Source organism: Idiotropiscis lumnitzeri, chromosome 10, assembly GCF_059441095.1.
Source record: "Idiotropiscis lumnitzeri isolate Australia: NSW breed Sydney's pygmy pipehorse chromosome 10, RoL_Ilum_1.0, whole genome shotgun sequence".
NCBI classification, from domain to species: domain Eukaryota; kingdom Metazoa; phylum Chordata; class Actinopteri; order Syngnathiformes; family Syngnathidae; genus Idiotropiscis; species Idiotropiscis lumnitzeri.
The window spans coordinates 7,349,537-7,808,698 of NC_142400.1; the positions used below are offsets into that span (position 1 = coordinate 7,349,537).

Here is a 459,162-nt window from a genome sequence, read left to right on the forward strand (position 1 = left end):
GTCATACCACACACTCACAAAAACAATTTAAAAAAAACCCCACAAAAACAAACATTATCTTGAAAAAATGATTAAAAAATAACAAAAAAAGACCCTGAAAAATTGGCCCAAAAAAAAATCTCTGACAAAAAAAAAATGGAAAACACACTTTAAGTTCCCTTGAAAAATTCCCATTGACACACTCCAATGTAAGATAGACGGTCTTCCCAGAAGATTCGAAAATGTTCAAGGACAACTCAAATTTGACTTTGCTATGTGTCCCAATTCTTTTGACCATATAGCCTATTAAATCGGACTGAATAAACAACTAGCAGCACTACTCAGGGTTCTTAGCGGTCCGCGTCAAAAACTTGGACCATGTATGAGTCGCGTATCAAATTCCGGCATTTTCCGCAGTCCTGCGCCAACACACTTAACAGATTGGATCTGGAACTTGTTTTCCCTGGGAAAGAGAAAAGCTTTGGAGTTGCGTATAGCTTGACTTCCGATTTGAGCTCATTTCATGTGATGAAGAGCAACAACTCTAATGCAGAACAACGCCGCTTGTGCTCGTTTGACCGAGGTCAAAACCATTCCGAACAACGCCCCGGCAATAAGTGGAGAGGATAGATTGATAAGCGCTAAGTTAATGTGGTCTAGCAGGAGCACACTATCGGCCCACTCACAGATCGGGTTGTAATTAAGGCTTGCATTATACGTAATCAGTTGGCATAATGGTCCAGTCCAACCCACTCAAGCAATTAAGTGATACGGACAGGAAGACAAACAGGACATTGAGAAGCTTTTTTTTTTTATTTTTGCAACTATCCAATTTCTTTCCCTGATGCAATGTTGGGTTGCAACGGCAGCAGCTTAAGCAAGAAAGCCCAGAATTCCCTCTCCCGGGCCAGTTTGTTCATCTCTTTGGCTGGGGGTGGGTGTCAGGAGAGATATTTTCTCCAGCTTTCCCTGGGTCATCCCAGTGCCCCCCCCAACCGGTGGGGACATGCCTGGAACATCTCAGAGGGAGGCATCTTAATCAGATGCCCGAGCCACCTCACCTGGCTCCTCTCAATGTGATGGAACAGCGGATTTACTCTGAGTCCCTCCAGGATGACTCAACTTCTCACCCTATCTCTAAGAAAAGACTACAAAAGCCCGGACACTCAGGGTGGAACGATTCCCACAAAAAAGAAATAATGGACAAAAGCCTCACAAAAATTGGCCCAAAAAATAAAAATCCTAAACCTATGCTAAAGGAACGATCACAAAAACATGCACACTAATGTACACAATTTTTACCAACCCCACAACTATATTTTTTTAAAAATAAATAAGATAAAATGGACAAACATTCCCACAAAAATGGCCCAAAAAAGTGCTAGTAAAGAAACAGGCTTTCAACTGAGCTGTTTTCATTCATGTGCTGAGTAAATATATGCCATTAAAAATGGCTGGGGGTCACCCAGGTAATTTCTCTGCCGTGATTGTTATCAGACAAAATCATTTCCATTCAGGAGGCCAATTGCCGACTAATAGCAGGATTGAGCAAGACCAAGCAGTGAGAAGCTGCGAGAAAGCGGCTTACTCAATGTCTATTCCAGGCACCCGCCGTGCCGACGGTCCGAGGAGATTTACGAGTGTTTGGAGTCGGTTATATTCCTCACGCGGCCTACAAGACAGCCAGGCACCTCCGTGTTGCAGCACTGGGACGCAGCTGTCAACTTGAGCGATCTGTGCAAGTAGTTGCACCGCGTTTATCCACCGCATGCTTGTTTTACTCTGCCATTACATTTCAACACTTTATCTTCGGCCAACAAAATGGACTGACGACACACAGTTCACTTCAAAGTGCTGTCAATGGAGTTGTCTGGTTGGCAGACACAGATGCAGACCTCGCGGGGGCGTGTAAGGGTGGTTGCGAGGGGGCGTGGCTCTGAGCGGGGGGGGGGGGGGGGGGGCTAGGACAGATGGGCATAAACCGTCTCATACAGTGAAAGTGAGTGGAGAATGCTTTCCACATGAGCCCCACAACTTTCCTATTTAATTTTAACGGGCATCATCACCCTGTGGCAGCATATGTGCTTTGCTAAGGCGGATTGGACCTCATCTGTGTCAGCACCATACTGACGCATATAAAAAAAGGACAAAGATGGATACAAATTCCCCTTAAAAATGAACTAAGATGCCAGATAAAAACTTTAATAAAAAAAAATAGAGAAAAAAATACAAATAAATGAAAAATACCCTCTTGAAAAATTGGGAACAAATTCCCACAAAAATACTTGACGAATATCCACCAAAAAGAGCATAATTCTAGAAAAAACACCTACAAAATAGAGAAACATGCCCCACAAAAATGGACAAAAAGTCCCACAATAAATGGAAATCCAAATGAATAGAAAATGATCCCTCACAAGAATTCCTACAAAAATGGAAAAACTACTCCCACAATTGGACCCAAAAAAATTAGGAACTGATTACCACAATACTTGAACAAAAATACTCTTAGTCTAAATGGACATAATCCCTACAAAAAGTAAATAAATTGCCCCCAAAAGGGCAGTAAAACACCAAATAAATTGATTACACCCCCACAAAACTGGAAGAAAAAAATCCTACAAATATGGACCCCCAAAATTGGCAAACTTGCCACCCAAAAAAAAAAACATATTTGACAAATTATTATACAGACAATGGACAAATTACTCACAAAAAAGAAAAATATTCATTCTCCCATATTTCAGAAATGTGTATGCTACAGTTTAAAATTGCCACCAGAACTGGCACATTTGTAATTTTAATGTTTGCTGCCATCTAACGGAATTATTGAGACATTACATTCAGGGCAAGAAGCCTTCAGAGGATTTTATGCATCCTGTAGAGCAGTTTATGGAGATGACACCTATTGGAATTGACTCCCAGGGGCCACATTGGCCTTTCCTTTTCATTGCATCACAATGTTAGGTGGCTACAAATTAGGATGTGCATATTATGGGACATACTGGGCAGCAAAAAGATTGGAGCGCTTCAGGATGTGGCAGTATATACGTAATTAGAATTACATCGTGTAACATAATAGAGAAGAGACAAGAAGTGTTTAACATACAGTGTACAAAGCTTCTGGGGAGTGATTCATAAGATTCAGGATATTTTTCTCGAAGAAAATGCAGCTTTTCCCCACATATACACACTCTCTATGTAGGAATTATACTGCACAATGCATATTATCAGTGGCAATTGCTGACTTTGAGCGATACGTTTAGATGCCATGTAAGTGCTATGAAGATGGGAGCAGGCCGTCGGGTCAAACTTGACCGCAGCTGCTCATTTGACACCCAACACACACACCCTTATAAAAAAAAAAAGAAAAAGAAAAACACGTGCATGCTGTCAGCGTATGTAGAATATTTGTATGATCGCAATGCGCCATCTGTGAGCACGCTTAGTCACTCACTAAGAGTCATGTGACCTCACGGCTGCCATGCATTTTTTTCCTCCTGTTTCAATTCCCACGAATTATTTCAATCATCCACGTATGCTAAATATGTAATACAATATACTAATACTAACCTGACACACTGAAATGTAATGTAATGTAAATGTTCTTAAGTTTAGGAAAAACTCGAAGCAGTTTATCAGAGACAGTGGTAATACTTCCAATGGCCATCACTTAGGTGGGAGGCGCTGTCCACACGTGCTTCACACATTTCCTGCTTCTCGACCAATCATTTTAAACGCAAACACACCGCAAGGGAGGGGGCCTGGGAGCGCGCACGCATGCGCACAAACAAAAATATGGTTGCTATACTAGCGCGCTAAGCTAACTGTTGCTATGAGCGTATTCCACCAAACAAATTCAGTCTGATATGGTCTTCTGCACGTGAACGCTATTAAATTCACACGCTTCAGTTTGACGGTTGGGGTGTGAAAGGTTGTAAGGCAAAATGCGCATTGAAACGTAAAGAGTTATTTTATGACATTAACATATAAAGTTTCCTAATCGTTTGTGGAAAGTGCCAATGGGTTTCAGCCATCATCAGGTTAATACACACAAATACCGATAAAATAACGACGAACAATACATATGCGCTGGGCAAATTAGTTATTACTCTGTTATCTTTTAAAGTCATTAATCGCTAAACACAACAGCTATAAGCAAGTTGTGACTCAACAGATTTTAATATTGATAAGACAAGTAGACAACAGGTGATCCACGTTCCCGGGCGTATTGCTGATTGACAGCCGTGGTGAGCCAATCAGCGGTCAGACATAAGCGCCAGTGAGCCAATCGTCTGCGGCGGCGGAGTCGGTATGGGCGTTTACCCTGTCTGCGGAGCCCAGGCGTCGTCAGTCTGGTCTACGCCGAGCTTCCAGTGCTTACGGTCGGAGTGTTCGCCTCGCTCTCACTGGGGAGGTGGAAATTCGACATTATCACTCTTTTAAGGGGGAGGACGGCTTTTAGCTCCAGAAGAGCGACGGATATTTGCGTTTCGGAGGACTCAGACCGGTAGGTTTCAACCGATCTACTGTTTTTTTCCACCCTCCCTTGTTTGCAGTCGCCCCCCTGTAATTAAAACAGGTTTACGTGTTCGGTTAAGCTCCACTGAAGGTATGCGCCACACTCGGCACTAAATTTACTATCTTTAAAATGCGACGGGAGAACTACCTTAAATGGATTCGGATAAATTATTCCTGTATGGGATTTATTGAAAATAAGGTTACAGCCTCTATTTTTTTTTTCGTATGCATTTGTTACCCTGTACGTGCGTCTATGCGCGTGAAAAGTGTGTCATGGTAGTTATGGTCATGTTTGCACAGTTATAAATCAGCGTTGCATAATTCTGCCTTGGTTTTCTTTTCACTGACATATGTAGTTATGATAGTGTTCCACCAAGTCTTTATTCTGTCATAGGTGGTGACTCATTACAACAGGTTCTACTCTTCGGTGGTACAGAAATGGCTTGCAAATTAAATATTACTCCTAAAAGGAAGACCCCCATTTTTTTTAAATCCATTTGCTAATGCAAATGCAAGTTAGTTAATTTATCAGAATCAGTTGCAGACCAGGGTTAGTTTACCAACAAGGTTCATAACATTTTCCGTACATGAAGTCAAACTGGTTCGTCTCATACTGAGCTGCATTACTTGGCACAAATCCAAGCTTGGGATCTCCATGTCATTTGGCAAAAGTGTTTCAAAGAAAATTTAATTTTGCAAAACACTTCCCAGGCCTCTAAATAACATGTCTGTGATATATTCTTGCAAAATACCCCAATAATCACAGCCTACTTTTCCCCTTCATTGTCGAGCCTTGCTGAAATTGACCTCTTTCGCAGTGACCATCGTCCTGACTTGTTTAAATGAACCCCTGCTCATTCGTCCAAATCTACTGTTGGGCCAATGCCAAGTAGGACCTGAGAAGCGCACGCAAGTCCGCACAAAGACAGTTAAATCATCAACTATATTTTAAACTATGTGCATCCAACAGCACTGCAGTTCTGCTTAGCTTTTAACTTTGACATAATAACGTTTCCTTGTAGTCCGGCCATCGCCTAAAAGTGGCCGATTCTTACCATTCTTGGGCAAGTGTCACAATATGCCAAAATTCCGAACATATAACTCAGATACTGTTTCAGAACCAGGCAGCTAAAAAAAACGTTTTGTTGGTAGACTGATTTCACACTTTATGGTTAGGCAGACCTTCCATAGTCAATTTTCCCTAATGTGTGCTGCAAGAACTTCTGAGGCAAGCTTTCAGCGAAATAGCACAAGTATCAAGAATTCACACAGATATTCCTGCTTTTTGTAGTAGTCTAGTTAGCTACGCTGTTGGCTTTGACATTATTGTGCATCCCCATAGTCCAGCCATTGAAAGCAGCAGATGTTTGCCGAGCCTACCTTCCAAATCATGGGCAGAGAAACACAATGTTGCGGATGGTTTTATTAATGTAAACAGTTGAAATCTGATGTCACAAATGCACCAGTAAAAAGTGTTCCAGGAAAAATAACCTTCTGTGTGCTTTCAGATTCTTGCTGCAGCCATTTTGGATTATAAAATTACATTGAGGATTAGTGGGTGAAAGTTGGCTCCAATCCCACCGGCCCTTCCCCATGAGGAAAGATGGGGAATGGCTTCTCGGAACAACCTAGCTTCCTGGCGAGCATCCCCTTCTTCCAGTCCTTCCACATCGCCATCCTTGGGCTGGACTCGGCTGGGAAGACCACCGTGTTGTACAGGCTGCAGTTCAACGAGTTTGTCAACACGGTACCCACCAAGGGCTTCAACGCCGAGCGGGTGCGGGTGTCACTAGGCGGACACCGCTCTGTGACCTTCCAGTTTTGGGATGTGGGCGGCCAGGAAAAGCTGCGGCCGCTGTGGAAGTCATACACGAGATGCACGGACGGGATCATTTTTGTGGTGGACTCGGTAGATGCCGAGCGCATGGAGGAAGCCAAGACCGAGCTCCACAAAATTGCCAAGACTTCGGAGAACCAGGGCGTGCCGCTGTTGGTGGTGGCCAACAAGCAGGACTTAAGGCACTCCCTGGGGCTGCCAGAGATCGAGAAACTCCTGGCGCTCAAGGAGCTGAGCCCAGCAACCCCGTGGCACCTGCAGCCCGCCTGCGCCATCATTGGGGACGGTCTCAGGGAGGGCCTGGACCGACTCTATGATCTGATCCTGAAACACAGAAAAGCGATCCGGCAGCAAAAGAAGAAGCGATAGACTGTGAGTTACTGGTGAAGGAATTTCTGGAGTTGAATCCAGCGTCTACATTTGTTGTCTCAGTTCTCTGAGCTTAAAGGCTTGTCAGGCTGTGTTCACACTTGTCATACTTAAAATGAACGCTGGTGCGATTGCTCTCCAAGAACGGTTCGTTTGGTCCACCTAAACCATGGTGTGCAACTAACAATTTGATCCAGACTAGTCTGAGAGCATTTTCACATTCATCAGTTTTAGTAAAGTGTGTTCCTTCTCATCTGGACTGAGACCACTTGAGCACTTGGTGTCTATCTGCTTGCAAGTGGACTTTGATGCCCAAATGTGAATTCTCCACAGATCAAGTTGTATGGAGTCTGCTTGAAGGACTGGTCTTGGTCTACTTCAGTTGGACTCTGGTGCTATTTGGTTCACTAAAGCTCGAGTGGTAACTGTGATGTAGAACAAGTTGGTGGACTGAGACTGCTTGTAGACTTGGTCTCAGCCCATGTACAAAAGTTAATGGTGGCCATTGGGCTCAAGTGTGAATGCAAAATTTCATACAATGATGAAAATTGAGCTACATGCATCTTTTTGGGCCGGACCGGACGTCTGTTCCTTTGCATTCATGCGCCTAGTTCGTTTCGAATGAACTCTGGCGCGTGGGCTCTGGTGAAGTATTTTGTTTGGTCAAGTGTGAATGCTGAACTCTGGTGAGGTTCCTGGTGTGCACCAAACAAGGGGACTAGGACTTCTTGAAGAGGTTGGACTCAATCCGTTTGCAAGTGTGAATGCTGCATTTATCAAGAATGTGGTCCCGACCACTGCATCAAACAACAAGTGGGAACATGGTTTGTTAGGCTGTCTTCACATCATGTTCCATTTAGTTCAGTGAAAACACACTGTGCTGTCATCCGAACCCTGGTGCGCACCAAACAAGCTGTAAGTGACCGATCAAAGGTCGGGTGCGCACCAAACAAGCTGTGAGTGACCGATCAAAGGTCGTGTTCAGGTGTGAATACGGTCATCCGAACCGAGACTGCTTGAAGAAGTTGTCTCTGTTCGCTTGCAAGTGAACTTCTGTCGCCGTGTGGTTCACTTTTACGTAGACCAGCGTTGAAACGACAGCAAAAAAAAAAAAAAGTAGGGAACTCGCAAGTGTGAACACAGCCTTTAGTCACGTGGCCATGCTGTGGGTCAGGAAGTAATGTGTAAAGGAACAAAGTATGACGATGAGAAAGTTCTAGATATGTATGGATTTGAAGATGTGATCTAACACTCAGAAGGTTTGGGGTCTGGAATGGTGGTGCAAGATGTTTTTTGAATGGCCAATGGTTTCTCTATTCTTACCAAAAAAATATTTTAAATAAAAAAAAAAAATAGCTAGACGGGTTAGGACATCAATGAAATTTTCACTTTTCTATGCTAACTCATCACTTTTTTTTTTTAATTACTTCATAGACTATATGTGAAAGCAAAGTATTATTGTGCATTTTCAACTGGTTTGGTTGCTCTCTCTCCCACCTAAAGCACTTTAGACGATCACTTCTTATGGAGTTTACAGCTGGACGTTTTAAAATGCATTATTTGACATGTTTTGACAGATGCTGTTTTGAGCCGGTTGCTGCGTTGTCATGAATTCTTTTTTTTTTTTTTTGATAAATAAAAACCTATTTAGTGCACTGGTGAAAATGCTGTCCAGCCTGTTATTATGACCACACTTGCTACTTTGTGCATCCGTTTGGTGTGCATTTTATTCTATTGTGAAAGTAATTATTTTCATCATCCTTTTGCTTGAGGTCAATGCTGCGGCTTGTGTTGGATAAATAAAAAAAATAAATAAAATCATACACAACAGCATGTGGTCAACTTCGCCAAATAAGTATGAACTGTTTATCAGATGCTAATTATCAGTTAGCTTCTGATAAGAATCTAAATATCAGTTTTTGCTTCTTATCAGAAGCTAAATGTCAGTGTTAGCTTGTGATAAGAATCTAAATATCAGTTTTTGCTTCTTATCAGAAGCTAAATGTCAGTGTTAGCTTGTGATAAGAAGCTAAATACCAGTGTTAGCTTCTGATAAAAAGCTAAATATCAGAAGCTAAACGTCGGTGTTAGCTTCTGATAAGAAGCAAAATTCCAGCGTTAGCTTCTGATAAGAAGCAAAATACCAGTGTTAGCTTCTGATAAGAAGCTAAATACCAGAAGCTAAACGTCGGTGTTAGCTTCTGATAAGAAGCAAAATTCCAGTGTTAGCTTCTGATAAGAAGCAAAATTCCAGTGTTAGCTTCTGATAAGAAGCTAAATACCAGTGTTAGCTTCTGATAAGAAGCTAAATACCAGTGTTAGCTTCTGATAAGAAGCTAAATACCAGCGTTAGCTTCTGATAAGAAGCTAAATACCAGCGTTAGCTTCTGATAAGAAGCTAAATACCAGCGTTAGCTTCTGATAAGAAGCTAAATACCAGCGTTAGCTTCTGATAAGAAGCTAAATACCAGTGTTAGCTTCTGATAAGAAGCTAAATACCAGTGTTAGCTTCTGATAAGAAGCTCAATATTAGAGTTAGCTTGTGATTATAAGCTAAATATCAGTGTTAGCTAGTGATAAGCGACTCTTGATACTTGTTATCAAACGCTAATTTGTGTTTCCAACAACACTGCAGCTCTCCTTAGCGTTTGGTTTTGAAAAGACAGACAGTGTAGTCCAGAAAGAAAATATTTAATCTTTACTCTTGTCTCACAACTAAGCAAAAATTATGAAGGGCTAAAAAGACTTTCTTGGTTGTTTAATTTCATACTTGATGCGTGGGCAGATAATCCAGAGACCAAAATTATTTGTACGCAATCTATTAAAAGGCCACATTTGCCTTTGTGAACTTTTCCTTGCATGCAGACAAGAGGCCCAAAAGGCTTTGAAAGTGCCACATGTTCTAAATACCTTCATTTGCCTGGACTTGTTATGCTGAATTTATGACTAACCATGTGCAACGTGTGCTTAGAGCTGCAGCGCTTCTCGTACGTGACGTGTTAAGAACCAACAATTGACCAGGTGGCTAATGCTTACCTTGACACACTCCGCGTTGGAAAGGCGACTTTTTTTTTTAAATGACAGGGGAGTTCTCCTGGTGTTCTTTACGTATGGGCGCATGTCTCATCATCACTTCCAGTCGTGGGAAATAAAGTTTAAACACTTGACTAGATTTTTATTTATTTACTTTTTTTAGGGATCAATATTTATTTTCTTGCTGACCTTTGACTTACACCCTACATTTTAAAACACATAGCTATACTTCCAACTCCATACTTTATCAATATATTTGTTACATTTTCAATCTAAAAAAAGACAACTGTGATTGAGGTTTTGATTGTTTGAGGTTTTACAAAGTGGGGGAGAAAACGGGGAAGCAGAGGCATGGAGAAACGTTAGCCAAGGAACATTAAACAAAATGGCAACAGATTCAGACAAGTAAGATATTGCCCAAGAGAAATGGTTGACGTCAGCTGCTCAAATTTGATTTGCGTTCAATGTCTTGTCTCCAGTTTTGGGGTTTCAAAAAATTCTCTGTCCAATCTAAAAAGACATACGGGTAAGGTGTAATTTTTCAGTTATCAGTAACTGAAACAGTAACAAAAAGTGCCCCAGTCAAGTACGACATGAAAAACACTCGCAACAGGGCTGTGCAGAATTAAATTCAATTCATTCATCTTGAATTAAATTAGAATTACAAGAAGGGGAATTGAATTCAATACGATTCCGGGTAACTCATTCTCATCACGTTGCCGTGAGAACGAGACAAGTGTCCAGTATTTCACTAGTGTATAAATAAATGTTTTTGGAAGGCCTAAAACTGATTGTGATTTCAAAAGGCCCTTTTTTTTTTTTTTTAAATTCTACTTATACCAGAGTATCAAGTATACCTAGTATCTGTAGTGCTACTTAAATACTGAGTGTAAAAACCTTTTCCACATTCCAGCTGCAGGCAAAGGTTTAAGTGTCCCGGCATGAGCAAAAAGCACCTGAGTGTTGTTAAACGCTCCCAGCCTAGCAGAGGGTTAACAATTATTTCCTACCTCGAATGCTCGGTAATGCGGTCAGGGCAGCTCCAAGCCAGTAGGACAGGCTCGGGAATGGTGAGCCAAGGGGAGATTTGGGGTGGCTGGAAGGTGGGGGATGGGGTCCCTGCGCTGGCTTTTATGAACACCTCGAACGGGTTGTCGTCCCAGCAGCAGCTGGTCTGAAAGGATCTGCTCCACTTTATTGCTGTGACCTTGAGGCTGTGCCTTGCACACGGAAGAAGACTCGCAATGTTACTGAAATGTAAAAATAGAGACCTAATTAGCACTAGAGTCTCGCTAAAGTTCATCAGTGGGAGATTAAATATTTATATGATTTCATGTAGGTCGTATTGTAAAATCACAGGCCACGCAGAGGACATACCGTTCGTATTCTATATTTGTCGCAGTGAGTGGGACTTTCAGAAGTATTTGGCGGATAAAAAGCTCTGAAACGAACAACCTGCATTTACATTTTATATCGCTGGCAACAAAAGTGAGAACACCCCTCAGTGAAAATGTCCAAATTGAGCCATTTCCCTCACAGGTGTCATGTGACTTGTTTGAGTTACAAGGTCTCAGGTGTGAATAGTGAGCAGATATTTTGAATGTTGTTTTTCTTTTCTTTTGTCTGTTATTGTGCCCTGGCAAAGCCCTATCTAATATAAAAGTAATGTCTTGGCGCCATCTTGGTCTTGGCTTGTCCCATAACCTCCACAAATAGTTGGTGAACACTGCCCAAGTGTTTTTTTTTTTTTAGATTTTATCATGTTTGCGCTATGAAATGATTAGAAATGCCATTAATCTTTTCCAGCGACCAAAAAAAAAAAAAATCATTTGAGAGCAATGCAACACAGACATGAATATACTGTACATAATAATAATAATAATAATGCCTTTATTAGTCCCACAATGGGGAAATTCGAGATTCAAACCCAGGCCTCCTGGGGAGACTGGGTCCTGAACGCGGCGCCTTAGACCACTCGGCCATCCTGGCAGCCACGAGATTCGAACCCAGGCCTCCTGGGGAGACTGGGTCCGGAACGCGGCGCCTTAGACCACTCGGCCATCGTGGTACTCACAGTCCTCACCAAGCTGCTATTTTGTTTACTTTGGAAGAGGATAAAGAATGTATGACTGTGTATTGTTATACTATCTCTCTACATGTGTTGCTTCACTGTTTGTTTTCAAATATCTGTTGCTACAAGTAGCCCATCCATGGCGTTTTGCTTTGTTCGTTAGCATTAAGCTAATTAAACTTTCCAAAGCCAAAGCTATGTGGTTCTTTTAAATGCACGTGCTTTTGTTTAAGTTTAATTTAACAGGAAACTTGAACGTGGAGAAGCAATTGTTGCAGAAGAAATCGCCTTTGAATGTTTTGTCGCCAACGTATCGTCTTTGAGTTTCACCTGACCAATCACAGCGCGCAGAATCAAGTCAGGAGACTTTCCCGGCTCCTGTCCCGGAATGTCGCCGCGTTTGCCAATGAATGGCGTCTTTGTGAGGCGCAGGTGGCTCATCTCCACTTGCTTACTGGAAAAAGAATGGCGCGGAGCAAAAAAGGGCCCGCTCACTCATTTTCCTGCTTCCTGCTTAAGTCGTCGCTCGTGTTTCCTGTTCCTGCGCGAGGTGAGCTCCATCCATATGAATTTGTCTCCTGTCCACAGGCCATCCATGAAAACAAAACAACAAGGGAAAAAAAAAAGCTCTCCCAAAAGCCACTCATCCGTGCAGGAATTTCCATTATTGCTTTTTATACGAGGCCACTCTCTGTGCGGCGATATTGCGCTTTAGTCTCCGTCTAAAATCCTAAGTTACAACCAAATAACTCCTCAACTGCATAGAATAGCGTGTGTTTATTTGAAATTGGTCTGCATTTTAGCAAATCAATTAATTAGTTATTATGCGGTAATAAACAAGAGTGCAAGTTCTGCTTTTATAATGACCATATTTCTTCAGAGGTGTTTAATGTATTTCTTCAACAACATAGAATTTATTCCAAGTAAGGCATTCATTTTACAGGGGGCCTTTATTTGTGCAAATGTTTGTCTTATTAGAGAGTTAGTTATTCAATACCACAAACTCTCTACATGTGTTCTGCTTTCATTCAAGCACACTATTTCCAAAAATATTGGTTAGAAGCATTCATTTACGCAACTGCAGATACTTTAAGGTATTTCTTTGAAGTCTCTCTGCTTTTAAATAAAATGGGCATGTCCATATAGTATTTTCTGGAATAGTAGCCAAGAGCAATTATTTACTCATAAGTAGGGCATTTATTTATACAAGTACTTGTTGAATAGGTTGGTTACTTGGTAATTTAGTAATTTGCATGAACAGTAAATCCCCAAATCACACACGGTGTATAGACTATAGTCATAGATTGTGCCTCTATATTTTGGAGCGTTATTCTAAATGTTGACTAGTGCCTTGAGATACAATTCACCCAAAATACGAATAAAGCGACCACGTAACTTTGCCAATAAATCTACTAGTTTAAGGCTAACGCAGAACATGTAGCTTACCTCAGAGGGCTGTTATGACGGTGAAACCAGATAAATTTTTACGTCTCATCGTATTATAACATATACACAACAAATTAATGGATTACTAGTTCTGAAATCAAGGGGAATATTTTGTTCAATTATTGGTCAAGTTACTGTAAAATGGGTAATAATTTTTTTTTGTGCAAAATTTCAAAGTTGTTACTTATTATACATGACAATTTGAAATTTTGCTACAGACTTTTAGCAAGGATCATGGAAGTTGGCACGCATTATTTGCTTTTGCGGGCCACATGAAATTATGTGGTGGGCCAAATCTGGCCCCCGGGCCTTGAGTTTGACACCTGTACTCTTAGCAATGCATATTTGAACACAAACAGGCTCCACCGTTGCTTTGTTTTATTTTATGATGAATACCGAAACCAAATTTATCATATTCACGTTAAAATGTGAAATAGATCACTTTAAAAATGCAAGTAATATGATTCAGTAATTTTACATTTTTTTTCGCAAGAATGTTTTGCATTTAATCCAAATCAGAATGCCCTTTATTGTCATTGTACTCAGTGTACGATATTGGGGAGCTCCTCTCTACAGTGCAAATATAATAAATAATTTAATTAAATATATCAACTAAATTAATTAAACATTAAATAATAAATAAATATAAAATAAAAAAAATACACTGAAAGACTTGTTTTTTTCTATTACTTATATTTTAGTAATTATTTTCCTTTTTGGGAGATGCTCACGATAGCTGCCTACGTTTTGGTTTCTTGCACTAATGGTTGCTATAGTTACATGTTGATGTATTAGTAGGTGGGAAAAGCGCTATACAAGTGAAAGACCATTTAACTGTGGGATCCGCCATCTTCCCACCGCGCTAATATGCATTTTATCATCTTATCTTCACGCACAATTCATTTACATTGTATGAATTCCTTTGTATTGGTCCCCCTATTCCAGTGTATATAGGCTGCCCATTCTAAATCTCCGCTATGGTTATTTTTTTGGCGGGGGCGGCCCGTCATGTGAAAGGAATTCCGCCACTCTGCAGCGGCCCGCCGCCGTAATCCCTCACGGCCAAACAAGACCAGAGACACATTTCACAGGCCTGTGCCTCACAAAGACCCCTCTGGAGGGGACACAGCTCTTTGTGGCACCTCGAAGCCGGCCCACCGGCTTGTGTCTGGACGTTGAGGCGGGGTGGTTGCGGGTTCAAGGTTAAAGGCAATGAAAAAGTCATTTGCCGCTGCAGCTGGTGGGTGCCGACACGGCAGTGGAATAATCAGAATCAGAATGCCCTTTATTGTCATTATACTCAGTGTACTACGAGATTGGAGTGCTTCCCCTCTCCAGTGCAAATATAAATAATAAAAATAAACTAATTATTAATAAAATAAATATAAATAATAATTCTGGGTGCAACATTTGTCAGTTTAGTTCCTGTTGTCCTTGTTATACCCCAAAAAAAAAGAAGAAAAAAAAAAACACAAAAAAAGCCAGGGAAAGAAAGACCAAGGGTACGCTATAGAAAAGCTTGAGTGCTTTTGTAATTGAGTTATTTACCGGAGTCATAAATATGAGGCCTGTTACTACCACTACAGCATAGTTTTAGCGAGCTAGCTAGCTAGCTAGCTATGTGTACACCGCGAAAATACATCTTCCCTGAATGCCACCGTTTACAGAACAGCTCACCGTTATTATTTAAATTCATAAGTGATCAGATGATGCTACAGATAAGCCCACTGCCCACCAGAAGCACCGCTTAGCTTGAAAGCTAGCTGTTGGCTAGCACCTCGTGTGTCTTTCAACACTGCTTCAACCACGCTATTCTCTGTTGTGTGTCAAATTAGGAAATGTTTATTTTCACTTTACGGGGACTTAAATCATCATGTTGACCTTATTTTTCACAGTAGCATATTTAAATATCCATTATGACACATTAAGAAGCCAATTATTTCTATTGGACTCACAATGAATGCTAATCTGATCCGCACACTTCTCAGTGCTGTGAGGGTTTTGCATACTTTTTTTTTTTGGTCTCCTCATGTGACCTCCTCAGCGTGACTGGCCTGACTTTGGCAATAACACGGATGGCACTGTTTAAACGTGGCGCAGAAGTTCATTAACTCTGAGAATGTGGAGGATGAAAAAAGAAGCAAGCGGGCCTCTTTTCAACACAAGAGGAGAGGAGGAGGAGGAGAAAGAGGGTGCGGGCCTGTATGGATGCTTAAAGAATGATTAACATCCAAGAAGCGTTCAGCCTGACTCCATTTCCACGTTAATCAGTGCCACTCCTCCACATGTCGAGGAAGGACAATGTCATATAATCAGGTCTGGGAATCCGTTTACACAAGCCTTTGGATCGGATAAGGATTAAATCATCATTTGACACAACACAGCTTTCCCACATATATTATACATCTATTTGTATTTAAAAAAAATTTTTTTTTTTAGATTTGCATTTCTTATCCAATGTTTCTTTGATGCATTTATGGTTAATATTGTTTATTGTTTTCTAATATTTTTTTCATCATGTATATTTGTATTTTTTTTGTTTTTCCATCAAATAATTTTTGAATTTGTTAATTTATATTTATTCATACTATATTAGTATTTTTCAATCCAATATTTTGTATTTTTTTAATACATATTTTGTATTTTTGGTTCTTTTTTTCCTTTTTATTATTTGAGTCAAATGTGTTGTATTTTGTAATTTACTAGTATTTTGTTTTCAATATTATTCTGCTTTCACTGTCTATGTTATTGAATTATTATGTTTAACTGTGTAAAGCGCAGCTGCAACTGTATTGCGCTATACAAATATGCTCGTATTGTATTGTGTTGTATGTTTGTTCAACTTTTTTTGTCAATTATAACAAGAAAATTGCATCGCGCTTTAGTATTTTATTCTTACCAATTCTTTTCAGAATTCGTACCTAGCTTCTATTCTCCTCAAATCATTTCTGTTGCTTGTTAGCAGTTAGCTGAAGCTTGTTGACTGGTCACCAGTCACAAAACATCCAAATCAAAGATCCTTGTTTAAAAGAAGCTGAGAACATGACAGGCAAACACAACAATCTAACTAAATTGTAACAATCACAACTATTTGAAAAAAATGAATGAAACAACAAAAACAGCAATTGTGCTAGCTAATGGCTAGCGCAACAAGCTATCACAGCATTTGGTCATGCCTTAAAACTGTTCTCCCAGACTGTTAGAAAAATGTCAGCCCCTGATTAGTGATCTTCTCACCACCAAGCCAAACATTGTGTGCAGGTTTCTATGAGAACCAGACAGTGTCAAATTGTGGGGGGTGTCCCGCCCACTCGGAGTCATAAATCCAAATAATTAAAGGCCAACACCACAGAGCTCTCCGCAACGGCGGTAAACGTGTGAACCAGGATGTATTTATTTGGACATCACTAACTGAGATTACATGAAGACAGCGTTGACTTTGGTAATGAAGTTAATGATTAGTCTTGAAGTTAGTCGTAGGTGGATTGCACTTTTTTTCCATTCTCCTATTCTTTTGTTCCATTTCATATTTTTAAATGGATTTTGTCCAGTCGGGCATCTCACTCTGGACATATTTGGCAGGTGGACTGTGGCCTGACTCAAATGCGGTCATGTTGCCTTCTTGGATGCTACCATGCACTTATCCTTCTTGTGTTCACATGGCCTGATTCACAGCATTGGACTGCGGAGGAGGAGGATGAGGAGGAGGAGGGTCAGATGACACTGATACCACGGAAGAAGACTCCCTTGTCCCGCATGTAAAGTGATACTGATTGCACTTGCTAAGTAAACGAATCACTCACTTTACTGCTACACTGTGACACACTCACACTGATAACTTATCAGCAGCAGTAAAGCTTCATAACGGGGGCAAGAATAAAGTGTGTAGTTGCACAATTACAAGCCACAAAATTAGGTACACCGAAGACGCTGCTGACTTTTGAGGGATTGATGTGGTTGTGCAATTGCATTCTATACTGGAGTATTTGTGTATTTGGATTGTTTAAATGGTTTACCGAATATTTTTGGACAGTGTGAACAGTGACTTGAATATCTTGAATTGAATTCACAAAACACCGTATATCGTTAATTTTTTTTAGATATAAGTGTTAAAAATATTATGTTTTCCTTGTTTTTATTTTTCCCAACATTTTTACTACTATTTTATTTCGATTGATTATTTCTTTTCCATTATTTTGCTAATATTTTGTTTGTATCGTTGGGAAACAATATGACAATCTGAGGCAGTGGTGAGCCGAGACTGTGGTGTAGGTTGTCTTGTGTTGTTGTTTTACAAATTGTGCAGTTGCAGTTCCCGTCTTCCTTTTCACGTGACGTGAAGAGCAGCTTCGGGGGAGCAGGTGCATCCTGCAGGAAGTGTTTTTGCTGTGGGCTGCGGGAAAAACGCGTGGCTGGCATGTGGGAAGGAGCGGTCGGTCATCAGTTATTGTCAACAGCGTCAAGTCAAGTCACACATGGGCTTTTTGGCATTTGAAATCCTGCATAACAAACGCTTTTGATTGAGTTTTATTCTTGGCGAAAAAAAATTTTCTCCCCTAAAAAATATCAGGGATTTTTTATTTATTTATTTATTTATTTATTTCCAAAATGTAAGTATTTCCTCAATTTTTTGAAATTTTTTTAGCTTAAAAAAAAAAAAAATTTTTTCTTTTATTGTGAAACATACTCAGCTAAAACAAGAACTTCCTGGTTGTTTTCTCGCTCCCCCAAAATACGTTCACACTGTTTTTGGGTTGCGAAAAAAATCACGTCTTATTTAAGGTCACTGAAGGACACACACACACACACACACACACACATCCAGGATGGTCATCTGATTAGTATAACACGACCACTCCACTCATCAGTTCTTCATCATGACCAGTAACTTGCAGCATAGAAATAATACAATCATAAACAATTCACAGCATTAATAAAATATAATAAAAGAAATCTAACAAAGGTCTTATGACATATTTTTTCCAGCTTGTTCTGACATTGCCGAACGCGTGCGTGCATGCTATCAACATGTAGCCTGTTAGCCTCAGCTGGCTCACATGCCTGCGTGGGTGCGGTCCTTCTTCGTCTATTTTGGCAGCAGTGGCATGGAGAGAGTGAGAATCCAAATGGAAGCTTTTGCTTTGCACCCCCCCCCCCACCTCCATAGCTCCTTCTCAGCTGTCTCTTCACTCAGCAGGGGAGGGGTCACAGCCCACATACACGCACACACACAAATGGGTTCTCTTTCACTTTGTGCGAGACAAGTGGGTCAGCTCCAGTTATCTGATGTGCCAGAAACGATGAGACAAACGGGGGTCTCGAACTCAAACAAAAGCCTGGCTCGCCTACCAGGGGGGCTCGGGACAAAATCCATCGCAATTGAAGGCCACAGCGCACTGTTACATTTAACAACAAAGAAAAAATTTGTCCTGTATTGTCATGACCACGATGTGGGGACATTTTAGCACGTGATGTGAAATTATGATTATACGATCGCTTCAAATCTGCAATAAAATCTGAAATAAACAGAAGGGATACAGAACCATCATTTGTGATCCTTAGACCAGCAGTTTGGGATGCTAAAAATGACCATGTGGAAATGGGGATGTCCCCTCGTTGATTGATTGGACGCGGCCTCTCGAAATGAAAGGCTGAATAATTCAGGTGAGCCGCGTTGTGTTAATTTCCTGTTCAATCATAGCGGCGCTTCTTCTTGCTTCTTCCATTTCAGAACCCTTGAACATGTCATGAAAGAAATGATTGATTGATTTCCCTGCGTCCTGTCTTGTTGAAAACGCGTGCCAGATTTCGTGTCATTCAGACGCACCTGACATGATGAACGAATGTGCCGGATTTAGTGTGCATTTGGACACAGTAGTGCCGATTGTTAATATTTTCAAACTCCATTGCTGTTGCTACCTAAATCTTAAAAAAATGGATTTACCATTTAGCATACATAATTCAATAGCAATAAAAAAAAAATGATGATCCCTCATTCAGTCATCAGTTATATCTTCCCATCTTTCACAAATTCAACCAGGGTGTGTTGTATTTACTGTAACAACATTGGCAGAACATAAATAATAATAACGTGCTGGACGTGCTGTTCTCTGGCAGGAATGTGCATGCTACACCCTCACCGGCGCGAACACACACCTCGCTAGATAAACAAAACAGTGATGTAATTGTGCACACAGCGCACACGCGCGCGCGCGCACATACACTAACATTCAAACACAAACAAAGCAAGCTATTCAGGTGTGCTTAATTCTATAATAACACATAATTTATTATTATCAAATGCTAAGGATGACTTTTAGCGGTAAGAACATTCAGATGACATAACAGTAACTTGTGACAAATCTAAAGGGATTTGTTGTAGTTAGCATGTTCATGCTAGCATGCTGTTATGATAAACATAATAATAATAATAATTTGCCCTTTATTAGTCCCACAATGGGGAAATTCAAGATTCGAACCCAGGCCTCCTGGGGGGACTGGGTCCTGAACGCGGCGCCTTAGACCACTCGGCCATAAACATGAGCAATACGAGTGATTAAATATCAATTAGAATCACTTAACAGTCTGTTTGCCCAGGGAATAGTGACGGGTAGATGAAGTCTTTCGAGCCTTACAAGCATTTCAAACCAAGTGGTTCACAAAAATGCTGAGTCCGCACACACAGCAAAAAAAAAAAAAACAACAAATGAAAAAAAACTTACAATAATAAATCGGGCTAACTCAGCAAAAGAGCAGATAGCTAAATATAACTGAATAAAAAAAACAACCAAACAAATCAACACATTGCTAAACACAAAAGAAGATACACTTGACAAATGCTTTATCACCTTTGTGATTTTTAATTGATTGTATATTTAAAAAAAATAAAACTTGACAGTGCAGACATTTAGTGTTTTTGTTCCACATGCCATTATTACCAGTATAAGTCTTGCTATCAAGCTAACGTCGCGTGTGTTAGCCGTGCTAATGCTAGCTGATGCTAGTGCTGTAACTTTGCCAAAGCCGGATAAGTGTTCTCTGTTATTATTTATCACTTTCATAATTGTATGTGATTATGAATGGCCATGTTTGAGAATCATGCTTGTGCATGTTAGTGAGGGGCATGGCTTGAGTCAGAAATGAAAGATGAGGACGGGACTAGTGTAGCGAGGTAATAGTCAAATCTTGACAGCATTTTATAACGCTGCAAAATTCCCCCCTCACGTAGTTAAGTTGTATTTACGCATGGATAACACTTATAGGAAGTTACTTAAAACACAAAACCATGCAGTTAAATGTTTTACATTATTTCTTATGTACAGATTGTAGGCGTACTCGGGTGTGCTCGGGTAAACAAAAGCTCAAACCAAGTCATGTGAACGTCACACTTTTCCTCGTAATTATAACAAAACAAACTGCAGCCGCAGATTATATGAAAGCACTGTCACGGACACGCACACGCATACCATCTCACCTTTTTTTTAAAAAACTGATTAAATAATGTGAGCTTCATTCTCATGGTGCCCATGTGTCTAAGGCGCCTGTGCAATAATTGGTTTAGCTGTAAATCCTGACGGCTGAAGAAAAGCTCATCCCACATGACGACATTCCGAGGATCCAACAAGAAAAGGAGGATAGGAGGAGATGTGTGAGTATGCGTGGGTGTGTGGGTGTGTAGATGGAAGCACCTCGTGGCTGGTACGAAAGATAGGGATACTCAAACTGACATATTATATTACCTGAGCAGGTTAAGGAAAGCGTGTATGGGGGTGTGTGTGGGGGGGTGCGTGTGCGTGTGTGTGTGTGGGGGTGTGTTTTGTCAAATGAGCTGCATAGCTTCAAAGATTTCTCCTCTATGGAGACAAATATTGTCAAGATGCTGGGCCATTACAGCCAAATGGAGACTGTGGACCATAAAACTTAAGCCAAAACTAATGTTAGCATATGTCTCTGGTTTGTCATTCCACTGTAAAAAATAAATAAATGAATGAATGAATAAATATTAAAAATAAATAAACCAATACATAAATAAATAAATAAATAAATAAAAAGATAAATAAATAAAGTGAATGAACTCAAAGTTCAAGTCAATAAAATTTGACTAAACATTTGCAGTTTATCTGTTGTGAAAATTGGCTTTCCCGCATTTCACAACAAAGAAAGAAGGATTTACACAACTAACTGTCCCTTGTATTGTTCCCCAACTTACCCAACTCAGCAAATTGTTTGGAGCAAACAACTTGCTTGCTTGCAATTTTTTATTTTATTTTTTTCTACTGTAGCAGCCTATCCTTAACGGCAACAAATTGTTTATTACATTGAGTTGACTCAGCTCAAAGCAAGTATCGAATGCAGAAAATGTTTCAATTCCCATACATGGCGGGGGGGGGGGGGGGGGGTACAATGGGTGGGTCCGCTTTACACTCATGCATAATTTACGCCCTGCACTAACCAGCAACCGACCATTTTGATTATGAATATAATTTCATTTTAAAGTGCACTTTAGTGGCAAAGCTTAAAAAAGAATGCGCTGGGGGACGAAAGGGAATTTTAAATACGCCAATTATGGCGCAACGACTTCCCCAAGGGAATTTTACTCGTGGGAGAAATGGGAAGGAAAGGCATGGGTGTGTTTTTAATAAACAGGATGGAAAATTATCATCAACATTTCGTAAAGCAATATTATGATAATATGAGTCAGCGTCGCAGTTAGTTAAATAAATAGAAAAGCATCAAGAAATTGGAGTCGAAACTCAGACGAAACTCAGATTGTTATTTGCTGCTCTCTGCTGGACAAAAGTGCTTATTGTCCTCATCGGATTGCACAATTAATATTACTAAATTAATTAAACGTGTAATAATACAGCTGAAAATACTTTAAAAAAATCTAATATGAGACCCAAACTATATTTAAAAATGAAAACTATTGATAGTACAAAAATGTCAAGAGTACAAATATAATAAATACAAAAGAATGTAAATAGGATGAAATTCCACTTCCGTATATTCATAATTCTATACGTGCATAAATAAATGCAATAAAAAAAGTATATAGCTCAGGTGAATATTTTGGTTTCACGTGTTTATTGTTGACAGAAATCAATTTATTTCCATTTTATACTGTCCCAAAAAGGCGGTTGTTATATGTAAATTACAATGCATATGTATTGTAATTTATCAGTTTTATTAATATATTTTTGTTTATTTTTATTATTCAACTTAAATCCATAAAATAAGTTATTTTGTCATTATCCCCTCACAAAACAGGACCTGAAAGAAAACCTTCTCCGAACCTTCACTAGAGGGCGCCATTGTAGCTAACATTCAAGTCTCCATGAACTTCATTGATATCTTTATAATACAATATACGGGAAAAAAAAATAATACATCTAAATACATATGCATTCCTTCTAATGATTTGATAAATAATAATAATAATACCTAAACCTTTCTACCAAAATGTTTTACTTGTACTGCTAAGAAATGCAACTTTTCCCCACCAATATTTTGTTCATGCTACAGTTTTTCACTACTGTTACCCCCTCCTACCTGTCAATAACATTGAGAGTGAGGGTGGGAGCTGCGATGTGATTGGCTGTCTTGCTCCTTCGTCATTCTGCGTGCACACACACACACACACCCACACACACCCCCACACACACGAGATGCCCACACGCGTCCGCGCACACGCACGCGCACACACACAGAGTGAAGGCCAATGTTCTCAAACAAGCAGCATATTTGTTTTGCAGGCTTTTATTGCATCATAAATGAGATGTCCAATCAATGCAGATGCGGTCGTCATGGAGACCATTGTCGCTATTTGCACTCCAAAATATTAGGAACGCTTCTCATATTCAGGAGGTCCAGCACGCGTTGCTATAGCAATGCACAACAATGAGGCGCCAAAAAGCAAAGCGCTAAATGCTAGCTGTGAATCAAGAGGCGTTTTACCTGAGCTCAACGTGTGATTGGCACCAAAATGGCGCGAAGAGCGATGCAAGGTGGTAATATGATGCTTAAATAGACAGAAAAAAAAAGGACGTTTGTTTCCAAAAATAACATTTGGCAAAATCCCACCTTTATGCACCAGGCCTGGGGTTGTGGGGGGGTTGACTTGTGACCCAGCAATCTGGTCCAGCTGCTGACGAAGTTGTTGGCACACAGGTATCAGGGATGGATGTGGCCACATCACCAAAGCAAACGCCTTAAAAAAAGATGGAATGCGTTACCTGGCCATGATGACCCGGCTAAATTTGTAGAAGGTTACATTAAATATTCCGACCACACATCTCACCAACCTGTCACCAATGACACCAATCCAGCTAACAGCCTAATCAACCAACCAACCAACTAACCAACCTACCAACTAACCAGTCAGCCATCCAGCCAGGCAGCCAGCCAGCCAGTACTACAACACAGCCTCGTCACTGTTCCCGGCCTAAACGCGTCTTGTGATATTAATAACTGCACATTTATAAACACATTAGCATGCATCAAGATGAAAAAGTTGTTTGGATTGGAGACGTGGCGGCGGTGCGGGTCTGGGGGAGCCGCAATTTGCATTTGGCTCAACATATGGCGAGGCCACGGAAGCCACGGGCCATGCCTTCATTACCCGATCTCCGTTTCATCAGCTCCTCGCTCACCCGCTGAGCCTCCCCACGGCGGGTCCGTCTGTCCCAGGGGGGACGCCCACACGGGACAATATGTCCCCGAGGTTAGGGGGCGGGGCAGGGGGGAAGCCATGATTATTTTATCACTCTAATGCTAAACGCTAACATTCTTCTTCTTCTATCGACGTTAAAGAGGGCAATGCGCGGGAACAATCTGACGGCTCAACGCAAGGTGGCAAGAAAAGGAAACAAGTAAAACAAAAGATAAAAAGAAAGGATAGACGACAGGAGAAAGAGGAGGAGGCGAGGAAAGGGAAGCAAATGAAAGGAGAGTAAACTAGGAAAGGAAAGTAAGATATAAATAAATATATATATATATATATTAGGACTAAATAGCATTACTTGAACTATGTACTGCAGAGGGTAACTTTAGGTCAAGTTCTCAAATTTAATCCTAACCATAAACATAATAAAATTATGAAATGACCTCAATCTGATTTAAAATGTACCGAGGGACACACGATGCAAATACGCCAACAACCACACGTACACACACATGCAAAGTAAACCACAACTACATTGTGTTGTTGTTGTGTCGGGCGACTTGTGGGTCCGCTCATCCTGTGGTGTGATGCAAAGAAAGGGGTGTGTGTGTGTGTGTGTGCATGCGTGCGCGTGCGTGGGGGTGTGCGTGACCGTGTGTGTGCATGATTTGTTTAAATGCTTCTCGAAGCATCCAAAAGCACTGCCTGCCTTGAGCAAGGTGCTACGTTGTGTATCCTCCATTGTTCAATGCACAGAGTTGTGCAGCCACAGAAATAAAGATTCACATTTTTTTTTTTATTTTGAGTTCACCAAGTTACAGGTCACATTAGTGGTGATTTTTTACATCTATTTATCTTGTTCTGATTTTTATATGTCACAAAATCTAGGCATTAAAAAAATGTATGTGTGGGGGTGTGTGTGTGAATACTTTTTAGCGTAGTTTATGGTTTTCATAACTTTATAAGAAAAAGCAGTTTGGATCTTTTTCTGCCTCAAGTTTTTTTTTCTTGTTTCTTTTTTTAAATTCTTCCCTCTGTTGCGGCCCGGCCAAAGTGTCCCGCGGCGCGGCACTGTTCCGCGGGCCGATGGTTGGGGACCAATGCTGTAAACAGTCAATTTTCCCCACAGTGCAATGCTAATATTTTCATCTCATGTCATTTGCGCTGTTTGCATGGCGTTAAAAACGAGGACAAACAGGATGGAGGCGCCACGCGGTGAATAAGTCATGAGTGCCCGACATCACAGCAACTTTTCGCAACGCAACACAACAAGCAAGCCAGGCTTCGGCTTTGATAGTGACGCTCAATTATTCAACGTACGTCATTACTGCTCGACAGGAAGCAGACGTGGTGGTGAAGATGATGATGGTGAGGATGACGGTGGTTGTGGTGGTAGCTGCGGGCTGGGTGGCGCCAATTAAGAAGATGACGGATCGGGTCAGAGGATTGGGGCGAGTCCACCTGGGAACACGTTGACGCACAAAACACAACAAAAGACAAAAGTATTAGGACATCTACAGGAAGTAATTCATTCAAATTTCTCTTGATGTTACTGTTGGGAGAGTTTCAATTATATTTAGATTCAATTAAAATAAATTCATTGTAATTTAGATTTTGGCATAACTTTTTTTAAGGTTTCATTACACCAAATCAAATCAGCAATGTAATAGAATTTAAAACATTTTAATTACATTTTAGGTGAGTTCATTTTCTAAATTAATTTAAAAAATGTTATAATATATTATGAACGAGATTTTAATAGATATTTGGTTGTTTTTGGAAAATAAATTTAAAATACATCATTGTAAATTTTAATATCATTGGTTAAATATTTTTATATCATTGATGAGAATGCTTGAATAAACTTATTAAACTTAAATTAAAATAATAGTATAATACAATTTGAAATAATAATGAAACTTAGTAGAAAGACAACTGCCACAACTGTTCTAATTTTAAGAACTAGAAATTAATTTAAAGTAAAATAAAAACACATGTAGGCCTAATTTTGAATAAAAAAATAAAATTACATTTAATTTGAATATTATTCTAATTCATTCAATTTAAAGTACATATAAGTAAATTATTTATGAAATCCTGAAGAAAGAATGTCAGTCCCCAAATTATATTTTAATACATTTCTAACTAAATTTCACCATAATTAAATAAGAATGATAATATAAAATGTTTTTTCTTTCATTTTTTTAAAATACAAAAATAATCATATTTAAATGGTACATTAAATATATTTTTAAACATATTAATTTTATTATTTTTACCAAATGTAAAATAAAAAATAAATATCTGGGCAATCATTAATTCATCGACCGCCGCTGTCTAATTCAATAAATGAAAAATGACATTATACCAAATTAATTTTAATTTTTCCAAAAGGCAAGCGGAAACACGTGCTCTTCCCGCTCGTGTCATTTGGCGTCCATTGTGGCAGGTGCCCAAAGCCTAATCAGCGGATGATTGACGCCATTGACAACCTCTGCACCCCATTCACAAGTCAATTGAGCCGCTCAAGTGTCGACATCTGCGTTTGCGCGCCACTGAATTGCACTGGAATTGCGATCTCATTCATTCCCACAGAGGCGAGCGTTGACGGGGACGCGGTTCCAGGCCAGAGAGAGCGAACGACGTCGCTTTAATTGCCAGCTGCTGAACCTTTCGGCTCCTTTTCACATTAATTGCAGGCCTGCCCGTTCTGATCAGATCACGACCCTGATTACCCCCCTTTAACCCTCACCCCCACTCACTGAGGAGACACTAAGGGGCCCTAACAAGGGGGTGGCACTCGCCCTCTTGGTTTGGCCACCTGTGCCCTATAGCAGGCACTTATGCTAAATACCTCCCCATGCCATTGGGGGAAACGAAGGCCTCCCTCCAGGGCAGCTGCGCCGCCTGGAGTGCACTTAAAGCTAACACGAGCCGTAGAAAATTAGCTTTAGCAAATTAGCTTTAGCAAATTAGCCGGGTCAACGCAGCTGTGAGCAATTCAGATTTAGCAACAATGGCGGCGGATTTGATTGCGCACACGCTAGCGCCAGGTCGGCGTGGTGTTTGAGAGGCGTTAATGAGGAATTTAAGGATCCTAAATGAGCAAGTAAAAGATAGAGAGGCATTTAATTGACGGCTCTTCTGGTGCCCACAAGTATTTGGACAGCATCATAATGCGCTTCGATGACAAAACCGTCGATGTGATTGCTGGCGATTAAGACAAAAATGGATATCTTCTTTAAAAAAAAAAAAAAATGCTGTAAAAATGTAATAACACAATAATTAATTGAACCCATATTGGGTTCTTTTTATTTTTGTATTAAGGGTGTAATAAAAATAATTTTGTGGAAAAAAACTCACATAATATACGTATAAAATAACAATTTTGATTACTTTAACATGTTTTCAATACTGTTCAATACTGTATTTTTGTCTTGATATGTTTTCATTGTTTTGAAAATCAGTGTGCGATTTAGCAGAAAATGTGTCTCTAAAAGACCACTTCATTAAAAATACAAAACAGCACTGCATCACATCTGAGCTGTTCCCAATAATTTGGCGTACACTTCACTCGTTGCGTTAATAAATTGACACCTATGTGACTGTCAATCAATGCGTGAGCGTTATTATCATCAGGTGTCATTAGACAAGTGTACCTAATAAATTGATCATAGACTAGGTAGCCATGAAGGCCCTGTCTTGGCATAATCAACAATCAGCTAATTGACGTGTCACTCAAAGTATGTGTTGAGCTATTAAGTAGCATTAGCATGCTAATGACTGGTGTGTAAGGCTCATCAATACGCTTCGTGTGTCTTAAATGCTTGGCCTCATTGCAGAGAAGACAATAATGATTAGCCAACTTTGTTCATCTCATACTTTCACTTTTTTCCAGTGATGGGCAAATTGGTTTCCAGTTAACTTCCTGCTTCATTCACAACAGCGGGAAAAATGAAGGGACGGAAAGATAGATAGAGCGCGTTATCTTCATGTAAAAAGAGCAAATATGAAGTGGGGGATATTTTTAAGTTCCATAAAATGGTGGGTGGCTCAAATAAGCAGTTATGTGCCACCTTGTACTGGATAGTCGATGATAGCAATGATAGTGCATGTGAATTTGCTTCCGTCATTTGCTTAAAGACGTTAGCATTAAGATAGCAGACTTTGGTTCAGCGTGGATGTGACAAATAAACAGCCCATTTCGAAAGCTTTCTTCATTTTTAGCATTTCCTCAACATGATGTTATATATTTGTCTAAATATATTTAAAATTTACATGTTTATAGTGTGTGGGAGGAGTAAAACTAATTTTTCCAAACAGCCTCTCAAAATCACAGATTTTCACCTGTCATGACGTATTAATCCTTTTATAGTTTTCAATGTGTTATGAAGACACTTAAGAATCATTTCGACTTAATGCGACGTGAGGTGTCCGCAAAGGCCGTGACTCAGCTGTTTACACCCACACACACACACGCACACACGCACACATGTACACCCCCGCACACTTACACACAGGAGAATAATAGCTGTGTAGGTGCGGTAAACACACCTTTTAAAAAATGCATGAGTGCCTCCCTTCGCTGTGTGCAAAATAGAGCTATCAGTGGGGCCTGTACCCCCCCCCTCCATCCCCTCCCTTACGGACCCCCAGGTAGAAAATGGTAATGATTGCACTTAACATGGCTGCACATATGGAGGCAAAATGGAAATGCCAACAGCGGCTCAACTATAAAGCAAACGCAATTGAAATATTCATCCGCTGATGAATTTAACATCATTCCCTTTGTTGTCACACAACAAAGGCTTACAACATAAGCAAGCGCCTGAGAGGTACCAAGGGGTCCCAGCGAGGTGCTAAAGCGCCCCTCAAACATCATTACGCCGCATTATGCATCGCCCCGACGCCGATATTGATGTTTACGCATTTATTTTTTAATTAACCTTCCTTGTTAATGAAGGCTTTGATGAGAGGCATTTTGTACATTTGGAAGAGGGGAACAGGGAGGGTAAAAAAAAAAGACAAAAAAAAGGGGGACGCAGCGCTCTTGTCGCCCCTGATGCATGGAGTCAGGAGAGAATGTGAGGTGTCAGAGGAAAAAGTTGCTGAAAGTTTTTTTTTTTTTTTTATGGTGAGGATTGCATCTTGTGTCTCCAGCGGATCAATTGTGTGTTTGTTGATGAATTGAAGGGAAGGGCCTCGGAGTGGATTCTAACACCTTTTTCTTATCTTTCCAGTCCTCAGAGGGTAAAACACACATTTATACAAATATATTATATGATGCAATCATGTAACAAATCTTATGACAGGCTTTGATCAAAGGATTTCATTCAACGTGTTTGGAACAATGAGGAACTTAACCGCTAACTCACCCCTAATCCTACTCCGACCAAACTCTTATCGCCCACAATTTCGAGAAAAGTGTTCTTAACTCATTCACTACCAGCCAAATGAAAAAAAATATTTTTGACGTCTTTAGCCGTCAATGGCCGTCAATGAGTTAACCTTGCCAAATTTGATTTAAAAAAAAAAAAATAATCTTCAAATTATTCTGGCATTCTATGTGTGATGAGCAAACACTCATGGCCAACAACAAGGCACTCTAAAGTGCCCATGTGAACCCGATCCCCGGTCCTCGCACACAGGATGTCAAATCTCCTCAAATGAGAACCACAAATTTGTCAGTCTTCTCATATTTTCAGTAATGATCTTCAAACATATATAATGCATTCCGAAACAAATCTCAGAATTCACTTTAAAGTTTCTGTAACACCCCAGCCTCCAGCTAACCATACCCTCGAGCTAACGTGTCCCTACACAAATCCTACTCAAACCCTTCCCCACTCGACTCCAATCATACCAAACGTACCCACGATCTTCTATTCGTGCTCTGAAGTGCTCTCACCGAAGAAATTGAAGCAGCTACGTCGACAAAATTATTTAAATCTTGACTTAAGACCTCTTGCCCAGCCTCACTTTTTGAATTTTGGCCTGTTTTACTGCTGCTTCTCTTCTCTCCTCTCCTGCTTACGTTTCATTAAATAGATTCTCACGCAGTTTGAACTAACATTGTACAGCATCATATCGTTTGACCAATTTTGTGCACTCGGCATCCATTGCGGCCTGAACCTTCTGGAAAATGGATCCCGTCATCTGCGATCGCATCAAGATGTCCTTTTTTTTCCTGCCTAAAATCATTTGCGCTGATAAATAATTTTTTCTGTCGGCCTGTGTGGCCATTTGGGACTCTGTTGCGATTCAGGGCTATATAAATAAACGTAACTAGTTCGGCTGGGAGGTTAAAGCCTTGTCGTGGTTGCATCACAGACAAGCAGCGAAAGTAAACAGAAAGGCGATGTTCGAATAGTGCTCGCTTTGGGCTCAGCATGGCAGCTTTGGACCAGTTGGCCACCGCATTGCAGAGTCCCTAAACCCCCCTCATCCATCTGGAGACACCTCGTCGAAGAAAAAAAAAAACTGGAGCGTGTCCATGGCTTGGCAGCGCCACCGCTCCGGTCTCGCTACACGTATGAGGTGCGGCGCCTCTAATCCAAACACTAAATTAATTGTTTAATTGGCTCAATTAGACGTCCTGAAAAATGGCGGCGAAGACGTGCAACAAGGTCAAAAGCTGAGACAATCAAAGTGGCACTTTTTAACAGAACCGGAACCTCTTAATTGTCAATCCTGACCCAACCTTGATCGAAATAATCAGGATTGGTACCTTGCTGATTATCTGATCATTTGAATCAGGTGTGTTGCAGCAGAGTGCGATGGAAACGAACAGACAAGACACCAACCCTTGAGGAACAGGATTGAGGACTCCTGCGTTCGAGAGAGTCCGGCCAGAGGGTGGCAGGGACAAACTTTTTTTAACCTGGAAAGTGCAGAAATTAGAAAAGCTTGTATGGACTATTTCAAAATGTGGATCCAGATTCCCTTTCTTTGCGTATGCTATCGTTGCATTGCAGATCGAACGATTTGAGTAATAATACACACACAGACAAAAAAAAAAAGAAATAACTTAATGGATCTGATTGCTAGATTGAAAAGTGAGTCCGTCAAAGTCACATTCCCTGGCGTCAATCACGCGCGCGCGACATGACGCGCCGCCTGTTTCGCAGAACTATTTTCATGACTTATGGCGCAACACGAAAAGACGTCGGCGCTGCTTTTCTTCCTGCCAGCGTATTGAAATACTTGCCGTTCAAGGCACATTCATCAAAAAAAAAAAAAAATAGGGGTGCTGTGTGGGTTGAGGGGCACGAATGCAGTGCAGATGCTGCCACTCGCCCCCCCCACCCCAAGTAGAATTATGGCTTTTCATCAGCCGATACATTTCACTCATGATTAATTGCAACGCTCGCCGCCGCACAAAAGCATCTTTGTAAAATTCCCCCCCCGAAAAGAAATGCAAATGGATGGCGTCCTTGGCACCAAACATATGCTGCCACAATGCCAACAGGCCTGCCCCCCCGACAACCCCAGCTGGGGGCTTGTAAGACTCGCTCTTGGCAAAAGAGCTCTGCAAATGATCGCCAATTAATACGAAACAGCATCCAATTCTGACTTTGCACCTGCTAGGACTGCTGAGAGTGTCTTGTGAAGATCCTCCGAGCAGCCGGATGACGCTTTCCTCCTTCGTCGTCGTCTTCTTTGCAGTCCATCAGAAAAATGATGGGAAAAATGGCCATGAAGCTCGAAAGCTGATTGAATACGTTCAAATGTGATAGACGCAGGTCCACATGGGCTGCTATCAGATCGTGACCGTATGATAACGTGGAGTAAAAATATTTCAGTTTCACATTTTCCATTGATGACAATGTATTTTAGTTTTAAACGGCATGAAGAATATTTGGTACATTAGTAAAGATAAAGACAATTAATTCACAATTGGATTACAGCATTCTAAATACAATTCAAAACAATGTGACATTAGAAGTACTTCTCAGGAAATTAAAAAAAAAAAAAATTATATATATATGTAGTTGGGTGATTGATATCAGTAGAAAATGGTATCGATAAATTATCGATCAAAAAGAAATAACGGAGAATATTCGACCTATCACGGCCCAAATCGTCACAAACTCCCTCCCAATTAGGAAATACAACCTGAGTCTAACGCATGCGCCGCTGAGCTAGCGTGACTCAAAACAAGTGACTTGATTTTCAAAACCTGTTTTAAAAAGGACATGACGCCTCATGTCCATTATATTTCCCGATGTTTTCTCTGCCAAAGCTTGCCGTCGTTGACGTTCGTCACATTGTCTGCGACACAGCGGCATCCGTCCATGTGATGAATTCCTCGGCAAAGAAGCCAAAGCGATACAATTGAATAATTGCTCATCAAGCGGCACTCAGAAGTTACTGTTCAGAAGTTGCTGCTCGCCGTACGACTTATGATGGATAGGAAACCTTAACGAGCCTTTCGCGAGCAATTAAGTCATCAGGGAGCCCCGTTGCGCCACGCCGGAGCTTGACAAACGGCGGCCCGTCGGGAGCGTAATCAGCGCTAGGACACGCTCGCCGTTCGGATGGCGGGATCCCCCATCGTTGTTATTGTTGTTTTGACGGCAGAAGATTCCAAACTTGGCCAGCAACTTTCTGCACTGGCAGTATGAAGAAAAATACAAAAAGAAGCTCAAACTAAAGATTTCACGTTCAAGTCACTTCCGGGGGCAGCTGGCAACAGGACGGGAAGTTGGTGGAAGTTGAAAGCTAAGTGAAGATGCTCCAAACACTTGAAGGACACATCAATCTGCTATGCTGTTCCAGACACACCCACGGAAGGTGAAAATCTACTGCGATAAAGAAAGAAACAAAAGTTTTCGCCTTCCCACACGCTTTTAAAGCTATTAACGCACATTTTTTACATAGGTGTCAAACTCAAGGCCCGAGGACCAGATCTGGCCCACCATTTCATTTTATATGGCCCGCGAAAGCAAATAAAACACGTCAAATTCCAAGATGCTTGCTAAAAAGAAATGTCAAATTGTCATTCATAATCACTAATGTTGCAAGCATTTTCTTGAACAATATTTGAACAAACACTTTATTTTAATTTCTGATTTACAAACTATTTATCCGTTAATTTGTTTTGTACTACAAAATCACATGCTGTGGTGATTCAACATTTCAAAGTTTCCAAGTCATAACTACCCCCGAGGGAAACAATAACTACAATGTGGCCCGCAATAAAAATTAGTTTGACACCCATTTCTGTTGTTTTGATTATTCTAAACCTTCAACCGAGCACTTCGTTAACACGCAGAGCAGCAACACAAAACATATTGTACAACAATACTTATATATTCCTTCTGCTCTGTGGGAAAAAAATCAACTATCAAAATATACTAGCCTGTATACTATTCTAAAAAAATATTTGATTGCTTCAAAATCTGCATTAGAGGGAGGATGCCATCATTTTCATATTTTATTAGAATTTTAAACTTAAAATACTCCTCCCACATACGATTGGTTCAAGAAATATTTACAATAACTTCTGATTCCCTGGGCAGATTAGATTGACACGGCAACACAGAAGCTAAAATCTGATTGGACATCAAATCGAACAATCACATATTGGAAGTAGTGCAGTCAAGAGGAATGCCGCTAAATTAAAAAAATAGACATCTGGGAATAAATGAATATCATTTCATGCAACAAATCATTGCATTTGTAAATGCGGGTCAGCGTGATGTCAAATAATATTTATAAGAAATCCTGCAATTAAAAAAACAATATTTTTTTTCTAATGGATTTTAATGGACAGCTGACATACATGACAACACGCACACACACACACGCACGCAAACACACACACCCCCACACACACACCAACAACATAACTTGTTACAGCATGCTGTGTGCTGGTTGCACAAACAAACAAATTGTGTGTGTGTGTGTGTGTGTGTGTAGTGTTAATGAGTGAGTTTGAAGGTGCTGCAAGCTGCTTGCTCGTCTAATTGACACCTCAACACTTTCAAAAAGACAAAAAAAAAAAACAGCTTTGAACAACAATTCACCAAGACAAAAGAAAGACTCCACTTCTCAGCTCACCTGAGGCGTTGGCGCCGGTGAGCTGCACGTTCGCACCCCTGACACCTCCACGCGAACGCACCCCCAAAAGCATGTTGGGGACCCTCAAGGCAGCGTCGCACCTTAAATAATTCTGCCTCGCCCCGACCGCACGCTGCTCATATGGCAAGCAGACAACTGCTGCACATTGCTAATCAAATATGTTGCTTATTAATAGCGAGACTTTGGAGAACGCTACCTGGAGAAATGCCGCAGGGACGGAGGGAGCAGGAAGGGAGCGAGGGTGGGGGGGGTAGTTGCACTTGGAACGCTTTCCCAGGGAAAACAGCTGAGAAGGCACTTTTAGCACTGCTAAACTGGCACACTTGCTACGGTAGCGCACGCACACACACACGCGCGCCCGCACACACCCGCACACACAGTGCGTGTGTCGACCACGTGTGACAGGCACATTAAAAACAGGTGACACGGTTGCCTCGTGGAGAAGCACACGCTAACAACACACAAACATACGTTAATAACACGCTGACATGCTAACGAGATGCTAACACGCCGACGCACGAGAGGCGCACGAATGACACGCCAAGCACATGCTTAACACAACCTCATGACACAATGACACACTACCTGCATGCCAGTAACACACGAACACACTTTTGCTCCCACCCAGCGGAAATAATATTGTTAGCCTGATTGGATAATTGCTGTGACAATATTAATTAAAAAAAATACCAATGTGCTAGCTAAAAATTGTGTTTTTTCTTGGTGCCTGTGTACATTTTCAGTCAGTCACGTATTGGTAATTAGCGATGCTTGAATTGAGATAACTGGACTCTTGTTTGTTGGTATGTTGTTTGTTTTCGAAAAATGTTCCCAAATGACGCTCATAGGCCTTGTTGTAGGCTTCGTTTGTATGTGTTGCTGCTCCATGTGTGTTGAAGCAGCTGTTGAATTTTTAGGATTATTCTAACATCCATGCTAATTTCGGTTAGCCAATCTAAGAGGATTCCAATTATAGGTCACCATTACCATTTAGCAACAAAGACCAAAAAAGTTTCTATTTTACATTTCCTTTAGGCAGTCATCAAAAAAATCTATAGTGTTTAGGAAATTAAAAAACATGGAAGTGACATAAACAGCTTGACGCAAGCACGCTTGACTTCTTTTATACGATCATGTCGAGTTTCTTGACAGCGAGAGTGAGAACAGGTGCTAAGGAATACTTAAAAAAGTGTGTTTAAACACAAGTGGGTGTTATTTAACTTAAACATGCTTAAAATGAACTATTTGAAGAGAAAAAAAAGACTTTTATATGGTTTTCTGTCTCGTAGGTCTAGAGCGTATCCCCCCTTCAATAAACAACGTTTCACTTTACGTCTCCAAGTGTCATTGTGATTTCCAGCAGTCGTGCGCACATTAGCAGTGGCTAACAAGGACGTGATGAGTCTGTTTTCTTATGCGGTTATCAACACAGGAAGAAGAGAAGCTCAATGAATTGCTCATCACATCGCCGTCTTACTCGTTCCGCCCTTTAATCTTCATCACGCGGCCATTTGGACCAGCCAGGACGACACAGCTGTCATTAGCACACACACACACACACACACACACCATTATGTTCTAAAAATACAGCCAAAAAATTGTGCGGTTCACATTGTGCGTTTAGAGAATTGTTTTCGTACTCTAGTTGCAGCTTCTTGCTACTGTTCTTTAGTTTTTGAAAAAGTTTTAGTATCAAGTGTCAGCTAAGAATAGCAGCAGTCATAACAGTGAGGAACACCACAGAAATACACGAACAGGAAGTCGCTGACAAACCTAATAAGGTGGTTGTAAGCTGGTGTGTGTGTGTGTGTGAGTGTGAGTTGTCCATCAGGATGATTGCTAAGTGAGTTTATCAATTAACTTTAAGATGGATCAATTGGAGCCTAAATGGCTCACGTTCGGCCCACTAATCAGACATCCTGCCGTTGGCTGATTATTTACATGCTAAATACATTTGAGTCCAGCTCCATGCAATTACCCTGGTGTCTCTTTGTCTGTCTTCCTGTGTTCTCAAAGTGCGGTACCGGCACCAGTGCTACCTGTGCAGTGGTGTGCAAGTGGCGGCTCGCGGGCCACATGTGGCCCCTGACGACACTCTGTGAATCCACAGGTCGGTGTTGCCGGTTTGCTTTACATTTGGAAATAAATTATTATTTTGCCATTAAAAGCCTCTCGTTGTGTCTCTTTTTTTTATCCTTTGAGGGCTCACGTAATTAGGAAAAAAATATTAGCGTCAGTCATTGTTCTGCTATCAAAAAGCATTTTTTTCTGGTTTCTTGTCAAGGGAAGTGCTGGTCCGAATAAATAAATGGAAAAAGCTCGAAACAAATATTTTTGGGGTGACGGAAGAGCATCTACTGCTTCTTTTGGTAGATTTTGAATCTTGAAAGTGGTGTCAAACTCAAGGCCCAGGGGCCAGATCTGGCCCGCGACCTCATTTCATATGGCCTGCGCAGGGAAAATCATGAGCATTAACTTCCTGTTTCTAGCACATTTTCTTTACTTTGAATGACATTGAGATATGCGATAGGGCCATTTATTTATAAACAAACCTCTCCTTTTAAAATCAAGTGAAAAATTGTTGAACAAGCAATTACTCACTGGCTTCTGATTTCAAAACTGGCTTTTCATCAATTAGTTGTGTGTATGTGATAACGTGAGGTGATCATACGTTTATGTGGGTTCATAACGGCCCTCTGAGGGAAACCATCACAACGATGTGGCCCGTCCACAAAAATGAGTTCCCCACCCCGGTTCTAAAAAGTCTGGAAAATTGGAGAACTAAAAATAAAAACATCTGGCAGTGAAAGCGATAAATGATGGTGATAGCTGGGTTAAGGTTAGTCAGTTCGAGTCAACACATCCTAACACTTTTTTTCAGTTTGTAAGTCAGTCGTGTCTGCCAGTCACTGATTGAGTCGGTCATTGAGACCTGGAGGCATCAAGCATCGGCGGCGTGTCGGAAAATCGAGGCGCTAAAGTGAGGCGAGCTGCGGCTCATGCTCCAATGGGCGTGGATCAATAGTCATCATGGGGCAGGCTGCCCCACCCCCTCAGGCTCCCCGCTACCTGGCCCGCTAGGACGCGCCTGTTAATTGCCTGCTTGGCCGCCGTTAATTGAGGACTGCGGTGCGTCGGCCACGAGCGAGTGTGACTTCATTGGGCCTGCGTCCAATTAAAGCGTCTCCTGTCTTTTTGTTTTCACTTGTGAGGTGTGAGAGTGACAGTAGGTGAAGGTTTTTCCAGAAAACTAATTTGAGGAGAATAAATTGAGTTCTAGGAGGAAAAGTTGTATTTATAGAAGGAAAATGTAAAGAATGATTCAAGAAATGAAGCCATAATTTCACAAGAATATATTTTTTTTCTAATTTTGTGAAAATTCACCAAATCATCATTTGACGAGACTGATGTAATACTTTTTAGGTGAAAACAAATAGTTTTTTGATTAAGGATTTTCAATTGTTTAAAAGAAAAATGTTGAAACGGAAGAAATAGAAGAACAATTTACGAGAGGAATGTTGGAGCCGTCGGAAAATAAAATATTAATTTCAGGGAAAGGCTTCTTCATAACGAAACGATAGTTTTAAAAAGGACCAAACTGTAAAATGTAATGTTTGAGAAAAAACAACATACATTTATTTATTTACCTTACCATATTTATTTTTCTTTTTTTTTTTCTTTTTCGCCGTCAATTGATTTTTATATCTCTGATACACCGTCAAGCATATGGATGAAGCGCTTTTGACTTGGTGTTGCCACGTCGCTCCGCCGCATCTTTTAGCGCTACAACAGTCCTCGCTCGCTAGCATCCACGCGAGCGTATTATTAGCATACGGATTAATCAACTCCCTGATTAGACACATTTCCTATAGACTGATTATGCCTCTTGGACCTCATGGCGAGAAGAAGTCATATAGAGTGACTTCATTACTGCCACTGTCAGACCGGCACTCAAGAGATGATGTCCTGAACATATACTTAATATACGATAATATACAGCATATGTGGTTGGAGGGGGACACAGCAAGCGCACTCACTTTAACTTTATTCTGTTGTCAGTGAGTACATATAAAATGTAACAGAGGCAATTCATTTTACTAGCTGTCTGTGACCCACCCAAAATGTAACCTTGTGCCACGAGTTCTCCAAAAAGTGTGTTATTTGCAGCCATTGGCCAAATAGCGCTTTGCCGTTTGTAGATTTTAACAGCTGAGGTTTCAATAACTGTGAATACCGACTGTCGTCGCTAATGAGTGCTTCTTTTGCTGCTAATGTTATACATTAACGGCTACATTACGCTGCCGACGATGTGTGATCTATATCTTTGCTGCTGTAACACTGCAAATCTCCGCATTGTGGGACTAATAAAGGACATCTTTATCTTTTTTCTTTTCTTTTTAGAGGTGATTTAGGACGCAATATGATTGGCTGCTTGCAGTTGAGTAAACCAGTCGTCTCTTTGAAGTTAATTGTCTCCAATTAACTTGTTTTTGTCCCTCCTTCTCAGTGAGCAGAGAGGCGAGGGGCGAGCAGTTACGCACTGAGCATAAGAAGCTAGGGAGCAAAATGAAAGGGACGATGCTAACATGGATTCCCTTTTGCTATTTTGGATGTGCATTATCCTGACCTAGATATACCCCAAGGATCGTAGCCCACGTGTCTGTTCTGAAACTAGCTCACCAGTGACTGGGCAACATGACTTATTAGGAAGAATATAGAATATTGAAACTAAACATGGTACAATACAAGGATTGTCTTCAATTGCTTGTTTTATTCAACCAAAACTTTAAAAAAAAAAAAAAAAACAGTACTGGAATATTTTACCGTCAGATCCTAATATTGGGTTCTGTTAGTTATTTTACGCCCCGAGTTGAGATTTACTGAAAAACAGACACATAAAACAAAATAAAACAAATTTGAAAACCAAAATGCTCAAACAAACCATATAACGAAAGTTAGGAAGCTTGATGCTAACATTGAATGTGAAATGCCAGAGATGAGCTAATTAAATTAGCATCCCTGTTTGGTTTGGGATAATTTTCCCTTTTCTTCTAATTGTTAATTATGCTGCATGAACTCAGTGCTGCCTGACATGTTGTGGCACAATGCGGTACTACACTATGGGGGTGCAACTCAAAATTTTGACTTTCCTGGATACTTAAAAATGTAAAATAAGAAACTAAATAAATATATAGTGGGGTAAAACTCGCGTTTAAATGATATTTATGTGAGGTCGGCCACCCACCGGCCAGGCTTTTTGCGACCATGTTACAGCATCACTAGCGGTCGTCCTTGTGCTGGCTGAAGAAGCCAAAGCGCCCTGTTGCTCACGCCGCCCGATACAGTGGTTCACTTTGGCCATTAGCCACGAATGGCGAGCCAAGCTGGTTAAAAGACACTTCCGCTCCGCACCGCACCAACCATCTGTTAGAATTTACATCCATGTTTGTGTGGACACAATGCATGAGAGGAGGTGACGAGCTAACTGGCTGCACATTTTCGGGACTGGCGAAGCAAAGGCAACTTTGATGGCCGTGTTCATTCATCGCTCCTCTGCTGTCGCCTGCAGAGGGCGCTGTGCTTGGATTTGAGCTTTTCTAACACAAGAATGTTTTTCTTGGTGTGTTTCATTCGAATAAGGACGCTCTTGTCTGGTTTGTTGTGACGGTTCAAAAATATCGTCTTCTCTGGCCTATTTTGGGCGAAGCCACCACCAACACCTCCTTCCTGTTTGTTGATGTACTTTCGCTCGCTTTTTGGAAACTGTTGGAGGATTTTAAGGCTTCAACTGTTCTTGTTAGTGTCACTCCATTTTCAACGCCTGTTTATACCAAAACTAGTAGTTTACCTTGGACTCCAAAAATGATCTCCATACAGCTGAAGTGTAACGCTACATGTCTTTGTATTTAGTTTTAATTTTTTTTTTTTTTTAGTTTGGTAGGCACACATTTAGTATACAGCGTAAACAAACACACAGCGCATCTGAAAAGAATGACGCCAATGCAAACATGACGGCCTCTCTCGCTCTTCAGATGGAGCCGAAGCAATAAAAACGACATCGTTAGTTTTTTCATTGAATCCTAATTCACATTGTTGGAGCGGTTACCGTTGTATTCGTCTGCATAGTTTGTTTCCTAAAAAGAAGTTGCACTTGCGTAAAATGACAACATTTAAGCTGATATTTGTTTTTAAATATTTTTTTTCATTTTATTGCTCAAATTTTCCTGTATTTCCAAAAATGAAGACAATTAATCCTGTTTCATTGAGAAAAATGAAATCAAGCATTTTACCGTCATGCTCGAAATAAAGTCTATGGAAAAACAAGCGCACTCTCATAGCGTGAGCAAGTTTGCATTGTTTATTGTAACAAGTGGAGTAGTATGCAAACATTATTGGATTATCTAGTATATTTGAGTGAAAATGAATCCCGATGTAACAAGTGAAAAGAAAAAAAAACATGTGGGCGTCTATTTCCAGAGCTCCTTTTAAGGCTATTTAAAGGGCCTTAGGTGTTATGAATGTGAGACGCTCTAAATTTACCCCGCTAATATCTGTCTTCATTTGCACCCACAGACTACTAGCTATTAAATCCATTTTTTTCTCTTCCTTTGGAGGCTTAATTTAAAATTTTTGCCAGACCTCAACTCTCTGCCTAATGCAGCACTGAACCTTTAAAAAAAACTACAAACACCTGACTTAAGCATTTGTCAAAGAGAAGCCATTTTGTCGTTAGGGCAGATCATGCGTTAGTGTTGAGGGCTAACGGGCGGGGTCCCTGGTCCGAGGTCTCCGGACCCAGTGACAGATGGTCGGCCACATCGAGGTTTGTCGCCAGGCTGGTCAGCGGCACGTCGATCAAACGACATTGTGGAAGGTGAATAGACGGGTAGCGTGCCAGGACATGGAGGGTCTGGCTGAGGGTTCGAAATAGGGAGTTATGTTGTGGTTTCATTTACACGCAAAAAATATATAGTTTTGCATTTGTATTTAATTCTTCACGCATCTGACGATCATGCTTTGACATAGAAGTGGGTTTAAAACAGAGCCCTGTGGTATGCCATTTTTCATTTGGGTGAAGGTGTTTAAAGGGGTAGCTTGCCAAAACACACACTTCTGATACTCTTTTTTTATTGACCACGCAACTCATCTAATCACCCGCCCCACAAAAGTGCAATTGACAATTATAGTTTCAGACGTTTGAATTTGGAGGAGGTTGGCCCAACGCCAGCGACAAGCTGACAAAATCCAGTGAAGGCAAAACTAAGCGACATCACCATCTTGAAATCGGACATTTTAGCACTGTAAAAATGAATGCTAGCCGTTTTATTTTATTACACAAAAAAATGGAGGGTTGTCACAAAGGCAACAGAAACTGTCATACTTTTTAGCAGCCAGTTTAGCAGAAAAATAACCTCTTTTGTTTATTACAAAAAACGCCAGGTAACAGCAATATCATGATTTTTTTTTTATTGATGAAAAATGATGTTGAAAACAACATGCTGATTCCTTTTTCTGTGAATAAATCAAACAGGGAAGCAATATCTTCCTCCATGTGTGGCACAAATATATGTTAACCACACTTTCAGTTTCAATAAATTGAATCAAACTGAAAAAAAAATGTATAGAAAATATACGTATAAGTAAATATGCCATCATTACCAGCGTGGCGGTTATGAGCCTTCCCACGCGGCGTTCTCATTCCAGAAACACTTTATTAGCATATCAGCTTCGATGAAGTGCTGATGAGACCTCATGGCAAGCGTCACATGACAACCCTTTGCATCGCTTTGCACAGTAACGCACATTATGATGCATTCAAGGTAACTCATCAAGCTTGTCTCTGTTATGTGAAAATAAATTCCACGGAGAATAGTATTGTGAGAATGATTAAAAAAAAATAGCCAAGTATAAATAAATGACACTTGACAATAATGCAAAATCGCAAACGCTGTGGGCTTATTATCCCCAGAATTTGTGAAACCACGCCCCCACTATGAAATGGATGTTATCTTTCTTTGGCTTTCACGTCGCTAAATGTTTCACCCGTGAAAAGGGATCTGTGATAAATGGAATATAGCTCACACTGTGTCGTGACAAAAGGTGCTAATCACCAGCTAGCTTGGGAGCTAACAGGTATCTGGATCGTCCCTTATTTGGTAGACGGCGGGCTCATTTGAGGCGTCACATTTTTGCTTGTGAATTTTAATAATGACATCGAGTTGCTATGTAAGTTGTTGCATTCGAGAAAGATGAATTTTCACGGAGCAGGCACGGCTAGCTAGCTAACTGCCCACTGTAGTGGTAAAAATGGGGTCCAAGTGTGTCACTGGGCCCCGTTTTAGCCACGACCTCAAAAACATGAAAGCTAAAATGGTGAAAAATAGTTTAATGCTAAAGCTTCACAACTGAGTACTTCATTGTTCTGTCTTAGCACATTTTCTTCAAACATGTTTAATGTATTTAGAGAAAAAAAAATCTCTGACTTCACATTACAGAGTCGTGACGCACAGCATGGATCATTTCCCAACAAGACCCCTGCCATCAGTTTTTAGCCCGTTTTACATTCCCGCTGATGGGATTAGATCATTCCCACAGTCTCGAGTCTAGACTGAAATATGATCGGCAGCTCCCAATATGATCGGCAGCTCCCGAGAGCTTCGATACATATAATTTGTAATAATAATAATAATAATAATAATATAATAATAATAATATCAATAAATGACAATTATAGTAGCCTTTCAGGAAAGATGTGGACTCCAAAACAGACACAATAATATAAACAATTGAACAAGTGAAAGCAAAATTAAAATCAAATGTGCCAAATTTAAAACCAATATTTAAAAAAAGTGATTTTTTTTTATTGTTAAAATGAATATGTTTTGTTTTTATTGTATTGTTATTTTACCTGCCCTGTTAATGATCTTTTAAATATTTTAATGTTATTTTTGTTTTATATTTTGCTTGACTTTTTTTAATATTCATGATTTTGTATGTTACAATTTATATGTATGGTTTTTCAAAATTGTATTTAGTAAACACTTGTTTCAACCATTTGGATTTTTGATCGTTATGATAACAAATATTTCTTCTTTTCAATTTTGATTTTACTTGATTACTATTTACTATTACCAATTTATTATTGATTATGATTACAATTAATGTCTAGAAACCTTGCTAAACAAAGATCTAAAACAAAAAAACAAACAACAAAAAAAACGCTTCACCCAACCGCGAGAAATGACAATAAAGGGGAAAATGTCTTTTGTTCTTCTTTTTTTAGTTTTCAATTCCATCTCAAATGAATGTTCTCCTTCACAAAATAGAAGACTAAAATCCTTGATAGCTCTTGTAATGGAGGTCTCCCAGTCACCTCCCCCCCCCCACTCTCGATTTGTACGACTTTGTTCATTTCTTCCTGTGTTGTTGCACTGAATTAGTGTTGAATGATTGATGCGGTGTGATGGGCCCTGGCAACACATATAGCAGCACACACACACACACACACACACACGCCCTTTGGAGCTTTATGCTGTGTCAACAAATACTCACTATCACTATCACCAGCCAACTTGTCGCCTCCACATGTGCTTCTGTGGCCAATCGGTAACCAATCGGAGGCCTCGGTGGAGCCATTTAAAATGAGCAAACAGAGAACGCGCGTCAAGAGCGCGAGCAAACACGGCCGGGCGAGGGCCGTTGGGCGTCAACGGGGGCCGAGGGCCAGCGTCTAGGCTAATGGCTTTGTGATGACTCAAGACCCGGCAGCCATCTGTTTGCACCCCCGTGCCGGGGCCAGGAGGGCGGGGCAGCGGCCACCAAATATTAGCGGCGCAGGATGTCCGCCATATGTCGGCGTAAATGGCAAACACGTCGCTCGCCAGATAGCCGGATTTATCACACGTTCGGAAACACCGCAATATTCCACTTACATATTTAATGTATGCATCTGTAGTGCACTATATTGACATCATACGGAATGTTCTGGAAAGCGCTTTGTTACAGCGCCAGCTTTTGTGAAATGCGCTATATGAATACCAACTTTCATGTTGTCAAGTGAAACAGGATTCAGGTGCGGAGAGATTATTTATTTCTTTTTATTCTTGTCTTTTCCAGGATGACTTCTCGGACTTTTTTTGTGGGTCAGCTAGTGATAAATGAAACTAGCAGAGGGGGTTTAAGTTCTCAAACATTTCTGCAAGGTGCTACCAGGCCAATTTTAATTAGGACAAACTTTATGGCCCTAAAATGGCAATTTCAAAGAAAAGTAGTGAACTTTTTTTTCCTTTTCTGGCATGGCTTTGTGATTTTAATTTTTGTGGGTCTCCTCCTGATAAACATGCCTCTGCAATTTTTTTTTTTTTTTTTTTGCTAAATTAAAATGCTTTCAAGGGCTGAACTTCCATATAAATTCCAGGAGAAGCACCAGCAGGTAGGAATTTATTTGAGCGAAGAGTAACAACGGGGAAGAAAAAAAACAATTTGAGGACGGCTGCTGCGGCCCTAATAAGCAGTCGCATGTATTCATGTGTCATGATGTTGGTCAGGGAGCCAATCAGCTGTTTTGAGTTAAGGCCACTTCCAGTGCGCTGCACACAATCAATAAAAAAAACCAACAACAGCACTGACAAATTAAGGCAAGTGTTGCTTTTTCATTACTTACACATCCGCTTTCATTTTTCCATCTGTGGAAGCAATTAAACGGCGCTTCCTTCAATTAGTCATTGATTTTTAGCCATCGTGACACTTTACACAAGGCAATAATAACTTTAAAAGTATGTGTGTGCGGGTGCTTTCTATTACTGCTAGCGTTGTAAAAAAAAAAAAACACAATCCCCGAACACGTGATTTGGAGGAGAAAAAAAAAAGTGCATTCTTAAATTAGCCATTGATTTTTCCTCAGGTGTCACTTTAGTTAAACACTTTGTGTGCCACAGCTGGAAATTGACAAGAGACGAGAATCTATTTGTCTACACACACAAACCCACGCCCCCGCGCGCACACACACACACACACACTCACGCACACCATCATGCACAAGCGCTTACACAAGTAGTACGCACAAGAATGTAAATGTCTATCACCTTATAATATATAATGCCTCTTTTATAAAAAAAAAATTTTCAAAAAAATTACAAAATTCCCACGGAACACGATGCAGAAAAACATGTTACCTGCCGTATCGCGGTTCATTGTGGGATCTCTACTCTATCGTAGATATGGAAGCAACCGTTTTTTTTTTTTAGATATGTTTTCAAGTATACAGGAAAGCCCAAATTTAGCGTTGCAGTGTCGTGCCGGGCTGCACTGAGGTCCACTTGAGGCGATGCAATGTCATTAAGAGCGAGAAGAAAAAGGCAGAGAAGGTCACCAACTAATTCTGATAACAATGTTCGCACATGTTATTTGATGGTGAGAAGAGCCATTAAATAACAAAATAATTATAAAAGTTTTTTTTAATACATTTTAATGTGTTTAAAGCCTGTGGAGGAGGGAAAAAAATGAATATTTAAAAAAAGGTTTCTTATGGTCTCTCTTTTCCCCTGGATGGGCCTCAAAGTCAATACTATGGATTGAAACCACCTGGCAATATTTTTAAATCCCGCACATTGGTTGTGAGGTTATTTTTTTTATATTCATTTATGGAAGCGTGACGCTTCACAATATGTTTACTTGAAATAGAAGGTCTATTTTTTTTTTTTTACAAGAAAATAAATAGATAAGTTGGTCAAACAAGGACAAAAATGGAAAAATAAGTGTGCAATGCAAACAATTGATTCAAACAATGTATTTGTTTAAATTGAAATTCCAGGTGGAATCCACAATGACTCTCAAAAAAAAAAAAACACTCGGAGAAGTGTTCATTGAACAGTATGTTTATTATTGTGGCTGACAGATATTTATAATAAGCTACACGAGAGGGTCAAAACATTGGAAACAGTAGGATGCATGTTCTGGAAGGGGCAAAAGGAGGGTTCCTAATGAAATGTCCGGGAAATTCGTTGACGTTCATGAGATCATCGGTCCACTTGCGAATGTTTTGTTCTTTTTTTTTTTTTTGTCCGAACGTCTTTCGATCCTTTGGACGTCTTTCGATCCTTTGGACGTCTCCCAAAAAGTCACATTAGCGCTCATCTTCTCTTCCAATCAGCACACAAGCAGAAAGTAAAACTCCTCCAAAAAATCCAGAATCAACGTTTGTCCTGGCTGTGACGAGTCCAGCCTCACTGAGGTGACGCATGCTGGAAAGTAGTAATCTCATTTATTTATTTTATTATTTTTTTAAAAACAAAACACTTAATGTACAAACATAAACAACGCCAAAGAGCCGTCACGGTCCATAAAGTGCACGTCAACAAAATCATGTTGATGATGAAGATGATGAGAATAATTAGAAGAAATATAATAACGAATGGGCCCTTCACCTATTTTTCATGAAGAATCCTCAAAATAATTTTTTAAACTTTGACACAATGCTTCGCTCACAAGACGGCATTGGCAATTTTTTTTTTGTTTGTTATCAATTTTGTATCGCTTGACTGTCAACCTTTCCTGACACTGAAAAAAATGGTGTGATGAATTTACTCAATTTCATTTTGTAAAGTGGTTGTTGAGTTAGATAATTTTTTTTACGATGCAATGTCGACTTAAAAAATGTACCTGGATCTGGAGCATTTTATTTCAATTAACCACTTGATGAAATAAAATTGAGCAAATTTATATATTAAAATAATCGGAAAGTCGCAAACAACACAGGACGAACGGTGGAATTACCCCCCCAAAATGCTTCAAACCAAAATGGCTGACTTGCTGTTCAATTTCGTTGAGGGGCGCTTGAGACTTTTCCGTGTGTCTTGTTATGGTTTAACATGTCTACCAAATTCCGTGCAAGTAAGTGAAACTGCTGTGTTTCTCTTTGAGTTGAGTCTTTGTTCCCCGCGGTTTAGTAGACGTAGGCCTCGCTGTAGGGATGCGGCTGGCAGTAAGACGTCTCCTGGGCGTAGGGGGCGCTCTCGTCAAAGTGCGACAGGGGCACGGTGTCTTCCTCGTTGACGTGACGCTCCACGTCGCTCTTCAAGACCGGACGCTGGTTGTCGGGAAACGCCATGGAGAACAAGGCCTCCGGGTCGCACACAAATTTATACACGTATCTCTCGCCCGCCACCTGAGGTGGATGGAGGGATGCATGCAGGGGGGGTGGGAGGAGGAATGTTGGGATTGGAGGTGGATGGGTGGAGGGCATGGGGGTGATGTTAAAAAAACAAAACAGTTTAGCTCCATTTGGGACATTTTCTCCTTGCGTTGCTAAAGTGTGAATACTAGAATAAAAAAAAAATGGTTGCATTCTGAAATGTCACGATAACCAACATGCATAATGTCTTTGGCAGAGCTTAAATAAACATGAAAAAGTAGAAGTAGAGGTATTAATATTTGCGTGTATAAAAAGATATTGGACAAAAAAGAAAACACGCTAATGTTTGCAAAGACAGAACAAAGACATAAAAATGTTTTTTTGTGTTTAATGCATTTTTATCCCATATAGACCAAAGTTTTCACAAAAGGAAATTGATTTAGGTCATGGGGATTATGTATATTGTTTTGTATTTCTTATTTTATTAACATGCCATACTAATAAAATAAATATTTGAATTGCATTGTTACGCTGCAATGTAAGCAGTCTAACCAAAATGGGGTTGGATGTATTTTTTCTTGATGAAAACAAATAAATGTTTTTTTTTTTTTTTTTAACAACACAGGTAATAAAAGTATTAAACAAATTGAAAAAAAATAAATTGAGGAAAACAAAATGATTAGATAGCAAAAAAAAAAAGGCACCATTTTTAGGAAAAATGCAAAACTATTAGATGAAATTTTGATTATATTATATTGGAGGAAAAAAAACAATGACATCAAAATAATGTAATTATTAGTTGTTTTAAAATGTTTTAACTTTTGTAGTTTTTTTTTTGCATTCAAATATTTTTTTGCATCTCTGTTTCTGTTTACTTGACTCACCTTCTGCATGATTCCCTTCTCGTAGTAGTAGCGCAGTGACCGACTCAGCTTGTCATAGTTCATAGCCGGTCGGTTCTTCTGGATGCCCCATCGGCGTGCCACCTGTGTCAAGCGTACACACACATACGTACTTAGCGACAACAATGGCTGACACTCAGCAGCTGTGACAAAGCAAAGAGTCCACGTGGAGCTAATGACGCTGATTAGGGCGTACTGTAGCGCAGTGACTGGCGTGGTTGGTGTTCATTACCCTGCTCTGAGGAGGAAGCAGATGTTGCGGCACCTGTCTGGCGTAGCGCCCACCTGCCCGCCCGCCATTCACCCGGCCTCCCAAACACACAGCTGAGGTATTACCAGCCATTCTGGGAGCTTATTTTCGAGATTACTGTCATGAATAAACACTGGGAAACACCCAAGTTGTCTTGGAAAAGGAAGAAATTGTCTTGGACGATGACACGCTGCCTCATAAGATATCTGATCCCATGATTATGCAGCCGATTCTGACAGATTATATGTCAATTTGTGGGGTAAAAAATATAATAACGAAATTAGTAATAATGTAATAACAATATAATAAGCTGATGTAATAACACAAATGATGCTGTTGGAAAGCCATAATAATGTCATCCATGATACCATACGTATTACAAGTGAACTAATGCTGTTAATTCCAAACTAACAGTGTGATAACAACTTAATGACTGTGTAATAATGTCATAATAACCATGTAGTAAGACCAGCACATTTAGAAAAGCTCATTTAAGCAATGCAATGAGGATATAAAACATGCACTCAGTTTTACTGATGTAATGTACTGTGTGTGCATGGATATATTAGGATGCTAAAACTCTTTCACTCTTTCGCCATAATAAATCTGTAATAACATATAATATGACTGACATTATAACACTACGAAAATAATATTTTCTAGGACTTCTGTTGGCTCTTTCCACCGTCATTTGAATTGGATAATACCCCTACAATAACCTAACACAAAATTTGCAATGAAATAAGGCGGCAATGCCAATGTAATGACACAATATTTCCGGATATGCTCTAAGCTTTTAACTCCTGTTTATTGTAATAACAGCTTAATAACGTTGTAATTACATCTTAATATCTCATAAAATTATTTTAGTCTTCAACTCTTGCATCTAAATAACAGTTTCACAACGATACTGTTTGGTTCTTCTCACCTCCTCAGGTTCGATGAGCTTGAACTCCATGCCACGGCCAGTCCAAGCGATGAAGTGCGAGTTGGCCGGGTCGTCCAGCAGCGCCACGAGGAACTGCCAAAGCTGAAGGGACCCTCGCCGCTGGTAGGATGGCCCCTCACGGTACAGTCCCGCTTCCTGTTTGATCTCACCTGCAAATAGGGAGCATGTTCATGGTAATGCATCACATAACACATGAACTTCTCTCTTCAGATGGTCTCAGGAGGACTGTTCCTACCTTCCACTTTCTCGGGCACCACGCAGGTGTCGTCGTAAAAGTGCCTGGCTACTTTGTCAAACATGCAACCTGGACAATGAGAATGAGCGTTGGAAATGTTGTTGTTGTTGTTGTTGTGAAGGTTCCAAGCGTCATAGCTGGTACCTTCAGTCCGGCTGGGGTGGGCCAGGTAGCCATCTTGGCGCAGGTAAACCGAATGGCAACTGGGCACCTCCGCTAAATGCAGGCAAAACCGGTGTTAAAAAATGGCCATTTGGGCAACAAAAACAACCTGTGCGTCCACTTAATATTATGCTATGGTAACATACAGCATGAAAGTTTGTAAGCTAAAATAATGCTTTATAGCATAACATGTTAGCACTCTATGGTATGAGGTGCTAATAGCCACATTGTGTGATAGAATGACAGAGCAACACAAATTGACCGTTCAATCTTCATCAAAGTTCATCAAGCTAATGGGCGCGTGGAGAGGAAATGTCGCTAATCACGTTAGCCTTTAGCCGCACCCCTCCGAACCATCTTGTCCTCATGAAACATGTCGCAAAAAGGCCACTCAAAAGTCCTCATACAGAACAATGACTCTGGAGTGCAGTTATTGCATTTCCTACTCCCTAATCACGAGTGTTGACTTCTTATTCACATTAATTTTGGAAAAGGACATGGGTGATGTTAATGGTGTCGTTGTTGTGGCGTATCTTCATCATCAGTTTCTGGAAGGTATTTTGTCACAGGTTTGGACAGTATATGCTTGCTTAGGTTGCGTAATTTAGCAACGTATAATGCTAGCTAACGTCCGCACGCTATCCATTTCAGCATCAAAAGCGTGCATGTGTACCTGTAATATGTAATAATCATGTTATTACTTTGAATGACCACCCTGTCTATTTTTTAATCAACTTTCCTGATGAAGAGTAGCGATTTAAATTTAGGAGCTATACAGTAGTATGGAAATCATCAATAGCGGTAGTATTTAATCAAAGCTCTCCAAGATTTGAGCATTGTATTGAGAATGTTAACCGTCTGTAACCTCCGCCCACTCCCTCATTAGCACGCCACAGGAAATGGCCCACCACAGACCCCCAGTCCGCCAGACACCCTTTGCCTGATAATGGGCAAATTTAATAAAGCTCACTACACTTAGCTGCCTTCAAATTCAGGCTAGCTATGGTGGGAAGTCACTTTTGCACTCTTACTTAAGTACCGGAGTTGAATCAGTCGTTCTATTTTTACCGCATTTTGTTTTCCACAAGTACCTGTACTTTCAAGTACTTAGTGTGAGAGTTTTCACCATCATACACTTGCTCACCTGAGTCGTAGTTGAAGTCCCGGGGTTCCTGCTTGATCATCATGGTGGCGGGGTACATGTGGGGCAGCGGGGCGCTCATCATGGCCGGATGGGGTTCGAACAGGGGGTCGGCGTACTCCTGCTTAAAGCCTTGAGGAGGAAAGGGGATGCTGGGCTCAGACATCTGACGCTGGTACAGGGGCCGGGCATCCCGGGACATGGTCGGCGGGGACGGGAACGAGTGGCACGGCTCGGAAAGCTGACGGCGGAATCTGATTGACAAAATATATATTTTTTATTAAAAATAGCCTCTTTGCTAGTGTTAGCCATCAATGCTAACATATTGTGTTTAACGCAGACATTAAATATAAATAAATACACCCTGCATCGGTGGAGAATCGTACGTAAAGGTTGCCACCATATTGAATGTGGAAAGTGTCCCGCTGAGTGAAGATGCCTCATTTATTCGCTGCTTGGTGATATATCCGCCATTTAAACTCCAAATATCATGGAATCACGAATAAACAACGAGTATTTGGCCGTAACATCATTTTGCTGTCTTACACATGCCATAACATCGAAACACTCATAAAAACATTCATGCAGAGCTGGGCAGTCCGACCCGAGGGTGGAACGATCCGACCCTCTGTCCCGGCTGGACGCTCATTTTTGGGGCAGTGGGTGACAAATTATAAAAAGGGTTCGATTAACGAAGGTTGGAGGTGGATTTTAGTCCGGTCGGGGGCGGACAATTTTTATGAATGAGGCCAGAGGGCAGGGGACTGACCGGCAAAAAAGGGTCAAGTGCCCAGCTCTGCATATATACGTATATACAATAGCTACCATTGTATGTCGTACTTCTTGTGAAGATAAATACTGAAATAAATTTGTGAGTAATCATTTAGAATCATCAGATTCAACATCCTACGCTGTGTGTGATGTGTTTTTACATACACTATTCAGTACTAAATTCCGTTGCACTCTCTTATTTATAAATCTAATTTATATATTTGTCTGTATTATTGTTGTATTGCACTGGAGAGGGGAGCTCTCTAATCTCGTTGCACACTTGAGTACAATGACAATAAAGGGATTTCTAATTTCTAATTTCTTTGTTTCCAAACTACAGTCGTGTGTGAGAATGGGTGAATAGAAGCATTAACATTATACATTTGATGGAAGTTCAGTCCATTAATTCCCATGTGGCAGTTCTGACACATTCAATATGGCGGACAACTTTCACATTCTAGCAACAGGCCAAACCAATCAATTTCCTTTTTTTTTTTTTTTTTATTTAAATGACACATCTCTGGTGTTTATTATTAGCCACAAAGGACTAACACGTTGCCGTTTCTATTTCCAAGAAGGGGCTAGCTAACTTCGTAGCTTTTAGTGTTTCACCTGTACCTGTGGTCCATGGCGTAGGTGGCGTCGGGTAGGGAGGGCGGAGCGTGGGCATAGGTCCGCTCAGATTTGGGCGTTGGGGCGGCATGATGAAGGGGAGACACAGGGGTGCTACACGGGGGCGTCACTGGGCTGGAGGGCTTCATGCCTGCGTGCTGCTTCTGCTCGTAGGCACTGCGGCACACAACACCACGAACATATTCTTTAAAAAGCATTTCTAGTCGTTGTGTTGCTTCTTTTTTTTCTTCTGCGAGGTGGTAGTTAGTTTAGTGTGAAGGATGAGGAAGTACAGACCTGACGTTGTACAAGCACTTCTCTCCATACTGGAGCTTGAAGGGCCGCTCTTGGCTGCAGGTGGAGCTCAGCTCGGAACACGGACTGTGCAGCTCCCTCTTGATCTTCAGCTGCAGTCCGTGAAACGCCACTACATCGGGACATGGAGGGAGAGACGTCAAGTGAGGGTTTACACAGAACCATCAGCGGCACCACGCTACAGAATTGGGTTGCATCAAGTAAGTCCTTGAAGCATTTGTGGAAATGGTCCAAATGACTCGAAAGCGCCGTTTTCAAACTGAAATTGCAGACTCATTTCAAGGTTTCTGAACTCATGATACTACTAATTTCATGTTGGGAACTAAACTTGGAATCTTCCAAAATTTCTGTTGCAGCTTTTTTTTGTTTTTTAGCATTTCACGTTTTTATGGTGACTCGCAAAACTTCGCCCATATGTCTGGTATACGAGGTCAAACTTTGGGCGCAGTCGGACCAAATCATAAGCACAAATTTGTCTTTCCCTGAGAATTGGCCCTAAAATGCCGACTTCAAACTAAATGGCAGGCTTCATGTGTACTTTTTTTTTGGGGGGGGGGGTCTACTCATGATAGGCATGCCTTCCATATTTCCCGCTGCAGTGAAGCTAGCTTAAAGGGATGATTAAAAAAAAAAAAACTGGGAGGGGTTGAGCCCAATTTCTTTTCTTCAGATTTTTTTTTTTTTGGTGGGTCTTCTCATGACAGATATGCAAATGAAATTTCATATTCCTGAGTGAACCTGGATCGTCATTGTGTTTGGCCTCACTAATGAAAAGCAATGATCGTAACAGCGCAGACATGTCGACTAATCTCATTTCCACTTTGCTCGTAAACGCTTTATCTACCTTCAATAACATGCAGACCACCAACAAGTGGACCTGCACTGATTCTACCAGGAAGCATGGAAGGTTCCGAAAGGGGCCCGAAAGAGCCCGAAAGGGGGTTGTGGGGGGTGAAGATTTTTCTCACGTCTTGACTGACAGCTGCTGTACGAGTATGAGTGGATCTGCCAACACGTCATGTGACGCACAGCCGGGCTCCTGTTGGGGGGGGGGTGCAGTTTGGTGGGGCTGGGATGGGGGGATGGGGGGGTGGAGTGGTGGTGCGTGACAAGGCACGCTGGGGGAATGCCCTTTCTAGGTCATCGATCTGAGGTCAAAAAGACACTTCCTGTGGGGAGACCTTTGACGATGCTCGTGTGGCAAAAAAAAACGCATTAGGCGCACCCGTGACAGAATTCGTTTTACTAATAATTCATTTTGCTGTTTTAATATCCGTTGGTCGCAAAAGAGCAGAGAGAATATTGTCGTATGCTCATTTTGTACTTTAAGAGTTATTGGGGGGTTTACAATTGCTGTCAGATCAATGCTAATCTCATTTAGCCTCTCTATGGTGTTTCACATTATAGGCTAGCATAAAGCTATCAGATTTTCATTACACAACATTAATTTATTAAAAATTTTTACGTTTAAATACATAATGTTTAATTCAGTTTTGTTTTGCGTCAGATTTACAGTAAAATTCACCAATCGCAGTCACAATGCTTCGAATCGATGTCGGGAGAGTGTGTACCTAATGAAGAGGCCAGTTTCGCTCGAGACGTAACACTTTCCACGCAACCTCGTCATTGATCACTTCATCAATAATAAGCTTGTTCTAGCAAATTACATTTTTTGTGACTATGTTTATTCAGCGTCAATAAAGATATTTTATCGAACCGTGATAGCGTCACAACGATGTCCCAGAGTCACACATGGAAATGTCACAATGGATTTTTGACGGCGGGGTGCCAAGTTATGCTAATCGATAGCAAGCACAATGCCAGACGCTTCCTTTTCTCGCGTAGAATGTCACGGCCATCATGGCGTGATTGCTCTCATTATCTGCACAGTGATTAAGATGTAAGACGCACACGTCTTTTAAAGGAAATACTCAAGGCAATTGGCGATTTCGCCGCATTTTCTTGGGCCACTAGGTGGCGCATTTGGCAGCTGCATTCAATAAACAAGCACAAAATAGTTTATAAATCTTGTGGCCAAAGAAAGTTTGGTCAAATTATAGGAGATAACATGTGCTCCGTACACATCATGACTACCGAAACGAAAAAAAAAAAAAAAAAAAAAAAAAGCTTCCCATCTCATTAATGAGTCCTTGGCTGTGATATGTTGGACATTCTCAGGTACAAATGGTGTGTTTTTGCCGCCCGTATTTGGCAGATCATTTCCCAGTTCATTCATTTCACCCCCAAAAAAGAGTAGTGGGAAAAAGTTTTTTTTGGCAAAGGTTGAAAAAAAAAAATCTTCCATTCCATTTTCACCTACTGTAGGTGCCGGCCTTCGCTGTTAAATGGCGGTGAGGCGGCGGAGACGGAACGTGTGGCCCCATTTTACACCTCCGCCATTCCCCGCTAAGTTATGCTAATGGTAAGCATCTGTGGAGATGAGACAAAGAAGAAGCTTCTTCCTTCTCCACACTTCCAACATGCTGCTTCCACACCAACGTGACATTGAAGACGACCGCCAAGTCAAAGTCTAAGATGTTACAACTGGAAACACAACCGGATTTTGGATTTCTTTCTCTTCTCACACCACAAAGACAACGTCTGATTGTGAATATTTTTTTTTTATCCAGTGTTTGTAGGTGTTGCTGCTCCATGTGTGTTAAAGTAGCAGTTTTTTGACATTTTATAGTGGTGAGCAGGTGCACTGAAAATATGAACAGCGCACCAGAATCACATATTTAAGTAATTGTGTACCAATCAGTTTGTTTTTCATTTCTTGGAAGCAGAATGGTAGCCAGTGCTCAAGCATTGTGTCATTCTCGAATGACTTGGTCAAATTTTATTTATTTATTTTTTATGTGAATGATTCATGCAAAATTCAGTCTAAAGTGTGTGCATGGGTGGCATTTTCATAGACAGGTGCAGAAATGGGTGGTGGCGCCGTTGTGGGACTGAACACAACCGATCTAATTTCCAGATAACGGAAGCACCTCGTGGGCCTAGGAGACCGCCTTCAACCCCGCGAGAGTGCATCTTCCGATAATGCATTAAATTCTTTAATTACTACAACTATTTAGATGTTTCAATGCACAAATACGCTGAATCTGTCTGCCTATGCCACGATCAAATCTACCAAAAGTTGCAACACCAGCACCACAACTTAGACCAGGTTTCAACAGGTCTAAAGTCGAGTCTACTTTCTTTCACAGAATTGTCACGTGGCCCGGTGCATGTGAATAGAAAATCGTCCTCGGTCTGCCGGAAAACACAGCGATGTGTCGTGCAGTCTGGCAAATTTCCAAACATGGTGAACAACACTTGCGGCCGTTTTTAATCATCGTAACAGATGTGCACATTTCTATGTTGTTTTCGATCAAATGTTAGCATTAAGCTAGCAGACTTTTGGTCGACAAAATGACTTTTTGTTTAATGTTCAATGTGTTGCTTTTACACTGAACTACAACTCAGAGTAACAAACTAAAAATGTGCTTTCTTATAGGTAGAAATATACAAGCGAGATTCTTCTTTTCATTTCCTCAACATGATGTTATATGATAATCCCCAATTTCTTGACAGTGAGAAAGTAAGAACAAGCCTAAAAAGTGTCTAACTCCAAATTTGTTTTAACGGGCGTTTCAAGTATGTGGGAGGCATAAAACTAAAACTTTTTTTTTTTTTAACTGGCTCTCGACTGTCAATTCCGCCTGGAATGTATCTTACGCACTTTTTTAAAACCGGACTCCAAACAAGCCTTCCTTTCATAAATACGTCATTCAACGTGGTTGAATTTAAAGAGACAGCGTGCACATTGTGCCCTTGTTTATTTTCGAGCTATGGTTTTGAGAAGTATTTACAGCAGCAGGGTGTTTTTTTGTGGTACAGAAAAAATTTAAACCGCACAACAATAATAGAGGCCGGTGGCCTTTTTTTTTTTTTTTTTTTTTAATCCAATGGGATGGTTTATTTTTGGAGTATTTAGTGTATGTTGACGTCCTATAAAGCGCTATCCATCATCTTTGTCTACACGGGCCTCCGTGCTGGTGGTATAAGGAACCCATATGGGAGAGGTGGCGTCTGGGATGGCCAACCACGGCGCCATCTGTCAGCAGCCTGCCAGTGTGCCAACTCCGCCGCTCAGATGGTCAGCAGCACTCCTGAAGGACAATCGGACCGTCACCCTGACCTCTTAGGCAGGATTTACATTCAACTACAAAGTATTTCCCATTAGGCGCTCGGAATAGTGGCGGGCGGATCCATCCAAACGTCCGTAATTTCAGTTTGACAAATACAGCGAATCTAACACGTTTCAGAGTTACCGATATAGATGGGGCATAATAAGAAATGTTTTTCAATATAATTTAACCCCACGAACACGTTTAAGTTAATCAAAATACACTTTAAAAAATATTACTTTATGATCGCACTGTCAAGAAATATGCGGACTGTCGTATAACATCACTTTGAGGAAACAAAAATTAGAAGACTCTGTTGCCGGAAAAAGAAAAAACATGCTTGCTTCAAGCAAAACATTGTATATTTCAACATAAAATTGTTCAAATGATCAAAATTTGTCTGCCGAAGGTCCGCTAGCATAACGCTAACATCTAATGTGAAACACCCTAGACATGCTAACTGAAATTAGCATAAATGTTGCTCTAATTATAAAGCGTCAAACAGCTGCTACGCTACACATGGAGCAGCAACGCATACAAACAGAGCAAACCTTTTATGGAATACAACATTATTCAGTATTTCAGGTGGCTGCACCATCAAATTGTCGAAATTGACATGACCTTATGAAGTGTTTAAGTGAAATTACCAACAAAAAAAATTAGTAATATTAGTTAAAATGTCCAAAAATATTGATTCTGTTTTGTAATAATACTAACAATAATAAATAACAACACTAAAAAAAAATGTAAAAAAAAAAGGTTTTTGTTCACAAATAATAGAAGACGGAGTCTCGAGCTGAAAAAAGTGTAGCAGACGCCGGTAGGAAATGAAGCCTGATGGCTTTAATGCGCTTTTATTTAAGCATTCTTTGTCAATCAATCAATCAAACCAAAATAAAGAAGTCAAGATCAGAGCGAGGCCTTTAAAAGGAGGGTCAGATATGCTAAAAGTGGTTTCGAAACAGCTTGTCTGAAGTGTTTGTGTTTTTAAGTATAATCAACTTGAACTTCTTGATGTGTCAGTTCAAGTGAGCGGGAAAAATAGTAAAAGGAAAAAAAAAAGGTAGGAAGACCACCCATTGTTTTTTGGGCCTGACATGCCAACACGAACCTGCATCAGTTAAACGCTCAAATTTGGAGGCTTAAAGTCCAATTAAAGACTTTTTAGGAGCTTTTTAAGGCCATATTGATCTAATTTAAGACAAAGTGATTAGTCAAAGTTTCGCTCATTCAGATCACAGATATGCTAATATACTTAAATCCTCAAACTTGGACACGTTGTTATTGTGTCAGTGGTAGTCGCTCGCTAACCTACACGAGTGCAATCGTTAAGTTATAATTATAGAAAAAAAGTTGCGATGTCTGGTCTGATTTTCAGGGTTATAATATTTTTTTTATTGTTAGGTTTTATTTCATTTTGACTTTTTTTTAAGTAGTTAGTTTTAATTAGCTTTTGGGGCATGTTAGTTTTTAACTTTTAATTTTTTTAAGATGTGATCGCTTTTTAGATTTACTATTAGTTTTAGTTTTTTTAATAATTGACAGACAATGCTTGTTTTCATATGTTCATAAATATAAGGTTCAACTTCAGTCATTTATATTTTTTAAAAGCATTTTACTTTTCATTTAATTTCATTAACAAAAGTGTCTTTTGGTTGTTTTTCGTTCACAGATTTTGTCCATCAAAGTAAGTCCAAAATTGCTGCTTCAAACCGAAATGTCTGACTTTCTGTTCAATTCCAGGCATGGGTCTATGAGATTTTTCCGTGAGTCCTGCTGTGATAGACATGTCTACCCAATTTTGTCTTGCCAGTTGAAACTGTTGGGGGGGGGGGCTAGCTATTTTTTGTTTTTATCCACATGAACTAAAGTTATCCGACTTTCTTGGGATAAAGGACAACCGCGAAGAAGTGAAGGTGTGAGGCGTCCTGTCCCAAAGACATGTGCTGGCTCTGGCGGTCCCCACTGAGCTCCCCCCCTCACCCCCACCCTTGCTGCCAAGTTGCATGGCAAACCAACCAGGTGAGACTAACACAACGCCTTCAATTTCCATCCCGAGTATTCTTAGTAACATTGCGAGCAAACGTGCTTTCATAGCGTAAAACGGCGACGATAACGAGGGGCCAAAAAGAAGAACTCAAAATCCTGATTTAGAGGAAGGTGTGCAGAAAAAGCACTTTGAGAAAAAAAAAATAAGAGGTCGAGGGGTGGCTCATGAGATGAGAACATTTCTATTCTGGATTAAAAAAAAAACAAAACATCCAAACAGCCTCCTCCCTTTTACTGCCTCCCCCCAAAATCAGGTGACACTCAGCCTGGCCCTCCCAATGTTAAAAATATCCTCTAAAAACAATATTCATCCCTATGCAAATAAGCACACACACACACACACACACCGAGTGGTGGTCGCACTCACAGTTTTCACTCTGGAAGTCTGGGACAAACTGCTCATCATTGTCGGGAACTTGAGCTGCAAGCACAAAGAAGACAAGACAAGACACCTTGAGATGTTTGTGATGTTGATCCCAAGTCCAACCCCCCCCCTCCTGGACCCCCCGAGTCAACATCAAGATGGAGCTGCTGCTTCTTCTTCTTTGTCTTTCTTCTTGCAAGCCACCAAGCCGCTCCACACACTTCAACGTGGAAGCTGGTGGGCGCCTAAAATGGCTTCCTCACAAAGAAGAAAAATCATGAAATTGATCACAAGTAAAACTGACAAAAAGGCCACTTGGTTGGTTGCCGGGGTGTCTTTGCTTTGGACCAAATAATAATCAATCATTTTAATATAAATAAATAGATCTCAATTTTTAAAGTAGAACAATAAAAATCTGTATTTGGACATTCCAAATGGATATTTTCAGAATGTTGATTATTTTCTTGAGAGTTTTCGTAATTAATAATAATAATAATAATAATAATAATAATAATAATAATAATTGTTATTATTATAATTCATTTATCTAAGAACAGTTATCAAAATAATACTTCTCAAAATATCTACAAATAAATAAGCTTACTTTGAACAGTTGCCAAGGCAACAATACAGTTATTTTTTTAAGAAATTACAAATGAGTTGTTATTCAAATAATTGCTTAATTACAAATTACAGCTCAGATAGAATCAAACATAAATGGGATATTCTGCATATATAATCATGAATTTAGCTTGTAAAAACAAACTTAGAGTTTTTATAAATATTTAAAAAGTATATTTCTGTCTTCACAAACAGTACTTCTCCATTTTCAATGTCTAATGTGAATTTAATGATGACAAAATAATAACAACATTTTAGAAACAGTACTGTTGGATGCCCCATTCATAAATAAATGTTTTTTTTTCCAATAAACATTTTTTTAAAGTTTTTAAAAAAAAGGCAAATAATTGCCCAAAAATCTCAGCGGAATGTTGATAATTAATATGCTTTTGAATGCGTAGGTGACTCTCTTCGCTGGTCCCACCACTTCCTGGCACGCCATCCTGAAGTCTCCCATTGTTAGCATCTTCTAATTGGCTCCCCCCCACCCCCTGCCGACTGTTACCTGCTACCTTTACACCTGCCCACTTGGCTCTTTCCAAAATGACCTCCCCAAAAATTCAAATCCCCAACCCGGACGCTGCCGTAATCAAGATTCAACACAGCCATTATCACGTCTATTTATACACATTAGCACTAGTTAGCGTAACACGTCTCAACGTGCCTGCTCGTTATTCTTTTATTTTTTTTTTTCTTCCTTATTCTCACTTTGGATGAGATGATGATGACACAATTTAATTGTTCGGCGTCCATTTCTTTTTTTTTATTTCTTTAAAACAGAGGGGGCGGGTAACCTGTCGGCTGTTCTCATCCCAGTGAGAAGATTTCATCTGGCAACATCGTTTAGTGGATATAGATAAAAAAACTAAAAAAAAAATAATAATAAATCAGTAAAATTTGATACTATTCATTTGATAGTAAACATTCCATTCATGCGCTTCATATTCAGGTTCTTCTTTATGGAACTGGAAATAGGGGAAATATTTCACGCAGATTTACATTTTTAAAAGGGACTGTGATAATGCCACCATAATAAAAATAAATATTTCATAAAAAAAACCACATCAAATAATTATGTTATTATGCAATTATTGGTATACAACAGAAAATACAACCCCGTCTCTTCCTTTTATTTAATTTACACTAAGTCAAAGATTCCATACTTTTACACATCCCTATTGCTGATTCGACATCTTTAAATCCAAATTCACAATTTGTTGTTACAAACACACAATGAATAAAAGTGAGTGTTCATCAAGAAAAAGGAAAATAGTTTCTCCTACTCGCCATGTGGATGTGTACACGGTGACCGTTTGAAGCATTTTGAAGCTTCAAAGCTTGACATTTCAAGTCAACCACCCACCATTGTGCCAGCCATTTTAGACACACTTCAATTCTTAGTTGTGTTTAAAAAAAAAAGAGAGAGAGATCCTATTGGTATAATAAAGAAAATGCAAAGGATTCAAAATTGCTTGCGTTGTTGATATAGAAACACACGGCAATGATATTTAAAGTGTATTTCATCTAAAAACGACGTGAAAAGCATTTCTAAGACTGTTAACGTTTAGAGTTAAAAATAACACACGGTCTGCTCAGAAAGAAAGTAAAAAAAAAATGTGGAAATTGAAGATTTTGGTAGAGTGAGGTTGCTGTTGATACACAGACGCACACGCGTGGTAACAAATTGAAGCATTTGAAAGCACAGTAGGCTCGGAAATTGGACATTCGGAAGAATTCGGAGCACCTGTGCTAACGTCTGGGCGCTCCCCACGCAGCACACACACTTCGAGGGGTGAGAAACGGACACAGGAAGGAAGGAAGTCGAGCGCAAATGAGTCACCAGCAAAAGTCTGTCAATGAAAGAGTTGGCTGTTGCCACAAAAAGAGAAAAAAAAAACAAAAACTTGGGATGCTTCCGCCATTCATAAAAATGACATTCATTGTTTCAAGTCAGTCGGGATAACGTTTGCACGACAGCTGACAAAGTTGCCCCGACTGGGAAATTCACTCCCATTCCTCGACTCCTTCCTTTCAATTACCTCGACTAATAAATCCCCGGTTTGAACCGACAGGAAGTTAAGAGCCGGCGACGTGGTCGGAAGTGTCATCTTGAGCCGGGATGAAATATTCATACCATATTCAACATTTTCGTCCGTTGTCAAATCTCATTTCTTTTTAACAAAAGGAAGAAGAAAGAAGTATTTGGAAGAGAGTGATGGCTCCAGACATCTGAGAGGCGAGCTTTTTTCAAATACGCACGCTCACCTTTTGAAAAGATAAAAATACAAAATAAATAAAAGGTAATGTGGACCTAAAAAATTTTATTTGTGATGGTGCAACCATTTTGTGACAAATGTTTGAGATTTAAGCTTTTTTTTTTTTTTTTTTTTTTTTTAAGGCTTCAGATGCATTCAAAAAAATAATGTGAAATTCCCATAAATATGCAAATTTGTTTTTCATCTAAAGAAAAAACTAATCATGGACTTGGTTTATAAAATCAATATTCCAAAAGAATGCGTATATTTTTCGGTGACATTTTTAAAGCCACTTTAAATTTTTCTTGAATTTGTTTTTTTTTTTAAGTTTGGAGTAAAAAAAAAAATCATAAAATTGAACTAAATGCAATAAAAATCACTTTAAATGAGTTAAAATTTGAAAAAAAAAAATGATAGCATGAACGTGGAGTTTTTTTTAATCAATATTCATACGAGACAAATAGATTTTAAAAAGTATTTACATAGATTCAAATTTGTATTTTAAAATGCACATGAATGAGCCTATTATTCTTAAATTTAAGAAAAATAGATAAATGAGGAACTTTTTTTTTCTAAATCAATACCTATGAAGCATTGGCGCCATTTTGCGGAAAAATGTTAATACGAGCACATGTCCACAATATCTTTCATTTACATGCAAAAATTCACGTTAAAATATCACAAATGTTTCTTTACTTTTAATTATTGTTCAAATTATATTACAAATGCCAACTTCAACACGGGCAAGAACATTTGAGACAACAACTTTGAAAAATGTGAAAAATATTTAGTTTTTGAAATGACTTATGCGCACCCCCCCCCCAACATTTTTTTTCCCCATTCCCACAAATCTGTTCAGTTACTTCTGAACTTCTAAACAACTCAATCAAGCTTCATTATGATTTAGCGACAAGCCCAAACCAGATGAAAAGCCATTTCAACACACGCTGACATCCTCCCTCAAAACGATTAAACAAGTGAAACGCTTCACTTGATCATTCAAAGCAAACTTTGAACACATCTTGACGAGAGTTGCACTAACCAAAAGTTGTGTGCTGCAGACACGGTGGAAAGAGGACGCTGGCGCTTAAATCCTGAAGCATCCCGTCTCACTTAGAGCGCAGAGAGCCAGTCTTGCCATGGAAGAAAAGTCATCTCAAATAAAAAAAAAAAAAGTCTGACTAGGAAAACTTTCATACACCAGTAGCAAAAAAAAAAAATAATAATTAAAATTAAAAGTGTCTTTTCCTGTTGAGTGTCAGGAAAAAGCCGATAGATCCATTCTTGTCTTTTTGTGCAGGCGAGGAGGAGCAGGAGGAGGAATTGAAGCAGACAAGGTGATGATGCAGCTGGAGATGATGGAGGAGAGTGAGAGAGAGAGAGATAGAGAGATAGAGAGAGAGAGAGAGAGAGGGAGGCGGCGCAGCAGCTCCCGCCAAAAGAGCCCAGCAGACAGTGAGCGTCGCACAGCTAATTTGTGATGACACTCCCACAGCTCGAACCTCCTCGCTCTAACGCAAGTCACCCCCTCCCCCTCCCGCACCCACAACCCCAAAGCAGCCCCTCCACCCACCTCCAGCCTAATGTATGCAGGTGCCTGTTCGTAATTGGGCCGCCATGACAACCGTGGAAACGCAAAAATCCGCCTCCTCCGACCCCGCCGTACAAGTTTGCGGTACATTTAAAAGTAAATTTTTAAATGCAGGTTAAAAAAACAAAAAGATACATAAAATTTAAAAAGTCTACATTTATGGTTTACTTGGAGAAATAATTAAAAGTAAATCATAAAATTTGTAGAGATTTGAAATGAATTTTGGAAATAATTTTTGGCTCTAGATAAATAAATAGACTGACAGCTCGTACCTGAAAAAAACTGAGAAATTCTGGGAGGAAAAAAAATAATTCAAGGTTGTACTAATTTGTTAAATGTCAACTCCACCCTCACGTCGTGTCATCCCTGACGCTCACCTTCTGCAAGCCAGGCCTCCTGCAGTCGACTCAGATCCTGGAAAAGTTCTGCAAAAGTATCAAAAAAAAAAAAATGAGTCCAATTCCAAAAAGGCGTCCACCAAGGTTATTATATACAAAATAACTAAAACTAAAAATTGAAAAAAAAAATGTTGTGAAATAGAATAAAATTCCATTTATTTTAAATGTATTTATTACAGAAGAATATTGACAAAACAGTTGTTTGAGAAATAATTATTCAATAATTTGTGACTTTTTTTTTATCTCTCAAGACAAATACTCAATATATTAAAAAACTAAAACTAATACTATTAAGAAAAACTAAACTAAAATATAGATTATTTTTTAAAAGATAAATGCTAATAAAAATGACCACACTTTTTCTGAATTAAAAATAAAGACAAAGAAATGAAAACTGTAATAAAAAATCCACAAGTACGGACGTACAGTTTTACTTATGTTGTAAAATAACACTACAATTAAAAAAAAGTAACTGGTTGTGTGGAAGTGGAAGACTGTAAAATGTGTGTGTTAGGTGTGTTCCTTTAAGGGGCGTGGCCTAGTGATTGACATAATTTGCTGGAGTCGGCCAGTTATTCCTGTGTGAGCGTCTGCTGCATGCTCATTGTGAGTGTTTTCATTGTGCATTGGTGTCTGCTCAATATACGGCTGCTAGAGCTCCCCTTGCCCACATGCCGGGACATCGCCGTAGCTCAATTGCGCCAAATATTTTTTTCCACTTCTTTGAGAGGCGATGCTTGGACCTAAGATATTCTTTGCAAGCCTCCATGCTATCAAGTCCAGTTGGACCCCCGACACAGAAGACCAGAACATTTTGAAGATTTTTTTTGAAAATACATTCATTACAAAGGTTGCTGTAATGAAGATGCACAAACGAAAAACAAAACAAAACAAAAACAACAACAATTGGATTGTGGCTAAAATGTTTAGCAGCCGTGAAATTACCTTCAGTGTCCACGGCCAGGTTGCACTTAATCAACTTTCTCCTTCTGTCGTTTGATGATCTCTCACAAAGTCTCCTCTTTTCCGCCGTCTTTTGCACGCACACGCACACACAAATCAATTGAGTTGGAGAATAAATGACTTAACAGGCTCCAACGTAAACAGTCATTTCGTGAGACTTTTTGGTGAGTAGTAGTAGAAATGATTCACCAGGGGACATTTAGATGGCGAAAATGAAGTTTGGGGACTTTTTGCATGCACGCTGACTCACTTTAGAGAGACTACGAGGCACCTGCTGGTCGTGGGATCCTTCCATCATTCATCTGTCGGGATGCTGCAAGCTCTAAAATAAAAGCAGAAATAAGAAATAAGTCGTGAGAAGTAATCAAGTACAAAAAGACTTGGTTACCGTGCACTTGGATTCTGTATTTCTTTCTTTGATGAATTCTTAGTTTAATGTCTGACATTTGAAAATATCTGTATTATTAAGACAACAAATTCATGATGATAATGATGTAATAAGAAGCGAAAAAATATTGAAATCAAAGGTGAAGTCAAGTGCAGTTGAGATTTGAATTGATTGATTGATGGTTTTGAGATTTTCGGACCTTATAAGGCGGGTCGGGATGGTTTGAGAGAAGCAAGTATAGAATTTACACAATAAATGTATTTCTAATTCTGTATTTATTTGAAATACATTTCAGTCGGTACATTTTTACTTTTCCGGAAAGTTTTTCGTTTAAAACCTGCCGACAAGCTTTGAATGTAGCAGTTTTTACATCGATAACTGCAGGTGGATATTCCACAGTAGTTTCAGCAACGCTCATTATTCCTAAGGAAACAACGAGGCCGTGGGGGTGTGCCCACGAGTACGCTCATTCTGACTCTGATTGGTTGTTCTCTAAATTCAAATTAGAGATACAAGATGGAGCCAGAGAAGGCAGATTATTATCTAATCTTTTTCACAGGTCATTTTACTGATCGAATTGTCAAAGTAAGTTTTGTTCTGGGAAATTTCAAAATGTCTTTGTCTTAATTTTACTCAAGTACTTAAGTGCACAACGGGAGTACTTTTGCCTCCTCGACAAAACAACATATAGTCGCATCTGGAAGTGACGCATCAACTCACATTCGTGCTTTTCACGCATCTTAATCAACAAAAAAATATTGCATTCAAAAATAGGACTTAAAAGGGGATAAAAGTACTTACAGTTCCCCCAGAGAGCACAACGTGTTGGAAAACGGCCTGAGGGTGCACGCACGTCGGTCTTGCTCAGAGCGCACTGCTGCGGCTCTCTCGGCCGCCTGGCGTCGCCTCCGCGCGGCCTCCCGCCACGGAGTAACCCCCCCCCTGCACTCCCTCACCAACCAACAACAACCAGCAGCCACAACTCCTCCTCATCCTCACTACCTGACTGTCAACGTCCTCCACCGGCAGCTCAGCGGAACAATGACGGCAAAGTTGGAGGTTTTTTCGCTATGGTTATCCCCCACAACAACAACAACAAGTTTCATGTTCTCATCTCATTTTCTAACGGTTCATGTCATGCCTTGTTCATTCAGTTTGTTGTTTCCACCTGTTCCCGTCAGCCCCGGTCCCTTGCGTAAACCAATCAGCTCCCTCCAACCGCTCGAGTCTTGTTCAGTTTTTATGCTGGAATGCAGAAAAGTGGGACATTGGATTTATTTTACTCGGTTGTACGGATGTAAATAACAAAGACGGCTGACTGTGATGAAGTGTTTTTTGTTTTGCTCCTCAAAACAAATACTGACTTCCAACAGAAATATTATTATTATATATTATAATTATAATTCTTATTTTTTTAAATTATTATCATCATTATATTAAGCTTGTTTAGTTTAGAAGTACATTTAACGCCTACAATACACTGCACAGATGCCTCGAGACATTTTGAATTTTTTGTTCCGTGACCACGCTCATATCTCAAATCATTGTTCCCCATTCAAATAAATGTAAATGCTACTAATCCGCTCCAGCATCCCAATAAATTTATATTTCTTCTTTCTGTCCCCATCAAAAGTTGGCAATAGCAGGATCATGTTTGATGTGATTTTGAAAAAGATTGCGGCAATTTAAAAAAAAAAGGGCTGCTGACTTCACTGAAATAAAGTTTGCAAGCGTTCACATGACTGAAGGCCGGATCCTATCGTTCCATCTAACACTCCACCTGAAAGGCGGACGCATCGGAAGTGGTCCGATGCTGCCATCTTGGATCCAGGTGGGTTTGCGTTAGCGGAGGCGGCTGATGCAGATGCGACATGAACGCTCACTGCACTCGCTGAAACGCCACCTGACACCGACACGGTCAACAACCTGAGCGGCACGTCGGACATATTCAAGGATTGCCCATTACTGAGAACTGTTTCTAATATTTTAACTCAGACAACCCACCGGTAATAATCAGAATTTTTCATGCAGATCCCAGAGAGGCAGGATTTGATCATTTGTTGCTTCTGACAAGACCTTTCAAAAAATAGATTCAAAAAAAGATACGGTGTATAGAAAATTTTTTGATCAGTTAATTAACAAATCGCAATTTTTTTTTTTTCCGAGGACTTTTTTTTCTCGCCCAAAGTCAGAAGAGATTAGCTCTAGGTCAACCATTACCCACATGACAATTGGAGAAAAAAAAATACCGTACCAGAAACCGTTTCCAACAAGTTTTTTTTGTCTTTATTTTGACAATTAAATTACAATATTATCATCTTCATCTTGACATCAACAGGCATTTTGTTCCCCTTCAAGGGCGAAATAACACGTGGCAGTATTTTCCAGAGTTAGGAAGAAAAAAGAATGTGTTGAAAAATACATAGCAAAGATTGTTTTCTCACATGTAAAGAGCGTAAAAACCATGCAGGAGTGCAATGACGACATTTATCAGGCGCACGTCATGCTGCTCACGCTGTGGCCATCGAGCCCAAATGTAGACGTTGGACAACATAATAACAAGTCATTTCCGCAATTAAGTCACAGGGGGTATTTATTTTCTCAAGTGCGGGTGTCTATTTGGTGGGAGGCCGTAAGTGGACTACATTCTTTTGAACAATATTAAAAGATGTTAGCGGTATGTTACATTTTACGTGGACGAAAGACACAGTCTACCCAGCGAGATAACTACGCTGACTACCCGGTTTCTTTTTTTTCTCCTGATAGGGAAAACGGAGACATCCATTTAAAAGAGGCATTTAGGATTTTTTTAAATTTTTTTTTTTAGATAAAGTGGATGGGCACACCTATGGTACTGTCTGTTAAAAGGTTGCGCACTATTTGTGGAAATGCTTCAGAAATTCCAATTTGAAGTCCATAAATTTGTAGGATTATGGATTTCATTAAATACCGTCACTGTGAAACTTGCCTGCATTGGTTATTTCCTTGAAAAGAATAAAAAAATATTGGCACTTTCTTGGGAAAAAGAAATTCAACTATTAATAAAATAAATAAATATATGTAATGTATGTATAAATATTTTTGATAAAAGGTCAACTTTAAATTTTACTGTTAAAAGAAGACAGTGTTGCATTTCCCCAAAAGGCAAACAGCTTTATATGAATAAATATGTTTTAATTGTAAACATTCATTTACTTCACATCCTTGGAAGACAAATTATTCATGTGGCGCGTTCCTAAAAAGGAAAGATTTCCGCGCCAACAAAATTAATATTTCACTTGTTTCCGTAAAAAAAAAAAATGTTGATGTTGCATTTTTCCGAAAAGAAAATATTTTAGATGTCATGTAATATTAATTAAAAAATATAAATTTTTACTATACTGTCCTGCTTCTTGATAATGTCATTCATTCTATTGAATATGTTATTTGGTTTGATAATCTTTCATTGTCTCGCAGTATTTACCGTTAGCATTTTTTTGTGTGTTCCATTTCAAATGTCAAAAAAATGTGTTCCAATCTCTACAAAAGAAAACTACTTACAGAATTGCTTGCCTCGCTGTGCAAGCCAAGGTATGGACCGACTATTTGTGGATTTTTGTTGTGGTTGTTTTTTTGCATCAATGAACTGAACAAAAAAAATCACTGGAAAAAAAAAATCAATTAAGGCATGTTACCTTCTTGGAACATCTGCACAGGAAAATCATTTGGGCAGCTTTATCCACTCAAATAAAACACGAGTACCCGGTTAAAATTCAGCCATCCATTCCTGTAAAAGAAGCGCCATGCATGTCATTTTCTTTCTCAACAATCAATTGACGAGCCATGGACAAGAAAAGGTCGCACGTGCGAGGAGACCACCAAATGCCAAGAATAAGCGGTGCACAAAAATAAATTATACGATAATCATAAATAATGACAAGATATAAATGAATTCAGTGTTACCTTGACTTAGAACTTTCAGACGGTGAGTGAGCCAGCTCGTAACTGAATTGACGTTTTTTTTTTTTCAATAAAAGTCCCCCATTGAAATTAATCATGAAGTTTTTGTTAGATTAGGCGCTTAGCTCGTCACAGAAGACAATTTTCTCTGGCTTTTCCAAAAGAGCAGTCAAAATACTCAAGACAGTCGACAATACGGAGAACTCTGCTTTGACAAAAGCAGGAAGTAACGGAATTTCCACTCCAACGTCATTCAGGTGGTGGATGTCAAAATTGCTCAAATTGTGGCTCACAATACAAAGCATCAAAATATCGACCAAGCGACGGCTTGAAACTTAAAAAAAAGAAATGTTACGTTGTGGCACTGGCAAGTCAAGACAACTCAGGACAAAACACATTCCCCCGCCACAGCCAAACAGCAATTAAAAAAATAAATAAATTTAAAAAAAAAACGGACTCTTGTGGATCTACAAAGTGTTCCGAGACCCACCTTGCAGAACCTACACTTTTCTACGGCACGCTGGACTATCAAGCAGGCAAGCACGCGAGCCCCACGCATCTCCTAACGCGTCCAAGAGAGTCGAGCATCGGCTGTGCAGTAAGCTTTGTCGCTTCTGACGAGAACTTCCGGGACCTGTGAAGCGGGTTAAGGGAGATCAGTCTTTGCTCTCGGCCCGCCTTCGCCTCACCAGCGAGGAGAAGAGGCTTCGACTCTGCTGAGGACCCATCAGCATGGGAGCCTGGTTCTTGTGGATGATCTCGATCTGGCAAGAACAAGAAACACGGTGAAGAGAGTCGTCCTTTCATTTCCTCCTGTTACTGTACAATAGTTTCCCATTTCTTGTCAGCGAGAGCGCCCCCCCCAACGCTTAGGAATAACTCAAAAGTTCCAGTGTGTTAAAGCAAGTACAACGGGGTTAAATATGGTCCACGGTCTCTCGATATATCACAGATTTTCATCTATCACGGATTCCTGGTAGGTCGATAACGAAATAAATGGGGATCCATTGTGTGGTATTAGGTCAGAGGTGAGAAACTGCGGGCCCGTGGGCCTCATAGTGGCCCCTTGATTCACCCGATAAAATTTCTTTTTTTTTTTTACATACGCTAAAAATTCTTTAAAAAACCCGCTAATTAACATTCACGAAGCATTTTTCATCCAAAAATTGGGAAAATGTGGGAAGAAATTCTGACAAGAATCTGCGAATATGTGGCAGTTACGGCTTGGTTGCGTCTACGTCGGGTCTTTACTATGACGCGAATAAGACTAATTGTCATTTTTAGGTTTTGGAATGATATGCAGGACAAACACAAAAACTTCAAGAATATTTACATTTTGAGAGAGTTGATTTTTAGGAAAATTTTTATAAAATGAATTCTTGCACCTAATGTTGGTTTCTTGTTCAGCAGTTTTGTGCCGTCATTGAATGGTCATTTTTATGCAAGCGAAAAAAAATCGAGCAAGTCCTCATTTAGTTGTTTGCTTCAAACAATTTGTTCTTGGGTTAAGATTGTGGATATTTTAATAAAATTTGCAAAAATAAAATATATTAAGAGCATTTATTTTGCGCGTATTTTAGAATTTTAGTTGCCCATCCCTGTATCCGTTTAAGCAGACTGTGTCAGTCTGTTGTAGCGACTAAGAGGAAGATCAGATCACATTTTCTGTCCGACTTGTGCAGAAATTCCAGGCTCCACATGCTTTTTTTTTTTTTTTTGCAAGTGTAAATGATCAAATCTAATTTGTTCACATCTGTCGCCGCACAACGCAAGTGTTTTCTCCCTCCAAAGGCAGCACTTTTTCACAATGAAACATGTCGCCTTCTTTCAGCTTGTGTTGTCTTTAATTACAACGGCCCTCTCACGCTGAAGCGCAACCCGCATTTCCATACGCCGTGCCCATCGGCAGCCTGACGAGGCGTGGCGTGACCAAACGAGCGGCCCCGCGAGGGCTCTTCGGCGCGCCGTAACGATTTCCACGCCGCCGTCGTCGTCGTCTTCTTAACGTGTGCGCGTGTTGTTTAAACGCTGGCAGAAAACATCACGGTCCAAATGGGATGTTAACCCGCTAATTATTAACAACAAGTATGCAAATGCAGCCGCATGAATAAACATATTGACGAGTGTCTGTCAGAGCATTTGCATTTGTGAGCGACGTCTGACATGGTTCTCTTTCGCTTTGATGAACAGGTTGCGAGATGTTACGCGCTTTTCGCATGTGATTGCGCAAATGGATCCTAATTATTTTTCCACTTTTGCGACATGCACAGCGCAAATTACTCATCTCCCACATCTCATTGACTTGAATGTATTTTTCACACGTTCAACTGGGTATAAAGTTGACATGGAAGCAAAAGTGGCATATTTGTAATGTATTCGACTAGCTTCTACAAACCAGGAAGCGATGCGCTAACTAACAAATAGGAACTGTGTTTTTTTTGGTCATGGACAAAAGATGCGCGCAAAAACTTACAGTACATGGAGTCTGCATCCAAGGTTCACCATCAATCTGCATGGGAAGTGATTTACTGGTTCTGCACGAGAAGATTTCAAGATATCAATTCAAGACTGGAATGTTGAAAATGGAGAACTTGAGTTTTTCTTTCAAGCTGATATTCCGTAAAATGTGTTTAACGGCTACAATCAAGGAATTCAAACAGATTGTTGCCTAAATGAGCAGCCATTGAATTTTTTCAAAAAACATTGAGAGGAAACAGAAGTTCAGTAAAAAAAAAAAAAAACATTAGAAGAAACCAGCAGGTTAATTTACAAACCTGATGGTGACGGAGGAGCACTGCGCCAGGCGTCTTCCGGCACTCTTCAGACCCGTGTAGATCTGACCCATCTCCATGGCTCCCTCCAGCCCGACCACCTCCAACAGCTGATCGGAGAGGTCTGAAACACAGGAGGAAAAGAATAAATGAATCGAAAATGGAAGAGAGATGTAGCAGAAATTTGGTGCAGGACTCTTGAGAAAAGAAAAGTCACAAAAACCAGCAAGTTAATTCAGACCCAACTAGTTGCTGTCCATTGAAATATAAGATCAAGTATTGAGAAAGGAAGTGAAAATTTGGTGCGGGGACCATTAGAAGAAACCAGCTGGCCTGTTTGCAGATTGATTTTTTTTTTTTTTGGTTTAACACAAAAAAATACAACATGGGTCAAATATGATGACAAGGGTTGTAACAAAAAAAAAAAAAAAAAAAAGACGACTTGCATCAGAAAATTGCTTTTGATTTAAACGATGTAAGAGTGTCAAATCAAAATGAATTGTTCCACTTTAAAACAGAAAGAAAGGTATCAAATTCTCTTTTATTGAAGAGATATATTTTCTTAGAAAATGCCACATTTACAGTCCTGATACATGATTCATATCACTGGCGTCGGGTCAAAACCTCACAAGTCTCATCATCATTTTTTTTTTTTTTTTGGGTGTAATTTTTACACATGATTGCCCAAACTAAAGTGTTGAAAATGGCTTGCTCATTTTCATGATACAATGCTAATGGTTGAACAAGCTTGACATTTTTGGGGGCTCCTGAAAAGTGACCATCTTGGAGGTGCACGGTTTTGGCCCGACGCCAGCGATATCGAAAATCGTATCCCATAACATATCGAATCGAATCCTAATCTCACTCAATCGAACCAAATCAAATCTTTAAAACCGAAATGAGCTTGAACCACATGACAACCCTAAGTACTAAGAGGCATATCAAATCGTCTTTATTCCATTAACGAAAATGCCCGGAAAATAAATCGAGAAAAAAATTGCTTCCACGTACGTCCCAAGTTCCACACAAACACCCGGTCGCGCTTGTAAGCAAAGAAAGTCTTGAAAAAAGTCAGGTGTAAAAGAACAAAAGCCTCACTTGCAGGCATCTGCATCTGAAACACGTAAACGTCGAGTAACGAACAGCAGTGCGTCAATTAGATTGCACCGGCAATGCCAGGCAATCTTGTGATCATATCATTATTAATTTGCACTGATGTGTATTGATTTTGGCCCTGTTGGAGGCTGGGCGTCACGCGGGGCCCCATCTGCTTCAGCCACCGACGCTTCCCTCCTCGAATTAAGGAGCCGCTGCCTTCCCGGTCGGGAGCGCGTTCACATTAATTGAAAGCCACTCTTTCGATTTTTTTTTTTTTTTTTTTTTTTAAGGCTCGCTGGATGCGTGCGAGGTAGCGGACTGGCTGCTCCAAACCTGTCGCGTCTGCTTTCCCGTGGCGGCTGTTGTTGTCGCGCCCGTCACCATGGTGATGGACAGGCGTCGCTCTCTATCTAGGGCTGTGAGTGAGCTGCTTTTCAGGGTCACACTGTGTGTACATACACGGATGACATCGGGCCTCCCTCCCCCCTTCCTCCATTTTCTCACCCGAGTGCAAACGCTTTCACACAGGTGACACCACGGGCAGGGATCCTTTTTCTAGCCCCAGGCAACAACGATTCAGGATAGCAGTGTGGGAAAAGAGACATTCTGCTAAGGCAGGCGTGGGCAAACTACGGCCCGGGGGCCACATGCGGCCCGTTAAACATTTTAATCCGGCCCGTCGAACTTGAAAAAAATTGAATGTTAACGTTTTATTTTCTAAATACTGTGATTTTTCAAAGCCATATCTATTGTTGTAATGCTTTTGTTCACATTCATTTAAAATTAAAAGTATTTTTTGTCTGATGAGGTTACCAAAACACTCCATCCATCTGCTCCATGTTTGGCCCCTCTGTCAAATTTTAGAACCCATTGTGGCCCGCCAATCAAAAAGTTTGCCCACCCCTGTGCTAGGGGAACAGTTGAATTCAGAGTGAGATACCTAAACGGGCTGCCATAGAAAGGCAAAAAATATTTAGAGGAGAACCTGGCATTTTGGTGTGGGATGATTATAATATAGACCAGAATATTTAAAAAAAAAAAAAAAAAACGGGTTGCTGAAGAATTACTATGACTAAAGTTTTGTTCACGGCCATTGTGAATGACAGCACTAGCTGCCTAAATGGGGTGTCATAAAAATAGAAAAGAAAACTCAAAACGTGAAAGGGAGGGAGCCTTTGTAGCAAGAATCCTTATTCAGAGCCTTTGCCGACTAAACGGGCTGGTATAGAAATATTATGACCGAGGCAGATCAAGTTTGGGTTGCCGCTTAAACAGGCTGCTGTCGAAATCCTGATTAGAACATTCGAGGGGGACCTGAAATTTGGAGTGGGATCACTGTGAACTGCGGCATTCAGACCCAAATTGTTACAGGCCGCACAGGCTGGAGTGACGTATCGTGAAACATCATTTTGGAATATAATCTCAAACAAACTGCACTTGATATCAGACAAAAGAAGCTCTCGAAAGTTCCTCCTGAAGTCGAGGCAACAGCAGGCCCGTCAAGTCCGACGACAGCACAATGTCGAGAGGAGGATTTCTGTGGCGACCTGTCCTCCAATGAGCGCTTCACAAGGAGCTTGTCATGGGGCATCAGTCCCCAAACAACACACCCCACCCACAGTGGGGGGAAAAAAAAAAAAAAACTGCACTCCCATTGTAAATAATTCACTCCGCAGCCATTCCCTTCCACCTGAGGGGCTTGTCTCCTGGCGTCACCAGCAGGATGATTTAACAGCTCCAGAAAGGTCAGCTGCACACACACGCGCACACAAACACACTAAAACCTGCCAACAGTTTGATCCATGTGTCGTGCTCGACTACGCCCCCTCTGGCTAATGTGCTTGTGTGTGTTTACCACGAAATGTGGCTTTTGGGGAGGGGGGCAGGGAGGTTTGTTGGGTCTGAATCAACTTGCAAGGTTGTTTGAATTCGTAATTCAATTGAAAACTAATTCTGGTCTCCATGAATGTGCTGATTTTTGCAACTGGTCCGGTTCCAAACTTCAGCTACTTTTTTATTTTTTATTTTATTGTTTATTGTCTATTGAGCTCACTCAGGCAAAAAAAAAATGTTTGGGTGTGAATTAACCGTTTTTTACCAAGTTGGGCCTCCACCAAACTTGAGCTTTTTCTCACAATGTTTTGTTTTGTGATTCTATGGCAGCAAACTGATTGTGGTATGAAGTAACTACTCAATTTTATTTTTTATTTTTATATTTCTGCTAATTATTCCACACTAAACTTCAGATTCTTATTTGAACTTTTTGTTCAGTCGTCTCTGGTCCGAACAAACTGCTTCATTTCTATGGCAACCAAGCGATGTAGAAAACTAGCAGGTTCTCGATGAAGATGTTGGTTCCCGCTAAATTTCAGCTTCTTCTCCGTCCTCCACTTTCAGCAGGTAGCCACCGTCGCCTTTCTTTTTTTGGCCGTTCACACACTGCCAGTGACGGCCGTCCCTTTGACGTAAATGGAGCCGGGGGAGTCTGCTCCTATTAAATGAGCTTGTCCTCCACTGTCCTCGCAGGCCATTAATACGCAAGTGACAGTTCCAAATAGTGACACTGTTTTACCTCCGTGTCGCAAACAAAAGCCGTTCGCTGTGATTCACCTTGTCACCCATGAAATATTCATACGCTCGTGAAAAGTTTGGGGTCCTAAGTTTAGTGTTGAATATTTCCATTCTCCTGCTCTCACCTTGAACTGCAAACATGAGCTCCTTGGGATCGGTCAAAGGCGTCCGCCGGTCCAGGCCTTTTTTAGTCGCCTTGCGGTGACCCCTCCTCTTCTTGCTCTCGCCCCACAGGTTGGAGCCGCCGTGCATGCTGGGAATGTTGAGGATGGCGATGCCCTCTAGGGAGACGGAGCTCAGGTCCAGGGTCACGCCGTCGCACTTTCAGCAAGAGGGGGGAAAAAAAACCATTTACGATTACAAAACAAATCTTGCTTTTACTCTTACTCTCTTAGTCGAGTACAGCGCTTCTCAAATAGTCGGGTGGGCCCCCCCTAGGTTGGGACGGGTGGGTTTTTGCAATGCTGAGGGGGGGGCGCGTGTGACCCTGTGGAACATGCTTTTTTTCTGCTGTACGACAATAAAGTGTAATTGCACATCCACTCCAGTAGTTGGCAGTGGCGCTCTCCTTGTCCATTATGCACGCGAGTATTAACGCTACGATGTAGGTTTGTTTTTCAACAAAAATGCTATTATATATAGTAGCAGCGGAGAGAGAGTGGTGTATATAAATATATATATATATATATATATATTTAATATATATTTAATATATATTTAATATATATATATATATATATATATATATATAATATATATTTGTTATATTTAATATATATATATATATATATATATATAATATATATTTGATATATTTAATATATATATATATATATATATATATATATTTTATATATATATATATATATATATATATATTTAATATATATTTAATATATATTTAATATATATTTTATATATATATATATATATATATAATATATATTTGTTATATTTAATATATATATATATATATATATATATATATATATATATATATATATAATATATATTTGATATATTTAATATATATATATATATATATATATATATTTTATATATATATATATATATATATATATATATATATATATATATTTAATATATATATATTTAATATATATATATATATATTTAATATATATATTTAAAATATATATATATTTAATATATATATATATATCTATATATAGTCCTAATTAATGAGACTTGAAAGTGTTGGGAAAAGGTGAACAGTACCTTGATTATGATTTGGTATCACCCTCTGCGGGGTTGTGTAGGGCTAATTACCTTTGTGCGGCAACCAAATCTAATGGGAAGCATGAGCCGACGACCCTCACTCACACATTTTCAGAGGAGTGAGATTTGCACGATTCTGATCTATTTCTGGAAAACGAGCTGGTCAACTGTGACCTAAACCCAGTGTTCCCCTGCTATATCGAGGTTCATCGTTGGGAGCCTTCCGAAATTTTTGGAGTGTTTATTTGATGTGTTTTTACATGAAATTTGGAATTGCGCCATCAGTGTAGTACCATATCGTGCCACAACATGAGGGGCAGCATTGATGCAGCAAAGAGTGAGAACAGGGGCGAAAAAATGCTTTAAAATGTGTGTTTTCATGAACTTAAATGTGGTTGAGACATGTGGCAGGGGTAAAACTATTTCAAAAAATGTTTTCTCTAGATCTCTATATTGCAGGTGGGTCTTGAACGGATGCCTCATGACAAACGGAAACTCACAGTCTTCTCAGCAAAACGAAAAGGCAACGGGGCGGTACTCACCTCAACCTCCAGGAAGTCGTGCAACTTCTTGCAAGTGGCCGAGAAGGTTTCTGAAGTGCCGAACTCAAAGTACCACAGCTTGTTCTTTGTTCTGGGAGAGACGAGAGGAAGCAAAGGGCAAAGCGGCCAAAGAGCACACATCAATCTTGTGACAAGCCAACGCATCTGTAAAGGCGTATCTGTTGTGAAAAGGGATTTCCTAAACGCTAGAAAGGAAATACACTCCTGTGTTTATTAATCTCCACGGAATAGATGATACGTTCCATTCGTCACATATTGAGGGATGATGAGGATGAGGAAGAGAGGGAGCACGTGGACTATCGGTGCTCGGTTAGGGGGGCGAAGGAGGGTCATCTGTGTGCACCTTGCAATTAACAGAGGACTAGAAGGGGGGGGGGGGGGGTGCACCCCCGTGGCTTCCTGACGATCAATGACCTAACCATCTGTCGATACACTCTTACTGTATATTATATCACCGGGGTGGGAAAGCGGTTGCACAGCAGGTCCACATTTCACAGACTGTAAAAAAAAAGTTCCATAAGTCAAACAGTTCATTTTAGTAACTCAAGCTCATTTTATGATTTGTAATTTAATTCTAATTTGTCGGATGAAACCCATAACTATGATTTGGCAAACAAGTTTGACACCTCATAATGGGGTTTGGAAGATAAGAAGTCTGAACAGTGGCCCCTGAGGTACTCCACTTTGGGACATTCTGAGCATCCGATCGATACAGAATGCTCTCTGCACTAATCTGAAGCAGGAATTCTAATTTCACAGGTCATCTTTCCAAGAGACGACAAAGAGCGGACTGCCATTTATCTTCCACTGTGAAGGACAAAAAAAAAACAAAAAAAAACAGCGCTGACATGCAGAAGTGAATACAGTAAAGAATGGCTCTGATCACGGGGATGTATTAGTATAAGCAGAGGAACAATCACTGAATTATTGATTCCCTCATTAGGACTTTTGTCAGGACCATTTAGCCGCTTTATAGATGAGCTTTCATTAAATCTACTCGCAAGGTGGAGCCACTCGCAGCTGATTTATCGCGCGCTCAGTCGGGATGGGAAGAGAGGGACGCAGTTGGATGGACACCACTGGACTGTGTTGGGACGTAAACAAATCAGGACAGTGTATTCAAAAGTGAGGGTCGGTGATTTGTGGGGCAAATGAGCCGCCGGCAGGTGCGAGTGAAAAATGAGCTGCTGTCAACTATGACCTGTGTAGATAAAGTGGATATAGAAAAGTCTACACGCCCTTGTTAAAATGTCAGGTTATTGTGATATGAAAACAGAGCCAAACATTTCAAACTTTTTTTTTAACTACAAATGTGGTCTATATCCTATAATTGAATTAAAAAACTCATTTTAAAACTTCACAAGTGAGAAAATGTGTTTGGATCCAATGACACCAAGGTTGAACTTTTTGACCAACATTCCAAAAAGTGTTTCGTGAAAACACAACAATAAAATAATAATAGTAAAATAAACCAAATTATACTATATACTAATATATTTTGTAAATTGTATAAAATAATTGCTAAATTACTAAGAAATAAAATATTTAATTTTTTTTTTTTTATAAACACTAAAATTGAAAAAGTGATTATGAAATTATTCTATTAAAATAAGTTTAACTGTTGAATTAATGTAACCATTTTCTGAGGGCTGGCAAACAAAAATGAGTGAAAACAAAATTAAAAAGTATTAATGTTCATTTATTTGTATTCAATTATCTCCTTGAAACAATTTGATTCATTTAAATGACGTAAAAAAATATGAAAACATTTCAAACATTTTTTTAAATGTTGTCAAAATTGCTCAGCTATCTATTAAAATTAATTGTGAAATTATAAATACATGAAAAATTAAGCATGAATTATTTGGCAAAAGTCAATACTTAATATTATTAATTAATTAAGCAGTTTTTTTAGCCTTTTTGATTGGTTCATTAAAATGCAATGAATAGATCAAATGTATTTGAATTGTTTTATTTATTAATAACCTTGAATAATTCAATGTATTTATGTAAACGAGCAACTCAAAATATTTGTAAAATTAAAATGTACCTAATATGTAGGGTTTTAAAAAAAATAATAATAATAATAATTGCATGATTAATTATAATCTTTACACAGTTAAAACAGAGTATGGATTATTATTTAATTATTCAAATCAACACGTTTAGATATTTTCCATCAAATGTGACTCTTGAGCACACCCCCTTTCTTACATGTTTTGTTACTTCCCAAATCCGTACCTATTGAACCCAATTTAGTCAAGCGGTAAAAGGCAGAGTATGACAGGAGGGCCACTCCTAGCAATTCGCACCACTTAACCTAACAAGCTAACACCATGGCAACATATCACCCGGCGTCCGTGTTCATTAGATAATTAGCAGCCGGATCGGATTGTCATTTGTTCCTTGACGACTGACGCCAAACACGGGATCCATCACAAAGACTGACGGTGGGCTTGTTCCTACACTAATGACCGTGAGTCTAATTATCGGAGTTCAAGGTAACGATGTGCATCTCTTCGAGGGTCACACATGTACATGTGTTCAAATTATCGTTCTTTAGTGAAATTAACGAAAAAGCCATTCATCTCTTCCAGTTTCCCCCCCAAAAAAAATCCTAAACATTTTTTTTATATATACATAATTGCGTGTCCATGAAATGTAAACAATTAAACCATTTTTTGCCATTATTATATTTTTCTTTATTTGCTTCGTTGCAATGACGATTGCGCTGCTCCTTCTGCAGTGCACACTTTGGCCATGAGAGGGCAGTATAATATTGACATACAAATACATCGCGAAAAGCTCAGTAGGCAAAGTAATATTAGTCATTCTTTGCAGAGGATAGGGAATATATGCCTGTGAGTACAGTGGAACCTTGCTATTCATTAGTGTTGGGGACCAGGCAAAAATCCACGGATCAATTGATGCTCATTGAAATGCATTAGGGCAGAAAAAAATGCCCCAAAAATATTTCCAAAATTCCTACGAAAAATAGCGTAAACAAACAAAAAATAAACAAAATATAAATATAAAATATAAAAAATATTTTAAAATAATTTTAAAAAAAACTGCAAATATGCAAATCCACAGGTGTGGCTTTTCCCTGCTAACAGCACTTGGAACGATGAAAGTTACTAAAGACAACAATAATAATAAAAAAATAATCCAGACAAATAAACTGCAAATTATCATTTAATCATCCAACCCTACTTTGAGCCAGACAAAGACAACATAAAGCACCCCCCCCCCTCCACAAAGCTGCTGCATCTCCACAGGATGTCATGCAAACTTAATGATGCTTCCCCGTGGGAGCGATGAGGAGGCAAAAACAATGGCGCTCAAATAATAACTCAGGAGCAAACCTCAAAAACCCAACGATGTGTGATTGGACCTGCAGTGTATCAATGCAAAGCGTATGTTGATAGCTGCTTAGGTTGGTCACGCGATATCAGATGTTCGAGTCTAACCTGCCCTTGTCGAGTAAAAACAGAGCTTGTGAGAGTGAGACAATGACAATAATTTTGCTCACTACCTGCACTAGAAAAAGTCTATAAATGTTAAATGTTCAAACTGTGTACTATGTTAGCGTGACTTTCACAAATACAGTGACTCAGTTAACTGCAGGAATAATAGTCATTTTTTTGCAGAGGATCAAGAAAATATGCCTGCGAGTGTTGTGTATATCGATGCACAATTGGTGTTCAAATATCTGTTCCTTAAAAGGCAGCACGACTATCAATGAAATGTGTTAGCCCATCCATGGTGTTTTGCATCGTACATTAGCGTTAAGCTAAGGGAAAGCAAAGTTGCGTACACAATGTGGAAATACCGCAAATTTGCACCAAACTGATCAACATCTTCATTTCTGTTTCCAAGACAAAATCTCACATCCCATCGCTGCTTGGTCATCAAAACGGTTTTCAAAAGCGAACAACTTGAGCGTGGCATCGCTGCCCGGAGGCCAAAGCACCTTTCCGTGCACTTTTCCACTCGCCGCACTTAACACAACACAGCCTCCATTGATTTTCTCCACCACTGACACTTAATCTAACCCACAGTGATCTACGACCTTATTCTAGCACTAATTTCTTCTTGATCAGAGGTGATAAATATCGCATTGACATAACCAACTCTTTGCGTGCCGCATCAATGCATCGCCGTGGTGTTTTAGCGCCGTGCCGCCTGTAGCGCTCCCAGGTCCGCTTGGCAGCTTGAGAAACGACCAGAGCCGCAACAAGAAACATGTACTTTTGTTTTCAAAGCAGGAAGCCACATTTAAAAACCAAACCAAATCTTCATTCCCCAATGAAATGAATGAAAATGCTCATTCACAAGAAAAAAAAAATCGACTTCATAATAGTGTGCCTTCTAAAAACATAATAAAATGAAAAAAAATCTAAAGAATTAAACAGTTTTAAACAAATATTTTTGCTTCAATTCAATGGATATTGAGCATGTGCATGGATTGGCCACCAGGGGGCAGTATAATGTACCGTGCACATGGATACACAAGAAGGAGACAGTCACAATTGCGTAGTAAGCCACAGTAATATGTCGTTCTTCGCTGAGGATAAAGATTTTATACCTGTATGTGTTGCCCGTTTACGTGTTACTTGATTGTTTGCGTTAAAACATCTTAAAGGGGAAGTCAAAATTTTCGAGACAATAATGTGCGGCGCTATGTGTTTCGACTAGTCTAAAAACGGCATTTTGATTAATAATGTGTTTGTGGAATATGAGGGAAGCAGTAAAATCGACTTAGCCATCTCATTGGGCGGCCATTTTGTCACGTCTGAAAATGACATCACAGTAGGTCAGGGCTCAAGTGATGACCAATCACGGCTCACCAGTTTTTTTAAGCTGAGCCATGATTGGCTTTTTTGCGCAACTGGGCACTATTTGCCAAACCCTTGCTGGCAAGTCAAAGGTAAAAAAAATAAAATAAATAAATAAATAAAATGAAGAAAAAAAAAAAAATCAACAGTTCGTATTGTAGTTTAAAAAATAAATAAATAAAAAATCATAATGTCTCTTTGCATCACAGATTTTTTTTACTTAAAAGTGATTTAAGGATTGACGGTCAACCCATTTTAACCCGGTGCGTCGTAAACGCTGAACGGGCTTTGATCCATGCTTGGTTGAGGTTGAACTTAAGTGGCTTCAGAAGAAGAGGTTAAATACGTGTGTGCGTGTGTGTGTGTGTGCGTGAGTGCTCCCACTGAGGTGTGGGACAGGGGCCACAGGTGAGATACCTCTAAATTACACACAAGTGGTCATTAATTATAGATGACACTTTGGTCACGTAAACGATTTCAACCTCAAATGAGGTCCGAGGGCGGCACAAGTGTGTGTGTGTGTGTACACTGGTTGGTTCTCAACATGCAAGCACACACACACACACACACACACACAATGGTGTCGCCCCATCCAGCACGTGGCGGCGCTTTGATGAACACGGCTCATTATGCTAAAGAGCACCGCATGCCCAAGCTTCCCTGCGCCTTCGGGAAAGGTTAACTCGGGATGGTTACACAGCACAGCCGGTGCCAAGGGGCCCGTGGGTGCCCCCGAGAGGGCGGGGCGTCCCAGGAGGGGCGCGCCGAGGCCGTTAGATGTCTGAGGACCTTAAATAGAAGCCCAAATATCAAGGGGACATCAAGGCGTTGGTAAAGATCGACACTTAAGCAACACGACGGGAAGAAATCAGTTGGTTTGTTTAGTTTTTTGTTTTTTTATTTAATTTTATTTTTAACTGGCAGCACGGTTCACAAGCGGTTAGCAAGTCTGCCAAGTCTGTTATTTTCGTTGAAGCGCTAACATGATAAAACAAGTACAATTCAATGATTAACTCGGATGATATATATATTTTTTTAGGGATTCATCGAGCTATGCAATAGATGATGGAGCTTCACGTCATGCCGCCAGTCCCACGGGGCCGCTGGTCGTAAACTTTTAAGACGAGCAGCGGTCGGACTAGCAGAAGCTAGTACGGCTAACCGATATGCTGTTGGGCAAGCAGCTTTTTTGGGAACTTTCAGAACTGAGCAGACATAAATTGAAAGACGCGATTTGCGGTTAGGTGACAAAGCGTTAAACACTGACACAGATTGGAAAAGTCGGCTCAACAAGTATGCGACTAATCGGTTCGACCTCTATTATGCCGATGATTGCATATCTTTATTCGGAGCCTATACTGGTCACAATTTGTTTTTTTCCATCTTGTAAAATTACTGCTTCCCCTCAAAGATATATTTTTTAACATATTTCAATTTGTAACTTTAACGATGATTACAATTATAATGTTTGACATTGTAACCTTCAAATTGGAATACTTGACTTCCTACTAATCTTGCAATATTAGGAGTCTTTCCAAAATAAATGTAACTTTTTATCTTGGGAATTGTAAAGACAATTTTCAAGACAATTTTTTTTTTCTGATTGAAAAAACATTTTAATATTTTTTTCCCAGGCAAAACTGTTTTTACATTTAATTTAATACCATTTTGAAAAATGTATATCGGGCAAGAATCCAATGGAGCACCGCCAAGAAAAGTCCATCCAAAAATACATGATCTGAACATTTTTGTCCCCTGATTTCCACTAACTTTGATGAATTGCTTTTTTTACGGGCATATCATGCACACCACAAACAATAAGTTCATGCACCTGCTTGATTGAAACTAAAAGAAAACAGAGATGTTGGTAGATTTTTCAATCTGAATCTCTTCTGCCACTGCAGTTGCAGCCACACGACACCTTGGAAATTCTGTCAACACCTGGCATGTTGCTATCGTGGCCAGACTGGTGTGAACGCAAAAACGGAGGAACGATACGAGCCGCAGTCACATAACAAGGGGCTGCCGGGGAGAAAATTGGAAATTGGCTGCTTCCAGAAAAGTGCTTATTGAGCCAGGTTGAAGGCAAACTGCTCAGTTCCAAAACCAAACGCTAAAAATGATAAACGCAGGATCGAGTTGGATAAAGTTGTTTGACGCTCTAAAAATGAACAAGCACCTTCGTCTGATTTGACGTTGGCGATGTACTTGTTCGGAAAATAATGCTCTAACTGTTATTTTACGACTACAGCCAGCGAAGCTAATGAGGCCTATGTGCTCCTGGTTGCATGACTTGCTCCTAAAGGCTCTTTTGGAGGCAGCATGTTTGATATTATTCTCCCAACAAAGAATTCAGCCCTACACACCCATTTCATCGATCGACACAAAATTGGGAGGAAGAAATATCATATAGGAAAAAAAAGTCTAGCAATCGAAGAGGAAGTCAGCCATTTTGGGATAATTCCAGGGTTTATACTTTGACAAACTCCTAACAACAAATTTGTCTTATTGAGCTAAGGCAAAGCTATGTGGTCATATTAAAGGGGACGTCAAGTCCACCCATCGCTTAACTTGGAAACATCACATGACCAAAAAAAAACAAAAAACAAAACAGGAGAGCCGTGATTGGTTGTTATCTGAGCCCTGAGATGTCATTTTCAGTTGGCAGCAAGTGGCAAAATAGGTGAATTTTGCTTCTTAATTCATATTCCATAAACCCACACAATTTTTGCTTACAAGCCAAAGCAAAAAAAAAGGCTAAATGGCAGCGTCGATCGCACAAAACCCGTATTGTGAAAAACGTATCGCGAGGCATGACTGCGCTTAAAAATGAAAGGCATTTAACAGACCGTAAAGTTAAACAGCGGCGTAGAAACAAAGCGTTAATTAATTCATCGTGGCACACTGAACGGCCCCGAGGTCCAAACTTTACAAACCTGCCTATGTCTTTATTCTCCTGCCATCCTTCCTTTTCCCCTCAGAGTCACAGATTAGCGGGTAATTACATTAAGGATCAGCAAAAAAATGTCGGATGACGGTAGGAGGGAGGTTATATTTTAAAGAAGGCAGTCGAGGCGTACTGGTATCGGGTGGGGGAGGAGGGGGAGGCCCGGCCTTCGTCACGGGCTGGCTGATTGTCTGCTTTTAATCCTCGACCTCATTATCACCTCCAGGTCCGGCAGTGGCAGTAAATGAATCTATCTGCCGAGTGTCAAATCTTCACACCTTCGCCCTGGTAATCACCCCAAGGTGCAAATACACAAGATGGATAGGACGCGAGGAGTCGAGGGAAGGGGAGGGGGATGCTGGGTAGCAATGTGAGAGCCCGACATTCCATCAAGAAAATCTCCTCCGTTCATAATTAAGGCAATCGTCCCGATGTTGTTTGGCAGTTAACGATGATTAAATATTCAGTTTCTCTAAGGTCAAATCACTGACAAAATGTATACAAGTGACAAGCATATGGATTACTGTCATCGCATTCATATGTGAAATTTTTGATTATGTATCTTTTTTCTCCAAATGATACAATGCTTTTTGTTTGCGTGAGGTCTTAATGGAATATTACGGTATTTATACGTTTTCTTTATCGTAGCTAGCCAAGAGCCTTTTTTTTTTTTTTTGAAAGTACCCAATAAAAATCAAACATCACACAACGTGAAGATCCATGCTCTGTGTTGAGCAGCAATTTTGTTTAAATAAGTTTTAATACAAAGTACATAGGGTGCACTCCCACATATTCATGGTTTGCTATTCACCTATTTGCTGATTTTCGAGACGGAATCCATCACCCATAATTCATGAAAACACACACTTATTCTGTTTTATTTGCATTTCATCAGGGATTTTTTTTTTTTTTTTTTTTTGCGGATTCTTGTTATTTGCGTTGTGCTTGGTCCCAATCTATTTGGAATTGTGAGAGTTCACAGTACCTGAATGTTTCAATTTTGTGTTTTAATCTGAAAAAAACAAATTTTTGATTATTTTTTTTTTTTTTTTAAATAAAGTGGAAATAAAAATAAACTTAGTTTTTTCAATAAATTGTAGTAACACATTCTTTTTGCATTTGTTTGCATAGTTCGTACAGAACATAATGTAGTAAGTCAAACTCAGCTCCGCAATGTTTCTTTTTATTTATTTTTTCCAGAACAATGTATATAGTTTAAAAAAAAAAAATCTACTGTTTAAAATCTGAAAATGAAGAATAATATTCTTATTCTTTTTTGCCGGTAAGGAGGAAAAAATAAATACATTTTGGACATCCATGATTTTTGTTAGACAGCGAGATTATTAATAAAATAACATGTCGAAGGGTTTAAAGTTTTTTGTATTTAGTAAAAAAAAAAAAAAAGATTTGGATTTCATTTTCAATAATAAGAATTTGGACACGTTGTATAATTTGATAGTTTATTGGGAAGCATGCATTTCATTCATCTTGTGTGTTGTCCCCCACCAACCATTCACACTCATTCAGAGACTTTCACAGAAATAAAAAAAAAAACACGTGGAAAAATGTTATACACGTTTTTTTGTTTGTTTTTATCTTAAAAAAATGAATAAAAATAAATTTATAATTTCCCCCCAAAATATAACTCATCCTGCAATGTATTTTTCCTTCGTCCATTGAATTGATGCAGCGTGTACAGAACGTCAAACAAACACATCCCTGTTGTTTCCACACCATTTTACGAGGTCTCCGTGAAAAATGATTGAGGTATTTTAAGAAAATGATTCTGTCTGTTATTTGAATCCCGTTAATAATTCACACTGGCGAATGGCTTTAGGATCTCTCTATTACACACTATCCTTGCCACTTCAATAATGCATGCTGATAGTTTCACAAGGTAGCAGAGATTTTTGTTGGATTTGTCCACGGGGCTTATGACCATCGGAAACAAATCGCACCTTATCACAGCCCAAAAAAAAAAAAAAAGTCAAAAGTCATTTGGCTAAAACCGGCAGGAAGTTGAAATAGCTATAGGCAAAAAGTGCACCTTTGCAGTTCTTGAATTTTTCTGCGACAGATGACAAATGAGAAAAAAATGTAAAGCGAAATTGTTGAACACTGATTATATTATACATCGTGGATTAGGAATGGAAATCAGTTGTCTATAGAATGTTTCTCCAAAACCAACGACAACAAAAAATATTTTTGCTTGTGTCTCAAACTAAAAAGAAAAATCGTTTTTTTTTGTTGAATATTAAGATTTCACGTTACTCAAGTCCTCAGAGCACGGTTGATTGCGACACATTGTCGATTTTTTATTTGGATCCAAATCAACACAATTTATTTTCTTTGTCACTCCACATTTTGCAAATTTTTGTCCAAAACACAACAAATTAAAAATATGTGTGTTTCAGATTAGCAATCCATTTTCCTGACTATAGCATATTTTTCTTTATTTTGGATCATTTAAAAAAAAAAGAAAAATAAATATCCAAACTCACTACACCAACCAAGCCAAACTAAAAAGCAACATTACACCACATTTAATCCACCACCATCCTGACATCTCTGGAGAACGAGTGCCAAGAGGACGTCGCATGGCTAAATGGCGCACCAGGAGCAGGCTAACATATGCTAACGAGCACAAATGGGATTATTAGGAGGCGGCGCGTCATCGCTCTGACTGATCCACCATGTCAAACTAGCCAAGCCAATTCAATTAGGGCCTGCATGACTCCCCGGCGCTAGTGGAGACGTATGGGCACACGTTAAATATTGATGGAAACATACTGGAGATGCCACATTTGTCCGTGCGCGAAAGGTGAACACGTCTCCAGCAGCTCATCACAAAGGCTAAATATGAGGAGCGTCCATTTGTCATCCGAGGAGATGCTAAACAGCGGGGGGAGGGACTGGAGGGAGGAACCACACCTGATAATCCACTGCCTTAATTACTCAAAATTACACACTGCTCTTCAATATTTTTTCCAATGATATATATATATTTTTTAAATATCCTATAACAATTGACATCCGGAAGAACGTTTTACCAAGAACTTGCTCACAGTAGCTCCTCCCCCAAACGACGATGTCACACTACCTTGACAACAGTAACCTCGCACTTTGTTTAGAAGCAAAATCCGCAAGGACCCCTTCGAAAAAAAACAATTCCCCAGATCCACATCAATGATTTACCCGATGCCAATTGAAAACTATTTGGGTGGGCAAAGCAGAAATGCGGTTCTGTGCAGCCGCACATATTGCACATAGCAAAAACTGCCACTTGTGCTTAAGAGATGATGCTGAACTAAAAAGCGGCGGAATTGTAGAACGTGACACTTGAAGTTGGAATGGCTCGGGGGAAATATTTAAAAATATCTCTTAATTTGATTTTTTTTTTTTTTCTTTTGGGTGCGTGTGTCAAAAATTGTTCTGCAGGTGTCCTGGAGTGGTTTTAATCGGTCAAGAAATGCAGACGGGAAAGGAGGTAAATGTGCAAAATGACTGCATTTTTGGGGAATGCGATTAAAAAAAAAAACAAAGCATGTTAACCCACCTGCTGTTAAATTTCTCCGGGTGCTTCTCTCTCATCACATGAAAACGATGTGCGATGGAGGCGTCCTGCAAAGTGCAGTTGAGTTGCTTCATTAAGAACACTTGATTTATGTCAACACATTTTTTAAAAAACATGAAATCGTTAATACACAAACATGTGGTCGTTAAAAATGAAGTAAAACAGATTATGCACATTTAAGCAGTCATTTTCATTCTCTTGGACTCTGATTGAAGCCTTATAAGGGTTTCCGGGTATCTTGCATACCCTCGATACCAAACGACTATTGGGAAGAAGTGCAGCGAATCATCTTCTTGTAGCAAATTGTGCATCTCGTCATTAAGATATTTAAGGCAACTTCTTGCTCATTAACAGAGCATCACGTGGCGTGCGCTTACACCTTGGTGTGAGGAGAGGTGGAGCGCTATTGACAGGAGAGGCCTGATGACGGCGGCTCCGCCGAGCCAGCTGCTAATTAACCAAACACACGTCGCCGATAATCACAGCTCCGGGAGGCTGCAGACACCGTGGAAAGCGTCCTCCCTTCCCTTCCTCCACCTCTTCTCCTCTGTCACTCTTGACCGCCCTTCTCACCCTCTTTCGCGGCCTCCCGGGAAGAAGCCGGAGACTAGAGATGCAAACAAGTGTGAGGTGTACCAAGAGAGTCTTTTTTTTTTTTTTTTTTAAACAAAGAATATGTTCGAGAAGTGTGACTGACGCAGACACTTCACTGGCAGATTCGCACCACAGCGTCTGCTCGGACCATTTAGTAAATCAAACTTGGAGGGGGAGTTTACTTTTTGTAAGTTTTGATCAAAATCTTCTGCGGGGATGTCACAGAATTAAAGTGATTTGAAATACAAGTAAATGGAGTTACAGATTTGGTCACAAAACGAATTAAGCTAAATCAAGGTACCACTGATTGACACACCAGAACTCGTATTATTAGATAATTTCCATAATGAAAATAGGAATTGGTGTCAAGGAAGTATATGTTGAATTGATGTACTGCCGCGCAACTGATTGTATGTTGTGAGAGGAGCTCGGTTTAGTCAGGGTTGTTTGCGGAGAGTCTTCACCGCATGTACATGCACTATTACATTGTAATAAGCAGGGATTGTGTTAAAAAAAATGCAAATACGCTTGGGTTAAGAAAAACAGGGGATGATTTGTTCAAGTGGTCACGAAATAATGGTGCTCTTAAAATTCTGAGTTCTGGTGTATAGTTCCAGCGGTGGAGAAGTTTACCCCCGCAAAGGCTGCTGTCATCCACGTGAGTTTGACCGAGCAGCTTGACCTCCTTAAGTCGCCACAGTGAAGCTTCTGGTGTTGCTTGTCAACGCCTCAACCCAAAGGGGAGATAACTAACTAGCTAACTAACTCCCCCCTGGCTGGCTGCTCTTGTCCTGTTTGTAAGAGAATCAAGTTCCCTCAGATACATCCATCATCTCAGCTCTCCGTCTGCTGCGTCTGCAGGGAATCAGCCAAAACACTTCTTTTGGTCTTTTTGAGGAGACATCAAGAAGAAGAAAAAGAGCAGCCATTGATTTTTTTTTTGTCTTCCTCTTTTGGCTTCTGCTAAGTTTGTGCACTAGCAGGGGGTCCTCCTTGTGTTTCAATCGTGCCACTCAAAAAGGGGGTGGATCAAAACGCAATGTTGGAAGGGAGGAGGAGGAGGAGGTGATGGAGGAAAGGGAGGGTTGAGAGGAACAAACCCCACCAAAAAAAGTTTGCGCTAACTCGCTTTTCCGTATTCCTCAAAATTGTTATCGAGCCAGACAACTTTGCTGAGTTCAGCTTCTTTTTTTTTTTTTTCCAAAGGCCTTGCCAGCATTTTGTGGCCGACACTTAGAAGTGCGAATTAAAGGAAATGTCAGCATCCTCACTTGATTACTCTAAGCTTTGCCGCACCAGTTCCACTCCATCTTCCATTCTTCACATTAAACAACTTAATCGAGGAACACGGTTTGAATAGTAAACAAGTTGTATTGACTGCATTTATTTTGATAGTTACAAGTTCTATCGATGGTGTCTCTGCTGATTAATGACTACCTTATATTACACGATTTTTTTTCTCTAGTTCACTTCAGATTTGAAGCTCTCTTGTAACTCAACCAATGCGACATAAATAAAACGAAAACCTACCAAGCGGTTGTAAGTTGAGGCACTCAAGAGCCAAGGTACCGCTGTACCAAGAACGAAAAGACACTTGACAGTCACCTGCTCCACCAGCCTCAAATAATTACCAATGTAAAAATGTGGCAGGCGAATTAATGCGGGACATGTGTAATGTCCTCTCATAGCTCGAGGTTTAGTCCAATTAGGAGTCGGGCCCCAGCACTTTCATGTGCCTATCATGTAGCGGAGAGTAATGTCCGCCGACAGGAACGTGGTGAGGTCATTAGGCCGACTGACTGCATTAAGGCTAGCGAAGAGCACTGGGTTCTGATGAGTTCTGTCTCTCAACCCTGATTGAAATCTTTACATGTCATTTGAGGAAAAAAAATATATAAAAAAAATAAATAAAATAAATTATATATATATATATATATATATATATATATATATATCCAGATTGTATTTGTGGATGCAAAAGCGTGTCTAAAATGTCCTTCAACTTCACGTCGCATAACTTTTCTACAGAGCGATGAAGCTACATGGTTAGCGCTGGCGATTGCTGATCCTTTGATATGGGCTGTGTCATTATAGAAACAATCTTATTTGGATCAGCATAATCTCTGAGGTAATTATTAGCTTGACTTGTCGCCTAATCTTTACAGTAGGGTGCCGCACAGCGCCCCAAAAAAACTATGCAAAACGTGTCAGAAAATATATGACACTCAAATCTATAGAGAGCTCAAAGTCGTCTTAATCCCCCTCAAACAAGTTCATTTGTCATCATCACGCCAGCTGGCTGATGCTGCGCAATTTATAATGACTATAAGCTTGTACAGGCGCAAATAATTAGCATTATAAAGATTATACGGATAGATGTTCATTGGTTCATTTATTTACTGTACATAATTCAAATTTGGTAGAAATCTCCATATATATATTTGTTTTTCAAATGGTCTGCTGGAATTGGTCTGCTTTATTTCAAACTGAATGACTTCCTTTATGTTTTGAATGGCGGAGACTTTTTGTGGGTCTACTAATGATAGACCATCTCGCCAAATTTGGAGCTCAGAACCAAATCAAGCTTAAATATGGCGGCTTGTACACATCTGCAAAATGACCAACACTTGGTCTAACACGCCTCAGAGCAGATTTACCGAGCCTTTTGTTTTATGGCAGGTCATCAAACTTGGCTCACACGTAATGACAACAACTGACACGTTTGACAATTTAGCATTTTCCATCTATTCACGTATGCATGGTCCAAATTTGGTCGCAGTTAGACAAAAACTTGGAGAGGGGCGATTTTGTGACTCTAAATGACACTAAAATGACGAACTTTCTGTGTTTTGTTTTGTTTTCATTTACGGCTTCTTGAGACTTTTGCGTCGCTACTCATCTTGTACATCTGCATTGCGCTGCCACCTGCAAATGTCAATGACTATATTTCCTCCCTGACATTAATCCATAATGACTGGCATTCGTGTCTTAGAGTGTTTATGTTCTAGAGAGGAACCTTGCGGTGTTACCGTGCTTCATCACTACCAGAATATCCCACTTTGAAAGGTGAGCTGGCAGGTTGTGGAAGGAATTGCCATCACGATAATATTAATATTAATATTAATATTAATATTAATATTAATATTAATTTTAATTTTAATTTTAATTTTAATTTTAATTTTAATTTTAATTTTAATTTTAATTTTAATTTTAATTTTAATATTAATTAAAAATAATAATAATAATACAACTAATAATAATAATAATAATAATACAACTAATAATATTAATAATAATAATAATAATAATAATAATAATCAACTCACCACTCCGATAGAGAAGTAGTTGTTGACGATGCTGTACGGCACCGGGTCACCCCGCTCGTCCTTGTCGGTGGCCGTGACGTCAATCTTCCAGCGGTCCAGCATCACCTCGCTGCTGTTCTCGATGTCTCGCAGGATCTTGAGCAGGCTCTCGCCCTCGTAGCCTCCGAACGTGAAAGAGAAAGGTCACCGTGTTTTAACTTTTAGCCCAAATCTGGTCAAATAATGACACCTGAAAGTTGAATATCATGAAGAGACACGGAGAGGAAGATAGTGACTGTGTTGGGAATCAGCATGTGAGTTTGCGGCGTTATTGAGCGTTCCCTACCTCCTAATTTCTATACAGGTGTTTGTATAGTGCATTATATGTTGGAGTTAAAAATAGTTACTCGTGCACTGTTAATTAAGTAGTCGTAATACTGTTGATCCTCACGACAACCAATGTTTTCTTACGAGCTACCTTTTGCAAACTTTTATGTAATTGGTTGACGATCGGTTGAATCTTTTGACGGGTTATGAGGTGATTGGATTTATAAGCAGCATCTTCACATTGAGTGAAATCAAGAGGGTCCACGTTCTGCTTTTGTGGATTTATTATTATTTTTTTTTTCAATACCTCCTCCCCAGCGCAGACATCTGGCCAGGTCATTTCCTGTGCCCAGCGGAAGTACACAAACGGGCGGGTTCCGGTCCAGGTTGGCCTTGTCTAAAAAAAACGAGAGAAAAATTGACTCTGGCAACCAATCAGAGCAAAGTGTGAGAAAGGACCAAAAAAAAAAAAAAAAAATCAATTTCGACTCTACGGCTCGGGTGCTAGTTAACGTAAACAACATGGTGGTCTATTTCCAGAGGCATGTTTTGTCCGACAGCCGTTCCCCTCTTATTACTTCGCTCTTGTTTTGATTGATAAAAAATTGAGGCAATTTATTTTTTTTTTTTGCTGGCTGTTCAAGTTAAGACGTAGTGGTGGCCAAATAAAGACAAGGGGGTGATTCTTTCATCTTCTTTCTATGTTTTCTTTCCATCGGTGCAAATGATGACTAATATGTTGTTTCATCATCCCATTTTACCACCAGTGAACACGCACGCTTGAGTGTAATGAAAGTGTTTACATACACACCATCAAGTATGTTTCTGCCTCTAGTCAATCACCATGTGAGATTTGAACACTGATAAAATAAATAAATAAATAAATGAATAAAACAAATAAAAAAAAACGTTTTTTTTCCCCCAGCAAAAAATGAAAGAGAGCGTTTAAGATTGTGCATGCTGTCAAGTGTGGGGGGGTGGGGGGGGGCATAGAGCGTAAAAGGCAGCCTGTTAAAAAAAAAACTAGAACCGGTGAAAGGTTTTCTGTACCAATAAAATCCAGGATCCAGCCCACCGTCCCGTCCCCTCCGCACGCCAGCACCCGAAAATCTGGGACTTCTCTGAAGAAATTCAACCTGTAAGAGACAAGCAAGTATTGAGAGAGATGGAGTGTAAATAAGAGGAAGGAAAAAAAAGGGTAGATAAGGTCCCCAACTGAGCTAGTAGAGAGAAAATACATTATGAAAAACTGTTGCTAAGCAAAGTCATTGAGCGAGACTGATTATCGATGACCCGCGTTTCTGGCGTGAAATTGTGATCACGTTTGTTGGTGGCCTGTTCCTTTAAATAACGATGCCAAAAAGGATTCTGTGTAATACTTTTCATTTCATAAATATTGGTCAGGAACAACATCTGCTTAAAATGGGTTAAAGGTTGCTTTTCACAAGCCATTTTGCTGGGATGGGAAAGAAAAGTACATGAGTATAAAAAAAATGAATCTGAAGAAGCCCAGAGTATGAAAAAGTTCAAATGACTTGCAAGCTTCAGGAGTATATTTTTGTATTACGTTATAGCACTTCATTGCTAATAAAGAAAATGAATTGCATGTTATTTAAGGATTTCTATGCGCGTTTTGAAAGAGATTATTTGTCCGTATATCAGAACCCCTTGACGAGTCGTCACCACGCCACTGCGCCCATTCTAATAATAATAATAAAATTGCCGATCGCTCATCGGCTGCCTGGTGCAGGCCTAATCGGATCACAACGGCCAGTGTTCAGTTGGACGTCTTCCGTTCCTTCACAATAACAAAGGCCTAACTGAATGAAGGCTCGCATGGCGGCTAAATGACTCGCTCAATTACACCCCGACCGGGACGGGCAAACCGCATTAAAGAGGCAAACAGACGGCCGCGCACATGAAAGGCAACTTTGGGCCCATTTAAAGAGCAAGAAGCAAACACTTCATTTGCGCTTATTGCGTTAGCCGAGGAGCTAATTGACAGCAGCGGGGTGTGCGGGCGGCCAGCAGTGTCCACTCCGCTAATGCGCCAGAGAAAATATTAACCAGGATGCAGCAGCGTGAGGTCACGGGGAAATTTCAAGGGAAGGGATTTTGGGCGGCTAACGGAAGACGAAAGCGAAGAGGCGGCATGCCTTTTTTTGCATGTGGCGTGTGCCGCTCTGCTTTTATTCCTGATAAAGGTGCTGAGGCTCGGCTAATCGAAGCCAAACAACGCAGCGGCACGACAGCGACGCCAACGCCAGATGCGAGGGGGAACCCGACGCATGGAAATCAAACATTCACGGCCTTAATCACAGACGGCCGCCGTCTGGAAACGTCACACTAGCCACTCGTCTGGCCGCTCATCTTTATGCCGCATCGCATGTCGTCTCAGAGACGCGCGTAAGCGCTCAAGGCCTCTCACGCATGCGATGCTGGTTATTACGCACGAGCAATGAAAAATGCCACTGCATTTGAAAACCAAAAAATAATAAGCAGACGAGATTTGAACTGCGAAGGAAGAAAAAAAAGTGTCACAAGAAATCTTCTATCATTAAAATTGCATTATGGAATTATTCATTGGCGTCGCATTTCAAGACGAACATTTTGTATCGGAGAATGGTGAAAGTGTTCTCAAAACTATTTTTCTGGCAAAAACATCTCAGAAAATAGATTTTTTTCGCCATCCCAAAAAAGTCCCTGACTTTTTGGTGAGTATCAAATAAAAGTGTGGAAAAAAAGGTTTTATTTTCAAGTTTTGCCGTTACAGTCCGCTTGAATTGGGGCCCAGTGCAGTAACTAACCTGATCCAGCAGACGGAGGTGGACTGTGCCGTTATGGCTATTCACGTTCTGATTTTGACACGAGAATGAAAATTTGGCTGCAGTACTTACCCAGGCATGGGTCCATTCTTAGCCAGGTTGTACACCTGCCTCGGGTTTAGGAGGTACTGGAACTTCCGGTAGATCCTAGAGAAGTGTCACATGACCAAATAAGGCAACAACACCAAAGTTCCTGCTGAGATGCTGCGTGACCAAATAAGGCAACACCGTGGCACTGAACTTCCTGTTGAAATTTTACATAAGCAAATGAGGCAACAAAGTCACTCTGCTCTTATATAACCTGAAGAAGCGTCATGTGACCAAATAAGGCAATAACATCACTCTAAAACTTCCTGTCGGCGCTGAAGAAACGCCACGTGGCCAAATAAGGCGCCAACGCCACACTGAACTTCCTGTAGATTCTTTGTGCAAACCTGAACACATGTCATACGACCAAATATGGCATCCGTGTCACACTGCAGCCATGACGCTCCCCTCAGTGTGATGCGGCGAGACGGACTGGCCGGCGGCGGGGCGGGACATACCCTGAGACCCCTTTGAGGAGAAGCCATTAGAAAGACTAATTCATTTTAATTCCAATTTCATTATGTCAACTGGCTGAAGTCATATTTTGATCTCATAATTTAAACGAATGGGGAGGCTGGCGTAATAAGGAGCGAGTGATGATGTTTCAGTAATAACCCAATTAGCCCGGTGTTACAGAGAGGGCTCGGGTGGTGAGGAAGGGGGTCGCTAGCGGCGGAGGGGGGGTGAACGCGAGTCAAAGGATGACACTCTTTGCTTTAGATACTTGTTATTAGAGCCTGAGGATGCAGTGCGACGGTCGTCGTGAAATTGAATTGTTTCTTATTATCCTTGAGCCGCCACCTTTTGGATGGCTTTCCACGCTCAAAAACTCACTGTTTGGATTTGGGATGTCTCTTTTTTGAAAATAGAGCCCACATAACCCGTTTAACTGAGTAACATGAAATTTCAATCATTTTTAATTTATTTTTGTTCCATGACTACCAAATTTTAACCCTAAATTTCTCAACATTCGAGCCGAAAAAGCGTGCTAGTTTATAACTGCCATTTTAGTTTCATTTTGCACTTTTCCGGGAGCCCTTAAAAAGACAGACTAAATAAATTCAAGAATTCACGTCTTTGTATTTAGGTGGAGCATGCAAGTTACAAAAGCTAATAAACAACAACTAAAAACACCCAATTCCATCTTAAAGCACTAACAAATGAAACAGTTTGTGGTGTTATTTAGAGAAAATTAAATCAGATTGACTTATGAAATCTCAAAAACTACAACAGCACAAAGAACTGAGGTCTACACTTTTTGGTGTTTTTTTTTTCAAAACAAACTGTGTGCTCACCTCTCTCCCTGTTTGCCGCCGCTCTTCGGATTGACAAACACCAGCAGCGGATGAGTGCCCTCTATTGTCGTGATCTGAACGGGAGATGTCAAAACAAAGCGTCAGTGTTTGGAGACTGCAGGATGCTTCGCGGGAATTCGCTTTCAAGATGTATCCCCCTCAAACAGTTTGAGCACGCAACACGCAGCGCAGCTACATCGCACTCACTGAAAACGGGACAGTGCTTCCAAGGCCTTGGTAAAGTTGCCGTGATTTAATATTGTACTAATAAAAAAACAAGATATACATATGTAGGAATTGCTATAACCTAAAAATGAGCACCAACATTTGCTATGATTGAACAAAAAAAAAATCTAACTGTGGCATATCATAAATTTCCTAATCCCATGTAGCTGTCCCATAGAAAGCAATCAGATTTTTATCTACGCGATTTGGGTTCGCTCATAATCTAATTTATGACATTCTTGACAAAAAGACCCATGTTTGGGTGAATTCAATGATTAGTTTATAACTTATTGATAATAACTTATAAAGTGCTTTCGATGCGCCTTAACCAGTCTTAAAATGGTATTCTGATTTATTTTGCATTTGTGGAATATGAGTAAAGCAGTAAAAGCCACTCGTTTTTAGCAATCACAGGGGGCGGCCATTTTGTCACTTCTGTCGACTGAAAATGACATCATCGGTATTGACCAATCACGGCTCAGCTCTTTTTTGAAACTGAGGCATGATTGGTCATTAGCTGAGCCCTGAGCAACTGTGATGTCATTTTCATTCGACAGAAGTGACAAAATGGCCGCACCCCTGAAATAGCTAAAAATGGACGGATTCTGTTGCTTAACTCATATTTCATAAACAACATATGAATTTGAATGTCATGTTTCAACTTGTAAGCCTAGATTTTTTGGGGGGTTGACTTCCCCTCACCGTAGATCGTGGTAACCTTGTAAACTGTCAGCAAAATTTCAATCACTCAGAGATGACGATTTGTGAAATAAAAAAATATTGAGCCAAAGTATGAGATTTTCTAATGAAGGTTTTAGGCATTTTAGTTCACTCGCCACACAACTAAATTGGGTTGCTGTCATTCAAGGTGTCACTGTATTTTGATTCATAATATTCTAAGATAAGTTAAGAATGACATTTAAATGGATTGTCCTTCGAACAGTTAACAAAAGCAATTCGAAAAAAGGTTTTGGTGGTTGCGACGACCATTTGCAATTTTTTGCATCGTTCCGAGGTCCCTACGACTCGCGACTAGCGAGATTTGACAGCACTCTCGATACTCATTAGTCAGCGCGTGTTAATTGGCAGCCGCTTGGTCTGCTGTGACGTGGGGGAATCGCTTCCCAGTCTCGGAGAGCGCCGCGGGCCGAAGCTCGCAAAGCGCCAACCCAAACAAGCGCTAATCCGCCGGCCCTTGTTTGAACGGAGCCCTTGCCGCCGTCAGACACTCCCTCCTCCCCACCTCCAACCCCCCCACTCCCTCCTTGACACAGACGAAGTGCTTAACTCTCCCTTGTCTGCGATCCCAGCAGGCCGAGGGGGGAATTAACGAGCTCCCCGTCCAGCCCCGGAGTGATCCATTACTTCCTGTAATTATAAATAATAATCTTGATTATTACGCTGGTTAGCCGGCGAGGGGCAGAGACGGATGTGGCACGGGATGCGATTCATCATCGCCGTTGCTAGACGAGCAGTCGCCACGGACGCCATAATGGCTGACAGATATCACAAGAGAGGATCGTGGACAGGACACGCCGGGATGAGGAAGCCGCTTAAAGCTGCTCAAAAGTCAACGAATTGTGTACATTTAGTTTTGCGTTCCAAGGCCATAGAGACACTTGAGCAGCAATTGTGCTTTTGTTAGTTTAATCGTAGTGTGAGATAGTCATAAAGCAACAACGCTGGGAGCAACTAGGAGGATTAATATTTCACGTTCCGCTGACATAAAAATTTGTTCCAGTGTCAATTTGTGGGTACATCTGATAATAATAATCAAATGCAGGGGAAATTACGTAATTATGTGATGAGATTAGGCATTTATCTGGTTGCACAGTTTTAACCCCAACCTCTGAGGGCAACCGACACTCTGACGACCGTTTCGACCGGTGACCACTTTGAGTCATAAAAATCGCCAAATGTGAAGTCCAATTTTACTTTCAGAAAAAATAAAAAATACTTTCTGTGTTTGTGTGTGTGTGTACATCACCTGCAGGCCTTGACCGTCCACCGTGACCGAGTTGGCTCTCTGCACCTTTCCGCGGCTCGACTGGCTGCAACGTGAGTCCTTCCTCAGCGTCGACTGCCTTTCCTGCAAATGAACAATGCCACACATCAGGAAATTTGTTGTACGAACCAAAATGTTAAATTGAATCGACTCAGATATTGTTCAGTGATTTTTGGATTATTTAGGATGCTACACTCATCAGTGGCGCCTTGACTTACAAGTTTAATGTGTCCAATGACTCAAAACAATTCAAATCAGTTTTCTTCATTGAACTGAATGGAATTTCCGGTGTTGTTATTAATGATAAAGCACAATTACCGACACTAGGAATCAAAACATGATTTATTTTATTTTTTGGGGTTGTTTTTTAGAGTGCAGCTGTAATAATAAAATGTCAGATAAAAAAAAACCATAAAGAAAGAAATAAATTGTCTCACCAGGACGACGGGGCAGATGGAGTTGGGAGGCAGAATGTGATCCTTTAGTGGTCCACAGTCACACTCGGGCTTCACGTGGGAGGCACACTTGTTATGGAGCTGCAAGATGTCATAACATGATTTTTTTTATTGTTGGTAAAAAAAAAAAAAAAATCGAGGATTGCTGAAATAATGAATCACATTTGCTATATAGGACAAGGAACCGTACATGAAGGCAGTTTAACAATAAAAATAAAAAAATAAAAATAAAAAAAAATGTTAATTTTTTTTTTCTTAGTTGTTGTCCTTTTGATTTTTGGCTTGTCCCATCAGTGGTCACCTAAAAATGTTAAACGGCCTCTTTTCATCAAATTTGGGTCTCGACTGAATTTGCCCAACTGAATTAAAAAGGCTGCATCAAAGTCCCATCCGTAGTTCTTACCACATGTAATTAATTGTACTCCGTTTTTTGACTTGTTTGCATATTGTCACCCTCACAAAGCCATTTAACATGTCGTCTTGTGTGAGTGTAAATTGGCGAAGAAGGTGCAAAAAAAAAAAAAAAAAAGAAGAAAAACAAAAATAGCAAACTCTTGACAACAACAACAAGGTGGCTTCTTGATGGTGTGCCCTCACCGTGATTTGACACCACACGCAATGAAGCCCAGTTAGGCCCTGGTAACACTTGATGGTTTTGTGGCACTTGTCACACTTGGTGGGGCAGTTCCCTTCCACCCAGAAGTGATGCATGACCTGCAGAGAGAGTGACAGAGGAAAGAAAAAAAAAACAGTACAGTATTCACACCCGAAGATTAAGTCCAAGTCCAGATACCTGTTTAAGAAAGAGGCTGGTAAAAATGGAGGTCAAGTTGTGTTTACGACAGGGCTTGGTGGCCATTGGGAATTTCGGGAGATTCCCGAAAGGCCGCTCTATTTCGGGGCCAGTCAAATAACTTTGACACCCGTGTTGCCTGCCGTACGACAGCTTCCCCCTACCACACCTCTGCCACTGAATATTCCTGGGACAAATTTTGGTCCCTATATATCCCTGGTTTACACCACACAAGAATTTTGTGAGGTGGTCATAGTGAACGCTTAAAAGACTGCAAGTCAAAATGTTTCATACATTAGCAATGAAGGACATAAATTGTATTTTATATTAATTCATGGTTCACTTATATTTTAGCGTAAACCTCAACTATAAGACCTAAAAATTTTAATAAAATAAATCTGATATTATTTATTGTAATACAGATTAATTGATTGCTTGTGTTTGTGAAAAAAAAATTACATGACAGGAGAACCTTGAAAAATAATCACATGTAAAAATAAATCATATTAAGGGGGAAAATTAAATTAGACCATTTTTGAAAAATCATTCAGCTTTGCTAGCGACTGCTTGAAACTAAAAATAAAAATGCAGTTCAACAGTTAACCCTGCATCTGAAAAAAATAGTAAAAAAAAAAGTCATGTAGTATTTATGCTTTGTTACTTTCCAACACTGGGGGAAAAAAAGGCAGAAACAATTAAAAGAAAAGCAAACAGGTCTGAGGATGCGTCGCTCGCTGGTGCTAATTAGCAATGCTAAGCAGACAACAAGAGCGCACCGGCGCCCTCGGAGAACGCGAGCGCGCCGACGAGTGCGCCGCACTCCAATTGGACGCACCTCTGTGTTTTTCTTGGACTTGACGTAGGTTTTGATGCAGGAGGGCGGCGCGCGGGCCACGCAGCGCTCATGGACGGTGTACTTGCAGACTGGAGAGACCACATGACAAGCAACATTGAGGAAAACAATTAGTTTTGTTATGAGAGGGTGTGCGGCGTGCTGGCGAATGCACAAACAAAGTGAACGGTGTCAACCTGCTTTATTTATTATCCTTGCACGCCTGTTGTATTTGTAAAGAGGATTTTCTTCAAAAGATGTCCCACTTGTGTTGGCTAAAACACAACTTTCAAGCATCAAGAGACTAGAAACTGACTGTACACAATGTTTTCTACGTAGCCGGTGCAATAAATCAGTAATGTTTACATTGTAATAAATGGCAGAATAATTACAAATTTCAAAATAAGCTGTGATTTTTTGTTGTTGTTGTTTTGCTTTTACTGTAAAGTGACTATATGCAGAAGTCAGGAATTCCTGTTTATTAAAAAAAAAAAAAAACAGGTGATTACATGCCAAAGAAGTCAATATCTTAATAAAATTAATAATTCATTATAAATGTATTTTTAAGTGAACATTTGTCTGTTGATTTTATTCATTGAACATTTTATTTTACATATGAAAATATAAATAAAATTTTTCAGGCAATGAAGTCACAGAATTAATTTAGTTCTATGTCAGAACTGACATGTATGTTCATAAAGCCATAAAGTCCTCGATTTTGTTTTTGTTTTTTTTTTACTTAATTAAATACCGGCCAATTAGGTCAGTAACTTTTTTATTATTATCATTTTTATTATTATTATTATTATTATTATTACATTTTATTAAAAAGTGAATTTTTTAAAATTTTACTACTAAAAAGCAAATATATGATAATTTTTTAATTTTTAATTTTACATTCTATTTGAAAGTGAATGTCGACGAATGAAGTCATTGACTTGAAAATTGACTGACTTACTTTTTTTTTTTTATTCAAAAGTGAAAATCTGCCTATTAGGTCAGTGACATTGATAACTTATGACATTTATTCAAAAGTGAATCCATAACAATAAAGTCAGGGACTTTAAAAATTATGAAATTATTCATATTCAAATATAAATATTTCCCAGTATAAACAGCTTCTGTCGCAATAATTACATTTTGCTCTAATCACACAGAGTGCATTCTAGGTTTTTGATCAAATATACAGACTGTGCGACCCCAAAAAATTCAGATCTTATCTTGAAAACTGGTGTTGAACATCATAAGTTTAATATGGGATCAGTTTCATAAGTGTTCAATTTGTAACATTCTGTAAAAATTTGAGGATATTTTCACAAGATTTGCCGAAATGACTGGACTGCAAAGTGACACTTGGTATATTAAAGATATTCATATTTGTAGTGCTCTAAAAAAAAGTCATTCTATTTCGTTGCCTGTGTGTGGTTTTGGTACCTCATAGCAGGTGTGTATACAAAAAGGCTGTTTTCCATACCCACTGCTCATTGTGTATGTATGCAAATGAGGAGGTCGCTACAATACAGTGCATGCCAACACCAGTACGGAAAATCAAGTACAAGTCAATCAAAAAAGCGCATTTGAAAGTGGCGTGTGTATTGTAGAGTAAGCAGCAGCTCGACTCACATGAACAGCAGAGTCCCTGCTTGCCGAGGCCGATGAGCATGTTGAGACACAGGTTGCAGTAGGCCGGCTTGTTGAAGTGCTTCAGACGCCACACGTGCTGACCATCATCTTTCACGTTCTGCACGCGCAAACACACACACATGCCATTAGCAAAGTTGAAGTAGCTGCAGGGTGACTTTTCTGATAAGCATTGAGTTTATTTCAGTTTTACTGCTCTCACAATGCAATTAAATGCACCGGCGCAGAAAATCCACAGAGAAGATAAACACTGTCACTGCATTTCTTTTTTTTTTAGTCATTCTGTTCTACTGGATCTAGGTGATTCTGAAATTTTTAAGGTGCTACATCAGGTGGACCCACTGAACAACTTAAGTCCGTAATGACAACAAAACACATCTGCATAGGGAAAACCTTTTAAAATAACTTTTGGTGTCAAATTGCAGTGTGCAATTTTGATCCAAGGTGCAACATTCAACTTTTGTTGCTTGACACGTCTAGGTCATTTTAGACCATTAAAAATGTGGAACGTGGATACATATGAGCATACAAAAATAAATCTTGTTTTTTTTTCTATTTGTTTTTAAACGTTTCAAAAATATCTGTAATTGAATTATAAATGCAAAAAAAAAAATATATATATATATATATATATATAAACGAAGCAATTGTCACCCAAATTAATGGGAACATTTTTGAAAAAATATCAATGCATGAAACTAATCATAACACACAAATAATGGGAAAAAAAACTCAAATCTAATCTAGTCAAATGCCGCCCTCTAGTGTCAATTATTTGAACTGCGCTCATGCGCTTCGAAGAGTCTCCTAGTTTCTATTCCTGATTGGAAATGGGAATTTTTTTTTTTTGTGTGCATTTACACACAGACGCCTCCATATACTCACAGTCTCCAGACCCAACAGGACCAAAAGTGGGATGGTGGTCATCCCTCCTTGGATCCACTCCTCCAGAGACACGGTGCCATCCCGGTCATAGTCGATCTCCTGCATCATTTCCTGGAGGATCTAGTAAAACAACAATTGATGCATGAGGACAAAACAAGGGCAGAAAATTGAGGACAAAGGAAGCAAGTCGAGCTTGACACGTCACCAAGTCTGATGTAAATCAAGCTTTGTTTTTAATAGTATGTATTGTGATGAATCTTGTTGAATTATTCATGAAAGCTATGATGAACATTGTTTCATATTGTCGTTAAATTTTGCAAAACAATCTTCCTCGATTTCAGTATATCGTAAATGACATTTTTTTAAGGAATAATGGATGGATATATATATATATATATATATATATATATATGTATATATATATATATATATATATGTTAATAAAAGCTAATAAAACATATTTACAGGATATGATATAAAACATGTACATATATCACATAATGTATTTATTCAATACTGCTGAAAATATAAACTAAATTGAATTATTACAGATAACTTTTAGATTTAAATATATTAACAATGAAAAAAAAAGTTTTATTTTCTATTATTCTCTGAGCTAAATTGCTTTGAATTGCGCTCAACAGTCCAGTGTATCACAATGAAAATAACAAATAAGTTGTAAGGTTTAGTATTTTTCATCAGCTCTTTAATTGCATTAAATTTGTAGTTTTTGCTTTTAGCTCAAAACTGACTGGATGTTTGCGGAACATACTGTATAGTGAAAGCAGCTGAGAAACGCTCACAGGAGTGAATTCTATTGCAAAGTTTATGTATGTTAAAAAAATATATATATAATATAATATATTTTTAAGAATGTTACATTTAGCTTAAAACACTTTTCGAGTTTGGCCTCTTACAGGTTTGAGCTCCGTCACGTCCCATTCCAGGTACTCGGCCACATGCATCATCTGCGAGATGATGTGCTCTAGTTCCTGCGCACACACACACACACACACACACACACACATGCACACCACAAATTTATATCCAGTATATACGTTGGTATATTTAAAGACAGTATTTAGCTGCTCTTGTAAATGGGCTGATGCGGACCCGCATAATAACAGGTTTGAAATGTCAGTTGGAGGCGGTGTGAACAGCTCTGTGGCTAAATTACAGTGTTTGTTGGTTTTGTTTTTTTCCTTTTTTTTTTTTTTTTTACAGGCAGAAGCAGAGCAGCTGACATTAATACAAAGTTCAACACTGGGTCACCTGTGATGTTTTGTAATATGGTGAGCGTGATTCTAAATCAGAGATGCACACATTGTTTCAAGGAATAGAGACAACAGATTGTTTTCTCAGAGAAAAACTTAAAAACTGACGTCTGCGTGTGTGATTTATTTATTAATTTTATGTTTTTGGCACTTTACTTTTCCAACTCCAGATAAGTATAGTCTCCAGAGATAATAATGGGATCCTAATGATGGGATATCCAAAGCTGTCTCTTCATGCATCCAATTTCACCCCCACAAGAATGTTGTCACACAAAATTGTGACCCTCCCTCAGTCTTCAAATTTCACTCATTCACAAATGTGTGACACTAAATATTTTGAAGTTGTTCCTTTTACACCCTGGACTGGTTTTCCAAAATAAAACCAATGGATTAGAAAAGAAAAAGACAATAAAAAATATATGAATCTGAATTTTCTGTTATTAGGGAAGAGGGCTCATTTTCAATGGAGGAGTTGTCATCCTCCTGCGCCTGTTTTCACTTTTAATCAGCAATAAATAGTTACCATGGGTTTTAGTGTTTTATTTCTTTATGATCGTGTCTTTTCACTGAATTCTATAATGAAACATCGTTTGGGATCGGGATTAAATGCCATTCCATTCATTTCAATGGGATGCATTACCTTGGTTTATGAACTTTTCGGGTTACAAATGGGCTCAGAACAAATTAAGTTTTTAAGTTAAGGTTCCACTGTACTTAATTTGTACAGCTTGGCAATGGAAATAGCCGGCTGCCACCGGCAACTATGCATTTCTTGTTGTGAAAGCTCACATGATACGACATGACGTTTTCGATAAGCTGTAGCATCTACAAAGTTGTAGCACTGTTCACAGAATTGCCGCAAAACTCAGTCAGCCATTCATGAAAACTAGATGTCGAACCCGAGATACTGGAGGGTATCTCTGCACAGCTCGCAGAGAATCTACTCCTCCAGCCCATGTCAGGTTGCTGAAGTGATAGTCATGGCATAATGGCATCGGCGTATAATTATTTCCAAATATGAGTACAGTAGGAAACGTACAGGAGGCTACAAAAACATTACTGGCAATCAGTATCAATGCATCTCAAGTAAATGCGCACAAGGTATCCCAGACAAGAAGATTCATCATCCATAATTTATCTTCCCAAATACGGATGAATAAATACTGTAGATATTCTAGACTAATTTAAGATAGCTTGATAGCAGACTAAATATGTATGCGCTCCTTGCTAACATCAGTTAAATAAATGGTGTGTTATATTACCCAAAAATACAGCATATCAAAAACCAAAACAAATATTTACCGAGCTATCCAAAGAGCCGTTCCCGTCTGTGTCATAGAGGCGAAACATAACTGTGTGGAGAGAGGGAAAAAATATTTTATCAGCAACAATGTATGCACTTATAACCCTTTAAAAGTTACACAAGATGTTGACGATTATCACTGCGGTTGACTCTGCAAACGATGGTGACACATGAGCAGCACATAGATGGCTTTCATATTATTAGGGAATTACATAAGCTAACTGCTGACATCCGTGAAAGTCTCCAAAAGAAGGAGATAATGGCCTCTTTCTTGATGAGTCCACATAGTGATGTCAAAAGTCAACGCTCCTACAAGGAAGTGATTGTTGGGTGAAAAACGGCCAATAAAAAATAATATAAACACGTGGACGACTGGTAAACTTTTAAAATGGATACTCTTTTCACACTTGATCATGCACTTATTGGACAACATAACCAAAATTTCAGCACTTTTTAAAAGTCAGTATTTAAATAAAATAACAAAAAAACTCAAGCCAAACCTCCATTTTGAGAGAGTAGAGATCATATAGAACACATTACAACATCGCTACTCTTTGTCTTTTTCAGTTACATTTTCTATCATCATGACCAGAGCTGGGCACTTGACCCTTTTTGCTCGTCAGACCCCGCCCTCCAGCCGCAATCGCTGTAAGGTTCCGGCCTCGACCCTCCGAAATTATCCATAAAAATTGTCGCCCTCTTTTCTGTCGAATCCATACTTCGATAACTTTCTCAATCCGTGTCCTAATTTCAAAAGACTGCAATTATTGGAAAGCTAACAGACAACATATAAGAACAATGGTAAGTATACTACGTGAAACAATAGACACAGCTCAGATTTGAAGACTGGCTTGACTCACCTAAATGTTTTTGAAGGTTAGTAAACTGCGAAATGTTGACCAAATCTATACTCGCGCGTGCCGTTGAAAAATGTCCAAGTTGTGATTAAAACTACGATACTTGTTGACGTCATCGTTATGACCCCAAATGCGCGATCATGATTGGTGGCTTGTTGAGAATTCTTTTGTAGAACCATTCAATTGCGGATACATGAAGAAGAAAAAAACTCCCATTCATATAGTTTTGGTAGGAAATGAAATCGATAAAATCCATAAACATGAAACAATAAACACTTAGATTCTTCACAAACAGACGTTTATAAACGCAGTAAAATGGTTACAGTCAGTTAAAAAAGAAATAACTGAAATAACCAAAGACTGTAACTAAAAAAAAACTAGAATGTTTTTCTATTTATATTGTGTACCTGAATGTAGAGTTTTTTTTCATATCATTTTGTGATACATTAAAAACGTAAGAATATGGAATAAAAAAAACGGGCAACAGAACAAAGTAACTGCAGTTCAATGAATGGCCACAAGAGTGCGCCATCTACACGACTAAACGACACTCGGTAGTGACTTTAGCCAGACTCGTCATTCAATTGGTAAATGTGACTGATAACGCAGAAAAGGACAATATATAAATGTATACAAATACCTTTAAACTAACAAATACATTGTAGGCTGCAATACAATAGAGAGTTATCACTAATGCGTTTAATGTGCCTTATACTGTCACTGCTTTCTTTCATTCAGTTTGTGTTTTGTTTTGTTCTATTTTGGGTTGCTTACTTGTTATATGCCGTACAAAATTATACGCCTTATATAACTTTCATGTTCATATACTCGGATGCAAATATTATTTGCAGATATTCATGTATGTTCATATAAAGTTTCAATAAAATCTTGAAAGTAAACAAAGTTTGTTTACAAACTCTTATTTTATGTCATTTGACCAAGAGAGACTATTAAGAAAACGGTTGGAAAATCTGTTTTGTTTTTTTGTTTTTTTTAAGGAAACCGCAAAAGAACATTCTGGTGAATGTGTGTCCTCACAACCCCAAATACAACAACTTTTTATGGGGCATGGGAATCATCCCTCAGCATATTGTTTCCAACATTCAAACCTTGATGCATCACGTGTGTAAAATGTCATCACTCACACTCCAGCTTATCCTCGGGCCTTCCTCCTTCCAGCAGCGACAGGTAGCACACAATATCTTTCAGCTGCACCGTGCTCGGCGGCCCCGGTAGGGAGCTCGTCCTCAGTGGGGTCGAGTTGCTTTTGATCAGCTTGAGTCCTGCGGCGAGGAAGGTGGGGGACAAAAAGTCAAACGTGCAACCGGGAAGTCTCTCATGTTGGTGGGGAGGCCTGACATCAGTCATACAGCGACAAGTGGCATCCATCAGTAGCACAGCTACGGATTTCACATGAAAACCTTGTGGAAAATTTCTTAGTGAAGTATTTAGAATAGCTATAAAGAGAATGTAAGTGATGGTATGTTAGTGTAAACTCTTACCGGCGACTCTGGGCTTGTCGGAAGACAAGGGCGGGCTGCCTTGGTCCTTGTTGCTAAAGGACAGAAAGAGATGCTGGCAGAACTCTTGCGGAAGTTCGCTCTCCAGGAAGGTCTGCATGAACACCTTGAAGCCCTCAAAGTCAATCTCCTGGTTGGACACGGAGACACACAAAGTATGAGAAATGACTTGGTCAATTCAGCCTGCGGGCTTCTATGGCCGTAAAGGTCAGTGAAAAAGGAGAAAGTAACACTCACCTGGCTGAGGATTTCCTGTTTCTGTCAAGAAGAGGTAGTATACAGATTAAAACGAGATCATAGTATAACATGTACAATGACGGTGCACTACAAAGTAACTCATGTTGTTCTTGATCTTAGACTGTCCGAGTCAGTCATCAGAACTTAACCCATTAGAGCATGCGTTTGACCTCCTGAAGAGGAGACTGAAGGGAGAAACACCCGAAAGCAAGTAAAGGCCGGGAAAAAAATCATTTTAAAGGGCGAAGTCAACCCCAAAAAATTCTCTGCAAAAAAAATTTCTTTGCGCCAAGTCTAAAATGACATTCAGATTAGTATTGCATTTGCGGAATATGAGTTAAGCAACAAAAAAGCCACCCGTTTTAAGCCATCTCAGTGGGAAGCCATTTTGTCACTTCTGTCGGAAATGACATCACAGTTGTTCAGAGCTCAGCTAGCGACCAATCACGGCTCACCTGTTTTCTGAAACTGAGCCATGATAGCCTCCAAATATTGAATATGATTCACTTCGAGTTAATTTAATCATGTCCGTTCTAGTACTTTTGCTCACTTTAAAAGATTGTGGCTTCAAACCAAAGATTCTCCGTCCTGAGCTGTTTAGCACAACTAGATGTAAACAACATGAAGTCAAAGCTGCAATTCTGAAATCTTTTGATTGGAAATCCAAATCTCTTTAGTAGACAAAGGAATTGATCTTGTCGTTCTAACACTTTAGGAGTGCAATGTACATGCTCAAAAAGTAGCAACAATGTTGTGGAAAAGCGTCAAAGGATCATCACGCGCAATGTCTGCAAATCTCGGCACAGTTATTTATTTATTTTTTAAAATCGGCTCTTATTTTAATTTGAATTCAATTTTAATACACAGTTTACACCATGGATGGGCAAACTTTTTGATTGGCGGGCCACAATGGGTTCTAAAATTTGACAGCGTTGCCGGACCAGGAATCAAATGGATGGAGTGTTTTGGTAACCTCACCTCATCAGAGAAAGAAAAAAAAACATTTGATTTTAAATGAAAGTGAAAAAAAGCATTACAACAATATCTATGTCTTTGAAAAACCACAGTGTTTGGAAAATAAAACATTCACAAGGTTTTTTCATTTCATTTTTTTCAAGTTCGGCGGGCCGTATTATACCGCTGAACGGGCCGCATGTGGCCCCCGGGCCGTAGTTTGCCCACGCCTGGTTTACACAGTATGCATAATAACGTGTGTTGGATTGATAGGCGATGAATTTGCACACACCTCCTCTGGGTTGTATTTGGCCAGCACACCGTCGCCGTGAAACTCCTGCAGCACATCTTTCAGCTTCTTGGTCGAGTCTGGCGACAGATGAAAGACACACAAAACCGCTTCAGTGTGTGTGCGTAGACGGAATTCAGCATCCCATGTAAGATGTTCATTGCAACACGCTGGCGCACTTGTCATCATTCCTGAATGCCATGGCAACACAATCCATAATGGAGGAGTGTGTGTGTGTGTGTGTGTGTGTGTGTGTGTGCGTGTCACATTCTGCAGATCTTATTAAAACGATTGTATTGCAGCGGAGCGGCACTTTGGCCGCGTCAAGTCATTGTTGAGAGGCATTATTGAGCGTTATGAATGCACACACTTGACGAGCAGAGAATATTCTACAAGCTACTGCAGCTGCTGAAACACGATGATACAAAGCTTTACTCCGTGCCCACACATTTTTCTTGTTTTCTTTTGAGATCATTTAATTTATTAGCAAACTTGATGATTTGAAATTTTTTGAGAGCCCTGTTCCCAAAAGGCATACCTAGTATCTGAAAAAAAAAAAAATTGTTAGCACCAGGCACCCTGAGTGTGTTCGATACAAACTCCAACATCATCATGACATGTCAAAAATAAAATGGGAACCTTTGCTCTGAGAAGTCAGCCATTTTGTGATTTACGTGGAGAGCCGACCCAGCGTTGAAAAATGTTCGCATCCGACATCAGTGTGTCTGATTATCGCAAAACGCTTGACAGGACAATCAAATCAGAACCTATGACGTGAAACACACATGTAGTTGGCCATTTTGCTTTGAAGGCATCATTTGACCGCAATTTTGCTATTTTAGTTCTTTTTTTGTTGTGCTTTTGATTTTGTGAAGCACATTGAGTCCACATGTGGGTGAAATGCGCTAAATCAATAAAAGTGCTTATTGTTTCTCCATTGGTCAATCTATCGTTTGGAACACTTTGAAACGCCGACAGGCTTTGCAAAGTTTATTTGGAAGGACAACGTGGACAACGCGAGGCGCCCTCGCCAGGCTCTCCCTCATATTTTCCACACTACGGCTTGCTGCACGTCAACATTTTGGAGGGGAACGTAAACCGCGGGCACGGTGCGGTGAAAGTGGCATGATGGATAACTGGTGGTGCTCGCATTAAACGCTCGAACGTGTCCATCGCTGTGCCAAAATCATCAGCATCGTGGTGCATGTCATTACTGGAGGAAATTGGAAAAAGAGAATACATGACAGGAGTGGTGTTCAGTTGAATTGTGCTGTTGTGAAATGGGCTAATACAAAGACAATTGGGTTGCTGGTGCGTTACATTGCTTTGTAATTGGGATTACTGTAGCACAGCTTTTGAGTAGAGGATAAAGATTAAGAGGCGAGTCTCGTTTTATCACTTCAATTGTGAGGTAGAGAAATGTCAACAAGTTGGAAAAGTTTAAGCATTGGACACTCGAGACGAGTAGCAATACGGAATGGATGGTGCGACGAGAGTAAAAGATGTACTTCATGTAGTGAATGTGTGGAAAAAGGGGTGCTCATGCTATCTGTGCGTAAGTAAATTATTTGGCCATTAAAAGCTCTAAGTTTTGTTTTTATTCTTTAGCGTCAAAGCACTGCTCTGCTTTGATATGTTTGTTTTCACCAAAATGTTTTTTTTCTCCATTTTTTGGTAAGAAGTGTGTTCCACTGCAGATTACTAAAAAATTGAAAAAGAATTGTGACAAACACAATTTTCAGTGGGTCATGTAGGATTGGTTAAAATGCTGTAAAATGAATGCCAATGTGGGGAACTCTGTGCCAGCCCTGTGAGAAAGTTAATAGTTTTTTTTTTCATTTGGCAAAATAATAAATAAATAAATAAATAAATAAATCATTTTAAATTGCATCATTTATTTTTAGTGAGTCTTTATTTTATTTATTTTTTGATCATTAAAAATAAAAAGTCTTAACATTTTGAAAAGTCAAAGAGATAAACGGAAAAGATTGTGTTTTAATAATAAAGCCTGAAGAGAGTCCATTCTGATCTTTCTTGAAATCTTACATGTGAGCTGACAGTTAAGAAGTCATACTCATGAATATAAAAACCTAATAACACAAGACCCCAAATAATGATGCATACTTGAGTAGGTGAATAGCGGCATACTCACATTGAGCATATTCTTGCAGGAGGGCGAATTCTGCGGGGGTCAGCGTGACCCAAGCATCCTGGCCGCTCGACATGGTACTCAGGCCTCACCGAGCAGCATTTTTGATCACACTTGATGCAAACCAATGAGCTGTCGCCACAAGCAAGAAAAAGGAGTAGAAGAATATTGATACGATAATATGTCATTTGGGCATCATGCGCCAAACACATTACAGGGCGTGGACAAAAATGCCTTGCGTTTAGCAAGAACACCTGCTGGTAAATGTTCCCGAGTTGGAGTTGGTCACAGTACAAGCATTTGAAATTTGAAAGAAATGGCAGCTTCAAAACAATGTCAGTGGGTCAAATTGTGAATTTTATTTTCCGAGTGAAATTCAAACCAAAATGGCCGACTTATAAGAGGAGAACGAAAACCGATTTGAATCGGAAAATCGCTTTTGATTTAAAAGACGCTAGTGCAAGGATCCGAACGAAATTCAACTTGTAAATATTATCAAGATACTTATTAATTTTTTCATTGGAGACAGGCCACATTCGCATTTACTGATAAGTTCATTCGTTCATATCGTACAATGAGAAAATACTCATTGCATCGTACACTCTCAAACTGAGAGAATGAGAATTTTTCATGTGCTCGCTGACCCATGAAATTGGTGTCAGTGACTAATTTTATTTATTTATTTATTTTTTGTCAAAGTGACGGTCCTTAAATTTTCTATTCGCGAGACTTTTTTTTTTGTTATGCTCAACATACCATACCCAATTTCATGTTGACCAATGAATCTTTTGTCAGGGAATATGTATTTATCGTATTTTCAGGACTAGAAGGCGCACCTGTATATAAGCCGCAGCAAATCTTCTTGGAAAAAAATAAAATAAAAAATGATATATTTGCTAATTAAAACAGAACAGACCAAAGAGGAAAAAAAATTGAGTGTTTTCTGAACTATACAGCGCCCCTAGCAGTGAAAGAAAAATCCACAGAAAAGCTGCACCGTTGTTTTAGCAGCATCAAAATCTAGGGAAAAAGTAGCGGCTTATCGTCTGGAAATTACGGTATTTATTTCATTCACCTGCGTATAAATGGAATAGAATTGAATTGAATTAAAGCCGTAGCAAGCAGAGGTGTAAATTAGGGATAGGCGTCTGTTGGTGCAGCATCCTCGCCTGATGCAACAAGTCCAAGAGTCTGTTGTTGTTGTTTTTATTTCTCTGTGCATTCTGGGCTGAATCCGATGGCATCATCAGACCAAGCTGTTGCTATGATGACGGCGCAAGCAGCCCCCCCACACTCCTAATGAGACCACCATTCACACTGGCCGCATTAATCGCTTGTTGCAGTTGTTGTGAGGCCAAATGATGCACGATCCATCAGGGACGTACAACCAACCCACTGAGTCTGAACATCAGTACGTTAGTGCCTCAGCAGTGTGCGTGCTGTGAAATCTCAATGACGGCCACACATGCGTGCAAACGGCATCAATTATTGAAATATAAAACAAGTGTTGCGTCGCACACGCAGCACTTGTGTCTTCCCGATATCCTAAATTGGCTTATCTTGTCATTCCGAGGCATGGTTCACAAGCAGCATCCTCACGTGTGTGCGCATGCTACGGTGTGCTGCATCCACCAGAAGATGGAGAGTGCCTCCACACACACACACACATGAAATACACACAATCATACACACGCACACACACTGCGACACGCATGCATAAAAAAAAAGACGATGAGAGGAGGTCAACATGCCATCGCTCACCTGCTTCAGAGTCCAGGGAGCAGACCACGTTCCCAGATGAGCTCAGCTCCAGAAGCTCCGCTGCTTGCTCCAGTTCGTGGACGAGGATGAGGAGTGAATGCGCTTGTCATTTAAAGTGTGAAGAAGAGGAGGAGGCGGTGATCCACTGGGGGATCCAGTGGGTGCTGAGGCAAGAGTCGTTATATTGTTATTACGTTTGGAGTAAGGAGAAGAAGAGGCGGTGCTGTTCCAGTCGAGGATTCAATTGGTGCTGAGGAATGTGTATATAAATTTTTTTTAATTAGGAGAGATGGTAGTGATCCAGTGGATGCTGGGGAGAGGTGGCAGTGATCCAGTAGAGGATCCAGTTGTTGATCCAGTGGAGAATACGGGAAGGGATCCGGTGTTTATTTAAAATAAACATCAAATGAGGCGAAGACCAGATACTGACCCAAGAGAGGGTCCAGTGGTGGGTCCACTAGCTCAGGTTTATTTGAAGACCCGATCCAGTCAGTGATCCAGTGGAGGATCCGGTGGTTGATCTAGTTGAGCATTCAATAGGTACTGGGACAATAAGCATCGGTTGTGATAAGATGTCACGTCTGGAGAAAAGGCAGCTCCGATCCTGTGGATAATCCACTGAATGCCCCAGTGGAGGATCTTTTTGGAATCCAGTGGAGGATCTGTTTGAGATCCAGTGAATGTTGAGGCAGGAGTGTTTATGCTGTAATTAGTAATGTCGAGAGTGGAGAAGACGTCACTTTGACTTAGTAGAGGATTAAGTGGATGCTGAATGTATATTTTGTTTCGTTAGAAGTGTGAAGAAGAATTGGAGAATCCCGTGGAGCATCCACGAGGTGATCCAGCGGATTCAATAGTTGGTGCTGAGGATGAGGAGTGTCTCAATTGTCATTAGATGTTGAGTATGGCAAAGTCAGAGTGGTGGTCCAATGAATGATCAGTCGATTTTCCAGTGGTTGATCTGGGGGATGGTCTGGGGGTGATCCAGTTAAGGATCCACTGGATGATCCACTGGATGCTGAGGTTGAGCTTTGTGGGGGAGCATTAATTTCTGCGTTGCATCTTGAGTGTGTACAAGAGACAGCGATGATTAAGCAGCAGTGAGCGTGATATTTCTGAATTAGATGTCACGTGTGAAGAAGAGTGGGTGGAGATCTGATGAAGGATCCAGCAAATGATCCAATGGTCGATCCTGTGAGTGTGTATATCTCATTCAAATGTTGCACGTGAGGAAGCAGGGGTAGAGATCCAGCGAATGATCCAAACTCACTCTTTCTGAATTTGATATCGAGTACGAAGGAGAGGGGGTGGAGATCCAGAGAGGGATCCAGTGGTCGAGCCTGTGAACAATCCAGTGGACACTCAGGCAAGTGTGTGTATTTCAGATTTAAATGTTGCACGTGAAGAAGGGGAGTCAGAGCTCCAGTGAATGATCCAGTGTGTGCTAAAGCAAGTCTTTTTCAAAGACATGGCGAGAGTGAAAAAGAAGGGTGGTCGATCCATTGGATGCTGATGTATTTCTGAATTAAATGTCGAGTAAGAGGCTGCGGTGCTGCTACAGCCCACTCTCCATGATGGAGGGGGGAGCAGAGGGGGGGGGGGATTGTTTTTCTCCAGTCGCGGACATGCAAGAGAGAGAGAGAGCGGACTCATCACTTTTCCCGCCCCCCTCTCTTTTTTTCCCCCCTCTTTCTCTCCTGTCAGCCTGAACGTAGCATCAGTTAGCATTCATTGCGACAGCCGCAAAGTGCGCTAACCTTTGGGGAAACCTCCCCCAGGGGGTTGCGAGGGGAAAGTGAAGGAGAAGGGCAGGTGAAAGAGACGGGAAGGATTTATGGAAGCACGCCTGTAGCGTTCCATATCCATGAGTGATTTCATCCAGTACCACAACAACGAGTAGAAATACATGGTAGTCGACAATCCAATACATGACTGCTATTTATTCAAACAGACAAATTCCAGATTGGAAGAGGGAATCATCAATATTATGAAAAAAATAAATAAATAAAAAAACACAATATTACATGTATATAGTGAATCCCTCTCCATCCAGTTTGCGATCCCGCTATTTTATGGACATTTTTTGCACAGTTAATAACTAACGTAATTCATGTTTTTTCTAAATATCGTCTATTTTAGGTGTAATTCTATTCTTGACCACTAAATGGTGGCACACAGCTCATTCTGAAACTAAATTTGAAAGAAGATGAATGAAGAAGAAGATATATAACCAGAAGTTTTAGTTTTACAATTTCATGTTATCGTGTTATTTAATCTTTAATTAATCTATTTTGCAACACTACGTACAATGACAATAAAGGGCATTCTGATTCTGATAATAACATCAAACACTGGAATAAAATACGGCATACTCACCAGAGTTGCAGAATAATTCATGTTAAGTTCATATTAATTGCTACAGACAAGTTTTACTTGTTAAAGCTTTTGCAAGGATTGCCAAGACCGACCAATCAGAGAACAGAGAAATGCTTACATCATCATATAGACAAATTTGAAATCTGATAGGTTTGACCAATCTGGGCTAGTTTCGTTGCCAATGCAATTGAAGTTACATTTACGAATAATACTGATTGTGAAGGTTATGAACAGATTAAACACTCGATGCTAACCATTTAGTGAGTCGTCATGTCACCCTGGCCATCCCACTGAAAATGTTGCCCCTGGGTTGAGGAGACCACTATGCTACACAGTCAAATGGGACGGAACGGATCATTAAGTGCACCCTCATCTCATTCGCCAGCGGTCGCCATGGCAACCTTTAAGCGCACATCAACCCTCTGCAGTCGATTCACATCGCTGCTTCGAGCCTTTCTCTCCAAGTAGACGAGCTTAGGAGGCTAAAAAGTGAGCAGTGTTTATCCTGTGAGGCCCGAGGAGTAATTGGATCTCCATTCAAGCTCTGGATACATAATTCTATCACTTCACTTGTACTCCACTTGTGTGGCTAAAAATAGCAGCGAGAGCCTGCCTGAATGGGCCTCGTTATGTAAGCGCCTAAAAGTCTACGGGGATGACCCGAGGCGAAGTTTTCCTTCCCGAAGGGACGGAACACGTCCGATTGGACTGCTTACAACAAAGAGCGTGAATGACAATGCCGATGCACGTGACTTAATGTCCTCACCCAAGTCTGGTGCCAACTGATAATTGTCAACATCCTCAACGGGACACTTCATTAGGAACACCTGCTTTCGAAAATTCAACCTGGTAATGAGAATTAGGTCATGCCATATTCACACGTAATTGGTACCATCAATAAAAAAAAAAAAAGATCTATGTGGTGTGAATTAAATGGGTTAAAAATATAAAAAAATAAAGCAAAAATTAAAACGTTACAATAGTCAAATTAGTGCAAAGAACAAACACTATATTAAAATGTGAAACAAAAATATATGAATTAAAATACAATTTAAAAACAATCTAATATTAACAGAAATAATACAATAAAAATACGTCAAAATGAAAATTATTAAGAAAATTGTCAAGAATGTACAGTATATCAAAAGTAAAATTAACCTAAAAGAGAAATGAAAATGGAATGAAATGTAAAAGTTTTAAAATATATTAAAATTAAAGAAAAACAGTCAACGGGAAACTATATAAAATTGTAAATTAATTAAAATGAAAGAAATATTTACAAGCAATCTACCGTCTATCAAAAATAAATTATATTTAAAAAGAACAAAAAAAACAAAATAAATAAATGAAAATATGTTTAAAACTAAATGCGAATAAAGTATATTAAAATTCAAAATAAGTGAAAGTAATAAGTAAAAAACTAAATCCTAAAAATGAAGGAAATAAAATAAAAAAACAAATACCACATGAATACATTCATATTTTTAAACAAAATCATAAATATATATTAGAAGTGAAATAAGTTTACATAAAATACATACTGATAATAATTATGAATTTTATTTATAATGCACTGCAATTTCATGCAATTCTCAAAGTAGAACAAAGAATCTGAAATAAAATATCAAAATGTTAAAAGTTACAGCAGAAAGCTTGGCAGGATTAAAAACAAACGCAGTCCATCCAATGTAAAGTAAAAATAATCATAAACACATTCATATGTTACATTCAAAACAACTCAAGCAGTGTGCAAAAACAAACAATGGCGACAAAAAAAGTGTCATCTTGAGCTTTTTTTTCTTTTGTTTTCTGTTCTTTTCTTTTTTTCCCCATCCAGATCTAATGAGCACTGACGGGCGTTATTGATCGTGGCGACATTTTGTCGAGGGTTAAGCGGCAGGCCTCGGGCGTCCATTTTACGGCACTCCTCCGACCCAGCGCCATCAATACATCTGTTCAGCTCTCATTTTATTACTTGTGATCATTAAAGAGAAAATCACGTTAAAACCGATTGATGAAATGATTAATCGATTCCTGCCGAGGGTTTGGCAGAAGGGTTTAATGTCAGGATGCATACGGTGCATGTGGAAAGTATTCACAGCGCTTAATGTAGGATCTGAAAATAATAATCAAAATAAATAAAAACATTTGATCCAAAAGTGAAATACTGTGCTTCACATTTTGATGAGAATTTGAAGGAAAACAATGCGATTCACAACTTGGCCATTAGGGGAGTAGTATAATCCAGTCAGTCAGCCAGAAAAAAAGAAGAGTTTCACACCTACTGGGCCTCAGTAATCTGCAGCAATATTAGTTCCTTGCTGAGGAAAAAGAATACATGCCTATAATTACTATGTTACGAAAGGATGGTTATGAACGCATGTAGACACGTGTTCATGCACATACCAACCGGTTGTGCCATCTGCGTTGGTGCTCGCGCATGATGAATATGATAATATCCTTCTGATGATTAATCGCAGCTGCTTGTAGCTTCTGCTTTGACGCGGCATTAAGATGTAACGTATGTCAGGGAGCTACTCTTTACAAATAGCTAACCAGCCTTAAAACCCTACTTTCAAACCTTAAACCGGGTTCGAAACCCTAATATAGTCATGAAACATTTCTTTCAATCCCAACCCTTTCTTTAAACCCCACTTTTCAGCCTTAACTCATTCTTAAAACCTTGCTTTAAAACCTTAACCCTACCTTGAAACCATTTCAAACCCCAATCCCATTTTGAAACCCTAACCCTGGCGGTGAAACCCAACTTTCAATCATTTCAAACACTAACCCCTTTCTCGAAACCCAATTTTCAAATGCGCTCTCGAAACCCTAATGCTAGCTTCAAACCCTATTTTTACACCCAAGCCCTTTATTAAAACCCTAACGCCGTTTCAAAAACCTCCTTTCAAACTTAAACCATACTTTTGTAATCCTACTTTCAAAACTTAACCCTGTCTCGAAACCTTACTTTCAAATATTAACCTTATCTCGAATCCCTACTTTCAATCCTCACCCTTTCTTGAAACCATACTTTAGACACACTGAAGCCCGCGAGCACCACATTGATGATCCCTGCTCTGGTCCAACCATAATTTGCACCCCAGCCCAGTTTTGAAATGTCAGTGTTATATATATATATATATATATATAAAAAAAAAAGTGACGTAATGCATAAAGTTAGATTAACAAATAGCAAGGCATTTAACTTGTTTTGTGTTTACCTAATTAATTACCTAATAAACAGTAGTTGTCACATCTATTATTATAATACTTGGATGTTGTTATTGTTACGCATAGACAGCAGATGCTGACGAGGAAGGAAACAGCGCCATCTGCTGTGCAACATTTCACTACACCATAAACTGTCGTACAAAACAAATGCACCACTGATCCTCGGCTCCATTTGTTCACATGCTTCCATCCATTCATCTAACATAGGATCATAAATACAGCATTTCTTTTCCAAATTCTCAGTGCCAAAAGTTTTTTTTGCAGTTTAAGAGGCTAAAAAGCAAAAGATTAAAAAGTCCTTCAGTGCGTTTAGTGAGCGGGAGGCGCCGCGGTCTGCACTTCCCGGGTCTCAGTCTGACTTCATCTTGATGGAGAGCAGCTGCGAGAAGCTCTGCAGAGCCCAGTACAGCACACTGAGGGACACCAAGGCCTTTAACAACACACAGAAACATTAAGAGGATAACTGGTGTGTTGCAGAATTATGCAGAACGGCAGACAGGGGGAGACAAAGGACCAATTATTTTTTCATTATTATTATACTCTTATTATACTATTATATTATATTATATTATATTATTATTCATTTCATAGTTGGACCCTATTTTTCATTTTCTCTGCGTCATCTGGTTATGTAATGAAACATCAAAGCCCTATTCAATATTCTATAATTTTCTTCCCCCTCAAAGTAGCCTCTTAATTGCTTGCTATAGTCATGAAGAAATCAGTGGCTTGAACATGGACCCAGATTATAAAAAATAATAATAATTTCACTCAATTTGCCAAAAATGGAGACATTGCTTTTGTGATAATACTTTCCATATGAAAGGTTTGAAAACCTTCCTTGAACACATTGCTGATATTATTCCGAAGGGCAGATTAGACTGACATGACAACAGAGAGGCTGACACCTGATTGGATAATAAAACCTAACATTCACAAGTGTGGCCGTGCGCTACACTTGATTAGATAGACATGTCTACCGTATGTAATAGCGCGTTGATAAAACAACATCAACATCCTGCTCTTCATCCTCGACTGTTCATCCATCATCACTGACATCTCACGTCAAACTGTGACACAACACACACGGACGACACATGTGAGCACCGCTACGCAACATGTCATCACGACCACAACACATGCTCACTACTGTGAACCGTGTAGAACCAGACCACATTTACACATCACGCTGCACATGTAGCTTATTCCGCGCTTATAGTTAGTTAATCTTCGCTTTGCAATGTCGGACATGTTCCGACAGGTTAAAACACATTCAAATATATTCAAATAAACACACAAATTAATGTCGCGAGTTCACTGTACTTGGGCTAAAATGGGCCCAAAACAAAGTTCCTGTTTTGTGTTTAGTTGCACTTTCACCATACAGCAACTGCTGTTTCACATGTGTTCTGTCTGGTGCGTGTGTGCGTGTGTTTGTGGATGACAGCAATATTTCTCATGGCTGCGCTCCAGTCTCTGGTGGGACGTAAAACGGACAAATGCTGCCTTCCTGAACGCCTAGCGCTCGTAAGAGTAGACAGGAAGCTGCAGTAAGTGTGTGTTTGTGTGTGTGCGCAACATTTTTTACCTCATTTAGTCCCCTTATTAAAGAGTAAGTCAGTCTTCACTTGTCTCAACATAGCATTGTGATTTATATTTTGTTTGTGGAATATGAGTTAAGCAGTAAAATCCACTCGTTTTTAGCCATTTTGTCACACAGCTGCACAGGGCTCAATGAGCAATCACGGCGCACTGAAGCTGAGCCATGATTGGCCGTTAGCTGAGCTTTGAGCGACTGTGATGTCATTTTCAGTTGACAACAGCAAGTGAGTGGCAAAATGGCTGCCCTCTCGGGTGTACAAAAACAATGGGTGGATTTTACTGCTCAAATTTCACAAACGCAATGTTAATCAGAATGCCCTTTTCAGACCAGCAGGACTGCATATAAAAAAATATATATATTCTTGTTAAGAATTTTGTTGTCCTTTAAATACAGTGGAACCTCTGTTCTTGTCTTGTGTATACCATGAGGACCCCTAAGCATTTAATTCTCAGGCATCGTCTTCTTTTTAACCCACATTTTACATAAAACTGGAGCTCCCCATTAAATATAAATTTAAAACTTTTAATATCAATTATATCTAATTACAAGTTGTAGTATGTGCTTACAAAAATACTGAGAATATTTACCTAGCTTTGAGAAAAAAAAAAAAAAAAAAAAAACGTGTGCTCATGTGCACCCTGGTTGGAAAACCCGGATTTCTGAGAAGAGAGAAAATATTTGTTGGAGTGCTTGCAAATGTCTTTAATTTGATCTTGAAAAGTGATTTATGAACAAAAAAAATTGTGGGAGTAAACCCAAACCGTTTGGAGAAAATAAAATCCATATAAGCACAAAGTATTTTAATTTGATCCCGTATCCTGAATTTTGCCAACAGCATCACTAAATCAATCAAGCAACCAATCAGTGCTCGTGTAAATGATCATGAAACTTAAACTCATAAAAACGTATCAAACGGCATGACTCCAGCAGGACTGTAAGCTGACACCAAAATTGCGTACATTATTATTTTACTACATAAAACTGTTTGGTGGCCCGAAACGGAAAGTAAAACCCGTGACGTGCCTTGTGTCCTCTCATAGAAGTTCACCATATTAAAGATTCATTTCCACGTTACTAGAATGATACGTGGCCATTTTTCACATTGATCAAAGTCCGTCAGCACACGTTTTTGGATGTTTTAAGCTGTGACATGAGGACACGGCAGCACCGTTGTCTTCTGCCAAAAAGTTGTGAATTATTTTCCAATGCGCTGTAAAGTTCCCTAGGCGGCTCATATATCAGCACGCCGGAACGCTGATGCTCTGACGATTTTTCATTTGGAGACAGCCATGCAGCTGCATAGGCCTGACATTTTCACCTCACTTCCGCTCGATACGAGACAATAAAATTGCTTTATTGTCAATGGGATTCAAATAAAAACATCTTCTCTGCGAGTGTAGTAACCCCCCCCCCCCGAAAAATTTAAAATAATCAAAGAAACAATTTAACAAGTAATACAGTGTTACCCCATTGTATCGTATAATTGCAGGTAGGAGTAGGGAGGTAAACAGTAATTCGATCAAAAAAAAAAAAAAAAAAAAGAGGGATTTACAAATATAAAGAAAATATGCACAAGTCGAAAAATTAGAGAGAAGAAGCAAAGCTCTTGTTATGAAGCTCTTCCTCACTAAATAAAAACACAAACAAAAATCGATTGCATGGAATTTACATGAGCACATCGAGATGCAACCATTAATCGACAACTAATCAGTTATCAAATTCATCAAGAATTGATTTTTGATAAAATTATTGGCAATTTTTTTGGATAAAATTATTGGCAATTTTTTTTTCGGAATTCAAGCTTCTCAACAGTAAATATTGACAAATTTCCTGAGTTATGAGTTAAAACAAAACATTTGCTTTTACTTCGGAAAATAATCAATATTTGGCCTTTTGTTAATTGAATTTGTTAATTTTTTTTAATAAAGGGATGGAAATGAAAACTCTTTTTTAAAATCTGAGTCATCAAATAAATCGACAGAATAATGAAAACATTAATCAATTATTAAAACAATCGTTAGTTGTTCACATTATGCATATATATTCCAGCATTATGCTAGCAATTTTTTTTTTAATTGAATACATTTTAGTTGGGCGACTAAAAGCTCCTAGTTTCCCAATGGTTCTGAGCCATAAATCTGTAAGGTAAGGCGGCAGGAACGAGTCCAGCGAGGAGGGAATGAAAGTAAGATGGGAAAAAAAAAACAGTGAAGTGGTACGTAATTTCGTGCTTTTGGGTCCCTCCCCTGAGGAGAATTATCATTTATAACATTTTTTTTTTTTTACAACTTCTTGACTTCTAAAACGAGGAGATCATTGTGGGACTAATAAAGGACATCTTATCAGCAGTGAAATAAGTTTTTACAATCCATCCCTGGAGAAAAATTTGCATTTAAAACATTTTCTTTTACACGTCGACTTCAAAGATGAAGAAAACCAACTCAAACGTAAGCCACTTTTCAGTTTTGGTGCATATTGTCTGAAAGAAATAAACGCAGAATTTCCACCAACTGTATTGCTTGCCTAGTCGGTTGAATTGTTTATTTCTATCAGTCATAAATGAGTGACAATGAGGCCCTTGTTTGTATTTTCACATCTTAAGGAGAGTAAACGTGGTTGCCCTTTGCGACTCAGTTCAAGGGGATTCCTCAGCAAAGACAAATGAGTCTCCGAGGGGGTGGCAAATAGGTTAATGGCCCCCTCGACTCCGTCCATCCGCCCACTGATATTTACAAGAGTTATGACGCCCCTGATTGTACGCTCCCGCTGCGGACTTTGCTGGAAAATACGAGGCTGAGAAAGAAAAAGACAGCAGTAAAGGGATTATGGGTTAAAAAAAAAAAAAAAACTTACCCCAGTTCAGTTCAGTAGTGAAGTTGGATTCCTCGGACAAATGGCACGAAAATAGATATTTAAAAACAAAAGCCAGACTTCGTCTTTTGAGGGGCAACGGCCTCAGGAAACAGAAATGAAGCTACCACATTTTATGTTGCTAGGTAAAATGACTGCCAACTACGGAGTCAAATTTAAGTTCGTCATCAAATATAAATCTTGACAATTTAGTATGTCCCATCTGGCGAAAGAACCTGGTTTCAATTCGGGAAAGTAAAATGTCAAGGATGAGTTCATCATTGAAAAAAAATGACCAACAACTTGTTTATTAAGGCATACCATATTATCACGACCAAGGCTCAACGGATTATCGGGTGCAGGCATGGTAAAACGTACGTGAGCATAAAATATACGGTAACATGCAGGAAGGCTAAAATGTACGCGAGGATTCGTTTTTAAGAAGGCAGCGGGAGCAAAACTGAGTTCGGTTGTAGTTTATTGAAGTATGTAACACTTCATCTTCTCAGGCATGGCTTCCTGAGACTTTTTTTGTACAAATTACTACCAAATTTCATGTTGCTGGCTTCTGGGGCTGAATTTCCCCCCCCAAAAAAATAAAAACGACCACCTGCTTCGTCCCGGGTGGTTTTGACCGTAACAAAGTGATCAATAACAGAGCACATGGTGGCTGTGATTAGTGCGGTTCAAATGTCACCGGCCCAATGAAATAACATGCCTCTCTTCTTCTTTAAACCGGGAAGTATTCGCACGCGACCGCTTTTCCGACGCCCCTTCCAGTCTTCCTCATACCGACCTTCTTTTTCCGCAATCTCATGCTTCGGCGGCGGCCAACTTGGAAACATCGTCGGGAACCCAAATCGGTGCCCAAACGACTCAAGGACGATTCAGGCTATGTGACGCCATAAAGTGTACAAATTCAACCAAACTGGCAGTGGGGAAACTTTTCCAGGCGGGACACTTGAAAAATTAAATTTTTACAACACCACGTGTGATTGTTAGCCAAGACACGAGTGAGCCTGTTGGATTTTTATAAAAGGAAGAACGATGGAAGACTTTATACAGCGAAATGATACGCCACACCGGACCACTTTCTTGTAATATATGACTTCTTTTTATAGCGGAACACTATGAACGTCCTCAATCATTATTTTTGAATGATTTGGAAGTATATTTGACAAAATCTTCCCGTGGGAGCAGACACCCTCTTAATATTTAAGAGCGGATTTAAAACCTTCATATTTGATAAAGCTTGTCGTTTGGGTGCTTCGATGTGCTGCCTTAGGCCAACAACGCTGGATTGTTCGCTCTCTATGGACTGGATTTAAGTGGAGGGAATAAAGTACAAACACATCGTTATGGTGTTAACGTTTCATATCAATAGGAAAGTGGAGAAAAAATATTAATCATTGTCAGAATATTTGCAAAAGGAAATCTATTGGTGGGAGTGTCCCGAGTCAAAAATGAGGTACGCTTGCAATGAGAGCCGAAGCAAAGCTTTAAGCGAGGTAATTTCTGAGAAAAAAAATTAATGGACCCCCCCCCCCCCGAAAAAAGTTAAAACGTAAAAAATTATTATATAAAATGTTTTTAAAAAAAATTGAAAATGATGCAAAACATTACAAACGAAGTAATTAATTAATTTGAAAAATACCAACAAATACTCAAAATATTAAGTTAAAAATACGAAACTACATAAATTTAATGTGGGGAAAAAAGGGATTCATTTCAAAACAAATTAAACAAGAAACACAATAATAATAGATGAAAAATACAGAATTACAATTAATTATTGCAGCTCCTTCTGGTGTGAACAACTTGGCTACTGGGGACAGTATAATAATTCCTTGCAGGCACAAATGAAGAAGAGTTTCATTCAACTCAGTAGGCTGCAGTAATATGAGTTGCCGAGGATAAAATCTATATGCCAGTATTATTTTTGTCATATTATCTATACACGTGTTGCTCCACCATTGGTGTTCAAATATCGGTTGCTTACGGGTTACAATATCTCAAGGCACCACTGAACTGTTAAAAAAAAAAAAAATAAATAAATAAATTAAAACTTATCTCTAAATTTGGAACTCTGGACTGTGGTGAGCTGCGATTGGCCAGTCCTCATTTCAAGGGTGTGGCTTACTGGAATTGTGACTAGCATTATAAATCAGCCACAAAATAATAAATAAATAAATCAAATGAAAAAAATTCCAAAGATGCAAATTCCTGTGTCACATTCACAGGTCCAATTTTCCAGCTTTCAAACACGGCCTGCATGGCAAGCGCTTTGACAACGTAAACTGAGTGCTTAAAGTTTGACGGCTGCACTCCCCCTGCACGCTATGTGCTAATTTTTCACACAATGTACGGCCCCGCCCCCGACCACAATGCTGTTTACACCCTCTTCACTTTCAAATTCCATTCCCGGGAGCGCTGACATGACGTCACGGTGCACAGTTTCCACAGCACCAAACAAATCCCATTCAGGTTTTTACAGCCTCGACCTTTTGCACGTGAGGTTTTTTTTGGGCGGCGACAGAATGGGGACCTCTCGCCACGGGTTGTCTTATCAGGAAAAGGCGAGGCGGCCTTCGCTGTTTTTGCTGATTTGTGTCGGACTTGAACTTGATAATATTGATATGACCTGGACATTTATCTTTCCACAGCCGAGCAGACAAGCACAAATGAGCTCTCAATCAACTCTGACATGACTTGACTTATGACTTTCCTGTTATATGGTCACTCATCAAACTTTCACTGACATGCAAAGGCCAAAACTAAACATCAGAGTTGGCTCCAGCCTCCAAGGGGCCCTCAGCAAAACGCTAGCCGACGAGCATAATGGCCCAAGGTGTTTTTAGGTTACTGTTACACAGCAATAAAAAATAGCAACGTGCTTGCTAAAATAAATTCTTTACGTCTGTGTAGATTCATAGTTCTCCAGGTTTATCAGCAATGGTTTCTCTGTTGCATATCTGTATATAAAAAAAACAAACAAACAAAAAAAACAATCAAAAGCCCTTCCACAGTCTTGTTTTTGGTGTTTTGTAATTTGAGGCATGTATTATAACTTAAGCAGAATTTGACAGTTTGGTTATTTATTTCTTTGGCCATGACAGAGAGGAGTAGTAGAACTTGAATGTCGGGGGATAATAATTCGCTCCTAAAAGTAGCTTTACTCCTAAGCAAATTGAGCCACCCCCCACCACACACACTTGAAATGACGGTTACGGCCCTGTGCGTCTCTGAGCACATTTTAAGTGCCACAGGCTCGTTGGGGCTGGCAGGTGCTTGAAAGCCTCACCAAAAACTCAAAGTGGTGGCTGACACATGGGCGCCCTTTACGTGAAAGCAGCCGTCACGCTTTTAATGACACGACACGCTGCTCTGACGCGTTTTGAAGCGGCGGCCAATCGATGGAGAAAAAAAAAAAAAAAAAAAAGAGTGGCGGTGGGAGAATTGACATTTAATTGTGCTGGGGCCCCTGCTGACTGCACACTTGCACACAAAAAGCCTGGCTTGTGATATATGGCATCCTTAAAGCTCTCAGTGCTATTAACGACTGGCAGGTTTTGACCACGGAATCACACCAAGGCCTCACGAGCCAGACGGGAGGCTGGAAAGCGTCTGTATGAATGGATTGGATGTTGGAGGTCGGGGCGGGGGACAGAGGGGGAGGTTTGACCAATAGAATGTTCACTATTATCAGCGTTATCACCATATTGATAAATAAGTACGTACGGTCAGTAGAACGAGAGGGACACATCTGAATATGAGGTTCTCTTGCAAAACATTATACTGAAAAAATTACAATCGCTACAAATTTCAAATCAATTTAACGGGGAATACATTAGATAGATAGATATATATAGATTTGAGTCCAGAGCTGTCACTAAAGGAATCTTTTTAGAATCAAACAATCAGGTATTTATAATATTTTTTATGGCAAAATGTCTCACAGTGACGTGTATTCCTCCATGAATGTTTTCAGTACCTGGATTGAGTGTATCCGTCGGCAAAAAAAGTCTGTGCCGTAAACATGGAAGTAGTCATTTTTTAAAATAAAAAAAATAAAAAAATGCTGAAAAATTTGTGTCTACCAATTTTTTTGTGATCAACTTAGCCGAGTTAGTCGATAGGTTTGTTTGGTAATTACAACAAATTGAACTGAAAAAAATTAATTAATTAAGAAAGGTAAGAAAAATTACACGCATGTAGTATAGCACATAGGTAAAAAAAAAGAAAAAGTAATCGGTTAAAAAAAGTTATCAGGAATTATTTGACGATCGATATAAATATCAATATACAGTACATTTCATAATTATAAAACTCTTTTGCACACTTCTCTGGTGGCAGGTGTTTGCTGAATCCCATTTAACTGTCAGTCATATTTTGATTAGGAATCACTTCATCCTTGTCTTCTTTCTCCATTGAGAAGACAGTGATTTAAACTACGGTAGTTGCGATCATTTTTTTATTTTTAATCCTTTTTTAAATTTCTCTATTTTTTTAATTTTACATCCAGAACAAAAAGTGTAATTTTTTTTAATTTTTTTTTGCACACACCTGAGCCCCACAGATGTGGCCGGGACAATAAAAGCGGCGACTCCGCGCTCACGTGCAAATCCCATCAGCCTGCTCTTGTTAGCGGCAGACGCCACTAATTGTTTCCAGAAGCCTTTCTCTGAGCTCAGTGAGCAGGGCGAGGACAAAGCCAGAAGTGGGGAAGGTAGGGAGGGGGCACCAATAATGAGAGGTCAGCCGCCATGTACAGTCCACAGTCAGAAAGGCACGCTAATTTTAGGGCCAATTGGCACACGCATCTGGACCGAGAGATCATAGCAGCGGCGGCCGGACTTTGCACACTAAACAGACCACACAAACACACGGTACCGTGTCGGAACAATCACCGTGACAGCACACATTTCCCCCAAAAGTGACTTCATTGTTCAAGATCATTGTCACACTTGTCTTTGGAGTTCATCCTTGCATAGAGCAGCACAGAATGTAGTTTGCAAGGTCATGTGATGAGCACAGTGGCGGCGGACACGTTAATGCTAAATACTCACAATGTTATACAAAGAATTAGATAGAAACTCACTCAAGGATAAAAATAATGTACATTTTTTCTTTTATTGAAATACAATATTTATGTAATTTCAATCTAATATTTTAAATGCTTTTTATATATCATTTTGATCCATTTTGTTTTATTTTCTAATATTATTTTGTAATATTTTGAGCCACACGTATATGCAAATTGCCGGAAATTCCTAAAATGTATTAGAAAAAGAATAATATTACAATATGAAATATTTGACAAAAATGTCAAGTAATGAACACTTAAACAATAAACATCTTGAGACATATTTTAATATTTGTGTTATTGTTTTCCCCTAATATTTTTATCTTTTTGGGTTTGTCTTTTTGAATTATTTTGATATTTTCATATTTCTACTGCAAGTCAAAACAGTAAGTGCTCAATCTATCAAGGCAAAGTAATAATGCTCAAATCATAAAGCGGACTTCAATACAGAGGATCACTGCTATTCGCAAAGGATAGGGCCCAAACCCGATCAAAAAGAGCAAAATATTCCAAACAATTTTTATGATTCCTAAAAATTGGCATGAAAAAAAATCTGAAGAAAATACAAACAAATAGAACTGTCAAACTGTGAATATGCAGGAGTCCACTGTACTCTAAAATAACGGAACAATTTCGTATTTCATGAATATATATTTTCTATGTCTGTGTCTTCATGTAATATTTTTGACTTGGTCCTATATTTTGCAGTGCACATTTTTTGTCTTAATATTTTTGCATTTGTTTTTAGCAACCGCCATGTTCGGATCTCACACAAGGTATTCAGACTAACTATTGTCAGATTATTGACATTTACACTTGTTTGTTTACACTGCAAGAAACAATCTCAGTCAAATGCTAGACGCACTACCTGACTGTTGTATGAAGTGCAGAAAAGACAGTGGGCCTTACCTGGATGGGAACAGTCAGAGCTGAGTCGGGGGGGCTCAGGTGGCTGTGCTGCAGCAACACCACCATGCACATGCAGCGTAGCATCTCCAAAATGGAGGCCAAAGGCCTGCACACAACATATACATGTATTTTAGGGTTTTTATTGTGTATCAAATTATATTTGAAAATAACAATTTGAATTCAATTTATATGAAACACTGTTCAAGAAATGTAATCATAAAATAGGATTCAAGAAAATGAAATAATAAAATTAATGTTAAATGTTTGTTTGAGAAAGAAAGGGCTGCCACATTCCACATGCGAGAATGGTCATAGAAGAACCACCTACACCTAAATCTGAGCCAGGAAAACCCATGCATAGTATAATCTTGATATGGCATAAAATAATGTAGTGAGTAAGGTACCTGCAGTCGATGATGAAGCCCAGAGAGGTGAGTGTGAGTAGGATGTAGCCGGTCATGCCCAGAGTGGTCACCTGGGTCAGCGTCTAGGGTACAAATACGGCACATGGCGTGATTTCCAATGTAAATCTGTAATCAGCATCATGGCTGCTTGGCTCCGCAGTCGCTCAGGAGAGCTTTCCACAAAGAACCGGGCTGCACCACTGTTTACTAGGCAGTGCCAAGGCAAACAAGCCTGAGTGCGCTAGCAAACGGCGGGTACACAGCAGCACATACACCGCATTCCCACTTGGGACTTTTTTACTGCACACTTGCACTGCAGAACATCTAATGCACTTACAGTAGATGGGTCGCCACAAAGACGGACGGTCATTCCCATTCACTCGTTCACTCAGTCAGCCAGTCTGTCGTCATGCACGCTCTGTGGTCAGTCACTCAAACAATTACACACTTGGTCAGTAGCTCACGCTGTCACTCAGTTACTCAGTCGGCCAGTCACTCACCGTGTCACTTTGTTGGCAAGCGGGTTGGTCAGTCAGTCATTCACTCTCAGCATGTTAGTCAATCAACCACAAACTCACTTGGTCCCTTGGTCGGTCAGCAAACACTCACTCACTCACTCAGTCAGTTCATCACACAAGCAGCTGCTCGGTCAGTCAGCCAGTTACTCACTCAATCACTCACTTGATCGGTTGGTCGGTCACTCAGTCAGTGGATTGGTCAGATGAACATGGAACTCACTCACTGAGTTACACGGTCGGTCCGTCACACACACTCATATTGCCAGTCAAGCAGTCAATTAGTTAGTCATTTATTCACTCTGTCAGTATACCAATCACAAATTCACTCATTTGATTTGTCGGTCCATCACTGAGTCGCTCACTAAAATGAGCCTAAGACAGAAGGACACGGTCATATAGACGACAGACCAAAGAATTAGGACAGCTGTCTATTATTTGATTTGTGTCCATTATGAATGTCATAAAAATTCACACAAGGCCAGCTTCACTTCATCAACGGAAACAGTTGTGTGACAGTATCGTTAATGTTAGCTGTAGCATCCAGTAAGCTAGCTCGCTAGCTAGCTCGCTAGCTATCTGTCTCACAGGCGTACAGTACATAAACACAAAAGGGTGACATGATTTATTGCGGGAGCAGTCAAAGCTCACGTTGTTATTTTCCTTCGCAAAAGTCCTGATTGCTGCATCCTGAAGGCTATTTTGCTTGGGAAAGGCTCCACTCCACAATTAAGGCGTTTGTGTTCACTGCCGGACCACCAGCTGGTGTTTCATTTGCAGGCGAGAATGGGGAGCCCTCTCCGCCCTGGAGGTGTGTGTGCGTGCGTGCGTGTGGGGGTGTGTGTGTGTGTGTGTGTAAATGTGTGTGGGACCACAACTGAGGAGTTTAAAAAAAAAAAAAGAGGGGCAATTTTATTTGGGAGTTGTGAAGGAGTTTGGGCGTGACGGCACTTCTCAGCTAACCAAAACTATGCCTGAGGGGGGAAAAAAAAAAGGCTTCCAAAGATAACTGCCGAGGAGACCCGATGCTTTATTTTTCTGACGGAGGAGGAAGGGAAGGGGGTCTTTTGGCTTAAGCAAGTGGAAAATAATAGACAAAGGTTCCTCCAAAGGGGAAGGCCGATCAGTCATCCTGTCACGATGTTAGACGCAGCTCATTTTTCTTTTTGTTTTTTAAGTAAAAGTTACCGAGCTCCAGCGGCCGCAACAAACTGTGTCATTAGTTCAATCATGTTGGCAGACAAGTAGTCTTCAATTAGGGAGCTCGAGAACGTCTCGTCAGACGTCCGCTTGGACCAAACATCTTCACTGTGAACTTAAAAAAAATAAAAAATAAATAAATAAAAAAACAATCATTCAAAATAAATTTTTAGCTAAATTTAAAAGTAGCCTAAAGTCAAAAGGGGTTAACTGTTTTCATCTTTTACATGACAAATGTCTTCATTGCATTTTATTTAGCATTTATATATTTTTAAATAGAACATTTGTTGCACAGTTCTTGAGTCTTTTTCTAATGAGTGCAACACCAGTAAAACTATAGATTTTGTTATTTTGTACAATATTTCTTCATGTATGCCAATGTTATTTTGTGCAGTCATAATTGTAACACGATGTAAGATGGGTTTTTTTTGTTTTTTTTTTATTTTGGTAGAGTTCTTCTGAACAAATCCGTTTAGCAATAAGAACAAAGTAGACACGCTTTGGAATTTAGGCGTCATGATGTGAGACAAATGAGGCTGGAGATTTTGGCTAAAACCGCTTGGTTGGCTTTGGATGGCACCTTTTCTGCCAAGTTTTTCCTGTCATTTCCATGTGTCTTAATGTGACAAATACGTACCGCCTGGTTTTCGAAGAGCTCGTGGTACGTGTGCAGCACAAGCAGGAAATGTGTCACCACGTAGACTTGTAAGGGTAGCGAGCAGCTGGGTTCGTGAGGCTTCTCCTTGCCGGTCACCTGCCAGTGGAAAAGAAAAAAAAAAAAAAAAAACACGTTAAGAGACCTGAAACCACTTCCCCACAGGCCACAACCACTCGGTGAAAATCCTTAGCAGAATAAAATATCTCTAGGATGAGTTTGCCTTAAAACGGGCTCCCGGAAAGACTCAAAGTGACACCAAACCTTCCTGTTTCTTTTTGGGAACGGCTTTTTGGAGGGTTTTTGGCGCATCTGGTCTTGATACATTTAAAAAAGATTGAGTTATTGGACATTTGTGTTGGTCAAACTTTTGTCATCATGTTCCACCCTACAATGAACAAAATAAAAAAAATTTAAAATGGATGTGTTTATTTTCACGCGTCTCACTAGCATACGTTGTATAAATTTGGTTGCAATCAGACAAAATCTCTAGGACAAGTTCACCTTTGAAGGTTCTGTGGAAATGACCGGAAAGTCTCTCAAATGGCTGTTTCAAACCAAAATGGCAGTCTTCTTGAAACTTTTTACGGGTCACCTCATGACCGAGTTCATGTCGGTATTTATTTATTTATTTTTTTAATTTCCTGAAGAAAATTCTATATTAAATTTTTGATGCCTCAAAATATGACAGTCACCAAACGTTTCTGGCGAGCCCACACACACTGACGAAGACAAAGATTTGTGTCATCTGCATGATTTAAATTTGGTAGCGATAGGATACAATCTAGAGGATGAATTTGTGGATAGATGCTTCAAACCAAAAAGAGCAGTTTTCCTCCATGGCTTTTCTCTGGGTCTGCTCTTTACAAATATGCCTCCCAAATTTTGCACTTCTTAAGTTATACTGAATGTCTGAGGCAGGATCTGAAATTCCAAACGATTCTTATGGTTGCGCTTTTAGTGTCAAAGTCATCACACTTTGCGGCCATGCCTCCGCCCCCACACGCAATGACAAAAACTCCATTTCATGACTTGCAAAATAAAACAATGCTCAGTTTAAAGCGTCAGAGCATAAGATAAATATTTTTTTTTCAAAGTCTCGCGGCATTCCCATCTTGATAAAAATGACATCAAGGGTGTCAAGATCATGGAGGAGTACATTTTCAATCATCTAATGGAGCTAATGCAAAACCATCACTTATCGGGCCAATATGAAAAATATACAATATGTCATCATCACTGCTGTTCATCCCACTTCAAGGAATGGCAATATTGTTCTACAGTGCTGTGATAAACATTGCGAAATACCACAAGTTGCCTTTGAAGGTTATTTCTGGCATGGGAGAGGAGACACTACAGAGAGACATCCACGGAATGTAGAACTTTAGGTCCTAATATTTATTTTTTTTCAATTGAAAAAGTGTGTGTGCGTGTGTGTGTGCGTGTACATGATAATTGTGTTAATTTTCAAATTACAATTATATTTAGCCCATTGAGCACATTTGGTCATCTGACCAATCACAGTAGTTTCCTAAAGCAGCATCAAGTATTTCAAAACATTCATTTATATTGTTTAAAAAAAAAAAAAAATGTTTTTCTCCAAGTGCTTCATTCTATCCAGCGAAATTTCCCCTCTTCCACCGACTGGTCTATTTTACATTGGACATGTTTTATTTTAGCAATTTTTTGATGGATTAATGTTCATATTGCTTCATTAAAAATAAGGTTAGTGCGGGGTTACTTGCACCTATTTTTTTTTTAAACAAACAGCATTCCGGAATTGATTTTTTTTTAAAGGTTCCATTGGGATTAAAATGAGCTCATTCGGTCATTTGGATTTTTTTTCTTGCTTTTTCCCCCCCCTTATTTTTTACTGGAAGTCGTGAGTCCAACTTTTGGAATTTGCTGAGTCATTCGACCCCTTTCTGTCATTTGGAAAGAAAAAAGTGGGTAGAAATAAATTGACCAATCACATGGGGGGTTCGCAGAGAAGTCAGGCAGCACGCTGCCCCTTCTCCTCAACACACCTGTAGGTACGTCGGAGTCGTGGTTCACCTGGTGCCATTGCCAACCACAAGCTTACTTTCATGGAGTTTGGCTTCCAAGGTTGCCTTCAAGGGGCCAATTGAATCGTGAACACGTTTTTTTCCAAGTGTCACGCATGAGGGAACTAAATATGTGCCACCATCAACGTTATTTCAAAGCTAACCGCCGGCTCGTTCCACTGGAGCCTTTCTGCAGACACACACTCACACACACACGCACACGCACGCACGCACGCACATTTCCACTGGGGCTCCATGCGGTTTTAATCCCAGAGACGGTGAAAATGAACTTATTGTGCGCCATCTACAAAGGCTTTTCAGCCTTTATTTGATGTGGCCAATCCTGGCAAAAGTCGCCTAAGACTCCCACCGTGCGGAATTCTCTTTTTGAATGATGTCAGGTCACAACGTGGTCCCGCACCCACCTCTGGAACGTGATTGTAGTTGCCCAGCCGAGGGTTTCCGGGTGTCCAACTGGGACCCTTGACAAAAGTTGACACTTTGTCAGAGAGACTTGAGTAGGTGGTTGACCTTCTCCACAACGACAAATAGTAGTGGAACTAAAAACAGAGGACGAACACCAAATCACTGTCAGATTACGAAAAGAAAAAAAAAAAAGCAATGAGATGTTTGGTGTCACTCTAAAATCACTCCGTGTTTAATGGCAAGTAATCACATTTTGCGCACACATGATGACAATTTATGATATAATTTATCGTTGTCCATCTGTCGAGGAGACATGCTTCAAATTTAGCAGTAATCTGACAAAATCTTATGGACAGGTTATTTTTTTTAAACATCCCTGGAAATGTCCAAAATGACGCACAAATGTCCACTTCAAACCAAAATTGTAGGCTTCCTGTTTGTTTTCGAGAGGGACTTCTTGAGATTTGTTTGTAGGTCAACTCATAAGAGACGTCATGTTGCTAAGCACAATTGACTTTGAGGGGTATTACAGAAGTCGCTAATTTGGGAAATGACCCCTGGAAATGAGCCAAAAATGGCCGCTTCAAAGGAAAATGCATGGCAGTCCGTCTCGGTCAGTTTTTGAAGTCAGTAGTGGTCAATGCTGTCATTAAAAAACAACTTCCTGCGAACTAAGAGTTCACTAATGTATACACTAGAACCGTACCATTTTGTAATCTGGGGTGTCTGACAGCAGCTTTATCCATATTCTACTTTTCAAAATGGTCTTCTGTCTGTTTGGACTACAATTAGCATGTTATTCTAACAAAACAGCCACTCACTGCGCCTTATTTACCAATGTGTTTTTATTGGACAGATGCTCGTAAGCTCGCAGACATGCTAGTGAGCATGCTAGAGAGTTTGTTAGCAAGCGCAGTACTCACCTGACTTGTGATGATTTCAAAAGAGTTGCAGGGGAAGACCAAGCCATAAACCACCTTGTCCTTCTCTGGTGAGAAGGTACCTTAAAACAACGATTGGCGGTGTTAGCCACACTAGCATTACCATTGGCCTTCCTTCACTTCCATACTAAAACTAAAAACAAAACAATAGCCACCTTACTTTTGCACCTTGCAGTTGATGTAAATCCCCCAAAATAACCGCTACCATTAGCAATGCTAGCATAGTGTTAGCATGAGCCTTTCTTCACTTTTGTACACTTTTTAATGCTCAAAACAAAAACACTAGAATTAGCTATGTTGGCCACTACGGCTTAAGCGGAGATCTTCACACAAGCCAAAACCAAGACACAACAGTTTGCCGTGTTAGCCACTATAGCTTAGCGCGAGCCTTGCTCCTCCTCGTACACAGCAGTTAACGATATAACCATCGTTTATTGTGTTAGCATGAGCTTTCCTTCACTTTCAAACTGTGTAGTCAATGCTAGCACAGCACCAAAAGCCGCTATAGTGTTAGGAGGCACCCTTTGAGTTGTTTGCTTACCGAACAATCTGTCCCAGATGATCAGAATTCCTCCATAGTTCTTGTCAATGCAGTATAGGTTTCTTCCTGTTGGAAAGATTAACAATAGGAACGCATTTGGGACAACACTAATGAAAATAACATGACAAAATGAGCAGGTCTTCACCGTGATGAACTCTGTGATGCTTGGGAGTGTTGAAGATCCACTCCAGAGGCCCCATGTCTCGGATAACCTGAAAGCAAAGTAAAGGCCTTGAAGTAAGGTTTTGTATTTTAGGGCTTCCTAATATGACTCATACTCAGTTTCTAGACCTAGACAGATTTAAAAAAAAAAAAAAAAAAAGAATTCAGACACAGGTTTTACCAATCAACGTGAAATTCGGTAGACGGCTATCATACATCATCCCAAAAAAGACTCAAGGACCCATGCTTACAATTGAAGGGTAAGCCGGCTATTAAGGTACGCCAAAGATCATTAAACTGGCATAACCTTACAGCAGATTTTAGGTTTTGGAAAATTTGCTTCCGGCAACAGTTTACTGAGCGACACGAAAATGTGACATGTCTATCATAAACTCATGCCTGGAAACACACAGGAAGTCAGCCATTTTAGACAGGACATGTTGCTACCTGAATGAGGATAAGCAGTTCAGAAAATAAATGAATGAATACACGAGAACGTCTCATGCCTGGAATTGAACATTTTTGTTTGTTAGCAGCCATTGTGGGCGAAATGCAGGCCTCGTACTTTGACGAAACCTTATTAGCTCCCAACATGTGCCCCAGAAGTGCTTAGCTGGATAAAATGAATAATTTTACAGTAATTGTTCATTTATTACCATGTAATAGCATGTTTCGCTGCTTCGTACGCGATTAAAAAAACTTTTTCCTTCACAACTTCACTTTGGCTGAGCAACCCTTAAAAAAAATAAAAATAAAAAAAGGAACCATAAAGGAGGCATGAATTACTCGCCTAGAGAAAATGGCGTCTGTTATGAGCACTTTGGCTAATACTGCACTAAAAGGTTAGAAAGGAGGTGTTACAAATCCATTCATTCCCAGGATGGATCGTAAAAATAAGCGATTCTTGCCGTGGCTTTGCTTCTGTTTGGAATATTTAACAACACTCATTTTTATTGAGCGTCTAGACACGAGCAGACAGGGACGCACAAATAAGATAAGAAATGATATTTTGCAGCGTTGTGATGCTTACCTCTGTGTGAAGCCAGAACTGGAAGAGTAGATTGAGTTGGATGTGGACAGCGAAGGCGGACGGTGGCACAGCCAAGGCCATGGGCACGTAGAAAATCTGAACATAACCAGAAATATCATTCTTAATTGTTATGTTATGAGTGTTGGAGAGGGCGCACGGGAGTAGGAACGTACCCAGGACGTAAGCTGCTGAGTGAGCGGCTGCCGCAGCGCCGTGCTGAAGTTGTAGTACTCGGAACTGTGGTGCACCTGGTGGGCCGCCCACAGGATGGCTACCTCTTTACAAAAATCACATACAGAACATATTTAAAAGGGAATATGACATCTCCATTTTTTGTAAATTGATGAAAATTATTATCTTTTTTTTAAGTGCCAAGAGTAAAGCTTTTCATTTTTTGGGGATATATATTATAAATTAAGAGATAGACTTAATTTTGATGAAAAACATTTTATGAAAAAGTCCTTCAAATAGGCCTTTGATGTCTTTCATTTCAAAATTAGACAACTTTGAGAAAATGCTTTTCCTGAAGAACTGACAAGCCCAATACTTCATTATTTTTTTGTGAATAAATTAATGACAGGAACCCTTAATCCAAAACCAACAATATAAGGACTGTAGGCAGCCATCAAATAAATTCTGAATTGATTATTTAAGCAATTATCATATCAAAATCAAATTTCCATTAAGAAGAATAAAATGTGCAAGTGAGCCTCAAATATTATTGTTGTCCACGTATGGTGTCGCCATCCATATGTTCCAAACTCAAATACACGTGTTTTTGAGGGTGTGGCTCTGAAAAGCAGGGCCTGGCCTGGTGAGTGACGTGGGTGTCAGTCAATGAGAGTGCAGATTTGGCTGTTGTGTGCTCAGATTAGCAGCTAGCTGGTAACTGGCTAACTGTTAGCCAGTCTGCATGTCGATTGTCGGGACGTTATAGGAGCTAGTGCATAAATGTGCTTATTATGTGTTTAATTTGATCACATTTGTTCAATTGCGAGATTTAAAGTGAACTGGCGGCTGCATTACAAAGCGTTCTAAACTAGTAAGGTGTAATAAATTAGCTACTAGCATAAAGAAATTAAATTGATGTACGATTGTGACAAGTGAGTTTTCTTTTGTAGTAGACGGATCATCATGCATCATCCACTGTGGTTTAATTTTACTTTGTAAACTGCATTCTACGTACATTAGCACACCATCTTGAACTAAAAAGGTGCACCACACTTTTGCTTTCTGTCTCCGCTTACAAATAAGAATTAGAACTATTGTCCGATCTTGATACATTGAAAAATATGTAGATTCATTTTTTTCAACTGAATCCGACATCACGTCATCCCCAACACTAGTTATCATTCTTCTGCTGTTTTTTAACATGCTTATCATTATTACACTTCATTTTAACGTGCAAAGGGTACAGGCCAGTTAAGTTTTACAGGTTAGTGGAAAGGTTTCCGGATCACCGCATGGACCCGGGAGCGCTTTGGCACCCGAACCCTTCCAATAGTGTCATAAAGCAAAATTAAGTTGCGGTTTTGCACAGAAGTGGTGATTTCTGGTTTAATTGCACAACTGAGCCCTTTAAAAAAAAAAGTATTATAAGGTAATTTTTAGTTCATCTCAAGATTCTACTCAGGTACGATAAAGTGATTTATGGCGTTTATGATTTCATGCGCTCAATCACGTCCGACCGACACTTGTGAACTGTATTGAGGCCGACAGTCATGAAGCCAATGTGTCGGGGGTCTCCCGCACCTGAACAAACACGTCGTTGAGAAGTGCGAGTACGTTCCAAGGTCCAATCAGAGAAACGACTTCAGGGGAAGAGGTGGGGAACCCAGAAGGATTCCCGGGGAAAAGTAGGATATTGGCGTTATTGCTGGAGCTGGGCAGGTGTGAGAGAATGGGAGTCCCAGGGAGTGTCGAGGGGAACTGACACGCTCCAAGTACAAATGACGGCTGTGGGATTAGGACGAAAAAAAGAAAGAGCAGATCTGGGACGTGCAAAGATTTGGAGGATTCCCAAGCGTCTTAGGGCTGAAAGTGTTTGGCTCTGGAAAAGACAGCTGAGAACGAGGTGGCCTCCAGGCACTGTTGAGACCACCAAACTGATTTTTTTGCCCTTTATATTCCAGATGTGTGTATTTGTCATATTCGAAAATATATTTTACATGTTAATATAATGCGTTCTATTTTTTAAGATGTTTTTTTTTTCTCAAGATATTTTTACTCAGCCCAGTTGAGTTTCCCATTGTTTGTACCTATGTGCACAAAAAAAAAAAAACGAAAAGCAAAGCCGCTAATTGCTAATTTGAACAAGTCCAGAGTGTAGTGTTGGTCTATCATAAAATACTTGTTGCTGACTGCTGAGTAAAAAGTACAAAGTGTTTATGTTCATGCTTTGTTCCAATACCGCAGTCTTTCCCCCCCCCCTTTTCCTTTTCATGCAACAGTAATGTAGCTTGGCAAGGTCCAGCAGCGCGGCCGCGTTAAGATTGATGCTCCTTGTCACCGCTAGGAAGTGGGAAGCGCTCGGCTTTGCTGAAAAAGCCCATGTCCTCATCTCTGAACTCCACGGGACGCCGCATAGTTTGGCAGATGCCGTTCAGGAGGGAAAAGCTCTTAAATGGTGAGAAGCAAAAAAATAAAAAAATAAATAAGAAAGCCCACCCTTAATCTCAAACGCCTCCAGAAACATCCTCGAAACGTTTGCTTCATTTTATATGGAGGACATTAACGGCTTGCCGCCTGTTGCTTGGAGCTGGGCTTGCCCTGTACAACTATTCCAAAGTTGACCCCAAACAAAAAGGAAATATAACAATGCTAACAGCTAGCTGACATGATATGGACTCATATTGTTTATTCTGAAAAAGATCTTGTGCCTTAAGCATTAAATTAAATAAGATACATAAAATGCTAATCTTAACCGCTAGCATGCTAGCAGGTAATCTGCCATTTGATTGGATAATATTCCATATGAGAATCAACCAAATGCTCAAGAGTCGGGATAATCACATTTGATCTGGCCTAGACTGTTGGGTACGATTTCAAGCAAGAACTGCTAAAATGCTAACATGCTAACTGTTGATACATTGAAGAAATGTGCTATGCTTCCGCCAAGCCAGTGAAATTCCTATAGCATGACATCAGGCTAAGACCCTCCTGGCACTAATCGCCAGGGTGCTTGATTTAAAGTCCTGTGAATGGAAGTTTGTCCCGTCAATCACGGCGCTAATGGGCTGTGAAGTCGATGGCCGTGTTTGGATTGGATGCCTCTCGGCTAGCGAGCCAACCCAAACACGGAGCGAAGACCGGACAGGACTGGACCGCAACACCACTGTTCAGTTCAGTCACGCACACCAATACAAACACACTTTTCCTGGTCAGGCCCACTTTGGCCCACTACAAACAACTCCTCTCTTATATACAATTATGAAGTGGTATGTTCCAAGTTCAAGCACAATCCACTGGTCCAACTCCGATTTGGTTGACTTTGGCATTGAGATATTTGGGGAAATTCAAAAACATAAATAAACTGATAAACAGTCAGTTGAGACCGTGCTATCTGGATGGATAGCAGCTAGCACTAGAAGCTAGCATAGCAAGACTATGATTGTGGAAAAAGGTCGTTTTACAAGAAATTGTTTTCGTGATAACTATTTATCAATTGTTTTTTTTTTTTGTATTCTGAGAAACAATTCTTAAAAGTGGTATAGTACCAAAAAATGTTGACATTTCTTATCAAATCAATATTAAGTTATAGTATAAACAGGAAAAAAGGTGTAATGTTAGGAGTTTTAAGTTAGAACGTTATCTTAATAGCATAATTGCGCAAGTCATTTTTAAACGCTTTTGGAGGAAGCAAAAATAAATAAATAAATAAATACATAAATAAATAAATCAAACAACAGTTCAGTTCCCTTAAACTCTAACATTAAAGAATTTTTTTTGCAAATATTTGTCTTTTTTATTGATATTGTAACAGTAAGTTAAAAATGATGCTATCAGGCTAACAATATGAGAAAATGTTTTTTAAGTGATTTCAAGCATTATAAACACACAGGTGTGCGCCAGTGCTACAAGTATGCCAACGCCAAAGATGTCCTAGTGAGGATATGGAATAAATGATCGAACGGCTTTCCATACTGTAGTGTTATTTTCAGTTTATAAGTAGCATGTCGTGATTGCGGGGTTTGTCAAGACTAAAAATAGCTTGGTGACATTACCCAACTAAAAGTAGCTGTGACAGAATAGAGGACATTACTGCTGTAACGCTACAGATCTGGTCAGCATCGCTACTCTGTACATTTTCCTCAATTAGCAGCCGGGGCCCCAAAGAAAATATCCCATCACCATTACGGCACCAGAGGCAATGAGTGGAGACACCGCGCAGGATGGAGGGCAGCTTCCGCGGTTTTACAGACATCGGAAAATATAATCTGCAGTGAACTTTCACGCCCCTGCTGTATCATAGATTTCAAAATGATCCGTATTTCAGGCCTTTTACAGTACGCAGGCAATTCCCAATTTAGAGTTGCGTGCCATCAAAGAAGAACCATGTTTTGCCACAACGTTCAGCACTGACGTCTCCTGGAAACGATGCAATGTAACAGACTGAGAAGAAGACAGGGAAGGTCCAGTTTTAATCACTGTTCGCACAGAGCAGAGAGAATACATTCTCTATATTTTGTGCTCACAGAACAAGAAATATGTTAAATGTGTCTTATCATGGCATACGCTGGCAGACTATCTACGAATGCTTGGTATGCTTTGTTTGTCTTTTCACGTCGTTACGCAAGGACTAAATTCTTCTACTCGCAAGACTCGTTTCCCAAATCTTTTGGGCATCTTCACCCTTACAAGACACAGCACGTGTTGTTCAAATGAGGAAGCAAAAAGCAACATCTTTATCAGATTATCAATTTCTCTTTATTTAAGTAAGACGTCTTCATGCACATTATATTGTTCATTATTATTATTATTACCATACCTGTGGAAATATGGGGAAAAGTCTATAAAACAAAGACTCTGCCCGTTTTCAAACTACAAAAGAAAGCAATTTGAATTGAAAAAAATCCAAAACAAGAACAATCTCATGAATGAGTGATGAGAAACTCTAACGTTAAAGTAATTGTACGCTATGTCTACGTTGATCAATAGTGCTAGGCCACATAAAAATCATATGGCGGACCATAGCTGGGCCCTGCGCCTTGATTTTGACACCGGTGCTCTAAGCGGTCGTAACGCGCACGTTCCGGTTCAAAGCCCCGTTGATGTTGTTGATGTTATCTGTGCCTCCCGCGAGGCCTTCTGCGCGCTTTCTGCCGCAGCGCAACTCCCACATCCTGGCCTTTGAGTCGGGGGGACTGGGGGGCGGGGCCATGATTCTATGGTCAAACCTGCGCCGAGGCCAGGAACTCGCCGTCACTGCCAAGATTTATGAAGTGGCCCCCAGGGGCCAGGTTGAAGCTTCTCTGGCAGATCTCTTGAAATAATAACATCCACATGGGAGGAGCGCTAAGCACACGTGTTTGTCTGCTGCTGTCTGCGCAGCTGACGGGGCACACGGGAGGAAGCGATGCGCACGGGAAGTTCAAGAACTTCCAACAAAAAGCTCCTGAGCACGACTAAAACTGGCTTGATTATTTTTTTTCGAATCAATACACTGGTTAATCAGAGGTTACACTGCAGTCTTCTTTGGCAAAGTAGCCTAGATACAAACCATTGAGGCACATCTGAAAATTCTGACTTGTATTCTAACATTTGCAAATTGACACAATTACGGATTATAATTATGATCATCATTTTTCAAACCTATCCTCCATTGTTCATTGAAAAACACTATTTGCTGTGTTCATGGTCAGGCCAAAGTTGTAAAAGGCTTGCTTTGGTGCCATCTTGAGACCTCTCAAGGGCCACTGAACTAGGTTGAAATCTAATGAGGAGTTTCATTTAGATAAAAGTAGTGCCTAATTGTCATCTTGATCCTCAACAACTGTGTTTGAGTGAGATGAGAGCTTCACTTGGACAAAAATAGATCTTGAGGTATATTGGTGCCATAGAGCTATGATGAAGTTAGTTGAGGAGTCTTATTTTGACAAAAGTCGTGCTTTGCCCTCATCCTGAGGAATATTGGTATCAGTGAACAATGTTGAAAAGAACTTCATTTAGACCTTCTCAATGTTTGCTTTGTCCCCGCCTTAGCTCATTTAGTCAATGCTATGCTTGCACTGCTACACTTGCTGATGCGCAACTGACTTTCATACAGATTATTAAAAGAAGCAAAATCATCCAGCACAATTTGTCGCATTGATGACTCGAAATCTATTTGCATATACTCCTCCCACAACATGCAAAAATGCATCCTGGATGCAATCAAGTTTGTGGCCGTTTTTGTCCAAGCAATCGTTAGTAATTCAGGCCCTTTGGTGTTTCCACCACTGTTTCTTCGAGTCATTTAGAAAAAGAAAAGTCCACAAGAGACAGGATTTTTATACTGGTCGCTCCAGGTCGAGACGACAAGCCATTAGAGACGTAAGCGTGACCATTTAGCCAGACCGCTCAGCCTTTTTGGGCCACTAAAAGCAGCGTGGCCTGGCTAGACAACTCTATTATCTCATGTATAATCAAAGGCGGGACAGCTGAGGGTCTGATTAATGGTCTCCGCCCGGCCGACGGGGCCGCATTTAGAAGCAGAGCTGCCATTAGTGGCGCTGCAGATAGACGCGTAGAGTAAACAGCATCAACGTGCCTGTCAACAACACGGCTGCGTCCGACCCCGGGCCGCCTGACGCGCACCCAAAACCATCTGCTTCAACGCTCCCTTTGCTATTCTGGTGCACTCCTCAGGTTATTTGATGGATGCGGTCGCAGCTTAACTAAAGGTCACGTCTTGCCCGGAGGTTAGACTGTTTGAGGCGGGGAGCTGCCACTGGCTCCTCCGCAAGCTAAATGACAGACAAACACCACGAGAACACAACTGGAGATTCACAAAGCCGTTTCACAATGAGACCGGGGTGGTCACAAGAGGCAATACTGTGATCGTCAAGTTGTACAGTTTTGAGTATGCTGGGAAAAAAATATTTGAGCTACGTACCTCAGAAGAGCAACAATATATCGCTGATGATTGAGACATCATCTCCCATTTGCTACAATAAATGATTAATTGATGCCCTCGCCCTCAAAAGGTTTAGAATTACCTATAAATGCCACAAGAAGCACTACCTTTGTCTAAATGATGCTCCTCAATTCAGTCCAACAAATTTTGTTGGCAAAAAAATGACAAAAAATGACTAATTTTGTCTAAATGGCGCAACACTGTTCCCTGGCACTAAGATGGTGTCAAAACACTGCTTTGTCTAAATTAAACTCCCACATGTAACTTTTTCTACGAGTACTATAACTTTATTCTCAGGTCCTGCTTCGTTTCTTTTAAATTATGAATTAATTCTCCTAATTTTTTACTTTACTACCCTCATAATATGAACTTCCATAAAAAAAATAAGAATAAAATAAAATCCTGATCTAGTAGCAATTATCGTAGAATTACTACTTTTTTATGACAGTATTTAAACTTCCCCTCATAATATTACATCCTTATTCAATAAAATGAAGCAATCACAACGGTAAATTTGGTTCTGAAAATGGACCAAATGGAAGTGGGGAGCGGCGTCACGGAACAACTCGCGGTGGCAAAAAGTCTGCTCCGGTTTGGACTCCCGAGTGTTCCGACGAGGGAGAATCCTAAATTTGAGATTGTGGCGAGCGAGACGCCAAGCAGAAATGTCTGTTTGGTAATGAAGACATCACCGTGGACGTCTGACTGCCTCTCCAAAGTGTTTCCACTTAATTACGCGGCCGTCCTGCTTTCATGTGGCTACGGCAGAAAAGAAAAAGGCCATAAAAGACTTGAAACTGAAAGTACTGTTTTACATGGAGCTAATAACAGCCTCGCATCCCCGAGCACCACGTTAATCTTTTTGCAATTTTCTATTGGACGCTCTCCATAACGAAAAAATGGGAAGATTTATGGCCCTCATGCTTCCACACAAAGGGAAATTTGTGATGTTTCAAAGCACCCTGGAGAGAGCAGACTTCTGCCAGAAGAAGAACAATGTTCATTTGGATCAGCATCCAATGCTGTAAATGCCTCCATTTGATGCATTATCACTTACTCCGTGAGAAATACATCATAACTGCATATACACGTCTTATTATATGGCACATTTAAGACACGCAAAGATGCTTAAAATAATAACTGAAAATAATTGCATTTAATTCACGCAAAAATTATTGTAGCATATTAAAAAAAAAACATTTGACTTCACTGACATTTTCCACAATTTGGATTTTTGCTAATTTGATTAAATGATTAGAAATTACATACAATTATTGAAAATGTCATATTTTCTGGACGATACATTTTTTCATAGTTTGGCTCGTCCGCCAACTTATACTCAGGTGTGATTTGTATACATTAAATTCCGACACCCGAGCACCAGTCTGAGTGGGCGTGTTTGGAAATAAACTTCAAGCGTGCACTGCTTCACCCCAACTGTTCGGAAATTTAGAACATTCAAATGTGCTGCTCAGTTATTCAGAGTGCCCCAAAAAAGAAGCGACGGAGCGCAGTGCTTCGGGGAAGGAAACAGTTCAAGCGCAAGCTGCTGATTGCTTTCCGATAACAAAGGCCGCGTTCAGAAATTAATTGGGCGTACTCCGCCTCTGAAAGCACGCATTCATCGAGGAGTGATGATACTGTGTTGCTACAAAGGTAAATGTCAGATGTCATTCGCACCAACAACGAGAGGGGCAGTGGTCATGTCACTTAGCTTGCTCTGACGACTCAAAAAAAAACAAACAAACAAACAAAACAAAAAAAAATAAGTCATACCAACGATTTAATACATTGAACCTTTTAGCACATTTGAAATTATTAAAACCGCAGTATCCCTTGAAACCGTTAATGCATGTCACCAGGAGTGCGAATGTGAGCGTGCAAGTACCGTGGGCGAAGCGGTGAAACCAGTAGTAGCAAAAGTCCACGGCCAGGAAGCTGAGCCACCAGGTCCAGGCCGAGTCCCAGGGCAGCTCCAAAAGACGGAAGTGCTCCCACACGTACACGTAGGCCGACAGTTCCAGACCTCGCACCAGCAGCCTTGAGGGATGCCAACGTTTGAGTTATAAGCTTGGTCACAGAACGAATGAAACTCCTAAATCTGACTTAGAGATTGATATTTTTTTTAACGTCTCATTTGTTTGTTTTTAACTGTGCACAAAAATAAACCAATCTTCAAAATAAGTATATTTCTATATTTATATTCTATTACATAGAATAAAACATTTTAACAAACGAATCGTCATTTCAATGTTTCTTCAATGTGATGGTGCACACTTACAGCGGGAGTCGCGACATCATCCCTAAAGAAATGGAGATGATGCCATCAGCAACATTGTAAAGTTTCACTCCTGAGATCAGCGAGCCCAGCAGCATCTCCAGAATCACAAGACCCAGGAAAAAAGGGTTGGCCTGTGTGCGCACAAACAAACACACGCACATGCACACAATCATGACTCAGCACCATTTTAGCAAGTAAAAACTAGACATCCAGTGTTGCTTTTTGCAGGACTATTTGCTTTGGAGGAGCTGAGAAAAAAAAAGGCAACTTTCAAGTGCGGTCATCCGTGATGTTTGCTTCCCAGCAGCACCAGTCTGGAAGAAGTTGCCAAGGAACACACTGGGCTGAACATGTACATGTCCCCCAAAAAAAAAAAAAAAAAATAGAACAATAAAAATAACTATATGTATCTGCCATACTTAAATCATATGCAATGTTCTATGCAGCGTAAAATATTAAGGGCATAAATGCTGTGTACATCTCGAACATGCTTACATCATATTAACTAACTCACGTAGATGACATTCATATGCTCGCCAAATGCGTTTTTCAAGCGACGTTGCATGGCTTTGGATTGGAGCTCAACGCTATTTTTGAGTAGAAGATAAACATTAGGTGGTGAATCTAATGAGAGAGAGAGAGAGAGAGAAAGCGAGAGAGAGAGAGATTCAAGGACGGTTTATTTTTAAGTGGAACGATTTGATTCAGATCAACTGAGTGCGATTTGGATTTGTTTCAACATGGTACGGTTGAGTTCTAGGGATGAAGATTAAATTTGTTTCTTCTCGTCATTTTATAACATCACATTTAAAAAAAAATAAGTAGAATGTGGCAAAGGTATCTCTCTACAAAACAACAATTTGATACGTATGAAAATGATTTTAAAGCAGAATGATTCAATTCAGTTTGATTCGATGCACTCGCATCATTAAATTAAAATCGATTTTCTGATTCAACGGCTTTTTTGTCATACCCTCAATATGGATGGCAAAAGAGATTATAGGTCTCAGTAGTTAGTAGAAAGTTTGTGTCTGGATTGTAACAAAAAACAATGTGGTTCATAGATGATCTGTCCATGTCTGTTTCTGTCACATTGCCAAAGAGTTGATTCATGAGACTTTTTTTTGAATCCATATTTGGAATTTAAAAATCAAATTCATAGGCATGACACGTAACGGAAGTGTTCCACTCGGAAGCAAAACAGATGAAAATTGTGTCATTTTATGAATGTCGAGCGCATCCAGCCTTTTGTTGAGCGACTGAATAAATGCTGAGACACGTCCCGCTTTCTGCAAAACATGTCATAACATCTTAATGACACTGTCAAACATGGAACTAATTACTGCGGCTCAACTTTATCTGCCAGACACTTAGCCACAGCAGCAACACACGTGTGTGTTCATGCGTGTGCTCGCGAATCTGTGTCGAGGAATGCCAGGGAGTCGTCAACAGGCGCAAAAAATTCCAACATCTGGTCGCAGACTGCTACGAACACGTCCGAGTCAAAAGTCCCGTTTTCCCCCCCGAGCTGTAAAGTTTCGCTCACAATGGTTTGGCGTATACATTGTAAAAAGTAGCAAAGGGTCGGCGGAAACAACAGTTTTGCTCAAACAGCATAGGCAATTATATTAATCTTGAAAAACAATGCTCAAAAGTGTTCCATTATTTATTGATTATATTTTATTTATACTTGGAATTTCTACTATCCACTATCCTTGAACAGCCTTCACAATGCTGTTTTTTGGATAATGTCGAATCTGCCTCTGTGTGAAAATGGCTTGTTTAATTTTTCAACCAGCTGGATAGAAAAAGTAGTGGGTTCACAGCTAACAGCCACCAGCTCTCCCTGCTGCTCGGGAACTACGGGGAGAAATATCAGGCGCTACGCTTAATTGCTCAGCTAGCTACCACCTTCAGCTAGCTAGCTTGGGCAGCTAAACACTGTCCTTCTAGGAAGCCAAGCTGCTTCTTTAATTCACTATTCCTTGCCACAACGACCGCAAATAAGATCCACTTCAGACGAATATCTATATCATTAAAGGAGGATGAGGAGCCAAGCAAGAACAGGAGATTGAGCAGGTACGCTAACTGCTAAGCTAGCATGAAATGCGAAACAGTGAAACAGAATATGGAGGGTACTTATAACAAGTTTGCTCTGTGTTACAGCAGAGAATACTCGATTATAAAAAGCAAATTGGGAGGTACTGTAAAAAAAATATATAAATAAAATAAAATAAAAAGGCCAATATGTTATACAGAAAAACGCTGATGAACGTTCACCATATATTTTCCATGAAAAAAAGGGGATGGGGAGAAAAATCCCAGAATTTTTTTTTTTTTTCAAAAACAAATATTTGTAAAAAAATGCAAATATGCAACAGTAGATGCTGAACCGCGAGTATGCGGGGGTCGACTACACCGTACTATAGCTTATGACATCAATAGTACAAAGCAAGGGTGCCCAAGTCCGGTCCTCGAGAGCCCCTATCCAGCCTTTTTGACATGCTTCCCTCCTTCAACACACCTGATTCAAATGATCAGCTTCTCAGCAAGCTTTGCAGAAGACTAATAACAATTCTGGTCCTGCACTGAATTGTCCATCTCCAGTCTATCAAGTATATGGAATAAAAGCTCAAATTGCATTTCATAGCCGAGTCTATTCGACGCTGTCTGCACTTTAGTAGCCTTTACGCACCGCTTTTTGTTGGGGATAATTTGGTTCCTCGCTTGGAACATTTGCCGACCAGATGTGGGCGCCTTTCCCTTCATTCATACGTCTCGCCGAGGTCACGCTTGACATAAAACATGGCGGCTGACAAGACACTTTTATCCCTGCTTTCACTGCCGCAAGAAGACTGTAAATCTAAAGAGGGCCACTCTTAAAGAAGTTGAATTCTTCTTCTTTTTTTACCCCAAGAGCGAACTAATTAAAGAGTAACAACAAGCATTGTTGAGTCACTAATTGTTCCTATACGCCCAACAAATTAGTTTAATGACAACTTACAAACAACGTGTATGTAAAGTTCCCTTCACAGGGTTGCCAAATAACACCCAGAGGCTTTTAAGGACAGGTTACTCACAGGGATATTGAAAAATAGAATATAGTCTTGAGAAACTAATTTGTTCCATGCATTACACAAACACTTTACCTGAAATCATCTTTTCCGACTGAAATAAATGGAAATGCCAATAATCCATTCCAGGCTCTCTCGAAATAGAAATTACAGGGTTTTTTTTTTTAAAGAGAAAAATAGCACTTCATGATATTCTATTTTATTCAAATTAAAACATACACAAATGCAATAATCAAAGAAAATGGAAAGGAAGCAACAATACTGATAGAAATGGCGACAGTCTTAGATGCTCAGTAAGCTGCAGCAGTAAAAGTCGTTCTTCACAGGCTATAACGAACATGTGCCTAGCGTTAGGGTTGCACCACTGTTTGTAAAATATACATTCCTTAAACTGAAATGTGGCTGCCACATAGACGTGAATATATAATAATATATGTTTTTTATTACGTGTTAGCATTATCTGTACGTGATTAATTTAAATATGCTCTGCGGGTCGTTGAATGCCAAATCATCCAGATTGTTTAACCAAGCATTCATTGAAATGAACCTTGGTGTACTTTTTGATCGTGATGGCCCACTGAGTTTTAACATTTCGGAGGAAAAAAGGGGTCTGATCGCCTTCCTTTGAACAGTTTTATCTCAGGAACTACTCGGAAAATCGTCATGAAATAGGTATCGGTGGAAATGGAATTCAACAAGGATTCCGAATTCCAATTGTTTAGAAGATTAGCAAATATTTTAGTAACTTGACTTTTTGACCAATAATTTGAGCATGAATTTGACCTTATGGATCACGAGATATTTTTTTCAGGAAAAATGTCATCTCTTTATACAATTTTTATGTTTTTTGAGTTTTACCCACTAAAAGTGAGCAATCATCATTTTGCCGTACTGCACACACTTTTTTGCACGTCAGGTTTAACCTTTCCGTGAGGAACGGCTTGAACGGGAATAAAATCCAGCAAAATTTAAAATGTTAAAAACATCAACATCCACAACAACAAAAAAGCAACATGCACAAAAAAGTAACTTGTGGTTCATCTGTGTTAAATTTAGAATTTGCACTCCTGGTGCAGTTTGCCTCAGGTTTGACTTTTTTCTTTCCTCATTGTTACTCTTTTACACAAAGGTTGTTCTGTTTCAGCCCTTCAGCACGTGAATTATGAGTCTATGAGACTACGCATAATTGCACTTTTCATGCTGAGAGGACCTTGCTATCTGTGGCAGATGGCCGCAATGTAGGACATCATGTGGAGCGCAATCGATCAGGAAGATGAACTCAAAGGACCTGATAGAATGTGAGCAGGAGGGAAGTTTCAACTGGTTCATCTTGAGGTGTCTTCATTTTACGGCATTTCACAAACATCCACTTGTATAAAGAATAAAGTTGCACAAAGGCTGTTAAAGATTTTTTTATTGTTTAGTTAACTTATTGCATTAAGTTTTTGAAACAATAAATGCTAAGTTCAAAATTAAATGTAGAGATTTTTTGTTTTTTTTTAGTGGGCCCACTAAAAATGTTTCTAGTCGATAAAATACAGTTGGCTGCTATGCACTGTGAATTGAGGAAATAAAAACTGTTGATTATATAAAAATGGAAAACAATTGGTTGCACATTATTAAGTTAAATCTCATGTCATGTCAATATCCACACCACTTATACAGGGTCACGGGAGGAGGAGCTTCTCCCAGCTGACTACGGTCGCCAGCCCGTTGCAGGGAACACTCACAGACACTGAGTGGGAACCGATCACACGATGCCCGCACACAAGTGAGGCGAGGGTACCACTACACCATCAGTGACTTAAGTAAAATGTATAAATTAAAATTATAGTTTATCTACAAACACAATTATTCCACAGAAATTTTCAGCGGGATACTCTGAAATGTCTGAAATGAGTCCCATAATTCCCTATACTACAACACGAGAAGGCCTAATATTTATTGGGGCCATTTGGAATGACATGCAGGACAAAAAGTATCTGAATAATATTCAAATTTTGAATGAGTTTTTTTTTTTAATTGACAATTGTTCTTGCAATTAAATTCAGTTTGCTGTTCAACAGTTGTGTGCCATCCTTGAATATATATATTTTTTTATACACAATAACACCTTGGACTGAGGGGAAAAAAATCACAGTATACGAGAAGTTATTTTTGGGTTGTTTAAATCCTTTGTTGTTGTAGGCAGGATCTGTTATACATGCATTGAGATTTAAGATACTGTGATGTAGATTGATTCAACAAAAAACAGACATGCTCATATATTGTCCATAGTTAAAATGGCATGTTTCTCATACATCTCGTTAGGAAGTGATATGTGGCCCCCCCAGTAGCAGAGATGAAACCTCCATCATTTAACTCGCCCATCCCTGCAAATGCCGCCGCAGGAAGTCTCTGGCCAGCCGCATCATAATAGGATGTGGCTTCGGGTAGAAGTCCGGAATTTTTTGGGCATCCTAACAATCGTAATTACAGCCATTGTCTCGGCCACGTGACGCACTACTGACTTTGAATGAACCAAAATGTCTTGTTTTATTTTGCAATTGGTGTAAGCAATGTTGAGCAGCGGATAGAAAGTCAAAGGAAAACACCAATTCTTTTCATCCTTTTAATTCAACTAAGCTGGTATTTTTTTAGGGGCTGAATTGAGGAGAGCGCAGCAGCAAATAATTTGTGACAACTTTAACACAGCGTGAAAATGTTGGAACAGTCCAATTTTACAACACGGAATCTATCCAATTATCTACGTCAGGGGTTTCAAATTAATTTTTGCCGCAAGGCACACTATAATTACGGTTTCACGCAGAGGGCAATTATAACTGTGAAACCAAGCAAATGTTTAATGTCCTCATATCATTACATATACAAAACTACTAATGGTTAACAAGTTTTGAAAATTAGACAAGTAGAATAGCTTGATTAAGTATAAAGTCAAGTTATTGCAAAAGGAGCTTGGTGACAAAAATCGCTTACAGTATCTCTGTGATAAATAATACAAAATTATTGGTGTATGTGTGTGTGAATATATATATATAAATTGTGCAACATTTGTTTGCTAATTTCTGAATCAAAGTATTGTAAACTAAGATTTAATTTTAATAAATTTTACACCACTGCAAACTCAATGCAGAAATTGAGATACATTGAATTAAAATATTAAACGTTAATATATTAGTTAATGAATACAAATATCATTCATCCCAAATGTCAAAACTGTCTTTGCAAAGGCAGTATTTATGCATACACTTTGATGAATGTGTACCTAATCAAGTGTCTAGTAAACGAGTGTGACAAGCGAAGTGTTTATTTTGTTATCTACTTGCCTGTCTTGTTTTAATGGTTGAATAGTTTCGTTTTCAAGACCCACCTGATGGACGTACGCGGGGACATCTTGCAGCCTCTCGAAGGACGACTCGTTCGGCGTGAGCAAATAAAACATTGCCCGGAGTTTCGGGGGCACCGTGCCGAGAACTCCACCGTCCGCCATCATGTCCACCTGCCCAGGTAACAACGACAGAAAAAAAAAGCCAAGAAGGAAGGGAAGAAAGGGAGCAATAGGCTTTCACTCCTCCGCGTCGACACACTCGTGTCGGTGTATTTTTCTATTTTTTTTTTAGTTTGTATGCTTCTTGGGAGGCAAAGTAGGTCAACTGTGGAGGACTCACACGTTGCCTTTAAATTATGCCGATAGCAATGTTAAGGATCTTTGGGTCGCCGCCATCATTACGCAGATAGGCGGGAGTTGTCATTATGCAAGGGGCGGGGGGTTAAAGGGGGGCTTTATTTACAATTCGATATGGCGTGTTTTTGTGACTTTTGGTTTCCTATCATTCTGGCTGCCATGTTTTTTTTTCCTTTTTCAATTAATTTGATGACGTCACGCCAAAGCAAGTATGGCCTACTACAGTCTTTTTGCATTGTTTTAACCTTTTTACCCCCTAAAATTGGTTAACCAAAATGTATTTTATCCATCTCAAATAAAATGTAATAATCAAATCATATAAAGATTATTAATTGCATATGTAATTTGTATGTAAATTTACTATCAATTCCAAGCCCCTAAAGTGACATGGGGGGGGGGGGGGGGGGGGGGGTCGATATTTTCAACAGTCTCGTCCTAACGCAAACGTTCCCAATCAGACGGTCGTCCGAATGAGAAGCGACTTTACCAGCAAAAGAGGACTTGCACTCTTTATTCTATACCAACTAAAGACGTCTCGGACTGTCATTTTCACACAAAAACACAAACCGATATGTAGCTACCGGGTCGCCCATGCACACATACTACTTTCTCATCCTCGCGAGAAAGTTTCCCGTGAGGACGAGAATGTTTCTGGTTAGAACGAGAAACATCTTTTTTTTTTCCCCCATTGTCACTTTAGGAGCCCAGTAAATTTCAAATACTAACATAAAAAAACTATTTCACCTTCATCTACACAGTGCCCACCACGATAATGGATAAGATGTTAAAAACCTTAAAATTAAATTACATTTTATTGCAAAAGTATATTCTCAGACTGAAAATTGTAGAAATGGTTCACCAGACACAGAATCAAGCTCTTCCATGGCCATCTTAGTCCCCAGACCCATCCTTGGCCAGAATTGAACAAACCAACTGTTAAAAGTGCCATTTTATTCATCTATATATCAATGTTGATATTGTATTAGTTCTCTTCAGCTAACTATGAATGGAGTGGTGCTCATAGAGCCAGCCAACACGCATTTCAATGAGCACTGTTAAACTATACTCTGGTAGTTATCAGATGTTTCCCAGGGTAATAAAGTAATAGAGGTTAATTGTAGAAAGACCAGTTGACTCTGAAAAACAATGGAGGGATTGACTCTGCCTCCCTCCATAGGTGTTTTGGAGGAATTTGAAACACTAAGATGTTTTAGGTGTAGGTAAAAAGAGACAGTGAGTCTCCCGCCCTCCGGCCACGATCTGCGTCGACTTCCGGCCTTATTCATGAAAATTGTCGGCCCCAGACACCTATTTTACCTTGTTGTTTGAACTGAGAGACTATAAAACTTACCACCCATTTTATAAATTTATTTTGCTTATATCTATTTTGGTGGGGAGGTGTTTTTATGATCGCAGCCGCTGTTTGTGGAAATCCAATCATGCACAACAAAGTAAATCACAAGTGTAGTCGGTCAGTGTTTATTACGGCACAAGCCGACGACTGCGGATACAAACATATAAGAATGCAGCTTATTTATTTACACATCACTGATCATCACCCATTCGTAGTTTACTTGGCAATTTAAAGTCCTTCCAAAAATGTACAGACAGGTGACAAATTACGCAGGCCGCCGCATTAGCGTTGTGAAGATTCACGCTAAAAACAACCCAAGCAGAAAGCAACTCCGATGGGAGGGAAAAGCAACTTTTGCGGATTGCACGCTTTCGTACAATAGTTGACGTGTGTGACATTGAATCACACGCTGGGGTCAGCAGACCCCTCGGGATGGCTCGTGTATCAGTCCCTTAAGGATTTCATACCATTTTAATCCATTTTCACGCAAACATTTTCTAATCACAATCTTATCCCTGAGTAGCTGACTCTTGTACGTCATCCGTCCCACCAATCAAATGTCCTCACTAGGTTACAGATGAGGACGTATCAAAGAATTGTTTTTTTGAGACTAAAAATGTGAGTATAAAAAGTAAGCAAGTCTTATTTTTGGGGACTAAAAAGTCAAGATAAAAAGTGTTCTAAGTTTGGGAATTGTTTTTCCTTAATAAAGATGTAATCCAACAAATAAAAGAATAAAGTTATATTTTAAGTTGAAATATTACAACATAGATTTTTGTTCATGAGAAAACAATGTGAATAATTATATTAAAGTCATTAAGGTCCTGAAAAAAAATCTGTTAATGAGAAAATGTTTTGTATAACAATAAAGTCATGTTTAAAGAAAAAATGGAAATGCCAAAATCTTATGTGAATGATTTTTTTTTTTTTTTAATAAAATGGTTAAACTGGTTTTGGTTAAAACAAAGTTTGAGTTTTGGTGATTATAAAAAAAATCATAAAATATATATTAAAAAAAATAATTCTTCTTAATTTTCCAAACAAAATTTTTTACAAAAATATAGTTATCAAAACTAAGTCGGAATCTTACGAAACTAAAAAAAAAAAATTTCGGGAAAAAGTGTTTCAATGTTAACATCATAACTGCGAGCGTAATGTTTTATTTTTAAGATGAATAAAATAAAATAATGAGGAATCTTTGGGGGGAAAAAAGTCCCAATTCAATTTAGTTTTTCCCCTCAATTGACGTTTTATATTTTTGAGAACAAGTCATAATTACGCCACCTGCTGCCCGAAGATTGGCTGGGATCGGCTCCAGCAAGCCAGCGACTCTCTTGAGGAGAAGCGGTTCGGATTAATTGATGGGTGAAAGATTGAAGCTGTATTTGTTTTTGTCAAGCAAAGCAGTCATATTATGACAATGATAAAGTAAAAAATGTCTTGCAAAATCAGGGGACCAAAAGTTGATGAAAACAGAAAAGCATGAAATCTTGAAGGGACTGACTTATATTACCAATACGTTGGAAATGGAACAAATGTACTAATTTTACCGAAATACAAAAAGACACATTTTTCTTTTCGAATAGTATCTGCCATACCTGGACACGACTCGCTTGGAATCTCATCACTGCCCCTGTGGTTTTCAGGTGGTACTGCAACATGTCCGTAAGCTTCCAACGAGGAGTCTTCGTTCTAATCTAACACGGAGCATAAACGAGCCTTAAGAAGGGGCTATTTGCCGAAAGGATATCGCCAGTTTAACTTTTCACAAATCTGACGGCGGCCAAGTCCAACAGTGCAAATCAAACATGGAATGTTTACATCAGTGTAGCCAAACGGTCACATTTCAATATTCTCGATACAGTGAACCCCCGCTATATTGCGTTTTATCGTTCGCATCATCGGAAGCATACAGGCAAGTCTGAATTTAGAGTTGGGCACTTTTAGTGTAGTACCACGTCATGCCACAACATGCTAGGGATCACTGAGCTCCACTGGAAGATGTAGTGTGATTAGCTGACGTGTCGCTGCCTTTTGGTTTCGAATGATTCTAACGTCGATGCTAATCTCCATTTTGTTGTTTAATTCTCGTTTTTTTTTTCCCATTATCTGTTTGTATTTTATTTCTTGTTAGGCTGAGTGTGTTAACGTCGCAGTTGTTTGGAGGGTGATATTTACCATAACAGCTTTGCTCATTTCTGTTCAGTCCAGCAATAGCAATTTATATTATGTGTTAGCATGAAGCTAGTAGACTTTTGTTAGATGATATAAAATGGTTTGGTTGAACATCTTAGTGTTTAAATATACAATGTTTAATTTGCTTTTGTTCTGTTTGCTGTTTGTGTTCCAGCTCCGTGTGTGTCTAAGTAGCAGCTGTGAGAAGGTTTATAATTACTGTAACAGCTATGCTAATTATTTGTCAAAGTGGACTTACGAAATGATGCCTTTTGGAGTTCAAATATTTAATGTTTGTATTTTGTTCTTCTTGTCAATGTTAGAGAATACTTCAACAGGGAGTAATGAATATACGGCGTGGAGCAAACACGCCTTTTCGATTATTTGGAGAACCGTGCGAGCGAGAGTCTTCCTGAAAGCACTTTTAGCTGTTCGTGAGAACAGGCGCTAAGAAATACTAGGAATCAAACTAATCTTAAAAAAGTTTATTTTAACTGGTATCGGGATATTGTGGATTTTTACCTATCACAGGTGGGTCTAAGTAAACGGGGGTTCACTGTATTTGTTGTTTGTCATCATTTAATGATGTGGCCTTAATCATAATAGAGCATGTTCATCGCTCTGGTCACTGTCGTGACTGTCGTCGTTGGCCAACGAGTCCGTGGAGTGGCGTAACGCCGCCATGCCGGAGAAGTCGGAAGGTAGCAGCGTTCCTTTTTTTACGTTGACTAGTTCTTTCTCCCGAGCCGCCGCCCCCTGCTGGCCGCCCTTCACACGCTTCCACTTCATCCGCCGGTTCTGGAACCATACCTTCACCTACGCCATTGAACAAATATAACATTTTATTTCAGTCAAATTCTTAGATGGAGAAAATTGCATTTTATTCAGATTAAAAACAAATAAATGAAAAAAAAATCTATATTTTTGAGGGAAAAAAAACGAAATGTTAATGATCATGAGGAAAACAGTTTTACAAGAATAAATTTGTATTTTTTCCAGACAATATTTCCAAATCAATATTTTTTAGAAAAGCATCTTGTAAACTGAAAAATCTAATACTTTGCATGAATGGATTTGTATTCTTTCGAGAGAAAAATCTTAAACAATAGTGTATTTTTTTCCAGATTAAAAAAATGTATTTGTTTGATTACTAAAGAAATATTATAAAGTATATTCTTTTGAGAATTAAAAAAAATCAAGGAAAAAATTAACAAGAAAAGCATAGTTTTAATTTTTTAAAAACAAAAAAAAATTTTCAGTATTTTCTGAAAAAGAAAAAAAGTCATAATCACTTTGTAAAAAAAAAAAAACACCAGCGTATTATGAATGTATTTTTACTGTTGTCTTGGTCACACGCCTGAGAGTGTATCATTTGTGGACGTATGAAAATCACTGCGGATTCCTTTTGAGTCACGGGGGCCTTTTCCGCATGAAGGCCACGGTGCCCTTGGACACTTTCCAGACCCCAACCCTCCTTGCTCCCTCGGGACCGGGGATCACCTAACGTGACCTTTCCACAGCACCTCATCCACTCAACAATTAACGCAGCTCAACCCTTTTTTTTGTCTTCTAAATGTATGATTTTCCTTTGGGGGGTGGATTGGTATCAATGGAATATTTGAAATATGTGCTAAGGAGTCCATCATTGTCTGCGCTCATTAAGTGTGAAAGGTCGCCTGAAAGTGCACATTGCTGAGTGATTATTCACAGTTATTGAACAAGAAAAATGAAATGAATGTTCGTGAGAACACCTGACAGTGATTATGTCGATCGGTTCTACTCGTCAGCTGCATTAATCAGAAATCAGAAATTAAAGCAGGTCGGACACAATTTAGGTATGCAGACACACGTGCAATGTTACTTTTGCATCACGCCCAACACGCCCTATTTATGGGGAACAATACAGCAATTTATTTTTGTACGTGCCAGCATTCGTCAAAACATAGTAATATTGTGGGGAAAAAAATGAACTGGCGGGTCAAAGAGTCATTCAATTGGACATGATTGTTTATGTAATTGGCAAGCGGCTTTGTTGCTAATTTATCCGGCGCATTCAGATTTAAAAAAAAATTGAAAAAAAAAAAGACAAGACATAATCACGGCGTGAACGAAGTACGAGCTCTGCCATCCAAACTATAAAGCATCTCTCGTTTATTTTTCAATTTGTAAATCATAATTGCCTTATTTCATCAGTGACTGTTAGAAGACTCACAGTTTTGTGGTATTTAGTTTAAATAATTTCTCAAATGTAAGAAAAAAAAACAAAATGTCTTCCATTTCTCAGTGGAAAACATTTGGCTGTCTTTGTCTTTGAGGAATCAATGGTAACATCTGGAAAGGGATACAGTACAGTGCGTCCCACATCTGGAGCACAGTGGCTCCTAAAAGGAAAATAAATTTTTAAAAAAAAAAACGGTATTCGGCGATGCGGAGTACGTACTTGTCTCTCGGTGAGGTCGAGGTTGACGGCGATCTCGTATCGTCGTAGTCGGGTCAGGTAGTTGTGGTGGGCGAACTCGGCCTCCAGCTCTCGGATTTGCTCCTTGGTGAAGGCTGTCCTCTCCTTGCGTGGTTTGCCGCTCAGCTCACACTTCAGACTGCCATCCGGCGACTCTGCAGAATTATTGCATTCATTTTTAGCCTTTCCATAAGCACTTTTTTTTTTACATTTTGTTTTTTTACATATGCACCACAAGGTAACCCCAATCGGGACTTTCTCCGAAAATCCAAGTCACGGTCCATAAACAATACTGTACTGTATGTGGTAATCGTCAAAAGAAGTTTGATGTGGGCTGCGTTTATTTTCATCACGACGTATGTTCGAACGTGCGTTTTTTTTGTTGGTCTTTGATCTGCACACAAAAGTCATTTTTAAACCCTCGAGTCATTTTATTGGATTTCATTTGAGTTCCGTTTATTTGTTCGACTCATAATTGAGTGAAAAAGTGAAAATACACATGTGCCTCATTTTCCTGGGTTTTGCTTGTTTTCTTTTTTTTGCAAGTATTTGTGCAAAAAATTGCCAACTGGCACTTTCCAAAGGTACGTTTGTCAAACCTCACTCCTGTCCTGGAGAGCTCAAAGCGTGCTGGTTAGCACTGTTGGTTGAACACTCAGTACCGTAAACAAAGTCTTATCTAGCTTTCAAAAAATAAATAAAATAAAATTTGATTTGAAGAAACGTGGGCAATGTTCATACTGCAGGCCTGATGCCCGATTCGAATTTTTTGGGTCAAATCTCTTTATGGAGTCGTTCATATTACACAAATGCAACACATGTGTCATGGCTGCACTGTACAGGGATTTTATTTTATTTTTTATTCTAGAGTGTTGGGGAAAACAAGTTTTTGAATGAGGGCATTCTCATGTAACGCGTGCTAATGCAGTGTGCCAAAGTGTAAATGGGCCCCGAGTGCCGGGAGCTAAATTCCCAAACGGTGCTAAGCCTGATGTCTTCACCTCGGAGGACCCCCGGAAAGAGGATCTCCCTCTAACGACCACTTTATGTTTTCCAAATCAGGCCTCTCGCTCTCTGTTGTGGTAAACACAGCATGCAAGCGCAATAAAGTCAATAGTTCAAAAAGCAAGTGAGGGCATTTTCAACACAACAATTAAAGCAACTTGCAACCCACCGCAACTAAAGAGCAACAAAACATCCACACAAACCCTCGCCAAAAAAAAAAGTATTTTTCTTTTTATGAATACTGAAAAAAGTATTCCTCAAGCGATATCATATGAGACACGCAAGAGATGGAGAGGAACCATCCAAGATTTTTTCCTAAACCTTCCTCAAGGCAGGGGGGGCGAGGGGTCGGGATAAAGCAACAAAACAGAGTGGAGCACAAGTTCTTTTCCACTTAGGGAATGACACCAATGGAATTCATACCTCTCACCATTGTAAAAACCTTTTCTAACAGTCATACGGATTGTCTCACCTTGTTGCCCTTTAGTGGTAGCATTCAAAGACGCACAAACGGGTAAAAACACACCAAAAAAAAAAATCAAATTCTTTAAATGTTACCCTTCGGTAATGAAATCATAATCATCATCACCTACAATGTATTTGTATACTTACAATTAATTATTAATTCTAATTAAAGTATTATTCAAAATTATTATTACATTAAATATATTAATACATATTACAAATAGTATACAGATACGTCATAATTAATATTATTCACTTGTTTTATTAATTAATTTATTGATTAACAATCACCAATGGGGGGGCAGTAAAAAGTATCTAAATGTGAGGTTGCGTCTGTGCGTGATCAAGTTACTAATGTATGCTTTGGTGAGATAATACAAATACAGTACTATTTTTTTCCATCATGATTTTCTCTGGCCTCTCTGTTGCTTTTTCGGCATTTTTTTTTTTTTCAACGAGTCTCTTATTGTTGGCTTTTGGGGGTTCCAGATGCTGAAACCGGAGCAGGCCTCTATCTGATATTTAGACAGCTGATTCAGTCAGCAGGCTACGTGCTAATCAGTGTGCTAACTGGCGTTATGGAGGAAGGGGGGGGGGGGTTAGCAGGGTGAGAAGGGGGCGGGGGTCAAAGATCAGCTTGCAAATCATTTAAGGAAATAGGAGGTGTGCGCGTGTGTGTTCAATGTCTAATATTTGGGAAATGTGGACGTGAGGTGGTGAAAAAAAAAAAATAGAATTTTGGGCTAAATTTGAAGGGCTTTTATCTGCATCAAGTTATGGTTCTAAAATCAGCCACATTCTTGGTAAAACTGGGTCATTCAATTTAATCGCTAAAATGAAATTATCAATATTCACAATTAGTATTGTTGTGTGTGTTCCTTAATAAGCCACCCTTGTTATTGTGTCGTTTCTGGGAAAATGTGTCATTTACCAACAACAACAAAATGCCAACTTGCAATGGAGACATTTGGGTTTACACAAGTCCCTTTTTCCTTAATTAGACATCTTTGTTATCCTGACTTTTTCAGAAAACAATATCACTTTTAACCACAATAACAACGAAAATGCTCATCAATAATAAAGTCTTATTGCCGATGGAGGAAACAGGCTAATTATTGTAGTTAGGTGACGAAAAAAAAATATCTAAAAGAAAAACAACAAAGGGCCTGTGTACACAGTGGAGGCTTTTAAAGGGGCAGCGTGGTGAAAAGCGATCACATTGCCGACGAGGACGCCAATGAGGCGACGGCGTTCGTGATAGATGGCGGCGATGAGGGCAGGCGGGAAAAGATCCCGTGGGTCAGCGGGGACGCCTGCAAGACCAATGCGTGTGCGTGCGTGTATCATGCACCGTCATGTGTTTTATATGGAACATCATGCTCGGCTCAGTCGAGGGGTCACAAGTGGCCCGAAACGTCCTCGCTGAAATGGGAAGATAAATACAGCTGACGGCTCACTGGAATCAATGACACATTTTTTTTTTTTTTTTTTTTACAAGGTTTGTGCTTTCAAATATGAGACATTTGTCTGCGGTTCTTTCATGTCAAATGAAAGCATCAAAATTCAGGGTTGGATTAGTTTAACAGTTTTTTTGCAGTTTTTTTTTTTTTTTTTAAAGAATATTGATGAAGCAACCAGTTCAGGGTGCACCCCGCCTTCTGCTCGAAGACGCCCGCAACCCTTGTGAGGAGAAAAGGATGGAATAATCATGAAGGCTTTTGTTAATTTATGTGTGGATAAATAATGCGCTCTGCTGCATTTGCATTCTTTTAAATTGTCTTGTGTTATGGCAAATCTGAGTATTTAGCCGCATAACATTCTAATATAGTGATTGCAAGCAAATTTGGAAATCTTGTTTGTTTTTCTTGTTCTCCTCAAATTTTGCAGAAGAACCTTAATAAATGTAAAAAATATGATTATATTCAACTATTTACACATGTCTCTACAATTACTAAATTAAACAAGTACTTTTCTTTGATAAGCATCCTTCTATTTTAGTGTGGTTGCTTTGTTTTGTTTTTAGAAAAAAATATATACCTCAGTAACTACTCTAAAAGCCATCCTTCTTATTGTGCATTTTGCTAGAAAAACATGTGAACTTGCAAGTTCCATCTTTATGTTTTCTTTTTTTTTTTAAGAACTGCCAATTTTCTATTTAATCATCTACACACCACAGTTGATGTAGGTGTCGCCTCCATTTTTTTGATTAACTGGTTTGCTCATTTTGGCAGAATCTCAAGTTTTTAAATATTTTAACCACATCTGTTCTTAAATAAAGTGGAAAATTTAGACGCTGCATACATAAATATTTAATTGCCTCTATTTTCACATGACATTGGATTTCTAAATGAAAGTTAAATTTAATATATAATCAAATGCAGGGCCAATTGTGCATTTTTAATAATATATTGAGGCGATCATACATTTTTATGAATTTTCCACAGTCATTAACATGATTTTCTGAGGGAAATTGTAACTATAATATGCTCTGTGATGATAAGTGAGTTTGACACACCTGTGCAAGAATGTAACCACTTAAATAAAAATAAATAAATAAAATAAATCACTCCTTATATACAAATATTTGTACTGAAATGTTAGTATTGGTACCTATGCTGTCACTTTTCCTCTTTCCGTTCCTCTTTTCGGCCTCTGCAGGTGACAGCGAGGGCCTGCCAAACTCTGAGGCGGCCCCAGTGGGGGTGCTGCTGCTACCCAGGCCGGGTGTAGTGGCGCCCATTGCAGGCCCCCCAGCGTGAGCCAAGTCCTGGGGTGCCGGCCCCCCGTCATGGGACAGGTGGGAATGCGGGTGGCAAAGGTTGGCCCTTGCGCCCCCGCTCCCAGGTGACATCTGTGGGATGTGCCAGGCGGCGGCCACGTGGTGCTGACTCTGCGGGGCCGGGTGGTGGCCGCGGTGGTGGTGCGGGTGGTGCGGGTGTTGCTGCGGGTGGTGGTGAGGGTGGTACAGGCTGTCTTCGGGGGCGTAGCTGGAGATGATGCAAGTGGATGGCGAGGACGTGGAGGATGAGGACGAGGAGGAGGCCAGGTCGGGGTAGGAAACGTGGTCCGAGCGTCCGTGCAGGGTGAGCGGGGACGGGGCAAAGGCGGCCGGGTGCAAACCCTGAGCCGGGGCGTGGGGGCTCCGCAGGCAGCCGAAAAGTGTGTGATCCATGGCGAAAGCTCCTAAAGCAACCGACAGCGCATATCCAAGAGCTCCTAAAAAGTTCCAAACGAAGAGAGGGGTGGCGTCCTTTCCTGGCGTAATCCGCTTGGTCTCCGGGTCGGAGCGGGATAAACCGAGTCGAGTCGAGCCGTGCCTCTCGGATGTCAGGCTGGAGGAGGTCCCGGGGAAGTCAGGGAGCCTGGCGAGGGGCTGTTATAAATAGGGTGTAACGTGAGAGGGAGGCTGGCTCACCGAGGGACGGCGTGCATGCGAAAGGAACGCCGCCATAAATCTGCTGGGAGCCTCAAGGAAGCAAAGGACGTTTTTAGGGAGCGAGGGCCCTCTTCAAGCTGCTTGCTTTGGTTCATGGTTATAACTCCACAAATAAATCACAAAGTCAACACGTTTTGCAGGTGTGTTCGGCCAGGTGAAAATCGACACCTATAAAAAAGAAATTGGCATTGGAATTCCTGTAAAATTCAGCACTCCAGTTTGACTTTGTAATATGAAATTCGGTAGGCCTCTTTATCACGCGTATAACCACAAAAGGAATCCAGCCTGAAAATGCACGGGAAGTCAGACATTTTGGGTTGGGACAGCCATTTTAGGGTTCTTCTTTGAATGTTTTGAAAAATTTGCATCCATAGCCCTTTTTAGTTAGGCTTGTCTATCACGAGTAAACACACAAAAAACTGCCAAGAACCCATGACTGAAAATGCAAAAGAAGTCAGCCATTTTGGTTTAAAGAAGTCATTTTAGGGTCACTTTGGTGAATTTCAAGGGATCCTGTGGATATTTTAAATATTCAGTCTTTGAGTCCTGTTTCGTTTAGCAGCAGGAAATTTGGTAGGCCTGTCTATCATGGCTAGACCCACAAAAACAAAACATCTCAAGAATCTAGCCTAAAAATGCTCAGGAAGTCAGCCATTTTGATTTGAGGTATCTTAGGGTCATTTAGATCAATTTCCAAGAATCCTTCAAATGTTTTGAAAATTTTGCCCAAGTAGGCTGCTTTACTTGAACATCATGAAACTTGATAGACTTGTCTATCATGAGTAGACCTAGAAAAAGCATCAAAAAGCATGATTTTTGGTTCGACGCAACACTTCCCGTTTCAGGGATCCCCCAAATAGTTCGGAAGAGAGTTTCACTTAGCAAGATGAAATCAATCCCACAAAAAAGTAAAAAAAAAAATAAGAAGCTATCTTTGAAAACATGCAGAAGGTCGGTCGGCCATGTTGGCTTAAAGCAGACATTTTCGGCCAATTTTGGCCATTTCTTGGGGACCTTTAAAAAATGAACGTCACCAAAAGATTTTGTCTAATTACCAACAAATTAGAATCACATATACAAGACGGATGAATTTCCAGAAATTCTTTGAATGTTTTGTAAAAAATCCCCCAAGCCAGTTTCAGCATGCAAGTAGGGAGTCTTGTCTATCATGGGAAGTAGCCCCACAAAAAAAAACTCTAAAGAGGCCATACCAGTAAACATAGAGGCGTAATATTGGTTTGAAGTGGCCATTTTGGGATAAGATTAGTTCCAGTAGTCCTTCCAAGACACTCCAACTGCCACCGAATTTGAAACCACATCAACAAGACAGATGAGTGATGCTTAAATACTCAAGTACTGACTTTGAGTATTTGTATATGGGGTGGTGTGGTATGTGTGACAAGAAATGAGGCGTCACCTGTGACCTCCCCAAAGGAAGACGGGAGTAGTCATCATCATGGTTGCTTCCTCTGGAGCGCCCCTCACTCGAGTGGGTTGCACTTCCCGTTGGGCAAACGCCAACCAACCACTGTTGACAAACATAGTTTAAGTACTATTGCATGGAAGAAACGATATAAATTGAAGGAAAGACAAAGACAAGGCAAGCAAATCCAACTTTAGAATTTCAAAAATACATCGGTTAATTTTGGCACTTGATTTTTATGTTAATATTAAAAGACAGTGGATATTTTATTAGGTACACCTCCGCAATCTAATGAAAATAAATGACCAAAATTCACAAAGATAATAATCTTCAGGGTTTAAGTATTAATGAAGCAAAATGTTTGTGAGTGCAGTTGCGATGCATTACATAGTTTTGGTTCTATTATTTAGCTACAGGAGGTGGTTGAAAATATTAGAAACAGTTGAGTTCATCCAACCAAAATAATAAACATCCAGTTGTGAAATGAATAGCTCAACTTGTCATCATTATTTTTGTAAATGGCAAACTAATGTGAAGTTTTGAGTCCTTTCAGTCGTCACGGTGACTGCAAATGTCTGCATACTCAGGGTGGGGGTGGGCAAGCGGGTGGGCCACGCCGAGAGGAAATTAATTCCACTTTGAGAGAGAAAATGACTTTAGCAGAAGGCCACGCTTGGAAAACTGCCATGGTCCAAGACGGAGGAAGAAGAAGAAGAAGAAGAAGCCTTTTCGTTGTATTTTTTTTTTAACAATCAACATTTTTTTTTTTGTTCTTCAACTTTTTCCTCGTTTTATTTCCCGTAAAAATTAAAACTAGTATCACCTTTACACATTTTTCAAGAACAATTTTTAATAATTCATTAAAGTGCAAACTAGCTCAGCTTTTTTCTTCCACAAATATTTAGTTTCTCCACATAAAACAAACTTTTCCATCTATTTTTTTTTTTTTTATTTAAACTTTTTCACAATTTCTGTACATTCATCATTTCACAAACGTATACTTTGTTACAAATTAAATTGTCTTAAATGGTACGTACTGGTACTTTTTTCATGTAAAATTCTTCTTGGTAAAACTTTTCTGGCTTAAAAAAATAAGACTGATCTTAAAATGTTTGCTCTACAAACTCTACAAAGCAAAAAAAAAAAAAAAAAAAGTCTGCCTGTGCAACCCATTACACTTTTTTGAACGTACAATTGAATTATTAATTTTTCTTTGGTCTTCATTTAATTGCACTTTTATGTCAAAATGGCTAACATGAGCTAAGCAAGAAAAGCTACAATGTAATTTTTCTTTTTTTTTTTTTAGTTGTTTTAAAATATCGTTCCACTAAAATCTAGAAATTCCTTTATTTGCTAATCAGATCAAATAAACTTAAATTTATCAAACTTTCTTCCCAATAACATTTCTACTCGTGGGAGTGTGTGTCAAACTCCTCCAATGTTTGTCTTACAAATGGAGGCTATTAGCAGGTTAGCGGGAGCTGCGCACTGGAACAGGTTTAGCACACCCACACGCGCGCACACACACAAACACATGTTTTCAATGGTACCACTGGTGGCCTGTGGCGAGGTCCATTGAGTTTGAACCCCTTTTTTGTTCTCTTTCTGAACTCCAGCTGTGAGAATTGATCATGTATGCCAGCTCTGCTCCACATTTTATCTTTATTTTTTAAATAGAGTCAAACCTTGCTATATGGCTGTTTGCAGCCCACCATATTGCGGATATTTATCATTTAGTGACGTCAAGTGACTTTTAATTATTTTAAATGTGCTAAAAGTGTATGGGAGGCGTAAAACTTAATAAAAACATATATGGTCTATATTGTGAATTTTCATTTTTATCGTGGTTGGGTTTGAAACGTATCCCCCCGCGCAGTCACTGCATGCATACTGTAAATAATCAGAAACAAAAACCAACGCACCACTGTTGACAAATATAGAGGACAAATATTCTCGCGGTAAATGAACCATTTTAGAGAAAGGGAGGAAGAGAGCAAGAGAAACGAAGACATGTTACGTCATAATTTGTTGGTCTTTGAACACACTTGCACCTATTTAGTGATCTCATGCTCTATAAAGGTACTCCGGCTGCATCCTGGCCTGATTCTTTTCCCTCCACCCGGCTGCCCACCCGTCTCAAGGCGTCAAGCAGACGTTTGGTGTGATGCTGTGCAGAGGCCCACGCCGCACCTCAAACAACCACGGGGTCACAGCACTAAAACCACCATTTAAATCCGGACTAGCCCGCGACCGCCAAAACCACAAAGGAACGGGCGCCCAGGACACCATGGGTACCGGTTTAGCGCCAGGCGCACACACGTGTCGCCGAGCCCGTTTCCGGCCAGACTAAATTCGTCCGCGCCTTTCCATGCTCGCGCCAGGTGGGGAAAGACTTCACACGTCCCAAAATGGTTGAAGTGAATCAGGACAACTTTCATGTGGCCGAGCGGACCCACCCGATAGCGCCACACATCCTATTGGGGCCACTTTAGTCGCCGTAATGCATCAGTACGGCGTGCTGTGTCCCTCCGGAGGTCCACTAAGCTAAACCATTCAGGAGAGTGAAGTCACCGTTTTGAGGATTTAACGGCTTCATTTGCTTTTTAAGCTTCCTCCGCTTTGTGGAAGGTTCCAAATAAGTTGGTATTCTGCCAATGCAGCAACCATTCTAAAAGCTTTAAAATCAAAATACAGTACAATTTTTTCCATCATGACATCCAGCCACTTTGCTATTCACTTTTACTCACTCTTAACCAACAACCAGCAGCGCAACTGACTAATTAGCTGACTAACACGTTAACCAGCAACCATCCAGTTAATAAACTAATCAAGTCAAGAAGTTACCAAGTGACAAACTAAACACTCTCCCACTAAACAATTTAGCCACCCAAATAACCAACCAAAATGACAACTAAGTAAACAACCAAAAGAACAACTAACTAACTGTTAAATAAACGACCTGAATGACTTAATAAAATACCCAAACCCGAAATAACCAGCTAAGTGATTAACTTAATAACAAAACGTCAAACACATTTATTAGTATGCTAGCAAATTAGCCAACTAAACTAACAAATTAATTACATGATTTACTAATTAACTGACCAACGAACAAATGAGTCAACCACCACGCAACAAGCTAACGGCTTAGCCAACTACCACCAAATTTAAAAAAAATAAAAAGAATTGAACTAACAAACCAACCAACAAATTCGACATAAACAACTCACCAACGAATCAACGAAACCACCTAAGCCATCTTCAGCCAACCAACCACAGATGTTGCATAGGTGTCAAGTTGGCGTCCACAGAGGGGTTTGATTTAAGGTCAGAGCCACAACTTCCCTGTTGTGGTAGCTGGTCTGCCTCGATAAAGATTAGATATACATTGCATGCTTATCACTCTTATTCACAGATTAGCTGTGATGACATCATCGTCGCGCACGCCGTCTAGACAAATAACCACAAACACCTGGATGTAGGAAATTGACGCTCATATTACCTCCTCTACTGCGTATCGAACATTCTTTAGTGACCATTATACGACAAGCAGTGTCGTTTCCGATTAAATAATTTACAGAATAGATGCAACTGCTCAATAAAGTAGAAAACATCAAAGTCAAAAATCAAAGCAAAACCACCTTAGTACTTTGTTGCCTTTCAGACAAGTCAAGAAGGATAATGGCACAAGTGTCTAATATTTAGCGACAAACTGACTAACCACAAGTCAAGTCACTGGAGTCTTGTTGCCCACCAGAGGACAGCGAAAGCCATTGCAGACAAAAGTCGATATTTTGAGTCTGGGGAGGTGAAGCATTGACTTGTTCTCCAACACGATAATATTTTATTTCATTGTCACTGTGCAACTTGTTCTCCCGAGCGCGCGTTAGTATAAAACAGGCATCCGGATATACATAAAAGAGTAGTATATCCGCCACTGTACGATTAGTCATTTTTCGCAAAGGATAAAGAATATATGACTATGTGCTTTATTTTAATTCTGTCATGTTTGTCGCCATCGTTTGCGTACAAATATTCATTACTTTAAGGATTATACCACCAAGTAACCAATGCTATTCCTTATCTGTCTATTGCGTTTTGAATTTCTTCTTCGCATAATGCTAAAAAGATTCATCGGGCAATTGTCCACAATCAACCAAAACTGCTGCTTGTAATTTAGTCCCCTAGTACGTACAGTAAGTATAAAACATAAAACCATTTGATTTCTTTACGTTCTCTTTGATTATGGTTTTATATACCAGAGAGCTATTTTTATTTTTTTTTAAAAAGCAACCATTTTTTTTTTAATTACGATAAGTCAAGGGGAACAGAAAAGGGAACTTCCCAAACTACTGCCAAAAAGTTGTAACCATACAATTGCCTACTCCAGTCATTGATTGATTAATTGATTGATTGAAGTGTGTAAATGCAATGGCCATGAAGTCTATTTTTAAGGCAATGTAACTTTTCCCCGGCCATATTTCTTCGAGGCCCACTAGTCAGCCCCGCTTGCGAAGCACAAATGTTTGCTTGACATTTATCCGCCTGCAAATAAACAGCACCACACCCCAGCGGGCCGGGAGTTCAAGGGTTATTGTTGCTTGGTGTCAGTCAGATTTAGCTCTCGGTCACCCCCCCCCTCCCCCACCCACCTCCTACTGCATATTTTTCAAATCCCGCCCCCCTCAAGGGACACCATCTTGCTCTGCTGTCTCCAGACGTTCCCAAGCATTTCCCCCTCCCAAGTTGGGCCATGGTCCAGAACAATTCCACGTCGTTGCCCAATTAGGAGAGTCTTTTAAAAAAAGAGACGGGTTTGTGTCTGTGTGGACATGACGCATGGTCAGGACAATGGGAGGATATAGACACATAAAAACCTGCAGTCGTCGTGACAACAGGGGTTAAATAGGGCACCTGACAGTATACTTTGAAGTTGAAGTGACCCCAAAAGTCGAACATTTTCAAGGAATAATTGGAAGCTTGTCAAGATATTAGCATTACATAAACGTAAAATATTTACCATGCTTATTTAAACAGACTTCATTTTCAATTAGTTTGTTTTATTACATCAATCATCTTTAAGGAAAGTAATACAGCGATCGGTACTCTAGCACCCTCTATTGACCACCTATCATTATGTCTTACGATGCATATTTTACAATTTTTTTTTTTTAAATGTGATTCATCAAATATCGATTGCGAACTTCTCCAGACGTTGTACGTGGGATGGTTGCGGGCCGTCCTTTCGCAGCTTTGCCAAGTATTGATAGTATTTGTATAACTGCGATATAATGGTTGCGAGGTGGAAGGCCTAGGTACCAAATTCACAAGAATTGATATAGCCTGTGTCACCACATCTGTGGAAGTCGTACTCTCGAACCGCCAGCTGTCTCCGTGGTCACCGTCCGGAGAAGCGTGTATGTTGGGCGGGTCTGTCTGTAAACGTGGAAGAAGAGGCGGTTTGGACGGGATGGGCCACGCTCAGTTCCAGGGCTTTCCAGAACCTCCCGGGGGCTTCATTAAAACAAAAGGAGGAGAAGGAGGGGGGCGTGGCGGGTGGGTGGTGGGACTTCCTGTTGAAAAACGATGCACGCCGACAGCGGTCCTGAAGGAACCCGTGTGGGCAAAAAGCTGCTGTCATGCTCGGGGGATTAAAAAAAAAAAAAATCAGTAGTTGTCTTCATTTTTTAAATCAAGTACCACTTCAAAAAGTACTTAGCTCTCCAAGTACCACCATCATGACCAATATTGGTCATTCATAGAAAACAAGGCTGAGGTTTTCTTCCAAAAACATATTCTCATAATTAAGTCAGGTTAAAAACAGTGTGAACATCAACATTAAGTGAAAAATGCTGAAATAAAATTCAATGAAACCACACTGCAAATAAAGGTCAAAGAAAATTTGTATGGAAATAAAAGCAAAGGTATCAAACTGTTACAGGTGCAGCCACACATTAAAGTTGTTTGATAAGATTTCTCAAAAGTCCGATTTTACTCTGAAGCCATGTTGCCCAACCCTGCCCACAACACACTGCAACACTCTCATTTCATCTTGTTTCCAGAATAAAGTGCTTACGGTTACTCTCCACTCAACGCGACATAAAGTCTTCAAAACATTCTGCTTGTTACGAATGCGATTAAAAATATTGTAAACAAGGCTTGGCTTTGAACAACATTACCATTTAATTCCCCACTTTTTCATTCCCACTCCTTCCTGTCTCCCACAACTTTTTACAGTCTGAGCTACGGTCCAACTGTCATTAAAAAAAAAAAAAAAAAGTGCAGCATAACAAGAATAACGCCGTGTTTTCCCCCCCTTCCCATTGTCTTTGACTGCTTCCGAGCTGTAAATTTTCTCCACGCACAGACGACAGTGACTTGACTTTTCCGCACCGTACAGTATATTCTCCAATTTATCTGTTGCCCAAAATGGAGACGGAAAAGAGGAAGGAAGCGGCACCTGGAGCCTGACAGGCGCATTAGTGATGTTCATCATACAGCAGGAAACAATAGAGATTCCTGAACCCCGAGTGGGACGATCCCACACACTTTTCCATTAGTATAGCAACGGGACGTCTCAATTTGTCTCAGTCTACCATCTACTCCTGACAAAAATGACAAGGAATCAGACAGAAAATGACACAAGTGGGAGTATGAGAATTTTGGAATTATCTGGCAATCATCTGTATTTTTTTTGGGGGGGGGGTGTAAATCCCCCACTGCTGCTCAGTTAGACTACAGAATGACAGTGAATCCCTACGACATATCGGTTCATTGATAACACACTCGTTAGTGCACATTTCTAAGCAAATGACTAATGATTAGTGTCTATGCATGTATCGGTTTAAGCAACGGATATTTCAACACAAACAGTGGTGCAACACACGTGGACAAACAATATCACAATTCTCATTGGCATATATTCTTTATCCTCTGCTAAAAAAAAAAAAAGACTAAAATAAATGCATCTTATTGATAAAGCACATGAATGCGAATTTCATTTTGGGACTCACTTGTCAGGATGCTGGAACGCCCAGCCCGGTGCAGAGCGATTCGCCAAATCTCCAAACGAGCGCATCAAGGCTTGCGCCTGTATAAAAATAAATCAAAATAAGACAGTATTCATTCATGCGCCGTCTATGAAAACTAAGAACATTTTCATTCTCATGATAATTTTAGTTAGTTTTGCGAACGTAAAATGTAGGTAGGTTTTGTTATTTTAAAAAGCATTTTGGTTTTTATTTTATTTTGGTAATGAAAAAAAAAAATCTTAATTTACTTTATTCCATTGGCTTTAATTGACTAAATAAGTAGTAAGCAGAAGGTGTCATTTTAAGACACTTCTCAGACGGTCCAAGTGTCAAGAAGAGTTGATAGATTTGTTAACAATCTATTTTCAACACACTAAATTGGTTGATGACACATAACTATAACAGAAGACGCAAAGACAGACCAGTTGTTATCTATTTGAGAAAAAATATTTCTTTTTTAGGGGGGGCATACATGGCTTCCGTCCAACAGCAATGATATTCATTGTCATCGACTTGAATTACTTCATAGGGACTAAAAAATAAACGGGCGGAGGCAAGCAAGGAGAATTGAATAAGCAAGAGAGTCAACTTTTCATTTCTTCAAAGTGATTTTATGCAATAGCCTCTCCTTTATTGACAGGCACTAAATAATATTCTAAAAAAAAGTCTTTTAAAAAGTAGAAATGTGCTTAGTGTATCTGAGTGGTTTAAAATTATATTTTATAAAGGGTTTGTGGTTTCACCAATCGCAAGCAATGGCAAATAATCACGTGGAAAAAGACAAGTGGGAGTTTTTGGAATTCTCTGGCAATCCTCTGCATTTTTTGGAGGAGTGTAAAATCCCCCACTGTTGCTCAAACATACTACAGGGAAATGGAAGCACGAAAAAAAAAACAAAAAAAAAACAGTGGGAGATGTTGGCTTCATTAGCAGCAATCATCTTTGTGCTGAAAAAATAAATAAAACACTTTGCAACTCGAATATCGTGTTGCTAATTTGCTTTCCATTTGCACGGTTTGCACAGGTTTAAAGTTATTCACACATGCGCGCACACACACACACACACGCACACACACAGCTGCTGTTTATTTTTTATTGTCCTTCAACCAAAGGCCTTTTCGGGAAATTGGCCCAAAGTCTTTCATAGGGGAAAGTTGCACATTTTAATATGTCATACAGCCTCGAAAGCCATATAATATTAGATTGTATTTATTGTAATATGATGGAAATTTAACAAATTATATATATATGTATATGTATATATATATATAGAGAGAGAGAGAGAGAGAGAGCGAGAGAGAGAGAGAGAGAGAGAGAGAGAGTCAATAACAATAGTTGGTTCTATTGTTCAAGTGTAATAACGTAACGTAACAAAAAAAATTCTACAGTATCTCGACATTATTTATTACATGACAAAAATTTGGTAACATTTTTTAGCTAGCATCCATAAAGTAATGTGGCGGGCCAGATCTGGCCTCCGCTGTTCCTACTAATTTTCACAAATGTTTTCTGGATGATAAATATATAATGGCTTTCCCTATTTTTTTCTTCCATTGAATTTTAATTGGACAATTGTTTTTGTATATTAGTCGTATCATTTAAATTATTTCCACCATTTTTTCCAAGCATTGGCTCATCTACGTGGCAATAATTACATACAACCACAAGTATGAGTTACTGTGGGGTCACCTCAGGAGAAACGTTTGGGGAAGAAAGCCCAGTCTAGAATTTAGTTCAATTCCAAACACAGAGGAAAAAAAGTCCAATGTGAATAAATAGATGCTTCTTGTTATGCTAAAGACTTTTAGGGGGCTAATTTCCAAGACAAAGAATCAATGCACTTTGACCATCTATCAGTTATAATTGCCCCATTTTCTCTGCTAATGAAGTGTTACAAAAGCAGGATGTGTTTATCCTCTGGATTTTGATTACAATCGCCTAATAATCACACACGCACAAACGCCTGCGCACAAAAACGATTTGCACGCTGACAGACCCACACCAGCAACAAACCCACAACTCACACACGCACACGTACAGTATACAGAGTAGACGGGGGAATTGTTGGCGGTTTGGCGCGCAGCATTGAAAGTGATCAGAGCAACAAAAGGTTGCAAGCGTAAATAAGTCATAAATCTTTCCCACATCAGCGGAACGTTCCTTGTAAACACAGCCGCTGATGGAAAAATGGACCGCATTCCTGTTGCTCCCCACAAGAAAGAAAGAAAGACAGAAAAAAGCTCAGTCGAAGAAGGAAAAAGCCCTCACGGGGTTTTAAAAAAAAAAAAAAAAAGGGAACCCGCCTTTTTTGGGGCCGCTTTCCGCGCAGCATCTGCTGCCTTTTTCGTGTCAACAAAACGCCTTTTTCGGAAAAGAGAAAAATGAAGACTGGCTAACGGAATTGATAGTAGAATAGCCATTCACGTTCAAAAGAAAACGGCCATTCAGTAAAAAAATACAGTGGTGGCTGAAAACCTAAACTTTTTTTTTTCTCGAGATGCCTAATTGGCCCATTCTTTGCCTTCACTTGCGAGTGTAAAGTTGAGATGCGAGCGCTGTATGGCGGCAGGAAACCGAACCTCACGAGGGTCGCGGGGGGTGCCGGAGCCTATCCCAACAGACTTCGGGCAGTAGGCGGGGTACACTCTGAACTGGTTGCCAGCCAATCGCAGACCACACAAAGACAAACAACCATCCGCTCTCACCCTCACACCTAGAGACAATTCAGAGCATCCAATCAACCTACTATGCATGTCTTTGGAATGTGGGAAGAAACTACCCGGAGAAAACCCACACAGGCACGGCGAGAACATGCGAACTCCACACAGGAAGGCCGATCCGTTTATTTGCACTTTTAGCTGAAGATTACGGTCCAACTAAACATGAAACTAAGAGAATTTCATGCGTATTTAAAAAGAACCACCTTCACTACATTAATGCTGATAATATGACAATACTTAAAGGCATATATTCTTTATCCCATGTGAAGAATTTCTAATATTACGTACTGAGACGTGAAAAGAGGTGCTGAGTATAAAGTAAAGTACTGTGTATTCATAAATCTTATGCTGCCCCCAGCTGGACCTGGTGCTCATCCCAGAATGAGCATCACGATGTGAATTGAAGGAGAAAATAATTAATTATGTCATTCATATAACAACAAATAATCTTATTATTATATAAATATCCTTTTTGCATCATGAATGATAAACCACAAACTGAACCGTAGTGTGCCTTTGACTCAGCAGCCCCTTCCCCGCACGCCCCGTCACCAATACCATGATAGGCCGTGAGAAAACGTAGCGAGACTTGAATAGAGAGAGGGAAAAAAATGGCCAACACGCTCCAGCGCACGAAACTTCGGGCAAAGGAGCTGCTGGGAACAGAGTGTGAACGCAGCCATGGTGATTGACTTATATTTTTCGGTATACGGTATGTGTGGCGACTGTGAATTACAGAGCGGCTAATATCCATTTTATTTGTTTGTGCGAAAGTTCACGAGGTCACGCTATAAACCTGGCGGCCAATATACTGGTCAGCTTCAGGCCTGTTGAGTTCGAGCTGTGATTTGTGCGTGGGGGGCATGCGGAGTGTGTGAGGGAGAGAAGGGTTTGAAAAGTGATACGACACCATTTAAACGTTCCAGCATGGACGCATGCGAGGAGGCGAACTGAACTTTTAGGCACCTATCGGGGTGTGCGCGTGTGTAAGTGTGAGTGTATGCAATTGACTGTGTGTCTATACATGCGTGGTTTTATATTTTAGTGTGAGGGTGCGTGACATCTAAGGCGAGGTCAAGTGAGGAGTAACAACCTGGCTCACGTCGATAGCTCAAATTAGCAACGCTTTTTTAACGGGTCGGGTGGTGGTTGGGTTGCGGTGGGGTGGGGGTGGAGGGGCTGCCTCCCACGCCGCCGTCTCCCCAAGAAAGAACCCCATTATCGGGTTCGCTCCGTGGCACGGACGACCAACGCCTCCATCCGAAGAATGGAGAATCGTAAAACTTCCCCATGACATAAAACAAAGCAAAGGCTTTGACGTTAGGTTTTTTTTTTTTTTCCCCCCAAAAGGGAACCAGCTCTGAGTTTATCCTCCTCGTCGTGCACCAGCTCGTCGGACTTGGTTGCATTCGGCTGCACCAAGAAATAAATCATCTCTCTTTGTACGTGGTGGTGGCGGTGGTCATAAAGTAAAAATACTTGGTTGCTTATAGTAAGTAGATATTTATTTTTCTGACTACATCTGACTTTTACTGCCAACATTCGAAAGCAGACATCGGTACTTTCTACTCTATCGAAACAAACTTGTTATGATCAACTTCCGCGGATGGAGAATAGAGAGAAAGGTAACGTCAAACGCGCTTGAGATCGTAACAGACTGAAAGACTTCATAAGTGACCTTCAATTACATGTGAAGTGTAAAAAAAAAAAAAAAAAATGGATAACACTTCTAAGGAGTTGCTGTAGACCACAACTCACATCCCGGCACTCACATGAAGACTAACCAGCAAAGTTTCACTCCCAAGGCCATGCCTCTTAAAGGCACACCTACAACACAAATCCTACCGCACAAATCACAATTTAAAAAGACAGTTTATTTCTTAATATTCCCGTACCGTTTGTACTTTTTACAAGTACTGAATCGGTATGTTTACTTTTCACCACAGTCTACCAAGAATCTCTTCTTGTACTTAAACTTCGGAGTACTTTTGCCACCTCTATTTGTAAGGTTTGTGGCTGTCTGCAGTACAGAGTGCCGCTGGCTCCCGCTTCGGAAGAATTAGCCACTCAGACATTACCACATTGGATTTTTTTGCAAGCACCACAGGCCCCAACGGGCCTCTTTCTTCCACTCTCTAATTAGATTAACTGGGTCCCTAATCTGGCAACCCGGGGATTTCAATCTGGCGGCCCGTGCCACCGACGGCTCGCCCCGGTCCAAGCGGGAGGAAATGACCTAAATGCGGGTCTACACCCATTGCTCAGCTGGGTAATGAAGACATGACGGATGTGGAGAGAAGGGGGGGGGGATTTGTGGGCCAACCGAGGGCTTGTGGTCGGGGCGGACATTTTGGGAGGGAAGCTGGATGCACAGGCCACCATCACGGCTATAAAACAACCAATGAGGAGCAAAAGAAGGGAGGATACCATTGGTGCGCATTCACGGCATCAGAGGCACAGACCGACATTTACAAATTACAGTATTTGTTTCATGAAACGGTATTCATTTCTCCCCAAACGGCCTTTCTATTTATTTTTTAGCATTTATCTTGGCCGTGCCGCTTCCAGTTTGTTTATTTGGCTGGTCGATTTAGACGTCAGCCTCCATGTGTTGCCATCTTAGTGTAGTTGTAGTTTAGCTGTAGTGTAAGGTTGCAAGTAAGTTGTGCGATGAACCACATTCACGACATGACATCTACAATGGCTCTCGGCTTACTCGTTTTGTACGCATGGATTGACATATTCACACATTTTTCTCTTTTTTTTGGGGGGGGGGTTCTTCTACCTCATTTTCTCTTTTTTATTAATGGAAAACATATTAAATGTTTATCAGCATTAATTGAAGAATTTTGAGGGTCTAAAATTATTTCCCCTCCAATGCATTTCAAGAGGTGTCAACTGAGTGTTCTCGCTATTCACAGGCTGACGCGGGTGGTCCCTATCACCTATGAATAGCGGGGGTCCACTGTACGGCACACTACAACTCACTCCTCAACAACTTTGTACACTTGACTGAGCAAGGCCTGCAAGGAGCCTGGTGAAAGGGGGGAAGTAAGGGGAGCGCGTTCATGGGAAACATCATCCAGGATTGGTCTCTAAGGTGTCGTTATTTTGCTGAGAAGGGAGAGAGAGAGACTTTGGGCTACATTTTGTGCTCTAAAATTCCATTTGAAAATCAAACATGGGCAAAAGCCACATAAACAAAAGTTATTTTCATGGTTTTTTTTTTAGGAAATTGAATTAAGCGAAGGCAGCATTGGCCAGTAGATAAAAGTGTAATTCAAAATCCACAGGGTAATGAAAAAAAATAATACAAATCTGCAGTTAAATGTTTTCAGAAGTACAGAAAATGGAATACATGCAAAGCAGTACAGCACAGTAGTCATTTAGAATGCAATGTCTCCTGTCTGATATGCTACTGCATTAAATCTGCATACATTATTCTGTGTAACAAGCCGCCCGAAAAAAATGAAATAAATAAATAAATAAATAACATATAACTTACTTTTCATAGCGATTTGTATCCATCATACATCGTACAGTCTTTGACCTTCAATCCCGTCACGTCACCAAACTACGCACAAATTCTGGAATCTAACCTGGGTCAACTATGCCAACCACAACACCACGAGGCTCGCGCCTTACCGGGTCCGGACCCTCTGTGGTGAAGCACAACCCGACACCGCTAGCCGCCATACACTTTGTGGACCGCCACAGAACCACCCAGTAACCCAGGGGACAAGCCACATGGAGGACAAGGCCAGGAGGCAGACAGGCGTCAGGTACAAGCAAGACTGAAACAATGTTAGAAATACAAAGAGGCATTAAATATTACATAAATGTTTACAGAACATTACATATGATGTAAATATGGTACATTAGGGCATATGTTGTAGAACATTAAATATGATGGGAATTTTATGGTACAGACAATAAATATGTTGTTAGGGTACACACAAAAGCAGTCCTTCTGAAAAAGTAGAGTGAGCGGTGCAATGCTAGCAAGGCGAGTGAGACCCGAGGGAACATGTTTTTTTTTTTTACCTAATGTAATTGCACATCCACTACAGTAGGTGGCAGTGGTGGTCGATTATTATCCATTTTAAGAGGGAGCATGAGCATTAAGGCGTCGGGTTATTCTTTGTTTTTAGTTGATCTATATTTCTTTGTTTTAATTAATGCCAATAAGGATATAATGTTATACCAGAGGTGTACTGAAAACATTTTTCTACACAAGTGATATTATTTAGAGGCGGAGACTTGGGGGGTACAGAATATTTTCTTCTTCCGAGGCGAGAATAAGAGAAAATAATTGAGATGCCCTGCATCACAAGCATAGGCAACATAAAATGTATGTAAATATGGTAGCTTGTAGGAGTAGAACATGAAATATGACGTAAAAGTGGTACATACATAACATGAAATGAGGTGCGGATGGAGCAATGACAGCACTAGGAGTTGAAAAAATGTGGAATTGATTTGTCCCTTAGGCGTTCTCTAGGAAGGAAGAAATATTTCGGAAGACTCGGGCCAGATTGTGCAGCAAAAATAAGAAATTATGTTCTAATATATACAATAATTCAAACCGCGGTTGTTTGGGGTTGGGAAACTATTTGAATGTCTTTGTGTGTTGCGTTCACAATGTTATTTATAATTTGAAAAAGTAAACTCACACACACACACACACACACCCACACGCACACAAACACGTCTTCACCAAACAACAAGAGTCAAATGTATTTTCATATGATACTGTCAGAAAAATAAGTAAATAATTTAAATGTAAGCCTATACGTAGAATGTGTGCTCGTTTTTTTTTCCTACGTCCGCTTCTGCGTGTCGCCATGTCAATCAAATATGCGCAGGGCCTTTACCATCAGTATCGTTTACTTTGAGTAAAAGTCTGACTTTCTCGCTGACTGCAGATGAAGAAACGTGTATGTATTCGCCTTGAGAAATGAACTTGAATGTACTTGAAAAGTACAATATGGCCACCTAGTGGAACAAAACATCCATAACAACTGCAAGAAGAAAGTAATGGAACTGATCACCAGATGGCGCCATTGTCCAGCGCAACGATTGACGCATGGGTGTCTGGATGAAAGGATAAATTGATAGTTGGATGGATGGATAGATAGATAGAAGAAAATGTGGGTGGATAGTGGACTATTACAATCTTTTACGAATTAAATATGCCATTAGGTGTTACTTTCCGGTCAATGTTCCTGCCAGCCAACTTTTGTTTCCCCTCCCAAAACAAGAGAAAAAACAAGGTTCATCCATTCACACGCTCCCAGGAGGAAAACGAAAATAAATAAATAAATAAAAATAAAATGAAAGACAACATTTGCAATTTTGGACCAACCCTCCTCCAGCTTGTGGCGTTCTTGTGGGTTCATTGACTGTTGACTGTGAACGTGATAGCCAATGTATGCCTTTTCTGAAATAGACAGAACAACCCTGATCATAATTCTACTTCGTAGTTTTTAAAGGAGGAGTCAAGTTGAAAAATGATCTTTAGAATAATATGTTCGATGCCGCCACATGATCAAACCCACAAAACAGGTCAGCCGTCTTGTATTATTCAATTACCTGAATGTTTTAGTGTTTAGAACGACAGTTTTGATTCTCTTTTAGTTTTTCAGTCACCTGTCAGTGATAAAAACTTTGAACTTTAAAGTGGAAGTCAACTCAAGAAAATTATTAACGAGAATATGATTTACGCAGCCCCACTAGTCGAAACACGGCATTCTGACTAATGTTGCGTTTGTGAAAATGTGATCCACCCATATTTGTACACCTCAGGAGGGGGGCAATTTGCAATTTGCTCTCAACTGAAAAGGACATCAGAGTTGCTCAAGGCTCAGCAAACGACCAATCATGGCTCAGCTACAGAAAACAGGTGAGTCTTGATTGGTCGTTACCTGACTCTTGAGCAACTTTGATGTCATTTTCAGTCGACAGAAAGTGACAAAATGGCCGCCCGCCCCCCTTAGATGGCAAAAAAAACAGGTGGCATTTTCTGCTTAACTCATATTCCACAAACGCAATATTGATCAGAATGTGGAGGCAAATAGAACATCTTATTGCAAATAATTATTTGGGGTTGACCTCCACTTTATTAAGTGCTTCAGTTTACAGTTATAATCCTCAACACAAAAATCCTTCATAGATTCGGGAGTAGGGAATAAGAGAATGATTGCGAATCAGTCACTCATTCCCGACTTCTGAATTATCATGCGGGGATTTTTATATACAGCAATAATTCCCTCAAGTTTGTCATTTCATAATCAAATTTAAGAAGTGGGTGTTCTCCAATCTGGTGACCCACCCTGGCAGAAGCACCTTAAAACCCCTCCTCCGTATAAAACCAGCTGCAGCATCCTTCTCTTCATCACTAACTCCCTCCTCCTCCACCATGCACCAAGAGTCCTTCTCGCACTCGCTGCTTTTACTTTGCATCCTCCTGAGAAGCAGCCAGGCCCTCAACAACGACGCTACCGAGCATGCGGGAAGCCTCTTCCCTTACGTCGGTCCGCAGCAGGAGGACACAAAGCCGGAAAATGTGTCCCTGAACCGGGCTCGGTCCGGCGGGAGAGCGGCGGGGCAGGACAGAAGCGGTAAGATGAGATAAGTGAAAACCTGGGGCGGTTTGACTTGACCCCGAAGACGACTTTATCAGGACTTTTTTTTTTTTTTTTAGGAATACTATGTTGGTTTTCATTATACTTCACATTTTTGCCCAAAGTACAGTATGTGAGTACTTTTAACTCGTATAGTTGATTGCACTGTACCAGTTTTGATTACTTGGTACAATGTGCAAAAAAATAAAAAAATAAATAATTAATTAAAACCCTTAAAGAAGGCCATGGATGGGCAATATTTTGTATATATTGTACATTGAACCTATTTCACATGATGCAAAATGAAATGTAATGTTCATACTGGTACTTCATTTAAAATTCAAAACAATATTTAAAAAAAACAAAAAGAAAAAATATCAAACGTTTAATGTATTTGTGAACGTGTTAATTTAGTGCTTTATTTCAATATCTACAATAAATCAAATTATTTAATATGATGAATCCATAAAAAAAGAAGTGCTTCTTAATAACAATTTTTCGTGAAATTATTCCAACATATTGCTTGCATTGGACGAAAACCTCATATGTCCAAATTGGTGCGTTGCATTTTATTTTTTATGTATTTTTTTTTTTTTACAAATACACACTTTTGGTCTGTTCCCACATAGTCGGTTATTTCTTTTAGTTATGCATGTATTATTAACTTATTTACAAATTATTGACCAAAAGTGTTGGAAATGACTTGCTCTCTTTGACGGTGCAACGTTAGTGGCTCAACAAACATTTTTGTTGCTGCTTTTCATGAGGCATTATGGCGTTGGGGATATAAAAATCCACTGTATATATATATTATATATATCTCTCTAATCTCGTTGCACACTTGAGTACAATGACAATAAAGGGATTTCTAATTTGACCTTCTTTTGTGGGAAGAGAAGGTTTCCAAAACAGAAAAGTGTATCTTATTTAGTACAACATTCTGCAGCTGTATCTAGTTTTGTCTAATGAACGGTAGTTTAAAGAAGGGATGCATGCAGATGATTTTGATATTATTTTCCAATTAGGAGTTTTTAATAAATCCTTCCAATGCATAAGACAACTAAGCACCTGCTCCGGGCATCAAGACAACTTGAGGCTGTCAAGAACAATTAACTGTCAATAGAGACCAGAGTAGTATTTTATATTTTCACCTTTTTAATGCCTGTAGTTGTAATGAGGAACAACATTTTTTTTTAATCATTCTTATCATTATTAGTGGTAATAGCCTAGAAGTAAGTTTTATATTTTTAGAAGAGCAGAAAATTAGTAAAAAACAAAAAGAAAAGAAAAAGAAACACGAATACAAAAAAAAAAAAGTTCCACTTGATGTCACAGACTCGGTGATGACATCTCCCGTGGTGAAGTCATTCTATTCACCAGATGCTGTCACGGAAGGGCAGCCATTGTCAAGGAGACGTGTGATGTTATGAATGGATGCCGGTTTGAGTTACAGCAGGGGACAATTTGCAGCCTGCAGCCAAATGTAAGAAAAAGAAAAACATTCTTGCATTGACTTGCTGTTTGTTTTATGACACCAAAGTTGGGCGTTTCTCGTGTTTGCTTTTGAGCACTTTGGGGCTCCAATGCATTAATCCTAACCTTGAATTCATTTTCAAAGGAGGAGTGAATTGATTGACTTTTAGAGGTATGGTGTTTAGGCCCTTAAAAAGCTCCTCAAATCTGCTACCCTCCGAAAGTCAGAGTCATGATCAATGGCATAGCAATGTTGGACGGAGCAAGCAGGACAGAAACTTGAGGAAAAATGGAGACTATCATCATTCAAGCCATTTCCTCGACATGGAAGTATCTGTTTATGAGTAGTATGATAGGACGCATCATTATTGGCCACCCGGAGAAACTTGTGACATCAGTTTGAGTTGTCGTTTTGTGTCTATTGACATGAGTTTTGGGTATGTTCCCTCAGAGCGAAGCCAGATGGGTTGCAGAGAGCTGAGGTCCACCAAGTACATCTCGGACGGCCACTGCACCAGCATCCACCCCATTAAGGAGTTGGTGTGCGCCGGCGAGTGTCTCCCGGCTCAGATGCTTCACAACTGGATTGGTGGCCCCCACCAGTCCAAAAAGCTCTGGGCTCGCCATAGTACCAGCAGTAGCCCAGACTGGCGCTGCGTCAACGACAAAACTCGAACTCAGCGCATCCGGCTGCAGTGCCAGGACGGCAGCACCAGAACATACAAAATCACCGTGGTCACCTCCTGTAAGTGCAAGAGGTTCTCCAGGCAGCACAACGAGTCTGGACAGAAGCTTGGGGTTCCGATGTCCCCGCAGACGCAGATCCTACACAAGTCCAAGAGCAGGAAGTCGCTTGAAAAGAAGCACATGAGCCAAAACTGGCACCAGACTGCACCATGAGAACTGCATGCGTTGAGTGAGGCCTTTCCAGAAGACCAGTTCATCATGTTTGTAAACAATAGGCAGGGGGGCTACTTACGGGTGACAGAATGCAAGCGACCCAAATACAAAAAAAATATTGATTCAATGCCAACGTGTGCCAGTCGGCCCCTTTTACGGCACACGCCCAAAATTTGAAAAAAAATATATCAGTCCACTATTGAGAACTACTTAGACATCACACAATTTCTCCCATCAAACATGTATTATGTATTTAGAAACAAATCTCTGAATTCACATGGCATGTCTTTAATCATTTAGGAATTTTCAAATTTTTAAATCAGTTTACATTTTGGACTGTAAATACGGTAAGATTTCCGTCTCAATTTACCTCATGTAACATCTTTTCGACTGACATTTCACATATTCAAATGATGTCAGTAGAAAAGAAAACAAAAACCATCATTGAAACTATTCAGTCTGTTTTCTAATGACTCTGCCTTGGTCAAATGACATGAAAGGCTTCGTTTACACAAGTTGGCAACCATCGGAAATGGCTAAAGTATCTGCCACCTGGAAGTACAAGTGATGGTCATGGTGGAAAGGTCAATGTGGATTATGACGTCTCTCAAAAGGCTGGACTTGATTTATGCCAAATTAAAGGAGATCTTAAGGACTTCCTTGCCATTTTAATAATGTGAACAAAGACTTTACTGCGAAACACATGCATTGTTCCATGTAGCCACGTGCGAATATTTTTTTCTGTGACCACATCCAACACCAGTAAACGTCACCAAATAGCTAATAGGGATGTAATTCCAGGAATTTTCAAAGCTGGAAACTTTTCATGATAATTAATGTGAATGCAGTGGAATAAACCAGGGATTTAAAAAAATTGAAGGTTGGCTCATATGGAATTTAAGGTACACCGTAATACTCTTTCATGTGGGCAAAGAGAACTATTTTGTTTATGTCTGCTTAACAAAATGTCAGTGACTATGATCCTTAATTCCCAGTTAATTCCCATTACTTCCCGTGGAAGGTTTCCGATTTGGAATAGTTCTGAAATTCTCCATGTTAAATTCCCATGGAAATTTACTACAAACTTTATGGAAATGTACCGGAAATATTAAAATCCTTTGCAACTCCATCTTTAAGACAACATCAAGTGAATACTTGTACATGTACATATATGTAAAATTATTATTAATTTTTTTTTGTTTTGCATTTTTGTTTCAGAAATTAATTAAATAATGAAAATAATGATGTAATATATTAATGTGCTCCAATGTGTAAAAATGCTTTGTCAATAAAGTTTTAGTAAATAAAATGAGTCATATTTAAAGTGAAACTTTTTTGTCACCTCTAGTTATTATAGTTTGTGTCAGCAGTAACATATAGCAGTCTAGTGAGACTTCAATTGTGCATAATATTCCAGAATGTAGACGTTAACAATATTCATGATTATATAATAATTTCTACTCATGTCCCAAGTAAAAGCCGAGCTTTCTCACATCTAGTGAGACTACAATTATACACATTTCAAACAGAAATGTATTAAGTCAAATTAACTCTTTTGGTCACGAAAAGACAGGCGTGCTATCATCTCGCGAGATGTGCGTAATTTAACACAGACGCAACAGTAATCTCGCGAGAACTTCTCCAATCCGCTTTGTGTGTATAAAGTTGGCTGAATTCACGTAAACTTAAACGGAAGTTATACATTTCTACCGTTACTATCTCAATTTTCTAGTTGACTAAACCGATCTTTCTTTAAATTATATTCAAAGCGCTGCAAATAGCTTTGGTAGATTTGGGAAATTAATGATCATTTCATGGCGAACTGTTGTTTTATATTAGGTTGTCAATAATTATCATACAAACCAATTACATATATGGTTGGAATAAATAAAATATGGGCCAGCGAGACGATGCATATCAAGTATTGCACTTGGATTATGATAAACGAACGTGTATTATTTTGAACGTACATGGCGGAAGTAAAATGTTGGGCTGAAATACAGGCTCCAAAATCATCCAAGTTAGTAATACATACCCCTTCTATCGCTTGGGATTTCTCGGAGATGGAGTGGCGTGACATTCCACCGGCGAGATGATGGACGTGCAGGGCGTTGACACTTTGCGTGAGGAACCAGGCAGGCCCACACATCCTAGGACTTTCCTTACGAGCCAAGGCGGGAAGAACGGCGTCGCGCCGGGCAGAGTTGGCGTGGACTTCCCTGTGTGTGTGGTTCTTCCTGCCGGCGGTAGCGGAGAGAGGACCGGACTACAGACACCCAAACAGTTCTGCTTGCTACTGGGCCGACCGCTTATAAGCTACACCATTCAGGCTTTTGAGAGGTATGCAGTACAAACACCTAAAATGGAAACTTTGCTCTTATGGCGGCGTTTTAAACAGTGTAACTAAAATCAAGACTGTGATTCAGTACACTGTAATAGCAACAATTTGGAGAATTTTTCACTTTTCAAACCAGTTTTTGGGCGTCTTAGTGACCACTGTAGCACACCTTTGTCAAATCATACCAAGAATCAAGATTTACACATTTTTTCAGCCAACGATATTTTTTGCCATGCTGCAGTTTGTTTTAGGGGCCGAGCTGTGTTTTCTACGCCAGCGCTGTCCCGCCCCCACACATTGTTGGGCCAATTGCGAGCCGTTTTTTTATGACGTCACAAGTGGAATGTTCCAATGTTCGAGGCCGGCGCCACTGTATAACGTTATTATCACAAGGTAATTCTAATTAACCAATGCTACTGATCGTTAGGTAACAGTCAGGCGAAAGTGCTCTAGTCGAAATTTTTCTTCGCAATATGTTCTCTGCACTCCAATTTAGGTATTTTAATTAGCATTTGTGGAATAAGGATTGAGACGATTTATCCAGCCGCTTTCTGCCATCTCAGGAGGCTGACTTTTTATGCAGCACCGCCCCCTGCTGGCAAGTGAAATTGACGTCAAAGTGCCCTCAGGCTCGCATTGAAATGTCAAACCAAGCCGAGAAAACAGGTGAGCCGTGACGCTAGCGAGCCCGAGGGTAGTTTGACGTCAATTTCAGTCAACAGCAGAGGGCAGTAGGATGTCTAAACGACTGCCCCCTGAAATGGTAGATCAATCTGCTTAATTGATATTCCAACCACACCAGCATACCGTGTTTAGACTACTGAACTTTTTTGACCTGTGATCACTTTTAAATATCCCTAGCACTACCTCCCACCTCTCATAGAATATGATGTTGCGAGTGTCCATCAGTAATATATGTCTTAGCCTTTAAAATGCACCAGTGACTGAGCAATAGCGTGTCTTCGCAGGGTATCATGGATCCTCAGCATTGTGGTCGTCGTGGCCTGTGAAAACATGGACCTGATGATGGACATCGTTGAGCGCTTCCAGCACTCCAAAGTCCGTGTGGTGGCGGGTGGCTCCACGCGCCACAGGTCCATTTGTAATGGCGTCATGGCTCTAGGTGTGGAAGACGAAGAAGATGAGCAGGAAAACAAGGTGGTCATCATCCATGACGCCGTACGGCCTTTTGTAGAGGAAGACCTCCTGTATCAAATAACCATGGCTGCTCGGGAACATGGAGTGAGTATGATCATTGTTTTGTATCACCAGTGATGCTAGTAATGCAATACCCTAATATGACCACTTTCAAAGATTTTATATTTCCAAACCGTTAACCAGATTAGTTACTTATATTGTATGTAGAGCCTCAACCTGATACAGGTCAGTTTTTCCAATATTGTTTTTTGCGATAGTCGATCACTCAAAAATCTGAGCTATATCCGGACGATGATGTAGTAGATGTAGAATAGAGTCAATAGCCATGTAAGTAAAACTAACAAGCAATCTAAATCATGTATGAAAACACAATTAAGTAATATACTATGATAATGGTGGTCACACAAAATAACTAAGCACTCAGCCGTTAATGTCTGAACCGCTGGCAACAAAAGTGAGTACACCCTTCTATGAAAACGTCGAAATCGGTCCACTCACCTTTCTAAGATAGCATATGGAAGCAATAAATGGAGTCAGTAGTCCAGTACGAAGACAACAAATTGGAGTCAACCTGATTCGAGTTGATAATTGCTGTCCACTTCCTGTTCCCCTCCCCCAGGCGTCGGGGGCCATCCGACCACTTGTCTCCACGGTGATCGCCACCACATCAGAAGGCTTCCTGGACCACTCGCTGGAGCGAGCCAAGTACAGAGCCAGCGAGATGCCTCAGGCCTTCAAGTACAACGTTATCCATAAAGCCTATCAGAGGGTACGTAGACGAGGAACACTCTAGATGAGGAAACACTCGAAACTAGGACTGCACCGCCAAAGCTTAGGGATGGGAATCGAAAACCAGAGTTTGACAGAGTTTAAATTCATCCATGTTGTGTAGCGGCCTTATTTACTAGCACGGTTAGCAAGAAACATGGCGTTTAATGCTCGAAAGTTTGGTTTCAATGAGAATTACAGGATTCTATTTACTGCTTAGTGGGCCGCATTAAAAAAATTACATGTGGCCCTCGGGCCATATTTTGCACACCCCTAGATAGACTTGTAAAGTTGTCTCCTTGGCAGAGGTAAAAAGTATGCTTTTAGAAACTTGGGAAAATATCCCAGCTGTCCAAGAGAAGTGAAGGATGCGGTGCAGCCAATGATGTTTTCATTGTGTTCCTCTGATGACGGCAATGAGATGAAAGGCGCCAGATTAGCGAGACGCTTTGGTAAAATATCAGCAGACACACAGTGTTTGAGTGTTTTCACAAGACAACAGGGTGATGCATGAGCAGACATCACTTCTCTGCTTGTAAACTGCTCCTTTGATGTGCTTTATTCATTGTTTCTTTTAATGTGATACTGTTTTGCTTTTTGATTAGTGTGTCATTGAAAGTGCGTTAAGCCAGGCTTCTCTTTTGTCTGGGTCACTTTTGTAAGACAGTGACACCCCCCGCCCCAATAATTTCAAGAGATAAATTTCAGACTCCGGATATCTTACTTTATCTTGCGAATAACACATCTCACAAATATTCAAATTCTAAAAATGACAGTCTTTTAACTCATCCACTGCCATTGACGGCTAGAGACGTCAACGCGCCATTTTGACTGGGCTGGCAGTGGAAGAAGTTTACTCATTCACTGCTATTGACAGCTATACGAGTTAAAACTCAATTTTAAAGGGAACGGTAAGTCAAAAAACTTACAATAATATTTTTTATGCAGCCCCACTAGTCTAAACACAGCATTCTGATTAATATTGCATTTGTGAAATAGGAATTACACAGCAAAATCCACCCATTTTTATCCATCTCTAGGGGCGGCCATTTTGCCATTTTTGTCGACTGAAAATGACATCACAGTTGCTCAGGGCTCACGTAATGACCAATCACAGCTTAGCTTGTGAACAAACTTGACCAAACTCTGAAAAGAGGTGAGCCATGATTGGTCATTAGTGCCCAAGATCGTATTTGTTACTTTTTCAAGAGATTGTTGTTGTCATGGTTGTGATGTCATCACCTTCCTTCCCTCAGTGCACCGAGGCCGACTTTGCCTTTGGTACCGAATGCCTCCATCTGGTGCTGCAGTATTGCGCCACGAACGCCAAGCTTATCGAGGGCCCGCCCACGTTGTGGAAGGTGACTTGCTCACATTGATTCCCATCTTACTGAGTTGATGATGAGTAAACACGTTCAATTTGATGTACTTCAGGTCACCTACAAGCGCGATTTGGCGGCTGCAGAGTCTGCGGTCAAAGGTGAGCGACGTATTCGCAACATGTCTTTGGGCGTGTGCGTAAATATCAACCTTTTCCCCCCACTTCACTTAAGCAGTGGCAAATCCAAAACCCTGGTTTGCGAGACTCACGTTGCCATCTTGTTGCGTCCTTTCCTTCCAGACACACTATCTCGGTCGGCCTGCGTGATCACAGGCGGCTGCTCGCATGCTAGCATGCTGGGCGACTCCCTCCGCAAGGCCTTTAGTGGCCTCGAAATGGTACGTGAATCGAAGCCATTAACATGTCTGTGTCGCACGCATCCGTCGATTTTCCAATCCACTTGGAGCATCAATGAGCGCGTGTTAATATGTGCGTCATCAGGGTGGTCCGCTGGTGAAACAACCGGCCTGTCTGTGGTCAAACAAGTAATGAAGTGTGACTGGATGCATGCAGGAGAGCAGATGGCCGTCACATTTGCTGAACCGCAGCACTGTTGTTTGATTAATTGTGGTGCGGGCGGGCCTTCGTTCTTTTGTTGCCCGCTAGCTCATGTTACGACCTAGCAGACACAAGTGGGGGACCCCAGTCATGACTTGACTCGAGTTGGACACAAGTTGCCAACTTTATGACTTGAGATGTGCTGGGCTAAAATTTCTGAAAAAAACCGGACTATGGCTGTCACAATTATTCAAATGGCTCTTCTAATCCAATTCCAAAAGAAGCACAAGCAAGATTTTTTTCCGACACGGACGAATGTTGCTGCAGATCCATGTAACGACAGAAGGTCCAAAGTTTGGGATCGTTTCACACTTTGTGTCTACAGCAAAGCAGAACTGGCACACACAACTGCACAACTAAGGCAAACTAAACATCAACTGGGTAATGGCGAGCACTTTAAAGGCCAGCTGTGGATCTTAATTTACAACAGACAACTCTTCACCCCCATTGGCTGATTGTCATGACACTTACAAGTCTGGCCCCGCCTTTTAAAGCCACACAAATTCAACGTCACAGATACTACAGTATAGAACACGATTGTGACGCCAAGCAAACAAAAAATAATTACTGCACCTCACATGCATATTTTGTATTATCATCGTTGAATATTGCAAAATCAGTTTTAAATCCAACCACTGGAATAAAAGAATACGAGATACTAGAGTAATTATTCCAAAAATATTTGATAGCGTGCCATTTGTTTTGTTTTTTAACAGAAAATAAAATTGTATTTAATCTGAATTTGATGTGGCATTAAATTTTAATTTGAAAAACAACAAATAAGGGCGGCACATCTGCAGACTTTCGATACAACTTTATTTACGTAGCGCATTTCACAACAGCTGGAGCTGTAACAAAGCGCCTTCCTTCTGGCGTCAAATAAATTAGCGGGAAATTAGCTCACAAATTAAAAGACGTAAACAATAGATAGCAGCAGAACAGCAACAGTCTCATGTGGAGTGGAACGCTAAAGAATCTGCTCATGTTGAGGTACACAAATTACACGCATGAGTTCAGGTTTCCTGGACCAGCTGACCAGCGGCGCAATTACATGATTCCAACACGCATCCGTCCTTCCCGCCTATGAAGCCTTTCCAAGTCCTTCATCAAGTTTGTGTCAGGTGGCCTGGATGGATTCCCGGAAGTGAATTAATGTCAGTGGTGTCTGATTGGAGACGTTCTTTTCTACGTACAGGTGCCTGGTAGGACTGTGTTTTTGAAGCCAGAATGGTGCTTTTGGAGAGAGAGCGTTGAAAGACGAGCGGAAAAAAGCGGAAGAATTAATTTGCGCTGTTGGAAAACACACGCACTTCATCATGATGACTGGAGTTTGCTGGAAACTACTTGGAGTCTCAAGTCAAGAGTTTCCAAGGTGTCTTCTTATCCTAAAAAGACTTTCTTTTCTCAATCGAGGCCTTGATGAATCTTAAAATGGAATTCTCATCTTTAAATCTGTCCATTTGTAACCCTTCAAATACATAAGGAGTTAAGATTTTGGGTTTCGGGGTCAGGTTCAAATTTGTGGTTTGAAGGAGGGGGGAGGATTAGAGAAAGGGGTTTGAGGTAGAGGTTAGGGTTACAAGGTCAAGTGTTTGATCAGAGAGATAAGAGGTTGCGGTTGTGATTGGAAGGTATGGTATTAAAGTTAGGGTTTAGAGTTGACAAACTGGAAGGCTTTTAGGTACCTAGAAATGTTACATTTCGCGAATAGTGATTTAAGTCCTAACCTGTGAGGAATGTCTCTGTCTTCCAGGAGTTGAACATCATCCCAGATGTGACGGGAGACAACGGCAGGTATCTGCTCAACACCTGGAACTTCATCCAATTTTCTGTATGTTTACATTTTTCACAGGAGGGGACACACAAATTCCTTGAAACAAATTTACTATCTGGCCACATAACAGAGAAAAATCACATCTGCTCTTGAAGATGTTATCTTGATTCGGCTTTTCTTGGTGTTACAGATGAATGTCTCTGACTTGGCTGACGTGGAGAACACGTTTACAGCAGTTGAGGCGACCAAGCAAACTGTTCTCCACCCGGTGGTGGTCATTGTCGTGAGTAGTTCTGCATCGGTTTCCTACATGGTACAACAATCTGCTGTTATCTTTATATGCTTGGGAGGGAAAATAATCAGGGAGGCTGCAAAAATGGTTTACAGCAAGTACTGGCTGCATCCTACATGTGCCTACAATCTGCCACAAAACTGAAGTTTCAAAAGGGCCATTGGCAACTATTGGCTGTATTCCTCAATGGACAACAATCTCCCATGTTCTTCACGTGCCTAGTTGGGTGCGAAGGGGACTACAGCAAGTGCTGACTTAGTTCAATAAGTGACAGTAATCTTTAGTTTCTCGGCGTAAAGTGGTCAAGGACACCGCAAAGAGGGCTACAGAAAGTACCGACTATGTCCTACATGGTACAACAATCTGCTGTTGACTTAATATGCCTGAGAAAACTGGTCAGGCTATGAAGCAAGTCTTGGCGAATCATTAAATGGAACAAAAATTATCCAGGTAGTTGGTCCATGGGTGCGTTGAAAAGTATTAAATCCGAGATGGTATTATTTTAACCAGCTGTGTCCTACAAGGGACAACAATCTCCCATATTTTTCATATGAAAAAAAAATAATACAGTATGTCAGGGTTATGGTGGCAAGACGGAATCTGAACATTTTGAGAGAAATACCATTAAAAATGAAGACAAGCTACCCAGTCTGACCCTTGTCACCAGCATGAAGTCAGTCCGGGTAGTTGTGGCTTCGAGTAAAGCATAAACAGCCTCTGAATTTCACGCTTGTAAGGGAAGCAGCCAAAGAGTTTGTCTTGCGTTCTGTGTAGCAGCAGCCGGCCTGTTATTTATCACAGCTTTGGTCACATGATAGCAATTAGAAGGAAAGTGTTGGTGGCACTGCGGCCTCTGGGGCGGCAAAGCAAGCTGCCGGTTGAGATTCGAATGTTTTGTCGAAGAAAATTGGATTGAAATGAAAGCGGTGCGGCTGCCTCAAGTCATGAGGTGGAATTGAAGGAAGTCACATATGTGCGAGTCATAAGTAATTCTTAAGTCCTAATCTTCAAGTTTCAAGCAAGTCCACTGTCCCTATGGTGGAAATCTGACAAGTCAAGAAGTTTCAAGCTTCAAGCAAACGTTTTAACCGAGCAACTTCTAAGCCTAAATGTGAGCGCTTAGGTTTGACTCAAGTCGAGTATTTCGACAACACGCTCACGCTGTCTCTTTTATTTCTATAGGTCCATTTAAGCACTGTGGACCGATGGGCAGCTGAGCCAGCAGCTTTTGCAGAATTGGCCTCGACGGCCAAGCTCCGGAATATTCTCCTGTACGGTGTCCATGTGCAGCAGTCAAAGGTAACGCTCTTTGTCTTTCATGTTTGAATTTTCCCAGCCAGCACATTGTTGCTGAGCAATGCATCTTTTTAACTAAACACGCTGCTCTTTTGTACATGATTTGTTGCTCTATCTTTTTCTTGATTGAATGCCTGTTGCTGGTTTTTATCAAGGCCCCTTTGGAAATTGATCCGTTTCGTTGTCATTTTTCTTTGTTCAAGAAATTCACAGGGGGAGTTAAAACAATTCAGCCCCCAAAGCCAATTTGAGTTAGCGACATGTAATTTGGGAGGCGTGTCTATCATGAGTAGACCCACATTGCCTCCAATCTTTGTATATCTCGCATCAAATCCACTATTTTACTTTCGTGACCACAACGTTTAACCTCCGTCTAGCATGTTGAGCTGAATGCCAAAGCAGTCGAGGAAGATGTTGGCTGTCTTTGCGCTTTCAAGCACTTTGACCTCCACACGTGTTGTGCGAATGACTGGAAAGCACGCGGTCGACTTCAAATCTTTAACTCATCGCTTGGTAATTATAGAGGAATGATCTGTCGGAGCGAATGAGAAATCGCAAGTCAAATTAGGACTTTTTTTTGGGGGGGGGACACAGGATATATCTTCAAGAGTGGCTCTGACAGTGGGACAAATGAGGCTTCTCGGGCTGATCCGTCTTCATAAATCAAAGCTGCTGCGTGTCTAGGAATGACATATTCTGCTCTCCTTTAAAAAAAAAAAGACAAGATGAAGAAGTTGTCTTCTCCGTCCTCACATCTGTGTTTTATTTACCGATCACATGTTGGCCGTTCCGGTTCTCTTCTCAATTATGGAGATAAACGTTAAAGGGAACTCATGGAGATAAATGGAGCAAAATACAGCTTGGGATGAAGCTCGATCCTTTATTATCTAAAATAGATCATTCTTTCCAGAAGTACTTGGCTGTGTTTGACAACAATCGCACAAAATTTCCAGACAACACGCTTCTGCACCTGAGAGAAAAACTGTTCAGAGTCAATGTTATGAAGCCTACAGCAAGTTGGGTCGCTCTTATTCTTTTTTATACAAAGGTTGTGAAACGACTGACAGTAAGTACGGGTACATATCTGAAAAACTGAACGACTGCTTAAGCGATTAGATGGATGCATCTCAAAACATATTGGAATAAATCAGTCATTTATTGTCTAAACTCGATCATTCTTTCCAGATGTTTCAAATGACCTTGTAGGTCCTTAATGAACCACTAAAGTCCCCATTTAATGCATCTGCCAGGGTGCGTCGGCCAACGTTGAGGCGGTTTACTGGTCAATTTGCAGCACACTTGCACCTCTGTCCAAAAAAATGAAGAAATCATTTGGCCTTGGAGGAGGTCTTGCGCTCACTCTGGCCACGTATTAATAACGGGGTGACGTCGGCGTTAATTTCCTGTCGAGTCTGGTTTAGTTTGAAAGAGAACGCAGGCTATTTTAGTTATTAGCAACTGCCAAGATGACGAAAGTTGAATTTGTCAGATTGCATTTGATGGCTTTTAAAGCATTAAACACTTCATCGAAGATCTGTTTGGAGGAGTTTGGAAAAAGGCAAGTTGGGATCACGCTTGGCTTCCGCTTCTGGGAAAGTCTAGGTGATTAAAGATAGTCGGATAAAAATAATCTGCAATCTTGTATTTTATTTAACATTATTTAAATTTCAATTTATTATGAGCAAAGATAAAAATGTCAAAGTTGTCAGGTTTATTTTGAGTCAATGTACTGCCTTTTGTCAGAAAGGTCTTTCTTGAAAATTATCTGTCATTTGTTTAACAAAAAAAAACATGCAGACTTGAGTGCCACTTTGCTTTATTAGTTATTTTTAACATTTTATATTCAATATTAAACGCTTTACCTTTGTCATAGTCACTTACTGCCAGCCTTTTTCAAAGCAACTTTTTTTGCCCTTATTACCAGCCGTGACGCTGTTCTTTGTAGACCCACAGCTAAAATTACAGATAGGAACGATTGTCAGATACGCCGCCGCTCAAGTGAAAAAAATTAATAAATAAATAATAGATCACTTCGGCACTGCAATGTCCTTGCAATTTTGCACAGATGCCTGCTTAGGAAGAAATTAATTTTATATATTCATGCTTTTATAAACATTCCTCGCTCAATTCACAATTCATTCCCATAAAGTCTCATGTAAAGTTTGCAAATTGGAGTATTTCCAAAATTCTCATGGAAATTTACCAAAAAAAAATTCTGTGTGTGTGTGTGTGTTGCTAATCATCCAGTGTCCACTAAAGTGTGAAAACTTAAACTGCAGACTCTGACACCAGATCCCCCCCCACCCCCCCCAAAAAAAAAGTGACACCATGTTGTGAAAGCATGGGCCCTATGTGGCGTGGATAGGAAGTGTCACAGGATCCCTCCCCTGCGCTCAATCCCTCTCGCTTGTCACCCTCTGAAAAGACACTTGTCACTCTGATGTCAGTCTGATGTATGGCCGTTATAATCAGCGCAGCGAGAGCCCTGATATTAACCCAAGCCCGTATTTCCTCCCCGGCCCGGGAATCCTAAACCTGAGAGGAGATTAGCCGGCACGGGGAATGAAAAGAGCAGCAGAGAATGGAGACGAGGTCGGGTGAAAAAGACTCCGCGGGGTTTATTCTCCCGGACCTGTTCACATCAAGGTCTGAAAGGCAAACAGGTGAAACCCGATCCCGCCCGAAGAATCTCTTACCACGACACGCTCGGAGTTGCGCCCTGGTCTGGGTCAAGGGAAGATTAAGGACAACGGGCATCTCTGCGGTTACAGCGCACTCCTCGTTTTTCTCAGGCTAAATCCCTGCAGTTGTCCCACATGTTCAATGAAGCTCGGGTGTTAAATGGCACGGAAGCGCGTAGCTTCAAGGTTTATCTCTTGTCGGAAGCCGCAAACGTGAACTTTGAAGCTCTTTTTTCTAGAAACGGCAGGTTTATTTTTTGCTCTGTGCTGATTGATTGATGACCTTTTACTGATCATCTTGAGGAAAATGTGAGAAAAAAATTACGAGGTCACAGTAAAATACTCCGGGGCCTTTACATAGAAGGGAAGTAAACTTGTAGTTTGGGTTTGAAATCTAACTTTTGTGACACAAGCCCTGAAACATTTTGGACACGCTTGTTGACATTCTGAAAGCTCTGCGGCCAAGAGAAACATGATCAAATCAAAAGACGAGACCGTTAATACAATTTCATGGAGGGATTTGGTTTGGGAAAGTTCTGATGGTGTTTCCGCTAGCTGGCTTTGACTTTCTACCGCGTCTGAAAGTCGTCTTGAGACGACACAAAGTTGTAATGCAGCGTTTGGGGAACTCGAACGATGCAGCACATGTGCATGGTACCAAGCTGGATCTTCCGGGCTATTCTGTGAACGAGAAAGAGAGCGCTCCAGATGTGCGAAACCCGAGCGCCCAAAGTTGGCTGCGGGAATTGTTCATACCAGAGTGTGTTTTCTCAGCTTTGATTTGTCCGATTAAAAAGATGGAACTCAATTCAGGCATTAAACAGACAAGTGGTAAATTGGGTTCCGAAAATAAAAGTGGAACATAATGTCATGACATTTGCGTACGTAGCCACTCGTTTGGAGACGTTTCTGACCACCCGGCTTCTTTTTCTTGCTTCTCGTCAGCTGTCATGTCACGAGGGAACCAGAGATTATGCACAAGCCTCATCAGAGATTGTTTTCTCCGCGCTCACTTTCTACTCGTATTTGCATTTACATCAGCCGAGAGGGGAAAATAACGTTAGCACGTGTTTGTTCAGACAAAAGAAAATGCAACCAGATGCTCCAAATGCCAACTTGTCGAAAAGGTTTGATTGGATCTGCAGCTACATCAACACAAAAATGCTAGCACAACATCATGCTCCGGTGGGAATCCTGATGAACACTTGCCACCCACCCAACGTGAATTTCGAGCAATTCCGCCAAAGAAAATGAGACGCAAATAATTAGCAACCAATTACATTTAAGAATATCTCGTGAGATTCTCAGACGTCGGAGCAAGCACTTTGGTTTTGTGGTTTTCACCTGTTCCTGACATTCGGCTACCTTTGCCCGAGCACTCCCCTCCATGGTTAAGTGTATTTAGCCAGCCGTGGGCAAACTACGGCCCGGGGGCCACATGCGGCCCATTGGACGTTTTAATCCGGCCCGACGAACTTGAAAAAATGTAAATGAATAAACCTTGTTAATGTTTTATTTTCTAAATAAAGTGATTTTTCAAAGACATATATATTGTTGTAATGCTTTTGTTCACTTTCATTTAAAATTAAATGTATTTTTTTTTTCTCCGATGAGGTGAGGTTACCAAAACATTCCATCTGTTTCTGGTCTGGCCCCTCTGATCATTTTTAGAACGCAATCAAAAAGTTTGCCCACCCCTGGTTTAGGCCGTCGTGAGCTGATAAAAGTAAAACGACTAAGGCCAGGCCAAAAGGCCAAACGTGCCGTTTTCGGAGGGTGTATGCATGCTTGTATTCTGAATTGTGTCACTTCATCCATCACACTTCTGGCCCGCATGCTTTGGTGTGGCCTCAACAAAACATCCAAGGTTCTGCTCCTTGTTTTGAGGTATGTCTGTCTCGTTCTGAACTTCCCCTGGAAAGTATCCGTTAAGTTCATACCTCCTCACCGTCTAGTTTGGGCCTCTCTCTCAAAAGACACTGTACATTAGAAGTGATGAACGAACCGATGTTTGTCTGAGTATTTTAGAAACAAGCGTTGAAAGAACGTCCGTGAAAGGCTCGCGATTGTTCTCATCGTGAGGTCCGGAAAGCTAAAGGTTTGCTTTCTTTACGGCTGGAAAGAGTTTTCATTTTCCTAGATTACGATCCCTTTCAGATGAAGCGAGGCGGAGTGGGAGTGACACAGGCGTGTAAATACGCAGACTTTCCGGATACCTTTACTTTAAGGATACCTTAAACAAAAAGTGTGGCATGAAAGACATTTCCTGGAGGGACCGCAATATTACAAAAACACACCGAGTCCAATTGTATTTGTCTTTCCGCCAGTGTCAAGTGAGTTATCAAAGTCCTTGCTGTTAAGACTCAATTCAATTCATCAGACTTGGATTACATTGTAGGTTATATATAGATTTTTTTCCCCCTCCAAATAAGCGGCAAAGCATGATGCTTTGTTTCCTGTCACACCTTGTTGTGCTTTACTGGAAAATTGATCCATCAAAAAAAAAAAAAAAAAAAGGAATTAAATACAGTGTACTAAATCACAAAAATGTTCAACCTATTTTTAACCATTTTGTCAACACAAAATCCCCTTTCTTAATGCCAGAGATTCCATCCCAGGGGTGGAACGGTCCATCTATCCATCCTAGACAGACGACCGTGTGAAAGTCCAACTGAGACCGAGCGAGACTCAAAGTCGGCTAAAGCCCAGAAGCAATATACACAGTCGTGTGAAGAAGCAATTGAGAGCCAAAATTACCATCTTAAGTTATGTTTAATTTGATCAAAGGGATGAAGTGCAATAAATACCGCTGCAGTGCTAACATATAATAATTAAGACGGTAAAACGGACACACAGGACACAAAAAAGTCACTTAAAATAATTAATCGATCCCGCCTTGGAAATTTTGCCTCGCGCGTAGTTAAATTGCATTCTTTGAGAGAGTTTGCCCTCATTGTCTTTTGTCCACAAGCTCAGAACTGTGAGGCAGTCGCATTGGCAGATATCCAATTTATTAGCCAAATAAATGTTTCTATCCAAAAAATTTGTCGCTTGAAATGTAATTTTAAAATCCAGCCTTGGTAATAAAAGCAGACTTAACTTCTTCCAACGACATCCGTCCGTGAACAAGCCCCAACAAACCGACATCCTGCCAGTCAATTCACGTACAAAGCCAACATTTAATTTGCCAGTGGAAATTTCCAAGCCTCGCAAATGATGCGTTACACACCGATCGAATGGCTCCATCCATCACAGATTCCACTGGTTACAAAGGAAGTTCCGTCTTATTCCGAATGGCACCCTCCTGGGCTCGTCACCAGTCACGATACCAAGGGGGGTAAAAGAAAAACACATTTCGATCGGCTTGCATACACATGGCTTTGACTAGTTTAATGACGAGCTTGAAGAGGCTGATAGCGATCAAATACAGTATATATGGAACTGTCAGAGCCAGTGGAAAGTGGTTTTCCAGACGTAAATCAACCTTGGCATTAATGCGACTGCAACTGAAGGTTTTGAATTCCTTATCTTTGTAAATCATCTCATCACAGAACTGGCGGAGCGGCGTGTAACACGCATGAACTCCAAACCTCACTTTTCTATCGAAGCCTTAAACTAGCTGTGATCGCTGTCGGCTTTACGTTAGCGGGGGAAAAAATGTGGCTTCGCCGTTACGAGACATATACAGTCGTGCTTTGAGATACAAATTACCCAACTTCGACGATTGTTTTTGACTTGTGAGCACAAAATTCAGACTAGAGCAGGGGTGGCCAAACTTTTTGATTGGCGGGCTACAATGGGTACTAAAATTTGAGGAGCAGATGGATGGAAAGTTTTGGTAACCTCAGCCCATCGGAAAAAAAAAAAAAAACATTTAATTTTAAATGAAAGTGAACAAAAGCATTACAACAAAATACGTCTTTGAAAAATCACAGCATTTAGAAAATAAAACATTAACATTTCATTTTTTTCAAGTTCGACAGGCCAGGTTAAAACGTTTTGCGGGCCGCATGTGGCCCCCGGGCCGTAGTTTGCCCACGCCTGGACTAGAGGGATGTATGGTGGCGGTGAACTCAACTTAAACCAGCGATGACGGCTGGTCTTGGCCACACCGAGTGATGCCGGTAACACGTTCCTTAGCGGCATGTCACTTCTGATTGGTGAACTTTGGGGGAATAAAAGCATTTTTAAAAATCTGCAGCTTTGACAATCACAAAATTGGTTGCCTGAAATCTCCATAAATCGCTTCGCCAGACTCATAGATGTACATTCTGCTTTCTACGCCACTGAACGCATGTAACTCTAATTTCAGACTTGCCGAAATATTGTAAGGACGTCTTGGTGAGCTGTTATTTAATTAGGACTCTTGGCTCGTCATGAAGGGCAAAAAGCAAAGTGGGAGCCCTCGGGATCTCGGGAGAGTGTCACCGGCCGACTTCCTAATTATCCAAAGAGACCTTTTGGACTTGAAAGCGTCCATTGCGTCGGTGGCATTTGAGGATAGGGGCGACCGCTTGCTGTGTGGTCGCCCGCCCGCGCTCGCTCTCGCTCTCTTTTTGCCTTTCAAAGACCTATGGAGTACAGTGGCAGTGGTTTGCACATCCGCCTCACAGTTTTAAGGTTCTGGGTTCAAATTTGAAATTGGTATTTGGCCTGTTGTCCTTGTATTTGGAGAGGTTTTTCTCCAAGTATTCTAGCTTCCTCCCGCATTCCCACAACATCCATTTTTTGTAGCCGAATCCGACTTGGACTGGACCGTTGCAAAAAAATGAAACGGTGACTCACACCCGCATATTGAGCAATTAGATTTATGGACGCCCTGTGACGTTAAACTGAGAGCCTGCATCGCCTTTTGAGGCAGCACATGCACGATATTGTACTTTATCACTTTTATAAAACCATAAAAAATTGTGGAACAGTCTAGGACAAAGCAGGTTACTCAAGAGGGAGGCCAAGAATAAAAACGAAGAGCGGGGATGCATAAAGAAGCTCACCCGTCCCCATTCATCCTCGCGTAATCAACGCGGGATGTTCATGAACATTTTAGAGACAGAAACTGCAAGATTTGGGATTTGGTCCACAGGTAGAAATGAGATTATATATTTCTCTGAAGACCAGTCCAGGGTGGTCCATAAATCAGCTTGGATAGTTTCCAGCTCTACGGCGACCCTCATGTGGATTAACGAGCGCTACAGAAAATAAATGGATGGATTATGTGTGGATTATGAACATTTAAGACATATGAACTCCTTGGTGCTACGAAAAAATTGTCTTAATTCTTTTTTGAATTGCCTTCCGTGACTTTGTTCCACAATGCATAATTAATAGCAAAAGGAAGAGGCAGAGAAGGTCGCCAACTAAGCTCAAGTAATCATCATTCCCACAAAACCCAAGAGAATGCCTGTGAGTATTGTTGTATTGTGTATTAATGTCGCAGACTTTAGAAGAGACATTTCATTTATGCTATATCCAAATTTCTCTTAGCCTGACTGTCAACATGGAAAAAGGTCCCATGTCAAGAAAAAGGGACGTCAAAAGTGCCAAGAATAGATTGGATTAGTCCATAATGGACGTGGCAGAGGATGAGCGGAAAATGTCCTGCTGCTAAGCATTTATCCTAACATGCATCAACTAAACTCTGCGGTCACACTCCTTCACATTCATGCCAATCAATGATGACACTTCTGGCTCGGGGAGTCCGTGTATTGAGGCTTTGCCGTGGTGGAAAGTGTGGCGGGCGCTCGTCTCGTTAAAAAAAAAAAAAAAAAACGAAAGCCAAATCTTGTAAAAATCTAGGGAAACTTTGATTTATATATATTTAAAAAAAAATTAAAAGTGAATCGCAACCATCTAAAGATGAGTGTCTGGCTTTAAACAGGTGAGGCGTTGTATTAGGACTCCGAAAGGCATTGAGCCTTCAGCGCTTACTTCGCGGTTTCATCACAAAAAAAACAGTTTGGCCTGTGATGAAGACGCACTAATCCCTCCAAGGATCCACCCCCCCCCCCTCCCCATTCCACGCCAGGAGTGGGACCCCCAGCTCTCTACCATCTACTTCCAGTCCCTTTGATGCCTCACTCTCTGTTGTTGTTTTGTAATTCTACCCCGGAGATCACATTTTCTAGACGGACTGGTTAGTATTTGTGTGCCACCGTGCAAACGACGACTTGATTCAATAACGGTCCACTTTGAAGCTTGATTCAAAGACTGCGTGCGTATTTGGAGTGGAAGGAATTGAACGCGGATTGTAGACTTTCTCTGATCCTCCTTGTTTATCTTGACTTCCGTTTTTGTTTTCTGCCGTATGCAAATGACTCTTTATGGTTTAGCTCAGGGTTCTCCAACCACCATGCATGAGGCATTTGTACTTGGCTGGCTGCTCAGAGACTTTTTTGTGGGTCTAACTACCAAATTCCATATTGCCATGTTAAACTGGTTTCAGGTGTTGAATTATTAATGGTGAGTCACCGCCAACTTTCCGTTCACAATGACCAAAATTGAACTTTTTCGTCATTTATCATTGCTCATCTTTCTTTGGGTATGTAGTTCAAATTTTGTTGCGATTGGACCAGTTGGCCTTTGAAGGACCCGTCAATAAGGCCCAAAGGGTAGAATGAAAAATCAGCAGTAAAAGTTGAAGTCTGGTGAAGTTTTAAGATGGAAAGCACGTTTTGCCTCTGAAGAAGAAATACATGAAAGTAGGGAGTTTGCATCTTGTCACGAATGAAGAAAGGTTATTTAAAAAAAAAAAAAAACGAATGGGGGGAAAAAAAACCTCAAGAGACTTTGGTGGCCTGTTGTATTTAAATGTGGCAATTTGAAAACACCAAAGCGTCTTCATTTGGATACATTATTCTTGGAAAATTGCTCTCATGTGTCGAGAGAATAAAAGAACACGCAAGGCACGCACAAACTAAAGCCGATTATTATCATTAATCACAACAATGAACCAACCACCACTGCATTTATCAAAGCAACCATTAGTCCAATCATCCACTCATCACCCAGAATTGCTTCGCGGGGGGTAAAGTTTACTTAATCAGAATCACTTAATGGTCTATTCAGCCCGTGGTTCTCAAATATAATTTTTTTTCCCTCTCCTAAATAGAGTGAAGCAAACATTTCTAAAGGATGAAATGCAAATCTGTTGTACTTAAAAGAAAAAAAAATGTATAACTTAACTGTACTTATAAATCCACTGTAATAGATTTTTTTTTCTTTTCCGACCGCTTATTATACAAAAGCGCAACATTAATCGAAAATATAACAAAAAGTGGATTTGTTGTTGTTTTCTTTCCCAGGATGCCGAGCGTTTGGCAAAGTCTTTGTCAAAAGTGGCCGAGCTGACATCATCTTTGATTTGGGAGCGTAGCGAGGCTTTGGTGGGGCAACTTCTACAAGCGTGACGCCCGTAAAGTCATTTTGGATTGACGCCACAATTCACATTGAAAAAGACTGGCAAGCAGAAGCTGTCACTCCATCTCCTAAGACTGCCTCCACATCTTGATAGGAGTTATTTTTTCACCATGACTAATAAATTGACTTGGACATGTGGAATTGCTGGAATGTCCCTTTAATGCCCTCCAGACTGATGCTTTGCTTTCATTTTTGTTTAAAAAAAAAAAAAAGTTTGGCTAATTCTTCATCATGTGAAAATGGTGTGGGTTGGGGGTATTTATTTTTACTTTAACCCAACCGAAAACATCTCATTTGAATAAGGATCATTTGTATGTGGAACAAACACTACGACACACGTGCGGACAGACCACTTATTTTGGTACCCTTTCATCTGATGCTTACAAGCATCAGGTGATACAATTATGAATACAATTTTTTTTTTTTTGGTAGGGCACACGCACACATACTACTGTAGTTTTACATTATATAAATATAAAAACAAGCTGTGTACATTTTTCTGTATTTTTTTAGGGATTTTTGAAAAATAAAAGCAGTGTCATCAACACTGAAAACAAAATATTAGTTTTTATTTTGTTGATGCTTATTGATGACTTAAAAAAGTATAATAATGAAAGTTAAAGTATCTTTGATCATTTTTAAAAAGTACAAATAATTGAATAAAATGTATATATTACTATATATGTTGAATAGGAAATGTATAAAGCAAACATTTTATATCATTTTACATATTTTCCAAGTAATTCAAATGCAAAAGTAAAATTATGTATTTTTCACAACTGTCATATAATAAAAAATTATAAAAACAATACAAGCAAAATGTAAAAATTTTTTCATAGTCAATTTTTCAATAAACAGTGTTGGTAATAAAAACCGTGATTGAATCTAGAGAACTACACTACCTTCATTTCTAGTGAAATGCTGCCCTCTGGCAGGACTAAAGTGGTCATTGCAGTCACAGTTGATACGCCTGGTCAGTCAACACATTTCACTTGTTTAGTGGGAAACAACAAATAGGGGGGGGGGCTCTCCCCTTCAAGTGTCATCAAAGATGAACGAAAGAAAATAAAATGTCTTCATTCCAAAACTTACCTTTTCCTGGAGAGCTTTTGAACATGTAGACTTTGATGGAAATGTCAAGTTTATTTATAAAAACGCATATGTGGAAACAAAACCTGACACAACACCATTAAATTCACATACAGTACGGTACTGTGCTTTTAAATATTTAAAAATGTACATATTTTGTCTCGTCTTGGTTCTCCCGAGTTTGTCCTTTTTTTTTTTTCTCCCCCATCTCTGCTCCACTCTCGATGGAATCCGAGTTTCGCACCAGACGAAATGGATGCAACGACTTCCTATGTCCGCTGGAGCCTCAATTGGTTTGGATTTGTTGTGTTCAATGAGTGGATGTGTTGCGTAAATACTTGTTGGGGTGTTCTCAGTGATGTGTGGAGACGGTCTGGCCGGTGGTGTCCACGTTGAGCTGCTTCATGGACTCCGAGGCCTCGTCAACTGCTTCACTCTCCTCTGAAACACAACACAAAGTGAATTCTCATTCTTGAAGCGGTACGGTCTCATTTGATTTCTAAGTCTTGTACAGTTGAGACATGTGAACAGCTGTCCGCTGTATTGACAGATGTTCAATTCTGAAGTCAAAGACGTGTGCAAATCTGGAGAATTTAGTGACTTATGTGACCAACCAGTGACTTGGTTGCTTTGCGCTTGGTGCTGCTCTCGCTGCTCTTGAAGCTTCTTGCAGACTTTCTTATGAGTGAACCAATGCGACTTCTGACAGGCTTGGCCACAATAGATCACCTGGTGGTAAAAAAATAAAATAAAATAAAAAACATACAGTATAATGTGGAAGAAATAAATGTGGCCTTAAAATATTGTTACCTATACCAAGGAAATTAACATCTCATCTTTATGGTCAAATTTGTGTCTGCAGTTTTGATACGTTCACATTTAATTTATTTTTTATTATTTTTCATTTAATGATAGGTACTAAACGGTATTTTTCCAATTTTTTTTAATTAAAAATTATTTTAAAAAAATATTGGAAAAACAAAATAGTTTCTGCATTGTGGGGGGGGGCAAAGAAAAACCCCCCACACATATAACCGCCATTTCTCACCAAATTCCGTAGTAACTTGTTATAAATATGCAGGATGTGCTCATGTTTGTTTCCAGTACGATGTAAAATAGAAGTGAGCACTCACCATTTTACAAATGGAGCATCTTTTTTGGGCTCCTTTGTCGCCACACGTGGTGCAGAACTCTGCGTCCATGAAGCCGACCTGACCCGTGATCGCTTGCGTCAGCACCGACAGAGCTGTGGGGTCGTTGCCCTGTCGTGGCGGGAGAGCAGAGGAAGAAAAATAATCATTTTATTCTATTTATTTATTTTACATAATTTTCATATTCAAAAAAGTCTGGTGTTTTGACATATTTTTAGTAAATAAGTGTTAGTAATTAAAAACAGCTTTAAGTCAGCTGTAAGGTTGTTGCCCTTTCATGGTGGCAAATGACCGCATTTACTGTCATTTCTGTGTATTGCAAGTATGGCTTTAAGGGGCGGGGCCTCACGAGTGACATCCTTGTGAAAGCATTTTGGGAACTGGGGCTTCCTTGGCCACATGTGCTGGCACTACAGTGCACACCGCATACTTTGCATATTTGTATTATTGACACTTAATATTTCTGAAAGACTCAGTGTGCATGTCCTAAATATATATTATGTCATCGTGTCTTCGTTGCCGTCGTATTAAAGGTACAGGCGGAGAACTCACGATGCTGACGGGTGCGATGCTGCGCACCAGCTGCTGCAGCAGCGTGGCGTCGCAGTAGGGGAACTTGCGCACACACTCGCGGATGAACTTTTCCTGGTACACCGGGAAGCCGTCGCCGTCTCGGCCCTTCAGCAGGCTGCGGGGAGGAAAACAAAGTCGAGTCACTTTCGATTTAATGTAAACGAAATGATAAGTCACTTTGTAAGACTGTTGAGCTAAGATGCACAGAATGAGAAGTCAATTTCTTAGCACGACTCACAAAAAGTGAACAGAATAAGCTGCCGCTAAATTGCAGTCCATATTTCAGAATTACTGTAACGTCGCCCACATCGTCTGCGGTCGCTGACCTTTTGATGAGCCCGTCCAGCTGGTCGTCGCGCTCGTTGAGGAAAGAGGCGCACTTGGCCAGCACGCAGCTGATGTAGTGCATCTTCATGGCCAGCACCTCGTTCATGTCGCGCTGCTTCATGCACTTCTCGCAGATGAGCTCCATCACGCGACGACACTTGTCCAAGGCCGAGGGCGAGGCGAGCAGCGCATTCTCCTTCACCAGTAGCACCATCTGACACAGCAAATGACGGCACGACACCAGAGGGGGCTTTTGGCAAATGCTCTTTTCACGTCTCTACTATATTTTCAGACACTTTTATTACGCTATAATCTGCGGCTAAGAAGTTAATTACACTGCACTTCTCGTGTTACCTTAACAGGGTTGAGGTTGGTACTCATGATGATCTTGTGTAGGGGTCCAGCCAGCTTAGGGGGCAATTTGGGTTCCTTCTCCAGACCTTGAGCTTTGGTGTAGTAGTCAAGTCGGGCACGAGAGAAGAAGTTGTTGATCACCGTCACGCAGTCGTGTTGCCCTGGACAGCAAGATGCCATTCAATTATTAAACTTTTACGAGCAGGAGAACTAAAGTAAATGACTATTCAAATGGAAATGGAATAGAGCTTCATTTTTTTAATGTCCACCCTGACTCTACGAAAAGTTAAAAAAAAAAAAAAAAAGCCCAAGCAGCAGCTCGGCACTTGGAGAAAAAAAAATCATAAGCTAACGCACTTGTGTGCGTAGGTTGTCCACACATACCAACAAAGGCGGCCATCTGCGCTGCGGTCCTCCCCACAGAGTTGACCACGTCCGTCTCAGCCCCGGCGTCCAACATCATCCACGTGATGTCCGTCTTCCCTGCGAGGGCAAACAAAAACGACGATGGTTGTCGCGTGAGTGACGTGGCACGTACGCTTCGCCTTTTTATTTGGGCCGTCAACCAACCCGAGAGTCCGGCGAACATGAGCGCGGTGTAGCCGTGCTCGTGGTGGTTGCAGTTGACGTCGGCGCCGTGCCTCAGCAGCAGCTTGCACATGTCGGCTTTACCCTTGTAGGCGGCGTGCATCAGTGGTGTCATGCCATACTGTGCCGGGAGAGACACGCAATCAAGATGGCGGCTGAAGGTTCGACATTAACAGTGGCCTGAGTGATGATTAATTTCGTATGACTTTTGGAGCATATTTTTCCAAAATTCTTTAGTTGACCTCCAAATTGTACCACTTTCCGAAGTTATTTGACAAAAAAAAAAATACACCGTATTAAGTTTCAGGGATCATTGTAAAAAAAATGGCATAAATAAAACAAAAAAATAGATAATACTTTTAGACTCAAGACAGTAAAAAAATGCTTCCGACATCTGACTTTGACAAAAGCGAGAAGATTGAAGGGAAAACAGAGAGAGGATGTGAACATGTCAAATGGAAGTTAAAAAAAATAAATCAGCTACTCAATGATAACATTTTTATATTTGATGCTTGATTATCCAACACGGCTTTGCACTTTGCTCAGATTTTAGCAACCTATGATTTTGCCTATTTTTTTAGAAAACTAAAATAAATGTCTCATTAAAGGTGGGAAAAGTTAAATGCAATGTTTTCCGAGTACCTCATCCAAGCAGTTGACTTTGACATCTTTGCAGCCCAGCAGTCTGGACGCCTCTTGCACATTTCCTGCAGCAAAGCAACAACCATCTAAGTTAAAACATATATAATTAACCTTTCTGCTACATTTTTTGTATTCATACGTGGACTGTTTTCACTTATTTTTACAGCGGGTTTAATATTATCGGACTGCAACCGAGACAATTAGCATGTTGACATATGCCAAGAGTCCATTGTCGATGGATGTAACAGCGATAAGCTAGTCACTGAAAGTGAGAGGAAACCCACGCAGGCACGGGGAGAACATGCAAACTCCACACAGGAAGGCTGCAGCCGGACTCGAACTCTGCACCTCAACTCTGGGGCCATCTTGCCAACCAGTTATAATATGGTAAATTATAATAAATAAACCGGAAGTACGGCAAGTTTTTTTTTTCTTTCATCTGCGGTCTAAAGTGGCCGCGGTCCGGTGGTTGGGGACCCTTCTCTAGAACTTGAGTTGACAACTGAGTATCGAATTTAAACAAGACGTAAATATGCAACATTAGCTGGAAAGTACATTACATGTGATGTTAAGTAGATATAACAGAGATTCATACATTACAAATGGTTATAGTAGATTCATTTAATTATGTTAGAGAGTTTAGATATGTAGCTGAAAAAGCCAAAATGCTGTCCGTACTGGAAAAGGCTCCGTTTAAGGTATAACCAAAACTATAAACGCAACAGCGTCTAAAATATATATTAGTCTCTCTTAGTGTGGCGTATCATACAAGCTAACTCGTGCTAGCCGCACTATATTGCATTGTGGGGGATTACTTACCTGTCGTGATAACGTCAAACAACTCCTTTTCCCTAGGGGACAAGTCTCCTTTCTTGGCCGCACACATTTGGGCGATGTACAACGGACGGGAGCACTCAAATTCCTCGAAAAGACAAGTAACGGCGGCCTCTTGGTTGTTTAAAAAGATGAATACCGCACGTCAAGAGATGTTAGAACACGAGTAGCAAGACGAGCTCAGCTGTTATTGTCGTGGGGGATGTACCATTGTGGAGGTGGAAGAGTTATTCGACGGGTAATGTAATTAGCTAACAAATTAAAAAAATAAAAACGTACTATCGGTTAATTTTTAATGATTAAAACATATACATAGTAATATTGCAACAGGTGGTTGAAATTGTTAGTGTGAACGGATTCAAAAGTGATGCACGCCCCCCCTTTTCTATGAATTACTCACGCCCATCCGTGACGTTTCTAGAAAGTTTATTCATTGCGTCTCGACCAGGGGGGTGAGAGATTAATTGAAAGCGGAATTCTGTAATTTTGAAAAATCAAAATGATATTTAAGAATAACATAGTTATGAGTTATAATGAGTTTTACGTTGGTGTGTTGCTCAATAAACATTTTGGTTTAACTATACCGAGATTCAATTTATAAGAGTGACTTGACGAAATTACAAAATAATTGACGATCCTTTCAATTGATTGAACATTGTCCTAACATATAAAGTACAACTCAAAGATTGCAACACGGCTCTCTGGAGAACTAAGCCATCCAGGAAAATGCTCGTTTAGGGGTCTCATAATAGTCTTTCGGAGAGCTCGTTCTTCCCACACATCACGAATGCAGTGAACGCACCATCCAGCCAATTTGAATAAAGTGCTGCCACCTACCGACGGAGAAAAGAACTTATCCCTCGTATGTATAGAATACAGTGGTGACTTGGGATGAAAATGAATTCGTTCTGCGGTCATCTTTCCCTAATGAAATGAAACCGAAGGAAATTGCAACTCTTTTTTATGAACAGTAATGCCAGTGTTCGAAACAAAGACAAGAAATATATTTCCTACAGCTTATTTTAATAAACAAAGCTGTCAAATGGAGAAAAAACAAAGGTGAGTGTCGGAACAGTCCGGAGATGCTCCGAGTGAGCAAACAGTGACTCTAAACTGGAATGAGAGAAGTACATAAAAACGACAACAAGGAACTAAGAGAATGGAACAGCAGGACAGATGCAGTATTTTGTGCAACAGCATAAACACTTTGAAGAATATACAAGCGTTACTTCCACAAATCAGCGTGGTGCTCATTCACATTCTAAACGGTGAACATGTTTTCCTGTTACAGTGAAGACAATTTATGAATGAAATGAAGTTGTGAGACTGCTTTTCCATTGTTCAACAGTGACATCAAGAACAATTATGCAAAACTTCTAATTGCGCTTCCACTTTGACCGTTTCATATGGAAAGCCGTTTTATGCATTTATTCCATATCCTCGGGTCAACGTACTGGTACACACTTTGTCCTCACTATTAGGACAATTCGGTGCACTAGAATATCAAATAAACTCTCAAATGGCTTGAAATGTCTTACTAGTAATGACAAAAAGCGTTCCAGATCAAGGATATGAAATCAATCCCAAATGGCTTTCCATAGTTCCATCGACGGGTTGAGGATGAAGCAAGGCTCCATTAAGGGATGAAGAGATTATGAACAAACACATCAAGATTGAACGTTTTCAAATAAATAAATAGCTCCAAAGAAGACTCGCACTATACATTCTTCTCTGAGTGGTGGAATAATCATAAAATTCTTCTTTATAAAAGAAACATACAATTTTGTACATGTATTTACAAACAGAACCCAAAAAAGAAAAAATAAGACAGGAGGGAGAAAGCAAAGGCATTACGTGTTTTGTTTCTCTTCCTCACACATCCTTCAAGTCTAACATTCAAAAGGAGTTCATTTCAGTAGTTACGTTTTCAGGGAGCACTTCCTGGGCCAGCCCAAGTCCCTGAGTTGCTTCTTCTTCTTCTTCTTTTGAATTATTATTATCATTTTCTATTTCAGCCGCTAAGACCTCAGCCGGAGTCTGACTCACTGGTGTCCGAGGACGAGGATGACGAGGAGGAGGAAGAAGAGGACGAGTCTGAGCTGGAGCTGCTGCCGCTGAGGCGGGAGGGTTGAGTGTGCGCCTCGGCGGGGTTGGCCTTCTCCGCTGGAAAATGTTATACACGACACATAACACGATTAGGTTGACCGTACCGTGTTGTCACTGTCAGTTTTCATGGTTTTTTTTTTTCATAAAATTGGTCTACTATTGGTCTGTTCCCAAGTTATCTGGTATTTTTATTAACCAACAAAGTGTTGAAAATACCTTGAGAACAAATCTATTAACTCTTGAACGCTCAGCTGTCCGAGAAATGTTGTAAAATTCACTTATTTGGCTAAAAAAAAATGTTTTTTTACAACTAATAATCTATCTCCGTTGACCAATCTAGTGTGAGGCAGAATAATTAAATGCTCCTCCAAAACAAATAAATCCCATTTTACATCCATTCTATAGGTATTATTGTTGCATATCCAATTTTGTCATTTAAAAAAAATAAATAAATAAAACATTCACGTTAATGCGATGTCTGTAATGCGGAAACCTAATAAACAGAAAAATAAAATGGACATACAGTAAGTTTTTTTCACAGGACAGCAACAATATAAAATTTTAATAGTCCATACACTAATATAGCTATTTGAAATTAATACCTTTACGTATATAAAGCCCCACATCATATTTAATGTATAAACTTCTGAAGTATTATATTGACATGTTTGCTTTTTGAGCTGACCTTTGGGTTTTGTAGGTTTCTTGGCTGAGTTCAGCTGCCCGCTGACATCTTGCAGCCTCCGCTCCAGTTCCAGACGCTTCTCCAGGGTCAGCTCCTCTTTGGACTTGACCACGCCGCCTTTCTTCATTGCTAACGAGAGAACAAAAGCGCAAGAACAGGAGCCGTCAGGAAAAGAGTTGGCGAAAATAATCTTTTTTTTTTTTTTTTTTATTAATTATTTTATAGAGTATCCTGTCAATTAATTTCACCAATTGTGGTCTGACGATGATAATAACAATAATGATGATAATGTGTCAGATTTCTTTGGCGAAGATTGTCTCATCCAAATTGTGGTCTCATCGAACTGGTGTCATTTAAGCTAATTTAAAAACAGATATCCGGACTGGACACCTTTTGGATTTTACAAATAGGCTGCATCAGTCACGCGTGGTGCTTATCCTCTTTAGGGTGGCCGGTGATCTAGAGCCTATCCCAGTTCACGTTGGGTGTACACCATGGATGTGACTTTCACAGGCTCTACAAATTCTGCCCAAGAAAAGGGGCACATATGAAGTTGCAAAATGTACCTAGGTCGGTGTAGGGCTTGCGCGGCTTCTTCCGCAGACACGTCATGACGTAGCGCTCCAGTTCCTTCAACGTGGACGGCTTGAGCGTCTCAAAGTCGATCTCGATCTCCTCGGGGTTGGTGTCGCGCAGCGAGGGCTCCCGCGACTGGATGATGTGCACCACGCGGCCCAGTTTCTCGCCCGGCAGCTTGTTGATGTCCAGGCTCAGCTGCCGCTTCTCGTCGTACGTCATGGGCACGATCTCCTCTTCCGCCTCAGAATCGTAGTGCGGAAGCATGGCGGACGGAAGCGGTGGGTAGAAGGACTTTTTGGAACTCCTGGAGGAAGGTTTAATTCCAAACAAATCTCGTTTGTAGGCAGGTTGGTGATAGAATAGCTATGCACTATAATGTGTTAGCCTGACTTTGACGTTTAGCATTTAGCTAGCAAAATGTGGCTGGACAAAATGTTGTTGAACATTGTGGTGCTACTAACTTGCTGCTCTTGCTACTCTTCTTGGTCTGGCTCTTCTTGGTCTGCGATGTGCCGGCTCTCGACGTCTTGTTCTTGAGAATTTTAGTGGGCATGGTCCACTCCTCGGAGCCTGCTCGGTTCTTGGCTCCGCGGCTGCGCTTATCCGGCTTCCTGCGCTTCTTCTTCTCCTTCTTGTCCTTCTTCTCGCGCTTCTTCTTGGGCTTGACGATGGGGCCCTGGGAGAGCGCGGTGAGCTGCTCGTGCACAGCTCGGAGCTGTGTTGGAGGGAAAGAGACTGACTAAGTGGATGTGTGATGAAACATATACACTCTTGATGGTTGAGCATGTTTGTGAATAAACAGATACCAACTTACAAAAAAAAATACTTTACATACTTTTACACTTGATTCTTATATGACAATTTAAAAAAATATATTTTTAGAACGATTAGGCTACATCTCCTAGATATCATCGAAGTAATCGGTGGACCTTACCTGCGTGCATACTTGGTCCTGCAGCTCGGCCAGCCGGTGAGCTCTCTCTTCCTCGCTGTCTGAGCTGGGGCTGCTCTCGCTTTCCTCACTCTCACTGCTGGGCTCACTTTCAGACGTGGACGAGGAAGAGGATGACGAGGAGGATGATGATGAGGAAGAGGAGGTCGGGTGGCCGCTCAGGGACATGCTGGCATGGTCCAGCTGCGGCTCATCAGGCATTTTGGCGAAACTAAACTCAAACACGTCCTGCAAATGACACGCAAGGACCAGAGCATAAGAAATACATTGAACCATAAATTTGAAAGTCTGCCTAGCAACAAGTGATGCCATGCAAAGAGAGTATTATCCTGCAATTTTCCTGGTATAAGGGAAACTACACTTGTGGAGTTAATTAGATGCTCACTGACATGACGCCTCACGCACCAATCCTGCAACGGGTTAGACTACAATTGTTTTTGTAGTGGCGCTTGGACTTTGGAGGTTCCATTTTATGTCATCTATAAGCCTTCCACAGGGGTGGTCTTCATATCGCGCACTATGACTCGGGGGAGCACCAGGGCTCACCTGGAGCTTGCGGGCCATGCCCACCACGTCGTGGTCGGGCGGGTTGTACTTGTAGCAGTTGGAAAACATGAGGCGCACGTCTCCGGCAAACTGCTGCGCATCACGGTACTCGCGGCCGTCCATCTTCCTCTGCCGGCATAGTCACATGAGCACGGAGTTGGACATTTTCAACGAGGTTTCGGGAGGGGGGGCAAAAAAAATGCATTGTGACAGCCCATGATCATGAACAGGATGAGTGGGAAGGGAAATGGTTGAGAACGGGGAAAGCATATTGGGTGCAGTGGGGATGGAAATTTGTGTGTGGTATGGAGCATTTGAATTGCATTTTTAATATTTTATGGTTTTGGTTTCCATGTTTCGCCTCAGTCATTTTCTCAATTTTAGGACCAATCAATCGAATTAAGGTATCCATCAGGTTTGATCCATGGATGAATTTCTAACCTTTTGTGCATAGTATAACAAGCAACTGAATAACACTGAGGGATTACGGAACCACAAATTGGCATGCAAATGAAGTGAGATTGACAGGAGTAGTAGACTCATCGTAAAGAACAAGGAAGGAGTCACCTTGATGGTGCTGAGGTCCATAGGACACTTGATGATGTCGTGATAGTCGTGCAGCCCGAGCTCAGCGGCGTCCACGGGTTTGTAGAAGGGCCAGGCGTAGGCGGCGTGCTTTTTGGATAGCATGTCCTTGAGCAGCCCGCTGCAGTAACGCATGGGGAGGCTCAGCTTGCCTTTGCGCGAGGGCTGCAGCTGCACGCAGTCAGGCAGATCTTTCTTGGGCGGCTTGATGGGGCGCCCGCTGCCCACGCGCCGCCCCACCACCGACATCATGGGCTGCAGCAGTACGGGTCCGCCGGGGCTGTGGACTAGGCCCATGCCGGGCGGCGTCTCCAGAGTCATGCCGCCAATGCAGGCGATGGCGGTCATGGGGGAGTCGTGGACCTGTCCGCCGTGGCCTCCTTTGCCCAATCCCACCATATGCCCGTGTCCGTGTCCCTCAGCCGAAATGCCCACCGTCAAGCCCATGGTGGACGGAGTTGTGGTGTCCGCCTTGCGCTTAACGCCCTTTTTCTAACCCAAAAAAAAAAAAAAAAAACAGAACACCATTGAACGTCGCCATAGGAACCAAAACTAAGTCTCATGTCGCAAAATTCAGACGTCAATCTCGCGAGACGTCATCACAGTGAGCAACTAAAGGCTTAACGGCGCTTGCTTCTCCTCCATGCCGCCACAAAAGTGTACCTGCCTGCCTGCTATGGGATGAGAAAATGCAAAGAAACTCACCTCCCAAGATGACTGATAACCACCCTGCCTCACTCTTGCATCGGACACCCGGCATCAAGGAATACAATGAATTGTGCTTTTATTTAAGATTTTATTGCTTTTCACATTTATATGACAGGTGCAATGTATACATTGCCTGTAAAGTTCAAGTTTTTTATGGTGGCAGTACAACCCTGGCACAGTTTATTTGTATTTCGGAAAAACTGTTTCCAAACGGGGACTTTAAGATTTTCCACTGTACTAACTCATGCACTGCCTTCCATTCCAAAAGCTGAGTTCCCCAAATTGGCAGCTATTTTGACCGCTCTTTCAAGACACACAGAATATTGTGCTATGTGGTAATATAAGCACCAACGTGATCAAAAGAAGTCGATTCTCCTCTTTCACCAGAAAAATAAAAGTTTGGTTCCAACTTTTTCTTTGGTTTTATTAATGAGGAGTAGAACATGGGCTGGTTTCACCAACACACCAGTTTTCTGACAAAAAGTAGCGGGAATAAATGTTTGGTGAAAAGAAGGATGTCAAAAAGAATAGTGCTTTAGTGACACTTTGAACTATAAAATATATAAATATTCATTTATTCACATATATACAACTACGAAACAAGTCGTGAGCGACACCAACTCACTGCATGGCTCAAGCGGAACATCAGTGCCTTTTTTTCTTCTTTATTTTAATGCTGTTCATAATTCACCCCTTGAACTGTTTCCTATTTTTTCACGATCATGACAAACATTTTATACTTCATACTGTAACACGTACTCTGATTCTACCATACATGTACGTACTCTCTTCGAATGTGAGGTGCTTAAACTTTTGTATCTTCCAACGTAGTGGCATTTCTCTCCCTCACGATCGATGTGACAATCGGAGATTCTGCATTCACTAACACTGCTCAACCAAACTTCTTTGATGAAAAATAGCGGTAAAGGAATGATGAGGTGAGGGCAGAGATGCATTAAATCCGTTTTTTGTTTTTGTTTTTTTTTTTGCTACAATGCTGTACTTTTCCAAAGCTACATTTAAGTTCACTTTTAAGAGACAACCTATAATTTACTAAATTATCAATTTACTCGAATGGAAAGTTTCCACCTTTGAAATGTCTTACAACTTTGCAACCGTACCTTGGTGGTGGGCTGCATGGGAGGTAGGCCCATGATGGTGGCTGGCGGCAAGCTCTTGGTCAGCACCGTCTGCGGCGAACTGGCCTGCATGGACTCGCCCGTGTCCGAGGAGGACGGCGAATAGGCCGACTGCGACACGGCCGGCACCTGCTGCGCCCGCATGGCTGACGGACACACAGGGAAAGACAACGTGGGTCAGCACCGCGTCAGCGACGCAAGTGGCCACTCATGGTCACGGGCCGGGGAGACACGCACGGCTCGTCCTGCGGCTGCGTCCCTGGCTGCTCTTCCTGCGGGGAGCGGGCGCAGGGAGCTCCACCTCCTCCTCGGGCATCTGCGCCACCTTCTGGAGGAAGATCTTCTCCAAGGACTGGGCCATCAGAACTATGTCATCGGTAGGCTAGAAGGCAGTGCGCATCCACATTAAGACACCACAAAAGAATTAAGTAAGTATATTAGACATTACCAACCTATGTCTTTGTAAAACACCATCTAAGATTTTATGGATAGTGCTGCAACCATACAAATCTAAGTGAAGGATTATTTGCTAAAAAGAAAAATTATAAATTTGAAGATTAAATATCTTGTCTTTATATTGTATACAATTAAAAAAAGTTGAACATGATTTGCAAATCATTGTATTCTGTTTCCAACTTCATTGGAATTGCTTTTTTATTTATATTTAATTGATCATCTAGCTTTGCTAGTGACAGGCAGAATAATCAAATGTGCTTTCATGAGATAGCATGAGGAACAATGAAACTGTGTATCCATCTGTTACCAATCGCACATCAAAATTCATCATGGCGGTCTGTGAGTACATCATCATTGTGTTCAATTAAACAGGCCCAGATTCAACATTATTTTGGTAGACTGGCACCTGTGCGGGCGCAACCCAATTTTCTTCCCTACACAAGTCTAGTCTGGTGTGTTTTGGGGAAATGTGGAGCCTCTCTGAGTGTTTTGGCGCACGGAGTTGCCTCACACCCAACGAATCCGACAATTTGGTAATAGAAAATATTCAGGGATTGAATAAAAAATAGACGTATTGTCCTTTTCATTCCCGGACAATGGTCAGATACGCTACGCCTCACTGTCACACCCCCACATCTGCAAATTTAGTTATAAAAAGTAGATTAGATTTTAGACTCTGGAAAAGCAGGTCTAACTCATGGCACAGAGGTGGTGTTATACGATTTTGGCATATTTGATCAAGGCACAGGCAGACAAATTCGGCACTCCGCGGGTAAGTGGTGGACGTCACCGGATTTTATTCATAAATACCAGCATGGCACTACCCTGATGAATCATTGTAGAAATCCATTCATTGAACAAATTCTAATAATTATCATCTTAAAAATATTTTATCAGCACCAGTACTATAGAATTAAGAATTATCATTAGTGGTGACAGTTCAAGGGTGGAATTATCTGATACATTTCCTATGGGAAACATTTGTTTGAACATGTAATTGCTGAGGCCCACCTTGTTGTAGATGTAGCAGTTGGTGAACATGGTGTTGAAGTCCTGGATGCACTCGCTGGCACAGCGATAGAAGTTGTTCTCCAGGCGCTTCTTGATGGTGCCCATGTCCATGGGCTGCTTGATTATCTTGTGGTAGTCCTGACACAGAGTGAAGAGAGGTGACATTTACAACACATTTCTTTTTAGATTTATAAAACAGTTTTTAAGATGCCGTCTAACATTTCTGTACTAAAAGGATTGCAACAGTGAGGACAATTCATTGATTTTTGTTCTAGACTGAAGACATTTTAGATAGACATCCAATGATTAATACGAGACAGGTGATCAACAGTTCATCTTTTACTACCAGGTGTTAACATTGGAACACCAAATCTTTACGGGAGCAAACGTATTGGAACAAACTAAAGAAGGATGAGGACATTTCAAGGGTATGATGTTGATTGCACCTTTAAATTGTGAAAATGTCTTCATGGGCAAAACCCAAATCACAGACACTCAGATTCTAAAATTATTAGCGTGATAAAGCGGCTAGTAAATTGTAAGGATGGAATGGTACCTTGCACCTCTGGTGCCAGAATATCAGAAAAAAATTGTTAATCTGTTCCTGCAATTTACTAACCTGTTAACTAATCTGTTATCACAGTTTAGTGATCTGTACCCAGTTTACTAATCTGTTCCCACGGTTCACTAATCTGTCAGTAAAGAATATTTTTTTCTCATAGCCTGGCCCCAGAGGGGCTCCATAAATTGGTACCGCTCATGAGACTACACGGGACAATACGCCCTAGGATCAGTTTTTTGGTTTTACAATTGACATTGCACCTAGCAGTGTGTAAGTCTTGTGTGTGCATGTTCCACTCCCCTCTCACAGTTGTAACTGCATCTGGCTTCAAAGTGAAGCTCACAGTCACGGGAGAACCACAAGCACAAGTGAGGGATTTGTGATGCAACAATTTAGAGAAGAACCAACTTCATTCTACTCTCCAGTGTGGAACAATTTCAGTTTCACCCTTGAATACAATGATGAGGGTCAAGACTGTTGACACACATTTTACTGACTATAAGCAGTGCTTGAAACAGGACCCGTCCTTTTGAGGAAACAAGCAAAATGAGCAAGATTCCCCTGTGTTCGTATCCTGATAGAAGACAGAACAGTAGAGCGACTTGAAGAGGTTGACCCAAAAAGTTGGGTCAAACTGACCCAAGTAGTAAAACAATACATTTTGGACCCAAATTGGGTTATTTTTGACCCAACTGTTTTTTAGAGTGTATAGCCAACCTGCAATCTCTGGTCTCATATTAATCTTTTGCGACACGAGCAGAAACATAAGAACTGACCCCACTGTCCCAATACTTTTGAAGGAGAGTGTACAAGTGCAATTCTCACAGGCAAATTGAGCCTGTGCGCGTCCACTGGCTCGTGGAAGGGCCACGCAAAGTGATGTTTCCAAAGGCACTTGAGCAGGGTTTTCTGGAGGTACTGCAGCTGGTTAGTGGCGCGGCCCTGCCGGGACGGGTCCCTGACGGCAGGCTGCGGAGTGGCGGGCGGACCCGGCGGGATGGTGTGAGGCAGCGAGGGACTCTCAAAGTCCTCATAGAGCAGAGAGGGCTTGCGGATACGCTTGCCAGTGCTAGTGTGCGGGTCCATTGCGCCGCAGGACAGCCCCACTGCAGTGCTGTTGTGGAGAGCAGCAGACATCCACACATGTGGGATACAGTCAACTGGAGAAACAGTATGCACTTGGACAGATGACAAAAAACCCGCCAAAAAAAGAAAATAAACATGAACAACGCTTATTAACAAATGTATTACACGCAGCACCCAAGAAAGATTGATGCTACAGCGATCCAAAAAAATAAAAAAGCATTGGTAACACATTTCTGGTACTGCGCTGGTTAATGTGGCTATGTAATATATTTTGCAGAGGCTCTTTAACCCAAATGATTTTGTAATGTTAAATTTTATAAATATTGTTACGCAGAAATGGCCACTAGGAAAATAATATGGCTCAAATGCAATGAAAAAAATTTGTCATTTCCAAATTCATGTCTTAAAATATATTGATAGTAAGACTGACTAATTTAAATGGTATCTTTTGGTTTTATCAGGGCTACTTTTGGCCAACTTTAGAATGAGAAATTGCATTTTAATACCTTATGTTCTTTTTGTGTCAAATAGCTTTTATTCTAATTGGGTAAACATTGCTTGATTGTCTGGGACGTGCTCACGTGGTGTAGCGTGTCCGTCCCGCCCTCCATTTGTGTTTGTAAACATTGTCTCAGGACGAAAAGGACGGATTGTGGCGGATCATTATCGCTTAGAATCGTCAATTCACATTTACTTCTTATTATTTTAAACAAAACTTCGTACTGTTCAAATAAACTCGGGAAGTTAACGACAGCCCGCCAATTCACCCCCCAAAAAATATCCCGCATCACCGGCAAAAGATAACGGCCAAGGAAATTAATAAATATACGCCTGAGACGACATTTAAAGTTGCAAACTTTCAATCGGATGAAATAAGGGAAATTAATAGAACAGGGGCTGTCCTGGTTTGACTCGGCAGGGTGACGAATGAATGGGGGGCGGTCAGTCGAGGACGTGGAGTTAGCCAGGGGTTCTGTCACTAGACTGTCAAGCATCCCCGCACCAAATCCCTCCAAGAAGAGGAAACATGCGCCTTGACGACGTAGACGTCTTCGTTCAATGCCGCCAACTTAAATAAGGGACCCGTTGCTAAGTAACACTGACAGCTAGCTAGCAGGAAGAGCTAAACCTGGATAGCTAGCAACGGTAACTAAGCACATTATGCTGTCACGCCAAGGCAAACATTAGAGATGGAAATATTCACTAATGAATAAAAAAAAAACATATTTCACCTTTCGTGAGGCGAACTAAGAGCCGCTTCCATCGATTTAGGTGTTTTGCAGCTATCCAATTGGGGAGAAGGAAGAAAGAAAGGAGGGGATGAAGAAAAAGCCGCTTGTCCGCTGTCACAGCGGGTGGGCGCCAAATGACCGCTTGCAGCTCCTCCGCGAAATGGCGCCCAACCACTTCCGCTTTGGCCAATATATATGCACACGCACGTCGAGAACACCCACTTCCTGTCAGGTGACCAGCCTCGCCACGAGTAGATTGGCTCGGCGTGGCGTCTACAGTACGTCACACAGCCCTGCCGACATCACAATTGACGTAAGCGTCAGGTCGCTGCTGTAGTGATTAGCAATAAGAAAAACACTGACATTTTTTATGCCTTTTTCCTGTAAAGCATTAGTTGTAAATACACAGAAAAAATTTTCCTGTTTGAATGCGCCTTAATTTTTATATTCATTGACTTTTTTTGTGGGGGCGGGAACTATTTTATTTAATAGCGATATCACACTTTATCTACTAATCGGATTTCCTGATATCATATATTAATTTATTATTGATGACTGATTTTTTTAACCGAATACGTGATATTGTTGTATTTTTAGTTAATTGACTCAATAAAATAAAAGTGTTAACGATACCAAAAGTTACTTGTGGAACTTTACCATATATCATTTTGTACTGCATTTGTATTATCCTGGTCTCAACTTGACGTCTTTATCTATCTCTATATGCCATGTACATTATGTATAGTATGTGACACAAAATCAGTTTTTTTTAAATGGGTTGATGATACCTCAAGGAGTGTATTGACACGTTACAAAAACTGTGTTGACACTGTATTGATGGTGTTGCTCACTCAATAGTGACCTCTGCTGTAGATCTAAAACAATTGCAGGTATACAAAATAAAAATAAGATGGAAAAACTGGCATGCTGTAAACCCAACATAAGCCTGTAAAATAATATCAAATCATAATTCAGTTCCTAGTGTTTTACTTAAAATGTGATCTTGTCTTTGCATAATTTCATTTATTTATTAATTAAGTGAGTGAAATTAAATATTCACAGCAAGCCTTGCATTGAATTGGAATTAAAAAAAATGTGAGCCAGAAGAAACAATAGAATAAAAAAGTGGCTCGCTACACACGTCATTTTCATTGCACCTCCTTCTTCACCAGCTGAGCATAGAGCTGGTTATTTTCCAGCAGCTGGTGGTGGCTGCCCTCTGCCTCGACAATGCCGTCACGTAAGACGACGATGTGGTGGGCCTTCTCCACCACGTTCATTTTGGTGGAGATCAGAAGCACGGTGCGATTGTTGAGGCGTTGGTTCAGCAAAGCCTGGTACACCTGTGGTGCACAACGACCACAACACACATAGCACAAGCTGTGGATTTCTTTGATCTCTAATTAAGTTGGCTCCACTGAAGATGACAAAGTGTTTTATGAATTATCACGTAGGGATAGTTTACAACAGGGCTGTCAAACACATCTTAGCTCAGGGGCCACATGGAGGAAAATCTTCTTGTGGGCCAGATTAAACTCGTTTGCGGGCCCGATCCAGCCCGCGGGCCACATGTTTGACACCACTGCTATACAACTACAGATCATATATGTATGTTTGGTTTATTAAAAACATGTATCTGAGGACAGTTGACAATTCCCAAATAATCTTTGATTTTTTTTTTTAAACAACCCATTTCCAAACTGTACCTGATCTTTACAAACCTTAAGAACGCCAACCCTGCTGTCCTACATTTAACACGCAGAAATAGCCAAGAAGGGTTAGATGGCCCATGTATGAAGGGTTTTACCTGATGTTCGTTTTCGGTGTCCAGGTCACTGGTGGCGTTGTCTAGTACCAGGATTGTGGGTTGTCGAATTAAGGCTCGGGCAATGGCAATACGTTGCTTCTGACCTCCAGATAGCTGTCCCCCTTTCTCGCCGGCATCTGAACAACAGAGCTGTAACTGTTATCACATTACCAGCATTGACTTGAAAAAAACAGGTGATTGGAAGTTGTGGAGACATTCTGGGAATTTTCCATATACATAGGGGTCAACCTGGAATTTCCAAACTTTCAAATCATAATTGGAAACTTGAATAATGCTGTAATGTATTTTTGCAAAATATTTAATTTCTCATTGAAAGTTTTTGGAAACTTTCATTTTAAATGTTTCTCCTCTTCACAAATGAGTGGCCGCACCTGTGTCGTAGCCCTTAGACAGCCCCATGATGAAGTCATGGGCGCTGGCCAAACGGGCGGCCTTGTACATGTCCTCGTCGCTGGCCTCTGGGCAGCCGTACTTGATATTCTCTCGCACGGAACGGTCAAACAGGGCACAATCCTGGCTCACCACCGAGATCTAAGTGCAGAGGTGGGAAGTCAGTTAGTTGAAGAAGAGCATGCATTTATGACGACGACAATTCGCTAAAGGGTAAATTGTATTTTTCATCATTTGTCTTTATTTGTTTTCTCCGCCTTTCCGTCAAAATGTCTTTTCGTGATACCATTCTATGGCGCAAAAAAAAAATGTTTAGGACCTAGCAACTGAAACTGTGCTGTTGCTTTTTGAGACCAAAAGGCGCACTTAATTCAGCCACTACCAGTCGAGTAAAAAAAAAAAAAGGATCTTTGACGTCTTTAGCCGTCAATGGCAGTGCACGAGTTAAAAGTATTACATATTCTGCAAAATGCGGTGCATCTTGTGTGTGCCCTGTGTTCCAAAATCCGTAAACGTTGTGTGACTTCGATGAGCACCTGTAACTGAGACGACGCTTTTTAATAAGATACGCCTTATGGTTGTGAAAATGTTAATTGAATAAAAGTGAATTTCGTTCAACTCCTACGCAGGATCCCAAAAAGATGATCCCACTCACCTGCTGCCGAAGATAATCGTCTTTATAACTGTTCAGTGGTTCTCCGTCCAGAAGAATTTGTCCGCTTTGGGGCTGATAGAACCGATCCAGTAGCTTGACACAGGTGGACTTCCCGCCTCTGTTGAGCCCCACCAGCGCAGTGATCTGCCCCGGTTTCATATCCAGGGACACGCCCTGGTGCAGAAAGGACAACGTTTACGTCACTCAGGACTAAAGTGTCTTTGGAAATTATTTGAAAAAAATATATGATTTATGTCTGTTGGAGATTTTCTTTTATGTTGGGTTTGCCGTTTACAATGTTGACAAAAACGCATACATTAGGTCTGCTACGGGATTTGAATATGTCTTTGATGTTGATTAAAAGTCATTAGGTTCATTGCAGACTAAATAGTTTTTGATCAATTCTAAAATGTTTTTCAAGTTAATGAAAAAAAATTTTTTATATGTTTGAAGACTCAAAAATGTCTGACATTTAAGATTCAAAAACGATTTGATCTTTGCAAATAAACACGATCTGAGGATTCAAAAGACTGTTTGTGTTAAGGTTAAAAAAAAAAGGTTTTGCTGAAGATTCAAGTGTCTTCAATGTTCATGAAAAGGAGTTTGATAAAGTCACTGAAAATTAGTCTTTGCTCTAAATAAAAACTTTAGGATCATTGGATATTCAAAAGTGTATTTGATCTCTATGCAAAAGGAACAAAGTAAATTCATAGAAAATTCATCTTTCAGTACTTGAGAATATTGAAAATTGTCTTTGATGTCAAAGACACCGTTTGTTGATTTGTGGAAGATTAACAAATATATGTTTGATGTTTGAGGAAAAAAATAGTTTAGTTTAAGATAAAAAAAATCAAATAATTATTTTATATTTAAAAAAGTATTTATTCAATTATAAAATCAATTAAACTCATTCACTACTAGCTGAGTAAAAGAGGATCTATGACGTCTTTAGTCGTCAATGGCAGTAAATGAGTTAATATCCATTGAAGATTTGATTTTATATTTAAGCAAACTTGGATGTGGAGAAACAGATTCTTTGAAGACTCATAATTTTTTTTTTATTATTTATTTATTTATTTATTTGTTTATTTATTACAAAAGCATTTATGTTTGGTTGTCGAAGTTCACAAATTGTGTTTAATATCTTTGTTAAAAAAAGGGTACATTTATTGCGCTCAAACGATCTTTCCGAAAACAAGTCAGTTGTAACTAACCTTGAGGATGACACTGTCCGTATCGTTGGGGTAGGAAAACGTAATGTTTTTGAACTGAACGTGTCCCTTCAAGCATTTGGGGGCCAAGGTTCCTTCTGGGGGTATTTGAGGCTTCCGATCCAAATACTCAAAGATCTTCTGCGAGCCTCCAACAGCCTTCTTCACCTCCGGGTATGAATGCATTAAGGCCTGAAGAATTTTCATGATTATTCGCTATTTCTAATGCATATGAAACGCTTCATTTGAATTGATAGCTCACATCCACAACAGAAGCAAACTGAAGCTCGTAGAGGATGAAGGAGACAAGCTCTCCACTGCTGACCGACCCACGGGTCACTAGCACGCCTCCGTAGTACAGGATGCACATCTTCACAACCAGAGTGGTCATCTGGGGGAAAAAAAACAGCATAGAGGCTTTGAAATATTTAATAGTGTTAATTGAGATTTCAACAGGTTTGTAGAATCATCAACATTTTCTACAGTTTTTATGAATACATGATAAAGTTTTTTGTTTCTGAAAATCTAGTCTGGGTCGTCTACCACTTGTCCATCGACTGTCTCTCTACCTGGTACGGCGGCTGCACTGAGGCAGACAGAGTGAGGCTCCAGAGGAGAGTCAAAACAGCGCAGAGGATTATTGGCTGCCCTCTCCCCTCTCTGTCGGACATCTACACCTCAGCAGAGCTCTCAATATCGTTAAAGACGATACTCAACCGAGCTCACACCTGTTCGACCTGTTGCCCTCTGGCAGGCGCTACAGGTGCATCAAATCAAAGACTAACAAACTGAAAAACCATCTCCATGCTGAACTCTCAGAACGCAGAACAGTGACATGTGTTTTTATTTTTCCAATTTCGTATTCATTTCCTATTTAATTATTTAATCTTTAATTAATCTAATATATATATATATCTATATATATATATATAAATTATTGTTGTATTGCACTGGAGCACTGGAGCAGGGAGCTCTCTAATCTTGTTGCACAATGACAATAAAGGGCATTCTGATTCTGATTCTGAAGGGCGTTTAATCTTTACAAAACATGTATTTGAGTGATGAAGTGAGATTTTGAATCAGCCATTTTGATGAATGCTGACATGGTGAAAATAGTTGCCCGCAATTTATCGCCGTTCTTTCTGGATTGCTCATCTGTACATTTTTTGTTGCTGTTGTGTGACATGCGCTTTATAAATAAAGTAGTATTGTGTTTTTTTTATTTTTTTACATAAAAATGAATGTTGAATTCATTTTATTTATTAATGCTGTATTTGGGCTTTCTGAAAATGTGTACTTTAGGTCCAATGAAAAATTGGATTAAAAACGTGTTTGGTGTATTGACAGTGTGGCTCAGACAGAAAGTGAGTCAAAGTGTAATGAGACAAGTGCGTGATCCTCACACTGTTGGCCGAAGTCGTGCTCGCATATGCCGCCGCCTCGATCTTGTTCAGGTCGTACAAGTCCTCCATGCAGCGCTTGTAACGTTCCGTCTCACCGTCCTCATTGGCAAAACTCTTCACCGTCTTAATGCAGGAAAATGTTTCTGTAGCCACCTGATTGGCCTTAGCCAGAGACTCCTGAGTCTTCACTGATATTGTCTACAAAATATTGAAAGATAGAGAGCAAATTGGGACAGAAAGAAATACACTCTCAGTTAGTTTTTTTTTTTTTTTTTTTTTTTTTTTATCGTCGCCGTTTACCTGGCAGAGGCGAGCGGTGAACTTTGGCAAGACCCAGATGATGGGCAGCCCCATAGACGTCAGCAGCGACAATTTCCACGACTGCCTGACCATGAAGAAGAACAAGAAGAGCATGCGACCCGTATACCACATGAGCAGGCTCAGCCTCGAGCTTAGAGCCTCGCTCATGGTGTTGGTGTCTGTCGTGATGCGCGACACCAGCTCACCTGCAACAGCAAAAGACACCTTCACTTACAAGTTTAATTTGTTCTGGGACCGAGATTTGCAACTCACTTTACACATACATAACATAAATTTTCCCCACTGAAATTAATTGAAATTCCATTAATTCATTACAAGATCCAGCCCCAAAAACACTACAACACTTTTATTTGTCAGGTGATTTAAAAAAGAAAAGAAAAAAACAGCACTATATTGTATAAAAACATGTTAAAAGAAAATGTAAATAAATAAAATTGTTTTACAGCAAATCAAAAACACAAAATCATACATTCTTCATGCCTTTCAATGAAAACAAACGTAGTAACATCGCGCCGCCTTCAGTCAATGCGTGCGCGCTCCCGCGACAGGGGATACAGATTTTTTCGGGGGTAAGTACTTTGGCACGACACCTCCGTTCACGAGCTCCACCAACCCGGGCATCAAATTGGTACCATTTAATGTTATACAAGGACATTGAGTTTGATTGCATTGATATAAGGGTGAATTAGATATTGTAATTTGGCTGAATAATTACTTCCAAGAATATTAAATGTGTATTCTTGCTAATTGAATATTCATGGTGTTATTGTGCCTAAGTAATTGTCATTATTGCATGTCAATTTCCCTCAATTATTATAATGATAAGCGAAGAGTAAAATTATTTGATTGTTAATTTGGTAAATAGGTCATCCCCTCAGGTAAATATACAGTCCTCTATAGGCTCCGGCACAATGTATATGTTTAAAAATACAATGTTGAATTTGTTTTTTTTTCTGTGTCAGGTTTACAGTTAACCTGGACTGAGATTGACAAACAACTAGACGATTTTGTTCTTTTAATACGTTTAAGGGTGTTTTAATAAACTGGAATGTTTTTAAAGTATGCGATTCGGGCAAAAACGTGCTGTTGTTTTTTTTTTTTAAACCTACACATCACAGATTTTCACCGATCGTGGGAGGGTCGGGAATGGAAGAATTAGGAATAACCTGTGGAGGTGGCATCAAAGAAGGCGATGTCCTGTTTGAGTACAGCCTTGAAGACATCTCCCTGTACTGCCGTGTGAATGTTACTCATGGTGACGTTGTATGTCAGGTCCCCGATGAACTCCAGCACCGCACTGGAACAAAACAAGAGTAAAATCTCTTCAAATGTTCACGCACAAATGGTTAAAAAAAAAAAATCCCAGTTTTTACCTGACAGCAGTCATGACTGCAATAATTGTGATGGCCTCTGTGAAAGCATCAGGCGCCCCCTGGTTTTGGATCCAGTCGGTCACGTGACCGGTGTACAGAGGGACCGCCATCTCACCTGAAAACAACCACACGTGTCAATCACCAGGGAGAACACACACATTCAGTGCAATGTAAAGAAAAATGTGCGAATGCAAATCCACACAAATGTTTTTTTTTTTAAGACTCAAAAGAGTCTGTGAATGAATGAAAGAACTTACAAAAGGAGGAGAAGCCCACCAAAAGCAGCACAGCAACAAAGCAACGAAGGTGAGGCCGCATGAAGCCTATCAGTCTCCTCAAAGGCGAAGTGGCGGCCTTTTCGGGTTCCCTTTTGCTGCTCTTTGGCCTCCATAAAGATGACACGGAGTGACACAAAGACAAAAGCAAAGACTGGACGTACTGCGTCCAATAGATCCACGACACCACCGTTACCAGGTAACCCTGAAACAGCTGAACAAACGTTATCATCGTCAGTCTCTTTGACACATTTAGAACCTGCTCTCTAAAATGACAGGAACCTTTACTTTGAATGGAAATCTAGTTCAAAACCACATTTACACCTAAAGTTCCAGAAACGTATCATTCTTGGTCTCTTGATTGGAACAAAAAGCATTCCATTTTTAGCTCCCAGAATTTGAAGTACCAAGAATTGAAGGTTTGTGGACGTTTCAAAGTTACACATGGCTTGGATTCCAGATTTTAGTTTAAAAAGTGTGTTTATTTCTCACCCTTTCCCAAGAGTGCCACCCCCACATCTCCTCCTCAGCAGCCCAGCCTAGAGCATGGAGAAGAGTCACATGCAACGGAAGGTGCAAGCAGAGGACCAGGATACTCTGGAGAGCCCCGAAGCCTCTGACCCACGAGGGACCGCCGGGAGGGAGCAGCAGCAGGAGGAGAAGGAGAATAGCCCTGGTGAACTCTCCTCCCCATAAGGCGACGAGTGGCGGGCATGGGAAAAAGAGGAAGAATTGTGGCGACAGCAGCATGGCGCGCAAGACACTCAGAACGCACACGTCTGCGCATGCAAAGAGCAACAGGAACAAAAAGGCTCCAACTTTGGACATGTCTGCACACAGAAGAGATCATCTTAAGTCACATTATTAGGGACACCAGCATATTAAAATACAATATAATACAATTTCATTTATATATGAACCGCAATGTCGTATTTTATCGTATACTGTAGCACGACAACATGGACCACACAGGAAAATTAATAATTTTGTATTTTTAATATGACAAAAAATAATTTGGTTATCAGTTACTGTAAATCTTTTGTATAGTTATATGTCATTATTATTACAGAAAAATATTTATATCATGTTTACATTTTCAACAAGAACAAATAATATTCGTATGTTTTTTCAATTTTACTTAGTATACAGAATTATTTTTCTTTTTTACAAAACACGTTTTGTATTAAATATTTGTTTAATTAATGGACCTTTATGACTGTATTATTACAAAAGAATCATTTGCTTGTAGTTGAATTTTTGTATTTTATCAACATGATAGTATAAATATTATGACTATGTTATTGTCATTCCTATTAAGGGAAAATAAATGAATGGCATTTGAACAAGATAACATAAATATGACTATTATAAATTATATATGATTATATTATTATTACAGAAAAATAACGTGAATATCTTTAATGTGCTCAAAGAATTGTATTTTTTATCATTACATAATTATTTTGATTATCACGATAATCATATATTGCATAAGGAAAACTAGTAGTTGAGTAAAATCTTTTTTATAATCATTATTTTTTTTTTATCATTTTAGTGCGTTTTCATTGCAGCTAAAATGGACGCGCTTTTCACTTTCACATTCAACACCAAAACCAAGTCCTGAAGATCTTCACCTAAACCAAAATCATAATCAGAATTTCGCAATGATCGACATGTATAAAAGTGTCATTGCAAAACCGGCGAAGAAATGGGAAAACAATCAGTTGAGACTCAATTCAACTATTCTGTGTGCGCTGTACTTACTGAACATCAAATCTCACGTCACAGTCATCAAATCAGAACAGTCTTCAGGGTTCAAACTAAACCCTCAATAGAATTTCATTCGTTAATATTGTGTCAAGAATAAATATTTACATTCGAAAACAACTCATTCTCAAGTGACTGATCCCCGTGTCACAGTGAAAGTGAAAGCAAGCATTCGGCGGATCGGTTCTGAACTCAGCAGTAACCGCCTGCTACGGCATCATCACTTGGACAAACTACGTGGTAAAAAAAGTGGTGTTACTTTTTTAGTCCAATTATTTTTCCTATTTAAGGTCCTGCTTCTCTCGCATACTCACTGTCGCAAATTTCCTTTTAAATAATTTTCCACCTTTGTGCTGTATTAGAGATTATATTCCTAAAAGATATCCGGCATATACAATTTGACATCAATCTACTGCATAAAAAAGACGCAAATAGCTAGCTAGCTACGCAGCTCGGTAAATATGGCTAACTATTGCTATTAAGGATTTATTTATGACAACATTTATGACATTTAAAATATTACTTGAAACTCGGGCTGCACAGTTTTGGAAAAACAAACGTGATGCGATCTGGGTGTTGAATGTTGTGATGTTAATATTGTTTAACATGTACCTAAAGAATTATTTTTATTATGTAATGAAAGGCAACAAAATGAGGTCAGTATTAATCCTATCTAATTAATCGTAGTATTAGTATACCTTGAAATTTGAGCTTTTGCTGTTGTGAAATGCGCAACATAAATAGTTGTATTTTATTGTATTGTATATTTGCATTTCGAAAGAGAGAGAGAGGGAACGAGAGAAGCTTCACAGGCCTGTGAACTTGTGGATTTTATGCAGGATCTCAGCTATTCCAGTAATTTATCACACATCTTTGCAATACACATATTGCACGTGTCATTATCGTGTTGACAATATTTCTTCGGTATATAGTGCCAGCGTGACCTTTACATTTGATAAAGGGTATATGAGTCAAATAATTATTTAAAAAAAAAAAAAAAAAACAGTGGCACAACCACAGAGCCTTGGTGTGCTCCTTTGAAGTTCACGAAGCTCACAGACATTGAAATTAAATTAAAACTGTGTTGTTAACATTGTGCACTTATATTTTTTATTTATTTTTTTGCCAATGCATTTGACATTGTGAGTCACAGACGCTCTATTCTTCTGCACACAGTGGCAGGAAGTCGTCCAGATATCCGCAAGGGCCTCCGGGAAACAAGAAAAAAAGAAAAGGTCTAGTGAACAAAGTGGAGCGGGTGGTGCTATGAGAAGGTGCCGTTAGAAGCGTAACACTGACTTGGTAAAAAGCTTAAAGTGGTAATAAGCATCTGGATGTGTTGAAGATGATGTGGATTCTGCACGCCTTCATTCTCCTTGGATTGAGCTGCACAAGACAAGGTAACGGTCAGGAAACTGCCCTTCTTTATATCATATAATGCATTATAACTATATTCTGCGGCAGGATTTTAACAATTCATGGATGGATTGGCCTTCCTGTGTGGAGCTTGCATGTTCTCCCCATGCCTGTGTGGGTTTTCTCTGGGTACTCCGGTTTCCTCCCACTTCCCAATCACATGCACGGCAGGTTGATTGAACGCTCCAAATTGTCCCTAAATGTGATTGTGAGTGCCGTTCGTTGTTTGTCTTTGTGTGCTTGGCGTTTGGCTGTCAACCAGTTCAGGGTGTACCCCGTTCCAGCAGGCCCACAACCCTTGTTTTATGTATTCATTAATTATAATTACTTATTACATAATTTATTTATTATTGAAATTGGTCTGACTTACCTATGAATGACCACGTTAACCCAGAATTATACAGTAAATAGTGTGGGGAAGTATTAAAAAAAAAACATCTCATGGATAGCTAGATAGATGGCAGGCCACAATGGGTTTTAAAATTTGACATAGGGGCCGGACCAGGAGCAGATGGATAAGGTGTTTTAATTTTAAATAAAAGTCAACAAAAGCATTACAACAATTTATATGTCTTTGAAAAACCACAGTATTTAGAAAATAAAACATTAACAAGGCTTATTCATTTAATTTTTTTCAAATTCGGTGGGCCGCATTAAAACAATTAATGGGCCGCATGTGACCCCCGGGCCATAGTTTGCCCACGCCTGATTTAAAGGGTAAACAGATTATACAGGTATATAAGTTCAATATTTTTCAAAGATAGAAGGAAGATTTTAAAAGTACCACAAGACTAACATCTGTGATATTTCTATACTGAAGAACCTCAAGTATTGCACATGTCAACAGTTTAAACATTTCAGTTCAAGACATGTGTGAAAATAGTTTATGACACAGTAGAATACAAATTGTGTATGTTCCATTTGGGTCATTTGTGTAATTTCAACTTCACTCTTCACCTATGACGTTGTGTGTTTTTAGTGACACGCCCACCTGCCAAGCCCCATTGTGCCTCTCCATCACATCCCCGGTTGCCACAGCAACCAATTCTGACCTTTATCCAGCGCCGGCTTCTTTTCCCGTTTGCTATTGGTTTCCCGTGGAAGCTTCCTGTTGATGTCGGGTCCCCCTGGCCTCACTTCCTGTTCGCATTTAACACGCCAACCTCAGGAAGCACTCGTCACGTCTTGAACTGCATTCATGCTGAAAAACAATAAGAGACTTTATTTGTGTCACCCCACACGGATGGTGCGATTACAAAAGAAAAATACACTTGGCGTATTCACAGAAAATCAAGTAGGAAGAATCATTTACTTAAGTCTCTATATTGGTGATATGGTATTGAAATAAAATCTCTGATATTTTTTTCAAAAAAATCTTTTTTTTTCTCAACTTTTCCCATTTTCCGATAGAAAAAGCAAAAACTTGAGCTTTTTGTTTTTAATTTCCCTTACGAGAATAGGCGCTTCAAATGGTAGCGGGGTATGCTGACTTCCTTTATCACGGTTTCACTCGTCTCTGACAATTTTTTGAAAAACAGCTGCGAAAGGATTCATATTTTTTCCATCCAAGGCTGTGATTTTGTAACTTCTTTCTGTTTACAGCCACATTGTCAGTGCAGCTGTTAGAAAGTGTTTTGCCTCCCCCCAAAAAAATCTTTCCTGTGACTTAACATTGAATTAAGTAATAAAATGGATTAATGGCCATCTTTGTTGTGTTTTTGTGTGTCTGCAGTGGTGTCCAGCGATCCATGGGGCCAGTGTCCCGCTAGCAGAAAGTGTAATGACAAATTCGGGGACGGGTCATGTGACAGAGAGTGTATGGAGCCCGAGTGTCTGCGGGACGGAATGGATTGCCTCAAGAACAGGGGACATTGCAAGTGAGACTCTTTCATCACATCAAATTCGCATAATTGACTAATCTCGCAAAAGATTAAAATTATTCACTTATTTTATTACCGTATTCAAAAAAAAAAATTATTTAAAAAAAATCATTTTGTGAAAATATGTATTTATTTATTTTAATTTCATTTTCAAATTGTATTTATTTAGTGTCTTTTCATTATATTTGTGTATTTTATTTTTTATTTTATTCAGATTATTTTTAATATATTTAATTTACTTTAAAACTACACATTTACACTTCAACTGTACACTGTATGAGATTTACAAAAAATATATTTTAATTATGTTTAACTAATTTATTTTGTGTAAAATATTTCATTATATTAGGTTTCTTTATTATTATTGAATTAAACAAATATCAGCTAGTATTATTAACATTAAAATTCATTTGGATTGAATAGAAATGTAGGTAATTTTAATAATAATTATAATCATATTTATTACATAATATTCCACCTAAATCTTTTTAATTAATTGTAATTTTCAGTTGCGAGTAGTTTATTGAATTATTTTTTTTTTTTATTGAATTGATTGGCTGATAAGAAATAGGCCATCATTAATTTCTTGGGATTACATGGTAAGATTGTCTTTCATAGTTGTGATGCTTTTTGCTTCTTAGTCCAGGCCACATTCCGTATTGCCGCAACCACTACGCCAACTCTCAGTGTGACAAGGGCTGCGACAGCGCCTCCTGCGGATGGGACGGCGGCGACTGCTCAGCTCATCAGAGTGCCCTATGGGCCAAGGGCACCCTGGTGGTGCACGCCGCCATTCCACACAAAGGGGGCGCCTCCACCTTCACCAACACATCACTGCTGTGGGCGCTCAGCATCCTGCTGCGGACCCCTCTGGCACTGAGGGGCTCTGCGGCACTCGCCACAGACAGAAGTTTGTTCGACTTCGACTCCCAGCAGCTTGTTGACCTGCTGGCTCAGACGTCAGCAAGCGACGCCAACGGGTGAGCGCTGTGCAAAACGTGTTTATTTGACTCAGAAGAGTGGGCCTATATGAGGAAAACTAGTGGAGCCAGTACACAGCCCTGGGGTTCTCCATTTCAGCTCATTTCAGTGGTTTACACCTTTTAATGAACAAAGTAAATTTATAAATAAATTTACCGCTCTATATGAAAAATGAAATGAACTAAAACAACACTTTTAAAGATACTACATCATTCGAGAAAATAGTACTGTCCATCACTATATTGATATTTTCCCCTACTCCATGTTAAATAAAATCTCCATATGTTCCAGCTCGCTGATTTTTCTTCAAGTGGACAACCGTCCATGTTCCCGCCAGGCCTCTACCTGTTTCCCTCACGCCACCGAGGCGGCCAGCTTCATGAGGGCAGTCATGTTGCGGAGGGCCATCGCCCATCCAGCCCTGCCAGAGCTGAAAGCCGTCATTGCCATTCGAGGTGTTCGGGACGAAATAGGAAGCCGGGACGAGCAGGAAGGGGGTGGGGCCAGAAAAGAGGACGTCAAAGGTAGCATTGTGAAATGCCATTTCCTCGAAACACATCAGATTTGGTTGAGCCGAAAATGTCAGACATCAGCACTGACATATTTCGCCATTGTGTTGTGTTAAAGAGCCGACGCCTGCGTGGCTGTGGGCTGTCGTTGCCATAGCAACGGGGCTGCTGCTGGCTCTGGCCCTGGTGGTCTTCCTGGTGGTGAGGCGAGTGAGGCGGCAGAGAGAGGGCAGCAGTCACGGAGCAGGAGGTCAGCGGGTGAGCCATCGCTCCACCACCACAGACGGCAAACCCAAGTCCTGGACGGCGACCACCACCCAGCAGGAGTCCAGAGGGAGGCCGGGCCGGGAGAAAGACAAAGACAAAGACAAGACGGGCCTCAGGAAGAAGAAAAAAGCCAAGGAGGCCGAAAAGAAGAGGAGGAGGGAACCCTTGGGAGAGGACGCCATGAGGATGAGGTGGGACGAGGGGGTTTACGGCAAACACATACCGTATTTTCTAAAAGATCCCAGGAGAAGGTACTAGTTCACCGAGAAAGTCTAATGCCCAAAAGTACTAGATCTGAGAGGATGTTCAAGTGCCTAGACTAGTATCTAGTCCCCATAGAAGGTTTGAGTTAGGTCGTATTCCAGAGAAAAGATTCTAGTCCCAAAAGAAGGAACCACTTCTTAGGAGAAGGAACTAGTCCTGAGTACCGAATATTAAGTATGTAACGTTAACCGTGCCTTCCTCAGGCCTCTCAAAAGGGATCAGGACATGGCCAGCGACACAGACTTCACGCAAAGCTCCCTGGAAGACGTGAGGACGGTTGGACGACAGGAGGACATCAAACACTATCGGGGTGGAGGACCGCAGCCTCGTAGGCCACCGCCAGGTGAGACAACGACCAACCCCACACGTACTGTACATTGATGTCAAAGTTGCACATATAGTCACACCAATACATTTTTTGTACTTTTTTTTTGGGTTGCCATCAGCTTCCTCCCTCGGCTGGGACCGGAACGCTATGCCTCCACCTCTGCTCAGTCCCCCTCAGCAGGTATGCAAGTGTCATTCAGACTTTTATCATATTACACTTTTTTTTTAACATATAAATGTCACATTTGCTGTGCAATTGGTGGTCAGTCTGCAGAGTGGTGCGGCCCAGACGGCTCTGTGGTCTTGATCCGTGCAGTGCGCAGTGGACTGGATCGAGTGGTTCTGGAGTTGCTCAGAGCTGGAGTGTCTGTTAACAACACGGATCATACTGGTGAGATACTCGAGATGCATGATCTTCATCAGCATACTGGAAATATAAAGATGTGTCTGTAGTTAAGGCATATATTGCATTTTGAGTATACAATATTGGCTGCACAGGTTGAGAGAGTGGGCATCCAAATGCTAAAATGCTGTTAGAAGTCGGATTGGTGGTTTTGCATTAATTCTGCCATAAAGTAAAATACAGAACATGGCCTCTGGCTAAGATGATATTTTGACAAAATGTGACAAATTATTTTTTTTTAATATGTTTTTTTTTTTTTGCATATAAAAATAACAATGTTAGAAAAAAAGTCAAATGCATCTTCTTCGCATGTGGTTTGGACCATTAAAAAAATACTGGGAAAAATTATACAAATAATAAATTAAAATTAATAAGGATGTTGTTTGTACCCATTTTTTTATTTCAATAAAATGTTTTTGCATTTGAAATAAATAAATACAATGATAAAAACTAAATGTATTTGCTGGGCATTTGATTTGGCATCTGATATTATTAAAAATAATTATTCAATAACAATTAAATGGTGACGTGGTCTTGAAAAAAAAGTTTTTATTAAAAAAAAAAAAATCTCAATAAAATAAATATATCTGCTAGAGATGTGGTCTGGACCTTTAGTTATTTAGATTTGATTTGGGTTTTTTTTGCATGAAATTACATTTAATAAAATGAAAATAATAAAAAAAATAATTTGTGGTTGAGGGCTCTGATTTTTATTGCAGGCTCCCTGTAGTTGTAAAAGAGTTGCTAAATTAAATGTTCAAACTGTGGATAAAATGACAGTTTCTTTAACTTTTATTTAATCCAGCACAGTAAAAATTTAGCCATAGTTCATTTATATTTAGAAGTTAAATTAGCTACATTGGCATTTCCAATTAATTAATTAACATTTTTTATTTTTAACATTTATTCGGGTACAGTTTTTATTTAACTTTCACAACACTTTGGGCTAATACGCTACTGTATTATAATGTTGGTCATGATGGTGCTCCTTTAGTAAATAGATAAGATAAGATAAGATGTCCTTTATTAGTCCCACAATGGGGAAATTTGAGGTGTTACAGCAGCAAAGATATAGATCACACAGAGTCGGCGGCGTAATGTAGCCGTTAATGTATAACATTAGCAGCAGACATTCAGAATAAGCATGCAAATATACACAGTATAAACGTATCTAAGTGTAAGGAAACACTCCTAATGTTTGTCCATTATACGGAGGGGGAAACGCTGTAATGATAAAAACTACTGAATGATTGAAAATACTGCAATCATAAAAATATTGCAATGATAAGAGTACTGTAATGGTAAGAGTACTGAAATGATAGAAAAGTACTGCATGATAGAAAATACTGCAATGGTAAAAGTACTGTAATAGTAAAAGTACTGCAACGATAGAAAAATACTGCAATGATGAAAGTACTGCAATGGTAAAAGTAGCACAGTATTTTTTCTACTTGGTGAGACAGTTGCTTTTTAAATGCAACAAAACTTTACGCAATGCATAAGCAACCAAAAATGCAATGCAAAAGTCCCCAGTGACATTGGACATTGTCATAAGCCAACTATTCCTTGTGAAGACGGAGTAACTTACCTCCTTCTCCCTTCCATGTCTTCCCCTCTCTTTCTCCTCCAGCCCCTCTGTTGCCTTGCTCTGACTCCGAACAAAGTTAATCAAGGAGCATTAACTTTGTTTCCCGGCATTGTCTCCCTTCTCTTGTCTTTTTCATCTGCGCCCATATCCAAACACATCCCCTCCATTCTCGCTCTGGACTCTGTTGTGTAATGGTTGTTCATAGGCTGACTCACTCACTCCCTTCTTCCATCCCCATCCCTCTCCACCGGGAACGCACATGACCTCTCTCAGGGAGGTCGGCCCTGCACTGGGCGTGCTCAGTGAACCATCTCTCCCTGACCAGGACGCTCATTCGCTATGGTGCTGCTGTGGACCTGCAAGATAATAAGGTACAGTTGCTTAACTCCGCACTCGAGCCAGGGTTTTGTTCTAGCTAAGAGAAACTTTTTCATCACTTCAACATAGTTCCTTGTCATCAAGATGCCAAAAGATGTTGCCAACTTAGTCTTAGTGTGTTTCAGTGAAAACGCCCCAAAAATTTCATCCATTGCGATAAACTGGGTTTTCCTGCATTTCACCACCAGGGTGAAACGCCGCTTTTCCTATCTGCCTTCTACGGCTGTTACGACACCGCCAGGCTCCTGCTCCTCCATGGTGCCAATTTGGAGCTCCACGACCGCCGGGGGCGCCGCCCCGTAGATGTAGCCAGAGAAGGCTTGCACCACCAAGTCCTGGAGCTCCTATTGGCCCACCAGATCCAGAGGGGGCCCGCCACCGTGGATGCAGCCAGCGACATGCTGTGGGAGGAGCGAGCGCTTATGTACTCTCCGTGGGTCGGGACACAAGGAAGGAGTGCCTCCTTCTCGGGGATTGTGGCGCATCGGGATATGACATCGCCGCCACAGAGGTCAGTGTTAAATGTCAGATCTTCAAGATTCAAGATCTTCAACTGTACAAAACATTATCATGAGTATATAAGTGGGTTAAGGACACAAACTGGGAGAATAGAAATTCTGGTAACCCATTTGACAGCACCTCCTCCAACAGGTGTCATCCTGGTACTTGGTATAATAAATGTAAATAGGAAACAGATGCGTGCTAAAGATAGAACCTTGGGGAACTCCTTTGATGTTTTAAAACCAGTCATTGGCTTAATTTGTGAACGAGTCTCTATCGAATTATAATATTCAACTGAAATGATGTCTTTACAGTAACTGGTCCATGGGCGGAGTCCAATACCCATCCCCTCAAAACTGGCGACCGCAGCTCAACCAATCAGCGACCGCACTGGTGCCCCCGAGAGTCATGGGCCGCTCCCCTCGGCCCATCAGCACCTTGCAGGAGGTCACCTCAGAGGATGAGGACCGAGAGAGGCACCAGGAAGCCCCCAGGGCGGTGACGCCTCACTTCCTCTCGCCGCAACCGGCTCCGAGGCAGCGTTCCTTCTCGTGCACCCAGCATGCATTGCAGCGCCGCTCCAGCTCCCACCAGTTGGAACCCAATTACGTGATTGTGACTGAACGGACAGCCAACGAGCACATAGAACGCGTGATTGTGTCCCCTCCGCCAGAACCCGCGACCCAGCCTGATCGTCAGACACTTGTGAATAGCGGAGGAGACAACAGTGGCAGCAGAGTGGAGGAAGCAAATATTAGCGCCCCTGGTTCGGAGCCCAAATCTCGGGGTGAGAGGTCAAATAATGCCAACGATGCCACACAGACGGCCTTGTAAAAAGGAAAAAACAGCCCCATTGAATATGCAAATATGGTGAACCCCTTGTTTATTGCAGTGATTACGTTCCAGACACATGTGGTAGGTGAAAAAGCCAAGATATAGAATCATACAAGGAACCATCCAAAAAAAAAAATTCACATATTTGAACTTCATTGATTTGCTGACTCCTGAAAAAAATGTAAACATAATCAATTAAAACTCTGCACTATCACAGGACGCAAACATTGAACTGCAATATAGCGGGTGTTCACTGTAAGCGTTACACTTCAGCCTAGGTCCATGCAGTGGCGTAGCATGGGGGGGATTTTTCATCTTCAAACTTCGCTGAAATGATGGGCTCATAGATGAAAAGTCACATTTATTCAGCATCCTTCATGTATCTTGTGGTTCAAATTTGATAACAATCAGACAAAATCTGCTGTGGTAGTTTGTCTTTGAACGAGCATTGGAAAGGGCCAACAGGGGCCTTGAACTTCAAGCCAAAATGGCAGACTACTAGAAATACTTCTAAAAATATTTTGAGGGTTAACTCTTGATAGACTTTACGGCCAATTGTTCTGTTGCAAAGTGTACTTGGCTTTGGGGGCTTGTTTGGATCTGGTTGGGTGCAACTCTGACAATTGTGTCTAAAATATGCCGCTTTGAACAAAAATAGCTGACTTTCTGTATCTTCACCGCTTATTGAGATTTTTTTTTTTTGTATCTGTTCATGATAGGCATATATACAGCTGCCCCAAAGAGAAAATATTTGGCGACCCACGCTACGCCACTGCTTCCACGCAAACAGAAAAAAAAATCTATAATTGTTTATATACTACTTTTGTGGTCATAATTATGTCAAAATCTGTTATGCATCTATTGGTTTTTGGATTATATATAGTTGTACAAAATAATGTTTTGGGTTTTTGGTGAAGATAATGTTACTTTTAATGTTGTTGCACAGTGGAAATAATTTTTGGAAACAAACATGCAGTTTTACCTGCCTCTTATTTACACACAAGTAAAAGAGAAACAAGTCTCAGCTGCTCAAAATAGACATGAGAAGCGCCAGTCGAGTCACCGACCAGCAGGTGGCGCTGGCACCGTTTGTGGCGGTGGTAACTGCTCCGTTGCATAAGTGCGTGTCACAACATTTGTTGGTGAAGGTGAAGTTGAGTCCCATGATGGACTTTTGGCCCGACACTCGACACAGGGCAGGCAGAATGCAGCTCCTCTCGTAAATCACCACACGGAATTCTCCTGAAAGTAAAACGTAATTCCATATTATTAATTTTTTTGAAAAATCATTTTTAGAGGTCCCAGGTGTACGGAAGAGGATTAGGGCCATGAATGAGAAAAAAAAAAGATTGGAAGGATTCTGACTTTAAAGTGAGAATTCTGACTTTAAAGTGAGAATTCTGAGATTAAAGTCAGAATTCTCACTTTAAAGTCAGAATTCTGAGATTAAAGTCAGAATTCTCACTTTAAAGTCAGAATTCTGAGATTAAAGTCAGAATTCTGAGATTAAAGTCAGAATCCTTCCAATCTTTTTTTTTTCTCATTCATGGCCCTAATCCTCTTCCGTACAGGTGTCTGTTATATGTGACGTGACTTTTTTTTTTAAAGCAGCTCACTGAACACAACGATTTGTATATACGAATGGATTAATGTAAATGGGAAATACAGGTAGGCTAAGGACATTTTGGTAATCCAAACCCCTCCGCTGCAATTTGTAAAATTCAGAAGGGCTCGCTCACAGACATATTTTCAGGCAATGGGAAGCTTGCAAAACATTAAATCTTTGTATTTATCCATCCATTCGTCTACTCTCTGAACCGATTTTCCTCATGAGGGCCGTGAATATGCTGAGACCTATCCCAGTTGTCTTTGGGCATTAATCGTAGGACACTCTGGTCTGGTTGCCAGCCAATCACAGGTATTTGTATTTATTCCATTATATTTCTTTCTATCATGAGTGGAGGCACTCACCCTTCTGGCCTACAGCCCTGCTAGACAGGCAGACTTGGCCGGCAGGACACATGAGAGGAAAACTGATGCAGTCCATTGGTGAGATGGCAGAAAACACACACGTGTAACAGAAAACAGGAACTGAAGGACACAAAGAATTAACCATATTTATCAATGAGTGACAGTTAGCAAAAAAAAATGGCATTCTCAATTTATATATATGTATATATATTAGTGCTGTCAAGTGATTAAATCACTAAATATTTCCAGGATTAATTGCAATTAATCACATTTTCAAAAACATGTAACTTGAATATCTTGGAATTAATGCAAACTCCACAAATATGAAGTCTATTTAATTCAAAAACTGTTCTAACAGCTTCCTTTGATTATATAATATATATATAAGTAAATATAATATATATAAATTATATATTATTCACATGGCTCTCTTATGATTAACGTATGGTTGACTTACCCACGGGTGGAATTGCAAGGAGAAAAAGTAGAGGGCCAAGCAGCCGCGCCACCTCCAACATGGTTACTGCAGTTGGACTCTAAAACGGAACATTTTCTTGCTGTTTCTGGTCACAAAACAGTAAAAGCTCCTCGCGGTGTCCATACAGACAGTCCTATGACTTCCTGGGCTACAAAAACGCCCCTTGTCATCTCCTATTAAATGACATTAAGGGTTGTTTGCCTGGACAGCCTGGCAGGCAGTATTACCAAAATGTTCATAGTTAGAAAAATGCTTCAGTGCTTAAACTCGATTTAAGATGAATTGATGAGTTGGTGCGGTATAAATGTAATATTTTGAAGTCATGTACTGGCTTTATTAAATCAGGCCGTCCTAATGAGCAACGTTCTGTTTGGGGTCAGGTGACCATCTCATGACAGACACTGAATATAGAAAACAGAAGCAAACTTTTGTCCACTTCATAACGGCTAAAAGCATGCTATTCATACTGAATTCCACAATCTGATCCAATGATATATAATCACATTAGGATCTTTTTATATTTGGGGAGGGGGGTTACTCATTCCTTTGCAATAAAGACAGAAAAAAGTGATCAACAATACATGAACAAAACTGTTAACCATGTTTACAAAAGTGACATATCTATTAAATGTCGCAATGTAATGGAGAGCACAAACAAGCTTGGCGCTATTTATCGCTGCAATGCGTGGTGCGGCCACAAGTGGCGCTGCAGCTACGCCGTTTATCTCAGATGGCGGCGGCTCGTCAAGCTCGGGTCCACCGCGCCAGACGCGATGGAGCGCAGAGTCCTGTCGCGCCAGTACAATATAGTCCAGCTGCGGCCTACGGAAATGAAAACCAGGGGAACCATGCCCCGTGAGAACCTTTTTGTGGTATCTTAGCAACTAACCAGTAAAACCCTCAAGCAGCTTAGTGATTGGACAGTTAATCAAGACTACGTCATTGCGCTAAATTAGTCAAATTTTTACACGAAGTGAAAAAAACATAGCATCAAAAATCACTGGGATCTTCATTACTTGAGCTGTCATTCCCTCTAAAAATAAATAATAAATAAATAAAATTCACCTTATTTTTCTGTAGTCAAGCGTGGTCGTATAGCAACAATCCTGGGGTAAAAACGAAAAATAAAAACAAAACAAAACCGAACAACCTGTTCGATGATTGGACCGTTAGGACATTTGGAATGGCGTCATATTGAAGCTTAACAGCTTTCATCTCCAAAATACATTATAAAAAAATGAGGCATTTGGATCAGAGTGTTTAATTCTCTTGAACAAAAATAAACAAACTTCCCAGACATTACATTCATAGAAACGTGGTCAGAAAAAAGTGCTCAGAAACATGCCAATTATAAAAGCAGTGGACCAAAGTAGCTCTTAAAAAAAGATCATTTTGGTGCATGACTCCATACAAAAAAGCTGATTTGACATTCAACCATCCATTGAAAGTAGTCTTTATAATTAAATAACAGTGATGTGCTAATTTTCTAAATGAAACTTCTCCATATCGGCTGACTCTAGTTCTGAGATGTAGAGCTTTGTACCCAAACCTGGCAGGTCAAAGTGCAAACCTGTGGAGATAAATAGAACTAAATACACACCACAACAAGTAGTACCACTCAAAAAGTGCAATATCTTAAATTGGTGGCCGCTCATAGTGCATGTTTGACGGCCGACAGACACTCGTCTCGTTTCCTCTGCAAGTTATGTTGAAGCTCTTCCACCTGACGGTCGCGCTCCTCAGCGTTCTGCAGAATTTGCTATGATGGGGAGCAAGATTCTCATTACCACACCATGGCATGAACAATATTACCGCAGTTGCTGAGTCACCTACAGTTTAGTGATGTGTACCTGTATGAGTCGGTCCCTCTTTTCCAGACTGTCTCTCAGTTTCCTCTCAGCCCTCTCTCCATCTTCTCGCTGGTTGTGTCGCATTCTCTCGGCCTCCTTCCTGCGCAGCTCTTCGTTGCGCAGGGCCCGCCTGGCATCCGTCAGCTGAGCCGTCAGCGACGAGGTCGTGCGGTCGTAGCTCTCCTGCTGACTCTGTTTATCACATTCTGATTAAAACCCGCGTAGATGAAGAATCGTTTCATTTCGGACCCAGTGGCTCGCACCTGAACGACGTTCTGATACTCCTGCAGGGCAGCCGTGAGTTTGATGACCTCCTCGCACAAGGTGGCGCTGTGTGTCTCTCGCTCCTCCAACATGGTCGCCAGGCGACTCCGCTTGTCCCGGAGCTGGGAGGCCAGGGATGCCTCGGCCCCGCCCCCCTCCAAGCCTTGGCAAATAACGGAGTCACTGAGAGCCTGGGGGAATGTAAAATGGTCGCCATGGTAACCACAGTTAATGATTACAAAAGGCACAATATGGCTCAAGGATATTTGTGTCTTTTAGCATGATTAAAAAAAAATGCCATATAAATGTAATATGAATAAAATATCAATCTAACAAAAAGGTTTTAAAACAAGAAAAAAAATATCACAATTATCCTTTTTTGGATTAATCAACAGCATATGGAAAATTTGTTTAAATTATTAAAAGAAAAATATTTTTTTTTTAAAAAGCAAAGGCATAATGATTTGTAAATTAGCAAACAAAATACAAATTTTGAAAAATAAGTCATTATTGACTAGTTTAAAGGTTTTTGAATTTGTGTTCCTTTATTTATTTCATATTAATCAAAGAAAACCATGATTAAACGAAATACATTAATATTAGTCCATCTGTACCTGAACATCGTTCATACAGCTCTCCATCTCCACCTTGAGGAGTCGGACCACTTCCTCCTTCTCTTCCATGGTGGCAGCGAGGGCCCGCTCCCTCTGCTTCCAAACCTCCCTCTCCTTCTCCATCTCCTGCAGGAGGCGCTGTTTCTCGCCCAGGGCCACACGCAGATCCTGGAGTACAAAGCTTGAAGAGTGAAACCGCACGAGAAATGTAGACTTTTCTCCAATATTTCAAGGATGGTCATACAGCTATGACGTCTTGGTTGCACTGCAAGACCATATTGAGCGTGTCTAGGTCTTTCTCGCGGTCTCCTGCTGCCTTTCTCAAGGAAGCCACCTCTTCCTCAAGACGCTTTTCTTTCTCAGCCAAATCACACACCAAACTCTCCATGGCAACCTGGGTGAAGATGACAGAAAATAGTCATGGAGTATAATATTTGACTGTGCGTAGCATTTTAAAATATCCGTAGTGCCAAGGGAATGAGTTGTAATTACACCCTGAATTCCCTAAGTAGAAATGTAAAATTTCTTGTCGATTCCTGACAAGCCCTGTTTCGGCTTTTATTTAATAATAAATCTCCAAGGGGTGAATGAATGAATGTGTTTTGATGTTGTGATGTTCAGTGTTTATCCATCAAGTTCACTAACCTTGTTGTCATTGACAATATCTTTCAGATTCTCGCTCAGTTTGTTGGCGATCTCGTCTGCTAGGTGGCTTTTACCTCCGCCCTCCACACACACTCTTCTGATCACACTCATGCACTCCTGAGGATGAGGACAACACCCGGAAAGACACACAAAATGAGGAACATGATAAACAAATCAGGTTGTCGACATGCGGGAGGGCATCTATGACCATGTTCAAGTCAGTATTTGAATAAAAACAATGTAGCAATACATGCTGATGTAATACTACAATGCTCACAAGCATTAATTTTTTTATCCTTTGCAAATAATGACTAACGTTACTGCGGCTTACTCAGGAGCTGAGCCGCCTCCATGTATCTTTATATCTGTATTACACTGCCCCCAGGTGGCCAAGATAGGAACATCAGAAGGAGCAGCACAATTGCCACAAATTGAAGAAAAAATACAGCACATACACACAATAGGGGCTAACTTATGCCTGTTCCACATTCCAGCAGCTCTACAAAATGGCTGACACACTATGTAAGGAGTGGATAAGGAATGATTCCCTTATCCAAAAATTCTCCAATGTCCCAGCACATAGGAACAGGCTGGCGGGCACACAGACAAACAACATTCCAGAGAGCTTAGAGATGCTCTCCGTCTGTCCTCATCATCTCTCACCTGGATGAGCCGATCCCGACTGTGCAGGGAGTGAGCGAGGCCGGGCAGCAGGGAGGCGCCGTCCGCGTCACGCATAAGCTGGAGGGAACAGAGTCATAGTGAGTGCTTAAAGCCAAGGTTAAGGGTTCAAACTGGGTTTTGGAGTTTTGAATTCGGGTCTCTGCGAGAAAGAGTGAATATTTACATGCTACTTTGACTTTTGGCCTTTTTTTTAAATACCAAATCAAGAAATATGCATAGCGTTGCAAATGTGCATGCAAACCATAGTGATTGGGTAACCTGTTTGAACACGTTTGTGTCCATTCACATGCGTTCCTTATGAATTGTTTTTTTAACTGAGTCTAAGATATGCATCTTTTGTCCCAGTAATAATCAGCCCAGGGCAAACTCCACTGGTCTGCCAGGATTCCACTCAGAGTGTGTGTCTGTAAATGGGCAAAAAAAAAAAAGTGCGGCACACCCTTCTAGAGGCAAAACACACAGTGCTCACACCTTTCATTCCTTCATATTGTGCATTTGTGTCAACAACACTAACACGGCGGCTGCTGTTTGCCGGATAGTGTATTATAACCGGCCATTCTTTTGGGCACACCTGCCCAATCTCAAAATGTAGAAATGCACATTGTAGTTGATGCGGTTAGAAAGATGGTGTACCTAATGAAGTGTTCCTTTTGGACAAACTATGCACTGAAACTTTTGGTTTGAAACTAAGGTTAGGATTTTAAAACAAATTAGGGGCTCATATGAGTGTTTCGATGTTTGAGGGTTTCTAACAATGGCCACGGTTTTAAATTTGGGTTTGGCAGCTGGATTTGTTGAAGTTAGGGGTTCAGAATTAGGGTTTTAAGATTGAGTCATGTGGTTTCAAACAAGGGTTAAGGTTTCAATATTAGAGTTTTAATTATGTCTGGAGTTCCAATTTGGGATTCAAGCAAAGATTAGGGTTTCAAGCCTTGGATGGGGTACCAAATTAGGGTTTCTCAGCCGGGTCATTGTTTCAAATTAGGGGTTCAATTTTAGGTTAAGGTTTCAAATTGGGTTGGGGTTTCAAATTAGGGTATTCAAGGCTGGGTTGAGGTTTCAATCTTAGGGTTTCAAATTCAAATTTTCAAATTTGCGTTTCAAGCAAATGTTAGGGTCTCAAATTAGTCTTTCAAGCCGAATTAGCGTATCAAATTAAGGTTTGTGGATGGGATGGGTTTGAAATTAGGGTTTCAAATCACGATTCAAAGCCAACATTTGTGTGTCAAGCACATGGTTTGAAGCCTGATTTGCATATATTAGGCTTTCAAGTTGGGGAATACAGTGCGAAGTTCGCCATCATGAAATCAAAACCCTTACATGCGTCCAATCCTTGATGCCGTCATCCTGAGGTGTTCTGTTTACCAGCTGGGCCTCAAGGGTCCTGACGCGGGTCTCGGCCTGGTCAAGCTGCCCACGCAGATGCCTGATCACTTGGTGGAGCCTGCGGGAGGCACTCTGTTCCGACAAATCATTTATTGTTAAAACAGGCGGGCAATTGAGAAGTTGTCCAACAAGCGCACAGAAGCTCGGCTCTTCCCGGATGGAACTAACTGTGTCAATATTTAACGTTTGGGCTGTTGCACTCATCTCACAAACAATTTAACCAAACTTACAATGACGCATTGCACCTTTAAACCACGTTTAGTTTCTCACATTCAAGAAGAGAAAAAAAGAAAAGTCATTTTTAATAAGTTACAAAACTTTTTTTTGACATTCCATAATCCATAATTTCCTTTGCGATGTTAAGGTTCAAGGCCCACCTGCTGATGCAGCGGCAGAAACTCATCCTTCATCTCCATCAGAACATCATCATCCTCTTCTTCTCCATGGCGGTGATCGCCATTCTCCCCAAAGTTCAGGCACCTGTTCACCACAGGGGGCGCCACCTCACTGGAACTCCTCCTCTTGCTCCTCCCGGCGAGGACGGGAATCTTGCTCCCGGCCGGCGAGCAGATCGGCCTCCCACCCAAAAGTCGCAGCTCCCTGAGGAGTGACGAAGTGATCGAGCCGTCGCCAGCCGAGTCGAACGGGTCGCAGTCGTCCAGGGAGTCCAGAGACTGGACGGATTGGGTCCTCAGGGAGAAGGTGGACGCCGCCAGTGAGGCGGGACTAGAGCAGGTGGACGGGATTCTGTGCCAGTGGAGAGGCATGCTCTGGGATTTGTCCCGGGACAGAGGCGGAGGAGAGAAGGCCTGGTACGGCATTCGGCGAGGAACTCCGCACACCGACTCGTAATCAGAGTCGGACACGCGCAAGGAGTCGCAGCCTTCGCAGTTTTGACCCTTTCGGCACCTTTTACCTGCAGGGCGCACAAATTAACTTAATTTGACTTTAGGATTTCAATTTGAGTTTTAATTAAGGTTTCAAGACATGATTAGGGTTTAAATTAGGGTTAGCATTCTAACCTTTGTTAGGTTTTCAAGCCTGTATTCCAGTTTCAAATGATGAAGCACGTTACCTGTTCGTATAAAGTAAGGACACGTGTCCCACTTTTCTGACCAGCACTCGTACTCGGCCAGAGCCATGTTGTCCTTCAGCATGTCCCTGTAGTCGTCCTTATCCTCCTCTCCGCCCGCGTCCTCGTCCTGCTGCCGTGGGTGCCTTTGGACGTAGTTGCTTCGCACCCAACGCCGAACGCTGTCTCGCTCCTGCGTCAACTTGTTGAGCCTCTCCGAGGACAGCGCCCTCACCCTGGAGATGACCGTGTCAAATCTGAAAACGCGCTCCAGGGCGCCGCTGCACTTGCCGCACACGAACTCCCCGCGTCCGACGCCACGGTGCACCGGTCCGCCCAGGATGTGCGTCAGAATCGAAAGGAGGTCCAACGATTTGGATGGAGAGTTGAGGGACAGCTGGGACTTGGACAGAGAAGACAACGAGGCCAGGGAGGACATGCTGCCTGTGGAGGACAGACACACATACACGTTGACCAAACTGAAATGGGGGCTTTGATTCGGGGTTGAGGTATTAAATTGAAGTTACGGGTTCAAATTAAGATTTTAAGTCAACATGAGGGCTTAAAATTAGAAACCCGCATTAAGTTTTGAAATTTTGGGCTAAAGCAAAGTTTATATGGGCCCAAAACTGGGTTAGTGATCAAAATGAGTGTTTCAAGACAACATCAGGGTTTCAAATTATGGCAAATTTGGATTTGGAGCCACAAACCACGGTTTCAAATTAGGATTTGAAGCTAACATTAGGGCTTCAAGTGACCTGAAATGTAAAGGAAAAAAAAAATCACCCCAAGGACTGCTTGGCGAAGATTCTGATACGCTTCCTCCTCTCAGGGACCTTGTGGGGGTCTGAGGCTGACTCAACTTCTTGTGCTGACCCCCAAACAGCCAACGTCTTTGGTTCCCCTGAAGAGATCCTCTGCATATTACGCACAAGTCATTTGGACCTAGGGACGACATCCTGGCAGCCTGGCAGAAATTTAAGTGAAACACAGAGGTGCAGAAATTAATTGATTAATAAAACTTATAATAAGTAAACTAATCAATTATCAAATATAAAAATAACATAATTTAGATACCTTTTTTTTTACTTCAACTTGTCCATACCCTCAGGATTTCATTCTCTAAACAGTAAATATTATCAAATTTCGATCGCCCTCTAAAAGCAGACAGATTATCTTTGGCTTTTTCAAACCAAAAATTTACAAACATATGCTTTTACTTTGGAATACAATGATCAGCAGTTTTGCCTATTTTCTGCCATGTTAAGGACCAAACCAGTAAGTGGATCAAACGTTTTATGATGAACTCCAATGTCAATTAAAATAAGGCTTTTGAATAAAGCGATGGGGATTCAAATGTTTTGTTGTACGATTAATAATAATAATTAAAAAAAAAGATTCATTTGAAAATGTGGCAAGTTTATCAGTGGTAGACGAGTCAAAGGGCGGAATTGATTAACGATATTTCAAAATGAAATCGGAAATGACGTATACGCGATGATTTTTCGACTGATTCCCGTTGATTATTGATAATTTGATATATATTGGAAAAGACTCACGACACACCAAATTCCTAGTACAGAGTTACGAGTTGAAAAGTCTGAAACGATGTTCACTAGCACTTCCCACGTCGACTAATGGCCACGCGGACAGTCCGTGAAGTGTCTGTCAAGTCAACTTTTCCCCTGAGCTCGCTGCGGAATCTTGTTCGTCTGGACACTTTAACCATCACGCCAGTGAGTGGCTTTTCCTTTGCCTTCCAGTGCAGATATAATCGCACATTCAAACCGACTCAGACGGCCACGCAATCTTTGACAGAAACCAGCTGTCAAGTCAGCTTAGTGTTTATTCCGAGGGTACATGAAAGCACCGTTTGCGCGAGAAACTAGAGCCACGTCGTTACCTTTACAATGGAACAAGTGTTCCTGTTCACCAAACGAAACTTTACCTTTTATAGCTGACGCTCGCTCCACTTGGACGAGGAAAAGTCTTCACCCCGAGTGACTTATTTAACGATGAGCAACATAAGAGCAATAGCCTCCCGGCGGAGAGAAAAAAAACCCTCCACCAGTGATTTGAGTGAAGTCAACTTTGCTCGACTCTCTGCGCCTCGGAGGAGGAGAGGTGGTGGGTGTCACCTTGTGGTTACGTCACCAAGCCTACCTGTGGGGGGGCTCGTGCCACCAAAAAGAGGTTAAGATGGTGCACCCTAAATTTGTATTCAATACTTTATGTCATAATCATAACTTCAAAGCTGATTTTCAGAAGATCATAAATATAAGCCCTGCTCCAAAATAAATGTAAATAAAAACGAAAAAAAGACAACGGATGTGACGTCAATAATTGACATTTCGTTTATGTCCGCTAGATGGCAGTATAGGCGTGGTCAATACCTGCCCCAACACATCGTGTATTTATTTAGTAAATATTAACTGAGCAAAAAAAATTGCGCCTCCATAATACTTTTCTTACTTCTCACTTTTTTAATATTATAATGAAATGGGGCCCTGCATTAATGTTAGAATTATCTATCCATTCCATTTTTGAAGCCTTGAGAAGATGAAAGAACAAACACATAAGGACAATATTCATTTTTTTAACATCTTTTATTTCTTTCTTGAGAAAACTTCATTGTATACTTGTGATGATTGTATGTCAATGTGGTTCAGTTGTTCCTGTAAAAAGGCAGAAAGAGCAAGATACCACATGTTCACAACATTCTTTTTTTTAATTTACATTCATTAGGAATACATTGCTGTTGGATTTATTTATACAAGGAATTGTGTCATTGTTTTTTTTTATTTTACGAATACAGCAAAGAATCCTGACAGGTGATAAAAAACAACGTAATTTTCCTTTTTCTCCCTTTTTTTTTCAATACAGTATCATGGTGTACATCCAATTTGAATTCGGGATGCTTATCCCCTCTGCAAAGCCATTTGAGTTTTTATTCCATGTATTCTTATTTCTGTGCTGAATTGGCCCACAACTGAAGACAAATAATGTGCTACATGGTACTAAAGCTGGATATAAAGGCAATTTAATAAATTCTCAAACAGCTCTCCATTGTCTTTCCGTTCAAGTGAGCCACTTCTCGATGCAGTCCAAGAACACGGTGAAGTTGGAGTGCCAATGTATGTGCTTGACGTCGGGACGGAGGCACAGCGACAGGTCACCGCGAGCGGTCAGCGTCTTCAAACCAAAGGTGTCATTCCTGTAAAACTGTCCACATGAAAAGAAATTTGAGAGACAAATTCACAAATAAAATGGCAAAAGACACAAACCATCCAAACACATGGAACAATTTTTTTAAAAGTGATTGCTTCAACGTGTGGCACCTCCCAGTTAACGTTTACGGTTCAACTAAACATAACAGAAAGCCCGTAGAATTAATGCATGAAATTATGATGCACAAATGGCATAATTCTTGATATTCTGTTTTATTATGTTGTCACTGTTTGATATTCTAAAACAACATATTGTAGAATTTCAATTCTGTTATCGAAACAAAAGATGCTGATTTTGACGAATCAAAATTATAAAAAATAATCTGTTTTAATTAACATGTTTTGTTTACCAAATAATTCCACCAATATTTCTTCATAATGCAGATACTTTAAGTATTATTGTAAGTCATAATGTCACATATTTTGTTTGCATGATTGACTTCCTGACTTGTTTCCGCTACACTTGTTTGGTAATATACTGTGAAGTACTCGTAGTGAATGCTCATGAGTTAAAGTTCTCAGATGCAAAACAACTCTAATTGGAGTAGATTAAAAAAATATATCAATTCATGGTTCATTTACTTTTGTGTAGCAATCACAATATGGATACGAAATAATTGCTATCTGTTATTTTTCAAAATCTCTGTAAGGGCAGATGTGTTGGCTGGCAATAGGGAAGAGTGAAATGAAACCCCAAAGTGAAAGCACCGGGTACCTCTTGGTTCCTCATTTCCACAACTTGTTCTTTGCTGTCATAGAATCCAAAGTGACTGAAGAAAAAAAAAGGGAAACGGTCATTTACATATAAATTTAAACCTTTGAATGCCCCAACGAAGCTCTGCTTTATATTAGGAAATGGCAACTTGCGTCTAACATCCTCTTTATTTTCACTCAGCCAGTGGTTTCAATTTGAGACATCAGGAAAAACACAGTGAGGCCCTTTATTTTATTTTTGCCAGAAACCATTTGTAAACGAAATGTGAATATGAGACAAGTTAAAATATTTCAACCGCAGCCTCGTGATGTCAGTTTAAGTTATCTTGGGTTTCCTGAGTTTTGATTATTTTGTAACATACACCACTGTAATATAAAAAAAGTTAACTTAAAAACTGAAAACTCCCCTTTTAAAGAATGAAACGAGACATGCCCATCTCATTAAATGTGATTTTTTTTTTGTAATTATCCTAAATGTGTTATCATATTTTTATGTCAAACACTAATATTTTCAATCCGCATATAGCTGAATAATGCAAACGAAAGAGACAAGTGTCAACCTGGACTGCCATGGAGTGATGACGCCGTCGTCCGGTCCGCCAATCAACACCAACTTCTTGATACGTAGGAAATTCTCCCTCCAGGCTGTGAAAAATATATATTAATATTATTTATTATTATCTCAATATTACGATATAACCAGTGTTGGGAATCCCTTCTTATCAACTATGTACTGCACTATATATAGTGAATTGTTCATTTTGGGAACGTGTCTATATAATTTATTTGTTCAATATTTTAATTGAGCTCAGGCACAAAGAGAAAAAAAAATCAAATAATTAACAAACCCTCTTAAAAAGGGGCTTTGACATGTCCATTAGAAGCTCCTCCCCTCACTTCAACATGGTTGCTTGGCGCCAAAGTGCCACACAGGGCTTCGGCCTGAGCAGAAAAACTCCTTCTACCTCCTTCTCCTACTATGTAAAAATCTATCGTTTAGCGAGTAGGGTATGACCGAATGATTCGCATCACAACCATTGTGCGTGTTTGTATGCAGTATGGTACTTTACAAGCAATTGTGAATTGTGTGAGATGGCACTTACATTTCAGTTTGTTGTGTGGTGTGTCGCCATTGAGCAGTGGAAGAAACTTGCTGTTCTTCAAGTAACTGGACCTGTGGTGAGGGTCTGTGGAAAATCGACCCAATTATAATTTAAATGGATGTTTGTTATCACAACGTCAGGGTTTCTTGTAATGAGCCCTGTGGGACGCCATATTACAACCCAGCTATTTTCTATAACGCATGTCCTTGTTATGGTGGCGGCTGAGTTGGAGTCTATTCCAGATCAAAAACGGCACTTGCCATTGCCATGCTTTTTTTTTTTTTTTACTTTTTACATGATTGATCAACATATCCTGTCTGACATGCAGTAATGTACTAATTCATTCATTTGTATTCGCTGCAACATCCACAAATCAAATTATTCCAAAATAATCCACATTGAAGTGTTTACACTCCAAATTGTTACCTCAATCATCTCCTTACCATTCCAGTATTGGCAAATCGACACTTTTTGTCCCCATCTGTTGTAGCAAACGAGGAAGATCGTGTCTTTCATGTTGTAGGGAAACACCCGCTGCAGGTAGTCCGTGTCTGCGCAGGACAACAGCGCTGATATGAGTTTGACATGACGGACGCATGCTGTGAGCTGCGCTTGACTATCTGACCTCCGTACTGGCCGGCCAGGGGCGATGACAGTGCGATGAAGGTGTGGATGTTGTGGTTGGGTGTTGTGGAGAGGAGGGCTCGACATATTAAACCACCTGAGGAACATGCCCAAAAATAGTAATATTGTTACTATCAATATGATTGTCTGGAATAATAACTGTGTATGGTACACATTTTTTTTTTGTTATTAGAGAAAAATTAAATGGAAATTAACAATCTAAAATCAAAAAGCAATTGCTAAAATATATGTATATATGTATATATATTCTCCAAATATTCATCATTTTTTTTAATATCATATCACACATAATACAGTACTCATATATCCTAAAACTAACTCAAACCTAAAAAAAGGTTTCCAAATTTTAACACGAATATATACCATATGACTAGTAAAAAAAATACAAATGCATTTAAAATATAAAATATAGCTTAAAAAAATAATATGACTGAATAAATCAACAACCTAGAGAAGTGGTATTTGGTCTTGTTGACTCAAGTACACACGCACGCACAGAATAAATAAGCGATGAAAGGGTGTGTATGTAGTTTGGCTTACCTTTATTCATCTCATCATCTGACTTCAGCTTTCATCAACAAAGCAAATATTTTTTTAAAGTGTGCGTGTGTCTGCTTGTGTGTGTGTGTACTTTGTACCTTGCGAAAAACACAACAGGTGTACCCCATCTGGTGCCTTCCTCATGATGGGATTGATGGCCATTTGGAAATCTTGCACTTGCGTCCATAGTGGCTTGAGACTGGACATGTGCTTGTACATGTCAACCACTGTCACCTCCGTGCCAGGATGCGTCTGCAATGAGCTGGAATTCACCCTTCATTCCGTTGTTGTGTGGTGTCCCACAAGGTTATCTCCTAAGCCCCGCTACTTTATTTCCATTTGTCACATCAATGTCAATTTCACTGGACCGCCCCTGTTGCCCTTTGCCATATTTGGACTTACGAGGTTTGTGTCGACAACTATGATATTACACGTAAGTGGTGTATTGTGTAACACAAAAAAGGACCATTGCAACCAAGCTGCAGTAATATTGGTTGTTTTTTTTTTTTTTTTTGCAGAGGAAACAAATACATGCCTGCGAGTATTTTTGCAGGCTCTGTCTGCATGGGTTGCTAACACTTGTGGTCAAATATATTTTATACTTGTTTATGCTATGTTTAAGCATTAAACTGGTGGACTTTCATAAGACAATGTGGCAAATGGCCTCTTTCTGGGGGGGAATTATTTACTACGAGCCATGCTTGTTGTGGAAGTTCACTTCAGTCACTCACCTTTTTGCTTGCAACTTAAGACAAAAAAAAAAGAAATGCAGCTGTGTAATGGCTAATTGTATCTCAAGCCATACAGCAATGGCGCCTCAATTTCTGGTACACTGTCTTTCATGCATTTAAAGCACTTTTGTGTGTGAAATGTGCTGAATAAAAATCAATCTAATTCAGTCCTTAGTGTGGAGGTTGAAACCAAAGCATGATTGAATCAGGAATGTGATCCGACAGACCAATGGTCACCTTATCAGGCTAATCAACATGACAAGTTCCTGTTTACGTCTAGTCACTTCATTCATGCAAAAATAATGTTCTGTAATAATAATAAGAAGAAGAAGAAGAATTTCGAAAATCATCGTTAAAAAGATGTACACCAAAATAAAAAAAAATGTGATTCCTTGTGTTGGAATGAACTTTGAGGGAACCAAAGCCAATCATATGAGGCTTGACGTAACCCTCCTAAACAAAGAAAAATAATGACGGTAAATAATAAAATATGTAACGTGAAGTTGTTATCATTATTCGAACATTAAAATATTTCGGGAAATGTATTTTTCACCGAGATATAATTGCTTATTTTTTTAAATTGCAACAATTACTTAAGAAAAAAATATATTTTAAGTTTTTTTCGGACTCACTACAGATAATATAATGTACATGACACCACTAAAAAAAACAAACCGCAAGAGGTTTGTGAAACTTTACACACTTTTAATATGCAAATCTGACCTTATTAATGAAGAGAACCAACTTTTGGAATTGCTTGGGCCCATCAAAGATGCCGTGCACGATGACGACCGGGCGGTAGCCGTCTGTGAGCAGCAGCACCGAAAGCAGGAGAAGCAGGAGAGCCGCAGTCGGAGTCCCCATCTTGGAAGTCAAGTTTTGTGCACTCTGTGTGTGGTTCCTTTTTAATACTTATACAGGGTTGGGGGCACCAACAAGAATCTTGCTTCCGACTTCTGCATATTAAAACTCATACACTCAAACACACGCGCACACGCGCATGCCAATGTACTTTGTACCAAAATTGCACAAATTCATTCACATTATTTATTGTCTTATAACAATGAAATGTACGATTCAAATTATGTGCAACGCATATAGTTTTACAATTAAACATTATTGTTAAATAACATTTTTCGTGAGGATAAGGCGGCTCGGAAAATGAATGGATGGATGTATTCGAATAATCATGACCGTAGTCACAGTTTATTGAAAAAGTACGGGTACGATGATTTTTGTTGTTGTTCCGCCGATGGCCATGAGGGGGCAGTAACTCATATCCTCCGTCGTTGTCCTGCTTTTCGCTTGAGCGGTGTAAAGCTTCCTACATGAGACATGCGAGTGAAGCTAGTTTCATTACGAATTGACTATTTATCACGTCAATTTCTCAGTTCATGCTTGCTCACGGCATAAAATTCATGTTCGTTCATTCGAGAAACTTTAAAAGTTACTCCTTCCGTCACAGCCTGTAGCGCTTATGGACTTAGTTAGCTGTTTTCTAACAGTGAGTTAGCTGTTAGCCTCCGAGTTTTGGGCGTATAAACAAGGTCCACTTGACGGGTTCAAAGCGGTAGGTTTAGATTGATTTATTTTACTTATTCAGCCTGTGGTGAAATTTCGATATTCTATTGATATGTACTAACGAATGGGGTCAATTGTTTGTTTATTTCTATATGCTCTTGTCATCCTTGCAGCAAAGTGACCTCAAAGAGTGGTCTAATAGATACATGTTTTTTTTAAGACATTGGACAGAAACAAGACAAAAGAAATTCTCAATGGGGGGGGGTTCTTGTTTACTTGTTAACTGAGATACAGTGTTCACTGTTCAGAAAACAACTTCCAGATGGTAATGCTTGTGTTTGTACTGGGCAGACAGACACAATGGCCGATCTTGAGCAGTGGGTCAACGACCGGCTCCATGACATCCTGGGCCTGAGTGACCGATACGTTGCTCAGTTCATGATCGGCACCGCCCGCAGGGCAACCAGCTCCCAGGACTTTGTGAGCCGGCTCCAGCAGACGGGCACCATCGACATCGACCAGAGCGTCACCACCTTTGCGCACGAGCTCTTTGATAAGGTGTGTAGACTCGTCTTAAAAACCTGCACTTTAGACAGTATATCCTAAACTATAACTCTGAAATTTTCAGTGGAACGATTTGGTTTGATTCAGTAGAATTACCATTTAATTCAATATGGTACAGCTGCAGCTGCTTATTAAGCTGTAACAACATGTAAAAGCATGAATGACTTCAATGCCGCTTGTGTGTTGCAGATTCCTCGTAAGCAGGTCGTGGAAAAAGCCTCCCGGGTGATGGAGCGCCAGGCCATTGAGATGGACAGGAAGAATCGCATGTATACATTGCTGGAGGACAGCGACAGTGCAGAAGACAACGTTGTTGAGAAACAGCGTGGCAATAAGAAGAAGAGCAAAGAGAAAGACAGAGGAGCGAGCAAAAGGAAGAACATTCGGCGGAAGAAAGAGAGCGAGTCATCCAGTGAAGAAGAAGTGCCTGCTAGGTAATACACAAAGTGTGTTTGTGGGACTTGTGATGCATTACAGGCTGCTGGGTTGTCGGAAAATTGTAATTTGCATTTTTTTTTTAATACATAACTCCATCTGTATTATTCTATACAGGTTCTGAAATAATTTAAAATTAATAATGAATTTAATTAATAATCCACTTAATAACACCCGTAATTCCAATATAAGTAATGACACATTTAAACAATTATTTATAGGTCTTTTCCGCATAAATTGGCCGTAAAAGTGCTTAAAACGTATAAAATTGCGCTTACTTAAACGTAATATATACATATAGAATAAATAAAGTACATTAGCCATTATGCTTCAGTCTTGACACCTAATTTATATTGTCGGAATCGTGTGTGTGAACGTCACCTTGTTAGCAATTATGAACTTACAACGCAGGCCCTTTACATTTTGTTACTCCAAATGTACTACTTAAGGGCCAAGTCGAGCCAGAATGACAACTCAACCATCAAGAAAGAGGATGAGGAAGAAGAGGAGTGGGAGAAGGAAGAGCGGGAGCGGCTCCATGACATCGAGGAGCGTGACGCTTTTGCCGAACGCGTCAAGCTGAGAGACAAAGATAAGACGAGAAACATCGCGGAGAGGACAGACAAAAAGGTGATGAGGGAAGGGCAAAAATTAGGTTACCGACAAAAGATCTAAAATATAAATAAATAATAATAATCTGCTGCATCATGAACATCTTGTTTTGTTTTTCAGGCTTATGAGGAGGCTCAGAAGAGACTGAAGTTGGCCGAAGATGATCAGAGAAACATGGTGGGTGAAGAGCGTCAGTTTTGCATTTTTGTCTCCCAATTTCAAATGGTTCCCAGTGGTTTTAATTTAATTCATTTATTATTATTTTAAAAATTTGTGCTATGAGGGGTTGCGAATGATAAATGTCCCTGCCACATCCCTGCTATCCTCCCTTGCCAGTTGCCCGAGCTGAGGAAACAGTCCCGCCGCGACTACCTGAAGAAGCGTGAGGAGGAAAAGCTGGAGGACCTGGAGGCAGAAATCATAGACGATGAGTACTTATTCGCCTCAGACGACTTGACGGAGCGTGAGACGAAGGAGCTGGAGTACAAGCGGACACTGCGAGACCTGGCCAAGGATTATAAGAAGGCCGGGGCCAAGGAGCTGGAGGAGCGGAAGAACAGATACTACATACCGGAGGAGATCAGGAGAAAGGTAAGCTTGTACTCCAGCTTTACACTGTAGGTTCCCTGTTAAACAACTCACTTTTCTTTTAACCTCAAATTCCGAAATAAATAAATAAATTAATTAATTAAAAGCATGAATTTTGCACCCCTGTTAGTGCCCAACTAAAATGAAAAAGGCCTCCCTAGTAGACAGAAAGTGACAAAGTGTGAAAATAGCTCATCTTCTCATCCGTTCCGCCCGTCTAGGAGGTGCCCCAGAAAGAGTTGGAGCTGGAAGAGGAGTTGCCCATGGAGCTGGGTGGCGAGCAGGGCCGCTGGGAGGAAGAGCGGCTCAAGACGGCCTCGCTCAGCTTCGGTGCCAAGAAGGAGCGCGAGCAGGGCGTGAGGCGCCAACAGGAGAAATACCAGCTCATCCTGGAGGAGGACGAGATGATTGACTTTGTCAGCACCGCCATCACTATGAAGGGGACTCTGGCTGAGAAGGTTGACTCTCCTTTTTTATTTATTTATTTTTTTAATTTATATTTAGTGATACATTCAAACAAGTGTTTGCCAGTCTCTGTTTATAAACTTGGTATTTTTTTATTCAAATTTGACAGTATTGTTAACATCATACTAGATTGTGGTGTTTCAAATTTCCCCCAAAATGTTTTTTCTTTATCGGGGTTTTGAACAGTGTCTAGTATAAATGTATTGCTTTGGCGCCATCTTGTGGCTTTTTTGTGCCACTTAACAGTGTAGATATGAGAAGGGAGCCTGTTCATTTTTTTCAGGCCATCGCCCAGTCAAATAGACAAGTAGTGTAGGCCTTTTGAATGCACATGTTTGCCTTTTGAATGTTTCAGTTGTTTTTGCACACTTGAACAGGGAGCTGAAGAGCAAAATTTGCAATGAAAGGAATTATACCTCATGGTTGAGTCATGTTCTGTATTTAAACAGTCCTCTTTATCATTCTGTTCACATTATACCATCATGTAACCAAAACGACACTTAACAATTAATCAGCTGTGCCTTGCATATAAGCAAATAAGACGAGGCCACTGAGCTTGATTTGTAGTTTTTGAATCACTCGTAATGAATTCCCCCAGGACGAGACTCCGGCCTTGTCGCAGTCGGAGCTGAAGAAGCAGTCCATGCAGGAGGTCCGCCGCAGCCTCCCCATCTTCCCATATCGAGAAGACCTGCTGGCTGCCATCAACGAGCACCAAGTGCTGGTCATCGAGGGCGAGACGGGCTCAGGAAAGACCACTCAGATACCGCAGTACCTCGTGGAGGACGTGAGTGTTACGTTAGATATACGTATTTCGATTGCTTGTACTTAACTTTGCAATTCTACTCTTTTCACTTTGTTGCTTACCTGCGGTTCAGACAGCAAATGTAAATTGGCTTACAAAGCTAATTTGGCAAAGGAATTTATACTTGTGAATTTAATATTTCTGTAAACGATCCCTGAAGAGTAAAAAAAAATAAACTAATGTAATAACCCTGTCGTAACCCTTTCATGTCCTCTCTCAGGGTTTCACCAAAGGAGGGATGAAGATTGGATGCACGCAGCCTCGGAGAGTAGCCGCCATGTCGGTGGCTGCCCGGGTGGCACAGGAAATGAGCGTCAAGCTTGGTAATGAGGTAAGTAATGTTGTAATAATAGTCAAATCTATATTGGTGTGTTTATTCCTCACTTTTTTTTTTTTTTTTTGATGCATTTTCCTGGTCCAGGTGGGTTACAGTATCCGCTTTGAGGACTGCACATCAGAGAGGACAGTGGTCAAGTACATGACAGACGGCATGCTGCTTCGAGAGTTTCTCACCGAGCCAGACCTCGCCAGCTACAGGTAAAGTGTCATTAATCCGAAGTTCAACTTCCTCTCCTATACAGTGGAACCTCCAAGGTAGGGTTGGGCAATGTATGGCGACGCTCCGTTATTTAATCCGGTCCACTAAGCATGCTTAGCCATTTTTCTCCCCCTAAAAGTGGTTTGTTAAAATCTACATTTGATTGCTTTCATTGATTTGTCTCATAAAATCATCAATTATCAGTGAAGTGAAATTAGATTTTTTTTCCTGAACTGGTCATTATAATTACGTCGATTTATAAATGACAATTAAAAAAAGTGCAAAATAACTATTATTAGTACTAGTAAAATAAACAATGTAACAGAAATAAACATAGATGTTCATAAGTAGTATTAAAAATCTGCAGTATAGTGGCAGAGGAAATGTAGAACACATTTTTTTTCCCATCAGAATTAATTTAATAAGCAATAAAAAGCAATGCTCTTCTCTTTCCTGTGTTCCTGGTTTTAGTGTGATCATGATCGACGAGGCTCACGAGCGAACCCTCCACACAGACATCCTGTTTGGCCTGATCAAAGATATCGCCAGGTTCCGACCCGACCTGAAGGTGCTGGTGTCCAGCGCCACCCTGGACACGGAGCGATTCTCCACCTTCTTCGATGACGCGCCCGTCTTCAGGATCCCTGGCAGGAGATTCCCCGTGGACATCTTCTACACTAAAGTGAGTGCACGTTCCATGGTTGAGAGGAATGTCATGTGTTTGCTGTTTTAGTGCCCAAAAAAATCAGAAAGGACTTTTTAATTGATTGCTTACATATAGTTGATCGCTGGAGGGCCTGGCCACTCAACAAGTGGGAAATTAAACAATCAAAACATTGGTGCCTTGACTTGACTCCACTTTTAGTTTTTCATGCTGACTCTTGTGCCAATTTTTTCCATTATTATTTTTGCCGCGTGTTCAAAGCCAAAATTTGACTTAGAAATGAGCTTCAGATATTGATCTGACCTCTCTGATATTGATAAGATCTCTTCTTTATTCTGTTTGAAGAATCCATTTTTATTTCTAGGGGACTGGATTGGGTTAATGGCATTTTAATTAAATTCCTTTTAATATGAATTATCATCTAGGCTCCAGAGGCTGACTACATGGAAGCGTGTGTGGTGTCGGTGCTGCAGATCCATGTCACACAGCCTCCTGGAGACATTCTGGTCTTCCTCACTGGACAGGTACACTGTGCGAACTCTGCAAAAAAATAAAATAAAATAAAAAAATAATGGCGTGAGGGATATATGACCAATTTAAGCAAATTTGCAATGTGCTGTGAGAAGTTGCTAATGTAAAATGGATGCCAAGATAAAAGTCTGGAAACAGCTCCTTCACTTTTTTAAAAGAAAAAAAAATATTAATGCAAGTGAAACTGAAGAAAAATCTTGATCAGACAAAGAACATGCATATCTGAATTTGATTCGACATTTAAACTTGATTCAATTTTAGTCTTTCCATCCGTCCAAATGCCAATTTGTATTTGCGCCTCATGAAAAAATCCAAAACTATATCCGTTGTCGCTTCGTGCAGGAGGATATCGAGACGTGTTGCGAGCAACTCCAGGACAGATGTCGGCGACTCGGCTCCAAGATCGCCGAGCTGCTCGTCCTGCCCATCTATGCCAATCTGCCCTCTGACATGCAGGCCAAGATCTTTAGCCCCACGCCGCCTGGCGCACGCAAGGTAGAAGCATGAAACGGTTTCTGTGTAAAAAGTCTCTGAGAAACAGAAAAGTGTATCTTGAACTTGCATTTTGATGTGACTTTTGCACATTCTAGTTGTCCATTCTTCCATTTTCTATACCGCATATCCTCATGAGTGTCATGGATGAGCTGGAGTCTATCCCAGCGCGAGGATCAGAAGCTCTAATGAATGCTGCATTCTTTTCAGGTGGTGGTGGCAACCAACATTGCGGAAACCTCGCTGACCATAGACGGCATCATCTACGTCATCGACCCAGGCTTCTGCAAACAGAAGAATTACATCGCCCGGACCGGCATGGAATCGCTCATCGTCATGCCCTGCTCTCGGGTGATTGCACACACCGCATGCGCTCCAACTTAGGAGTCATTTGAGGTTGATTAAAAAATAATTAAAGAATAATAATTCCATTTAGTTTTGCGAGGCAAAATTCGAGCACGGCACTTTAGTTAAAAAAAAAAAAAATGAGAGTAACACTTGCACATAGCATACAGTAAACCAGAGTGACTTGAGGCTCCTGGCTCACTTCTTAAACCCCGCCCCTTAAAGGAACACATCGACGTGATTTTACCACAGTGTGTGCGTTTATTTCTTTTAGCTTGATTGCTTAAAATGTATTCCTTTGCCTTTTCTTTATATTTGCGTTTTATCATCTAGCTCTTTTCTTAAAAATCTGACTTTTTTTGTGGAGCAGATGAAATTGCATTTGTTTTTTCAGGAAATGTTATTTGTCGTTTTTAGTATGAGTATTTATATGTTCTATTTGCTGACGTCACACACTGCCTTGCGTGATTTCTAGGCGTCGGCCAACCAGAGAGCAGGCCGCGCCGGCAGAGTGGCCGCCGGCAAATGCTTCAGGCTCTACACGGCGTGGGCCTTCAAACACGAGATGGAGGAGATGACCGTGCCCGAGATTCAGAGGACTAATCTGGGAAATGTCGTGCTGCTGCTCAAGAGCTTAGGTGGGTGTGAACGGTGGAGTGTAGATGCTGGTGGGACCACAAGAAACATGCAGTACAACGCACAACTGCAAACTACAACCATAATAATGGCCAGTTAAATGAATGCAAATTCATCCTTATTGTCTATGTAAAGGTGGAATTTGTTGTTAAGTTGCAATGCAATCAAGTCCATCCATCTCGTGTTCCAGACGTCTTTGTAGTTTAAGCAACTAGTAAACATGCACGGATGCTTTATCTTACCTACATTGATGACACTAACTCATTATCATGCCCTAAGTCAGAACATTCCTTTGAAAGATCGCCTCTATTATATAATGTTTGCTCTATTTTGATGATGCAACCTTTTTGCAGTTATGACAGACATCGCTTTAGGCTGATCTACTGTATCTATCGCTTTGTCCGTCCATGGCTAGGTATCAATGACCTCCTCCACTTTGACTTTATGGACCCGCCGCCGCATGAGACGCTTCTGATGGCTCTGGAGCAGCTTTACGCCCTCGGAGCACTCAACCACCTGGGAGAGCTCACCACGGTACTATTACATTATCCGATTAAGGCTGCTTTAGGGAAGAGGTTCCCTATATTTCTGAAAGGTAACTTGTTGCTTGCTCTCCTGTTTGTGGACTTCAGCTGGGTCGCAGGATGGCCGAGCTGCCCGTGGACCCGATGCTGAGCAAGATGATCCTCGCCTCAGAGCAGTGAGTCTCCTCCTGCCCAAACATTTTCATTTTTTAAATGTTTTTTTTTACATGTCCTCTTCACTCACATCATATCCGCCTTTCCTCCACCCTTCCAGGTACAAGTGTTCTGAGGAGGTTCTTTCAATCGCTGCCATGCTGTCGGTTAACAACTCCATCTTCTACCGGCCCAAGGACAAGGCGGTGCATGCTGACAACGCCAGGATGAACTTTGTGGTGCCCGGCGGAGATCACCTGGTGCTGCTGAATGTGTACACACAGGTATGAACACACTTTTGATGATTACATAGAGCTTCTTTGAGAGGTTTAGTTGGGGAGTATAAAGTTCTACTCAGTGTGATCTTGTCTCATCAGATCTGACATGACTATCCGAGTTACTATAATAGACACACGTCGATTAACGCTGCGGGCTAGAAAATGGCCATTTGTGTAACATTTGGCTCTGCCGTGATCGCTTTTAGCCAATTGAAACCCATAAAATCAGTATTTTTAATTCCTTTGTAATTATTTGATTGAATCACGCTTTCAAGGTAAAATGGATATTTACACACTTGGAGATTTTATTTTTTTGTTATCAGTTATCTTTTTTTAACAAGGGAACAGTTTCATGTAATATTCTTGGTTTTGGAAAGGGGCCTCGAATGGCTTACTGCACACCAATGGAGCAAGTTAATGACGCTAATTTTAATTTTAAGAAGTGTCCACCCTCGTCTAACAAGGAGAAGATCTACATTTTTTATTTAAGCAGTGAAAGTTTCTTCTGCTGGATGAAGAAAGACTAATATTAGCAGTATAATAAAACATTCTGATCCTGATTTCATTTTTATGTTGTTTTACAACTTTTGAAAAGAAAATGTTTGTATATTTTATACTAATTAGTAATTACAATAATTGCTGTTGGTTAAAAAAAATGCAGATTCTGTAAAAAACAAAAAAAAACATGAAAAAAAAAATCTGGGTTTGTTTTGACATTTCCTACTCAACTCAACTTTATTTATAGAGCGCAAAAGACAACCACAACTAAACCAAAAATGCTGTGCATGGATAAGTGACCTAAAATATAGAACACACAATCAATGACATTAATAGAATATTATTTTCAAGTAAAAATGTTCTTCTGTATCTATGGGTCTGTATACCAAACTTTCACAGTCCTTTGAATACCGCCTACCAAACAAGGGTTGGCAAATCAAACAAGCCCTGAAGGTTAAGCAGACTGTTTGTCAATTGACATAACTTGTTGGAGATCAGATCACATTTTATGACCCACTTGTGTAGAAACTCCTGCTCATTCTAAAGCGTTCGCAAACATTTTTTTTTTCAAACTGTATAAATGAAAATATTAATAGATCTAAGTGTCGGACACTTTGCATGTCAATCATCCACCAAATCCATTTCTGAGCCACTTTGATTTTTTTTTTTTTAAATGTACTTGTCTGTCTTAGTGGGTGGAGAGCGGCTACTCAACACAGTGGTGCTACGAGAACTTCATCCAGTTCCGCTCCATGAGGCGAGCGCGGGACGTACGTGATCAGCTGGAGGGCCTCATGGAGCGCATAGAGGTGGAGATGGTCAGCTCGCAGGGTGACTCCATGCCTATCCGCAAGGTGGGTGCATTATATATATACACAAAGTGAGACCATTTAAAAAGCATGATCAGTTTTAGCCATTTTAGTCTTCTTGTGAAGTTCGCTGTTACCAACCATGCTTGTAAATAATAATTTCGCTTACCAATCAAAGCAGAAAATTAACCGAGCGATGCCTCGTGTCTTCAAAATGAATACGTCTGTTTTTAAACGTTTAGACACATTGATATGAAGGCCGACATTTTGAATGAATGGCTTCTCCCAGGCGGTGACGGCGGGCTACTTCTACCACACTGCGCGGCTGAGCAAAGGAGGCTACAGGACGGTGAAACATCAGCAGACGGTGTACATCCACCCCAGCAGTTCGTTGTTTGAGGAGCAGCCCCGATGGCTCATCTACCACGAGCTGGTCATGACCACCAAGGAGTTCATGAGACAGGTATGTAGATTTCCTTCAAGGCAAGTACAGCCACTTGCTGTTCCAACTGGCAGATGGCACAACTCATTTGACATGAACGGGAGTTGTTTTCAAAGTGCTGCGCGCCCTTGGAAGATGCCTCAAGGAGCAATGAAAATAAAGTTAATTTATTGTTGAAAAACGTTAGATACTGTTCTAAATATTGGAAACAATGCTGCAAATAATACCACATACAGTATACCAGATTTTAGATGACATTTTATTTTAAATATTTGATGAAAAAAAAACCACAAATATTGGGAAAAATGTTTTTTTTTAAATGACAAATTCAAATGTTACAATAAAAATATAACAAAATAAAAAATAATGATGGATGATAAATACATCATTACAAAAAAATCCCCAAAGTTTGAAACAATGAAACCTATTGAAAGTACACAGATGAAAAGATTTGTGAAAAAAACTAATGAAAAAATTAGAAACTCATTTATAATATTAGAAAACTAATTTAAAATATTTGATGAAATTAGGCAAAAAAATTAAATGTAAACATTTTCAGATGGGTAAAATTCTAAAAATATTAGAAAATAATAATTGAGGAAAATGCACAAATATTTGAAAAGAACAAGAAAAGAGAAAATAATACGAAGTATTTGACAAAAAAAATCATATCTAGCACGAGAATGCTTTGAACTTCAAAGCAAATCAATTTCAAGTCACTCCTACCTGCTAAAACATTTTAAAAAAATGCCAACATTTTGTTGAAACAAAGAAGCACAGAATTTCTTCCGTGACTCCATTGCGAAAATATTTGCTTGTCACACTGACTAGGCACTCAAGAAGGAAATGTGGCCAAGAATTATGCAGCTAATCGATGCTGCCTTTACCTCCAGGTGGTGGAGATAGAGAGCGGCTGGCTTTTGGAAGTGGCCCCTCACTACTACAAGAGCAAGGAAGTGGAAGACAGCAGCAGCAAGAAGATGCCCCGCAAGCAGGGCAAGGCCAAGGAGGAGCTGGGCTGAAATTCAGGGACCCGAGTACGCCTTGGGCGGCCTCCAATCGTAAGCGTGACAGACATGAAAAAGAAACACGCTTACGATGAAAAGTGGACACCCCCCGTGTAATCTTCTGATGAAGAGAGATTTCACAGAAAAGTGGGTGAAAAGCTCCCGACCGGTTTAATGATAAACCCGATTGCCTGCGGCGATAACGTACGACTCACCGGACTCATTAGTGACGCTTGGTCACACATACTTGAATTGTTACAATAATGTTCTGATTGCTGAGAAGCAATACATTTTTATTGCTGTTTGTATTTTCTCTGCACATTCAAGAACGTACTTCCCTGTTTCTGACTTAGTCTCAAGCAAAAATGTACATCATCAGTTCTCAAAATGTGGGCCTTTCTCCATCCACTCATGTGGTATTAATTTTCTTGGCCCGTTTTAGGAAATATTAGGATTGCATTGGAGAGAGAGCATTTTCTTTTTCTTTTGCACCTGTGTCGTTTTACCATTCCCTCACACTTTAAACACATTTACGCTTATTGAAACACCGTTTTAGAGTCTAAAATATGTTGGCGGCAGTCAGATAACATCACTTCGAGGAAATGGAGAAAAGACTCGCTTGTACAGTTCTCCAGGTAGCAGCTTTCAGACTGTTTGTTTTATACAACTGACACATAAAAGAAAAGAGAATTAAATATTGTATATTTTAACACCAAAACTTTTGACCAAACCATATAATTTTGTCTGACAAAAGTTTGTTTGTTTAATGCCAACATATAGCATGCAGACAAGCTAATGAAAAAATCCTTTTTTTTTTTTAACTAAGTGGCGCACACTTAAATGTTTGGTTCTAGTTTTTGATGTGATGGTGGTATAGTATTTGTTTGGTGCCTTGTCTAGGCAGTTTGCAGATGAAGTGCTCCCTCTGTGAAGGAAAATACAAACCACGCTGTCTTCATGACGGTCTTCCTGGGGTCTCACTTTTTTCTTCTCGACCCGGAATAGACGCTAAACCAACTCCTTTGTTGTCATGGCAACAAAAGGCAAACAATTGCCACTTAAACACAATTGGAGCAGCAACAGATACAAACAAAGCATACAATAATACAGACATATTTTATCTGGTCTGTGGGAGAAAAAATATTACTGGATACTTTATTAGTTGGGGACTTTGTCTTGCATCTCTTCCAGTAGAGCTCAGTACAATCTGCACTTATTAATGTGAATAATAATCAGCATATTTTGTGTGTTTGATGTTTTATTTCAATATTTTATGTTTTTGCAAAGCAAGCCGTGGGATTCACATTCAAGTTATGAAATATCATACCCCTTGTATTGATTTGAACATCGTAACTTTGTGGTTTAGTTGTTCATCCACAGTGTTCCCAGCGCATCAAGTGATGGCCAGCGTCGATAAACCGCCAAACCGCACAAAGAGTCATCGAGCTTGTGCGACACGCAGGTATGACGGGTATGAAATGTCGGCCGAGTGTTGCTGTGTTCTCCTCGATTTGTATCGCGCATGACACCGCCTGTGCAAATATGTGTCCTGCCGACATCCATCACACCTGTCCGCCGATGGAGGTCAAGGACCTGCTGGAGCTGCAAGGTATTTAAGACAACTGACACATTGATACACCCCTTACAAAAAAAAAAAAGTGAGGGATATTAGTCTGAAATCCTTTCTATGACTCTTCCAGTCTCTCTCTAGTAACCCAATGATGACGCGAAGTTCTCAATTGTTATAATACTAATACTAATAATGCAATAGATAAAAATAATGGAAGCGGTTACAATGAGATGCAACGCTGTTGAAATATTATAAAAAATTCATAATAAAAAAAATAATACCAATCAAAATGTTTATTCTGGTATATACATAAAAAAAGCGAAATTTAAAATTATTTTTTTTACTTGTAAAGAAGAAATATATAAAAAGGGGTTTAAAAAAACAATTTAAAAAAATAAGTTTAAACTGTTATTTTGTTCTTTTTTATGAAAAATATGTTTATGAAAAACATTTTAAATGAGATGCTCGCATTGCCATATTTTTTTATACTAAATATTAAAACCATCGATCCTCCTTTTAAATGTGAAATTCCTATGATGTAATCTTATTCAGTAATTAAGAAAAATTATATTTATATTTTTATTTTATGTAATTTAAAAATTAACCATTTTAAAAAGGCACCTGCTCATTAAAGCAAGATTGTATACAAATATAAACAACTAAAGTATATAGCTATATTAAAAAAATATATTAATTTCAAGAAACGTACATGTTTTTAAGTAAAATGCACATGATGCCATTGACATTCATTAAAGTTAAGATAATGTTCTGGCTTAAAAGTCAATATAACACTAACAGTGTCAATTGCGAGGCTCCAAACAGGACATTCTCGGAGGAAAGTGGCCACCAATCGAGCTTAGGCTATCACAGAGATTCACAGACACTGGAAGAGTCACAGAAAGGCATACAAGTGGATCCCCTTGGAAATTAAATTGTGAGTGGCGTACAAAATGTGAGACCAGGCCTGACTGTCATTGCCTCTTGCAGAAACGTACGCACATGGCGGAGCAGGTCCGACTGGTCCGACCAGAGGCGGCTGCCAGGCGGGCAGGAGGTGGGGGCGTGCCCCTCCCGACAAGGCGGTGCTGTGTCACAGAAAACAAGACATTAGAGCGAGACTTGGAATGAAAGAGGAAGGCCAACGAAGCCCAATTTTACGTCAGGTGCACCCATGGAACTACTGCTGAATTAAGACTTCCTCCACAGGTGTGTTTTGATTTTATTCTTACTTTTTTACGGTGGTTGGAAGTAAACTACAAAGACTCAGTTCCTTTACTTGAGCATATTTTTCAAGTGTCTGCATTTTACGTATTTATTTGATTTTTTATTTGTTTACATGCTTCAGTGCCAGTTTCTGCCAATTCAGATTTTCTTCTTTGAATATGTAAATGCACTTTTTTTTCAGTTGGCATGTGCTAATTTAGCATTCTTGTTACTCAGTTCACAAGGTCAGCTAACCATCGGAAGCATGTTTTGATAACTTGTCTAGTGATTTTATTTTCAAATTTCCTTCTTCACTACACAAGTTAATAAAACAATATATATTTTGTGTGCAGAAATGTTTTTATTAGTTCTCACATAATTGACGGTTAAAAAAAAATCTTTTTTAATTTTTTACATTTAATTTTTCTTTTTGCTTAAGTAAAGGAGTTGAATCAGTACATGTACTTTGACCAGTCCTTTTTTAAACACATGTATTTGTACTTCTGCTTAAATATACTAAGTGAATACTGTATCCATTTCTGCTTTTATATGTACAAGCCAAATTTCCAATTCCAAACAACAAAGTGGAGTTTTACAGCTCTGGGCTTGTGAATACACTTCTTTTACAAAGACGTCAGAATGACACACAAATTGGAAATAGCGGTGAGCTGACTTCCAAGATGTCATCTTTTCCTCATAGGAAATGAATTGATCCGGGCTGAAGTATTGCAACTGTATAATAAAACTCAATGAGCTACATGTAAAACTTGATATCAAGGTCATCCGTATGTTCAAAATTCGCTAATGGCTAAAATCAAAACTTGAGGCACGCTTGTTTAATGAAAGGCAAAGCACAAATGCTCAAAATATTAGGGAGTAATTAAAATTAAAAAAAATAAAATACAGAAATATTAGGAAAAAAATAACCAAATATTAGACAAAATATACCCAAATATTCAATGAAAAAAATACACAATCATGAAAAAATATTATTCAGACAATATTAGAAAATTGTGCAAATCTGTATCAATATTAGAAAATAATATAAAAAAATACAGAAGTATGGGAAAATCAAAATACTTTAATGTTATATTCAATATATAAAAAATATAAATATTTGTATTTATATATATATACACACAATTCATTCCTGCCTGGAAAAAATTGCAATTTGGGTCACTTGTAGTATTTCAAGGTACTACTTATTTTCTCAATCCCTGAACCTCACTTTCTGGGATGTCGGCCGAGTGTTGAACTGATTAAACAGGTAAAGTCCTGCCTCCTCAAAATTGGAACAAGCGCTTGATTGAGACCACCTGAGAGATGTTTTATTTTTTATTTTTTAAACTCATACTTAATTAAAATGAAGTTCGCCCACTTAAGTTCTCTGTGGCTCAATTATAAGTCCTTCTTTCCCATCACTTTTACCCTTTACAAAAAAAAACGTCAAAACTTGGTTTGATGCTAAATCTTATTTTTACAGAATGCTTTGGATGAACTCATGTTGAGATTAGAGCGGGTGTAGTGGATTTTTGCGGAGAAAATTCTTGTTTGGGCTATAATCGGAAGCACTTCCACCGCAGGCATGCATGCTGACGTCTGTGCAGTAAAGCCCGAAAAACAAATAGAACCTACGAGCTAACTAAAGAGCCAACTTCAACGCTGAAACAATGTTGGGTGTCATCGGGCTGGATACCTTCTACTTGTTTCCTGCTTAGCAAGTTATTGGCAGTTAAGAGGTTGTGTTGCTGCCTGCTGAAACGCTTGACTGGCAAACGGCAAAGCGGAGACACATCTAATGCTAAAATATTAGAAGGAAAATACACCAATATTACACAATAAATACAGCAAATATTAGGAAAAAAATTGGTAAAAAATATTAGAAAATAGTGGCGCAAAAAAATACAAATAGTAAAAAAATTTGCAAATGTCATATACTGTATATATGTATTTGATTAAAAAAATACAACAAAATGATCTATAACTATGTGATTAAATGTCACAAGACAACAGAAAGAATTCAGAAAGAGTACCTCAATATTTGACAAAGTGTAGCCCAAAATATTAAAATTTAAAGTACTATTGGACACAAATTTTGAAAATAATGAAAACAAATTGGTCGCTAGAAATATTAAACATAAATATTTGAAAATAATATTGTGTCCAGAATATTGTGCAAAAATGTTTTTGAAATAATTAAAAAATACTTCACAAATTTGTTGGTATATGAAAACAATTACGAGACCAAAAGAGGGAAACTTAAACCAAAATACCAAAATGTTACACAATCATACAACATTATTTGGAACAAGGTAGGACATAGGAACATGAAAGATGTAAGAGAATAAATCAAGAATATTGGGCTCGACTTATTAGACAGAAAATTTAAGACCAAATTAATCAAAATATTAAATATTTAAAGAATTTCAGACCAATATATTATGAAACAACACAAAAATTTTACCCCCAAAATATTCTCCTGCATTGCCCGTCATTGTAAATCAACCATGTTGTATTTTTGTCGGCAGAAAGCCTTGACTGGTAAACACCCACCGCCGCCATGAGCGACGAGCGGGAGAGGCGGCGGCCTCGTCGTAGTCACAGCCACGACACCCGGCCGCCTGCCAACGTCAAGCCCCGCATGGACAACCGTCGCCCGCAAAATGTCAGGAGGTCCAGGAGCAGTGATTCTGAGCGAGGGCGGCGGCGAGAGCGCCGCTCAGGGGAGCCCAACCAGCACCAACACCGACACCAGCGCCGCCAGCACAGCAAGAACGCCGACACTGGTGAGCGCCACCGGCCACCAGAGGAAAGCGACGGCGAGGAGCTCGAGTGCGCCATCTGCTTCTGCTCCTACGACAACACCTTCAAGACGCCCAAGCTGCTGACCTGCGGGCACACCTTCTGCCTGGAGTGCCTGGCGCGCATCAACGTGAGCGCGCCCGAGCTCAAGACGCTGTCCTGCCCCGTGTGTCGCGAGATCACCGACATCCCGCACGGCCAGGACCTGCCCCGCCTGGGCAACAACCAGGAAATCATCGGCAGGCTCCCGCCCGAAATGCAGCGTGCCAAGTCCATCCGCTTCAAACGCAGCAAGGGCAAGCTCCTTCTGAAGAACCCGGAGCCCAGCAACCCCGTCAACCTCGGGGTCGTCAACCTACCGCACAAGAGCCACGAGACGCAGGCGCCGCCCGCCGATGCTTTGCGCTTGGACACCATGGAGGGTGGTGTGGCGCCCGCCACCGTGGTGGATGTAGGGCGCCCGCCCAGCAGGGTGCGCGGGCGCATTCGCCGCTTTTTCCGCTCGGACCGCTGCTACTACATCACGGTGGCCAGCGTCGTCACCATCACGGTGGTGCTCTTGATGGTGGGCATCCTGGCCTTTGTCATCATACCCAACGTGACCAATAACCCGAGGCCACCACCCGGGAACCAGACTTCGCCTCGCCCGCCTCTACGGGTCGCTTACTCGACAGGACCATGACGAGGGTTGCAAAATTTCTGGGATTTATTTGGGAATTATTTGGAATAAACCAAGAATTTACCAAAATGTCAACTCCATCAGGAGCTTTTTATTTTGGTTCAGTATTTCGGTGCTTTCTGCACAATTTGCTGTTTGACAACACGGAGCTAAACAGCAAAATCCACATGTTTATTTTTTTATTTTTAATTCTCAAGGACGTCAACTTAAATGCCTTTCTGGGTGTTGCATGGTCATTTTTTTTGTAAGTGTTGTAATATAAGCAAGCTTTAGATGTGCTGTCACTATAGTGAAGTGCGGGGAAAAATGCAATTTTGCACAAATGACTGCTTATGACACAACAAAATGTTTATATTCATGAATGAATATGAGATATCTTTCCCTTAATTTACCAACTTAATTCCCATGGAAATTTACCCGAATTTTCTACTCATGTTCAAACCCTAGCTGTGACTTTTTTTTTTTATAGACACACACACACACACTGACTAAACACTACTGCTTCACATGTTTGGTGAGGTGAAGAAATGAAGCCAAACAAGGATGGTGGCATTTTTCTATAGAAGGAAACAGACTTCAAATCGCACGCAAAGTGGAGTGGAACTGAGAAAGCCAAAGATGAGGAAAATGCTACAAAGTGTTGTTTTCGGACCAGCTAAGTTTACATAGCGACATGTAGATATGTGATTTTATTGTAAATACCCTCGCTGTAAATATTCAAGCATAGCCGCCCAGAGAAATGACTTTTGCTGCGATACTTTCCACCCGCCGGCAATGAGCATAAATAAATATGTGACATAGAGAGACCACACAAACTATTTTTTAAATATAGTTTTAGGCCTCCTATATGCTTTTAAGACAAGTTATTAAAATTCTTCAACTTATATGAATGCACTTAAGTATTCCTTAGCGCCTGTTCTCACGCTTGCTAGCAAAAAAAATAAAAAATATGAGAATGTCATATAAATTTGACAAAACGAGGAGACTCAGTTGCACAGTCCTCCAAATAAGAGGCAGAGTTGTTGTTTTTTTTCCTCTCTCAGTATTTAAACACCAAAATGTTCAAGCAAGCGAATCTTATCATTTATGAACATGCGCTAGCTTAATGCTAACATACAAAGCGAATTGACCAAAGAAGGGCGTGTGGAAATTAGCATATAGCTGCTTAGCGTGTTGCGGCACAATGTGGAACTTCATTAAATTCAGATTTACCTGTATACGATAAAAAAAAAAAGGGCTCAAAATGCAATATAGCCGGGGAGCGCATATTATTAGGAAATAATACAAATTAAGGCTAAAAACCCATAGACCAATAATCTTAAAGAATTCTTAAATATTACTTCAAATGGACTAAATATAATTTTAGAAGAACTAGATTAAAAATGAATATGAAAATGCTGTGCAGGTTTAGCACGCTAACCCGCTAGCTCGCGCATTCCTCTTTCGAGCACGGGTGCTCATTTAAGCAGGTTTTCAGTTCTCATTTGGCCTACGCTAAACAGGCCAAAATGTAAATGACATGAACTGTGTATACTTGTGTATAATCTATTGTATCATACCGATGATTGCAAACTTGTGTATATTATTTAACAGTAAAACAACAACAAAAAGCTGCCTGGCTATTATGGAACTTTTGTTGAATGCGTTATCTGTACACGACTGTACTTTGTTTCCATTTTGGAGGCCTAGCCCGTTTGCTCTTCTTGAGACGGGAGCATACCCTCCAGACTTGTCAACGCACCACAGGCCACAAGACTCTAGTTTCAAGTGAGTTTCTCTTTGCTCTCTCGCAGGCAGACAAACCAGTTGGTGAGCGACGCCTTTATCTGAATTCTTCTGGCACCAAGAAGGCCAACAGATGGATGAGACAAGTAAACGACAAGAGAGCTGAACTTGAAAAATATAGACGGTAAGCATTCATTGCAAATTTGCAACCTATTGTTTTTGTCGGAAAAGCGGAAATTCAAGGTGTTTGGGCTGTAACAGTGGAAAAGTACTTGGAAACTAAATTTTGTGATGTGAGCGGCAAATGTTGGCAGTGAACCTGACTCTTCTTATTCCACAATAAGCAGTTTGGCAAATGGTAAATCATTCATCAAAAAAAAGGCTTAAAGCTGTATATTGCAACTCCAGGGTTGGTTTACTGCCAAACTAAACATAAAACAAAGAGAATTAGACATTGCACATTTAAACAACCACATAACGTTTAAGTCTGCGAGCTTGATGCAAACACATCATGGATGGAAGAATGACTAATATTACTGCGGTTTACTGTCCTGTATTGGTACTTTTGCTCAATGCTGCCCCCGGGTGGCCGTGCTGCGCATACCAGAATGAGCAGCACAATATCCATGGAATTGAAGCAAAATGATCGTGCTAGTTTTCTAAGCAAAAACATACGTGTTTGTTGTTGTTTTTTTTTTCATGGAATAATTGCATTTCATTTTATTTAAATTAGGCAAGATGATTTTTAACTGAAAAAAAAATGCTATTTTGTCCATCAAGTCTGTTCCTGTCATCAAAGGTAGAATCCAATTGAATGTCCAAGATGAATGTAATACGTTTTATGTTTTGATTTAATTATGGATTAATTTACATTAATTTAGTTACTTTATTTTAAAAAGCAAGATTACATTTTAATTCAATTCAGCTTTGAGTGAATAATAATTTTGAATATTATATATTTCAGTCTGGCTTCCACTTCGGAATTAATTTCAGCTCTATATTTATAGTGTCCGAATTAAAATGACACCGTCACCCCTCCCGTGCTTCGGCAACGAATAGGTCACTCTTCCCAATAAGACCCCCCCCCCTCTCTCTCTCTCCCTCCTCCCCCTCCCCAGTAACCACCACTGGGGACAGAGCAAAGGTTGAACGAGTTAGCCGAGTCTTGTGGACACCGCCGACCGCCATGGCTTCGACTCCCTCCGCCTCGGCCCTCACTTCCGTGCTCCGATGTCGCGGCACATTGTGGACTAGGAATCCGCCGAGCAAGCGAAGCTCTCCCTCGGCTTATGGCCCCGCGCTGGCCGGCGGGACTCGGCTCGACTCGCTCGGCCGCGGAGAGAGCTTTTTGTCGACGTATCGACTGTCCGTACGGCACGAGTCACCACCGCGGGAGGACGGCGGGGCCCACTCATTGAGGGATCCGCGAAGATGCGTTCCGGGGGCGGACGCTTACCCAGCGTCGCCCCGCGGCCACGAAGCGAGCACCGGGCGGCCCGGAGGTGCTCATCAACCCGCCGCTGGCGGCGTTGTCGTCACCCGGCTGCTTCGACCGTGTCAAATAAAAGTGTTCGTGCGTGAGCAGCACCGGTGTGGGGTTTGCGGAGTATGCCGTGACGGTGGAGAGGCGACGCCGTCTTTTGTGGAGGTCAGATGGGCGACTTTGTGGAGCACCTGCCGCTCTCTCCAACTTCTACTGACCCACGTTGTGTTACGGAGGCTAGCCATGCTTTGCGGATGCGCCAGGGGGCGCCATCGCAAGGTGACAAAAACCATTATGAAACGCGTGGACAACAAAAATAATGATTACATAAATGCAAATATAATAGAAAATGTAGTCATGAAAAATTACAAACCAGACTAAAGTCAAATTACAAGCATTCAATTAGAGGGAACAATATATTATTAAATTATTAGAGGACACATACAAAAATATTGTAAAATGCAAAACGGAAAAATACAGAATGGAAAAGGATTAAAAATCATCAATATTTCTAAACTACTAGAACAATATAAACCATTGGGAAAATGGATGAAAACCGGACAAAAATATTAGATAGACAATCGTACGCAATGAATCATTAGAAATAATATAAAATATTACTAAAATTTTTAATGAATTATCTTTAAGTAGCACACCAAAATTATTGAATGAGAAAACTAAAATATTGCATGGGCGAGACATTAGAAGCATGAAAAAACGCTCATAAGGAGCAACTGGGAAGGCACATGATAACACACACAGGAGAGTATAAGAAGCCGTATTTCACTAAAAATATTACAAGAAAAATATTTTGGATAATCCAAAATTATTATCAAGAAAAATAAACAAGATAATTTGGAAGTAATGCACCCAAAATAGAAGAAAATAATACACAAAGATGGGCAAGTGTTAGAAATCAATGCAAAGTAATTACCCCAAAAATACAGCATTGGAAAATAATACAGATGGATTACACTCAAAATTTTGGATTAGAAATACAGAAATTTTACCCTAAAAATGTTAGGTAGAAAAAAGACGTAAAAAAATATTAACTGAGAAATTGAAAAATATCGTAAAAAATGTCATAAATTATGCTATGCAATCACAGGTGACATTTGTATATATGTATTCCGATAAATACAAAAAAATGTGAGCATTTCCAATCTTACGTAAACATTTTACATAAATAGGTAGCATGGACATAAAAGACAGAACATCCTTTGATCAATGGTACTTTGTTTTGCCAGCACTTTTCAAAGAAAGATTTGAATATTACATGAAATCTATATACAACTAATTTAATCTTTTCTGTTAATCTGTGTTCTGACAGATAAACAAAGATGATTCCCGACAGAAGATCCCCAAAAGCAGACCCGACTGACAGTCCAAGGCCTTGAACTTGATACACCATGATCCCTGTCTTATTTATTGACTTTTGTTTTGTGTGTGTGTGAATATTTTCAGTAAATGACCTCAACATGAAGTCCACCTCCAGAACATTTTGGTTATCTTCTTTCCACGAGTGTAACACGTGGTGGTGCGGGTGTTCCTAAAGTTGCGGCCTGCGCGTGTATTTTGAACATTTGGACTTCGACCTATTGGGCAAAAACAAATACTTGGTGAGCACTTTTCCATCGGCGAACCAAGAGAAATACTCACAACGAGAGGTAAAAAAAAAAAAAACGTGCCAAAAATGTCTTTGTCATTGATGTGATACTGATGTATGTGCTTAACTTGACATTTTAAAATAATTTTTACGATTGAGCCACTGAGCTCTAGAGTGGGCTAACTTTAACGAGCTAGCCAGCTCTAGTTTTCAGTGCACATTAAAACAAATGCAGAGTTATTTCCATAACCCACTTGCTGGGTAGACATGGATTTTGAGCAAATTGGATTGAATGTTTCGGGATGGGCAAGTACCGAACTTCCATTCATCATTATCCATAAAAATATTTTTGACTTGACTTCCCCTTTAAGGCAAAAAATAATCTGGCAAAGTATTCCTCGACAGTAGTTGGCGTTATACATTTTAAGAAAACGTTGGCGGATGAATGGTTCAGTTGTTAACTACTTCACCCAACTAACTTTGGACCCAGCCACTTTTAGAGTGCGGCTCAATTGTTTTGCAAATGTTGACGTTGGCCTCTAAGTGTACAAGCTGCCTTATGTAAGTAAGCCTTGACAGTACTAAAATAGTTGTCACCTCGAATGAATTTGATGCCTGGCAACACGGAAAATGTTTAGCACTTGGACAATACCCAAATCACCCAATGTTCCAGTACACTTTTGGGCAATTTCTGCTCACTTTTATAGTAGCTTCCGTGGCATTTACAGCATAAAAAAATACACACGTTGTAATGGATGCTAAATGTGCCCAAAAAGATGGAAATGTTTATTTTATATTTTTTCATTGACTCGTATTTATTTCTTTTGAACCTCGTTATATATACCATACTATACTATATGTTAGGTTTTATTTATTTTTGCTCCCTATGCATTTATTTTTGCTCCCCTGCCTTAATTTTTACCTCTAGTATATTGTATTATTTTACCTGTTACTGCAGTAAATACATTTTGCAAAGAATGACATTTTCTTTTGAATGAATAATGTTAATTTTATAGGTTTTTTTAACAATTATTTTTGAAAGTAATTTTAAAATGATGTTTTATTTTTTATATATTTAGTTTTTTCGGCACTCGTTTTTAAGGCGGAGGCGTTGCGCAAAGTCTGAAGGTGAGAAGGGAGGCGCGACTGAAGGAGGAAGTTGCAAAATTGTCTTGTCTGCGCTGGTCTCCCTCCGCCTCCTGCCACAAGTTTTCGGGCGTGTTTTGCTTCCAAATCCAACTTAACTTTCATGGCCTTCAAGTTGCTTCCGCCGCCGTCGAAAGTTGTTCGAAGACGGCGTCGCGACGTCTCCGTTCTCAGCGTTCGTCCAAGATGAAGCGGCCGGTCACACAAAAATGGCCAAAACGAGAGGACTAGACGGCTCTGTTTTCCCGGTAAGGTCTCAAATATACACGCAAAACCGTTTCGTCGAACACGTCCAAACGTCAGCACAATTTAGGGGCGAGGGGGCTTTTTAATGTGGATCCTTGTGTGGAAAAAAAGCACTTTGTTCTGCAGTTGAGTCAATTTATCAGGAAGGTGGGACATGAGTTGAAATGTAAAAACTCACGCTGACATCTCGTGGAAGAAAATGCAAATGGTTTGCCTTCACTGTAAATTTTTTTGCTGGCCAGGGGTCACTGGCTGGATACGTGCTCGGTCACTTTTAAAAGTGGTTCGTATTAACGGGGGGGATTTATTCATTTATTTTAAATAACATTTACGAAGAAATGTGTGAGCTGTCAAATTCATCCAGTCTGCTTGTAAATACTTTCTCTACCATCGTATCAAAATGATTATTGTGCTTGAAGCAAAACTCCGCTATAAGAAATATTACGGAAGGAAGTTTTATCCTTCTGTCAAACTCTGCAGCTTTGTGCGCAAGTGGTTCTTTTACTTTGGGTTTTATTCTGGGTCCTCATGCTTCCTGTGGCATTCCAAAACCATGCATTGAAAAACCATTATAAGACAGAAAATCGTATTGTTTTTTTTTTTCGAACACATTTGGTATTGTAGTAATCTAAAAATAAAGAAAAGTATTCAAGTTACGTTACTTTAAATTTATGGTACTTGGATTAGATTATTACCTTATTTTTTAAACAGGTAACTATCAGAATGTTTGTAAAGTAACACTCCCTTTGTTCTCCCTGGACCAAATTAGGCCTTTTACTAAAAAAAAAAAAGTAATGTAAAAGAAAATTATACGCTTTTTTTCCATTGAAGGAAAAATGCAGCAATTTCTAACAAACAAAACAGTTTTAGAATATGCAATTTTGTTTCCTGAAAATGAGCAATTCTTGAAAATACAATAGCTGATTTATCTAATAATGTGATTTTAAAATCCTGGGGGGAAAAAAACCCCACATTTGTTGTTCCCTCTTTGCAGCCTCTTTTTTTTCGTGTACGGTGTGATCTGGGCGGGCCATGCACTGCCAGCGAGGTTATCTGTTCCTGTACAGCTCCTTGCTGTTCCTCACTTGGAATGCCTTGCTGGTGCTGTTCCTGCGGGCCAGACTTCCAGAACAAGAGGGGACGCAATTGCCCAAAGTCAACTATGACGATGAAATTGTGGCCCAAGTGCTGCGCACGGCCGACATGTTGGAGAAGGAGCTGCAGCTACAGAATAAAATCCTGATGCAGATCCAACAATTCCAACCTGTGCGTTGGGCGAGGCAGAAGAAGAAACTGAATCCGGCACCGCCTCCTGTTATTCCCATCCTGGTGATGGCATGTAACCGGGTGACGGTGCGGCGCTGCCTGGACAAGCTGATCCAGTACCGGCCCTCGGCCGAGATCTTCCCCATCATTGTGAGTCAGGACTGCGGGCACGCCGAAACGGCTGACGTCATCCGCTCGTACGGCAGCGCCGTCACGCATCTGATGCACCCCGATTTGGCCGACGTGGCGGTGCCACCGGAACATAAAAGGTTTCAAGGCTACTACAAGATCTCCAGGCACTACCGCTGGGCTCTCAAGCAAGTCTTCCACAGTTATTCTGTTGTCGTCATCGTGGAAGATGACCTCGAGGTATTTGTTAAAGTCTTGTTATAAAATCAAGTTTACAGCTTTTTCTGGAATATCCAACTTTATTTTTTTAAACGAAATTAATTGCCTGTTTTGTATACCAAAGTGACACTCTGTTCTCCCGCTTCAGGTGGCGCCAGACTTCTTCGAGTACTTCCGAGCCATGCTGCCTCTGCTCCGGTCGGACCCGAGGTTGTGGTGCGTGTCGGCCTGGAACGACAACGGCAGGGAAGGGTTTGTGGACCCGGCGGGCACTCGCCTACTCTACCGCACTGACTTTTTCCCGGGCTTGGGATGGATGCTGCTCCGGGAGCTCTGGGAGGAGCTGGAGCCCACGTGGCCCGCCGCCTTCTGGGACGACTGGATGCGCAAACCTGAGCAGCGGCGCGGCCGTGCTTGCGTCCGCCCTGAGATCTCGCGCACACTGACGTTCGGCCGGCAGGGTGTGAGCCTGGGTCAGTTCTACGACAAGTACCTGCGATATGTTAAACTTAACTCTGAGTTTGTGCCTTTCACCCAAATGAATCTGACTTACTTGAAGGAGGATGCGTACAAGAAGAGCTTCCAGAAGGAGGTTTATGACGCTCCTGTTGTCACTTTTGAAGACATCCAGCAGGGGGCGCTGAAGGGTGGTGGCCCTTTCCGGCTGCATTATTCCACCAAGGAAAGCTTCAAAGCGTTTGCCCAAAACCTAGGAATCATGGACGATTTAAAGTCCGGCGTGCCAAGGACTGGCTACAGAGGCGTGGTCACCATCTTTTTGAGAGGACGCAGGATCTACATAGCACCGCCTCCGGGATGGACAGAGTACAATACCAGTTGGAACTGACTGTTGCTGTGACATAACATGAAAGAGAAAACATTAAAAAAAAAATATCCAGGATGTTTTCCGTCTCTCCCTGTTGTAACACAGCTGATTGAGCCACAAAACCGGCCCCTGAGGAACAGGATCGAAGACCCCTATCTGTAAGGGAATCACTGGTCTAATCACTGGTCTCGCTCATAATGGCTTTGTGCCAATTCCACTCAGGTAATCTTTTAGTAAAATCAACTCAACTGCTGTGTTAATTCCCTTTGAGTTCACTTTTTGTATACAATTTCAAACTGTGCCATTTTAAAATTATTTGCAAATCTCTAATGGTCTTAAATATGTCTGGTACGAATAGGAATATTTTCTACTTTGATGGTGGTGATGGTTTCTGTGGCTTTGGTCGTTGTACTGTGACGATCTCGAATCATTTTGATGTTCAGTATTTGTTACCAGAAAATGTGTTAGGGTATCTTGTAATAAAGACAACAGCTTGAATACATTTGTTTTATTTTTATTTTTTTATTTCCACACAACCCTCCACGATCTGTCACCATATCGTATCATCAAAGGAGTACGTTAGGGACCAAACCAAGGGACGGAGCTGTCAACTGATCACCACCTGGCGGTGCGTTGGCTCTGATGTTGGGAGAAGATGCTGGTCCCAACTGGCAGAACCAAACATATTGTGAGGGCAGAATTCCGTCAGAAGGAGTTTCAACCGCCCCCCAATACGTTAGTTGAGGAATTGAACCTTGCTCAAAGCCCCTGCCTAGTGGTCCTCTTCCTTCCATTTATTTTTGGACGGTTATTAATATTTATTTAGTTTTTTTATTGACTTATCTGTCACCTTTTATATCTTACGTTAACAATGTACAATGTCAATTCCTTTCATTTATTTTTGGACGGTTATTAATATTTAGTTTTTTTATTTTCTTGACTTATCTGTCACCTTTTATATCTTACGTTAACGATGTACAATGTCAATGTGTTTTGTACATTTAAAACTTCTATAATCATAAAAAAAAGCTTCTCCTGACTTCCGTGTAGCTACGGAAGCCGAGCCAGCCCAAACCTATGTCTCAAATATCTATTGCGCTGCTTATTTTCGCTTGACGAGCGACGATGTAAACTGCGACAGCCAGCTTAGCTACCCCTGACAAACTCAACAATGAAGCGTTTTAGGGAAAATGGATATAATCTGTACAGTGAACGGAACGGCCTCAATGCCGTAACGTCGTGTTATTTACGCCACAAAGACAAGCGTGGACATGTTAGTGACGTTCAAGTCCTGCTATAGCGCGTCAGCGTGCGGGCTAGCTTAGCTCCGGTTGCTAAGTGACTCGGTGTGATTTGATATGGCAGCTCGGGAGCAAGCTAGCATCCACCGCAACTCGACGCGTTTCCTAATTTACTCCAATTTGATGACAATAAATCTCTCGAAAGTGAATCCGGTGTATGACTAAAAGTTACGGCGTCGGTCCTTTTGGCATTCGTTATCGAAACCGCCTGGCATGGAGCCAGGCGACTTGCGGGAGAGCCCCGCCGGTTCCGGGGAGTCCGACGCCGGGGACTGGCGGGAGGTTCGGCCCGGTGGGGAGGACGAAAGCAAAGCCGCCCAAAGTGAGGCGACGGCGGCTGCCGAGTTGTCGCCCAGGGACACCTGCTGTCATGACGTCGGGGGCGATAAAGCCACTAAAGTGGGCGACCAGCTTCACAGCCCTTACGACGACGAACTGGACCCCCGAATACAGGTACAGACGAAGTAACGTAAATTTAAGAACATTAAGTATATATATTTCTACCTCACTGCAGGGTGAGTATTTTTCCTACCTCTGCTGAGAGTTGAGCTGGTACATATAAAGGCGATTAATATTCGACACCCATATTAAACATTGTTCCAATATAGTACAGTCCAGCTGAAAATATAATTAATTGTTATAATATAACTTTTTAATTTGGAAAGAATACAATTTTATTATAACATTAAGTTATTTCACAAAAACATTCTTGTTTCAAGGAAAATCAATTTTTTAACTTTTGCTTTGTTTTAAATAAAATTCAAATGCATTTGAAAAATATCACTTGATTCTTGAAAGGTTACATGTTTTTTTTCCTCATCTTTTTTCTGTCAGATGTACAACATTATGCTGCATGATTGTCGTTTTTACTCTTGAAAATAAAAATCTTTTCCCTTTTAACCCCCAATTTTTTTATGATTATTAAAAAGATTCTAGGTAAGGTTTTGATTTCTTCTTGGGAAAAAAATGTATAGCTTCACAGACAACTTTATATTGTCTTCTTTCTCTCCTAGGAAGAGTTGGAGCATCTAAACGAAGCCAGCGCAGAAATAAACAAGCTCGAGCTGGAATTAGATGTAAGTTGACCACAACGGCTTTAGTCTTGAGTTTCTTTTTTATTAATATCCGTGGACTTCCACTGCTAAAACACTTGCGTCACCCTCTTAGACGCTGCTAATCAATATCATTCCGTTTATCGCAACTATGTAACCGGAGAACTTTATGCTGGACGCTAATAGTTTGGAAGTGCCGGAGTGCTTCCTGTCGCAGTGTAAAATCCAATCATGGCATCCACTTCAGAAGAATCTAATCTTGTGTGTCCGGTACTTCCCTCATTCAGGATGCCCGGTCAGGATACCGCAAGATTCTCACTGAGTCTGCACGGAAACTCAACGCTCACAGCTCCCAACTGGGCAGCTGCATTGAAAAGGCCAGGCCCTACTATGAGGCCCGGCGGCTGGCCAAGGAGGTTGGCACAAACAAAACTTGATTTTCTCATTTTACATTATGAGGAGTTGCATATCGTTGGTCTACTATTAAAAAAACAAAAAAAAAACAAGCAGCACTTGGAGAGGCGTATTTCGCACAAGTGAATCAAAATGTCTACCTCTCATTAAACTACCTAGATTATTTTGAGTTTGATCATACCTATTCCAAATAATCTTGTATTTAGGATTTTTTTAGACCAACTGAGATCAATTTTCTATTCTGAAACCAAAATGTGGTCTTTGTGTGACATATGATTACGTGTCTGCGTGTGTAAGGTCTGATGCTGTGTTTGGCGGTCTCGTGTGTCAAGTCTAAAAATGTGTGTGCGGTGGTCCCTGCGCAGGCTCAGCAGGAGACTCAGAAGGCGGCGCTGAGCTACGAGCGCGCCGTCTCCATGCACACAGCAGCCAGGGAGATGGTGTACGTGGCGGAACAGGGCCTCATGGCGGACGGAAAGAACACCCTGGACCCGACCTGGCAGGAGATGCTCAACCACGCAACCTCCAAGGTGACAACACACACAAGTCGCCAGGAAAAATATTCCCCGTGTGTGTGTTGTGTCTTCGTGACTGCCTCGTGTGTGTGTCGCAGGTGAACGAGGCTGAGGAGGAGCGTCTCCGCAGCGAGCGCGAGCACATGCGTGTCACGCACGCGTGTCAAGAGGCTGAGGCTCGTGTGCAGACTCTGCAGAAGTCACTGAGGAGGGCCATCGTCAAGTCGAAGCCTTATTTTGAACTCAAGGCGCAATTGAACAACATACTCGAGGTGAGGCGCTTGTTAGAGGGAGTTGTGATGGCCCTCCTTGTAGCTGATTAAAAACGATATTTAAGGAAATTCATAATTATATATCTACGGTAAACCTACCTATGGATTAAATAGTGCATCTTGCATAGTCATTGGCTAAAGTGCACACAGTAACGGACTGCACTTCACTGAATGGGGGCAATCGAATGTCCTCAACAGAAGTTTAAAAAAAATAAATAAAAAAGGAAATGTGATTTATTTGGACTCTAAACATTGAATATTTGATTTTTAAAAAAAAAAAGCAAGAACAAGCTAATTTTGTCACATTTATTTAGGAAATTTGTACTGTTGGCCCAGTCGAGCCAGCGTCAGACTTTTGAAGCCTTGAATTGAATTGAAATAGCCTTAAGCTATAGGAACTCTGCTACTGTGTGTTAGCCACTTAGGTGCTAATGGTGGCATGTGTGTGTGTGTGTGTGCGTACCCCCCAGGAGCACAAGACCAAAGTTGTCCAGCTGGAGCAGCACGTGTCCAAAGTGAAGACTCGTTACTCGATCGCTCTGAGGAACCTGGAGCAAATCAGCGAGCAGATCCACGCTCAGAGGGGCCGCGACGCTCCAGTTCCCGGAGGGCGTAGCCCACCCGTGGGGGCCGAGTCCGACGGCTACAAAGAGGGCAGAGCCTGCTGCGGCGCCGGCCCACCACCCGGCGACCGACCTGAACCAGACAAGGAGCGCGAGCGGGCCGGCTCGGACTCCCTGTCCGTCTTCAGCCTGCAGACCATCGCCTCGGACCTAGAGAAGTACGACTCGGTAGAACACCTGGGTGACTTCAGCGACGCCGGCAGCGTGACGGGCGAGGAGGGCGAGCGGGACCAGAACCGGGCGGTAGAGCGGCGGGACAAGCTGAGCCACGCCAGCGCCCGCCAGCGCCAGCAGGAGTTCTCAAAGCAGCACCACCGCAGCTTTAGCTTGTAGTGCGACTTCTACAAGTAAAACTACAAACATGGCCGCTGAAGCGCGAATCCGCATGCTTGTTTTTGCTGAAGCTGTGTTGGCATTGACTTCTGAGCCCCTGCATAGGATGATATCTTGTCAGTTGATCATTTTGCAATCAAAAATAGTGAACAACTAAACAAGGGGGGGTTTTAGTGGACTTTAGTTTTTTTTTTTTTTTTTAACTAGATAGTCCACTACATAAACCTCTATAGGCCTTGAGTGATTGAGTAGTCGCATTTGCAATCCTTCACTCATTCTCTACTCCGTCATCAGTTATTTAAGGAATTGCTAGTGGATTTATTAGTTCCTCTAATAATCCACCATATGTTCACCTGAACTGTTTTGGGGGTGAAAAGGCCGGCGTCAAACTAGCATTGTAAGCTAGTTCAAATCTATAGAATATATGCCACCCGGCTTTCATTCACTCTTGATGGCTAACCTGGCACGACTCCTTTAGCATTTTACTACCTACTTCATGAACCCTTTTGAGGGAAAAGGTCGTGAATCCGTTAACATCACAAGCTAGTTTCAATGTTGACATGCACTCTTAAGGGCATCCATTGGCGTTGCACGTTCATTATACTAATGGGTGGTTAAGCATGAAGGAAGGGGGCGGGGGCGGGGGGTGGATAATTCATATTTGTTCATGCACTGAAACGTGTATCATGTACATCTCCCACCCCCCTATTTTCACGTTGTACAGATTTACTGGCATTGCTTGATGTTGCACACGTTTGAGAGCGTTAGTTCTCTCGGATGAAACAGGAGCACTGATGGCGTTAAACACGCTACATGACGATGCTCTTATTTTTTATTTTCAGCAATATAGCTCACATTTTTATTGACAATTTGTTTACAGCAATGACCTTGGCTGTGTGGGGGGGGTTTGATGAGTCAACTTTTTAGTCCACTGGATAATCATTTCCGACTCCCTGCTTGGAAATGGTACGGAATCATTCACTCATTCCTTACTCCCAAAAATTGGTGAATTAATCTGAATGCAGAGCTTTGTTTTCCTTCTTTACTTGGCCCCTTTTCATTTTTTGTAAAATTTGAAGTGTGCCTTGCTGCAGTACAACTACCAATTTGAGTGCTAACCTAGCTATGTAGTTTCAACTCATGAATTTCTACGTCAAATTCAGAATTAGAGTACAAAAAGATCAAACGTATTTAACCTAAATTTTGATTCGGTCACAAATAGACAGTTGCCATTCTGTTTATTCCCATATGAATATCACTAGAATTCATTCCCCAAGTTTTGACAAAATTCTGGAATAATGATTTTTATGCTTGAGAATTTTTTTTTTTTTTTCAGATTTTACCTAAAGTAATGATTGATTCTTATGCGAAGTTTGAGATGGAGTCGAAGATGTAAAACTTGGAATTGTCGAATTGTTTGTCTCTAAATTTTTTCAGAAGGCTAATCCTGAGACCAATTTGAATCACAATTCTTTTGCCGCAAAATTGATAACTTGACATTGAGCATAACAATTAAAATTATTTGACAGGCACACATTTTGACATGGGTTTTTGGTTTTTTTAAATTACAAATGTTACAATGTAACTAAAATCCAACTCAAAGGAAATTTATTTGGTGAATATTTATTTTTTAAACCTGCTTTGTGTCTTATTTTCTTGTGTGACGGTATTGGCGTGATGTGACTTGTACATGTAATAATTATGTATACTATGAACACAACCTTGGTAAGTATCGATGGACATTCAACTCCTGTGAGTTGTAAAGAAAATCCTCACGTTAATGCCACACCTGACCGTCATCAAGGACTTCTCATTGTCGTCATCAAATGACATAACTAAAATAAAGTTGTGTATATTGATATTGGACGGTTGCACTTAAGTTAAGGTTGCTCTCGGATGGCTGTGAAATCGAAGGATGGATAAAGCAGTGGACGAGGAAATAAAATCTTCCTCAGTCATTTTAGTTGGAACAATTTTGATATATTTATTATTTACATTTATGGCAACGGTATTAGCACCAAGAGTTTTTAGTAGTTATGTAAACTCATGTCTTTGTTGTAAATTGTGGTTTTAGCCAAACACACCTAAGGGCAATTTAGTGTATCCAATCAACCTGCCATGCATGTTTTGGGAATGTAGGAGGAAACCAGAGTACCCACGCAGGCACGGGGAGAACATGCAAACTCCACACAAGAAGGCCAGAGGCAGAATCAATCCCACGACGTGCCGCCCAGTTGAAATAATCTTGTATCAAAATAAATAATTAAAAACAAACAATTCTTAAAGTGCGTATTGTGCCTAAAAGTTAAATACAACTGAGCTGCATTTGCGCACTTTCGTGATTGTTGGTGTCACCAGTGTGTACAATATATATATAATCAATCACATTTGAGGGCTATTTACGGAAGGATTTTAACACCACTGTGCCATGTTCTCCTTCCTGCCCCTTCATCCGGGTCCTCCTTCCGCGACATATTTACGATAACCAAAAGCACATCGAACCCAAACCCAAAAAACAAGCATCCTCCAAGATGGACTCAGAACTGACTTGTGCGCATGCGTGCATCATCTTGATGACGTCGACAGGGAATTAGCTCCAGATTGCAAGGGAGGGAGGCGGAGGGCAGAAGAGGAGGGGGCTTCAACCGCTTCGTCGTTGTATATAGTGCATGTCTGTCTCGTTTATTTTGTAGCAATCCATCATTTTTTTGTGTCGTTTCGCTTTTACGTGCTTGCAAACGTCCCGTTTACGCACGCACGCGCACGTAAATAGTGGCGTAAAGCACGATCCCCAAAAGCCATAGAAGAAGAGGAACAAAAATGCACATTTGGAATGTTTAGTTAAATTTTTGTATCCTTATTTTTTCATTTCAAAGTCAAGGTAAGTGGACTTTGCATCACTAGCGTCTGTCATCTTGTGTGTAGGGTGTTTGTTATTTGACATGGTCCGGTTCGACTGATCCGCAGCAGAATGATGCGTTCAGGTACCATCTCCACCGCTTAGCACGCCGTCAACGTTTGGGCCAAGCTATAGTGATGCGTTTACGCACTAGCGACGCTTGGGACAAGTAAGAACGGGGTGGCTCGACTCGATTCGTGACCGGTCCAGAATATTTTCTGGCGGCACCCTCCCTGTGACCCCTCGCACGCGCATATACGAGGCATCTCGGGAGTCCACATGAACGCGCCTTTTGCGTGGATCGCGCCTCTTCTGTTTCCGGCAGGTGGAGACTAGGCCGAACCCAGCCGAACCTTACCTATGCACCTTCCAGTGAAAGCCAAAGTCAAAAGTTACTTGGGGTAAACTGTATATTTGTTTCTGGTGTTTTGTGATACTGTACTGTTACGCATCACAATATCAATGACACGATACCGAGATTGCAGGATAATCAATGATATCGTCATTGATATCTGGCGTATTGATAGATAAAGAAATGAAACATTGTCAGCACTTTGACATAGACTCTGTAATAATTTACTGAGTGTGGCAATGACAATATAGATATTTAAAAATTACTAGATGTTGTATGATATGCATGTTTGATAGCCACTCGAGCAACAGTATCAGTATTTGGTACTGTATTTTCAGTGATGCAGATACATCATACAGCAAGATATCAGTATCTTGATATTGTGAGTGTGCAGTTATTATTTAACCGTGAGGAATTAGCAATATTAGTTACAGGATGATTCTCCCATCCTGAATTAACCTCCCTCAAAATGTGAGATTGGAAAGGAACAATATTAGTATATGAATCTGGTATCTCGATTCTGAACCGCAAGAACTAATTTTATGATACATCAGGGTATTTGTGTGATAATACATTTGAATTTGACGCTGGAGCATCACAAAATTATTATGGGTGTTTCTGTAGTGCACAAAATAAATATTGCTATACAGTGATTGCACTTTTGTCAATATATTGGAGTTCAACAGCGAAACTATCAGTATTTGATAATTATATTTATTGATATTATTCTGTAGGCTCTACAATATCCAACATTTGTTTGATCATGTATTGCATTACATAATATCAATTATTGGTCCTGGAGAGTTCATGCATACGATACAGACATAAAATCAATACTAATTGGCGAGCAACAATATGTGTGATACTTATGTATCAATACTGTACTGGAAGCGATACCAATGCCATACGCCACTATGGGAATATAATTATGATACAGTAATTGCGTGATAAATATTTAAGTGTTCATTGGAGCATAATACAAGATTGATATATCGAAAGAAAAATAGCACTTAAAACTTTGGTCAGTTACCAGACTACTCACTGGTTTGTGGTGGATAACTGGTAGCACAATTCTGATCAGTTGTGTTCAATATAAACGTGTGATATTTGTCTAATGATACTGATAGTATCACGATACAGAATGGAAATATACGGAGAAGCCAATATACAAACAGAAATCTTAGTTAGCAGACTGCTTCCTGGTTCATGAAGGAAAACAGGCACTATCATTCGGTTTGGAACGGGACTTAAATACATCAGTGTGATATTTCTCCAATGATACTGACAGTATCATGATACAGAAGTAATGTGGTATCGGAAGAAAATCATTTGTGAATGGAAATGAGTCAGTAAGCAGACCACTTTCTGGTTCTTAAAGGATGATGGCAGTACTATAATGATTCAAGGGAGGCGTCAATGCAACAAGACAATATTTCTACATTGATGCTGACAGAATTATATATTGGAAGAAAAATGCGCACCAAATAAAGAGAGAAATCGGAGTCCGTTAGCAGACTACTTCCTGGTTTGTTGAGGATAACGGGCAGTGCCGGTGGGCGGGGGTTAAAAATGTGAGTAGAAGAAGGTTTGCATAAGAGTTTGAATATTTCAACAAGGAGGTGGAAAAGCTGGTGGCACGCATGTACGGCGGCCTGCAGTGTTGTGGAACAGAGGCGGGGGCGTTGTCCACGCTTCTCAAGCTTTAATTGCATTTCAAGCTTGAGGCCAGTTGACACACACGCACACACTTACGCGCAATCCGCTTTCATCTGGCCCAGTGTGTGATGCGCTGCTATTAATGACTCCCGGTGGGCCGACCCATTCTCCCGTTCTTGCTCTCCATCCCGGCCTCCCGTCACCTCCACCCAACCTCTTTCGAGTGTAACGTCTACTTCCTGCACGCCTCCCTGTCATCTTTAGTCTAAAAATATTGTCGGCTTCCAGCGGAGTGTGTCTGTCTTCCACCGGCCGGCAAACCTTGCCGCCATCTGTCTCCAGCACGGAGATGTGCTTTTTAGGCAGGCACATATAAACAATGCTCCCACACTATGTCGCATATTTTCAAGCAATTGTGTTTTTTGGGTTTCGACAGTGTAAGCTACAGTTAACTATTTTTACACGTTTCTGGAAGCGACAAACAATTTGAAGCAAGCACGCTGTGGCTCTAATTTGGAGAATTGTACATGCTAGGCCACGAAAACAGTTTGAAAATTGTCCAAATCCTCTGATTTCACTCTCAAATCAATAAACATGACCTGATTTCTTTAGTCTTCAATGAAAGCAGACTGGTTATCATTGTTTAATAAAAACAAGATTTTTACTGACATCAACTCATTAATCCCAGAAATTTTTACTCGAGGAAATCCCTAAATTCCAGCGTTTTTCTGGATTTTGACTCATTTTGCGAGGCCAACAGAATATTGTGTTCTAATGCTATAAAAACACGGTGCTATGACGCAAAAAAAAAAAAAAAAAAAGGCTACGACGTATAAATGCGTCTTTGGGAGGTGGGGTCTACATTTTTAAAAACATATATGTATGTCTTATGGATTGAATGAGTTAACTTTGGAAAATGATATTTCTTTTTGCCTACTTTATAACGTCGACCATACAAGTGACTTAATCCAAATGAATTCATAGGGAAAAAAATAGTCCGTTTAATCTATGGTGAAAATTATTTGCCGCCGTAGTATGAATTACTTGTATATATGCCATGTAGGTGAACATCAAGCAGCCTCAGAAGTCGAAAACTAGCTCTATATGGATATCTTCCAAGTAGGCCTTCTCATTAATCAGTACCCTATAGAAGAAGCTCATATTGCTTTTTTTGTTTTTTTTAATCATGTAATAACAAAAACATATATATGTATATATGTACATGTATAATATATATAAATGTGGCTTTGGTTTCATTTGAAGTTTGACAAAGAATGATGTTTATTATTCCAAAGTGCAAATGAGCATCTATATTTAGTGTCTTTGTTGCGTTTCTTTCCCGCGCGCGTGCGTGCGTGCGTGCGTGCGTGTGTGTTTCAGCATGCTCGTGGGACCAATGTGCCGATTCAAGTCTTTGGACTTTTTAACTTATGAGCATCATCTCAAATTTGGACTCTTTGTTCCCCTTCATGTGCCAAAATGGAGCTTTTCATGACAGAAATAGAAGAATGCAGGGAATTCTCGGAACACTGGTGATTCAAAACACACTGGGAGTACTGGGAACGTAGGTACTGACGTTCTGGCGACTGTTTGAGTCCATTGGGACCAGTGTTGGTATTAAGTCTTTCGTATCATCAGAACACTTAACACCTAAACACTGGAGCGCACGAAATATTGTGAACACCAAGGACTGCTAGAACCAGGACACAAGGAATACTTTGAACATTTTGACTTGTACTGGGAGCACTGGTGGCACTGGAACAGAATGACTCGGGGAACAATGAAAAACTCCCGAGTGCGAGAACTAGAAATCCAGGAACACTTTGACAATTAGGAGCTCTTTGGAAGTAAGGAAAACAGCACGTTAAATTTCTACAAAAAAATCTCCCATAAGGACACAATAAAAAAAACAAAAAAAAAACGAAATATCGAATATATGACCACTCATGTTCTGTTTTGTCTTTTAGGTGGATTCATGATGGCGCTTTTGTTTCTGCTGGTTCTCCACATTCTCCCATCTCTTGTTGTTCCCATACATAATTCATCAACTGGAGGTAATTTGTGCATGTGTGTGCGTGCGCATGTGCATGTGCGTGACTGTGTGTGGGATGATGGGATGGAATGAAGTCCATCGAGAGTGCGATTTGTCAGATAAATTGAGCGTGCATCATGTGCCGTGGTTGTTGTGATATATTAACATTCTTTTCTTTTCCCCCCCCTCTCGCTTTCTCAGGCTGTGCCATCATCCGGCCTCCGAGGGATGGAGGCATCCGGTACAGAGGTCTGACACAAGAGCAGGTATTGATAAATATATTAAAAAATACAGAATATGATTGTTTTATACTACCCAAAATTACACAGAAACAAAACTAGCAATTTTTGCTCTTTTTTTTTGCCTTATCATTCAAAATGGATTAAATCCAATTGGGATGAAAATTCTGTGAAATTTCAACGATATTTTAAAATTTATTAAAAAAAAAAAAATTGTGGTGTCCCACAAGGATCACTTCTAGAAACCTTTACATTAGGCTGCTTGTCATCAATTTGTGAGTTTCAAGCGGATGTCAATTAAAAGATTTTCTTAATAATAATATGTTCTCTGCGCCCACAGTATTCTGATTGATATTGCGCTTATGAAATATGACTTAAACAGAAAAAAATGGTACCAACCGTCACAGCTCACCTGCTTTCTGAGTTTTGACTTATTGGCAAGCTTAGTCCTTACACTGTGATGTCATTTTCAGTCGACAGCAAGTGCAACACAACCCTGATTGTGCGTGTCACTGTTTTTCGTCTATACGTGCCCTGCGATTGGCTGGCGACCAGTCCAGGGTGTTTGAAGGCTCTCGCCAATTTCAGCTGGGATTGGCTCTAACTCACCGTAACGCTAATGAGAACAAGCAATGGATTTTTTTTTTTTTTTTTTTTTTGTGGCGTCCCACAAGGATCACAACCAGAAACCCTGATGTTGAGTCAACAATGATTATTTTGGAGGTGTAAGGATGATTTGGGTTTGTAATAACACTGCAAAAAGATGAGAATGCACACGGAGCACAGTGGACTAGTAGTTCACTAGTATGCCTCAAAATAAATTTTCAGTTTTTTTTTTATTAATGGAGAGGGCTCAGTGAAGTCATACATTTTCATTTATTTCTTTTTTAAACGGAGGCGGAGGCATCTTATTCATGGAAAAGATCTCTTCACTCTATTGACTTTTAGTGTCATTCAAATTCTGGGCTCACAAAACCAACTCTGCAATGTCTTTTTTTTTTTTTTTGTCTGGTTGCTGCCATATGGCACTTTCTCGAGAGGAATCGAACGCATGAGGGATCTCCATGTCATTTTCATCGCTGTGCCTCTGCAGATCCGCAGTGTTCAAATCTTGCCTGTGGATTACGAGATTGAGTACATCTGCCGTGGGAACCGCGTGATCGTCGGGCCTAAAGTCAGGAAGTGTTTGCCCAACGGCACGTGGACGGACATGACGCAACACAGCAGCTGTCGTGAGTACTCGAGTATACGTTTGTATTTGGATATGTGGATGCGAAGGTCCTCTTGAAATTGGAATAGTTCTCTTCCAGTTTCGGCAACAAAATTCATCCGGCACGTCTGTGATGCACGAAAAAGTCTCACAGCCAATCCTTAAAGTGAACAGAAAGTTGGTTTGAAATTGACATTTTGGGCTACTTCTAGGGCTGGAACGCAAACACGACACAACAAGAAATTGAGTGGACATGAAAAAGTCTCAAGGACAGTAAATGAAGCATGTCTCAGAAGTGCTTTGTGGAAAGTTAGAAAAAAAAAAAAAAAGAGTCCCGGACATCAATTTCACCGAAACAAACTAAAAAAAAAAACCTGGATCAAAAACATCCCTGAAGGTGGTACGAAAGACAGTCTTCCGCTTGGTTTTGTGAGAAAACAAAAGCTACTGTGAAATTTCTATTCAGGTCATGTTTTGGGTGCGTTGATGCGATAAAATCCTTCTCTGATTTTTTATTATTTTGTGTTCTTAATAAGACTTTTCCTCCCCAGTCCATTACATTCTCGTAATGCTTCTTTGTGCAAAAAGCAGAAAGCTGCAGATTACTTTAACAGTCAATGTGTTTAGATGCCGGAGGGGAAAAGACTCAAAATACGCACACGCACACGCACACACACAAAGCAGATTGAAATAAATTATTTTAAAAAAAAAACACTGCCGCCAGTTTCAAATAAGAAAGTCAAAAACGAAAGCACACAGAGACTAAAATGTTCCAAATAAGATAAGCCTACAGAAGACATTTTATTTAGTTTGATGCCTTAGGAAAAGCATTTAACAACACTTATATTTGCTCTTAGATGTTTTTTTTTTATTTAATTTTTTTTATTGCTGTGTGCCTAGTCCCTTTCAGCTTTAACGACTAGTACCTGGTGTTGGTTTTGTTATATTTACAGCACAAGCAGAGCTAACGATGCTAATTCAAACGATAAATTCTGTTATATTTGGTGTGATTTTAAATAATCTTAAAACATCTAATTAAGAAAGTGGCTAATCTTCATACGAAGCATCAGCGCGAATACAACAAATGAACCCAGGTGTATTGGTTTGATGTTAGCATGTTTGATGTTAGCATGTTTGATGTTAGCATGTTTATGATGTTAGCAGAGAGGAAAGTGGATTAGCAGAAAAAAATTATTATTTTATTGAACAATGGTTGCAGCATGTAGCAGTAGTTCAATGGGGCGCAGTTGCGGGAATAGAATCCAATCGGATGCGGGTAACAGGGCAGAATCAGGACTTTAAAACCACTTTGTGGACATACAAAAAAACAGTTTGTGGGTCGGCTAAAGCTGGTTAATTGGCACTAAATGGAATACTATTTCTAACACTATACTGGAGCTCAAAAAGCGAATAGAGCATCTAAAGCTAAAAAAAATATTAGCATTTATTGCTAACAGATAGCTAAATGTGCTAATAGGTCTGTTTTGGCATCTACTTGATATAACGAGTGCTACATGTCATGAGCTTGTAGCAGCTGTGTGATGCTAACACGCATATTCCCTCTGCCAGTACTGCTTTGTCCTCGCGTGTGGACGTCTCTGGAGAACGGCCAGGTGACGGTGAGACCCCCGGGACTCCCGGTGGAGGGCTCGGTTCTGCACTACCGCTGCCACAGTGGCTTCATTCTGGAGGGACGTAACATCAGCCACTGCACCAAACTGGGAAAATGGGACGCTCCCAAGCCCATTTGCCTCTGTGAGTAACATCATGACACCACCAAAGCAAAAAAAAAAAAAAAAAATTCAGATAATCTGGAATGGAATCACAGCGCTTTTCACACATTTTTTTGTGTTACCACCTTAATCCATAGTTGATCACCTTGGCCCTTCAGATAACATCACCTCTATTTTGTATTTTGTCATTATGCATATTATTGATTGTACAATTAAAATATGTTTCCATTATTGCACACTGTCGAGGAGTATTTTCCTCACACAGAGTGAGGAATTATGTAAGTGAATAGTGAAACGGTGTTAAAGATGATCTGAAACATTGTTTCTGGCTGAGAAGCCGAATGTCTGTTTGCTCCCGCAGAGTGTCGTGGAGAGGATGTTAATGATTGGCTGAGATGGAGACAAGTTTGTTCAGCGTTCTCTTCACTCTGCATGTCACCAGTCGTTTTACAGTTTTTCTCTAGTTGCATTGGTACATTGCTCAGGTCAAAATAGAATTTCTCAATTTTATCATCACTGTGTCTGCGCACCCAAAAAAAAAGCAATTTTTTATTTCTTTGAACAAGTTTCAAATGCTTTGACACACCCTTATGCAAATGATTATGTCCTTGCGGCACAGATATTGGCAGCGGCTGAGTGCTGGTCCTGGTTCTCTTATAGTCCACTACTAGCTGCTTAATTTTGCTTGTGTTGGGGGGCAGTGAAAATGGCTTTTTTTGATGCGGATAATATGACTCAGGTTTAAAATCTGTTGGATGATACCAAATCTGCTCGACACAAGTCTTCATGACCCCGACCAGTGACACTGATCAGGCCCTGCAAGCTTGTTATGGTGGAATTTTCTCCTGCTATTTTCTCATGCGGAACATCTGTCACTGTCATATCGGAGCTACTCGTTACAGAGGAGGGAGAGGATGGTTTTGGGATGTCACGGTAATATGAGGGAATATATGTGTATATGTGGATATATATATATATATATATATATATATATATATATATATATATATATATATATATATATATATATATATATATATATATATGTGTATATGTATATATATATATATATATATATATATATATATATGTATGTGTATATATATATATATATATGTGTGTATGTGTATATGTATATATATATATGTGTATATATATATATCTATATATATATATATATATGTGTGTGTGTATATGTATATTATATTTTATTTTATTATTTTATTATTTTTTTTTTTTTTACCAAATCCACATTCAAGTGGCAATTTTTGCTCAGATGAGTGCAAATGAATGAGGATTTGGTGAAAAAAAAAAAGCCACAACTTGCCAGATGGTTATCACGGTTGTCTTGGCAACCATTAAAGTTGCTATGGGAATCTTTGGATTTAAAAAAAAAAAAAAGATCTCTGACAATGTGAAAGTGGGTTGCGTAATCCCAAAGAAGTTGGCAACACGGTGGAGTGTTGACTTGTTCTATATTTGGGACTCTTGAAAGCTTCGAGTAAAAATTTCCAAGGCTTTTGAGTCACAGTCTGATGTGTGGTGACCGTCATCGATCAGAAAGAATAAAATGTGTGACGGGGGGGATTTGATATTTGCAGGGTGGATGTGATGAGATTACGCAAGAGGAGCCTCTGCACAGCAATTCTGCTCAGCATGGTCACAATCACACTGTTGCTGACATCTAGTGGACACAAATTATTTGCGTTGCAATTTTGTATAAGAATCGTCATACGTAATAAACATTAAAATTAAAAGTCAGACGTAATTATTTTTCATGTCCCTGGTAAAATAGAATATCATTACGTTGTTTGATAGGAAATGTTTTTATCCCAAAATGCGTTGTGTAAAACAAAACATACACTTTCCATTATGATGAACAATGATTACATTTTTCAGTGTCAGACATGCTATTAACAAATTTATTATCATTATCATAAGGATATTCTTGGCCTGGATCAAAAATATTCTATGTGTGCATGGAAGATGAACAGTAATGTGTCTGCAATTTTATTGTTGTCTTACCACTTTTTTTAACATTTATTTCTTTTTTTGTGTTTTTGCCTTCCAAAGACGACAAAAACAACACAGGTAAGACATTTTCCATTCTAATTAATTATTATTATTCATGAAGACTGCCAGGTGTGTAGAATCAACAGAACAAATAAAAATAATTCACAAAGTCCGACAAAAGCATGAGTTAAGGATAACCGCCACCTTTCACAATAAAAATAAAAGCAATGATTATATTCCACATTCTATATTTCATTGCTGTACAGACAGTAGACTAACAACGGTGGTTTGCTAATCGGGTTTGCGGGCGGGCCTCACAGATGATGAAACTTGCATTACTTCCGGTTTATTTATTATTCGAGGCTCAATAATATTTTATTTTGAAAAATGACCGGCTTCTCTATGTTACATGTGATGGACTCTTGACGCATGTCAAGATGCTAAGTGTCTTAGTCGCTTATTTTAATCTCACAAGGTAGCAAAATGAGTCGAAAAGATAAAGACCATGTACGAAACCCGCTCAGCACAACATGCGGCAAGCAAAGACAGTTAGGATGTCGAACAGACGCACACAAGTCCAGTCCAGTCCAGCAAGCCTTGGAGCTGTAAGCTTCTTTATTGGCCACAAGAGGACAGTAGAGTTCTTTTTTGAGTTCTTCTAACTCGTCCACCTGGGAGCAGTGTGATTTTAAAAAAAGCTTCCGTCTACTATCTGGCTAGCGAAAAATCAAATTAAACCCATTTAAACGCGTTTTTCGTTTTTCTTCTTTTTGAAATAAAAATGTCAAATAATATCTCACATTTTTAAAAAAATGATTTATTATTCTGTTTTAATGAGTTGTTGGCTGCATATTACCTCAAATATTCACTCTGAAGATCAAGCATGAGTCTGTGTTTTTTTCTTGTTTTTTTAATATGTATTATTTTTTTTTTTTAACTCCTGAAAATGTTTTATTAATTTGTTATTCTGTTTCTATGACTTCAGTTTGTCTGTAAAACAAAATATTTCACCAGTTTTTTTTTCCTGCCGCAAATACTTACTGTCCATTTTTTAATGCCAACATTTAAAGCTGTCAAATAATATGTTTTAATGTAATGATTATACTTCTTAACTAACTATTAATGAATTGAAACGTGGAAAAAAAAAAAAGAACTGTTGATTGATTTATTACGACGTTTCTATTACAAATGCGCTCCCTCGGAATCCTTACAGTAGTAGTTTCACTGGAGTTCATACTTGAGTGTATACATGACAATGTCGACATTAGGGATATTGAGTACCTCCCCCAGGGAGCGTTGTAAAATGGTGTTTAAGTGCAGCGAGGATGAGGACCATTGAGTTTGCTCATCACTGAGCTAATTGTCATTCCCCAGCTCGATGGAGATTGGGTGTCCTCATGAGATTGCCGCTAATTGCCTCGCGGAGGCAGACGATCGAGAACGGGGGTTGTCGTCATTTGAAATGTGACACACTTGGGAGCAATTTCACAATTTTTCAGGATTATTGCTTATGGGTGTTGGATATCTCTATTGTGCAATGTTTTTTTTTTTTGGACCACGTGGATTATTTCTAGTTGTGTTTATTTCTATCGCGCAAGGTCGCAGTTTACCTTAATTCTATGACACGTGCATGGCACGTTTAAGGACATAACTGTGCATGACGTGGATTGTTTTTCAACTCTGTAGATTTTTCTATTCATTAATTCTTTTTATTTCTAGTGTTAAAGGTTTGCAGTTGTTTTTTATGTACTTTTTTATTTACTTTGTGGGTAATTTCTAGTCATTGTTATTATTTCTATTGTGCAAGGCAAGGAACAAAAGTTTTTTTTTTTTACTAATGATCAGATTGTGCCTCGTTGTTAAAGCCAAGAGGCAGAAAGGAGCGAGTTACAGTATTAACCTTTCTCCCGCTGAGGTGGCAGCAAGTGGGTGGAGGTGGCGCACTCGGGGGTGTGAGGTGGCGGCCAGACGCAAAGATGGACGCTTTCTATTTGCGGAAACAGATTTCGAGCATCGATGAGCAAATCTTGCTTATTAGTTAGCAGGATGATGCAAAAAAAAAAAAAAAAAAAAGACAACATCACTGACTGTTGTTGTTCTTTCGGAAGCTAACAGCAAAGGGTCAGTACACACAGATGGCTCGTGGGAGATTTTGCTTTAGTATGCCGCTCAATTTTCTAAACTGTCTCCAAGGTCTTTTGGCTCAGGATTTGCACCTGCAGGTATGCCAGCCACATCTGGCTTATTATGATTTATAACCGCCAGCTTGAGCAAGGACTGAATGATTTAAAAAAAAAATAATAATAATAAATCAATTTAGGATTTTTTTTCTCCCCTCAATATTGCAATTAGAAGTCATCGTCGTGTCCTCTTCCCATCTACAATATTTTTTTCTAAACCAAAAAAATAATGTGTTAAAGTGAAAAATGGATCATTATTACAATAAACAATATTTGATTTATTATAAATTTTTGGTTCGTCTCGCAATAAGATAAATGCAAATGAATTAAATAAAAATAATTAAATTAATACGAAGGCAGATTATCTACTTGAATTCGAGTTGTCAATTTAGTAAACTGACTACAACGTCACAAAATTTTACCAAGCAAGAGTAGCATAAACATAAATCATACAATCATGAACCAGATTACGAAAATAATGCAAACAAATTCACCGCTTCATCTTTTCAATTTTCCGGAAACACGTTTTCCACACTTCTGGGGACCAATTTCCTGAGTAATCGATTTTAAAATGATTAGTTGAATGAATTTGTCTCCCTTTCAGGTACGAGGTGTGACACTCTCGATCTTTCCAACCCTTTAAAACAAAGCCGCGGCTCCCATCTACCTCGGCGGGGGTCTTAAAAACAGAAACGCACACATACACGTGGAGCGATCTCCAGTCGAGCTGCACATAAAGTTCAGCGCTGAATAATTGATGGAGCGTCGGACGGACGCATGAGGAGGTGGAAGGCAAATGCCAGACGATGACAACCGCGTCCGTAGCAAAGATACTCTGATAATGGCCCGTGAAAAAGCCAGCATCCTCGTATCACACTCACGCAGTTGGTGCGCAAAAGACGCACATTTTGAAATGGACGACATGGGCGAGGGGAACGCTGCACCAAATTTCACATCTGGGTACTTGTTTTCACTTCCGATAAAGTTTTACTACTGGTAGCAAGTTCTCCAATAAAAGAAAGAAACTTCAATATTTTCTTTAAGTTTGTCTTCAAAACGTTCGTCTTATTTTCACGAAATAAACCAAAAAAATAATGTATATTGTCCAATTAAATTGAATACCGTGGTGCCTTGAGACCCTAACGAGCGCTATAAAAAAAAAAGATGGATGTGAGGTCTTGCGGTGTTCCACAAGGATTATTACTAGAAACCCTGGCATTAGGATTACTATCATCAATCCTTAAAACCAATCCATCCTTTTTCCTGTATTATATTCTTAAAGTCGGACATTATGAGCGATTACGTATTATGTTATCTGGCTTTTATCGAATTCACTTTTTTGAAGGCAGAGTGATGCATTTTGCCCGCAGTTTTGTTCGGAGACATTAAACAAAAGAAAGATTAAATTCTTCTTTTACCCCCCCCCAAAAAATAAGTAGAACCTGGTTTGGTTTAATCAAAAACAAACTATAAATCGAACTAATACTTTATTTACAGATACCCAAAGTCACCTCCTAATCTTTATCTTCCACTGAAAAGCTCTGCTTGATCTCCAATTCAACAAGATGGAACACCGCCATCTACATGCGTCAGTTAGTCATTACAGTGGCCAACAAGACTTACTTGACAAATACATTAATCAGTGGCAGTAGATGGTTGTATTCCGGTCGACGAACATAGACGTCCATGGCACTAAAAGACTTTGGAACACTTTTTTGAGATTCCATTTGTTTGTTAGCACTGCGTTAAATGCTCTGCCTGACATCCTTATGCCTTACAAAATATGATCATATTAAGTTGGACTCGGCGCTTGACTCATTAGCTAATCTTTCAGCAGATATTACACACACACACACACACACGCACACACGCAGGGGAGCGATGCAGTCGCCGCTTCCTCTTCCGCTGCAAATCTTTTCATCTGTTTTCAACACGACAGTCTTACAGGAGGGGAAGATGTTGCCTGCCTGCCTTCTGCTTCTATTTCCACTCCTCGCCACTACGCACACACACACACACACACACACACACATTGTGACTACACTCTCTCTCTTTAGGGGTGAGCCAATGGGGGGGCTCCAGCTTCTCCCAATCAACACTCTGCTCCTGGTATTGCATTCGCGCCTTCTTTTCTTTTTTTTTTTCTTTGCCTAAAAGTGGTGAATCTCACACTTGTCGCCACATTTCACGATTGATGCACAGCAGCAAGGAGACAAGATTGACTTTGTATTTTCTTTTTTTTTTGGGGGGGGTTAGTTTTAGTCCAGATGTGAATTGACTTAGTTCTCAAGTGACTTGAACATGTAATTGTTGACGTTTGATTCTTCAGTCGTTCTCCTCCACGTGTTGTCGAAGTGATGCTGGCGAGTCGCGCGTCTCCCCGGTGGCGGGCGCCTTTCCTCCGGGCTTCTCTGACCGCCTTCTTTTTGTTTTTCTCGCTTCTGCTGCTGTCCGCGCGGCCGTGCTCAGGGAAGAAGAAGCTGTACATCGGGGCGCTGTTCCCCATGAGCGGCGGCTGGCCCGGTGGCCAGGCGTGCATGCCGTCCGCCCAGATGGCGCTCGACCTGGTCAACAACCGCAGCGACATCCTGCCCGACTACGAGCTGGAGCTCATCCACTACGACAGCATGGTGAGTGCCGCTCTCTACCCGGGTGTTACGTGCACGCTTCAAGTGTGTTGTTACATGTAAAAAAAAAATAAAATTAAAAAAACATGAAAAGAATGTTTGAAGAAGTTTGACAGCAAGGTACCTGCTTGCTTTTGTTTTGGGAATTCTTTAAGCAGTAGTTTGTTGTATTTGGCAGTTTTGGGTTTATTACTTTTTTTTTTTATAAATAAAAATAAATTTGATTATGTTGTCTTTTACTTTATAGCTACCAAGGGCTTAGAGCTGTTTTGGGATTATTCTAAAAAAAAATTGAATTTTTACGTTTCTAAAAATTTGAAACGATTTTTTTGTTGTTGGTTAATTTAGTCAACAGTTTTTTTTTTTTTTAGCTAAGATATTGTGATACACATCGTTTTTTGTTAGTTTATTTTAAAAGCCAGTCATTTTCAATTCCGCCGAATAATAATTTATTTATTTGATTAGAAACTGCGCTCTAATTTTGATTATTTTATTGTTTATTTATTTAAACCAAAACATTTCCAATTTCAACTCTTTTAGCGACATGTTTTTTTTTTATGTTGACTGTTTTTAAAATATTAGAAGTTTATATATTATGTGATTTTACTTTGGGGTATGCTTAAAAGTCCTTTTTGGTTGGTATTTTTAGCCACTTTAGGTGGTGAAAATGTTAGAAAGTGTTTTTTAACTGTTTTGTTATATTTTTACTCGTTTTAACAATTGAAAGTGTACTTGTGTTATACAGAATATATTTTTTTATACAGAAGTAATTGTATTATTTTTTTTTTAGTTACACCAGAGTCGCAAAAGTATTGGAAACGACTCTCAAATTCCAACCACAATCATGAACATATTTCAGTGCGCATTGAACGTGGAATACGAGCATTGGGCCGTGTTGAGATGCTGTGTGACCATCTAACCCATCGATGAACTAGCGCACACCTACAGTGCTTCGTACTCAGCGCAGCACCAAATTATATCCAAATCCAATTAAAAAAAAAAATTAAAAAATGTGTAAGGAGGAGGTTAATATGTCCTCGTTAAGGAATGGAACTTTCGAAATTGTCTTAAATACGTCCTATGTGTCTCGAATTATACGTTGGAATTTGGTTCGGAAATGTGAAAGTTGTAGGATGTCAGTAAAATGAGCGGGTCAATAATAAAAGTATGTTTTTGGGGCGGCCTCAGAACTGTAACTGGCCATATGTAATGATATTTGTCACACTTCTCCTCAGAATGATCGATCGATAACCTCGAGCCCCTAATTAGTCGCGCCAAAAGAGCAAACGCCCTTCCCACGCTCGTCAATCAGTTCTTGAAAATGTCAGAAGGACCGACGAGTAGAACGGTCGCTAGAAGTGGAATTGGTCATTGGCCCGCGTTGCGCCCGTCAACAGCAGTTTGAGTGGGACATACACTCTTGGTCGCTTTACTCTGATTGGTGAGTATGGCTCTGCATTGGAATTGCAATAGGACTGCGTGTGTGTGTGTGTGTGTGTGTTGGCATGGCAACAGAGTCGCTCCTGAAGCAAAGCACATAAGGATTCAAAAAGTGTGTGTGCAAATCAAGATGTATGGGTCACGTGTGTGTGAGTGTGTTCCCTTTTCTTTTGTTGCTAAATTCAAAGTGTGCGTGCGTGTGCGTGCGTGCCGGATGCAGCTAACACCAACATAAAGATAAAACATTTCCGTGTGCAGTTTCCACGGCAATTGGACGACAGAATGGCTGTCACCTGCGGTTGGAAAAAAACACACACACACGCACGCACGCACACGCAGACACTAATACTTACACATATGAACACAAACACGCTTACACGCGCACATGCTTAAACACTAACACGTACAAACACTTGAAAACACTTAAACATGCCCAGTTACACAAACACACACACGCGCACTCCCACACACTAAAACGTACACACTCATACTTAAACACTTTCACACACGTGTTGTCTCCACCTGGCACTTAGTCATGTATGTAGGGGTGTGTGTGTGTGTGTGTGTAGGAGAGTAGAAGGGGATTTGTGTGTTTTGAGGTGGCTGGCATGGCAATGAGCGCCTTAGCCAGGATTCATTAGCCGCAATATTTCCCTTCCGGCTTATTATTATCGCTCACGACTGGGCAAATATTCATCTTGTGGGATGAGGACATTCGCGTCTTGGCATCAAATTGAATTGAGTTCGAGTTGAATATTCAGTCATTAAGTAAAACTAGTGTAAAAAAAAAAAAAAAAAAAAGATGGAATGCTTGTTTTTCAGCATTTTCACCGTTTTTTTATTTTATTTTTAAATTGTACATAACAGCTGCTTGAATGCTTCAATGTCACTATTATGTATTTTTTTGGCCCTCATCATTTTAGTATGCGGGATAGTGTTCAGCATTTATGTTGTGCACACAAATCACACGGCTGGAAATATTCAGAATGTACAACAGAATTGTCACGTCAATATTTTGTTAACGTACGACATTATCGATGCGAAGGCTCGTGACTCCGGATGCCAAAAATTTTTTGCGACATACAACAAGATTCGCGTGATTGTTAACACTTGTCTCTCGCGATTGTGTGACTCACAACAGAACGAGTGCGAGTGTGATTGTTCGTCTCTCAGCTTTCATAAATGTTTGCTTTGTTTGCACATAACACTTAGCGAATGCTTGATTCCAACTATTCACGTCATTTTTAAAAATTTGTCAATTAAAATAGATCACATTTTATCTAAGAGACGGAGCAGCAACGCATACAAACAGCGCATGCTCCACTTGAGAGTTAAACATTGTAAATTTAAACATCTAAATGTTCAACCAAACTGTATAATGACGAAAGTCTGCTAGCTTAATGCTAACATGTAACACCAAACGTCTTGGACTAACGTTCTTAATGTAATGACGGTAATTCCAAACCTTCAAACGAGCGCCACTTAACACACACGAGTAGCAATACATACAAACAGGCACACGAGTTTGGAAAACACTTGAGTGTACTCAAGTGTGAAGCATCAGGCCGCGTGTCACGCATGCAATATTCATGAAGCCCGGCGTTTAATCCTCGTGCGACGGGATGGATCAGCGTATCGTTTCCCCGGCTATTGAGGCCACGGCACCTCACGATGTACACGGACATCCACACATGCTGAGACACTCATACACGCGCCAGCCGCTGGCCGTTGCCATGGAGACATCAAAGCCCAGACTGCCAACTTTGATGAATTATTAACAGCGAGGCAGCGAGACGGCGCACATGCCACGTGGACGCGGTGAGACGGGCGCTTCCGAAGCTTTGTTATAACGCGAAGGCACGACGTGCTTTTTTTCCCAAGTGGTTGCTAGTCCGCCAGGTGGGACGCCGCACGTGATTATTTGTTGAATCTGGAGCGGAGCACCTTGATTGAAAGGTATTGGCTCCGCCTCCTGGCTGTTTATTTATATTTATATTTAGGGGTGGGCAAACTTTTTGATTGGCGGGTCACAATGGGTTCTAAAATTTGACAGAAGGGCCGGACCGGGAGCAGATGGACGGAGTGTTTTGGTAACCTCACCTCATCGGAGAAAAAATATTTGAAATGAAAGTGAACAAAAGCATTACAACAATATGTATGTCTTTGACACACCACAGTATTTAGAAAATAAAACATTAACAAGGTTTTTTCATTTAATTTTTTTCAAGTTTGGCGGGCCGGATTAAAACTTTTAACGAGCCGCAAGTGGCCCCCGGGCCATAGTTTTCCCACACCTGTCTAAAAGCCTCTTGTGACTGGAATGTATTCCACCGGAATTTTGCGTGTCCTCAATGAGGCACTCTAAAGCTGTGGTCCCCAACCACCAGTCCGCCACACAGATGAACGAAAAAAAAAAAAATACTTGCTCTTGACGCATGTCAAGATGCTAAATATCTCGATCATATTACGCTAATAATCAACCCATAAGCTAGCCAAATGAGTTAGAGCCTTACCACGTATGAAACCTGCTCTGCAAAATATGCAGTTAGCAAACCAATCCACACCCTACCGTTAACTGTCCGCACAAGTTATGGAGTTGGAAAAAAAGGTTGGGGACCACTTCTCTAAAGCGACCACAATACCTCAAAACCCCTGTGCGCAAGCTAGCTGTCAACTCAGACAAAAACAAAACAAAAAAGCATATTTTTTCAGCAATTACCTTTAAAACGGAATTTAGAAACAAATCTCAGAATTTACTTTACAGGTTCTTTAATGTTCATTAATTAAGATGTACTTTTTCCATTAACATCCATACCTGGAAAAAAACAAAACAAAATATCTCCGCAGAAAAAGTAGCGACTGAATGTTTCACACTATAACAAATCAGCAATATAGCGACACTGTGGTCCATACGCATATCGATACGTGACATCCATATTTTTGCATAAACTATTATCACTCCGAGCTGCGAGTCTCCACTCTGCCGATTTGTTGACATGATGAAGTCTGCAAAATCTGATTGCGCCCTCCTACCCCCAAAACCACCCGTCGGGAGGAAGTGATTGTTGCTGCTGATTGATTGGAAGCAAACCACCCCCCCCCCCCCCCCCCCCCCCCCCCCCCCCCCCCCCCCCCCCCCCGCCGCCTCGCTCGCGTTGGGGAAATTGCCGCTTCTGGTTGGACATCAAAACGGCAAAGTCGATGCTAATTCTGTTAGCGCTGGAGTCCTGTCGCGCTAAAATTATTAGTTTACAGTCTGAATAGCTGCGTTGGCCTTTTTGGTTTCCCGAGTATTTCCTATTAGCACATTTCTGATGCACATAAGTGGATCCTGGTTAAACTTTATGATTTTAGGTTCCCCCAAAATGACCTCCACGAAACTGACTTAGTAGCGTCTGATGTCTCAAGGATAATTGGCCCAAATTGAAGTGGAAGTCGGCTATTTTGGTTTGAAGCAGCCATTTTGGGTGAATTTTGAGTCTTTTGTTGCTTTCAGATTAAATGCTAATGCTTTCCGTCATCTAATGTGGGCGGAGGATGCGGTATTTGCTAATCAATTCAAGGCTCTGCCGTAAAAAATGGGGTGCGAGGGCCCGTTCATCATTTTAATGATCATTACGCTCGTTTGAGCTAGCTTAGGTGATCAACGTCAATCAAAAGTGAGCATTAATATGTTTTTCCTGCCGCTCATTAGATGGTGCAGGTGCTTCCTTTCGGCCGTGACGAACCCTGGCATGCGCATTATGCCACTATTTGCACTTTTATTTGTTTTCCTGCCTCGGGTGCCGTCGACGCTGCGGCAAAAGTAAGAAAATTACGAGCCGGGCCTCGCAATTTTTCTCTCTCGCGCCGTGCTTCTTGCTCGCGTGTGAGGACGTCAAGTCTTTTCTGTCATTAGCTCAAACGAGACGATCGGCGGCAGTGGCGGCGAGACAAACGTCCTGAATTAGGAGCCCCGTCACGGTCGGCTGATCGTTTGCGACACCCGTCAAGAGAGTTTCTATTGTGTTTGCGAGGCCTCGGCGGGGCTGAATCATCACACGTGTCAGGACAGTTTAGGCGTGACGGCGGCAGGCGGCGGCAAACCGATCACTGCTGCAATGCTGTCAGTTACGTTGAGTGCGCATCAAACTTAAATACAGTAAACCTCTGTGAGTAATTGATGCCAGGAGTAAGAATTTTTATAATTGCTCATATTAATAGTTAAAGTCGTAAATATACCACAAACGAGGATCGGAAAATTCTCCACTCATTGCAACGGCATCTTGCAGCATTAACATTAAAAAAAAAAAAAAAATTATAAAATATTTGATATGGAAAAAATACAACGGAAATGCTTTTACTTTAAGATGAACAGTTTAAAGTTGGAACGGTTTGAATGTGTCAAAAGATTACAGAATCACAGGGAAAAAAAACTAAAAGAATTTCTATTTTTTGGGGCTTTTATTTTGAAAAAAAAAAAAAGAAATGTTGCCGTGGGGATAAGATGAACAGTTTAAAATTGGAGCGGTTTGAATGTGTCAAAAAATGTAGAAATTAGAAGAAATTTTGGGATTTTATTTTGAAAATTAAAAAAAAATGTGGTTAGGATGAAGAGTGTAAAGTTGGAATGGTTTGAATGGGTACATTTTGTTTAGAAATTAGAGGGGGGAAAAAAATCTGCAATAGGGATGAAATGAACAGTGTGAACTTCTATGTTCTGCTTTTATTTTGAAATTTTGAAAAAAAAAAAATTGCAATGAGCTCTACCGGACAAAGTATTTTTGCTTTTATTTAGAAATTTAAAAAAATCATTTTTATATGAATGTGCGAAACAGATTGAAATTGTAACCGTTAGATTAGTCAAAAAAAAACAAAAACATGGCAACGACATATGACATTGAAGACCATTACATAACTACCTAAAAAAGAAGCAAATTTGTCTTTTTTTTTTGTTTTTTTTGTTTTTCAGTGAATAGTTAAATGTAGGTAGATAGTTCCATTCATGTTGCGGCACTACGCCAGAGAAGCGCAACTCTAAATTCTGACATTTCAGTACTTTGTAGAAATGTGATCTAGTGTGAAGACACTGTCCATCCACACTTGTTTATTTTGCGATGTCCTTCCAGTGCGATCCGGGCGAGTCCACCAAGCTGCTTTATGACCTGCTCTACACGGAGCCCATCAAGATCGTGCTGATGCCCGGCTGCAGCGGCGTTTCCACCATCGTTGCCGAGGCGGCTCGCATGTGGAACCTCATCGTGGTGAGTTCGCTGCCCGTGGGAAATAAAACGGAATTGGACTGTGGGTACAGAGCAGAGGCGGGTGGGAATAAGTCACATATGTGTAAGTCTTCACATTTCAAGCGAGTCCCTGCGACCCTTTCCTTGAAATCACTCTCCTGCAATTGAATTAATCCAAATGTTACCATTTACTATTAACTCTTTGACTGTCGGCCATTTTCAAAGCACAGTTTTCTCTATTTTACCAACTGTTGCAGAGCAGATTTTTGAAGACCTGGAAAATATAGTTTCGTTCTGTGACAGTATAAACACCAACGCAGATATTTGCTTTTGTGCCATAAAACAAAAACAAGATGGAAAATGAGCTTTCAAAGCAAAAATTATTTATTTAAAGATGTACAACTAACCAAGCTACGCACTAGTAACGCTGACTCATCATCAGAATTTTTTTACATTGTTTTATTACAGTGATTTACAAACCTAAATCTAACACCCGCTTTTATGCCAACCCTTTGAAAAATGCACCCTATCTTGGTACTGTAAATCCTCGCTAGCTGGGTTCTCTGCTTCTTTTATTGCGCTAGCTAGCAAGCTAGCATGGATTCTTTTTCTTTTTCTTCCCATTATTATTACTACTCTTATAATTAGTTTGGTTGTTTTGTCTTGTGGTAATTTAGCGAAACATAGTTGTTAGCCTGCTTGCTAATGTCGGCTCAATAAACTATTATCCATTTCAGCGTCAAAAGAACACATCTGTGCCATTAATCGGAACAACAGAAAAGTCAATTAACTATCCAGTCCTTTAATAATCATGACAGCCCACATCTTTTTTTTTAATCAATTTAGCTGTTGAAATGTAAATTATGGCTAGCGTTCTGTCTTACTTCCAAGCAATTTACTTCACCTAACATCTTTTCAAACTGACATCTCGACACATTCAAACAATGGTGGCAGAGAAGAAGCCTATAATCATCATTCAGACCATCTCACTTGTTTTGTCAATGGCTCTGCCTTGGTCAAAGGACAAAGAAGGGTTTGTTTACTCGTGGTGCCGTGGGGGGAAGCTTGGGCTTTTGCCACCCGGACGTACGCTCGACGGTGACACTATGGTGAACTTTTCTTAAGAGTGGAACATGAACGACAGATGGATTCAATATGCGGAAATATTCAGTGCATGACGTTGTCTAACTCAAACTCCATGGCTGTTTATTGATTTTGAAGACGCCAACACTTGAACGAGGCAGCTCCACAAAAGACCCTGACGAGGACATAATAGCGCGAGACAAAGCGTATTGTCCCATGTCGCATACTGCTTGTCAACATGTTTTCTTCCCCTGCTTTTGGCACCAAGTTCTATTTCCTGTCCTCTGTGTTTCGTCCCGCCTCTCACTTGCCTTTCCATTAACTAGTCTGATTGTGTTCGACGTTTCTGACGTTAGTCACGGAGAACAATGGCGTCTAGTGGTTGGCATCTGCCCCTCTTGTCCTTCTCGAAGATGGCCTCCGTGATTCTGTTGTTTCTGCCTGCAGGCAGTTCTGGGAAGTACGGAAGCGCAAACACTGTAAAAATGAGCACTTTTGGACTATAGGATTTATTTTTCTAACAACTTTTTTACTTGTACTCCCTATTCGGGCTGTTTTTAAAAAAATCAAGGTATCGAATGTAATCGATTTTTCTTTTCATAGCCTGATATCTATACTTTTAATAACTGTTTTTCCCCATCAATTTACACGACTTCACACATCACATCAGATCTTGTCACGACGTGAAAGTTGCGTAACTGGCTTTAATTCTTATCATAAATATCAATATTTTTACGAAAGCACCTCGTTACAGCAAGAGAGTTTGTACACATTTTTGAAGAATCCATGCTAGCTTGCTAGCTAGCGCAATGAAAGAGGCAAAGGACCCACCCATTGGTTCTTCTGAGAATGCCTCCCATATGAAAGTAAAATTTGTACTGTGTGAAATCCTTGATTGAATCGAAAATCAATCAAAGTGAATCGAAAATCGAAACAGGCCCTTGTTTATCGAATCAAATCGATACTCCCTACAGAAATCTGTAAAACAATTCGGGTTGCGCTTGTCTGCCTAAAAGCCAGTCTAAGAAGAAGAAGCTGTTGATTAGAAGATAAAAATCAGTGTCATGTCGATTAAGAGGAGTGTGTGTGGTGGTTGTGAAAAAAGATGACGCAGTTCATGAAGTGACTAAACGCTGAAGTTCAACTCGAGACATGCAAAGTGTCTGCGTCGCTCAAGGCACGATTTTTTTTTTTTAGTTGTGTACTTGTAAGTAAATTATTTTGCTATCAAAAGCCCTTTCTCAGTCTGTTTTTTTTTTTGACGAGCTTGAGGCGTCATAGTCCCCTGTTCTGCTTGACATGTTTCTTTGCACAAAAGGTTTGTTTTCTCCAGTTTTTTTTTTCTCAGCGAGTGGTGGTGAGACCAGCTTGAAACAAGCTTTTATTTCCGTGCTTATTGTTACAGAACGCAATATTCCGAGCCGCAATATGCGCACGTCTCCTTTGAAAACGACTTAGGTCGAATGGGTTTAATCCATTTCATTCTGTACTTCATGACTTGACTTGAATGGGTGCTTAGGCCAAATTCTTCCCCAAGTATCTGTATTTCTATTTAAGTAAAACATGTGTGTACTTTAGCCATTTCTGCCTGCAGGTGCCTCTTTGTAACTCAGGCAAAAAAAAAAAGCTCTGGTTCCTGGATCAAAAAGCGGTTATTAATCAGCTCCTCTTTTCACTCTTTTAATGTGATCCTGTGTATCCGTTTCTAAAAGCACCGTTGAGCATTGATTGCTGCTTGAGGGCTGAAGGAGATCTGTAAAAAAAAAATTTTTTTTGGAGGTTTTATGAGGGGGAACGTGGGATCATGCACACCAGTGGCAGATAGCTGCAGCTTAAGTCGAATTCTTCTGTTGGGGAATGCCTCAAGCTTTCCGGTGAGCGACAGTTCAGGTTATTAAAGCCTTTTTTCTTTTTTTCTAGTTCACATCCGATCTCTAAAAGACGATCAAACAGGTTATGTTTGGGTTATGGCATTGGTCAATCAGACTCTAAGAGAAAATAAGCGGATTGGATAATGGCTGGTTTGATGCTCTTATTATTATTATAATTATTATTATCATTATTATTATTGTCATTATTATTATTATTTTATTATTGTTGTTCTTGTTATTATTATTATTATTCGTCAAAATTGTACGCCTAAGGTGATTATGGATTCAAATCACATCAGAGCAATTACAAGGCAGATTCAAAAGAAACTGTTGCAAATCAATTTTTTTTTTAAATTTTATTTACCGCAGCACATTTTTAATGGATCTTAATTAAACAAATAAATCAATTGTGATAACATCAGAGCCTTCTTGAGCAATATCTGAGCTCCTCTCCTTGTCATATGTTCAATTTCTGTGACAGCATCATGGTTCAAATCTTTGATCGCTTTTGCCACATGAGCAACATTATCTACCCGCTGCACTCTCAGCGATGTGTTATCGCTATTATTGTGATGAGTACGCATTGTCCGCCGTGTCTGACATCCATCACAGAGTAGGGAGGGAACGTCTGCAATGGTTGCCTAAATGCCACCTTTCTTATTTTTAAAGAGATCTGTCGAAGGTTTTTCCTTCCACTTGTCTTTGTTTGAAACATTGACCGCTTGGCATTTAGCGCAGCCCCGCCTTCCAGACCTCTCCAAACTTTCTGTTGTTCTTCGTCCTCGCAGCTTTCGTATGGCTCCAGTTCCCCGGCCCTGTCCAACCGCCAGCGTTTCCCCACCTTCTTCCGCACGCATCCGTCAGCCACGCTGCACAACCCGACACGGGTTCAGCTCTTCCAGAAGTGGAAGTGGACCCGCATCGCCACCATCCAGCAGACCACTGAAGTCTTCACCTCGGTTAGTAGCTCGCATCACCGACTTGAACATATGGACATGCCTGTCCTGGAATTAGCATCACGGGTCTTCAAACTTGTAATTGGGACAAGTAGCCACTGTGCTGCTTGGTGACATGTTCTAAACATGGACCAGATTAAACAAAGGAACTACCGTAATTTCCGGACTATAAAGGGCACCTTTATATAAGATGCAGCAGCTCCTTTTTGAAAAAAAAAAAATAAAAAAAAAAAATAAATAAAAAAAAAAAAAAATGACATACAAGTTTTCTATGTTGAAAAAAGGAGTTGTTTACTGCATGTACAGAACGATTTTGTACTGTAAAGGCACATAAAGGTACGTAAACAGATATTTAAAACAGTGCCTTTTAACACGGCAACAACTTTGCTAATTAAAACAGAACAAACCCAAGAAAAAAAAAAATCTACATTTATATAGCGTATTTTCTGAACTATATAGCGCCCCTAGTGGTGAAAGAAAAAGCCACAGAAAAGCTGCATCGCATGCTTCAAATCTAGGGAAAAAAGTAGCGTCCGGAAAATACGGTAGGTGTCCCAGAAGGTTCAAAAGAAAATTAGACAAGCACGTTAAAGGTAAAGGCTACCAGGCCATCTCCAAGCCGCTTGATGTTCCCGCGACTGCATTTGCACATATTCCGAAATTCAAGATCCACAGGACTGTAACTGACATCTCTGGATGTGGTCGCTGGAGGAAAATTGATGACAAATTGAAGAGACGTTTAAACCGATTGATGACTAAGAAATGAGCTTATAAAAAAAAAATTGAAGGTGAACTGCAACATAATGACGTAAAACAACCGAAGAGAAAAAATATCGGACTCTTCTGAAGAACCCTTCAATGAGCCTTAATTTTGCTCAGAGGAGCTATTTTTTTGTGTGTGTGTGTGTGTGTGTGTGTATCAACGGGTCTCTTCTAATTTGGAAATTACTCTTGTTAATTTCATTCTGGAAATTGTATTCATGCAACAGTCTATGGTTCCTCTCAGGTCCCATGATTGTCTTTGGAAGAAGTGTTGCAATCAGAGGCAGATAACGAGCAAGCAACCAAGCAGTCACGTTAAACCGCAAATGGATCCTTGATTTTCTTCATGTTTTAATCACTTTCTTCACGTGCTCACTTTGATATTGTTCGCTTCATACTGGATTGTTTTAATTAGCCATTGAGCGTCTTCCTGGCGTTTGTTTACCGCTGCCGCCGTGTTGCTCTTTCCAGGAATCACTCACGGTAATTATCGGACTCCTTTTGAACATATTTGTCGGAATATTGGTGGCGAAAGCGCATCGATCGTGCCGCGCTTTTCTCCCGGTCGCGACAGTCAATACGGAGACGGCTAATATGCGCCGCTGTAACGGAGGTTAACGATCCGCTTTTTTTTTTTCGCCACCGCATTTTTTGGGAACTTTTGTCGCCTTATCAGGCATCTTCTTTAACGCTCGCTCCACTTCCGCCTTTGATGTTTTCCCCTACGTCTTTGTTTCCGTCTGTCCATCAGACTCTGGACGATCTGGAGCAGCGAGTCAAGGAGGCCGGCATCGAGATCAGCGTTCGCCAGAGCTTCCTAACCGACCCGGCTGTGGCTGTCAAAAATCTGAAGGTGCTTTGATTAAAAATTCACCTCAGCTGTCAGCCAAACCGACGCTCCCGCCCACCCCGTCAACGCCACCCCTGCACGCCCCCCCCCAACATCCTCTCTTCCAAGCGCTCTCACATCACAGCTGCAAATATCATTAGCATGGACGCCAGTTGGCAGAAATTAATGTGCAGTGTTAATGAGATACTCCTGAGCTTTTGGAACGCTGAAGGTCAACGGTTCGTATTGGCTCTACGTATTCATTTCGCATCCGTTTTGCACATATTTCGGTGTGTCTGATGTGGTACGAAGACTGACCCGCTGTACTTACAGAATATAAAAAGACGATGAAGCTCAGCGAGTCGTAGGAGTGATTAGGAGGCGAGCGGTTCTTGTTCGCCCAACGAAAGTTTGCTGTGATCAAACTTGATGTAGTACCTGAACTGACCTGCAAGTGGCAGCGATGCACAGCAGGGCATTCTGACGCAAGAAAAAAATCAAGAAAAATAAGAATCAAGGCTAGAGCTTAAGAGTGGTTCATGGAACTTGGCGTAGTACCCCAGTTCACCTGTGAGAGGCAGCAAGTGCGCCCCAGGGAACTAATCCAAAACTACGACAACTACAAAATACAACAAAAGAAGAAGCTAGGCTTTTGGGACACGGGAACTGGAAATAACATTTTGCACGGAAAACAAAATTGTGATTTTTTTTTTCTTTCCAAATGTTTGGTATTGATAGTACACTTTTAACTCATTTACTGCCATTGACGGCTAAAGACGTCCAAATTCCTTTTTTTTCCCCACTCGACTGGTAGTGAATGAGAAAAAAACAAGAGAACAAAAACTGTCTGTTTTTTTTATTTCTCAGTCGTATTTTTTTATTTTATTAAACCATTTCAGTAAATATAATCACATGTTTTTTTAGAAAATTAATTATTATGATTTTCTTTCCTCCTACCTCAACTACAAATGACCTATCCTATCTGTCTGTTTTCAAATCAAATATGGCCCTTAAAAATAACATTAGAACTAAGTCAAAGCATTTTTCTTCTTCTGATATTTCTTTTGCTGTTGATCTAAAGGGATTTCTGTCTTGTTCTCAGCGTCAAGACGCCAGGATCATCGTGGGTCTTTTTTACGAGACAGAAGCTAGGAAGGTATTTTGTGAGGTAAGTGCCTGTTTTTCTCCACTCAATTAATCCGAATCGACTCAAATTCCTCAGACTTTGCTTGTCACCGTAATGAGCCGTTTGGATGCCATAACAAGGTGACGCCTTTTAATTTTGTTTTTTTTTTTTCAATTTCTTCCAGATTATCATTGGACATTTGGTACTCGGTCAATCTAGTGGGGATTTACCCAACCTAATCCTCCTCTTAATACATTAATATCACGTTGCAATTTTACAAATTATATCCCAAACAAAAACTCAATATAGCAGCACACAACTGTGCCACTTAGGGTGAAAACCTGCTGCGTCTTGAAGTGATTTGAGGAACTTCATTTGGACAAAAGTAGTTCTTTGTTGCCATCTTGTGGCGAGTATAGACCACTTGAGGGAGGTGTCAATTACTTTCAGATTTTTGCTATTCACGGCATGTCTTTTTCCCCCTCCTTACACAACTGCATATCTTCTGGTGCAAATTGCTACAAAAATGTTTCTGCTTTCCGAAGTCAACCAATTGGAGGAATCGGGAAAATGCTGATCAAGGGCCAGTGGTCTGATCCTTGTGAGGATGAATGTGTAATCTGATTGGATAATGCAACAATCCCATTGATATAGTTTAAGTTCCATTGGCAAGCATGCCTGTTTGCAAAGGCCATTGGCAGATTAGATTGACATGGCAACACCTAATAGCTAAAATATGATTGGACCAAAAATCTAAAATCCACATACATATATTAGAAGCCGCGTAAGAGAGTGAAACGCTACTAAATCAACACAGCAGGTTGGAAAATAATGGAACATATATTCTAATTTGACTTGTAAATGTAGGTCAGTGTTTTGACCCAGCAGAGAAGGCTTTCGCTGACGGACACTGACCCGCCTCCCTCCCTCCCTCCCTCCCTCCCTCCCACGTCGCCTCCTGCAGGTTTTCAAGGAGAAGCTTTACGGGAAGAAGTACGTGTGGTTCTTGATCGGCTGGTATGCCGACAACTGGTTCAAGATCAAGGACCCGACCATCAACTGCACCGTGGAGAATATGACGGAGGCCGTGGAAGGTCACGTGACCACGGAGATCGTCATGCTCAATCCCGAGACCGTCCGCGGCGTATCTAACATGGTAGGCGCAAAAAAAAAAAAAAAAAAAAAAACACTATTTTGGTTATCTTCTCTTATTTGAGTGCTTTTTAGATGCATCCTCACTTGGTGTAAATTCATGGGTCAGCTGGAGCCAATTCCGGCTGATGCGGTACACGCTAGACCAGGGGTGGGCAAACTACGGCCCGGGGGCCACATGTGGCCCGTTAAATGTTTGAATCCGGCCCGCCCAAACTTGAAAAAAATTAAATGAATAAACCTTGTTAATGTTTTATTTTCTAAATATTGTGATTTTTAAAAGACATTTATATTATTGAAATGCTTTTGTTCACTTTCATTTAAAATTAAATGTATTTATTTTCTCCGATGAGGTGAAGTTACCGAAACAATCCATCCATCTGCTACTACTAATTTTAGAACCCATTGTGGCCCGCCAATCAAATAGTTTGCCCACACCTGTTCTAGACTGTCAACAGCCTTGGCGCCTTTAAACATATTAGTAAATGATGGCACCATAACGGAAAACTACTCCAATCCAGCCTGGTCGCCAAATTCCATTATCACCTGTAGGTTGTTTTACACGGCGATAAGCACCACGGTGTTAATGCCGCGCTGTTAACGCAGTTTATTAAGGTCCGGCCCCGGGAAGGATCGTCACTTTAATTGGATGGTTTGTCGTAAAAATGTATGACATTATCGTTATTATCATGACACTCAGGCAGAATTTTAATGACTCGACTCTGACTTTGTCCTCCAGTAACATTTTGGAGGATTTGTGACATTTAGGGCGGCCAAACGAGTGCAGAGATTGTCTTCTTAGCAGCGCCGCAGAGGAGATGCTTACATGTTAGCGGTAGCGGTGGGAGACGCGAACTGTTATGCTTTTTTTGTCAAAAAAATCAGACTTAATTCAGATGATGAATGTCACGTTTTTACATCTGCCGGCAAAGTGGTTTGACAACAAACATTTACTTTCAATGTTGCTAGGTATTAGCCTGTGTTGGGGAAAAAAAATTATTCCGATCATAAATATCACATTTTTTACTTGCCAACTAACAATGCTTGTCAAGGCTGCTGTTAGCCTCATGGCTCCACCAAAAACAAAAAAAAAAAAAAAAAAAAAACAGAGCTGGGCACTTGACCCTTCTTTGCCGGTCAGTCCCCCGCCCTCCGGTCGCGATCTCTGTCCCGTTCCAGCCTCGACCCTCCAACCTAATTCATTATAATTGTCAGCCCTCGACCCCGTTCCAGCTCTGGTGGTTTGCTAACTTATATTAACTTTAAGTGCGGCTCACTATTAGCATTGTTTTCTCATTTTCACATTTTTACATCGTGATTTGTGAACTGACATTTGCCCTAGGTGCTACTAGTTATTAGACTTGCGCTTTCTTGGGAAATGTGATTTGATTTAGCTTACAAATATCACATTTATATTTATATCTAACATTAGCTGATGGTGCCGCGAGCTCGTATGCTTGTGTTTTTGCTGGAAATAAGACCGATGTGAAGATTATCACTGTGTGTTTTTCCCTTGAAATTTTGCACCCTTGGCAATAGTTTAGCTGCACGCTCGCCAATGTGAAATTTATTCAAGTAATTCATTGTCATGTAAAAGTGTTTGCTTGCACAGATACTGTGGCTCAGCATTTAGCCAACGATAAATATTCTGAGCTGTTTATCAACAATATGTTTGCTAAATCTCCCCAACAGAAGAAGGATTTCTCCTCACGGGGAAAAAAAACACACGCTCGCCTTTTCATTTTTTTTTTTGTTTGTTTATTTTTTTGTCAGCATTTTTCTTTTGCTCGTCACAGCAGTGACATAGTCTAAAAGCCTCTTAAGAGGGGTGACCACGTTTGACTTTTTCGACGCCATTCTCAAATGTACTTATTTCACTTTGGACATCTTTGTGGCCAGAAAATTTACACATTTTTGTCAATATGTCAGTATTTTTTTTTGTGCCTGTTTTTAATTCCATGATCAACTACAGCCTTGATCAAATTTTCAATAATTTTCTGAATTTCTAACCCTTTAAATGTCACGTTAATTATTTATTAAATTATTATTTGTTAAAAATCTAGGCTGTCTTCAATTTTACTATTTCACCGAAATCTGTCATCTTTAAGATTTGAAATTTTTATTTTTTTTGTTAGGTGCTTTTCCTACTGCAAAAGGTTATAACGATTAAAGTTTTCTTCTTTTTTAAGAAAATCTGCTTATTCAAAGTTATCTAACCCAAGTTAGTTAGTTACTCATTATTTAAAAAAATTAAAAAATAAAATAAATAGAAAAAAATCCAGACTTACGATCTTAAAGTGACACAATGCTACACAGCTCCCTCAAAATCAAGAAAAAAGAAACAAACTAAAAAAGAGGAAAAAAAAAAGAAAAAAGTTTTACACGCCTCTCAGACAGTAGAGTGTTCAAGAGAATAAATTGATCTCCTTTCAAATGATTTTTGACACTTAAATTGCTTAATATGTGAACATAGATGAAGCGGGACCAGACCAATCGTGTCGATTTGTGAACAGATATAAAATCGACCTTGTTTGGACATAGAAGGTTTTTGCCTGAGAGCAACATAATGAAAAATGTTTTTTTGAAGCTTTTTAAAGCCTTAAGTCTTCTAATTGACCTTTTCTGACTGCCGCTGTGTTGACTTTTATTCTACATGTTTACCCACCTCTCCTCGTCCTTGCAATTTTTCTTTTACCCCCATCAGCAGCTGTTGTTTGCATGAAATAGCGCACCTGCCGCTACCTGCTGCTCTATCGTTGACGTCCTCCTCCACGGGGCGTCCCGATAGATGCGTACGCACAGTCACTCTATTTCCTATTCAATTTACAAGTTGGAAATTGGCATATTTCTTGGCCGCCGCGCCAAGCACTGGAGGCGGTGGGATCGCACGTCACGTTTAAATGCCAAGGTGGAATTTTTTTAATGAATTGGACTTGTCAGAAAGCCGAATTGGACTCGTGCGTGGGCCTCCGGGGGAATCCTCGGGGACATCTTGATGATTGCGAGCAATAATCTGTCGTCACACATGAGCGCTCGCAGATTATCTTAATTGCTCGCTGCCGAGAGGACGAAATTGACAAATCACCCGGGGCTCATTTACCCCCCAAAACAGGTGGTGAGGTGTTTTGATGGAATTCGATCAGATTTATTGCTCTTGTTTGGTGGCCATCATTTCATCTCAGGTCTGCGTTAACGTGACACTTTGTGGACAAATGCTGATTGATTGACACAAAGTACCGTCCGAGAGGTATACTCCAATTTTATGCTTTTTTGCTCCTGACACACTGCTTAACCGAAAGGTGAAAATTTGGCAAAATTTGCATCTTTGTAACTTTGGTTTTGCTATTACCCTTAAAAAAAATCAGCCATGTGTGAATAACGTGTGCTGGTAGGAGTATGCAAATCACTGTTGCGAGTCCGGCTCGAACTCCAATAACGAGGATCGGATCTTGAGTTTTCTGGTCTTTAATAACGTTGAAGTCACAGTACACGCGTCTTGATGCTTCAAATGAAATATTTGTGTGATTATACAAAAAATAATAAAGTATCAATGTTTGAATAATGCAACTCTCACAACACAAATATACACGATTCAGACACGAAAAGAAGTCGCGGCAATAGCATGTTACTAATTAGCAGTGAAACGTGTATTTGTACACACGAACGAACAGTGTTATCAACGCTGTAAACCTACTTGTATTACGCACAACTCGTAGCAGGATAAAAATGTGGACTATAACTTGAATAAACTGAACTAGATAAACAAAACTGACACAATTCTCGCCACCGTCTCTCCTTCTTCCTCCTTCCTACACGCACGCGCGCGCTACGTGAGTTGGGGCGCTAAGCTCCGCCCTCTTAAAGGAGCCACAGTCGCAGTCTCTGAGCAGCCTTTTCTCCAGTGGTACTGTTATTAGACCCCAAAGTGATCTAAGTCAAGTCAAACTCAATGCGCTGTACAAAATTGAAATAAAATCCAAAACGCTCCCAAATTTATATTGTTACACATTTCAAACTTAGAATCAACCATTTGGTGGCATTGTTATTAGGCGCTTAACTCATTTACTACCATTGACGGATAAAGACGTCAGAGAGACATTTTTTTAACTCGGCTGGTAAATAATGAAAAAAAATATTGCTTTAATGCTCACATTTAATTCCTCTCTGTTCTGATTTTGCCCTCAATCAGACTTCCCAGGAGTTTCTAGCTGCCTTGATCTCCCGCCTTGGTGTCAAGAATCCCGAGGAGACAGGCGGTTTCCAGGAGGCCCCACTGGCCTACGACGCCATCTGGGCCCTGGCGCTGGCCCTCAATAAGACAGTGGCGCCGCTCAAGGCCAAGGGGCGGCGGCTTGAGGACTTCAATTACAACAACAAAGACATCACATCAGAGATCTACCGTGCGCTCAACACCAGCTCCTTTGAAGGCGTTTCGGTACGTGTGATTTCAAACATGATTCCTTTTCATTAAATTACCAGTTATTTCCCATAAATTCATGTGAAATTTTCAATTTTGAACATTTTAAAAATTCCCATTTTAGTAATCTCCATTGGATTTTCGCATGAATCTGTCCTGAAAATATCCTTTTGGCTTTAGGGCCAGGTGGTGTTTGATGCTCAGGGTTCCAGGATGGCCATGACCCTCATTGAACAGCTGCAAGGTACAAATGTTCATTTTCATTTAAAATCATTTATGCAGCAAATTGAAAGTGAATGCAGAAGAGCTGTAACGGAATTGAAAATATGTTTCTGAAATTTTACTGAGAGTATTTTTGAGCAAATTCTTTTTGGGACAATTTGTAAAAAAAAAAAAATATTTCCCCCACTTCAAAGCATGCAACAGCGTTTTTTTATTTTTTTATTTCCCCCTTTGCATATTCTTTAAGAGTGATTCACGACTGTAATTAAACTGTGCGCAGAACGTTTTCCTAGCGTGGACGCAGAGGCTCAAGAGTGCCCCACGACTAAAATGATCCTGAAAGTATTTTTCAAGCACGGATTCTTGACTCATGTTTGAGCAAAATCCTTTTTTGGCAAAAGTTAAGTTAAGTTGTGCATCTTCTATAATTGCGCTGAACAAAAGACGTGCTTGATGCAGTTTGATGCTGGATTAGTGCGGCAGGCCACCAAGCTGCAGTTTGTCACTAAACCACTTTTTAGGGATGATTACTATTTGCACTTTCCTGTGCTTCCTTAAAAGATGAGCCTCCTTCACACTCCTCCAGCCTCACGTCGGCTCTTTGGAGGTGTCGGAGGTAATTTGGCCCGCGCAGTGAAATGACCTGACGTGAATCCATGGGGGAAAAAAAAAAATACGTCTTTGCGAGGGTGCTCATTAGTATTCCCGGTCAAGTCCACCATATAAGCTCCTTTTTTCCCCCTCTCCTCCTTTGTGTTTGTCTTTCTCCTCTTCTGCCTTTTTCATCCCTCCACATTTTCATTCTCAACACGAAAAGAATTGGAGTGAAGAGACTTATTGGAGTGCTCCTCATTGGTTACACCTATTACACAATCCAACAAAACATGTCACGCACAACAGTGACTTTTTAAGCTAAACTTTTTTTATTTTATTTTTTTTGCTCTTGTTGGATTTAACTATAAAACAACAAAAGAGGACTGAGAAAAGTCTTTTAATGACGAAATGATTTAAGGCTATACGCTACAGCGTCATTTAAAAAATAAATAAATAAATAAAATAAGCCATGATCTCATTTAAAATGACATTAAATAAATAATAAAACAATGTATGAAATAAATACAAATGCAATTAGGTGATTAAATTAAATAAGCATTAAAAATAGAATTGTCATGAAATAAATACACGTGCTATGAAGTAAAAATGAATAATCAAGTCATTACATAATTACAAATGCCAACAATAAAATATTGAATTATTACGGAAATGAATAGGAAAATAAAAAATGTTAATCAATACCCTTAAGATAATTAAATTGCTAATTAAATAAGCCATTAAATAAATACAATTGACATTGATTGAATGAATAAGTAAGCTATGAAATAATTACAAATATCATTAAAAAAAAGTCACATCAAATGAGTAAAAATATTTACAATAAAATGCTGTGAAAATTCTCCTCAGAGGGCAGCTACAAGAAGATTGGCTACTACGACAGCTCCCAGAAGAACCTCTCCTGGTTCGGCAAGGACGTCTGGATCGGTGAGTTGTGGAGGAATTCCGCCCGCTTCCTCTGTCGAAATCTTTCACTTTCTTTATTTGACATGGCGCTGGATTCCTTCTTCTCTCTTCCTTCCCAATCTCCTTCACTACCTTCCTTTCTCCTTCCTTAACTTCCTCTTAAACTCTTTTGTTCACTCCTTCATTCCTTCTTAACGATCCCCTTCAATTACACTCTTCACTCCTTGATCCACCGCCTTCCTTTCGCTGTCCTTCACCACCTCCTTCCCTCCCTCCTCTGCTGCCTCCTTTGACTCCTTCCCATACTCCTTTACACGCTCATGGCCTCCATTTCATCTTTTCTTTTAAACACCATCCTTTACCCTTTCCTTCTATCATTGCCTTTTTGCCATCATTTACAACCTTCATTCTGCCTTCCTTCACTGCCTCATTTTTCTCTTTTCTTTCCTCCTTCCTTCATACGCACTTTACTTTCCTTAACTCCTTATTTCTATCATTCCTTCTCTACCTCCTTCACTCTCACATTCTCTCCTCCCTTTATTCCTTCCTGAATTACCTCATTTATTCCTTCCTTCTCCACCTCCTTCACTCCTTCATCATGCCTTCCTTTACTTCCTCCTTTACTCCTTCACACCTTCATTTCTCCATCATTCCCGCATCCCCCTCTCTGTTTGTCCATCCTTCACTCTTTCTCACCCCAGATCTCTATTCCTTCAGCTTCACTTCCATCCTCTCGGATGTCACTTCCCGTTCTTCCTTCACTTTCTTACTCCACCGTCTTCCTTCCTCATGTTTCATTTCTTTACTTAATAATTTCCCCTTCAGTCCCTCATCTCTGTTCCCATCACTCCTCCCCTGCCCTCCTTCTCTCCGTCAATCCTTGCCTTCCTGTCCCCTTCGTACATTTCTCCATCATTCCCTTCATTACTACCTCCTTCAGTCCCACCGTTATTACCCCCACCACTCCCTCATCTCCCCCCCTTTCCCCCTGTCCACTATGTCCTTCGTTACCTACTTTTCTCTCCCCATCACGCTCTCCCTTCTTCTCGCCTTACTTCCTTCCCTCTCTCTCCCTGTCTCCACGGTCGCCCTGACAACCACTTCAGCTCGCCTCTCTCTTCTAATCGCTGTGGCAACTGTTACCGAGTTGCGTCTCCATGGCAACTCTGTTCTCATGTTTTTTTTGTTTTTTTGCACTTTTCTCTCCACTTTCTTTTGTAATCAAGGGCGCTAGGTGGTTAACACAGATATACATGATCACACATGCAATATGCGGCAAGTTTTTGTCGCATGTGTATAAAACTTAGTGGAGCACCTCAAACATTATAAATGCGGCTTAAATGTTTGGTTGTGTGCCTGTGTGCCATCAATCAGGGATCACCAACCACTGGCTCGCACAATGAGACTGATTGATCAGAGTCTGAAAGTGGTTTTATTTTGAAAATCAAAATGCAATATAAGAAACGAGAACAAAAGAAAATTTTATTCATGATTTTGTAGTATGATATTGTGCAGTAATCACATAATTTAATAGAATGTTGAAAAATAAAACCGTGTTTGCTACATTTTTTGCTTCACTTCAAAGGATATTGTGCTGCTACGCCTGGTGTGCAGACCTTGGCTGCCATTAATAAGCCTCAGTTGTGTTAATTGTTCTTTTTAGAGGATAGAAAATATTTTTTGGAGTATTGTTCTATTATCTGTCTACACGTGTTGCTCCACCATTTGTTTTGAAATGGCCATTGCTTAAATCATGAAAGCACAGTGTGTTAGATCCTCTCTTAGCTTTTTTAACGTGTTTTAGCCTAGAGCAACGTAAACTTTCCAAAGACAAAGCTGTGTGGTTGCTTGAAATACTGAACACATGACTCTCTTTGTTTTTTTTTAGTTTGTCGGAAAACTTCAACTAGGATTTGACATTAAACAGCTGAACGCCAACTTATTGTTTTTTTTATAAGAATTTTTCATTATCTACAAAGCTGCTGTTTGTTGTGACATGATTTGAGTCCACTGCCTGTTTGCGTTTCAAATTCTTTCTCACAAGTCAAAACAAAAAATTGTCAGACATGAAAGAAAAAAATAAAACCCTCATGAATCAGATCTATCTTTCCGCACCACGGTATAGCGGATGGGGATTGAAAGAAAGAAAATCTCGCTAACACGACTTTTTGTCTCACATGTCAAACGCCGGGCGGGCGTCATGTGGGAAGTAGATATTGTCAGCCGTCAGACAGATGGCGCCGCTGAGACATCATCTGCGTTGCCACGGTGATGAGCCCGTGGGGTTGACACTCTGACACCCGACGCTGACATCAGCTTCACGTGGCGCTCACACTCGCTTACACACATGCACACACACCCCCACACGCACACACGCACGCACAAACACACACACACACGCACACAATTTTGCCCAAAATTCTATATTTGACTATGTATCAATGCTGTATCATAAAAGAACCACCTAGTATCAATATTAGATGATTAGGCATTGTGAAGCTAAAAAAGAAAAGAAAAAGAAGCAAAGCCCAAACTTTTTTTGGTCCATCTGGCCTTTGTTGAACTTCATTAGTGAGCAATGAAGTTGGTTTGAAGCTGGAGCACGTCGGGATCATTTGCTGTTAACTCCACACTACACGCTCTTAATTAGCACACAACATGCCCACTCACTCACTCGGTATGTATACTCAGTGCGTGTGCGCGTATTAAAAGTTGTACCCAGCAGAGTTCACTGACGAGGGTGCTGAGTGAATGGATGTTCTTATTTTTCATTAATAGCTGGCTAACCTGTAACTACAGTATTTTCTTTTAATGGGAAAAAAAGAGTCATAAATAAATTCATCCATAAAAATAACAACTTTGGATTTCAACATTTTTACCCCCCAAAATTATTGCTGGAAGAAAGCGTAGACTTTGTATCCGTCCGTCTTTGTTTCGTTTTCCATTCCTTGGTAATCAGCAGTAGAACAGAAGTACAATTAAAATATGCTTCCTTCCTGCCTCTTCCTTTAACTGTTATGGCCCACACTGTATTAGACAAATTCTTTAAATACATGCTCAAATGGCTTTCAACTATTTACTGTATTTGCAGCACTCATTTTATTTATACTTCAACACATTTAGAGTATATTGAATGAATTCTCCCACTGCTTTAAATCACTTGGACCTTAAAGGGGAGGTCAAGTCAAAATGTTCTTTACCATAATATGTTCTATGTTCACTCACTAGTCTAAATACAATTTCCTGATTAATATTGTGTTGGTAGAATATGAATTAAGCCGCAAAATGTACCGGTTTTGAATCCATGTCTCGAGGCGGCCATTTTGCCTTGTATTTCCACCTGCTGTCGACTGAATATGACATCACACTGCCTAAGGGCTGAGGTAATGACCGTCACGGCTCACCTGGTTTCTGGGTTCGCTTAGGTTATGTTTGCAAGCCGAAACCTCGTTTTTTGTTGAAAACAAGTGGGAAAAAACGCAATATCTACCACAACAGGAACATAATAAATTGACGTTTCGTTTAATATCGAAATCAAGAATGCCACATCATTGCACAAACGGCGTTCTACATTATAGACGTGTGAATATGCTTGATATCCCCATCTAGGGGCGGGGCCTCCAGCGGATCGCACCGTGGTGGAGAAAGAATACCGCTTCCTGTCGCAGAAGTTGTTCGCTGCCGTGTCCGTGTTTGCCGGCCTCGGCATCCTGCTGGGCATCGTGTGTCTCACCTTTAACATCTACAACGGCAACGTGCGGTAAGAGTTCACGCATATTGTTGCCAATGCGACTTTCGAAGTTGGGAATTTGGCCAAATTGGGCTTGCAGACAGTGTTGCCATAGTTAACTAGGAAATGTGACTTTACTGATTATTTGATTTTAATAGTAACTTACCGATATGATATTTAATTTTGCTATTTAATTTCATATCTTTCTGATGCTCATGCTCCCAGAACTGGCTGGGCGGCAATGTAGTTCACAATTCCAGCAGCTATCTTAAGAAATGATGGGACGAAAATCCTTTAAAATGCCTTCTGATCCCAGATTTCTCTACCATCGATCCAACATGCTAAATTTATGTTTGACCTGGCACGCTGATCTCCAGTCCAATATGTCGGTGAGCTCATCATGAGTTTTCAGCGATTTCTTCCCTCCGAGGGGGTTGGAGGAGGGCAGCGGTGGGATCTCCTTCGGCTTTGATTAGATTTCACACGCAATTTGGCTGAGGGAAGAGTGTCGGATCACATCAAATGTTTTCATTAAGTCGCTCTCAGTTGAAAGTCTCGCACTGACGAGCTACTTCACGTCCAATTGGAGCATTTAGACTTGTCACAAGTTATTACCTGGACAAACCGGTGCGAAATGTTTACTCAAGTGATTGCGCGATGTCTGAGTACAGTGGAGCTCCGTTTATCAAGCAGGGTATGTTCCAGGCCACCTGTGATCGGTGAAAATCTGCAATACAGAGATGCCATTTAAAAAGGGTATTTTTGGATCTACTGTCTAATTTTACCACGGCGACACAAACTTAAGCTTTTTAAGACTCTATTTAAAATATCCTGTTGCACCTGTTCTAACTAATTTGCTAATTTGCCCCCCAAGTGTGCTTGCTTCAAAGCTGTTTATTTTTCACTCCCATTTAGGGGCGGGTTTAAAAAAGATCGATATATATATCTATTTTAATCGATTTTCCTCCATCGGTTTACAAAACCGTATATCGATATTTTTAATTTAGTCTTTTTACTCATGAATTTACATCACTTCAAAAGAAAATGGCGGAAGCAGCGAAGTCAGTGCCAACGAGCTTGACGGCGGCTTTATTTATTGATTTGATCAGGTCATATTAAAAAAAACTTACACGATTAATTCTTTGGCTTCAATTCTTAATATAAATATTAATATTTTTATTAATGCAGAGTTACAGCAAGCAGTTTGTACTAATCGCAGCATTGATTCTTCTGGGAATGCCTTCCATACCAAAGCAAAATTGATCCTGCGTGAAATCCTTGATTGAATCGAAAATCAATCAGTGAATCGAAAATGGAATCGAATCTAATTGATTTTTTTTTAACTTTCTGCATGTGTGCTTTTTGCAGCTACATCCAGAACTCTCAGCCATACCTGAACAACATGACGGCGGCGGGATGCATGATGGCCTTGGCCGCCGTCTTCCCGCTCGGCATCGACGGACATCACGTGCACCGATCGCAATTCCCCGTCGTCTGCCAGGTAAGCAAAGCACCGGCATCAGGAAGGCTATTTCAAATTTAAATGTCGGACTTACTGAGCGTGGGTCCTTGAGATCTTTTTTTTAACGCTTCCTGTTTTGATGACGTTATGTCCATGTGGACCCTTGCGGCTTTTTTATGCTCGACCTGTCCACCCAATTTTGTATAGCTGGGTCAAACTGGCCATGACGGTTAATTAACTTTTTTTTTTTTTCGAACCTTCCAGGGGTCGCTAATGAGCACGTAAGTTTTACTGATGTAAAATGAAACTTTTTGGAATTGGTTTAATCCAGATGGATTTGGTGGATGTTGAGAATGTTATTGCAACATTAATTTGTCTCTTTTTGCCCTTTAGAACTTGCAAATAAACTGAAAAAAATTAGAAATGGCTAAATTGCTTTTCCTCTAAGTATCTTTGGGATCTACACAAGTTCTGTGCTGGTAATTACCGGTCCACCTTTGGGGTCAATGACAGATGAAGTTTAATATTCCAAAGTATAATATTCACGCTCAGGGTGCCCCCGAAGGACTCCTCTTTGCTCTCAAATTAACATTTTTTTTTTTTTTGTTCTTCCCACCTACAGTTCCGTCTGTGGCTGCTGGGTTTGGGCTTCAGCCTGGCCTACGGCAGCATGTTCACGAAGATCTGGTGGGTCCACACCCTCTTCACCAAGAAGGATGAGAAGAAGGAGAAAAAGAAGGTATGGCTTTAAAATCAATGTTTCAAGCCGGTGTCAAGTTAGGGTTTTAAAATTCGGTTAGGTTTTAATGATTGGCTAACTATGATAGCTGAGAAAGGTCACGACAATTGCAAAAGCCACAATGAAAGTGACCGAAACGCCAGCAAGACGGGAAAGGAAATTAAAAAAATAATAATAATGAAAATAAAGTTGTTGTTTTATTGTTGAAGCTTGTCTCCATCATTCTCCAGCTGTCTTGAACACAGCACGTTTGTTTTGAGTTATCTAAACTACGGTCGTCCTCAGATGCCTTTCTTTTTTTAATTTTTTTTTACTCCATCGACGGTTGTATTTGTGGACATAATTCAACCTGAAGGCCCCGCAAGATACACTTAACTCCACTTCTTAATCTCAAGATGGCGAGTGCAATATTTATGGATGTGTATGAATATGGATGAGTATTAACAGTCTGGGAAAAAGCTGCTTGTGAAGAAACGCTCAAAGCCGGAGTCGGTGCAGAGGCATTTACTATCATTCAGATACAATCATTTGCCGTGGCAAGTAACCAATTGCGGTACTGAATTTTATTGATTTTTCAGGTTGCTGTAAATTATATTTATACCTAATTAAAATACATTTTGAATAAAATACCAAAATATGGGAAATGCAATCCAGTTATTTTTAATTTTACTAAAGCAAAAGTTACTTTTTGCTTAATAGATTCTTGATAAAACGTACAATCTAAAAAAATGGGCATGAATAATTAATATTTGCTTTTTAAAATATACAATTTTACGTGACAGAGGATTTAGTTTGAGGGAAACAATAACATGTTGTTTGTGTGTTTGTCTTAGCAACAGTTGGAGCCGTGGAAACTGTACGCCACAGTGGGCGTGCTGCTTGCCGTAGACTTCCTGTCGCTGGTCATCTGGCAGATTGTGGACCCGCTGCACATCACCGTGGAGGTAAAATTACACACCGCAATACAAGAATCCCAATTTACGTGCCACAGAGTTGAGAGAATATGTTTCTGAGTAGTGTTGTTGCTCTGTGCGTGTTCAAGTCGCAGTTGTTTGAAGCCTCATAATTAACAATAGCCCATCTATGGCATTTTGAACATCAGCCTTGAGATAGTGTTGTCCTGTCGAACGTAGTATTGCTTTAGTTGTTTGTTTCTAGCGTTTTCTGTTCTTCTGTAATCAGCAGCAGAACACGTTTAGTTTCACCAAAAAATACAAGAAAGTTGGGAAAATAAGCTTACTGTGAAAAGAAATATTGTACGTCAAGCAGACTTTGGCGCAAAATATTTTTTTTGTTTTGGTGACACTTCTAACTATAAAACAATAAAAACAAAATTCAGAAAGGTTTTTTGATGCTAAATAATTTTACAGATGTACAAGTGTGAAGCATGCTGTGGCTGATGCTGACTTACCGCATGGCTTTTTTTTTTTACACGCCGTTCACTTCATGAATTGTGTCATCTTTTATCAAAATGCCACTGTATTTTCTACAACTTAAAACAAAACATAAAGTTCATGCCGTACTAAACCTGTCCGACTTCCAATGTGTTGGGATTTCTCTGCCTCATAATCCACGCGACAAACCAACATTCCCCACCTAATCTTTGACTACTACTCAAATCTGATCTAAAGCGCTGCAATGCCGCCACCTACAGGAATCTGTTTGTCATTACGGTGGATTCCAGACTTGATATTCACAGATAAACTGAGCGAGACATTCTTGCACAAACATACTTGATTAATACATTCGTTGTTGTATTTCATTTGGTGAAAAAAAATAAATGAATTTATTTTTGTTAGCTTGTTTATAGCATTAAGCTAACGGTCATTTGTTGGTTGAAATTATATGGTTTGGCTAAACATTTTAGTGTTGAAACAACATAATATTTATAATTAATATTTATTCTCATCATCCTCTCATGTGTATTATCATCCTTTGATCCATTCTACTCTCATATCGCCAACCTTTCATCTTTTCTTCTCATCCTTTCACATTGTCATCCTCTCATTGCATAATTCTCTCAACTCTCCACCCTCTCATCTGGACTAGGAGTTCACCAGGGAAGCCCCCAAAGTCGACTTGGATGTCCTGATCCAGCCTCTACTGGAGCACTGCAGCTCCGAGAAGATGAACACATGGCTCGGTGAGTTTTCTTTGACTTTTTGTTTTGTTTCTCTTTTTCTCATGACAGAACAATCGTGCTCACATTGAACTCCTATGTGGGTCTCAAAGTAGGTCAGGGCCTCGTAGCGTTTCACAGACGTCGCCGTAGCGCACCAGATGAGACAATGGACAGCGGCAAGACGCCTTATTTTCTTCTCTCCCGCTGCTTTTATTCTTTTGTCTCTGTCAGTCAGCAAGATGCCGAGTGACTTCTTGCACTTTCAACTTCCAAATAAGACGCAGCTAAGAACAGGAATCAAACACAAGCATGCTGTGTAGAGACAGCGAGGAGGACGCAGACAGATGGTTAAAGCGCAACACATTTGATGTTCCAAGGACTGCATTATTCATTCATGTTGCTTTAATGAGTCGAACAGACAACATTGATGGCTCCACCGAGACTTGAACTCGGATCACTGGATTCAAAGTCCAGAGTGCTAACCATTACACCCTGGAGCCTACATACACTCCCGTTTGTGGCGTTAATAAAAAATAGGGTTCATGTGAATTTTACAACTGGTCACAAAAACCAAGCAGCCGCTAGACCAGGTGTGGGCAAACTACGGCCCGGGGGCCACATGCGGCCCGTTAAACGTTTCAAGCCGGCCCGAAAAAAATTCAATGAAGAAACCTTGTTAATGTTTTATTTTCTAAATACTGTGCTTTATCAAAGACATATATATTGTTGTAATGCTTTTGGTCACTTTCATTTAAAATGAAATGTTTTGGTTTTTCTCCGATGAGGTGAGGTTAGCAAAATACTCCATCCATCTGCTCCTGGTCCGGCCCCCCTGTCAAATTTTAGAACCCATTGTTGCCCGCCAATTAAAAAGTTTGCCCACCCCTTCACTAGACAATTGCAATTATTTAGATTTGAGTAAACAGCATTTAGTTTCAGCGGGATCGGCTTGTGCATATGCTGTAACCTGTTTAACACCATGAGGTGTGAGTTCCGTGTGTGTCGGTTCCATGGTGTAATGGTTAGCACTCTGGACTTTGAATCCAGTGATCCGAGTTCAAATCTCGGTGGAACCTTCGTTATTATTATTGTATGCGAGAAACTCAATATTGTTGCTGAACTTTGGAGAAACCATACTTAACTCTAACTATAACCAATTTAATGCCACACAACTAACTGCTAAATCTATGTTCCACATTGTAATGGTTGGTACTCTACACTTGGAATCCAATGATCTTAGTTAAAATATTGGTGAAATTCTTCATGCTGGAACGTAAGGGTTTTTTTAAACTAACTCGATACTTTATCGTAGCTGCAACCTGCTTAACACCATCCGGTCCTCAAGTGCAGGTTTCACCGTGTAATGGTTATCACTTTAATCCAGTTTTCTGTTCAAATTGTAGGTTCAATGTGATGTACTACACACAACTTTTTTTGTCTTTATTTCCCAGTGGTTCCATGGTGTAATGGTTAGCACGCTGGACTTTGAATCCAGTGATCTGAGTTCAAGTCTCAGTGGAACCTTTGTTATCATACGCTAGAAACAACTTCTGAATGTTCGGATTCAACTTTGACTCATTATACTTAACTCCAACTGGAATCAATTTAACGCCACAAAAGTAGTCAAGTCTACATTCTATGGTGTAATATTTAGCATACTTACTCTTATCCAAGTTATGCTAAAAGATCAATTTTGATGCTGAATTTAGCGACGACTACTGTCGGTTCCATGGTGTAACGGTTAGCACTCTGGACTTTGAATCCAGTGATCCGAGTTCAAATCTCGGTGGAACCTGTATTATCGTATGCTCGAGGGTAAATGTTCTTTAAAAAAAATGTCCTTAACTCTCACTAAAATCCTTTTGACACCACTGTTCTAAGTCGGTTCTATGGTGCACTATGGCCTTTCAATCCCGAATATGAGTTCAAACCGAGGCAGAACCATCAAATGCTTGATGATAGTTCAACTTTGAACGACAGTTAAATGGAGGTTAATGTCGGCTCTACATCAGGGGTGTCAAACTCCAGTCCTCGAGGGCCGGTGTCCTGCCTGTTTTCCATCTCTCCCGGCTGCAACACACCTGATTGAAATGAGCAGGATACTTATCAGGATTCTTCAGAGCTTGCTGATGAACTGATCAGTTGAATCCACTGGGTTGCAGCCGGGAGATTGAAATCATGCAGGAAAGCGGCCCTCCACGACTGCATTTTGACACCCCTGCTCTATGGCGTAATGGTTCGCACACTGAACACTAAATCCAGGTAAAATCTCACCGGGACTTTTCACATCATCTTCTGGAATCTATTTTTTGAGACACTCCATCTCTATGTCTTATCGTACCTGTAACCCAGTTAACACCATGGTGTAATGGTTCGATTTTTAAATCGTTCAAATCTTCAATGTCGTGGTGTATTTGGGTGATTGCCGAAGAGGTTCCATGGTGTAACGGTTAGCACCCTGGACTCTGAATCCAGTAATCCGAGTTCAAGTCTCGGTGGAACCTTTAGTTGTCATATCCTGGAAGGTAACTCTTGTTCAACTTTGAAAAAACATACTTAACTCCAATTAATTTTATACTGTCAAACGCAATCAAATACAGGTTCCTTGGTGTAATAATCACACTCAGCTCTGATTTGGGTGATACGAGTTCATGTCTTTATGTCATCCGGTCAGGATTTGCAAGAACTGTACTGTTGCATTTTTTGAAGATTCTTCATATTGTTGTGAGTCTTCTCTTTGTCACCAGCTTCCATTGGGAATAATTTTATCAAAAAAAAAATCTGAAACACCCTAAAATGCCATAAGATGTTGTCTAAATAGGAAAGTAGTACACAGTCGGTCCAAGGTTTGTTAAGGAGTCTTTTCCTACAGTGGTGCCATGGCTTTTAAGTGCCTCATCTTGCAAGTAAAATGTTTGTGTGTTGAAGACTAAATCTGAGTTATAATTGACCTTCAGTTTTGCTGCCACGTGAGTGAATGAGAAAAAAATGGAGCAATTATGGAACTGTAATGCCATGTCAAAACAGTTGCTGTTGTGACTTTTGGCTCATCCCAGGTGCAGTAATTACGCTTTGTAAAACCAGTTTATTTCCTCATTCACTTATCTGTTTTATTAACTTTTTATACAATGCGGTGACATTTTTCTTTAATTAAAACTTAAAAAAAAAACATTGGTTAAAAATGTTATTGTCCCACACTGCCCCCTGCAGGTGTGGTTTATGGCTACAAAGGTCTGCTTCTGCTGCTCGGCATCTTCCTCGCCTACGAGACCAAGTCCGTCTCCACGGAGAAGATCAACGACCACCGGGCGGTGGGCATGGCCATTTACAATGTGGCGGTGAGTCGCCCGCTACTGTCTGCACGTTTAGTTGAACCTTGTGCTCAAACTGAATCGGTCTGTGCACTTCTGCAGGTTCTGTGTCTGATCACGGCGCCGGTGACGATGATCCTGTCCTCTCAGCAGGACGCTTCTTTTGCTTTCGCCGCCTTGGCCATCGTCTTCTCGGCTTACATCACCCTGGTGGTGCTCTTTGTGCCAAAGGTGACGAGAGTTCAACTACGCTAGCATTAGAATTACAGTGGGTTGATTGAACACTCTAAATTGTCCCTAAGTGTGACTGTGAGCGCGAATGATTGTTTATATTTGTGTGCCTGGGGATTGTCTGGACACCAGTTCAGGGTGTACCTCGCTTACTGCCTGAAAAAAGCTGGGATAGGCTCCAGCACCCCCCAAGACCCTCGCGAGGAAAAGCGTAATTGATGGAAACACTGCCATCTTCAGGACTTTCTGGAAAATGCAACTTCCAAGCGAGTTCTGAGCAGATTACAGGCTTCCCCCGAAATTAACCCTCAGTATCATTCATTCATTTATATATGGCATTTATTTTTTACACTTAATTTGTTATTTTGATAAAAAGTTGTGAAATAAATAAATTGGTCGGGAAATAATATATAGACTCAAATCACTTATTTCATATTACGCTTTACAAGTCAATTAAATTTTTAAAGTGTTTTACTTTTTAATCAATGCTTTTTAATAATCTTAATTAAGGGTTCAAGAAATTAAAACTGTTTAAATATATTATGAATTCCTATTTATGTCTGATTGATTTCACCTTTGCCTTTATTCATCCCTTCCAGATGCGTCGTCTGATCACGCGCGGCGAGTGGCAGTCGGAGCAGCAGGACACGCTCAAGACGGGATCGTCGACCAACAACAACGACGAGGAGAAGTCGCGGCAGCTGGAGAGAGAAAACAGGGAGCTGCAGAAGATCATACAGGAGGTCCGTGTGACGCAACAACGCAACACTCTTGTCGGTCCTTGTGGATGTGTGGATATCCCGCATGAGTCCGGTGTTGTGGTGAATGGGCGTGTGTATCTCCCTTATGAGTACACCGTGTGTGTGCGTGTCTATTCTAAGTGTATGACACGTGTGTGTGTGTGTGTGTGTGTGTGTATCCCATGTGTTTTTGTCAGCGTGTCACCTTGTGCACACCACTAAAAAGTTGCATACGCATTTGTGGTTTAGAAAGAGGAGCGCGTGTCCGCACTGCGTAACCAGCTGGCCGAGAGACAAGCTATACGAAGCCGCCGCCGCCCGTCCGCTGGCCAGAACCACAACGCCCCGATGCCCTTGTCCCAGACGGACCCCAAGTCCCTGCTGCCCCCGCCCGGCTACCCGAGCGCCGACAATCACTCGCTGCCGCCATCCTTCTCCAACTCGTCCAACTTGTACCCGGGAGAGAGCAAGATGAGCCGTAACCACTGTCACAACAGCCAGATTCCGCTACTCTATAAGTAGACCGGACCGAGGGGCAAACGCGGGACCCTGGAATGCGTCACGAGGGGGGGAGCACACTCGGCCATCGACACCACATGACAGAGTCGGCCCAAGGCGTCAGATCGCTAAGCAGCTGTCAAGGACCACACGACCACTAGGAGGCGCACAAAAGCAATTTACAGTCAGCTGGTTTTCCACTAGGATTTTTCTTTTTGGGATGCTATTGAGGAAGAACAGAGTAACGTAAAAAAAAAGGTAAAAGTTTGGATCACATTTTATTTTAAACATTATTCTAAAGCTTTTGCACATTTTTACCAAGCTTTAGGAACTAGTTATGAGAATTTGTGTGTTCCTGTTTCTTAGAGGTCTGTGTGTGTGTGTGCGTGTATTTATAATTGTGTGCGTTTGGTTTACTTTAGCATGTGTCTCAGGTGCAAGGTAGATGTGTTTAAGCGTGTGTCTTATGTTTGAATGTACACAACGTGTCCTAAGTGTGTGTCCTTTATGAGTGTGTGTCCATCCTGTTTGTGAGTCCTGTATGAGGGGGTGGGTGTGAGAGTGTGTTTAATGTCTCCCATGCGTGTGTTTGTGTGTGTGTGTGTGTGTGGGGGTGTGTGTGTGTCCCATTTGAGTCTGTGTCTCTATGAGTGTGTTCATCCTCTGTATGCATGTGTGTCCTGTGTGTGTGTGTGTGTTTTGTATGTACATGCATCCCTTTTGTGTGTGTCTGTGTGTGTGCGCGCACATATGCTTGCATGTACTTTTGTCACCTTATTCCTCGTACCTCAGTTAAGTTCGACATTTTATGTATTTATTTAAAAATCAACAATGGCTGATCAAGAATCAACATAATTGGCGGAACTAGAGAGCCCAGTGGAAGTTGTTTGAGCATTTCTTCAATTTCCTCGATATCCAGCTTAAGGTAGAACAACTGTCACATAATTTTCTACAAATTGGCATCTAGAGCTTCATTAGATGTTAACTAGCGCATACTTTTGCCTCATTGGTAACATGTAGTCCTACGTATGTCCTGTTCGTGTGCAAACGTCGTCAAGTAGTCAAAATAAACATACTCGGAAGACAGTCGTTTTACCGCCCATGTGAGCATTTAATATCTCCATCTTAAGGTCCATGTACTAGTACACTCTTTGTCCTTGCTAATAGGTCAACTTGGCATACTAGTACTACTACTACCACATGTTACTAGTGACGGGGAGGTTTGCACTAGTTGACATGCATGCTACTAGCATTTCAGGTGACATTTGAAAATTCTACTAGTTAACATTTAGCGCTTAACTGGTAGTACTAGTAGCTTGCAAATTTGATTAAGTGCAGTTTTGCTTCACTACTATCATAATTGTACTACTACTATGCGGTAAAAAAAAAGGTCTTGGACAGCAGTTCTGTCAACTCTTTTTTTTTTGTATTGAAATGCGGCAAAGGCACTTTTCACGACAGTTATACTTAAAATATTTAATTTCCCAGCTTTAAATTTTATCGATGTCTGTTGCCTTGAGATTTTAAGTTGGCCCAACTTTTTTTTTTTTTCTACAGTTTCTCCAAAATTGGCCTACTAGTGAGCAGAACTGTCACTCAACAGTGACTAATAAGTGACACTTTTAGTCTGGGAAAAGAAAATGTTACTTGCAAGACAAATTAGTTTTATTAGTGCGTTGAATTGACTTACTAGTGAAGACAAAGAGCATACATGCGATAGTACAAGGACATTAAGCTGGATATCAAGGATATGGAATCTATCCAAATCAAATGTTGCCCCTTGGAGACTTGGACCGGCTCTGCCACCAGACACTGTGACTTGGCGCTTGGTCGCCATGGCAACAGCAAGCACATCTCCAGACTTTGCAGCACAGAAGCCCCTCATCCCAACCTTTTGGAGACACCTTTGTGTCTTTAATGTACACACACACACACACTTGTTCTCTGTGGTCCTGTTGTCCTGTTTTTGTCACGTGTGCGTGTCAAGAAATTTTTTAGCCATATACACCGGAGAAGGGACGAGGACGGCGTTTCACATTTTTACCCCCCCCCCCCCAAATTAAACTTCAAAGAGACTTTTGTCAGCTGTTACGGTAACGCTGTAACTTAAGCTGGAAATCTATCTGCATGCGCAAAGAACTTTCTACTTGTGTACATAAATGAACACGACAAGCACAGCAGAGATTTTTTTACCTTACATTTACATTTTGTTTTTGGTGACGTTAAGCAATATGACTACTTTTTGTGCTGTTCACACAAACTCATTGACATGGTTTTAAAAGTTCTTTTATATAATTTTAGTGAAACTTTTTTTTTTCTTTTTCAAGCTTGAAATTCTTAATTTTTTCCTGACACACAAATTGTGTTTTCTCTTTGGTAAAGTGAAGCAGTCACATGTCATTATAATGTCGGTGTTAGTCTATATGTACTAGATCTTCATTTCTTTTTTTTTTTTTCATTCTCATGAGCAAAGTGGCAGTCACACGAGAAGCACAGTTCAAATGTCACAGAAGTTCTGTTTTATTTTCATCTGAATTTTTTTTCTTCATAATTGGCAAATCTGGTTGCTTTCTTTTTTTGTAAAGTGAAATGACTTGACTTGATGTTGGTCTGCATGTGCTATTCACACCCAAACTCAATGACACGATTTTAAAAACTCTTGTATATTATAACAGACAAATCTCGTTTTCTTTTTGGTAAAGTGAAGCAGTCACATGACATGACAATGTTGTTAATGATGAGGATATTGACCCAAACGCATAACGACACTGTTTCTCAAGGTTTCTTGGATTATTTTATTTACTTTTTCCATAAAAAACCCCATCTTATTTTCTTTTATTGTTTGGGTAAATTGAGACAGTCATATGTAATGAAGATTTATTAGAAACTCTCAAAGACACCTTTTTTTTTTCAAGATCTACGTCTTGTAGATTATTTCAACGGGCACTTTAAGAGTTTATGTTCGTTATTATGATCCAGGTTAGCTCAGGGTCCGGGAGTGGCTAAGCAAATGAAATAAATCGGCCATATTTATATATATATATATTTATGAAGTGTGCATTTATGTCACCGTGTATCATATACAGTACATCATATGAAAGCAGAACTGCGCCGGTAAATCTTGCACATGTACGACAATGTTTGTGGACGAGGTCATATTTGTATTTACTGTATTATCTAAGATCATACTGTAAATGTTAATATATTTCAAAGTACGTGTATGCAATGTATATGAGTTTTATCAATAAAAAAAATATTGTTTTTCTTTTATTCACTAACTATATGGGGTACGTACATTTCCACCGTAGGAAATTATGGTATTAATCTTCTGATGTTACACAGATTCCTGCCGATTCTTGTTGAGGTTCCTACCTCTTTTGGAATACGATAGCGAGAGACAGAGAAAGAGAGAGAGAGCACAAGACGTGTCCACTAGATGACACTATAGTACTTTTGAAGGCACTTTATAATCGATTAGGTCACTAAAACTTCAAGTCCCAGAATGCTTTGGGGGATGGGGGTGACGTCACACCGTTTCATCTGTTGGCGGTGAGTTCGCACAGTTATCCGTTACCAACACACGTTGACGCTTGTGTAGCTCGTTTGAGTTACCCATACCAGTAGCACCAAATTTGGATTCAAAACACGTCTTATGTCCAGTGTTTAAATGTTCTATAAATTACGTCGCCGATTCCAGCTAGTTCTCTAATGACTATTAGCTTGGTTGGTCCTGAGTACGGCAGCTTGTGAGAGACAAAATGCACATGGTGAGCTCTGTTGAGATAGAAAAGAAAATATATTGAATTTCGTGACATGATCACACTAGTGTCTCAGAATGTCTATAACAAACGACATTAGCGTGTTTTAGATAAATTTTCTAACTTTCCCTTATATCACAAATCGCTTATTAGTTCCGGGATAACTATTTGAACATTCTGTTTTCAATTCCTAGTTGGCGTACTCAAACGAGTTTGTTACGTCTGCAATGGAATCAGTACTTCGATTTTCAATATATTTAATGGTTTTGGTGAAGTAATAAACCCGCCCACGTGACCTCCTTGGCAGAAACGACCAGGATGAAACCACCAAGATGAGAAGCTAAAGGCAGACCAATGAAGGAAAACAAAGAGTGAGTGTTGACATCTCACACATCGATCATCTCACACATCTATCATACTTTTTTTTAGACGGTTTCGAAATGTTTCCAAACAATAGACATCTGGATATTTATGGGTGGCAATACATGATTGACAATCACTGACTGAAAACAATGACCAAAGCTTGCTTTTAGGGTTGCACTGCCAGATATTCCTCCTCAGAGTTTTTTTTCCCCCTTTCCCTTCACAAAAATTAAAAGGAATCCAGTGGAACCTGTTGGTGAGAAGTGTAACGTGGATGTCATAAATACCCAGAGCTGGGCACCTGACCCTTTTTTGCCTGTCAGTCCTCCGCCTACCGTCCGTTTTCTCTGTACATTTCCGGCCTCGACCCTCCGACCTTATTCATAAAAATTGTCGGCCCCCGACCCCGTTTTGCATCAACCATATCACCACCCACACTCTCCATAGAAGCAGTTGTTTTAACCTCTGAGACCACGCTACCTTTGGTCGATCTTTTCAATTTCCTTCCCCCGAATGAAACATTCTGTATCATATAGTAAACCTCACTTCATTCATCCCAATATCATTTAAAATTTTTGTGAAGGCTACTGTGGTGTTCACACATGATCGCTGCAATAATTTTTTCAGCCTGTTCAGAACCTTTTATTTACCATGTGCTGTGATATAATTTCATATAAAGTATTTTTCTTTTTTATTTTATTTTTTTACTCTGCTGTCTGCTGCCAAGTCGGCATTGCAAGCGAGAATCTCTTCTCAATAGACCCTATGCACGCAGAACTTCTCTTTAAGGCGGTCGGTTAACATTGGGTTAGCAGGTTATGAACATTTCCGATTGTTGGCAAAGGTACAAAAATATGCGTTCACGTCAGGGTTCATTCAAGGTTCCGAATGTTGGCCGACGTTCGCCTGTACATTTCTTGTCGCGGGGGAATTTTAAACATGTTAAAAATGTTCTCGCGATAAACGTCACAAAAACCTTTGCGGAAAGCCTGCCAAACATTTGCGACATTGAACGAACCTTGATGAACTCTCTCTCCTGTTTCTTGCCTCCTGTTGTATGCTAAGAAATCTGTGTATGATGTTCAGTAAAGAAACCTGTCTGTGGTCCCATGAGCCTTCCCACCAGAGCCACAGACAAACGTGACTTTAATATTCCATTTAGACGCACCACTTTTGGTCAAAATGGTCTTCAGTCATCGGCGGCAAATTCTGGAACATTTTACCAACTTAAATCAGGGAATGCCCAATGCTGAGCACATGAAAAAAAAAAAAAAAAAAAAAGTAAAAATCGGCCTTGTGACTGTAATAATAGTGCATTTATATGTTTTTTAAAAATTGTTGAAATGCTCGTTAATGTGCAGTAAATAATCAAATCGATAATCACCGTGGTCTGCAGATGTTTATTTATTTATTTTTTTAGTTTTGCTTCCCTATATTTGCCGTAGTGTTTTTTTTTTTTTTCTAGGTGGCACTTAGTGTAGAAAGTCAATAACTACTGGTCTCTTTGACAGACACGCAAACACACAGCTGACTACAGAGGTGGTATGTGTGGTAGGTGCCTGGGTTGGTTAGTTTGGGGTGGGAAAACCCGCTGTGGGCTGAGGCTTCGGTGGGCCTTCACCTGACACTGCATTCTTCAAGACAGAGGGAATTCCCAATTTTGACCAGACAAAGGGACTGTTTGCTCCCCGTGCAGGATTTGCAGCTCATGCGTATGTGTGTGGGCCCGGCCGGCTGAAGCAGTTTGACAACTTCCCCTCGGGTGAGTGAGTGCGTTTTTATTTGTACCAGACAAGACACACAGGTTCACATTGCAAACGTGACTTTGCATAAATAACACCACGTTCCCAGGCGGCTTAAATAGAAAATAAATAGAAATAAATAGCAGGAATAACATAGCAAACTGTTACAGTTCATATAAGGTGGTTTGCGCTTGAGGTCATCTCCATTGAGATTGAAGCAGTTCTCAATCACCGTTCTACGATGAATAAAGGCGGAGGCTGTGTTTGGAATCATTCACTCATTCCTTACTCCTTACTTGTTTTTTTTTTTATATAGTGGGCCTAGATAGTTCCTCTAAAAATTCCTATATAGTGACTAGGCATAGGGAACTACAGAATGATTCTCAAGTCTTGCGGCGCTATCAGAGGGCGAAGACGCCAAAGAAGGTCTTGCCGCCGTCCGTCTCCAGCTCGGACAGCTGGTTAGTCTCGGTCCAAAGCCGGTCGTCCTTGTTGAGCTGGAAGACGGCCCCCAGGTACAAGGCGTTGTACCAGCCTTGCTTGTTGCGCAGCCCGTCCTCGGCCGAACTGCTGTGTTGGCACGCCGACCGTACGGCGCTCATCAGCGAAGCCTTGCGGCCCACTGAGTCGGAGTAGCGCCACACGCGGTGGCTGAGAGGCGCCAGGCGCTTCCCCGAAGTCACCTCCAGGCCTTCCTCATCGCTGTTGTCGCTGCAGGACACGCGGAAGGACGCCTGGCTGTAGACGAAGTAGAGGCCAGTGTGCGGCACCACTATCTGGTTGTTCAGCAGGGTCAGGCCGCCCTGCGCGAAGGCCTGACCCTGGCCGTTACGCCACTGCAGTTGTTGCTTCACACTGTCACCTTCCTCGTGAATACCTGACAAGACCAGACAAACAAATGCAGGTTAAAGCATCACTCGAGACCTTATGAAATACACCTGCAATGACTTTCTTAAAGAAAAAATTTTTAACTAACATCTTTGTTCATTTAGTCAATAAGGAGTGACCCATATATTTACAATATTTATTTATTTATTTTTGTATTTATTGTGTATCGTAAAAATGGCATGTCCATGTAAATTTCTTCGTTTGACTCAAAATTCATTCTTATTTTTTAATTGGAAATTAAAAAAGCATTTAGTAAAATAAGACACACTTTTATTTTCATCATTTTTTTCTTAAATTATTTTTTTTATGTGGTTGCTTATGAAGGACCCATACGTATTTTTTCTCTCATTTATTCCTCTGAATTCCTTTTAAATATTCTTGAACATTGCAATACAATATAGTACAACTCTATTTATATCGCGCATTTCACAACCGCTGGAGCTTTTAGCTGGACCAGTTATAAACGTTCTGCCAGAATGGGTGCTCAATAGTACCCAAAAGCAGTCGCACTAAACAACCATTTGGGTTCTATGTTCAACTGTATATTTACATTTTTCCCTCAAAATGATTTTTATTATTATTATTTCACATTTTATAATTGCAAATTAAAATGTATTTAGTCAGTTAAGAATGACATTTAATTATTTTGAATTGAAAATCTGAATCATTTCATAAAGAGTGGCCTATACAAACTGTTCGTCAATCTTTTTTTTCTTCTTCATAATTTTAAGTGATAATTTTACATTAATGAATTGAAATTTCAAACTTATTTAGTCAATTAGGAGTGGCTCATAAATTACTCTCTCTGAATTTGAGCCCTCAGGCAACATGGATCGAATACACACTCTTTCAGTTAAATACTTGCAGGTGATATGTTTTAGTGGTTGGCACTCTGGACTTTGAATGCATGTATCCAAATTTTAATATCCGCGAGACCTTCATCGTTTATATTTTGACTGATTCATTTATGCAGACAATAACGTTTTAGGTTGTTTGGTTACCTGGCCTTCATTTTTGTTCACGAAAAAGACAGTTTTTGTGACTGTAGGAGCGCATTAAAATAGATGTGAGCAATAAGATCCACATTCGATGAGCCTCTGAACACTCTTAATTGTCCTTAGGCATGATTGTGAGCGTGAGTGCTTGTTTGTCTGTGTGCGACTTGTCCAATCCGGCATAAACGTGCCAGACAACATCAGCCACACATGCACGCTCTAACTTGATGGTCCTGTCGTCTCACCTTCGAGATGAATGGCAGCCTTGGCTTTGCTGCTGATTCTCTTCAGCGTGTTGTGAGGATCTGACTTTTCCTCGTCGGCCACCAGCGCCTGCGTCGGGCCCACCGAAGGTGTCTAGACGGGAGCAAGAAGCATTAGAAGAGTGGCCACACGGAGCATTTTTTTTTTTTTTTTTTTGGAGAAGCGTCTTCATACCGTGCTCTCTGGTCGTCCGTGCCAGTACCAGGCGAAGAGCAGCACTAAGCCCAAGCACAGTGCCGCCACCAGGAGGCCTGCAGACAGCTTCCACATCCAGGCTGTGTAGGAGCGCTTCTCCACCACCACCACCGTCTTCTCCTCCTCCTTCAGGCCCACTGCCGCCTCCATGTCGGCCGGCGTTGGAGTGTATGCCACCATAATGCTTTGAGTTGATTGGTCTATTCGAACCACTTCTATTCCTGCTGCTGAGAGTGAAGTGGATGCCAGAAGGCCTGTTCTTTTATTGTCTGCAGCATGGGAAACTCCCATGATGTCACAACTGAAATCTGAGCAGTAACCTCTTCAACCGCATACAAAATAATTTACAAGTCTCAAAACCTCAAACCATGCATCCGTACGCAGTTAACCGCAGCTTTGAGGTTGTTTTATGTGGTGGCATTTTTTCAAGATGAGCCCAAGCAAATCCACTTGATCCCACCAAGAATGAGCTGAAACGGTAACATTTCCACACAAAACACATTCCCATAATTGAAATAAATAATAATAAAAAAAAAAAAACTTGAACTCATTGTCTTCCAGCAGTTTTCCAATCTTGCCTGCTATTTTAAAGCATTTTTTAACTGACCCACGGATTATGTTCTTTAACAATATAAGCACAAAATCTACTAAAATGCCTAGACTCTCCCGCTTTCTCCACAAAGTCTTTCTACCTTTTGTACATTTACATTTGTTTATGACCCCCGAAAAATGGCAGATGTCGAACAGTGATTTTGATGCTAATATTTTTTGCTTTTTGTGACACCTCAATTTTAAAATGGCAAAAAAAAAAAAGCAAGACTGAACAATGGATCGTTTTCATAACGTGTATTTGATGCAATTTTTCTGATCATCTTGTCACATTCTTTACTCACAACGGGTAAAAATAATGGAGTTAATTCATTTAGATCCCAAAACCATTAAAACACTCAGTTTTAAACTTTAACGAGAGAGCTGTGATGCAATAATTTTACTAGCTGTGTAAAAACTGGATGCTTTACCCAAAAAAATATAATTGCATGAGGGTGTTTTGGCCTTGGCTGAAAGCACTGCATTCAATAATTATTTTAGAAATGTTCACAACTCTTACTTTTCATGCGCCCTTCAGCGTCAAGTATTGTGTGTTTTTTTTCTTGTCTGATTTGAAGAAGAATTACCAACGCAATTTCCCTTAATTATTTTTTTTTTTACTCGTTTCACCCACCTGACTGGCATATGTGGCTCAAATTTGGTAGCAACCTCCAAAAATCTCTCTGATGGTTGTCTGCGGAGGACCTTATTAAAATTTGAGCCAAAATGGCAGACTTCCCGTTTTTTGGGCACAGTTTTTTGAGACATTTTTGTGAGGCTACTCATGATTGGAGGGGAATCTCCTGCCAAACGCACATTCATTTTCACTAGATTCAACTCGACTGCAAAAAAAAAAGGCAAATCTGAATTTAGTGCTCTTAACTCAATTGGAAGAGATGCGGTGTAATTAATAGCGAGAAGAAGCAGCATAGGAGGTCCTAAACTTTGCTCCAAGAATTGTCATTGTTCACGCGAAGCAGATAATACTGCGTTTTTCTTTATTTTTATTCGCTCTGGTTGCGTGTGTTGCTGCTGTTACATAGAACTTGTAGAATTACCGTAACATCGATGCTTATCTTCCTTAGTACTTGTATTGTTTTCGGCAATCTAAGAGGAATTGCTGCCGAAAAGACGGAACGGCAATTACGGTTTGGCTTTGGGTTGCTTTTAAAATATCAAACAAAAAGTTGTTAGTTGTGATGACTGTACACACAAAGAAATGGAAGAGAGCGCGTGAAGCTGCAACAAAGCCAAAACCACAAAGCGATAACGACTCTGATTGTCCTCTTATCTTTAAACGCGTGGAGCGCGGGTGCACATCAGAAAGGCACCCTTCACTAGCTGTTTTTAAAAGCTGCCTCCAATCCCGTTCATATTTTTTAGCTTTTAACTCCGCTTGAGACGATGCCCTTGTCTCGGTCTCATTTTTTTTTAAACTTGTTTTTAATTGATGTCATGTTATATCGTCTTATGTTTGATTTGTGTACAGCACGTTGTTTCAGCTTCACTTATTTGTAGTCTTTATAAGTCAAATTGTTTATCTTTTATTCGTTTTATTGTTTTCTTTTTAGAAGAAGTTTTAGAAATAAATGGGTGAAGATAAAAAAAAAAAGCTTTTTATTTCATATAGGGCCTGATACCCAATTTGGATTTCTTTATTGACAAATCTGGTCTTTCTATGTTGTCCACGTAACGAAAATAAATGCAGCTACTAATGTGAGCGGATTGCATGACATGGCACATGATAAGAGTGTTTACTGAAGTTATTTTGGCCCACGTTGTAGTCCCTTCTCATTTTTATATATTTGCAACTTCCTTGTCCTCGCTCCTCTGTTTACATGCTGGTGGAGACCACCAGAAATTCCATCAGGGAGAGGCAGGAGCAATGAGACGATCGTTCCTCAATTATGTCATTTCATTCAGATGTCTTACTAATGATAAAGTCATGTCATTGACATGCGTCACAAACTTTCTGCTTGGCTGATTTATATAATCGCAAATATGCCTTTTGTCCACTTTTCAAGTGGGATTAAATGAAAGTCAAATATAAAAATAACACTTACTCTTTACAACTATGCAGATGCAAAGACGATTGTGAGTAGTTTATTTGAAAAAAAAAAATGCAATTTTACTGTTCACATTGTATGAAAAAAAATGGTTGCATGTCCCATATTGGTTGTAATTGACTCCCGTGGGAATGTCGGTGAAGTACTTTTAAAGGGGATGTCAACCCCCAAAATAAATGTTTGCAATAAAACGTTCTATGCACCTATATTAGTTTAAGCAACATATTCTTCTTAATATTACATTTTTGGAATATGAGTTAAGCAGCAAAATCCACCCAATCTCCGTTGATAGCCATTTTGTCACTTCTGTCATTTGCTAAGCCGTGAGCAACATTGATTTTTTTTCAGTCATTTTCAGTCGACAGAAATGACAAAATGGACTTCCATTGAGATGGCTAAAAACGGGTGGCTTTTACCGCTTAACTCATATTCCATAAAGACAATATTCATAAGAATGCCGTGTTTCGACTAGTAAGGGTGCTTAGAACATATTCTTGTCATGAAAATGTTGGGGTTGACTTCCCCTTTAAAGGTGTCGTTTGATTAATATTTAGTAAGCATATGGGAAGGGTAAAACTAGAAATATTTTTTTCTGACATGGCGTCCATATTGTGAATTTTCACCTCTCCTGTGTGGGTCTGAAACACCCTCGCTATTAACAGTGGTTCCCTGTATTGATATCCCGTAAAATGTTTTATTTGGCCTGTAATTAATGACGGTAAAGAATTGTTGAGTTTGGCTACACTTTTCAGCACAACCGGGGGCGACAGTTCCTTGCGGAGGCGTGGAAACAATAAGACATGAAGACATTGTCAGACAGGTTTCCACGCTTCCTCTTACTCACCTCCATTTTCGTGTCGTATTGTGTGAATGCCCAACCAGTCCAGGCGGCTCACTCTCAAGTCACGTTCTGTCTTTCATTCTGTGGAATTTGTTTATATTTTGTGCGTGCGTGCGTTAGTGTGTGTGCGTGTGCGTGTGTGCGCGCTCGCGCACGTGCACTTGCTGATCGCTCACTTGGAATATTTACTCAACTTTCCCCGCGGCTTGCGGGACTTGTGTAACCACAAACTCCCCCAAGGAGACAAAGCTGGCTTTTCATGAACTCTAGTAGCATCCAGGTGGATCGAGGTGACCTTTTTTTTTTTTTTTTTTTAATTCCGTCGTCACTGAATTCTTTCTCAGCGATCCTTGCCACGCATGCGCGCATCCGGCCTGTAATCTGCTCGACTGCATTCATGCACCTTAAGCAATAGCGTCAACGATTATTTGTTGGTGCTGTAAACATGTTACCGCAAAGCAGTAGCGTTGATGAATGTACATTGAACTTTATTCAATGTTCATAAAATTCTAGTGCGGCTTTTGGCGTCACTGCAAGCACCCGTCCAATGACTGTTAAGTGAATTTGGCTCACTGCTTAAAGGGGAAGTCAAGTCAAATATTTTCTTGACCAAAATATGTTCTATATGCCCCAACTAGTCAAACATGGCATTCTAATTTATATTGCATTTGTGGAATATGAATTAAGAAGAAAAATTCACCCGTTCTCTTCTGTCGCAGGGTACGGGCATTTTGCCACTCGCTGTTGACTGAAAATGACATCAGGATGCCGAAGGGCTCGGATAATGACCAATCGCGGCTCACCTGTTTTCTGGATTTAGTCATGTGACATTCGCAAGCTGAGCAACAGAGCTAACATGATACCCGCATCAAAATAGCAAAATAAGCGACAGAGAGTGACATCGCACGGTAGAGCCATCAATTGCAACGGACTTAATTAGCGGAATTATCAGGGAAGCAAACAAACGATTCCTAGGAATCAAATTATTGGGAACCGGTTCTGAAAAACAACCAGTTTTCCGCGTGTGTAAAGTGGAGCGGTGTAAACAGCTGATTAGAATACTGTAGATCAGTTTTCCTCAATCATGAGGCACATATTTCACGTAAGGAAAAAAAATTTATGGCGCGCCACTTAGCGGAACGATTCACAAAAAGTAGACACACAGGGGTAATTATGACACTTCTGTCACGTGGCGTAAGAATGATTGCTTGGCCTGTTACTATACGTGGTTGGCATAGATCAGCTAACAAAACGTTTATTTTTTTTTTTAAACAAAAGAAAAAAATTCTCGTCCGAATAATTGACGTTGATTAACTTCCTGCGGTTTACCTCTCACAGCATATGCTGTTGTGCCATGGCATGTTTTTTTTTAAAGCATTTACATTTGGCAAGGTTGTTCACAACATTCTTTTCTATTATGTGTCAAATGTATAATAAGTATTTATTTTCACTTTATAAGGATGGTAGGGAGTCTATTGTTTTCACCTCCATGTTGGAAAAATCATTTAACAATTATTATTTCCAGTTTTACATTTTGCAGACGTAGTGTATCAGAACACCTGAGGCAAAATTCTTTATTCTCTTCTTGTTGCTTAAAATAGACTCTTCACATTTGTCCTGAGGTGTGCTTATATGACGCATCATTGTATGAATAGCTTGAGTGGCTCGCGTCCAAACATCGAAGGCATTCTCATTGGCTGCACTTTCTCTTTCAATGCATTTTCTCTCATTATCCTCAATATTTAAACTCGAACACCAAAATATGTAAATGGAATTTGTATATAAAATGCCGGCCCTTTGCTGCACTAGAGTGCTAGATTTGCAATTTTATTTTCACTTTTTTTCATTTTAATCAAATTGAGGCAAGCGTTGTAATACTGTTTGGTTTGTCAGTTCTGTTGTCTGAAAGGGCGACCGACAGCCACAAAAATTCCAATGCACATTGTGTTTTGCGTATCTTGGTGACTTAGTAAAACAGACAAAAAAAAAATATTATGATTATTATTATTATTATTATTAGCAGGGAGGGTTTTTGAACTCCTTAGTTTTGGAGTGATTTCTCCAGAACAAATTGATAAAATTGAAAATGCAAGCTCAAATAATTTTCATGATTTAAAAAAAAAACTAAAAGAAATTGAGCTTGTTGTTGAAAAATGGACCATACTGGCTGGGTGACCCCTTCAACTTAGTACTTGTGGTGTGACGTTTGTATTTGTCATATGGGATCCAACTGTTTACCATCACCAATGAATACATTCATCATGTATTTTTGTTAAAGTGTGGAAGAAAGTCTCGCCGAACTTTCTTGGAAAATTCAAATAAGTAAACCTCTGCTGCGTAGATGGTGGCGTTGCATCATTTTGATTTGAGGTCAACACAGTTTTTGAGTAGAAGATAAAGATTACGAGGTCAATCGCAGCTCGTCACCTTGATTATGAGGGAGCGAAATGCCCACAAGTTGGAAGTCAGACAAGTTTAGGAGGCAATACTTCGAATACAATGTCACATTTATGAGCGCACCACCCATCACATCTTTCGCGCTTTGATAAATTCGACGTAACGTTAATATCGTATGATAATAATTATCATAACGCCGTCCTGATATGTACTTTTAAAACCAGCTATGAGAGTTATTGTGTCTGCAATTGGTGAAATAAATACTATAAACTCACTACCGAGGCAAATAACTAGCTAACTAGCAACTAATACTTGTGTATTTCCACACTGATGTTGCTTTACAAAGAAAAGAGAAAAGCAGCAAAGTAGCAAGTCATTTTCAGAAAAATAAGTGTTTTTTCTGTTGTATTACATTTTGATTTTATACAATACAATACAACTTTATTTGTTTAGCAGGTGGCAGTGATGAGTTCATCAAGTGCCCGTCTGGACCAATAACCTGCATCTCAATGATGTCAGGATTAAGCAAAAAGTTATAGGACATTTATTTTTATCTCCGCGAGACACGCCTCCATTTTACAGCAATTGCGTAGGTTAGTTAATCCTTGAGGTATGTTTGAGTATCGTCAACATGTGCAGTGAGTGCTAATGTCATTTTTACGTAATTGGCAACACACACACTTTCAAGTGCAGTTGTGCAAATGCAGTATTACAGTGTTTCGTAATATTTTTCTTCCAACATTCTGTACCGGTGGAATTGCATCACGATGTGTTTTATTTGTCAATCCAACAATTGATGATGTATTCCTTTTACACCTTGGGGTTGATTCCAGAAAGCTTGCACAAACGTGTTACGACGTCATCACGCCTCCTCTTCAGCCCGTGGGCCGATAGGAAGCAAACCAGGAAGTTGTGACTGCCGCCTGCAAAAGGCGATGACAACAATGCTTTGTTATGACAAGAACACGGGGAAAGTTTTGAAGATTGTCAATCATTTCAAGGGTCATGGGAAAGTTTTTTTCAGAGTCATTGACAATGATGACATCACAATCGAGGAAGTAAAGAAAATGTATGTATGTATATGTATGTATATATATATATTTTTTTTTTTTGCTGTAACACCTCAAATTTCCCCATTGTGGGACTAATAAAGGACATCTTTATCTTTATATATATATATATAAAATGTGTGTTTGTATATATATATATGTATATATAAATAAAATATATATATGAATAATATATATATATATAAAGAGAGAGAGAGAGATTAATGTACAATATAAAATTAATTAATTAGTTAGTTAATTAAGAGGAACGAACTGTTATCATGTGTACTTAATCGAAAAGTTGAAGCGGTACCTGGCCAGCTGCTGAAAAAGTTCTGGAAGGACCAGTTCTGGGCTTGGCAAGTGGGAAGGCAATTTTCCGTGACGTGCCTTAAGAAGACAATTTGATGCAGTTTGCAAGTTGATGCAACTAGTTCATGCTTTTGGTGGGAAAACAAGCTTTGCCTCAGGAGAAATCAAGGAAATCCAAAAGTGGAGGGGAAAAATGTAACTTGTTTCGTCATTTTCTTTTTTTCTTTTTTTTTGTGGAACCAAATCTTAAGATTTTATTTATTATCAGCATATACTGTTATGAATTCCTATATATGTAGTTAGGGGTAGAAAATTTGACTGTTTCCTCTTTTTCACCATATAATATTTAAGGTACGATAAATCAAAGTTTTGCATTTTAACCTAAAACTATGGTGGGTAGGTCGGTATCAATTACCATTTGAATAATTTCATCATATTTTACAAATAAATTAATTTCAGAGAGGGAGAGAGAGAGAGAGAGAAAACAAACTTGTCCATTACTTTCACTGAAATTGAACAATAGAATCATTTTTGAGTACTTAAAGACGTAGTGTGAATTGATTTCAGAAAATGCCAAATGAAAATGAATTCGTTCAAAGTCATTATATATCATACAAACTGTAAAGCATGAAAAAAAAATAATTTATATGTCATATATTCGACAAAGTAATAATTTCACGCAAGTATGATGTCATTTCAAGAACAGCAATGAGGGGCTCCACATTGGACGTGTGTAAAAAAGTAAGCAATCGACTCAAAAAGCAATTGCGGTGAGCTGCTTAATCATACTGACATAATAATATATTGCCCACTCAGCTATTTGCTGCTTTGTGTCGTCACCTGGACGTAACGCACCGTGAGAGTCTGTTTTGTAAACGTGAGGAGGAAACAGCTTCACCTGGTGGCCAGTCGAAATACTGCAGTTCAGGTCAAGCTACTCTGAACATTTCCAAACCCCCCAAAACACAACAATGACAGTTCGGAGATTTTCTGTTCTCGTGTTTTTATACAGCACAGTGCTATTTTTCTTTATTAAAAATACATAACAAAAATATTATTTTTTTCAGTCGTGCCTTGAGATATTTCTCCCGAAAAAGTCAACCAAGTATTTTTTTCATGTGTTTTCAACAATAAAACAAGTCACTAAGATATTTATGTAATGGAACATGAAGTAATAAGATAACTGAATAGCATGTGGAGAATTAAACAATTTGTTCATCACGTAGTACGTAATACTATTACGAAGACACAAAGAAGGCTTACATCTACTGTTGGTGACTTTGGCCTATGGATGCCACAAGATGGAAATAAAGCACCTTTTTTTTCATTAGACAAGGCTTTGGCCTCATTAAACAAAGCCCCCGCTCTCACTTCAACGTAGTTGCTTGGTCCCAAGATGGTGCCAAAGCAATGTTGATAATAATGTGATTTATTTTTCAGTAAATAACGGACTTATGTTATATATTCCCCAGATACATTGAACTAATTCACTGTCAGCCATTTTTAGAGCAGAGTTCCCCCACGAAGAGCATGACTGATTGTTCAAGAAGGTTGACAATATAAGAAACATTCTTTAGTAATCACCAATAGAACATGGGTTTGTTTCACCAAAAACACAGGTTTCAGACCCAAAGGGGGATAAAACCTAGCTTTTGTTTATTTAAAAAAAAAAAAAACGTGTCAAGCAGAACAGTGATTTTAGCACAAATATTTTTTACTTTTGCGATACCTCAAACTATAAAACAACAACAACAAGCCTGAGAACGGTCTTTTAATGACATGATAACCATTTGTTTCTAGACATAAAACTAAAAAAAGCACCGTGAGCAATGCTGACTCACCACATGGCTTAAATTCAACATCACTGGCGTTTTCAGATGCCATTTGCCGTTCACCTTATAACTAATAAATATCTTTTTCTCACAATCACGACACACACTTTCTACCACATATTGTAACGCATACTGCATTTATTCCATACATGTATATGCTCTGTTTAAGTGTGAGGTTCCTAAAGTCGGTATTTCTCTCGCTCACAATTGATATGGGAAGCTGAACTTCACCACCTAATCTGGATCTTCTACTCAAAAGCTGTGCTCATCTCAAACCTGAATTTCACAGACAAGCTTGCCAAGACCTTCTACCATGCCTAGTTATTGAAACATGTGCCTGATGAATATAAGCATATGGCAGAAAATGGTTGGTTACCAGTTGAGGAGTATAAATGTAAATTGAATGAGTGAATAGTTTGCAAATGCAATTGCAAATAAGATGGGGTATCTGTAATGGCATTTCACTTCATTTGTCCAGTCAAAGTTAAGTTGAATCTTTCCTCGGTTTTAGACAATAATGTCCTAAAATTGGCGACTCAAGTCTGACTCTAATCAAGTCAAGTGAATCAAGACTCCCACCTCTGCTAATGGATCTGAAAGGCCCCCCAAAATGTGTCTTCAGTCAGGAAGTCTCCGCTGATATCGACACTGACGCTGTCCCCCTCCTGGAGGCGCACCATCTTGGCCACCCACACGGACCCGTGGGTGGCGGCCGAATAGGAGCCCTCGGCCAGCTTCCTGATGCTTTTGCCAGATGTGGCGTTTCTGGTCACAAGCACACTTTTGTCTCTGCCGCTTCTTCCGGATTGTTCTGTGAAGGTGACATGGGCGTACAGGAAGTAGACGCCGTCCTGACCAAACTGGATGGAATCGTTGCGCAGTGCCAGGGTGCAGCGGTCACACTTGGGTGAGATGGGCTCCCAAGGTTGTTTGTTGGACGCTATGGGAAAAGAACATTTTGAGAGCTACAAATTTTCTCTGTACTACAGTTGGGCACAAATAACACATTTGGGATTCTTTTTTATTTTCAGTATCCGTTTGTTTTGTTTTTATTTTTTGGGGGGGCTTCTTCCATTTTTTTGCTTAGTGGTGGATTATCACAGTTTTTTCAAGAGATTTGGGGGTGTAAAAATTTGTGAGGGTTTTATTTCAATGCATTTATAATGGCCGTCAGCAGTGGTCCAGTGTATTTTTACAATTAATATATGTTTTATTTCAATAAATATAGTAATATTTTTCAATTAATACATTTTTCATTAATTTATTTATTTTTTATAATTAATGCATGTTCATCTGTGTATTATTTTCAATGAGTTAATATATATTCTGCTATTATACATGGTATGCATAAAATCAATATAGTATTTAAATATATTAATATTATATTTCGAAAATTCAATCTATTTTTGCAATTCCACTTTCTTAAAAAGAATTAATATTCTTTGCGGCATTCCCCAGGGCTCATTTGCGAATCCCCTCCACATATGACACCTAACCATGCTTTTGCATGTATTGGCTGTATGCTGCCTCATTTTTACCTGTAGATCACCACATGACTGTCTGAAAAAAAACCACGATCATAAAGCCACCATAAAAGATCTGCTTACATTTCATGATCTGTATGTATGAATGAGAGAAACCTGGAAAAAATCCAATGGACATCGACGGATCTCCTGTAAAAAGAAAGATATCCAATTCAGTGATTTATGACGGTGGACGAGTAGACCGTTAGACAAAGGTCTCTTCTTTACATCATGTCATCATCTGCGTCAGGAAAATCAATGTTAGTAAAGTGCTGATATAAATACAGCAACCAAGTATGTATCTGCACCTGGTTACTTCCCACCACTGTGGATAAATGAATTAGACATACGTGTCGGATTGAAATGATGTTGGCTGCTCAGCGTTGGACCTCTTTGTGGTTCCGCCAAAGCCACTTGGTTGGCTTTAGCAATGATGTAGGCGAGTAGTGCGCCCATGACCAGCATAGCCGTGGTGAGGACAGTGAGCCACACCTGCAGCGTAACCTTCTTCATAGACCATGGTCGAGAATCCATTCTGTCACACGACAACACAGATATGATTTTAGTCTTGCTTAATTATCGACCGCTTACGTAAAGACTATTGATAGAAGTGCAGAGAACCCACAGATTTTTAAGAAGTTTTTTTTTATATATAATCTACAGAAAAGACTGAATGTAGAGTTGAGCAACTGAAGCATTACTAGTCGCGCTTTACTACCCACCTCTTGTCACTAACCTGAAGTTGTCTTGTTATAAGGGCTGAACCATTTTGAAAAATAATGTCATTGCGATTTTTTTTTCCCCCCCTCAACATTTCAATAGCAATTAAATGTGATTATTTTGGGAAGGTCCTCTTTCAATGTATTTTTTTTTAACCAAACCCAAGCAATATATTTTTTTTATAAATTCAATAAATTTATTATATTATAATAAATATATATATTGTAATTATGAATAAATAAAATCAATAAATTATTTTTTTATCACAAAGAATGATATCTGCTTTCCTATATATATATATATAAATATATATATATATATATGTGTGTGTTTTGGTCTTGTATGTTAGTCTTAAGCTTAGATACATGCAGAATTAAGCCTGAATTAATATGAAAAACCATTTATTTATCTCTTTCAATTAGAGTTGTTGATTTAGTTTTGGTCATTCTATTAGAATAAACGTTTTTTTTTCACAAAACAACGAATATTTAGTAAAAGTAAAAATATGTTAAATACAGATCATATCTACTCCTAAGTTGTGATGTTTTCTGTCACTTGGTCAAATATAGTAATAAACTCAGCATGTGGATACATATAAGAACAAATATGTGACTATCATTAATGAGAATATCATTTAAGAATAATCTGAATAAAGTGCTGTCAGAAAGTGAAGTGATACAGATTGTTGATCTTTCAAAGAGAGCACACTCACCTGTTGTGTTGCGCTTGCTGGCCAAATTCAAGTGGTGTCTCTTGTGTACATTCTGTACCAGATTTCCTTCATTGTGGTCATGCAGGGAGGAAGAGGGAGGTTGTGGTGAGTGAACGTGTAGGTGGCTCCAATTCAAAACCTGTCATGCCGTTTTGGCTGAAACTGAAAAACATGATGTAAAACCTTTATTGGATGCAAGTGATGTTGAGTGAAAGCAAATTGAAAACTTTAATTAAACTTGTTTTCTTGAATTGGATATTGAAGATGAGGGAAGAATGTGTGTGTGTGGGGGGGGGGCGTGACAGGCAGTATTTTTGCTGACTTGAAAATATTTACTTGTGTGGCACGTACCCTTCGTATCGATGTGGGTGGTGTGTGAAATTCCCATGTTTATAGGTCACCCTGTTATTTTACCACCAAAAAGTTTGTGCCTTTTCGCTTTCACTGGAAGATTGAATAAATTTGCAATAGCTACAAAAACAAGACCTTGAACTTCAGCTTTAGGAACCATTGTTCTCATTTTGTATTTGTTGATTTTTAAATTTACCCCCCTAAAAAAGAAAAGAATATTCTGATTACGCACCACTGACTCCTCGCTACCTTAACATTGGGCAAATTAAAAGCGCTAATATGATTGGAATGTATCATCACATAAATCCGCATGCAAGAATAAAGTTTTTCATTATTATTATTATCAATATTATTATTTTACAAAATTAATTATTACGAATACATTTTCCATTTTTTTCCCTCTAGACCAGGGCAAACTTTTTGATTGGCAGGCCACAATGGGTTCTAAAATTTGACAGAGGGGCCGGACCAGGAGCAGATTGATGGAGTGTTTTGGTAACCTCACCTCATCGACTGAGATCAAATTGGAGCAATTGAGCTCCATTCTGGGTCTCTTCTTATTTGTGGTAATGGTGGAGGTTGTTTTTTTTTTTCTCTAACACACATATGAGAACTGACAAATTTTTAAAACTTTAATTAAATTTCGATCGTGTTCAAAGATTAATATGCAATTGGACCACTTACTTTGAGAAGTCGCTCAGTTGTATATTCAGGCACCCGCTTATTTCTGATTGATTGTAATAAAGTTACGGTTCTTTTTAGTCATATGAAATTAAAAGGGATGAGTGACAGACACAATTTAAAATTGAGCATTGAAAAAAAAAAGATAAGATTGGAGTATTTAGTTTGCGTGATCATTTCAGGTCCCCTCTTTTGGTACTTTAAAAAAAAATCGAACAAATTAAAGAATGACCCTCTCTTAAACGTTACTCACTTACTCCATGCCGTGATAGATACAATTTGAGTCCTGTCACATTATTGGCTTGTGACCAGCTTTTGAGCTCAGCATCGTCTTCCAAATCTTCTGATGCAGGCAACTTGCTTTCACCCGAGAGATGAGTCAAATGTTTCACTTCACTGTAAGGTTTCTCGACGGGGAATTCCCCAGCATCCAGGCAGCGTTCTCCTGGATTATTTAAATGTCACCAGCTTTCTCCTTACTCATCTGTGTCGCGCATGCACGCTCTTACAAATAAACACAACAGACGCCTACAGCATTCACAGTGGCGGGCTTTCTGTTGCCCACAAGGTGCTGTCCCTGCCGAAATATGTTTCATGAAACACACACAGGTACGACGACCATTTCCCCGTTCACTGAATAGTAACGCAACTATGAGAACCTGTGACAAAATACCACATTGCTTGTTTTAGGATTGATTTTTATCTTGAAAAATTTGAATTTTTGTTCAAATAATAAAATTGATTTTATCATTTTTCGGGGGCCCTGCAACTGAGAGCCGATCAGTTGTGGGTGTAGTCCGCCTTTCGCCCACACTCAGCCGAGATATGCTCCTAGCCAAAAGCCACCTAAAGGACTCTCAGACCTCGAAAACGAATATTCTGTGGTCTGATGAGACAAAGATTGAACTCAAGCACGCCTAAACTGAATAGCAGCCCCGGTAAAATGTGAATTTTACTATCTGGTACTTTGTTGGAATGCAATATATTAACTACAAAAATACAGCGACGTGGAAAAACTGGATAAAAAGAGTGATTGGATTTATAGTTTAAAAAAAATTATGTCGATTGTTTATATACGTTGAAATCATGTTTCACCGACATGAATATGATTTTATTTTGTGCAATATTATATGTTAGTGAAATGTGATTTTTTTTTAATGGTGCCACAAATTTTCATCGATTTTTAAAGTAAATCGAGCAGACTTTTTTTTTTTTTTTTTTGGATGCTCCCAGTTTGGTACTTTGTGCATTTCATGACTATTGTTTGTCCGTGAAAATCGTCCTCAAATAATCAGACAGTGTGGAAGGTGCATAATGTTCTCTTCTTATCTAGTTTTTGGGCTTTCTGGGATTTTCTTTGGCTCTCCGTGTCTGTGTGCGCGCGTGTGTGTTGTTATCAGTTAAGAAAAGTATCCAAATACAAGCCGAGCAAACATTTTTTACATGCCTGTGAGAAAACACCCCCCACAAACTCAATGATGGAGTTGTATTTCCCATTCTATCCATTCAGAAGTGGCAACTATATCTATTTATGACATCCAATTAATTACAGGATCCACCGGATTACTTTTGATTATACAGTTGTCCCTAGTTTATCTTCGGGTTGTTCCAGAACTCATGCGAGAAGAGAAAATCTACAAAATAATGCCCATATATTCGATGAACTTGTGACAAAATGTAGATTGTGAGATAATTCTCCAGAGATCCATTAGAATATTTTTGATCATCATGAGATAAGAGCACTGTACAAAATAATTTACATGGATGTAGCATTCGAATCTTGTTCACAGAAATATGAAAGTGCCTTTTTGAAGTGCAGATGTTACACTGATGTGAAGAGTGAACTATTTTTGACAATTTCAATTCCTATTCGAGAGGTGTGCCAAAGCCACTGAGAAAAAGTGGAAATGGGCTGACCAAGCAACAACACAAGGCGAACTCAAGTGTCTAAATGTCTTCGGTATTATAGATTAGGCGTGGGCAAACTACGGCCTGGGGGCCACATGCGGCCTGTTAAACATTTTAATCTGGCCCGCCAAATTTGAAAACAATTAAATGAATAAACCTTGTTAATGTTTTATTTTTTTTTAAATACTGTGTTTTTTCAAAGACAGATATTTTGTTGTAATTCCTTTGTTCATTTTTCTTTAATTTTTTGGTTTTTTTTCTCCGATGAGGTGAGGTAACCAAAACACTCCATCCATCTGCTCCTGGTCCAGCCCCTCTATCAAATTTTAGAACCCATTATGGCCCGCCAATTAAAATGTTTGTCCACCCCTGTTATAGACCAATGAATCAAATTTTTGATACAGATGCCTCTCAACTAAATAGAAAACTGATTTATATCAGTCGTTTGATTGGTAGATCACCTATGGGACCTTTTTTTTTTAATTTTATTTTTAAAAATACATTTGTAGAAAAAAAACTCCATACCCCCAAAAAACATTTTCATCTTGAAGCATTTTCTTGTCGTCCTTATGGGGTGTTGTTGTAGAATTTTGAGGAGGAAAATTTATTTTTTCCATTTTAGAATGAGTCTGTAACAAACCTTAGAAAAAGTGAAGCACTGTATTTATTCATAATGCAGAGTGAAATATTTCATTTACTTATATTTTTTTAAGATTATGGCTCATAGTGAGCCAACACCCTATGTTCACCATCTCAAGAAATTAGAATATTAAACAATAAAAAACTTGAGTGAGTTTCACGTTTAGAACCACGGAAAAAAAAAGAACTTTTTTCTTTGACTTCATTTCCATGTTTTGTGCATGTACAATGACACACACGCAAACACTCACCTCATTTTACTGAGATGTAACACAGAAAGTTTGGGGAAGTGTAAAGCATAATTCCTTTTTATTAACACATCCAGTGTCACACAGTTGTAGCCAAGCTGTTCCATCCTCCAGAAAATTGTGACTAAATGTGAAACTGATAGCGTGATGAAACTGTCAGTATGAGTCAGACTCAGCAGTTTTGTTGACATTAAAGGACATAACTCGCCCGATGCATTTAGGAACACGGCTTCCAAAGTTCAGTACCGTGCAGTTCCCATATTGAATCTAATTTTCATTTTCTTGGCAGTCAATTTCACAATGTTATAAATTGTGGAGAAACTTTGCAATCTCTGGACAGATTTTACCAACAAACATGAAGTAGACGTCACATGACTTGCTGTAGGCGGCTACATAAAATAAAGTGGTCGAAGTGGAGACACTTGGAAATGTTGGTACACATTTTATTTCTTTGCTTCTGTGGCTGCTTAAGTGATGCTTTTACATTTTATGTGTGGTGTTTTTTTTTGTTTTTTTTAAGATATCTTGGTCAATTCAGTGTTGACGCTAAGCATGAATTTCAAGCTGGAATTATCTCAATGTTATTGATACTGAAAACACTTGACAATTGTGGTATGGCTTTTACTAATAAACATGATGCTGACGTATATGGTTTGTTCTAGCGGGCCAAATGTGGCCCCCAAGCCCAGATTTTGACACTGGTGTCCTAAGAGTCTCCCTTCAGCACAGTCAGCAGTTCGCCGCTCTCCTGAAGCTCCTTGACAATGTCCAGACCACCGACAAGATCACCTTTCACGTACAGCTGCGGGTAGGTGGGCCAGTTGGAGTAAGTCTTGAGGCCCTGGCGCACTTCTTCATCCTGCAGGATGTCAAAAGTGTCGTAGTCCACGCCAGCGCCGTTCAGGACCTCCAGGATCTGCCGGCTGAAGCCGCAACGTGCCGCCTCCTTGCTGCCCTTCATGAACAGCATCACCTGGCTCCGGTTGATCAACTCCTTGAGTCGCTGCTCCAGGGTGACTGCCTTGGGGCAGGCACTTTCCAGCTCGCCGGACTCGGCCATTTCCTTGGCAATGTCCAAGCCGCCCAGGAGCTCGCCATTGGCGTACAACTGCGGGTAGGTGGGCCAGTTGGAGTAGGTTTTCAGACCCTGGCGTACGTCCTCGTCCGAGAGGATGTCAAAGGTGCTGAACGGGATGTTTCTCTCGTTGAGGAGAGCTACCATCTGCCGACTGAAGCCGCAGCGAGGTTCCTGTGCGGTACCCTTCATGAACAGCATGCAAGGTGCTGCGTTGATCAGCTTCTTCAGTCGCTCGTTTAAATCCACCGGGCCCCGTTCGGGCTCCGAGCCCCCGCTAGCTACCAGGCGCTGGACCTTCTTTGTGAGCTCCGGAGCATGGGCCCCGTCCAGCCGGTCCACTTGTGCGCCGCCTTTAAACAGGACGAAAGAGGGAACGGAAGCTATTTCGTACTTCTCCGACACCTCTGGCACCGCTTCAGCCTCGAGCTTGACAAACGTGGCGTGAACGTGCTCCTTGGCCAACTCGGCCATCACCTCGTTCATCTGGCCACATTGGGGAGCCCATAACGCCTGGAAGTGCACCACTGTGAGTCGTGAGCCGGCTTTGGCCAAGAAATCCTCAAACTCTACCCGAGTTTTCGCCTCTACAAAGTTCGCCATGTTGCTTCGAACACCGCTTCCGGTCGTCTGCTTGGTGACGCAACGTTGACGCATTTTTTTAACATCATATCGAAACTAAATAAATGAATTTAAAAAAACAAACTTAAACATTTCCAATCATGTCATTTTCTGTATCGGGTATTTATTTAAAATTTAATTGAATTTTGATTCGACGACTTCCGTTTTTTTAGGGGGGGGTTAAACAACCAAGCTGACGCATTTGTGATATTGCAACTCGTTTTGCTCTTGTTTCAATTGAAACGAAACAAAAGAATGAATTATGAAATTACCGGTTTCTGGATTGTTTGTTTTGCCATGTTACATAGAGAGCGACAACAGGTTCCTGTAACAATAACCACAAAAATATATTGTCTTTTTTTCTTCTAGCAATTAACTTTTTTATTGACCAATGTTTACTACCACGCAAATTCTTTCTTTTTTTGTCTTTATAAAAATAATTTAGTAATTAAAAAAAAGAAGAGAGTTTATAATTTCCTGTGTCAACGTTACGTCACTTCCACATACCCCGGCAAGTGTTACCTAGCTAGAGACGCTAGCCGGAAAGCGATTGGACTTGGTGATAAGAGACAGAAGAGTACGACTGATAAGTGAAATTGGCAGAGTCGCCATCAAGGTAATGCTGCACTTTTCTCCCCGCCATTCCGATCATACTTTATATCTGACATAAAATAAATAGCTTGTTGTTGCGAAACGTTAGCTCGGGGCTTCGCTCTTGTTAGCTTCGTTGCTAACCTCTTCGCCACACAGGAGCGGTTGGTCGCTCCCGTTAGCTTGTATGGCAAGGAGGGGCGGTTGGTGTTTTTGTTCAAGTATAACCGTTCAAGTGTTTCTCTCAGACAACATTTGAACGGTATTGGTGTTGCTTTTTAGAGTCGAGGGTGTCCTCGCCTAGCTGGATGAATCCAGAACGTCAACGTAGTACGTACACTGAGGTCTGAACAACGGCGCAGATGTGTGAATGTGGCAGCGTTTCTAGAAGCATTCTGTTTACTTTGTAAGTTTGGATTTAGTTTGTTTCGATTTTTGTTTAGTCTAGTGAATCTCTCGAGGGCGATAAAATAATTCATTATCTAATTTCTCATATGATTGGCGTTACGATAATACCAGCTAATTCTAATAATGTAGCAACCAACATTAAGTTTACAGGTCGAATTGCGACCTCAGCTCAGGCAAGATTTGGTTAAGTATGATTCATTGTTTGTGTGTCATACTATCTTGAGTTTTAGAAACATTTAAAAGTCTGACCTGGATTTTTCAATTGACAAAATTTAGCGTGTACACATAAACATTCATATTAGATAACGGTGAGAAAGACTATTGATAAAACAACCAGGCGACATGTTGACATTTTTTTACATTATTAATATGCGGACGCATTGGCTATTTAAGCAAATAAACAGTTTTTACTTTATTTTATATTTAATTAGAATTATTTATGCTTAAATATGTGTGTGAATATTGCTGTTGTTTATTTTAAAATGTAACCTACATATCAATTCGTCCATCTGTCTAGCTATTTAGGAATTATTCTGCATAGTTGGACCTCTTGGTGACACCGCATTGTCATTGGACCGCCATTACATTAAATAATCCCCCTGCCCAAAAAATGTTGAATATTCATCTGAGATTTATTTATTTTGCTTGTGTCTTGTTGCAGGAACAGTATGGAGGAACAGAGTGCAGACATAGAAGTGACAGTGAAAACATTAGACTCTCAGAGCAGAACATACACTGTTGGCGGTCAGGTAAGTGAGGAAATAACTGCAAACTGGATCTTCAGTTCTTGACTGGCTTGATTTAATATTTACATATTTTTTTCCACCTCTTGTAGTTGACCGTAAAAGAGTTCAAGGAGCACATTGCGTCTTCTGTGGGGATTCCCATTGACAAACAGAGGCTCATCTACCAGGGCCGAGTCTTGCAGGATGAAAGAACCTTGGCAGACTATAGTGAGTAATCCACATGTTGTATGTCACTTAATTTAATACAACTGGAAAAACAAAAATGCAACATTAATAATTATTGGATTGATATTCAGGGGGGGGGGTTAAATACACACCTACACACCTAGAAACTTCTCTAACGTATCTTGTATGTCTTAGATGTGGGCGGCAAGGTGATTCACTTGGTGGAGCGTGCGCCCCCTCCGCCCTCCCAGTCCGGGGCTGGTGGCTCCTCCGCAGATGTCGGCGGCGGCGCATCGTCATCACAGGACGGGCCTCAGGCCCCTCCGCACGACCGCAACGCCAACAGCTACGTCATGTTGGGGACCTTCAACCTCCCCGTCAACATTATGGACCCCCAACAAATACAGGTACAACCTGTGGAACTTTTTAATTCTCATAGTTTTTTTCTTTCCAATCACCAGCATCAACATTTGTTTCCCCCTCCCGTTTAGATGTCGGTACAGCAGATGGTGTCCGGCATGGGGGACAATGCAAGGAATGCCAGAGTGACAACCAGCACTGGGGTAAGTCACGACTTAGTAAGTCAAGACGCTGTGTGTTTGGTTCTTGTTACTTTTGGAACCGTCAAGTCTATTTTGTAATTCACATACTTGAATATTCTCCTCCCCCTTGTCACTTTCAGAGCAACGGATCGTTAAATGTGCACATTGACATGGATCAGCCGGTGCACAGCGAACCTCGACTGAGGTTGGTGCTCGCTGAGAACATGCTGAGAGACATCAATGATCTCATTGAAAGGATGGAGGTGAGACCCCTGGCGCATCTTGCTTCAATGTTCCACCAGTCAGACTTTGTTTTTGTCCATTTTGCTCACTTCCTTTTATTTATTTATTCAAAGAATTGTGGGGTATTTAGGAGGTGCAGTATTCAAGTCTCCTTTTAAAATCCAACCTTCAAATTTGTAAATTACTGCAATTGCATTTGTGTCAGGGTCGGCCGGATGACCCGTCTGTTCACACCCAAAGAGAGCCTCCATCCGCTGCTGCCCCGCCACCACCTTCGTCCTCTTCCACCACCTCCACCCCGTCTCCCTCTGCTCAGCCTATGGACACCTCGCCTCCTCCGGTGACGCCGCCACCTCCGCCCTCCGCCTCCTCACTCCCATCCGACGGACCAACGCCTCAACCTGGACCCCAGTGAGACTCTCACTCACTCATTGCTCGTAATTAGCTCATTATCTTTTATTACAAGTAAATATGTCATTGTTTTTCTTGATCTAGACACCCGAGCCCAACCGAACTGGCCGAGATGTTGTCGGAACTGCGGCGGGTGGAGGAGAGGCTGCAGCCCTTCATCCAGAGAGCTCACACCATCTTGGAGACGGCCACATCCGCAGAATACAACAACAACACAGTAGGATTTAAACACTCCTTTAGCCAGGGTGTTCTACACAGTACACTTTTCTTACATACATGTAACACCAGCTGTGTTGCTCAACGAACTCCAGAAGCTGCAAAAAAATAAATCCTGACAAAAAAATACTTGGAAAAAATGGATAAAATAATTTAAACCCAAACCCATGCCCGAGATCTTCTTTATGTCCTCAGGAAAGAGAGGACGACCAACAGACGCTGGTCCTCACATGGGAGTGTCTGCGTCTCTTGGGCAACGCCTTGGTGGCCTTGAGCGACCTGCGTCTGAATCTCCTGAGCCCGGTGCCGCGCCACCTCCACGTGGTGCGGCCCATGTCCCACTACACCGTTCCTGTCGCAATGCCCGGCGCCGTGCACCACCACATTCCTGTACAAGTAAGTTTGAGAGTTGGCAGTGATAGCACATAAGCAAATACAAATACTTTATTATATTAATGTATATCATTGTCTAGTTTTGAAAGCATCTGCTTTAGGGCTGGAGAAAAGTTTTGACAAAGTTGATCACAAATAATGGTCGACACAAAATGCCTGCACCATTGTACTTCATCCACACGGACATTTTCAGGCCACATAAGTCCATTGTACTCTATATAAACCCCTCATGACCTTTTCACAGTTTATTAGCGACACTTTAAGCCTGGGAATTTTCTTTGTGAGGGGCACGTCTCATTAGGTGTCGCCACAGATATAGTTTTTACTCCTAATATCCTTCTCGATGCGGATCGGATCTTGCAGTTTTATTAGGCAGAAAAGGCAAGGGAAGTTATAGGAATGTAAATGAAAGCAGTATTGATGAGGATGCCAAGATTCTGAGAAGTGAGATATTCCCAATTTACGGCCCTGTTGAAGTGTTTTCTTGTCAGCCTAAAAAAAGGTCCAATTTATGGAGTTAAAAAATGTCAGTATAGTTGAAAAGTTGAAGCCTGCGTTTCTCCCCCACAGATGAACCTGGGCGCCACCATGACTGCCGCAGCCAACGGCACCGAGGGACAAGCTCCACCCGCCCCGCCGGCCGGCCAGTCGGAGCAGGCAGGTCAGGGACAGACCTTTCCCCCACAGACTTCCCCGTCCAATCAGCAGGCTGGACAGGGACAGGCCGGCCCCCGAGTCATCAGAATCAGCCACCAGGCAGGCCCGGTGGTCATGATGCAGATGAACACGGACGGTGTGTTGCCCCCTGCCTGCCACTGATTGAATGTTTCTTTCCACATCTTGGCTGCCAATGCAACATTTTATTTGTTAAATGTTATTTATCCCCCCCCTCGCGTGATCAACGTAGTGGTTATCCCAGTTGTGTACCATACCAGAAAATAGTCTGTTTTATGATATTTGTGCATGTTTGTGTGTGTGTGTAGGCACGGGCCCAAACCCTGTTGCTGGTCACCAGATGGCAGGACAGCCAGGTAAAAATTAATTTTCCCAGCTCAAGCTCCCTTTTTCAGTCTCAGGTGGAATGGCATACAGTCTGCTTTATTCTTCAGGTCTAGATGGGCAACCGTTAACATTATCAAGAGTGTGTAGGATTTGTTGCATTGATTGAGCATTTTTTTAATATTCATGTATTTGTTGAAAAGAAAAAGTGAATGAAACATCTTGTAAGGACAAGTAATTGAATTGATAACCTGATATATTCCGGACTATAAGGCGCAGCAACCAGCAACCCCCTTCCCAAAAAAAAAACAATATACAAGCAGCACCAGGCTATAAGCCGCAGTTTTCTATGTTGGAAAAAAATGGTTGTTTACCGCATGTACAGAACGATTTCGGAATATGAATGCACATAAAGCTACATGAACAGATTCTTAAAACAGTGCCTCTCAACACGGCAACAACTTTGCTAATTAAAACAGAACAGACCCAAGAGAAAAAAAGAGAGATTTATTGAGCGTATTTTCTGAAATATAGAGCGCCACTACTGGTGAAAGAAAAATCAAATAAAAGCCACACCGTTGTATTAGCCACATGGTTAAAAAAAAGTAGCGTCTCATCATCCGGAAAATATAGTAGTTTATTCGAAAATACCTTAATAATACAATGAAGATGGCCCATCTATTTGGACATGGGTGAGAAATGACTGTCCACTGTGATTTTGCTTTCCTTTAGGTGGTCTTCCACCAGACTTCATGCGGAATCTCATGCAACAGATCACTCAGTATGCCACGGCGGTGGCGACCAGCGCCGCAACCGCCGCCGCCTCGGGCCAACCGCTCCCACCGCAGCCCACACCTCCCGGCTACAACTCCACGGCTAACTCCTCGGCCACGACCACGGGTCCTAACACCCCGACCACCACGCCCACTGCACCGCCGCTGCCCCCTCACGCCGGCCCACAACCGCAGGCCAGGGTGCTGTTCAGCCGGCCCCCCTTTGCTCCCAACATCCCTCTGCCGGCATTCGGCAGCCGAGGGGCCACCATAAACGTTAGGGCGGCCATGCCAGGCCAGCAGCCCGGGCAGGTTGGGAAGCGTTGTTTGGATAATCACGGGCAATTTCACGATTATAAAATTGAATAATTCAATTGTCTTGTTTACAGGCTTTAAGTCCTGCTGCTGTCAACCAGATGATTAGTGCAGTGGTGGGTCAGCTTCTGATGCCAGGACAAATGGGCAAGTATATACATTACATGAATTCATGGGAACATCTTACGGGGGACAGATTTTTTTTTTTTTTACTTTCTTCAAATCGTGAAAAACTTTAAAGGTGTGTTAATAAAATTTCAGAGGCACGCTTTTTTCAAAATACCCTGTGAGTTTAGAATTACAACACGCTGTTGTTTTGGGCTGAAATGAACCCACTTCAAGATATAAGCTGTGCAAAAAGTAACTAAACAGTCAGTCATATGACTTCGAAAATTTTGAATAGTTCAATCAAGTCCAAATCTTATGGTGCATCTTACATTCATTCTAAAATTTCACCCAAAAGACCAATACAGTAAAGCCTTGAGATACGAGCCATGCGACTTGTCTTAGGAAGGTTAACAATTGCAATCAAACGATACAAAATGCCATAGACGGGCAAACAATTGTCATTCGGATTGAAAATGATTCTGGCTGAAGATCTTTAGTGCCATTTCAATTGGCTGAGCTGATATGAGTTTAATTAGTGTCTTGGGTCACCACTGTATCCCTACATTTTGGGGGAAAAATATCTTCATTTTCTTATTTTCACAGCTGGTCAGACGGCTAACACCGTTTCCTCCTCCACCACCTCAACATCCTCCTCCACATCCTCTTCCGCCTCCTCCCAAACGTCCTCCACCTCTTCGTCTTCCTCCTTCTCCGACGCCAACACCGCCAACCCACCGAATCAGTCCCAGGGCAACGGTGGCCAGCAAGCTCAGCCGCCTGAGATGCACCCGGACCTCGGCCAAATGCTCGGCTCCCTGCTTGGTGCCACCGGCCAGGCGGGGGCGCCCTCCATCACGGTCACCACCTCCGGCATCCCCAACCTCATGCGAGGGGTGGCCGACTTGATGCAGCAGGTCCGTGCTTCTTCCTTAACAGTTTAATCATGATGTTTGTAGATCAATAATAGTGCTTAAAAAATCCCAACACATACAGCAGCTATCTGTAACTTTTGAGTGTTTTTAAAAGATGTTTTTTAAAAGGCCCGGCCCGGTGAGTGATGTGTTCGTCGGCGTATTACGAGTTTAGAGTTGGTTGGCTGTTAACTGGCTAAGGTCACTAAACCCTTCGCGAGTCTGCAGTTTGAGTTACTTGCCGTGAGTTGTGGCCATTGGCAGCTCGTGATTTAACATGCTGTCACTTTTACCTAAGTCCTGGAATTGGATCAGAACTCAAGTATCTATACGACATAAGTATGATAAATTGTTTTAGACCCTTCTTGGTGCCCATTTCCCTCTCCTTTCCACTCCTCACAGCCCATCTTCTCCCAGCCGCCTCCGCCGCCACCTCCTCCCCCTACCGGCGCCAACGGTGCTCCCAACGCGAGCACCAATCCCACGTCCAACCCCGCGGCGGCCCCCGACGCCCTCAACCCAGAGCCGTTTATCGGCATCGTCCGCGGCGTCCTGACCAGTATGATGGGATCCTTGGGGCAGGCACAGAATGACACAGAAAGCATCGCGCAGTTCATGCAAAGGCTCTCGCAGAACACCAGCATCTTCATCAGCCCGGAGGAGCCATCTGGTAGGTGACACAATTAAGCGAATGAAGACGCAATCCCCCACCTGACCCCACCCTGAGCTATATTAAGCATTTCCCGGTTGTCTTGCTAATAGGTCTTTAACGTTTGAAATACAGGATAAATAATTACAAGAAACCTCTTATGTACACATTTTGCTGATTTTATTTTGAATTTTTAAAACTAAGCACAGTGTAAAATGAGATTCAGTTATTCTTTTTAAACTAAAATACAGTATGTACATTTTAACATTTGTCATGTAGATAAAAGCGCTTTATGAGTGCACTCCATTTACTATTAACGTGAATAATAATTGCAGAATTAATTATTTTATTTTTGTATTTTAAATGACCTGGCCAATTGTTCCCACGTCCTTGTGTAGCAGATCCTTTTCTAAACTCTTGTCCGTTGGGTTCAGGATTCTTCGGCGAGCTGCTGATGCTGGTTTGCCAGACGTTCACCATGTCGGACCTGGTCATGCTGCTGCACGGCCATCACCAGCCGTTGGGCCGCATCCAAACCCAGTTGGCCCAGTTCTTCCGAGAGAACTACCTCAACGGCCGAGAGCCCACCGATGCAAACATCGCCGTCAGTATCGCTCGTTCTTAGCTCAAATTCCTTTTTCGTTAAATTTCCATTTCTTTTATTTGGACATTCATACACACATTAAGGGACAATCGGATAAGCACAGTAGAAATGACTAAACAAACCAACAATATAAGAAATAAAAACAACACAGAAGGGGGTGAAAAGTCTCCTTTTTAGATAAATGGAGTGGCAACAGTTATCTTTTTTTTTTTTCTGACAGGCTGCTGCTGACACCATTGTGCAAGAACTCGAGGAAGACATCTCGGAAAGCTTTGTGAGTTGAGTTTTTTTTGTGCTAAGCTGTCCTTTCTGTCGCGCAATCATGTGGTCATATCTATTATTTTTTTTCTTCTTTGTTCGGGATGGCTACACTCAGAGGGAGTCATCGGTCAGTGTGATGGAGGGCGTGGCTGTCACCCGGACTAACATGTCTTTCTTTAGACAGCAGCTGACGCTCATCGCCACACACATCCTTCGCTGTACAGGTGCACCATATTTGTGTGGATGTTATTAGCAGCTACCACATGCTCATGTCGAGTAAAAAGTAGACAAATGGGGACATGTAAAGTTCACCTTTTACATGGTGTAAGTTTGTTTGGGGAAAAAAAAAACGGCCGTAAAGAGCATCAGGTCATTTTTAGAAATTATTTATGCTTGAGTGGACAGGCGAGTTATGTTTCCAAATTTGCATCAGCAACAATATTTCTGATTTTATGAAAGGCTTTTTTTCCCCTTTATTTTATGGTTTTTATCTGATACAAGGATTGGCAAAGTAGGGCCAAAAATGGACTTGCCAGCTATTCATGCCTCGCTCCATTCTCTTGATCTGGAGAATTATTTAGCTGTATATTTTTTGTGTCTCTGTCTCCCAGATGATTCTTTTGGGCTTCGTCTGCTTCAGTTGTGCAACCAGGCTCTGTTTGAGTGTCTTGCACTCAACCTGTACTGCCTGAGGGGCGACCAACGCGCTCTGACCGCCGTCATCAATCACCGCATTGTAGGTCAACAATCGTCCCTTCTGATCTTAGTGGTGAATAACTTTTTTTTTACTTTGTGCGCACGTACTTCCAGCGGAGGATGTCAAGCGACGTCAGCCCGAGCCTCCTCAACTGGATGACCAGCATGATGACCATGAGACTGCAGTTCATCCTGGAGCACCTTCCCATCACCACGGAACAGATTCAGAATTACATTATTTACACGCAGGTAAACGCCACCACTGCTTCAGCGATATCAAATGTCGATTCCATTTAACAAAAAACAAAACATTTAATTCTTGCAGAACTCTAATATTGGTGTGCTGTTATAACCTTCACATATATATTCACAACATGAGCCAGGGATTGGAAAACTGTTTTAGAACATTTTGACTGATCTTTCAAGACCCACATGATGTTTTGTGCTGTAATTTACAATATAAGCTCCAAACCTACCAAAATCAAGAATACAGAAAAACATTTTTTTGTAGAAATATGTCGAGTGGAACAATGACGTTAATATTTTGCTTTTCAGATCTTATTAGATTTTATTTTATTAATTTTTTTTAAAATTGTTTCATTTCTTTATGATATCGGTAGTGTGTTTCACGAATGAATATAACTTTGTTTTGGGGCTGGATCGGATTAATTGGTTTTCCATTCATTTCAATGGGAAACAGTACTTCAGTTTAGGAACATTTTAAGTTACTGTATTTACTCGTCCCTGCAGTTTCTGGCAAGTAACCCAGTGAAAGGAGTACTGTGTCATGTGTGTTTTCTTTAAGTTGTCTAGAAATAAAGTTAAGTAATGCAGAGGTCACATGCTGTATGTCGAGGAAGGGCTTCCTGTTATATCCTGTTACGTTGGCCATCTTAAATGCTCGTAAATAATATATAACATTTTTTTTTCACAGAGGGAACTGTCCGAGGCGGCTGAGACACTGGATCCAGAACCGACACAAAGTGCCACGGTAAACCATCTCTCTCCTTCTCCTCTTTTCTAATTCATGACTTAAATGTGATATTTAAACCGGTGCTTGACTTTGCCTTTCTTTGCCCCCCCCCCATCATTTTCTGCCTCCTTTTCCTCTCACCAAAGATGAGTGAGACCCTCTCGCCAGCCGCCGCCACCACAGCAGAGGAGGCCATGTCAGTGTCGTCGTCACGGGAGACCAGAGCGCCGCCCGCCGACCTCGGTACTGGAGGCGGGGCCGCACCGTTGGGCGGAGACAAGGCGGCGGCGGGAGCCGAGGGCACCAGTGAGGTCTCGGCCGGAGAGTCAGAAGCCTGGGCAGCCACAGTTCCTCCTGTGAGAACTTTTTCTTTCATTGGAACCCCGGGATTAACTGTTTGTTTTAAACATTTTGGATGCAAACCAAAGTAATATTGTCCATAAGAATTAATGTAAATCCAAGTATTCATTGACAGACACGCAAAAACCTATAGTTAAAGTTAAATGAAGATCCCTCCTCTAAACAGATACATTGATTCCCTGGAGAGTTGATGTTTTGGGATGTTTTCGCAGGAGTGGGTGCCCATCATCCGTTGTGACATGATGACTCAGAGGAAGATGAAGGCGCAACCGCCGCTGTCCGACGCCTACTTGCACGGCATGCCGGCCAAACGCAGGAAGGTGAGCACATTGCTTGCGGGGTAAATCCTTCCTCATTGCACTTGTGTGTTTGGTTATATATATTTTTTTAAATCTTCTCTCGCTCGCTCTCAGACGGGACTAGGGAGCGGGAGCCTGGTGTCGCTGTCGGACGCTGTGAGTCAGGCGGCCAGGACAGCTGGCGTGAAGCCCATCACGTCTGGCGAGCGTTTGCAGCAAGAGCTGGACTCACCTGAGCTGAGGGAAGCTTACTCGGAGCAGGTAAATGCTGCACCACTCACTACAATTTTGATAAAACTGCTGAACAATTACATCATGAGTACAAATTGATATTATAGTGAACCCATGTTTAGTGCGAGGGATGCTGTAAAGTCTCCCCTGCAATATGTGAAAATCTGCAATATTGAAACCATATTTAATCTATTTTTGCTCATTTTACCCCTCTATAATGCTTTAAACACATTTAATAAAATATAAAATACACACTTATTTGAAGACACTTTTTAAAAGTTTTTGACTATTCTTTTGTGCCTGTTCTCATTCTTTCGCTTTCAAGAACAGGGAGACTATCATATAAAATCACTTTGATGAAATGAAAAGAAGACTTTTGCACAGTTCTCCAAATAACAAAGCGTACGGTCGATAGTGATACGTAAATAAAGCTTCAAATCTTCATTTTCCCATCACTAACGGTCGACCCCCCACGTACTACTCTTTGGAATGTTTCTAAATTTTTCTTTTCTTCAAAGGTTTTTGCAATATAACTATCTAAGGCCACTTTAACTAGCCTTTTGTCTTTGTATGTCCACACAGGTGAAAGCAGACATCAAAAAGCGAGTGCGAGACGACGCTGACTTCAGTGCTCAGCTATTCCCAGACGCACACAGAGCGTTTCTGTCAGACTCGTAGTACGCTTGCCGTCGTCGCCGCCGATCCACCCTTACCACGGCGTATGCCCTTCCTTCCTTCTTACATTTGTTCCTTCCTTCCTTTATCACTCTTATTTTCACTCAGCCCAGTGCTAATGACAGGATGCTAATAGTGCCTATTTATTATTGTTCAGCGTGTCCTTTGCTCCCAACTGTTTTCAATGTTTTGATTTGATTGGACTGAGGTCGATTTAGTCGCTGTTAGTTGTTTTTGTGCATCCCTGCGCCATTTTTTGGTTTTCAGCCTTTTTTTTTTTTTACTTGAGCCGTCTCCCTCTCAGCCGTCTCTCGAAACTTGTTTCGTACACAAATGTACAGCAAAACCTTGATTTTACATAAGTTACAAATCATTACACTATTAACAGCAAAGGCAAAAAAAAAAAAAATGACATGGCTTGTGGCAAATTTAATGCATTTGTCCACCAGGAGGCGCTGTACTATTCCAGTTCTGCGCTGTCCAGTGCTTGTGTGTCAACTTTCATGGGTCGAACATCATGGTTTTCGAACATGAATGTACAGTAATGCTTAATAAAACGTTGGTTTAAAAAAAAATCATTGCAGTTATTGCCACACTATTTATTTAAAGCATATATCTATTAAATCATACATTTCTAGTGTGTTTAACTTTGCACGTCAATATGGTGTTGTAATAGTTACCAATGGGACACTCTTGAAAAGAAAAATGTATTCCACTTGGAGATTTATGTCTGAACAAATTTTACCAGAAAAAAAAAATCTGTTGCAATATTATCAGAAAAAAATGTTTTTAGATTAGGTGGTAGTATGTGAAAAAATGTAGCAGTGAAGTATATTTTAAGATTAAATTAATGAGAAAACCTCTATTTTCAAGGAATGGCAAAAAACTAGTAGAATATTTAAGATTAGTCATGCTACAATTGAAAAAAGTTATACGAAGTATACTTTGATATAGTCGCATATTTTAAGTGGTGTGTAAATACTACCAGCAGTCATGTTTTTTACATAAATGCATTTTTGGAGATTGAAGTGTTAACCAGTAGGTGGGTATTTTGCTCAATTTTGCTGGTCTGTAATCCATCAGCGGCTTGAGTTCCAGTCCGTCAATTTTTCTCACCGAACCAAATTGTCATCGTCAGTTAGTCCGTCAGTCTGTCCCCACACTGCATCCAACCTCACCAAAAAAAAACTGTAAAATGGGCATCCGTCAGTGATGCACTGAGACATCTGTCGGTACTTGACCCGGTTACTGACGATTACGCTGACGGATGAAAATCGACTCCAGTCAGTGTGTGTCATTTTTGTCCCGTCAATCGTCAGCAAAATTGCTTCCCGTCAGTCTGATGAAACGTCCACATCCTCTGTTAACACTACCACACGATATTGTATTGACATGATTTGCCGAAAGCTGCCATGAGCGTGAGCTGTGTTTTTTTTTTTTTTTTTTTTTTTGAAAGTCTAATATTCCATTTGCCATTTATGTATGGCTTTAGTCTGTTAATGATCCAGTATGCTTTCCCTTATCAAATAGGATTTCCCCACTTGCTGGTTTTATTGCGCAGCTGTCATGTGAAAGTACAAAACAGGTCAATCCACCTGCTCAACTTCCTGCTTGTCATCCTGTTGAGTCAGGTGAGCTCATACTCTTTCCTCACCAAGCAGACTCCACGACTGGTTGGATCAACAGATGACTCATACCCACACATTCAGAGCGTTTTTGACACTGACAACACCCAGTGTGACATTGCTATTGTTTCACACGGTGTAAAGTTGAAGCAAAGTTAAAATCAAATAACCTCATGTCTTAAATTTGAACTTAATCTCTTACTCAGTGTCATCCACAGCCTTGATTATCAACCATCTGGCTTTAAAACATTTATGTAAAATGTAAACAAACTAAAGAGCTCCACATGAGACAAATTTATGGACGGTTTAGAAATGAGTCAATGTCAAGATTCAAACATGCTCTCGCTTTTAATCCATAAAGTATTGAAAATCAAACAGTTGAAGTTATTTTGTTAAATGTGCCTTAGTGTTATGATATAGCATGTTGTTGTTGTTAGCATGCTACCTGGCTAGCATAGTCAATGGATGTACTACTATACATTTTCTGCCACAGACTGATTATAAAGTAAATAGTGCAGTGTAAAATATTTTGATAGGTTAACATCTTAAAAGAATTTCAAAAGCCATTCATGTCTTCAGTTTAGACGGCTAGCAGGAACTAGGAGCTGGCATGTCTTTCGGTAGCTTCTTTAATCATAGTAATAATTACACAAAACTGGGGGGGATTTTGTTTATATATTAAGCCTACATGTTAAGACTAAGCATCTTATTGTGGTGGTTTTCTGCATTGACCGTGTCACCAACATGTGAAAATATTTAACATCAGATTAGCATTTTCTCGCCATTTAGCCTGAAGTATAAGGACATATGAAAGGCATTCGCTTATACAACATAACCACCATCCGCCAGGCTTGACATGGCTACCATCAATGTGGCAGCTTTAAAGCAAACGTGTCCACAATGCAAAGTTTGTGCAGTCACTAAATAAATACAAAGAGCTTTGAGGCATTTGGTTACATCCAAGCCTACATGCTAAACTACGTAGGTTTTGCTGACATATGTGGTGGTTTTGAACATTGTGTCACCAACACAAGAACAGAATATTAAACATGCCTTTAAGTCACACACTTGCATCTGTCAACAGGAAAGCCATACGTTATAAACAGCAAATAGAAAAATTACAAAGGCAAGAAAATTGATAATTGGAGCAGTGCAATGTGTTAGTTTTCAGAAAGAAAAAAAAAACAGAAGAAATTACAGAAAGGCGCCGGGATTTGATCTGGGGTCTTTTATGTTTCTATAACGATGAGCCAGCCAAACACCAAGCATCTGCAGGAAAGATAACATTAAAAAGTAGTACATGTCAGAATTAAAAAAAAAAAAACAGGTTTCCTGACCGTTTGCGTTTGATCGATTGTGCTTTATATATTTAATAACCTTCCACATTCCTGAAGTTGTACAATTTGGGAAATTGACAAAAAGGATCAGGGGAATCGATCCCCCTAAGCTTTGAAGTCAGAACCACCAGCACATTAAATGTATAGCACGATTTGGGAATATTTTTGTGGGCTTTGTCAAAATAAAAATTAAGCATGCCTCTAGTCATGCAACACTGGCGCCTTAGAAGTATAGTCATGTAACATCAAACTCAAAATAATCTTAATCTCTTGGCAGTTTTTTTTATATTTCAAAGTGAACTTTGCATACCATTCCACAGAGACAACAATCAGAACAAAACAATAAATAGTACCTCTGTGAAGCTGAAGAATAGTCCAATACCGCCCACAAAGCGCAGCACTTCCCCGGCGTACTTCTCGATGATGTCAGAGCACGTGGTGCATGACAATGGCGGCTGCTGGTTAAAACAGCTCTTAAAAAAGAAAAAGTATCATAAGAACAAAAATGCTCCATTTCCCCTACATTTGGTAGTTGAAGTGTTAATATTGATTTTGAAATCAAAAGTTATGGAAAACTCATGTCGGCCCTGTTTCCTTACAGCTGCGCATGTTTTGTTGTAATCCACATGGGAGAAGCCGCAACAGTTCAGCGTCTTCTCCACATCCGTCTGTGTCGACTCAGACTTGTTCCAACCCACTTCCATTAGATGATTCTGCGAGGGCATCAGGGAGTCGGTCAAGTCTATGCGAATGTGAAGCGAGGGCTCTTAGTGGAGCGAAGGCCTTACCCGCTGGTCTTCGTTGAGAGCCAGACAGGCGCACGACACAGACAGCTGCACCACAAACACCAGGGACAGGATGATCATGTACTGCTTTGTTAAGAAGACGCCACAGACTTTTAGAAGTAAGCAACCAATAGTAACAGCGGTGAAAACAGGAAGTTTTGCTTACCTCGTAGCGCTTGAGGGCGACTAGCTGCACAAAATTAACCTTGTTTTATATTTGAAATATTTTAAATTGTACTGCGTGTTTTCATGTCACAAAACTATTTTATACTGTTTCACGTGTTTGTCGGCCACAGGAAAAGAAAAATGGGTAAAAAGATTGGTAATACTGTATCTGTACTAGGGCCTTGCCAATTAATCTGCTAATATTAGCCGTTTTTCTATCTGTTGTCAAGTTAAACCAATACTTAAGAATAAATGTAAAAAGTCAAATTTACTGCCTCTAATTCATCTTTGTTGTAAGCTTTAAGAGATAAAAAAAAGTTAGTATATATTTTTTTAATTAATCAGCTGATTAATCAATTATTGGAATTTCATCCAACCAAATACCGTCATGCCCAAAACCGGATTGAAACTGTTTTGTGTGCTGACATTTTCCTTTCTGGTGATGCCAAGTTTCCAAAACAGTGAATGTGAAAACTCATGAATATCGACCGCCCGGGCCCCAATTACCCGCAGATTTTTGAGCACTTATCTGAAGTCAAAAGTATGAGTACTTTGGCCAGTTCTGCTTCCAAAACACATAAGGATACGAAGAAGAGCAGCACCTGGTGGTGCTGCAGGGCGCCGCACAGCCCCACGAAGGCCACCAGGAGCAGGAAGATGCCCACACAGATCACACCCGCCACCACCTGGATGCTGGACACCAGGCCGAACCATTTGCCCCACGCCGCCACGCCCACCAGCAGCAGGCTCACCAGCTGAGGTAATGACACACAATGTCATAATACAGTACAATAGTTTTAAAAAATATTAAATGTATACAAAATTCCTAAATGTTTTTGGAATTTAGAAAATTCCTTGTGGTATTTCTTTAGGTTTTATATAAAAAAAAATCATAAAGATCAGGCGCTTAGAATTAAGATAGCAGACTAAAAGGCTATGTAGTTGTTTTAAAAAATAAGGTGTAATTCTTGTTTTTATGTTTAGCTGTCCAATAAATTACAACTGGGAAGAACTATGGAAGTATTGTTCAACATTCGCCAAAGTGCTGCCAAGTTGGGTTCTTTGCACTGCATTTGCGCTTGGAAGTGAAGAGAGAAAATGAAAAAAGAACAAAAAAAAAAAAACCTCTTGTCGAGAGAGGGGAAAAAAGTCGAATAGCCAGCCAACATTGCACAATTCACAAATGACAATTCTGTTCATCTGAATATACGTTCTACCACTCGTCCATCGAGAGCCTGCTGACGTACTGTGTCTCCACCTGGTACGGCGGCTGCACTGAGGCGGACAGAGTGAGGCTCCAGAGGACAGTCAAAACAGCGCAAAGGATTATTGGCTGCCCTCTCCCCTCACTGTCGGACATCTACACCGCCCGGTGCCTCAGCAGGGCTCTCAACATCGTCAAAGACAATACCCACCCAAACTCCCACCTGTTCGACCTGATGCCCTCTGGCAGGCGCTACAGATGCATCAAATCGAGGACAAATAGACTGAGAAACAGTTTCTTTCCGAGAGCCATCTCTATTCTGAACTCTCACACACACACACGAGACCACCCTTACCTTGCAGAACAGCATCGTGATGTGTTTTTATATACCCTTCAGTATTATTTTCCATTGCACTCTCTTATTTATCTAATTTATATATTTGTCTGTATTATTGTTGTATTGCACTGGAGAGGGGAGCTCTCTAATCTCGTTGCACTCTTGAGTACAATGACAATAAAGGGATTTCTAATTCTAATAAAATTCCGTCTCAATAAAATTTTATATTGCATTTTATGTAAGAAAAATGTCTAATTAACCCTAATTTTTAAACTTTAAATTTAGTTTAATCCGTTTTAAATTGAAATTTAACATGATTGAAAGTCATTTGTTTGGGTCATTGAAAGTCCACACAAAAAGAGTAAAGTCGCACGTTAGAGAAAATGTTACATTTCACCCTCAAATAAAACAAATAGTTACTTGTGTATATGTTAAATTCCAAATTTAACGCAAAATACACATAAACGAAGATACCTCTACTGTATCGTCATCACATGAATTGATTAGAACACGTCATACATTTTTTTTCCTAACGGCCGGTCTCCTTCGTACATTTAAAGTACAAAGATGACTCATATATTGGAGAGAGAAAAAAAAGTTACAGTACTTACTACGTAAAGTACATTGAGGGCGCAAAGGGAGTTTTTAGTGCAGACAAATCCTCCGCAAACCATCTCTGCCACTCAAGAATTCCAGACGCAATTTTTCAACGTGCACTCACCACCTGGACACTCGATTTAGTTTTTTTTTATTCCTGTAATCGTGTTCAGGTGTTTTCCACGTGACGTGACCACACTTCCTTGATGACGTAAGCGCCGAATTCTTTTCCAATTGTTTTTTTTTTTTTTTAATTTACACCCTTAGGATATCACGTGTTTTTTGTCACTGTTATAGTTTTTTTCATTATTAATAAAAACATTTGGAAATGTTTGAGTCTTTATGACGTCGTCGCTGTTTAAACGATGCAACCTTTGCAAGATGAGGACCTCTGGCGGCCAAAACTACGCTCGCGACGTGCTTGGCTCTTTGCAAAGGTTCGAATAAATATAGTAAATGTAAAGTGACATTACATTTAATATAATTGGTCATATATTTTTTGAATTTATATAATAAATATAACTACATTTATATTAAATGTAAAGTGACATTACGTTCAATGTATTCATTAGTAAATATTACTCAAATTATTTGTAGGATTTACGAAACATTTCAAACAACTATTTCTATATTTTGTAAAGGTATTTAGAAAATATTTAGAAATATTTTTATAAAATATTTAGTTTGAAGTAATACATTATACAAATACAATTCAAAAATACAATAACTGCTATCCAATAATAATAATATTTTTGGGGTTCCTTTTTAGGGCATTCTAGGACACTGCAGAAAGAATGATTGAAAAAAAAAAAAACGATTCAGAAAATATTCTAAAGACTTTAAAACACATGCAAATGTGTGACCACTCCCGCCGTAAGCCTGCCCGCAACGCTAAATCAAACATCCGACTTGCACATTTTGCATCACATCATTTGAAAAGAAGAAGCAAGAAAAAGAAGAACTCGTATTCTTACTCACACTTGAGTTTCATTTGTGTGCCTCAAAGCAGTTTGAATATCTGCTGGCTTGGATGAAGTCAAACCTATTGTAGGATTAGTGCTATTTATTTATTTATTTGGATTTTGGGGGATTTTTTTCCATCAAATTATGGCAGAAGCAGAAATCAATTATGTGACAGTCAAGTTCAACTCTCACAGTGAGTCGTTTTACACCATTTCTTTAAATGATTCGTCAAAGCTATGTGCTCTTTTTTAAAGTACACATTATTTAATTTCTCTTTGTTTTATGTTTAGTTTAACATTAAACGACAACTGGGAGTGGCAATAAACAGCTGTAATCCTCTTTTTGAGGGAGTTGTACACGATTTGTCAAACTATATTTCCACACTTATTTTCCAAGGCGACAAGTCATGTAAAAATTACTTTTTAATTGCTTATTGGTGTTTGGCCACATCTCCGCTACATGCACCACATACACAGATCAACACACTATTTTGACAAAATATATTTGAGCAGCTTGGTGATGAAGTGCTGCTTGTACGTAGCACTCATTTGCAGTCTGGACACAGAGGTGTGAGTCTCGGAATCTCTGCAACTCATTGATGAGACAACAAAAAATCATTAGATGGGTTGTTGCTCTTCTTTTCTTTCTTTTTTTTTTAATAGTAACAATAATACTCAGAAAAGTGGCTAGTTTGTCGACACTGAGCAGCTTGTGACTTTGTCCATATCATGTTGGTCATACTTTGCATCCATCCACAATACAGCGCATTTTATTGTAATAAGCGAAGCTGTAAAAGACGATGTGGGTTCACTATTTGGCAAGGACAATACATAATTAGTTTGTTTCCCTTTTAAACATGTGCTTCTCTTTCCAGACTTGCCAAATGAGGCCGTGATCTACGAAGACGTGAGGAACGAGCTGGAGACGTGGCCGCCGCAAGGCTGTTCCCAAGGTTTTCAGAAACTTCCCTCCATCTTCTCCGATGATGCCTTTCACACTCCTGTCCACCTTTTCCAAACTTAGAAATGCCACAAACTAACGAAATAAAGTGTGTTTGTTGCATCCAGAGAAGTGTGGCGATGTGGACGAGATTTACGATGACGTGCGGTCGAAGGAGTTACCTTGCAGCGTCCCTCACATCTTCCAAGGTTCATGACTTTTTTTTTTTATTCCCAAGGTTATTTCAAGTCACAAAACATTTAGAATTTATTCCCAACTGTCTACTGTGTTGTATCTATGCGGCTGCTAGAAAGACGAAAATATATATTTTTGTCAATTGGTGAAATTTCCCAATGTTTTCCCAATCAGTCATTCGTCATCTGTCATTTTTTTTTTTCAAGCCAAAACGAATTGTAATTGTCAGTTAGTCAGTCTTTCAGTTAGGTCCGTTTGTTGGTCCGCCACCATTCAACTTCAACTACTGGTAGATTAGCAATGGGATTATTTCTAACCAATCACTGTTTAATTTTTTTTTAAATGTTCAACCAACATATATAATTTCATCTGCCAAAAGTCTACTAGCTTAATGCTAATATATAATGGGAAATGCTATTGATGCGCTAACGGAATTGAGCATAAATCAAAATCTTCAAACTTCTACTTTAAAACACACAGTAGTGAAATAGTGGATGTATAAACTTTTAGTGTGATTTAGTGAAATTTAAAATATGTGCAATTCTTAAAAAGGTTTTGAGAGGTTGGGCTGTCAATGACAATATTTTTGGGCTTTCCCGCCAGAAAACGTGTCTCAATCGTCAGTCCACACGCGAGTCACATTGGCGGCCGCCGCTCTGGGCGTCCTTTGTGTCATCTTCATGTCTATTATCATCGCCCTCATCGTGCATCGTAAGTACACGACACCTCTGTTTTTTTTCTTCCTCCTGAGAAGAATCATTCCTTCCGTCCATTTTGGACAAACTGACTATTTTGTTGCTTGATTTTTACACAAACAAGAAAGAGAGGGAAAAATGTCTGATTATTCACATTTCAATTTGATGCTCAGATAAAAAGAGGAAAATGAGAAAACAGCCCACAGGACTTAATTTGATTTGATTTAATTGGTTGGGTTTATGTGACCCGGATTTCAAAAATAAAATTCTACCATAGTTCATGTTTAGAAAACAAACCATTGTTAAAGATTAAAGGAAAATGCACATAAAAGCTAAATACAACTGAATTGTACTTAACAAATATAGGCTACCTGTACTGGATTAAAAATAAGATTGAGCCACAGTAAGATTATGCACCGTTTGCATTTAATTCAGTAATTCTGTGAGGTACCACTAGAGGGAGTCCACGTACCACACTTGAAGACTGCTGTTATCATAAAATGGCTGATGGATGGTGGTTGTGGTCTGGACTCATAGTGGCGGCTAACAGGCTAACGTCTTCTAATGCACCTTAGCAAACAAATCTGAGCATAAAATTTAAATCTGAAAAGTATTTTTCTGGGTTTTTTTTGCAATAGATTCAACACAAGCAAACAACCAAATAATCAGTCACTTTTTTTTTTTGGTTGGCCAGTTATGAATGAAATCAAGGATTGATTTGTTTTCCTGCTTCAGTGAACGGCGTCATGGCCGAGCAGCATCAGCAGAACATTAACCTGACGACTCAAAACGGTCATATTCAAGCCGAGCTGGAGCGGCTGCAGGGACGAGCCCGGGAGCTGAGCAGGGAACGGGACCAGCTCAACTGGACCGTGGGCCAGATTCTGCAGTATGACAAGTTCCCTGTCATCAATCACTGCCCGCAAAAAGGTCAACACACGTTCCAATGCCTTAATATGACGTTTGTTTTTCAATTATTAGGCCTCTTCTAAAATAAATAAGTTTTAGTGCCATATATGAACCTTTTTTTTTTTTTTTTTACATTTTACAGTTTACTCAATTACTACTTTGTTAAATGTATTCATGTAATTATTTTATTAAATTATATATTTATATATATAAATATATATATATATATATATATATATGTATATATATATATATATATATATATATATATAAGTATATATATATATATAAAGATATAAATATAAAGATATATATATATATATATATATATATGTAGGTATAAATATATATGTATATATATATAAATATATATATGTATATATATATATATATATATATATATATAAATATATATATATATATAAATATATATATATATATATATATATATATATATATAAATATATATATATATATATATATATATTCAGTTAGCGATTGAAGATGGAAAAAACAAATGGACCATGGAAAGTTGTTTTTGTTTTTTTAGTTTTAAGCCTGTGCCAGCCGTGCTACGACGATTGGCTGCAGTTCGGCTCCAAGTGTTACCTTTTCGGGCACCACATTTACTACAGCGGCTGGAAGACCTGGCAGGGAAGCGTTGATGATTGCAAGCAGAGGAACGCACACCTGCTGCTCATCGAAAGCCAGGAAGAACAGGTGAACTTTACTAATACTGTATATTCTCTTCAATGGTAGGGGTTCTAGTACACATCGAAGTGGGACGTCATCCATTTATCCATCCATTATCTGAATCACTTATCATCCCAAAAGTTGCGGGCCTACTGGAGCCTATCCCAGCTGTCTTGGACCAGCAGACGGGGTACTCTGTGAACTGGTTGCCAGCCAATCGCAGGGCACTCATAGACAAACAACCATCCGCACTCACACTCACACTAAGGGGCAATTTAGAGTGTTCAGTCCACCTGCCATGCATGTTTTTGGAACGTGGGAGGAAACCAGAGTACCCAGAGAAAACCCAGGCAGGCACAGGGAGAACATGCAAACGCCACACAGGAAGGCCAGAACCCATATTTGAACCCTGGACCTCTGTACTGTGAGGCGGATGTCCTAACCAGTCTGCCATTTTTAAAACAATTACTTGAGGATCATTAAAGTGGTATCTTCAGAAATCCCACAGCAGACTATTATTAGGAAACTATTATTATTTTCTTGCTTGTTTCAGGAATTTGTCACAAACCATACAAAGTACTACAGTGATGACAAGCACGGCTACTGGATGGGACTGAGCAAAAATGAACTCTCTGACAAGTGGAAGTGGAACGACGGACGCAACCTCACTCTGGCGTGAGTAATCAAACACCAAAAAAACAACTTAGCCAACTAGCGAGATGGTTAGATTGTAAGATAAGTAGAACCTGAGAAAGTTCTCCTGCTAAATCTGAGTTAGTAGCAAGTGGGTTAGCTTGCACGCTAATTTGCGCTAACTCCAAGATTGCCAACTAAATTTAACAAGTAGCTAGCTATGTTGTTAGCTCACAAGTTCACCAACTCTGGAGCTAGCTCGTTAGCTGAGAAAGCTCTCGAGCGAAATCTAGCTCAGCAAGCAATTTAGCTTGAAACTAACTTGAAAACTCTTCAAATGAATCTATCTCGGTGGTTAGACAACATAAAACGCAATTTTATGACCAATAAATCAAATAAATGTGTTCAATATTTACCTGAAACAAAGTAACAAATACGACTTAAACACCTGATGTCTCACGTAGTCCATTTTGTGTGATGTTTAGATTCTGGAGAAATGAAAACTACTACATCAAAAACAGCTGCGCTTTGACGTCAAAGTTGCTGATGTCAACAACTCTGGACAACTGGAGCAAAGCCAACTGTGACATGAGAAACAGATACATCTGCCAAACTCGTGCTTTCACCAAACTAGATCTACACTAATGCATCACTTCCATACAAAAAAGAAAAAAGAACACCACCAAATTTGGCTATGAAGCTAGTCACAATAGCTGTGTTGATCAAGAATGCTCATGAGAAGATTCTCAGTAGCTCATGACAAAAGCTCACAAAATTCAGCACTGTAGCTAGCTAGTTAGCTAACAAGATATATTGTAATAAATAACTGATGAGAAAGCTCTCACGTTAATCTTAGCATAGTTAGTCAGAAATAATAACATAATAATCATAGCGACTGAGGCAAGTAACCGAATAGAAAACTTGGATAAGCGGTGTGGATGACGACATGATACACTCTCAGAGTAGTGTTAGCATGCGTCAGAGTGAAGTTCTGAACGCACCCTAACTAACCAACTAGAATACACTTGTTCAGTTGTAGGTAGCTGGTTATGTCATTGTTATAGCTGTGGCTGTCATGAAAGCGATGTATAAATTGAAATGAGGTGAATAGTTAAATTGCTAACTGGGAAGTCAGAAAGATCTCAAAGCTAAATCTAATTCAGTAGCTCTCAGGGTAGGAAACTAAACTTTCACGCTTGGCAAATCAAATCTAGCACAGTAACTACAGAGCTATTAATCGACTAAAAAATTTGGCAGGCTAAATCTAGCTTATTAGCTTGCAGCTGAGTAACTGGAAAGTGTGGCAATATATCAAGCTCAGTGGCTAGCTTGCTAAGTAGCCCACGACAGCGCAAGTGAGATAGGATGCAAACCAAATCTAATTCAGTCACTAGCTCGTTAGGTCACGAGCTAAATCGCTTAGTTGGCTGGCAAAGTTAAGATGAACTAGTGACTCACTAAAAATCCAGAGAAGCTAAATCTAGCTCAAAAGTTTGCTGGTTATCTTTCAAGCTAAATACAAAGCTTGGTAAGAAGTCGTTACTGGGTGAGTATCTCGCAAGCCACATTGACCTAAGTAGTGATCTTGCCAAGTAAGACCTAATCTATCGATATGCCTACATCCAGTTAGCACTCACGCTTTTCACACAATAAATGGACAGCTAGACAATAGATTGACAACTGACAAATTAGGGAGCTTAATTATTTATTTTGCCATGACAACAGCCCGTGGCACGGTGGTAGAGAACAGTAGTACACTAGCGCAAGGTTCGAATCCGTCTCCGCCATTCCTGTGCGGAGTTTGCATGTTCTCCCCATGCTTGCGTGGGTTTTTTCCGGGTTCTCCAAAGAAATGCACGGTAGATTAATGGGACATTCTAAATTGGCGTGAGCACGAGTTGTTGTTCATCTATGTGTTCCCTGCGATTGGCTGGCAATCAATTCAATGTGTACCCTGCCTACTGTCGACGGCTTGGGTCGGCTCCAGCATACCCGCGACCGTTGTGAGGGAAACCGGTTCTTATAATAGATGGATGAATGAAATCAGCCCGCAGTGACTTGCATTGATAGTTTTCTTGGCAGTGGTGTGTAATAAAAGCAAGTATTTAGCAACTTCGTGTTGTGCAACTATGGAAAATAATCAACATATGGCCCAATAGCATCCAGTGTCATCGTTGGCGGAAACGTTTAGAGAAAAAAAAAATACTTTTTAAAGGATTTACTCTTTAGTAGCAAATAAAAGCATAGACTTGAGGATAAAAAAATAAAAACAGAAAACAGAGCCGAGGAGTTGTGTGTTGTGTTTATCAACAGAGATTCTCCGACACTATTTTTCAGCTTCCTCTACTTCATCCTTGTTTCGGATCACACTTTCCGAGAAGTTGAGTTGTGCAATCTGCCTTTGCGCCATGTCCTGTTTAATTCAACAAACGTAAACTAAAAATAACCTCAAGTATCCTATTCAGTCCCCTTTGCAAGGATATATATATATTTTATATATATATTATATGTAATATATATATATGTATATTATATATATTTGTATTGTATTTAAAAAAATGTTTGTGTATTGAATGCAACAAAAAGGAAGCATCTCACACAATGTTAAGATTCTATATTTCTTCCAGCCTCTCTGCTTTTCTTATATTAGTCATGCTTTATTTATTATTTAATTGGTTCCTTAATTTCAAATGATTTGTAAATTCATTCAAGTAACTATAAGGTTGTTTTATTGTAAATGTTAAAATGATTACTTTCATTTCATTACACAAACATAAAAAAATTGAATAAATTTGTTAAAAAAAAATCATATATGAAAGAAAATGTAATTGTGTAAGCTAAGCGGTTCAGAAATTGAGTGTCCGCTAGTTTCAACTGTCCAGACCTCACCTCGCTATCGGGTCCAAGAGACATGCACTGGCAATAAAAATAAAAGCAAAAATTTGAAACATTTATTGAGGGTTAGAGTGTTGAAAAAAAATCATACAGCGACAATAAATTCATAATTAGATTCCACAGTGCAGCGTGTCTGTATTTTCATGCTTGTCAGTCGGTAATCTACCACCGAAATGCGATTGATATTTGGAATACTCATATCACGTCTGCTCAGTTTCTGGTCCTATCGTCGATAATGGGACTAAAAATGATTGGATGGACTTAAAACGCCCATCAAATGATTCTGTCGTGAGTTTTTTGGCAGTCGTCAGTCACTACAGAAGATCAAAAGTTAATCTTTGGATGACTTCTTCTTCTTCTTCGGTGGAGGTGATGTGTGTGGAGCCTCGCAGATGATTTTGCTCTTTTTGCTTTTCTTCTTAGCTTGAAGTTCGGAGACAAGCGGCTCTGACTCGGTGTGTTTCATCTGCTCTTCTTCTAGTGGATGTTGCTGTTCTTTCTTTTTCTTCTTATCCAGCAGTGGAGTGATGTCAAGCTCGAGACTTGAAAACTCTCCGTTTTCCTTCTTCTTCCGCTTCCTCGTGTGGTCCTCGTCACCGTTCTCCACGCATGTCGTTTCCTCATCCTTGCTCCTTTTCTTTTTCTTCCTTTTGATTTTGAGGTCAGATGGTTCCGAAATTGAAACATTGTGGCCGTTTAATTCTTCAGTCTTCTCCTCGGATGTCTTCTTCTTGTTTCCTTCCCGCCAGTCTTCGGTCTTCTTACCATATTTGGCCATGAAGTCAGCCTCCTGCTGCTCCAGTCGGGCGAGCTTGGCGCTCATATTCAAGCCGTGTCTGGCTCCTCTGAGAAAATAAAACAACAAAACACGAAATGAGCATCTAAAATACTTTGAGTCTTAAAGATATGTTTCCATAAATGGGCTGACTTGTGGGCGGTGCGTCCTCCGCAAGCCTTCATGAGGTCGCAATCAGACAGCCTGGAAGGAATCAGCAAATGTGTTAAAAACATACATGAGGGTTTTTTTCTCTCCATGCTTTAATTCAGATTATCTAAATAATAATTGAAGAAGTTATAAAAATTGACATTTTTTTAATGGTTTAATATAGCATGAGAAATCTTTATGCTTCAATTCCCACGTTAGGGTCACCATGTGTTGACTGAAATAGAACACGTGTTGAAGAACTCGTTTTTTAATGCTTTCATTTTGCTGATATAGAGCCGAATTAAAAGAAAAAAAAAAAGTTCTCACTTGGTAGTGGAAGACAGATCTAGTTTGTGATCCTCCTCCTGATCCGAACTGCTGCTGTCACTGTCAACTGTTGGCTCTGGCTGCTCCTGACCAGACAGCAGAGTGGCTGACTGAAGGGGGTAAAAAAATAAATAAAAAATTCAGTCAGTATGTCTTTAGTCGACAACTCCTCGTGGAAAGCCTTTGAATATTTCACCTTAACAAAGCACCCGTAGAGTTTGGCTTTAGCTAGCGAGGCCTTCCGAGGCTTCTTGTTAGAAATCACGCCGCCGCCGTCGTCTTCTTCACCGTCCTCAGCCATCTTCTTAACCGAAATTGCATCCTGGATCATAAAGAAGACCGCAATCAAACAATCTGAAGATGTAAAATGTAAAAAAAAAAAAAATCTTACAAACTCATAATAAATAGGTGCCCACAAGGACCAGAGCTGGTGACTCCAGTGGTACACTGACATCCAGTGAATACTATTTATCATCATGAACTCTTGATACATTTGAACAGTGTCTGGACATAGACCACTACTGCACTATTTTTTTTATTTCTCCTAATCCCAGTTTATTCATTGGATTTCAGACAAATCAAATAATAATAATGGACATCCAACCTATGAAATGGAGGATTACCATAACTCATTTGTGGACAAAAGTGCAAGTAATTCGCTTCAATTGCTTTATGTTATTACATAAAGCAACATAACTTCACCCTGGAACAGATTATTTCTAGTTACATAATTTAGTATGGCTTTTTTTGTTTTTTGAACCACCAACCTGATGGGATTCCACCTGCAGGCTAGATGAGGCCTTATTGAAGACGTGATCCCACCAGTGGAAAGTGAACTGCTCTCCTTCCTTGTGCCCCACCTGACATAACACACAAGTCTTTAGTTGTCACTGTACACATGCATACACCATCAACAACAACAACAACAAATAGCCCTCACCCCGCCTTTGTTGCATTTCACTTTGACCTTGATGGCTTTAGATATGCCGTTCTCATCCCGGCCCAGTCCTTTACCTTATGATTAATAATAAAAATAGACATGTCAAGCTCCGATGGTTGAGATATAATAAATGCCAAGAGTCACTTGTACATCAGACCATGTTTCCAGCCGTGACGCTTCAGCTGCTGCTCGGCAAACCTCAACCCGTGGCCCTTCTCTTGCACAACGTCAGTCATCTGCACGAAGAAAGGAAGGAAGGTTGAATGACGATTATCGCCACGGAGACAGCGATCTGACGGCTGATGACGACAGATAAAACACACAACGTCCCGTAACAATAATCGCTAACATTTTCAAGGCGATCTTTAAATAAACTAAAAGAGTCACGTTGGCGTGTTAAATGCGCATACATATTAATACCACATGTCATTCAATATGAAAAACACAGCTGAAACCTTTGAAGAAGTGTGACATGCGGCTTTAGCGGGAGGCTGACATGACACCGGAAATACATCACGCACACCGCCAACGTTTACTTCCGGGTTTCATTTCTATTCCTCGGTTTAAAACTAATGAGGACCTAGGGTTTTTTTTATTCATTGAAAAACTGAAGAGCTAAATAAGTTCAGGTTGAACGTTTGCTTATTAAGAAGTTTGGTTCCGTTTGGTTTCGTCATCCCCAAAAAAAGAACCGCTCACGCATTGAGCTCCTTTAGCAATGACAGGAAAAAAATGTTTTTATATTTGTTCTCATCGTGTAAAATGTTGGTGACGCAAAAAGTTTATTTGAGTTAACGTCTGCATACGATCTACATTAATATTTAACGACATACAAAAAAATGTCTTTCTTTGTTAGAAAAAGCGAATATAGCTAGAGAAATTACATTTTACCGTGATTCTATATAACATTATGCTGCATTAAAATTGCCAAAGTACTGTAAATACATGTTCTGTATACTATTTAAAAAACGAACGCTAGATGTCAGCATTGATCTCAAAACACGGTGAACTTCGTTTGACGTTCAATTATACAAACTAATATTAATACTAAACAAAATTATAATAGTAGAAACTGTGCCACGTGCTTAATGTGGAGCAGTCCACAATAAGTATTTACCCGATAACATAATTATACCAAACATTTAAATAAAATACATCATACTCACTATATAGAGATGTAAATTATAAACGTATTCATGTGCGCAGATTGCTGCAGATGTGTTTTGCTCGTTGACGTTTGGATGTGACATGTCTTGCTCCGACCAATTAGTGGGTGGGAATTTGGAAGTTGCTAACAAAATCGAAAATACGCGAACTAGTTCTACTAATGGTGAAGGCCTTGGGCAGATTAGATTGACATGGCAACACAATGAGGCTGCAATCTGATTGGACAAATAAATCTAACCTCCACATACATCTCCTGAAGTTGTGCTGCTATCAGAAATGACTAGCATTTTGTTAAGAAATCAATGCAATTTCATGGAACAAATATTCAAATCTACTCCACTAGGATGTCGTCCTTCTTTCGCATACATGCCTGCATGAGGTCTTAATCTGCAAAGGAGGAGAAGACAAGCAGCGCAGCAGCTGCTTATCAAGGCCGACCTCCTGTTTTAGGGAGGAAAGACGTCCAGCTGTTGTCGGGAAGCTCACTGACAAACTGACTGGAGGTCTCGCAGGAGCGCCTCAACACACAGCTGACAGTCATGTGAGTGTGTGACACAAACACGCACGCACGCGCATACACTCAAAGTGTCCTTTCGTTAATTGGATTTTAGGCATTTGAAAAATAGCACTCGATATTTTTTTATTTATTATATATATATATTCTTTTTGCATCATTTCAATGGACATTGTACTATCTATCTATCTATCTATCTATCTATCTATCTATCTATCTATCTATCTATCTATCTATCTATCTATCTATCTATCTATCTATCTATCTATCTATCTATCTATCTATCTATCTATCTATCTATCTATCTATCTACTTCAGTAAATTTCAAATGAGTTAAAACAGCCATCTTCCCTCCTCCCTCCTTCTGTCACAGTTTTTCCACTTTGCGTGGTCTTGACGACCCTCCCCCCCTTTCCCTTTTTTTCCTTTTTTTTCCTGGATGCCACACGACTCTTTCCTCTGTGGCTACTTTCTTATTTTCTTCCCCTCACCAAGTCCGCTGGACCCTCTTTGTGCAACAAGATTTTTACGTAACCTGTGGATCAACTTTTAATTCTCAAACAACAGTCACATTTTCGGTTTTGTTTGTTTTTTTTCTGGTCTTTGGAGACTTTGGAGTGCAGTCGTACCCGAACAGGACCACCAGGCAGCAAGCAGTGGGAAGGTGAGTACTCATAAGACTTTTTATGACTTGGTGGGATGGGACTGGCTGTCAAAAAGGATAGTAACTTTTGATTGATACTGTCAGAGAGGTACTGATGTATCAGTTTGTTTATTATTATTATTCCGATGCTTGTGTTTACATCACATTGAGATCGGTGTCTGATATTTTGGTGATTTAATTTCATCAAACTCTTGTGTTTTGGATCTCACTGTATTGTGCAGGTGTGCCTCGTGTTGTGGCCATTGTTACAAAATGTTAAATAGTAAAACCATTACTGTATTATTGTATTATTCATATACCACTCTATTATAATTTTGTAGGGGTATAAATGTAGCTTTTTTACAACTGGATGTGCAAAGTTCTGTGTTTATTTAATGGACCCGTTCAAAGCGTTAAAAATCAACAAATCTTTTTTGTTTTTGTTTTTTTAATGTAAAAGAAATCAGGATAAAGTTTTTTTCTGCTGGCCAAACATGTGCTATTTTCTTATTTCAATTATATTTTTCAATTAATGATAAAAATGATAAGATAGAAATCATATCCAAACACGCAGCGGTCACCTTGACACAAATAAGCACACCAGCATGAGCTTCCGTTTAAAAATGTCCGTTTTTCTTTTTTAAAGTAAGAAAGTATCAATCGGCTAAAATTTCTTTTGCTGGTCTCATTGTATTATTTTCTTATTTGAATAGTATACTTTCAAAATGATTTTTAAAATGCATCACTCTTTTATTAGCTCAACATGCATTGGGTCCTCTCGACCCAAAGAAACAAATATATCAAGGGGATTACTGACCTCATGTTGCAATTCCTCCAATGTGAGGCTGGAATATCAAACTGGCTTGCTATTACAGCTTGTTGGGTTTTTCCTGATCCAGAATAATTTCTGATCTTTATGACTCTGACACTGACTCATAATGATTGCGGTTTTTAATCTTACGGTAATCTTCTTTTTACGTGCATTCTTTTCTAGAAATGTACCCTTGGATGGAGCCCAGTTGTATGACTTAAGATGGCCAAATGAGTTAACAAGTCGACATAGAAATGTCTTAGTAGTAGTACAAGTAGTCAGTCAGGTCACTCGTTAGTCAAGGTACAAATATGGACAAGATAAAATAAATTAAGCAAAATGTGTCAACAATACAGAGAACAAAGTTGTGATGTTAGCAGCCAGTGCGTACGTGTGTGCGTGCTTGTGTGTGTGTGTGTTTGATGTCTTGACATATTTTGGGGAAGGGGGCAAGTGTAGTGATACACATAGCTGGTATTAACACAGCTGGCCGGCATCAATTTTGACTCAGCACCATTTTGATTGACAGCCGATCACAGTACACCCTCAGTCAGCTGGATGTAGGATAAGCCGCATAGAATACGGTCTTTGGGATGAAGCCCAAAATTTTCTGCGATTATTTGCCATGTTGTTCATCATCACTTCTTGACGATTGACAACCTGACGGAATCTTGATTTTTTTATATATCTGTATATATATATATATATATATATATATGTGGGGGGGGTGTGGGTGTGTGTGTGTGTGTGTGTGTGTAATAAAATCATCTGGATCCAGATACATTTTTTTAATTACAATATACGTATTATTTAAATATTATCTTCCGCCATGCTTTGAATGGAGAGAAATAGCACCACCTGGTGGAAAAGTTAAAGCAACGGATTGCATTGCTTTCAGTTTGGATAAATGTCGCATTTATAAAAAGCATCTTCAATACTTTTCATTGGGACGTTTGTTTGACAGTTGCAAGTTGGGAGTTTTTCCTCGTGTGTTGCTTTGTCTTTTTTTCCCCAACTTTTTAAAGAGGGTCGAGAGGCCTTACATAAGCGAGCCCCTCACTCTGTTCCATGTGTGCACATCATAAATGTGAAAGAGGAGCCAGCAAGAGGCACAGACCACAGACTACTTGTATTGTGGTGAGGGTCTTTCCTGGACTTGCTTATGTTGGCGTGTGTGTGTGTGTGGGGGGGGGGGGGAGTGCATGTGAGTGTGTGTCGCCACACTGCAGACTTTGCTCGTTAAGCCTGAAACTAGCTGAAACCTGACACGTGAAATAATCAAGAAACAATTTGGCCCCAAAAAGGACGGTAACGCCGAAATGCAAACTGGTTTAAGTTGGTGTTTGTGATTTGTATTGTTGCATAAATTATGTGACTTGCAGTTCTTGCTGTCCTTTTTTTTTTTGGTGATGCTGACTGGCGTTTTTTGCATCCAAAAAAACAAACCAGTCCCCAGTCTACACTATGTCATGCTTGGCAGTGTGCACACGTGAACCGAGGGAACTTTTGCTGTTTTTCTTGAGTTTTTCTTCTCCCTCTTCTTCTTCTTCTTCTTCTTCTTCATCCTCACACCAGCTGTTTTCAACTCTCTGTCGTCCTTCTCACTTTTATGAGAGCGCTTATTATTCAATTCCGTCTTGCTGGTCTACTTCTCAAAGACAAACGTGTGACATGACTGATGATTTCCATTTGTTCTGCAAAAAAAGCTAAAAGTAATTTGTAAAGTTAAACACACGTACAGAATACATCAAACAAGAAGTTTGATATCTTAGTTGACTCCATGCAAGATGCATTTATCCTTTGCTGCACTTTTCATCCTCATCAGTAAATTACAATGCAGCATACCCTAAAAGATGATAACATGCAGGGGACACGTGCATTTTTATGCAAGATCCCAATAAACAGGAAGATCAAAAACAACATACACAATCTATTGATATGCAGTACATGAAAAAGTAAAATATTTTTTAAATATTTTTTTTATTTTAAAATGCAAATTTGTATTACTTAGTTTGTTTGTATATACTTGTATTTTTTCTTTATTTTGTTTGTTTTGGTTTGTATTTTGTTGTATTATTTATTTCATTTATTTTCCCATATACTCTTTTTAAATTAGAGATTACATTTATTTTTTATATACATATATATTAGGGGTATCAGTTGATTTGAAATGTTAATTTGTGATTAATCACATGATTTCAATAGTTAGCTCTCGATTAATCACACATTTTTATTCTATTTTAAAAGTACAATAGATACTTTTTTAAATGTTTTTAGTCCTCCGGTCAACACAAGTGGACAAGTACGATTATTTAATGGTAGTGTTTATGCACCGTCCCCCCCACACGGGATCCGAACCTGTACTGCCACCGAACAATAGTTCAAAGGGCCATTTTCCTTGTTAAAAAAAACATTCCAATATTCTTTCTTTCTTTATTTAATGGGCTGGTTTGCTTTGGGACAATTTAATAACATTTCCATTCGTTTCAACTGGGAAAGGTGATTTGTGATAGTTTTGAGTAACAATCGTGGTCACAGTACAAGTTGAATTTGAATCCCAAGGCAACACTGTAATTTAAATATACTGACAGTGACACTTCCCAGAGCTAAAGTTACAGTTGCCGTTCTCTTTAATTGCCACATGATCCAAACTAATTGTCTTGATGACAATTTCTGTCACTTACACGGGCATCAGTTCCCCTTGTCTTGTCTTTTAAAGATTAGTCCCCCGTACCTACCCAAAAATGTTGCCCCCTGACTGTGTCACTTTCCCAGGATGTCCTCTGTGTGTGTGTGTGTGTGTGGGGGGGGTGCTCTCCTACCCCCGGGACCCCCACCAGACCCCCGTTCTTCCTGTTGTGTGCATGCTGCTAAACGCTGATAGCTACACCGATGTTGCCCATTAACTCCAGAAGAGTCTTTGTACTTTCATCTTTAAAACGAAACAAAGTTAGCTTTTTTTTTTCTTTCCTTTTTTCACAATTTTAAACAGTTCCCAGGTGTCTTAAAAAACTTGTGACACAGAGCAGACCCATGCCTCCAGGGACCTTAAGTAGATCTTGATTTTGGAGCTTTCTGTTTCTGACAATAATATTATGGTAATTATTCATCATTTACGTGTCAACTACTGTAAAATGATTACAGAAGAGTTATTTCCACAACATTCCAAGTGATGAAAGCATTACGTGGAATATTGAATTTCATCAAGGCCTACTAAAAATAAAAAAATGGTGATCGTGGAATTTTATTATTTCTGGTTTTAAACAGCAATGTGAAAAAGTCATTCTCGTAACAAGGAAATCACATAGATATTAAAAAAAAATGAAAAAAATATTTAAAAAATGTAGTGTAGTAAAATATCTAGGGGATAGTTTCAATAATTATATAACAAAACAAAGGTTCCTGAAACACGAAGACAAAAACGAGCCTCATAAACAAATATGTTAAATAATCAAGTCTTCAAACTATATAAAATGTGCAAAAGCTTAAGTGAAAATAATAAAAAAAAAAAAACGCTGCTATCAATTCTTTTAAGAATTGAGTATTCTCGCACCGATCTTAACGATTAATCAAGTAATACAAGTTTTAATGAATTTCAATTAGTCAAATAATTTTATATTAAACACAACAACATGTGAAGTGTAGGTTTCATTTTAATCCAGTTGATATTGCGGTCTCCTTTAAAGTCTACTGCAGTGCCTCCTGTTGGCAATGGAAATTTTTGCGACGATCCCAAAAAAGACTCTTCACCTTGGAGGTATCACACGTGACTCTTTGCTCTTTGAAGGAGAAAATGAGCATATTTGGCTTCCTCAACGGGCCCCATCTGGACCGAGAGAAAAAAAAAAGGCCGCTTTTCGGAGCTCTGAAGTGATCAGCGTAATAAGTTTCAGGTTCTGCAGACACGGGCCGTGTACCACATGGCAGAGGTGGTGCACGAAAGCAACGAGCCTCAACGTTGAGCAATTTTACCGGCCCAGGCTGGACTTCTTGTAAATGGCGATTAAAAAAAGCACGCAAGGAAGGTGAGCTCATAAGGCAACCTACTTGTGATGCTTGGATTAGCGCGTTGTCTAGACTACGCTTCACAAAAACTGTCCTGAGGGTGCGTAAAGATGCACAGATGCTCGTCTGGCAGAAGAGTTGAGAGTGGGGCCGTTATCGCATAACCACACGTGTAAATCAAAACATTTGTATCCCTTAATCATCTTTCGCCACTAAAATAAATGGAAATGCCTTAATCTGTCCCAGCCCCACCTCAAGACCCAACAATTTTTTATCATGCCTTTTTTTAAAATAGCACACACGATACTATTTTATTTTTTACCGTAATCCCCACAATAGAACAATGATGGAAAGTGTGCACTTCAACAGCATCTCTAACCGGCATTATTTTCCAGTGCGTTGTTATACGGTAGGTAGCAGCTTCCATGCACTCACTTCACAAGTGTCGTCTTAATCCCAAGCAGATGTGCAGCGGTTTTCTCTAAATTGCTCGCTCCGTCGTTTAGTTGTGACTTGAAGGCTCCGGTTTTAAAAGCTGTCGCATGGGAAACTTGGTCTCTGCGTGAATTATGGTCACCCCCATGCATGTCTCCATAAAGCATCGGCTTGACAAAGGCGTGAGAGATCAGCAAAAAGGCTTGGTCACCACAAGGACACCCAAGAAGGTTTGAACGCCAAGCTATCTGTAAACATTTAGTTCATCCAAGACGCCACAATTGTCTTTGGTTGTCTACTATCAGGTTAGATTGATTGCGACTCAAAATAGTTTTGATGTTAACAAAAATACATACGTTTATTAAAGACATCAAATAAAAAGTAAAAAGTCTTTGATGTGTACTAAAATACACTACTTTCTGTTTCCACGCTTCAGTCCAGTTTAATATAAAAGTAGTGCATTGGCACCATCTTGTGGAATCATTATTCTTCTGTTCATAACGGATTTTCTCGCCGATTTTCCGAGCTCAGTCAAGATTGTGTTCAGGTCAGATGAAGTGAAAGCTTTACTGTTGAATAAGTACAAAATCCTCCGGATTAAATCTTGAACGGTCGCTGTATGTTTGTTTCGCTCTTTGATATCACACCTCAACAACAGCCGGCCCACTCGTACGTCTGCCCTCCTGTCTCCCCCGCAGTCCTCCCACCTTCAGTGAAGGTCAAATGTTAGCAAACATGCGGCAGCCTCCTACAAAGACCAAGGCTGCATCGTGTCCTTGAGTACGCTCGATTTTGCAAAGCAAGCGGCGTCTTCTTTTTGTGTGTGTGTGCGTGCGTGGGGGTGTATGTGTGTGTGTGAGGACATCTGTGTTTATATCAAAATGACATTTGTGATGACTCAGCAGTTCTCTTGCTTCCCCTCACACGAGTTGATTGTAGAAAAGTAAAGAGGCTGTAAATGTTATATGAGGCAGCCACACTGCACAAATAAAAAATAGATCCTGCCTTTGAAGTGTACCAAAAGAGGAATAACAAGGCCATTGAAAACTCTGAATGGTCTTCAAAAATTTCATTACGTCTTGTTCATCAATATTGTCGAACAAAATGTGTTTAAGTGTCATTGAAGTCTATCTTTGCATCTTTGACTCATCTGAGACCAAATTGTTTTTAAAAAGACTTTCCTTATGTTCATTGAAGATTGTAGATGGTCTTTGATATTTACCTGAACATGTACGAGGCTCACCGAAGAGAAAATTCTTTGCAGTTAGCGAAAAGACATACATTAGATTTACTCAAGATGTCTTTGATATTTAAAGCAACATGTATGGCTTGTCTTTGATGTTTGCGAAATACTTTTCGTTCATTGACGGTTTTAGGTTGTCTTTGATATTTACCAACAAATCAATGTGAGGCTCATTTAAGAGTAAATTCTCTTTGAGATTTGCGAAAAGACATACTTGAGCTAAATTGTCCTGTAAAGTGTCTTTGATGTTTCCCCCCCAAAAACATTCCTCACGATGCACCAAGACATATGCAAGGTAAGGTTCTTTTAAAGAGTACATTTTAACCTCATGTGCAATTTTGGCTCATTGAAGACTTTGAAGTCTTTGATGTTCGCCCCAAAAATTTCTTCCAAAAAATTGTGATTGCCTGTATTAGGTAAAATTTTCTCCGGAAATAGATATGTTAAGTTTGAGTATTACTATAATTAGCCTTTGATGTTTACAAAAAAAAAACAAAAAAAACAACACATAAGTTTATTGAAAACAAAATTATTGGCAATCGTGAATGCGAAGGAAATGCTTCCGAAAATGCATGCTGATGATTTCTCAATTGGGAAGGCCTTGTGAGTAACAATCAAGTCCAAAATGTTGTAACATCAAGATAAGATAAAGACAAGCTTACAGAAATGAACTTTCTTGGCTTTGTTGTTGAATGTTTACCCAAAAAAAAAAAATCTCCATCGTTTATCACCGCTGTGAGACGCTAGCAGAGGTCAGGAGTGCTTTGCTAACCTCTCCTCAACATTTCAAAGGCTCTTGACCCCCTTGTCCTTGCTTGTGTTTGTGCCGAAGGAACTCTGGTCACGACTAAAAATGAACGACTTGCTGTCGTAATGCTTTTGCATTCGCGTCGTGTTTCCCACAGCTTCTATGACCTCCAAAATAGAGGCCAACGCATTATTTTCGTATTTGACCATCAGTGTCAAATTCCATGGAAAAATAAGAAAATAATGTCAATTTCTCAGAATGGCCATTTCGTTGGCTGCTATCGTGACGTCTCGATGATAGTTTGTTTTGAAAATGTAATTCGAGGCACATGTAGATTTTCCAGGCAGGCTGGCGGACACGCGGCCAAGTAATAAAGACCAGGAAAAGACAACGTATGTTAGAATCAACAAGTCATCGGTGATTCACGCCGAAACAACGCCGAGAAAAGCATTCCATCAGGCATCACTGCTGAAAAAAAAAATCATTAGAAATAGATGCATGTTTTTTTTTAACATGATGCATCAAGGCCAGCACATTCTTGCACTACGCGTCACCGTTCCTCTCGTATTTTACCTCTCAAAGCTCATTTATGGTCCCCGTATGTACACGTATACAGCAGATGTGTGCCTTTTTAAACCGTGTAATTTTGCTGAGAACTCGGTGATCTTTGCTGGTATGGCACCGCAAATTTAATTAAGTCGCCCATTTCATACACACGGCAACTCAATGTGCTTCACAAAACCAAAAGCACAACCCAGAAAAGCAGAAACAAAGTCATATTGACAACATTTAAACACATTTACAAGCAAAACTTTGAAAGACGTTTAGCAGTGGAGGAACTAAATAAAAAGTCTCTTTCTGAAATTAATAAAAGATTGTATCGGGAAATTGATTTTAAAATCGCTCTGAACCAAAGGGATGTGAAAAGAAGTTGTTTTGAATCTGGATTCAAAAGCATTTATATTTGGGTCTGACTTGACTTCTGTTGGCAATTTGTTCAATTTGCATGCAGCATAACAGCTAAATGCTGCTTCACCATGTTTGCTTTGAAACCTGGGCTTCACTAATTGACCCGAGTTTGCAGACCTCGGAACCCTACTTGGTTTATACTCAATTTGCATTTCCTTCATGTATTCAAACTCATTCTGTGATTTGTAGACCAGTAGCAGAATCTTCAAATCTATTCAACAGCCGGCTGGGAGCCAGTCGAAAGCCTTTAGCAATGATGTTTCCAAAAAACATGTCAGGCTGACGGGCAGGTTTGTTTCATTAAAATCTTTGATGTTCACAAAACACATACATAGGCTTTGTTGTTTACGCGCATTAGGTTCAAATCTCGAAATGATCTCCGATTACCGCTAAAAGTCCCGTGGTTCGATTCATTGAAGACCCCCAATTCTTGTTGATTTTTACAAAAATGTGACACCAAGGATGAACATTGTGTGTGGCGTTATTTACCCCCGACGGCAGGAAGCAAGTGAGCTTTTACACGACGGGACAACAATGAACAACAAGGTCGTAAATCCCGTTAGGAAACGGACACTGAGAATGTCCCGCGAGGCTCAGGAAGCGTCTTAAAAACACCCGTGTCCTTACAGATGATGCTCGTTGTCTCTAGTGGAGGTCGCAAATTTTGGGAGCGGTCCTGAGGCTAGTGTTCATAAAACTATACCATGGCTAAGTGTCAAGATTTTATTGTTAAGTTTCATACGCTGTTGATAATTCTTTACAGGCCACGTTGGTCTGATTTGGCCGATGGCAATTGTCTTTTCCCAAACTATTGTTCGTAATGTTTCGACTGTGGTCCCACCATTGGAGAACACTCATGAAATCCCACAAAATAGCCCCATCGGATGGTTTCACTGAGCCCACAAAGACCAAATATTGCAGAAATTGGAGCTCTTTTCACAGAGCCGGTCGGCGCCGGAATTATTCGTTTTCCAAGGTGGCATCAGAGAGCCGGACGGATGCCGTGGAAAAGGAGGTTGTGGATATGAAATTCACAATAATTAATATTCGCTGCACATTCTTTGTTCAGAATGGAGAGTTCAGCCGTTGATGTATAGCTCTGAAACTACCTCTAAAGAAACGATATCAGCAGAATAATTTTGCAACCCCTTTGCGTGTCTTTGCCATTTACACAGCATATTAACCTGGATTAAAAAAAAAAAAAAGGAAAAAAATCCACACAACTTTCGAAAGGTAGCATTGATACGGAGCGAGGTGTTTAAGTGGACCCGCTCGTTTTCTGGCTTTGGGGGTTGTATCGGAGAAGAAAACGAAAAGCTGATACTGCGGTTTCGAGCTTTTACAGTTCTACCCCAGATGGTGGAATATTTGCAGAAGGACTTCACAGACCCATGCCATGTCCTTGCACTTTATACTGAACATTCACTTGGCAAAAACACAGTAATTCAGCCTTTTTTTTTTTTCGGCGAAGTCAATCCTCCGAGGATTCGTTGCAATAAAATGTAATATGCGCCTTCACTTGTAGAAACTTGGCCTTCTGATTAAGATTGTGTTTGTGAAATGTGAGTTAAGCAGCAAAATCCATCCCTTTTTAGCCATCGAAGGGGATAGCGGCCATTTTGTCACTTCTGTCGATGAAAATGACATCAGAGTTGCTCAGGGCTCCTAACGACCAATCACAGCTCAGCTTCAGTCAGAAGTTGAGGCATGATTGCTTGTGAAAAGGTGAAAACAGAAAACTGTGACTCGGGAGTGAAGCTTTTCCAGTCCACCTCAGATATTTTGCTGAATGTGGTTTATTCAGTACAGCGACCTGAAATTAAAGGTGGAAAATTTCCGTAATTTTTTTTTTCTGTCTCAAAAGTGCCACTAACATATAACAGTGTTATAATAATGTAATAAGAAGACCGAGACTGTCATGCCATCTCCTACAGATGTCGGAATATTGGCAGTATGAAATTATACCTCCCATTCCATATCTGAGCCACTGAAACAGTGCAGCGACCGGGAAACAAATAGGAAAATTCCCGGCTTTTTCAGACTGCCTGAAAGTGGCTTGAGATGGCTTCGCGACTAGTACGTCTACTCTGAAAATGCGTTGAGTTGAACCCCTGGTGGGGCAACGACACATTCTGTTGAGTGTCTATACATGACACTGGTGGCCTTTCATTCGGGATTTGGCATGACATTGCGGACGTCGAGGGTTTGTCGCTGGTGTTGGTAATGCGGGTGTTTATACAGCTAAGCTGTGTTTTCTGGCTTTGGGTTTCCTTCAGTCAAAGTGTCTCAGATTATGATCCACAGTGAATTACGCCACATATAATTACAACCCAGTATGGTCGTGTCCTCTTATAAAGTCATCCATTTTGGGTTTTCCGCCATTTCGCTGGCTGAATGTTGGCGGGCCGGTCCAAGCTGTTGTGAATGGAGTCCGTGTGTTTCCTCTAGCCTTTCCGTTTGTTAGTTTGTCTCCCTGACCAACGGAGCCGCAAGTCATGCCGCCTGCGGTTTGTGTCGGTCCATGTGCAGGCGCAGGCGCTACGCGCTGTTTTTGCCTCCAACTGGCAAGAAGACGGGAATTTAATAGCAGGCCACATGTCACGGCTCACATCTGCAAAATGTAAAGATCGTACGGCCACATGAAGGTTATTTATTTATTTTGTCATCTTCTGGTTTCATTTCCTTTCTGAGAGAGATGAATTTATGGCGCGTGCGGTCGTCAGCATAATTACGGCGAGGAAATTAGAAATTTTTGCATTGAAGGGTCGAACCGTGTCATTTAGTAATTAAATCAGTTTGCAGAAAAACGACTTGTTGTTGAATCTCAGTATTAAGTAATGAAAGCCAAAGAGCAAATTGTACGACAAATATTGTGGCATCCGAGGTTTGGCTTCCAATTTTCCTTTCCCGTCCGAAAATTTACATCAAAAATTCATTTGTCTTTTCAAGACAACAACTGCCCACATCTCAGCTTTAAAACTTTTGGTGGCGGCCAATGGGTCTGAATGGAACCAGATTGAAAAAAGAAGCCTGTTTAACAATCAGCAGAAAACACATTATAAGTTCTCAAAGACTCCTAATTGTCTTTGATGTTTACAAAAACATGTTGGATTCATTTCATTTGTGCCCTGTGTGATCATCAACATGATTAAGGCAAGGAATTAATATTTTTTGCATTAAAGGGTCACACCGTAGAATTTTACCATTAAGTTTGTGGAAAAAGCACTTGGTGTTGCGATTCAAAGGGACAATAGAGTGTGGAGTGTAGAAAATGCCATTTTCTTCTCTTCATATCTACGTTTAATCAGTCAAAGAGGAATATTAAATTGAATATTATTTATTTCAAAATTCCCACATTCTTAAGGATTAATGGCGTGACCAGCTGCACTGGATCTCACTCGTTAATGCTCCTGCGATGTTAGAGTTACGATGAAATGTAAAATTTTAAACCTGTTAGGAAATTCTTTGTGCGCTCTCTGCAGTCATTTTTGGTCATTCGAGCTGACGGCGCCAACCGGAAGTTCATGTTACCACTGAACACCGAAAGCTGAAGTGCTGCATGAATGGAGCCCATTCAGCTCTATTTCTTATACTCAAAAGGTGCTGCAACTTTTAACGAGCGTCTCCTGTTTGGGTAACCCCAAACCAGAAATGTGTCCGACAACACAGATGAATGACGATCAATAACAATATGGCGGGAATAATATTGAATTTTTTTCATGTTTTCTCGTTGAGCGGTGGGACGGCCTCGATTGGCCACGCCTCCACTTGTTTTTGGCAAACTGAAGCCTCAAAGTTGAATTTTGCCTTATTTTAAGTCAATTGAAAATTAAATCCTCTTTGATATTTACAAAAACAATTACTGTGCTGCTCTAGTGCGATTAATTAAAAAAAAAAAAAAAGAAAGGCCCACACTCTTTTAAAATCGTTCCTCTGACACATTTATTAACCCGATGGTTGCTTTTGATGTCCTTTTTAACCGTCGCTTTCACCCTCGCTGCACTCGGCTGAACTCTTCTTGTTGACGTCCTCGCGTGGTCCACAACATGAGCGTTGCCGTGGCGACGTTATCATTCCGACGCTGTTACCCGTGAGCTCTGTTCTCCATCACAGCGGTGGGAAAGAGGAGGCACTGACCTCATACTCGAAAAAGTCACCTTAGGGAAAGGCGGGAAAAATCTGGGAAGGACCAATGACGTGATTATTAGCGTGTGAGCGATCAGCGTGGATGAGAGTCCAGATTGCGTCATATGTTATCATTCTCTCACTGTTACGTTAGGTTTTGATGGATTTTTCTTGATTATTTCTATTTCTGCTACAATTATTGTCTGACCTTCTTTTATTCTTTCGTTCTTTCTTTCCTATTTTCTTATTTATTATTTCTTGTGGCCCCCTCTCGTGTTTAAGTTGCCCATCCTGATGTTCGATACCACACTGTATCCCCTTTGACACGGCCTTCGAAGTCCGCTTTTCCCCCATTGGTGCGGTTTTTGTATGAATGGAATTGTGTGTTGGCTACATGTTAGCATTTCTAGCCTTGCTTATTTTAAAAATGATTTTAAAGTCACACAAAAAAGTTGTTGTTGTTGAATAGTTATCTTCCAAAAGTATTGGAACAGATGGACTCACAATTACGTAATTGTCTCTTTCTGATTTCCATGTTGGTTCCACTGGTGGGCAATCAAAATTCCATGCGGTCTTGCATCCTCAAATTTTCAAGATAATGATTTTTAAAAGGTTTTGTTATCTTGGTTGATGAGAACCAATGAAGTCGGTCTAAAGGGTGGAAACGCGAGCATGAATGAAGCGGAGAAGCCAGGAAGCGAGAAGCCACTCACCGTTTCCTGTTTTTCCTGAAGTATTCCAGGCAGCCTGAAGAGTTGACTCCATTTCATTTGGGGTTTTTTTCCCCCATAAAAGCTCAGCTAATTCACAAACTTAAGTCTCCACCAACATGCTGCAATATAGGCATCGATGTGTCTTTATCCTCCAAATCGTCTAACCTTTGGCACGCCATTGGTCCACCAGTCATGTATTGGGCCTTTTTTTTTTTTTTTTTTTAATACTGCACCCCCCCTGTTTTTTTCCAATCCTTTCCTCTAGATCTGGTGGGGCAGCACCCCATCGCATTAGTTTCCTCGTCATCATCGAAATTTGAGCCTCAGTTGCCATCTTTCTGTCTCTAGATCATCTTTTGTCCCGAAAACACGTCCAGAACTGTCCAGCCTTTTTCCGCTTACCATCATTTTCCAGCGCGGGGGTTCAGCTCCAGCGACGCGAGGCGTTTTCGGGCTCTTTACCGTAAACGCAGTGTGATCTGTGGGTGTGTTTATTCCGTGCTCACATTTCAGGGTGTGGCGCGGTGGTTTTTTTTCTCCACTAGTGTGTTGCTAAGGGTCTCAGCAGCCCCCTTCACCCAACACCAGGCATCATGTGCCAGTCCCGTTGCGGTCTCAACGGGGCGCTTGGATCCAGATGAGAAGGATTATGGCTTTACAGTAACTTTGCTTTTTAATAACAGGGGAGGGGGGAGGGGGCTGCGGTGGTGGATGTGTCACACGGAAGGTGCACTGCTCCAGGGAATTTTTTTTTTTTATTCCAACAGCAGTATTGAGTCAGAAAGGGTGGATTTTAGGTTTTTTTTCAGAATTGATATTTGTTTAGTCACTTTAGGCCGATTGCTCCATTGATTTTGGCAGACAACGGGTGGAAATGGTTCATGCTGTTGTACGTACATAAATCCCCCACATTCCCAGTTGGCTTTTCACCAATTCACTTCGGAATTTTTTGGGGTGAAAACTATGCCCTACTAGTTGCTGAAAAACTCTTACATGCCACAAGATGACAGAAATTGGTGTCAAGGAAGTACCTATATGTTGACATGCTACATCTTCATTGAGAGACAAGCTTTGTATATTTTCTGAATCTAGTAACGGCTAAGATATTTATTTGTAATGGGAATGTTGAAAGATTTAGTTTAAAATGATATTAAATCATTTGGGGTTTAGTTTATGATAAATTTACAGTTTAAACAATTAACTCGCAATTTCAGATCATTTTGACTGATCTTTTAAAACCCACAGAATCACCTACCAAAAGGGAGAGAGTTTCTTCTTTCACTTGAAAATAAAAGACGATTTTCCGTTCTTTAGCAATCAGCAGTAGAACATGCTCTTCTTTCACCAAAGACTGTTGTGTCTGGCCAAAAAGCGTGAAAAACAAGCTTTGTGTGGGAAGAAACATGCCAATCAGAACAGTGCTTTTGATGCAAACGTGTTTTGCTTTTGTGTCACCCCAAACTGTAAATCAACAAAAAAATAAAACTAAGTGCTAAGGGCAAACTAATAATTTATTTACACATAGACCCGCTAATCTTTATCTTCTACTCAAAAGTTGTGCTGGTCTCAAATCCAAAGCAATGCAACGACACCATCTACAATGCTCTGTTCGTCATTACAGAGCTTTCCAAACCTCTGATTTTCACTGACAAGCTTGTCAGTGGCAGTAATTGGTTGGGCGAATACAAATGTCCACAGCAATAAATGAGTCAATATGGGCAATTATAAACCTTTTTACAGGCATCAGTTACTTGCGGTTTTGATCATTCGCAACGTAATAAAAAAAAAATTTAAAAAAAACTTCGACCATCTGATGTTACTTTGGAAGCTAGAAAATTTGCAGGTCAACCTCAACAACCCCATTCCACTGTGCTACAATTTGTCTTGAAGTGAATTATTGTCAATCACATGGTACTAGTGGTGCTTTGTGATATGAATGATTTATGTCACAATATAACATACAAAGTCAACGTATACTTTACTGCGTCTCGCACCTGCAACACATTTTCCGAGCTGTGTTGTCTTTGCGGTTGCCACGGGAACAAGGCTCTGTAGCACATAGATCAAAAGTCTTTTTATGCTGTAGATTCTACAGGAGCACGACCATGAATAGGAAGAAAACAATATTTCCCTTACTTGTCAGAGCCGCTTGACCTCAACGTGAACAGAATATTTGGGCCTGAACGCAGAAGCTTTAGGAAGATAAACGAACAAATATGTATCATACATATCATATCAATCAAACAAACAAATTGAATTGTAATCCCACTGAATCGAATCATTCGACATTAAAATTGAACATTCTTGAATCGCATCGCACCCCCTGCATCGAGATGTGTGAAATTGTCTTTCATCGGGGAGATGCACACCCCTAAAATATACTGTATGAATAGAAAACACGTGTTGTAATGGTCTACATACGCAGTATTCAAAAGTTCTTACCACTTGAAATGGCTTATTTCCAATACGTAGGAATAATCAAGCCTATGCAAATATCCAACAGCGTAGGCTAATATCCTTGGCCCGTCTATCTTTATGCCTGATTCTGACTTGTCTGAATTTCATTGGCGGCAGCACTTAAAGTATGATGAATTGAGAATTTTTTTTTTTTTTTTTACAAATGTTCGATGAAGGTTTGCAAAGAACCATTGCTACACTGGAAAAAAAAATGTTGGTTGAATTTACTCAATTTTTATTTTGTCATGCGGTTGCGCAAAATAAAAACATCTGGATACAGGCACATTTTTAAGTAGATTTAAAAAAATGTAGATTAAGATAATTTGATTTAATGAATAAATAAATAAATAAAAATAAAACTGAGTAAATTAAGCACTTTTCTTTTCGGTGAAGCGTCCTGGTGACTCATCATAGACTCCACCCACAGAAGAAGAGTCAGTTAAAATCTATCCTTTTCCCCTCAATTGTGAGGTTGGTACAATACTTGAAACAATTTCTCCTACAATATTCCGTCATTGAGACCCAATCAGAACTGGGGTACTTTGTGATGACGTGCATAGAGAAATTTGTAACCGTGGGTCCAAATTTATTGTGTGAAGGTATACTTGCTCATTTTTCCACGTCTAATTTTGATGGGGTTGTCTGTGAAGTCAAGATGCACCAAATTGTCTCACCGACCAGTGCCCAAAAATGAAAATGAAGGAAGTCGTTCATTTTGCTTAAAAGAAGCCGTCGTTCCTGTTTACTGTTGCTGCACCCAGTCACCATGAATTATCCCTCTTTTAATTTCCATCAAGTTTTTGGAGCGATGTCACTTTGCTCTTACTGCTGCGTCACATTTAAAAACAGGAGAATTAAAAGTGTCAGACCTTGCTCCCAACAAAATCCTCTTTTCACAACTGCATGAGCTACTACTCGCTCGTCATTTTTTTTACTTAATGGCCGCCCATTAATTCTCTGACTTGCTTTGCTTGTCGTCTTTGCTGTGTGTATCGCAGCCAATATTTCCATGAGAGCAAATCATTGAATGAACTCGCTTCAGTTTTTGCAAATTCCGTCCTGCTATCAAACATTTGTCGCACTCGAGGCAGACAAGAATGGAACGCGGAGCTGTCAGTGTTGATGGAAGCAAACATCATGGCTACAAGTGTCTTTAGAGACCAACATAAAACCGGCACATGTTTATATTTGGCTTTTGTTGTGGCTCCACTCCCCCGTGTATATCTGCAAAGACAATTGCCGCGGCGCTTGCGAACAGCTCCCACCATGTATGTGTATGTGTGTGCGTATTTCGTGAATGGGCAAAAATATGCTGAAATAGTACATTTGACTCCGCCCCTCCCTCTTCGCCCCCCCACTCCCCCCTCCTTGCTATGAACTCATCTGAGGCGTTTGTCATGATTGTGTTGTGTTTTGTCACAGCTTGAAATAGCAACAGTGGCCCATGGGAGTGTGTGTGCTGTACTGTATGTGTCTAATTATCATACATCATTCTAAAGTAGATCAACTCCATCCGTTTGCAGTTTGTCTCGCAATAATTGTATCCAGTATTTTGAACAGGAATAGTAAGTGTGATTAATTGAGTTTAATGACTATTTCAAGGTACCCAATGTTGATACTTGTGGGATGCCAATTTGGGCATATAATTTACTCTGAGCTGCCCAATGTGGAATTTTGTTTTATCATACTTCTATTAGCAGTCTATTGTTATAGTACATTTGATCAATGTTGGTGATTTGACATAATCATGTCCTTTTGAAAAAAAAAATAATAGGCTTCATATTCTACAAGCGTCTGGCTTGGATTAACTCTGTCTTGATTCAATTTAAAAGGATTTTGTTTTGTTTTTTTGTTCCCCCAAAACATTTATTCTTGAATTGTTTATCAGGTTCCAATTCTAGTCCGTGGTTTTCAGAAATAGACTTAACGTGATTTTGCTGCCTTAGAGTATGTGATCCCTTTCACGCTGGCCATCTAAGCATGACTTTTCCTCGCTTGTTTGTTTCTCTGTGTAATGTACCGATGCGAGATGATTAGATGGAAGTGGACCCGTGAATGTGGCGGCTTCCGAGGTAGCATCACAGGCGTAACAGCGACGGAATACCGGCAGTGTGTGAACTTTTACAGAGAGTCATTCACACCTCTTGGTATTTAAAACAATTGTTGCTGTTGCACTGATGTCTCCATGAATGAAATTATCCAAATGTGTGAACATGCAACAGTTGCTTAATGAATAGCAGTGACGCAGCAGAAGCGGAATTTCATCAGCGAGTAACGAGAGGGTGAGATTCCACACCCAAGACTCCCATCCCATGCCCTTTTGTTAAAAAAAGCAGTTAGCACACAGACATCACCATGTATCTAATTATCTGAATGCGCAAAGCCGCAATGGCTGTGTGAAGGCTTAACAGGCGGAATCTCGGAAGTGTGGGAGAAAGTGATATTTAACACCAGAAAGTGTTAAAAGCAAATGTCACATCTAATTTTATGAAAATGGAAAGTCACAACGACTGTGTGAAGTTGCCTACAATTAAATGCCGACTTTATCATCGCGCCTCTGATGTCCCGTGTGAAAACCCTTGAGTTAGCGCCTGTTAGCCGTTAGCCTGAAAAATGATTGGAAAAACGGTCGCCGTCCATCGCCGGCCAAGAGAAAAAGATTATTTTCCAAGAAGAATCAAGGTCGTCTGCTCCAAGAGCTCACTTTCTTCCACATGATGACAACACCACCTGGAGCTCAGCTTGTCTACCTGAGTCCACCACAACCCCCCTAAATTCCTCCAGAACTCCAAAACAACCAGTCCTTCAAGTCCTCTTTATGAGCATTCAAGAATCTCACGTGCGGTTTGGTGCGTTTCACTAATGAAGCACAAGAAGAAGTGAAGCTAATGAAAAATATAAACCCGCCGAGTTGATGACTCCCCCATAATAGGAGCCATATGCTTCCCCTGGTAAAAATCTCTTTTTGTTGACACAGAGTGAATTAGCGAATGTGAGATTCTGCCAGCCGCGATATCTGTCAATCGCGTGTGCGCAAATCAGTGAAACGAGGCGCTGAGTGGTCGCCGATGTGTTTATTGTGCATAAACACTTCAAATAGACCACATTACACGTTGTGTTACGCTCTTCAGAGACATAAACAACTGAACAATGGTGGCGAATCACAACAAGAGAGCTTTCAAGTAAATAACCTTGAATGCCAGATGACTCGGAATTAGTAGCACTTTTCACACTGCGCTTAAAATGACATGGAATGGCGGGACCCTCATGTACAAATGGTGCCTACATACAAAAATGTGGATGGGCAGTGGTGTGCGCTGTAGATTCAGTTTTGTACGATCATAACAGACACACCAGAAGAAAGTCTTAAATTGAAGTGGTTTCTCTGACTAACATGAAATTAGGTGGCCAGGTCTATCATAATGGGACCCGTGAAAAAGTCTAATATGTCCGAGATGTGCGTCGTTGACAACCGGAAAGCAGGACTGCACTTGAAAACAGGACTTTAATCATTAAAAAGAAAAATAAACGCTTTGAATCCAAAATACTCCAAAAAAACAAGACATAATAACAAATCAAAATTGGGAATAGACTCAAGACGAGAACATGACAGGGACACCAACAGAAGCAATCAGCGTGCAGAGATTGAAAGGAAGGAGGGAACCAAATACAAACAAACTGAGAAGACGACGAGGAGCACTTGGACAAGACACGGATGGTTGACGACAATTAGGCGGATGGAAAAAATTTAACAAGACAGATAAGACCTAAACAAGCACACGCGGAAAATATGATAAATCTAAGAATAAAAACCACATTAAAAAATTACTTAAAAACATAAATCATGACACTGACAGGAAATCTGCTACTTTGGATTTAAGCAGCCTTTTTGCTCTGGAAAGTTAGGAAAAAAAAAAATTAAAAAAGCTTGTGACACCATCAATTCATCAATCAACGCAAAACTGATTGCATATCGATTATAAAAAGGTGCACGAAAAAGTCTCAATGACCAAAGCAGGTCGGACATTTTTATTTGAAGCCGACATTTGGGTCCGTTCATACCTCAACAAACTCCGACTGGGGAATTTTTGCCCGAAGGAGCCCCACTCGGAAGTCGGCAGCGAGATGGGCCAGGCTAATTTGGATCTGAGTGGAAACCAGCAGGGGTGAGGAGCAACGAGCTCCGCTATTTTTACTCAAATACATTTTGGGATAAATTGTACTTGTCGGAGAAGTTGTAATGCAACACACACGTTTACTTTCACTTGAGTATTTTTTTTGAAGAAGAAAGAATTTTATTCTGTTACATTCTTCGTGACATTGCCGCAATGTTTTAACCAGACGCCTTAGCGCCTCACTGAAGTTCTTTTTCTGTGGTGAGAAAGAAGAAAGGTGTAGGGGGGGAGGGGTATGGAAAAAAAAAAAGTCTCCCTCTTGTTCCCTGAGAGCCTAACGGGGTCCCCGTGCCGCTCTCGCTCTCTCGGGTTGACGCCGTGTGATGAAATCCAGATGCTGCTGGAGCGAGCGCCGGGACAACAAGACCAAAAGCGAGGAGAGCGAGGAGATGAGCTTCTGATGGATTGAGGTCAGGATGGAGTTGGGAGTCGCGTTTCCTGACCTCGCCTCCCTCTTCCTCTTTGAATCGTCTTCATCTGCTGCGTCAGGCCGTCCGCTGGCGTTTTGTGTGGTCAATCAAACAGTTTCTGCCAAATTGATGCATTAGAAAATATAACCCTGTTTTGTCAGGGGTTAAATTGACCCATTGTAGAACTTCAAAAATAATTTTGAAATATTTAAAAAAAAATTCTGAATAAAGTTTCTGCAGAAATTATTTTTTTTATTGCCATTATTTTCGATTTTCCAGGCACCCATTCATGTTATTAACCCTCTTGAATTGTTATGGGACAAATTGATTTTGGTTTAATGATTTTTAAAAAAAAATCTAGCATTTTTTTTTAATTGGGCATAAATTAAAAAATCATGCAACACTTTTTTTTTTTAAATCTCAAATTTAATTGGAATTATAAATTAAATTCTATGATATATTTCCCAATTATTTTGGAATTTCTAAACACAATTACATAGAATAGTTATGTCATTTGATTTGTGTTTCAAGTAAAAAAAATATGTTAAAAAGAAAACAAACCCTAAAATATTTATATATTTTTTTAAATTAAGTAAATTTCTATTTTATTTTATTGCATTTTGTTCACACTCATACTTGCTGTTGTGTTTCAGGTCAACTGTACCCATTTTTATTTTTTAAATGTTGTTTGTTGTAAATCTAATTTGTAAAACATTCTTTGATGTAAATCTAGTGTAAAAATACAATGGTTTAAAAATTGTTCTCATGAACTACTCCTTGTTTTTTTTTCTTCTTCATTTTAAACCAATACATGGTATAGTAACGTGTTATGACACGGGTCAAATTTAATTGAAAAAAAAATATCAACATTAACTCCTCCATTATGTTGTGGATTAGACAATTTGTATTCTATGTTCGTATGTATTTTCAGAATTTTTTTAATCGCTTGCTTTTTTTTTTTTTTTAATTGTTTTTTCCCTGCCGCGTTCAGGACCATGTGGACCGCGCACAGCGTGGACTTCCTTCTTCTTCTCTGCTTCCTGCTCAGCCTGGCCTACTCGCTCAACCCGAGAGACCCCAACGTGTGCAGCCTGTGGGAGAGGTGAGGCCCGCTTGGCTAAAACAAACCCATGCACTATTGCTGCTACTGCTGCTGTCATGACGTGAAAGCATACTTTCTCATTTGGTGTGTGATATGATGGAGAGGGCAGAGGAGCAAGGTTCAGCACTTAGAATGTTATATCTCTTTCTCTGGGTTTTAGCTCCTTGTTTGGTGAATTCCAAGCCAGGAAGATATGTTCTGCGATATAGAGACTACAGACAATCTAATAAGTGCGTTTGAGGGAAGGCAAGGCAGCGTTATTTCTGTATTGCATTTCGTACTAAAGGATAATGTAATCATGGCAGTCAATCTAAACAGAACAAAGGATAGACTGCTAGGAGCCACTTTTGTGATCCCGGCATGGAAGTCCATTGTTTCAGAGGGGTCTCGTTCACACCTTTGTTGCAGCCTTGATCTAATCTTCCTGCATTCCTCTCCTGAGGGTCTTGTCATTAGCATGGTCCAAACTTCGGTTACACTTAAAGGATTTCATACATTTGACTATTAAAGGAATATAAGAGTTTGAGTTTAACATAGTTCATTAGATGTTGCTGCATCCAGTGTATGAAAATGTGATACTGTAAAATGCTGAGAGTGTGTGTGGGGGTGAAACTGTGTGTGTGGGAGCATAAGCAACAGAATTGGTGTTGCGGGGGTTGTGCAAGGATGGAATGTTGCAGGATCACCAGAAGGAGGGGAGAGCCGAGATGAACAAAGCACAACCAGGAGGAGTCGCCACGGGATTCGGCGGGAGAAGAAAGACCAATAAGAGCAAGCTAAAGTTAACTGCAGGATACACATAGCCAATAGAATCATGCCAGGATGCCTTTGTCTCTGTTTCATTTGCATATTGTATAGTATGAATCATTACTGGGCAACTCGGGTAGTACATTCGCTGGTGGCAAGAGAGGTGTAGAGTTGTATTGAGAGGGACCCGAGACCCAAATCTGAGTATTGGGAATAAATCCACTTGTGCGTGAAAATGCCGGCTTCCTGATACCTTTCTATTGCACAACGAGCGCGCATATTGTTGGATGAGTGAGAGTTGGGTAAGGTCGCAAATTGGAGTCAGATTACTAATTTGAGTTTACATTGGGTTAAAATTAAATTCTAACATTGATATAAAGCTAAATTCCAACAGTACGCAAGATAATTATTTATGCTTCACATAATTGAGGGTGCAATATTTAAGACAATTTGCATTTACAAACAAAAGAAATACATTTAAAAGCAAAGTAAAGGAATACAAATTTGCGTATTGGCGTTGCTAAAAGAATGTACAGTACAACAACAAGATTTTGGAAACCCGGATGTAAAAAATGTTTAAATATATTTTTTTTAATTGTTGTTTGTCACTCCCAGTTGAAGTTTACTGAAAATGACAAATAAAACAAAAGCAAATGAAATATTGTAGCTTTTAAACCAATACGTTCTACTAAACAAAAATAATGTCTTGCTAACATGTATTGAAAAATGCCATTGACAAGCTAACATATGTTAGCATAAAAGTTACGGTAATTCTAAACCTTCAAACCACAGACACATAGAGCAGCAACACATACAAACAGCATACAACACGATTTACAGGCATACTTTTTAAAATTTAATTTATGGATATACATTAGTCTACTTTAAAGAAAACTTCACGCTATTCATTTGAGTCATAGTTGCATTTTCTGTTAAGCTAGCTATGTTTGTATGTGTATCTTTTTGCTTTTGATTTGGAACGGCAAATCTCTATGCTACGTTAGCTTAGCATCATGATTTTACTTTGATTCGTTTCCATGTGTCGCTTTGTCTCAACTTGAATTAAGTTTACCAAGGGTTGACTCTGAACTTATTCATTTTGTGTTTGTTCAGCTTCACCACCTCCGTCAAGGAGTCCTACTCTCATCCTTACGACCACGTGACCGAGGAGCCCTGCTCGGACCCTCGAAACAACTACAGATGCCCCCGACACAGGTGACAACGACATCTCATGGCAGTAGACATTTAATTGTTAAAATCTAGGTTGTAAATGTAGGCAAGCATTGCTTGCTAACAAAGTCATCATCATTGGCTAGCTTGACGATTCCCTTGATGTTGATCTTCATTTAGGATCACCTACAAGACAGCCTATAGGCAGGCCGTGAAGACGGACTACCGCAAACGTTACCAGTGCTGCCCGGGCTACTACGAGAGCCGCGACAAATGTGTTCGTAAGTCAAAATGAAGTTTCATCTGAAGGGAAGACAGTCATCCCTTGCCATACCACGAATGAAATGTAATCAGTCCACAGGTTTGGATTTTCGGTGTCAACTATAGCCAGTCCAAACAGTAGTAGACAAAACTCTTATAGGAGAATTCAAAGGTATTTTTTTTATCCTTTTTTAGAAATTTGACACATGAATCTCACTTAGCTTTTCTTCTGCGCCGTCAACATAAAGCACTTTCTCCAAAATTGCGGGTTTGAGTTCCATGTGGCTGGTGGCTGTTTGTACTGGCTGCAGCTGTGTCGCGAAAAGCCCCAAAAACGTCCCATCTAGGAAATTTCGCTTCAGATTTCACTTGTCTTGAAGGGTTTCTCCACTTTTTCCACCCGTTGACCTCGATTAAGGCACTCAATGTGAGGAGATTGCAAGAAAACTACTGGGTTCACACCTTTATCCAAAGCAAAATATAATTCCCTAACATGTTCCTTGGTCCATGCATTCTTCCAATATTTTGGTGCAATCCTGCTAGCACGCACACAAAAAATTGCTTCTTAGTAGATGTTCATAACTGATTGGAATCTCGTTTCCAAGAAACTAGTTAATAGATTTTTTTTTCTCTGCGTTAAACATCGTTAGCCTAATAGCATCATTGCCTAAGTCATTATTACAATATTAATAAAAATTACTAACGTGCTTACAATTTTTTTTTATGTCAGTGTAAAATTTAAGTCATCCAGTTCATGGTATTTCACAAAGATTGAATTGAAACAACTAGACTCTTTGATTGTTGAATTTGTCAGGTTTTTTTCTTGTTTTCCCTAAAAAGTAAAAAAAAATACACCAGTCAATTATGCTATTCGGCTCAGATAATAAAAATAATAATAGTAAGCTCAAAATAATTGAGTTATTACAAAAGTATGAAGGGATATTTTTGTTTCTTTGTGTGTGTTTCTATTTGTAGATCTGCGTGTGATTATAGTACACATACCCTCATGCTGACTCCTGTGGTGACTTCTATAAATAACGTGTAACACATGATCAAACATGGGCAAAGGAAATAGTACCTTTAGTCACTAGAAACCTCTCATACAACGTGTCACATAAGTGCGACTTGAAACATCTCATGACATCTAAAGGCACCTTCTTTCCAAAAAAGGCTCTTTCATTCTTTCAACCAGCCAATAAACATATCATTATGGATAACGACATGTTGTGTTCATGTGATGACAGCTTGTGATACTTTCCGCCTACATTGTCATCATTGGCCTCCGTCTGCCTTTCATCTCTGCAGCCCGCTGCACCAAGGAGTGCGTCCACGGCCGCTGCCTGGCTCCGGACCGCTGTCAGTGCGAGGGAGGCTGGCGAGGCGACGACTGTTCCAGCGGTACGGAAACTTTAAAAAAAAAAAAATCAAAATCTCTCGCCTTTAATCCCAGCGACAAATGTGAGTGACAGCATGCACAAACATTCAACATTAATAAACAGCCCAGACACAACAAAAAACGACGTTCCTGCGTCAGTCAAAACGGCTCGAGGCCATGACAAACACATCAAGCTTTTCTTCCGTGGAAACGGCATCGTGAAGTCATATATTTCAGCCCAGAAAGAAGCTTTGGAAATCCTCTTAGACATGTCGAATTCCTCATAAATATTCATTAGATTTAAGTATTAATTATTAATCACTTGTGCTGCTCGTGTGTTATGTTCCAGTAGGGGACCTAATCTTGTTCCCTGGTGGACACTGTCATAGAATATTGTATACTTAGTAAATGGTAATATTGTGTTCTTTTTATGTGCGATTTTAAAATGAAGGAATCTGTCAAGTAGTCATAATGCTACGGGCAATTTCAAAATAAAAGCGAATGGATGAATAAACAGGACCAATGCAGTAAAAAAGGGGTTGTAGTAGTGATCCCTGTGGGACGCCGTTCAACAAACCTCTATTTAAATTGCGATTTTAAGATGTGTAACCCTCTTGCCATCGTAACATTCAAAACAAATTGTAAAATTGCTTCTCCATTTTTTTCTACGCTCTCATGCATGAATGAGACGCACACATTTTTTTGCCGTGGACGTCACCAAAACACGACAGCGTTATTTTTCTTTAATCAAGAGTGAAAGCAGAGCTACACATTGTTGGCCTACTTTGCTATTTTCCACAGCCTGCTTCAGTTGGGTCAAAAGTACGCCGCTTTATTATTGTTTTTCCCTGCGCATCAGAGAGAGGGAATTAGTTTTAACGGGTAGCAGTTGCTGTCTTGACGGTGAGGAAATGGAAAAATTGAGCGCTCACTTTCTCGTTTCCCCAGTTTCTCCATCTCGCCTTTTGCTCCCTGTGAACCCTTTCTCCTTCATTTTTTTAAAATTTCTTTTTTGTTTTCTTCCTTTTTGGTTGCCCTTCTTTTCTGTTTTCGGAGAACAGTCTCAGTTTGGAGTTATCTAAGTGTGTGAAATTGGAGGAGAGGGCTTTCTGAGGTTTGCAAGTAAGCTAAAGAGGGATGGAAAATGATGGGGGATGGTGGCGCCCCAAAAAAAAAAAAAAAAATCGTATTGGGCCGTATGGAGCTCCTGCTTCATGCATAAAATGATATGATCTAATGTTAGGAAGCGTTTTGTACATGGTGGTCATATCTCCAATGCACATTCACACGAACGAGTACCAATTAAAATCTCATCAGGAACGACTGATAAGTAAGCGTAGCGCAGCCGCTGGTTTTGAAGCCATTTCCAAAACGCACGCCTGTGGTTTGGATGTTTGAGCTAAAGCGATTTTACAGGAAAATGTGTATCAGTGTCGCAGCGTCGGTGGAACAATTATGAATCTTGTATAAAATACTAATACTGGGATTTAAAAAAAACAAAAAAAAACCTAAAATCTGTCCAACTCTCAGAGCTTCTGACGTCGTCAAAACCGAAAAAAAAAAACCTTACTCATCAGCATAAATGGTTTACAGATGGTCGCGAGATCGATCTCTCTCATATATCTTTTTTGTCCTTTCACTGTGCTGATGTCGTCGTGCCGGTCCTTATACGGATCACTTTCTGACACCTTTAAAGAACGGATGTTTAAACTTTTCAATTTAACAATACTTTAGGCTTTATTCATTTTCCTTTCCAAAGAAACGATGAATATAACTGCAGATTACGAATATTTGTCTGCATGACTTTATTAGACTGTCCCTTGATGGACAAGGTTCCTGATACTGACTCCTGCGGGACGCCCTTTGGGAAAGCAATTTATTTTACAGCCTTCTCTTCTCTTTTCAGTTGTTGTTATCTGTTTTTTAAGCCCATTTTGGAGATGCTAATTAATTTTATTTGTGTACTTGAGTACGTTTGGAAGAGTCACTGCACCTACTTTTTATTTTTTGGCGTTTTTTTCCCCCCACCGAGTCACAGCAGTAAATCTGCATGAGAAAGTCTGCGTAAACGTATTGGTCTACACCAGCTGAATATCTCATTACTCAACATGACATCGCCGAGCCAAGCCCCCCCTCCTCTGCCGATCCGTTTAGACCAGAAGAAGCAATAACGTTGGCCGCATAAACACTGGCAGCGCAGCTCACTCCGAGCCAAATTTGGATGTAGTAGAACCTATTTTGGGAGGCGTAGCTCTACAACAACACACAAAAAAAAAATGCAAAAAGTGACTTGGGCCTCGATTCAGATTACCAAGTGATTTAAAAATAACATCCAGAGAGGTCAACATGAAATCTTTTTTCATGTGACTGACGCCCATCCATCAGTGACATCATCGGACAGACAGAATGTTACGGGAAACTCAAACCCTGTGAAATTGCACGACTGGATTCGAGCTTTTTTGTGAGCTCCATACAAATCTCCCCGAATAATTTGAATCTCTCCGATGGTAAAACGACACCCCAGATTTTGGATGACAAGAGTTAGAGTTGAGGGAGGGGACTCGGGGTGCAAAACCACAATTGGGGCAAGAGTGTTCTGTTTTTCATTTATTTGTGGCTAAACATACTCAATGTTTTTTTTTTGAAAGTCATTTAATCTTTTTTTTTTCTATGACGTCACTATCAAGTTTTACCACATAGTACTAAATGCTCGCCTTTTTCCCGTAAGTCATGCTACAGGCTCTTTAACGGGAAGGTGACTGTTGTTATGAATAGTAGGAAAATGAATCAAGTTCCCAAGTCGAGGGAGACCTTTAAAACTTACTCCCCCCCCCCCCCCATACAGTCAAAGGCATCCTGCAAATTTGATTCTAATTCAACCGTATAACAAGTTTTACAAGAAAGGCTAAAATGTTCCCCAAACTATTCCCACCAAGTTGTGAGCATTCAACAATTTATCCAGCATGTCCTGATAAGATGACAAATTCTTACTTAGGGACTGTCAAAATGTTCTGGTCCAGCCTCTGATGGATGAGGTGTTACAAAAGGCACAGGGCCCACTTGTAATCCTTGTGGGACACCTTAAGAATGTGAATTTGATACGTTTCAAGCTGGATCACTCGTTAGTTGAAATCCAAACAAGTCAATACAATCTGTACATCTGCCATGCGTTCCAATTGAAACGAAGAACCATTACATCTTCATTTCTTTTGTGCGAGGTGCCAGCTGTCGACAAGCGATGCAATTTTTTTGCTTGTGAGTTACTCATGATAACCTCCACCTTACACAATAGGGATCAAAAGCGCAACTAGAAATAATCAAAAACAATCACTGTAATGCGATCGTTCCTTGGCACTTATTCACGACAAGCACCACCTTATTTATTGCAAATCAACCAAACAACTCCAAATAATCCCCGGTGTCCTTTCCCCCCTCAGCCTGTGAGGACAAACACTGGGGTCCAGGCTGCGGCCAGCAATGCAAGTGCGAGAATGGCGCGCTGTGCGACCCGGTCAAGGGAACGTGCCAGTGCCCGCCGGGTTTCATTGGACGCCACTGCGAGGAGGCGTGTCCCGCTGGAACCTTTGGGAAGGGCTGCCTGCAGAAGTGCAAGTGCGGGACTGGAGGATCGTGCCATAAAGCCAGCGGAGAGTGCACGTGTCGCGATGGCTTCACTGGCACCTTGTAAGTACGTCAGGGTGCACGAATCACGATTGGGAGAGATCATTCAGCATATGCATCCACTTTCATAGATCGTGGTATATTTATAATTGAAATGAATAATTGAAGTATTTATCAACATTTTGGAGCAGATGCCCATTACTCAAAGTTTTTTGCTTATTTGCTATTAGACTTATTTTTTTTTCTAATGTAAAATACAGTATGTATCTAGACTCAGTAAAAGTTAGGAAAGACAACCTTCAATGAAAATGAGAGTTGATTAATATTATTGGATGCATTTGTAGCTGTGAAAGGCCGTGCTCCAGAAAGTGTCCTGCACGGTGTCCGTGTCAAAATGGCGGCATCTGTCGGGGCAAAGGGATCTGTGCCTGCCCTCCTGGATGGACGGTAAGTAAGACGTCTCATTCTGTAAATCTGCACTCGAGAAAAATATGAATGCAACACTTTTAGTTTTGGGCTCTCAATTTTAATGAGCTGAACTCACAGGAGACATTTTCTCTGTCCACTAAAGGCCAATATCTCTCAACCAACATTATATGTGATAAAATAATCCATCCATCTCACATGTCTGCCCATTGACTGCCCACAATAAAAGGCTACTGGACTTTTGGAGGGGGAAAAAGTGTTGGGTTTATATTTTTGCTGAGTGCACACCTACTTGGCATCATGTTCAACTGACCTTTTCTTTGCAATCGCTGCTGCCTTCTAGGGCTCTGTCTGCACGGAGCGCTGTCCCGAGGGACGGTACGGGCCCAACTGTGCCGAGGAGTGCATTTGTCATAATCGCGGCAAATGTGACCCTGAGACAGGACAGTGCAAGTGTGCCGAAGGGTTCACTGGGAACAGGTGTGTAGTTGCCAAGGTCTCTGATGAAGTGTGAGTGCGGGAGATGCGCGTTAACCAATCACAAGGCAATCTAGAGATCAAGCATGTTTGTGATGCGTTTATATGGCGCTGAGGTCACTTGTTGCTAGGTAGAATCTGTGAGTTACAATCAGATATGAAAAAAAAAAAGAAATCTGGCATTTGCTGTGTCCTTGGCAATTGGGCGGCATACAGGAATACATTTCTAAAAATAGAAGAAAATCAATAAAAAAAAAATCTGATTTATAAAAATATCAAAATATTTTTTTCATTGACAACAAAAAAAAATCAGTATGACAAATGTGTTTTTAAAATTATATTTCGGTTGTTTCAATATTTGTTTTATTCCGCCACTCTGTCATGTGCACTGTGAAAATGTCAATATAGATTTAAAAACATTTGTGTTTACAAACAGTAATCTGTCCTGTACATTTTTATACTGCCATCTGCACCGTTAATAAAAGCTAATAAGACATTTGAAAAAAAAATAACGGATGAAATATGTTTTAAAATATTATAGAAATGTTAAAAAATGTACAGGTAAAGAAATTTGTCTGTTTTTTAAATATTTGCGCTTTTTTCTTTTCAATTTGTCTGTGTGTTTTTCTAATGTCACATTTGTCTTGCTCAGGTGCAGCGAGGAGTGCGCGGTGGGATCTTACGGTCAGGACTGCGAAGGTGCGTGCGACTGTGCAAACGGCGCTCGCTGCTACAACATCGACGGTGGCTGCCTGTGCGAACCGGGCTTCAGCGGGCCCAGCTGCAAGGACAGGATGTGCCCGCACGGAAGATACGGCATGCACTGCGAACGCACGTGTCTCTGCCAGGACAAACACACACTCAGGTGACCATGCAAATAAAGTTGCGTTGCGTTGGCTGTGCACGACCCAAACAACATGACAAACCGCACATGCTATCCGGTTCTGATAAAACTGCGTCAATGCTAATCTCAGTAGAGGCCACTCTACTGTTTGGGAGTTTTCAGGCAATTAGCGCCTCCTGGCGGCCACAAAAAATGGAGCTTGCTCAACTCATTATTTGACTGGCATAGAATGATTTTGCATACAAGCTACTCATGTTTAATATTCTTATTTATGATTTTAAAGCTTGGAACATTGTTGATGTGCGGATAGGAGTGAATGTGTGCACTTTTTACCTTTCTGTGTTTAAAGTTGATATATGCTTTCTAGTCACTTTTATGATTGACAATTAAAAAAAATATTTTTTATATGTATATATTTTTTCATTTAATTTCAATTAATTATTTGTTAAATCAACTTAATGTGATATGAAACATGTTATGTCACTATTTACCTGACTATTCCCTTCAGCTGCCACCCGATGAAAGGCGAGTGCACGTGCCAAGCGGGCTGGGCCGGGCTGCACTGCAACGAAACCTGCGCCCACGGTTTCTATGGCGACGGCTGCCTGGAGCCCTGCTTGTGCGTGAACGGCGGCGTGTGCCACAGCGCCACCGGACTTTGCCAGTGCACCCCCGGATACACGGTCAGTAACAGTTAACTTTGATTAAATTGATTTCTACAATGATTCCGAGGGATTGGTGCAGGGTGTTGTCATATTTCTCAATGAAATATGATGATATCCACCACATGGCCTCCACGATCAAATCAATCAAAATGGCATTACACAACTTGCGCCACAACTTCGACCTGCTTTTAGCTGGTCTGAATTCTAATCTACTTTCAGTCACCAAATTGTAACACAAAATCCAAGCCACTGATTCACAGTTTGATCATTTAATTCAGTGAGTCATTCATGCGCCACTAGAGGGAGCCCAAATACTACTTTCAGAATCACTGCACTAGATTGCCGAGGGCCTCTTTTTTACTACCACTCTCATGCCAATGCGTTAATACACACCATCAATATTATACAAAAAATGTGCGGAACTTCAGCTGGAGCACTTTACAGTAAAAATGCATCTGACAGCTGGATAAACGCAAACCATTTTAATAAAATGGGTCAGATTGCAACAACCATGTTTTGCGAGTTGAACTTGTCCGCAACAGATTTTGCTCTGACCATCGTATCAGGGGAAAAGTGCTGACATCATCGAGGTCAAATTTGAAATGTGATTAGTTAAAGAAACAGTCCCGATGCTCTTACAGTTTGAGTACATGTATTGGAAGCAGTCCAGTCAAGAAAAACACGACTAAATGAACACAGACTGTTGGGGATAAATGAAGACAATTTCATGGAACTAATACAATCCAGCCTAATAAACATTTTGTGACATTTTTGTTTAGTGATGTGCTGGGAGATTTTTTTTAACATGAAATAAAAGCGACTTGGCTCAATAAAGATTGGGAAACCCTGTCCAAGACTGTATTGTGAAACATTTGAGCCTCGCTGGAGGTCTTCTCTCTACGCTCTAGTTCATAAATTATTCCTTTTTCTTTTTTTTTTTTTTTTTATACCCAGGGTGTTCACTGCGAGAATCCATGCAAAAGTGGCACCTACGGCAAGAACTGCTCCCTGGAATGTTCCTGCAGGAATTTTGTGGATTGCTCGCCCATCGACGGCGCCTGTTTCTGCAAAGAAGGTGAAGGTTCTTCACACATGCGGGCGATGAATCGTTAAGCATCCCACGTCACTCTCATTTTTGAATGTCTTCAGGCTGGCGTGGGCCCGACTGCTCGCTTCCGTGCTTGGAGGGAACCTGGGGCCGCGGATGCAACACCACCTGTCAGTGCGCTAATGGGGCGAAATGTAACCCCGCAGATGGAACCTGCACCTGCACCCCTGGCTGGCAGGGGGCGCACTGCGACCGGTCGTGCCCGGTGAGCTTTTGGCACTTTTTGCAGTCTGTCAACTAACTTTTCAAATGAAAAAAACAACAACAAACAAAACATTTTGAATTCTGAAAAAGATTCTGAAAAACAAAAAAATACCTGTAGTGCAGTTAGTCTTTCATCCCAACATGTAATTTACATGTTCAGTAATAACAACCCATTTTTAAACACACTATAATCCATCTGTTGCACTTTTGTATAGCTTAGTTGACACGTCTGCCAGATGGCAGTTTTGACCCTGACCTGTTACCAACGATGAAGTCTGCCGAGCAACAAGTAACCATCATGTAGACATCTGTCGTGGCCAAGTAACTCTTGTCCATTGATCGACATTGTTGTGGCTGCGCTACAAACTGATCCTACAATTTGCTTGGAAGTCTTTATTCTTGTCATTGCCATGGCAACAGCCCCGGGCATTGTAGTGTTTTGCCTGGCATTGGTCCAGTAGCGAGCCTGGAGACACTCTACTCACTGGCTTTGGTTCCTACTCGCAGATGGGCTCGTTCGGTCCGGGCTGCCTGAAGAGATGCGACTGCGTTCATGCTGATGGTTGCCAGGCAACCACAGGGGAGTGCCTCTGCCTGCCAGGCTGGTGGGGTGAGTGCCCATTCTTTCAAACAATGCCATACAATAAAAGCCTCATTTATAAAATAATAATGCACACTTTTGGGAGGTATTAATGGAGGAATATGTTTAATATTTTGGTTATACTTTGCAGTGAGGCATACTGCAGTTTAAATTCTTAGTAAAAAAATGAAAAAAGTACAATTACTCTGTATTTATTTATATAAAGAATAATTTTATCCGGCAAAACATGCAAGATGAATAAAAACAAAAATCTACTAAAAATATATCCAAGAACAAATATCTTACAAATATATAATTTTGCACTGTTTCATTAAAAAAGGTAATCCACACTTCGTCTGTTGGATTTTTGTTCTTAGTATGAAGAGTAATTGTCGTTAAAAAAATTTATTGTATATAAAACTATGCTTTAAATTAGTAGTTTTAATTTGATAAAATACTAATAAGGCGATTAATATCATTATTTTAATTTTCATTTCAAGGGATGTTATAATAAAAAAAAAACTGTTATAAAACTATAAGTATAGTGTAAATGTTGCAATCTATAAAATAACAACCAACATCTGAATTAAAATAAAAATGTAGAAAACAATGAAATGGTCTCGACAGAATACAAAATTATACTTTTTGAATCCAGAAAATATTCTAGCAAACAAATAAATTCAATCTTAAAATTCATAAGATAAAAATAACAATAATAAAAATAAAAATAATTAATAATAATTAATAATCAAAAGCAGCAAAAGTACAAAATAATATTGCAAAGCCAGGATGAGCTACCGACCATGCTGAATAAATATGGAATATATTTTAAAAAAAGAAATCAAGAAAGACTCAATCAATCAGTGAATAAAATCCACCTCGTCTCCCTCAGGCCCACGTTGCAGTGAGCCGTGCTCCGAGGGCCTGTGGGGGCGCCATTGCAACCAGACCTGCTTCAAGCACTGCCCCAACAGCGACACGTGCTTGCGGGAAACGGGGGCGTGCGTGTGCCGCCCGGGCTTCTGGGGGGTCACCTGTCAGAACAGTGAGTGTCGCCAAATGTCACCTGATCACGACGCCAATCCACGGCTAACGCATCTCCGCCTCCCCAGAATGCAGATCGGGTATGTACGGCGATCAGTGCAGCCAGTCCTGCCCGTCTTGCGGCCAGTCGTATCGCTGCCACCATGTGACCGGGGAGTGCGACTGCCTTGCGGGGTACACCGGAGATGAATGCGATCAAGGTGAGTCCAATTAACCCACTAATTAATTACCACAAGTTTTCTTCCATTAAAAACGATTAATACTTCAGTATATAAACACCTATAGACTCGGTTTATACCATCCATATATACACTTATACGAAACAGAAATGATTTGACCCGAGGACTTGTAAGTGTGTATGTGGTTGTTCACATTGTGTGTCGTGTGCCATTGTTGCAGTTTGTCCGTCCGGCTACTACGGCAAGGGTTGCTCCGAAGTGTGCGTCAGCTGCGCCAACAACGCCACGTGCAACCATCGGGACGGTCAATGCCAGTGTCTTCCCGGCTGGACCGCCACAGACTGCTCCATACGTCAGCACCAACTTTACTTATTATTGATCATTTGCTTTATTTCTTGATTGGATATTAAAAGATTGATATTTTTTTGGTTTCCAGCATGCAGTTCGGGACGTTTCGGCTCCTTTTGCTCCCAAACTTGCTCCTGTCCTGCCAACGTCTTGTGCGACCGCGTCACGGGAGAGTGTGTGTGTGACAATGCTGACTGTCGACAAGGTGTGTCAACAAGGTGTCGACAAGGACACGTGCATGTGCATACACGCACGCACGCACGCACACACACTAACATTTCGTCTGTATGTCTTCTTCATCATCGTATCATGGCACACATTGACTTGAGAAAGACAAGACTACTGCTAAGAAAAATGGCATGGATTTATGTTGGTCTAGAAGGTCCTTGATATGAAATTTGCACTAATTCATTTTCAATAATTTATCAACTTTTGTTTAGTTTAATTCTTAATTCAAACTTAATTTTGTGGTTAGACTGATAGATGTTTATTTTAATTTAGATTGTAATTATTGAATTTGTCATTTTTAGGCATTTTTTGCAAATTATATACATATGATTTCCAGACAATGATTTTAGTATTATTTTTAATAGTTAGTTTTAATTTACATTTTGTCTTTCAAAGATTTATCCAAAATTTTCATTTTAAATGTTGTCATTACGCTTTCTTATTTTATTTTATTTTATTTTTTATTAAATCACGGAATTTCTTTTGTATATATTTTTGGTTTATTTTGAATTCCATTTTTATTTTTTTTATTCCAGATTTGTATTTGAATTTTCTTAAGTTTTTTTCAAGTTTTTTTCTCTTATATATATATATATATGCATTTTCATTTCATTTTTTTCATTTGTTTCTCATGGAAAACTTTACATTCATTATTTTTGTTTGGAATTTTTGGGGGTTATGTATAGTCATTCTCACTTTTTGTTGTTTATTCTTTTAATCCTTACTCTTAATTTAGTTTTTCAATTAAAAAAACATTTTTTTGCCAATTTTAATTCTCAATTTAACCAAAAGGTATATTTGACATTATTTAGTTATGGTAATTATTTTTTTTTTATGTTAAAAGAACAATATTAAAATTCTAAATCCTAAAGTAAAAAAAATAACTTCCACTAGAGTGATCTTTCTTTATTACAATTCTTGCTTTCACAGATTTTTTCAACATTTTTAAATCAAGTACCACCATGTTTCCAAATACTACCATTTTAATTGTGTGAAGGCGGAGGCCTTCACATATGTTATTCTGATTCTTTATTAATATTATTTAACTTATTCCGCCCGTTTTTTTGACGCTTAACTACTTCCACATAATTCAACCGATTCACTTTTAACGTATTCCACTTATTCATGTGATGGGGGCTTCCATTTTTCACGTCATTCACTTATTCAGATTATTCACAATTTCACATTTTTCACCCCAAATTAACCCCATTCATTTCGATTGGGGAATTCAACATTTCACATTCAAATGCTTCCAGTTTGAAATTCACGACATTCAGGTCATTCATTTCGCATTCCTTTAACTCCTTTCACATTATTCATGTGATTCCCTCTATTCATGCATTCCCATTTTACATGTTTCACCCCCAAATTCGCCATTCATTTCCAATGGGACATTCAACATTTCATATTAAAATGTTTCCAGTTTGAAATTCACGACATTCAGGTCATTCATTTCGCATTCCTTTAACTCCTCCGAAACCGGAGGTGACGTATTTTGGCCGGAAGTGACGCATTTTGACCGGAGGTGACGTCACGGAACAGGGAGTGACGTCACGAAACCGGAAGTGACGTCACGAAACCGGAAGTGACGTATTTTGACAGGAAGTGACGTCACGGAACCGGAAGTGATATTTTCTTCTATTTCATTCATGATGATTCAATATAATTCACTATTATTCACTGTCATTCAAATCATTCAATTTCATTCACTATGATTCAAATTCATTCAACATCATTCAATATTTCAGAGTCATTCAATATCATTCAAAAACATTCAGTGTCATTCAAAATCATTCAATGTCATTCAAAATCATTCCACAAAAAAGATTCCAGCCTTTCCGCCTTCACACACAATTTCTCCAGGAATTGCATTTTCTAGTATTTCATATTATTGTCAGCCACTATAACAATATGTAAACTGTTTGAATGGTAATACTCCGCCTAAAAAAATGTTTTAAAGAATCCCTGAGTTAAAACAAGTCTGACTTAATCCCATTGTTGTTTTCAGAGGCATCGGAGCCCGGCAGCGTGATGGTCCCGCTGCCTCCGGGCGAGAAGGAGTCGTGGGCGGCCATCAGCGGCGTGGTGGCGCTGGTCATCCTGGTGGTGCTGCTGCTGGTTCTGTTGCTGCTTTACCGACGCCAGCAGAGGCTCAAGCACAACAACACGCCCGCCGTCTCCTTCTCCGCCAGCCGCACCGTCAACTCCGAGTACGCCGTACCAGGTAAGCAACGTTGTGGAGACCTCACGTGCACATTGCCACATGTTCAATTTTCGGAAAACTTTTTGTAGATTTGATTTGAAGTTTCACATCACTCCCCTGTTATATTGTTGATTTAAAACAAAAAGACAAGTCTAATAAAAAAAAAATCTATTATATATTTTAAAAAGTTATTCATAAAACAAAAAACAACTGTGAGTTTTTTTTTCATCTTATTATTATTTTACCATTTTCTACCTTTTCAGCCCTCACAATTTTTGTAAAAAAAAAAAAAAATTCAAACGACTTATCTAGAAAATGACCCCCCCAAAAAAGTAAGATTTTATTTTTTCAATCTAAAAAAAAACAACAAAAATGTGAGATCATGTTAAAAATGACATCCTGAAGACAACAACAAAAAAAAAAGAAAATGAGTTTGGTTTTTGTGTAATTTCTTTACAATTCTTTAACAATTGTGTGTGGAAAATATTAACTTTTTTTTCCACATTTTTTTTTAAAAGAGTTCACATTTACACATGACATTTTCTTAGGTTTATTTTAAAATATAGGAAAGTCCAAAAAACATTCTAAAAAAAGCAACAAATAATTTTTATCCCCAAAAAATGCTCCTCCCCAAAAATACATGTAAAAAAACCCTGAAAATTATCCATGTACAGAAAACAACAGTGTGTGTATGTGCGTTCGTGTGTGTGCAGTTGTGGCCCCCAACTACCAGCACTACTATTCCAACCCCAGCTACCACACGCTTCGGGACAACCGTCCACCATTGCCTCACCTCCCCAACAACCACGACCGCACCATCAAGGTGACTTTCATCCACTCCACTCCTTCAAGGTCAACCTCTGCCCTCTTTTCTGACGACTTCTTTTTTTTTTTTTTTTACAGAACACCAACAAGCAGTTGTTCTGCAGCATGAAGAACCAGGAGCGAGAGAGGCGCGGTCTTTTTGGCGTGGAGAGCAACGCGACTCTGCCCGCCGACTGGAAACACCACGAAGGTCGCAATAAAGAGCCAGGTCAGACCCGACCTCAACACACATCTGGGATAATAATGAACTGCTGGCTCATAAGGGACATTTTTTCAAAAATCAAAATGAGATGGAAAAAATATTCAGAAAAATTGACCCTTTTTACCAGTCAGTCCCTTATTACCCGAGATTAAAGTACAAATCCAGACGCTTGTTGAATAAAAAAATGACTCTAATAAAGTAGAAGTACGGTGCTCCCCATGCATATTTGCTACACACTCATTCACCTATTTTAAAATTTTTTAACAGCCTATCTTCCCATATTGAGAAAAGAAAATCACCTTAACAAGCCCCTTAAGGTTACACTTCATGTTTATTCTTGTTAAAACGTTAACCATCCAATTATGACAAAGAATGGAGTAAATTTCTATGTAGGTGAGTAAAAATCAAAGTAAAGCTACCTAAAAATCAAGTGAAATGCTTACGTAACTTCCCACCGCTGTAACTTCCCACCGCTGTCTAAACCTTTACTTATACGTTCAAAGTCTGCCGAACAGAAGAAGTTTGATTTATTGTCGTGGTCTGTTGGATGCGAATCATTCGTCGATATATTGCGTTGCCAATTCTTCTTTTATTGGCTATAAAACAACTTTGACAGTATTTCCTCTGGGCAGAGTCAAGAAGACGTGTTGAACATGGACATATGAAAACTGTAAAAGTTTTATGTGAGCTCTTTTCCTAATAAAAGGAATTGTTGTTGTTCACAGGACCGTTTGGGATCGATCGGAGTTACAGTTACAGTACCAGCCTCGGAAAATATTTCAACAAAGGTTGGTTGAATGTTCTCCATCCGCTTGAAAGTGACTTGCGTTTAGCATTTAGGACTCACTTACACATTCTAGAGGCACAAAGTGGTACTGCAAGACTTCATAAATTTCAAATTTTTACTGGATTTATTTTTCAATTTAGAAAAACAAACAGAAAATTGTGATCTAAAATATATGTTTTTATCCAGAATACAAAACTGTGATTTTCTTGGCTATTTTGGGGAGGAAACAACATATTTTAAATTCTTATAAAGCAGAGATTTTTTTTTGTTACTATTATACAAAACAACATTAATCTAACTTTAACCATATTTACATTTTGAACTAAGACAATATTAAAAGTTTTTCTGTGTGTTTGTGATTTCGGCATGTTTTTTTATCACAGTAATGATGACATTTGATGATGTTGGTGTTTTTGTGACCCTAAATCATGAAACGTGGCGTTGATTGTTGGCACAGAACTGACAGTGGCGGCGGGGATGGCAAGCAGCAGTTCTTTAAATAGCGAGAACCCTTACGCCACCATCAAAGATCTGCCCGGACCCCCCTTCTGCCCCCCCGAAAGCAGCTACATGGAGATGAAGGCGGCTGTCCCCCGAGAGCGAGCGTACACCCAAAGCGGACCTCCACCGCCCCCGCCCTTCAGCACCGCCTCTTTACGACGACGTGAGCCACAAACATGATAAATTATACAGCTAATATAAAAAGTCCACACAGCCCTTTTCAAACGGGTGTCCAGATAGTCGTGATGTGTCGAGACTCTGATGCGTGTAAAGTAAATTAGTTACTTTTAAAATAAAGAAATTTCAGTTTTTTTAAATCGACTTATTCTAGTAATCATGTAGTTACTTTTAGAATTACGTAAAGGTACTTAGTTACATTTAAAATCAAGTAATTCTAGTAATCAAGAAAATTAGTTACTTTTGTAATCAAGTAAAAGTACTTAGTTGCTTTGAAAATAAAGTAATCCAGTATTTAAGTAATTTAGTTACTTTTAAAATCAAGTAATTCCAGAAATGAAGTAAATCAGCTATTTTATTTTTATTAAAATCAAGTAATTCCACTAATTAAGTAAAGTCTAGTAATTATGTACTTAGTTACATTTAAAATCAAGTAATTACAGTAATTAAGTAAAGTCTAGTAATTATGTACTTAGTTACATTTAAAATCAAGTAATTACAGTAATTAAGTAAAATAACTCAGTTACGTATAAAATCATCACTACCCGATTGCATTCGGTGGTAGCGCTTCTGCTTGACATCAAATCAGAAAAAGCCTACTAGAACAGCTGAACTTGATTTGGGGTTGATCAAAGCCACTTCAAATGGTGGCAGGTGTGTGCTGACTCCCATTTGTTCATGACTGAGTTAACAATTGAATGTTTCCCCGCCCGCAGAGCGTCAGCATTCGGTGGGCCACGCCCCCCAGGAGGACCTGCAGGGTCACTACGACCTCCCGGTCAACAGCCACATCCCAGGACACTACGACCTGCCGCCCCTCCGTCGCCCCCCTTCACCCGAAAGAATGCCGCGCTGACCCCGTCGTTGACGTGAATGCACGCGAGGCTCCCATAATGGCATCCGAGACGCCGTACGCCCCCTAGAGGGAGGATGCTGGTTTTTCACCGCTGGTGAGGAGACCCCACTTCAAGTGGGACGCCGCCCAAGTGGATGGACTCGGGGGGGGGGGGGGGGAAATAAAAACTTGGCAGCAGGACGTCAGGATGGTTTGAACCCACTTCAGCTAACCAACGTTCAGATTTTAATTTTTTTTTTTTTTACAACTTTGGCTGGTTTCCGAGAGTTATTCGCTATGCAATGATGCACTTTAGCACAAAATTCATCTGAATTCGCTCACTTTTTTCCACCCAAAAATAATCATACGAGGGAAAATTTAATCATGACAAAATTATTTTGGGCAATGACGAGGAACATTTTAGGGGACAGTAAAAGCGATTTTGTTTTTTACAAGAAAACATAAAAATGTCAAAATTGCAAATATTTGCAATCGTATGAAAACGCTTCTCGACAAGAACGTGACAGAAACTTCTAAATTTGATCACGTTTTTAACACGATTGTTCTAACCCAACTGCACATAAAAAAATTGAGCAGAAAAGATTAACTCAGAATAAAAATGTGAGAATTTATTTTGTCAGAGAACAGTTATATTATGAGATTCAGTTGCAATTTTTACGTCAAAGTTTCCAACAACAATGAAGTTCTAATAATACAAGAAAAAATACATTTATATTAAAAAAAAAATCTAAATTACTTGAATACGCTTGAGCTATTTTTTTTAAACACAATTGCTTGTTTTGCCTGAATTTTGTTTAAAAAAAAAAAGAAAAAAAAAAGGATATATATGTACTGTGGATTTCCTCATGAACTGGCCAGTCGGAGATATTTTCTTATTCAACTGCAGAGTACCAACAGCACTTTGTCTTTTGTCAGCTTTGCAGATGTCGTCTTTGCTTGCTTGGCAACACTAAGTTGCCGTATTAACTTTTTTTTTTTTTCCTCATCGTCATGTTCCTTTTCTCTTTCAATTTGTCAGGATAAATGCACCACTCTCATTAAAGTCCACCATAAATGACAGCTTTACAGATGCCACTTATATACCCTGCAGGATGCTGTTCAGAGTTTTTCTTTTTTTTGTACATGTGGGCTTGTATTTCTGGACGTAACCTTGTTTTCTTTGTGTATATTTGTAAATAAAAAAAGCCATCATAGTTGTAGTCTTTCATTGTAACAGGAAAACATGTTTGACAAAATGTCATTTTACATTTTATGACATCATAGGAAGTCCAAATATGGGCAAAGAGGGTGGTGCGGTATGACGTCACTCCAAAGTGATGTCATAGAATGTCCAAATGAGCAGGAGAATTTTAGGAGAAAATTATAAAGATGCAATTGCACACAACCGTAATTATGAGATTGTTTTATGAGAAATGAATAATTTAATTCAGGAATGCACTTTTAAACAAGGGAAAATAGAAGAATAACATTTTTAAAAGGGGGAATTTTTAATATAGTAAGAAAAAAATTATCAGAGATGATTTTATGCTTACAAAAGTTCCATTACAAGCCTCAAATAAATTTGTGTTTTTTTGCTCTTTGCTTATACACATTTTGTAATTTAACAAATTTTGCTGGATATTTTTAAATTTTAAAAAAATGGTGCGTGGCAAATTCATTTTTTTTTTTACATTTTTATTTGGAAAAGAAGCACAAAAATAATCCGATATTGACAAATATGTCTTTTATCAAGGTAGACATGATATCTCGAAACAGCAAGCATTTCATTTGGCAGATTTTCAAACATCCAAAACATTTCAATTAACAGTGTTGATGCCACACATCAACTCTGTTAACTGCAAATCTCTGAATTGGACTGGAAGGCACTTTTGGATAACAAAATATCACAAAAAAACAAAAAAAAAAAAAACGACGGAAAAAAAAGAAGCCATCAAGTATTTTCCAATAATCACTCGGCTATGCTTTCTTTGGCTGACAAGCTGCTCGACTACAGTACAAATGTTCCATTAAGGCAAGGTTGCAGGAAAAAGTGTTTTAAAAAGCCAGCAAAAAGCATCAAGGCATGCCAAAATGATCTATGGTTGCACAGCTACTGTTATATAACGGTCATGTGTGGCACCAGGCACATACAAGGACACCCAATCCAAAAGTCGCCAATTTATGGCGTTCTAGCACAAAAAAAAAAAAAAAAAAATGGTGAAAAAGTGACCCGTTCGTTTAAAAAAAAAAAAAAGACAGAAATGTTTGCCCTGAGGTTACACAATTTTATCCAGGCACAATTCCAAAATAAAACAAAAGAAAAACATGGTTTGATTGCATTAATGGATGATTAGCGACAAGCTAAAACGTCAGAAACGTGGATCATTTACTTCACTTTATGTTTATATGCATGTATGGAGGCTAGCCGTGTATAGCATTGTTTTAATGTGTTCAGAAAACAAGAAAAAAAAATTTGCCCGTGTAAATATTGTGACTGAAAGTTACAAAAAAAAAAAAATTTCAATTGCATGATTAGGCAAACTATACCAATAAAATGCTAAAAATGTTTTTTTCTTGTTTTCCAAAAACATTCAAATCAACAACTATTCTATTAGACTAACAACATGCAAACATATATAGTTTGGAAAAATTTTTTTAGACCAACCTAAAAAAAATCTAATGGATCTCTTTTTAGGGTATTTTGATTATTTTTCACATGCGGCAAATCAACGCTCTAAATGACAATTTGGAATTCCGAAGTTATTGGAGTTTGTCACTAGTTCATTGAATAAAACCATTTTTTTATTTTACTCCTACATCAGGAAAACTGATGGTTTTGCATTTGGGTTCACCATCTGTGCGTGTTGACTTCTGACAGCAGTAAACATGAACCTGAATGCGTGTGCGTGCGTGTATATCTGCATTAGCACAAGCATGAGCGCACATGCAATAACATACAGTAAGTGGATTATACACAAGCAAGCTCCTTTAACCTTCAGGCAACCTTCAAGCAGCAGAAAAGTGTAGAGTGGATATAAAAAAAAAATACAAAAAAGAAAATGAAGGTCATGAAGGAAAAGAAAAACATCCCAGAGGTGATGCTCATGATTGCGCAACAGGCACCTGCTTTTACATGACCACGCAGTTCTCAGGCTTGACGCGACTCTGGAATGACAAAGAGCAAATGAAGAGTAGATTTGATGATATTTCTTTTAAAAAAGGAAAGAAAAAAAAAAGAGACGTAGCAGGCTTTTCTTTGTACAGTACATGTCGGAGTTAATATGTTTCAAGTGTCACAATTGCTGAAAGAAAAACATTTTAGGATCTAATATATAAATTAAAATGTTACCAAAAAAATTATATAATAAAGAATTTAAAACGTAAGAAAAAAATTCCAGAAGATAAAAAATAGTCTGAACTGCTGAAATTTTCCAAGGAAAACATCCCATTTTTCAGAAAACAATTTCAAAATTTTCACAGGAAAAAATGTTTAAATGCATGAGAATTCTTTCATTAATATACAAGAAAATATCAATTTTACAAGTCAGAATATGTCAGAATTCAAGACAATTGAATTACAATGAAAAGTAATTTTACTAAGAAAAAAGGGTTTTATGATGAGGGAAAAAAAAACATTTTCAGCATTTTCAAAAAGTTCAAAAATTATTTTAGAGGAATAAAATTTGCCCCTAAAAAATACATTTTAGGAGAATAATGCTGAAAAGGTCACATTTTTGAGTAATTAATGTTAAAACAAGTCATGAGGAGAGATTCCAGAAAAATGTCAAAAATTTCAAGAAAATTGAAGTTCCAGTAATAAGTTGGAATTTTTACAAGAAATGAAAAATAATCACTTCCAGGAAGGAATTCTCTAAAAATGAAAAGAAAAATGTCAACATTTCACACCGCAAAAACAATTTGAAAGGAATACTGGACATTTCATAAAGTCTGAATACTATGCAAAAGGTTATTTTTAATTCATTCATCTTAGAGTGCGTTTTAAACAAATGTTACAAAAAAAGACAACATTGTGTAAGTTACCTGTCTGGGCATGTTGTCGGCCATGAAAAAGGAATGTCCCACGAGGCCTTCGGGCCCGCCGCCACCGTGGCCGCGGTCCGACGTCTGGCCGCATGAGTCGCAGATGACCGTGCGACTACGCAGGTTGTACTCGTTCTCGCCGCTGGTGCTGTGAGCTCCCTGCAGGGGGCAGCAGAGCGCGCTCACAAGTGCACATTTGGCCTCATCATGAGGATGAAGAGGAGTAGAAAAATGTTACCATGTCATCTTCATCCTCCTGGAAGAGGGTTCGGGTCACTTTCCTGCTGGCCATTTCCTAGTAGAAAAGAAAAGTCATTATGGCCTTCATGATGCATTCAAGGATACTGGGAACTTGGAATGCTAACACTTTTTAATTAGCAATATTACATTTTTAATGGGAAAATGTCAAAATTTCCATTTTTTTTTTTTTTCTTTTAGAAAACCCAAATTTGAGGGCAATTAAGATGGAAATATTTTAAAATTACAAGAAAAATAACTGAAGAAAAATGGAAGCAGAAACTCGGGGGGGGGGGGGGAATCCATGTAAGGAAAAATGCCAAAATATATTTTTTACCAGAAAAATGTCCAGAAATTAAAAAAATAAAAATAAAAAGAAGTGAAGTTGACATAATTATCATGCAAAAAGACTAAATTAACTAAATTTTGCATGCGAGCATGCGTGTCCCATTTGCAACTTGCCTCTCCAGCAGCACTAATGAGGACGGTCTGCAGGATGTCGCCGGTGCCCCAAGAGTCTTGACTCTTCCAGACCAGATCTGACGGTGGGGAGTGGCTTCCGCCGCCTGATGCGGCCCACACCTGTGTAAAGGTTAAAGGTAGTTTAGTAACTGCCAACAAAGGAGATTTTGGGTAAAAAAACAACAACAACAACAACCACCAAATTCTTTGTCTCTTACAGTGACGGTGCCTCCGGCCTTCAGGGTGTACTTGTGGGGGAACTTGTAGATGATGGCGGCGCCTCCGCCCACTTGTCTCTTCAACTGCCAACCAGCCAGCGATTGGTCCTAAAGGTGAGGGCGGTCACAAGGGCTTTTTAGCATACAAATTCAAATAATGTTGTGAGAATTGTTATTTTGGGTTTTTGATCAAACTGGCAGAACTTCAAATTAACCTGCTGTCACAATGGTTGGTGGCCCCTTGTTTGGATGCGTCAATTTTACAGTAAACTTCAACACGGAGTGAAAAATGAACGGCATGAAGCAAGCACACTGTGATTCTTTTTTGGAGAATATAAAATATCAAATCTTGAGTGAAAACAGGTGCTAAAGAATAGTTTAAATGTCTTTAAAGCCTATGCGAGCATACCAAAAAATATATACGCAAATAATTAAGGCGTCATCATTTCCATGAAATTTTTTTTGGACCTGGTGGACCGGATTAAAAAACATAAATAGAAAGTGAATAATGAGGGAATGGTTAAAAATAGTAATTCATAAATGAGTCCACTGTATTATATTTTACAAAGTCAGAGTTAGCCAATGAAGTTAAAAAAAAAAAAGAAGAAAAAGAAAAAAAGAAAAGAAAAGCTGCTTCTTCCGTCTGCGAGTCGAGTGAATGTCATTTGAGGAAGAGCCAGGCACTTCGAAAAAGAATTTTAAAGATAGTCATATGATGACCGATGTCAATTTGTCAGTGAGGTGCAAAAATACGCCCAAATTATCAGCTCATCAAATCCATCCTCCAGGATGAACGGTCCTTTCCCGTTGAAATTGCACGTGACAATATCGCAAACATTTATGGGCGCGCTCACCTCATCGCTCTTGTTGTTGAGCCTCACAAACTTCCCTTCCTGGTCAACCTCGTCCACGGTGACGCGTCCGCTGGCTGCGGCGTGCTGGATGATGCGCGTCTTGGTGACGGTACCGCCGGCCGCCGCCACGCTGGATGTGTCGCTGTCGTTGTCGTTGAGGCGGCGCTTCTTGGCGGCTCCTGAGGACGTGCGGCTGCTGGAGGCGATGGCGGGCGTGGCGTGAAGCAGGCGGCTGTGGCTGTGGCTGTGGGACGAGCCCGAGCTGCGCGTCACCGTCACTCGGCCGGGCTGAGGGCTGGGCGACAGTTGCAACCTGAGGGAGGAGGCGGAGTCGGGAATGAGTCAACCAAAAATGATTTGGGATTTTTTAAATTTTTTTATTATGGTTAGTTTAAATTTTTTTTTTTTTTGTCTGTTTTAAATAGTTTTTAGAGGAAGTTCGTTTGCTTTTAATCACTATTTATCTTTCCGAAAATGCTTTACAATTGATTTAAATTTTGTGGAAAACATAAAACAAGAAGAAAAAATAAATAAATTTTTATTTTAAGGCCATATCTTCCAGCAAAACTTGGTGAATTTAGCACAGATTTTCTCATTTGTGTCCTCACCTCTCCTCCTCGCCCTCCAACAGCTTCCTGTAGGCATTGATCTCCATGTCCAGGGTGAGTTTGATGTCGAGGAGCTCCTGGTACTCGTCCAGCTGTTGCTGCAGGCGCGCTTGCATGTTGGCCAATTCCCGATCCTTGTCCTCCATCCTGCGCCGCATCACATCGCGCTCCCGGCTCAGCATCTCCTCCAGCTCGCGCACCTTCGCCTCGCTCAAGGACAGCTGGGCAGGTAAGGAGAAGGTTACGATTCAAATGGTATTGAGTGGAAACAAGCGACCACTTCCAAGTTGTGGATGGGCATTTGCCTGTGTGGAATTCTTGTCACCGTACAGTATTTATTTCTACTAGGCAAGGTGGCAGGGATCATAACTAATTTCCAAGACCAGCGTCTCTGTGTGTGTGTGAGCACCTGTTTCTGCAGCTGACTGAGCTGAGCCGACATGCCCTCCACTCGAATGCGCGTCTGCTGCAGCTCTTCATGCGCGGCGCCCACCAAGTGGCTGTTTCTGTCGGCCGACTGCCGGGCATTCTCCAACTGACGAAGAGAAGACGAGAGTTCACGTAGGTTAGCGACTGTCGCTTAGTTTGACATGTGTAGGGTCAGAGTTAGTATAAGAACTCAAGTCAGGGTAATCAGAGTTGAGGTTAAGCGACGAGGAAGTTTGTGTGGATTAGCATTTGCGTTTCACTCCTTGGGTTAATGGTAAAGGTTTTGATATTTGTAGATTTTGTTGAAATTAGCATTTAGATTTGCTAATCGGGAAAACTAGCATGACTGGTTAACGTTTAGTAGTCGGGGTTAGCATTAATTGAGGGTAGGTGGTTAGGGTACGTCTTAGCACTGAACATTTAAAGTTCATCTCTTGGTGTTAAGGGTTAACATTTGGTGTTAAAGTTAGGTTAGGGGAAGTGGATAGAGGTTAGAGGTTGGGATTATTTTTAAAAATTAGGGGGCGTGCCAATTTGTAATAAATCTCATAAATCTCAAATGTCTCCGCTTGGACAGCAGGTGGCGCCATGGTGCGGTTTACCTTGGCATTATATGTCTTCTCCAGCTCCACTTTGTAAAGTCCAACTTGCTCCTCATGCTGAGCCCGCATATCAGCAAGAGCCTCTGCCAGTTTACTCTCAAACTCCTGCTGCCGCCCGCTGTCGATCTCCACCATGCGAGACTCGTGACGACGCTTGGACTCGCGGATTTCCTGCGACACGGAATGCGCGTTTGTCACTCACGCAGCAAAACGCACGCTGGCGGCTGATTGGTCAAAAGCTGACACCTCGTTGTAGAGGTTCTTCTGGAACTCCAGCTCCTCTTTCACTGTCTGCAGACGGTTCTCGGCATCCACCCGACGGAGCATCTCATCTTGAAGCTGACGGCGGGCATCGGCCAGGGCACCATCCAACTGAGGGGAAAAATAAAACCAAGTAGTGAATGGATTTAACATTTCGAGGTGAAACAATGTTACTATTTTAAAGGTAAGTCCCCAAAGAAAAGCAAAATCCAAACAGAGAAAAGGTTGCGGACTTGATTATTCCTAAAATGGAAAAAAAAGAAAAAAAACATTCCTCTCAGAAGAGGAATATAACGAAGAAGGACAAAGCAGGGGGAAAATTAATTTAGTTTTATTTCATAATTTAAAATCTTCAATCTACCGACTGCATTTATCCATTCATGTATAGTTTTTTTTTAATTGATTATTTCTATTACGCCCAAAATGAAGGACAAAAATCCCAGAATTGTGAAAAACCAAGTAATTTATAAAAACTGCCAGTAGATGGCGTAATGAGGCAACTTTACATTCATTGAGAAAATTGGCTGCCAACTCTCAATCAGCAAGTCGGATGTGCCCAAGTCTTTTATTTACCTTGGCGAGCTGAGCCTTGAGCTCCTTGATCTCGAGCTCCAGGGTGCGCTTCTCCGCCAGGGCTGTGCTCAAGGCAGCGTCTTTGGAGTTAAGCAGAGCCTCCAGGTCGCGGAGGCGGGCCAGAGCGGCGTCCAGGTCAGACTCCTTCTTGCTGTTCCTGCCCCACACACCACCACGAACAACGACAAGATGATGATGATGATGACGTCACAATGATGATTACATCAAAAACATTACTAACAAATAAATACAATGTTAATAATTAAACAGTTTGTGCATCATAATTCATTGTGAAAAAAAAATAATCCACAAAACGTTCCAAAATGCACCAAATTAGTTCAAAGTGATTCCGTTTATGATTTCTAGCATGTAAAATGTGCATGGGGTTGCTGATTAATGGTGGGTTTTTTTCCCCACCCCATTTAAAAATCATGTGCTTGCTTTACACCACATGACTCTAAACCCCTCACAGAGCGATTTTAACACATGTTCCACATGTCACCAAAAACACGCTGCAATTAGCCTTAAATTAGGTGGTAAGAGCCCATTACGCCCCAACTCCTCGGTGAGGAGAATTCATGTTTACTGCATGTGTGCAGATGCAGATCAGTCTCTTAGCAGAAAAGACGACGGAAACAAGCTCCCTGTAATTCAATTTGCTCCGAGGGGGAAGCGCTTCATTGTGTCTTATTACCGTGACTAATTGTGGCTTTAATAAAGTACAGACATGGCCTGGAGCTACAGCAGCTAAGCTATCAAATGATATTGTAAATACTTGATCGTTTTAGGGCGTTTGCACAAAGAGCATTTTCATTAGCAACATTAGCAATGATGCTAGCGCTAACGCAAAAATGTGTCCTGATTTACCGAGCAATCGTGTAGTGACAAACACTGACAAAAAAATACAAAAAGAAGTGCTACTTGTTGCCAACTTAGCAAATTGAACGCAGGAATTATAAGTTTTGCCAAGTCCTCGAGCAACTACTTTCCCCCGAAAAGTAATTGGCGACTTTAACAACATGAGCAGCATTTTCACATTGTTTCGAGTACGTCAAGAAAGGAGGCCAAAGGACGGCAATGACATGGCGCCCATTTATGTACATGTTGGAATCTTAAAATTACTGTACTTAAAATTACGACTTTTCATTGACACTCAAAATTTCAAGAATTCTTCATCATTAGGTCGAGCTGACAAGTAGCAGTGTCAATAAAGACACAGACATGACAAATGACACTTGGTGTCTACTGACTAAGAATGTTGAAAAAGTTGACATCACCCAACAAAACCAAAATCTTGCCTCGTTAGGTGTAATATTTATACATGCGTCCGTTGCAATACCAGAATGGACTGCATATGCTGTAGGGTTACTGTGTGTGTGTGTGTGTGTCCTTTGATGTCATGTACTATTTAGATCTTCTCTAGGGCGTGTGTGTGCGTGTGTAAGCACTTCCCGGAGGCAAGACAGCCTGTTTAGATCATCTATGTCTGATTTGTGTAAGACGAGGGCCTCTGAATGAATGACTGAGCGCCCCCTGGAAAGTGGAAAGAAATTGGCCTTTGAAAGAATTTGACCAGTCACGATGGAATTAGGTGGACATTTCTATCATGACAGGATGCAAAAATATAAAATAAAAAAGTCTGAAGGACCCCGTGCCCAAACCTGAAGAGGAAGTCGGCCATTTTACTTGAATCCATTTCATCTAAAGGCATTTTGTGGTGAATTTGAAGGCGTTGACAAATTTCTATGAACTCATTCGCTGCCATTGACGGATATAGACGCCCAAAAAATACATTCATCTTACTTGGGCTGGCAGTGAATGAGTTAAGGAATTTGCCCAAGTCGGAAGCAGGGATCTTACACAGACGGATGATGCCAAATGGCCAAGTTTTGTACGTGCAAAATTGAATGTGGGCGGAGCATGACGTCAAACTTTGCTCATCTTGTCAGTGAAAAGGATGGATTGGGTTTCCGTAAATTGGGGGCGATGATGGTAACCTGAGTGCTATGTGACACTTGATAGGAGGGTAGAAGAGGTGGGAGAGTGTGAACAGAAAAAGGGGAAAGAATAAAAGAGGAGAAATGTGAGGAGGAGGAGGAGGAGGAGGAGGAATGTGCTGGCTCTCCTCCCAGTCTTAGCGATGACTCACAGGCAGCTATCTTTGTCCACCGCGCCAGCCACAAATGAAGCTCGCCACGAGGGGAAGAGAAAAAAAAAATCTCGCTTCCCCCTTGGCCCGCCCGCTTCTACCAGGTTTGCTTTGGCGTTGCCAGGGCAACCCAGGCCTCATCGTCAGGCCTGCTAGTATGAGCAAGACGCAAGATATAGTGTGTGATTTGAAAATTGTCATTTCCACACCACGACACAAAAGAGGAGGGACGAGAGTCTCAGGGTAGGCATTCATTTTGGGCGAGGTGTTCAATTTCTACAAATGCATTTTGAGAAAGCTGGATGCTAAGCTGTAGTATGTAAAATATATTGCAATTATAGGAATAAAATTATAACAATTTGAATAACTATAAATAAAAAGACCAAGCAACTTTCAGCTGGTCTCGTCAGGGGTCGACATGGCGTGATTTTTTTTGGCACGGTTGTTGCATGAGATGCCTCAGTTCCCCAAATAAAAATATTTTCTAATATATTTTACATTTTAATCCAATTGTGAATTTTAATTAAATATTGCAATGACTACATTTTAAATATGTTTATAGAAACAAAATATTTTTAAATTAGAGGTAACTATAAAATAAACTGTACTTTTCAAAACATTAAAAAAAAAACATTTCAATCAGCAATGATTACATATCTTTTGAGGATTCTCTGAAAGATAAAAAAAAATGAGCCCAGTACACCGGCTAACCTCACAGAATGCACAATAAAGTCTCAAACGCCCGTTGGCTCAAATTGAGCAGAAGTTTCTGATTCTGAGTTGGAAGCAGGATATGCTACACAAATGAGATGCTAATCATTTGGTTCAAACCCCACAGCAGACAAAATGGAAAACGCCAACGTGTTGTTGGACACATGCTAGTCTGGCACCATCCCAACTCCCCCAGCTCAGGAGGCGCAGCACTGTTTGCACATTTCGCTCCGACATTATTTTTGCATCGCTGTATGCGTGTCATTTCAATTTCGACGTGTTTAGCGTGCAACTCCGTAACAAATTTGAATCAATCAATTTAAATCAAGCTCAAATTGCCACGCTTGTTTACATAACGGCAACTGACATTCTGAGCTCTTGGTGACCGTTTTTATTTTAATGGAAGAGACCATTTGTTATAACGGGGACGGGGGGGGGGGGGGGGTCACCACACGCCACCTCATTCTCGGACAGCTGGACCAGACCGGCACAGAGCTGTCTTGTTTGCGTCGTTTAGGTAGAGAGCAGCTGCCCACCAGGGCACTGCCATTGGGTGGAAGGGAGGAAGGGTGACCAGCTATTCATCGCACTCACGCACACATCTGGTGAGCATGTGCGTGTGTGGTTGCGTGTGTGGGTGGGATTTTCCAATGAGTCACCGTCCCAAAAAAAACAAAAAAAAAAAAAAAAAAAAAAAAGGTTTCCCCAATTTTCTATAGATTCTTTGGCCCGATCACAGCACAAATGTCTCATTAGGCTCCGACGCGGAAAAGGTTGCAAAATGGAAAGTCACATGACCACCACTTTTTGCGTGGAGGACAATGTGCGGCATTGTGCTTGCGAGGATATACAGCAGGCCAAATGTGCTCACGATGAGAACAAACGCGGTTGCTGTTTCCAGTTTCAAACAAAACCGCCGCACGCCTCAAGCTTCACAGGCTGTGACTGAGTTGGAAAAGGGGGGGGGGGCAGCGGAGTGGGTCGAGGGTGTGGCAGAGAGCGGGTACTGGGTTGTCTAAGAGAGGGTGGCAAAGAGTGGGCAGAGAGGCTGAAAGGGAAAGAGAGAAGGTAGATGAGGCTAATTGGTGACAAAAGAGGCGGCGCCACGCCTTTTGTGTGGGTCGTCATCATCAGGAACTCAGTCAACTTTGTTATTTGTATGCAAACACGCCGTCACTCAACTGTGTGTGTGTGCCATTCTCGGGTAGTTTTGCAACGATTCAGTGGAGAATGAGTCACGAGTCCTGGGCTACTTTTTCCACATTCATTAATCATGATAATCTTTTTTTTTTTTTTGTCATTTTATGATCATCATATAACAAAAAAAAATATTCATAGTTAACATTATCTCATTGAATTTCACCACACGGGTTTTATCACAACAGGAAAAAAAAAGCTGCTGATTTTTTTTTTATGAGACTTTCCTGCCATTGTCTGACCAGCCCAAAGTGGAATTAGATGATCATTATTGTAATCGCAATTAGTTTACAATCACGCATACAATAAAGGTCATGCAGGTCATTAAAATGTTATTTTTATTTTTAATCATTCATTGTTCCAAGTCGCTTCTCCTCATGAGGGTGGCGGGATTGATTTTTAGTTCTGAGAAAATAAACTAAATAAATATACACACACACACGCACACATCTGGATTAATTTATTGTCAATCGCAAATGCCCACATGAGCAATCAATAGACAAAACTAATCAGTCAAGAAAATTCTAGTGGATCATTTTCCAAAAAGTCAAAACAGCTGCAGTTTACAACCTCTTATCGTCCAAGCATGAAAGCCTTCAGATGGTTGAAATCCAAACGCTTTTACATGTTACATAAGAAGCCGCACTGAACGGGAAAGGCACCAGCCTTTTTACCCACAGCCCACTGGGATCGTTCATGATTTACGGTGACTCACAGAGGGCTGAGCTGACTCCAAACTTCCATGGAAACTTCTATAAACTTTCACACGCACGCGCGCACACACAATATAAACGATCCTGCCAAGAACTTCACTCGTCACAAAGCTGTCGAGAACGAATCTCCTCATTTATCCTACGTCAAAAAAAAAAAAAAGCCTACAAAGGAAGCAGCTATTGGACACATCTGCTATACATTTCCACAGTCGACAACATTCCCTTACTGTTAACTTTGATAATAGAAAAAACAAGACAATTACAGTTGCTCACATCCACTTTTTCAGGGTCAATCCGCGAAATGAACAAACCCTTAACGTCTCGCTCCAACCATATTGTATGCAAAAAGCTTCACAATTTAGCATCAAATCGAGGACGCCTGCTTTTGAGTGGGCCTCATTAGGAGAATCTCACTGCAATGGTTAGTTTAAAAAAAAAAAAAAAAAAAAGATTTTAGTGCACATGCCCACCCAAAAATGTTAAATTTTCGCCAATACTCCACGTGAGCTACGGGAAAAAAAATTGAGCAACACGATAAGGAATCTATTCCTTTGTTGCCGTTGTCTTGACACATTTCACATTCAAGCTTGTCCAGCCCTGCTGTGTTCATGAATCGTGTTCACGCCCTCCATTCTGCCGCCGCGCCCTAAAACCGCCGCACGCCCAACTGGCAGGTAACTTAGCAGGTAAATCCTTCTTGGCGAATGGCCAACTGATAAGCATCAAAAAAGCTGATGAGGTTCACTATAAATAAAAAGAGGAATAATTACAAGCAGGGTTGAGGCAAATCAATGTTAAGGTCCGCGTAATGACAGGACAAAGCAATTAAAAAAAAAAAAAATTAGATTGCATCACAAATCGAAATGATGGATTTAAAAGACTCAGATATTTTTTAAATAAAACACTGAATTAATTCTTTTTAAAACCTGAATGTAATAAATATTAACGTGCACATGACAAAATGAGATAAATTAAACTATTAACTTAAAAAGAATGAGCATTTCTACAATAAATTATTAATTGACAAAAAAGGTGAAGAAAAAAACATGCATAAAAATATTTGTATTTTTTTCCCCAAATACAAAACTTGATTTGCCATAGAAATTAATACAATATGTAAAAAACAGCAATTCAAACGTTTCAAAATATTATTATTAAAATAACTATTCTAGCTACAGTAAATCTATTAAAACATTAACATTAAAAATTTTAATTTGAGAGGTGAATCTTGCAGATTTGGGAATATAACCTTAAAGACAAATGTCAAAAAAAAAAAAAAAAAGATTACATAACATAAAAAAAAACTTTAAAAGTTGCCGATAGAAACAATACTTATGGTTACAATTCATATTTTCCTAAATATATTTAAAAAGGTGAAATGGTCTGCAAAAAAAACATCTGCGAAAATTAGGATGAAAAATGTATAAAATCTTTATTTGCTTGTTAAATAACGTTCAATGAGGAACCGTTGGCACCAACAGCATGAGCTTCTGCCTGAGGGGGGGGCCGTGCGGTGGGGGCCACCACGGTGCATGTGTTTCGTGTAGTAGTTCTACATTAACGCCTTCTATTCATGGGAACAGGAACACACACTTCACAATTTGCCTACAACAAGTCACTCATTCCAAACTCAGCCAATCAGATCGGCCCTGCTGAGTCACCGCTCAATCACGAGGGACGGCGGAGGCGCCCCGGTCGCCGTGGCAACCAAACAAAGCAGCCCGAGGCACCGCTGGCTGTACAAACGGGGTGATTCTGGGCCACAACTGTCTACCGCACGTCACGAGATTGAAGCTGATAATCACTTTGTGTTTCGAAACACCGCTATTGGAAATACAAAGCGACTTCTGAGGGTCCACCATACTATATTTAGCAGCAGTTTCCTTTTTCGACCTCCGCCCTCCTTCCACTCGTGCTTGAACTGCTCCAAGACATTCCTGGGATGCCAGCGTTACCTGCGGCATCCCAAACCAGCTCAAACCCAGAGCCTCTCCAAAAATAAAGTCATCATCATCAGAAGCACAAACGAGCTTAAAATGTCTGCTTCGAAATAAATAAATAAATAAAATGTCCAATTCCTGTTTATGTCAAGTGAAAATGACTTTGGGTGCTAACAAATCATACAACAATGTCCACTTCAAGACAAGAACGCTGGACAAATTTCATGTCAAACAGTCTTTGAAGAATAAATTAAAAAAAAAACAAACAAAAGAACACTTCATTCCTATCCTTTGAAAGAGTCCCGGAAATTGCCAAAACAAGCTTAAAATGTCTGCTTCTAAACAAGATGGCCAACTTCCTGTGTGTTTTCCAGCATGGATTTTTTTTTTTATGGGTCGACTCACTTTGAATTATAAAAATCTCTAGGATGCATTTGATGAAGAAAAATAAAAGAAGAGAAAGGAAATGGCCAAATTGATCCTGAAATGGATTTTTAAAACCAAATGTTGAACATTGTTACTTTTGCTCATGCATTTTATTTGGTTTGAAGAAAGCCCTCCAAAATAAAACGTCCAAGCCTTCTTACCTGGCTTTGAGCTCTTTGTACTCCTCCCTGACCTTGCCCAGCTCCAGCTGCAGACGGGCCCGCTCCCTGGCCACCTGGTCCAGGGTCTTGCGGGCGTCGGCTAGCTCAGCCTCGTACGCCGCCTTAATGCCGCTGAGGTCTCGGGTGACGTGCGACTCGGACTCGGTGATGCGCAGACGCAGGCCCGCGTTCTCAGTCTCCAGCGAGCGCACCTTATCGATGTAGACGGCCAGCCGGTCATTGAGGTTGCTCAGGTCCTCCTTCTCCTGCAGGCGAGTGATTCGGGCCGGCGAACTGGCGCCGCGCCCGCTGCGTCTCTGGGTCGACGTTTCCATGGTGATGTCGGCGAAGGCTTTGGAACGGGGCGGTCACTGCGGGGATAACAACAAAAGGAGGTCATGTGACATTCTGGTGAAGGCAACAAATACGTCAGATCCGCCGCACAGGGAGCGAACACAACTGAACTTGAAAAATTACCCCAAAAAATAAAATAAATACAGTTGGCCACTGACAACTCTCAAACGAAATATTTTGAGGCATCATATATACTGTGGTCCGTAAAACTAAACATGCAAATGAAATTTTCACATGTAGTATAAGTTTCTTACAAAAGTAAGCTAGCCTAATGCTAACACGGAATGCAAATGGTCACTAACAGGCTAACAAAGCTAGCATTAATATCGTGGTAGTGATACTTTAAGCAGTTGTCCCATGTTAAAATGTATCTTGTTAAAAAAAAAATATTAAAAAATTGTGGAATTTTAAGAGAACAATCTACATCCAGTATTTAATAAAAAAAAAAACTGTTATTATGGCGTAAAGAATCAGAGAACATTTCTGCATGCAGCCAGTACACTGTTACACTGACATTGGAGCGTTTCCCCCCCCCCCCCTTTTTTTTTCTTAGTAGTAGTAAAAACTTTCCATAAGCCTCGAGGTCCAATTCATTTGAACATCAGTGCCTGTTATTCTCGCTTTTTACAACCTCTATTATTCAAATGACGAAGGCTGGGCGCATTTCCTGGCTCATTCGCACTGGAACAAGCGTCCATCTCAATCAGTCTTCCTGTTCAACCAGAGAAAACTTTTGTCCTCAAATGACACATTTTAGATGCCTTTCTTTTTCGAAATGAACAGATGGGCTTGTACAACTGTACATGAGGATTTAGCGTTAACTTCGTTAAAGGTTAACTAATATAATCAAATCTGTAGAAATCTCATGTCTTTGTAAAATAATCAAAATCAAATTGTTTATTTAATAGACAAGTAAAATAGTATTTCTTGATATATTTTAATTTTACATTTGATTTTTAAGAATTATTAAATGAGAAATAAATAACTCAATATTGCAAAATGAAAAAATATTAAAAACACTACATTAAAAAAAAAACACTATGTAAATCTGGGCTGTGCAACTACATTTGTTTATTTCACCAATACTTTACTTTAATGTGAAATCAGTGCAGGATTATTTCATGTGAAATCAATATGAATAATTTTAAAAGTTCTATACATTCAATGAAACAGTTATGTCACAAGCCATTATTATTTTTTTTTTTACAATAGATCAACAAATTATTAAATAAGATTAATAACCACAAAAATAAATTAAAACAATATGTATATGTTTCAGTGAATTGATTTTGGGAGGAAAATTGCTTAAGCACCAAATAGTCCATGTCTCTTGATAAATAAAGTAAATGCTCAGCGGGCCAGTCTTTGCCCACCCAAGTTGCAGGGATTGTCATTGCGCAAGAAGCCAATTTTTCATTCCATTCGCAACCTCTAAACACAAGTTGCTGCAATCAGAATAATAAAATCCACTCTCGTCATAATCGTGTTGCCAGCCAGCATGTACAGTCGATAAACGTGCAGCACGAGAGTAGGAAAATGATGCCAAGTGGTGCAGTTCAGAAAGAAAAACCGGTAGGGCATCAACCATTTAAGTGAGTATATAGCAGGAAATGGCCGCTTCCAACCAAAATGGCAGACATATTATACTGGATATTCAAACGTTAGCATCGTCTGCCAGCAAGCAGCAAGCAGACTAGATCAACAGGATCACAAATTTGAGAGCAAGATAAAAAAAGAGACGAAAAGCATTGTGTAATAAAAAAAATAACTAAAATTTACTGTGGCTAGCAGGTTGGCCAGTCCACAGCTAGCCAACACTGCTGAAACCCACGTCACTCACCGGGCTAAGCCCCGCCTTTTAAAGCCATACATGCTCAAAAGCCACAGATACTACAGTACAACGTGATTATGGCGACCCCAGGTGGACAGAAATAATACCTGCACACGTCATTGTGTTGAATACGTAACGCTAAATCAATTCTGATCCATGCACTCAAATAAACCGATAGAATACTCGATTCTAAAAATATCCAATAGCTACAACCCTAATCGTATGTTACGAAACAAATTTAACATTACACGCAATTTAATAACTGCTCTGTATTGAGAGACCCGTGCTTCCCGCCCCCCCCCCCCCAACACATATTTCACCTTTAAAGAAGATATTCCAGATAAATATGAGAATGGCACTTTTTACCATGCAGGGTAACCACAACAAAACGATGCCTTCAGGCACACGACCATCCGAGTCATCACCATTACGCACCAGGACACCCACTGCCGGGAAAAGTCCACTTAGAGTAGCTCCGAAGCGGGCGGCCAAACTTTTTGCCATCCACCCACCAGCCCCACTGACATGTGCACGCACACGCCCACATGAGCAGCAAAGTCCCAAGCCCTCTCCAAACTCACTCGACATGGAAAAGTGCTCATTAATACATCAAACTGCTCATTTCATACAACAGAGTGCTCATTTACACTCTTCACGGATGTGTGGAGCTTTTAACCAGCACCTACTTTACAAATGATCCTAGTTTTTTTTCCACCAAAAAGTTGTTCCCGACCTCTCCCGGGACACATGGAGCACACCAAACCAAAAGGAAGAAAAAGATGTAGAAGTTTAAGACCTTACCTCTTCAGGGCTGCAAATGGAGGCAGAAGCTTAGTCGACGTGTGTGTCGAGGAGGAGGAGGAGGAGAAAAAGAAGAAGAAGAGTACTCGCTTACTGGTTATGCGAGTGTGTGTGTGTGTGAATGTATGTGCGTGTCTACGTCTGGAAAACTGGACTGCTTTCCGGCTTGTCGGAGGGCAGGGAGGGACGGAGGGAGGCAACTAGGAGGAGTCAGACGAGGCTGTGTGACTGTGTGTGTGTGCGTGTGTGTATTTTAAGTGCAGCTGTTGAGTTTTATCTGCGCTCACCCAGAGAGTGCGCACACACATACTCCCAGAGACAGACAGACAGACAGACAGACAGACAGACAGACACCTCCCCAGACGTGAAAACACTAATACGGTGTCCCCAACTGAAAGTCTGTCTCATCCATATTCTCACGCGCTAATAATGAACTTTCAACACTGTTGACAGTGAGTGGTTAAAACGACTCAATGGAACTTACGATGCAGTCGATATATAAACATCAATTATCGGGATTGTTTCGCACGGCGTGTGGACTAAAAGTGGCACATAATAGGATTTATGGTTTTGACTGATGATATAGTTCTGATACAAAACAGTAAAAAATATTTCCATATGGTGTCCCACAGGGATATGTATTAGGGCCCCTTGCTTTTTTGTACCACAAACCAATCCATCGTGAAATAAATCTGCCTAACACGTATCAAACACACAAATATTTTTGTGATTTACAGTTCAGTACAATATATGAATACATGCAATAAACGGTACGCTAAAAATAAACACTGGCCACAATATTAGGAACACATGCACACTTGTTCCTGTTATCAATTTGGAAAGAAAAAAAAGACAATCCTCACTTCTTTAAGGACATCCTGTGTATGCAATCGTTTGTATCTCTGTCGAGCTTCTGGTAAATCCGAAAAAGGAGAGGGGGGGGGGAAATCCAGTAGTCTGTGATAATCCAAACATGGATCCAATCCTTCACAAGTGAAATCTTCAAACATTTCAAGGAGGAGATGTTGATTTTGCTTTTATATGTGTACTCGCTCTGGGTGGAGTTAATGGAACCATGGAGATGGAGAGGATACACACGTGTGTGTGTGTGTGTGTGTGTGAGTGCATGTGTGTGAGGGGTTAAATATGGACCAAGACAGCAAGTCCTGGTTTGGTCTGGTGGTGGCATGCCTAGTGGAAAGCAGCAGTCACTGTTTTAAACAACCTCCTCCTCCTCTTATTTTCCCCTAAATTGGCTTTTCATGGAATTTCGACTGACTCACACATCAACAACCTAAACTGTTCGTTCAATGATCATCAAACATTGACGCCATACTCAAAATGGCCGGGACAAACCAAAATCGACAACTTCCTGTTCAATTGGGGGAACACTTCCTTGAGACTTTTTGGTGCGTCCTGTCTCGATAGACAAAACTGATGTCAGGGGGGTCTTTTTTTAAAATTATTTTAGTGACCGTTTAACAGCTCTGTTCACGTCACTTCAAAAAAAAAAAATCACGTTAACGCCCCCTGGAAAGTTGACAAACATTCACCACTGACAAACATTTAAACGGACCTTCTTTTACAAGCTAGAGTCTAATAGCTTTCATAAAATTTTCTTCAGAACAATATTTGTCTATTTTTTTGTGGCCGCAATGCTTTCAGTAGTTCCATTTTTTTGTCCAATCAGATTTCAGCTTCTGTGTTGCTATGTCAGTGTAATCTGCCTAGGGTCATCACAATCAATGGTACAAGTCAACTATATTAGAAATAGGATTGATTCTCTAACCGAACGCATTTCAAATTCATCCTCATGTCATCTTTTAATCCGTCCTGATTGGTTGGTCAGAGCAAAACTGTTTAAAACATTAAATGTTCTAAAAAAAATACAGTGCTCCAGTTGATGGGCGTGGAACAGTTGTGTGCTGTAATATTCAGTTTTTGCATGCATCAATAGTTTCTATAATTGCGTCATGATCGTGGTGGTGAAGGCCGGCAACATGTCCCTTCCTTCTGTAAACTGTTAAAACGTGATGACAATCCAGCGCTCCTGACACTTTCTCGAGTCAAGATCTGATTTGAGCGCTTGTGTGGCGAGCGACTGTGATGCAACACGAGAGGCATACATGAGTCGGGCCTACAACATTCCAAACCGGCGCAGAAAAAACACAAGGTGTGTCTGTCGTCTTTGACTCACTCCATGTTCACACACAGAGGAATGCCAGTTTGAAATGGAAATGGGTGTTTGGAGAAGAAGAAGGGGAATCAAAGTGTTTAATGAGCCTGGGCCTCCCACTCCGGTTTGGATACCTGACTTCCCACTTTTTTTTTTTTTTTAATAAAAAGGTACTTGGAACAAAAGCACAGTGGTGAACCTATTTAAAAAAAAAACAAAAAAAAAAAACAAATACAAAATCTGACCCATCTGGCCCCTTCTTTTACATCTAATTTGATTTTTAAGGAACCAACACATACAAGGAGGAATAATCTATCAAGATACAAAAGCACACTCAACGCGTGGCCGTCATAGCAGGCCTCGCACTTGGAAACTGTGTAAAAATAAAAACGCACATCCCTCATTCGCCAACAAATGGTCATAACTCTGGCAAACAGAAGCAGTGCTGAGGGCAGTTGAGAGGATTCAGATACAACGTAGAATTAGTAACTTTTGTGCTTGACTGGTATGTTAATCACATCTGTTTGAGTTTTAATTGATTGTATACTCCCAAAATATTAATTTCACGCCGAAAACATTTAGTGTTATAACTATTCTGAGCAAGTCACGCTACCAATGTAGAAGCCGTGACCAACATTGGCCTATTTACAAGAGGGCTGAACAATTTTCAGTCTAATTACTTTCCTTCGCCTGGTGCGGGTTGTATATCTTTTGTTGTTTTTTTTTTCAAAAAAAGAGTTGCTGGGGCTTATATACTCAATATATATATTTTGAGCACTAAATTATTCAGTATTTCAAGAGAAAATATCAGATTTATTACACAAATACTTTAAGTGAATTGAGACTACATTCAAAGCTTCCTCACAGTTTAATAAAGAAAAACTCCAACATGAAACTAACCCAAAGAACCACTGCTGGGTACCGTGTCGACCCTTTACGTGTTTTAAAGTGTACATAAGAGTATTTTTGACACCTCTGACATTCCCATTTGCCAATGTGCAAATGTGTAACACAAAGCTCATTGTTCACGTTAATGTTTCAAAGAATCGTACCTCCCTCTAGGTAAATCTTGTTACAATGGCAACAACACACTTGCGCACATGCACGCAGACAGACAGGTTGACATGTGTTATCATTGCAGAGTCATTTTCCCTTCCTGGGTGGGGCTGTTGAGGACAAGGGCACAGACTTTCAGTCACACACACGGCGAGGCTCCTTTCCACCAAAAATCTCCCAAAATCCCTGTGTCTCATCATTTTAAGCGAAGGAGGTTTTTTGGGCGTGCACATAATTGTTTGAGGAAGGTACAGCACTCAGTGCAAACACTCAATGTATACATTGGGTTTCTACTGCCATGTCTCGATAAAATTGATGATGACGACAACCACGACGTTACAATTTGCGCAACAAGAAAACAACCTTTCTTTAAGGGTCCAGTTTTTTCATTTTGAATAGGTTGGTGGAAACGAATATATTTTAATTGTGAAATTACAGCTCCCCATATAAACAAAACAATTTTGAATACATTTTATTTTAGGTATGATTTAGTGTTGATATAAGAAAGCAGTCATTTTGTGTATTTTTCATTTTAATAGCATTTTATTTTTTATTAGTTTATTTAATTTATTTTAATTCTATTTGAACTCATTTGTAGGTAATTTCTTTTGTGAAATTATTTTAGTTATTTAAAATTATTTGTCTTTAAACTTTGTTTTGAGTATTTTTTAAACTTCTTTTTAATTTGTTGTATTTCCAGTATTTTGGTTTAATTAAGGTTTAAATTAAATGTATTATTTTATGAAATTATTCTTTTGTTTACTTTGAGTCACCTTCATTTGCTGGATTAGTTTAGGGTTTTAATTAATCATTGACATCTTCGACTCATTACATTCATTCAGTCGCCTTTAAGTTTTCATGTAATTTACAATGAATTGTTTGTGCCTCAGTGGCGCCCTCTCTCGACCTGAACACAACCAACAGGCTCGTTATGAAGTCCGCTGGCGCCACCTCGCGGCTAATTTGCCTCACTACAATAGCCCAACATTATGCGCGCACTCACGAGGAGGTCGCAGAGTTCATGACGTCACCTAAACTAAACAACATGCTAATTTAAACAAACAGCAAACACTGAAATGCTCTTTCACGTCCAAAACCGGAAACCTTACCTGACTTTTCTCGAATCTCCCTTGAGGTCGTTTTCCAATCCAGCGTCCTTGCCACGCGTGTTCTGCGTCCAACAACACTAACGCCGTAGTGGGCCCACTGTCACATAGCAGGTTACAAGCGAAAAAAAATCCACGCGTTGAATCCAGGGAAGAAAGCGAAGTCGCTTTAGTGCACACTGGCTGCAAAAAAATGAACACACAAACACGAAAGGAGTGTGAGTGAATGTTTGTTGTGGGAGTGGGCCTGCTCACTGGCTCTGCTTAATTGCACAGTGCCACCTGGCGGACATAATTGGCAATCAGGGAGGTTATTTGGGGGCGGGGAACAGGTGCAGTATTTATGCGAAGACCTTTAAGCATTTGTTTCATTGATGTGGAATAAATGCCCAGAGGTTTTAAAGCCGTCTGAGCATTTATTCCACATCAGAAATATCCTACTGGAAGTTTAGCCACTAGTACATTCTTAGATATAAACTTTTTTTTTCCACAGAGAAATTGAATTAATATTTTATTTACGTGTATTTATCATGTATTTTAATCTTGTAGGCTATTTTTCTTATTGTTAAATTGAAATGTGCAGTATTTTTAATTTTTTTTTTTAATATCATTTATATTTTCCCCCCAATTTTAAACCGCCAGAAGAGACCTCCAATGTGAATTTTTAAAAAGCTGGGGCTGATTTAAATGGAAAGTAATGAAATCATCATGAAAAAACACATTTGTTTAAATTTACAATTTTTTTTATATATTATAAATTGAAATTGTATTATTATTTATTGTAGGTTTGAAGGACATTTTGAACAGTGATGCCTTGAAAAGGCCTGATTAATTCATTGAGTGACTCTGCTCGCAACTTAAAAGGGAAGTCAACTCAAAAGTTTTCTTTGCAATAATATGTTCTATGCGCCTCCACTAGTCTAAACACTGCATTCTGACTAATATTGTGTTTGTGGAATATGAGTTAAGCAGCAAAGACCACCTGTTTTTATCCATCTCAGGAGGCGGCCATTTTGCCTTGTCCAGCCATTTGCTGTCAATTGAAAATGACATCACAGTGCCAACAAGTTCAGCTTGCAACCATCATAGATCACCTGTTTTCTGGATTTGATCAGGTGATGTTCGCAAGCTGAGCCCTTGGGCAGTGTTGATGTCTTTGTCAGTCGACAGCAAGTGACAAAATGGCCGTGCCCTGAGACGGATAAAACATCTCAACACCTCTAAGATCATCAGTATGGCACAAATTTTAGTCATTCTTCACAGTGTAAATATATGACTGAGTACTGCTATTTGTAGCGCTACAACAGAGATGCTACTTAGCATTAAGCAAGCATAAAGTCTAAGCCATGAGGTTGTTTTAATTACACAGTTTAAATCTCTTAGTTTTATGTTTAGTTGAACAATAAACTTCAACTGGGAATAGCATTAAATAGTTTGAAGGCTCATTTGAAAGAATTTGGGAATAAAATCAAAACGTGTTTACGAAAATAGACTCAAGTAAAGTACAAAAAAATTGACATAAGCACAGAAACGCTATGTTACTTTCACGTGAGTACCATACACTATTTTTAATTGTTACATCACCTCCAAATATTTGACAGTGTTTATGTGTGTGTGTTTCGCGACCAGCTTGTCAGTGATGTCACCCGCATGAGGTCATCGGCATCCAGGAAACAAGCGTTGAGGTGAAGAGCCTTCTTCATCATCTTCATGTTGATTGGAGACAATGGAGGGAGGGATGATTGGATGGGGTGGGGGAGTCGTGCG

General features: G+C 40.1%; 29 protein-coding genes and 5 non-coding genes across 49 annotated transcripts; 17 read left to right on the forward strand and 17 right to left on the reverse strand.

Annotated features, from left to right (window-relative positions):
• The first annotated feature begins 4,268 nt into the window (after positions 1-4,268).
• On the forward strand, positions 4,269-8,371 carry arl4aa (ARF like GTPase 4Aa). The gene is made up of 2 exons (XM_088306801.1): positions 4,269-4,489; positions 6,009-8,371. The coding sequence occupies exon 2, from the start codon at positions 6,104-6,106 to the stop codon at positions 6,704-6,706; it is 603 nt and encodes a 200-aa protein (XP_088162927.1). The 5' UTR covers positions 4,269-4,489; positions 6,009-6,103; the 3' UTR covers positions 6,707-8,371.
• A 37,719-nt stretch (positions 8,372-46,090) lies between these two features.
• etv1 (ETS variant transcription factor 1) lies at positions 46,091-66,184 on the reverse strand. Of its 4 annotated transcripts, XM_088307750.1 has the most exons (13): positions 66,071-66,184; positions 65,132-65,203; positions 64,864-64,951; positions 63,898-63,945; positions 59,057-59,110; positions 52,451-52,580; positions 52,160-52,330; positions 50,774-51,024; positions 49,612-49,683; positions 49,468-49,536; positions 49,212-49,381; positions 48,016-48,117; positions 46,091-47,164 (listed from the first exon to the last, which is right to left on the reverse strand). In XM_088307750.1, the coding sequence occupies exons 2-13, from the start codon at positions 65,177-65,179 to the stop codon at positions 46,943-46,945; spliced, it is 1,425 nt and encodes a 474-aa protein (XP_088163876.1). In that variant the 5' UTR covers positions 65,180-65,203; positions 66,071-66,184; the 3' UTR covers positions 46,091-46,942. The 4 variants fall into 4 exon arrangements, with proteins under 4 accessions (XP_088163876.1, XP_088163875.1, XP_088163878.1 ...); XM_088307749.1 differs by having other exon boundaries at positions 49,468-49,683; XM_088307752.1 differs by lacking the exons at positions 63,898-63,945; positions 64,864-64,951; positions 65,132-65,203; positions 66,071-66,184 and adding an exon at positions 62,972-63,340.
• A 1,348-nt stretch (positions 66,185-67,532) lies between these two features.
• On the reverse strand, positions 67,533-112,801 carry dgkb (diacylglycerol kinase, beta). The gene is made up of 24 exons (XM_088307219.1): positions 112,665-112,801; positions 110,516-110,592; positions 109,270-109,290; positions 109,015-109,162; positions 108,658-108,795; positions 106,655-106,704; positions 104,996-105,070; positions 104,079-104,198; positions 103,176-103,293; positions 101,556-101,644; positions 100,525-100,641; positions 99,910-100,008; positions 99,455-99,556; positions 97,243-97,316; positions 95,933-96,007; positions 94,086-94,171; positions 93,343-93,432; positions 92,730-92,890; positions 88,792-88,856; positions 77,430-77,520; positions 75,774-75,969; positions 71,983-72,103; positions 71,682-71,742; positions 67,533-69,972 (listed from the first exon to the last, which is right to left on the reverse strand). Exons 1-24 carry the CDS (start codon positions 112,735-112,737, stop codon positions 69,865-69,867), a joined length of 2,355 nt encoding a protein of 784 aa, XP_088163345.1. The 5' UTR covers positions 112,738-112,801; the 3' UTR covers positions 67,533-69,864.
• Positions 112,802-118,336: 5,535 nt separating this feature from the next.
• On the reverse strand, positions 118,337-154,557 carry agmo (alkylglycerol monooxygenase). The gene is made up of 13 exons (XM_088306838.1): positions 154,236-154,557; positions 147,792-147,922; positions 147,399-147,550; positions 138,570-138,673; positions 138,397-138,492; positions 137,350-137,416; positions 137,205-137,270; positions 136,646-136,725; positions 135,722-135,856; positions 133,234-133,350; positions 130,882-130,964; positions 130,478-130,583; positions 118,337-120,462 (listed from the first exon to the last, which is right to left on the reverse strand). The coding sequence occupies exons 1-13, from the start codon at positions 154,356-154,358 to the stop codon at positions 120,382-120,384; spliced, it is 1,341 nt and encodes a 446-aa protein (XP_088162964.1). The 5' UTR covers positions 154,359-154,557; the 3' UTR covers positions 118,337-120,381.
• Positions 154,558-156,023: 1,466 nt separating this feature from the next.
• Positions 156,024-188,356, reverse strand: meox2a (mesenchyme homeobox 2a). Of its 2 annotated transcripts, XM_088306137.1 has the most exons (7): positions 187,649-188,356; positions 180,263-180,411; positions 173,880-173,956; positions 166,861-166,971; positions 164,618-165,611; positions 160,520-160,692; positions 156,024-158,895 (listed from the first exon to the last, which is right to left on the reverse strand). In XM_088306137.1, exons 5-7 carry the CDS (start codon positions 165,177-165,179, stop codon positions 158,677-158,679), a joined length of 954 nt encoding a protein of 317 aa, XP_088162263.1. In that variant the 5' UTR covers positions 165,180-165,611; positions 166,861-166,971; positions 173,880-173,956; positions 180,263-180,411; positions 187,649-188,356; the 3' UTR covers positions 156,024-158,676. The 2 variants fall into 2 exon arrangements, with proteins under 2 accessions (XP_088162263.1, XP_088162264.1); XM_088306138.1 differs by lacking the exons at positions 173,880-173,956; positions 180,263-180,411; positions 187,649-188,356 and adding an exon at positions 172,219-172,324.
• On the forward strand, positions 183,032-186,827 carry sostdc1a (sclerostin domain containing 1a). The gene is made up of 2 exons (XM_088307203.1): positions 183,032-183,237; positions 185,165-186,827. Exons 1-2 carry the CDS (start codon positions 183,036-183,038, stop codon positions 185,611-185,613), a joined length of 651 nt encoding a protein of 216 aa, XP_088163329.1. The 5' UTR covers positions 183,032-183,035; the 3' UTR covers positions 185,614-186,827.
• Positions 187,594-205,416, forward strand: crppa (CDP-L-ribitol pyrophosphorylase A). 3 transcript variants are annotated; one of them, XM_088306135.1, is made up of 11 exons: positions 187,806-187,953; positions 188,193-188,344; positions 188,920-189,193; positions 189,729-189,878; positions 191,134-191,238; positions 191,312-191,357; positions 191,499-191,596; positions 193,570-193,647; positions 193,781-193,873; positions 195,065-195,181; positions 205,161-205,416. In XM_088306135.1, exons 2-11 carry the CDS (start codon positions 188,295-188,297, stop codon positions 205,263-205,265), a joined length of 1,116 nt encoding a protein of 371 aa, XP_088162261.1. In that variant the 5' UTR covers positions 187,806-187,953; positions 188,193-188,294; the 3' UTR covers positions 205,266-205,416. The 3 variants fall into 3 exon arrangements, 2 of the variants coding, with proteins under 2 accessions (XP_088162259.1, XP_088162261.1); XM_088306133.1 differs by lacking the exon at positions 188,193-188,344 and having other exon boundaries at positions 187,594-187,953; XR_015845566.1 differs by lacking the exons at positions 188,193-188,344; positions 205,161-205,416 and having other exon boundaries at positions 187,594-187,953; positions 193,781-194,993; positions 195,065-195,182.
• A 982-nt stretch (positions 205,417-206,398) lies between these two features.
• Positions 206,399-211,196, reverse strand: ankmy2a (ankyrin repeat and MYND domain containing 2a). Its single transcript, XM_088306136.1, has 10 exons — positions 210,819-211,196; positions 210,000-210,064; positions 209,340-209,478; positions 209,154-209,252; positions 208,770-208,930; positions 208,415-208,629; positions 208,068-208,203; positions 207,498-207,626; positions 206,979-207,093; positions 206,399-206,805 (listed from the first exon to the last, which is right to left on the reverse strand). The coding sequence occupies exons 1-10, from the start codon at positions 210,883-210,885 to the stop codon at positions 206,717-206,719; spliced, it is 1,215 nt and encodes a 404-aa protein (XP_088162262.1). The 5' UTR covers positions 210,886-211,196; the 3' UTR covers positions 206,399-206,716.
• Positions 211,197-212,577: 1,381 nt separating this feature from the next.
• Positions 212,578-222,725, reverse strand: LOC148328893 (bromodomain-containing protein 2-like). 2 transcript variants are annotated; one of them, XM_088306955.1, is made up of 12 exons: positions 222,481-222,725; positions 220,988-221,276; positions 219,601-219,738; positions 218,371-218,515; positions 218,116-218,279; positions 216,269-216,778; positions 215,702-215,830; positions 215,138-215,383; positions 214,665-214,918; positions 214,191-214,507; positions 213,625-213,753; positions 212,578-212,996 (listed from the first exon to the last, which is right to left on the reverse strand). In XM_088306955.1, the coding sequence occupies exons 1-12, from the start codon at positions 222,510-222,512 to the stop codon at positions 212,860-212,862; spliced, it is 2,490 nt and encodes an 829-aa protein (XP_088163081.1). In that variant the 5' UTR covers positions 222,513-222,725; the 3' UTR covers positions 212,578-212,859. The 2 variants fall into 2 exon arrangements, with proteins under 2 accessions (XP_088163081.1, XP_088163080.1); XM_088306954.1 differs by lacking the exon at positions 215,702-215,830 and having other exon boundaries at positions 222,481-222,653.
• A 725-nt stretch (positions 222,726-223,450) lies between these two features.
• Positions 223,451-231,901, reverse strand: tap1 (transporter 1, ATP-binding cassette, sub-family B (MDR/TAP)). 2 transcript variants are annotated; one of them, XM_088307595.1, is made up of 13 exons: positions 231,701-231,901; positions 230,429-230,475; positions 229,919-230,150; positions 229,662-229,776; positions 229,455-229,585; positions 228,268-228,473; positions 227,968-228,165; positions 226,827-226,955; positions 226,568-226,756; positions 225,354-225,527; positions 224,680-224,839; positions 224,288-224,424; positions 223,451-223,823 (listed from the first exon to the last, which is right to left on the reverse strand). In XM_088307595.1, the coding sequence occupies exons 1-13, from the start codon at positions 231,705-231,707 to the stop codon at positions 223,629-223,631; spliced, it is 1,920 nt and encodes a 639-aa protein (XP_088163721.1). In that variant the 5' UTR covers positions 231,708-231,901; the 3' UTR covers positions 223,451-223,628. The 2 variants fall into 2 exon arrangements, with proteins under 2 accessions (XP_088163721.1, XP_088163719.1); XM_088307593.1 differs by having other exon boundaries at positions 230,429-230,766.
• A 508-nt stretch (positions 231,902-232,409) lies between these two features.
• On the forward strand, positions 232,410-242,105 carry notchl (notch receptor, like). The gene is made up of 12 exons (XM_088307284.1): positions 232,410-232,558; positions 232,880-233,103; positions 234,852-234,996; positions 235,641-235,979; positions 236,272-236,504; positions 236,608-236,947; positions 237,224-237,363; positions 237,467-237,528; positions 237,615-237,738; positions 239,612-239,709; positions 239,905-240,227; positions 240,532-242,105. The coding sequence occupies exons 2-12, from the start codon at positions 233,049-233,051 to the stop codon at positions 241,049-241,051; spliced, it is 2,379 nt and encodes a 792-aa protein (XP_088163410.1). The 5' UTR covers positions 232,410-232,558; positions 232,880-233,048; the 3' UTR covers positions 241,052-242,105.
• On the reverse strand, positions 241,084-243,723 carry LOC148328896 (uncharacterized). Its single transcript, XM_088307292.1, has 3 exons — positions 243,480-243,723; positions 243,023-243,142; positions 241,084-242,293 (listed from the first exon to the last, which is right to left on the reverse strand). The coding sequence occupies exons 1-3, from the start codon at positions 243,538-243,540 to the stop codon at positions 242,073-242,075; spliced, it is 402 nt and encodes a 133-aa protein (XP_088163418.1). The 5' UTR covers positions 243,541-243,723; the 3' UTR covers positions 241,084-242,072.
• Positions 243,724-244,745: 1,022 nt separating this feature from the next.
• LOC148328897 (uncharacterized) lies at positions 244,746-252,150 on the reverse strand. Its single transcript, XM_088307286.1, has 12 exons — positions 251,964-252,150; positions 250,802-250,982; positions 250,019-250,459; positions 249,321-249,859; positions 248,878-249,015; positions 247,537-247,614; positions 246,874-246,990; positions 246,473-246,622; positions 246,229-246,396; positions 245,614-245,805; positions 245,351-245,542; positions 244,746-245,259 (listed from the first exon to the last, which is right to left on the reverse strand). The coding sequence occupies exons 2-12, from the start codon at positions 250,971-250,973 to the stop codon at positions 245,152-245,154; spliced, it is 2,295 nt and encodes a 764-aa protein (XP_088163412.1). The 5' UTR covers positions 250,974-250,982; positions 251,964-252,150; the 3' UTR covers positions 244,746-245,151.
• Positions 252,151-252,624: 474 nt separating this feature from the next.
• LOC148328898 (lysosomal thioesterase PPT2-like) lies at positions 252,625-257,884 on the reverse strand. Its single transcript, XM_088307289.1, has 8 exons — positions 257,699-257,884; positions 256,343-256,496; positions 255,685-255,780; positions 255,503-255,610; positions 255,060-255,143; positions 254,517-254,601; positions 253,958-254,012; positions 252,625-253,237 (listed from the first exon to the last, which is right to left on the reverse strand). Exons 1-8 carry the CDS (start codon positions 257,837-257,839, stop codon positions 253,094-253,096), a joined length of 867 nt encoding a protein of 288 aa, XP_088163415.1. The 5' UTR covers positions 257,840-257,884; the 3' UTR covers positions 252,625-253,093.
• Positions 257,885-258,275: 391 nt separating this feature from the next.
• On the forward strand, positions 258,276-269,201 carry dhx16 (DEAH (Asp-Glu-Ala-His) box polypeptide 16). Of its 2 annotated transcripts, none has more exons than XM_088307282.1 (21): positions 258,276-258,545; positions 258,848-259,054; positions 259,250-259,494; positions 259,945-260,125; positions 260,228-260,284; positions 260,444-260,698; positions 260,917-261,153; positions 261,759-261,947; positions 262,186-262,296; positions 262,387-262,502; positions 262,975-263,185; positions 263,593-263,691; positions 264,041-264,193; positions 264,401-264,541; positions 265,011-265,173; positions 265,587-265,705; positions 265,804-265,871; positions 265,970-266,132; positions 267,317-267,478; positions 267,723-267,896; positions 268,769-269,201. In XM_088307282.1, exons 2-21 carry the CDS (start codon positions 258,857-258,859, stop codon positions 268,895-268,897), a joined length of 3,171 nt encoding a protein of 1,056 aa, XP_088163408.1. In that variant the 5' UTR covers positions 258,276-258,545; positions 258,848-258,856; the 3' UTR covers positions 268,898-269,201. The 2 variants fall into 2 exon arrangements, with proteins under 2 accessions (XP_088163408.1, XP_088163409.1); XM_088307283.1 differs by having other exon boundaries at positions 258,852-259,054.
• A 782-nt stretch (positions 269,202-269,983) lies between these two features.
• Positions 269,984-275,925, forward strand: rnf183 (ring finger protein 183). The gene is made up of 3 exons (XM_088307288.1): positions 269,984-270,491; positions 271,440-271,658; positions 274,184-275,925. Exon 3 carries the CDS (start codon positions 274,216-274,218, stop codon positions 275,137-275,139), a length of 924 nt encoding a protein of 307 aa, XP_088163414.1. The 5' UTR covers positions 269,984-270,491; positions 271,440-271,658; positions 274,184-274,215; the 3' UTR covers positions 275,140-275,925.
• LOC148328901 (uncharacterized) lies at positions 275,923-279,843 on the forward strand. Of its 2 annotated transcripts, none has more exons than XM_088307290.1 (3): positions 275,923-277,045; positions 277,980-278,623; positions 279,675-279,843. In XM_088307290.1, exons 2-3 carry the CDS (start codon positions 278,048-278,050, stop codon positions 279,723-279,725), a joined length of 627 nt encoding a protein of 208 aa, XP_088163416.1. In that variant the 5' UTR covers positions 275,923-277,045; positions 277,980-278,047; the 3' UTR covers positions 279,726-279,843. The 2 variants fall into 2 exon arrangements, with proteins under 2 accessions (XP_088163416.1, XP_088163417.1); XM_088307291.1 differs by having other exon boundaries at positions 277,980-278,509.
• Positions 279,844-281,068: 1,225 nt separating this feature from the next.
• Positions 281,069-284,280, forward strand: mgat1a (alpha-1,3-mannosyl-glycoprotein 2-beta-N-acetylglucosaminyltransferase a). Its single transcript, XM_088307287.1, has 3 exons — positions 281,069-281,344; positions 282,337-282,977; positions 283,105-284,280. The coding sequence occupies exons 2-3, from the start codon at positions 282,375-282,377 to the stop codon at positions 283,801-283,803; spliced, it is 1,302 nt and encodes a 433-aa protein (XP_088163413.1). The 5' UTR covers positions 281,069-281,344; positions 282,337-282,374; the 3' UTR covers positions 283,804-284,280.
• A 567-nt stretch (positions 284,281-284,847) lies between these two features.
• Positions 284,848-290,156, forward strand: sh3bp5la (SH3-binding domain protein 5-like, a). Its single transcript, XM_088307670.1, has 6 exons — positions 284,848-285,536; positions 286,097-286,159; positions 286,423-286,551; positions 286,915-287,079; positions 287,163-287,336; positions 287,807-290,156. The coding sequence occupies exons 1-6, from the start codon at positions 285,297-285,299 to the stop codon at positions 288,290-288,292; spliced, it is 1,257 nt and encodes a 418-aa protein (XP_088163796.1). The 5' UTR covers positions 284,848-285,296; the 3' UTR covers positions 288,293-290,156.
• A 753-nt stretch (positions 290,157-290,909) lies between these two features.
• gabbr1a (gamma-aminobutyric acid (GABA) B receptor, 1a) lies at positions 290,910-340,890 on the forward strand. The gene is made up of 24 exons (XM_088306562.1): positions 290,910-291,173; positions 295,167-295,253; positions 295,433-295,497; positions 296,564-296,702; positions 298,250-298,435; positions 300,487-300,504; positions 305,076-305,236; positions 311,782-311,916; positions 315,638-315,808; positions 317,319-317,420; positions 318,499-318,564; positions 319,487-319,678; positions 323,864-324,109; positions 324,272-324,335; positions 325,775-325,852; positions 329,441-329,591; positions 330,930-331,062; positions 331,646-331,762; positions 332,596-332,706; positions 333,812-333,905; positions 337,095-337,222; positions 337,298-337,426; positions 338,026-338,169; positions 338,416-340,890. The coding sequence occupies exons 2-24, from the start codon at positions 295,175-295,177 to the stop codon at positions 338,686-338,688; spliced, it is 2,982 nt and encodes a 993-aa protein (XP_088162688.1). The 5' UTR covers positions 290,910-291,173; positions 295,167-295,174; the 3' UTR covers positions 338,689-340,890.
• On the reverse strand, positions 334,313-334,384 carry trnaq-uug (transfer RNA glutamine (anticodon UUG)). Its single transcript has one exon. It is a non-coding gene; the product is annotated as a tRNA-Gln (tRNA).
• trnaq-uug (transfer RNA glutamine (anticodon UUG)) lies at positions 334,889-334,960 on the forward strand. Its single transcript has one exon. It is a non-coding gene; the product is annotated as a tRNA-Gln (tRNA).
• Positions 335,337-335,408, forward strand: trnaq-uug (transfer RNA glutamine (anticodon UUG)). Its single transcript has one exon. It is a non-coding gene; the product is annotated as a tRNA-Gln (tRNA).
• On the forward strand, positions 335,608-335,679 carry trnaq-uug (transfer RNA glutamine (anticodon UUG)). Its single transcript has one exon. It is a non-coding gene; the product is annotated as a tRNA-Gln (tRNA).
• trnaq-cug (transfer RNA glutamine (anticodon CUG)) lies at positions 336,317-336,388 on the forward strand. The gene has a single exon. It is a non-coding gene; the product is annotated as a tRNA-Gln (tRNA).
• A 1,359-nt stretch (positions 340,891-342,249) lies between the features above and the next one.
• Positions 342,250-376,876, forward strand: bag6 (BAG cochaperone 6). Of its 4 annotated transcripts, none has more exons than XM_088305792.1 (26): positions 342,250-342,431; positions 342,730-342,793; positions 366,093-366,180; positions 366,267-366,384; positions 366,538-366,749; positions 366,834-366,905; positions 367,025-367,147; positions 367,333-367,538; positions 367,623-367,755; positions 367,950-368,150; positions 368,718-368,940; positions 369,131-369,178; positions 369,879-370,231; positions 370,309-370,381; positions 370,946-371,256; positions 371,656-371,923; positions 372,337-372,506; positions 372,727-372,780; positions 372,883-372,991; positions 373,379-373,503; positions 373,578-373,712; positions 374,398-374,454; positions 374,583-374,792; positions 375,009-375,116; positions 375,210-375,356; positions 375,909-376,876. In XM_088305792.1, exons 2-26 carry the CDS (start codon positions 342,777-342,779, stop codon positions 376,002-376,004), a joined length of 3,657 nt encoding a protein of 1,218 aa, XP_088161918.1. In that variant the 5' UTR covers positions 342,250-342,431; positions 342,730-342,776; the 3' UTR covers positions 376,005-376,876. The 4 variants fall into 4 exon arrangements, with proteins under 4 accessions (XP_088161918.1, XP_088161921.1, XP_088161920.1 ...); XM_088305795.1 differs by having other exon boundaries at positions 342,251-342,431; positions 368,718-368,808; XM_088305794.1 differs by lacking the exons at positions 342,250-342,431; positions 342,730-342,793 and adding an exon at positions 344,321-344,547.
• tnfb (tumor necrosis factor b (TNF superfamily, member 2)) lies at positions 344,549-350,419 on the reverse strand. The gene is made up of 4 exons (XM_088305796.1): positions 350,368-350,419; positions 346,849-347,096; positions 346,656-346,767; positions 344,549-345,404 (listed from the first exon to the last, which is right to left on the reverse strand). Exons 2-4 carry the CDS (start codon positions 347,047-347,049, stop codon positions 344,929-344,931), a joined length of 789 nt encoding a protein of 262 aa, XP_088161922.1. The 5' UTR covers positions 347,050-347,096; positions 350,368-350,419; the 3' UTR covers positions 344,549-344,928.
• Positions 355,328-358,960, reverse strand: lta (lymphotoxin alpha (TNF superfamily, member 1)). The gene is made up of 4 exons (XM_088305798.1): positions 358,910-358,960; positions 357,828-358,012; positions 357,562-357,627; positions 355,328-356,894 (listed from the first exon to the last, which is right to left on the reverse strand). The coding sequence occupies exons 2-4, from the start codon at positions 358,009-358,011 to the stop codon at positions 356,539-356,541; spliced, it is 606 nt and encodes a 201-aa protein (XP_088161924.1). The 5' UTR covers position 358,012; positions 358,910-358,960; the 3' UTR covers positions 355,328-356,538.
• Positions 362,781-364,469, reverse strand: glrx3 (glutaredoxin 3). Its single transcript, XM_088305763.1, has one exon. The coding sequence runs from the start codon at positions 364,466-364,468 to the stop codon at positions 363,443-363,445; it is 1,026 nt and encodes a 341-aa protein (XP_088161889.1). The 5' UTR covers position 364,469; the 3' UTR covers positions 362,781-363,442.
• Positions 376,877-377,949: 1,073 nt separating the features above from the next.
• On the reverse strand, positions 377,950-382,219 carry LOC148328914 (tetraspanin-13-like). Its single transcript, XM_088305797.1, has 6 exons — positions 382,066-382,219; positions 380,501-380,668; positions 379,752-379,832; positions 379,563-379,676; positions 379,317-379,436; positions 377,950-378,895 (listed from the first exon to the last, which is right to left on the reverse strand). Exons 1-6 carry the CDS (start codon positions 382,126-382,128, stop codon positions 378,821-378,823), a joined length of 621 nt encoding a protein of 206 aa, XP_088161923.1. The 5' UTR covers positions 382,129-382,219; the 3' UTR covers positions 377,950-378,820.
• Positions 382,220-383,014: 795 nt separating this feature from the next.
• LOC148328915 (oxidized low-density lipoprotein receptor 1-like) lies at positions 383,015-389,509 on the forward strand. Its single transcript, XM_088307130.1, has 8 exons — positions 383,015-383,207; positions 383,889-383,966; positions 384,082-384,162; positions 384,752-384,859; positions 385,579-385,773; positions 386,303-386,472; positions 386,999-387,120; positions 387,564-389,509. The coding sequence occupies exons 1-8, from the start codon at positions 383,159-383,161 to the stop codon at positions 387,721-387,723; spliced, it is 963 nt and encodes a 320-aa protein (XP_088163256.1). The 5' UTR covers positions 383,015-383,158; the 3' UTR covers positions 387,724-389,509.
• A 500-nt stretch (positions 389,510-390,009) lies between these two features.
• On the reverse strand, positions 390,010-392,723 carry gpatch4 (G patch domain containing 4). Its single transcript, XM_088306993.1, has 8 exons — positions 392,621-392,723; positions 392,323-392,401; positions 392,166-392,239; positions 391,993-392,085; positions 391,422-391,547; positions 391,226-391,335; positions 390,902-390,952; positions 390,010-390,818 (listed from the first exon to the last, which is right to left on the reverse strand). The coding sequence occupies exons 2-8, from the start codon at positions 392,399-392,401 to the stop codon at positions 390,305-390,307; spliced, it is 1,047 nt and encodes a 348-aa protein (XP_088163119.1). The 5' UTR covers positions 392,621-392,723; the 3' UTR covers positions 390,010-390,304.
• Positions 392,724-394,269: 1,546 nt separating this feature from the next.
• pear1 (platelet endothelial aggregation receptor 1) lies at positions 394,270-435,683 on the forward strand. Of its 2 annotated transcripts, XM_088307255.1 has the most exons (23): positions 394,270-394,510; positions 415,572-415,682; positions 417,543-417,644; positions 417,780-417,880; positions 419,166-419,258; positions 422,673-422,919; positions 423,201-423,303; positions 423,626-423,762; positions 424,412-424,624; positions 425,112-425,286; positions 426,223-426,343; positions 426,418-426,581; positions 427,088-427,190; positions 428,053-428,205; positions 428,273-428,404; positions 428,604-428,735; positions 428,820-428,936; positions 430,968-431,183; positions 431,876-431,985; positions 432,066-432,195; positions 432,915-432,977; positions 433,434-433,640; positions 434,371-435,683. In XM_088307255.1, the coding sequence occupies exons 2-23, from the start codon at positions 415,576-415,578 to the stop codon at positions 434,508-434,510; spliced, it is 3,066 nt and encodes a 1,021-aa protein (XP_088163381.1). In that variant the 5' UTR covers positions 394,270-394,510; positions 415,572-415,575; the 3' UTR covers positions 434,511-435,683. The 2 variants fall into 2 exon arrangements, 1 of the variants encoding a protein (XP_088163381.1); XR_015845635.1 differs by lacking the exon at positions 434,371-435,683 and having other exon boundaries at positions 428,820-428,949; positions 433,434-433,515.
• Positions 435,684-436,173: 490 nt separating this feature from the next.
• lmna (lamin A) lies at positions 436,174-457,667 on the reverse strand. 2 transcript variants are annotated; one of them, XM_088307415.1, is made up of 13 exons: positions 457,399-457,667; positions 450,072-450,442; positions 442,775-442,931; positions 442,187-442,312; positions 441,941-442,111; positions 441,319-441,444; positions 440,910-441,130; positions 440,302-440,614; positions 439,448-439,555; positions 439,230-439,349; positions 438,769-438,825; positions 438,531-438,689; positions 436,174-437,654 (listed from the first exon to the last, which is right to left on the reverse strand). In XM_088307415.1, exons 2-13 carry the CDS (start codon positions 450,404-450,406, stop codon positions 437,619-437,621), a joined length of 1,929 nt encoding a protein of 642 aa, XP_088163541.1. In that variant the 5' UTR covers positions 450,407-450,442; positions 457,399-457,667; the 3' UTR covers positions 436,174-437,618. The 2 variants fall into 2 exon arrangements, with proteins under 2 accessions (XP_088163541.1, XP_088163539.1); XM_088307413.1 differs by lacking the exon at positions 457,399-457,667 and adding an exon at positions 453,058-453,200.
• Between the last annotated feature and the right edge of the window lie 1,495 nt (positions 457,668-459,162).

Coding starts and splice junctions, on each gene's coding strand:
- LOC148328897 (XM_088307286.1), bottom strand. CDS start 250,973: ATGTCGTCCCTAGGTCCAAATGACTTGTGCGTAATATGCAGAGGATCT. Junction 245,543..245,613: donor AGTATCAGAACGTCGTTCAG/GTGCGAGCCACT, acceptor TGTGATAAACAG/AGTCAGCAGGAGAGCTACGA. Junction 245,260..245,350: donor AGAGGGACCGACTCATACAG/GTACACATCACT, acceptor TCCCCATCATAG/CAAATTCTGCAGAACGCTGA.
- gpatch4 (XM_088306993.1), bottom strand. CDS start 392,401: ATGACTGACGTTGTGCAAGAGAAGGGCCACGGGTTGAGGTTTGCCGAG. Junction 392,240..392,322: donor GCGTCACGGCTGGAAACATG/GTCTGATGTACA, acceptor ATTAATCATAAG/GTAAAGGACTGGGCCGGGAT. Junction 391,548..391,992: donor TGCAGGTGGAATCCCATCAG/GTTGGTGGTTCA, acceptor TTTATGATCCAG/GATGCAATTTCGGTTAAGAA.
- crppa (XM_088306133.1), top strand. CDS start 187,706: ATGATGGACGTGCAGGGCGTTGACACTTTGCGTGAGGAACCAGGCAGG. Junction 187,954..188,919: donor ACCATTCAGGCTTTTGAGAG/GTATGCAGTACA, acceptor GTGTCTTCGCAG/GGTATCATGGATCCTCAGCA. Junction 191,597..193,569: donor CCTTTAGTGGCCTCGAAATG/GTACGTGAATCG, acceptor TCTGTCTTCCAG/GAGTTGAACATCATCCCAGA.
- sostdc1a (XM_088307203.1), top strand. CDS start 183,036: ATGCACCAAGAGTCCTTCTCGCACTCGCTGCTTTTACTTTGCATCCTC. Junction 183,238..185,164: donor GGCGGGGCAGGACAGAAGCG/GTAAGATGAGAT, acceptor ATGTTCCCTCAG/AGCGAAGCCAGATGGGTTGC.
- rnf183 (XM_088307288.1), top strand. CDS start 274,216: ATGAGCGACGAGCGGGAGAGGCGGCGGCCTCGTCGTAGTCACAGCCAC.
- meox2a (XM_088306137.1), bottom strand. CDS start 165,179: ATGGATCACACACTTTTCGGCTGCCTGCGGAGCCCCCACGCCCCGGCT. Junction 160,693..164,617: donor GAGGAAAAGTGACAGCATAG/GTACCAATACTA, acceptor ATAATTCTGCAG/AGTCGCCGGATGGCAGTCTG. Junction 158,896..160,519: donor TCGACCTCACCGAGAGACAA/GTACGTACTCCG, acceptor TCAATGGCGTAG/GTGAAGGTATGGTTCCAGAA.
- LOC148328893 (XM_088306955.1), bottom strand. CDS start 222,512: ATGGAAGCGGCTCTTAGTTCGCCTCACGAAAG. Junction 216,779..218,115: donor CCATGCAGCCCACCACCAAG/GTACGGTTGCAA, acceptor TTTTTGGGTTAG/AAAAAGGGCGTTAAGCGCAA. Junction 213,754..214,190: donor CAAGCCCTACACCGACCTAG/GTACATTTTGCA, acceptor TTCTCTCGTTAG/CAATGAAGAAAGGCGGCGTG.
- bag6 (XM_088305792.1), top strand. Junction 366,181..366,266: donor CATACACTGTTGGCGGTCAG/GTAAGTGAGGAA, acceptor CACCTCTTGTAG/TTGACCGTAAAAGAGTTCAA. Junction 372,781..372,882: donor AAGACATCTCGGAAAGCTTT/GTGAGTTGAGTT, acceptor GGCTACACTCAG/AGGGAGTCATCGGTCAGTGT.
- tap1 (XM_088307593.1), bottom strand. Junction 230,151..230,428: donor GGTGGCACTCTTGGGAAAGG/GTGAGAAATAAA, acceptor ACGTTTGTTCAG/CTGTTTCAGGGTTACCTGGT. Junction 224,425..224,679: donor GTCTAAGGGCTACGACACAG/GTGCGGCCACTC, acceptor TCTGTTGTTCAG/ATGCCGGCGAGAAAGGGGGA.
- LOC148328915 (XM_088307130.1), top strand. CDS start 383,159: ATGGCAGAAGCAGAAATCAATTATGTGACAGTCAAGTTCAACTCTCAC. Junction 383,208..383,888: donor AGTCAAGTTCAACTCTCACA/GTGAGTCGTTTT, acceptor TTCTCTTTCCAG/ACTTGCCAAATGAGGCCGTG. Junction 384,163..384,751: donor CGTCCCTCACATCTTCCAAG/GTTCATGACTTT, acceptor CTTTCCCGCCAG/AAAACGTGTCTCAATCGTCA.
- ankmy2a (XM_088306136.1), bottom strand. CDS start 210,885: ATGTGTGCGGCCAAGAAAGGAGACTTGTCCCCTAGGGAAAAGGAGTTG. Junction 209,479..209,999: donor AAGTCAACTGCTTGGATGAG/GTACTCGGAAAA, acceptor CTCCCGGCACAG/TATGGCATGACACCACTGAT. Junction 207,627..208,067: donor GCATCGCACCCGTCAGCATC/GTGAGTTCTCCG, acceptor CCGCCACGACAG/GGCAACGACCCCACAGCTCT.
- LOC148328901 (XM_088307290.1), top strand. CDS start 278,048: ATGGCTTCGACTCCCTCCGCCTCGGCCCTCACTTCCGTGCTCCGATGT. Junction 278,624..279,674: donor CCAGGGGGCGCCATCGCAAG/GTGACAAAAACC, acceptor GTGTTCTGACAG/ATAAACAAAGATGATTCCCG.
- dhx16 (XM_088307282.1), top strand. CDS start 258,857: ATGGCCGATCTTGAGCAGTGGGTCAACGACCGGCTCCATGACATCCTG. Junction 263,186..263,592: donor TGGACATCTTCTACACTAAA/GTGAGTGCACGT, acceptor ATTATCATCTAG/GCTCCAGAGGCTGACTACAT. Junction 264,542..265,010: donor TCGTCATGCCCTGCTCTCGG/GTGATTGCACAC, acceptor CGTGATTTCTAG/GCGTCGGCCAACCAGAGAGC.
- pear1 (XM_088307255.1), top strand. CDS start 415,576: ATGTGGACCGCGCACAGCGTGGACTTCCTTCTTCTTCTCTGCTTCCTG. Junction 428,206..428,272: donor GGGGGTCACCTGTCAGAACA/GTGAGTGTCGCC, acceptor CCGCCTCCCCAG/AATGCAGATCGGGTATGTAC. Junction 432,196..432,914: donor AGGTCGCAATAAAGAGCCAG/GTCAGACCCGAC, acceptor TGTTGTTCACAG/GACCGTTTGGGATCGATCGG.
- agmo (XM_088306838.1), bottom strand. CDS start 154,358: ATGATGGCGGACGGTGGAGTTCTCGGCACGGTGCCCCCGAAACTCCGG. Junction 147,551..147,791: donor ATGATGTCGCGACTCCCGCT/GTAAGTGTGCAC, acceptor GCATCCCTCAAG/GCTGCTGGTGCGAGGTCTGG. Junction 138,493..138,569: donor CTCAGCAGCTTACGTCCTGG/GTACGTTCCTAC, acceptor GGTTATGTTCAG/ATTTTCTACGTGCCCATGGC.
- gabbr1a (XM_088306562.1), top strand. CDS start 295,175: ATGATGGCGCTTTTGTTTCTGCTGGTTCTCCACATTCTCCCATCTCTT. Junction 295,254..295,432: donor ACATAATTCATCAACTGGAG/GTAATTTGTGCA, acceptor TCGCTTTCTCAG/GCTGTGCCATCATCCGGCCT. Junction 325,853..329,440: donor CGGCAAGGACGTCTGGATCG/GTGAGTTGTGGA, acceptor ATCCCCATCTAG/GGGCGGGGCCTCCAGCGGAT.
- glrx3 (XM_088305763.1), bottom strand. CDS start 364,468: ATGCGTCAACGTTGCGTCACCAAGCAGACGACCGGAAGCGGTGTTCGA.
- dgkb (XM_088307219.1), bottom strand. CDS start 112,737: ATGTCGAGCGGCCAGGATGCTTGGGTCACGCTGACCCCCGCAGAATTC. Junction 92,891..93,342: donor ATGTCTGCGCTGGGGAGGAG/GTATTGAAAAAA, acceptor TCACGTTCGGAG/GCTACGAGGGCGAGAGCCTG. Junction 75,970..77,429: donor ACGACTTCCTGGAGGTTGAG/GTGAGTACCGCC, acceptor TCTTGCTGAAAG/TGCGACGGCGTGACCCTGGA.
- LOC148328896 (XM_088307292.1), bottom strand. CDS start 243,540: ATGTTGGAGGTGGCGCGGCTGCTTGGCCCTCTACTTTTTCTCCTTGCA. Junction 243,143..243,479: donor CCTTGCAATTCCACCCGTGG/GTAAGTCAACCA, acceptor TGTGTCCTTCAG/TTCCTGTTTTCTGTTACACG. Junction 242,294..243,022: donor CAGGGCTGTAGGCCAGAAGG/GTGAGTGCCTCC, acceptor TTTTACTTTCAG/GAGAATTCCGTGTGGTGATT.
- mgat1a (XM_088307287.1), top strand. CDS start 282,375: ATGCACTGCCAGCGAGGTTATCTGTTCCTGTACAGCTCCTTGCTGTTC. Junction 282,978..283,104: donor TCGTGGAAGATGACCTCGAG/GTATTTGTTAAA, acceptor CTCCCGCTTCAG/GTGGCGCCAGACTTCTTCGA.
- etv1 (XM_088307749.1), bottom strand. CDS start 65,179: ATGATGGAAGGATCCCACGACCAGCAGGTGCCTCGTAGTCTCTCTAAA. Junction 59,111..63,897: donor GGAGGCCTGGCTTGCAGAAG/GTGAGCGTCAGG, acceptor TTGTGCTTGCAG/CTCAAGTTCCCGACAATGAT. Junction 51,025..52,159: donor ACCTACGCCATGGACCACAG/GTACAGGTGAAA, acceptor TTTGTCAATCAG/ATTCCGCCGTCAGCTTTCCG.
- lta (XM_088305798.1), bottom strand. CDS start 358,011: ATGGATTCTCGACCATGGTCTATGAAGAAGGTTACGCTGCAGGTGTGG. Junction 357,628..357,827: donor ACATCATTTCAATCCGACAC/GTATGTCTAATT, acceptor TTCTTTTTACAG/GAGATCCGTCGATGTCCATT. Junction 356,895..357,561: donor ATACATACAGATCATGAAAT/GTAAGCAGATCT, acceptor CTTTTCCCATAG/CGTCCAACAAACAACCTTGG.
- lmna (XM_088307415.1), bottom strand. CDS start 450,406: ATGGAAACGTCGACCCAGAGACGCAGCGGGCGCGGCGCCAGTTCGCCG. Junction 442,112..442,186: donor AGAAGAACCTCTACAACGAG/GTGTCAGCTTTT, acceptor TCCGTGTCGCAG/GAAATCCGCGAGTCCAAGCG. Junction 439,556..440,301: donor TCAACAACAAGAGCGATGAG/GTGAGCGCGCCC, acceptor CCTCACCTTTAG/GACCAATCGCTGGCTGGTTG.
- tnfb (XM_088305796.1), bottom strand. CDS start 347,049: ATGGTGGCATACACTCCAACGCCGGCCGACATGGAGGCGGCAGTGGGC. Junction 346,768..346,848: donor ACGGACGACCAGAGAGCACG/GTATGAAGACGC, acceptor GCTCCCGTCTAG/ACACCTTCGGTGGGCCCGAC. Junction 345,405..346,655: donor GGCTGCCATTCATCTCGAAG/GTGAGACGACAG, acceptor TGGTCTTGTCAG/GTATTCACGAGGAAGGTGAC.
- arl4aa (XM_088306801.1), top strand. CDS start 6,104: ATGGGGAATGGCTTCTCGGAACAACCTAGCTTCCTGGCGAGCATCCCC.
- LOC148328914 (XM_088305797.1), bottom strand. CDS start 382,128: ATGGTTTGCGGAGGATTTGTCTGCACTAAAAACTCCCTTTGCGCCCTC. Junction 379,833..380,500: donor ACCAGGTGCTGCTCTTCTTC/GTATCCTTATGT, acceptor TTAACAAAGCAG/TACATGATCATCCTGTCCCT. Junction 379,677..379,751: donor CTCTCAACGAAGACCAGCGG/GTAAGGCCTTCG, acceptor ATGCCCTCGCAG/AATCATCTAATGGAAGTGGG.
- notchl (XM_088307284.1), top strand. CDS start 233,049: ATGATGTGGATTCTGCACGCCTTCATTCTCCTTGGATTGAGCTGCACA. Junction 236,505..236,607: donor CAGAAAAGAGGACGTCAAAG/GTAGCATTGTGA, acceptor GTTGTGTTAAAG/AGCCGACGCCTGCGTGGCTG. Junction 237,529..237,614: donor TGCTCAGTCCCCCTCAGCAG/GTATGCAAGTGT, acceptor ATTGGTGGTCAG/TCTGCAGAGTGGTGCGGCCC.
- sh3bp5la (XM_088307670.1), top strand. CDS start 285,297: ATGGAGCCAGGCGACTTGCGGGAGAGCCCCGCCGGTTCCGGGGAGTCC. Junction 286,160..286,422: donor AGCTCGAGCTGGAATTAGAT/GTAAGTTGACCA, acceptor TCCCTCATTCAG/GATGCCCGGTCAGGATACCG. Junction 287,080..287,162: donor TCAACCACGCAACCTCCAAG/GTGACAACACAC, acceptor TGTGTGTCGCAG/GTGAACGAGGCTGAGGAGGA.
- LOC148328898 (XM_088307289.1), bottom strand. CDS start 257,839: ATGGGGACTCCGACTGCGGCTCTCCTGCTTCTCCTGCTTTCGGTGCTG. Junction 256,497..257,698: donor TGGTTCTCTTCATTAATAAG/GTCAGATTTGCA, acceptor AGCTCATTGCAG/ACGCATCCTGGCACGGAGGT. Junction 254,013..254,516: donor ATCACTCCATGGCAGTCCAG/GTTGACACTTGT, acceptor TTTTTTCTTCAG/TCACTTTGGATTCTATGACA.